Below are 576,716 nucleotides of genomic sequence, written 5' to 3'. Positions count from 1 at the left end.
TGCCCTAAAGAGTGGATGATAAAGGTCACTGAGTCATAATAAAAAATTCAGTTATAAAAACAACAACAAAAAGCAGGAATGGGCATGGTAGCATAGAAGGGGAGGTGCTGCTTAGGGGCCAGCACTGCGTATCCGTGTGCCTAGCTCAGTCTCTGCTACCCTGAGCCTCTTACCCAGCTTCCTACTAAGGCACCTGTGAGACTCAGAGGATGGCCCAAGGATTTGGGTCCTTGTCTCCCTTATGGGAGACCCGATGGAACTCTGTGCTCCTGGCTTTGGTTTGGCATAGACACAGCTGTTGCAGGCATTTCAAGAGTGAACCAGCAACCAAAAAATGACTATCCCTCTCTATTAGTCTACATTTTAAATAAAAATAAGTCTTTCAAAAAAGAACTAATACACTAACATTTTAGCACTACAAAGAAATGTATCTCCACCACAAAGCACAAAGCCCCACTACTGGTGGTGGAGGTAAGGATGGCCCTTGAAGTCAACAGGCATTCCTGTCTTGGAACATTTAGATAAAGGTACTCTCATAAAAAAATGGGAGTATAATGCAGTAGGCAAACATTCTGCAAAACAAAAGCAAAAGTTGTTTTGCACTTTGGTGTCCTGGGTCTAAATTTGAGGAATCTGACACCTTTGAAAGCATTTAAAGAGGAAAGATGAGCCAAAGGAAGGTGGCCTGGAAGAGGGAGAAGACCTGCTTGGAGACGCTCAACCTTGGAGAAAAGCCAGCTCTACCGTGTGAGACCAGACACCCCAGTACCATCCATTCCCAGTTCATTTCCATCAATCCCCTGAGATAAACCTGCCCGTCTTGACTCTGTGTCACAGGCACTAAAATCAGAGACGCTCGTACCCTGCTTGGTATCATCAAGAGGTGGAATAAACCTGCCAGAGGATAGCAAAACAGTGACAGCAGCTTTAAGCAATTCAAAATCTAAAGAGAAATCCCCAAGAGTTACAGCAGGAAGACAAACGCTCTTCTTCTCGGATGCTATCTTCATTGCCAAGGCTGGCAAGCTTACATTTCAACCCTCTCACAATACAAACTCCAGCCCTTGTTGAATCATTTTTTAAACCACATCTTTATCATTACATTAAATGAACATTTCATTCAACCCATTCATAAATTAGATCCAAGCTAACAATCAATCCATTATTCAACCATTTCGCTAACTGTAATCTGCCAATGATCCATTACTTTCTCAAACGCCACATTTTGTTTTTTGTGCCACTACCAGCCTACTGCCTTTTTTTCAGCATCACAACACAGAATGTCTTCAGCAATCCCTAACGTGACTGCTGACTAACAGTAAGTAGGAAACAGCAGTCATGACAAATGGATGCTGAGCAGTCAACCCAGGCTGCTCACCATTCTCGTGGAAGGCCAAAATTCAATAAGCTAAATTATTGATAACAACCTGCATACAGGCCACAGGATTTGTGTATGGATCACAATTTATCAAAAATGTGAATACTAAACCCTCGAATATCGAGACTCTATGGAATAAAACATGATAGCAAGCTAAGTGTCCATTCCATGGCTTGTGCATCTCCCTCCACCAGACCAGACATGTCAGTCAGCAATGTTTACAACGATGCCCAAGGAAGGGGTCTATAACTTCATTAAAGGAAACTGACCAAAAGTGCAGGTTTCTAACAGGTCCATGTATTTGCCCTCTGACTGAACTATATTCAGGTACTAGTGGGTGAATTACATGGATTGATAATTTCCACATGGGATACCTAATTTATCCTCGCAGCATAAAAAGAGGAAGTGACCTCATAAGGTCATACAGCTAGTGCATGGTTTAAGCAGGTGTAAATCCAGGCCTCACTTATTTTGAATGCAGTGTCGCCTCAACAAAAACATAAGGAAGGAGCCCTCAAACAAGAGAGACATGAAGTGAGGGAGGGTGGATAAAAAAAGGAACTGTATTTCCAGGAACCCAACTTTGACCAAAAGACTATTATGGTTGTCACCTAACCGCCTGGCTGTCCTGAAGTGGCATACTCTGCATCACCATGTTATTCTGAAACTAGGAGTGCTGGATGACAAATGACAAGTATAAATAACTCTCGGCTGTCACCATTGAGCCCACGCTGCGTAAAGGGCAGTGTGCACTTGAACCCGTCCTTTCTCGGGCAGCACCTTTGCCCCCACAAGTGCACAGGACTCACCACTCTCACAGGGCCACCATGACCCTGTCCTTAAGCCATCCCCTCAGCCATGCTGCTGACGCACAGGTGTCAGTGCCCGATTCCAACACAGAGCCATTGGTTTTAGCACAACTCTAGCATAGCTGGGACAGTTTCAGAGGCCAGAGTTCCCCTGGCCAGATCACGCTGAGCAAGAACCACCCTTAAGGGTAGTCATATGAATAGCACTGGAGAGACACCTGTTCCTAAAAAGGCCCTACTGCTTCAAACAGACCTGAAATCTGGGCAATAGCTTTTGAATTATGGTTTAGAAAATTCTGACATAAAAGAAGCTTCTCCAGCCAAAGGAATGACAACCTGGGAATACTTTAAGAAGTAAATTGATTTGATTTGATTTTAAAAAGGAATTTTAAAACCAGCTTTGAATATGTATATTCTGTCTGATTCAAAATAGGCTTCTGACAGACAGAGGTAATGCAGCTGAGGGGGACAAAGCAGAATGTGCAGTGCAGCCCGGGCGTTCAGAGCACTGTGCAAGCTTTCATTGACACGCACACAAAAATAAGCTTCAAATCACAGAACAGGAACAATGAGAATCAAAGGAAGAAGAAAATGAACAGGAGAAAGCTAGGTGTGCTTTCTTCCTCAGGGATATTTCAAGTTTATTACTTGTTAAAGTTTACTGTGTGCCACTATAACCTTGTGCATGTGGTCCCTGCGAATATTTGCACAGACCAGCTTTGGTGAAGTTCGTTGAAATGGGGTCATGGTCCCCATGGCCTACACTTAGTAGAAAGTACCCTGTTGTCTACTGGGTCATAATACACTCCTTAGGCTCCACCTGGGCTCTGCCGAAGGACTTCAGCCTGTTCCTCTAGCTTTCTTCCCACACCTCCCTCTTGATTCCCTCGCGTCTCCATCTCTGCACGTCCAAATCCTTCCAGTCCTTGAGGATCCCGATCAAAGGCCAACTCTTCCCCAGAACACCTCCTAGATGTTCCTAGGACAGAAGGATGATCTTCAAATTCCCAGACATTTTATCTGTACATCCCCACAGGTTTGTTTTCAAAATGCCACACTTGTCTCCGATGAAAGTTGCTCACACACATTTCATTTCCCTTAATATGTATTAAACTCCTTGAAGAAGGATGCCATATCTTCATTGCCTTTGGGAACTGAGTTAAGCAGGAAAAGACCTTGTCAGATGGAAAGGGCTTAAGAAATACATGAATACCTTTATTCCTGTAAGCACTGCCACACACAGAGAAGCCAAGCAGGAGTAAAGTGGTTTGGAATGGAACAAACAGTCTTGAGGGAGGGCCAGAAGAAATGACTTTGTTAGTAGTGGAAGCAAGAAAAATGCCTAGATTAAAGAAATCTGCTGTAATAGAGGTTGGTTAACCGAATGCTAAAGCAGCAATGGGTTAAATTTACACTTCTGTGTCTACAATTTCCCCCCAGCATCTCCGTTTGCACTCTACCAATGAATGTTTTCTTAGGCATTCTGAGTAAATAAGATAGCCACCAAATTCCAGGACTAAAGGGGAGCTTAAAGCACATGTAGTCTGAAGGATTATCCCCTCTTTGAGGATTCTAGACATCCCTGTTGAGTACTCTTCTATTCACTGCTAGGAGGTATCTTGGCAGGAGACAGAATTCTTGGGATAATTCCGAGATTTTAGCCCCACCTAATTCCTTTAGCCTGTGAATGTGGCAGATTATTTTATTTTATTTTATTTTATTTTATTTAATGTTTTTAGGGACAGGTGTAATTAGGGACAGTTAAAGATAATGGATCCCTGTACTCCCAGTCTATAGTAAGGAGACTTATATATTAAGTTACCTTGTGGCTAACCTAACTGTTCCTGGACTTTGTTTTAATTAATTCATTTTTTTAAATAATCTTACTTAGTTGATTAGGGTACAAAGGGTCAAGGACTACAGGAAAGTGGATAATATGGTTGTTTCCATACTAATAATTTTTTTCCCTGTATCTGGGGTCAGGGGAGAAAAAGGGAAAAGCCCCATGCAGCCTCCCACACATCCCAGGTCCCTGATGTAAGGCACGCTCCAAGGGTCCTGCTCCAGCAGTTTTGATTGTTCAACAGTTCTGAATTGCTGCCAATCTCGCCATTCCAATCACAATGCAACCTATTCAGAATCCTCTGGCTGACATAATCTCTTCATGGTTGGGGTTCTCAGATCAGTTCAGTTGGAGGGATCTCCAAAGAAATATCATCTGAGATGATCCCAAACCTGATTCTTGTGTGAGTTTGCCAGTACAGGGTCTGGCACAGTCCGTCGCCCCAATCAGCTTATGTACATGCTGGTTGTTGCAATTGCTGGGTCAGTTCTGTTTCCAGCCCTGTCTTCCACTTGAACCAATGGGTGTTGTAGTCCAGCTCGATCCTGCCCACTTCATACTCGGTCCTCAGGCAAACCAGTGGGAGCTGCAGCCTAGTTAGGGCGACTCCCCATAACCCCCACCAGGCCTACTCCCTACCCTGGTTCCATGCATGTCAGTATGTACCGCAGGCTTGTTCAGTCTGTCCCACATCCCATTTAGCTCTCATACTTATCAATGGGCATTGAAACCTAGTTCAACCCAACCAACCTACTATCCAGCCCACACACATACTGGCGGGTATCTCTCTGTCTAGCCACCCTGTGCCTCTCCTGGTTTTCGTGCTCTCCAGTGGGAGTGGTTACCCACGAGGGAGGTGCCAACTATCTCCCTACTAGGCCACTCCAACTTCCGGATTGTGTACTCTCCAGGTGGTTCTGGCATTTAACCTAACAGAATTAGCCCAGTGCCAGCCTCTGGCAGCTGATGTTGCAGCAAAGCCCAGCCAACCCTCACCCACTCTAGTTTTTGCTTGCACCAGTCAGAACAGTCAGCCCAATCTAGCTCTTCCACAATCTAGCTCACATGAGGCCCAAAGGCGTTGTAACCCTGCCTGGTCTGGTCTGCCCCATCCTAGCTCATTTGTGTCTAGGGAAATCGCAGGCATATCCAGACCAGAATGCATTCCCCACTTCAGCCCCTGCACCCTCCTGTGGGAATCCCAACCCAGCAAGGATGTAATCTCACAGCTCCCCAACCCAATCTATTCCCAGCCCCAGATTGCACACGTGCCAGTGGGTGCTCTGACCCAGATGGCTTAGCCCCTCACCTGTCTCTGCCTTTGCCTTTGATGCTGTGCCGTAGTGAAGACCAGTTGGGGTAAGAGCCTAGTTCGGAATGACATGTGCTCCATCCCGATTTTTTCTTTTCTGTGAGTTCAAGTTTGCTTGGCCCTGTCCGGTCTACCCCATTCCAGCTGCAGCTCAGCCCACCCCACATCCTATTTTAGGATGCACCTTTGGGTGGTGCTGCCTTGACCAGCCCAGATTGCCAAGGGTTCCTTTACTCGTAAGTGATGGCAGGTGCTATGGTAACTACTAGCTTAGCCCCTCACCATCCTAGCTTGTGAGCTAACCTGTGGGACTTGTATCTCCACAGGGTTGGGCCCACACCTCCCCCACAGAGGTTACCCCCGGACCAAGTTCTCTCACATGCTGGTTAGCGTCTTGACCTGCCAAATGTGGCCAGTCCACCTATTCCATCACCCAGTCAAATAATGGTACCTAGCCCTGCCAGACAGGCCCCCATCCATAGCTTTGGCTTAGACTGGTGTTTGGCAGTCAGTGGCCCTCTATGCTAACAGCCCATCTCAGGATTCCTAATTCGGCTGGTGAATCAGTCTGGCCCAAATAGATCTTATGGACACTCCCCTCCAAACCATCAGGTCTCAGTCCCCACGCTTGCTCAAAAGTTTCATGACCCTGTCACTGAGAACCACCCAGAATTCATCTCTCACCTACACTGAAACTAGCCTTATTCATGGGTGTCCCTAAGCAGCAATTTCATATCCTAAAAACCCCAGAGCTCATTGCCAGGTGGCCAGCAGGCAGAGCCAGGCACCACCTGGTGCACTGGCTACCCAAAGCCAAGGACTCAGTCACCGCCTTTTGGCAGTGGCTTTGGCCTGAGTCCCCAGCATTGGATCCGGCTGGGAAGGGGCACCCCCCACAGCCGCCACACTGCAGGGAGCTGCAAGCAACCCCAACCCCAAGGCAGATTATCACTTCTTAGATTGAGTTATTTGCACAGCTGACCTTAAAAAGGAATGACTGTCCAGGGTGCTCTAGTTTAATTACACAAGTCACATTAGCTGGCAGCAGAAGGAAGCATCAGAGGAACAAAGCATAAGGAGTCCGTGCTCCATTGCTGACTTGAAAACTGCAAGAGACAGAAAGCCCAGGAATACACGTGGCCTCTAGCAGCTAAGAATGAGACCTAGCTGCCAGGCAGCAAAGAGCCAGGATCTCAGTGCCACAGTCTCACCAATGGAATTTTGCCAACCACACAGATAAGCCAAAAGTGAGTTATTCCTAACAGCCTCGGAGAAGAGCCCAGAAATCTCAACATTTTTATTTTAGTCTCGTGAGTCTTCTGAACTTACCCAGGCTCCTGGCCATAATAACTATGAGACAACATACAATACTATTTGAAGCTACTAAATACATGGCAATTTGTGAGTGCTTGGCAGCATTCAATGCCTCCATCAATATGAAGTCATTATCTTTTCTGTCTTTGGAGAGTTTTGTTAGTACAAAGTTCTTTTCTCAATTCAACAAATGACTCCTTATTATAGTATCAATTAATACTATACTATTCTCACATGGCTCAGTTACAGCTACTACAATCCTTCTCTTACATGACAACCCTTCAAAAAATACAGTTCTCATGTCACATTCTTAGTTCTTCACAGCTTTCTCTGTGTTGCACGGTTTTGAATAATCTTGTCTTCCTGCTTGGCCACCTATGAGCATGCGCTCATGTGCTCAGCTAACAAAGTGTCGTGTTCATGAAGCATCTCATCCAGAAGCACTTGCAGTATATTGTGCCACTTCTGAATATGATCGGCACCATCTGCTTTCTCCAGCTACAACCAACGTATGTGGAAAACTGGTATCACGCAACAGATTGCTTTTGGGATTCCAGACCTCAGTTACCCTGATAGCCCTGAGTTGGCCGCTGTTCCATTATGGTTTGTACAAAAGCTGACCTATCCTCAAGGAAAAGACCTGATTTTGCAGTATCAGGATCCTATTCCACCTAACAGTCTTCCCATTATAAGCAACCAAAAAAGTGAGTACAAATGACACAATGCTGTTCAGACACTGAACAATCAACAAAACAAAGCTATGGCATTTGACACAAGCACACACAGGAAGTGCAAGTCAGGACTCTGAAAGGGTGCATGTCTGGAGCTAAGCAACAAGTCTATAACTAGAACACAGGGTAAGGTTTTTGATAATCCCAGCTTTCTTCTGTAAGGCACTTTTCATTGGGAGCCAATGAACCCCAGACCAAGGAGAATAGCCTGGCTGTGTTGAAAGGGCAGAATTAAGAGTTTGGGGTTCATGGGTTGCCTGAAATATTGAATCCACGGTACCAGGATGGAGAAGTACCAAAATCCACAGATCTGTGTAAGAGGTTTTCTTCTTAAATCTTTGGCTGAATTATTAGCTACGAATGGTCACAAAATCTGCCAGATAGAGGAGTTCATTCTGGCCAGAATAGAAAGATCTTGCTCATAATTCTAGGCATTCAACTGAGATCACACAAAGCCCATACATTGGGAGAGTCCTATTTAATCGTTATTAGCTTTCATTTATGGATGATTTATATATTTGAAAGTACAGAGATTGATACAAAGAAGAAGAGTTCTTCCAGTTGATGTCTCATTGTCCAAATGCCAGGGGACAGGACAAAGTCAGAAACCCGGAATTTAGCCCAGGTCTTCCCATCATGGGAAACAGAAACCTAAATACTTAGCCATCATCTGCTGCCTCCTAAGCACATCAGTAAGAAGTGGCACCGGAAACACCCAACAGCTGGGACTCGAGCCAAGCATTCCAGTAAGAATACAGACATCCCAAGTGCTGGCTTAAAATGCTGCACCACAATGACTGCCCCCTATGTTTACAATGATGTCTCTTCTATACCCACCTGTAGAGGGTTGGATGGTGGCCAACTCCAAAAAATATCCACATCTAAACTTTCAAAATCTATACATAGCTATTTGGAAAAGGTGTTTTTGCAAATGTAAGCTTAAAATCTTCAGTAAGATAATTCAGAAGTATCTGAGTGGGCCCTAAATTCAATGAACATTCCTACCTTAATAGAGTATTACCAAAAACAAAAACAAAAAAAATACAAAGACAAAATAGACTCAGACATAGAGGAGAAAGGCATGTACACGGTGAAGTATGCATTAGAGTTATGGGCTCACAAAGCAGGGGATATCCAAAGCCACTTGAAGCCTGAAGCAATGAGGAAGATTCTCTGCTAGAATCTTGCAAGTGCAACTCTACTAACAGCTTGAGTTTGGAATTCGGGCCTCCAGAACTATAAGGCAATAAATTTTTGTCACAAAGTTTGTGTTAATTGATGAAGACATCCCTAGGAAAATAATGTACCACCCTAACAAATCTGAGAAACAAGAAATTCAAGTTGACTCACTAATATATGTTGTTCTTGAAAATGCAACTCAATATTTAAAGGAAGATAAATTCAGACAGTAACCAAGTAGCATCAGCCATGTCCAGCATACAACACAAATAATTACAGATGCAAAGTACCAAGAACATGTGACATATAACAAGTGGAGGGGAAGATATGGGCTATTTGCAGATAGATATTTGTATATATGCATCTATACATATTTATATATTCACACACAAACACAAGTCTAAGGATTTAAAGAAAATATATGTGTATACAATAAATGAGTAGACATAAAACAACAGAGCGCCCACTGAAAATTCTATAAATGAAAAATACAGTATTAGAAATATAGATTATGAATCTGAGTTTTACCTACATTTAAGCAGCAGCATGACACACACACCGGAGATATCATGAGCTTGACATTTAAAGTCTAGCTTCACAGCTTACTAGCATCAGATTTTTGGATATGTTACCATGATAATTTACTTCCCTTTTGCATTTAAAAGCATAGCAATTCCTCATTCATGTCTTTGCTTTTTTGTTAAGATGCATCAATTTACTTGAAAGTCAAAGTTATAGAGAGAGGGAAAGACAAAGAGAGAGAGAGGCAGAGAGAACGCTGACCCACCAGCACATGCCCCTCCACAAGGCTGCAATGGTCACCATGGCGCGAGGCCAGGGGCAGCTACAGAAAGAGGCTTGGCCCTGCTTCTTAGGTGCCGATCATGAAATTCTTAGAAAATTGTCTCTCTGGTTTTCCCTACTTTTCCATCAGATATGTGACACTAGTACTCATTATGTCCCTAAGTAGCTGTATTTTGTCATGTCTTCATGTCCTCACTTCTGCCAATCCCATCACACAATATCCCTTTCTTGCTTTTATCAACATCACTATTTCTTTAGTGCTCAGTCTAAAGACCTTCTCTGCGTTGCACCCTCTTGTGTTTCCAACACAGACCGACTGTCATGTCTTTCAGAGCCCAGATCATGTGACTTGTAGAGAAATTCTTGTGTTTATGTCTACCCTCCCCCTCGGAGTGTACACTTCCTTAGAGGAATGAGGACTACATATTTGTACATCTTTGGAACCCTCACTAAACCGGTACAGCAAAGCTTTGCACACCTAATTAGTATTCATTATTTATTGAATACAATCAAATATTTCATTAGAAACTAATCTCAAAAGTCATCTGTGTACATATTAGAATTATAATGAAAGGCAAGAAGAACTGAGCTTTCTTTTCTGGGTTAAAGAGAAAAAGCTCACAAGTAGTGTTGGCTTTGAGTATGGCTGTCACCCAGTAAGTAAGACTTAACAGTTAAACTAAATATCATCCTAGAACTATAATTAGTGATCAGAAGAACTCAAGATTTCTACCTAAGCCAACTTGGGCTCTGAGAGGTTGAGCAAATTTCCTCAAGCCCCAACAGTGTGAAACAGCAGAGCTGCTTCTGTGCAGTCATGCGCTGTCCAGCGTTATGCCTTTCCTTCGCAACATCACCTTTCCATAATGCTCCCCTCCCTTAGACCTCAACTTCAATATAACACCTGGTATCTTTATGAGAGGGATCCTCTTTAATCTCACTTTTCAAGATACGCAGGGGAATTTATATTGCAAAACTCAAATATGAGGTGCGTGGAGATGCAGGAAAGACTGCTTTCTGCCGAACTCCATTAGTCACAGCCAAGGTTAGGGGAGAAAGTTTTCATTTTTGTGAGTCACTGTTTATCTGTCTATAAATTTAGTAATGAAATGCCTAGGCCACAGGGATGTGAAGAAATTTCATTTTTGCTTATAAAATCCTCAGGGCATGTTTGGATACAAAATGCAATAACACTATAAAATAGTGCCCTGATATTGCTATCTCCAGCCTAGAACTCATTTCTGCATTATGAGAAGCTAAGAAGATGATACATGGGGAAGACAAGGAGATAGCTTTTTTCAAGTATTTAAATAAGCGTGTTTTTTTTTTTTTTTTTTTTCAGAAAAATCCACTGTCTGCTACTGTCCAGCTCTTTGGAGCTGACAGAAAACATCTGTCACACAGCATCTAGCTCTAAAAACTTCCCATTTTTTTTGGTTAGGTCAATAATTCAGTACTAATAAGAAATAGCTACCACTTGTTAAGTTTCACTACATGATCTGTTTCTACCAATATCACCTTAGATTCTCACAATATCTTAACAGAGGAGTTATCGGTATCGATTTACAAATAAGGAAATGACAGGCCAAAGAGTTTGAGCAATTCCCTTCAAGTCAAGCAGTGGCACATCTGGGAGTCACAGCCAGATCTGATGACTCCAAACGCTTTTTTGTTTTTGTACTACTAACTTACAAAAGACCAAGTAACAGAGGTTCATAATCTCCCACTCACAGACTCCCACATTTATTATTGAAAGTATCCAGAAATCCCTCAATGTCTTTAGAAAAACATTCAGAAATAAGTATAGAAAGGATGAGGAAGTTTCCAGTACATATTCCAGATACTGTTGGAAACCACTGTGGCCTAGGTTTAATGTACTTTGGGGAAGTGTCTAGACCTACAATTATAACCCAAATTGGTAAGGTTGGAAGCACATTAAGGGACCTCCTTCAGACAGGAAACTTTTAAAGCAGTAGGATTACTCTCCTGTTTATCCCTTTTTCTCTTTTTCAAGATTTGTTTATTTATTTGGAATGGAATGAGGTAGTGAAAGAGGGAGATTTTCCATCTGCTGACTCACTCTCCAAATGGCCACATTGGCCAGCACTGAATCAAGCAAAAATCAGAAGCCAGGAACTCCATCCCGGTCTCCCATGTGGACAGCAGAGTCCAGATAATTGAACCACCTTTTGCTGCCTTCCAAGGTATATTGACAGAAATATAAATCAGATGTGGAGGTGTTCAGACTTGAATTGGAATTTTGGTATGGGATTCTGAGGTCACAGGTAGCAGCTTAACTGGCAATACCACAATGCTCACCACAGCTTTCAAGCCATCCTAAAGTAAAAAAGTGAAGGGCTATAAACCCAGAAGAGCAAACTGAATAGCACAGGTGACATCAGCAAGTAAAATATTTCACAGCATTGGAAGTCGCAAACGCAGGAGCAGTAGCTTTCCTTGCAACATGAAGGGAGTGATGAGCGCTGCCGGAGTGAGCCTTGACTGCAACCTCTGGAGATGTGACTCCAGCAATGCACACAGCACAGGGTCACGACTCTGAAGATGCAAGGGTGGCGTCTAGGCCACCCTGCACCTCTCCTCAACCTGAGCGGCCTGTGAGCAACCACCCAACCGGCACAACTCCCACGACAAATCCTGGAGTTTCTCCTCTAGGAAAAACTACACTGTGGAACCTCTTAGAATTCCAGCCAGAAAGAAGCATAACAGCTAGCAGCTCAGCTGCCCTGTTCCCGAAACTTCGGCAGCCTGGTGAACACACAGGGAATTATGTCCGTCTGGAAACCGGATGACCTCACAGAGAACACTTTCAAAAGGTAACAGAGTTGGGAGACTTCCCAAAAGAACAGAGATTTTCTGCCATATTCACCACATGAATACTCATTAGAGCAAGAGTTATGCATAGTCACAGGTCCACACTGCATTTTCAATCATTACTTATTTTTTAATTTTCACACGTGAAGAGGCTGAATAAAAGTCACTAGAGGCAGAAAAACAGCCTCTAACAAAAACTAAAGACCAACATAAGTATGAATCTAAAGATATAGAACAATCAATGAATAGATTATTCAAGATACAAGTGCATTATTAAGTCTATGAACACTAACAAAATGCCATGGGAAGGCAAAATCCTGAATACAAGGAAGAATGTTGAAATTTAACAACTGATACTCAAAATCAATTCTATAAAAATGTTGACAGTTTTTGGAAAGATACAAAAAGTAGATCTAGAAGATGAAGGGGAGAGGAAGAAATTCAATAATCAAAAACTTATAATACCTAATAGGAGGGGATCAGAAAAAAAATAATGTATCAAAGAAATGGCCATTGCTATCAATAACACATAAATTTTGTTTCTGTAAATGAAACGTCAATATTGTGAGCACCCTCCAGATGCCCCAGTATAACGAATGACAGCATATAAATCATTGCAAACCAATATCCAGAGGTCCAGGGATTTGCAGATAATCTTAGAAACCTGGAGAGAAAGAAGGCAATTCACATACGAAAGAATCAAAATAGCATAAGATTTATAGACATAATCCAAGGAAAGCAATGTCTTCAAAAACAAAAGGGAAAGTGTTTTCAAACAAAAATTCTGTATCCAATCTGTTCATAAAGCATAAAAGTAGATTAAAATTATCTATGTCTTGATGTACAAAGATCAGAAACATGCTTCTCACAAGTTTGTTTGTCTCAAGAAGCATGGTAAACATCAATGGCCAAGTGCCAAAGCTGTCATCTCCCTTCCATACTACCCAACCAGGGACAAACTGTCCTCGCTCCTTTGTGTCCTGGTTCAATCTTCTGGCTACTCTGAACAATAGGATAAATGCAGGCGTGATGTATGTTCTTTTTTTTTTTCTAGATTGGTGTGTTTAAAAGCAAACATATCTCCAACAGCTTCCTTTTCTCCACCCTTCATCAAAAGGCCAAAGACTCCTACACTCTTGGTGAATATAGAACCACAGGATGAAAGGAAGAGAGGAGAAATGTGAGAGGGAAATAAAATGTTAATGTGCTCAGCTGGAATTCTGCAGTTTGCTGATGGGAGAAACATGATTCTAATGTGATGGCTCATCACAAAGATATTTTCCAAATGGCCCCTTCCCCTCTCCAGACATATGCCACTCCACAAACTGCAAGGCTCTCTCATTACTTTAATTGAAATTTGTGTTTGTTTTCGCTTACTTGCTTGAGGAGAATGTAGCAAAATGGACATCTGAAGATTTCTAAACCTAGACACGAAGCGGCTTGCAGCTTTTCTCTGGGCATCTTTGAAAGCATGTTTCTAGGATGCCCCCTCGTACAATTCAGATGGCACGCTGTACACATCCCAAGACACACAGTGAAGCCATAGACACGTGCTCTGGTTGACTGCTCAGGGCAGCGCTCAGTCAAAGCCAGCTTAGTCCACCAGTGATGACAATGAGCCTCTTCACTCTGGAACACAGTCAAGGCCCACTATGTCACCATACGCCCCAGTATCACAGTCACTACCTAAGGATCCAGAAGACTAACCCAGAGACAACCTTTAATGCTTTCTAGTGTTTCGTCTGAAGTTTACCTCTGTATCTCTACACCATTTATTGACTGTAAAAATATCAGGAGGCATGACATTGGAGGGACTGTATACATGGGCAACCACAAAGAAGGACAATGAGGCAGTCGATATATAAATGAAAACCCAATTTTACATAGGGGAACTCAATAAATAACACTTAGAACTGATAAGTCAATAAATGGCATAGCACTACAAAGGTAAACTTTAAAAGAAACACCAGAAAACATTAAAAAGGAGTTGTTCCTGGGAAGAGGAGCCAGGTACAGAAATAATGCAGGCAGGGGCACAGCAGCAGGGCCGGGGAGTATTGCATTTGTGTTCCACTACACATAAACTCTAAGACAAACAGCTCAAGAAATCTCTGCACCCCACTGTCTCATCTGTAGGACAGATGCAATAAGTTGTTGTCCTTAGTTGTTAAATGAGCTAATGTTTGAAGAATTCAGAACCATATATGACAATATAAATATCTGTTATGTGTTTGCTATCATTAATTCTTTTCACTTCTTAATTTACTTGTTTTCATTTATTTGAAAGTCACACAGACCAAAAGATCTGCCACCTGCTGATTCACTCCTGAAATGCCTACAAAAGCCGGGGCTCGACCAGGACAAAGCCAGAATTCAATCTAGGAATCCATACATGTGTGGCAGAGACCAAAATACTGAAGCTTCCACCTGCTGCCTCCCAGGGAGCACATTAGCAGGAAACTGTACTCAGAAGTAGAGCTAGGACTCCAAGCAGGCACTAATGTGGGATGTGGTGTGATGGGAGGTATGTTCTCTTATGCCTATTTGATTTTATCTATGTGCAATAGCTACTTTGGCAAAATAAAAATTCTGAGATAAACCTATATATGACATATTGGCTGCTTGTTCATCTTGTTCATATTCTAGCTTTTTGAGTATAGAGCCATAGAGAAAGTTTAATCCAACTTCTTCACAGAGACAACAACCTACCTTAGAGGACAACATAGAGAATCAAATCCATGAGTCCAAGAAACATTTCAATCTATGAAACAGCGAGGCATTTAGAGAGACTCACCAAATGTAGGCTGCCACTCCACCACCCCAGTTACAGAACATTTTACTAGCAACAACAACAAAATACAGTCAATGAGCTGAAGTTTAAAGCTTTAGGATCATTCTACAGGGAAAAGGAAACTTCATGAAAGAGAATAGCTGTTCATTTTCCATATAGAGATGTTGTTCAATGCTGCCCATCATCAGGGAAGCAGAAAGAACTGAAGGAGCAAGAGACATGAAAATGGATTATCAAAGGAGGAACTGAAATTCTCCTATTAGGACTTTTTTCAAGCATATCTTGATCCCATGGTTTAAGATGACCTGGGCTATGAGATTTTCTAAGTATTTAGATTCACAGAACAGAAACATTTCATCATCTGTGTGGGTCCTTTGACAGCCCTTGTTTTTGATCAAGGCAGACCTATAGACAATTCATGTACTAGAAACTAATGGTCTACTCAGCTATACAGTACTAGTGCCCAAGGTTTCCTTCATTGTCCAGCTTTTTTTCCCCACTTTGCTAGCTTGATCCCTGCCTCCCTGCTTTGTAGTCTTAGCCCTGCACATTAGCTCCTTCTGGGTGCATAGACTCCAGAACTTATCCATAGCTGTCTATACCTTAGGGTGAGTCCTCTCACCTCAGCTAGCAGATTAGATATGAATGAGAGGAAAGTTCATGTCAGTAATAAAGCACAGGAATACACAAGATATGCTTTCTGGTGACCATTGATTTAACCAGGAAATAAGTGAGCTGACGTGGAATTTGTGAGTTCCATTAAGTAATACCTGTTAGGGTTAGAGTGGCCCTTTAACCCAGGGGATGAAACACTGGATTCAAAAGCATATGTCAGCTCTCATTTACAGCAGTAATTTTGTGTTTCTCCCTGTACTCCCCCTTTTGGCCTTCACTTCCAATCTTCACCCCAGAAGAGTTGAGTTGACCAGCAAATTAGTCTTTTTTTCACCCAGAATACTGTTTAGTTATGGAATCTGCATGAGAGACCATGTGCGTGGACGTGTGCGTTTCTTTTTCTGTCTCCCTCCAAGTGGTTGCAAGCCCAAGTTTGACTCAAGGTAAGACTCAAACTGTGAGAGAAGTGATGGTGGTAGGGTTGACTTCCTGAAGTAACAGCACAGAAATGATCAAGATCCCTATAAAATCAGGCACATGTCATCTTCAGGTCTTGGGGTGGTGTAAAAATCTTGAAATCAAACAATGAATTTGAGACTTGAAGTTTGATACAGAAGACTGATTTGAAAAAAAAAAATCAGCTTTTTCGAAGGGCAGAGGGAAATCCACCAAGGGAGCTAAAAGGGAAGACGGAATCTCAATATTTACATGGTTGCTGGAAATGGGATATTAGAAGCAAGAGAAAAGGCTAATTTGGAAAAGATATTTTGATCCTACAACTGAAGATGGAAAAGAAAAGAAAGAGGAAAGATAATTCAGTCTCACCTAAGAGATTCCATCAACCCTACTCATGACAAACCAGGAATGAAGACAACTTCAGGATCAAGTTGAATTCTTAAACACATCTGGATCAGCCCAAGACAAGTAGCATAATGAGAAAAGAGCAATTCTTGGAACATGTCCCACTGTTAGGAAGGAAAGCTTCATGGTGTGACTCTAAGACAAGATGGATAAAGTCAGCCCAAGCAAAACGCTGAGAAAGGCAGATCTGGGGAAGAGTACATAGCGCAGGAGCAGAGACAAAAGGCAACAACTGCAGTTTCAATTAGAAGACTGTCAAGGATGGGAGTCCTTCCTACATCACTGTGTGGAGGAGCCAGAATTGCAATTGTTAGGCTGCAAATTTGGAAGTTAGTGGGATACTTGCAAAGGTGTTTCATTCCATGAATGTGTTAAATGAATCAATATTATAAAATATTCCAATTTGAACTTCTGGATCCTCGCTCACAAAGTTGACGCTATTCAAAAATGGTTCTACTTATTCTGAAATAAAATTGCATGTTTATCACATCATGTCATAAGGGCATACTTAGTTATTATTCAAACTAGTTTCTGACATTAACCACACAATCTTTTTCAATACTCTGAATTTACATAAGTGAGACTCCAGCTGTAGTCACCTGCGCAGTTGAAATTAAGACCCTTCTAAACACTATACATTTGGGCAGGATTCACATGTAAATTGAGGATGTTAATTACTGCATTAACAAGATACTATTTTAAGTGCCTGTTTTAGCTGGGAGTTATAAATATCCCAGAGCAGACTAAAATTGCTCATTTTGAGAGGCTTAAATCCCTCATAGGTATTTCTTGGGACAGCATAATTGAAAAAAAAAATGAAAGAAAGCGATTTTCAACTCTGTAACTAACAAGATATGAATTCTAATGCTCCATTATAATTCCCATCCTACTATCTCCTGCCAACATGTATGGCCCATTAAATTCACAACAGTTCAGAGAGAATACATTTAACACTACCAAGTTGAATGTTGTTTAAAAATTAATCGAACACATTGAGCCATCCTCCCCCCAGGATACACTGGATAAACTCTGGCTCACAGTACATTATCATCATCCAATGGAAAGAAAAGGTTTTCACACATAACACAACCATAAGTCTCGTCAATCCTCCATCATTTCCTGATTGAGTGAAGTTAACAGAAGCATTTCAGATCAAGACTTCCTTATCTTTCACGGTACCACTTATCAGTCATACTTGAAGAAATTAGTTATAACCTGCTTCATTTGCAGAAAATCCACCACAGCTCAAATACATTTCCTTCAACTTGGCAGCGAGACAACAGTGTTTAGACAATCAAAAGTTCTTCCTCTATCTTTTAAGAAAGGTTACCATAAACAAGAAAAATTGAACATAAAATTTGCTAAACAAAATGAGAAATTTCATCTGACCTCCAAAAAAATTATTCTAAAAACGTCATAATTTTATCAATATCAGAGTCCTCAAATTCCACAGGATAAAGTTGAGTAGGCTTGGGGTTATGTGCTTCAATTTTTTTCGATTCTAAATTCTGAAACGCCAAGAAAAGAAAAACCACCACAGAAAAGCAATTCAAAATTCCATTGCTCTAGCCCCCTAACTCCTGCTTAGTCAATGCCCTACCTATTCTATAAATAAATATTTAAAATTACATAAAAGCAGTGATTTCAGATAATCAGTATCATTGCTAGTCCTAACAAGTTCAGACTTCTAAAAATTAATAATAATTTGGTCCATTAACTATTGCATCTTTCTAAGAAGACATATTTTAAGCAATTTGTTTTCAACAAAGGAATATTCTGATTATTTAGCACAAATTAACTCAATAAGTCTTAATTATATGATCTTATGAGTATCTGAAATTCACTAAGATTATTAAAGTACTGATTTCAAGTACTGCATATATATTCATAAATACTGTGGAATTTTCTTAGTGAGTCCTATAACACGCAAAAGTTTCCTCTTTTTAAATTAAAATATTCAGTGGGTAAGGGATTGCACTTGGTCTTGAAACCAAGACATCAGTTGGGATGTCCACATCCAACTGCATCTCACTCCCTGTTCTGCTCTCAATTCCAGATTTCTTCCAGTGTGCACCCTGAAAGTAACAGATTGTGACTCAACTAGCTGGTTTTCTACCACCTGCATGGGACCTCGGAATGGAGTTCTTGCCTTCTGGCTTCAACCCTGTCACATGCTTTGAGGAAGAGGAACAGTGAAAACTTCTTGGTCTCACACTCTCTCTCCTTCAGCCTTTCAAAGAAATAAATCTTTTTTGAAAGCTTAAAAACATAAAAAGAGAAAAGCTATATTACCCATAATCTTAATACACTAAAATTTTCTTTCATTGCTTGGAGGTAAAATCTGTATTGAAGTTACCACTGGTGTCCATGAGGGCCAAGTGTGTAGTGGGGAGGTTGGGTTGGGTCGCAGCACCCATTGGTTTGCATAAGAGATGGGGCTGGAGGCAGAACAGACCCAGCAATTACAACTACCAGCATGTGCATAGGCTGATGTGGGTGATGGACTGAGCCAAATCCCATACTGGCAAGCATACACAAGAATCAGGTCTGGGATCACCTCAGATGAGGTTTCTTTGGGGATTCACCCCACACAACTGAACTGCTGAACTTGGAATTCCAACCGTGGGGAGAATTGAAGGATCTGTGGACTGACCGTGGAATGAATGTGTCAAAATTGGGCCTCCTCAGTGGCTAAGATGGAGCAGTGGACAGCATTCCCAGATGTACATGGAGGATATGGCAGTCCATTGGGGCCTGCAAAGAACATCTGATACCACAGCACAGGAAGGAAGACAGAACAAGTTACTCAACTACCCCAGCCAAGCGTTGACAGAGAATATCTGGGTGAGTGGAGAATCTAAGGTGGACTATGTCAGCCAATGGATCTTGGAAGGATTTCCTCAACCTTGGATGGGCAAGATAAACAGCAGTTCAAAACTATTGAAACCACTTACGCAGAACTCTAAGAGCATGCTCCACCTTGGGGACCCTGGGATGACATCGGGTGGCTGTTCCCCATCCCTGGGTACTGAGGCATTTGGGAGGCTAGGTGTGGCTTGTTCCTGCCAACTCTCTAACCCCTTTCCCCAGATACAGGAGAAAGAAAAACAAAATTTGTGGACAATGGTCTTATCACTTTCCCATAATCCTTGACTCTTGCCATGCTGATCAACTATGTAAACAGAATTAAAAATTAAATTTAAACAAAAGAGGGGGAAAGATATCAATTTTTAAAAATTCATATTCTTTTTTAAAGTCTGTAATGTGCAACAGTAGGAAAATGTTTAAATGCTTTTAGGTATGCATTCTTCTACTTTCTATGTTTTTTTTTCACACAGTTGATAGCCTACTCCCGCATTTTACATTTTGATTGAGTTTGTAGTGGTTTCTCATTCTTGACCCTTCTCCCTTCTCACCGGCCCCTCCCATTCTCTATTTTCATTAAAATGTAAGTGAGCAATTCACAAGACAGGATTTCTCTGAAAGACGATTTGTTGGTGCCCATTCCCCTGAAAATACAGTATGGAAATAGACACCTGCTACACACTCCCAGACAAAGTCTTTCCCCTTAAGACTTTACCAATTCTTTTGAGCACATCTTTATTCTACCAAATACGGCAATAACACTGAGATTTACGCTGCTTTGTATAAAAAAATAACCCCTAATGAGAGGGACGGGTCTGCCCAGTGATGTGATTTCATTTTCAAAATGTCAGGCATAGATCCAGCACCGCCACGATGTAGCAGAGCTTCCACCTGATGCATCAGCATCCTATATGGGTGGGTACCAGTTCAAGTCCAGTTGCTTCACTTCCCATCCAGTTCTTTGTTTATGGCCTGGGAAAGCAGCAGAGAATGGTTTAAGTCCTTGGGCCCGTGCGCTCACAGGAGAGGCCCTGAGGAAGCTCCTGACTTCCGATTGGCTCAGTCTGGCTGTTTTGGCTATTTGAGGAGCAAACCAGCAGACAGAAGAAATCGCTCCCTCTGTAACTCTGCCTTTCAAATAAAAATAAATTAACGGGAAAAAAAGTCTTAAAAAATGTAAGGTGTGGGCCCGGCACCGTGGCCTAGCAGCTAAAGTCCTCGCCTTGAAAGCCCCGGGATCCCATATGGGCGCCGGTTCTAATCCCAGCAGCTCCACTTCCCATCCAGCTCCCTGCTTGTGGCCTGGGAAAGCAGTTGAGGAAGGCCCAATGCATTGGGACACTGCACCCGCGTGGGAGACCCGGAAGAGGTTCCTGGTTCCCGGCTTCGGATTGGCGCGCATCGGCCCGTTGTGGCTCACTTGGGGAGTGAATCATTGGACGGAAGACCTTCCTCTCTGTCTCTCCTCCTCTCTGTATATCTGACTTTGCAATAAAAATAAATCTTAAAAAAAAAAATGTAAGGTGTGACCTAGGCTAGATTCATTCACACAGAGCATCAAAACCATGGACACCTGAATGCAGACAACCCTTTGGCTTCAAGTAAAATGTTTCCATACAGCCTAATGGTATTCTCCTAACTCAAGTAGGATCAGTGAAAAGAAAAACTGAAAAGCTACTGTAGTTCCCTCCCTCATTACCTGCAACAACTGTCAGGAGTGTTAGCAGAAGAATATTACAAAATTGCATTAAGGTATCAGTTAGGCAAAAAAGCCAAAAATAAAAATAAAATGCTTAAGAGACAAAGGGAGAAAAAACAACCAACTCACAAAAAAAAAAGAAAAAATAAACATCTAGTTTTGAATGTTCTGCTTAATTGGTTAAAAATAAGTGCAAATTTTAAATAATTTATAGGCTTTGAAACATAATTCGTAGGCTTCTGCTTATTAAATAAGTAAAATATTTCAAATGTTACAACCACCATGAAACTTCTCCAACTGGTATAGCACTATTAACTAATACAATAGCAAATTTGCAACATTCTTTATGAAAAAATGTTAGATGAATGTTTTGGCTATTTGATCTGGTATCATTCCTGTGGATTAAAAAATAATCTTCCCCAAATAAATAAAACCATAAGCCGTGATCAAAGAAAATCATAATCAGTACAAATGTCTAGCAGCAAGAGGATAGTTTGAAAGGAGCACCTCTTCAACAGAATACTCAATATCCCTTGAAATATAATTAATATGCAATTTGAAGCAAGCTGACAATAAAATTATGTATGTAGCCAGATTCAAATCATGCGAAATATCACTTTATAGCTTTTTTTCTAATTTACTAATTTCATGGTCACATCATCATTTTCAAAAGGAAACAACATTAAACATAATTAGGAAAACTTTGGGGCATGCAGGGGAAGGAGACATGTATTCATTCCCATACATTAACAGACTTGGTTCTCCTTGCATGTCTTCCAAATCAGCTGTTGGTGCTTGTGTCGTGCCAAGAACACCAGAGTGGGAAGAGCCAGGATAGTCATCCCTGAAGTTGTTTTCAAACAAAATCCTTCCAAGCCAAAAGAGACCAAGGACCAACATGAAATACCTGATACCTGTTCCTTTGTAATTAAAGAAAGGTAAATTAATAGCAAAGAGCAGCTCCTGTCCCTCTCACTAAAGGTCATTTTTCTCACAAAGGAGCATGAATCTTAGTGATACTGCCACATTGGGTAAAATAAGGACATGAGCAAAAGAATTGGTGAAGTCTTTAGGGCACAGTGTTGTCTTCTCATCATCGTAGGAGTGCGTAAGGTGGTGTCGTATCTGTTTCTATACCAGTATTTTTCAGAGAAAGGGCACCAAGAAACCAAGCCCATACATTTTTCAGAGCGGGGGTAGGGAGTTGTGGATGTGGGAAAGGGACAACGGGATTGCTGTCACAAGATGCTGGAGAGAGAATGGATACTGCCTTGAAGAACTGCACCTCAAAAAGACATTGTCTTGGACCTAACCAAAAGAAAACAACTGGTTAGCAGAAATCATGACGGCAGGCAGCACCATCTTAGCTAAAACAGAACACAACCTAAATGCACCTTTTACAATGTGCCCTTGAAGCATCATTGCATGGCCGCTGAAGATGTTCACAAAAGAGGCAAGAATACTGGGGGAGGAAGCGGGAGAGGACAAACAACAGAAACCCGCAAGAATTCCTGTTCCATCACCTTACCTAATTTCTTATCTAAAAAAAAAGTCTTCTTCCAGAGAGTAAGAAAGTAATAACTGATGTGATCTTCAAGCCCTTTGTCAACTCTAGGGATAGATGGTGGGGTGAATATTCTTCCTGGTTTTGTAGGAAATCACATGTTTCCTGTTGAGAAGTGTGTAACCAAGGCAGATTCCCCCAAAGCATCATGGACCTCTGATGCTGCTGCACATTTTCAACAGCTGTGGAGCTTAATAATGCCTGCTGCCCACGAGCACACTTATCCATCAATTCAGAAATTCTGAAATTATGGTCCAGCCAGGAGACGATTTCAAGGCTCCCCAGGTGACTACAACGTTCATCCAGGCTTGAGAATAATGCTTGAATAATTTGTTGCTCAGAAAAAAAAAAAGTGGCCCAAGAGCAGATGCTCTGCTCAGGGCTGAAGATGTGAGCTTGGATGCTGCTCCTGCATCATAGCGCCTGGACTTGAACTCCTGCATCACAGTGCCGGGACCTGAATCCTTGCTGTTCCTCATTCCTGCTAGTGAGCCGCTCAGTCACGTGGAGACCCGTTTTGCGTTTTTAAGCACAGCCTGGCCCAGCTCTGGCCCTTATGGGGATTCGGGGAGTGAATCACCAGATGGGAGATCTTACTCCATCTCTGTCTCTCCCTGCCTTTCAGGCAAATAACTTTTAATTTTTTATTTTGATTTTTCATTAGACTTTCATCTTGAAACTATACTGCATTTGTTAAAAACTAAGAAAACAATGATATTTTCCTTTCTCCCATCCATTCTAACCCTTCTCTCCTCTCCCTTCCCTCCCTCTTTCCTTCTATTCTTAATTTTTGAAAGTTTAATTTTACATTACAGTAAAAAAGATTCAACAAAGAAGTTTAACGAGTCAAAAACAAGAAGACTCTAATGTAGTGGGCATACAGACAACAGCTATCAGCAATAATTGAACAAAAAAATGAATTAACTCATATAGAGCAAATCTTAAAGTAATCACGATTATTAAAACTATAGTAGGATGGCATTCTTAACTACTGGGTTGACAATGCTATAAAACAATGTTTCACAAAACTACATTTTCTTCAATACAAATATACAAAGGCATTTCTTTCTAAAATCTTAGTTCCCCAAGAGCTAAGATATGAAATCTACTAATATGTCCATCAACAGATTACTGGATGAAGAAAACGAAGTATACACACAATATGGAATACTGCTCAGCCATATAAAAGAATGAAATTTTGTCTTTGGCAGTAAAGTGGATGTACCTGGAATCCATTATGCTTAGTGAGGTCAGTCAGTCCCAAAAAGAAAAATACCAGGCTTCCCTTTATCTATGGTAATTAATACGCACAGTACAGACAAATGTCATCTATATGAGCAAGGTTGGCATTTGGGGACCTGATAATGGCTTATGGCCTTTGTCTATCCTCTGAAAGAATAGTGTTTTTTTTATTATTATTTTATACTTGCTATATGTTGATATATTTGCCTAATGGAGTACTAGGCCTGTGACTGAGAAGTGAGATTAAGGTTTGATATAATTTTTAAAAATACTTAAATAAGAAAGGAAGAAGGCGAGTGGGGAATGCAGACAGGGGTAGGGTAGGGTGGGAAGTATCACTATGCTCCTAAATGGGCGTTGTGAAATACAGGAAATTTGTTCACTTAACTTACAAAAAAATCTTAGGTCCCACATATAAGGGAGAATACATAGTATTTGTCTATGTCCAGATTATTTCACTCAACATCATGTCCTCCAGTTGTGCCCACTTTTCTGCAAATAGAATTTTCATTCGTTTTATAGGCAAATAATATCTCCTTGCTTATATACCATACCTTCTGTATCCACTGATCTGGTTTAGAAAAGACAATTTAGGACATTGTTGACCTGCACTTGAAGTCACATCTGTCCAATTTATTCCTACTATATTCTGGTCAAATTATCCTGCTTAAGACATCAGACAAAACAGAAGAGTAAATATGCTGAATTATCTGCCATCCAGTATTTTGCTATGTGTCTGCTCTGCTAAACACATTTGATATTTTTTACTTTGCGAGAAGTGGAAAGGGGGGAAGAGAAAGCAACACCATGCACCTTTTCAAACCCCAGATCATCACAGGAGCAGCGACCAAGGTCAGACCTTGGACCTGAAAACACAACCCAGGTCTTCCAGTGGTTGACAGCAACCCAACTATTTCAGCCATGACCAACTGCCCAACAGGAGCTGAATCAACAGGAAGCCAGGGGTGGGTCAGTTCTGCCAAAGCACCCGACTTCCGTTCCTTTCTGACTCAATCTCTGCTCAGTCATTCATCTCTTACTAGTCATTTTGAAATTTTAAATCTTTCTGGAATAGTATCTTGCACTAAAAAATTTCATTGTTTTATCAATCCTCTCCAAACAATTCTGTATCACAAAATTTCCAAAGTATTCACAAATTCTTATGATTCAGTAGAGTTCCTATGTAATTCAAGCTACAGTTCTTTTTTCCACTATGTCTATCAAAATTCTAGCCAGACATAAACCTAAATTTAACTCATTCCCCCTCCTAAATCTGTCTTTCCTGATACTATACATGACCAAATGTATTTTAACTCATATTAAAGAATTGTATTTATTAAAACTCATTGTAATAACACCCCATTTAAGCCAGATCAATGAGTATCTATTGAACCCCAGGTATGCTCCATCTGTTGTGTCAGAAGATAGAATGATAAAAATGAAAGACACATCCACAGCTCTCTACAAAACTTACAGGAAGGCAGAGGAGTTAAGACGTACAGAAATAACTACTGCATAGGCCTTCTTTTTTTTTTAAAAAAGATTTATTTTATTTTTATTACAAAGACAGATATACTGAGAAGAGGAGAGAGAGAGAGGAAGTGGAGCTGCCGGGATTAGAATCAGCGGCCATATGGGATCAAGGCGAGGACCTTAGCCACTAGGCCACGCTGCCGAGCCCATGCATAGGCCTTCTTGAAGATTAAAGCGTACCTGTATCATGTACATAGAACGCAGGATGACGCTGCTTTATCTGCATTTTTCTTTCCCTAATTAAGCTTACTGGGAACCAGCAACAAGTCTATTTCTTTTAAATTCCAGTACCAAACTCTGATACTAGTTTACGGTATTTGCTCAATGCATATATGTTTAACTTCCCTTGCCTTAAACTTAAAACTGATTGTCATAAACAAATGGCAACCCATCTACAGTTGACGCTGTAGGAAAGTGGAGGCTAGATGCCATTTGTTCCCAGCTGTTGGAACAGAAAAAGGAGAAGGTGCAATTGTATTTGTTAGGGTTCACTCTTAATTGAAATTCTCTGAAAACCTCACAATGCAGTAGATATTTACCCCTAAAGCAGCTCAAAATTGGGACAGCCTGCTCTGCAGGTACCAGCATTGGATTTAGTGAGGATAAGCCCGGATATGTGGGATTCCAGTTGCCTCTCCTTCAAACAAGGAGTCTTGGCTGTGGCTGATGCTATCCTCTTTTAACAAGGTTCTTAGAGAGCCACAGACTGGAAGCAGCTGCACTGCCATTTCTGCTAGCTCAGAGGTTACCTGCTGGGTATGCCGGGCTCTCCGGCACCTGAGAATGATGCTCCCTCTTGTTCTTCCAGACTAGATGCTACCTGTCTCTCCTGATTGTCAGGAATGAATCTTCCTTTTTTCTCGTTACTTTCCCTCTGTACAAACTGAAGACCCTTTAGCCCTAAGAGCATGTCATTATCACAGGCAGTAGATGACTTATTAACCAGATAAAGCTAACATTTATCTCTGGCTCATTACTTGAATGACCAACTACCACCCATAGAGTGCAGGGTTGCCGTTTGGCATCAGTCCCATATGGACAGTTTGTCAGAAATAGTTTCCAGTTAGATGCTCAGAAGGTTTGATTAAATGTACCAGACTGTGGCAGAATAATCTGATTTGTAACAAGCTCCCCAGGAGATTCTGCAGAGCATCCAGCTTTGAATCCCTCCATCCCTACAACTAGGATCTACTCCCAACCCTCTGGCTCAATTGGCAATGGTGACTCTCCAACTGCTCAGCACCCTACAGCACCATGCTGAAGAACTGGTCCCAGTCCAGTGCTGGCCATACCCTAGGCAACATTCAATCTAACCAGGGCGTCACCTCTCAGTGAAGGCAAAACTTGTGAATTTGTGCCTTGCAAGACTTCACTTAACCTGGATGTCTCATTATCTGGTATTCTGCTGGGCTTCAACTGCTCAGGGCTGAGCTGTGCAGTCCCAACTCCCTGGGACTTCTCTTCCATCTTCCATGCCAGTCTGGCAACCCAGGGCTCCATGATTACAATCTACACATGCTTTCTCTCCCAACCACGGTCTTATTTCCAGTGGCCATGCCCTACCCTTATCGCTATCTCCACCAGGTCTGTCCAAAAGTCAAAAACATGGTCTGCTATCCTCCTCTGTGGTTAAACAGAGAAAGCTAACAAGCATAAGACGGTGGAACACACCGGATCTCCAGTAAGTATCTTTTGAGTCTAAATCTACAGCAAACAGCAGAGACCTCAGTGGGTCTCTTTGACAGCTAACTCCATCGAAACACTGACAGTGACATTTGCTGCTAGTATGGATGTTATCGCTCCAGGTATCTTTCAGGACTTTGAGTGTATTCACTCATTTAATCTGGTGATCCTCAAATAAGGCGTATTACACCTACAATTTACAAAGGAAGGCTATGAATGCAGGAAGGTGAAGTAACTTCTCCAGGGTGACAGAGCAAATGAGTGTTAGAGTCCAATCCTCACCAGCTTTATGCCAAACTACAGCTAATATCAGGCTGTCCGCCAAGGTCAGATTCTCCTCCAAGGTAGGGGACATCTGCTCCTGTCTGCCCACAAGCCTGTGCCACAGCCCAGAGGGAAATCTTTCCAACATAATTGCTCTGGGCTGTCAAAGAGATGTTGTTGTTTCTTGGTGTTGACAGGCACCCTCAGGTGCTAGAACAACATGGAAACCTTGACTTGTCAGGGCTGAATCTAATATTGCGGGAAGGAGCCATCTGCTGGGGACCCCACATCACCGTCTGTCTTTCAATGCGCAGAGAAGCAGATGCTAATATTATGAGAGAATCACTCCTTGGATGAATCAAGTGCAAAATGTTTCAAAAGACACAGAAGAAAAAACAAACAAAAACAAAAACAAAAACACCTTGTCGCTTTCCCCTCAACTGTCTAACAAAGCTGTGTATAAAGGAGAGATCCCTCCCCTTCATGCCCAGTAACGCAGCAGGAACACACTAGGATTTTCAACTCTTAGCCAGATCCCAGGAAAATTAAAACAAACAAGTCAATACTTAAATTTACAAATAAATTACTTCTCTGGTGTGGTACATGAAGGTCAACTCATGTAAGATCCAGTGTAGCACTGGCCAAGAAACAGTTCCTACCCACATGCCACCCCAATGTTATTGAAGCACAACTGAAAAAGTAAATTTGAGGTGTACACAGATTTTAACTTTTAAGTTTGTTTAATTTTTTAAAAATATTTTATTTGATAGGGCAGAGGGGTAGAGAGATTTACCATCTATTAATTCACTCCCCCAGAGGCCTACAGCAGACAGGGCTAGGTCAGGTCAAGGTCAGGAGAGCGAAACCCAACCGAGATCTCCCACATGGATATCAGGACTGCATAGGTCATCACCTGCTGCCTCCCAAGTTGCGTATGGGCCATGAACTAGCCTCGGCAGCAGAGCAGCAGAATCTAATCCTGCCACTGTGATATGGGGTACAGACACCTCACATAGCGTCTCAACTGCCGGCATGACTGAAACGTGTATTTATACTGCAAACTGGTTATCACACTCAAGATAGGTAACACTCATCACCTCACACAGAAGTTTTTAAAGGAAGGGTGTGTTTTGATTTACTCTCCCAGCAAATTTTATGAAAAGCATACGGTACAGCTCACACTGTCACCATGTTGTCATCAGCTCTCCAGAACACACTCATCTTACACCTGGAAGTTGACTTGGCAACAAGCAGGTGAGTTGGTGAATGCACTCCTGCAAGGTGAGCACATTTCACCATTTTCCCCAACTCCTTCTCCCTGGAAACTGCCCTCTACTCTTGTCTTCTGTGTATTTAGCATCTCGGGCCAGGGGGTGAGTCAGATGTTACTTGGAAGGAGATGGCAGCAAGGTACATTTTTAAAAATCTTACCCCAGCGTTCCTTCCTCCATCAGAAAGTCTCATCTCCGATTGATGACCTATTCCCTACATACTACCTATACCAGAGACGACATCTCATTTCCCAGCCAACTTGGTCTCCCATCCAAGCCATAAAAACCGAACCAGTTGGCTTTCCTACTTTGCCCTTGAGTTTCGATGGGGGGAAAAAAGCAGCCTGAAGCCTATTTCTTTTTCTCTTTCTCCCAAACATGACATTACACTGGGTACTTGCTTTATTCAACTTTTAAAAGACATTTAAAACACAAAAAGGAGCACAAAGAGAAAATATGGGTTCTATCTTAAAAAGGTTAATGCCCAAATTTGTAGAACTGAGACATGAAGGCTGGGACTTAGTTCAGTCTGTATGCCAAAAAAGTCCATAGTCCAAACTCAAGCAACCAGGGACCAGAAAACAGCAGCTGGGGACCAAACAACATCCGGGCAGCAGATAACAGCTACTACCAGCCTCGTGCAGACCTGGAACAAGATCCTGCCTGCCCCTGCAAGCAGCTTTGTCCACAGCGTCTTTGGGCAAAGTGGCAAATGCTGTATGTAAGACCAAGGAACTAAAAGGAAAAATGAATGCGTTAGTTTACAGAATTGTCCAAGGTAAAATGTATTCATCAAGATGAGCAGTAAATTCAGCATACTTCAGGATACTTTGGGGGAACTGGAATTCCCTTTCCTTCCTCTTCCCAGTTTCACATTTTAGACTTACATGCTAAAATAAGCCGTTTTTTTTTTTTTTTTTTTTTGGCTCTACTGCATATATTAAATGCATACACACGCACACAGAATAGTTGCTATGGGAACCATCCTGGTGAATTTCCTCTTTTATTCAATTAAAATTTTACTCTCACATCTTTTTGAAGTGGAATCCACTTTCATTCACAAGAGGATGGTGAGAAAAAAGGTATCCTGATGGGTTGCATTTTCAATGAGCAGACTGAATTCCTCCAAATCTGATCACCATTTCAAGAGATTCACAGCATGCTGGCAATCATCAAATTAGTGCTAATTAATGCTCAGGTGCCTCGGGAGCCTTCCCCTCCTCCTGGCTCAGGGGGAGATGCGCCTTTACAAGCTCACCACCTCCATCCATTCTGTGCCAAGCTCTGAAGGAGGCAGTGAATATCTGTTCACCCAGGGCAGTAGGAATTTTGCCTTTGTCATAATTCTCCAGGAACTCCTTTCCAGTTTCTCTTCCCTTTCTAATGGGAGACCAAAGCTTGTCAACACAATTGCTGTGGAGCCATTAATGGAAGACAGCTAGCTAACTGTTCTGAAGCACCTCAGAAGAGTCCATTGATGAACTTACCTGTTAATTGCCATGTAAGCAGCTTGAAGGAGCACTTCAGCTGATGTGCAGACAAAAATCATTTTAATCTATTCTCTCAGTCATTGAGAGCCAGAAGATTCAGTTCATATCTCATTTCCAATACTGTCTATGTGTTACACAAATGTCCTAAGCACATCTGGATAAGAAGACTAACAGCACTAGTATAAACCAGATGATGAGGCAGATGATAAGTGAGAACTTCAAAGGTGGTAAGATGTACACACTATTCATTTGATTATGATTATTTCAGGCCAGGCTAAATGTAGGCACAACTTGGTTGCCAAACTGTGTGAAGAATTTCAGTCCTTATTGAATTTTTATAATTAGAACTGCTTTTAGCAGCCAGTGTTGTTGCGTAACATTACAACACTGATATCTCATATAGGTACCATTTTGGATCCCAGCTGACCCTGGATAGGTCTCAGTCCTTGGGCCCTTGCGTACATGTGTGAGACTTGCAGGAAGCTCCTGGTTCCCGGCTTCCATCTGGCCCAGCCCAGTCATTACAGCCATTTTGACAGTGAACCAGAAGACGGAAGAGTTCTCTCTCTCTCCTGCCGTGTTTCTCTTTCTGCAACTGGGGCTTTCAAATAAATAAAATAAATCTCTAAAACTTAAAGTTCAGCATATCAAGTTTAAAGAAGTACTGAAAGCTTCCAGAACACTTTTAAAGGTAAAAAACAAATAAAAATGTTTTTTGGTGAATGTCCAACATCAAGTCCCTCTGCACACGAGTAAAGAGATAAGCGTGAGGTAAACTCATGGCTGGGCCCAGCGGCGTGGCCTAGCAGCTAAAGTCCTCGCCTTGAACGCCCTGGGAACCCATATGGGCGCCGGTTCTAATCCCAGCAGCTCCACTTCCCATCCAGCTCCCTGCCTGTAGCCTGGGAAAGCAGTCGAGGACGACCCAATGCATTGGGACACTGCACCCACGTGGGAGACCCAGAAGAGGTTCCAGGTTCCCGGCTTCGGATCAGCACAGCAACGGCCGTTGTCGCTCACTTGGGGAGTGAATCATCGGATGGAAGATAATAATAATAAGATAAATAAATCTTTAAAAAAAAGAGAGATAAGCATGAGGTAAACTCATGGTGGTTATAACTGGGCTGGGCTATAACTTTCTCATCAATGGACTGAAGGAAGAAGCTTGACCTTCAAGCCTCCAACAGTTGCCCAACCTTGGCTTAGGACTGTATGTATCTTAATTGAAAAAACAAAACAAAACAAAAAACAAATCCCCGCCACTTGGAATGATGTACTCCTGGGTAATATTAGACTAGTAAGTTTTCAATATATTAAAATCACTCTTGCAGCTCCTTAAGCCAGCCTTACAAAAGGGTATAAAAATGAGTCTGTCTCACAGCAGGCAGGAGATAGATTTTGTTCTTCAGAGCACAAAAGCTCAGGTTCCCTGTGGAAAGAGAACTCAGAAAACTAGCACCGTACTTGAGTGCCAGATCACAGGTGACTGCAATTATAATCTAAACAAAGTTCATACCATGTCCGCCTCCTATGGACTGAGCAGTAGGGTACACTTTTAATGTCCTTCCAGATGAGCACATTCTGTGAAAAGTGGGAGTGCCAGGACAATTGGAATTGTTCCATTTGGATGACAGCAGGGACCAGCACTCTGGTTGGCTGAATTCCCACACTGCCAGACATGTCTGGCCATTCACGCACCTACCAGTCCTCGGGAGAGCCTGGCAAAGTCAAAACGCTCTCACCTTTTACAGAGTAACTAAGGCTCAGAAAGGGAAAATGACACATCACACAGGGAGTAGCAGACAATGGGACAGACAGCGGCCAAGGCATGCCTCATCCCGTACAGGAATGCACCCTTCTTGGTTGGGTCTGGAGAGAGGCAGCATTTCAATGGACATTGTCTCAGAATTGTTCAAATAAAATAGGCTATTAAAATACTATTGTAAATTTCCTAAGAAACATGGTGTTATTTTGAGGAGCACAAGGTTGATGTAAGAATTACTGAAAAATCTTCTATGCTGTACAACTGATCTTTCTTTGCCAGAATATTCAAATTCTAGAATACTACAATAAGAAATTTAATGAGGGAAAAATTAAACAAAAAGTTAGTTTTGGTACAAAAATGATTTGGAAGCCCATGCACATTGTCTTCAGAACGTGCGTTTTCTAAGAATTCTGAAGAACCTTCATAAGCATGAGTTTCCAAAAAAAATATGCACTTTTTTGTTTTAGTCTAATAAGTGACAGGGAGACAGACGGGCTGTAGCTGAAACAGAGAGCCAAGAAGTCAGTCTTTTATCTGACATGAGTGGTAAGAACGCAATGACTGAGCCACCAGTGCTAGCTCCAGTGTCTGCATTAGCAGGAAGTTGAAGTCAAGAGTTAGAGCTGGGAATCGAGCCAAGGTATTCCTGTGTGGATTAGAGGCATTCTATCTAACATCTGAATCGAGAAGCTAACCACATCCTGCCTGGCTTATGCCATTCACTGTGAGCTTTTTGAAGTACTGATACGGTCATAACTAGCTGCTTGTTCCAAGATCATTCATTGAGTCCCTATTTTATATAACACAAGATATTAGACACAGTGGATGGTTAAAAAGATGTGTACAGCTCAATTCTTATCCTTGTGGATTTTAAAATCTAACAAAGGAAAATCTACATAGTGGCAAATCTTATATTAGAATGCAATAGACTAATATGACCTATTAATTCAGATTGTTCAGAATGGGGAGAAATTAATTTCCAGACCAAAAGTCCAGGCAGGCATTTGGAGGATGCAGCAGTTTTAACTGGCTGGGGATAAGGGACGAGGGGGGATTTTATGGGAACAGGCTGGAGAGCCCCTAACACCTCCTGCTCTGAGCATCTGTGGATGGGAAGACTTGGTAAAGGGCGGGAGACAGGACCGGGAGAAGCAGCTGAGTCTGTAGTTAGTGTCTTTGGAAAGATCAGAAAGTCTAAAACTTTGAAGACAGCTGAAGATATCTTTGTTCAGGAAATATTCTCATCGACTCCTTCATTCTTTCAGCAGGTGCTTGGGAAGTGCTGACCTAGCAGGTGAGTGGTTTGTGCAACCAGCAGCAACCACGGCAACCACGGTAACCACCTGTTTTTGCAAACACAGCAAGCAGACACTCACGGTGCAGCTCCCCAGGTACCAAGGCTAGGGGGAAGCAGTGGCAGGCAAGGGGATAAGGGATCAAGGATTTAATGTTAACAGGTGGAGGAAGTCTCTTTGCCCTTCCTTAAACTTGACACACTTAAGTGAAATGCCAGAGCTCCCAGCACCTCCTGCTGTGAGCCCAGACACAACCTCAGAACCCCACTTCCTGCTTCCCAGCATTCATTACCACTTTGCCGCTGCTTTGAATTAGGTTTCAACCAACCAAGGGGCAAAAATATTTATGGCAAGACAGTCTTAGCTGCTATGAAGCAAATCACATTAAAGCATCTGATATTTCAAGTTCATGACTGGATTAGTTTTAATTAGAATTCTCTCCTGCCCCTGAAAGATAAATGCAAGACTGAGTATCAGAAACTTGGCCTTACGCTTGTGACTTGTGAAAGATAAATCAACTTGAGGAATTTCCCGGCACTTCTAGGCACCCATTTTTTTAAATGCCATAAGAAATTGGAACACCCTTTAAATTACATGTAGGCCACTGGAATCTACAACAGCTCGGAGCCAGTTCCGAGCCGAGGATTCATGTGCACAAATTGGTTTCCTGGCCTCTGGTAGCTGGTAAGTACAGTCTCCTTCAACACAGAATGCAGTTTCTGTGTTACCCAGGGCAGGTGGCACAGCACTGACTTTTGGCTTCCTTTTGGCTTGTGGTTTTTCGTCTGATGACATGTACTCAAAAGAAGTGATTTCTTGATCTACAAATGTAAGTCACAATATATAGCTTCTGAGGTCTTTTTATTTTAATAAAATTCACTAACAGATAAGAAAAAGGCTTGCTCATACATCATTGTTTTAATATTTTTATCACTATATTTTTCTTAATTTGTGCATTTGTTCCCATGTTTCAAATGCAAATCCTTTATAATTTCTTCAAATTTGCATTTGGTAAAACGTTACTTGCCAAACTGATTTTAGGTATCAAATGGCGAGTGACAAATACCAGTTTTATTACATAATGAAGTTTATTTTTTTTAATAGAAAAATCACATTAATGAGAGAGTCTGAATCTGAAGCCTCCACCAACACCTGGGAGAACTGTTTGTCAAGCAAGGAGCTAGCTTCAAACCTGAAACTAATGGGAATTAAACGCTGCTTTACTCATATATGCTACAACCAGTACTACGAATTTGGGCAAGGATAAATGTCTTATGCTTGTAAGAATAAAATCCTCGGAACTAAACTTCATCACATTTCATCCGCCTGGGGTCAGAACACTCAGGCTGAGATGTACCCACCTCACAGATTTTCCAGGGCGTACTAGATTATCAGTCCTTCTGGACACCACATTGCACAGCCAATCCCAGAACTGCCTCCTGCTGGACAGAGCTTCAGCTCCCTGCTTTCTGCTCCCTCCTCCTGACAGCCAGCGTTGTGTTCTTTGCTTCCAGGAATATGCTTTTGGATAACTCATACTTCCAAGGGGTAGATTATTTACCTGGAAGATCTACACACTTACTAACAACCTAGCACGTCCAAGGCACTGAACTTCTGCTTTTTGTTTTATCACCTCATTTTATTATTTAGCTTTTTTAACTTGCCATTTAATTTTATCATCTCCGGGACTCTGATTGGAGGCATCGCCGCAAAGGAGGTAGAATGACTGTTCAGAGTCCTGGCCATGTGAGCAGCAAAGACAGACCCAGAACCTGGGGAGGTCTGACTCAAACAATGAGATAAAGGGCAACTACAAAACAAAGTTGTGGCACTTCTTTCATCAAAGAAACCATGGCTGACTTCCTGCTACGAGAGAAAAGTGTGTGAGCTTAGAAGAGTGTCTCTCAGCACGGCTATCCAGAGACAATTTAATTCCACACCCACTGTGCTGCTGTGCAGTATCAGGCAGCATAGTAACTTGGCCCATATTGTGGTGTCTGGGCACAGAAGGAGAGAAATTTCATTTACTACCATTAGACAAGAAAAGCCTTGGAAATATCTGAGCAAGGGATGATGGGATGAGAGTATTGATTTTAGAATAATTCTTTGATGGATGGAATGGGGAGGGGCCATGGTTAATTGGCCAGAGAGACCAATGTGAAACCAGCTCAAGATGAATACGCAAACAATATGAGAAAGCAGATAACGTTAAGAAAGTTATTTATAAACCAACTTGGGAAAATATTCTATTTTAATAACAACCCAATGTATTTCCATTAAACAAATACATACTTTTCTGTTTAAATTAGCAGTCTTCAAAAATAAGAATACCTAATTTAATGAGATAAAATTAAAAGAACTCACACAATTGTATGATGGAGGAAAGCTCAGCATGTATCAAGAACTTAGAACACAGAGATACATGAGTGTTGTGGCACAGGCGGTTACACTGCCCCAGGGGACGACTGTCTCTCATAACACATTTCTGATTGGAGTCCCAACTACTCTGTTTCTGATCCATATTCTGGTGAATAGGCGTGGGAAGACCATGGATGGTAACCCAAGTACTTGCAGACCTATGTGGAGATTGGATTCCTGGCTTAGGCTTGGCAGAGCCCTGATTGTTGCGGAGTGAGCCAGCAGATGGAAGATCTCTGTCTCCACTTCTTTGTTGTTTGGTCAAATAAATGAATAGATAAATAAATGACTCTTTAAAAGATAGTTTTCTGCCACCATCATCACTGTGCAGTTTATCTGCCAGCTGTCTACCACTGAGTGGGGGCCAAGCAGGGTCACTGGAACGTGCAGGTCTCCACTGCCATGGCTGTGACTAAAGGAGGAACAGGTCAGGGAAGAGCACTGAGGGCTGTTCGAGGTATATAAAATGATTGCTAAGGGCCTTCATTGCACTTTCATGTAGCAAGAGAGGTGGGACAAGAGATGGATCCGAAGGTGGGGTCTGATGGCTCTTCCTTCCACTGACACACAGGAGAGCTAGGCTCCAGTGAGGGGACTTGGAGGATCTCTCTGGCCCAAGCTGTTGTACCCACCAGTGCACACACTGTGGGCAAACCTGGTAGGGGCTCAGGAGAACTGCCCTGTCCATGCCAAGCCCCCTGTTGGCAAGCCCAGGAGCTGAGTCTGGGGGTAGACTGGGTCAACCTGCTGGGGACAAGGCAACTGCATCCACCAATAAGCATGAGAGCTGGGCTGGGCAGAAGCAGGCTGCTGCAATTGCTACTCGAGAGCAAGGGCCGGTGGTGGACCTGCACTCCCAGGAAATCGGGTTGGGGCTGGTGTGGCAGAGGTTCCAGACGCCCCCACTCCCTTCCAGGCAGACATACACACAGTACGTGCCGGAGACAGGGCTGCTGGTCTGGACTAGATTTTAGCACCCATCAATGCATGTGAGAACCAGGGATGGGGGCGGGTCAGGTAGGGAGGCCGGATTAAGAATGGGCTCCCTGAATCTCATGAGCCCCATAGACAACATGGTCAGGCCATGGAGTATATATTGCAAAATTGGGCCACCCTCATGGCCGACTCCAGAGAAAGACTGAAGAACACAGTCAGATGCACATGAAATACAGGACAGTCCAGTCCGATCCTTGAATACAAATGGAGACCTCAAACAATTCTTCAAAGGGTAGAAAGAAAGGCAAGTGGGCCCGGCAGCGTGGCCTAGCAGCTAAAGTCCTCGCCTTGAAAGCCCCGGGATCCCATATGGGCGCCGGTTCTAATCCCGGCAGCTCTACTTCCCATCCAGCTCCCTGCTTGTGGCCTGGGAAAGCAGTTGAGGACGACCCAATGCATTGGGACACTGCACCCGCGTGGGAGACCCGGAGGAGGTTCCAGGTTCCTGGCTTCGGATCGGCGCGCACCAGCCCGTTGTGGCTCACTTGGGGAGTGAATCATTGGACGGAAGATCTTCCTCTCTGTCTCTCCTCCTCTGTGTTTATCTGGCTGTAATAAAATGAATAAATCTTAAAAAAAAAAAAAAAAAAAAAGAAAGAAAGGCAAGTGACACATCACTTCAGGCCAAGTTTAACAGAAAGTCTGTGCACACGGAGTTACCTGGACAGCCAACAGGCCTTGGAACCTACACACGGAGAGAACAACGAAAAGCCCCTGTGAGGATAGATGAATGAAGCCAAGAAGCTCTTGGAGCCATCAAATTCATGTGAGAGACAGCCATAGCCACTGATGAGAAGGCCTCCTGCCAGCACAAGATTTGCATTTAAACGCAGGTCAGAATCAGAAAAACTCCGCAGCGAGCTTAGGGCCTCAGGCTGGAGGTCACACACCTCCTGCTCTAGGTCAGTCTCACCCACCGATGCCACTCAAGTAACACTCCCAGGACATCCTTCCCCTCCCCAGGCCGCTGGCATCAGGAGACCATCTCCATGCCCTGGCACTAACGTAGTCTGACGCACCCTCTTCCACATGCCACCCCACCCCGCAGACGCAGGAGGGAATGTGGGTCCGTAAACCTCCATGTTTGTAATGAACATTCATCATATTCTTTGAATCACAATTAGTTATTCAGCACCAAGAAATCCTTTGGAAGACAGTTTTATGCACAGAGATGTTCATCATACGTAGGCTTGGTTTTTGAAACTATGCTTTTTTAGATACTAATGCATCACAAATTCTTCTGCCATATATATTCCCAATAGCATTTGTTTGCATTTTTAACATTTTATTGCAGCAGTTTTAAATTTACAAAACAAAACAAAAATTACAAAGTGATAACACAGAGAACAAGCACCACTTACTCTGTTTTTCACATTTCACGTTAATATATTTGCCATTTTTTATGAGAGTAAAACAGTTGAGATGCATAAGTAATAACAGGGGCATGGTTTAATTTGGTATATCTATCTAAAGAATTACTGTGTGGGCCTGGTGTGGTAGCCTAGCTGCTAGTCCTTGCCTTCTACATGCCAACATCCTTTATGGGCGCCGGTTCATGTCCCAGTGGCTCTGCTTCCCATCCAGCTCCCTGCTTATGTCCTTGGAAAGCAGTTGAGGATGACCCAAAGCCTTGGGACCCTGCAACCACGTGGGAGACCCAGAAGCAGCTCCTGGCTCCTGGCTTCAGATCAGCTCAGCTCTGGCCATTGTGGCTGCTTGGGGAGTGAATCAATAGATGGAAGATCTTCCTCTCTATCTTTCCTCTTCTCTCTGTATATCTGACTTTACAATAAAAAAAAAATAAATCTTTAAAAAAAAGAATTCCTGTGAATCTATTAAGACACTTATTCATAGAGACGATTTTTTAAAGATGCTTATAAATGGGGGAGATGGAATGGGGAAGCCGGGAGGGGAAATCCCTGAGCCTATGGAACTGTATCATGAAAAAATTTTTTTAATTTGAAAGACAGAAAAATTGCTCACTGAATAATAATAGAAAAGGGTAAATTCTATATGCGATAATATAGCAATGCTTTCAAAAATAAGTTCTGTTAGAATAGACGACGAAGTCATGTAACGAGGTCAAATTTGATTTCTGTTCTATGGGACCAACCCGACTCTTTATGCTTCTATGTGCCCATAAAAGTAAGCTTCCTTGGGCTACCATGTATTTGCTTACATTCAGTGTGTAGCTTTTCATGCACCCTCTTTGCAACTCCGAGAGAGACACCTAATTGCACACAGCCAGCTGACAGCCATGCTTGCAAGAGCACAAAACCCTGGTATGCTAGCTGTTCTTCCAGAGCCGATACGCCCTACCCTGCTGCCAACGCTTGGTGGGCTTTATTCATTCGTATTTTCTCCACTGCTGGATACTGGTCATGAGCCTCCGTTAAGGCTCTACTTAAAACCTCATTAGACACTATCCAGCCCTTCTTTGTCATCATTAGAGCGGACATTAGGCCAGTCTCGGATCCTCAGCCACCCTCAGGGAAACTCGGACAAGATGCCAAGCAAGGACACAGGACCATTTATCATTCCACATGGCTTACTCCCAAGGACTTTTCCAATACATATGTTGATTTTCATCTTTGGAATTTGAACTGATTTAAGAACTAAACTATCAGGATGTTCTAGGTGAGCCAGTTATTTGGGGTCCGCCTCAAAGGGCCTCCCTGGTCTTTTTCCCAGAGGATGGGTCATTTTCCTTAGAAGCCAGCAATGGATACTGCAATTCATCCTGTCTCACGCTGCTTGATAGGCAGGAAGCCAATTCTGTCAATGGTTTTGGTTTTTTCTTTTCATGTTTGCTTCATTTATACATGACTTTTATATTCAAGATCTTATTATTTCCTTTGTTTTGTCTTCCTGACTTTCAGTCTTACTCTGTTTATCTGAGGAAGATGGAGATGTTTTCTTACTAGAGTATTTCTTGTTAAAGCTTTTTGGTGTCTTCTTTCACCCTTGTTAATTACATATTTTACAAGCAGTTGGTAGGTAGACGTAATGTAAAAGCTCTGTTAAAAGTTGGGCTGTAGTGAGTTTTTAATATCACCAGAGGGTCTGGTGCAAAATTTTAATTATTTTCTTTTGTATAAACTGTATTAAATACAAAACTATTGTGACTAGCATTGTGGCATGGCCAGTAAGCCCAGAATTCCATAAGGGTGCAAGTTCACAATTTAGCTGTTCCAACCTAGCTCCCTGTAAACAGCCTGGGGATAACGGCAAAAAACAAACAAAAAAAAGTCTGAGCATTTGTGCCTCTGCCACCCACATGGAACACCCTGATGAAGCTATCGGTCCCTGGCCTCACCCTGGCCCGTCCCTGGCCACTGAAATCATCTGGGGATGAACCAGAGAATGGGAGAACTCTGTCTCGACCTCTCTCTTTCAAATAAACAAATGTTTAAAACTACAAAAGCATCTCTACCCAACTTCAGAAAATAATTATGACTCTCACTGGCAAGTTAGTACAGATTGAAGACCAATAAGTAACAGAATGTGTGGAAAATTAAGTTTTGGTTTTGGAATCTGTTTCAGTAATGTCGCAATGGTGATGTCTGGCCAGCACGGTAACATGGTAAGCTAACTCCCTACCTGTGTTGCCACCTTCCCATATGGATACCAGATCATGTCCTGGCTGCTCCACTTCTGATCCAGCTTCCTGTTTATATTCTAGGAAAGCAGCAGAGGACAGTCCAAGTAATTGGGCTTCTACAAGCATCTAGGAGACCAAAACGAAACTCTTGGCTCCTGGCTCCAGATTGGCTCAACTTTGGCCACTGTAGCTATTTGAGGATTAAGCCAGCATACAGAGGATCTTTCTCTTTCCCACTCCTCTTCCTCCTTCTCCTCCACCTCTCTGGAACTCTCCCTTTCAAAAAAAAAAAAATTAAAATAAAAACTGGTGGTATACACAGACTAGCAAATCATGCAATTATTTCCTTCATGTTCTGGTAACCATTAGACAAAGGGATGCCTAGTGTTTTAAACGATACTAAAAGAAAAAGGTTTTGATTTTCAGCCAAAATCCTTAATCTTGGACTACTCAGAATAGTATTTCTAGATCTCAGAATGAAGCTCTTTGAGTAGGTTCAACAAATTAAGCAGAAAGTAATTGTTAAAATCCAACACACACATGTACCACACACATAGACACAAACATATGTAGGTACAGAGAGGTTTCCTATGTGCCAGTTCCCTGTGGGGCTGTGCAATGAGCGCCAGATATCCCTGTAGCTTCAGGATGCTGCACTACAGTGAGAACTTCAAACTTGTGATACTCACAGTTTATATAGCAACTACTGACAAATCCTTCTCTTTTGGAAAAAGAGACCTTTTCTGAGTGTTTTGTTCTGAAGCATGAATCTTCTGTCACAGGAGAAGAGGGGAGGTTTCTAATGAAGGATATCAGGGGAGACAAAAAAATGTGTCCAAACTTTATTTCTGTGTTACACTTGGAATAGGAACAAATGGCTCTGGAGGCAAGGAGACATCTCCTGTGCTTCTAGTGAGCCTATCCTATGCTCGGAAGACCTGAATCACATGGGAGCACCAGGAAACCAGGCCAATTGAGCCCCCAACACCAATTAGTCCCACAGACTAAAAATCTCAAAAAGCTTGGTTTCAGATCAGATTATGTGGAATAATGTCCATATTTTCTACAGGCTTTTTAATGTAAAGTCCCTATTTTGAGGATCTTCTGACCCAGAAGGGGCCTTCCTCCTTGTTGAGTTGAGGGATAATCCCATTCTGTTGACCTCCGTTATGAGATAAGCATGACAACTAAGAGCCCCCTCAGCTAGCTCCTTTACATCTTAGCGATATCCTTTGCCTGACCTGGTTGTTGACATGAGACACACCCCTGTGAAAGGAAGGTCAACAATAGTGACCTATCTTGTGTAGGTCACTCACGCAGGTGCTCCAGGTGTAGTTACACCTTTGTACTTTGGGCCAGCTCAGGCCAATTCCTATGAATAACACTAACTTCAATCTTAGTCACCATTTGGCAAGAAAATGTCAGCTCCTTTGTTTAACTGGCAGGACAAGAGCTACGATGATTCCACTTAAGAGATGAAAGAAAAATGTAGCTTCAATAGAGCAACTAGCCACCAAAATCACACATGCATTTAAGCCTTCATGTGTGGGAATTCAACCTGCCATGCATCAAAAATATTTAGCAGAACAATTTCCTTTTCACTGAGCATGCAGATTATTGTCACTTCTCCCTGAACAGTACAGTGTACATGGCAAGCCATCTGGAGAGGTTTACCAATATACATGAGGATGTCCATAACTAGAGGCAATGCCACACTGTTCTATAGAAGAGACTTGAGCATTCTCCAATGTCCGTGTCCACAAGAAAGCAGGAGAGTGACCAGGAAGCAATCATTGGATACGGAGGGATGGCTGTGATTGGCAAGTGACAGGAAAAGAACTGAGGCCACTTTGGGTGTGCAGATCCTGTGATTTAACACACATGCAACACTGCGTCCACATACCTATACTAGAATGATACAACCAAGGAAAGTTAAAATCAAGGGATCAGTTTGGCTTCTTGCGTACTAATGTTATTAAGCAACAAATATTTTCCGAAGAAGTGGCTTGTTTTATTATTGTGGTTGCTAATGCTTCAAGTATACTTTTTAAAAACCATGAACTAATTTTGTTTTTGTTGGGCCAAAACATTTCTCCTTGATATATGAATGAAGACTGAATTATATTTTATGCTTTCATAACTAAGAATTAATCAGCTAATAATTGCAGTATAATGTATTTAAGCCTCACTCTGTGAATACAAGTTTGATAACTATTGCTACACTTCAGAGTCTCTGTAAGCATCCAAATAAATCCAATGTGTCAGAATCAAATTAAGAAACTTCCTGAAATGAAAATGCATTTTGCATATATATTTTTACATTTTATTTATTTATTTGTTTAAATCCATGAAGGATTCCACAAGCACAGAAATCTACTTCATGCAGAAATCTGCTGCCCGAGTGCTGTAAGTTTGTTCTCAACTGCAATTATGCACATAAGAGAACGTGCTTTCTGCATTTCAATGAGCTACAGAATAGTCCAGTTCAAAACATTCAGTTTAATGAAATGATAATGATTGCATTAATATATCAGGTCATGTCTAACTCCTTTCAAGGGAGGTAAGACAGGTTACATTCTCTCTGAATGCAGAGTAAGTAAATAGTCCAATTGAAAACAAATTAAATAGGTTCTCTAACATTAGAGTCCTGATTTAGACATCATGGCAAAATCAGAAGAAACTGTACCAGAGGGACATGAACTAAGGTATAATATTTAAATTATAGAAGTTCTGCAGTTATAATTATGCATGTGAAATAATTAAGCCAAAATTCAGGACTTAATCATCACATGCTTTGTAGTGACAGTTGTCAATCGGCTTCTTATTAAAGGCAAAACTCCTTTCTTTATATCCCCTTACACAAAATTGCTTGTGGACAGCTCTGATAAATGTGGATAGGAGGAAAGGAGCTACAGTCAGACAGCAAGAGAACCAGAACTGCACCAGGACATGGAAGTCAGGCTGACTAAGGCAGCATGGTGGGCTGAGGGACTCAGCGCTGGGGGCTGGATGCCAACGACAGTATGCCACCTCCAATTTATATTGTTTAAATCTTAGCCACAACGTGTGTGTGTGTGTGTGTGTGTGTGTGTGTGTGTGTGTAGAGGGTATAGATTTGGGTCTTTTTTTTTTCTTTTGCTTGGTTCTCCATTTTTTTCCCTCTGCCTATATTAACCTCCTCACTGTTCAAATACAGTTGTCCACCTTTTCAGGTTTTGTTCACCTCTACATCCATTATTTAATCATCTTAATCATGATTTGAGTTGTATAGATATGTGTATGTCATATACCTGTATCTGTTATGTATCTAGAAAGCATTTTGTCAGTCTGATTTCTAAGTCTTTCTCTCTCTCCCTCCCCTCTCTCTCCTCCCCCTCTTGTTTAGTATTCACAAGGAATTGGTTCGAGGATGCACCAAATATAACAAAATCCTCAGATGCTTAGATCCTCAGTATAAAATGATACACTATTTGCATATAATCCATGCACATCATCCTTTAAATCACCTCTTGATTACTTATAACACTCACTATAAATCCTGTATAAATAGTTGGTATACAGCACTGCTTATGGAAGAAGGATGAGAAAAGTAGTTTCCCTTTGGAGTATTTTCAACTTGTGGTTGGGGGAATGCACCAGTGCTGAGCCAGGGAGTGCCAAGCCTCAACTGTTCACCGATGACTACAAAGAGGTTATCCAAATAGGGTGTAAAGCAATCTATTCTTTTAAAAAAAAAGTGTGCTGTCCTACATTATGCTTACAATGACAACTTACTGTTATTTCCTTATCAATGAGTATTTGCTTTTGTCTTTGCTTTGTAAAGACTGCATAATATCCCACAATACATGTGCAACCATCACTTTTTCAGTTATGCTCTCATGGAGGATACTCACTGTTTCTAGTTCTCTTTGGCTTTTGACTCATCTTGCCACTATATAAATAATGCCATGTGAATCATCTGTATCCATGTGTCCCTACTTCTTGGGACTCTGATCTCCATGAGAAAAATCACCAGGTGATAATGTTTAGGGGCAAAGGATACATGCAGTTTTCATTTTAATAGATATGACCCATTGGATTATAAAAAGATTCCAATTTTCTCAGTCATATGTCCATCATTGCGGGCATAGACACTGGCAGAGAGTCCAGAATCCTATTGTCAAGACATAGTAAACAGTTTCATTGTAAGTCCATCTTTGTCTAGAAGTAGAAACTGTATTATAAAACAATAATAAAATGTATTTAAAAAAAAGATTCCAACTTTCTGCATTTCCCCACGCCACAAGTGGTAGTACTACTGTCGTCTCATCTCACCTCTCCCAACTACTGCTTTCATAGTTCTTTCACAGTTCTTTTAAATCTTTCCATTCAGTGGATATAGGATTACATCTTACTCTCATTCTAACCCTCTTCCCTTACGGAGAATTAATTTGTACATTATATAAAATGTTTATTGGCCACTGGTATTTGCTTTTCTTTGACTTAATGTATGCCTTTTGCCCATTTTCTTAATAATTTGCTTTCTTGTGAAATTTTAACTTCACATATTAAATATATTCATGGTTTTTCATTATATTTCATAATCATCAAAACATTGTCATTGATAATTGAGGTTTTCTTATACTTAAAATTTAATATGTTTATATTTATTCTCACATTTTTCTCTAAAACTGTAAACTGTGAACTTCTATAAGAAGGTATCCTCCGAGCAGAGACTTTCTCAGCATTTAGATGCCCGTCTCCGGTTTTAACCTGTTTTTCTTTCTGTTGTTGATTTAGTTTTGTGTCTTTTCACTTGGGGGGATTTATAGTGACTGTGTATTGGAGACTGACATGTATCGAGGATGTACTCCCAGTGAAACTGTTAGGTGTGTCTTGACAATGGGATGTTGAACTCTGCCATTATCCATGTCCGCAATGATAGACTTATGTCTATGAGAAACTGTACTGTTGTAATGATATGGGGAACCTCAGTGAGGTGGGATGGATTTGGGGAGGGAGTAGGGAAAATCCCAGGACCTATAGAACTGTATCATAAAATGATTTTAAAAATTTAAATAGGCCTATATCAAATGTGAGAGTACATGGGTTAAAGCATGGCTCCAGCTTCCTGTTAATGCAAAGCCTGGAATGGCTCAAGTAGCTGAGTCCTGGTTACCCATGTCTGAGAACTAGATCAAATCCCCCAGCTCCTGGCTTTACCTCCAATTCAGTCAATGTCTATCAGTCTCCGTCTCTTTCTCCCCTGACCCCAACTCATATATGTGCATGTGTGTCTTAATAATAGCCAAAGATGCACACATTGTACAGCAGAACACCTCATGTGATTCTTCCCTCAAGCTCCTGACTCCAGCATCCTGACAATGCAGACCCCTGAAAGGTATCTGTGGTGGCTCAAGTAACTGGTTTCCTGTTACCCACGTAGGAGATCTAGTTTGAGCTCCCAGCTCCTAGCTTGAGCACATCTCAATCCCAACCATTATGGGAAGACTGAACTAGGAAATAGGAGCGCTCTCTACCTCTCAAAGATTTTTTAAAAAGGAAGCTATTCCTAACTCCTATTGTGCATTCATGACTTTTACGTTTTCTGCATTTAGCTTTAATTCATGTGGGATGTATTTTTAGATATGATACAGAATAAGCATGACATAAGATGGTCCTCTACTCTTATCTTTCAAATGAATAGCTGGTTGTACCACATCATTGTTGCGTGTTTTCTTGCTGAAATTTTATTTTTCCCACCAAAAAAATGAACTGTAAATAAGCAAAACAAAATACTGAAAAATAGTAGACAGTAAGTAATTTTTACGAAAATAAAGAATCCAACTGAAATATTGCCAGAAAGAAGTGGGCATTTGGTGTGTCAGGTAACGTATCAGAGTACCTGGGTTCAGCTGTCGGTTCGTGACCCCAGTTTCCCACAAAAGCAGATCCTGGAAGGCAGCAATGATGGCTGCAGTAATTGGATTTCAGCCACACTTGTGGGAGAGCTATATTGTGTTTTCCACACAAGATCTGGCCATTGGAGGCATTTGTGTTTGAACCAACAGAGCTTTCTCTTTCTATTTATCAAATAAGCTTTATAGATTTTAAGTAGGAAATCAAGGGAAGGCATTGACAGCAGTGGATTAAGTTGCTGCTTACACCAGCAGGCATCCGACATCAGTGTGCCAGTTCAAGCCCTACCTGCTCTGCATCCAAACCACTTTTCCACTAGTGTGCATCCTGGAGGCAGCAGACAATAGCCAAAGGACTTGGACCTAGCCACTCAAGTGGGAGACCCAGTTCCAGATTCCTGCTTCAGCCTGAATCAGATGTGGCTACTGCAGCCCAGAACATGAACTGGCACAAAGAGGATCTCTTTTCTGCCTCTTGCCCCTCTCTGTCATTTTGCTTTTTAAATAATAAATAATATATAGCCTACCCATATGGGCACCGGTTTGTGTTCTGGCAGCCCCACTTCCCATCCAGCTCCCTGCTTGTGGCCTGGGAAAGCAGTCAAGGATGGCCCAAAGCCTTGGGACCCTGCACCCACGTAGGAGACCTGGAGGAAGTTCCTGGCTCCTGGCTTTGGATTGGCGCAGCACCAGTCATTGCAGTCACTTGGGGAGTGAATCATCGGACGGAAGATCTTCCTCTCTTCCTTTCCTCCTCTCTGTATATATGACTTTGCTTGCTGTTGATGTTATATTGGGACTCTTAATTGACTGGGACGATATTCTACCAGCTCTAACTTCGGACCAGAAATGGTCTCCCCAAGAAACTGTTCAACCCATCTGGACAATAAGTAGCTGGACTCTATGCTTGGTATACATTTGCAAGGAAAGAATCTTGATTGAATTTGAACTGTAATACTGCATCAAGGTGGAGGAATCCACCAGGGGGGAGGGGCGCGGGGTGGGGTGGGGGGATTCCCAGAGCCTATGAAACTGTCACATAATGCAAAATAATTAATTAAAGAAAATATATTAAAGGAAAAGAATCTTTTACTCAAGCTTCATTGAAGTATAATTAACAAAATGGTATATATTCAACATGTACAATGTTTCAAAATATGTATATATTCTCTAATGATTACCACAATCAAATTAACCGTACATCCATCACCACATATAGTTACTATGTATGGCAAAGATCACTAAATTTATTTTTTAGCAAATTTCAATAAAATAATACAGTATTAACCATAAAAATATATATGACTTTGCAATAAAAATAAATCTTTTAAAAAATAATAATGATATTGAAGACATAACTAGAGCATCATTTCTTCAATATGACAGTTTCATATCAAGTCTGTGTCCTGAATTTTATTCATGTACTTCCTCATGTGTAAAGTAACTCCAACTTCACATGGCTCTTGTGGCCTATGGTAGGATGATATCCAATAGAGCAAACTTGCATTCAGATCGCCTTCTTACTTATTGGTTATTTCCTCTCAGGCTTCTATTCTTTCATACAGAATTTATGGTCATCCTTTTCATTCCCCTTTGTTCAGAAAATGGGAGATGCTGCTGGCATGGCTTTAAAATGTAATATTAATTTAGAAGAAAAAATAAATTCATGATTAAGAAATGTTCCATTTGTAGAACTTATTCTACATATCAAATAATGTGAAGTTTGCATTGCAACTGATTTTATGGATTTTTTAAAAATCTTTTATGCGTTTAAAGAATATTACCAAACTTTCTCTGTATGGAGTTACTGCCTTTCTAGATTTTTTTACTCTTAAATACCACTTTACAATTATAATTGAGTTTTTCATATCAAATGATAGAATCCTAGCAACCTTTTGAAGATGTTAAACATTCACCTACCTTCTATGTGGCATTCTGTTAATAATCTGGTGGTTCTATTAGTGGCATTTTTGGTGTAAAATATAAAATTTATGAGAGTACTTCCAAAAGCTGATGGAAAATTTAATTAAATGACATATATTTTTGGTACCAAAGAATTTTAAAATGCATGTAAATTTATTTTTATAATATGAATTTCCATGAGCTTTCTGAAGACTTTCTATGCAAAGATTTTTTTAAAATTCTGCAGCAAAATAGATTTTAATTTCATTCACTATGAATGCATCAAAATACCCTCACGCACTCAAATTCATTTTGTCTTTCCAAATGCTTATATTTTTAAATTTTCTTGTAAATTTCTATTTACTAAAGGTTGTTAATGTTTACTAATGAGGAGAGAAACAAGCATTTTTCCCTTTAGATTACCACTTAACACTGATTTTTAGTTATTGATACTACAGCTGTTACATTTAGCCTTTTTTAAAGTAGTCTTATTTGATTTTTTTTTTAGTTATTATCAGGGAACACTGCTGAATTGTATCAATGACTGTTCAGGCAGCATTTGTTATGACTGCATGGTTTTTGTTCTTCCGCTTGTTAATGTAATGGACATGTACAAACTCCCTTCATGTTGAACCTTGATGTTCACTGAAAGTCCACTCTGAGTCACTATTGCTTATTATTCTTGAGACATTGCTGGAAACTATCGACTCATATTGAGCTTCCACATTTATATTCATGAACACAGTTGTTTTCTAGGTTTATTAAATACATCAATTGTCACAGAAGAAACTTGAAAGATAATTAAAGGACTACCATTGGAAAAGTCATCAGGAACGGTGGGCTCACAGCTGCATTTGATCTAACCTTTAAGAAACAGATAATTGCATTGCTTTCCAACCCATTGCTTTTCTACCCTATTTTGCAAACATTGGCATCAAGTGGGAAAGTTGAGAGAGTTCCAAATCTGCCTTACTCCTATGAGCCTGGCTGCGTCTCCATGCTTTTATTAGCTTTCCAGGGGAGTTTGCTGTCCAACAGCAATGCACTTGATGCACAGAGCCTGATAAAGAATACATGGACTACCAACTGATGGTCAATAGCCGAAATTTATTATCAGCATCAGACTTTTAAAGAGAGGTGGTCATGTATGCAGGAGGGGGCGGGGGGAGTGAGGAAATTACATTTCAACAGCAAGAGAAAGTCCCCTAATACACAATTTGCTTGTCTAGCCGGTTCCTTTCCTCAGTCTGTGAATTCCTATTCCCCTGCCTAGAGAGGCACCTGTCCTTGATCTATTATAGAAGCCTGTGGACTCGGGAGTTTGTCAAGGATTCCCAATGTCTCTCTACACAGAGGATTCTGACTTGTATCAGATTTTGAGAGTTATTATTTTTAAATGTTTAGAAAGCACCGGGTTAATTCATGTACCAAAATTTGATAAAGCAGTGGCAATTGTGATCATTTTTAAAACATGAATCAAACTGTGTGTCTCTCTCATACTTAAAACTTTTGAGGAATTTGATCCATTGCACTAGGAGAAAAAATTCCATATTCTGTCCTATAAGTCCCTGCATAATTTACCATTTTTCTCGATCTGAGTTCTCTGTCCTTAATCCAACCAGCTTCCTCCAGGGTAGGGCCTTTGCAGCTCTTCCACCCTGCGCCCCTTTCTCCAGATGTGGGCCTGTTTCCCCCTTGCTGACATTCCAACACCATCTAGAGCAGAAAGATCCACGCTATCACACCATCCACTTTGATTTCTTTAGAGCATTTATCAATGCCTGATGTTTTCTTTTCTATAAACCCACCTATCTGTTACCCTCCTCCTCTCCCTCTGCCCTAGAATGTAACTATTATACAATCAAAAAGCCCATCTTATTTCCCGATAAATATTCAATGTCTAGGATAATACCTGACACACTGAATGAGTAAACCTACTCCTTTATTAGTCTGCAAACTTTGGAATATACAACTTAGCCTGGTTCATATCTGTGGCCTCAGACCGGTATAAAATATGTGTCCAGGAAACATTTTTTTTTTAGTAAAATGAAACCATTAATGTTTACTGATTTTCACTAAGCACCAAAATTGATGTTAAAATATTGCCTTTAAGCCTTGTAGAGAACTCTAAGATATAGCAGGCAAGACTGGCCTGAGGAACGTCTCACTAGAAGATTCTAGCTACAAACTCTAATCAAAGCACCACCTCCCAAAGGTAGGACTACTCTCAGTATCTTAACTATAAATCTGACATTGAAATGAGCTGTGACTTGACACTGTTGGCAGATTCTTTGCTTTCAGATGAGGTCACTATTACTGTCTTTATAAATGAAAATTAAAAAGCAGAAGGAACTTAAGTTTAAAATGGGGCAAAATACAGGAGTCAAACTAGAGGGATTTCAGCAAACTCTGGGGTGAATTCATGGAACCTTCAGAAAATCATTACAGGACTTCGGCATTATGTTCTGCATATGCTGCAGTGAGGGGCATGAGTGTATGAGAAGGACCAAGGACAGTTGCTCAGAATGTCCTGGTATGTTTCAGTGCTTTTACATCTTCTGGTGGCAATAACCAGATGACACAGCAATAAGTGGGCCCAGGAGAAAGGAAAGCAGAATCATTACGGGGGGATCAGAGTGGTACTAGGCCTAGCCGTTAACTAGCAGATGAGACACCTGTATCCCATGTAAGAGCAGTCAAGTTCAAGTCCTGGTCCTGCTTCCAATTTCAGTTTCCTGGATTTTTTTAAATGAAGTTTTTAAAATTGTTTACATAGTTGACAGATGCACACCCATGTGGGTCTCTGACTCGGGTGGGGAGGGTCAAGGAAAGCAAGAAGGTGGATACGACAAAAATGTGATTTTTTTCTGTGTCCACGGGGAGGGAAGGGACGAGTCCATTCTTTGTTGTAAGATGACATTAGCACCTGGGAAGAGGCGACAGTCATTTGATGACCCCAAATGCCTGCCAGCTAGTCCCTGCTTTTCTCTCAGCAGTACAACACTTGCCTAGGTGCGAGGCAATCTTGACAGTTGCCTATAGCTGGGGTGTTTCCTGTTAGATTGAGCCCTGGGAGGAAGACAGTAAGGAATGAAGGAGCTGGGCTACACCAAGCAGGTAGAAGACCCACACTGAGTTCTAGGCTCCTGGCTTCAGGCCTGTTCCCAGCTCCAGGCATTTTGGGCATTTGTAGAGTGAACAAGCAGATGGGAGACAATCTCCCCATCTCAGATGAATAAATAACATTTGTTTAAAGAAGAAAGTAGGATGGGGGCTCTAGGCCTTGTGTTCACGGAGACCACTCAGCAATGAATGGCACACTGAAGAAAGAAGTCCAGTGCCACAAACTCAGATGAATCGTGGAGTAAGTAGGTGATTCAACCCAAGCCTTAGCACTGAAGACGGAGAGTACAAGACTGTCTTCTGGTCTCACTACCGGAGAGGCTGCCTCCCTGCCCCGGGTTTTCTTCTGCCAATAGAAGGGGAGACAAAAGGAGTTGTGCTAGATGTTTGCAATCTTGGCCTCGTAGTCTAGCATTTGCAATGTTCTCTCAAAGGAGAGCTTAGAATTCAAGACAGATGTTGTTCAAACAGATCCACTCTTCAAAAAATATTGGCAATTCAGTTTTCTGGAAGGCAACCTTCTTAACCTTTAAAAAAATATTACTGACTCAAAGACTCCATGGCTCACCAGGAAGAAATTTTTCATCTAGTCACTTCTGCTCTTAATTAATCTAAGCAGATATTTTTAATTTTTCAAAAAAAATGATATTCTGATTTAAATAGGAAAGTTTTTGATTTTTAAGTATCATATCCGCCCCCCCAAGTCACACCAGATATCTTAGGAATAAGAAATGGAACAAGTTCTAGCAAGCCTGAGGTTCAGGGCGGCAGGGCCTCCAGTGGCCGGAGAGTGTAGCAAGGACAGGAGAGACGGGCAAGATGCTGGCAGTCCGAATTCTGTTGATGACAGCAGTGCAAAGTGACAATGCTGGATCTTTGTGAGCACAGCAGTGAGATGCAGACTTTTCAGTGGAGTACATTCGAATAATGAATACTGTGCACTGTACTCTAAGTTTTAATGCTGATGAATTGCCCACGAAGAGCAGTTCCTTTAGCCCTGCCAAGCCTCAGTGCTGGAGTCCCTTCTAGACGCCACTATCAAGCAGGAGAGCTTGAGCAGGCGCGAACCCTTCGTGGCAGGTGGAATGCAAAGATGCAGTGGCAATGCCTTGCGTAAGGCATTTATAAATAACACTCCAGGTACTCTGACTCTGCCAACTCTGAAGTTTGTGGGTAGTCATCAACATGATGTTTAGCATTTCATTCTATGGGGAAAGGTTGCTCTATTTTGTCGCTATGGACATTGGGGTACAGATATTTGTTGCAGGTATTTTAATGCACATTCGTAAAACAGTGAAAAGCATCCCTGGCCTTTGCTTAGATCTATCAAGATCATCCTGATAGATCTCTCAAGAATATTTATCCTCCTACTCGTCATGACAGCCATGATTATCTCCACGCATTTGAAAATCACTGCTTAGAATTTGGTGTCAGCTCCTCCAAGTACAATATAATGTCCCTAAGGACAGGGATAATGGCTTATTTTTCTTTGTCCCTGAAAAAGACTCATAGCCCAAATGCTGAGCCTCACATACACCACTAAGTCTGTATGCTATCATTTAATTACCAATACAAAAAAGTATGTAATTTATTAAGTGCACTCATATAATTTATGGGTTCTACAGCAATATCTTCATAACTAGCAGTCAAGAGTATCAAGAATCTCATGTTTAGGATGCCTGATTAGCGACTTCAGAGTAGAGACTACAGAGTATATTATCTACAGTCAGCAATCTCATTTGAGTAACTGATCTATTACTAATGAACTGATTGAACTTATTGACTTTATTTAGCACCTCTAGGCCTCAACAGTGTCATTTTTAATGTGAAGAATGTAAAGGCTGTCATTTCAAAGCTCCCATAGTCTGAAATCAATCCAAGTCAGAGCCAAGCTACACTACTTGGAGTTCTTTCAGTATCGCCCTGGGCTGAAGACACAGGACAAGAAATGCCTGTTACTGCAATAGTCCAAAGTGAGGTAAAAGGCCCCTGATTTCCCACCTCCACACAAGTCTATATATGTACAGGAAAGAAATGTGGACCATGGAGCAGAGAGAAGCTAATGGTTCCTGCAGCCCCCTCTAATTCTTTTCATTTCATATTGTGTAGGTGAGGTACTTCCAAAGCACTCAGAGACCTTTTTCTATAGCGCCTCCCCCTGCCAATGACTAGCACACAGCTCAGTCACACCAGAGCTGGCCCCACTATGCGACATGAAAGGGCCATGAAAGGAAAGGGGGTGAATCATTTCCAAGTAACATTCTAAGAACTCTCAAGCTGTGAACGTATTCATTTCATTTTTCCTGGACTTTTGGCCTGGTTATGCATGGAGTATTTATAACTAAAACACAAATTGATAGGGAGAAGAAGGGTGCTGCTGCAACAAACACCTAAAAATATGGAAGCAACTTTGTGTGGGTGTTGGATAGAGGCTGGAAGAGTTTCCAGGTGCATGGTTCAAGCTGAGGTTATTGTGAAAGAATTCTCAAAGGCCATTCTGATGAAGTTTCATAAGGAAATGAGGAACTGTAATCATATGATAGAGAAGAGGCAGGATGTCTTAAAGAACACTTCACTGAAGTTTATTCATGTCCTAGGGCCTTTGCTCAATACAGGGCAAACTTTGGTGTCACGAAATTAGTTATTTTACTAAGGCGATTACTAAGCAAAGTGTTGAAGGAGCAGCTTGGTTCCTCCTGATTGCTTGTAGGAAAATGTAAGAACAGAGAAATAACTAGAAGACGGAATTATTAAGCATGGAGGAATTAAGAGTTTAAATATTTGGAAAATTCTCAGCCTGTGTGTATTGCAAGAAATTAGAAAGTGTGTTTGGAAGAGAACACTAAAGGCATGATTGAGAGACCATTTCCTAAGCAGGACAATTTCCAGTTTAAGCTAATGGGGAAAAGGACAGCAAAAAATGAAAGCAAGCTGTCCTCTTAGACAGCAAGGATTGCCCCCAGAGCTGCTCAGTAGCATCTGTTCTGTTCTTCAAAGTTAGAAAGAATAAAGCCTAAGACAATTCACACATCATCAAAGTTGCTTTCTCAGTTTCCAGGCAGACTTGGGACGGGCTATGATGGGTGGTTATCAATTCAGCTCAACAGGCCAGCCAGTCTCTACCTAGTCATAGTGACCAAGCAACCAAACTCTTGAGGATAAACCCTGTGTCTGGTAGAACAGTAGAGGGCAGGACTACTACCCCCTGTACAACTGGAGGGCAGAATATCAAACCAAAAAGATTCAATTGGGATTTCAGAAGAAAACATAAGAAGCTAAACAGAGTTTTGCTACAGGGATGGAGCCCCTACATTGAGTGAGGCACACCAGAGTTATGAGAGTGGATTTACAGAGGAGGCCCCAGACAACTAGAGACGATGTGAGACACCTGACATTGAAAGCTATAAGCAGTGTGCCAGGCAAACTTGGAAAAGCCAAAGCCATCAGTGTGTGGCCTTGGGCAGAAGCCACATGGGCGAAGATCAAGAGCTATGAAAGAGTGGAAACTTCTATCTGGATTTCAAATGAGGTTTCAGGCACACCGAAGCCCTGACAGACATCAGTCACAGGGTCAGAGGCACTGCAAGGAACCTCTACCAGGGCGATAGAGAGGAAGGTGTGGGACCAGAGCCAACACCAGGTGCCCAACAGGGCAATGCCCAGTGGGACTGCAGAGATGAAACTCCTACCTATGAGAACTGACACATGCCAGGCATGCAGGGGGACCCCAGGACAGGGAGCCTGGGATCCCAGACGTGGAACGTGAGAATACCTGCCTCATTAGTTTTTATCTTATTTTGGCCCAATTTAGCCTTTCTACTTCTGGTTTTATACACAGGCATATATGCCAGTTGTAGCACTTGAGGGCCCTTCTCGGAGGCTGTAGCCAGTCCCAGCTTTGGCTGAGATGCACCCTACAAATACAGTACCTTTAAGAGATTCCATTTCACATGGCTCCCATCAAATCACACATTTAGTGTGTGTGTGATTGTATATGTGTGTAACTATTATACTTGCAACAGGAGAAAGCTTTCATTTGAATATTAAACAAGAAACAAACATTTTACTTAGAGTCCTATACATCTTCAGATGGGAATGGGCTGCCACAGACTTGGCTACATCATTCCTCCTACCCTACCACCAATGATGCCTGGTACCATTTTGCACATTATGGACTCCATGACCTCTAATCCTATACCTTCCTGTCCTGATGTCAGATGAGTCATAACAGCGAACAGAGTTTTTGGAAACTCTACCTCTCCCAGGACAAGAAAGAAGAATTCACCCCCAAAAGTGACTGAGTTCCCGTGTATGTCCCAATGAACCCAAATAAGCACATTGTTAAGTCACATCCCAGAAAGTCCCACAGCCACTCAAGCTGACTTAGCTTGAAGGGATGGAGGGTAAGTCAGCAGAAAGAGACAATGCTGTTAACCAGTTGCATACACAATTGCTTCCTTTTGAAAATCTGACACAAAGATTTGATCATGTGCACCTGTGGTGAGGATCCTGAAGCATCATCTTCGCTCACCTTTGGCTAAACCCATCTCAACGCTGGATCCACAGTTGACCCCGTGAACAAATGTAGCAATGACTGTCCCCCCGTGAAGAGTGGTAGCAGTAGAGAAGACCGAACTTTGCAGACAGAACCTGACTCCAAATACCAGCACTTACCCCCGTTTGATACATAGTTCACTTACATGTCACAGGTGGTGGTGGTTGTGTGTGTGTGTGTGTGTGTGTGTGTGTGTGTGTGTGTGTATGTGTGTGTAGGGGGTGGGGTCAGAGAAGATTAAATGCTCCTGGAAATTCAATGGAGGATTACTTCAAATCAGATCGCAGTAGACAGGAGTGCGGAGGCCATGGGCATTGGGAAGGGTGGTTCCACCACTCAAAGTTCTGTGCATGGCCAGGATTTGATAGGTAAGCAACTCAGGAGGAGCTGAGGTGAAAGGGTGAAAGGTTTCCAGAAAGCCCTCACTTTAAGCAAAGCCACCAAGTTGAACTCCCCAGACCCTGTCCCACTGGACACCAGCTCCTTCATTTAGTCTCTGAGCATGGTCAGGAGAACAAACAGGCCGCCGTGGGGGTGTGGGTGGTCAGTATCGGACTACTGACAATTGCCACTTCCTCCTCCAAGTTCTGCTGAAGGTGAGGTGGTGCGGGCTGTCTGCACTCAGGGGAACCAATAAGTGACAGCTTACATCTCATAACAGGTTAGTGAGTGGTGAGTGAGTGATGCGTCTTCAAGCCAGTGGTCCATTTTCTTTGTCTCCCCAGAGAAAGGCAGATTCACAGCGAGGAAACCTTGTCAGGAGTGTAACAGGAAGGGATCAGCCCCTTCCAGCACACACTGCCACACTGTCCCTGTCAGCTGACCCCACTTGAAACATCTGGCAGGTCCCCTGGGACTTGATGTGACTACAAGAGCAGGATTCTAACATGAAAAGAAGGCCTCAATAGTGCCAAGAGCTTTTACCCACTGTACAAGCTAACTCAAAGTCAGCCTGTTGCATTCCTATTGTATTCCAGGCTTGTCTAATGTCAGGATTACAAAGGTGGGGAACCTGAGGCTACTAGAAGTTGCAACGACTTGCCTAGGGTCACACACAGCCTGAATTCACAAGTAGAAGGAATTTCTGAGTATTGAAGGGTCAGGTTTGTTTATTCTGATGAACTACACTTTGACTGAAGCTTGCGTTTGTGCATGCATGGATTTGCCTAGGCATAAACAGTCCAGACTCCGGGAAAGAGACTGCACCACTCAGGGCTCCAGAGAAGGGACGCAGAAGAAAAGATTCCGGTAAAACTGCTCAAACACAGGCAGAAAATAGTTTATGGTAAATTAGTGCTGTATAGATTCAGCCAATGGATTCTGGGGCAGCTGTGACAATCAGCTGTGAAAACCAGCTGTGAGGAGTGCCATCTCTCATGCCTCCTGGTTCAACAATGAGGTCTTTGCCTGTGGAACTCCCAGTCTTGTCTTTAGTCCTGAAAGCAGTCCTAATAAGGGTTGCTTCATCGGACTTAACTATGAAACCCCAGTACCTGCAGCTGCCCTAGGTGATTTGGTCCCTGGAGGTCCCCATCCCACACGGCCTTTTTCTGATGGGTTCAGGCCCTGACTTGCTGGGTAGTAAGCAGAGTACGGAGCCTCTGTTTCTCTTCCATCAGTCATTGATCTGCTGTCTAATCCAGCTTTCTCTCCAGACTTAATCCACCTCATATCACACACACGTCACTGGCAGATTACAGTTACCAAGGCCTAACTTGGATCACAGCAGACGCTACCTACAACCTTTGTGTAAGAGTTCTTCTTTGTATATATTCAAACTGCTTACTCCATTAATCACACCACGCTTTGTTGGAGCCAACAGAGCTACCCTGTATTCCCCACGCAGAGAACATACCACACCATTGGTGTTGCTGCTCTGCCCACGTGCTGCCACCTTGATGGGGCTCCAGGGAGCCTTGGTGAAAAAAATCTGGACACACAAAGCTGAGTTTCCAAGAACCTCCTTGGGGATCACAAAAGTGAGCAGGTGTCCATGAGGAGATCAGAGTTTGTCTCCACAGTCAAGCAGAATTCACTGAGACAGGAATGTTCAAATTATGAGATAGAGTATTTTTCTCTACCACACCTGTTCTCTACATTTGTGGATTTTTTTTCCCATTAAAAATTCTTAGAGGAGGGCCCAGCGCGATAGCATAGTGCTTAAGGTCCCCGCCTTGAATGCTCCAGAATCCCATATGGGTTCAAATCCCACTTCCCATCCAGCTCCCTGCCTGTGGCCTGGGAATGTAGTCGAGGACGGCCCAAGACTTTGGGACCCTGCACCTGCGTGGGAGACCTAGAGGAGGCTCCTGGCTTTGGATCGGCACGGCACCGACCGTTGCGGTCACTTGGGGAGTGAAATATCGGACAGAAGATCTTTCTCTCTGTCTCTCCTCCTCTCTGTATATCTGCCCTTCCAATAAAAAATAAATCTCTAAAAAAAACTCTTAGAGGAAAAGCAGCTCTCTGGCAGGAGGGCTAGGAAGTTGATGTGGCAATATCCCACTCGACAGCAGGTGGAAGGGACCCCCAAGAGAAAGGGTGGCTGATGTTGAAAGGGGAATAAAGCAGGTAGAATGCTTGCAGCAGGCAGGAAGGAGGAGTCAGCTGGTGGGCAGGGCGGGGTGGGGGGAGCAAGAAGAGCAGAAAAATGTCCGTAATGGCCCTGGTGTTGTGAGGGTGTTCAGTGCTAGCAATTAGCTCGGGTCAGTGGTAAGTACTGAAGGATGGGACACTGTGCACCCCATGAAGGGAACACATGAAGCCTGAACAAACGAAGAAAGGCGCCACTCGGCAGCCACGCAGCGATGGCTTCCATGGAAATAAATAAGCACACACATCTGGGCTCTTCCACCATCTGTACAGTGAGAAATGTTCGCTCTTCTGCTTCCAAAAGCTCTGCCAAGCACCAATGGTCTATTTTGCATTTGCAATTTTTTTTCATCTTGGAAGTTTCATGGAAATAAGGCCTGGGACGATGGGACCATTTTCAGGCTTGAGAGCACACATCCCAAAGAAGGCTTCAGAGCAGACTTTATTTTAGCAAGTGAAAGTGAAGTGAGAAATGAAGGCGATTTGTGTTTGTGCTTCACATGTTTCTCTATTTGCTTTAAACACAGACAATATTTAATAACACATGCCGCTTCTAAACCCTCCTGATATTTCTGGATCTGAGAATTGCTGGAGGCCTCACATAAAAACGTAGTCTAAATTGGCTTCTTCTGGAGGAAAGGGAATAATGAGGAGTGAGGCCAACCTGGGAGGCCAGCGGCCTCTCCCTCTGTTCTTGTCTGTGTGTGTGTCATGCCATCCTCCAGGCTAGCAAACGCAAAATGGTTTGAACCAAAGAAATGACGATGCTGTGTGCTGGCTGGAGCCGACTACTGGTGCACTAATGACCATAATTTAGTTTGTTTCTACTTATTACTACATAGGCTGTTAATTGTAATAGAAGAAAGAAAATTGCTGGGAGAGGGAAGTAGAGAAATGGAATTACTCCAGGAAATTAGGAAATAAGGGACACAAGCAGCAGCCACACGGGAGAGGAGGAAGATGGACAGGAACGCGCATGTCTCATGCAGGCATCGAAAGCCCACGAGCAATGGTCTTGTCTGCATTTCTCCGAGCAATGACAGACTAAAACCAACATAGCTCTTTGCTTATTCTCTGAGAGGTGCTCAGTGGCTCTGCAAAGTGAGCCTTTTCCCTGTGTTGTGAGAAAGCTTTGTGAACAGACCCAAAGACAGACAGATGCCATGAAGAGCCCAGGCCTCCCCACCTAACAGTAGTCGAATCAACAAATGGAAGCGATGCTGGAATCTTTATATGTCACCTCACCGTTGCCTGGCCTGGCCCTGCCTCATCCTCCAGGAGCAGCATCTCCTCCCTCCACCCACTCTGCGGCTGTCTGACCCCACAACAAGCTCCCGTTCAACCTGGAGCGAGCCACATTTCTGCTGCAAGCTCTTTCCTGTTTCCCAGGACCTGCAGACACAGGTCCAAGCTCCTTGACTGAAGACAGCATGATTGCGGTTTTGGTCTCTGCCTCACTCTTCACTCTTCATCCCTTGCCAGGATGCCCTAAACCACAGCAACCTCCAAGTGCATGAAACACTGTGGCAGAACTGCAGGCTTCTGGACACAGAAAGCCCAAGTCCACCTCCAACCCGCACTCCACACCAAATCTCTGGGGCTGTGACCCCTTGAAAAAGAAGAAGGCTTTAGCATCCACTCAGAGGTAGAACATCATGGCTACGTCTTCCTTGGCCAGGGGCTGGTGGCCTCTCCTGGCAGGCCTGCCCATCTGCAGGACAGGTTGCTATCTGCTCTCCAGAGCATGCATGTGAGTTACCCCCACCGTCACAGCCAGGGCTGCCCTATGGTTATAAACAGCCCCACAGCAGAACGTCCTCCTCTGCCTTTCCTCTGCAAACCCGCATCAAGGGTAATGAAACACGAATGCCAATCGCCTGGGTGGATAAAAGAACGAATCTGTGTGAATGTGTCACAGATAAGGAAACTGAGAAATGCCCGCATGGACTTCTTCTCATAAAGCATTAGACTGAACACAGAAAAGACATCTTTCCTTTGCTGCAATATAGCTTTGGGACAGTTTCCCAAATGTGCCTCTAATTAGTTTGATTTCAAATGACAAAATTAGCCTTTGCTAAAGTCACCTGTTTCTATGCTGATGGTGCACGATTTGTAAGCAAGGGGTGGGAAGGGTGCTTGTACAGTTGAACCCCCTCATACGGATGCAGACTCAGTGACAGTTGACTTGACAGTGAACTTCCAGCTCAGAAGCACCATAGCCCAATTATTTCAACCATCGTCAAGCCTGTCGGCATTGCACATACTGGGGAATGAACAGCAAACCTACATTAATAAGATAGAAAAATAAATGTAATCTGCAGGCCAGCATGCTAACAAGGATGTCCACAGATGCTGGAATGAAGATTTCACCACCAGCCAGGCTGGCAGGCTCTCTTCCAGCGCGGCCAGGGAGCATATGGAGAACCTGCGAGTTGGAACTTCAAAGTCTTTTGTCCTGACCCAGGGCACAGCCAGTCATTCCGCTTACCTCTTACTTACTCTGCTTTCTCATCTGTACAATTACCTCTGTCCCCCTGCAGCCCCGAGCTCTGGTGAAGGCTTAATAAGGTGATTATTGTGACCTGGTTATTTAAACCGCAAATAATGGTAAGAGGGCAAGGAGGCACCCTAACTTCCATGCTTATGTTTCAATCTAGCAATTATTTTTCACTGAAGGATGGCAAGATGCTTCCCACATAATGATGATGCATTAATCGTTTAGTCTTCTGCTTGAAATGAAACATACATGCATTTGCTAGTAACAAAATGCAACCGAGGAAAGGCCAGGACACAATGAAATATTAAATGCTAATAGGAGCTCCCTGAGGGATGGTGTATGGAAACCAGATTTCAAAGGATACAACCCATTCTGCCCAATTAGTAAAGACTGGTCAATTCCCCAAAATGATCTTCTTCCAAAATAAATATCAAAATCTCAATCATGTATTTTCCAACATTCCCAAAGCATTAAAATTAGAAAATCAATCAAGGAAGCACTAATTGACTACCAGCACACATTAGGTTCTGTGCTAGAAGAGAAAAGCATAACACAATCCTGAGATCGCAGGCCAACAGGGCAACCAGGAAGAAAACGAAGTGTTCTAGAACAGTGTGAGAGGAGCCAAAGCTGAAGTCTGAGCCAAAGGGCAATGAACACCAGGGGAGAAATCACACTCTGAAAATGTGTGGGCATTTTCCAAACCAGGAGAATGGCACCCATGGCAAGCCTGGAGCAGCCGTACATTTCCTCTGGCTTCTGAGGTCATGCTCAAGTACCTGCTGCTCCCAATCAAAAGTGTCTTTCTGGATTTGAACACATGACCTGCGACCCAGCATCAGTGGGTTCCACATACACACACTGGGCTTTCCAGAGCACTGAGTCATCAACTTCCTCTTGTGCTGTGTGTCACAGACCTTTCCTTATTCGGATCTCTCCCAACCCTCACTCAACAGCATCCTATTGCAATCCGTTATAGAAATCTTAGTTCTGCTGAGGGGACGGGATTGGACTGGACTCTCGAATTCTGGACCTTCTTCCTGAGTCCTTGAATCACAGCACCTCAGAAGGTCCAGAACCCTCCTTCCTGTCTACAGTTGAGGCCGCAGCACTTGGTCCTTTCATTCCCTTGGGAGCTGCAGCCCCGCTGCTCCTCTTCCAAATTTTCTTGAGTTGCTAAAGTGAGTGGTCACCAGTGCCACAGACAGTAGACAACAAGTCTACCACCCTGCGCATTAGGGCTGCTGATCCACAGTGAAGGGAAAGATGGAGCAGGATTGCTCCTCCCTCTCCCAGCTCCACACTCAGATGTTTTCTATTTTTTTTTTTTTTTGCACACTCAGATGTTTTAATGAGCTGTTACAGAGAAGAGAGCAGTCAGGGTTTGGGGGATATGGTTGGGGATGGTGTGCAGCTCTCAATTTCAGAGGCCTCAGGGGTTTCCCTCTGTGCATGAATCCATACTCAGCCGTCAGCACCTTGCAGTTCTTACAGCTTCACTCTTGTCACGCTGTTCCAGGGGACTGTGTTCACATATTCTCTCTGGCGGGTACTGTGTGTCTCCCCGCAGATTCTCCCTAAGTTGCTGCCTCTGTAACTTCAGCTCCTTGATTGTCTCAAGCCCATTCAGAATTGGAAATGAGCCCAGTTCACTTCTATTGCAATATGGCATCAGTTCTCCTTCTAGCTCTCTATCCTGGGGAGGAATCCAGCTCCTCAAAGCTTGTACAGCCAGTATTTCAGTTCTTAAGACAGAGTTCCATTGAGCTGAAAACCTATCCTAACTGCAATGCCTTGTTCCAATTCACACATGTCTTGATATTGCCATAAAATTGTTATCACATGTGTAACTCCACAAAATCTTTTAACAGTATACACACATAATTATAGAATCTAATGGAATTATTGCCTATCCCAGTAAACACTCACTTTGAACATTCCTCTCCTCTTTGGGCTCCTGAAGTAATCATAATGAGAATAATTTGAAGGGGGCAGAAAAAAGGATTCTTTCTCGAATAGCAAAGAAGTAGCTGCTACTGTCTGAGAATGAGAAGTCATTCTATTATGATTTTGCTTTTTTCACCACTTTAATACTGGGAATGATTTTATTTTTAGCGCACTTTTAATTAATTGCACAGAAGACAGTCAATTCCAGGCAAGGGAAAATACTTACAATAACTCACTCAGTATTAACTCCAGTTCAAAGGAAATTCAATACAAGTCAGTCATGCTAGCCAACTCAGTAAGAACTAGTCTAAAGCCAACTCAATAATCATCAGTCATGTTAGTCAACTCAGTATTAATTAGTAATGTTAGCCATCTTAATACTAACTAGAGAGTTTATCGTGGCAAATAGGTATACACTGAATGAGTAACTCAGTACCAGCGAAGGCTCGCTAAGGTGGGTGCTCGGCCTTGCAGGTTCAGGCTTGGAGCAAGAGTAGAGACAGAAAGGCAAACACACAGGATGATAGCACACTCCTCCAAGACACCCATTGGCTTGTTGGTTTGGTGGGGTTCAGGAGAGCAAGAGAACATTAGTGACCTGCTGGCGAGAATTCGGCCTGCACACTACACAGTGGGGAAGTTGTTCCTCCAAGTGCTGGAGTTGCAGAGGTGCTTTCTGAAGAAAGAGCTGTAGTACAGGTTAGACGGAAGCAGGGAACCCAACAAGGGCAGCAAATCAGGGTATCCCAGTATTAGTCAACAAAATACCTGGCACAGGTTCTTTAGAAGGAAACAAGTCTACTTGGGCTCATGGTCTTAAGTATCCAAGTCCAAGATCAGACGGCCACATTGGTCTGGTCTCTGCTGAAGGCAGCACGGGGTAGGAAAAGGACACATGGTGAGTTAGGACACAGAGACAGAGTGGCTGGATCACGCTCAGGCGTTTACAACCAACCATCTCACACAAACTACCCTCAAGAGCACAACCTCAGAACCCTGTCAGCCTCCCACTGGGCTCACTTACTAAATGCCACAAAAGGAATAAGCTTCTGCTCTCTTAATACCATTAACTTACGGACTTTTGGGGCTTAAGGTCCTGCTTGAGTTTGGGAGTTAAATCCTATTTAAAGCAGCGCACTTCCCCAGTGTGCTGATTGAGAGAAAGATTTGACAGACATGATGAAGGCTGAGCAGAATGATTTTTTTTTCCACACCTGAATCTAACTGACCAAGAAAAAGAATGTGAAGATGATTCTAGGGCTCAGCCCTGCCTTCCTGAAGACAGGTGCTAACGGAGGAGCCGAAGACTGAAGCAGACAGCAGCAGGTGAAAGGCTGGGTGTGTGTGGGTGAGGCAGCCTGGGCCCCAGGAGAGAGAAAGCTCTGTAGGTGAGTAGGCCTGGCTTGCCTTCTCAACTCACTCAGCCGCTTACTTTTGCATGACATCAGACAAGTTACCTAACTTCTCTGCCCCGAGTTCCTCACCTGTAGGTGGGAGACTGACCTCAAAGCATTTTATAAAACCTAATTGGAAAACTTCTGTCAGGTGCTTAATATGGTCCCTGGCTCACAGTATGCAGTCGAGAACTGAGTCCTGATTCTTTAAGCTGTATTCAGCAAACTGCTACTAGAACTTTCTTTTGTCAAGTTCTCCACCCACCAAAGTAGGGACACAGCAAAGGATGAGGTGCCTTATCCCTGCTGCCTGCTTGGGTTCCAGAGCACCAAGCACTGCTGGGGGCAGGAAGGACCCTGGACCCAGAGCCAGAAATTGACTAGCACACTCTACAAGTGGGGCGAGGACGCCTGAGAAAGCAGAGCAGGGCCCTTCCTCAGCTGAAATTCAAGTCCTTCCAAGTCTTACGCTCTCTTCAGGACTCAAAGCCCCCCATACAAGGGGACGTACCCAGTCCTGGGTAAGAAACAGCCCCACCTTTCCCTTCAACAAACCCAAAAGCAACTCCATGGTCTCCAACATCCCTGGCCCCCTCAGCCTTCTCTCCAAAGACAGACATGCTAAACTGTGGCAATGTTTCTAGCACAGGGGAAGCAAGGTGGAGTCCAACCCTGCCTGGGCTGACCTCTGGAACCTCCTCCCCTGGCCCAGACCACCTGCAACCTCAAGCTCAAAGCAGACACTAAATCCTGGTCCAGCCAACACCAGGCTGACGGCCGACAAGCTCAAGAGCTGGAGCTCACCACCAGCTAACCAGGCTGTTTCCCGACCCTTACCTGGGCTGAGTTAAAACAAGGCAGACCCTTCATTATTCCGAGGTAGCCTACCTGCCAGAGGAGCTTCCCATTTGGATTCTTTGTTCTGCGTGTCCCTCGTCTTTCCACGTGTAGCCAAATCCTGCAGTGACTGGGTCCTGGCCCCATAAAAGCTCCCAGCCTGGGAAGTGTAGCAAGGAGTAAGGGGTTCTGGGGTAACCCAGGCCAGGCTCTCAACCCCGCCTGCCGAGCGTGGGGGCCAGGCTGAACAACCCTCTGAGAGGCAGCAACTCAAGTAGAATGCCAAAGCGCTGGAGTGGACCAGGTGCAGCGGGTTTATAGTCAGGTTCAAGAGAGCACAGCTGAGACGGACTGTGTTAGCTAAGGAGCCGCCAGCTGTTCAGTATTACCGCTGAGGCGTTCTTCAGACATGGGACACTGAATCCTATCCCTGGGACCCTGCACCTGCAGGACGGTCACCTGAGGCCAGCCACCTGCCTGTCAACACCTCTGGCATTGCGAATCCCAGAGTTCACAGTCACCTGCAGGTCCACCACTACTGCCCCTGTCAGGCTTCCTCACAGGGTCCCTGCCTGGGCTACCTCCTCATTTGTCACCATCCTCTCTGGAAACTTGTCCACCAGACTCCTTCCCCACTTCCTATGACTGAGCCATCCCTGCTGCTCAGTCAGCCCTCAGTGACTCATCCACTCTGCTCTGGCCCCCTGCTATCTCCCAGGAGGGAACTGCTAGCCGGAGCCTGACAATAACCCTCTTCCCATCAGGTCCGCACCACAGTCCTGTGAATGTAAAGCAGGAATGCCAAGGCCATTTTCTCTGAAATGGTCCTGAATTCTCAACCAAGAGGTGCGGAGAGTAGCTAGAGGAGGATCTGAAAGACCCAGGAGCTCCTCACAGACTGCTGTCAGATGATTGAACAAGTGCGTGCTGTCTCCCAGCACAGGGACCACAACTGGCCACATGCCCTGCCTTCAGTCCGGCAGCCAGGGAGTTTCCAAGGGTCACTGTAAATGAGCCAGTGACAGCACTAACATCCCAGCAGTTCCATGGAGAGCAGGTGAAGCAAGAGGCAAGCAAAACCCAGGACGTGCCTTTAGCACACCTGGGTGTGAAGCACAGAGGAGCCAGCCCCCAGGCACTTGCTTCTGGCAGTTCGGCCTAGGCCACCCCCAGGCCTGAGGTATTCTGATCCAACTGCACTCTGATCAACTAGGAGGCCTCAGCTGGAGCTGAGTGTCATTCTGGACCTCAGTGCTGTCACCTGTGAGTTACCCAAACATCCAGGATCCTGTGCTACTTGGGGTCTCTTGGATTGGTTTGTTCCAGCTCTGAAGTCCTGGAACCATTCCAAGGCTCAGCACCAAAAACAAAGCAGTCCTTGCCTTCTACCACTGCATTCTGTGCTTTGTAAAACGCCTTCATTTCCTCTCCCTCTCTAATGCTCTCTTCTTTTTTCCTTTCAGACTTAAGCACTGCCAGAGACCCACAATCCTTTATCCAAACAGGATTTCAGGAAGGAAGGCAGTGCCTATCATGCACATCAGGTGCCACCCAGCAAGTCCCCAGGCAGCGCCCGCCGTGCTCAGCATGTGAACGAGAACATGCCCCTGAAACGGCATGCAGACTCAGCTCAGAACAGAACCAACATGGGAGTTGCACATCAGGCGTGCTGAGGCCTACAGGCAGAGATGGCCTGGCAGCATGGGGTGAGTGGGGTCCTACTCCCCCCGGGGCCCTGGTGACAGATGACAGACCAGCGAGGGGAAGGACCAGGGAAGCAGGTTTACAGGCAGGTGAGAGGGGATGTGAAGCTGCTCTGGATGGCTGTGGATGGCTGTGGATGGCTGTGGATGGCTGTGGATGGCAGAGGGTGGGCAGCGTCAGGAGGGGGTCCTGCCTGCATGCTAGGGGCAGTTCCATACCATGAGCCAAACTTCTCCTGTCTGCAAACAGAGCTCCGGACACTGACCACAGGGCTTTAAATGCTGACCCAAGTCTGGGAGGGAGGACAGGCAGGGGGCAGGAGAAGGGGGCACCTTCGCAGGCCTGACTTCCACAGAGCAATGTACAGGTCTATTTGTCTGAATTCTTTCCTCGCCAGTAAGATCTGCAGGATGTGTGCATGGTGTCTGTGAAGCCTCTCCTCTGCCCGGGTGCCTAGCACAGAGTCTTCCAGATAATAGGTTCTCAGTGACTGAGTGTTGAATTCAAGAATGACAAAGGAGCTATTGAGAATGTGCTTGATTATTATGTGGGGGCTGAACAACGCACACAGATTCAATTCCTTGTCACTAAGGCAGTGACCTCTTGCTCGGCTATCTGCTGTCCAAGCGACTGCCCCTGGTCAGTCACAGCCAACAGGACCACAGTGACAATGGCCGTTGGAGCAGGCCTGCTTCCATCACTGACTTGAGCAGGCTTCTGTGCAAGCAGCCCCCAGGAGAACAGTGTGTGGAACTGATCGCTCTTCTGTCTCTCAGGAAGGTGCCCAGAGTACCGGCAGATTCTGAGCCCGAAGCACCTGTTGTGGATGCCAGCTCTACCACGTAGCAGCTGGGTCCTGGGGCAAGAGACTTGAGTCTGCAAGGGGCTCAGTCTCCCCTGGGTAGGAACAGTCATGACACCTGCTTCCCTGAGTGGTACACAGGAAAAGTACCAAGTCAGCAGCCAGAGGAAGCTACGATTACCGCTCATTGCCAAGGACTGCTCTCTGATGCAAGGTGCAGCCTCATACAATCACCGTAATTAAGTTAATGGCTTTAATATGTGTTGCAATTAAAGCATCTATATTTGTCTCAGGCATTTTGCCATATTTCTCTTGATACCATCTCGGGTGTCACTAGGGCACTTCCATCAACTCAGTGATTGATAGGTGGCAGACACCAATTAAAAAACAACACAGAGTTATTTTGTCTTCCTTGCCTTTGTCTAGATATGTCCTTGGCTGACTCAGGATGTTCAAACCTTATCTGTGTTTTCAAGATCCAATTAAATGCTGCCTTTCTATGCAACCTTTCTTCTTCCTTGTCCCCGACATGTGGCTTCTCTTTCCTTTCTAACTGCCTCCTGAAGCTCCCTGCTCACTGATGGCTGACTGTGGATTTGTCTCATCTGCCTTCTAAAACTATGAGCATCTTGAGGGTAGAGGCTTGGCATGACTCATCTGACGTTGGTGCTCACAACACAGGCTGACACTTAAAATATCCCTAGCAACTTAGCAACCCGTTATATAAAACTATGAGAGAAAAAGAACCCCACCTCAAGATGCATAGGGAAAGGCAAGCGATAAATGCAGGTTGTATGGCATCCCTATCGCACCTCTCTTCAGCGGGATGTTGATTCAATAAGATCATACTCAGGCTGATACCGAATTGGCGGTTTTTTAAAAAGCAAGGTGTAAGACCATAGGAGATACCAGTAAACTCTCCCAGGTCTCCCAGGGCATGGAGGATGATGACAGAACCACCTCCCAAATCATGGATTACACTCTTTCTTCAAATTCTGCCAAAGAACACCCCAGGAGACAAGCCCACATCATGGTGGCTCTCATCTTCCACCTAGCCTTTCACAGCAGCCACCACCCCTCACTCAGCAAAGACAGACCTGTCCTTCCCACATCATAAATACCCCTGGGCAGCTCTGCCCCTGGGGCACCAGCCAAGAAACTTTCCAACAACCAGCGTCCAGGCTAATCCATCTGAGTCATTACTTCCAATCAACTTACCTTTTATATTTAGTCAATAGGTTAAAAAATTGCAGTATATGTATTTTAGATTATTAAATATTAAAAATAATAGTAATCTAGGACCTGGAATAATGGCTCAATTGGCTAATCTTGCAAGTGTCAGGATCCCATATGGGCACCAGTTCATTTCCCAGCTGCTCTCCATACCATCTAGATCCTTGCTTATTGCCTGAGAAAGTAGCAGAGGATGGCTCATACGCTTTGGGACTCTAAACCCATGTGGGAGACCCATTGGAAGCTCCTGGCTCCTACCTCCTAGCCTTGGATTGGCTCAGCTCTGGCCTTTGTGGTAATTTGGGGAGTGAACCAGTAGATGGAAGATCATTCTGTCTCGTCTCTCTGGAAATTTGATTTCCAATAAAAATAAATAATTATTAAAAAATAAAAATTGCAATCTAACACATAAAACAATGTTAGTAATTGGATGTCTTAATAAATAAGGGTATTTAAATATTTAGGTTTCAGACTATATGAAGGTGATTATTAAAACTTTTATGGGTAGGAATATATTAATTTGAAATTCTGAAGAAGATAAATGGAAACCCAAAGTCAAGATGATAAAAGAACAATGCAGATCTGCAACCATCTAAAAACAATGTATTCACCAATTTTTAATGGATGAAGAGCCTAAAATAAGTCCCTTTCAGATTCTACTACAAACATTACAAGAAGGAATAGTGCATGCTTGTTGTTATATATCAATAGTTCACAATAAGCTCTAAATTATATCATTTTAGTTCCTTATAAGCATAAATCGAATGCATAAATATCAACTTAAAGAACATTGCTGATTTAAAAATTATTTTAGCTGTATTCCATATTTCTTTTATATAACGTCTACATGTTCTTAAATCAATAATTCACTGCATTTTGAGATAGAAAAGGAAGCAAGGAAAACACTTGGCATGAAATACAAATCCAAAGAAATCAGTCTGGTGAGTTGAAAGAGAAAGGTAGGGAACAACTTGGGGCTCTTTATTGCTTTAAAATACTTCATTGTTTAATTTGCAGCACCAGCTTAACAAGCTTAAATAAACTTCAAATTGACTCAGGCTGAATTAAGTTCCTCAGATACAACTCTCCCCAGGCCTACTTCCACTGCAGATAGAAGGGGTAAAAGCTGTTTGCCGTCTCCTTGCCTGCAGATCCTGAGCCATGTTATAGTGCAGTTAGCAAGAAGAAGGACTCAAGGTGCCCTGGTGGCCTCCAAGCCCTCCCAGGCTGAACACTGGCCTCCAGACCCATGAGAATGAGAGTAGGGAAAGGAGCAAGGCAGAAAAGACAGGGCAGGAATCTCTTCTCTCCAAGTGTCACTGCACATCAAGGAAGCAACAAACGAGGTACCTTTATAACTAAGTCAGAGCACCCAACAAAGATAAGCCACTGGATTTCTGAGACATGGAGTGGGATAAAGCAACGCTGTGTCCAGGCCAGCCAGGACTGCCGCTGTGTCTGGAGGCCAACGTCCAGCTCAGGTGCTGAACGAAGTGCTCTGCCGCTCCACTTCCACACACGAAAACCTCGATGTGCTCGCCTCTTCATAAACACACACTCTCTCTCTCTCCACCATTCAGCAAATCCTGACTAGGAAACCAGACCCCTTCCACAGGAGAGGAAGTGCATGCTGAGAGCCACTGCTGAGGCCACATCTGCTGGTTTCTGAAACCTACACATCAGAAAACTTGATCTACAACACATCTCCATTACTGTCTGGTTGGGTGTGTCTTTGAGAGGGCCCTCAGAGCCTTACCGCCACCATTTCCATGGGACTTTTCTCATACCCACTTTCTAGATGAGGAAACTGAGACTCAGAACATGTTACATAGTTACTGAATATATGGTATAGCTTGAAATCAAACCTGCAAACCTGTAACTCTACATGTGTACTATACTCAGGTTAAGGGAACAGGTGTCAGAATGTTCACCATCTCTGAATTTTTTAGAGCAACACATAAACACATCCATGTTCCTCCTTATAATAAACTCCCAGATTGACCCAATTAAATAGGATGTGCCATGAGCTCTTCTCTTTGAAAGGCAGAATGGTGAGGACCTCCTGGTTATATTCCAGGGCATTCTTCAAACAATATTTTCAAGCAACACTTTCCCTATTATAGTGATGCATTCACAAGCTGTTAATCAAGAATCTAAAAACAGTAAAAACCAGGCTTCTGGACAAATAGACTTGGTACTGCTATTAACATTCTCTTGAATGTCCATTAAGATACTGGAAAGTCTTCAACAAAGAAAACTGTTTAACTGAGATACAGCTCTTGGCTTTGGGACATGCCATGTGTTCCATTTGGCACTGGACAAACTCATCCACTGCTCTTCATGTAGCTGATATCACTCAAAAATAGTGGTTTAGAATGAGGAGGAAGGAAACCAAGCAGAAATAATGGGAAAAACATCAGTATTTTAGGGGTGAAGAAGAATAACTCCAGTAAAATTTTGAGAAGAGCCCAGTCGAGACACAAAAAAAGAAACAGAGTGGAGAAGTAGAATCCAAGGAAGAAGAGAATTCCAAGAAAGAAGACATGACCCACAGTGTCAAGTGTGGCCGAGGCAGCTGAAAGAGACACAACTTAAAGCGACTGCCCATGGGGAGGCTGGGCAGTGCGGGACACAAGCAGCAAGCTACATGATAGGGCATCAACTTCCCCTTCGTCTTCATCTGTCCCTCTTGTCCCCTTCCTAAGCAGGCCAGTCCTAAAAGCATGGACGAGGTTAAGCAAGCTACCGCTCCAGCTGAGGAGTGAGAGTGGGGGAGCCACAGGATCCGGTGAGGTCTGTGGAAGGCATCGTGGTGCCCAAGACAGTGGAGATGGCAGTGAGCGGCAGCTCAGCAAGCAGCAGCCTCAGCTGAGCAGCCAAGCTGACAACGTGGGGCTGCCAAGGACGTGAAGTCGGCTACACACAGGCAGTAGGACAAATCAGAGGAGACATTTAACAGAGGGACTTGGGGTTCTCCGCTTTAAAGAAGGGAGTTACAAAAATGGAAAGAGAAAAACTAGACCTCCTCAAGTTGATTTAATTAACACACATTGTGTGAACTTGTGGTTTCCAATATACAGCATATTTCAAAATGTATTTTGAAGCTATAACTTCGGAAAATAAATACTGCAAATTTACCAAACACATCATTTGAAAGTTAACTATGTTTTAATTTAATTTAATTTTAAAGATTGTTTACATAGTTGAGTTGAAACAAATGCACACCCATGTGGATTTCCAATTAGGATGTGGAGGGTGGAGGCAAGGAGGAAGGTGGGTAGAACAAATGTTTCTGGTTTTTTCTCCTGCTGTGTCCACAGGGTGAGAAGTGTAGTTCTTTCCAACTACATCAGCACCTGGGGATAGCAGCCTGTCCTGTGATGATGCCTTGTTAGAGACCCCGATGTGGGGAAGTGTTCTGAGTGCTTTTAGTAGTTCTGAGACATCATTGGCTTCATTGCGCCAGGGCTGAAAAAAATCTTTCTGAGGTCTGCCCTCAGAACTGGCCTTTGCATGTGCCAGTGGATGCTGCAGCCTGGCCCAACATTGCCGGAGTCCAGCTCCAGCTGAGTCCGGAACTCGGGAAGGGTGCGTGGATGAGGCGTGAAGAGAGAAAGAAAGGAGACGGACCACCAGATTCCTTGACCGTAGTGGACTAAGCGAGAAAGCTGTCCGCTTTATTTATACAGAAGCAGTACAAAGTTTTTTCTTAGGGGCATATTGACATAGCTTCAGGGGGGCACAATTTACAACTTTTTGAGAAATGATTGAGGAAGGATTCCACATTCCTTGCTTATCTTGGCTTGCCAGTCTTCATCTGCTCTCCTCAGGTCTAGGCTATAACCTAGGCGCCATCTGTGTCAACCAGACCCCTACCTTGAATTATGTATGAGTTAAAAGGACTGGGGCCTTGGTCTATGGAGATCGGGGTTATTGACATTAGTTGGCCATAGGTCTGTAAGCTCACACAGTTTGTTAACCAAACAAGTAAAGCAAGGGTAAAAACGGCGGAAAGAATTGCAGTTAGCAATGAGCTAAGTTACTCTATTTAAGTTTCAACTCTACAATGGATGAGTGAGTGGTTCCAAAGACAATTCTACAAATTGTTTCAGTATTAGACAAGGCATTATCCATTCCAATGTTGCAACCAAGAGTTTCTCAGTAGACAACACATCTTATGCAGTAATACACTCCTAATACAATTCTTATTCAACTTATCTATCACTAAATGGGAGAAATACATCAAGAGAGAAAAAACATGAAGATCTAAGACAAAAAGTTATAAACATTACATTCCTCTACAACTGCAGGCTCTACAACTTCATAAGTGATCAAACAATAATCAAAAATATATCTTTATGATATTAGTGAAATCACCCTGTATTTCCTCTAGCTAAAATTTATGAAAACAACTAAAGCAACTACATTTTCTATATTCTAAAGAATTGCAAGGACAGGCTAACCTTTAAGACCACAGTAACTGTATTTTTTGCCTTAGCAGGATGGCCTTCAGGGTTACAGTAGCTATATTCTTCGTCATAGCAGTATGGCCTTTAGGGTCACAGTAACTATATTCTTTGTCATAGCAGAATGACCTTTAGGGTCACAGTAACAGGATAATTTTTAGGGTTCCTCTTATCAAGTCATTCCCCAGAAAGCATGCTAAATATCTGGGCCAGATTTTATGGCAATGGGTAAACAGCACAGACTTAATTATACTCCTATGTGTAGTTAAAGGCCCACTCACCAGGACATCCTCGGTAACATTAACTCTTAAGCTCACGTTGGTTGTAAAAGCCATCTCACAGGGGCAGACAATGCCTCAATAGATTACAAAATTCTTAGTGGGGTGGTTGAGTGCCCATGCGAAGGGGGGTGAAAACTGCGTCAAGGTGGTCAGAGATGAATCCACTTAGCCCTGCTAAACAGCTGGTAGCTCCCCGGGTCCTGCCAGTCAGGGAGCTGTTCTCTTCACACCTTTGTGTTATTCACACCTACTGCATGGACTCCATCACAACATAGCCCCCTCCTAACTCTGGTTCCCACGAGTGTCAGGTAAGTTCCATAACCCTGCCTGCTTCAGCCCATCACAACCCCCTCTGCCAGTTCTCTGCATAAATTGGTGGGTGTTGCAGTCTCACAGGGGTGAGCTCACAAGTCCCCTACAGAATCTGCCCCCCAGATCCAATTGTCTTGCATTCTGTTGGGTGCTACAGCTCAGCCTGAAACAGTTCAACACCTGCTCCTGCATTTATGCGTGGGTAGGTACTGCAACCTAGCCCAGCCAGACGTGCCCTCCTGCCCCAGCTATTGCATACATCAGTACTGGGGAAGGGAGAGGGGATTGCTATTTAGCCCAGCCCAAGCCTTCTATGTGGGCAGGTGCCTTGGCCTGACCCAGACATGCCTTATGGTTTCCCTTCTCCAAACCACTTCATCTCAGCTTCTTTGCCTACACACCAGCCCACTGAAGACGCCACAAGTCATTCTTCCCTTGTCAATCATGCCCTTAGCTGCTCCCATTCCATTACGTCCCCAGATGTCCTTCCCTGGGCAATCTAAAGCACCCCTGCCCTGAAGCCAAGGTGGCATGTCCAGCTGGGTATTCCTCACCTTCCTCACATATCTTTTTTTTTTTAAAGCTATGCAGGCTTTTTGGCAAATTTGGCATTAACCCCAGGCTAGAGGGTGCCTGTCAGCTACTGGCTCTTATCCCTCAGCAACGTAAGACTTGACTAGGTACAAGGCAACTTAGGCAGTTGTCTACAGTTGAGGGAAAGATAAACTATTTACATTTCTTTTACATTTAGTTCTGCAAATTTGGGTTGCGGGATAGTTTTAATGGAGAGGTCAAACATTATTTGGAAAGGTAAAATCATAACGCAAAATTTTGCAGTTGTTTTTTACAAAGGTTCCTGAAAGTCAAGAAAGACTAAGGAGTGGTTCCAGACTGAAGCCCAGAACACATGAAAGAGAGTCATCCTACTTGCCTTAGCAGATCCTCTGCCCCAGAAGCCACCAGGACCACCAGCAAAATGTAAATAGAACAAAATCTTCCATGATAGGAGGATGTCACTCTAGATTTCATGATTTTGTAGGTAGATTGTGGTGATGTAATGGATTGTTCATGTGTGCAGAAATAAACTCTATACCATTTGGGTGCAGCAGAAAGCACCCTGCTAGCAAATGTTTCAGGAAATTGTTTTCTGTACTGCATTTGCAACTTGGCTGCAAATTTGAGACTGAAATTTTTTATTAAAATAAAAAGGAAATATTGACTCTTAGGAAACTATTTCATCATCTGTCAAGGGGAATATTAGTGCCTACTGGGGCTTACTGAGAAAATAACAAAGCGTGTGTTACCTAGAAAAGCACTTTGCAAACATTAGTTGATTATTGCAGAATATCCGGAGAGACAATGATGGCTGAGACCAGGAAGAGGCTGATCACCCCAAAGGCGAGGATGCCCCCAGTTCTAAGGGCAAGGTCAGGGGAGTGGGAGGTACCTGTTTGCACACCTTCCTTCTTCCTCAAAGCAGGCAGTCAACACAGCATTTGGAGGCAAGAGACTCAGACTCCATTCTCATTTTTCCTGTCTCAGCAGCTGCCAACCTTTGCAAAACCAGTCCAGGCCAGAGGCCTCCACCTGGCTGTCAAGCCTCTCAGGCAGTCTCCCAGGAATAGTTCACCTTTCTGGTCCCTTCCTCCCCCCGGTTTCCCTGTGCACGACCTCTGTACACTCAGCAGTGACAAGAGCAACTTCATTGTAAAGCTCCAAATCACCAAGTACAGCAATTGAAAAACAAAATGTCATAAGACAGCTTAATGTTTGGACAGGAGACAGCGAGAGGGGGAAAGGAGTAGATAAAGGGAGAGAAAGAGACAGAGAGACAGAGAGACAGAGAGAGAGAGAGAGACTTCTCATACTTTTTGACATCATCTTCTACATTCAAAATCATGTGAATAGATTTTCTGTTGTTTGCCTGAAGAGGGTAGGAGGTGGTCCTGACCTGGAGGACAACTGGGAGTATCGCTACTTGTCATAATTGGGAAGAGAAATGTTGCTGGCACACACTGGGTGAAGGCCAAGGATGCCACCTCAACATTTTGCCACACACAGAGCAGCTTTGCATAACCAAGGAGGAAGACACTGCAAAATTTCATGAGAAATAGGATGAATACATTTCTTCTTGGTGCAAAAAAAAATTACTCCATGAACATTTAAAAGACCCTTTACATGCATGGATTTCAACTACTTTTGTGCTAAAATAAGCATCTTTCCATTGCATTTGCCACAGACTGCCTTGGCATCCAATGTGTCAACAGTGCCATGGCTGAGAAACCCTAGAAGTTGGGATACAACAACAACAACAAATAGAAGAACTCTTTGGCTGCATCTTTGAACCAAAAAGTACATATTGATAATTCAGATCACTGAGTGGGCACTCTCATGGGTTAAGCCACACACGAGACACAGCACAGCATGCAACACTGCCAGCTTGCACTGCTCCAGAAACTGGCAGTCAGTTGCAAAAACAAAAATCTTGAGGCAGAAAGCACCTGGGATAAAAGACTGTGAAGACAAGAATTTAACTGTGGTTCTGGTGGTTATTATTTCACAACTGATCAGGAATCTCTGCTTTTCCACATCTGAAAAACGTGACAAACATCATCACAATATCATTGTCCGTGCCAGTCCTGGGCTGCATCTTGGTTGGCCTGCACCTCACAGACCAAGAGATACAGAAAAGTAGCCCTGGAAGCCTGGAAGGCAAGTGTGTGTGTGTGTGTGTGTGTGTGTGTGTGTGTGAGAGAGAGAGAGAGAGAGAGAGAGAGAGAGAGAGAGAGAGAGAGAGAGAGAGAGAAAGGTGTGACCCAGTTCCCTTAGGTTTCTCTCTGACTCTTTTATTTGCTCTTGAAAATTCCTTGCTTCAAACACCAGCATTGCACCTGCCACTGGCCTCTGCACGCTGTTGTGTTGCTGCCCCCTGCACTACCCTAGTTTTGGAATCCTCACTTCTCAAAGAAGTTCAGTCGGCTTCGAGTAGCCCCATTTTTCTGATCCCTGGCCTTTCTGGCACCACACTGAGGTCATGGCTGATCTCCCCTACATCCTGTAGAGAGAAGAGGGTCACTGTGGGATGACAGATGTGGAGACACCTTGTGCATTCACATGTGCTCCAGATAGCCAGGAAGAATCTTCCTACTGGTACAACCTATTATGTCTCGTAATCTTAGGATGTAGAACCCAACCCTATATGCAGCTGACATTCAAAATATGCTGCAAAATGGATTATGAAGCTCAGGGGACTGGGACAGACAAGAAGGACACACAACACCTCGCCTGCTCTCTCAGTGTCCACCCATGAAGAGAGTAGGACAGCTGCCTCCACCAGCAGCAGAGTCACCTCAGGAAACGGACTCCTAGGTGAGCACAGGACATGCGTTCTCCAGAGCCTGCCCCACCAGTCCCAGTCCTCTCTGTGTACTAAATTTATTACATCCGAAATGGGATGCTGGGTGTTGGTTTTCCATAACTATACATCCAGAGAAAGGCAGCTGAGACTGAATTCCGTTCAGTTCCATTCTTCCCCAGAAACAGCCTGAAAAAAGAAAAGATGTTGGCCCTAAAGAAGAGAGGACTTGAGCTGAAAACTTACTGAGGACTGAATTAGCATGAATTTCAGCTCAGTGTAAACTAGAGTAAGCCTGCAGCCAAGAGCCAAGCCATAGGAAAGTGAGTCTTTAAAATTGTGAAAAGATGATGACATGGAAGGCTGGTGATGAAGCTGAAAGGAATCCCACAAGGAAGTCAGCTCATTTCACAAATCAAAGCCCAGTCAAAAGCAAGCCCACCTGGACCCCTGGCTCTGCCATCAACTTGCTGAATGGCATTGAATGAGTTGTCTGATGCCACTAGGCCTCTCTCCAGTCATGTATAAAAGCAGATAATTATACACATAAGCATCAAAGTGGGATAAGAGCTGTGAGCTCACTTTGACAAAGTAGCAAGTACAGTAAAAAGGATGTGAATCTCTATGCCCAGCCCAGCCTGCCTTATCTCAGAAACGCCTTGCCTCCTGTCTGGCTCAGTGACACTTTCCACCAGTATCCTCATGCAGCTCCAGTGTGAGTCCCACCATCTGTGTCTAAGTGGAATTTTCTTTTAGTGAGAGCAACTGAGAGTGAGTTTCAGATTTAATGAACTCAGTGGACCATGTTGGGCTGTCTGGAGGAAGATCATATTTTATTGCAACAAGGGAGAACACAAACACAAGCCTGCTGAGCCCTGTTTACTCCTCCTCTGATCCTGGCAGGTGTCAGTAGCAAGTTGAGCACACACAGGGCCGGCTGCATCCTCCTGCTCACTGGGCGACTGGGAACAACACAGCCTTTAGGGCTGGCAGGCAGAGGAGGCTGCGCACCTAGCCCAGAGAACAGCTGCAGGAGAATAGGATTGCTAGGGCAGAAAGAGGAGGGAATCCCAGGTCTGGAACTTTCTCATGGGTGCTTTGAAATGAACATTGTAACTTCTCTGAGCCCCACTGCTTTCAGCCATAACAGCAGAGAGATTGTTCATCTTTACCTCTGAGGTTGCTGGGGAAGACAGCAATGGTGACAAGAGGCAGGGGGCACTGCTGTACTCCCCCAACCTCTCAGACAGCAAAAACAGCACAACTGTCAAATAGGATTCAGGATCCTCCAAAGGATAGGGGGAGAGAGAGAGAGAGAGAGAGCTCCTCTTGTGCATAACGAAAGTTTTTTCCATACAAGCACACACTGAGATGTGAATATGCTGCCACATACACACAGAAGCACACACTGGAACCACTGCTCCGGACATGGAAACAAGGAGGAGTTGGGGGAAGAATAGGACTTTGGAGCCCAAACTATCCTAGTCATGGGATTTTCTTATTAGCTCTGTAACTTTGGCCAAGCTACTTTCTTTGATCTTCCTAATGAGAGATTTTCAAAGCTGTCATGAAGACTTAATTAAGTCATATATGTAAATTACCTAATCAAATGCTTAGCACATGGTGAGTTTTTGATGAATGGTAATTTTGACAGACAGCCACTATCTACTTTAATATGGTACTGCATTAAGACACAAGTGTGTGTTGTTGGAGATACATCCATTTGGGCTAAAACCTTGTAGTCTCATTTGGAACTTGATGATTAGGATTATGTCACCACACTAAGCTATATTCACCAGCTTGGTGGCAAGTAGTTCTTCAGAGAAACTCATCAAATGAGAGCTACAACCCAAACAAAACAAAACTCTCCCCCCAGGAGCCCAATCCGAATGCTCTAACAGCTGTCTTCAGGCTCCCTTCCAGCTTCACAGGCAGTGTCAGTATAAACAAAAGGCAATGATGTTGCTGCTTCTTTATGGAAACCACTTGTTTGCCAAATTCCTCCTTGAACACATCACTCAAACTCTCAATTTGTAATCCTCTGTCTGTGGCTTCACAGGGAGGATAAGCAAGCATTAAATAAAAGTAGTGTTACCTAATTCAAACTGTAAGAATATTGCAGGTCAGGAAGGCAGGGCAGAGGAATTAAGAGAGGAAGCCAGCAGGTAACAATTTAGTGACCACTGTGCCCTGCCCCCACCCCAAGACGGACAGCAGGAATCACAGATATCACCCAGGAGACATCCGAAAGGAGTGCAGACCCAGACAAGCACCGTGTGCTGGAAGTCAGCTGAGCCATCCGCGAGTGGCAGGCAACACTGCCATCACTCCATGTTGACAAATCGGTCCTCCCGGGATATGCTAGAGGAAAACAAAGCTGTGTTTATGCTGTCACAGTTGCTGGCATCCTTTAACGTTTCTCCAATACTCAGGCTTTACAGTCTCACCTGCTACAACTTTGGACTGGAAGAAGTTATGCCTCAGCCATGGAGCTTGAAGGTTACCGCTCAGAGGACCATCCATTATTCTGGGTTATCACTAAATACAAAATGAACTCGGCCAAGCTGCACAGAGAAATGTGGTGCCTGGGGTTGCCAATCAGGCTATTTATACTAGAGGAAGGATATTTGAAAAACCCCATCTCACTGTCTAACCCAGCTTGATTCTTTTATGTGCAATTATTCCCCATTTTGGCATACAATTCCAATAGATGTTTAGAAATGCCCAGCCCTCCAATGGAAAGCTGTAATTAACGTGTCAATGATTTTCTTCTAAAGGGCGCATGATCAAAAAGAGGAGCCAGTGTATTAGAGGAATTAATGGAAATTATAGAGAGCTGTGAGGACAATGGGCTTGCAGTCTGGTTTCAAATATTTTCAGAATTTAGATGTTATCAAATCAAAATCTGCTGTGGCAGACACCCAAACTCTGACTCACATGCATATGGAATCACATATGCAGCCTGAACTTTACCAACAGTGAGATACAAAAGACAACGTCTGCCCTGTGGATCTTAAAATCTGAGCAATCTGTAAGCTAATAGCAGAGGAAACATACAACCATCAAAATACTGTGTGCATGGAAGGGACCATAGGCTTAGGCAAAGAGGAGAGCTTCAGGCAGAATGGAGGTGGGTAACACCAAAGCTGTAAGTGCGCACGATGGCTCCCTGTATGCGGCAGTGAGTCCCTGAGCAATGCAACAAGGCAGCCTACACTGCTCCCCACAGGCTAGCTTCAAACGTCCCTATCTAATCTGTCGGTTATCAATCCCTACTCTGCTTGCAGCCAACTCAAAGGGTAGTCTTCATCTGTGTGTTCCATCTCTCAGCTCAGCGCCAGGCAGGGAATAGACACTCAGAAGGTGCTCATAGCATTAGGGGAGGTGGAGACCTGGTTTTGCACATGTCTAATGTTTGGGCAGGGCCTGCTCTTTGAATTTCAAGAAATGTGCACACATCTTTAGAAGCTCTGTGGGGATCATCTAAGGCCAAAAGACTCTATTCTTCATGTAATTTTTAAATGCATTTGTATTACGTACTTGAAGGGCAGACAGAGCTATCCCATCAATCGAGTCACTCCCCCAAATGTCTACAATAGATGAAGCTGACCAACAGAAATCTATCATCTGAGAATTTCATCCAGGTCTCCCATGTGGGAGGCAGGGACTCAAGTACTTCAGCACCATCTGCTCTTACGAATTAAGAAGATTCAACTGGCAGCAGAGCCAGAACTTGAACCCAGGCATGGTGGTGTGGGATGTGGGCATCTCAGCAGAAGTCTTAGCCACATGCCAAACCCTAGCCCCCAGAACCTTAACAGCCACTGAAGATCACAGCAACAGGACCCTCTGAGCTCTAAAACCAGCCACTATTCTGTCTTTTGTAAGCTCCTATCATATGAAGTGTTTTCATCTTTGTATGCTTCACAGTTGATTTTGTTAATATATAAAGTGTTATGGACTGAATTATGTCCTGCCTCCCATATTCATCTGTTGAAATCCTTACCCCCAGGAATCTCTGAGTATGAATACATTAGGAGATAAGACCATTGAAGAGATACCTAAGGTTAAGTGGACACTTAAAAGTACAGTTCTAAGCCAATGTGATTGTTGCCTTGATAAGAAAAGATACCAGTGGAGCACATGCAAGAGATTATGGCCACCTGAGGACACAGTGAAATGTGGGACTCTATAAACCAAGGGGAAAGGTCCTGGAAGAAATTAAACATGCAGAACTACTGTCTGAATTTGTCCTGAATTGTTAGTATCATTTATAATAAATAATAACACAAAAAGCATAAAATAAACATTAGCTTATCTGTCCTTTTTCCTTTACACAGTCTAAGAAGAAGCAGAGGTAGAAACAACGGAGGAAAGTCAAAGATTCTGGCTCTCAGTTAGGTCCGCTGGACCTACAGTGTGCTCCAACTTTGTGTTTCCTTATTGGTTTTCTGTATGGAATTATTATCAATCACTGAAAGTGACATATTAACGTCTCCTACCAACCAAGCTCCAAGTCAGCAGAAGGAGAACCAAAGCAGAAATCAATGAAATACAAATTATCAAAATCAAAAAAAAATCAATGATTTTTGAGAATACAAACAAAATAAATAAACTCTCAGTCCATTGATGAAAAAGAGAAGATTCACCTAAGTAAAATTTGAAATGACAGTACAAAGGGCACTATATGATAAAAAGCATTTCAAGGCTGCTATGAACAACTGTATACCAGCAAATTCCATGACCAAGAAGAAATTGATAAATTCCTGGAAACATACAATCAGCCAAGACTGAACCATGAATAAACAGAAAATCTAGAAATTTATAACAAATAAGGACACTGAACTATTGAATCTAAACTTCCCACACAGAAATTCCTGGGACAAGTCAATGTCACTGATGAAATATGCCCTCTCCCTGGTCCTTTGCTCAACTTGGTGCTAGAAATGCAAGGAAGAGAAACTGGGCTGGAAAGAAGAAATTAAAGACATCCAATTCCCAATGAAGAAGTGAAGACATAATCTTTTTTTTTAAAGATATATTTATTTTTATTGCAAAGGCAGATATACAGAGAGGAGGAGAGACAGAGTGAAAGATCTTCCATCTGATCATTCACTCCCCAAGTGACCACCACAGACCGGTGCTGCGCTGATCCAAAGCCAGGAGCCAGGAACTTCTTCCAGGTCTCTGACATGGTGCAGGGTCCCAAGGCTTTGGGATGTCCTCGACTGCTTTTCCAGACCACAAGCAGGGAGCTGGATGGGAAGTGGAGCTGCTGGGATTAGAACTAGTGCCCATATGGGATCCCGGTGAGTTTAAAGTAAGGACTTTAGCTGCTAGGCCACTGCACCGGGCCCGAAGACATAATCATATATAAAAGATCCTAAGAACTCTACCAATAAAATAAATTATCTGTGATAGAACTAATAAATTCACAAAATTTACAAGTTAAAAAAAAGCTGTGCTTCTATATGCTAACAACTAATAAGCCCAAAAGGAAATCCTTCTTAGATAATCTCATTTATCAGAGCAACAAAAAGAATAAAATACCAAAGAATCAGGTTAACCAAGGAGATAAAAGATCTCTACACCAAAATCTACATCACAGTATCGAGAGAAGTTGAAGAAGAGACAAAAAAGTGGAAAGCCATCTTATGTTCAAGGAAAAAACAACATTGTTAAAATTTCCTCATGACATAAAACAATCTACAGACTCAATGCAATCACGATTAAGAGCTCAGTGGCTTTTTTTTTAACAGAAGTAGAAAATCATGAAAATGCATGATCTTACAAAAGACCTTGAGGAGGCCAAACAATCTTGAGAAAGAACAATAATGCTGGAATCCTCACACTTGCTGATTTCAAAGGCACTGCTGGCATATAGACAGACATAAAGATCAACCAGACAAAATAGGAACCCCAGAACTAAAGCCATGCAGGTCAACTGGGATGTGACAAGAGTGCCCCAACAACAGTGCAGGTAGGACAGCCATCTGAACAAATGGCTCTGGGAGAACAGGACAGCCACTCACACAAGAATGAATTTGTCCTTCATCTCACACTGTACACAAAAATCAACCTAAAATAAATTAAAGATTTAATGTAAGACCCGACACTATGAAACTCCTAGCAGACAATGGAGAAGAGTGTTACTGCTGTTGGTCTTGACAATGACTTCCTGGGTATGTTGCCAAAAGCACAAGCAATAAAAACAACAGATGCAAGTGATAATCAAACTTAAAAAGGTCACATACAATAAAAGAAATCAACAGAGAACATGTTTGCTACCCATGTATCTGATAAGGAGTTAATATCTAGAATATGTAGGAACTTACACAATACAACTCAATGGCAAAGGAATAGATACCACTATTTTAGAATATGTAAACAATATGAATAGGCATTTCTCCAAAGAATACAGACAAATATGCTACAGTGCATGAATAGATGATCAACATCATTAATTACCAGGAAAATTAAGCTCAGAATCAAATAGTTTTTATTTTTTAAAAAATAAGAAGACACTGCCAAGAATTCACAGAAATCAGAACCTTTTCATACTGTTTACAGGAACGTAAAATAGTACAGCCACTATGCAAAAACAGTATGAAATTTCCTCTAAAACTGATAATAAAATCACCATGTATTCAGAAATCCTACTTCTATTCATCCAAATTATTGAAGGCATGTGTACTTACACTTTCATCACAGCCGAAATGTGGGAACAACCTAAATGTCCTTTCATTGATAAACAAGAAAAGAAAATGTGGTAGGTTCATACAATAGAAAGCTATTCAGCCTTAAAAAGAAAGCTTTGCTTGTGCCACAACAGGAAATGTACTGAATTGTTCTTTCAATTCTGATAGGTTTTATTTTGATGGAAAGTTTAAGAGTTTTGTTGTACAACATCATATCATCTGCAAACATGGAAATTTTGACTTCCTTCTTCCCAATTTTTATGCTCATTATTATTTTTCTTTAACTGCTCCTGCTAATACTTTCAATAAAAGCATGCATCTTGTCTTGTTCCAGATCTAATGGGAACTGCTTTAAACTTTTCCTTACTCAGTATGATATTGACTATTGGTTTGTCATACATAGGCTATATAATTTTGATGTGTATTCCTTTCAAATCGTTTGTGGAGTATTCTATTATGAAATGATGTTTAATCTTATTGAATGATTTCTCCACATCCATTGATATGACTATGGTCTCTGTCCTTCATTTTGTTGATATGACAGAACATGTATTAATTTACAAATGTTGAATCACCCTTTATCTCTAGAGTAAATCCCACTTGATCATGATGTATGATTCTTTTATGTGATTTTGGATTCATTTTGTTAATATTCTGTGGAAAACTTTTGCATCAATGCTCGGTAGGATATAATTTTCTTTTCATGGTATGCATTTGTTGAGTTGTGTCAGTGTGATGTGGGCTTTCCACAGAGTTTGGCAGAGTTCCATCCTGTTGAATATTTTTAAATAGTTTTTAAAACATTGAAGTTAGTTCCTCTTTAAATATTTTGGAGACTGGGCTGGCTCTGCGGCAAAGAATTCTACCATCTGCACTACCAGCATCCCATATGGACACTGGTTCCAGCCCTGACTGCTCCACTTCCATTTCAGTTCCCGGCTAATGTGACTGGGAAAGCAGCAGAGGACGGCCCAAGTTCTCGGGGCACTGCATCCAGAAGACCCCAGAAAAGCTGCTAGCTCCTGGATTTTTACTCAATATTGCTAGGTCATATGCATCCAGGAATTTACCAGTTTCTTCAACGTTTCCAATCTTTCAGCATATAGTTGTTTAGACGGAAAGTTCACAGATTTTGTGCATAAGGAAGAACTAGATTCGGGTCTAACTTTGTCATTTACTGGCAGTGTGGGCTTAGGTAGACCACTGAAATCTCAGAGACGTTAGTTTTCTGATATTTCTTTCCCCATATTTGAAGCATCTACTTGTCTAGCCTTGATTTAGAAAATTGGAAACGTGAAGGGGTTGATGTGGACAAAACACTTGTCACAGTCCATTCACGGATGCATCGTCTCCATGTGACGAAAGCCTGTCCTTGTTCCCCACATTCCACCTTGGGAGATCACCTTCGGCCTTCTAATGAGTTCTTCCTCTGAAAGCTCTCCATCCTTCAGTGGCCAATGACACCATTAAAACTGCTGTTCACATTTCAAGCGATTAAAACCAGGAGATTTTTCTTACCTCTATGTCTCTGTAAAATCTTCAGTCATGCTGAAGGTAAAAAAATGTTTTTGGACAGTTTTCATCTGTGACAGCATCTGCCTAAAACACAGATGAAAGAGAGCAAAGGCAGACCAATATTTAGCCTTGTTTGTGAACAGCTGTGAAAACTGGCGATAGGAAAGCACTGTTGGGAGCCACGGGTAGAGAGGCAGCTGGATTCCTTGGCTGCTTGACACGGACCTTAGATCCCTTTTAGGGAGCCTCTGGGTCAACGGACTCTTGACCTAAGTGTATTTCCTGTGTCAAGGTATGTAACACAAAGTCATTAGAACTGTGGTGGCACAGGCAGCACTCTATTAATTCATTTTTAAAAGTGCATCTCACCTATGTCCTGACTTACTGCCTTCCATGGGCCTATATGTATTAAATTCCTGCAAATGTTCCCATTCTAGAGAAAACAAAGGAATGATAACAATGGCTCTACACTAACTGTCTCTAGCTCCAGCATGCACAGCTGTTTCCTCAGATTGCTATTGCAGATCCCCCTGATCTGCTCACAGCTCCTTTTGTATATGTGGGGTTCATCCTGACCCCTCTTGTGGCAAAAGTCAAGCTCAAATAATTGAGACTACAGCACTTCCCAGCTGTTGTGCCTGCTGTTAGCTGCTTGCTGTTGTTCCCAGTGAAAATTAAAATTAACTTGACTGTATTGGTTCCCTGCCTGCTTCCATGGATCAGGATCAATAACAGTCAAAGAACCCCCTGGCTCTCCAGTGCTTCTGAGTCATAACCATTAACATTGGTCAGGCCAGAGGCAAGTTGAGTCTCCTGCCCTGTGGCTAATGGCTTTCTCACAGGGCCAGCAATTTCCTTCTGTGGAAAATTCCATTCTTCTCATACTGGGCTGACTCCTCTATTCTGTACCTCATACAACTAGCACAGAATAACTCTCTCAGTACATATTACAAGACATGCACTTGATCACACTGTTATGAACTTATCTGAAAGACCAGATAGTGAAATGGGTGAAAGTCAAGATTATTCAGGGAAATAAGAGGCATTCTTCCTTGGCCCCTTTCTCTGACAGTAGCCCTGAGGAAGCCCTGACATGCTCCGAAAAGCCACATATTTAAGCCAAAGATCCTTTCTGAAATGGAGAAATTCAGTCTCGGTGTAGAAAAGGACATGCCAAGAACACAATAGATCATGGCAAAGCTAGTGTTCCAGAACGCATTTTCCAAAGTTGGCCACGGGAAATATCAGCCAATCCCATATGCTCTAAGCATGATGTGCTTGGATAATCCTCCACTGGGACTGTGGATGCATGTCCCCACACACAGGAACAAGACATTTGTGCTCCTAGTTTTACTAACCCTTCAAACCAGTAATTTTCAAAGGAAATATCTTTCTTCCTTTGTGGAAGAGATTTGGAAATGTCTGAAGACACTCTGTCAACCACCAGTATTTAATGTGTAGAGGTCAAGGACAAAATTAGAGGTTAGAATTCCAAAAGTGTTCAGGACATCTCCCACAATAATCCAACCCCAAATGCCAATAAAACCCAGAGCTAGAAGCTCTGCTTTAAATCATAGTAGGTAATGGAAAATTCCAAGCACATAGAGGAATACACGTGTCTCCAAATCATGTCAGAGAGATGAAATGGAGTTCTCTCATGTGGTTGAGGGGACTCATTTTTCTCCCCAGACTACAAATGAACAGCTCCAGTTCTTGTATTTCTGAAAGCAAGAACAATAGGTCTATATTGCATTTTCATCAGCTGCAGCGAAGGTTTAAAACAACAAAGATACAACGAAAACATTGAAAGACAAGTGAGTTGATTAAATCTTTGCCCTTGAAGAGTTTGTGGAATAAATAAACATGCAGACTAGCTGTCTCTTCCTGACCCCACTCTGAGTATCATAACCATGAGTTTCTTTCTTTCTCTTTGATACACACACACACACACAAACACACACACACACACACACACACACACGCATGGATAGATGCAACATTCCTTCCTCCATGTCTTACTTGCTTTTACTTTATATTATGCTTGGGAGAGTCATCAATTTTGATGCAGATAACACCAATACATTTTTTTTCACCGACACATTATATGTGTTTCAATCTATAATAGGCATTCAGGCTTTGATTTTTCTTTATCTCTACACACAATGCTGTGGTTAATAACATTGCACCTATCTCCCTAAAGTGATTTGCAGGTGTTAGTCAAAATTCCAACAGGATATTTTTAGAACCAGGAATAATGATTTTATAGTGCATTGGAAAGAAAACACAAAACTCTGGAAAATCAGTCAAAAACTCTTTTGTGAATAATGGAGGTGGCTAACAGAAGATGTTAAAATGTTATCAAACCACAACAATCAGAACAATTTTGTATTAACTCAGAAACAGATAAAACAAGAGAAAACCTCAAAGACCTCAGGAATAAATTCAAGCGCATATAAAAGCAACATTAAAGAGAGTATAGCAAACTAATGATTCCTCCCAATGATTTATATAATAATGCTATGACAATTGCTTAGTCATTGTGGATTCCTGTATAAAAATTAATTCCAATTATGCTATAGATAAAAATAGACGGAAAGAAAGAGGAACACAGAAGAAAGGAAAAAGTGTTTATAATTGCAGAATGAGGAAAATAATTTTAAGCAAGCTATGAAAATAAGATGGGCCCAGCATGATGGATCAATGGTTAAATCCTCACCTTGCAAGTGCTGGGATCCCATATGGGCACCAGTCCATGTCCCAACTGCTCCACTTGCCATCCTCAGTCCTGCTGCGCTTCCCTGCCTGATTCTTTCAATTGCAGGGCCACCATCCACTCTCCTCCCACTGGTCCCAGTTTCCTGCTCTGTCTTATGCATCCAGATCTTGGTAATGAGTTCCTCTGTAACTAACTGAACTCTTCAAAATTATCTTAATTCAAATGTGCCTTTTGTGTCTGAAGGCACCCTTGCTATACTACGTAAAAAAGGATTCCACGGAAGCACTCAAAAAAAGTGTAATCTACACAAGAGCATAGAAAAGGTCTAGAAGGACCATAGAAAACTGTTCCTGGCCATCGCCTCTGCAGAATGGTAAAAACTGGGAACAGTGAATGCTGTGCAGTGCTGCTTCTGTGAATTTGCACTAACTGGAGCTTTTCACGAAAAATGAACACGTTACTGTTAAAACAGAGAGTGATATTTAAAGATATTACAAACCTGTCACTCTGTCCTCAGATCCCCCCAGTTTTTGGAGGCAAAGGGACTCCCAGTGGCCAGCTCTCATCACACTAACCCCTCCACCCCAAAGGCTTCTAGTTTAATAACCACTGCAGACAGACGTCAAATCTTATACACCATACAGTGAAAGTTGGAAAGATGAAAATGATTGCTTTGTCTTAGCTAACACCACAGTTTTAAGGTGTGAAAGAAAGAAAGAAAGAAAGAAAGAAAGAAAGAAAGAAAGAAAGAAAGAAAGAAAGAAAGAAAGAAAAAGGGAGGGAGGAAGGAAGGAAGGAGGGAGGGAGGAAAACAGAAGAATGCTGTTGAGCTGAGCAGCATCACACTTGGATTTTTAAGAATCCATACAGAAATAATGCAGGTGCAGGCTGGCATGCCCTTTCTACTGAACGTGCTCTGTTGAAGCTCTGACAGTTTGGAGGAAGTTAAACTTAGGGACTATCAGGGAGGCCAGTGTGTATGAAACCTCTATGGAACATCTGTGCCAGAAGCAGACCCAGACTGCGACTTGTCATGACCTTAACCCAGGGGAAGGAAGGAATCTGGTCCTGCCTGAGGTCACCTCCCTATTAGAGGTGATTTCCTCTTCATGGCAGCATTGGCTCTCAAACGTTCTCATCACTTCTGATGAAGCTCCCCATCACACTGTCCAAGAGACCTTCTTTCAAATCCCCGTTACCAGAAGCAGCCAGCACATGCTGGCTGCCAGTACAGATATGCAACACCAATGACCATGCTTGCAGGTGCATCTTTGCCTCCGTGACTCTGTGGCTTCTGTTTCATGGGGAATAGAGCAATAATCCAAAGGGCTCAGAATTTTTAACAAAGAATAGTTAGGATTTTGCCTCATAATCCCTGCGAGCAAGGAAGAAACCAAAGAACATTCTAAATAAAATACAATCAAGACCAGTGAAGTGACTGGCAAAATAATCCTCCAGCTTTAGGGCCAATGGGAGCTGGTTAAGCAGCTGCTGCACTTCCAGTCTGGTTCACTGCTTATAACGTGGGAAAAGCAGCAGAGGATGGTCCAAGGCTTTGAGCTCCTGCATCCACATAGGCGATGTTAAAGAAGCTGTTACTCCTACTGAAATTTCCTCCATCATTTCTGGACTGGTCCAAAACCTAGTTCCAGCTTTGGACCAGCCCACCTCTGGCCATTACAACTACCTGGGGAGTGAACCAACAGATGGAAGATATTCTCTCTCTCTCTCTCTCCTTCTCTCTTTCTCTTTGTTTCTCTGTCTTCTCCTCTTTCTCTCTCTCTGCCTCTCTGTAAGCCTGTCTTTCAAATAAATATATAAATCCTTTTTTTAAAAAATGACTGCATATTTTCAAGGTGTGCCAGAGGAATGAACATATGGAAAAGCCCTGAGATATAGTTGGACTTGTACTTGCTGAAGTTTGTTGCTAAGAAAAGGGAGTCTTGGTAGATTATTTGTTTTCCTTAATACAGAATTGAATGAGAATGTCTGCAAGTGTTTTAAGCAAGAGCTTAGCAACAGCCAATGTACAATTTTCTGATGGTGATTGGCACAGGAACTGGTCTGACTGGAGGATCAATGTTACTATCATAGAAAGCACATAGGCAAAGCTAGCACAACACATGCTTTCTCAGGAGAAACTTTCACTGTAGAAATAAACAATATCCTGTCCAAGACCTGCTCTTTCTTCTCCACAGGTCAAAGAAACTTGTTGACTTTGTTTCTTTAATCTTTTCCACTGAGAATTAGAGTGGTGAAAATATCCCTTTCACTGGGCACTCACCAATGCCTCCAAAGCCTGGTGTGTGCGAATTACACATTGGGGTGGCTTTGATCTGTCACTTTCTCCTACTCTCTTCTTAGGAGTGACCCTAATTCCAGACCTCCCAGTTGAAACAGGAGTTGAGGACTCTAGTCTGAAATACAAAGTGCCAGGATGCACTAAAACTTTCCAAACAATAGGCTTTCCACCACAAAAAGTACAGTTGTTACAGGAAAAACTATAGAAGTGGAAGAAGTAACCCAGACTTATAGTTTATGATGATTTAATTTATGAATCTTACTATAGGGGTGGGTCTCCTTCTGTTACTCTTGACCACATAACAAATTCAGGATCAAACAGAATATATGTATTATTATCCTAACACATTTCCACCCCATTGAAGATGGAGTGAGATGTGGGAAGATGTGCAGCATATAAGGAGAGGAAAAGGACAATGTACTGCAATTTGTAATCACATCCAAACTCTGCCAACGGAGAACTGGCTGGACGTGAGGGCCATCTCTACTGTCACATATCTAATCCCTTTCACGAGTGAGAAATACAATCGAGTTTTATGGTTGGACTGAAGAAATAACCTCAGACTCGCCTCAAAAACCTGGGTAAACTGACCATAAAACTCAGTGAAATGGCGAAGTACTGGATCATTCTCAAGAACTTTAACTCCGACCAACTTTGCTTCTTCTAAAGAACAGAAATATAAATTTAGGACCAGACTAGGATGTGATGTGTGGCTTTAAAGCATTTTGCCACTGCTTTATCTGTAAAGTAGAATGTATTTTCTCCCTCATAAATGTTTGGATAATCATGTCATTGGCACTCTATAAAGATATCCATCCTTTCCACTGTCATTGCCATTCTCAGACCCCTAAGAAATCAGAGCTGAGCCTCAGCTGGGCTGGATCCAGGCTACGCTCTTGCTCTCCTTCTGGTGTGCTCCCAAAGGCACAGGACTCACTTTGCCCAGTGCTAGCCAAACTTTCTCACTATCACCCTGCTGTGCGTCCAAGAGAAGGTGAAAAGCTTCAAGGATGGCATGCTCGATTCCAAAGTTTTTAAGTTCTTGTTACAAACAGGTTCTAGTTCACATTGTCTCTGATCCAGCTCTCTGATCTGGATTCAACTATCTCTTCCCCAAGACGTTCTTGGCACATTTCCCCTCTCAAGGCTGGACTTCTGCAGCCATTGGCGTGGTCCCCCACATGGCTGCAATTCTCTTGGACATCTTAAGCTGCTAACAGTCAGTGAGCATTTGAGGGCAGGACTGTGCCATAACTGTCTCTGCAGAATATTCCGTAGCTCCCGGGGGCCGTCTCAGAGTACACTGCTAATAAGCACAGAGAGAATGATGTTCACAGTAATTCAAACCTAGCTAGCATGGTTTTTACAGCTGTGACATTAGCATACCAGCAGCTCTTCTTGCGCTGTTATTTGCCTTTGATCTGAATAAAGCACGGAGACGAATGTGACCAGGAGGTTACAGAAGATGAACAGAGCAAGGAGAATAAACTGTACCCTCACTTCATGAGCCAGATCCACCACACCAGAAGCAGTTTGGTCATATCACGCATGCCCCAACCATGCCCCAGCCAAGGGATACAGGGCTTTCTCCCTTAGCACTGCGGACTATGGATGTGCTTGGATGGAACAGAACAGCCCTTTCTGTTCCAGAATTCCAGAAGCAGTATGGACAAGCTGGTCCCTTTAAGCCCAAAGGTTCACAGACATCTAGAAATAACTGCTTATATCTGAGCAGAGAAGACTAAGGTCTCGGTCCCAGAGGTTCAACAAGAGCGGTACAACCATCCCTAAATAATCTCATGCCATTACACCCGCTATCCACCTCCCTCCCTAGAAATGCTATATGATCAGCATTCATAATTTCCTGTTTCGACAAAGAAGAGGTTTGAAGGATGTTGGATCTGATCTGTTGGTGCAAAACCAATCATTTCAAATGAGGTGACTTCTAGAAAGCAGCCACTCTATGATTTTATGGCTCAAGAGCTTGGGTAAGGCTCAAATGTGTTAATTCCTCTGCCCCATGTGGCATCAACCACAATCATTCAGTGAACTTCAGCTGGCAGATGGCCTGGTCTGGAGGACCAGGTGGCTGTGCTGCCAAGTTTGGCATGTATGCCAGCAGAGACAACTGCAAAAGACTGGACTCGCTGGAAGGCTGGTCTGAAGATTCTGCATGTGGGCTGTCAGCCTACTGGGCTCAGTCGGCTCCATTTCTCTACTTGCTGTCTTGGCACTCACAGTCCAAAGTTCAAAGAACCAGGAAATACATGCTCCCCACTTCGAAGGGTTTGTATTAACTCCCTGCTGTTCTGTTGGACACAAATCCTCCCCAGATTAAGACAGTTGAGATGTACAGCCACCCTGGGTGTGAGGACTTCCAGAGAGCTCACACCTCCTCTGATCCTCCAGATTGGACGGCACTGTCGTGAAGATAAATGGCTCTTTTCCCTGAATACTTTCCATCTCTGGGTGTTCCTCTCGCACCTGTAACTACAGTCTCTAATTCAACTAATTACCTCCAGCTCAAGGAAAACAAAACCCTTACTTTGGGATCATTGGTAGAAGCAAGAAAAGGAAGCCAACCTTCAATGATCGTTACTAGCCAATGCATATAGATGAGAAGTGAAACTAAAAGATAGCCCAATTTGTTCGACATGTTGGCTGTCATCTACTGCAGCAACTACTTTGTGTCTCCTCAGAGAGGCTGCATGCATGTATTGACAGATGGCATGACTTCATCTAGACACGTGGATGTGAATCACAAGTCTTCTACCCACTAGACAGGTAATACAAGAACAGGTATTTATTCTCTGGGCCTCAGTTTCTCATGCTGTAAAATGAGAATAATTATACTATCCCAAAGAATTACAATAATTAAATAAGACAATTTAACAGAGAGCAATGTGTCCTCCCTGTTGTTGACCTAGGACCATCTGCCCTTCAACTATTAAAACAGTTCATTCATTCAGTGGTCCAAATGTCTCTCAAACTCGTGCAGACAATATCCTGCTAAAAGACGCTCAGCTCCAACCACTGCTCCAATGGTGTCTGCACTGGGAGAGAGAGAAGCCAACCCCCTAAGTATGTCCTGTCAGCAGGAAGTTGCCATGGAGACTGCCGGCATTCCCATTCCAAGTTTCTCTCTCCTCCAGGGCTCTTGTCTATGCAAATCCAAGTAATTTTTTGTTTCTTTTTACGTATGTGTTAAAATGCTGGATTTGTTGGAACACTGAACCCCCAGGCCTGATGATACTAATCTGAAGGCTAGTGGAATGTTTATTGCTCTGAAAAGTTCCATCTGAAAATTTCCAAACTGCTAATACAATGCATTGTGTGCTTTAACTAGGAGTCTTTCGGCACATCCCTCACCCACCTTATCAGGGTCCCTGTGGTGCTCCACGCCTCCCTCCAACAAGCACTTTACAGGGGACTCTGCCTGCTGCTCAGATAGAATGAAGCCTGCCATTCAAACTCCCTGCACTCTGTCTGGACAGCCTCTAGCACACTCTTTCTTTATCTCCCCCACCCATTCTGTTCTCCGTCTAACACTTTTCTTTATATATATATAAAATCTCTCCTCTTTCCCCAAAAAGTGCTCAAAAATGGTAGCTATTAAGAAGATGAAGATGGTAGTAGGAGTGGTATTAGTCTAACTTTTCTGGTTATGACCCTGAGCTGTGTCACACCCTGGGACTAGCAACGTCCATGACTCTATCTCACACAGTTCCGTAGGTCTCTAACAGTTCTATTTGCAAGCACCATGTTCCAAGTACCAGACTTCCCTTTCTGCTTTTCATCTACACAACGAATGTTTGCTGAGTCATTAGGTTGCACTGTTCAGTGTGCTAGGATGTAAGGATATAGCCACGAAACAGAAAGATGGGCTCTCTGAAATAACACATCCTGCAGCTTATATCATGCTGAGTCAGATGACAGATGACTACCTAGACACACAGATATTGGAGACAGGTCACTTCCACCCTCTCTGGTCCCTTTAGTTAAACTCTGTAACATCGCTGCTGGACTCCCCCGGTGCTGACTCAGTTCTCCCAATCCCTCTTCAGTTTTGCTCTTACGTTTCATCCTGTCTTCTCTAATAGCTTTCCTGAGCAAAGATGCCCTCAGAATAACAGCAAGGCTCCCCGGAACCAGGTGTGGCATCAGCCCACCCAGCTGGCATCCTCGATCAATAGCTCACTTTCCCATGAGAACTATGAAAGTCCTAACGACCACCATCTATTGGTTACCAGGAAGGCATGTGACAGCAGTCTTTCACTGACTCCTCTCAGTGAACACGTGCATTAGAAACCATCATCTCTCCTTTCTGGAAGAAGGACTTGAGTCACAAGACTTACCCAAAAGTAGCTAAGGAAAGTGAATCCAGGGTTCATACCCAGCTGTTTATAAGGGGTTGGAGATGAGAGACTGCACATGCCTGAGGCAGAGTGAATGAGCAACATCTCCCCTCTTTGGGAGTGTTACTCATCCGTTCAGATACTTCTGTTTTCGTGTGCCTCCCTGGGTGGCCACAGTGCTGACTTTAGAAGGAGGTAGCTGTGTGAAAATTGGAGCCCATGTGTGGGGCAGAGTGCACAAGATAGACTATGGAGCCCCGCAGGTTGCCTCCTCCTTCCCCCCCAGCAAGTGGGAGCTGGCAATTGTGTTTCCCTTCAAAATTCCATTATCTTCAAGGTTCTTTGAGTGCAACTCTTATTTCTCCAACAGTGCTCCCTGCAAGGACAGGCCCTGCCTCCTTTGCTTTCCCATCTCCCTGGGTACAGTCCTATTCTGGGCACAGCATGCATACCCAAAGTGAGTGACTGAGCACACCAAAGTAGCTTTTCAGTGCTTTTAAAATAAAAGTTGACTTTTCATTCTTCCCTGCCCAGGTTTGTTTGGAAGGAATACAATGTTCTCATCTAGTCCACATGGAATATGTACCTCCTTGGGTACCATTTGCAAAAATGTTCTAAAATTAAAAACAGTTGAAGGTTAAAATTGCTTGCCCTCCTCTGCATTTTTTTATTCTGTCTTAGAATTATGCTGTGACGTAGAAAGAACAGATGTCTGATACAGGTAGAGCCTGCACGTAGCAGTATAACACACAGAATCATAAAAAGTCTATCATACAAAATCTGCTTTTCCACATTAGTGTGGATATATTCAGAGGGACAGGGTTCCATTATGAGTACTTAGAGAATGACTGGTTAGCTTGTGTAACAATGGGCTACTCTCCCAAAGCAGACAAGCAGAGGTCGAATAGCCTTTGTATACTACTGGAGAGAGAGAGAGAGAGAGAGAGAGAGAGAGAGAGAGAGAGATACGCTATTGATTTTATTTCTGTTAAAAACCCGAATGCAGTTACAATAAACTGTTCTAATCTATTTCTTAAATAGGTATCTCAGTGATTTCTAGGCAATAGGCACAAGAAAAGCAGGAGTTAGAAGAGATAACTGGATTCCTCAAGCATGATGTATCTGGGAAGGCCGCCTCCCTCCTTAATGCTTCTGCATCCCTAATGACCAGACCCATGATGTTGACTGCAGTGTTAGAGATAAGGAAAACAAAGCAACTAGCCTAGCTCACTGCCAAGGTGCACCTGGAAGAAGGGATGTAGCAAATGCTCTCCCAGAATTCATCAGCTGCTCAATCTGTAAAGCATCACATAAACACAACCTTGCAAAGTGGACCGAAGCCTGGGCAGGCAGCAGCGGGTGCCATGTGCCTGTGTGCCCTGGGGAGGGGACTGCTCACTAGCCACACTGACTGCAGGACGACGGGCAAAGTGGACCGAAGCCTGGGCAGGCAGCAGCGGCTGCCATGTGCCTGTGAGCCCTGGGGTGGGGACTGCTCACTAGCCACACTGACTGCAGGACGACGGGCAAAGAGGACCGAAGCCTGGGCAGGCAGCAGCGGGTGCCATGTGCCTGTGAGCCCTGGGGAGGGGACTGCTCACTAGCCACACTGACTGCAGGACGACGGGCAAAGTGGACCGAAGCCTGGGCAGGCAGCAGCGGGTGCCATGCGCCTGTGTGCCCTGGGGTGGGGACTGCTCACTAGCCACACTGACTGCAGGACGACGGGCAAAGTGGACCGAAGCCTGGGCAGGCAGCAGCGGGTGCCATGCGCCTGTGTGCCCTGGGGTGGGGACTGCTTGTCAGCCACACTGACTGCAGGATGATGCAAGTGTCACTGATCAGAGACTGAAGCCCAGAAGAGAAGTTGTATCATATCAGAGCTGGGACACCATTAGTATGGGTAACACTTGTTCACTTCAGCTTTTTTCTTTACTTCATTAATTAACTCAACAAATTATTTACTGAGTCCTCACTGTGCCTGAAGATGCTGTGGCTTGAGCTCAAAGCTCTAATTCAGTGGCTAAGCAAGCTGCACTGAAGTTTTAGGGACAAATTCACACAGAGGGAAGATTATTACCAGGCACAGACATCAAGATCAGTGAGTAAGCCGAGGGCAAAGGAGCTGAGAGGAGCAGTGAGGCTCTCTAAGAAGATACCAAGATACTAGGGAGAAGAAGCAGCACCTCACACAGAGTCCGGGGACTGGCCCACAGGAGCCCCGCCTGGAAGTTAATGCTACAACAAAACTTCTCCCCAATTCTTCCCCAAATGCCCTGTGATACAGACTAAAGTGAGAGTAAGGCAACCTGGTCCAGGTCTGCCACGTGGGCAGCAGGGGCCAACCCATCAGCCATCATCTGCTGCTTGCCAGAGCCGGAGTCAGTAGAAAAGCTGGGACTCAGACCTTGTGACATGGGGTACAGGTGCCCAGTGGCTCAGCCACCAAGTCAAATAACCACCTCCAAAACACAAACTTAACGCTCACAAGTCGTCACAAAATCTGTTAGTTGGGAGAAACTCAGAGCCCCGTGTAATCCAAATCCTCATCCTACATAGAGGAAAACTGCACCCCATTGCCCAGACTGGAGATCATGGCATCATGTTAGAGCCACAGAGCAGGCAGGCGACAGAACAAGCTAAGTCAGATGGAGACAGGGGGAAGAACTGGGGGTGGGTAGGCAGACAGACGACAGCCCCCATTCAGCTCCAGAAGCTGTTGCCATGGAAAAGAATCAGCTCAGCATCGCTGGGAATTCTGTTATCAAAAGAAGCCAAAAACCAGACTTTCAAGTGAAGTCACTGCCTTTCCAAGAGCCAGCAACTCAACAGAGATGTTTGAATACTCAATAGGCCAAGAACATTCTTGACCTCTGACCTGGGAACTCTGACCTTGCTGGAGGCTCAGCACATCCAGCCAGAGTTCCCTCTTCTGGCCTCTGCCAGTTCTCTGCATTGTCTCTATGAGTCTGTTTCTGGCTGTGAACTGGGCACTCACACATCACGGGAGCCCCTGATTTCAGCTCTCTCCACTGAAGCCTAGGCACAGGTAAGTTTCTGCTGTTGGAGAATCACTTCAGATTATTTATAGAGATTTCCCCAGCTCAGCTCTGCCCTTCATCGTGGTAAAACATTAAACAGCTCTGAGACAAAATGTGTGCACATGAACCACAGCAGAACGTGCCTGACTGATCACGGCATTAATATCGCGGGACCCAGACAGAAACCAGGTGTTCTCAGCACAACAGCAGCAGGACCGTCATCTGGCTCCAGCAAAGAGAAACAGAGAGCCCCTCTGTGAATTTACCCCCAAACTCTACTGTTGAAAATTAACAAGATATTGTCCAAATTATGCTCCAAACAGAAAGGTAATTAAAGCAACAAAACATGGCCCCATATCATTATATTTCCATCTTGAAAAGAATCCATCTGAGGCTATAAAAAATCCCTCTTGGGAGGCTTCTAATCTTGCTGACACCCAATGCATATTAACATTGTCTATTCCGTCTGCACCCCCATACCTGTTTCGGAAAAGCCACAGCAAGCCAGAGCTCCTTATTGGGCAGCTCTGTAGCACTGGATAAAGACACTTCAGAGAGGTTTTAAACCCCAGCCTTCCCCCAGCCAACACCAGCCAGCTCGTCCTGCACATGCTGGCTGCTCCAGGACATGCCTAAGTTTTGTAAGGGCTGTGAGCTCTGAACAGATTACAGTGTCTATCCCACCTGCCACAGCCTTCCCCATCACTGTAAATCCAAACCTACGCCAAACCCCAACACACACACACACACACACATGCACAATGAGAAAATCAAAGCAGCCTTCTACTAGGCTTCTAGATTGAAAAATTTTGGGTAAGTCTAAGAACAGAGAATTTGAATCTTTCTTTTTTTTTTCTTGTCCTGTCCTAAGTTTAAGTCCAGGTTATCTACTGGGAACCCAGCACTGTCCTGGCAGGAATGAGGACTCCATGCAAAACTCAGACTGAGCTTCCTTGTAGCGCAAACTTCTACTACAAAAGTCGCCTCATACCAGCAAGCCTGGGGACTCCGCCTATTTTGTAACTGAGAACCAGAGGCCCTGGTCTCAGTGGTCTCTGGGTATGAAACCAAGCCTGAACATTTCAAACACACCACCTTTCTACTCCATTTCAATTGGGTGCCAATAAAATGGCCATCCAATTCCTGATTTAAAAAAATCCTTCAAGTAAGGAAAAGCTACACACTTCCCTGAGGAATGCTCGGATTCCACTGCTGAACTACACAGAGCCCATGCTAAGCCGATCTGCACAACATTTCAAAAACCTTACCTAAGATGGCTTCAGGAGCCCTGCATGATAAATTATGCACCCTTGGCAAAGCGGAGCAAAGCGCATCCTAATTAATTAGGCATGCCAGACACAATGAGTGCTGGACCTGCAACAAAGGAAGGGAACTGGAGAGCTCAGGGGAGAGCTTCATGCATTCGCTACCAAAGAAGTGAACGCATTGCTTCTGCGCTTTGCATCCCACCTGAGCCCCGTCTCACACCCCCATTTCATTCTGCAAATACTGTCCACGTCTCTTCTCCTTCTGGCTTCTTAGCTGTGTTTTTGACATGCCCTATTTCTTCAGTACTTCCTTCCCCTGGCTCCATGTAGCCGGTCCGTGCAAGCAGCTGGCGCCTCTTCCAATATGTCCAATTCACAGATAATTAGTCTGAACTAAAAGCATAATCTGCTTAGGGTAATTGACTCCATGCAAAGTTGGCTTTGAAAAAAAAGGGGGGCTAGGGAATGTCTACTTGGAGTTTCACAAACGTGTGTCAAACATGATTCTTTCTTTCTTTCTTCTAGATTTATTTTATTTTTACTAGCAAGTCAGATATACAAAGAGAAGGAGAGACAAAAAGAAAGATCTTCCATCCATTGATTCACTCCCCAAGTGGCCGCAACTGCTGGAGCTGCGCCAATCAAAAGCCAGGAGCCTGGAGCCTCCTCCGAGTCTTCCCACATGGGTGCAGGGTCCCAAGGCCCTGGGCCAACCTCAACTGCTTTCCCAGGCAACAAGCAGGGAGCTGGATGGGAAGCAGGGCTGCCAGGATATGAACTGGTGCCTGTATGGGATCCTGGCACGTTTCAGGCAAAGACTTTAGCTGCTAGGCTACTGCGCCAGGCCCTACATGATTATTTCTTAAGTCAAATGGAAATCACAGGAGGGCTGACCCCCTTTTAGGTCAGGTAACTCAACACCAAGACCCTTTTGGTGGAGAAAGAATGAAGCAAAACAAACTCCATGAGGGCGGCCCTGTATTTTTATCAAACAGAGTCTGAGTGGAATTATCCTAAAACAGGTGTAAGAGTGAGAATCATTCAAATCCAGTGAGACCCCTGTGCCTGATGCTGGAGGCATTAGGGCCCTCCAGGAACCAGGCCAGGCACGTCTGCCATCTACAATCGCTCAGAAACCAAGGGCAGAAAACAAAAATAAGAACAGAGCATTCAGTTCCTGTCCCGGCTGCTCCACTTTGGATTCATTACTGGTAATGCTCCTGGAGAAGCAATGAAAGGTGACCCAACTTTGGGCCCCTGCAACCAATCTGGGAGAACTGGATGGAATTCCAAGTTCATGGTTTTGGACTGGTCCAGCCCCAACCACTGCAGCCATCTGGGCAGCGAACTCTGTCTCTCTCTTAGATAAATGCTACACATTTTAGAGAATAGGTGAACACTTATGTTACAAAGTTTAAATGATAAATCATTTTAAATTATTTTAAGCAATAATTAAAGAGTGGAGAAATACTCATGAGTACTCAAATTTGCCTCTGATTTTTTTAAAATACAGGAAAAGATTGTTTTCTTAATTTATTACACTGAAAATGTATTGCTCCTAAAAGGCAAAATAAAAAAAAATTCAGTGGGTGATTTTCACAATTATAGGTGTAAAGTGCTATTTAATTACAATGAATTTTAAAGCAAATAAACCTAGTTTTTTGCTACTAAATTAAGAAGCTCAGAAAATGAGCTTTGCTAATTGTTAATAATAGTTTCAGAAAGATTTACAAGCTGTGGAATGTTCATTTCTAGCCAAACTGGAAAATAAGCTTCATATTTGATGGATCTCATTTGAACACATGCAAAAGGAAGCTGCTCTAAAGACAGGACCATAAACAAAGCCATTTGTGTAGACCTCCCATTCCCGTCCAGCGCAGCCCGCATTGGCTATTAATGCAACCGTTTGGCAAGATCCCACACCCCTCTCTGGTCATCAGGATATGTCTTCTCCATCTGCCTCATAACTGGAAGTCATAATCTTCTTTTTATGACATCACCATAAAGACATCAGCAGAACACAAGAATACATTGCTCCTGGTAATCCCAGTGTTTGTTATGGAGACTGAGTGTGTTCCCATATAGGCACAATCCACTTTAATTAAGTCTTGTCAAGGAATACATTTTCAAAACTTCTAAATCAGATATTGCAGAGCCATGAACTTGCTGTCGTGGAAAAAAAAATGCACCTCAGGGATTAAGCCTGAGGCTGAATCAATGTTGTTATTAAGAGCCTGTGTGGCTCAGAACATTCGTAATGCAAGTGGAGCCAAGCCTCTGGCTCTAAGTTGGAGCCTGGCAGTCAGAGGCAGAGAGCTTTGTGCACTTGGCACTATGGGACTGATGGGCTGCGGGGCTGTGCCAAGCCTCTCAGCAGACAGCCATGCACTGTCCACAGCTCCTCTGCAGGCTCTCCCAGCACAGCCCTGCACCCACAGAATAGCTGGAACAGACAGACATGGGTTATCAGCATAGAACCCACACTCCAGAAGGTTTCTGGCATGACGAGATGGGGCAGGGCCAGATCTGACCAAATTCTAAGGAGAACGCCAGAATTGTTTTTTAATAGTATTAATCCTTCAGCCAATCACTTCTCAGAAATGATCAAAATGACATGCATGCCCTATGATTTATAAACTGACAGAAATGTACAGGAAAACAGAACCATTTCCCCATCTTTTCTTCTCTGTTAGACAGCCAATAGAGACAGCCTGATGTGTTATTCTGCTCTCTCCTTCCTAAGTCACATGCAGGTTGCATATTGTTAATCCAAAACGCTAGGGACAAGAAGTGCTTCAGACTGTGGATTTTTTCAGATTTTGAAAAATTTGAATACTTGTACAAGATATCTTGGCGATGCGATCCAAGTTTAATCTGCAAATTAGTTCATGTTGCCTATCTACTACTTTATCCACAGGGCCTGGAGATACTTTTGTTCAATATTTTTAGATTACCTGCATTTGTCAAGAATTTTTATTTTACTCATGCATTTGAAAGGCAGAATTACAGAGGGAGAGAGAGGATGGACAGCTCTTCCACCTGCTGTGGTCACACCCTAAAGGGCTGCAACGGCCAGGCCAGGCCAGCCCCAGATGCCCAGAGCTCCCTCTGGGTTTCCCACAGGGTGACAGTGACCCATACTTCCACTGCTTTCCCAGACTCTTCATCAGGGAGCTGGATCAGAAGTGCAGTAAGCAGGGCTTGAACTGTCACTGACATGAGATGGCACGGCTGCGGGTTACAGCTTAACTGCTCATACCATGCGCCAGCCTTGCTCACCCACATGTTGACTGTGATTTCATCCACGGGGTCAAATTTGTGGTATCCTCTTAGCATCAAAAAAGTCTCATTTAAGAACATTCCTGGGCCCGGCGGCTTGGCCTAGCAGCTAAAGTCCTCACCTTGAAAGCCCCGGGATCCCATATGGGCGCCGGTTCTAATCCCAGCAGCTCCACTTCCCATCCAGCTCCCTGCTTGTGCCTAGGAAAGCAGTTGAGGATGACCCAATGCATTGGGACCCTGCACCCGTGTGGGAGACCCAGAAGAGGTTCCTGGTTCCCGGCATCAGATCGGCGCGCACCGGCCCGTTGCGGCTCACTTAGGGAGTGAAACATCGGATGGGAGATCTTCCTATCTGTCTCTCCTCCTCTCTGTATATCTGGCTTTCCAATAATAATAAAATCTTTAAAAAAAAAAAAAAGAATATTCCTGATTTTGCATTTTTGGAGTAGGGGTGCTCAACATATATAGGGATTAGCTAGTTTTTATTAAAATGAAAGCATTTACACATATTAATCTACATCCTGTTTTTCTCATTTAATAACCCTCTCAGTCAATAGCTATAGATGCAGGAAAACCGCATTTTTAAAGGTTCCACTTTGATTTTCCAAGGCTTAATGTGTATAAAGTGCTTAGTGTGAAGCTGCAAAATTAACTCCATGAGGCTCCTGCTTTTGAGGGACTGGCATTTGAGTAGGGATGGCACAAATATAGACCCCTTTCACCCTAAAAAATGGTCCCAAAGAAGCATTGCGAAGCCAGTGCTGAGGAAGGCCCAACTCCACCTGCCCGAGAGAAGGGGTTTGGAGGCTAAGAAAGATGAGTCAGATCTCATCCAGCCACAAGCACACGAGTGCATGCTGGGATGTTGGAACAGCAGGTTTGGAGCCCCTGAGGCTTTTAAGAGAACGTGGATACCTTTCTGTGCCTGGAACTTCAGTTTTTGATAAAGAAGAAGGCACTCCTGGATACTCCAACTGGAGTCAGAGTGGAAAGTGTATTTTGAACCAGACCAAGGAGTTTGCTTTCACATGATTGGCAATGGGCAGCCACCAAAGGCTGGAAGGCAGAAAGGAGCCATTGTCACATTGAGCCCCTTAACGCTGACAGAGGGCTGGAGGGAGAGATGGGCAAGGCCCTAGGCATCTGGTCTTTCATCTCTACGACATGAGGGTGTCCCCTCCATGGTCTCAGTACCTACTGGGCATGCCCGGACCTATAATGGCTCTCTCCCTCAACTAGCAACTTTTGGAGTTGGTAACTTCATCTCCTCCCACTGTTCTTCCAGCCCTCCCAAGTTCCTGCTGTTGCCAATCTCTGAGTCACTACCTGGTCCTCTGCTTGGCTTTTCCACATACATGCTGCCCATTCCCTGTTGGAAACGGTCTCTCCTGAACCAGCTAGAGTTATTCCAATTTCCCAGCTAGATTCTGATCGAGACACAAAACTTCAATTTATCAGACTAAGGTGGGCCATTAGATAGCTTTACAAAGGGATTTTGGTAAAGTGAAAAAACATGCTATAATACCAAAAACGCCAAATACAGAATTGTCTACAATATTTCTTCAGTTCCATCTCAAAATTAGATTTTGAAGAGTACCATGTAAGACAATATTAAAATGCTTAAAGTTGTCTCTAGTTGGGTAAGTAAAATGATTTTTTCTGCTTTTAAGTTTTGATACACTCTTAATTTTCAATAGTGGGCACATATAAATGTTGTTGGATTATTTTGTGTTTTGTTAAATTTATTTATTCGAAAGAATAAGAGAGCAAAAGAAAGACAATCTTCCATCTTCAAATAGCTGTCCCAGGCTGAAGCCATCCTGGTCGCCCATGTTCATGGACAGGGTCCAAATACTTGGATTATTGTCCACTACCATCCGAGGTGCATTACCAAGAATTCGCATTGCAAGTGGAATAGCCAGAATCCACAGCAGAGCTACAATACGGGACCCTGGTGGCATAGCAGCATCTCATCCCACTGCATGTCAATGTTGGCCCAATTTGCAAATTTCTGAAGTTATCACCTCCTGGCCCAGGTGCACCTGAGGACAGACCTACTTCCACAAGTTGTTTCTGAAGAGGATGTGGGGAGCCTCAGCCCTAGGCTGAGCCCTTACCCACCCTGCTCTTTCAGGACCTCAAGGCAGGAACTGGGAGCCACAGACCTTGCTGTATGAGTGTGTACATCCCTCTCTCCAGAACTAAACAAATCCCACTTGGTCACTTTCTCACAGGCCCTGGACGCTTGGCATGACCCTGAGGTGGCTTCTTCCAGATGGCAGAGCAACACAGTACTGACTTGCCTAAGCTGCTCAGGCCTGACCAACAGGAAGACCAGGAAATGATGAGCAGGTTTCCTTGGCTTCCCTGGAGCCAGCACCTAGTGGGAGCCCCCAGGGGAGCAAGGCTCCGACCTCCCTCTGGGTGCTTCTCCCAAGAGGCCTGCCAAGGCCCACATCCCAGGGACCTATTCAATATAGCTTTGTCTGTGCTGTCATGGCTGCTTTTCCCAGGTGAAACAGCACCTTAGCTCAGACATGAGTTTCCACCAGCTGACACTAACCAGAGGATTTTCCAAGTCCCAAATTCATTACTGTGCTTCCCCCACCCCAGACCGGCTGGTTGGCCCTTTACAATAAGACACAATATTTCTTCTCATTTACCAACTGATCAAACCAGGACAAAGACAAATTAGGTAATTAGCTGCCCCTCCTGCTGTGAGGCAGGAACACAGCTGACTTCCAGCCCAGCCTGGGGGTTCACAGAACCATCATTAGTGGCCTTCAATGAAGCCTTTCATTGGGCTGCAGAAAAGCTTTCTGCAAAATAAATAAAAATATGGGAAAACACAGCCAGACCTTCGGTGCCAGTGAATGCTAACAAATCACCCTTCCTTACATAAGCCCTCATGCACGAGAACTTTTGTGGGGCTTCACAAATGCCCCTGCTTCTCATGCAACCCCTGGTTTCTGGGTCCAGAAGCTTGGCTGCCACGTGCAGACAGGAAGGTGCCACAGGACAGGTGCCCATGGCACCAGGAGTAGGCAGCAGAGCCAGGAGATGCAGAGAAAAGGCCTCATGCAGCCTGAAGGTTTGCTCCCTGCGCCTGCTCTGATCCTGTGTGTGACCAGCCACTGGAGCTGGTGACCAAGTCCTGTCTGTGCCCCCAGCCTCACACAGTGGGAAATCAGGAAGTTACCTGAACCACTCAAGGCATGGAAGGAAGCAGAGGTTAATGCAAGCAGAGCCAGAAGCAAGGACGTGGGTTCAAGGCATTTGCCTGAGCAGCGATCATGGCAAGTGTCAGGAGGGGCAGACACAGGTGAGCCAGGGAAAATGGAGAAGCAAGATGGCAAAGAGTAAGAGCAGTGGGACTTACTGGGCAACTCTGAGAGCCAGATTCAGCTCATCAGTGGCACGGGTGTGGGCAGTGTTCACATTCAGTGTCAGTCACTGGATGAAGATTGCCGGGGCGGGGCTTGCTGATACCCTCATCCTCCTGGGAACACGCTCAGTAGAAGGCAGGCAGCGAGCAGTTGAGTGGAAGTAGGTTCCACGTGCAGGATTGGCCGATCACAGTACACATCCCCAGGCCACTGCGGAGGCCGGGGAGTGGGCTACTCACATTTGTAAAATCACAAGGAATAAGTAACAATATTTCTACAGGACCAAGATAGGCATGTTTCTGTAAGGGGGCTGCACTTTCCACCCAGGCTGCTATAACAAAACACAGTAATAAGTGACTCTCAAACCGCAGGATTTTATTGCTCACCATTCTGGAGGCTGAAGTCCAGGGTCAGAGAGCCAGCTCAGGCGGTTCCAGGGAGGGCTCCTTTCCAGGTACAATCACCTCTCTTCCCTGAATCTGCAAAGAGAATGACACAGCTCGGTGGGGTCTCTTCTACGGATACACTGATCCCACTCATGAAGGTTCTAGGTTCCAAAATACCCACCTCCCTGCCACACTGGCGAGTTAAGAAGTGCTGTGTGCACTTGAAAGGGACACAAGCATGAGTCCATTGTAGCAAGGTCTTGCTTGGTATCTTAGGCTTGGTGCATAGAAGGAGCAAGTGTGCAGTCTGGAAGCAGTCACAGACATTAGCTACACAGAGGAGTAATGTTGTGTTCCAATGGCATTTTCCTTGCGCAGATGAACCAAGCAAATCTCGGCAGATTCAGGAGCAAGCTGGATTCACCCTGCAGGTAACACTTTGTTAACACATGCTATAACATAACAACCTAGTGAATACCTACTAAGTGAGAAGTGTCTTATGTGTATGAAATGGCTTACTTTGTAAAGGGAGGTAGTGTGCTGTTATTTAACAAGCGCCAGCTGGTTCGTGAGTGGGTTATTTGTCTGATGCCATTGCACTGGTTCACAGGAAGAGCCAACATTCATGTCCAGGATGATTGCCACGCTTGTTCCTTGCCCTACCACAGTATCTACAAAATATTGCTAAACTGCAGAAAATTACTAAAAGTCAGTAACTTCTGATTAAGTGAAAAATTGAAATATATTGTTGCATACATAATACAATCCTAACCATGCTTTTAGTGCACAACAAAAGCCTGAAGGAATTTTTTTAAACATTTATTTTTTTTTATTACAAAGTCAGATATACAGAGAGGAGGAGAGACAGAGAGGAAGATCTTCCGTCCGATGATTCACTCCCCAAGTGTGCCACAATGGCTGGAGCTGAGCCAATCTGAAGCCCAGAACTTCTTCCAGGTCTCCCACGCGGGTGCAGGGTCCCAAAGCACTGGCCCTCCTTGACTGCTTTCTCGGGCCACAAGCAGGGAGCTGGATGGGAAGCAGGGCCGCTGGGATTAGAACCGGCGCCCATATGGGATCCGGTGCGTTCAAGGCGAGGACGTTAGCTGCTAGGCCACGCTGCTGGGCCCAGCTTGAAGGAATTTAAATCAGCGTTTGGGAAACAATTTCTGAAGAAATATGATCACAGGTTACTTTTTAAAAAATTATTTATGATTTTTGAAATGCAGAATTACAGTGAGAGGTGGAGAGAGGCAGAGAGGTCTTCCATCTGCTGGTTCCACTCCCTTAGATGGCTGCAATAACCTGCGCTGGGCTAGGTGGAAGCCAGGAGCCTAGAATTTTGTTTCTCCCATGTGGGTGACAGAGACCCAAGTATTGGGGTATCTTCTGCTACTTTCCCAAGTGCATTATCAGGGAGCTGGAACAGTCAAGACTCAAACAAGCACTGCCATTGTAGACTGTGGCTTAACTCCACACCACACCACCAAACTCACAGATTACTTGTTTTTTTTTTTAATATTTATTTATTTTTATTGGAAAGTCAGATATACATAGAGGAGGAGATAGAGGCAGATCTATTTGAAATTTTAACTTCCGCTGGTTCTTATATAGTTCATATCCTCTAAATATGCAGGCTTTAAGAGTGAGAGGCATCATTGTCAATATCCATAATATCAGGATAAACATATGTATCGGAATGATGGACTTATGAGGGGCTGTATTATTGTAAAAATATGGAGAAAATCAGTGGGGAAAAGGGAATTTGGGGAGGGGGTAAGGGAAATCCAGAGCCTATGGAATTATATCATAAGATAAAAAAACTGTTTATTAAAAGAGTGTAAGGCATCTAGATTAGCAAACTTAAAAAAAAATTCTCACTCCTACTTCCACAGTAATATGGCTGATATCATCCACAGCTATAATATGGACCTTGATAATCAGTTAAAAGGCATCCTTTGTCAGAAACATTGAGAAGATACACAACAACACTTAGATAGTGAAACGTGGGGGAAACGACCATTGAATGCAAGGTCACGTGTTTCCAACATGTCCGACTTGATGGATTAGCAGTGTCTGTCCCACTGTCTCCTATACTTGTGCAAACTGTACAGTCTGGAGAGATCATTCCTACTGTCACCTGTGTGACATGTGTTAACTCTGCCAGTGCACAGTCTGAATGCTGTGACGTAGTGACCCAGAATGACACATGCGGAAAATCATTTTTATCCGAGATGTGAAAGAATTCTATTGTAAAAGAAAGTCTGGATAATGTACTCTGCAATAATAACATTGCTTTAAAGGAACATTGAGGAAACACAACCACTAGAATTTCAGAAATATCAGAGTTGTAGAGACCAGCATTACTCACGAAATTCATTCACATGTCCATTACAGGCAAGCTATTCCAGCAAAGAAATAAAAGCCAGAGTTGTACATGGTACCACAGAGTTCCATTAATGTGACCATGCATAAGAAAAAGGAAATCCAAGCAGCAGAATTTTCTTAAAACTTCAGAATGATGTAGGGTTTGACTATAAATTTCCTTTGAAATACATTGTACTTGAAATAGTTGTTGAAGTCAAAGAAGGGTTGAGCATTTTTCATTTGCAAAGAGAGAGGGTATCAAAATCTGTGGCCTTTTCTGAGATGACAAATAGCTCAGTGGTGTGCCACGGGCAGGAATTTTTAAAAACACATTTAACCCGACCCTTCAAGGTACAAACAGAAAAGTAACCAGTTTTCAGAGAAACGCACGTGTTAAAGAGCATTTTTCAAACCATTCCCTTTCTGTGTGATTCTTGCCAATGTGGTTGGTGTGTCAATCGAAATAATGTTCACGGATGCACACTTCCACACAAGTATCTAGCATGCTTGCATAGCTTCCAAATGAAGTTTCAACGGGTTTCAGATCCATTTGCTTAAAAAAAATGTAAAAATGAAATATCTTCCAATTAGTTTGCCAGACTAACTGCCTGACATCAGGAAAATAGAAATATATTAGCCCTGTTCCAACAAAAAGCCTTTGCATAATTGGTGGATAGCACTGAAAAATGAGAATGAAGATACAGTAAACAGCCACGAAGGCCCACCCTCCATTGGGACCAACACGTCTTTGGGAGGAATCCTTTCCAAACCTGACAGCCGATAAAGCCAACACCATTTAAAAATTGAACTTAGATCTATAAGATCTTGTTGCACCACAAAGTGTTAACATTTCGTATGTAATGAACATTCAACCTTAATATTTACTTTTAAATTTTACAATAAATTCCAGGGGCAGAAAAGAATTTTAAAATATGAGTGATTAATTAAATTCTCATATCTATATCACAGTCCTTTAAATGTCCTACTCATGTGTGCAGAACATAATGCATGTATACTGATACATATATATAGTAACACAAATAGCTTAGTAATGTGCAAATACATGTAAATAGTGCAAGTATAAAAATAACTACACATACATTAAAAATAAAAGTTAAATATACATCTAATAGACAAGTTCACATTTTGATCCCATCTGACTGTGAGGTGGCACACAGGAAGGTGTGGTTTCACCAAAAACAGCATTTGCACTGAGCCTTACAGCAAGAGTGGCAAGCAAATCACTATTTTAAAGGAGAGACGCATATTTCTTTCTCTCATCGTAATATTCATGCAGAATCAGACGTGTGAGTCAAGAATGAAGGACAGGATATTGTCCTGCTGACATCTGGTAAAATCCGTAGACTCATTTTCTGCACTTGCCAGGCGGGCAGTAGAGCAGTGGATGATGTATGTCTGAGGCTAGGGAGCTTGAAGCCAGCCTTCTTGCTTCCACACCCAGCTTCTGGCTGCCCGTCCATGGCCTTGTGGGTCAGTGCAAGACCTAGCACAAATGTCCTTTCCACAAACTTTCTGAGTTTCTGAATAGCTCTGCTTCTCCTTAACAGCAATGGCCCACAGCACAGGCATGTCCACTTGAGGAGCTTCAGATGACTTTCAGAACAACAGAAGGTTATTTGGCTGGCAACTCTAGTGCCTGGAAGTGCCCCCTGTCCACAAGATGGGAGTGGGGTTTCCTTCACTTCACACTGTTGTCCCCAGCTCTGGAAAATCCTTCCTGCACCTTCTTTCTTGTCACAGTCCCTTCTTTGAAAAAAAAAAAAAAAACGTTCCTGAAGAATCTGAATGACATCTCACCTAAAAGCTAACCCTAATATTAGCTTTCTGAAATACTCAAAAGTCTATTTTCTTTGAGCTGACCATCAGCTCAAGAGCGTAAGTATTTTTCCATCAGAGCTAAGTTACATCTTCCCTGTATCTTCCACTGGAAATTTGGGAGAAACAGACCTTGGACACAATGTAGAACCTGCCATTGTACAGTCCCTCCAAGGGAGCCTCAGCCCATCGGACTGCACTCAACACTCCCCTGGGCTCAGCCGCTGGGGAAAGCAGCAGGCTTTCCTCTCCCAGGGCAAACGGTGTTACGGGTCATTTAGCTGCTATTTTTGACTTATCCATCTAGACTGAGAATGTCACAGTATAGAAGAGTAATTTTGACAGCGGTTTCAGTAAACTAACACTTTTTTATTGTTATTAGAGGTTCAGAGAGTGTATTCTACGGTTAAGTCATTGTTGAAAACTGTTACACATTTCAGGACCAAGAGCAGACTTCTCTGTATACTTAATAAAAACAAAACACCCAAACATCTACCTTGTCAACTCGAGATTCGGAGTAAACAGGTACAGCCATGAATCTCTAAGAAAGTCCCCAAATGTGGCTGTTACAGAGGCACAGCACAATGACACAAAGCAGCATTACACTGACCAAGTCCACATCATATCTTTCGGCTTGGTCTTCCAAAATGTTTACACACTTGTCTGTTACAGCCAAGACCTGGACCTGAAGAAGCTGAGGCTTGTTTAGCATACAGGACAGCAAAAATATTTCAGAAATTATGATCCCCCTTTGCTCTGGGCTACATCTGTTCAAATTGAATTTATTCGAACAACGGGATAGCTATTACAGCGGCTCTCATTCAGCACTGTAATCTAATGAGATGGCTTTGGATACTATTAAAAGTTAAATCAGTCGATAAATGAAATATTAAAATCACCAGAGAATTGGCCCAATGTACAAAATATGAACACTGCAAGCTCTAAATCAAATGATGAACATGAGTTGAGCTAAGGCCATTAAAGCAAAACTGTGGACCCTGCCTTGAATCTTGGGACTCTGCCAGAGGAGGGCTTTACAAAAGCTCAGTGTTCCCTCCAGCTGCTGCCAAGGTGTGAGGGAGCTCAGTACGCAGGCTCCCTGAGCATGCTAGGCCTGGAAAGCCTGCTCTGGGAACACATAACACCTAGGAGACGATGCACCAAATACCAGAGTAACTGACAAGTAACTTTACCTACTACCTTTAGTGCACTACAGCACCAAGTCCTTGGGGACATGGATTTGGTCTCACTCCCAGAATTTATTGATGCATTTATTCTCACTCTTCAGACACACACACACACACACACACACACACACACACACATACTCACACACACCATCTTCTTTTATTCTTGGATTGTGTAAGGTACTTGTCCAAGCTATACTCATCCCTCAAGGCTAGTTCAAACATTACCTCTTTCAAACCCTTCTGGGATGCCTTGGTCAGAGCCACTCCCCTCCACAGTTAGTCCCCTGCTACATGGCAAAGGGAAGAGGGGATTTACCAGAGCACTACTTCAAGTCTTCCTGGAACTACAATTATCTATGCAAACAAATGCCAGTCTCTTTAAGCTGACCCAGAATCGGACCCTGGGACCAAGATGCAAGTAAAAATAATGTATTTTAGGGCCCAGCGCGATGATGTAGTGGTTAAGGTCCTCGCCTTGAACGCACCGGGATCCCATACGGGCACCGGTTCTAACCCCGATTGCCCCGCTTCCCATCTAGCTCCCTGCCTGTGGCCTGGGAAAGCAGTCGAGGATGGCCCAAACCTTTGGGACCCTGCACCCACATGGGAGACCTGGAAGAGGCTCCTGGCTTCGGATTGGCTCAGCTCCAGCCGCTGCGGCCACTTGGGGAGTGAGTCATTGGACAGAAGATCTTCCTCTCTGTCTCTCCTCCTCTCTGTATATCTGCCTTTCCAATAAAAATAAAATAAATCTTTAAAAAAATATAATGTATTTTGCCATATAGAAATACCTGGGAAGAGGGTAGACTAAGAATACATGGAAATGATACAGTTAGTAGAAAATACGCTATTGACCAGGTACCAATAGTTTACTGATGCTTTATCCCAAGAAGAAATTTTAAGCAATGATGCAAAAAGTCCCTTTCAGAACTACCAACCAAGGGCCATAGGAACTGGGACGAGTCCTTGTTTGAGGGTTGCTACCAAGGCCTGTTCCCCAACACGTCCAGCTGCCAGAGGCAGGTTGACAAACCATGCACACCTTCAGTTAATCAATATCTGGACACAAATGTGCTACAAACTGCATTGGGCTCCCAAATTTCACATCTTGAAGTGCAATTAGGAGGAAATAAAGTTGCATAAGGTGGATTGCTAATCTGAGTGGACTAGTGGCTTTACAGTAGAAGCAGAGAGAAACACACACACACACACACACACACACACACACACTGCAGAAAGGTCCCATGAGAAGCAGCAAGAAAGCGCCAACTGCCTAGGGGAGGTTCTGTCTCCCCAGAATCTTGACCCTGCACATAAGTATGAAGAATCATGCACACATTAGCATCTGTTACTAAAGTCATTTGATTTGGGGTGTATTTGTCATGGCCAGCTGAGCTGCCTAAGACAGAGCAGCAGGTATCGGGAGTTGGAAGCTGGGTCCGGTGTACCAAGAGCTCAGAGGAACCTGTGAAAGACCTTGAGGACAGCTGATACTTTCCGCACCCAACCCTCCCAGGCCAGAAACCCATGGGCAGGGGTCAGGCTTCTTCTTTTTCTTTCCCTCATGAATTAGCAAGGACCTGGGTTAGAAATGGAGTGTCCAGGAGTATAACTGGTGCTCATATGGGATGCCAATGACACTGGTGTCATTGGCTTAACCTGTAAAAGTACAATTCCAACGTTGGGATGGGGTGAGCTCTTTCTGTCTTTCATTTAAAGACAAGCCAGGAAGGTACTACCTTTGTTTAAAGTTTTTGATTAAGATGTAGCACTTGCACATTTTTTTGGGCTAGGATGCAACTTCTCAACACATATGCATCGTTCCAACTAACGATATCAGACCAGTATCCTTTCCATTTCCTTCCTGTTTTCTCTTAGAAGCAGACTGAGCTCTTTCCAGACATGAAATCTGCTGATGCTTTTATCTTAGCCTCCCAGACTCCAGAATGTTGAGAAGTAAGCTTCTGTTCTATTTCAGTTACTGATGTCAAGGTAATTTGTTATAGTTACGTGAAGAAGCCTAAGATGTCCGGAAATGCCTCAATTTCTTGTGACTATTCTGAGAACAGTTTTGGAGGAGTTGGCTTTCTCTGCAGACACATATTTGACCTTCTACACCCCGACTGCATCAGCCCCCTGCCCACTTCCTTGATGTAAAAGGGAAATGACAATGAGAGAAACTTTCCTTTTAGCTCTGCAGATGTGAATAACATACCTGTTGCAGCATCATGATGCCAGAAAAGCAGTACCATCATTTTGAAACAGACATCAACCCTATTACTAACCTAAGGTCCTCATTATTATTTAAGTAAAGCATCATAGCTACGACTGGTCGTGCATGTTTACTCTGACTTCATGAGGAGCCTCCCCTGTGACTTGGCCCCACTCCCCGCAGCCATTCTCACAGACTGTCGACAGCCGCACCTGCTCTCTGAACTTACCGTTCGCTGCAGCTCTTCTGTGCCCCCGACACGACTCCAGAGAGGCTTCCTCTTCCATCCCTGCTGCCTCATGCCCACCAGGAGCCCATGCTCAGGCGGCCCCACAGGGAACTCCCATGCTTGGCTCTCTCCCACCCAGCCTGCTGCCCAAGGGAAGGGATCCCAGTCCCAGTCCACCCCTGAGCCAGTCCCTGTGTCTTCCTCTGCCACCTTCAGTGCCAGGTGTAGTCGGTTACCACACGGAGCCAAATGCTGTCACTGCAAGTGAGTGTGAGGTTGTTGGGACCTCAGCTGCCAACGCAGGAAGAGAAGCAGGGCTGGCAGGAGGATCCGCAGGCTCCTCTGCAAGCCTGCTGCATTCTACAGGCCCCGTGAGAGGCCCTGGCCTTCGCAGCCGAAACGTGGTCCCGCTACAGCCTCACATAAGTCAAGAGCAGGGAGCCACAAGCTGAGCTTCATCAAGGTTTCCACTTTTTTGTGGCATTTGAAAATATTTTTCACAAATAAAAAGCACAAGTATTCAAAAAAGGAGAGATAGTATTATTTTTACTTTTTGAGTACACTGCAGCACAGAAACAGTGAATGGTCTAAGCTTACACAGTTTGCAGGTAAGGACATGGCATGCACATTTGTCTCACAAAAGGCCTGTGTTCTTTCCATTACTCAACCTTCCTTTTTTTTTATTGATCCAACAAGGAGGACTTGCTGTTGAGCCCAAGAAAACTGCCCATGAGGCACTTACATCCTTCTAATGTCCACATTTATTTGGTGGAGTAAAACTCGAGTTATCCAAGTTGAGGTGAGGTAACTCTGTTCAGATTCTAGAAAATAGAAACTTGGCTGGGCCTATCCAGTCCAGATCACAAACACAGCATTACCAACCAGGAAAGCCATTGGCTGTGGTTTGAATGCCTACTCCCACAAAAACTCATGCTGAATGTTAACTATCCATTTCGTATGTCAGTAGCATTTTGAGCTGGGCCTCCTGGAGGTGACTCAGACTAGAAGAGGTCATGAGGATGGGGCTCATGACCCAGGAAGGCATTGGGGCCCAAGCTGGCACACTTGCCCTATCTCGCCATGTAATGCCCTGTGCCATATTGCGATGCAGCCCCATATGAAGCAGATGCCAATGCAATGCTGTTGGACTTCCCAAGATTCCAGAGCCTCCAGAATCAGGGGCCAAACACACCTCTATTAATCACGCAGGCATTCTGTTACAGCAACAGAAAACAATCCAAATTTATTGGGAGGAAAGGAGGACTGCATGCTTTGCAGTGTGGAGTCCACAATTTTGAAGCACATAATTAATTGATTGCCTGTCTCCTGCTACTTTGAAACACAACCAATTAATAATGAATATGAAGGATGTAGTCATTGTTTTTCAATCAGTTTTTGGGAAAAGATTTTTAATTCTTAACATCCGGGCAGCCAAGGGATTTTAGGGTATAAGATCAACCTGAATGCCAAGGCAATCCAATCAATTAAAACGTGGTAAACACCACCCTCCATAGACTTTAGAACTCACAAACTAGAGAATCAATTCACTGGAACAAGGAAATAATGGAACCAATTGAGGTTAAGGTCAAATCTTTAGCAGAATTCTTAAGGGAGAAATTGGCCCATGTAGTAAATCTGTTACTGCTAAAGATGCAAACCTTGGCTAATTTCCAGAAATGGAAACTATTAAAAACACATTAGAGGAGTCCTGTTTACATTTCTATAGTCAACTAAAAGCCTCTGCTCATACAGAACACAAACTTTTTTTTTAGTCTTTGGTGCCTATCAATAAGAGTGAATTTCAGGGAATCATAGTTCTTAGAAAAGCATAAACTATTCCTTGAATTAATGGTCAGCATACACTATTAAAACAAGAGTGGCACTAACACCTGTGAGTCGGACCTTTCAGTCCAGGATCCAGCTTTCTTGCTGCCTCACATGACCAGGTGCCAGCTCTGCCACGGGCAGTCCTGGTGGAGAACCTAGCCTCACATGACCAGGTGTCAGCTCTGCCACGGGCAGTCCTGGTGGAGAACCTAGCCTCACATGACCAGGTGCCAGCTCTGCCACGGGCAGTCCTGGTGGAGAACCTAGCCGCACATGACTAGGTGTCAGCTCTGCCACGGGCAGTCCTGGTGGAGAACCTAGCCTCACATGACCAGGTGCCAGCTCTGCCACGGGCAGTCCTGGTGGAGAACCTAGCCGCACATGACCAGGTGCCAGCTCTGCCACGGGCAGTCCTGGTGGGGAACCTAGCCTCACATGACCAGGTGTCAGCTCTGCCATGGGCAGTCCTGGTGGAGAACCTAGCCGCAAAGTGCATCAGAAATCCATGGTGCTTTGTGCTCTATGTGTAAATCATCTAGTTCAGGCTTCTCTAAAAAAACTCCATAGACTGGGTTTCCTAGAAACAGCAGCTGTTGATGCCATTTCTGGAGCCTAGACGTTTAAGATCAAACTTTCAATATTGTTAGTTCCCAGTGAGGGCCCTCTTGCAGGTTGCGGAGACAGCTTCTCCTTGTATCCTTCCACTGAACAGAGAGAACGAAAGACAGCTCTCAAGGGGGTCCTACACTCATAGCTGAGGGCTCTACCTTCCACACTTTTTGTTCCAGAGACCCTTTTGTTCCACATACCATCACTGTGTGCATTAAAATCACAACATGTGAGGGATGGCTTCGTGGCACCATGGGTTAACCCATCGTCTGCAATGCTGGCACCTGGTACAAGTGCTGGTTTAAGTCCCAGCTTCTTGACTTCTGATCAAGCAGTGGAAGGCCGCTCAAGAAACAGCTGCAGCCATCCACGTGGGAGACCCATACGGAGTTCCTGGCTCCTGATTTTGGCCTGGCTTTTCCCTGACCTTTGTGACCGTGTGGGATATGCACCAGTGCATGGAAGGTCTCTCTGAAATCTCTCCCTCTCTCTCCCTCTCTCCCTCTCTCTCTCTCTCTCTCTCTCTTTCTATGTTTTCTTTTCTCTGTGTAAGTCTGCCTTTCAAGTAAATTAAAAATATTTTTTAAAAAACACACACATCATGAATCTTAGGGAGAAAATAATTATTCTGTCCACAAAATTTAAGTGTTTTCTATTAATATTAATCATTAAATGCTTACTAACTGGTCAAAATGCTGTGTTTGTCATAGTTCATGCAGTATTGTCTCCATCCCTCAAAAACAACTTATAGAGATTAGTAAAGAATGCCATCCAAACTAATATAAACTGATATTTGAAGCTGAAGGAGTGGCCAAGGAAAGCTGCTCCCAGTGAACCTGAGATGAAAGTCTAGAGCAAGTCACCTGAGACAGCAGGACCGGAGGTGACAGGTCCACCCCAGGCAAGCGTGAAACCTAAGTCTAGAGACAAAGGAAGAACACCCCACAGCAGCATGGGAAGGTCTGACACCCCAGACATCCATGAAGCCCTCTCTTCCTGACAGCATCACTCCCAGTGAATCAAGACACAGTTTAGGGCCCGGCGGCGTGGCCTAGCAGCTAAAGTCCTCGCCTTGAACGCACCGGGATCCCATATGGGCACTGGTTCTAATCCCGGCAGCTCCACTTCCCATCCAGCTCCCTGCTTGTGGCCTGGGAAAGCAGTCGAGGATGGCCCAATGCTTTGGGACCCTGCACCCGCGTGGGAGACCTGGAAGAGGTTCCTGGTTCCCAGCTTCAGATCGGCACAGCACTGGCCGTTGCGGCTCACTTGGGGAATGAAATATCGGACAGAAGATCTTCCTCTCTGTCTCTCCTCTCTGTATATCTGACTTTGTAATAAAAATAAATAAATATTTTTTTAAAAAAGACACAATTTACTGAGACTCAGAAATAAGATACTGCAACTTCTATGTATAAGTTGTCTTTAAAATACTCAGTGCAAGGTAAGGATTAAGCCTACAATGGGAGCTCTCAAAGACCAAAACCCTTTAAAGGAGAAAATTATAACTCAAGACACTGTTTCTGAAGTTTTACATGTGTGTGTCAGACTGAAAGGGCACACAAGCCTCTGAGAACACCAGCCCAGGCATACTTTGGAAATAAAAACAACAACAAAACTAACTTTAAGGATAAAGAATCGCATTATTGTCAGAAATTCTGACTGGACTGCTCAACACCAGAAGTAGAGTAACATATTTAAGAATCTTAGTGAAAAAGTTCTATGAGCTAAGGATTTATTGTACAATGAAAATAACCTTCAAGACTAAAGACGATTGATGTCCACCTACAATAACTTAGGGAGTATTTCTGTGAGGCTGTCAGCAACAATTTACCAGATGATGGGCTTTAAACAGCTAAAATAACTGGCCAGATTCTGACAAAAAGAGAGTTGTTGCAGTAACCATTGAAGGCACACCTATGTAGGGAATGAAGGCCAAGCAGGGGAACATAGAAGGGTGTGTAATAGGTTGCAGAGATTTGCTCTGACAATTGTAGCTATAGCACAAATGAATAAATTAGGGAGTGACTGAAAAGAGCAAATACAAGTAATTTTTTAAAACTATCTTAAGTATCCATATTGATGATTATGATGGTACTTTAAAAATATTTTGTGTGGATGAGGGGTAAGAAATGAGTAAGTATGTGATTTTTTTTCATTTCCAATAATCCCAGGGGCCTTGAAAATTAGACTTTTCTGTGAAAGGGGAAAAAAAAGAAATTATGTGCATGACATATTTAGGGCTAAGGAAGCAGCCTGTGTTTCCAAATTTGAATTGTCTAAAGGGATATTGACACAAACAAATGTTTGTATGTGTCTGGGTTGTGCCATACAGTGGAAGAAGGTAGGCACAGTGCCCAACTCCACAGAAATTAACGAGCAACCACGTTGTGTCTTTAAAATAGTCTTTCAAGCGAGGAACTAAAACAAACTGGGCATTTCAGGGAAACATTTGCTTCCAGTTCTGGATAATTCAAACCCATCCGACAGAGCTTATGCTAACAGATAGAGGAAAGGTTGTCAGAGACCCTCAGACCATATCCAGTGAGCTGCAGCCAAACAGATGAACATTTTGCTCACTACATTTCTGTGGATGATATTTGGATCTTAAATTTGAGCTAAAATCAGTTATTATATGTTTTGTTTTGATTATTTCATAGATAATGCTGTGTTCTTTTCACCCAATAACATAAAACTCCGTGTATCTGTGGCCAAAGATTACACAACCTGAGCATGAACAAGGAAAATGAATGCGATAAGTTAAAACACATATTTTTTCAATACAGAACGTAAGAATGATATCGTGTTAGAAGATTTCAAGGTACTAATTCTATTTTGATAACCCAAAGTAAAGTGAAGGAATCATTTACTTTTTTTTTTAAGATTTTTTTTAGTACAAAGTCAGATATACAGAGAGGAGGAGAGACAGAGAGGAAGATCTTCAGTCCGATGATTCACTCCCCAAGTGAGCACAACGGCCGGTGCTGCGCCGATCCGAAAACGGAAGCCAGGAACCTCCTCCAGGTCTCCCACATGGGTGCAGGGTCCCAATGCTTTGGGCCATCCTCGACTGCTTTCCCAGGTCACAAGCAGGGAGTTGGATAGGAAGTGGAGCTGCCGGGATTAGAACCAGTCCCCATATGGGATCCCGGGGCGTGCAAGGTGAGGACTTTAGCCACTAGGCCAGGCGCCGGGCCCAAGGAATCATTTACTCTTCCTCTTTATTTTTGGTTTTAGAATCTGTACCTCTGGACTACCAGTGGCATGAGGTAAAGATTTTTTTTTACAAGTATTTCAACAGGTAAATTAGCAAGAAAGACACACTCAGAATGTAGGTTAACCCCTAGGAATTTACACAAAGAAAATGAACCAGCATACAAAAGTTATCTATACCCAAAGTTTACAGTAGCTCAATTCATAGTAGTTAATATATGCGATCAATCCAGATGGTCATCAACTCACAATAAAGAAATTATATTGCGTGGGTCTAGTGGCCAAATTCTCACCTTACAAGTACTAGAATCCCATAGCCACGCCAGTTCCTGTCTTAGCTACTCCCACTTTCCATCCAGCGAAACCAGTGAAGGATGGCAAAAGACTTGAGGCCCTGTATCTGTATGGAGACATGGCGGAAAACTCCTGACTCTGGGTTTAGATTAGCTCAAGCTCCAGCCGTGGCAGCCATCTGGGGAGTGAACCAGCAGATGGAGGATCTTTCTCTGTGTCTCTTCCTTATCTCTGTAAATCTGTCTTTCCAATAGAAAAACATCTTCCAAGACGATGTCATTCTTAAATTATGTATTGAAAAATGTGTTTCAGTTTACTGCATTCATTTTTGTATTCATGCTTAGGTTGTGTAATCTTTGGCCAGAGAGACAACCAAAGTTTAAAAAAAAAAAAAAAAAACAAGAAGAAAGAAAAAAGACATTGATTTCTCACACACAAACACCCACACCTGCAAACACACACACAGGAATACTAATAATACTACTCAACCATAAAAAATGCTGAGTTCCTATCTTTAGCAGCAAAGTGGATATAATGGAGACCATCACACCTGGTAAAACAAGGCAGTTCCCAAGACAAACAGCAGTTTTTCTTTGTGGTAACTAACATATAGAGGACAAAACAATGTAATCTAGAGGAGTGAAACTGCCATGTTGGAACTGATTATTCATAGCCCTTACCTATACCCCTGAAGAACAGTGACAAGTGAGCTAGAATTTTCCAGAAATTCACAGTAAGAGAGGTGGAGAGGTGGAGAGGGCTCCATCAGGGTGCTAGGGCTGCCGTAACAAACTTGTATTAGATTCTTGTTTCCTTGCAGGATGTTGGTCGTTGAAGGGCGGACCTTCTGGGCCTCTCTTCTCACCCCATAAATGTCTGTCTTCGCCCTGAGCCTTCTCAGGATCTTCCTCTTGCGCATGTCTGTGTCCCCATATTCCTTCTTTCCAGCACACTACCCTAATGAGCTCATGTTAACTGCCACTTTTCATAGCGGGAGCTAGGATTTCAGCACATGCACATGCAGACAGTGACACGAGGTGGAGGGCACAAAACTCAACCTGTCATAGTAGCCTAGAGAGTAAGATTCTACAAAATACCCCAGCTACATGGACACTGTCAACGTTCAAGAAACAAAATCAGAAGGAAAAACAAATGACCAAAGGGCCCTGGCAGGATCAGGGACAGTTTGGCAGAAGATGGGGCATGGAGGTGGTATGGGCTTCTCCTTCCTACCAAGAGAGTCCACTTCTGCTAGTACAATTCATTCCACAGTGGTGTATGTGGCTCTCCGTGTAACAGTTAACAGTCAAAGTAATAAAACAAACAGAAGGAGGAACACTGAGCTAATAATATCAGATAATATACCGAGATGATATCAGACTGCTGTTGAGGGTTGGGAGTCTGCCAGTGCTAAGAAATACCCACAATGACTGTAACATACACATAGCAGCTTGTGTGTGTATGTGTGTGTATGTATGTGTGAATGTGTACTAGTCTGTCTGTGAACTCTATTCTAGCATCTAGCCTGATCCCACAAATACAGCACATACGCTAAATAAATCGTCCTTTAGTGAATAACTAGTTGATTGCATTCTAGAAGCAGAGACCCAGGATCTAAACCCAGTTCTGCCACAGTGTGCCTTGACAAAACAAATGGCTTTAATCTCTGAAAAACAAAGGCCTAAAGCATGGGGACACTAGATCAGGAAGGAAGGTGCTAACACGCACGGCAGTTGGATCTCAAGCTTAGGTCTGACTATTTAGATAAACCCGATTCTACAAACAGTTCTTTTCAGGGGAGAATATGATTATATTGACTCACATGCAACAAGCTATGTGAAAGTACCTAGCACTTTATCAGGCGTATGGATGTACAAACATTTCTGCATTAATTTTAGATTAATTATAAATAGAACTATCAATTTAGAGACCCAGTGAACGACCCCTACCACCACCACCACAGCGGGAACTAGGCCCAAGCTGCTCTTTTGCCAAGTTACAATCCACATGGAGCCACTTGGAGGTCACGACCCACCTTCACTGACTGCTTCGGATTGAAAGGCAGAGTAAAGAACTGCCACTCTGCCGGTGAGTGAGGCGTATGCCAAAACTGGGACCAGGGGACAGCAGCCACACGGAGCTGCAGAGCCACACTGCCATGCGGTCGCCACAGCTGTCCTCAGTGTTTAAAGTGGCAATCCGTCTCCTTGGGCTTCTGTCTGCTAGGACAATTATTTGATCTCAATTGATAGGGTGTTTGGCCACAGCAAGGATTTCAAAAGACTTCTGATCAGCTCAAGCTGCCATAACGAAATGCAGCAGGCAGACTAGCACAGGTCCTGAGACCCCAAATTCAACTGTCAGTGGATTAGGTTTCTGGTGGGAGTGCTTTCCTGCCAGGCAACCAGACAGCCCAAGTCCGTCTCCTCTGCAAGGGCTCCAGCCCCACTGGCCGATGGACCCACCCTTGTAATCTCACATGCATTTAATCCATCTCTCCAACTACGGTCATACTGGGGGTCAGGGACTCAACATACAAACTGCTGGCCAGGATCCCACAGTCCATAACAAAGACATTCATCTCTCCGCTGACTGCACGAGGTACAAGGTGCTTTCACACCCCAATTGTCGTTTGAATCTCTCAGCAAAAGGTAAGCATAAAAGGATCATTACATCACATTAGCGGATGAAAAAGTCCCAGGAATTTTTTTTAAACGTCCAATTACACCAGCTGCTTTTACCTTCATTTCAGGAACCTTTTAATGGTGTGTGTGTGTGTGTGTGTGTGTGTGTGTGTGTGTGTGTGTTGGATTTTCATAGAAGCAAAAAGCATTATCAAACTCATCTTTCCAACCAACAAGAGCTATTTGACAACTCAAGGCATCCTTTTTCTCAGTAATTCCTTTTTGCCTTCCCCATGTGGTGCACTTCAATAGAATGTTTCATACAAAAGATGAAGTACTGGGTGACAGCCTCTTTGCAGTATGCAATCTTCCATGGCAAACCGCTGAGGCTCCTGTAACCACCTGCAGCCCCATTCCAGACCTGACCCCATGGAGGCTTGAAGGTCATGGCACACAAGTTCCTGATGTATGACACTGGACTCATCGAGGCAACAGAACCCTCTCAAAGTAACTGTCAGAAAAGCAAGCTGGCCACCCGGCAGCAGGAAGAGCAACCATGAGGCACCAGGCAATTCTAGGGCTGCATCCTGGCCCCTGCCCTCACGGGCCCCGCCCAGGCCTGCCTGGCCACCGGCCCTGGGCTTAGCCACTCTTCAGGGAGCTCAGGACCGGGTGTGGCCTCCATGGCTCCGCTAAGAAAGCCCCTGCCGCAGAGCCTTCTCCCAGAGAACAGTCCAGCACAAACGCCTGTGTGGACAGAACAAAAAGAGCCCCAAATGAAGACTGGCCTGGAGCCTTTGAAAGTCTCAAGTGCTGACGTGCTATGTAAGAGAAGCCCGAAAAATATGTGGTTCTCCTAATCTTACTGTTTGTGGATCCTGGTTTTGATTTGTTTTTATTTTTTTTTTATTTTTAATTCATGAATTACATTGTATTATGTGACACAGTTTCATAGGTACTTGGGTTCTCCCCACCCCTCCCCAAACCCTCCCACCATGGTGGATTCCTCCACCTTGTTGCATAACCACAGCTCAAGTTCAGTTGAGATTCCCCCATTGCAAGCGTATACTAAACATAGAGTCCAGAATCTTATTGTCCAGTCAAGTTCAACGGCTTCTTAGGTATACCCTTTCTGGTCTGAAGACAGAGCCAGCAGAGTATCATCCCAGTCAATTGAAAGCTCCAACATACCATCAGCAAAAATTTACATCATTATGGAATTAATTGACATAGTAATGAGTAACCAATATGTTAAAAGTAAATGCGAGTTCCTAGCCACCTTCTGTGACCACCTCACTTACATTTCAATTTTAGTTTATACACAACAAACAGGAAGTTAGCAGGGGGAATCACTGTTCTGGACCTCTGGACATACTATAGGGCAGTGGTTATCAAAACAGTGTGGTACTGGCACAAAGATAGAGAGGAAGATCAATGGAGCAGAACAGAAACACCAGAAGGGAGCCCAAACAGGTACAGCCAAATAATCTTTGACAAAAAGACAAACGACAATCCAGGCAAATGGGAAGGTCTGTTCAATAAATGCTGTTGGGACAACTGGTTACTAGCCTGCAGAAACAAAAAGATAGATCCACATCTCTCACCATACACTAAGATCAGATCTAAATGGATAAAAGATCTAAACCTACATCCAGAAACCTTCAAACTTTTGGAAGAAAATGTTGGAAACACACTGCAACACTTAGGGGTAGGCCCTCACTTCCTAAAAGACTCCAAAAGCAGTAGAAATCAAGAGTAAAATAAACAATTGGGACCTCATCAAACTAAGAAGCTTCTGTACAGCTAGAGAAACAATCAACAAAGTAAAAAGGCAACCCACAGAATGCGAGAAGATCTTCGCACACAACATAGGTGATAGAGGGCTAATCTCCAGAATATACAAAGAGCTACAAAACAACCAAAATGTCAAAACAAACAAGCCACTCAAGAAATGGGCATGGGAAATGGGCAAACACTTCACAAAGGAACAAACCCACATGGCAAATAAACATATGAAAAAATGCTCAAGTTCCCTGGCAATAAGGGAAATCCAAATTAAAACATCAATGAGGTACCACCTAACGCCAGTAAGACTGGCCCACATGAATAAAAGCACCAACGACACTTGTTGGCGAGGTTGCGGGGAAAAGGGAACCCTACTCCACTGCTGGTGGGGCTGCAGGCTGGTACAGCCTCTATGGCAATCAGTATGGAGAATATTCAAACAACTCAAAATCAATATACCGTATGATCCAGCAATAGCACTCCTAGGAATATATCCAGAACACTTGTTTTATGAGAAAGCAACATGCACTCCTATGTTTTGTTTTATTTTAAAGATTTATTTATTCTTACTGCAAAGTCAGATATGTAGAGAGAGGAGGACAGACAGAAATTTCTTCCGTCCAATGATTCACTCCCTAAGTGACCGCAATGGCTGGTGCTGCGCTGATCTGAAGCCAGGAGCCCAGATCCTCTTCCAGGTCTCTCACGCGGGTGCAGCATCCCAAGGCTTTGGGGCCTTCTTCGACTGCTTTCCCAGGCCACAAGCAGGGTGCTGGATGGGAAGTGGTGCTGCCAGGATACAAACCAGCTCCCTTATGGGATCCCGGCGAGTTCAAGATGAGGAATTTAGTTGCTAGACCACGGCACTGGGCCCTTGTTTTGTTTTGCTTTGCTTTCTTTTATAAGCACTTTTTGTCCATGGAATGAAATTCCCAGGGAAATGTAACCTTGTTAAAAAAAAAAGTGGTTGATTCTGGCTGCTGATCCTGGAGTGCCACACTCTAGGTTCAGACAGATGCAGCCAGCTGAGCCTCTGATGATCGAATTCTTCCTGTCCCATCCCGGGGTGACAAAGAGCATCCCAGAGCAAGAGACTGGGAGCGGGCACTGTCTGCCTTTATCTACCAGTTCTATTTTCACTTCTTCATAAAGCCTCCAGGCCCCAATCACTGGGGCTCACCCCCCACCCTGCTGCCCTGCCCTAAGGTCTGACCCAATGGAATCACTTTCCAAACGCCTCACTTCAAATCCCATAATAGGATTAAATTTTTATAAGCTTAGTGCCATCAGCATAAGACTTTGGGGTTCAAACTCCTGCGTGAGTCTGGAGGCCAAATCCCATTCAAACGGGTACTTTTTCCCACCCATCAGAGGTGACAATGTCAGGAACACAGAGCAGGAAATCAGGAAATGCTGCACTTGGGACATGGGACTTCCTCCTGCTCCTGTAGGCAGGTCACACTGTCAACCTGGCCCCTATTTGCCTGAGACCCTCCCCCACCCCACCCCATCTGAACAAGGACAGTCTGCATGGCGCTTTCATCTGCTACTTTAACATCTAGCCCTTCATGCAGCTGAGACCTGCAGTTCAGGGAGCAGCTCTGTTATCAGACTCTCTCCTGGGTTTATCAGAAACAGGCTTTATTAACAGGAACAAGGAGAGGATCCATTATTGACTGCCCCTTGTCCCTGCTGCCCTGCTGCCCAGGTTCTCAGAAAGCCTACCTCAGTCCTGTGAGCCAGGCAGAGGACACTCAAAGGGGCCTCAACGGCCTCAGTGACTATTGATTGTTATGTCTTTCATTACCACGGGCCCTTGGCCTGTCACGGCCATTCATCAGGAACTTCAGGGGCAGCTGGGGCCGGCTCGAGTTTATCAATGAAGTCTGTTGTGGAAATTCCTGAGAAAGTTTGCACAAAGGTGAGGTATATGCATGCAGCTTTTTTCCCAAAGACTGTCATGGACATGAAAGTACTGGACGTGAAAATGTGGTGGCTGGGCTTCAGAGATTGCCCCAAGGTGCCATTGTCCCCATACTGATGCCCTTGTCTGGACCCTCCCTCTCCCACAGTGACTCTAGGCTGCCTGCGAGGTGACTTCAGCAATCGAATGCAGCGGAATCGATGCTCTACCAGCTCCAAGCCGCTGGTTTAGGTTACTTCTGCTCTTCGGATTTGGGGACCCCTGCGCCAACCCCATCACACAGGCCTCCCTGTGAGAGAGCCCTCATGGCACGGCCACTTGAGCTTAAGTGGACAGACAGAGTGGTCCAGCTGAGGTCAGCCTTCCAGCATTCCCACTCCAGGTTCAGGTGCCAAGCTGCCCTTGGACTCCAGTCCCAGCCAACCTCGTCTGCAGGCAGAGGTGAGCCACCTGTCTCTGCTGCCCCGTCTGCTTCCTGTTCAGCCATGCCTTCCGGGGTGGTTTCCATTTGCATAAATAAACATTTGCTGTTGTTGGGCTGCACAGTTTGGAAGCTGGGATCCTGGACAGTGGAAAACAGATCAAACAAGAGGGGTGACAAGCGGCAGAGGCCAGCATAATGACAGTCATAGAGGAAGAGTGCCTCAGGAAGGAGGAATCCTCTTGGGGGACACTCAGACTCAGCAGGATGATTTCTGGCCAAACCTGGGTCTGGGCAGGGAGAGATGGGAAGGCCAGAGAGAGTTGCCATCCATCCAGGAGCAGCTGTGCTGGGAAGCGGCCAAGGTGCGGCTGGGAGTGGAAGAACACGGGTGGGAGCGCCTGGCCCAGAGTTCTCCCTGCTCTGGGAACCCTCACAGCAGGTCAGATCATCACGGGCATGAAGCTCCATTCAGATCAAGTCAGTCCTCGCTCCACTCCTGTGTGGAAGAATGCCATCACCTCATTGTCTGGCTTACAACATGAGGGTTTCAAGCGACCCAGCCTGGGGTGCAGGGCAGAAGAGCAACTGGCTTCTCTCGGGCAGTTCAGAAGAGCCTGAGACCAACAGTGCTGAGGGAAGAGCATGATGACCGGCCAGCAGCAGGCACTCGTGGGAGCTGCTCGTTGTACCCGTGCTACCTGTGGCTGGCCTCTGCAGCATCCTGTGGGACAGGGACTGGTAGTGTGTCACCCACAGGCGAGGAACCGCAGTTAGCATCAGCTCAGCTCCAAGGAAAGGGGGGGGCTCTTGGAGGCTGTACCGGTCATAAACAACACTAACAGTATTTTAACAGTGAAAGCAGGAGGGTCTGGGGAACCCACATCTGTAGTGGGGCAGAGCCGTGGGTCACACCGGACAGAAGTTGACTTGGTGTGGAAAACAGCCATGGTCCCACAGGGAGCCAGCCCCCTCAAGGCTCTCTGAGAATCCTGAATGGCTATAGATCTGAGCATGTGCTGGGACCAAGGTAATTCGTCCTCTCAGCTTCAGCAGTGAGGAACCACTACCCCTGTGACAGAGCAGGAGGTGGCTGCGCTGGGAAAGGGAAGCAAGGAGCCTGGAACCTCTGTCTCCACCAGTCGCCCACCCACTATCTGCCCACTCAGCTATCTGTCAGCTGTGAGATACACAAACGTCCAAGAGCAAGTGTGGGCTCCCATCAGCACAAGTCGCTGCCTTCTGCTCGGGAGGTTGGAAGGGTACGGTCGTTGGCAGGCTGACCTGGCCACTGCTCTCTGCACGTAGCTACATGAGCGCAGTCAAGACAGCTTACTGGAAACCCTAACAGGAAAGGCATTTCTTCTCTTACTATTGAGTGCCTATTCCACACAAGAGTATTGACAGGTAAACATTCTTTACCACAATTAATCCTCACAAGAAAACTACAATCTGGATATTATGAGCCTCATTTGTACAGCCAAAGAAACTGACACTTATAGAGATGATGAAATATCTTCGTACCTGTCTCATTCTAAACCCCAGGTTCTGGGCACTCTAGGTGTGCCAGCAAGACACGGAAGGTTGGCTTAACCCTCACACAACACTCAGGGGTAGCTGACTGCTTCATTTTTGTTTCTCAGGTCAGAAAAGTGAGACCAGCCAGCCTTATGGATCCTTGAAAGCCCTGGGTATAAACGGATGGGTTCAGGATTAGAACCCAAAACAATCCCCTGGGAAACAAAGAAGGGCCCCCGGCTTACTCTCATTAGCATCCTGCCCTCCAAAGCACCCTACATAGAAACGGGGTGCCTGAGGTGCTACAAGCCCTATGAAGAGAAGAAAGAAGGGAAATTTGGACAGGAATAGAATTTAAAAAGTGAACAAACATGTGGGTGAGAATGCGGGCAGCACAACAGCGCCCTTTTTCTCCCCATACATGTGGGGTGAAAGGCATCCCTGGGGATTTATTCTGTTTCCAAAAGTGGAATCTCTGGGGCCCAGTGCTGCTTCCCACAAGTGACCTTTTCTCACCACCACGCCCCCTGGTGGATGCCTTTTGTCACTCTCTAAAGGCCTATTCACAGCTTTTCTCCACCTCTTCTATTCTTTTTTGGCTTCAAGAACATCTATTTTTCACTTCGCCAATAATTTTGTTCAATATCTAATTCATCTTCTGTCTTGAAAGAAAGCCAAACGGGGACGGGATACAATTATTTGTCGATTTCAAGCCAGCCCATCTGTCTGCCAGTGTGGGAGTTGGGTTTTCCTCATGGGCAATCTTTGTTTTGAGTGGAATTACATTCTGGGACAGTGGCCCGGTTTGACATTCTAAAGAACAATCACGATGCATCCCATATCGCTCAGTACATTTCAGCCAACATGTTTCATGCCTGTCCAAAGCTAACGACTAAGGCCAAAAGCCGTGGCTGTGACCCAAACCAATGGTGGCGTGCCCTCAGGTGACACGGGTGGGAACAGCCGTGCACTGCCACCCACTCTGTCTTGCTTCTGCAGGGGAACAGGGGAGTATGGGGTGGCTCTAGTTAGGATCAGCAAGCTGAACACAGCAGAGGGTGGGCCTTGTGTCAAACTCTAGGGCAGGTGTCTAACAAGAATCCAAGGACAGAATTCAGGCATTCCAAGGATATGAATGGGGGAGAAACTATTCTTTATTTCCACTTCTCTCTAAGAAACCAGAGCTGTATTAATAACACCAGCACTGTATCCCCTACAGTGCAAATATTTTCATATCATCTTACATTTTTTGCACTTGCATAAAAATAATATTTATATTCATTACTATACAAGTGTTTTGGAAGGTACAGCCACACTTATGTTACCAAATTCATTAGTAGGAAGCACATCTAGTATTCGGTCACAGATTGGGCTTTTATTTTCTTATTTATTGAAGAGGCTGACAATGAGAGGCGGTGAATTTCCACCTTGCTGGTTCCCTCCCCGGATGCCTGAAATGACCAGGCCTGGGCCAAAGGCACAATGCAGGTCCCTCAGTTGCTCCACATTAACAAGAAGCGAGAGGCAGAAGCCTGAGCCAAGCATCAAACCCACGGCATCCTAATAGGGAAACGGGCATACTGACTGGTCTCCTAGCTGGTGAGCTAAATGTCTATGCCATGAATTGGGATTCAAAAGATTTTTATTTATCGATATAAGATATATTGTTAATTATGCTTTGCTTGTATATATAATCTCATGTAATTTATCTTATGGAAACCTCATTTTGGAAGTGGTCCATAGGAAGCCAGGCTCAACTAGCTAATCTTCCACCTCCAAACACTAAAATCCCATGTGGGCACAGGTCTGTGTCCTGGCTGCTTCACTTTCTAGCCAGCTCCCTGCTTGTGGCTGGGGAAAGCAGTGAAGGGTGACCCAAGTGTTTGGGATCCCACAACCATTTGGGAGATCTGGAAGAAGCTCTTGGCTCCTGGTTTCAGATCAGCTCAGTTCTGGCCATTTTGTGGCTTTCTGGAGGAGATGGAGAAATAAAGAAGAAATGAGAAGAGAAGGAGAAGGAAATTGTACTAGTCCATTTTCCTCTGCAGTGAGAGGAGACCTGAGTAATTTACAAAGAAAAATGGGTTGCTTTAGGTCAGAGACTGAAAATTGGAATAGTATGGCTCCAGGGCAGATGAGGACCATTCAAGCTGTGTGAACTCTGGGAAGGTGACATCACAGTGCAAGCTAAAGCAACAGGGAGAGATCTCATTTTCAAACAGGAAGCTAGAGAGTGCAAAGGAACCAGATGTGCTCTTCATAGCAGCCTTCTCTCTCAAGAGCTCCATTAATCCACTGGGACCACAGCACCCGGCGACTCAACCTCCTTGCCAAGCCCCCCCTCATCAAGGTTCCAGCTCTGCCTCTCAGCCTCACCACACGGAACACCTGATTGCCATTACATTAATGCCTGGAGGACAAGTCAAACCAAATCCAAACCATAACAGAAGAGGATGGGAGAGGGAGGCTGAAGAGGAATGGAAAGACACAAAACATTAAGCTTTCCAAAGTCATCCCCAAATCACAACTAATAATACTAACCAAATGAAGAAGCAGGAAATCTGAAAACCTTGAACTGCTCTGCAAACCTGCAGTGACCTGAGTGAAGCACTGGCAGGCTTCAGGTGTGGCTTTGTCAGCCACAGTACAGAAGGCCTGCCAGGGCCCTGTCTTCCTCCTGCTAAAGCCAAGGCCTCAAGGAGGAAAATTCCAGAATTTCCACTGGATCTTATCACAGATTGGCAGGATCAAATTGTCCTCTCTCTGGCTGGATGCAGTAGATCTTTGCAGGAACTCCTTCTCAGGGCTTCCATGGCAAATGTTTGTATCCCCAGGGGCTCTCCTGGGGACAGCTCAGGGCTGGCACCCCACTGACACAGCCAGGGAGCAACAGGCTGTGAGTCTCCATGACTGATGAAGCAGCCCCATGCTTGTGTCATGCTGGAACACACTACATCAGACCAGTCTCACCCTCCTGCCAAGGATGGTTTAGAGGCTGGAGCTAATGGGTCAGCACCTATTTCAGCTTTTAAAGAAAAACTGTCTCCACCCCTTTCTCTAAGGCAAGGAAAATGGGAAGCTGCTTTTTTAGAAACCTGAGGGCAGGTGAGAGTCCTGATAGAGAATGGGGGAGGATGCAGGAAAGTGAAGGTACATGTCATCAAATCAGGTATCTCTGTCTGGAGTGAGACATTTCACTGGGACCTCAGTGAAATACACAAGAACTTCTCCACCCTGGGGGATGAGGCAGCTGGACCATGCACACGCCAAGCAAGCTCTCCCAGCCAGTAGTTGAGAATGTGAGTCATTCGATGGCAGCCTTAAGACAGCAACCAATGCCCTGGAAGCGCAGTCATTGGCATCCAACATCAGGTGGTAGGTACTGAGGAGCGGGCACCAGCATGGCCACAGAACTGCCACTTTCTGAGCTCTTACAAGACACTGCATTCTCTGCTAAGCACTCTACATCGGCTTCATCTTCCCACTCTCACTGCGAAACTGTCAGTTCTGCTTCACAACAGAGCAAGCAGGCTCCCTCCCCATCTATCGAAGGTCAAACAACCAGACTATACAAAAATGAGACTTAGTCACAGCTGTGTGGAGTGCGCAGTACAGCTTCCTGATTTTTTTCCCACCATGTTGTGTTCCCTCTAACATCTCAACGTGCCCTGGAGGAGGAGGAGCCACCTCACAGACATGGAGCCCCTACTGCGACACACAGCCCAGGACCAGGAGTGCCCTGAGCTTGGGTACATGCTCTGCAACCACATCATCCGGAAACTAACTTTGGAGCATATGCGTTTTACATAGGACTGCAAATCACAGAGTAGGTCCTGACTCAGGGCCTTGCCTACCCAGGTTCACCTCTCCCTGAGGAACACAATTGAGCCTCTGAGCTAGGTAAGAACTGACTGTACAGAATTAATTGAAAAAAATCCCTGCCACTTGGATAATCACTTTCCTCCCCAAAGTTACACCAAGAATTAATAGGTGATAATGATTTAACAGCACACTCCCAGTAACGAAGACTGGCCAAATTCTTTCTCAAAGGCCCTAGCTGTTACTTTAATCTTCTCACTTCTTTCCTGTGTCGCAGCACAGCAGTTAATGGCCTGCAATAAATCCTAGAAGCTGTGATTTGAAAGCTAGTGAGGCCCAGCCGGGAAACAGATCTATATTTTCGTTGAGGGGCGGGTTTCTACGTTACCTGCACCCACCAAGGATTCTTCGATATTAAGGCTGTTCTTCTTCCAAGGCCTAAACAGGCATCTCTACTGTCCCAGCCAGGGACTTGTAGTTTTTCTGTTAATCACTCACCACTACCCTTTTACCTAACCTTTCCAGCTGCTTGCTCTGAAGCACAATGACTGGATTTGCAGACAAAGCTGACTGTAAATGTGACACTGAATGGGGAATCTGTGCCCAGCAGGGCCTCAATAGCTTGGAGGACTGGTCCCATAGCATGGTGCTCAGTTCCCACGCTGGAGTGGCAGTGTTTGCCCTTGAGGCTGCAGACCCCATGCAGGAAGTGCAAGTGAGCAATGCTTGGTGGTCCCACAAACGAGCTTTGGGACCCCTAAGACTTCGTGGATACCTTCAGTGTTGTCACTCTCCATTCATTTAAATCCTCTGCAGATGGGTTGCCATGATGGAAGCTATGGTGCGATGCCTGTCACCTTGCTGGGAAAACAGTGAAACCAGCTATTTTCTCCAGCAGCCTCCATGGAGAACAGTGATGTTGGTCCCTAGGTCTACCACCCCGTCTTCAACTCCCAAGTCAAACTGAGTTTTTACCTACTGAGTGAGCAAAATCTGACCTGAAGTAAATACTAACTTTAATCATTCCTTTAAAAAATAGGAATGTGCCTACATTTGCAGAACTGTAATGCACTTGACGATGTGCAAACACTCCAGGCCTACAGAATGCATGCAACATAACACATTTCCAAAACCTGAAACATTCAAAGTTCCCAAGCATCCCTGTGCCTGGAGTTTGATCAACAGCTGCAGCACCTTCCCATCCCTTAGCAAAGGAACCACAAGCTCCTCGCAGTGTTAGGTGTGGATCCAGTCTGGTTTCTCAAGCAACAGACAGTGGATCTGAGAAGAGACAAGACACGTCAATGTCTCTAAAGTGGGACACATCCATGTCTAGTTATGGGGGGAGGAGGTTGCTCAAGGAGCAGTTGTAATTTACCTAGGAAATGGACATGTAGGGCAAGTCATCCAAGGTGTGCAGAGGCACGATGGCATAAGGCTATAGGGGAAGATGGGATGAGGGTGATTCCCTTCACAGGAGCAAAAGACCTAAGGTAGAAAAAGAAAAAAAAGCTGAAAATACTACTGGGGTCACATCACAGAGGGCTTTGAGGACTGCACCGAGCAAGGTCTGGTGGGGTGACAGAGGTTGTTTTACAGAACTACATTCTGGCAAGGCTGAAATGGCCCAATGGGTGACTTGCTTGGAGACAACTGCTAGATCTAGCAAAAAGACCCAATCAGCATGTGTGCTTTGGAGTCAAGAAGAGGACAGATCCCAAAGCAGCAGCTAAGATTAAGGGAAAGGACCAGGAAACTGGTGAGACACAGTCCTCAGGAATCAAGGAGCAGCCATTCTACCCAGAGGCTTGGAGATAGGCCTGGCCTCCAAGGCAGGTGCACATGCTGCAGCTCCTCCACTAGTGAGGGGGCCAGGACTCAGTACCATCAGCCCAGCTCCTTTCATCTGCATTTCTCCTCTAACCTATCCAGTGAAGCTTAATTAGTAAAAGTTCAATGAATCTCAATAAGTATGCTTGCAAGAGAAGTTTGTGCAATTGCCTTCTTTAAGCTCCCCCTGCTACATGTGGCCTTGTTTGGTTTACTGATCACTCTAACGCCAAGCTTTTGGCTCTGAGCAGACAATGGGAAGAGCTCAGAGGAAATGCCTCAGGAACAAACCCCAAGGGTTGGGGTGCTATTCCTCTACCTGTCCAGCTGATTGCTGCGGAAGGACTGGGTGCAGAGAAGTCATCAAAAAGAGCACAGGCAGGGTCTGGCTCCATGGCTCAATTTGCTGATCCTCCATCTCCAATCACTGGGATCCCGTAAGGCTGCCAATTTGCATCCCAGCTGCTCCCCTTCCCATCCAGCTCCCTGTTTGTGCCCTGGGAAAGCAGTAGAGGATGGCACAAAGCCTTGTGACCCTGAACCCATGTGGGAGACCTGGAAGAAGCTCCAGTTTCCTGGCTTCAGATTGACTCAGCTCCAGCTGTTGTGATCATTTGGAGAGTGAACCAATGGAAGATCTTTCTCTTTCCTTCTCTCCACAGATCTGCCTTAAAATAGATAAATCTTTTAAAAAGGGGGTGGGGGCAGGATGGCACAGGCAGCAGGTTCTCTCCACCTAGGCCCCACCTCCGCAGTCTTTGAACACCCCTCAACCCATGCTGAATTTCACATGCCTTCCCGTCAGTCTGACTGCAGGCCTTCAGGTGGTTGACCCGCCCATGTCCCCACTAAAATCCTGCCCAATGGGAAATGCTCTTCTTTCCCAGATTCTTTTCTATTTCCTTGACCTTCACAGAGTCTGTTTAATCCTGGACAGTCAACTAGGTGCCATGATTATATATGGTTCCTTAAGCTTCATATGTGGGCAGCTTGGTCCCCAGAGAGAATGATGTGAGAACTGGTTTGACCTTCAAGACACGGGGAAAAGTGGGAGGCCCTTAGGTCACAGAGGACAGAGGTACTTTTCATAGGCACTTGAGAGAATTCTCACAACAGAGTTGTTACAAATGACAAAAACAAACCCACCCAACCTGAGCCCTCGCCAGTCTCTCTGTCCTCCCATGTGGACATGTCCCTCCCACACATGCTCCTCAGCACCAGAGTCAAGCAGAAACTGGGGCCATGCCCTGAAACTTCGAGAACTGTGAGCCAAGTGGAAGTTGTATTGAGGAAGCTACCCGTCCAGATCTCTCATTATAGTCACAAAACACCAATGATCACATTTGTGCAAACCTGAACTCTGCCACCCAGGAACTCTCATGTGTCTTTCTGTAATCTCTCCCGCTCTTCAAGTGCAGTGGCCTTTGGCAGTGACTTCTTTGTTTTTTCCATTCTTTCTAAGTTTTACATTATTAATTAGTTTTAACAGATTCAGCATGGACTGATAGGTACAATTCTAGAAACAAGTCTAGGAACAAAATAAATATACACATCAGCTATAAACAATTCCTGGATGGAAAAATGATCAATGTATACACTGAAAATAAAATTTAAAGTAATCAGAGATCATTGAAACTACAGTAGCAAAACATTCTTACCCAGTGGTTTGCCAAAATTATAACACAAATTCCACAATATTATTTGCAGCAATACTGACACAGGCATTTCATCCTATTTAGCTTTAGCTCCCAAGAATAACAGAGGACATGCAGTTTTTGTCTTTATCCAGAATCAGCACTCAAAAAGATATCCTTCAGTTGTGCCCATTTTGCTGCAATTGGTAGAATTTATTTTGTACATAGCTGAATAATATTCCATTGTACATGTATACTTAATCCATATAGCTAATGAAGTGTGGTACTGCAAGTATCTGTTTGATACAATACATTCATGTCTTTTGGTATACATCCAGTAGTGGAAGTCTGTTTCTAGGATATTAAGAAGTCTCCACATTTTTTCTACAGGCAGCACTAATTTACACTCCCACCAACAGAATGTAAATGTTTCCCTTTCTCCATATCCTTGCCAGTATTTGCCGCTTTAGCCAGAATGGACTTTAACCGTTCTGACATGGGTGAGGTGATAGCTCACTGTGACTCTGATTCACATTTCTCTGGTGGCTAGTGATGCTGAACATTTTTTCATGTATTTGTTGGACATTTGTAGTCCTTCTTTGGAGAACTGCCTATTGAGGACCATTTTCTATTTCTTAACTGGATTGCTTGTATTTTTTCTTTGAAGGATTTTTAAGATTTATTTTTATTGCAAAGGCAGATTTATAGAGAGAAGGAGATACAGAAAGATAGATCTATCTGCTGGGTCACTCCTAAAGCAGCCACAATGATTGGAGCTGAGTCGATCAGAAGCCAGAAACCAGGAGTTTCTTCTGGGTCCCCCACAGGGGTTCAGGGTCCCAAGGCTTTGGGGCATCCCCATTCACTTTCCCAGGCCACAAGTAGGGAAATGGAAGGGAAGTGGAACAGCCAGGACACAAACTGGTGCCCATAAGGGATCCTGGCTCATCGGACGGAAGATCTTTCTCTCTGTCTCTCCTTCTCTCTGTAAATCTGACTTTCCAACAAAAATAAATAAATATTTTTAAAAAGAAAATTAATAGGAAGTGATAAATGATAAACTCTTTTAGCCAGATTAACAGAGAAGCAAGTGGGAAAAACCAATTAAAATTAGACATGAAAAAGAAACAGCTCCAACTTTCTGCTGTTTGCATGGATCACAACACTGTGGGTATAGGAACTGGAAGAAAGTCTATTTTGTTGAATAGGTATATTTAGAAGTTTTACTGAGAGTCTATTTTTTTTTCTGCAGTAGAGGTGAATTCTGTTGATTTTCTTTGATTTCTGGTACAGTACTCTCCATTGTATCCTTCGTTTGTGAGGTTATGCATGTGTGTTTATTTCTATGTTTTGCCTTTTTATTTTTGATGGAGTTTGTCTTATATTAGAGCAAATGTATGATATTTGTCCTTTAAGGACTGGCTCATTTTCACTTAGCATGATGGTCTCCAGTTGGGCCCATTTGATTGCAAAGGGTAAAATTTCATTCTTTTTAATAGCTTAGCAGTATTCCATAGAGTGAATGTACCAGTTACTCTAGTCCTCCTTCAATGGGCATCTAGGTTATTCAAATGCTTTTGAGATTGCTGATTGTACTGCAGTGAATACAGGGTGCTAACTGCTTTCTCAGGTGCATGTATCAGATCCTTTGGATGCATTCCCAGATGTGGGATTGCTGGGTCATATGGGAGGTTAATTTTCAGTTGCCTGAATATCCTCCATACCAACTTCCAAAGTAGCTGCACCAGTCTATAGTCCCACCATCTGCAGAGTAGGGTACCTTTATCCCCACATTCTTGCCAGCAGGAGTTGGTGTAGTTTTCTGTATGTAGGCCATTTTCATTGCAGTTAAGTGGAACCTCAGTGTGATTTTTATTTGAATTGCTCTTACTGCTAGGGAGAGTGAGCATTTTTTCATGTATGTCTATTAGCCATTTGGATTTGTTCCTTCAAAAAGTGCCTGCTCATTTCCTTTGCCCCTTTCATAACTGGTTTGTTTCGTTTTGTTGTTATTGTGTTTCTGCAGTTCTTTGTATGTCCTGGACATCAGACCCTTACCTATTGTGTAGTGTGCAAAGACTTTCTCCCATTCCATTGGTTGTCTTTTTACTTTGTTGATTGTTTCCTTTGCTGTACAGAAACTTCTTAGTTTGATGTAGTGCCATTTATTTATTTTGGTCTTGTCCGCCTGTGCTTTTGATGATTTTTCTAGGAAGTCTTTGCCTACGCCTACATCTTGTAGAATATTTCCTATGTTTTATTCTAACGGTTTGACGGTTTCTGGATGTAGATGTAGATACATTATCCATTTAGATTTTATCTTTGTGTATGGTGAAATGTGAGGGTCTTGTTTCTTGCTTTTGCAGGCTGCTATCCAACTGTCCCAACAGTATTTCTTGAAAAGATTATATTTTTTCCCTGGGTTGTTTTCTGTTCCTTGTGGAAGATAAGATGGCTGTACATGTGTGGGTTCCCTTCTGATGTTTCTATTCTGTTCCACTGATCTTCTTCTGTGTTTGTACCAGTACCAGGCTGTTTGGATTACTGCCACCCCTAATATGTCCTAAGATCTGGAATTGTGACCCCTCCAGTTAGGGATGGGATTAGGGACGGGACTAGGAAGAGGAGCTTTCTCTGGTCCTTACTTAGTTCCAACTTTGGATCCCCACCCTCTCTTGCAATGACCATCAGGGTCACTCCGGAGCCCCTCCCCAAACACACACACACACACACACACACACACACGCACACACACAGAGAGATTAGAATAGATAGAGAACAACAAGGAAAGCTTAGAACCAGACAGGAAACGGTCAGTGTGGACTCACACATACCTTACTAGGTAGGACACAAAGATGAGTTACTCCTCACTAATGTATTGAAGATTTCTCTGCACACCCCTCCTAAAACTGTTCTGCACCTCAATTGTTGATATATGCTTTGCTAGAGTTATAACCCAGTTTAGACTATTCTAAAATCTGCCAAGTTCAGCAAAATCATGCTTCAACACTACAAACTGCTAAATACTATAATGAAAATACACACGAGACAGCTGAATAGTACCCTATAGCCATTTTAAGGTGTATAGAAACCGGTAGTATATAAACTAAAATTGAAATGTCAATGAAGTAGTCACAGGATGTGGTTAAGAACATGCATTTTTTTAAACATATTGGTTATTCAATACCATGTCAATTAATTCCATAATGTTGTAAATTGTCATTAATATTATGTTGTGGCTTTCAATTGATTGGGATGATATTCTGTTAGCTCTGCCTGCAGACCAGAAATGGTCTCCCCAAGAAACCGTTGAATTTATCTGGACAATAAGATGCTGGTCTCTATGCTTGATATACGCTTGCAATGAAAGAATCTTGACTGAATTTGAAATGCAATACAGCAAAAAGGTAGAGGAATCCACCATGGGGGGAGGGTACGGGAGGTGGTTGGGGGAATCCAAGAGCCTATGAAACTATGTTACATAATGCAATGTAATTAATAAGTATATATATATTAAAAATATCATACATGATTTCCCAATAAAGTGTATTTAGTATGATTAACTTGATTCAAAATGTGATTTGCCAAGAGACATTCCAATTGTCTAGCCAGTACTTAGAATTAATGTTTTATAAATTCCCAATTCAAGATGCACAAGTCTCAAAAATTTGACAGCAATATTTGTAAACCAAAAATTCTACACAAAATCTATTTAAAATTAAACTTTTAAAAACTAAATCTGCATTGTATGTGGAGTGTGCACATATTTCAGGAAACACATGACAATAAAAGGACTAAGGTTTGATTGCTTTTACAGTTTAAAAAAAAACTTCCTTTCTTTTTGTCTTCAGTATGTTTTTTGGTAGCGTTTCTAGGGCTGGCTTAGTATTGGTGAAGTCTTCTACCTTCTTTTTGCTGTGGAAACATTTTATTTCATTTTCAAATACAGATGAGAGCTGTGTTGGACATAATATTCTGGATTGACACTTTTCTGTTTTATGATCTGGAGAATGTCATTCTATTCTCTTCTTGCTTGATGAGTCTCTTCTGAGAAGTCAGCAGTGAGTCCGACTGGTTCTCTCCTACATGTTATCTGATCCTTTTAAAGGTTTAGTTCAGTATTCTTTCTGTGTGTTCAGTTGAGGGGAGTTTGACAATGATGTGTCTAGCTGAAGATCTTATTGGACTGAATCTGTTTGGGATTTTCTGCCCTTTTTGTATTTGGCTTCCCTTTATGTTCCCAATGTTTGAGAGGTTCTCTTTTATAATTTCATTGAATACTTCCTGCAATCCTGCCTCTCTCCATGTCTTCAGGAATCCCTTTAATTGTTTAATTGATAATTATTTTTTTATTCAGATTCTCTTCCATATGTCTGATTAATTGCACGTCCTCGAATAGGTTATCTTTCAGTTCTGATATTCTTTCTTTTGCCTCATTCATTCTATTGGCAAGGCTTTCTGTCACCTTTTTATTTACTTATTTCTTTTAAAGATTTATTTTTATTGCAAAGTCAGATATACAGAGAGGAGGAGAGACAGAGAGAGAGATCTTCCATCCAATGATTCACTCCCCAAGTGACCATAATGTCTCGAACTGAGCCGATCCGGAGCCAGGAGCCAAGAGCTTCTTCTGGATCTCCCACTCAGATGCAGGGTCCCAAGGCTTTGGGCTGTCCTCCACTGCTTTCCTAAGTCACAAGCAGAGAGTTGGATGGGAAGTAGGGCTGCCAAGATTAGAACTGGTGCCCACATGGGATCCTGGCGTGCTCAAGGCGAGAACTTTTGCCACTAGGCCACCACGCCGAGCCCTCACCTTTTTATTTTTCTGTATTGTATTCTTTAGTTCAGGTATTTCACTTTGGATCTGTTTCATAGTTATATCTCTGTTGTGATATATTCCTTAAATTCTTTGAATTCTTGATTTTGTTTCTCACTGTCTCTGAAGAATTTATGATTTTTTTTTTTTTGTATTCCTTGTCTGGGAGATCCTCAATGTCTCCACCCTGCAGCTCTACGATTGATATGGTCTTTTGTTCATTTTTGTGGAAAGCATTGCTTCCTCATTTATGTTGCTTACTGTTTTTCAAGTTCCCTTCTCCATGGCCTTTCAAATCTGTGTGCTTTCTCTTTAAGCAAATTTTGTCTTTATATTGCTTCTTGTTTCTGAATGTGTGGGCAGGGAGGCTTCGGCATCAGTCTCTGGAGAGAATGCTGCCCTGTCTGTGGGTTGGGGTGACTTCCTGTAGCTCAGCTGTGCTCACCTTCCTCCTGGTTGCAACGTCAGACACTTTCAGTTGTTCCTGGTCTGCCGGGCTCCTGATTGCTTCTGGTGGCCTCCAGGGAGCCTCACTCACCCCACCAGTGATTTTTCTTCTTCAGCACTTTATTCCACCTGATTTCATCTCCTACCTCTTTCTGCTGGGTCTGCTTGCCCCGTTTGGCCATCTTGTCCCCGACCTTTATCTCTAATTGTATTTGATATTTTTCAGTGTGTTTTTTTCTGTTACTTTGGCTAGATGTTTACCTATTCGTTTATATTCTCCAAAACCCAATGTTTTATTTGTTGATCTTTTGTAAGTTTTACTTTCACTCATTTATCTGGTCATTATTATTCCTAACCTGTGACTGATTTGGGGGGGCTTAGTTTGTTTTTATTTTTCTAAAGCCTTCAAGATGCATTAGTAGATCTTTGAGATATTTATCTTTTTTCAATGTGGACACTAAGTACTATAAATGTTCCTCTAAATGCTACTTTTACTGTATCTCATGGGTTTTGATATGTCCATTTTCATTTTATTTCAAGAATATTTTTAATTTCCTTTTTAATTTTTCAATGAACCGTCGATCATCCAGTAGCATGCTGCTTAGTTTCCAATTATTTACAGATATTCTACTATTCTTCTTCTTATTTTCTTGTTTTCTTCTTCTTCTTTCTTGGTTTTCTTAGACCTTTATGGTCTAAGAAGATGCATGAAATGATTTCAGTTTTTAAATGTGCTGAGACTTAATTTTTAACCTAGTTCGTGTTCTTTCCTACAAAACACTCCATATTAAGACAATGTGCAAAGTTGCCTTGTGCTTGAAACACATTATATCACAAATGTTCATGATTTTCTGTTTATAGTAAGATACACATAACACTTGCCATTGAAAATATTTTGTAGTCAGTCAATATCCTGCACAACTTCACCATCATCTACTTCCAGGACAGTTTCATCACCCTACAAGTAAGTCCCATGTCTGTTAAGGAAGTAACCTTTCCCATCATCCCCTCTCCCCAGCCATCTGTCTATACTTTACCTACGCTGATTATTTCCTGTGAGTATAATCAAAGAATATAGGATATTTTGTGTCTGGTTTCTTTTGCATGGAATTTAATGTTTGCCAGGTGAATCCATGTAGAAGCATTTCTCAGTTCTTCCTTTCTGGTATCAGCTTGGATAATATCCCATTGTATAGGCATAGACATTTTGCTTACCCACTCATAAGTTCACAGACATATTTGGCAAGACACTTTGGTTATGTCCACTCATGTCTGTGGACATTCACCCTTTACTCAGCAGACAGAACAAATGGCCAAATACAGACACTAAACAACTGGCAACAGGAAGACAGCCCTGCAGAGTCCATCGCAGCCCGTAGAGGACTTTGGCAGAGCCGGTCTCACGTCACTTTCACACCAGCTCTTGGAAGCAGATCACTTTCTCTCCACTGAACAGATGAGGAAACAAAGCTCTGAAAAACAAGTGTTGTCGGGAGGTTGTCCCTCGTCTGGACTGGAGAGCCATGACATGATGCTTACTCTGCTGCTGGGCACCATCAGGCTATGTCTGAACGTCCAGGATGTTTGGGTGCAGGATCCCAAGGACATTCAGGGCAGGGCTCAGTTCTTACTGATGTCTGCCCTCAAGAGGTCTCCTGGCCCCCAGCCTATCATTTCCACACTGCGCTCTGTGCTGACTTCAGGGTCTTCTGAATTTCTAGACCACTGGACTCCAAATGAGTGAGTGGATTTCATGGATGATCAGAGTACAAGAAGAAAATGCTATAGTATTAATGTAAATTTATTTGTTATCTCACGCTTCCAACCTTTTTATTTCTGATTATGTTGGTTAGTGAGCATGATATACACTGTAATATTTCATGCATATCATTTACAGCACTTTCCAACCAACAAACCCACAGCTTTCCAGTATGAACTTCTTGAATTCTAATTCCAATTCATCTGTGGATTTGGAACCCCAGGATATGTACATAAACTCTGAGTAGTACTTAAGTTATTCAGCTATTCTGGAAATTTTTTCTTTCCACAAAAGCTTTGACTATCTTTCATATGTATGAATTTCCAGGAAATTTTTGAACCAAGTGAAAGTTTGAATTCCATTTTTCACGATCTTTTAAAAACCCTCTCACACATAGAGATATGTGTACTTTATTTTTTAGTTTATAAGTTAGTGACTTCTAAAGATCTTTCCAGTCTCTTTATATGTAATTTGCTTATCTGAAAACTAACTTCTAGCTCTTGGGAGTTTCTCTGGGAGGTGTCCTTGACCAATTTTTTTTACTGTACCCTCCACACCTCCAGAGCAGCTGTGACAAGGGATTCTACTGCACCTTGGGTGTGAAAAACTGAGCCAGAATTACATGTCTGCTGTACCCTACCCCTGTGACTATGAGTTTACCACTTCTCTCTGAGATTTCATTTCCCCAAGTTGTCTACTTCACACTGTACAATGAAGCCCAACTAAGATGTATATGATGCATTTGAATATTTTTGGAGAACCAGAAAACATTGCACATGGAAAGTCTTTTTAACAATGTAATATGAAAGAAATAAGGTTTAAAGCAAAAAAGCCAGCAATTCCTGCTTAGTATCAACCCTAAGGGCTTGGAAACACATGTCCACATGGATGTTTCTAGGAGCCTTTTTCATAACTGCCCAAAGTGAGAAGTAACCAAGATGTCCTAAATAAGATGAGTGGATGCACCGAAGTACATTTAGGCAATGGAATATAATTTAACACTAAAACAAAATGAGCATTCAAGCCAAGAGAATATGGAAGAACTTCACATACATGTTATTCAGTGGAGGAAGGGACTCTGAAAGGAGTGCATACGTGTGATACCAATTATATATATGACATTTGACAAAAGGCAAACCATGGAAATAGAAGGTCAATAGCTGCCAAGATCCTTCAGAAGGGGAAATGAAAAGGTGGATGAGTTTCGGTGCAGTACCACCTCCCTGTAGGATCCTACACTGGCAGGTACGTATCATCATGCACTTGTCAAACCCACAGCACAATGTACAAAACCAAGAGTGAACTCAAATCTATGCACTTTGGGAGATGATGAGTCAGCCAGGGTAGGATCATGCATTGTAACAAATACATCACTGTGGTACAGAACATTAGAGGGTAGGATGCTGGGAGTTGTGAGGTGAAAAATGAGAAATTTCTGTCCTTTCTTCTCAGCTTTGCTGTGAAACTTAAAACTTTTTCTGAGAAAATAAAGCCTATTTACAAACTAAATGATTTTATAGAATCTTCGTAGTTGGATAATTAATAATTTCAGATTAAAAAATAGAAAACTATAGATATATTTTTTAAAGTAGAGAGGAAATTCTCTAACCAGTAATCATGATTCCTTCTGGATGGTGAGGTTTATTTAGTTTTACAAATTATCTTTTCTGGTTTACTGTATCTTCTGATCATCTACACTAAGACAGTATATAATACATTCACATTAAGACATAAAAAAAAAGTCCACCATCTTTTTTTGAAGAAACACAATACATTATGTGCATTGAAAGTGTATTGTCCACCAGTTCAACATATGGTATAAGGCCTACTAGGTCACAATCCTTGGTCAGGTTCTTGTGAGCTTCATTCCTGGAGAAGCTCCCAGCCCAACAGCAGGACCACAGAGGCAGTGCCTGACTAGACTCTCCCTTGACTTATTGGCAAATGCCTGAGACCTCTGAGGAGAGGGCAAGACGGCCATCTGAGCTAACAGCGTGGGAGTGGGACTGGGAGTCCAAAAAGGCTCCACCTAGGATGTGGAACAGGATGTGGCCTTAAGAAGGAAACATACCTGGCTGTTGAGGGCTCTGAGACCATCTAGGTAGACAGCACAAAGTTGTCAAGTTAGGAAACCAGACCAGATGTCTAATTCATTGCTATTGTAACGATTTTGCTGGACCACAGCACAAGCATCTAGGAGCTTTAAGAAGGATGAAGGGGAAATCAGGTCTGACTTAGCTTGTGAAGGTGAATGAAGGCTAGAATGAGCAGTTGTAAATACGAAATGTGTTTGTTTGATAATGGAAGGAGGAGAGGGCTACTGCAGGATCTGAAGAGAAGGGCAATCAGGTTTGCACCTAGAAGATTAGAAAACTATACAGACAGTAAGATCCCATTTTGTGGTAGAAACAATGCGGGTGTATTTCTAGGTGTTAGCTAAGACTTCAAAAAATGCACAATTATTTTCATAACTGAGGATGAAATGGTAAAGTTATTTCTGGGTTTTTGAAGGATGGGAGGAGGATCTATCTGTTAGAATGATCACTTTCTAAGGATGTAAAAATAGGAAGTAAAGGACCAGCTTTTAGACCTGTCAGATGAGCTCTGTGTGTGACTGGAACAAGCCCTTAGGATTGTGAAAAGCTCTTACTTCTTTTCCCGTTCCCTGCTACCCTCACACTCATTCCCTCACTCTCAATTTGTTATGAACAAAACTCATTGTCTTCCCAATTATTTTCTTTAAGATTTACTTATTTTTATCATTGGAAAGGAGGATTTACAGAGAGAAAGATCTTCCATCTTACTAGTTCACTCCCCATGTGGCTGCAACAGCTGTAGCTGAGCTGATGCAAAACCAGGAGCTTCTGAATATCCTATGTGGGTGTCAGGTTCCAAAGCTTTAGGCCATTCTCTGATGCTTCCCTTGGCCACAGATGGGGAGCTGGGTCTTCTGTAAATTCTTATGTTAAGGCCTTAAACATCCAGTGGAATAATATCATTCCACTGTGGAATAGTTAGGGCAGTAATGGTCATGGTAGGATTGTTGTGAGGGAGGGAGAGGTAGAAGGAGAGGGAGAGGGAGAGAAAGAGGGTAAGGGAGAGAGAGAGAGAATCATTGTTTTGCCTTGTGAAGAGACCTTCCGAAGCATGCAGTCTAGGTCCTCACCAGAACTGGAAACAGCAGTGTAACCTTCAAAATTCAGTCTCCAGGTCTGGGAATAATGAATTTCTCTTGCTTATAGGTCACTTGTATCTATGGGACTTTGATATAGTAGCCCAAGCACACACACACACGCATGCACACACACGCGCGTGCGCACACACACACGCGCACACACACCCCTCTGCAGTCCAAGAAGACAATCTCCCAGAAGACCAATACTCCAACACCCTCAGAAACAAAACTGCCCCAGTTGGGAAGACCATTACTTCTAATGGGAACATCTGCACATATCAAGAATTTCTGACCTGTTGGATTCTGTATCCACATGTGGCTTAGAATTGGGAGTGTTTCACTTTCATGTTAGATCTCCAATCCCACAAACTGAAGCTACTTAAGTCATTTGCTTCTTTATAGCTTTTACCTCTACCCCTGTTTCTAATAGTCTATTTAAAGCTGGAAGATGAGTCTATTTTTCCCAAATGTAATCTGAGAGAATTTGCATGATACGCACTGTAACAAGGCAACCCTGAATTATGTATGATCTCCTCTAATGGGCCGGAGCTTGTTTGCAAAGTGTGATCTTATAAACTACCCAGTTTGCTTTTTATGGCAAATTGAACGCCATTCCCCCATTCTTGCTTTACATATTCTCCTAATTAGGAGAGATAAAATAGATTTTAGACCTGAAAAAAAAAAGATTTCCTTCCGAGAGTCCACATTTGTATGGAAAATTAAGCTCATTCCAGTAAACCACACTTTCCAATTTAGAGCTGTTGTCAGCATAAAACATGACCATAAAAGATTTCTCCATCAGGAGCTTTTACATAATCGAATTCTTAAGGTGACATTTCTAAGGTAAGGAAGCGACAGGCTTTCTCCTTCAGATGACTTGAGAGAGGCTGACGGTAAGGTTCGGGTTTCACAAACCATGACTTGGAGTTATTCTGCATTTGGGGGCAGGCACTGGGCACAGTGGTTTAGGCGCTAGCCGAGATGCTGTCATCTCAAATGGCAGTGCTTGTGTTTGAGGCCCAGCTCCACTTCTGACTCCAGCTTTCCACTGATGTACACACGGGGAAAGAGCAGCTAATGGCTGAAGTAGTTGGGACTGCACCGAATCTGTATAGTAGTTTCAGTAATATGGACATTTTTTTAATTTTATTTTATTATTTTTTCCCATTAATTACAATGTATTATGTGACACAATTTCATAGGTACTGGGATTTCCCCCCCTTCACCCCAAACCCTCCCCCCCCCCCCCGGTGGATTTCTCCATCCTGATGCATAGCCACAGCTCAAGTTCGGCTGGGATTCCCTCATTGCAAGCCTATACCATACATAGAGTCCAGCATCCCATTGTCCAAATTCAACGGCCTCTTAGGGAGGCCCTCTCAGGTCCGAGGGCAGAGCCAGCAGAGCGTCACCCCGATCAACTAGAAGCTCCAACATACCATCAGCAACAGTCCAGCTAGTATGAGGCATTTTATGAAGTTGATCCTCTCATCCAAGATCATGGCAAATTTCTCCATCTTTTAATGCTTTCTTCTATTTTTTTTAATGTTTTGTAATTTTCATCATATAGGTCTTCAACATCTTTGGTTAGGTTTATTCCAAGGTATTTAAGGTTCTTCTCTGCTATTTTAAAGGGGACTATACTTACAAGTTCTTTCTCATCCATGGAGTTGTTTGTGTGTACTGGGGCCATTTCTTTATATTCACTAATTTTTGTACCCAGCTCCCCTGCCAAACTCTTTTATGAGTTCAAATAATGTCTTTGGAGTATTCTGGTTCTCCTATGTGTAGAATAATGTCTACAAACAGGGATAATTTTAATTCCTCATGCCTCATTTGAATTCTTTTATTTTCTTACCTAATAGCTCCAGCTAGGACTTCCAATACTATGTTGAACAGCAGTGGTAAAAGTGAACATTGTGATATAGTTCCAGATCTTAGTAGAAAAGCTTCCAGTCTCCTCATTTAGTATGATACTGGCATTGGGTTTTTGGTATATTGATGTTGTAAAATGCTCCATCAGGTTTTTAGCATGAGGTATTGTTAGATTTTAGAAATGCCTTCTCTGCATCTGTTGAGATGATCACGTGGGTTTTATTCTTTGATATGTTGATGTGGTGTATCACGTTTATTGATTTGCAAAGGCTAAACCATCCCTGCATGCCAGGGATGAATCGCACCTGGTGCAGGTGAATGAACTGCCTGATGTACTGCTCGATCCGGTTGGTTAATATTTGCTGAGGATTTTTGCATATATATTGGTCAGATATATCGGTCTGTAATTCCCTTACTCTGCTGGGTCTCTAACTGCTTTGGTTTTAAGGTGATGTTGGCTTCATAGAAAGAGTTTGGAAAGATTGCCTCCCTTTCTATTGTTTTAAATAGCATATGCAGGGTTGAGGTAAATCCTTCCAAAAACATTTTGTAGAATTCATCAGTGAGGCCATCCAGTCTACGACTTTTTTTTGTTGGGATTCAATTACTGATTCAGTCTGCATCCAGTCTATTAGATCTCTAATTGTCTCAGGACCTTTTAGAATCTTCAAAGAGCTTCAATGAGGCTGGAGGGAGGAGAGGATGGCAGGTCTAGGTGGGCATGGCCTTGGGCAAGGGCCCCTTGAGGCATTTTCAGTTCAACTCAGAGGAGCTGGTATCCAGCTTTGTCTCTCTGAAACAACTGTGGTTGGAATGCACGGAGTTTGGTGCTCTGTTCCAGAGCCTGTACTCTGCTTTCCGTTCACCACCACGTTCTGAGGAAAATGACAAAGCACCAGGCATCCAGCCTTGACACCTGGGTCACACACCTGCCTGTGACATCCAGTTTGTGTTTCCCACTGCAACTCAGACTTCACAACAAACTCACTGATTTTGGTATCTTCCAAAAAATAATAAATCAGTAAATGTGTCAATAAAATAAAAGGCAATAACCAATACTCAAGAGCTGCTCATTTCATGCCTAATTTCCTTGGGTTGAGAAGGTATCGCTTTTGCATGGTTGCTAGCATGGATTCTATCACATAATAGAGAATTTTGATACTGTCAAGAAGAGAACGCAGGTAATCAGGACACACAAGTGAGTGGAATATGAAACAATGAAGCCAGCCCCAACAGCCCACCTTTTTCTCCAACGAGAACAAGAAGGGAGTCTTTTGTTTCCTCTACTTTTCCTTTAAGGCGTCACATTTATTTTTCACATCTTAAGATTCCTACTGATTTTCTGTTTTTTCTTGGAGGGTAGGAGGAAGGAAAGTTTCTACTCAAGTGCCCTCATCAGGGTTGGGTGACAAACTCAAGTGGAGCTGCCAAAACAATGAGGAAAGCTTCTGGCTCTGCCAGGCAGGTGACACCACTCTGACAACGACCCCAACCTTGCTTCTCCAATTTACATGTTCCTCTGCAATGTCACTGACACAGGCCATTATCACATTTTTAGAAAGCAAGAAGCTTTTTAGTACAGTCTGAGAGGCAGGAGTAAAAATCTGCCTCTAATGCTTAGGGAGGTAATGGAGAACAGAGCAAGCTGAGGAGCTTGGAAGACTCCCCAGTTCACAACATTGGCATTTTTGCCTTGAGTTCCAGGAGTCTAAGTTCTTAACCATCAAGGATGATTATAAAACAGGGAATGTGATTTTCATGTAAATGACTGCAGCTCTGCTGTCTGCTGTGTGTGAGTGGTTTAGACATTCGGTGACTAGTGCTTACGTGAGTGTGTTATGTGGAAACTCACTTGAAATCCTCCATGAAATTATGCAAGAAAGAGGTATTTTAGAAGCCATCATAACATCCTCCATGATAAACTGTGCCCGGCGACCTGAGGAAGGATCACTTGCCACTGCACATAGTCCTTTATCTGCGAATGGAAGGTTGAGGGGTTGACTGCATTGGTTCTCCTAGAAACCTCTCCCAAAGCAGCCACCTGGAATCAGCCAAGCTCACTTTCTTCAGCAGGGAGGCTTACAGCTGATGACAGGTCATATTTACAAAAATGCAGGAGCATTCCCCTTGATGTGTCCTCTTCTGAGTAGACGTCGTTCCCGCAGAGGTGACATTTGCCTTGCCTGCACAGGAAGGTGGACAGGTGTATGACTTCAGTCGGAGGGATGCTCAGTGGCTCCCAGGGCTATATCCTGAGGGTAGTACAGATTCTACTTGTTTCGAGACTCTTGCTCTTGGAACCCAGACACTATGCTGTGAAGTGATTCAAGCAGGCTTATGGAGAGATTAGCTACAAATGCCAGTAACCAGCAGGCCTTGCTGAGGCCCTAGCCATACCCAGACTCAACCATGGGACAAGTGAGTGACATGTCTCCAGATAATCCCACCGCAGCCATACAGGCTGGCCTCCCCAGGGAGACTTCAAACTATGTGGTGCCTAGACTGGTCTTGCCAATCTCCTAATGCTCTGTGAATGTAACTCATGAGTTCTTAGTTGATAATGCTGCTTTGTGGAGAAAGTTAGGAAATAAGACATAGACAGAAAGATTGGCTCACATTCTAGTGTCACAATTTGGTGATTTTCATAAACCATCTAACTTCTATGGTTCTCACAGTCCTCGTTACAAATGAGAAAAATACCTGCTTCAAAAGATTTTAAGGGTTTATAAAAATTTTATATAGAAAGGCATTTGCAAATATGAGCACCATTCAATAGGAAGGCCTGTGAGTTTTACACTTCAGGAACGCCTTGAGTGACTCACAGAAAAGTTCAGCAGGAATCCTGATGACTTAAGGAAGAGACACTTCTGCTACCTTGACTTTTTACTGTGACCTAGAAGATGGTCATGAGTGAGCCAGAAAGGAAGTTAAAATGCACATGACATGCGTTTAACTTTATACTCCTACTAAATAGGGCTGTTTTGAGCACCAACAGTAGTAACACTGTATCACAGCTGAAAATAACATTTCTCAGGGATTTCCTCAATTCCTATTTGCAAGCATGCATTGAGTGGTCAAGTGATATGAACTATTTTTAGCATGATCTAAAATCATCTTATTTTTGTGCAAAATATTTCTTTGAGTGAAGATGTGTCTCTTAGGATATTTTTGGATGAATCAGAAGGAACTCCCCCTCTGCAGTCTCTACAATTAGCATAAACCTCTATTCTGACCTTTCTTATCTTCAAACGCAGTGTGTGCTTGGAGTGCATTCTCTGAGCTCAGTCACTCCACACATCCATTAGTTCATCTAAAGAAGGAGTAGTCTGAGCCTCCATTTTACAGACTAGGACAGTAAGGCTCAGAGAGACTGGTGGCTTTCATCAGGATGTGCTGCCAGGGAGCGGCAGGGATTAGATGGACAGCCAGGTCTTTTTTGCACTCCATTCCATCTGGGCTGGGGTCACTTTGTTCATCACTTGTTTCTAATTTCTTACTCCAGAGCCCCGATATGATGTTACTCTGTTTTAGATCATGTCAAGTAGTCACTCATATTGAAGTTAGAGAAAGAGTGAGCACATTGATTTTGTAAAGGCCAGGCTCACTCTGGTAAAGAACAAAGGTATCTTGCTTGCTTTGGTAGCACATATACTAAAATTGGAATGGTATAGGACCAAGGTATTATATTTGATGTTAGCATACTGTCCCTAATCTGTAAAAAAGCTGAATTTCTCACAATGGAGGCCTTTAGTACACTTGGAGAGAGCAGGGAGAATAAAACTCAAAACTGGAATTCCTTTTAGCAGATTGCATCCCTTCTGCACAAGAACAGGGCAGCAGATGGAGGGAAGAGTTCAAATCCAACATCACTGAGTTCAGGCCCCACACAGACACAGCAGGTGTTATTATGTCTGCATGAGTTTGCTCTTTCCTCCCAATTTCCTGGGAAGAGAAATAATGTGTTCCCAAAATGTTGAACTCCCATGGACTCTAAAGTCAGGAACCTATCTGAAAACAGCATGTGGCTGTGATGCTTACACATGAATTCATCTCAGAGAGTAAGTTTGGAATCACCTCCAATCATGAATGCAGAATAGTCATTCATCTCCAACCAAGTGCTGAGGGACACACACTTCAGAAAGGATGATAGGATGATATCCAGAAAGTACTAACAGCACACACACCCTTAGCAGCTCAGCCTCGGACATTTGCAAATGTGTGAACAGAGAACCCAGAGACAGCCTACAGAAGGAAGCAATGGAGCAGCCAAAAATGACCCAGGGTTGCCATTGCTCAGTCTCTGTCTGGGACAAGTGTGTTTGGCTCTGCCACAAGCATAGGTGTCCCAGCTGAGCAGAGCAAACTGGGGAGGGGAATGTCCATTTTTCATTCTAGAAAACTTCCCCCACTGAGCCAAATAAAGCCCCTGCTGATGACATCAGGTGTACTTAGCTGCTCCTGACACAATAAAAACAATTTATTAAAGAGCGGAAACCACTTGCTTCCACAAGGCAGACAGTTGGGTATTGAAGGAAATGCTTCATTGGCCACCTACCCCTCTGAAGAGGCATCTGCTAGCCTGCCCCTTCCTGCGGCAGTCAACAGCTGACCTCAATGAACATGGTACATGCACGTGCCTGTTTCTGCAACCCATTCCCAAGGTGCTGGTTCAAAAAGCTTTCTGAAATTTTCTTTTGAAGTCCCATCTTCCTTTGTCTCTGAAGAGTGTGGGACTGAAGGCTGGGGGAGATAAAGCTGGAAAGTAATCCACAGGTGGAAACAGACTTCCACTGAAGAGCATCTTGGACTCTTTGGACTTACATCTAGCACAGAGGTGAGAACCAAAACATTGCAGCTTTGAAGGGACCATTACTTCATTCTTCTGACAGTTTCCATGATTAGAGGTCAAGCAAAGGATGCCCAGACATTCATCCTGCCCTCCTCCGGAGGCAGCTGCAGTTCTGCAGCGTAAACAAACTAACCCATGGAGGCTCTGTGCTGCTTCATCAGCACTACTGAACATGTATGTGACTGTTCTCTGTTGGCACCACACAGAGTTTAAAAACTTCTGCCATTATATTGGTCCTTTTTGTGCTTTTGCCCAGGTTTTGGGAGGTGCTCAGCCTCCTTCTAGAGCTCGCGTGTGGCAGATGAGAGTATTCCAAGGTTCACAGAGCCTCAGGTTCTGAGCACTGTCTATAGGGCCTGGATCCACCAGTACGGCTTTGCTTTGAAGACTGACCTCTCACTACTTTGACACTGCAGGACATTTATCATAAAAGCTTGAGTGACAGTGAAGGCTTGACCCCTGGGGTCCTTGTGGCTTCACTGAAAAGCCTATGGAACCTGGATCTCAGAACCTGTACAAAGAAGGCTACTACTGTGCACTGTGGCTTCATCCTCGAACCAAAGGCCAGGCAGGCCCTGGCCTTGGGCCACAGAGCCAGGCTGCCCCTCTGCAGCACTGCAGAGGTTCTGCAGGTTGGGGAAGCATCCCCCAGGTGCCCTTTGTCAGGCTACAGCATCTTCTGTGGTCTGACTCCATGGGCCCACCCATGTTCTCTCCCCTATGTACATGCACAAATCACGTGGTATGGCTGCCTCCCCAGAAATCTGTCGTTAGTTCCTAGTGCCTGTGTATTGTCTTGGTAAATCTTCTGGAGCTACAAACACCAAGATAATTTCCAGAACTCATCCCAGGAAAGCCTGTCACCACCAAAGTGTTAAAAACATTGCTGTTGTCATCTGCCCCTGCCAACTCCCCAATGTATGAACGGGCAGAATATGTGTTTACTAAAGAAATAACTTCTGTGTTTTGCTTGTTTTTGCTACTATTGACAATCTGTTCATAAAACATGCATGGAGCAGCTGCTCTGTTGAAGCCTCGTATGGTGCTGCAGAAAAGACGGGGCACTGAGGCACAAGCCTGGCCATCGGGCCGTCCTACCCTCAAGCCAACCCTACTCGTCCTCTAGTGTCCATGTAGTTGACCGCTTTTAAGGCAAACCTCAGGGTAGCATGCAGCCCTTGTCTGACTGTTGCATGTTCACCCTGTAATACAAGCAGATGGACAGAGGAGAAAGAAAGCACACGGATTTGGTCATGAGCCAGCACTGGGTTCAAATCCTTCTAAGCTGCTCAACTTTCCATAGGGTTAGCTCTCTGCTGAAGATTGGAGTAGAAATAATCCCCACTGAATTAAAACCCTGGGTTAGTAACTGAGGTTCGCCCTCAAACAGATTTTTATTTTGGATTATAAACCAGTCTGCAGAGCTGCATCCCCAAGACGGCTTCACACACCCCAGAGTTTATGTTGGCAAGGAAGAGACTGTTTGCACTGCTGGGTGCCAGCACCAGCGAAGCTACGTATAAACACTCTGCTGGTGTTTTTATTACCAATTTTCATTGCTTTTTGTAGACTGATTACTAGATTTTTACAGGTCTTTGACTATATTTTCCTCTAATGTTTGAAAATTTTGTTATGTAGTTTTAAAGAATCCAAGGATTCTTACAGTAAAAATGCACACACACGTCTATGCGTGTGCATAGATTGTGGACGGATGGACAGACACACGATGGTTCGATGGAGAGATGACAGGTCTCTGCATGGCCCATCATTTCTAAGTGGAACCTTCTGCTATAATTTGAATCTCCGCTCTTCCCAGATGAGACTCAGGTCAGGCCAGCAGTGGTTGTTGGTACCGACCATTGCAGGAGAAGAAATGTGTGTCAGGGCTCACCCCTGCCTGATTGGCTAGCTCAGTAGTCCCAGGTCACTGGCTCCTGCCTTCTCAGCATCCCAGTTCTGTCAGCCACTATCACCCTTGCAAAACTATGATGGAATTTCAGCCTGCAGTGAAACTTCTCAAAAGGAGGTCTCCAGAAACAGTCCGGCCCCTGGCAAGTTGTAGAAATACAAATTCCCAGGTGTGAGCTCCTGGATCATAGCCCAGGGGTGTGGTCCTTATGGAAGTCATAATAAGCCCTGCGGGGCACTCTGATGCACATTTAAGTTGGAGAACCGCCCATCACAACATGCAGTGGGCACCTGGCTTGAGATTCTTCTACAGGAGACATCACTCAATCACTTATTCTCTCATGCAACAAATATGCAGCAAGTATCTTTTTTGAGCTGGATGTTGTTTCGAGGATCTTTGAACAATACAGAGTGACAATAAAGATTTGAGACTCAGGGAGGGGCCCTGTGGTCTGAGAATTGGTGCATTAATGGCTCCTGCTTCAGAGCTGTGGAAGTATTGAACAGTCCAGTTCCAGCCCTGCTTCGTGCATAACGGTTACCATGACTCACATTCAAGTGTGGCAACAGAGGTCATTTCCAATCACAGGTGGTTTCAGAATACAATGTCATAAGCATCTTCTGGAGGATTAGGATGTTCCGCAGGATACAGAATGTGAGAGAGGTGAATCTTGAACACAATACAAATACAACACAGCCAGCCAGAAATGGAAGGTGGAAACAGACTAGAAATGGCTCACTCCAGAATCTGACAGTAGCTGTGAGGAGTAACGGAGTGGGACTAAGGACCCTGAGCTACTCAATGGGAACACAAATGCTCTGGCACCAGAGCCCAGCATGTGGTGAGGATCCTGCTAATGCAGCCCTGGGAAACACTTCTGAGAGCACAGAGCCAGGCAGCAGGCACACAGGTGGGTCTAGCCCCTTGCTCCATAGGCACAGCTAAAGCTGATGGCAAATCACAGTCCATAGGTTGGTACGGAGAGGACAACCCATTCACTCACCACATGGTCAAATACAGGGCAGGGCAGCAGACTCCTGGGCCTCTGCTGCTGCCCAGAAGGGAGTCCTGAGTGCAGGTGTGTTGCCTCCGAGGGAGAAATGTTGCCTCCTCAGGTAAGTCTTTGGGAGCTGTGCACAGCCCCTTGGCCCCTGATGGGCACACTCGTGTGCAGGGAAAGCACCTGCTGCTGTGCACTGCCCAGAAAGGGCCGAGAGGCAGAGTACTGCTGGGACCTGAAGCTACAAAGTCCACCTCCCTGTCCAGGTGTTGCAGGCCACTCCCCAGAAACTTGTGCTGGGAGAGACATAGCGAAGCTGCCTCACTCCTTTCCCAGTGTTGACTTGTGCCTGACTCCTTACACTACACCTCTTGGGGGAATTGCTCGACTGCTCTTCCTCATCATGCTCCATTTACGCAGCACGCAGAACATGCGGTTTGCTGGGGGCACAGAATGGCATCATTACCGCGTGGCTCCAAGGAGTGAATTAGGAGCAGTTTGATCCTCTGGTCTCCTGTTGAGCTTAAACATAAGATGGGGGCTGGGTTCAGACCAGGAGAAAGTGGCAGATATTGTCTGAAGAGATGTTAAACACAGAATCTGAAACAAAGGCAAAAGGCAGAAGGGAAAGTGTGTTTTTAGAGTCCAAACATATAAGTGGGGAACTGACAACCTGGCGCTCTGCTGCTTGCTGAGGCAGGGCAAGGGAAACTCAGAATCCTCCCCCATTTCCAGCTATGCAGCCTGAGCACTGCACCCATGGGAACCAGGCCAGGGACAGGAGCCAAACATACGGGTCAGGCAGCAGCAATTCTACGTGCACCCAGCCGTCGTGGGTACAGCTAGAGCGACTTCGTTTTGTTATGTTGCATGTTACCATGTGCTGGGAACCCAAGGGGCAGTCAGACCAAGGCCCTGTTCTCAAGAGAGACTCCATCCAGTGGGGCAAACAGGCAGCTGTCAGGGTTCACTGTACCTTCCACAGCCAAAGTTCAGTGCAGGGTCGGGTGATGTGGACAGGGTCCCAACAGGAGGGAAGGCACAGCCAGAATTTTGAAGACGACAGACAAAGAGGGAAGAGGAAGGAATCGCAGGCCCAGGGCAGCAGCTGTGGGACTTCCAGGACCAGAGGTGTGCTCAGTTGACAGTGGGCTACAATGATTGCTGGGACTTATTGGATAAATGAGACTAAACCTGAGTCCTGAGGAACAGATTTACTGAGGGAGACAATGCCTGACTCCCATGGGCCAAGTCTGGCATCAGGGCTGGGCAGAAACTCCCTGCTAAGCCTGTGGCTTCAAAGCCCAGCCAAACTCCTGTGGTTTTCTGGGAGGGCCCTGGGTAAGACCCCTGTTAGAACACAGGCTGAAACACTGGCATTATCACAAGTAGTGAGAAACAGAAAGAAAATAATCAACAAACTAGAATCTGCACAATAGAGATTTGGTCCTTCTTTCATCTCAATTCACAGATTAAGGATTTATGTCTTTTAAGTCTTCAGCAACTAGAAAAAGCAACAGAGAGAGAATCTACTGCCTGATCCTCCCATCTGAGGAAAGAATAAACCATTGTAGACTCAGATCTTTTATGTCTTTAATCCAATTTCCTGAGGACATGCCAAGTGGTTTGTGGCTCAGGTGATTGTCTTCCTAGATGGACCCAAGTCAGCAAGTCATAGTCTGTTTGCTCCCAATTTTACTTGCCCCACAAAACCTTCCTCACCCAGCCTGTCTCCAGATCCCTCTGTTCCTTTAGAGCCAGTTACCAGGCAAAGTCACAGATTTCAATCATAGGGGATTCATGCATACTCATCAGTCTTGAGATTTACTCAAAGCAAAACAATCAAGCTCCTTGCACATGGCCCAGGGTTGACTCACCATCAACTGTCTGTAAAGAGAGAATTGGGATGTGCCTCCTTTGCACAGGGGTGAGTGTCTGATGGGGATGCGGCTGGCTACTGCAGAAGTTTACAAAGTGGTCCAGAGGAAACAATGAGCGAATGAAAGACAGAGAGGTCCACGTTCATGATCTTACAAACTGTCTGGCTTCAGCCATGTCCAGTGACCTCTTAGCATCTGGATTTCCTCCTTTATAGACTCACAGATAACACCCTGATGCTTTTATTTGAGGAAGACTGTCTTTGAGAAGAGTCCCAAAGCCTGGAAGTGGCCTGTGCTCACATAGCACAAGGATGTTCTTCTACAGATGCCAATTTTAATAGAGTGATGATGCCAGCCATGAAGAAGACAGTCTTAGCTAGAAGATACCCAAACAGGATGAGTCAGCAGCTCAGTGCTCAAGCCCTTTCCAAGAGGCACTGCCTCTGGATGGGCCAAAGCGCACCACTAATGCCACACGGAACTGAGAGAAGCAGATTGTCCCTGGTGAGAACTTGAGTAAAGAGATGCAGAAAATGAGTGAATACAGTAAGTGGGACCAGAGTGTAGGCCCATAGGGCCATCTTTCCTCTTCTTGACTGATCCCTTCCTTAGATTCCACAAAATCTACAAGAGTTCTTCCAAAAACTCAGTGGAATGGAATTAAAAGATATATATATATACACAAAATGTTTAAATCCATTCATAATTTTTACATTATTTATTTTTATTTATTCATTTGAAAAGCAGAGTGACAGCAAGGATGGGAAATGGGAAAAAAGAGATCTATGTGCTGTTCACTTCCCAAATGCCAGCAACAGCCAAGGCTGAACCAAGCTGAAGCCAGAAGCCCGGAATTTCATGTGGGTCTCCCATGTGGATAACAGGAACTGAGGTACTTGGGCCAGCACCCAGTGCTGTTTCAGGCACATCTGCAGGAAGGTGGATCAGACATAAAGAAATCAGAACTCCAACAGCCATCCAACATGAGATGTGGACATGTCCATCAGCAGCTTAACTCATTGCTCCACAACACCAGTGCCAATCATGTTTTAATAACATGCACTCATGACCTTTTTAAAAAAGATTTATTTATTTTTATTGGTAATGCAGCTTTACAGAGAGAAAGAGCTACAGAGAGAAAGATCTTCCACCCACTGGTTTACTCCCCAAATGATTACAATGGCTGAAGCTGAGCCAATTTGAAGCCAGGAGCTTGGAGTTTCTTCCAGGTCTCCCATGCGGGTGAAGGGTCCCAAGGCTTTGGCCCATTCTCTACTGCTTTCCCAGGCTGAAAACAGGGAGCTGAATGGGAAATGCAGCAGCTGGGACACAAACCGGTGCCCATATGGAATCCCAGCATATGCAAGGCAATACTTTAACCACTTAGCCATTGTGCTGGGCCCCATTCATGCCTTTTTTGAAGTACCCTTTCATCATCCTTCACAGCCCTCTGACACACTTTGGAGAGCATCTGTATCCCTTACAAAAATATGCTGCCTGCTCTTGATAACCATGTTGCTACTGGTTGGTAGGATCTGCAGTAAGAGAATCTCCAAGCAATGAGCCAGCAGGTGCAGCTGGAACACAGTAAGCATACAGCTGAGGGTGCCACCAACAGCAAGGCACACCTCTATTCACTTCCAACTTCTCCACAAAAGGATGTTGCCACAGAAGCAGAAGCAGAGAGAATAACAGGCAGCTGGGGATGAGGTTCACAGCAGGACAGGAGAAAAATGCAAGCAACACAGTTGGTCAAAAAAGCAGTCTCTCGGCTCACATGCACACATGAGGGTTACACACCAAGATGCTAGAGGAAACTGTCAAGGCATTCAGAGATGCTTTAGGTAAGAAAAATGGAGAATTTCCCCAAACAGAAACAAACAAAAATTCAAAAGCATCAGCCCAGTTAGCTGGATGGCAGTTCTGCACAAAAACCTCCCAGTGGTGATTGGGAGCCAATGCAGGGAACGGTGCAGCAGGCAAATTTAAAAAAAAAAAAAAGCAGCATGAGGTGGTTCGAGGTGATGTAGAAGGAGGTGCTGGCTCCCTGGAAGGCCAAGCATGGCAAAGCACTTCCTCTGTGCGTGGTCCCTGCAGAGAAAACCAGGGTGCTCGTGGGAGCACCATGGGGAGGAAGACTTCAGCCTCAGGTTTGGGTCATGGGTCATGGCTGCCCAACAACGCAATGGGATTCTCTCCGAGAGCTTACTGCCACTGGAGATGCTGGCACTGATCTCCGCCAGTAACTGCTCGAGAAGCTGACACAGTGATAGGAAGCCAGCCGGGCCAGGTCATTCCAACTTAGGATTTTAGGACTGTGTCATTCCCATGAAGGCACAGTGCAGGCTGGGAATCAGGGCCCACACTCTCAATTATGGGCCACCTGCTGGCTGGGCCTGGAGTGAAATGATCCAACCTCATAGATTTACATGACAGACTACCAATCATCTGTATGACCTTGGGAAATTCACTTCTTTCTCTCCCAATCTTGGCCTCCCACTTCAAATTAAGACAATTCTTTATTTGGGGGGGGGGGGGGGATGTGAGTTGTAGGAATGCTGTAAGTCATAAATTAAGTGAAATACTGCCTATACCAGTGTTATATAAGCTAAAACAATAACACACTAATGTGTGTTATTGTTAAGATTTTAGGAGTTTGGAAACAAAGGGCTTTTGAGGCTAGCAGCACTTCGTGTGGATGCTGGTACTGGAGCCTGCAGAGACAGAGTATGAAGGCCACCCCGCCAGCGCTGGGCCAGGTTATCATTCACACTCTCCATTCCACCCTAATGATGACTCTAAAGCATCAAGGCCAGGGTAACATATTGGCCTGGAATCTGGCACATTTTTATTTTGGTTTATTCCAAATTTGAAAAATGATATACTGGGTACTCTCGAGGTCCGAGGACAGTGGATGAAATTCCCCACCTAATTAAGAAAGTTGACAGATGGAAATGAGTTTCACTATATTGTATCCCCAGCTGTCCACTGGACTTGGACAAGGTCACTGGGCTGCTTATCAGGAGCCTCTGCAGGGAAAATGATGCAGACAGCATTGTTTTCCTCTGTTCCTCTTGAGGCTGCGTAGATGCCGGTGGTGTGAGGCCGGCTTTGCAGCCGTGACTTCCAGCTCTGCTGCCTCATTTTTCTGCAGACAACTCCAGCTGGAGAATGTCGTTCTTGGCGTCTGGGGGCATATATACATTATTTCATTTACTTAACACCTTCCACTTTCTTGTCCAATTTAACTTAGCCAGAATTTGTTGAGCAACTAATCCATCCAGTAAGCTTTTTGCAGGTTGAGATTGCCCTGACACGAGAGTTGTGCCCTAAAGCAACTCAAATCCTGGTCATTAAGTCACCCTGCCTCTGTTGCCGTGGGTCCCTTGGGCTCTAGCATTGCAGCTACAGCCACTGCCCAGGTAAGGGGTTCAAGAATGGGATCCAGTGACACAGTCTCTGCAGTGATGGAAGCAGAGGCTGCGTCCTCTTGTCTGCTGCTCTGAGGTTTTAGCAGTTGGCTGATCAACAGCTCACTTATAAACCACAAGTCCACCGCCAAAAGCACCTGCTCTTGGTTGCTATCACTGAACTCACTGAAGTTCTGTGAGCAGCTTAGTTCTTGGTTTCTCAGATATCCCATTTCCGCTCTATAAACATGCTTGAAAATCTTCATCTTCAAAGTTAAAATAGGCTCTAGAAATAACTATCCCCTAGAACCTTGGAATTTAATATATCTTCACTAGCTCCTTTTCCCCCTATCTCTGAGAAGAGCTTTCATATTTGTTTTATTTTCCCAAGAAAGTGAAGAATTGTTTATCAAAAAGGCATGGCAGGTGAAGTGTTGGGGCCGAAGGAAGTGCAGAGGGCTTCAGTACCCTAGAGAGCTTCGAGTCCATTTCCTGTCGTTTCGGGGAGGGTTTTGAGGCTGCCACCAGCATCTGAGGACCCTCCCTGCCCCTGCTCCATCCACGTCTCCCTCCTGAGGCTGGTGTCACTTTCCTGTTGCACATTGGCAACCAGACATCCCTCTTCTGGACGTGGGAACAGATGGTGCCCTGCTATGGCTCGGGGGAGCAGAGCTGCTGCCTTGGAGCAGGGCTGTATTCTGGATGCTGCATTTTACAGCCTAATATTCACAAGGCTCGGCAATTCTGCACGTAGTAAATCTTCCTCCCTTTCCTGCAGAAGTAATTGCCACCTATGCATAAAACTGACCATTGAGAGGGTTTCTGCCTATTTCCCTGCTTCCTTAGTGCCATGTAAGCATTCTCAGGGAGCCACTCAGGTGTCCAGACGGTCCAGAGGAAGAAATCAACAACAAACCTTTGCTGGGCATTCCTCAGCACTGAGGCACACTTAGAAGGGTTATGTTTCACTACGGAAAGCTAAGCGTCTCGAGCAGGGCAGGACTGGGGTCATAAAAGCTCTTTTTATTTCAGGCACTCTTACTCAGCAATGGGTTTTATACTGAACCTCATGAGAAGCTTGACAGGCACAAAAAGCAATCATTTTCTGCCCAAAAGAATACTGCCTTCCGAGTTCTTTTCTTCTACTTGGGGGGCCCAGGCAAGAGAAGGCTACTCTTTGTGGGGGAGGGCAGAGGGCTGACAAAGATGCCACTGTCCACAATGTAGCGAGGCACATGGCTCTGTAGGTTATGGACTTGGCCCTTTCCAGCACAGCAAGGCTGTGTTGGCAAAGCAGAAAGCTGTCTTGGTCCAGTGAGGCCACCACAATGGAGAATCTGAGTCAACAGTCCATGGCAGGAACAGCAGCAGATCCAGCATGGTGAGCCCATTCCTCAGACTATCTTCTCGCAGCATCCTCACACGGCGGGACAGGTGAGTGAGCTCTCTTCTCAGCTCAGAACTGCCGATATGACGACTCAACCCACACCACCACTCCAGGGCCCTCTCCCTACCAAGGAATGCAATCAGCAAAAGCTAACCTAGCCTGTATGACTGAGTTCAAGTCCACAAATGCTATCCCAGGCTCTGTGCTGGACACAGACACTACTGAGCAGGCATTCTGGCACCTCCATATCTTGAATCTAGCCACTTACTGCACCCTCAGCAAGCTAACTCTGCTGCTTATGAGAATCCAAAAACCAACATCATATCCCCCCTCTCTGCAAATATACCACACACACTGAATGATTTTTCATGCTATTTCACAAGTTTCTTGGATCCCCAGAAAGTCATCCAGGCAGCCCAGGGGGTCAGTGGAGTTAAGCACCTTGCTCTAACTTGTAGGCTATCACCTCCTAAGTATAAACAGCCTGAGGGCAGTCATGCTCAGCTCCACTCTTCCCACAACCATCAATGCAGCAATGGGAGACAATGGGACACAGGGAAACCAATGTGTGTGCTAGGATCCATCAGAGAACTCTGCCCCATTTATTAACTGTGGAACAGCACCTTAGAGGAATCCTCACAAATGCTGCCTCACTCTGCCCTGGCTCTGAACCCTGGCTGCCCCCAGGGCCTCTCCGGATACATCACAGGGGGATCCCCTGACCTGCCACTTCCTGGCCTGTGCTTACTGAACCACCACATCACCTCCCAGAATGCCCCCAAACCACCCCGTGGGCCTTCAGATACCAACCAGGCACCAAGCTGAAATGGCAAAGAAAGGCAGGTGCCCTCTGTGTTCATTACAAGCAGAACACCTGAATGCTCGTGCCTGGTGTTTGCCCTAGAGGGAAATGGGGGTGGCACCAGCATTAGCTGAAGGCCTGTCCTCTGACCTGGACGAGGTGCTGAGCAACAGACTGTGCGAACCAGGCATCCGGGATGGAATGTCCAGGCCCCATTCTCAGCATGGACGCTCACAAGCCGGGAGCTCCTGGCTGTGTCCAGGACTTCTACGCCTCGTGTCCTCCTCTGCAAGATGATGGTGCTATAGTTCAGTTCACATCACTTTTAGAATATAAGGCTGAAAAAACAAGTGTGCTCATAAAGACAATCCAAATAACTGCATTCTTGGCCCTGAACCCTAGCCATTTGTTGCTCATCTGGGGAATGGGGCCCATGGGAAGCCAGGGCCCTGAGTGGACTTTATGCTCCTACTCCCAGGATGAACCCCTGAGCTGAGTGACCCAAGCAAGCACACTGGTTGCAGTGACCTTGTTCTCTTGGGACAAACCTGGAACAGAAATCCTGAACTGAGCCACCCAATTCTCTTCACTGCTAAATGCTATGGCTCCACATCTCCCAGCACCAAGATTAACAGACAGCAAGCAGCTAATAGGCCTGGGGCCCAGAGAGCAGGGCGTTGCCATGGCAACCCCTGCAGGTGTTCCTGAAAGGAATGACAAGGCCAAGGGGTTGGGATGGCTTCTCTTTTTTCAGCAAGTCTAAAAGCAAGAAAGGTTGCCAGGTGACAGAAAGGGCTCCTGATGCCAGTAGACACAAAGACCTTGCCTGAGGTTACACAGCTAGGAAATGGCCGAGCTCAGTCAATGAGCTGGATCTGCTCCACCCCTAACCAGCCTGCCATTCAGCAAACCAGAGAACTTGAGATTGTGTTTGCTGTACAATTCTCCTATTCCTCTTCCTGGGCTTCGACTGCTACAGCTGTGTTGGTAGAGCAAGGAGGTTTAGGACAGGGAAACTGCCAGGCCCCAGCTCCTGACTCCTTTTCTGATTCTTCTGGGACCAGCCTGCCTCCTGCAGCACCACACACCTGACTGGCAGACTCAGACCTGGCATGTACCAAGGCACGTGCAGGGAGGGTTCCCTTTGCTCTTTGGTGGCCATTTTGTCAAAATGTGCCCTGGGGCTGTGGGCACAGTGTGCCTTGCCACATGGAGAAATGGCAGAGAAGGGACAGCTGGCTAGGGACAAGAGAAGGACTTGGTGACATCTGTGTGCCTTGATCTAGTGTTCCAGCGTGCCCTTGCACCCTGCCCTGTTGTGGTCATTTCTGTTCTCTGTCAGCAGCACCCACGGTCTCCCAGGTCCCACCCTGTCAAAGGCTTGACCATGCGGCGAGCTCTGCACCCCCTTACCAGGGAGCTCCCATTTAATTGCTCCTGGGAATCAGAAAAGTAGAGAAGGATCCCTCTGCTTGCCCCTCAGCTCCCAGGTTCAGTGTCCCGGCTTCTCTACCCACACCACAATGTGCCCCATTCCTTGGTGCTCTGCCTTTCTTACCTCTGACTCAGTGTGGACCTGCAGACCACAGCCTTCCTTTCCAAGGGAGCCCAGGAGACTGAGGTTTGCTGCAGCCCCAACCCTGAGGAATCTGCCTAGCATTCTGAAACCAGAGCAATTCCTTCACCGCATGTTTGCACTCCCGGCTGCCGAGGCCCCGAGTGCACAGTCCAGCTCGCTGCCACAGATTCAGTCACAGCTTCACTGTGATGTCTGTTTCAGAGCCCAGGATGTGCCTACTTTCACAGCCTAGCACAGGATAACCCCACTTTGGGGATGGATGAAGAAAACAAGATGTCACAATGCCAAGTGCCCTTCACCTACATACATACAATGGATGACAGAAACATTAAAAAGGAAGGGAATTCTAACAGCCACGATGTGGATGGATCTGGAGGATATTACGCAAAGCAAGCAACTAAAAAGAAGACAGATACTGTGGGCTTCTGCTTGCACAAACAACAAGAGTCAAATCCAGAGCAGAAAGCAGAAAGATGGTTTCCAGGAGAAGGGGGCAGGGAGAAATTGGCAGGGGTGGACGGAGGGGAGAAGGTTGTTTAATGGATATAGAGCTTCACTTTACAAGTTCTGAAGAGCAGCAGTTGTAACCCTGAATTGTACAATTAGATGTGATTTAGTGGGAGACTTAGTTACATGTTCCTTTACTGTACTTACCTGCCAGTATACACACACACACTACTTGGGACGGGGAATGCACAAGGGGTTTGAGTCTGACAGGCCATCAGGTTCAAATCTCAGTTCTGCCACCTGCTGGTTTTGTGATTCATAGGTGCTGTTCGATCTCTGCATGAGTCACCAAGTTCCTCAGAATGCATTTTTTAAATCCCGTAATAAAACTCTTTTGAAGGGATGTTGTTTGCTACCTATAAAAAACAAATAGCCTCCAACCAAACACGATGTAAAGCTAAGCAGATTAACTAGCAGAGCATCGACAGTCAGGCCTTGAAGTTCCTCATGATAGGATGAGATACCTGCATGAAAGATCTGGCTCTGGTGGCCGCAGGGAGGGTCCCTGGAGGGGGCGTTTAGGAGACAGGCAGGGAAGTGTGGGATGCTGGGGAAGAAGGCAGCCTTAGGTCACATCACAGGAGCAAGGGCACTGGAAGCAGCACCCAGGGAGAAAGGAGGGCATCAGCACACTGTGGGTGGCAGAGGGGGTGGAGTCTGGGCTCCAGGATACTCAAGCAAGATGCCTTGCAAAGGGACAGGTCTATGAAAGGAAGCAGACAGGCTGGGGTTGGGGAGGGAGCAGAGGGATACATCAGAGCTCATGAAAGCAGCACATTTCATACAAGAAAACTGTGATCCTTGCTCAGAAGTGCTCTGTGAGGCAACCTCCAGGCAGAGGCTAGAGGACCGGGCAGCCAGCCACAAGCCGCTACGGAGACCTCGGGAGGCTGCACTGGGTAGACCAAGGAACTCCACTGCTTACTGCAACCTGCAAGTCTGAGTCCCTGCTCCCTCACAAAGGGAACTCACAACTGACCAATCTCTTCCAAGTTACCATCCAGGGAGAGCTTGAAAAGTTTCCTGCCTGAACCCCCAGATTTCTCTAAGGATGGAATTGTTGGAATTGTTACTACCAGAACCGGGCTGCCTACCGGGCAGATCTGTATTACGCCTGGGATCATCCCTTCTCTCAACTTGCATTTTAGTAAGCAGTGAACAGGAAAGGGCTCAGGGAGCTTCTCTTTCACCTGCCTGAATCTGGGCACATGTTGGCACGTCTTCCACAGCAGGAGACATTAGTGGGCAGTCCCCTGAGATTCACAGTGCCCAGAGGAAATGGAAAGGCACAATTCTCCAGGAGTCCAGGGTCAGGCAGAACTCAGATTAACACGAACTGCAGTTAGTGTAACCACAGAAATATAAAATGAACCTCTCCAAATTTGTTTTCTTACATATAAAGGTAGGGATAATGGCTACTTTCCATGTTGGAATGGTTTATAGCTAAGTGTTCCTGCACATAACATATCCTGTGGACCCAGTGTGATGGCAAAATACTTAAAATCCTCATCTTGCAAGTGCTGGTATCTCATAAGGGCACTGGTTCATGTCCTAGCTGCTCTGCTCCCCATTCAGCTCCCTGCTTGCAGCCTGGGAAAGCAGCCAAGGATGGCGCAAACCCTTGGGAGTCTGCACCCACAAGCGAGATCCAGAAGAAGTTCCTGGCTCCCGGCTTTGGATCAGCCCAGCTCTGGCCATTGTGGCCACTTGGGGAATGAACCAATGGGCATAAGATCTTCCTCTCTGTCTCTCCTTCTCTCTGTAAATCTGATTTGCTTTTCTAACAAAAAATAAATCTCTACAAAAGAGATCTTGAACATGCACTGTATCATATTATTGCTACTCATAGAAAAGAGAAAAACAACATCTTCTGGTGAAAGCAAGGAATTATAAACTAACTACAGACACAAGTGCCAAGTGAGAGGAGGATGCCTTCTCCCACCTTCCGGAAAGAGTAAGTTGCAAACTGTAGGATTAATGGACAAAGGCAGATGAAGAAAGGCAGGAATGGGGAACTCCAAGCTGTGGCTAATAATGTCAAAGAGAACTTGGAGTACCCTGGCAGAGTTCACAGGATGCTCTGGCCTGGGGCCATTCAGCCTCCCTCTGCAGCTCTGCACAGGACAGAGGACCCGGAAGTGGCAGGAGAGATCCATGCAGTTCAGCCATGGCAGGTTTCTGCTCCTGGAACATGCATCTGAGCCTCATGATGTGCCAATCCATTGGCTGCCTTCCTCGCCCAGAGGCAAAACTGAATGCCCTGACCTTCTGTCCCTAGCCCAATGTAGGGAGGTGTCCTTGGCAATTCAAGTGGCAAAGGAATGAGAAACAGAGCTCCTAAGAGAGCCCAAGGATGACACATTAGGGTTTTAGACTGTTCTAGGCCACGCCATATACATTCAAGGTTAAGACCTGTCATTTACCTTTTCCAAGCTGTTCTTTCCTCCAGTTCCTCCTCTCACTCTGATACATTCTCCTTCCCCTCACCCTACCATCAGAGGCAGCACTCCCTAGCTGACCAAGAGCCCCACCACAATGGAGAGGTGGGGCAGGAAACAGTCATGGGGAAAGTCAGGGAGCCAAGCTGCCCAAGGTTATGAGCTGCTCTGGCTGGCTCTCAAAGCCTGAGCCCCAACTCAGGTCCAGAGCTTTCTCTTATGCTGTGCTCCTTCAGCAACAGACCTACTGCCCATCCAGGCAACAGCAATCCCTTCTGCCCTTGCCCCTTCATCGCTCCTGCAGCACAACCTCCAGAACCCCTCACTGCCCTGCCGCCCGGGCCAGCTGAATCACACAGCCCATGGCTTCCCTCTCCACACGAACATTACTGATGCCAATTCTGAAATCCTGAAATCTGCCTCCTGGGCCTGGAGTCAATCTTCCAGAATCCCGACAGGCATGAATCTAACCAGCATCGAAGTCAGAGCTTTTCATTCTACCAGCAAGAGTACAATGTGTGTGATTCTTGGCTCACAGCTGTGAGCAGGTTGCAACACTAAGGCTCTCACGTCTGCGGCGTCAGCCTCTTTCCCCCGTCTCCCACCGGCGGAGAGCAAACCTGAAGCGTACAGGCACTCCAACAGGCAGCCTCCTTTTCTCTCTTTCCAGCTCTGGCACGCCCATTAGTCCATTTTCCTATTTTCTTTTTGTACAAGCCATCCTCACTTTATAATGAGTCTGCAGTTATTAAGAAGAGCATCTCAATCCCCAGCTGTTGGAGCTAAGGCAGAGTGGAGCCACTGCTTTTACAGAAAAAAATGCAGCTCTCGCCAAATAGTGCCAACTTGCATTTGAATGCTCTCCTGCTACATTTATCATAATGAGTTTCCAAAAGTATAAAACCCACTTTTTCAAGGTAAGGGGGAAACCCAATGTGTCCTGCACCACAGGGCCGCTGGCAATTTAGACCCAGGGAACTGAGCACACTGACTCTGGATATCACCTCAAATCCAGATCTCCATTTAGCTGCAGGTTAAATAAGCAATGGAACTTTCATTTCTTTCTAAAATGGAATCCCTCGTTCTCTGAATGAGCACCTGCCCATGCTAGTGCATGCCAGCCAGGGCAGAGTCTCGAGGCTCACAGTTCACCTCTTCAGCCCAGCACTCCAACCTCCTTCCTTCCCAGCGAACTTTGCAGAGTGGATTTGGCAGACAGAGGCTAAGTCTGGAACCTTTCTTTCTCTCTGATTGCTTCTGAATGAATGGCAAGTGCACAGAAGCACGGCCAACAAGAGCTGAAAAGCCAGTGACATCACTTCAATGACACCATGTGGCTGTGGGCCAGCATCACACAGGCTCCAGGCTTAGATACTGATCTAACTGGTCAGGGTGTGGGACCCAGAGGCTCTACCGCAGTATCTTGCAGATTATCAGGTGACTCTAAAAAGCTTGGCCAGCTTCCTTGGCGGAGGAGTTCTCTCTCCCTGAGGGCCAGCCGAGCCTGGTTCCCATAGTGGAGGGGTTTGCTCTCCCTGAGGACCAGGCGAGCCCGGCTTCCTTGGCAGAGGGGTTCACTCTCCATGAGGATCAGGCGATCAGGCACTACAGCCCCTGGCTCAGTTCTGCTGCGTTTTGCATCAGACTCCCATGACGTACAGTTTTGTGACCTTAAGCAAATCACCTATGCATTAGTGACTCAGTAAGGCATTACTAACGGCTGGGAAAGCTGAGACTCAAGAGCTGGAGTGTTCTGATGGTCTCACTCTCGGGGTGCACACCTATGCCACTTGATACCAGAGGCTCATTCCTATACCAGCTTAGCCTTGGGTCAGCTTCCCAGGAAACAAAGCCAGAACATCGGAGTGTGAATGACGGTACAGACCTTCTTGGTTCTGCTTTTTCAAAGAGAAAGCTTTGCAGTAACTGACAGGAAATGTTTGTTAAGAAAGATTAACATACATGTTCTTCATCTAACATATATGGTTAACATTTTAAATGCCAACACATACTCTGGGTCCTAGAGTTTGTGGCATTGAGTGAATTCTTCGGCTTTTACTTTCTTTTTCCAAAGCAACTGTTAAAACCTTATAAATTCAGTTTCTGCTGGTGAAAGCAATGTGATCTATATGGGACAGCCATTTCCTTGTCGTCTTGGTGGGGTGACTGGTTTGGGTGATGTGGACACAACTCACTGTTGCCTTTGAGGAAGTCACGTTGGAGATCACGTCAGCTCAGTTTTAAGGCCTGTGATGCTCTAACTAAGAAAATGTCTCCAGAGGGATCTCATCAAAATAGACTGTGTGAGTGTGGAATTGTACTAACATTTTATTGAAAATGGGCATTAGCTGTAAGGCTAGAGAAAACCCAAGTTATTGGTACGTGTGTATCCTGGAAGGGCCCAACAGTAGCGGCCGTCACTGGCGCCAGGATGTCAAAGACTTTTCCTCTTTCATTGGAAGTATGTGAGAGGCTTGAACGGGCCATTTCTAAATTCCAGGTGTTGCTGTAGCTGGACAAGGTACTTACTCCGAGAGTAGACCAGTGGTTGGGAGCCTTGCCTCAGGGCTGTACGTAGCCAGTCTCCCTTACAGATGACCACAATTTCCTAGTTAGAAGATTCTGTAGATAAATCTGGAGAAGGGTAAGTGAAGTCAAACTGGTGGTGGGCACAGACTGGCAGGAGAGGTGGGGTTATGCTAACACGGAGGGTGGACCCAAGCAGATGTCCGCTGAGCGTTGGTGGGAGGTGGGGCGATCTGGAGACCGGGCTGCATGGACCCACAGCAAACCTCCCTATACTCAGCCTGCAGCTCTGAGAGCAACATGGGGACTTTAAAAAATCACTTAAATTGGGCCCAGCAGCGTGGCCTAGCAGCTAAAGTCCTCGCCTTGAACACGCCGGGATCCCATATGGGCGCCGGTTCTAATCCCGGCAGCTCCACTTCCCATCCAGAGCCCTGCCTGTGACCTGGGAAAGCAGTCGAGGACGGCCCAAAGCCTTGGGACCCTGCACCCGCGTGGGAGACCTGGAAGAAGTTCCTGGTCCAGGCATCAGATCGGCGCAGCAGAGGCTGTTGCAGTCTCTTGGGGAGTGAAACATCGGATGGAAGATCTTCCTGTCTCTCCTCCTCTCTGTATATCCGGCTTTCCAATAATAATAAAATCTTTTAAAAAAAAAATCACTTAAATGAACTTAAATTAAAATATTTTTTAAAAGTCACCTTATCTACCTAGACTCCACTTGACTAGTATTACACAGTACTCTCCATTTTTACTGAAGTAATTCTCAGGGTCAGAGGTTGCTAGTTTATGTGGATGCCTCTGGTGGCCCACTAGCCGTCCACTAGTTATGGGGCTGCTTATTTCTCTGCACTCCTGCTGCTGCTGTGGCCTCAACTGTCTGGGTGGTTCTGATGTAGCATGAGACTCAAGAGAACAAAGTTTGCAGCCCCTGCCACAGCATCCCGCTTTAAGCGCATGCCCTTCTGCCCTGCTAGCAAGGACGAGCAAGGAGGCACCAGGGTCCTTACCCTGCTGCAGAGGAGTATGCCTTCCAACACTTGTATTGCTCAGAGTGCTGAGATTCACACTCTTTCTGCGGGTAGCGATATGCAATTAGTGAACCCCAGTATGCCAATCCTATCTGTTTTAAGTGTATATGCTAGCTCTGTTATCCCAACCACCTGCCTAGAAAGATATCCAGACATGAAGAGCTGTCATCCTTACAAAGCTGATGCTGGTCAGCTATGAAGGCCTTGAATCCACTGGAGGTATTGATCATGTGTGGCCTTTCAGCTTAAATTCACATGCTGGAGGAGAGAGTTCTCAGTTTTTGGTTCCCAGTTCCAAATCTACCAGAGCCTCATAAACACAACCTCATGGATCACCTACCACTTATGAGATAAGTAGAACCCTTACTTCTAGACAAGATCGTCTAAGTTGGGGGTTGGGGGGGAATTTGTCTGAAGTCACAGAACTAGCTGTGGACTACAGTCCAGATCTGTCCTTCCCCAACCTCACATCTGCACCAACCACCCCCACGGCACACACTCTCCCTTTTCCACTCAGCCCTACACACCACCAGAGTGCAGTTTTAGACACTTCATTAATTGTATTCTACCTAGAAAAGGCAGTTTAAAAACAAACAGGGATAAAAGAGTCAGCCGATAAAGAAGCGTGTTAACCTGTCAGTATAAGAAAGAAAACAAAGGGTGAAAACACAGCAGCTTGCTCATCATTTACGTACAGCTTTATTGCAATTTGTTGGAACAACAGAGAACAGTCAGCAGGTGCACACGTTGCTTCGGGAGCAGCAGTCAGCTGCTGCTGCTCTCTTCCCGCAGGGAGCCTGGGTTACTCACACCCAGTGCTGTGCTGCACTGAGGGCCGTGCTGAAAGTTCTTAAGGCTGGATGAGTGCCCCTCACGGCTAGCAGGAGTGACCCAGCTTCGGCCTGATGGCCGGCCTGCTGCAGGTGTTTGGCCAGTTCCTCGGCATCCCAGCGCCCTTGCTGTAGACTGGCCAAGAGGTGTTCAATGATACGTGGATAGAAGGGAGTGGAGATGCACTTCACCACCAGCTTGGCATCCAGGAGCAGGGAAAGCAGTTCTTGGTCACAATTTGAATCATTCACCTTTAAGAAATAAGACGGGCAAAACATAAGAGGGTGTTTGCTTGGCTCCTCTCCCCCAAACTGTCGACTGGGCCTCCATTATCATGCACACTTTCGTCCAGGTTTAGCAGCATGTGCTCTAGAAAGTGGAAGTGAGCTGTGAGCATCTCTGAGGTCGTAGGCATGCACAGCAAACAAGGGTTCCTGGACAGCAGGAGCTCACTTGAATTACCACCACAGTTTCTAGCCACTCAGCTTCTAGAACTGGTGTTAAACATTATACACGTATTATTGTCTTGGGTCTTCCCATTGCAAATCTGTGAAACCATCCTTCTTACTTCTCAATTATACAGATAAGGAACCTGAGGTCGACTGCAGGCAGTAAACTATCAGGCCAAAATGTAAACTTAGGTCAGCCTTGGCTTAGCAAAGCCAATGCTCTCGGCAACCACAGTTGCCACTTCATTGATAACTTTGCCATAGTCTATAGTGTTTAAGTCCAAGTCTCTCCTGAGTATAGATCCACATGAAAAAAAATTTTTTTTACTAATCTGCTCAGAGATTGTAAATAGCATCAGCAACAGTGGGCTTCCGACTTGGTCTTGCCTCACCCGCCAGGAAACTCGGCACCAAGCTCACTTAAAAAAAAAAAAAAAAAAAAAAAAAAAACAAGAAAAATTTTTGCAGGTTCCTTTAGCTTGCAGGTCCTCTATTCTATTTTTCTCCCTTGTCTTATCTTCACAGTCTATGCATGATTTTCCACAGCTTGGGTCGTCTTTTTAGATCTTTTTATTGTATAAAATTTCCCATGCTTCTTGTAAGGAATCAAGTCAACACTCATCACTTGCCAAAATTCAGAGATTCTCACACTGGGCTGTCAGAAAACTGCCTCATGACAAGCTCTTGGTAATGTCATTATACACTTCTGCTAATAACTCAGATTGTAGGAAATTTACATTATTTCTGACATGGTATTTCAAAGCTAAGTAACTAATACTTAGATCAAACAACTGTACAGGATATTCTCTTCCCACCTGTCCTCTGATAAAGACTAACTCCTTCTGAAGATGAGAAGGTCAATTGCCTCTGTTGGCTGAAAGAATTTATGCAGGAGAGCCTGGCACTGTGTGGGGGACTGGGATGCTATCGGCAATGGGGGCATCCCATATGAGTCTCAGTTCACTGATACTGGCTGCTTCACTTCCGATTATGCTCCCTGCTAACACACTGGGAAAGCAACAGAGCATCACGCAGGTACTTGAACTGGAGTTCCAGGATCCTGGTTCTGGTCTGGTTCAGCCTTAGTAACCATTGTAGCCATTTGGGGAGTAAACTAACAAATGGAAGACAGCTCTTTCTTCTTCTTTCTCAATCTCTCTCCTTTTCTCTTTAAATCTGCCTTTCAAATAATGCAATAAATCTTAAATAATTTAAGCAAAGTATTGAAAACAAAAGTTCTTGTACATTAGGGAGGCATCTGGCATAGCACTGAAGAGCTGCTTGAGATGCCTGCGTCTCATACTGGCTCCTTCAGAATGTCCAGTCCAGTACTCGGTCTGCTCCAGTTCTTGCATCCCGCCAATGTATGTTCTGGGAGTAGTTAGGTCCACGTGGGAAACCTGGCTCTTGGCTTCAGCCTATTCCAGGCTTGGCATTGGATTTCTTCCTATTTCTCAAATATTTTTTTTGAAATTACTACTATCAGATAATATATTTCCTATAACTAGGAATCATTCGAAATCCAACATAAACATAAGCTTTAATACCATCTTCTTGGTGACAATTTCGTTAACTCTCTTGACCAAACCAACTTTAATAATTTCTCCATTTCAGCATCCAGTTACATCAACATTTGTTACATGGTTGAACGGAACCATATAACTAAACTGTGGCACATTTTGGTAAATGTCCCAAGCACATGATAAAAACTGTATCCCTGCAGAGAATCCTTACACAGGTAGATCGTGCCCCAGAACTCGGATGACTCCTGACATTAGTCTTTTTCTTTCCACAACTCACCCACCCTGTTGGGTCCACACTTGCACTCAATTTTGTCTTGTTTTAAGAGTGGATGGGAGAGATAGCTACCAGTGTAAAAGCCCAGCTTTTCTGATTAAGAATGTTCCAGGTACTCCTCACTCCCAGAGTACTACCAGAGTTTCAGTACTCCTCACTGATACTGCCCAGGAACTCCACACATTTCCTTCCAGGCAAACAAGTGGCTCCTGTAGAACCCAACCTCTCTGTAACCCACGGCTCTGCAGGGCACCTCCTGGCCAAGCTTTCAGACGTCCCTTTAAGGCCATTCCTAAAACAAATCAAAGTCATCCATGGAATGCCATGTGACTATGTTAGGATCCTTGACTCTGACTACTTGACGTTTAGTATTTGTTCTCCCACAACACAGGGTCCTCCAGAGCTGAGATTTGGCTGCCTTTCACTCACATTCCTCCCAACCAGAATGGGTGGCACAGAGTCAGCACTCAGGAGGCTTTGAGGGGTGAGCACAAGTCAAAGGAGAAGCACAAGGCTTACCTTCCTTTCCTCCTTGATGGTGCCGCTACTTGCCCTCACATATGTGCATACACACACACACACACACACACACACACAAACAAGGAAACATACATGGGGTGTCTGCACTGTTATTTTGATTTACTCAGAGAAATAAAGCCTCCAAAGCCACGAGCACAGAACAGAGTGTGTGCTAGGATGCGACATTGTGTGATAGAATATGTGGATAAAAAGGTTCAGAATCCAAACACTACAGGTAATACTTCTCCATTGTTCTGAGTACAAGTTCTCAAGGCTGGGGTGCCTTTATGCGTCTATCAGTTTACTCTCTAACCCCTCCCTTGGGGACCTGACAACAAAACAAAGGAAGTGATGGGTTCTGCCTGCTGCTGTGGCTGCTGCTCCCTCCTTGCCTTCCGCAGTGCAGTGGCATCCTGCAGGTCCATGTCTGGCCGGGTATAGTCAGAGTTCCAGAAGCTGCCCATGACCTCACCAGAGTGGGTAAGGGCAGGGTTTCTCCAACTTTCTACCAAAGGCTATGTGCAAGGACAGCATGGTGAGTGTACTCCATTATTATAATTTTCAAGAAAAATATTGCATATTTTGTGCATATTTATCCTATGCATATTTGTGACAAAACAGAGAATGGGAGAATAGAGAAGGTGATGCTCTTGATAACAAGCCATGTTAACAAGTGTATCTGAAGATGAGAAGTGAGAGGAGCAGAGGAGAAAGAGACAGCCTAGGAGCCCAGTGTCAAGGTGCTTCTGCTGCCATACAAGGCTGCCTGGGTGGGACACTCAGGCCCGCAGGGCTCCGTCCCCAGAAACGGCCAAGTGCTGTGTACACTCGGGGCGGTCTAAGGTACTGTGCCATGATCACCACCTCACGATGTGCGCTTTAACTGGTTAACCTCCAGTTGTCCTCACGCTTCCTGTAGCTAAAGATTCCAAAAATCTCACATCTGACACTATAAAAAATACACTCAGTCTTATCAGTCATCATGCATTACAAGCTACTTAATTCACCTTTTGAACAATGAAAAAATTTGAAAATACTTTGGAAAAAAAAGATGCCTCCTCAATGCTTCTTCAATGACTTTTAGATCATACAGTAACATTTTCTTCAAGAACGTCCTTGATTTTCTTTTCCATTTCTTCAGCGCCACATTAGTCACAGTAGCATGTTATTTAACTTCAAGATGATGTTAATTTTTTTCTTCCTGTTGTTGATTATGTTTTGTGGCTTTTCATTTAAGGGGATGTATAGTAACTGTGTAATGGAGACTATCATATCTAGCAGCATGTTATTTAACTTCATGGCATTGTAAATTTCTATTTTTCTTCCTGTTGTTGATTTTGTATTGTGGCTTTTCATTTAAGGGGATGTATACTACTGTGTAATAGAGACTATCATATCCAGATGTGAGGATACAATGCAGTATACATCTCTACTTTCAGACAAAGAAGGACTCCCAATGAAACTGTTTACTATATCTCAACAATAGGATGCTGGACTCTCTGCCATTGTCCATGCCCGCAATGATGGACATATGACTGTGTACGAAGAACTATCTGTAGTAATGCTATAGGGGAACTCAGTGAGGGGGGAGGGAATTAGGGAGGGGATAAGGGAAATCCCAGGGCCTATGGAACTGTCTCATAAAATAATAAAAAGAAGTAAAATTTAAAAAAAAAGAAGTCAACTCTGTAAAAATGACACCATTCAGATGGGCTCCAATCCTCTGAACAAGTGTCTTCCCAAGAAGAGAAGGTCAGAGCACAGAGCCGCGGAGGACTGATCAGGGAGGACCCAGCGAGCAGCCACCACCTGCAGGCTCCGGGGGCGCGGCCTCGCAAGAAGTCACCCTCCAGAGCTGTGCCAAAGTCAACCCTGGTGTCTAAGCCACCAGGGGTGTGGCACTTTAATAAGCTGATTACACAAGGAGAGCAAGTGAAGGTGACAGTGTTACAGTGGGGCAGATTTACCACAAACTTCTCAACTTTGGGTCTTTCTATTTTGAAATGAAAACAGTTTGTGATTTTAGGAGTTTTGTAATAACATATCAAGGCTATTGCAGTTTGAATTTACTGTAAAAATTACTTGCTTCCCTCTATGTTTCCTGCCATTTTTAATTTTTGCTCTGGAAAGGACCAAAGTCTTTGCTTATTTGATAGGGTTCTAGCACTTCTTTTCACATGCGAAGGAGTTCTTTGTGTAACTTAAACAGTAACCTGAATTTCAGTAAAAATGAACAGTCTAACCTGGTACTATATATATTTTTGTTTTACAGAAGTTTCACATTTGTTATTGTCAGGCAAAGACATAGTTCTTTGCAACTTGTTCTATTCAAAACTTAGAGATTATAATTCTTCAAAGGAACTAATATAAATTATTTTACGGTTTCTGACTTTAAAAACACTTACCTTTGAGATAGATCAGGATTTGACTTTGATGTATGGCTTGAGGGACAACATGCAGCCCACATTAGACTGGCAGGCACTTTAAGAGCTTGAGTGAAAAAAAAATGTATCGCTTTGGACCTAATTTTCAATGTTTGAAATTATCATGAGACAACTCCAGAAGGATTAGTTGATTTGAATTAGAGTTGTAGACAGTCTGTTGTGAAAAGACGACAGGCTGCGGGTTGGAGACAAATTTCCAGTTGGAGGTCCTTCACTAAACAGCTATGTGGCCTTGTTCAGGACAATAGTTCTGAGCTCCTGTTTCCATATCAGACATAAAGACTCTTTGTAAGGCCTATCTGGAGACAATTACGCTTGTAAGTGCCTAGCACAGAGCCTGGTGCGGAGTTCCAGTCCAGTCAGGATGAGTAACATGCTCAGCAGTTCTACTGTGAGCTATATTGTCTCTGTGTCACTGACTAATTTTTGAGAATAAATGTAACTCCGCAGATCCTGGGAAAGAAATCTATTAAAGTGCAAAGCACTACTGTCTTCCAAGCCATTAAAATGTTATCATCTTAATTTGTCTTTCAACAATAGATAATGAACCTCTTCTGAATTAAAATCTTTGATTTTATGGATCTACATCACGTTAACAGTAATTACAGTAATGAGATAAGCTGAAATTCCCGTAGCATAATGCATGCAGGAATTTATTTCAAATACTCTGAAGATTATTTAATATTATTTCACTGTTTACCTTAGGGAAGCAATTTTGTCATATTCTGGAATATACTATCACTAATAAGACATGAAAATGTCAACCAGAAAAGCATAAACCAAACAGAAAAGCAGCACAAGTGTACACCTAGAGTAGGAAAAGGCACCTGCGGTTGAGTTTCTGTGTTTTGGGCCAGTTGGAACGCGATACCCAGAGCTTTCAGCGTACCATCAGTTCCACTCCTTGTGGCACTTGATCATACTCCTCTTCTAACACTAAAACTAGGGTGGCTGGCTTACAAGATTGCACTGTTTCTGGCAACCCAAGCTGGATCACTTCTGTGAGAACTGGGGCCCTGACTCTGGCTGGTTCCACACACCAGAATGGCTCCCTTGCTACCTCCTTTAATTCTCTGTATTATCATTTCATATATCAACTTCTTCATGAGATAAATCCTCTAAACAAGATGACTATATTTCATCTCATCCCTATTCCTTATTCTACATACAGAAGCAGGCTGTGTGTAACGAGCACTTAATGAGTCCCACAGTGCCACGGAGGGAGGGAGCTGCCTGCCACTATAGAGCCGCTTTCAACCTCTGTGAGACGCTGCTGCAGGGCCTCTTGTATCTGGAAGACCAAGCACAAGCTGAGCATGGAGGAAGCGGGGTGGATGTAATGTGTGTAATACGATGAGGTTAAAAAGATTATTAGAAATAGACAGATATACCCAAAACTGAGAAAAAAGAACTCTATACTCAAAAAGCAGAAATAGCAGTAATTGTAAAGGCAGTTTCCCTCCAGTTTCCCACTTGGGTCTGCAGCACTTAAATCACATCACATACCCTGGACTAAATATACTGAGAAGAAAACCCAACTGGCATTAGAGCCAACAGCAAAAGACTTTGTAAACATCCACCTGATCTACCTGCTCTCCTAGCATGCTGAAACAGGAACATGTGTAAGCCAGAGCTGGGCACAGGGAAGGCCACATGGAAGAGCTTTCCAGAGTACAACTCCTACCATGAGGTGCTAGCAGAGCACTAGGATAGAGCCAGAGCAAGAACAAAAAGGAAGGGTTTCTTGGCTTGACATAACTATGTCAATTCACTCATACTTTGGTGATAATATTTAAGGCTTTCCTCCAACTTGGACATTGACCACTGTAGAAAATATTAGTAGAATTTAAGGCCTTAAAGGCAAGACTACAGGAGATAGGAAATACGTGAAGGACTGCCTGGGAAAAAGTATCTGAGGAATTCTGAGCAACTCCCCAGGACAAGACCCAGGTCTACAAGATCAAGATAAAGGGGTGTAGGTTTCCTTGAGGAGGTGCTTTCATGTCAGCTCTATCCACAACAGAACAGACCCTTGGAGCGTGGCAGCTGCCTGCCCACAGCAGGGTTCAATCAGAGCCTGGATGACTTGTTGTATCAGTTCTGCTCCAGGCTTTTTCCAGTGCTCATATTCCATGCTTCAAGATGTACCCAATTTCATTTTTCTTTGCCAATGGAATACACTCCTTCTAGTTTCATTGAAAGAAGCAGTATGCTCAAATGTGGATTTATAACATTAGGCCTGAGGTTGAAATTTCAGCACTGGCTACATTCTAGTTTTATGACCTCAGAGTTATAAAATGGGGGCCAGGGCAGCACTATGGCTCAATAGGCTAATCCTTCATCTGTAAGCACTGGCGTCCTTTATGGATGCTGGTTCGTGTCCTGATGCTCCACTTTCCAGCCAGTTCCCTGCTTGTGGCCTGCAGAAGCAGTAAAGGATGGCTCAAGTCCTTGGAACTCTGCACCAATCTGGGAGACCCAGAACAGGCTCCTGGCTCTGGATTGTCTCAGCTCCAACCCTTGAAGCCATCTTTTGAGTGAACCAGTGGTTGGAAGACCTATCTATCTCCTTCTCTCTGTAAATCTATCATTCAAATAAAAGTGAATAAACATTTTTTAAGAAGATAAACTGAAATGTGCCTGTCATGCTACTTGGCAAAGAGATCAAACTTACAACGTGATGGTTATTATCAGCAAGTGGAAGAGATCCCTCACTAGGTGCTAAAGGCCCTCACCAGTTCCGTGATTCTAAGAAGTATTCTTTTCACAGGAAGGGTAGTTCAGGACATCCTCGGAGGAGGGAGGGGCCCAGGCTTTAACCAGTATCACAAAGGATGAAGCAATGAAGAGCAGCAAGCACCACAACCCCGGTTTTGAAAGGGCAATTTTATCAGTTCACAAAACATTAAGTAAATGCAGTTACGATCCATCTATGAGATATTACTCAGCCATTAAGAAGAATGAAATTACAGAATCAAAATGGCAGAATAGGGTAAGGACACATTTAAACAGATGGAGAAATATTAGCCTGTGTGAACCAGAGAGGGCACATTCCAGGAAACAGAAGAGAACAGAACAACAGCAGAGGGGTACCTGCAGACTGACAGACACAGGAAAGCAGCAGACACAACGGTGTGGTGTTGCAGTGACTGATACCCCAGTGGCATTCAGCAAACTGAACACCTGCAGCCAGAACTTCACCAGAAACAAGGGGGGAAGAGACATTCACCAGGAGCTCCAGAGGTGAACCCAGACAAAGAACTGCTCATCCTGCTGGTCTCTTTGATTTGACCAGGAGCAGAGACAGAGCAGCAGATCCCAGATGGATGGTGTGGGAACAGGTGAATTTCACAGCCCAGTCCACCTCCTAGAGCTGTATCTGGTACCATTTTGGTTAAGCAGGCAAGGGCTACGGGGCATGACTGTGCATGCACTGAGCTGGGAGTGAACTCATTTCTGACTCAGTAAACTGCAACAACGTGGCATCCTGCAGGTTCCACCCAAGACAGTCCCAGTAACCCTAAGACCTGACAGCCAGCAGATCAAAAACTCTAGTAGTGGTACATCAGGCACCATTTTGTACAGTGTAGCAAGAACTTTGAGACTGGGGGGACAACAATAAGCTGCACATGTGCTGAACTTGGCAAGAACTCACTGAGCTCAACGTACTGCACTGGTCCCACAGAAAAAATAATACCGACTGTGGCATTGTACTGGTCAAAATAGGTCCGTGTGGGCCTCAGAACTAACAGCCAGCAGGTTCTGACAAGATCAGCATCACAAACAACCTAGCTATATAGGACACCTGGTGTCTCCCAAATCCTGGAACCTTGTACAGACAATCTCAGCCTCAGCATGGTCTCACAGGAGGTGGAGACTGGTGAGCCAGGAACTGGGGCTACAGAGACCATGGTGGAAATCTAACATAAGAACCCAGATCTGGAACTCGCTAGAGGGAGTGGCACAACTGACTGTAAACAAACAGCCGTGCATCAACTACAATAAGTAAAACTGAACGGTAGACCTCTGGGTGACACAGCTTAGAAACCTGCTCCAAGGAGAAGAATCTGATAACCAGAAGTACAATCACCAAGAGCAAAAAAAGAAGCAAAGGCACAATGAATATTACTGAAGACTCCCCTGAAAAGGAGCGAAAGTCTTTGCCAATCTCAGAGCTAACTGAGGAAGACATGAAGAAAATGGGGGATACAAAACTCAAAATACTTGTTATAAAACTTCTTATCAACAATGAGAAGCACGTAAAGAAGGCACTTAAGGAATTCAAAGAATATGTCACACTGGAAATGAATCAAATGAAAGCTGATCTATTAGAAATGAAGAATACAGAAGAGCAAATTAAAAGTACAATGAAGAGTTTCCAAAATATAATGAAGGAGGCAGAAGAAAGAATCTCAAAATTAGAAGATATTTCCTGTCACCAGGTGGAACCAAACAAAAATCTGGAAGCAGAGTTGGGTCAAGCTAAAAAAAGTATTCCAGAATTGAAAGACACTATTAAAAGTCCAAATATAAGAGTTGTGGGAGTCCTACAAGGTGCAGAAAGAGAAGCTGGGTTTACAAATGTATTTAATCAAATAATAAGGGAAAATTTCCCTAGTCTAGAGCAAGAATTGGGAAACAAGATCCAGGAGGGGCACAGAACTCCCAAAAGAATTAACCAAAAGTGATCTTCACCAAAACACACGATGCTCAAGCTCTCTTCAATCCAACATAAGGAAAAGATCCTTAAATATGCATGTGAAAAAATCAACTGACATATAAAGGAATGCCAATTAAACTCACAGGAGATCTCTCGCAGGAAATTCTACAGGCAAGAAGAGAATGGATCAACATATTACAGATTCTAAAAACAAAAAATTGTCGGCCCAGGATAACGTATCGAGAAAAACTTCCCTTTGTCTTTGAAAATGAAATAAAATTCTTCCACAGTCAAAAAAATATGCCTCTTCCAAACCTGCCCTACAAATGATACTTACAGATGTTCTTTTGACAGAGAAAAGGAACCGCATCCACCAAAACCAAAGGCAAATGGAAAGAACTTCCCAGTAAAATAACAACAGAAGATTAAATCAATAAACAACCCATTGCTAAAATGACAGGACCAAATTACCATTCATTGATATTAACCCTGAATGTAAATGGCTTAAACTCATCAATCAAATGTCGCTGATTAGTAGACTGGATTAAAAAACAAAACCCATCTATTTCTTGCCTACAGGAGACACATTTCAAAAATAAAGATCAGCGGAAACCACATCTCAAGGATTTTGATTTTCTTGTTAGTCTCATCTCTTCAAAACACTTTCTGCTCATTAAATTCTTCAGTGACTCATAGATCATACAGTAACATCATTTTCTTCAAGAACGTTCTTGATTTTTCATTTCTTCAGTGACACATTAGTCATTCAGTAAGCATGTTATGCTGTTAATTTTTTTTCTTCCTGTTGTGGATTATGTTTTGTGGCTTTTCACTTAAGGGGATGTATACTACTGTGTAATAGAGACTATCATATCCAGACGTGAGGATACAATGCAGTATACATCTCTGCTTTCAGACGAAGATGGACTCCCAGTGAAACTGTTTACTATACCTCGACAATAGGATGCTGGACTCTCTGTCATTGTCCATGCCCGCAATGATGGACATATGACTGTGTATAAAGAACTATACTATAGTAATGATATGGGGGAACTCAGTGGGGGGGGAGGGAATTGGGGGGGTAAGGGAAATCCCAGGGCCTATGGAACTGTCTCATAAAATAATAATAAAAAGAAGTAAAAAAAATTTTTTTAAAAAAATGCAGTTACAACAAGCTATCACACAGGGTCCAGCCAAGCAGCCTACTAGGTAAATCCTCCCCTTGCGTGCCCAGGATCCCATATGGACACCAGTTTGTTTTCCAACTGTTCTACTTACCATCTAGTTCTCTGCTTATTACCTGGGAAAGGAGAAGAAGATAGCCCAAAGCCTTGGAACCCTGAACCTGCACGGGAGACCTGGAAGAAGCTCCTGGTTCCTGACTTCTGATTGGCTCAGCTCAGCTTTGGCTTCTGCAGCCTCTTGGAGAATGAACCAGCAGACAAAATATGTTTGTCTCCTTCTCTCTGTAAAGCCGACTTTCCAATAAAATAAACAAATATTTCCAAAAATTGGCTATCATATAATATTCAGATAATAAATGCTGGCAGGCAAGGATGTGAGGAAAAGTTATCCTAATGCATTATTGGTGGAAATGTAAACTAATGTAGCATTACGTAAGATAATATGGAGATTCCCCACATTATCTGAAAACAGATCTACTAAATGATACAAACACCCCATTTTTGGCAATTTATCCAAATGAAATGCAATCAGCATAAGAAGAGCTACCTGAACCTCTGTATTTCTAAGAGCTCAATTCATGATACCTAAAATACGAAATTAACCCAGATGCCCATCACCTGATGACTGGATAAAGAAAATGTGGTATTTATCCACTACACAATACCATTCAGCCAGAAAAAGAATGAAATCTTGTCTTCTGCAATTAAATTGATGCAATTGGAAACCATTATTCTTAGTTTAATGAGCCAGTCTCAAAAAGATGGCTATCTTGTTTTCTCTGATCTGTGGTAATTAACACACAGAGGACAAAACAGGCATTCTAGTCTGAGCGAGCCTGACACCCCGGGATATGACTGTTGCTTATAGCTTTTGTCTATACTCCTGAGGAACAGTAAGTTTATTTTTTTCCTACTAGCTCTGTGCTGATATATTTATGTAATGGAGTGTTAAATCTGTGACTGTGAACTGAAATGAAAATATCCCATTGCAAAAATCAGAAATGAAGGAAGAAGCAAGGAAGGAGAAGCGTGGGCATGGCATGTGGGCAGGAGGGAGTGTGGGCGGAAGTAGCCCTGCTCCTAAATCACTCCACACAGACAGATGACAAATGTATGTAAGAAACAAAGAAGGTACAACATAAAGAATTTTTTGTTCTGAACTATCTGAGAGGAATCTACTCATGCAACATCCCAAATCTTGAATATTGCATAGCATATTTCCATTCACAATGAATGACACTCTTAAATGCAACAAAAATACAGTCATCAAAATCCAAATTTAGAAATTAATATTAGTGCCCTCGAATACTTAGGCTCCATGAAGAGAATATCATTGGTATTTTGACAGGGATTTAGTAAGTCTATAAATTACCTTGGGTACAATGGACATCTTAACAATATTAATTCCTCTAATCTGCAATGTGAGAAGATATTCTCATTTTTTGCACCTTTTTCAATTTCTCCCATTTTAATTTTCTTTGTGAAGATGTTCCACATCTTCAATTTTATTTTTCATAACTATTGTGAATAGGACTGCTTGTATAATTTCATTTCAGCAATTTTATTACTGGCATGTAAAAGAACTACTGATCTGTATGTACTAGAAAAAAAATGTAATCACAAGACAGACTTTCAACTTCTAGTTCAGGAGAGAGACTGTTGGCCATATTTAAAAGAGCACAATCTAAACACTAGAGGTTTGCAATTTCAGAAGAGCTTAGCGACAGAAATGAAGATGGCTGGAGGAGGAAAGCTGGGATAATGTCTGGTATCAGCATTTGAGCATCAGCCTTGTAACTGTCAACGCCTGGAAGCTGGCACTGGGGTATAATGAACAGTGAAGGAACACACGCTGGCTGCAAACAGTGGGGGCACCTTGCCCTCATCTGCATACTATGCAGAGCAAATGCCACCAGAGGAGTCCCAGAGGTATGATGAATCATAGTAATTCCACATTTCATTACATAGCATTCTTGAAATAACAAAATTACTGATACAAAAAACAGATGAGTGGTTTCAAGGGGTTGTGTGAGAGGTGGAGAGGGACAAGGTGACTCATCCCACAGACCTAGACATCGATACACACAAAGAAATGCACACATTACTTGTGATGCCTGAGTTAAGAATACAAAACTATCAACATCAATATCCTGGTTGCATTATTATATGTCAATCATGTAAGATGATTCCATTTGTGGAAGCTAGTTAAACAATAAGATTTCTTAAAACTGAACAAAAGCTAAAAGGTATCTGAAAACTGGAAAACCCTGTATAACTTGAGCTACTGGCTGGATGCAGAATGCTGAAAGAGCTTCGCATTTCTGTGGAATACATTTTAAGGGTGCCGATGGACTGGACCTAATGTGAACACCTGAAATTATCAATAAATCTTACTTCTGAATTCCTAAAAGCAAGAAACTTGTGGGTAGGTAAGTGATGCATCTCAATCATTTATTCCTGTGGCTTTGCTTTAGGCATCTGAGGGGCATAAGAGGTTTTGTGTGTTTTCATAACAGGCAAGCGGCTCACAGTGTGCAGAGCAGTTTTAAAACCACCTAGCTTTAGCACAAGGTAGATATAAAATGTGTAGATGAAACTGTTACAGAGGTAAGTTACTACAGCTTAAAACCTACTTGGACAATGTCAGCAAAATGACAGAGTGGGAAGTATTAGGTTCAACAATACACACACTAAAAGAATCTCCTGAAAACCCCAAGCCTGAGACAGTACTGTATGTTCCATAGAGCTGATCAAAATTCAAAGTGTAGGAAGAACAATGTTACTCCAACTGTGCTACCCTCTCCCTGTCTCCAAGTTTGTGTTATGCCTGGCGGAGAGGAGTTTGCTGGGCCCACAGTTTCTTCGGAGGAAACAAACATGAGAGACAGACATCCAACATCCCTAAAATTCTAACATGCTTCCCAGAAAACCTGCACTAGTCTCACTTCACAGGGGACGCGAGGGGAAACAGCAGTCACACAGCCAGATGGCCAGGCAGAAACACAGCCAGGAGGGTGGGGTTCCATGGACAGGCATGTGGAAATAGGTGCAACCTCTGTTCCTGTCAACCAGCATGTCTGCTCAGAGTGTCAGTGACCTTCATGGTTCACCTACACAGCTAGTGACTTTCAGAAGCATGCGGGGAAGTACAATCTATCTCCAGCAGCTAGAATGCCCAGACCCACACCCCACTTCAGCAACTCAGCCACTATCTATTCCAGAGAAGTCATGTGGCTATGTAGCTGAACCCAGGATGTCAAGCAGTGTCTCACGAGCTCAAAATACCCTCCCAGCGACTTGACCCATGCAGGGAATGTCCATGAGTACACATCTCAGACAAGTGCAGGTGACAGACATGGTTGTTCAGGGAGGTCAATCAACCACTCAACTTGGTCAAAAGCCCTACCCCACGGCCCCATCCTAACAGGGAGGACATCTTCAATCATGTATTTCCAAAAACATAGTCTATCGCCACATCCCAAAGCAGTGACCGTTGCATCTAGAGCCAAGCACGCAGCCTTCCCCAACTTCAGATATCAAACACTGGACCTGCTTGGTTAGGAAAGTATCTGTGACCATTACATGACCCTGACAGCAACTCTGTCTGATACCAGAGAAAACACAACATCCCATTAAATAGAAAACTCACAACAAACTCTGTCTGCCTGGTATCTTTACCACCTGGGCGTTGTAGAATTATAGTTCAGACTACTGAAGGTCTATTCCTGCCACAGAGAATGCCTAAAACATTCAAAAGAGATGTCTGTTTACTCAAAGTTACAAATAAAAGCACAAAAAGACACAATGATTATGAAACATCAGGGAATCGTGACCCCTTCAAAGGAAATGAATGAAATTTCAATAATGGCTCCCAGGAAATGGAGATCTATGAAATGGCTCATAAAGAATGCAGAATGTATTCATAACAAAGTTTAGTGAACAGAAAGAACAGACAGAAAACTAATGACATTTGCAAAACGACACAAAAAAGCAGTAACTTGCAAACAGAAACCTTCAAAAGCACAAAAATCCTACAGATGAAGAATATAATGAGTGAAGAGATTTCTATGGAAAGCTTCAACAGATGACTCAATTATGCAGAAGAATCAGTGAGCTGGAGGACAGTATATTTCATACCCAGTCAAAGTAGTACGAAGAAATTAGAGAAACATGAAGAAAGGCTGAGGGAATCATGTGATTCTGTCTAGAATGCACATATTGGCATAGCAGTTGCAGAATTAGAACTATGGGCAGACAGAAAAAAGTCTATCTAAAGAAACGATCTCCGTAAAGTTTCCCAACTGAGGGACAGGTGCCAACAAGTACACAATGCAAGAGATCTTGAGTCTAATTTCCACGACACACACTAACCAAACAATTGAAAAAGATTCAGACAGTAGAAACACATAACATACAAAGTAATGTCAACAGGAGTAGCCGTAGGTTTCTTATCAGAAACCCTACAAACCAGGAGAGAGGGGGAATACATGTTCAAAATGCTAAAGCAGGAAATAAACCAGCAATCACGAACACGTTCCTCACCGATATGGTATGAAACTAAATCAATTCCAGGAGTTATTTCAGACAACTTTAAATACAATACACTTTTGAACAATAAACAGTAAATGAAGGAATAAAAACGGGAAATAAAAAAATATCTGAAGACAAAAATGGAAATATAATATAAAAACCTGTGGGATATAGCAAAAATTGTTCTAAAAAATGTTTATAGCAACAAACAAGTACAGCAAAAAGAAGTTTTTAAGTAAGTAACATTTCACATCAGGAAGTTAAAAACTGGGTGGAGCAAAATGGCTGTAATGGTTAAACCCTCACTTTGCAAGCACCAGGATCCCATTTGGGTGCCCCACTCCCCACCCAGCTCCCTGCTTATGACACAGGAAGTAGTAGAGGATGGCCCAGAACCCCAGTTGGGGCCCCACACCCACATGGGAGACCCGGAAGAGGTTCCTGCAGATTAGCTGAGCTCTGCCTATTGCACTTATTTAGGGAGTGAACAAGCAGATGAAAGATCTGTCTCTCCTTCTCTCCATAAGCCTGATCTGCCTTTCCAATAAAAATAAATAAATCTTTTTAAAAAGAAGAAAGAACAAGTTAATCTAAAAGTTAGGATAGCAAAGGAAATCATAAAAATATCAGAAATAAATCAAATAACAGAAAAATACTACATTGATGAAAAGATTAGTTTCTTTGAAAAGATAAAGTCAGCAAAGCCTTAGTTAGGTCAAGAGAAAACATTAAAAATGAAACCAGAAAGGAGAAACTATAATTGAAATGATTAAAATACAGATGATCACAAGATATTACCTTACACAATTATATATTAACACTGCTGGGCAACCTGGAAGAACTAGATACACCACTAATCATATTATCCTACTAAAACTGATTCCTGAAGAAACAGAAACTCGATCGTTAACAAAGACATAGATCGAATCAATAAAAACAAAGCGAAAAACCAAAACACAAAAAACCCTCCCAGCAAGTGTCTACCTTCATGAATGAATCCTACAAAATATTTACAGAATAACTGTAAATTCCACACTCATACAATCCAGATGAGAGTGGTTTTTTTCCTAAGGAGAACAGCATTACCCTGAAATCAAGGTCCTGTCAAAACCACACCAAAGAAGAAAACAGCACATGGAGACAAGCTACCGACAGCGCATGTGCCAGTTAGGCCCTCAGCAAGAGGGTAAAATGCGAAGTTGCTCAAATAAATCCACAGTAAGAACACTAACAACTCAATTAGAAATAGGCAAGGCACATAAACAGAAATTTTTAAAAAGATAATATACAAATAACTAAAAGTTGTAAGTAAAGTGTTCAACACCGTGAATTACTACAAAAGTGTAAACTACAACCACAATGAGTTGCCTCACACCTATCATAATGGCTATTCCCCAACAGACAGAGAGGCAACACTCGCTGGTGACAGTGTGCGTCTGGGGGGAACTGTCCTGGACAGCACGGAGACTACATGCAAGAGGAGGATCTGACAGTTCAAAATCACTAGGAGAAAATTTCAAATATTCTTCCCAAAACAAATGTTTCTTTAAGGTGATGGGTATGTTAACTATCTAAATTATGCCAAGCTGTTCATAAAATTATATCATTTAGCATGCTATAAGTTTATCTAACACATTTGCATAAAAATCAGAAAATACAGTTTAAAATGAAAAAAATAAGGACCCCTTGGACAGTGCAGCGTTCCCACTTAGGATGGCTGCTCTGTGTGTGTGTGTGTGTGTGTGTGTGTGCACACATGAGTGCACACATGCGTGCAGCAGCTTGTGTGGGCAGCACCACAGTTAGCAGGCAGGGAGTCCCTGCTCCAGTTATAATCCTGACACGAGTGTTTCTGAGGAAGAGTCTTTGGGATGAAAACTGATGTATTCGCTTACGGAATCCAGGAGTGGATCAAGATGGCTCCATGCACAGCGCACAGAGAGGCAGCGTACAGCGCATCTCGGCCTTATTCCCAGAGCAAACTGCAGTGACAATGCCTCGGCAGAGGCAACACACGATGAGGGGAGCGAATCAACTGCGGGACACAGCCTGACTGTCTAGTTTTCTTCCAATTTCTTACACATTTAACGTGAAACAGATGAAGAAGAAAGTGCAATACAGTCCATTTCACATGAAGTCCCATGTTGTACAACATGGGAAGAGGCAGGTGGGCTACCAACAGGCCTCTTGATCACAACTTCACCCAGTTCCTTAAGGACTTTCTGTTAAGACTTCTCATTACCTAGGTCACTATTTTGAAAATGTATCTTAAGTAGAGAATGACATCAGATGTCCCAATTTCTTCTAATGGCTGCTCCCAAATAGTTGTATTTCACTTTGCTATAATTTACCTTTTTTATCCTTTGTTATTAATAAAATTTCCCTTCAGTGACATCTTCTGACCAATCTTCATTGTCTTGTGTAATCAAGCGTCCACCTCTGTGCAAGGACTGCCTTCCCTCTTTGGTCCCAAAAAGATACCCTGCCACACTCAACTTTTTAAAATGTGCGTGTGTGAGTGAGTGATCGTGTGTGTGTAAAGTTATATTCATGCCTATGTTATAGACACACTAAATTCAAAGAAAAGAAGGACATTACTACTACTAAGCTTCATAAGGATTATTCAGTGTAAGTCATCTAGTCCTGAAGTGTAAAATTTTTAAAAGGTAGAGAAAGTTCCTTCCTTCCTCATAAGAGAGCAAGCCCTGAAGGACAAAGCTTGATTTCAGCACCTGTTCTTCAAGCCAGGCGCCTGCTTCAATGGGATTTACACGCCAGGGTGAAGAAGAGCTTGGAACTTTGAACAGGAAATACGACGATGCCCCACTTCCCTCTCTCTAGCCAGAGAATAACGACACATATACACCAGGACCAGGAAGCCACCCTGCTGCTGTGCATTGCCCAGTGTCAAGCAACAGGACGAGGTGGCTGCCGGCAGTGCCATCCTGCTTGAAGAGACTCACACAGGGCTTTTCCAGGAAAGCTCCTAATCTTGGGACTCAGCAGCTAAATAGAGTCTACTTTAGGGAATAGGTTAATAAAAGCTTATAAAATACACGAATACATACTGCTTGAACAAAGTAGTATGTATTTCACTTACAGTAAAACTTAAAGTCTTAAATAAACCATGGCTATTACTCATAAGAAGGAAAGTATTAATACATTTCTTTGAAAGTCAAGAAATGGATACAACTGGAAATCATTACACTTACTGAAACAAGCCAAACCCAAAAGGACAAATCTCACATTTCCTCTGATATGTGGCAGCTAGTACCTGTACCTACAGTATAAAAACAATTTAATATGCATGAGTTAAATTGGCATACTGGGATTTGTGCATTGTTTATAGCCCTTTGCTGTATTCCTTCACAATGATTTATTATTTTTTTCTTTATTGGTACTGGACACTTTATCTAGTAGAGTAGTAAACCTCTGACTATAAACTAAATTAAAAATGACATGTCAAAATTTTAAAGGGGGAGGAGGGAGGGAAGTATCACCGTATTATTTTTTTTGTATTGTTACATTCTTAGAACTGCATCTATGAACTACATAAAACCTGTTGTCCTTTACATTAATACATAACACAAGTAAGGTGAGAAGCAATCGCCGTAAGGACACTGGGCGTACCTCTGTGACGGCGGCAAGCCGCTCCAGCGCCGTGGCGTGCAGGGCCTCGTCCTGGCTCTCCAGCAGCAGCTTCAGGGACGGCAGCAGCAGGGACTGGTCCAGCAGCAGCCGGCACAGCTCCTTCACGCACTGAAACCACACCAACACATGGTGAGCAGGGACCTACGGTGCATCTGGCATCCTTGGCTGCCCTCCCTGTACCTTTCCATCTTTTCTAGGAATGGATGTACCGCACGTGTGTGTGGGTGTGGTGCACACTCAAGGTCATACTGAATACCTGGGTAGGGCTTTGGCACCTGTTAATTCGCTGCACAGAAACAGGAACTCTTTCCTAGCACTCAGATATTCCTCAGGGCTGTTCATAGCTGCATCCTACTCACTGTGTGCTCACGGCGCTGGGTTTCCCTAATCTCACAGAGTCCTAGTTTCCTCTTAAGATGGGAGCATCTACATCAACCCTGCAGTTTTCATTTTGAATGTGAGAAGCAGTGTTAATAGATATAATATACAAAGCTCAGAAAATACTAAAGATCAAATAATAAGATCTACTGAGTACTAATATGAACAATATTTCATTATTGTTATCATCTACTGAACAAAGGAAATCAGCAAATAAAGTGTCTCAAAGCCACATAATCCTGTGAAGGCAAACTGGATTCTTGATATATGTAAGACATTCACCTTCACGAACACCAGCTGTGGTGAAGAACAAGCAGAATGTCTTTGGAACACCACAGGTGTAAGTGCATTTCATTCCCAGTCCTTGGTTTTATGGGCTGAACCTGTCACCAGAAAGTGGGATTCCACATAATGTAAAAAATGATAGTTCCTTACAATGAAAGTCTGAAAGGGTAAAAATTGAATTTGCAGGCTGCGTTGCCCTGCTGAGCTCTATTAGGGCAAATGTTCCAGTGCCCGTGGCACTATGGAGGACGGGACCCTTGGGACGAGGGCCAGACAATGAGGATCCACTGTGTTCTGCGAGAAGAAGCAGGGACCACCACATCTTCCTCTCGTGTTTGTTAGATCAGACAAGGAAAAACAGAGATTTATGGTACTTTAAATTTCTCTGATATTGTTATAAAGCATACATAAAGTACGGATGACACAAAGAAGCTCCCATTTAAAGTACAGGATAAAGTCTCTTCAGAATTCCAATTATACTTTTTTTAAGCTTTCATTCAGTCATCTCTTCTGGAAATCAGCAAAGCTTCAAATTTCACAGCGGAAGGTGGTGATACACAAAGTTGTGTGACAATGAGCAGAATCAGCAGGACGCAAGTTTGGAAGAACATGTACTCAAGCATCAGGAACTCTCATTCAGAATAGCACTAAAGTGCCTCTACAAGCATCGCAAAGCATCTCATCAAACATCTGGGCTGAAGAGGACTGCAGATTTCTCATCTGGGGAAACACTTAGGAGAATACCTCCCAAAACCCTTGGGGGCCTGCAACACAAACTCCAGAGCACAGCCCTGGGGCCTAGCTGCTACCTTGTGTTTGCTATCTCAGCCTTCCTTCTTCACCCCCTGGGAACATCCAAGGAATCTTCCTGCCATGGTGGAAGCAACCTGTAATTGCACAATCCAATTCCACAGCTGCAACCCACAAGCCGTATCGGAAATACGGTTTAGTGTACTGCAGGAAGTGCATTTGCAATGTAACAGAGTTTTAATGTTACTAGACAGTTGTGGCCAGTGGCTGCTGTACTGGACAGTGTAGCCACCATGAGTAGGACTCTCATACCTGTAGGTTTTGCCATCTGTATAACCTGTGCTCTTTCACTGATTAACCCTTAATTGCTCCTTACGTCTGCCCTTAGAAAAACAAGGTGCCTCTACCAAGGCACCTATCGCAGGTTAGCATTCATTGTTCTCCCTGTATTCACATTTCTTACACTGTCTCTTTTCTACAACTGTGCAGTCATTTCTATCTCTGGCTTCTCTGACTGGCAAACCTGCTTGGTACATACTGTACTTAAAAATACTCGTATGTGATTTTTTTCTGTTGACGAGTTGTCAGTGATGTGAAAACAAGGATTTTTTAAGCAATTTGTGAAATTGAGACTGAGCATAATAAACTGCCAACCTTCACTTTCCGGGCTAGCTGGACAGGTATTTTTGGGCAGGTGGCACACAGCCAGGCCGGGACAGCCCAAGCAGAAGAGCTCAGTCTACAGCAGCTCCTGAATAACTGACCTTTAACACAAAATCCTCTACTACGTTTATAATGTAGTTTCCTCCTAAGTTGTGATGGGAGCACTCATTAAGACATTCACAGGTCAGAGCAGGAGAGAGAAACGCAAACACTTTCCTTCACGCCTTCTAGCTCAACCGGTCAAATTATCAGGACACAGAAGAACGGCAAGGCCTTGGACCAACAGGAGCAGGTGGGGCAGTGCTAAGAGCAGGCTGCAGCCTTGAGTATTTGTTCCTCCTGGACTGTCACTTTCACTGAAACCCACAGTCGTGACACAGCCTCCTCTCCACCCACCAGTCTGTCCATCCTCCTGTAAACCTCCTGCTTGCCCCAGGGTGTCTGTAATGGAAAAGCATCAGTTGAGCTAAGATTAGTGACGCAGGGCCCAAGGGACTTATCACATGTGCTGGTCACTACATGGAGACTGTAAGGCAGTGTGCAGTCCTTGCGTGCCAGCAGGCCCCAGGAACAGGCTGCCCAGACATCCAGCATCTTGGCCATTGCAGTGATCACATCCTGTTCCTGGGCCAAGCTCAGTCCTTGGTCTCATGCTCTACAGGACCTCCAGCTGCTCCATGGTTAAAACCAGCTGTTTGTCAGGCCATATGCTAATATATATAATTTCCAATTTTATCCTAAATTCCTTCATGGGAGGAACAATCTTAGCCTTAATTAATCAGATAAAGAAGAGTGCAGGAAATTTAAGTAATATAAATGCCTTCTGATTCTCAAAAATCAGTGTTACCAAAAATGGCCCAGTCACTTGAGAGTCTGAGCCCAGCACTGACCAGGCTCACTCATTAGCACAGGCACCTCCTCCCACACAACAGCACATGGAAACTCTGATTCTACTCCATGCTGAGCCTTTGCCAGGTCACGGACATTCAGGGTCAGCCCAAAAGAACTGGACTTGGAATTTTAAATGTGTAAACGCCAAAGTTTGTTTTATGCAAATTTCTTACTCAACGAAGGACTTCCTCTTGTGAATCTTTATATTACAACAGAGACAAGCAATGAACAGGGACACATACCTTTGGAGATTGTGGGACAACTGTCCTGTGACAGACAGTGATATATCCTGTTGGTAATATTTCCCATCAGGAAAAGCAGCACTGCCCTAGGCAGGCAAAGCCAGAACAGGGCAGGCATCATAGAAAGGATTCGCAAGAGGCAAGAAGGGGCCAGTGCTGTGCTGCAGCACATCAGGCAGGCGCCTGTGATCCCTTCAACCCATACAGGCATCAGTGCAAGCAAGAACTACTCTACTGTGCACCTGGTCCCACTGAGCCCCACTGCTGAAGTGCCTGTGAAGCAGCAGATGACAACAGAAGAACGTGTGTTGCGCTATCCACATGGGAGACCCAAATGGAATTCCTGGTTTCTAGCTGCAGTCATTTGGGAAGTGAACAAGCAGAGAGAAGACTTTCTGTTTCTGTCACCCTGCCATTCAAGCAAATACATCTTTAGGACAAAAAAGAGTCATGAATAAAATAACCAAACAATACTGGAGAGTGGGGGGGACCGAAATGGGGAAGAGGAAAAAGACAAATCCCTTGTATCACACACTGAGACGCACTGATTTCATGAACCATACAATACGGCAACCACTGGTATTAGAGTCACAGTCAATGAGTTATGGATCATTTCACCACCTCAGTGATGTACACTATTATGGAACTCTGAAAATAAGCTACGCAAATTGAAAATGTAGTAAGATAAACTTGAGTCACTTATGATTTGTGCTAATAATGTTTCTTCCTTTTTAACAACTGCCATTCACATTAGGGCACATCTGGTTATTGGGAAAAGAAAAAAATGTATACACTGTTCACATACCTCTAATCACAGCTAACCACAGCACCCAGAAAAGTTTCTTTGTACACAAAATTCAGAGATGGAAACTGAAGTAGCAAAAGAAAAATGAAGAAGAGGCCCCTTAGAAACAAAATTCACTGAATAAATAGTGCCATATCATCAAAGTGGAAGGCACAAGTGATGAAGACCTCCTCTCAGCGCAGCGCCATTCCCTGCACAAGGGAATGACAGGCCTGGGACAGCGATGACAGTCCAGCTGAGCAGGAGGCCAGGCCCCCAGCCTGCCCTTTCTAGGGACATGTAAGGACACCTGGTAGAATACACAACTGGAGTCCTTTCTGGGATCACTCAGCCTAACTCCTTGCTACTGAATCAGAAGACAAAGGCCTCAAGCTCACAGCTTTTCTCATCATCATGGATCATGCTACTGCTTAGCCCAGAACAGGAGCTGAGCAGCTTCCGGCACAGCCAGGGCTGGCTAGTTCTGCACTGTGCTGTGAGAAGGTCCTGCCCTGGAGGTGCTCCTAGCCCTAAGCAAGAGGACAAGTACAATCCACTCTGCAGCACTTCACAGACCCGGTCCACATAATGGGGACCTCATTCTAAACGCACTTAGCAGCCATGGACCAGCTGCTTCGCGAAGTGGACCATGAATTACTTTCCTTGTCATGGAACCTCAAATCAATCACAAAGGCATACTGGGAGTTAAGTCCTGACAGCATTCAGCTTCTTGTGTATTTTGGATAGGAAGCAGAAGGCACAGCTTGTTACACTTTAGACAACAGGAAGAACATACTTTTCTTTCTAGGTCTTAGAATATATATATATATAATATATATAATGCTGACTAGGTTTATTAGTAACATGCATGCACAGACTCTGTTTCCTATTCCCGCATGGTTAAAGTGTAACACAGGTAATGGCTTCTAGGCCTTCAGTGGCCAGCCCCTGGGAGGACATCAAGGTCACATATCCAGTGGTGGTTTGGGTGGTGTGAAGCGAATTCACAGCTGAACTGAATTTATTAGAGCTGACCAACTGCCCATGCGAAGATGGGGTGATCATGTCGCAGAGGCCCATTGTTTGAGTACGCTCGATCTTTCATAGTTTGAGGGTCTTGGGAATGTTCAGAGGGGAGGGAGAGCTTGGAGGGACATTTCAATCTTGGGAGGTCTGGCTTCCTGGATGGCTGGATGGAAATGAGAAAGTCTGCTTGTCCTCTGAAATGCAGCACAAGAGTCCCGAGGGGACGAACTCTGCTTACTGTGTCATAGCTCTAATGTCTCACAGGAAGAGACTCATGTCCGTGCCCCATCCGTGGTCACGCTTACATTCCTTGCTGTAAAATAAAACCAACTAGGCTATTTAAAACACAAACATTTCTCTAGGCAATAGAGTGCCAATAACATTAAATTTAAAACAAAACAACCAAGAAACTAGATTCTATGGGCCACTCTAGAAGGAAGCACACCATTCACTGCCTTAATGAAGCTGGAGTAACCTTCATTTCATCAGCTGTCACACTGAGAAAGGGCACCTGTGAACAGGTGGTTGTTGGAGGTTAAAGGGGACAATGGCAGCGGAAGCCCAGGAGAATTAGCGAATGTTAGGCATTACACTAGGCAGATGGTGGCATTATAGTGTGAGTATTTTCCTAACGAGATGATTCAACAGAACCAATGACAGGCTACTTCTACCCTCTAGCCTTGATGTGACAGTTGAACATGTTATTTATCTAGTATTTTACCTGGTGAGAACAGTAAGCCATGCAGACATTACATTACACAGTGTGCCAAATCCTGCCATGTGTGGCAAAGCTACAACACACATGGTCATATTGTGGTTCCCACACTCTAGGGACACAGAGCACAGTGAAGTGGAACATGGGTGAAGAGTGGCTGATACAAGCAGAGCAAGCTACACAGATCAAATCAACCCAGACAAAGTGCAGGCTACCTTTAGTGTCTGGACTTCATAAATGGGTAACTTTGTTAAAATTTAATTAAAAGACAATTATCCAGTCCTTCATTCAGAAAACAATTCATTACATGTGCAGTCATAATGAAAGCCTCTTCCCAAGGGATTACTGTGAGTCTCCAAAGAACATATTTACAATTTTATTTTTAAGTTTATCTCCAGGAATGCAGTAAAACTCAAAGTCAATGAATCAATTTAATGTCATTACTTCAAATGCTTGAATTTAAGACAAATAAATAGATCAAATAATATATTTCTAGAATGAAATCCATTAGCAAGACACTATAATTAGTATGTGCTTTAACAAAGTACTAAATTTACATACACATACATGTACACACACAAGTATATATAAAATGAATCTGTGACAGTATATCATGGAACCAAACAGCTAAGGTAAAATGAAGGTGAGTGAGTTTTCATCATGGACTGATATGGTGGATATGGACTGTCATTAAAGCGATGTCAAGAAGTATATGAAAATCATGGGCCCAGCGCCATGGCCTAGTGGCTAAAGTCCTCACCTTGAACGCGCCAGGATCCCATGTGGGCGCCAGTTCTAATTCCAGCAGCTCCACTTCCCATCCAGCTCCCTGCTTGTGGCCTGGGAAAGTAGTAGAGGATGGCCCAATGCTTTGGGACCCTGCACCCACATGGGAGAACCGGAAGAGGTTTCAGGTTCCCGGCTTCGGATTGGCGTAGCACCAACCATTGCAGCTCACTTGAGTGAATCATCAGAGGGAAGATCTTCCTCTCTGTCTCTCCTCTCTGTACATCTGACTTTGTAACAAAAATAAATAAGTCTTAAAAAAAAAAGTATATAAAAATCAGAGTGGTTGATGACCTTTCCAGAGCAGGGTAGAATGTACTTACTACTCTTCAACTGGCCTGACTCAGATAAACAGCACCTGCACTACTGAGTTTGTGCTGGCCACAATGGAACATCAGGGATTGAAAACGTGTTTATTCCCTGGTTAGCAAAAGAACCAGCGCTTTAAAGTTCTAACCACCACCACTACAAAACTAGCTCAAATCACTCTCAGTGTTTCCTTCATGTTATCGATCGCCTTGCCCAGTAATGACCTACGCTCAAAGCTCCTCACGTGCAGTCCCTGCCACTGCTTGTAATACAAACTTCTGGGAAGGAGAGAGACGCCCCCTGGCACAGCCGCCCGCACACACTCACCTCTGCAGGCAGCATCTGCTTGGTGTTATATAAAGAACGACAGATTTTCAGAACTTCATTCCCCAATTCTTCTTTGTTCTCCAGTGTACACCTGGTTAACATCACCGTGGCAAGCCGCACCCAGGGGTTACTGGTTATGCTCATTCTACGGAAGAGAAATGCAACACACAAGAGATCACCAGGCATCTCACAGTTGTGGTAAGTGTTCAAATAAAAAGACATCTCACATTATGAATTAAATGGAAAACCAGAACCAGAGTCTATATGATGTGTTCTTTCAAGTCCATCTCATAGCAATACCACGTGAAACAGAAGCAGCAGCTAACCATGGGCCCAACCAGCAGTAGGAAAGCATGGGCAGTGACGGGGGAAGCCAAAAGAGCACAGGCTTGGAAACCAGAGACTTGTCTCAAACTCTGGATCCCTGACTTACCACTAGGATGGCTAAGGGAATAGACTTAAACCCTCAGCCTAGTCATACCATTCTGAACCATTCAAACTATGGCCCCAGTTACTTTTTGTTGTGAAAATGGCAATCTAATATTTTCCACACAGAGCTTCCTCGGTTAACAAAGTATGGACATAACTTTGAATTATCTCTTCTCTGGAGCCCAGAACTCCACTAGGGTCCCCTATGGATGGGAATCAAGCCTCTGGGTGTACTTTGTAGGTGTGTTAGTGGGAAGTGGTATGGGAAGTAGAGGAGCTGGGCCTAGATCCCAAACCCACTGTGACACAAAAGCAGTCCCAGGAACCCAGCTTAAAGTCTCTCATCATAGTTTCTCCTGTAACAAACAGCAATTTGAGCAGGAAAGTGGTAGATCCTCTGTTGTGTCTCAGGGAGAGGAAACATGAGTGGTTCAAGAGTAAGGACACTGCTGTTTAGTTTTGAACTAGTAATTTAATAAAGTCACCTTTTAAAATACGGGGTAGCGATCTACAAATTTCATGTCATATTTGCCCACAAAATGCCATTAAAATAAAGATTTTTTGGGGGTGGGGCGGATTCCAAATGCACTAAATATTTACACAGAATGAATGTTTTAAGTGAAACTGACTTTGGTTCTTCTGGGTAAGTGAATGATTTTAAATGGCATTCTAACAGGAAAGTAAGTTGTAAAGCCCGAGCTAGTTATCCATCGTGTTCTGAAGAAGAGAGGATATTTCTGAAGCCGATGGTGGGACCCACACCTGCTTCACCCTATCAGCACTGCAGGGTCTACAGGAGAATAGATCCCAGGCGCTGGCCCAGACAGCCAGCCATGGCAAGGCTCCCCCGGCCGTAAGCATCTCCAAGGGCGGAGAAACACGGTCACCACAAGGCTGGAGGGTTTGTGCTGTGCAGCCCACACTGAGGACTTTCCGACCTATTCTTTTATTTATATATAAAGATTATCAAAATAAAAAATATATATATATTTATTTTGATAATCTTACATAGTTGATTAGGGCACAAAGAATCAAGGGTTATAGGAAAGTGGGTAAGACTATTGTTTCCACACTAATATTTTTTTTTTTCTGTATCTGGGATCAGGGGAGAAATAAAGGGAGAAATCCCACCTAGCCTCCCACCCATCCCAGGTCCCTGATGTGAGGCATGATCTGAGGGTCCTGCTCAAACAGTTTTGATTGTTCAACAGTTCTGAATTGCTGCCAATCTTGCCGTTCCAATCGCAATGAAACCTATTCAGAATCTACTGGCTGACATAGTCTCTTCATGGTTGGGGTTCTCAGATCAGCAGTTCAGTTGGAGGGATCTCCAAAGAAACATCATCTGAGGTGATCCCAGACAAGGTTCTTGTGTGAGTTTGCCAGTACAGGGTCTGGCACAGTCCGTCGTCTCAATCAGCTTATGCACATGCTGGTCATTGCAATTGCGGAGCCAGTTCCGTTTCCAGCCGTCTTCCACACGAACCAATGGGTGTTGCAGTCCATCCCGGTCCTGCTCAGCACACACTTGGCCCTCACATAAATCAGTGGGAGCTGCAGGCTAGTAGGGGCGACTCCCCATAACCCGCACCAGGCCTGCCCCCACCCTGGCTCCCATGCTTGCCACTATGTACCGCATACTTGTTCAGTCTCTCCCATTTAGCTCTCGTACATGTCAACGGCCATTGAAACCTAGTTCAACCCAACCAGTCCCACTATCCAGTCCATACATACACTGGCAGGTGCCTTTCTGTCTTGCCACCCTGCCCCGTCCTGGTTTTCATGCTCTCCAGTGGGAGTGGTAACCCACGAGGGAGGTGCTCACTATTTCCCTACTAGGCCACTTCCACTCCCGGACTATGCACTCTCCAGGTGGTTCTGGAGTTTAACTTGGCAGATTTAGTCCCCAGTGCCAGCCTCTGGCAGCTGATGTTGCAGCAAAGCCCAACCAACCCTCACCTACTCTAATTTATGCTTGCACCAGTAGGAATAATCAGCACAGCCTGGCTTTTCCCTGATCTAGTGCACATGAGGTGCACAGGTGTTGTAGCCCTGCCTAGTCTGGTCTGCCCCCATCCTAGCTCATGCTCTCCGTTGGAAGTAGCTGTCCAGCAGGGGAGCCCACATTCCCTCTGTGGCTTTGCTCCCTCCCTTCCTGGATCTCACGTGTGCTACTTGGGTGCTGCAGCCACATTTGGTACGGCTCACATCATCTTGGCTTTCTTAATGTGCACTGGTTTTTGTCATGACCAAACCTGGCCTGACCCACACTCTCTCCTGGGGTTGAATTTGCCAGCGGGTGATGTGAACTGGTTCAGCCTGGTCTGCCCCCGACCTGTGCCAAATGTATGCCGGTGGGTATCTTTCTCTTGCCTGGTCTGGGTTGCTCCCTCTCGTGGTTCTTGTGCTCGCCTGCAGCGACAGTGTCCTGCCAGAACAGTTGCCCAGGCTCCTCCATCGGAACCTCTCCCTATGCCAGATCTTGAGCATACCGGTCAGTCCATGGGCCAGTCCTACTTAGTCCACCTCCTGCCCTGGCAGGAACAGTGGGGAAGAACCTATTCTTAATCAGTACAAGTCAGCATGCCACCTCTGCCACAAATGACAGACATCCAAGAAACATTTGCTTTTCCCTCGGAAGACATTTGGTTACAAAAAGCAAAAACATGGTCTTCTGCTTAGCTTCACAAATCTCTGATGGTTTCATCCTAGGTTAAGGGCAACAGCCTTTCCACAGGTTCCTTAGCAATCCTAAATTACTCAGACACTGACTTCCAGGAAAATGTCATTCTCCATAACCTGTGAGACATACACGTGCTCAGTGGCCTGGGGCAAAGTCCACCCCAGCTCGGTGTTGGAGCAAACAGCTCCTGCAGCAGGGGCAATGGTGCCTTTATTTTTTCTTTTGCCAACGAGAAGCATCGGTTCATGACAGCGAGAATATATGCTCACTTTTTTTAGAAGGAAGAGGTAACTTCCATGGCCGACAGCACCAGGAGTGGGTAAGTATCCCACCAGCTCTCAGTGGTAGTTGGAAGTGCAGCAAGACACAGAGGGAACAACACAGTTGTAAAAACATCCAGTAGTTTTTAGAATTGCTTCCACCACTTATCGGCTGTTGGGTGCTTAACGCTGTTTAACCTGTGAGCCCCAGGCCTTCACTTATAAAATCTGGTAACATCACCTACACTCATAGACCTGCTAAATGAATGGCAAATAATGTAGAAAACCATGTTCTTGGTAAAAAGTTGTTATTCTTTTGTTCCACTTGGATTTCCAGGTAGCATGTCTCAAAGATAAGAAAAATATTTTTTCTGAAAATACTCAAGAGAAATTGTTGACACTATAAAACAGATGTTGTTACTAAGCATGGACTTACAGTTTTGAAGAAAACATTTGGGTTTAAACACAAAAAAATAGATAACACAATAATTCTAAAGCAATTTTTCTTTTCTTTGAAAATAAATACTGATGATGTGTGTGCACATGCATGCTCTTGTACCACATGCCTTTGTACCTACAGTTTGTCTTCTCAGGGTTTGCTACCAATGGTCACCTAGAGTTCAAATATACTAAATGACAAATTCCAGACAGATGTCACTTAAGTTTTAAATCACGCTGTTCTAAGCCGCATGATGAACTCACACTGACACACTCTGTCACTCCTGGGGTTGCCTTTGTCCACTATATCGTGATGCTGTATAAACCACCTGCCCATTAGCAATCTCAGTTTCCAGATTCACCACTGCGGCACTGCAGTGCCTGTGCTCAAGCAGCCACCCCATCCTCCTCCCCCCACAGCCTACCCTGCCCTGCCCTGCTCCACTCTGCACGAGTAGGAATGCTGGCAATGTGGGCATGTCAAACAGAAGTGTGAAGTGCCTCTTTTAAAAGAAAAGATCAAAGTTCTCAACTAGGAAGGAAAAAAGATCATATACTGGGGTTGCTAATATCTATGGTAAGAGTAAGTCTTCCATCTGTGAAACTGAAGAAAAAAAAAACCCACTAGTTTTGCTGTCATATCACAAACTGCAAAAAGCCATAGGCACAAAGCATGATAAGGGCTTAGTTGGCACGGAGGAGGCATCACACAATGTCTCTACAGCGCTTGGTACCACCCGCGGTTTGAGGCACCCAACAACGGTGCGGAACACATCTCCTAGGAGAGACGTGCAGTCGTATTCATCAAGATCCCTGAGCTGGCTCTTTTGAAGGTGCTAGGTTATTAGGGCGAAAGTCCACACGGGATTTCTAATAAGGCTCATTTTAAAGTAATACTTACACAGATTCACTTTTTATAGGTGGCCAAGCTTGCAATAGCAGAACCAAGTGCTGGAATTCAGTCTCCTTGTGACTGGACTCCAGAAGCTCCATGAATAGAGAGTAGCGCTTCTGCTCATTCTCAGTGTCAGTTACATCCACCTGCAATGAGGAGCACACATGTGAAACTGGTGGCAAAAGCTACCTAACGTATTCACAGAAGAAATCAAATTTCATTATTTTGATTAGAAATATTCTGAAAATTCTTACAATGTGCTAAAAGACAATTAAAAAAATACCCGAGACCCTGCATATTGTACTAAATTTCAAACTTTTGTGTTAAACATTGTTTCAAAGTAAGGGTTGGCATATGGTTTCAGCTTTCACTTAGGATATTTGTCTCACTTATCCGGGGCCTGGTTCAAACCTTACCTGCTCTACTTCCTATTCACTTCCCACAAATAGCACCCCAGCTCACATACCGGGTTCATGGTCATCCACACAGGAGTCCCGGACTGACTCCGGTCTCCTGGCTTCAGCTTTCCAGCCCTGGTTGTTGGCGGCAGTGGGGAGTAAACCAACAGAAGCAAGATATATATCTCTCTCCTCCTCATATTTTATTTTTTATCCTTTTAAAAATATATTTTATCTTTAATGTTGTTTACATGGTTAAGAAGGATGTATGACCATGAGGGCCACTCATTATAGTGAGGAGGGTCGAGGTATGAGGGAAGGTGTGTGGGACAAATGCTCCATTTCCTTCTTCTTTTTTTTCCCTGTATCTTCAGGGAGAGAGGAAAGAGGAAGGGGCTGCTCCTTGCTGCCAAACTACATCAGCACCTGGGGATGGGGCACTGTCATTTGATGTCATCTTTGACACCCTGATGTGGGGAAGAATGCGCCAAAGCTGTTACTTGAGTGGCTTTGACAGTTCTGAGATGTTGTCAGCTCTGTGGAACCAGGGTTGAGAAAACCTTTGCAAGGTCTATCATATGACAAATCCACCTTATGCATCCACACACCCAGCCACTTGCTGCTGAAGCTTGCCCAGGAGAGCTCCCTAAGTTCCCCTAATAGGTCAGCTCCCAGTACCAGATCTCTCTTGTGCTGGTCAGTACTTGGCCCAGTCTGACATGACCTGCTTCCAGTCCCAGAATTCAACTGCAGATACTGTGACCCAGTCTAACATACCCATACCCATTCCAGCTTTCAGCACAGGTGCAACAGCCCAGCCCCACCTGGCCCATACCCAGATCTGGTTCTCATACTCACAAAGGGTGCTGTGGCCCAGCTGGGAAATTACCCAAGTTCTCCCACCACGCCTACACTCAGATTCAGATTCTGCTCATGCCAGTGGGTGTTACGGCCCTGCACAACACAAAATCTACCTCTAGTACCAACCTCAACACGTAACAGCAGGTGCTGCAGTCCAACCAGCCCCTCAATCCAATTCTTAAGTATGCCCACAGGTGCTATAGAGTGGGTCAGCGTTCGTGTTCCCCAAAGTGTTGATGAATTCAATGGTGATGCCTAGCTCAATCCATCACCACCCCTGGCTTGTGTGCAAACCACTGGGTATTACAAACTACCTAGCTCCTAAAGCCCCTACAGCCCCAGTTTGTTCTCTCATACACGAACTGGTGTTATGATCCACCCAACCTTGAGTGGTTCATCTGCCGCCTTGACACTCACTGTCAGGTACTGTAGCCTAGCCCTGCCAGGCAGGCTCCTCACCCCTAGCTTTCATGTGCACTAGTGAGCTTCAGACTATGGGCAATGCCATCAAGCCCAGGCCAGATCTCCCACGAAGATGGGCACCCTAATCTGATACAGCCATGCCCTATGGGTTTCTCCTCTCTAAATCACTTGGCCTCAGTCCCCTCAGTGGCCCTGTCCTTGGGAGTTTCCAGAAGTCATCCCACACCTATAAAGTACTCCCTCAATGGTTTCTACTCCCACAATCCCCTAAACCCCCTTTGTGGGCAATCCATAACCCTCTCAGCTGGCACAAGGCACTGGGGTCATCTTCTGGTGGGGAAGGGTGGGGAGAGACAAACTGGTCCTGGCCTGGCAGTGGCATGGGGACCTTCCCAGGGCTGGCAAGGGCCTCAAGGTTGTCTTCCCCAATTAAAGAAGGGGCGGGGGGAAAGGCACCTATAAGGGCACACTGCTGTAGTTAACACAAACTTGGCATTAACCAAGCCCAGAACACCTGCCAGCCACTGGCTGCTTTTCCACTAGCAATGTAATACTTGCCTATGTACAATTATTTATCTGTTAAATAAAATAAAAATAAATACAACATTTAAAACTGTCCTGAAGTATAAAATCATGGGACTATTCTATACTTTATTCACCAATATAAATAATTTGATTTTCATAGAACTGGTTCATTGGTATTTAATATGATATAATAATAAATTATTTTGGGCCCAGCGTGATAGTCAAGTGGCCAAATCCTCGCTTGGCATGCAATGGTATGTGTCCCGCCTGCTCCACTTCCCATCCAGCTCTCTGCTTGTGGTCTGGGAAAGCAGCAGAGGATGGCCCAAAGCCTTGGGACCCTGCACCTGCGTTGGAGACCCTAACAAAGCTCCTGCCTCCTCGTTTAGGATTGGTTCAGCTCCAGTTATTGCGACCACTTGGGGAGTGAACTAAAGGAAGGAAGAACTTTATTTCTCCTTCTCCCTCTAGATCTGTGTTTCCAATAAAAATAAATAAATCTTAAAGAATACTAAATTTTTTCAATTGAAACTACAATATTCCAACATATTCAACATTATGTCAATAATTTAAAGTTTGAATTATCCACAACACATATCTTTCAGGAAACTGCTAATCCTTCATTTTATTAAAAAAAATTCCAATTTGAACTGATTCTGTTAAGTATACTTATGATTTTTTGCTATAAATCAATTGGAGCAAAGCATTATTTATTCACATCTGTATTTACAATGCAAAAAGTTTGTCAGCTGTAGAATACAGAATTTTTCCATACTAAATAACTGATTTTTTTCTTGCACTGAGACAATCTATAAACTAACCACGTATCTGATGTCTTTGTGGTTGGAAATGCACATTATTTCATGTTAAAAAGTTACTTTATTGGTAAAAGTAAGCCAAAAATCACTTCTATCTGTTAGTCTCTCAGCACAAATCTCTACATTTTGGTTCAGACACTTCTGATGATAAATTCACAATGATTTGGACATACAGATATTCAGTCTGTTAAAAGTGTAATGAGAATGGAAGGTTACATATACATTAGCTAAACTGTCTGTACTAATGTATTTCCTAAGCATTTAGTTTGATCATCTTGGCCATAATACCAAGAAGTTGTGTTAAACAGTCATACCACAAACTGTACAAGCCTTCCAAGGCTGACAGGTACTATGGAATCATGGATCATTACTATGGGAAGCTCTGATCAGGCAACAAGCCACATAATTCTTCCAAACTTAACCTACAGTCCTGTGGAACAATAAGCCAGAAGCATTTTACGGTTTCTGAAACTATGTATCACTACCGCAAGCCAGCTGGCTCTGTAGGGCACATATCAGTAACCTCACTTTCCAGATAACAAAATGGGCCCAATAGCCCTGACAACTCGGCTCACGGGTGATACAGCCAATCTGTCATAAGCTTATTCTACAAGCAGAAGACACAGTAAGTCAAGCAAGGATTTCTGTAAGCTGATCTTTGCACTGGACATTTGGCAATATTGTTTTGCCTGCTTACAGAAAATATTTTAATATACTCTCAAATGCAGGACATCCACCTGCTCTTCCCCGGCCTTGCATGTCTTCCACCTTAGCTCCTCCCTGGGATTCTTGCATGCTGTCACACACACGGCCACTCAGGAGCTTGCACCTGCTCCCTCTGCCAGGCACATCTTCCCCCACATATCTGAGTGGCTCAATCTCTTGGTCCCTTCAAGTCTCGCAAACATCATTTTAGCCAGGAAAGCCATCACTGGCTGTCTCTGGTACAGCAGCACGCCCCTTCGTCTGTCATCTTCCTCACTCCACCTCACCTTTTTTCTTAGCACACTACTGTGTGACATATTATATATTTATTTATTGCTGCTTTTGGTAAGAACATCAGCTGTTCGGAAGCAGAAACTATTTTTTCCTCATTATTTCACTGCTGTTATAGAGTAGATGTGCAGTCTTAGCAACAGAATGAATTAACTGTACATACATGACATACATATGAACAAAAGAAAGACAATTCGTCATTTATAAAATACTTCAGCATAAATGATATTAAACACTCCTGATGAACCATCTGAGGCTTAGTAAAGCCTCTTTCCTTCAGTTTTGATTTCTTAATCTGGAAAATGTGTGAGGTCTTGGGCATTCTGGGCAGGGTCTGGAGCCCTGCCGTGGGAATTGGTGGCAAATGGCCAGGGCTTTGGGTTCTACACTATCACCTTAGTTCCCACATGTGAGCTTCTAAAGGCTTGTGCTTTAAAAACATCTCTTATGCACCTATTAGTGTCAGCATTTTTGCTTTTATATCTAAACAGTATAATCATCAGCAAGCATGAAATACTGACTTCTATATGGGCTATTTTTTATACGTGATACATTCCATGAAAAGGAGATTAATTTTTTCAAGTATAATTTCAGGAACATCTACATCTAATCTCTTTCTTCCCAGGAAATATAAATGTAAAATTTAAGAACATAATTTTATCATACGGGAAGATTTTAAAAAAGCCTACCACAATAAACCTTCACATTTCCTTTTGTATTTGTGTGCAGATAATAGTTGCCATGTGTAAATTGTGGTTGACAAGATTTTTTTTCTGAGAAATACTTTTCTCACCTGTATACAAATGTGGAAGAACAGCCTTTGTTGGGAAATACTTTCCTTTAAGTGTTTACTAATTACTTCTATTTCTAGTAATTTACTTTTTAGAGTATGCTACGAAAGTTGTCAAATGAGTTTATCATATCAGAAAAAAACAGTGTATGCCACTAATGATAAAATTTGAGTTTTCAAGAGAAAAATCAGAATTTTGACAAGCCATCTGTGGGTACAAAAACATAAATAGACACCTAGAAGAGGAAAATATCTGCAATTTGGGGTCATTTTTTATAACATCCTACTTATTTTATTAGACTTAAAAAATAGAAATTACATAATATACACGCCATAACATTATCCATAAGCATTGCTGTAACTTCAGTACACTGCACATATTTTCTCATGGCTAAATATAATATTTTTGAAGCACTTAAAATGAAACCTGTCATACGGGAAAATACATTGTGTTAAACTAAGAAGGGGAAGATTTTTGCCATACAAATCGTTTTCCCTAGGATAAATAATCAATTACAGAAAGCAGCATTTATAAACACTTAAACAATTTTTTGTTTCCACATTTCCTTCTATTTAATAATGCAGCAAGAATAAACGCATTTTATTGTTAATAAAAAATATTGAAATGAAAGCTCAAGAAAATAAGTTCTAGCTTAATTCCAATATACAACAATTTTAAATTTTTTTAAAGAAAGACAATCATATAACAGAAGAAAGTAATAAGAGACAGGATTATGTAATTCATAGAAAATTAATAGGATCAAAATATACTGTGACAAAGTAGATAATTTAGACTACAGCTGTATCGTAAAAGATAATTTAATTTAAAATTTAAAAGTATTTTTTTTTGAACATCAGTACCCTTTCTTATAAGATTTAACTATCAAATGGGATGCTTTTGAAAACCTCTTCTAGGGACTATGCTGTGGCTAGGTGCACAAGCTGCTGTCTGCAGCACTGCCCTCATGGGTGGTACAGGTTCAGGTCCTGGCTGCCCCACTTCCAATCCAGTTCCTGCTGGTATACCCAGGAAAGCAGCAAAGGATGGCCCAAGTGCTTGGGCCCATGTCCCACATGGAACACCTGGAGAAGGGTCTTGGCTGCTGGTTTCAGGCCTAGCTCTGACCACTGCAGTCATCTGGTGAGTGAACGAGCAGACCAAAGATAGTTCTCTCTCTCTCTTTCTCTCTCTCATCCCCTCTCTCTCTCATCCACCCCCGACAATATCACTCTCTCTCTCCCTCTGTAGATCTGGCTCTCAAATAATTTAAATAAATATCTAAAAAAAGAAAAATTACTTCTAGTGATCCATAATCTTAAGAATATGTAGACATACATGTGTGCATATATAGTTTAATTTATTATAGACAGAAGGAGAAATGAAGTCTTCATCTGCTGGTTCACTCCCCAAATGGCCACAACAGCCAGAGCCAAGTTGATCCTAGGCCAGAAGCCAGGAACTCCATCCAGATCTCTAATGTATGTGAAAGGGTTTCAGTTACTGCTTCCTAAGTGCATTAATGAGGAGATGGTTTGGAAGTGAGCCAGATTCAAAGCAGAAACACTAAGCAGGTTACACACACCATAAGCTGACTGCTTAGCCGGCTGTACTATCATGCTTCTCCCACCTTCAAGTAATTTACTGTCACCTTAAATGACTTTTGAGTGAAACTCACTCACATGATGTTTAATCAAATACAGGACAGTAACTGATTTTTAAAAGTATATGTACACGAGCAGAATCAAAATGGCAGAATAGGGTAAGGACACATTTAAACAGATGGAGAAATATTAGCCCGTGTGAACCAGAGAGGGCACATTCCAGGAAACAGAAGAGAACAGAACAACAGCAGAGGGGTACCTGCAGACTGACAGACACAGGAAAGCAGCAGACACAACGGTGTGGTGTTGCAGTGACTGATACCCCAGCGGCATTCAGCAAACTGAACACCTGCAGCCAGAACTTCACCAGAAACGAGGGGGGAAGAGACATTCACCAGGAGCTCCAGAGGTGAACCCAGACAAAGAACTGCTCATCCTGCTGGTCTCTTTGATTTGACCAGGAGCAGAGACAAAGCAGCAGATCCCAGATGGATGGTGTGGGAACAGGTGAATTTCACAGCCCAGTCCACCTCCTAGAGCTGTATCAGGTGCCATTTTGGCCAGTTTGTGTCCCAGATGCTGTACTTTCAACCTATCTCACTGTTGTTTCCAGCTGTTTCAGTCACTTTGGGAAGTGAATCAACAGATGGAACATCTCTCTCTCTCTCTCTCTTTCTCTCTGACTTTGAAATAAAACTTTTAAAAATATCTGTAAAGAGCTAACTATAACTCAGCATACTGAATTTCAATAATTTTCTTTGAGCTCTGATAAAAAGTACATATTTAGTAATGTTTTCGCAAATGAAACCAAACTGATTTCTAATCAGAGGTATTAATGTCTTAGCACGTCTACATGCAGACAACATGGGACAGGCCTTGTGGTATGGCAGGTGACTCTGATTGACAATTCCCATTACCAGAGAGCTAGTTTGAGTTCTGGCTACTTTGCCTGCTATTTCGATCAGCTTCTTGTTAATGCACCATTAGAGGTAACAGATGGTGTCTCAGGTGTGTGGGCTCCTGGCTTCCACAGGGCAGACCTGGTTGGATCTCTAGTCTCTCTAGCTTTGCACTGGCCCAAGCCTGGCTGTTCCAGGCATTTTGGAAGTGAGCCAGCAGAAGATCTCAAACCTTCAATCTCTCTCACTCTCCGTTCCAAGTAGATGAACAAATGTTTTTTTTTAAAAAAGAGAGAAAGTATAATGTAACAGTTTGTAATAAGGTTAGAATTTGTCGTGAACTCTTTCTGGTGATCATTTACAATCACAAATTCAGACACTGAAAGTCTGAAAGGAAAACAGTAAGCTTCATGTCTTATTTTACCTAAAAATATGAAAAAATTTTAGGTGATGAGGTATGGAAATTTTTTAAAGGAAAGATCAGTATTTTGACCCATATTTTTCATGCACCAGTTAGCTAGAAAATTACAAAAGCTGGGAAACTCAGATAAACTATACACAGGGATTAATACAACACATTCATTTCTAACAGTTTATATTCCCCTCCCCATTTCAAATAGGAACACATTTCGAGAAGAGAAGTAAAAGCCCTTCAAACTAATGAAAAACAAGGGTTTCTAAATTTTTAATGCGGTTAACTAATCATTAGAAAACTAGAAATTGTTGTCTCCCTGAGAACCAGTGAGGTAGCAGGTGCCATGGAATGTGTTTAATTTTGCAGGAGCTGGCTGGTTTCCCAGCAACACACTGATTTGTGGGGCCACTACTTCGGGTACCTCAAGGATAATTAAATATTAAGTCCCTCTTTGATGTATGCAAAATCTGCCTTAAGAGGATTATCAGCCACAGTCAAAGTGGCAGTCTCATATTTTTGGGTAATTAAACATTGCAATATCATGATCTTTTCTTAATTTTACTCTATAAGAACCCGCCTCTATCCTTAGTATCATCAACAGTCACTCTGAAAATGAAGAAAGAGATGGGGATACAGAGAAGGAGGTACCTACACAGTCAGCATTTTACGATCTCTAGGTGTTTGGCACACGGAGATGAGGAATATAGCTTAATGCATGAGGAAGCAATGGCAGATGAGATGAGCAAACTACGTTATTTTTCTCTTTTTGCTCAGAGTTTCACTTTACACACCAAGTAAGACTCTTCCCTAAGAGTATAGAACTAATGGAAGATGGGACACACACACACACACACACACACACAGGAATGCTCACATTCTCTCTCTTAAACCCAGGTGAGTAGATTTGTATGCTAATTTGTGGAAGGCAACACCAAGTTTTTAAAAATAATAGTTTAAGAGAAATTTAAATTATTTTTTTTTAAAGAATAAGGTACCTATAATTAATTACAGGGCAGAATTTACCCATCAAACTCATTTGTTGACCAAAATAGCTTTGAATCAGCAAGACTAGGGAGACTCAGAATACTTAATGAGAGAGAGACGCTTGCTGATTTATTTTTTGGAGAAGACTACAGATGACGCCATCATTAAGCCAGAGATGAAAAAAAAGAAGGTCTTTGGGTGCCATGAATAGGGTAAGGGCTCATGTATATGCGAACCTAGAGGACAGGGACAATAAACAGTGAAGGAAACAGAGGACTTGCTCCTCGATCTGGGGCTTTGGGAACAAGGTTGTCCCAGCACAGGAGGACCACTGGTGAAGAGCACAGCGACACATGGACTCTGCAGATGAGAGGGGAGAGTTAAATTAGGTAAGTGCACGAAAAACAAATCTTAACAACAGATGTAGTGGTCTTATTTCCTGTTCGGGAGGGAAAATGTAAATATAATGAAATTAAACTCTTAGGAATAAGTGAAATCATGCAAAAGTTATGACTTGCTCCTTGAGTAACTGAAACTTTGAGAAAAACTTAAAAGAAACAGTGGTGATAGATATGCTATTTATGTAGAGTTTGGGCTCAAATATCAAAGTTATATTTTGGTGTTTTAAAATGACAGCTCTGCACAGCTGACTATTTTCAGTGTGTAGAGCTAACAGGGTACGAAGCAAACTCCAACCAGAACAACCAGCCTCATCACCTGTGCAAGCGCCAGCGATTCTCCAAGATGCAGTCAAGCAGGGCAAACTTGACAGCTGGAGGTCGTGGCAGCAAAGAGGACTTGCTTCAGGATCAGAGGTGGCTCCCAGAGTTCCACAAGGCGAAAACTGAGCGGCTGATGCAGGGTTCATGCCAGGGACATGACATGGACCTGCAGGTTTTTGTGCAGACAAGCGCATCTCCAACCTCACCCGCTCATCCACTGAACACAGTTCATCGCCTACTTCACCCGTGTTCCTGACTACTAATGAAACCTGGGCAAGGCACCAAGACCACACCTATGGGGAAGGCCACAGGACTCGGGAGACCAATGACTTCATCGCCACTCAGTTCAGCAATTGGGCAAAAATGACAGCAAATCTTTGAGAAATCAATCTCTTTTGAATCTCATTTTCCCTAATTCGGAAGAATAAAAATGGTACTTAACCTCTCTCACAGAGAAAAATAAGAGCATAAAATAGTTATGAAGATATTCTAATAGAAGTCCCTACATATTCTTAGCATCTAATTAAATTTTAAAGAATAAATTAATCATTCATCAGAGGTAGTAATAATATTACAAAAATACAATAGATCTTCAAAATTGAAGGGCACACTGAGCTGAGGGACAATTTTCAAGAACACAGCCAGGTTTCCATGGTTCACTATAGAATCACTTGCTTGCGGTGACTGGTTTCTAAGACACATCAGCCTTCAAACAGCCATCGGATTTCTTTGATTTGGAAATCAGAACACCTATTTACCCAATCAGAATGGATTTCCGAGCTCGGACACAGCATACTTAGAGGGATCCAAAGCAGAAGTACATCCTCCAGGACTACAGAGTTTTCACGGTAATGGGTAGACAAAACCTAATCATAGATAGCTAAAGCTCAAATCCATAGAATTCAAGCACAATTAAGTTTGTAATAGGGAAGGAAGGCTTCCAGAGAGAACAGGGATTGAGTGAGAGTGAGCTTTGCAGGAGAGCACAGAAACATCTAGATCTTTTGTCTCTGCTCCATTATGTCCAGCGAGGCACAGAAACAAAAAGAGGGCATTTTAGTGCCAGGGCAGAGCCCAAAAGAGATGAACTCGCAAAACTACACACTACATTTCATGCACACCAGCATTTCTCCTGGGAAGAGGCGAGCCAACACAAACAACGCATGCTGAGCAATCCTACCTTTTGTGACGAGACAAAATATTCATGCCCAGTGAACGAGACATCATCTACCATGTACTCACAATGTAAAGCATATACAGAGAAATAAGCACACGGAGAAAACAGAAAAAACAAAAACTTTGCTGTTGTATCCAGTGACCAAACAGCTAAAGACATACATATTAGAAATTCTGAATTACCAGGCTGTTTTTTGACTTGAACATAATTTTTAGTATTCAAGAACAGACATTTACTAGTTGTTACTAGATCAAAGAACTATAGTGAGGCGCTCCCCTACCTGTCTCTGGGGCCAGGCAGCTTTCAGAATGGCTTCTGTTCTATAGAACACAAGCAGCTTGCTGTCCTCCTCGGTCAGGTGAAATGACTGTCCCAGGATTTGAAGTATCCGGATGCGGGGGCGCACGGGCCAGGTATCGTCAGCACAAAAAGGGCGCAGCCACTCCAACAGGTCCTCAGGGGAGACCAACTCCTCCCTGTAGGGAAGAATCAAGGGCAGCAGGTTCTTAAACTATTTCAAAGAAACATAAGAAAGTGGAGCCCATATTACAGCAGGGCAAGTAAGCCTCCACCTGTGATACTGGCATCCCATAAGGATACCAGGTTCAAGACTTAAAGCTCACATATGATCTGATGACCTACTCATGTTCCATGGCCCAAGTACTTGAGTTCCTGAACCCATGCCAAAGATCAGGATGAAGCCTCTGGCTGTTTTAGCCATTTACAGACTAAATCAGAGGAAGAATCATGTCTCGGTTTCTCTTTCCCTCTCTAATTTGACCTTTAAAACAAACAAACTGCGGTTATGCAACAAGGGGGAGGAATCCACCATGGGGGAGGGTTTGGGGAGGGGTGGGGAGAATCCCAGTACCTATGAAACTGTGTCACATAATACAATGTAATTAATGAATAAATTAAAACAAACAAACCAGTTTTTATAAAGAAAGGGGAATATTTCCAAACTCATTCTATAAGGTCAACAGTAGTATAATACCCAAACCGGACAACAATACATCAAAAACAAAGCCTCATCCTGAATAAATGTATATGACCCTCCCTCCCTCATACCTCCCCCCTGAAAATACTGGCAAAAAGCCATCCAACAGCAATTATAAAGATTATTCTTCAAGATCAAATGGTATTCAGCACAAGCATACAAGGGTTAATTCAACATATCAACAAAGAACAAAAACCACATGCTCATCGAAGAAAACACGTAAATAAAGATATCTGATAAAATTTAACACTCCTTCATGATAAAAACTCTGAACAATTTTAATGCAGATGGCACATACCTGTATGTAATAAAATTAAACTACAACCAGGTAACAGATAACATTATAAACACTATGATCTGGAACAAGATAATGATGCTGACTTTCGACATTTCCATTCAACATAGCACAACAAAGTCTGGCCAGAGCAATCAGGCAAGATAAAGAAAGAATATCCAAAAAAAAAAAAAAAGAAAGAAAATTGTTACCACTTGAACAAGCTATGATGTCATAAACAGAAAAATCTCAAAGACTCCATGGGAATTTAACAACTCGATATTAAAATATGATTAATATGATCTCAAAATTTACAGTGGATCAGAGCAGTTATTTATCATAGGAAGACATACAAATGGCCAACAGGCACAAGAAAACATAAGTTCATCACTATAGCCATCAGGGCAATGAAGGCCAAAACCACAAACTATAAAAATTAGTGGAGGGCCCGGCGGCGTGGCCTAGAGGCTAAAGTCCTCGCCTTGAAAGCCCCGGGATCCCATATGGGCGCCGGTTCTAATCCCGCAGACTCACTTCCCATCAGCTCCCTGCTTGTGGCCTGGGAAAGCAGTTGAGGACGGCCCAATGCATTGGGACACTGCACCCGCGTGGGAGACCTGGAAGAGGTTCCTGGTTCCCGGCTTCGGATCGCGGCCCATTGCGGCTCACTTGGGGAGTGAATCATCGGATGGAAGATCTTCCTCTCTGTCTCTCCTCCTCTGTGTATATCTGGCTGTAATAAAATGAATAAATCTTTAAAAAAAAATTAGTGGAAAAAAACTAAGGAAGGAGGAGAGTTGAGTGGGACATGAGGGCACAAGGGAGGGTAAGGAGGGAAGTAGCAGAATGATCCTAAGTCAGAATTGAGAAACATGTGACATTTGTTCACTTATATAGGATACAACTTAAAAACATAAAAAAATTAAATAGCATTTCACTCCACCTTGATTGCTGCTTTTAAAAAGACAAACGATAATACATTTCGGTAAAAATGCAGAAACATGAAAATTCTTAGACTGTTGATACCGACATAAATAAACAACAATGCAAAACTTTACAGAGGTTTCTGAAAAAGACTAAAAACAGATGTTACCTTTTAATCAAGCAAGCTCAATATGGATATACGTGTGTGTGTATGAATACATATGTGTGTGTATGGGTGTGTGTGTATATATAAAATGAAATCACAGTGTTGAAGAGACATCTATATTCCAATGTTGACTTCATCCACTCATTCATGAATAAACAAAACACAATATACAAAAAATAGAGTACTAATTGGTCAATAAAAGGATGAAATCATGACATGTGCAACATGAATGGAACTAGAGGTCATGCTAAGTGAAGTAAGTCACACACAAAAAGGGAAGTAACACAGCATCACACTGGTACCTAGAGTCTAAAGAACCAAACACATAGTAATGTCACATAAATTACATGTATATTAAACAGGTTGTTATCAGATCCCAGAGAGGGAAAACTTAAGTGAATTTTGACAAAGTTTGACCAGTGGGTACCAAGTTTTAGCTAGATAGAAGCAAGAAGTTCTAGGATAATGTTATTTAAAAAAAAAAAAAAACTATATGATAGTTTTTACCATAAAGAAATGTATGAAATGCTTGTCACAATTACATTTGCACTGACTGAAAAATATATAATATATGCATATACACAAAAAAACCGCATGGTACTATACAGACAGGTATCAATATTATCACCTCGTTCACTCACACATACATACATACAAAGTATGTATGGAAATTACCGTCTTCTTGCCTCTTTCCAGGGATGAAATATGTTCACTCACCTAAAAACTTGTTTTTGCTTTTTTGATCACTTTATTTTTATTCCATTAGAGGAAAAAATTTGTATTTCAAAACTATATAAAATGAATATAATTTATAAATAATCACATTCAAGTGAGTTCTTTCACCATGTGATTAAAGTATCAATTTTTACAGACCCTTAAAATAAAATGTGAATGCCTGGCTATTAAAGAACTGGCAAGGGCCCAGCGCAATGGCCTAGTGGCTAAATCCTTGCCTTGCATGTGTCAGGATCCCATATGGGTACTGAGTCATGTCCTGACTGCTTCATTTCCCATCCAGCTCCCTATTTGTGGCCTGGGAAAGCAACAGAGCAAGGCCCAAAGCCTTAGGACCCTGCACCCACGTGGGAGATCCAGAAGAAGCTAATCCCGGCGATGGATTAGCTCAGCTTGGGGAACGAACCACCAGACTGAAGATCTTTCTCTCTGCAAATCTGACTTTCCAATAAAAATAAATAGATCTTGGGGTTTAAAAAGAGAGAGAGAGAGAAAGAGAGAGAGAAAGAACTAGGAAGTCTAAAAGACTTAGAGGGGAAAAAAAACTTGCTCATCAAACTATGATTCCAGTATCAGAATGTCTTCTCTGCCAGGTAGACCATTTCAGGAAAACACTTTGATGATGTCAGTGAATTATCACAATGATTGCTAAGAGGTTATTTACTCCCACAAGGCTTTGGGGGTCCACGCTAAAGCAGCAAAGTATATGAATCTTGTGACAATATCCTTCTAAGAATTTCAGCAATAAATTACCTACACTGAATCCTAGGCCAAGTGACCTTAACAAAATCTATGCCCTATACAAAATCAGAAAGTATATTTTAAACTTCTGAGAAGAATTAAAGGCACAGCGGCACTATGTCTCTCTAAAAATATTCTGAAGAATATTTGTGAAATGCTATTTTAAGGAGACTTATGCTTATACAGATTTCTGTGTAAACATTACTTATAATCAGTGCTCAAGGAACAGCCAAGGTTTTGAGGGTAACTGGCTTCAGCACTTCCTAAACAGAAGAAGTCACTGGTTAGTTTTACCTAAGGGCACCTGGGCACCCTTGTGAACACTGATCAGACATGGAAATCCTGCAGAGTGAAAAATGCCAGAGGTATTTCCCCGAAACCTGCATACTATTTATAAAGTAAGCAGACAGTACGATGTAATGGAAGCAGCCTAATAAAACCTGGCCCATCCATGTCACACAAGCCTGGGGGGAATCACAAACGTGGTCATTCTCAGTTTGTGGTTGAGGTGACAAGGATCTCATGAGTAGCTGAAACCAAAGTAACCTATATAAAGCTTCCAGCACTGAGAAACAGCAACTATCACTATCATCAACCTAATCATTATTATCAACATTATCATATGCTACAAAATTAAGTGGTCTCTGTCTTCAAAAATAATAACACAATGAAACAGAAGAACTTAAAATAGTGATTATCATATTATATGTGCTGCCGAAGCGAGCACAAAACAGTGATTATCATACAAGGTACCAATAAAACAAAGTTAAGCAATCATTTTGGAGGAAGAGTAAATAATATCAGTGAAACAATTCTAAAGAGGTAGCTGGATCATAAAGAATGATCTGGATGTTGAAAAATACGAAGCTAAGGAAATACCCTCCAGACACGTAACATCAAGGAAAAGTAAGCCAAGAATCCTAAAGGCCACACAGTGCTCAAAAAGAGACTAAAGCATAAATGTGTGGGTGCTACACTAGAGAGAGCTGCAGTAGTGTGGGCTTCCTCCAACAGGCCATCAGGAAATTGAAAGCAAGGCTGAAAAATGGTGGCACGGAAATCCTTGAAAGCACGAGCTCCACAGTGGTCAGGCCCACACTCACGTTCCACATCTACCACTTCCTGACAGTATTCCTTGACCAAAATGTCACTAACGGGTCTGAATCGCAGAACTCTTGCAACACACTCCTTATGGGGTTGGCAAGTCAGTGGAAACACAAAATAAAACCCATGTGAAGCATGTAATGTAGTGTCCAGCACCGGACCACTGAGAGGAATGGCAGCGGGCATCTGGGAGGGCAGCCTGTGTATGGAAGCGGGAACGACAGAGGCCTTCTGAGCAGAGAAAGAGCAAATCCACAGTAGTGGCCAAAGACAAGCCCAGGTTGGGCAGACTCAGGCCGCTTTCACGAGGCCTGCAGCTGCCCACATGGATCCTCGGGGAAAAGAGTTTAAAGCCAGGCCACCTTGTCATGAAGTGAAGCTGAGTTTTGACAGTTTCCACTTACCAAGGGGCAGCTACCAAGGGGCAGGTACGCAGGATGAACCACCATGGGAGGAGGCTGGAGTTATGCTGCCCAGCTGGGAGCTATGAGGCGGACTCACAGCCTGAGACTGGCCAACAAGAATAAAAACATCACAATGTCTAAAGTCTCACTACATGCATGAATTAAATCTCTTCTTCATGAATATACTGCTATGCCCAATTTAAACATGTGGAAACAATCCCAGATTGTAAAACTATGTCCAAGTTGACAGAGGAAGTGTCATTCTTAGACACTCAGGGTGCTTGAGTGTTCTATCAATTATTCCAAAATAATGTGCAACAGATAAAAAATAATTCCAGTAAGATAATGGACAATTATAAAATTTTTCAAGTTTTCTAAACTAAGCTAGACCCTTTAACAGTAGACCTTACTATGCTGCTAGTAACATTTAGCATGTTCAAGGAATATACTTTAATTTCTGGTTGACAGTTCAAACACATTTTAAAAAATGACAAGAACTCATTCCTAAAATAGAAACTCTGTGTTCTAGAAGTGCCTCAAGGTGTGTCTGAGCGACAGTGCCAGTCAGAACTTGAGAAACAGCCGTCAAGGCGCCTGACATGACTATCTCCTGAAGTTTTCAGCTACAGAATAGTCACAGCTTGAGTTTTTAAAGTTTGTATTCAGGTTTACGGTTCAGCTACCCACCCTCTTTTCTCGTCTACCCATTCTTCCAAGCACAAACACAGAGAAAAAGAGAAAATTGTGATAAAAGGTGAACAACCCATTAACCAAAGAGCATGTAGTTATTTTTTTATCACTACAATATTTGTGTGCAATGGACATTTTTAAGATAAATAACAGCATAAATTTAACAATTACAATTTTTATGTTTAAAAACAGAATAAGTGGCAAAAGCAGCTGCCATATGGCTGGCTAGCTGGCAGGCCAAGATCCACAACAGGAATAGCCGCCATGCTGGCTGGCTGCCTGCAGGGTGTCTTTGAAGGCATAGCCCCTGGCCTGCACTCTGAGGGGAGCAGCCACCATACAGCTGGTGGCCCTGAGGCTTGTGGGAGATCTAGGATATGCTGACCACGTGGCCTAAATCCAGGCAGGCCTGGGGATTTCCTCATTAACATGGTCCATGGATTAATCAGGAAAGAGGGTAAAGGGATGTGAGGAGGAAAGATCACTGAGGGAGTATGTTGCAGGCAAGGAATGACTTCTGAGGGATTCCCATTAACAAGGCCACTGTACTTGCAGGTGAGCAAGTGGGCTGAGACCAAGTGGTTTGGAGGGGGAAAACTGGAAGATCTTTAAGGGCCAGACTGATGTACCAGCCCATGTGGGAGATCTCACCTGGGCTAGTAAGAATTGACCACATCCTACCACCACTCACCAGGGCATAAAGCTAGGAGTAGGGGCTTGCCTGGCAAGGTTAGATCCCAGTACCTGCTAGTGAGAGCCAGAACAGGGGACGGGTAATGGTAAGCTGCGCCATGACACTAGCCAGCAAAAGACAGAATCAGATCTGGGGGCAGATTCTGTGAGGGATATTTGGGCCCAGCCCTGTGGAACTACAATATCCACCGGTTTGCTTAAGAGCTGGGGATGGTGACAGGTTGAACTCGGCATGACCACGGAACCTTGCTGGCATGAGTGTGGGCTGGATCATGGGGTCCACTGGGCTGAACTAGGTTTCAACACTCATTGATGCATACAAGAGCTGAATAGTATGTGGGACAGACTGGGCCAGTCTGCTGTACATACTGCCAAGCACAGGAACCAAGGCTGGGAGCAGGTCTGGTGGCGATTATTGGAGATTGCCCTGACTAGGCAAAAGATAATTACTGAATCAAAGCAAAATCACAGATTTTAGCAATATAATTAATCCATGCTAAAAGAGTTTTCAGATTCATCATGGTACATACCTATTAAGATAAATTTTAAAAAGTGAAATACATTAAAAGAAACAGTAGGGTTAAAAAAACATTATGTAAATCATGAGGCACTGATTAAAGTCAAATAATTATTATTTACTCGAGTGTGAGAAGATTGTACTCAAACTCTAAGGTTTCTTATGAATAACAAATTCCACAGAACTCAAATGCTTGAAAAGAGGGCATCTTTTTTTTAATTTTTTTTCAATGTATTTTTTTTTAATTGTATTTTTGTTGACAATCTTTACATAGTTAATTATGGTAAAAAAAAAAAAAGGTTCGGGGGTATAAGGAAGTGGGTAATACTATTATGTCCATATTGTTTCCATCATGTATCTGAGGTAAAGGGGGATATTGACGGAGAAGCCCCACCCAGTTTCCCACCCACCCCAAGTCCCGGATGTGGGGCATGCTCTGAGATCCTTGCTCAAATGGTTTTAATCGTTCTCCAGTTATGAATCGCTGCCAGTTTCACTCGATGAGGTCGCCCACTGATTGACACAGTCCATCCTTGAGTCTTCATTTGCCCAGTATTTCGCTGCCAACATATAGCTGAGGTGGTTGATTGACTTGCTCTGTCCTCTGTCTTTTCTTGGCTAGGGTTCTGAGTCCAGCAGTTCGATTGGGGAGATCTCCAAAGAAACTTTGATGTCTTCCCAGACCAGATTCTTGTATGCTCTAGCAAGCACAGGGCCCGGCACAGTCCGTCACCACGATCAGCTGGTGGTTTCAATTGCTGGGTTGGTTCTGTTTTCAGTCCTGATTTCCACTGGAACCAATGGGTGTTGCAGTCCAGCCAGGCTCTGCCCAGCACACACTCGGCCCATGCATCAACCAGTGAGAGCTGCAACGTAGTCGGGGCAGCCCACAATAACCCCCCACCAGGCCCGGCCCCCTGCCTGCCAGTATGTGTGGCCGACTAGTCCAGTCTGTCCCACATCCTATTTGGCTCTTGTACTTGTCAGTGGGTATTAAAGCTTAGTTCCATCTAACCAACTCAACTCTCCAGCCCTCACGGATGTTGTTGAGTGCCTCCCTGTCTAGCCACCCCAGCCCCCGTCTAAGTTTTCATGCCCTCCCGCGGGAGTAGTGACCCCAGTGCTGGACACAAGGACCTAGAAAGCTCTTCCAGGTTTCTTGTAAAGGAGAGTTGACACTTCGGCCCCAGCCTGTTGCTGCCTCTGTGTCTTTTATCCAGTTTTTTAAACAGAAACAGGAAATTCCCCATTCTGTATATGTGAAATGTGAAGGAGCTATCTTTTTTTTTTACTACAGTTAACTAGTGATCAACTTTTGAGGATGGCCAATGTTTCAAGCCAAATGGGCCAAACTGGAAACCATAATGCTAAGGGAAATGAGCCAATCCCAAAAGGTTAAATACCACATGTTTGCCTTAATTTAAGATGATATGATGTTATGTATAACATGTTATGTTTTGAATGTTATATGTTGTGTATAAACTAAAATTGAAGTATAGGTGAGGTGGTCACAGAAGGTGACTGGGAACTCGCATTTACTTTTAACATATTGGTTACTCATTACTATGTCAATTAATTCCATAATGATGTAAATTTTTGCTGATGGTATGTTGGAGCTTTCAATTGACTGGGATGATACTCTGCTGGCTCTGTCTTCAGATCAGAGAGGGTATACCTAAGAAGCCGTTGAACTTGACTGGACAATAAGATGCTGGACTCTATGTTTGGTATACGCTTGCAATGGGGGAATCTCAACTGAACTTGAGCTGTGGTTATGCAACAAGGTGGAGGAATCCACCATGGTGGGAGGGTTTGGGGAGGGGTGGGGAGAACCCAAGTATCTATGTAATTGTGTCACATAATACAATGTAATTACTGAAGTTAAATAATTAAAAAAAAAATTTTTCAAAAAAAAAAAAAAAAAAAAAAACTGGATAAAAGACACAGAGGCAGCAACAGGCTGGAGCCGAAGTGTCAACTCTCCTTTACAAGAAACCTGGAAGAGCTTTCTAGGTCCTTGTGTCCAGCACTGCTGGCCATCTCTGAAGCCCACACAGTGCATGCAATTTGGCCTCTTGGTGGGAAGAGCCTGTGAGCTGTGCACGACACAAGAGAAGAATAAACAAAGGAAGGTGGAGGAGCCAGCAAATGTAAGTGAGCCACCAGTGAGGACCTTACACACCCCGAAGCTATGTAGGCCAGCTGCCTTAACTAAGTCACTGGTTCACACCAAGTGCCCTTTTCTACTGATACTAAGTGGGGTTGGCATTTCTCAGGAGATTGTCTTCTATCTATTATAACCAGGAGACAAGCAGGGGCAACTGGCAAGGAGTAAGACAGAACTGCAGGTAAATGAATTAATACATATTATGCCAGTGGCACTGCAGTAACAAAGCATGGCTTAAAAAATAACCACAATCCCTAAACTGTAGGCAGCTGCCTAGGTTGCCTTGTACCTAGGCAGGTGTTACACTGCTAGCAGAAAAGCAGCCAATAGCCAGCAGACATACTGGGCTTGGCTAATGCCAACTTTGTGTTAATTATATGAGTGTGCCGACACAGTTGCCTCCTCTTCTTCTTCTTCTTTTTTTCTTTTTTTTTTCTTTTTTTTTTTTGAGACATGTAGGGAAGGCAGGAACACAGGCCCAGTGTATGATACTTTAGCCCCCATGCAGGATTTAGGGGTAGGAGGTGGGGGAGGAGTATTGCAGACAGTCCAGAAAAGGCGGTCTGGGAATGTGGTCAAGTGGGAGTGGCTGAGGGCACGTTTGACAAGGGAGGAATGGCTTCTGGGATCTTCCCTGGACAAGGCCAAAGCACTCAAAGATAGGTGAGGAAGCTGAAACCAGTTAGTTGAGGGAGTAGAATCAAAGGAAATGCCTGGGCTAGGCCAAGGTACCCCCTACATGGGAGAGCTGAGCTGGGCTAAATACCATAACCTTTTGCCTACCAGTGCACGCAAAAGCTAGGACTGGGGGAAGGGCATACCTGGTTGGGCTAGGTTGCAATATCTTCCTGTGAGTGTTGGGGCAGAAAGTAGGTCACATCAGGTTGGGCCACAACACCCATAAGAATGCAAGAGAACCAGATCTGTGGGCAGATTCCGCAGGGAATTGTGGGCTTAATTCTGTGGCGTTGCAGCACCCAATGGTTCATCTGGTGAGCTGGGGATGGTGATAGGCCAAACCTGGCTGGACCACAGAACTCAGCTTACATTAGAGGGAGATGGAGCAGTCACTGACTTGTGTGAAAGATGGGGCTGGGGTTGAACTGACCAGGCAGCTGCACCCACTGGTATGTGAGTAGGCTAGTGCAGGTTATGTACGGAACTTAACCTTACACTGGCTAGCACACACAAGGATCAAGTCAGATCACCCCAGGTGAGTTTTTTTGGGAGACTCCCAACTAGATGTCTGGACTCAAACCCTGGCCACAGGAAAAATCATGATATGCAGCCTAACCTTGGAATGTACAAGGTCAGACAGGGTCCCTTCAACTGCTGATGCCTGTGTATTAGAGAGCATGCCCAGATGCACACAGGGGTCATGGCAGCTGGCTCATCGGCCAGCATGGGATGTTGACTGCCTCGTAAGAAAAATAGCAGAACAGATTGGATTACTTTCCTGGACAAGCTCTGCAAAATGTTCCTGGGTGTGTAGATGCACTCAGGTGGACTTGGTCAGCCAACAAACCTTGGAAAGATTTCCTCAACCTTGGTACAATGAAGCCAACATCTCAGAACTATCAAAGTCACTCAAGTAACATCTTTGGAACACTCTGCCGCACAATAATGTCTCTTTAGTGTCACCAAATGACAGCCCCCAGCCTGGAGTGCTGACATAGTTGGCAGCAAGAAGTAGCCCCCTTTTTCCTCCTCCCCCAACAAATACAAAAGAAAGAAATAGTGAAACATTTGTCCCACCCACCTTTCTTGCCTTCCTCCCCAGCCTAATCAGAGGCCCACATGGGCATGCATCCCTCTCAATCAAGTAAACAATACCAAAAATAAAATGAATAAGCACAATCAAGTTATATAAAGATATGTTCATTTACAGATCTATTTATCTTGAATTTTGCATGAAGTTTGTTTTTACATTATTTTAGAACAAACCATGTTATCTGTAGAATTTGAAACAACTTTTTTCTTTTCAAATGTATTGTCTGTTTTCATTTTATTTGAAAGGCAAAGAGACAGAGATACAGAGAGATCTCCCAAACACTGGCTCACTTCCTAAGTGTCCATAAGATCTCCCATGCACTGGCTCACTCCCTAAATGTCCATAAGATCTCCCATGCACTGGCTCACTCCCTAAATGTCTGTAAGATTTCCCATGCACTGGCTCACTCCCTAAATGTCTGTAAGATCTCCCATGCACTGGCTCACTCCCTAAGTGTCTGTAAGATCTCCCACGCACTGGCTCACTCCCTAAATGTTTGTAAGATCTCCCATGCACTGGCTCACTCCCTAAGTGTCTGTAAGATCTCCCACGCACTGGCTCACTCCCTAAATGTTTGTAAGATCTCCCACGCACTGGCTCACTCCCTAAATGTCTGTAAGATCTCCCATGCACTGGCTCACTCTCTAAATGTCTGTAAGATCTCCCACGCACTGGCTCACTTCCTAAGTGTCCATAAGATCTCCCATGCACTGGCTCACTCCCTAAATGTCCATAAGATCTCCCATGCACTGGCTCACTCCCTAAATGTCTGTAAGATCCCCCATGCACTGGCTCACTCCCTAAATGTCTGTAAGATCTCCCACGCACTGGCTCACTCCCTAAATGTCTGTAAGATCTCCCATGCACTGGCCACTCACTGAATGTCTGTAACAGTCTGGTCTGCAGCACTGGGCCAAGCTGAAGCCTGAAGCCTTGAGCTAAACCCACTATACTAAACACGTGCCCCAACCTTAGTTTTCTCAAGCAAACCAATGAATTAATTTTTAACACAAACCAAAAATTTACATTAGATTTTCAAAATACGCTATATATATACATAAAAAATGGAAAAATGATAATCATAGAACAAGCCTCTGAATAATAATCAATTACCTTAACTTACCTTTTAAAAAGACTGATTTTCATTTTATTTGAAAATAACAGGAAATGAGAATGACAAGGAGACAGACATACACATACACACACACAAGGAGATCTTCCATCCACTGATTCACTCCTCAAACGCCAACAACAGTCGGGGGTGGCAGGGTCCTGCCAATGCTAGCCAGGTACCTGCTGCCTCACATGGTACACAGTAGGTTAGTAGAAAGCTGGACAGAAGCAGAAAGCTTGGTTTTGGTACGTGAGTGTTCCAAGATGGCAGTTTGACCACTGTACCAAATGCCCCACTTATCCTGTCTTTAGTTGTAGATGGTATAAAAGGTTTTTGTGTAATTCCACACACTGAACCCTGATGTCTATAGGCAAGAACATGATCCCACTGAAAAGGAAAGACACCTGTTCAGAGAGCAGAACTCTCCCCTGGTAAGCTGAGTGCTCACATGATGTGTGATTTGATGTTAGCACAGACAAATGAGGTAGGAGCTGACGTTACAAAGCAAATGATGTTTGTACCAACATAAAAAGTACAAAGAGGCCATGCTGAACCATACAAATAGGCTATCTAAAAATTAGCTCTAAAACCAAACTCTTGTTAACAGCCATTACAAAACACAGCCCAATTCTTACTGAAAGTATAATCTCCCTGCCAGGAATACTGTGAGATGGATACTGTGGGATGGTGTAAACATTACCCCACAGCATGTAGAGGCATCTGTCTCTGAGTACACTATGAAAACAGATGCTGTAGCAGGTTAAGGTCACATGATTGGGATTGAGGTGGCCAGATGTGGTCAACCAGGTGTTGGATAAGGGAAAGACTCCTAGAGCTGAGGCAGCTGAGCTTAGAGCTCAGAGTCAGGCCAAGTCATGGGTGACCTGATAGCATTATTCCAAAAGAGCTAGAATCTCCATGTCAATTCAAAGACCCTCCCTGCAACTACCTGCTAAACAAGCAGGCTCCACAGTATGATTCTATGAGGCACTTCATCAGGAAGGAAAATCCAACCATAGGCCATTAGGTATAACTGTATATATTCAAAAATACTAAACATAATGAAATTTAGGCCTTGGTCTTTTTTTTATTTTTTAGTCAAAAACAAACAAAAAAAGTACTGAAGGTTTTTGTTACAATATCTGTTATGCTGTTTCTCTAGAATAAAAATAAGAACTTTGCTTCCTCTTCCAAGTTTAAAACCACAATCTGTATTCAATAAGCCTATGTTGCAATCTTTCAGCTAGAAAATTGTTAATGAAACAACTTTTTTAAAATCTTCTTCAGATACACCAAATGGGCAAAACAAGGAGTTCCAGTGGCAAGGGCTGACAGCAGGACCCAATAAATCTCACCTTGGAAAACAGGGTCCAGAGGCAGCCTTGCCTGCAGGAGTCTGAGCTGCGCGTCAGGGCTGGAATGCAGCAGCCCGTCCAGCCCGCAGAAGCAGGTGCACGGTTCTCCACACAGCACCTCTGTCTGCTCTGCCCTCTGATGCATCTGCAGTTGCTCATGAGGCTGCCTCAGCTGTGACATCTCCTCTTTCTAACACACCAGGACAAAAACGCTTTCTAAAAATTGTACTAGCAATGCACTCTTTGCAAGCTTACAAAGTATGGACATTTCTTGAGCGTATGTAGCCTGTAACACCCCGAATCCTCACACAAGGCAGATTTAACTCACAGCTTTCTAAGGTAACTGAGGCTGAAGTCAGGGTCCTGTTTAGAGTTAACAGAGCCAGCACAGAGCAGGGAAATTGTCTCCAGAGGTAAAGCAAGGTCTTAGCTGCGCAAAAAAAATCTTGCGGTTTTTTTTTTTTTTTTTTTTTTTTTTTTGCAGAGTGCTGTTTAATCTCAGAACGTTCATAAACATGGGTATTAAGAAAGTGATCCAAGGAGAGGGCATTATTGTTCAGTGGGTTAAGCCACCACTTGTAAAGCAGGAATAACATCAGAAACTGGTCTGAGTTCCATCTACTTAGCTTCTGATCAAGCTCCTTATTAACATGCCTGGAAAAGCAGCAAATAATGGGCCCAGTGCATGGCTCCCGCCACCACATGGGAGACCAAGCTGGAGTTCTGTGTATGTGGTACCACCCTGGCCGGACTCTGAGCTGTCCCGTCCTTTGGGGAGTGAACCAGTGCATGAAGGATCTCTTTCTCTCTCTTCCTCTGTCACTCTGCATTTCAGATTAATAAATAAATCTTTTTTAAAAAAATCTAGACTCTCGGGCCCGGCGGCGTGGCCTAGAGGCTAAAGTCTCTCCTCCTCTCTGTATATCCGGCTTTCCAATAATAATAAAATCTTTAAAAAAAAAATCTAGATTCTAATGAAAATCAATTGATGAAGACACTGTTCTATTCTTACCCCTTGTCCACACTGGCATGGACTGCAGCAACGACACCTTCAAGAACTTGGAGTGGGTCCTCGGGCCCACTGAGTTCAGCACTGCCTCCACTGGAAAAACAAAGAGGAAATCGAATTCAAATTAGGATCATTCAGGGCTCCGAAATGTGCCTCCCATTTATACACTCCGAAGTCAGCTGGAACCTGGCAGGGTGAACTGCCTGATCACGGTCATTTGTGCTGTAAGCTGTCTATCTATAATGCTAAAGTTCTATACCAGGAATTAGGGATCTGGAAATGAAACATTCTCTACCCTAATATTTCCCTGATTTCCTATCAAAAGAATCAAAAAGTAGACTTGTATTCTGTCATTCAAAAATCACAGATTGAAGATTAAATATACTGAACTATTTTATGCACTAAATATATAATAATGATGAAAATATTCTAAAACCAGTATTTACTACCTAGGTATCAGGCACTGCTAAGTGCTTTGCAACTCTGCCATTTAATAATATCAAGTTCATGAGACAAGTTCTTATTATGCCCATTTATACCTATTTATGCCTGGAACTCAAGTGATTCTGAAATTGCATCATAGGAAAAAAAGTTTTAAGTGAACTTTATGTATATTTAAATGACTTAAATCAATTGCTGGATTTGGTTACATTCATATCTTTGTCAAGCTGAGCCTACTAAATCTAACATCCTAAAAGGTAAATATTCTAAACATTGTCATTAACAATTCCTTTTAACTTTGGCAATGAGATAGTGTAACTCTTCAACTGCTTTTATCCTTCAAGTGCTGAAGAGTTCATCCACCCGTATTAAATGTCTTCCACCTGTCCAGTTTACTATCCAATCAGAATCAAATATTTAGCAGGAGCAGGAGCAAGGTACAGGAAGGCAATTATAATTTATATTCAAAATTTTGTACTGTGGAAATAGAAATAGCACAGACTTTATTTTAATGAATGCAAATATGCAATTTTTAGGAAATAACTAAACCCATCAAAACATTGTTTCAAGACACTATTTTTGTGATATTCCTCTAAAGTTAAAAAAAAGCAGAAAGACAACTATAAGCAAAATGATACTAAACAGATATCTGTGATCACGTCAAAGAATGGCTCTTCAAACTAATAAAAAATCATAATCAGTTAATGATAAAATGAAAGTATTATTTTGGCAACTGTTCTTTCTAAAAAAAAATGCTATCATATTTTATGTGTCTCTCAGTACGTAAAATTACCAGACAACCTTAAAGCATTAAGGTGACAACTGGATGAACTGGAGTAATTACACTGATAAAGGCTCATTTGATTTCAGTTCAGCTGCTGGAAACTGACATGCACTTAATCAAAAGTTCCTCAACAGCAATACAGTATTACAAAGATTGCTTAAAAGGAGAATAAATTAAACACAACTAAATCTGTTAGCCTAATTGCATTATTCACAGAAAGCACTTGATGCCTCATTATTTTCTTAGTTTCGTTCTCCTTCCCCTCTAATCCTCTCAGAGGCTTTCCCACACCGGCATCTGCACATCAACACAAAGCGAGAGTTTCTCAGCTGCCAGGCTTATGGCATTAACTTCACGTAAATAATATCCGAAGACACTCAATTCATCTGTCACTATGTGCAATTAACCCTGACTTCCATACTTCACAAAAAGCTTTCTGGGGTCATTTTCCCACTGCTCCCCAAAGCAGAATTAGAAAAGTCAAGATCTGGACCCTGCCCAATAGCTTAGCAGTTAAAGTCCTCGCCTTGAATGCACCTGGATACCATAAGGGCACCAGTTCTAACACTGGCAGCCTCACTTTCCATCCAGCTCCCTGGCTGTGGCCTGGGAGTGCTTTCGAGGACAGCCCAAAGCTTTGGGACCATGCACCTGCCTGGGAGACCTGGAGGAGGCTCCTGGCTTCAGATTGGCTCAGCTCCAGCCGTTGCAGCTCACTTGGGGAGTGAATCAACGGGTGGAAGATCTTCCTCTCTGTCTCTCCTCCTCTCTGTATATCTACCTGTCCAATAAAAATAAATCATTAAACAACAAAAATAAAGAAAAAAAGGCAAGATTAAATAAATCACATGAACTCACAGGGCAGCATGGAACGTAGCCACCTGCTTCAAATGCCATTCTAGGTTGCCCATATGTGAGTTGGAAGGGGACCAATCAGAAGTTAGCTTCTCAACATTTCACATATAATACCAGTGATGAAACATAAACAGGACCTCCATTCTCAAGATTTAGCATTTCAGACCATGAGAACTTTAAAGCTCAGCTGCATAACCTTGAGGTAGGTACTTTTACAGAAGCATCATCTCAGGTTTTTCTCAAAGGCCACTCCAGCTTACCTCAGTGCAGAAACTATTTTCATTACTGCGCTCTTCACAATATCCTTGGGCGAGATGTCAAGAGGGCCCACAGCTACCTCCAGCAGCTGCTGAAGCATTCTTAATGGCTGACCATCTAAACACATGGCCACTGCTTGATCATGAACTTTTCCTTTATCTGACCGGGACAGATCATACTGGTGACTATAGTTCTGCAATGTCTCCTGCAAAGACATAATAATGATACCTAAGGATTATACAGAAATTAAATGTGCCTAGATGTACATAGTGAAATACAATGAGAACAGTTTCAAACCAAACACCAATGGCACTGGTTGGTTATTTAGAGGGCTCCAAGGCCAAGCTGATTTCAGTGCAAACCTTTGGTTTACCATTTATTACTTAGAGGGTCTCTGTGATCCAAAATTCCAGCATCTGCAAAAAATAAGGGTGAAAACAAGAGGGCACTGCCAGCATCAACTGAGATAACAAACATGCCATTCCTTCAATACAGTGTCAGACAGCAACGCTTAGTAACGATGTGTTTTATTATTATCATTATTGCACTACAACCTCCTAACAGTTATAATCTGTTGAGCATCAGCACTATAATCTCAAGTGTTATACATACAGCTGTCTAACTTAATATTTAAAATAATCCTGCAGGAATGGTAAATTAGCTCCATGTTATCAAAAAAAGAAAGTGAAGAACAGATATTAAAGAACATGCCCAAAGTCACATAGCTGGCAATTAATGGAGCTAAGATTAGAATCCAACTGCCTGTGTGCTCCCTTGGTGCCAGTCCACCTGCCTCCCTTCAATAACATCCGTGAAATCAAACAACAGTTCAAGAGATAGGACTGAAACTACTGTGGCTAAGTATGCCAGGCACCTTTGAAGAACATTTTCCAGAGTCCTCAGCTTCCCTAGCAATCTTGAACATACAGCTAGCTGCCCTTCGAAACAATCCCGTGAAAATCTGAAGCTTAAATCAATCTCTGATAATACCGAAAAACTGCTGTTGCTTTTGTGATATGTTACAGGGATTATATTTAGATGTATTTTTGAGAAAGACACAGAAATTCTTATGGGTAAAATGAAAAAATGATGAGAACATGCTCTGAATAACCCACAGGAGAGAGGGGAGGTAGCTGGGGCATACATGCAGAGGGATTGGTCACATTTTTATAACTACTGCAGCTGTATGCTGGGCACCTAAGGTTTCTTCTCACTATGTTCCTCATGGTGAAACTTGTCCTACTTTAGAAAATCTGGAGGTGAAGCCAGGCAATTACTAGTGCTCTCAGCCACGGAAGGAGGACTCCACAGGATGAAGACTGGATTGAAATTACATTAACTTTCATTAGGATGCAATGGGGGCTGGAGGGTCTTGCATTGTGTAAGTTCAGGTTATTTCAGATGCTGCTATGAAAGGCAACTTAACAAAAATGAAATAATGTCCAATTTTGGAAACAAAGTGTCTTCTATTGTAAACCATGCATGCGGCTTCTTTAGATCAGCCCCTGGCAACACCATGAGTACAGATACTCTAACAGCTAAGCAGCAACACTGCTCCAATGAGAGAAACACTAATTCTCTGGATTTTACCACAGCATCTTTGATTTTAACAAAAAGCATTTAAAAAGTTTTATACCAATAAATATAAAGAACTTAACTTGAAAACTCAAATTTTATGCCACTTCTTGTAATTATGGATTGTAGTTATGTGAATCTCAGCAGTATTATGAAGATTGGTAAAACCAATTCATTCTCCGCAAAAGCTTCTATTCCATTCACACCATTACTTAATATTCCTCATTTGACAGGATAATAGGAACCAAAGATAAAATGAAATAAAACTGCTATCAAATGTAAAATCTCCTCATATCTTTGCAATGAGGGATCTGGATTGTTTCTCTTACAAATTTTGAAGTCTTCTACTTTTTATTATCTAAATTCCTCTTCTCATCTTTTCTCATCTAGTATATTTTTGTCTAAACCAACAATACAACTCAATAAACAAGAGAGATTTAAGGAAAAATCCAGGAGGGGCGTTGAGGAGCATTACTCATATATATGTCCTCTGTCCTCACTTTTATGAAAACTAATTATTCATCTGCCCACTTCACAAGGCTGTTGAAACACAGTGCATAATTTCTCCAGGCCGGGGTGGGTTTCTGGTGTCCCCGTGCAGTCCTAACACACGGATCCCACACTGGGACGTAGACGGGGCCCCTGAGCCTCTGTACGGTGCTGCTGAGACACCTAAGAGAATCTCAACTCCAAGCCAACCAGGAACACTGTTCCTTGACAACACATTCATAATGCTAACAAAGTTATGTTGGAAATCCAACACAGAAACAGAATAACAAGTACACAATTTAAAAAACAAAACAATAATACCACTGAGGCAGACATTCTGTTTCATCTGAGAAACCTTTCAAAACTAGAAATGTAGCTTTAAAGGATAAGTGGAAAGCATATGAACACTATCTGATTGGGTGCACACACACGGATGTTTCCAGTTACAGTACCTGCTCACTGTTCTTCAGAGAAGTAATGAAGTTATGGCTGAGGGTTTGCAGGTGGGAAAGCGATTTCTCCAGGTGACTCAGAGTATCTGCATAAGTGACTTTGGAGTCACTCTTTTCCTGGGTGTCTTCTTCAGAATTTCTTTTCCTTGGCTTCTCAATGAAAAGCCTGACTGTCTCAATGGCCTTTGTAGTCATCTCTTTACGTGCTTCCACGGAGAGCTTTTAGGAAGAAGTGTTAAACAGTAGTGAGACAAATATAATCCTACATCATTTCATATGGAATATTCAATAAGGCACCAACGAGGTAGCAGCAGCAAAAGTGACATTTTAATGTCTACAGCTTTAACCAAGGAATAGGGCTTCTATGACACTCACTTTCTTCAATGACAACAATGAGGCTTCATTTATACCACTGTTAGTACTGTAAGAATTTTGATGATAAAATCCTAAGCCAGGCAATGTTATGATATACACTAATTTTACACATACATACATTCAAACGGATACACAAAAAAATGTGGTCAACCTTGAAAGTACTATACTAACACCAGTGGTTATGAAAGCGCTGGGATTATTTCTTCTTTATTTTCCAAAGTTTCTGTAAATGGTTGTATTGACTCATTTTTTTTCCTCTGACAGTATTTTGGTACGCAGGAGTTAAAGTCTTCTAACATTAGACATATTAGCTCACTAGCCCTGAAGACAAACTACAGCCTAAGCCTTACTCATCTACATGGAGGAGCCAGACATCTCTGAGCAGACTTGGGTGCCTTTGGAAACCAACCTACCAACCTACCAGCTAATTTTGGGGGACTCATTGCCACCCACGAAGGAACATTTCTGCCTCAAAGAGAACTGTATTTTCAAAAATAAAAACAGAGACCCAAAATAAAATCCTAAGTCTTCCTATTATTTCTTAAAATTGGTTATGTCTCTAGCTATCTGAAACACAGGTGTGTAGAGCGGGAGGTAAATGGCCACCAGCATCCAGCGCCAACCAGCTAAGCTACTCCACACACAAGTGCTAGTCACAGACACGTAGATAATTATAAATGGAATACTGAAGTACCGCTCCCATGGAATTCTAACTGCTTGCTTTGAAAAGGCAGCTCCAAAAGGAGTGCTGTGCCCTTCATCCCTGACCCCCACACTTTATTATCATATTTCTGCATGTCACTCCTTAGGGCATAATAAACAACATCACCAGCAACTGGCAGGTAGCAGTATCTCTTTCACCAAAAACCAAGAACTCCTCCCTGTGACTTCAAATTAGAAGACACCAGAAAAGTGTTTAGTTCAGACAAACTCACCGTCCTCCCAATGGACCAAGCCAAGCCTAGCCACAAGCCTGGAACTCCGCCCAAACCTCCCACATGCATTACAACAACAGCGGTCCAAGGACTTGGGCCATTTCAACATCTTTGTATTCATTTCTTTTGGAAATAAACCCTTTTTGTGTGTGTAAATGCCCCGAATCACTTAATATGCAGCTTAACAACACAAGCTGGCCTGAAGCTGAGGGAGAAACACAGCAGTTCTCCCCAAAATACAAGCACTCCGTCTATACCACTGCATTTTTATCAGCTCCCTCACGCCTGGGACAAACCACGTTCCAGCCCATGAAATCAGAGCAAAAGCAATGTGCCATTCTGAACAACACAGTGTAAAAAAAAAAAACTATATAGATCCTTATCTATTCTCCCATCTTTCCCAGCCAAAACAATCGAGGCGGGTTTAGGGCCCAGGTTGTGCCAATGTCACTAGTCTGGAACCCACTGGCCTAAACACCACCAAGCCACTGCGGCAGGTGCACTTGGCTTTCAGACATCAGTCATCCATGTTATGCTATAAAAAAATATCTAACACAGCTGCTGTCTCCTAACTCGGGGAGCAGATCAAACCCCCAGTGAACCTGTGGCCCCAGCAGGGCTGGGAAATGGAACATTAATGGATATACTGCATGTCACAGCACGCTGTGTTATAATAAAGAGCTGAGTTCAGAAAAAGTGTCCGCATTGTAAGAAGGAGTAACACCGAAACACAGCTCAGACATTGGAGGATTGACAGGGTTAAAACAAAAAAGCTCTAATTTAAAAACTCTGTAGTAAGAGATAAGATTACAAAATCCCCATGCACCAAACAAAACTTTTAGATTAAAATGTTTCAAGAAAAAGATAAATCCAGGATGTGACTGCTGTGAATGCTTTCAATTGGACAAAATGACTAGGGGCATGGACCCTCCACAGAAACCAAACCGTTCCAAGGCAGTCCCTTGAGGCTGAAGTAGAGGATACCTGTGGGAGGGCCACATGATGCAGCAAGATATACACGGCCTAAAACACCTCAAGAGCAAACTAAAAGACCCATAGATATGGCAGTGGGTACACGCTGCTTAGAAAAGTAAGAATCCCAGTGAATCTCTGAGGTACTAGTGCTGCCCTGGAAGCACAGCCTGGGTTAAACACTATAGTGAAGCTAATGTTTGGGCCCGCAGCCTTCTGGAAGGCTATGAAAGGGAGGCTGGTGTTAATGATGGCTCAGGCCTCCAATACCATTCACAGCTGAAGATGGTGGAAGGAGTAGCCTACCATGTGCAGCCTGGAGCCATGCAGAATAGATAACAGTACTGCCCCAGCAGGAAAGGCCCAACACAAAATTAAGAACTAATACTCACTCTAAAGTGGAAGCCCATTACATACATTAACAAACTTTCAAAACTGTCTCAGAGCAGTCAGTCTCAGTCAAGGTGTATGCTTAATGCAGTAGTCTGCATTTGTCCTAGTACATTAACCAGGTATAGAGGTGGACATGGGAAGGATGTCTGGTCAATGGCATCATAGACTTCATGAACCATTTCAAGATTCCTGAATCCAAGGTTGGGGAATGTGGTTTTGGGTTGGAAGAAGAATGGTTGGTGCAGAGGTGGGTTAGAGCAGACTGTGGTGTTCACCAGGCATTCCATTTCCCTCTGTAGCTTCTCAACCCTGTGCTCAGTGAGTTGCTGAGCATGGGACCCACAGAACGTGAGCAAAAGCACAGACCCTTCCAGCCTAAGATCATTACCACCAAGGGTGTGTGTGCACAGAGGGAGGTTTGCTAACTTGGCAACTGTGAGGCTGGGGTTCATTAGTTCCTCCAGGAGCAAGTTCAGTGACATTCTAAAACATTAACCCGATCGCTTCCCTCCTCTGCTCACATTTACCAAATCATGGCCAAATTTATTGAAAATAAAAACAAGTAGTTTACGCTTCGCTTAGACCCACGAGGTTTTCCCGTCCCTTTGCCCTGCCTCTCCACTCCAGCTCTGCTTCTGCACATCCTTACTTCACTGCAAACACACTGGCTCCATGTGGTGCCTCAAGCCTCAACCTGAAACACCCTCCCAGGCATCCTCAGGGTTCATTCCTGCGCATCCATCAGGATGGACTCTCATGTCATCTTACTGGAATGGCCTCTCTGACGGTTCTGCAAGACCCAGCACATCTTTCTACTTTATCTGCATCATTTTTTGTTCATAACTGACATATTGTGTTTCCATCTGCTTGCTGCCTGTCACTGCTAACTTCCCAGAGCCCAGAAAGGTGGCTCACACATAACAAATGCTCCTTTGTTGAATAATGAAGTGAATGAGTGACAATGCTTCAAAAAGACAGTACAGCACAAGCACAACTACAGACACGGGAGAGCTGGGACGTCTATATCCACTAGAGCACTTCAGGTAAGGCGGGGATCAAGGGCCAGAGACACCAGACCACACAGAAGCCCTGCCACACATGCTTCCTCTTCTTCAAGATTTATACAATTTTAATTGGAAAAACAGATCAGATTTACAGAGAGAAAGATCTTCCATTTGCTGATCCACTCCCCAGGTGGCTACAACAGCCAGAGTTGAGTTGATCCAAAGCCTGGTGCTTCTTTTGGGTCTCCACGTCGGGCGGTGGGGGAATCCCTCGGCTTTGGGCCATCCTCTACTGCTTTACCAGGCCACAGGCAGAGAGTGGATGGGAAGTGGAGCAACCGGACACAAACTGATGCCCATATGGAATCCTGGCTCTTGCAAGGTGAGGATTCAGCCACCGAACCATCACTCTGGGCTCATTGGACACATGTTCTTTTGCTTGCTTGCTTATTTGGTTGCTTGGTTTTTAAAATTCTTTTAAAAAGATGTTAAACTCCACCTTAATTTAGATTTGTAGGCAGTGGTATAGATTTGGTCTATAGGCAACATTTTCTCTGATGCTAATATATCAAAAAATTATTGTCAGACACATAAAATGAGAATAAATTGTAAGTAAACATGAATACCATGCTAGTGAGGGAATCTGACTGGGAAGCCACTGAGGACAATTTAAATGGAAAGAAGGCGAACAGCTTGCTGGGCTCCCACTGTAATATGCACCATAAGATAATCTGAGTTCACAGAAAAGTGCAAAGTTACAGTTGTCTGAGAAAAACATCACATCCTTCCTCTGGAATCCCTCGGCTTGTACTTGCAGAATCAAGATCAAGAGTTCACTCCCCTGGGGAACCTTCTCTGACCTTATTTCATCCCCCAGATTGTAAACAGGTCCTGCAGATATGCTAGAGTGCTCTAAGCTTAACTATGTCAAAGAATGCTTCACATTATATTCAAATCTGGTTATTTGTACATGCAAAAAATGAGGCTTTTTTAAAGAACAAACTGTGCCTTTAAATTTCTCTATCTCTAGCAACTAACTCCATTTTTAACACATTGTAGATAAACTGTAAATAGCTGCTACATTACTCCACAACTCTGATTAACATATGGGAAAAATAAAGGACCTTCATAAGTGCAATGAAATAACACAGTCAAGATGGCTGTGGTCCAGTAGTGACTGCAACATCCCAGTCACACAACAGAATCTGAGGAGATGAAAATCACAAAAGAACATTTTAAAGGACCTAAAACAAGAAAAAAACAGAAGAAATAAAAACAGGGACCAAATGTAAGCCGAGTGACCAGAAATCCTGAAGGACAAGTCATGTACTGATGTCATTTATCCAACACCCAGCTGCTAAATACACACTGTCCAACTGCTTGAGTCAGGGGACTGGCGACACAGACAACTCAGATGAACTCCCTAATATCTAGTTGAAAGTACAGACCAAAAAAAAAAAAAAAAAAAGACATTACAAAGAAGCATGATAATCACACAATGCAGTGGAGTACGTCCACACACAAGATGCTACAGAAACCCTCAGAAGGGACACGCTGTTCAGACTGCAAGAAAGGGAGTGGGAAAGTAACAGAAGAGTTGCAAGAGGTATCCTTTTAAAGAGAGTCCTAAAGGGGCAGCAGGAATGAAGATAGGCAGGGAAGAATCTGGAGAAGTCAACAAAGCAGCTGGCAGTGAACTTGGGAGTACACATGGACTTGGTGGCATGCACAAGCCAAATCCAATGTGACTAATGAAGCAAGGTGACATCATAAGAGGTGGTGAGCCGGGCTAATGACACTCTTATCATTTTTGTACTTGTGCCAAAAGAAAGGATCTTACACAGGAAATTAATGCAACTGCTAAAAGGGTCAGTGAATTTGACCATATCCCATTTCAGAGCCCCTTGTGACTCAAGCTTCCTGCCCATGCAGACCCCGGAAGGAAGCAGGCAAGGGCTCAAGCAGGTGACGCCCTGCAAGGTAACAACAAGTTCCCAGCTAGTTACTGTGGGCATTTGGGAAGTTAACCAGCAGATGGAGGTATTAATTCTCTATCTTTTTCTCACTCTCTCTGCCTCTCAGATATTTTATCAAGAAGTCACCAGGACAATACTCACCATCTGTGAGTACTTTGATCAATTTTACTAAGCAGATGCTTCTTTTTCTTCTAAAAATAAGCATGACTTTAAATATGAGGCTGATATTTGGGAAATGGCAGATGACATACGAATACTCAAGTGCTACATGTGGAGTCAGAAAGAATAAAATGTTTACAACTTACTTAAATTAACAAGCACAGAAAGTAAAGGCAGAGTCAAGTGCCAGAAGCACCTGGGAGCTTTCTCTCCGAAACAGGAATATTCCAGAAGGCAGCTCTCACTCAAGTCCAACTGCCTGAGGGAGGACATAGATCTAACTTCAGGGGACTCACTGTTCCAATTTTACAACTATCTCCTGTCAAAAAATGTGTGAGAAGTTCGATTCTTCTCTAGGTAAGTGCCATATTAGCAATGGGTTGTTCATTGTTTGACTTAATATCTGTTATAATTCTACTGGGATGATCTCCACGTTTGCCTTTAGTTTTGGTAGGTATTACTTTTCTTTGTCAAGAAAACATCTTTAAGCATCATTTGTAGGGCAGCACTGGAAGAGGCACATTCTTTGAGCTTTTCTCTACTGTGGAAGAATTTCATTTCATTTTCAAAGACAAAGAAGAGCTTTGCTGGGTAAGGTATTTTGCACTAATATTTTTTTTTTTCTCTAAGATCTGGCCTGTAAAGTTTCCTCGGAGAGGTCAGCTGAGTCTGATTGAGGGTCCTCTATATGGTAATTGTTTTTTTTTTCCGTGTGCACATTTAAGGATCTTTTCATTATATTCAACTGGAGAAAGCTTGATTATCTCATGTCGTAGTGAAGATTGCTTTTGGTCAATTCTACTGGGAGTTCTGTGTCCCTCTTGTATGTTGTTTTCCAAGTCTTTCTTCATACAGAGAAGTTTTCATTTATTATTTCATTAAATACATCTTTAAACCCAGCCTCTCTTTCTGCACCTTCTGGAACTCCCACAACTCTTTTATTTGGCCTTTTAATAATGTCCCTTAATTCTGGAATACTTTTTTTTTAAAGCTTGACTCAGTTCTACTTCCAGCTTTTTGATTGTATCCCCACTGTGGCAAGAAATATCTTCTAGAGCCTGGTCCTGCGTGAGCTGCGGTGTGCTGTTCCCACAGACGTCTGTTCTTGGGTCTTCTTGTGTCCAGCCAAGATGAGTGACAAGTCAGACTTATCAGAAGTAGAGAAGTTTTACAAGTCAAAATTGAAGAAAACTAATACGGAAGAAAAAAATACTCTTCCATCAAAGGAATCTATCCAGCAGGAGAAAGAAAGTGTTCAGACATCATAAGTTGCAGATCTCCTCCCAAGAGCAAATGTCAACATTACTGAAGATTCTTCATTTTAGGCCTGTGGGGTTTTGTTGTTGTTGTTGTTGTTGTTAACCTATGTGTTTGTAGAGATTTTAGGCACCTTATGATTTCTCACATGTACTTCCTGGTTAAGACATCAGTGTCCCTTTAAGTTTCATTTTTACACTTCCTGTTGATAGCTGAAATTCCAGATGGCACATGCTGTTAAAAATCACTGATTACCTCTGTGTGAGTAGTCCTCACACCTTTTACAGAGTAAGCCAATTTTAAGCTACAATGTATGCCTCTGTTGCTTCATAATAATACAAGAATTTGCCTGCTTTTGCAGCTTCTCAGCTAAACTTTCATTTCTAATGTAGCAATAAAATAGTAACTAGCATCAAAAAAAAAGAAATATCTTCTAATTCTGAAATTCTTTCTTCTGCTTCATTTATTCTATTGTTGAGGTTGTCCACTGAATTTTTAATTGGCTCCACTGTGTTCTTAATTTCTAACTTTCATTTCATTCATTGCTATTTCCTGCATAACATATTCCTTAAATTCCTTGAAGTCCTGTATGTGCTTCTCTTTGTGGATAAGAAGTTTTATAACAAGTTTCCTAAATTTTTTATTCCCTATTTGTTCAAAGTATTTCTCAGTTAGCTCTGAGGTTGGAAAAGGCTTTGTTCCTTTGCAAGGGAGGCATCAGTAATATTCATTGTGCCTCTGTCTCTTGTTTTGCTCTTCATCATTAATATTCTAGTTAGCACATTCTTCTCCTTAGGACAGTTTTCTATGCTGTGTTGCCCACAGGTCTATAAGCCGAATTTACTGATTGCATTTGGTACCCAACTGCTTGTTTGTAATCAGTTGTGCCACTCCCTACAGTGAGTTTCAGTCCCAGGCTCTTGTGGTAGGCTTCTACCACAGTCGCCATAGCCTCAGCTCTTGGCTCTCCACTCTTCACACACTGTGATCCCACACAGCCTTTCTTCTACTCTACTCTACTTGAGCAATGCCCGGGATTAGGGAGACGCCAGCAGTCCTAAATCACTGGGTACTGGTCTTGCCAGAACATGCTGGCCATTAGGTCCAAGGGCCATCCAGACCTATTTCAGTTGAAACCCGTAAGATGCCAAGTTGGTACTGCTTTCCCTGTGGGACCAGTGCAATGCACGGAGACAGAATTGAGTTTGCCCTGGCTTAGCACATGCACAGCTCTCTGCTGTCCCTCCAGTCTACAGCCTTTCCCGCAGTACACCAAGACAGCCCCTGATGTGGCACTGGTGGAGTTCTGGGTCTGCTGCATAAACCCTGTAAGAAGATAACCAGATTACATTAGGCTCTATAATTAGGTAAATGAACAAAAGATTCAACCAACAGCTGTTGCAAGTCCCTGAGCAGCTGTCAGACTTGCCACTAAACCTTAGTGGCTGGTGAAGACACTGGGATTGACTGAACTTCCCTTAGTTAACCCTACCAGCAACAGGGAAGTATGCCCCACCAATGTAAGCTCTGGGGACTTAACTTCTTACTGTCACACCTGACTGGCCTGTGTTGAATATGGGTGAAGATTGGAGGAAGTTGCTGGGACCAGAGGCAAAATCACAACGAGGAGGTCACCACAAGAACCCAGACAGGGTAGACGGCATCAGAGAAGGTTTTAAATGATACATGACAGTGGATTGAGAGGCACCAAAAGGCTAAGTATTCTATCATCTAGAACATGCATTTCTCTAATACAGGCAGTCATGTAACCAGCTAAACCAAGAAATTTCAAACTTCTTTGTGCAAAAACCACAATAAGAAACCAATTGTATATCAACACTCATTCATCATACACATATACACACATACACCCAAGAAGCACTTTCTTCATGAAAGAATACAATCCAGGGAGAAATATATTCAGATATTTGCTTTTCTAATCTATAGTTAAGCAGACTTTTGGTTCCTTCATGAGCTTTATAATGTTCTAGCACGGATGGGGAATATATGGCATGCAGGCCATTTAAGGCCTGCAAAATCATTTGTTTGGCCCTGCCAAGGCAATGGTAGAGGGGATTCAAAATTCAATAAATATACAGCAGGCTTATTTTTATGTTTATACTTTCAAATGGCCCACAGATAATGCTATAAATATCAAAAAGGCCCCTGGTAGAAAAAACTATTCCTCAACCTGTGAGTCTACTGAATTACAGAACCCTCTAGTGAGGCATCATTCATAGCATGAAAAGCACTTACAAGTCAGCTGTGATGATGATAGGAAAACTAGCAGCGGCAAGCAAGCTTCGACTCTACTGGGGAGTATCAAATTATCTAACATATACTTAATTGATTTCATTTCAAAAAATATTTTCTCAGGCCAGTATTGTGGCACAGCAAGCTAAGCTGTCATTTACAACACCAGGATCCCACATCACGGCACCACTTCAAGTCCCAGCTATTCTGGTTCCAATCCAACTCCCTGCTAACGTACAGGGAAGGCAGCAGAGGATGTCCCAAGCGCTTATGCTCCTGTCACCCTTGTTGAAGACCTGGAAGGCATTCCTACTTCCTGGCTTGAGCCTAACTCAGACCTGCTTTTTTAGCTATTTGGGGAGTGATAGGGCATAGAAGATCTACATCTCTCTCCCTCTGGTTCTCTGACTTTCAATTACATAAAAGCAGGGACCGGCACAGTGGCACAGCAGGCTAATCCTCCACCTGAGGCACTGACATCCCATAGGAGTGATCCTCCACTTCCGATCCAGGACCTTGTGAAAGCAGTAGGAGATGGTTTAAGTCCTGGGGCCCTTTCACCCACGTGGGAGACGTAAAAGAAGCTCTGGCTCCTGGCTTTGCATCAGCTCAGTTCCAGCCACTGAGACCATTTGAGGAGTAACGCAATGGGTAAGAGATCTCTCCCCATCTCCTTTTCTGTCGCCTTCTTTCTACAACTCTGACATTCAAATGAAAATATCTTAGAGAAAAAATGAATAAACAAAGACATTAAAATTTTCTTCTAGTTTTCTACCTGTGCAAAATCTCTGGTCTGTGTTACCCCCATGACTGCAGGTGCACCTTCTGTGTCCGACCTCCTAAATGAGCTGCAGAGGCCAAAGAAAGCAGTGCCCAGCTCTGAGACATTCTTTTTATTCTTACTGCTTTACACAGCAAATTATAGCAATTAAGTGTGATTTGAAAAATTATGTAGAATATTGGGAAAAATATTTTAAACATGCAACTGCAAGTAGAGAGTAAATTCTAATTTGGGGCTTTAATACAGTTGATTATCACAAAAATAATAATTCCTGTTTTGTCACATTCATATGCTTAACAAAGATTACTATAATCATTCTGCCTCTTGGCTTTAAACACCAACAGCTCATGTAATAGAAATGAACAGCACTACAGAGGACACTTTCTCACTGCCCTTTGCCTTGCACATAAGCAGAGCAATGACACTGACCTTCAGCAGAAGTAGCACTCTGCTTTTTCAAACTGCTTTCAGCAATGACTTAAGCTCATACAAACCAATGCTCTCAAATCAGTTGATGTTTGCTTTATTCTTAATGCAGAGAGGCATGAAAACTGTGACAAATGAGATGAAGTGTTCCTGTCCACTGCTGCTGTGCACACCAGGTTCCCATAAAGCATAAAGCCCGCATTCACATTTTTCATTGAAACTTGTTTTCCTACCACACATGTCAATGATATACCTTGCTATTACTGGGAACATTTAAAGTCTGTTCAATTTATTTAAAAAAAAATATCCAAGAGTATACAGGAAAATCCAGATCTTAACAGTTAAAAACTACTTGGCTGTGGCAGCGTGGCCTAGCAGCTAAAGTCCTCGCCTTGAAAGCCCCGGGATCCCATATGGGCGCCGGTTCTAATCCCGGCAGCTCCACTTCCCATCCAGCTCCCTGCTTGTGACCTGGGAAAGCAGTCAAGGACGGCCCAATGCATTGGGACACTGCACCCGCGTGGGAGACCCGGAAGAGGTTCCAGGTTCCTGGCTTCAGATCGGCGTGCATCGGCCCGTTGCGGCTCACTTGGGGAGTGAAACATCGGATGGAAGATCTTCCTCTCTGTCTCTCCTCCTCTGTGTATATCTGGCTATAATAAAAAATGAATAAATCTTTAAAAAAAAAAAAAAACAAAACTACTTGGCTGTCTTTCTTCGTCACTTTATCACCAACACCATGTAAACTAGAGGCGGATCACAGGATCTCTAGAGGACTGACACAATGTTGCACAGGACTTAACCCTGATACAGTTAGGTCATCCACGGCAAACTCACCCTTCGCCCTTGATTACTTCAAGTAATCCAGGTCACTGCTAATTAGTACAGAGTCTAGCAGAGCCACAAGGACTTGTTCCAGGTGCTCTCTGCAGCATAAAGCTAAGGGAGTGCCATGGGTTTTCTTGTGCTATTTCTGGCTGGTGTGAATTAGGAAGCAATGCAGCCTATGTTACCACCAGGCATCACCCTGCAATTACTAAAGCAAAGAGCCTTCAAGGATGCTAGCATGACAGATAATAGAACAAAGAGGAAGAGATTGTTTTAATGGTAATGCCTGCAGCAGAGACAAACAAGTCTGAAGCTAAGCCCACCCCCTGCCCTTTGAGTTGCTGGAAAGATTAATTGTAATTGAATTGCTACATTCCAAAATCCATCCTCATTTATACATTAATGATTATTGTTCCACATTATATGAAAAAGAAAACTCCGAAGAGGAGGAACTTTCCCAAGGTGTAACCTGGGTGGCTAGTCAAGAAGATCTGACTCCAGCCTTCTCTTCATTAGCATGGCCCTGTGAAAGGAACACAACTGTCTCTAACACCCACCCAGATTCAGTTCATTAACACACTGAGCCTCCAACGTCCCAGATGTTCCTGGGTCCCGTTCATTCATCCCTAGTTTCTCCAGTTCACCTCATGAGATTTTTAACACCTGGTGACTACATGGCATCCTCCCTCTGCCTTTTACACACAGAGGTGGCATCAAAACCCCTTGACAGATCAGGTGTATGGGATAATAGCTGGCCTGATTAGGACTGTGCGACGTAGCAGGTCCTGTGGTGAACACAAGGTTAAAATGCAGAGAAGACTTGGTCCTTGGACGCCAGTCACACTTCGCAGTCAGACAAGCACAGGAAGCGCAGGCCCACGTCATCATGATCACAGAACGGGGGAAATCAGTGCCAAGGCCCTCACAGGGCCTCTCATCATCTGGCCCAACAGCAGCATTCACTGTGGGAGTTTCCCTGTCTCTGGCTGCAGCCTTCCAGTCCTTTCTCTAATCACCACCAAGATGATCTTCCTAAAGTGAAAACCCAACAGTGTCATGACCTGGCTACAATCACTGCCAGCTGAGATGGCTGAAATTACACGGGAATCTTCCTCTGGGGATCAGTGCTTGACAGCAGGCACTAGCTGAGAGGAGAGGGCCTGGCTTTCCATTAGGCACTCCTTCAGTGGACAGGAGACAGTGTGTATTTATCCAATAGCAATCAGCAGACAAATCTGTTTATCACTTGGAAAGGAAGTTTACAGGATGCACAAAGGATGGAGGAGGAAAGGGAGTACAAGTCGCTCACAGAGACAGCTGCAATTCTGCAAAGGATACTGAGAAAGAGCAGTGCAGAGGGGGGGGATTCTCAGATTCCTGTCCCCTGGCTCAAGGCTGTCTTCATGCCAAAATCCACCTCCAGATTGGCTGCACATTACTCTGAGCTCAGTTATTTATTCCTGCCTTCAGCCTCCAGATCTGGAGCGCAGGGCCTCACATGGAGGAGGTTGCTCTCCACTCAGCCTAGCCCCGAGGAGGCAAGCAGAAAGACTCCAAAGCCCAGAGCCTCCCAGACTCGCCTTGCACACAGCAGCTATCATCATTGTGATTCTACCACACACATGGTCTCGTGACCAATTTTCAATCTCTAATAAATTACTACGTCCGCCAAAAACTTTTTCAAGCAGAAACAGAGGACGGGTTTCCAGCGTGCAGCCAGGCCAACAATCACAATCACCCCAGAGGAGGCTCCACAGCCAAATTTCTCCGGCAAGAAACTGGTAGAAAGCAGAACTTGACTGCAGAGAGTTGTATCTGTGAATCCCAACTGCTGTGCACAGCTCAGTAAACACTGGTACTTCCTTGAGAAATAATTTTTGTATTTGTTAAAATAATGAGAAAATTATTTATTTCACAGCAATCCCCAGAACATTACAATAAACATTCCCTACCTCCCCTTACAGTACCTTGTTGGAAGGCTATTGAGAGGGAAATGGAAGAAACACTGCAAACTTAACTGTTAGTTACAGCAGGGTGACTTAGATAAGCTTTTGGGAACATTAGTTCCCTTGTTCTTAATGCAGACACAGACACAGAGGATCCAATTCCTGGCCTTCTTCGACAGGGGACAATATCAGATTGAATGCCACAGCCACAATCCTTTCGGGAAACAGCCAGGAGGAGCCTGTCACAAACAGGTGACCTGCTTAACCACAAAATCCTTCACAATGTGACCCAGCTGATGGGAGGCCTGTGAGGACTGCAGAGAAAGGCAGCCATTCAGAGGCCGGGACGTGGCTGCACACCACAGCTCGGTCCTCTCTAGGAAGAACACCACATGTCTTGCAAAATGTTACTGTGTTGGGGGCAGGAAGGGCACAAAATAACTTAATGCCACGACCCATTAGCTTCTGCAAATTCTTGTTCACTGGGATGATTTCCTTCCACACATCCTTCACACTGATGTGCTATTTTTGCTAAAAGCACCCCATTAATCCAATAACCAGAGTGTGTGGGATTCTCATAGCCTGAAAGATCCAAATTATCACATTATCACATAATTCTAAAGGACACAGAGCACTAGTTTGTCTGCTCTGGGAGAGAGTAAAGTGTGCTTGTCGTTGGCTCACACAAGGCCATCAGTTTCACTCTGGGCTGTGGCTGCATTCATGAAAGATCTATGCAGAATGGGGACTCAGTCTGACTTCCTGGTCCTTTCAAATGTTTTCTGCATATGTACCCATTCCAGCTGCTGGTCCCACAGAACCCCAGCATCTAAGTGCCCTGTTTCTTATGTCCTTTCAGGAACTGCAGGGCCCCCCATCTATGACATACATAGTGCTAATCACCTGCAAGATCACTTGCAGTACAGTGAAAAAGAAAACATTCTAAATTTGTAACATAGAGATTAAATTTTTATATAACAAGTATGTTGGAACAACATTTCAGAGTATGACATATATACGTTCAAATCTGAGTTGGTACTTACATGCCTGTGGCATCAGGAAGGCTCTTAATCTGATTATCAAATAAGGATGGCATCATCTAGACTTGTGAGGAAGTTTATGAGATAATGCACGGACAGTGTGGCACATCTAAGCTGTGTCAAAAACCAGTTACATTTCCTACCTTTAAAGCGCCCTTTCTCCAATCCTTGCCATCATAAATACAATGGTATTTGTTTCTGGTTTCCTGTCCACATCACATGCAAATGCAATGCTTATCTTTTGGGAAATTCTTAATATGAACATCCAACTTAAGGGTAGAACTTCTTAAAGGTTTGTGAGTGTACAAAACACAAAATTACATCAGGGAAATAATCTATCTGATTATTTCAAGCTACCAAGATCCTCTTCTCTTTTCAGTTCTGGAAGAATACAGTTGTATAATCATTAACAATTTGGAATCAGGAGACTTGGATTTTAAACAGGGATAGGCTGCTTCCTGCTGGCTAAAAGTTTGGGCTACCACCTTCTAATAATTTAGGTTAATAAACAAGATGTTTACAAATATCAAATGACTTGACACACAAGAAAACTATAATCCTTATGTTCAGTATTCACCTTCAAGCTGTCTTGTATTTTTGCTTCATTTGTATGTTTGCCTGGTATTCCAAAACTGTCAACCCATTAGAAGTAGAAACCTTTCCTCAAATTTGCTTTTGGTTCTCTACATAGCAACATAGGGTTCAGTACATTAATAGCAGCAATATTTATATTAGAAAGAAGTAAGCATTAACTTTAGTAGTTAGTATGGCACATGGAGGATTCAATTTTCAGGAAAAGAGACTCAATTTTCACACTCCAGAAAGGCCTGGACTCATGAGAAAATTCTAATCCATATGTTTAGGTACATGTGAATCTGAGTAAGAATAAGAAGAGGCACGGGGCAGAGGCAGATTTGTACAAAGCATGAAAGTCCCAAGACTTGTTAGCACTCTGAGAGTTCCTAAGAGGAGTACAATTAAAAACTGGCAGAGGCAGCCACTGGGATGCACTGAGAAACAACTTTTTCCTTGTCGCCGACCAGTAGCGACACTACCTACGAGGCACACTCTTGAGAGTCTTGGAAAACCTGGAACCGCAACCGGACTCCTTATTGCCAAAAGCAGCTGCGCTTATACCCTTCTCTCCACTGCCTTTTTCTCCATTGGTCTTAGCTTTTCTCCCTGCTTTTCTAGCCCTCTCTGCTGCTTTTCTCCCCATACTTCTCCTCATAGGCCATATTGCTTTTGTACCCCTCTCTGCTGCTTTTCCCCGTTCTTGTCCCCGTCCTTTTCTCTCCATAGGTCTTACTGCTTTTGAAGCCCTCTCTGCTTTTTCTCCCCATACGCTTTAGCTTTTCCACCCAAAGATCTTAGCTTTTCTACCCCTCTCTACTGCCCCATTGTTCTCATTCTGTCTGTCATTCTCCCCCCCCCCCCCCCCCCCGCGCCCCTGTCTTTCTCCTCCTCTTCTGTCTTATACCTTTTAGCGGCTGCTTTTATATCACTCTCCACCAATCACTTCTCCCCATGGGTCCACTTGGCGCTACCTGATAGGCCCATAGCAATGACATAATCGCAGCGAGGGCATCAGCCTATCCCTGTGACTTCCTGTTTACCTGTTGACGAGATCTCTCCTGGCCCTGGGCCAGCTGCCATCCTGCCACGGCCTTTCCCATTCTTGGGAGCAGCTCTGGCACCCCGCTCCCCACATTTATAGCCATGTCTCACTCTGCTAAACAATCACTTGGTGCTTTTGTCTCTTAAATATCCAATGCCACCTCCTTTCCACTCAAACAAAATTTGTTTCTTTGCTTCCTCGTCAGCTGAGACAATAGGATATCCTCCATCGCCTGCCTCTACTCACCTGTCTGTGTGTCCAGCAGCTCTAGCTCCCTGCTGCAGTCCTGGGAAAATGACAGGGACCCTAGTCAAGGCCTTACAGGTCACCTGATCTCAACAGACACAGAAGGCATTCCTCCCTCTCCTTCTTAGATCATTTTCATTTACTAAATTTTTCATATTAATGTGCAAAATTACTACATATACAGTATTTTCAGGGTTAGTATGTAAAGGACTAATTGTCAGCCTTGCTTGGCTGTCCATCACCTCAGTTCTCAATTACTGAATAATCCAGGGTTTTATCCCCTGTGGGCTCTTCTTTCCCCCAACCTCCTAGCTTGGGAATTTTTGTTATAAGATTTTACTTATTTATTTGAATGGCAGAGTCAGTCTCGCTCTCCCTCCCTTTCTCTCACACACACACACATATACAGAGATAGATGGAGAGAAAAAGAGACCTTCCATCTGCTGGTTCACTCCCCAGATGACTGCAACAACCACAACTGACTCATGCCCAATCCTAGAGCCTGGACTTCTAATCAGGTCTCACATGGATGGCAGGGACCCACACCTGAGCTGCCTGCTGCTGTTTTCCCAGGCATGTAACCAAGGAGCTGGATCAGAAATGGGGCAGCCAGGATTCCACAGGTGCTCACACAGGATGCTAGCATTGCAGGAAGCAGCTTACGCCACCGTGCTACAATAGTTTCTGCCTTGGGAATTCTATCAAACCTAGGTATTTGTTTTGACTATTCTAGGTACTGAAATTCCCAATTTTTTTCAGCTCTGGTTTCTCTGTTAAACCATAAATTCTTACATACTGATGTCTGAACAACTTTTTTACTTGAATATTTAAAAATCACAACAACAAACAAAAGTGGTTGCAAAATACCACAGAGAAGTCCCATGTAGCCATCACCAATGTTCCCCAAAGGTAACATCCTCCAAAAAACCTTATCAGTTTTAATATGTGCAAAACGGAACCACTGATCCCACTGCCAAAAGCTGTTCCTTCAACCATCCTCACTGTCTTAGTAAACAGCAATTTCCTCTTTATACTTTTTTAGAATATTCAATAGTTGTCTCAAATCATTAACTTTCTTCCTCATATTTCATATCATCTCACCAGCCAATCCCCCGGATCAAGCCAGAATTTGACCATCCTTTATTATCTTCACTGCTACCCTTCTAACCCAGGACACCTTCATCTCTTCCTCAGATGGCTGTAGCTGTCTAAATGGTCTACTTGCTTCTGCCATCGCTTCCCATGATACTTTCAACATAATGCTACAATGATCCTATTAAAATGTTAGCTCAAATCAAAACTCTCCATGCCTTCTCATCCCTGCAAAGCGCCTGGTGAGACTGGACCCTCTTTTAATTCCCACTTTGACCTTACCTCCTTCCCCATTACGCTCTGGTCTCACTCTACTTCAGCCACATTGGCCTCTTGGCTATTCTGCAAACAATCCCAGCATGCTCTCTTCCACTGTCCCTTTGAACACCAAATAGCATGTTGCTGCCTCTTCCTAGGCTGTTTGCACAAATGTTACTTTCTCACTGAAGTCTTCTTTGACCGTCTTAGTTTAAACTGCAGGACTCCTGCTGCCCTGCACTGCCTAGGTATTCCTCAGGTCTTCCCAGCACTGGTACTTACTGCTATTTCACACATCCAAAGGTTATCATTTTGTTTGTTGACTTGTTGCTATCTTTTCCAGGTATAAGCTCCCTACGCCCAGGGATATCTGCTCTCCTGCTTAGTGATATATATAACCAGCACTGAGCATAGATGTACATTGTAAACACCATGTGCAAACTGTGGAATCATCTAGTATTCTAGAAATTTGAATAAATACAACTGTAGTTTTTCTTTCAAAAGTCTCCTGTGACATGACAGATGTATTTCATTTTCTTTGTCTATATTCTTCTATGTCATATGGATCTATATGTCTTCAATCATGCAAATACTGTAAATTTTATAAATTTCCTTTCTGAATTCAAAATTAAGATTGTGTCAATTAATAAAATGAGAAAAATATATTGTATCTGGACTAAAGATGTAAGATTGGGACCAGCATTTTGAAGTATCAGGTTAAGGTATTATGCTTGGATTATATCATTAAGAGTTCAAAGCAGTAATTCAGAAATGAACTGACTGAATCATTATCGGGCCATCTATGCATCTTTTCATCTGAAAAATAAATGCATATGCACAATGTGGCACATATTTTCCAACAGCTGGTGATCAAATTAAAAGCATAAAATTAAGAACCTAAGTTAATGTGGTTATGCTATACTTTAAAATAACCTGATTTTAAAAATCATAAATTATAGCCAAAAAAACTTGAGTGAACTCTATGTCCAATTGCTAAATTTAAAATATGTAGTTGCTGTTGCAAAGCTACATCTGTATGATAATCTCAATATATAGCCCTGAGTAGCTCTTTCTGCCCTCACTTGAATATTGAAAACCCCCTTCAGCCTGGGGTAGGGCTGGGAACTGACACAGAAGGAAAACTCCTCACTTCCTGGCTGACTGCTTGGTACGCCTTCAGTGAATTCACAGAACCCAGCTCAGGCTCGGGCCTTTCCCATGGGTTGTCAGCCTCAGCCTGGCTTTCTTCATTTAGACTCAGCCCTGCTCGGCAAACAGCCCAGAACAAGCTGGGTCAACCTGCTTGCTCTCTCCATTTCCAAACTGGCTCCAGGCCCCATGACTCCAGCTATTTCTTTTCTATGCTTTCTGAAAGTAACTCAGCTCATAGGCTCAGAGAGAAGACCATGGGTAAAATTCCTTGAGTACAAATGGTGATTCCTCTGTTATCAGCCTCACTTTGCTAAACCTGTCTTCTCTTCTATGGAGCTGGCGTGATGATAGAATCCACCTTGAAGATGACTTGGCCACATCCTCTGCCGCAGGGAGACAGACGAATAGCAGAGACTGCTGAGGCCAAACCACACAGCTGGCAAGCGGCAGGAGCAGCGTCCACATAAGGTGCAACTTAACGCTCTATTGAAATATATCATAATGTTCCTTTAAAATCACCCTTATCTTCTCCCTTAGACACCGCAAAAATGATATCACGTCCTTTTTATAGAAGTGGTTTTAAATTTTAAAGCTAAATCATTAAATTACGTGAATTAAAACAACAAAAAGGAAGCTCTTAGATATCCATAATTATTAATCTGTTGAATTGCTTACAAGCAGTATTCTCCACATATGTCTGAACCTTTCCCTGTGCCAAGCTCCAAACTATCTTTAAATCAAGTGGAATTTAAATGCTTGAGATACAAAGCTGGGTAGACTCAGTGATTTGGGGAAGAAGAAAGCAGCAAAGACACGCAAGAGAAGACAGCAAGGAATTTCCCATGGCCACAGAACTCGGCAGTACAGACAAAACGCAGGGGGATTTTCTGGGAGAGATACTGCCTGAGGCCCATGCAGAGAAATCTGGCTGAGGGCTTAGGATTCGGATGGAGTCAAAGCAAAGGACCAAGACCCAAGCACACAGCAGACAGGAACATGGGCCACGCATTCCCAGGGATGATCAGATCACCAAGTGCTATGCTGGACAATCTACATGCCCACATTTCTGAGGGATCAGTTAAATTACGCCTCATGTGTTAGCCTGGATTCTGAATGTAGGCTATCAGGACTGGCACACAGGAAACTGGGCAAAAAAGGATGGTGTCTCCACCACAAATCACCAAAGTATGAAAACTAGCACCAAAGTAAAACAGGCATGTCCAGGGTCAGTACTGCTTGTAGTGGGTTGAACTTTTAATACCTGCATTTCAAACGGCAGCACTGATTGGAATCCTAGCTGCTTGGTTTCCAAAACACAAGCCTGCTAAGCTGCCTGGGAAAACAGCATAGGATGGTCCAAATACCCAGGTCCCTGCCACCCACGATAGAATTCAGGGTGCCCCAGCCATTGTGATTGTGGGAAGACAACAAGCTGACAGAAGCGTCTGTCTTTGCTTTTTCTCTCCTTCTCTTCCACTTTGCCTTCCAAATAAATTAATATAATCTTTAAAAATAACGAAGCAGCATGACTGATTTGGCTCATTTGTAAGCCTATAATAGAGGAAACAGATTTTCAAAATAAAAATCATACATACTTGGAAAAAATAAAGCTAAGCATGTAATTACAAGTAGTTTTCATTTCAAGATAGCAAATAAAAACAAAATCTACAAAACTGAAAAGCAATTTTGGTTTCTTCAAACTGTTAAATTTATTCTAAACTATCTTATGGTTACCTTGGTCACAGCTCTAGGAGAAAACGTCATCGCATCCACAACAGTAATGAGGTCGGCTGGATGGAGTCGATCAAAGTACTTTCTGCACACGTCGTAGGCATGAAGCCACTCCGGTGAGGACTCTGGGACCTGCTTAATGAGGTGAGCGTCTCCAGTCCAGAACAGCTTCTGCAACCAGATGGTGTACAGTGAGCTGGCGGACAGCATCCGGCCATCCTTTCCAGGGATTTTGGGAACAAGTTTGGAAATAGATAAGATGTTTTGGCTTGAAAGAACTGGCTCTAAGGCTTCAAGAGGACTCATGTCTTCATCTGTCAGCTTTCTGTAGTCAAGACCTGTTAGAATGAACAGAAGAGACAACAGGTCAGCGGCAGCCCAGCGCGAACCTTCGGGTGCCGCACACACACAGGCTACACTCTGTGGGACTGAGCAGACCTGTGCCTTGGCGGGAGAGGACAGTGCAGGCTTTCAGTGGAACACATCAGAAGAACTGAGCCCTACTTCCCACCTGAACCTTACTCAGCTGTACAATTTCAAGTTATTCAACTTCTCTGTGCCTCAGTTTACTCATTTATTCACTGGAGGTGGCAATATCTCTTTGACTCTCAATTCCTCTAAACAACTGCATTTTCCTCATACAATGCTTTCACCAAACTGTCTGGCACGTCAACAGCTTTGTGAATGATGGGAATGAATGTGACTCCACTGTATCCAGTCCAGGGTCTAATTTGATTATTTAGCAACCAACTAGTGAACAGAAATAACTTTTCAGTTGTTAAAATCAAATGAACACAGATTTGAAAGTATCTTGTATATTAGAGCATCAGGGAAATTTTATATTAAAGTATTTAATTTCTTAGCTATAATACAAAGATCATTTTAAAGATTTCCATTTACCCTTTGATACATGGGATCTTTTTTTTAAAAAAGATTTCTTTATTTTTATTACAAAGTCAGATATACAGAGAGGAGGAGAAACAGAGAGGAAGATCTTCTGTCCGATGATTCCACTCCCCAAGTGAGCATAATGGCCGGTGCTGCGCCAATCCGAAGCCGGGAACCAGAAACCTCTTCCAGGTCTCCCACGAGGGTGCAGGGTCCCAAAGCTTTGGGCCGTCCTCGACTGCTTTCCCAGGCCACAGGCAGGGAGCTGGATGGGAAGTGGAGCTGCCAGGATTAGAACCGGCGCCCATATGGGATCCCAGCGCATTCAAGGCCAGGACTTTAGCCGCTATGCCATGGCACCGGGCCCGATACATGAGATCTTACCTCATACTCTCCTTGAAGTTTTTTAAACACATGTTATACAATGACAGGAAATTTTGCTAAACAGTCTACTATAAAGCCTTCTCAGATACGTGTGTGTATATGCACCTCATATTTTTAATATACTTAACATAGTAGAAACAAGGTATTGATATAAAATAATACAAATATACTATAACAAGTGGGAACAGGGGGACAGCGTCCAAGGCAGGAGTCTAAAACACTGGATTTTTAGTAGGTCTACCATACGGCACTGAGTACCTTCCAACAGTTTTCTTACATTTGCTAAGACATACTTTCCAACAATAAATAAAGTTAATTTACCTCAACTTTGTGTCACAATTCATGTGCATGACTATACACAGAACATCAAATCCTAGAGTTAAAAAGAGTTTGAGTGAATAAATGATCATTATACCTGATGCAACCACTTTGAATTTCTTCAAGAGTCGAATGTGGGTTTCTGGTTTGATGGCCGAATTCTCAAAATCTGCACAGCCACAATTTTCCAGCAGTGTGAAATAATAGAGCAGTCTTTCGTGATCAAAGCCACTGATAGTGGGGTAAATGTACTTGACCATGTGCTTGTGAAAGCTTTCAGGATCCGTCTTTAAAGTCTCAAAGAGATGAAGGGCTTGGGCACGCTCTTCAATTTCTACTGTGGACAAACTGAAATTAAGAGGAAAAAAACTTCAGTAATATGTATTCCCTTGATTAGCAAGAGAGGAGTTACAAACCAAATAAGAAAGGATATTTCTTAAGGGTCACTTCTTCTTGCCCAACCAAAGAAATCCCCCATTCTCAGCTTGTCCAGAGGACAACAAGGTGTGTCAGGAGTCCACAGTGGCACCACACAATTTCCCTGTTGTCACACAGGTATGCAGTGAGTGAAGCAGGCATTCCTGCAGCTGGCAGAGCTGCCTGATGATTCTCAGCTGGGAAATGAAGCCAGATTATGTACTCCCACCACAAGCCATGTGTTCATGTCACAAGGAAACTTAAAATGTATACTCTTTTACAGAAATACAAGCCACCTTATTATATCAGGAATTTAGGAGACGGGGAAGGAAAAAAAGCACAAAATTTTAGGCCTAAATTTTACAAGCAAGAGTCTTGAGTTGACATTCAACAGTCTTAAATTTCAACCTGTGCGAAATAAAATAGGAAAGAAAAAAAATTACACATTCATTTGTAATATCTTTTATGAAGCAACTTTAATAAAACATGAAACATACATCTTAATGCCTTCATCACAACTTAGACATCTTCATAATAGCACTTTTGAAAGTCATTAAAAGTTAACTAGCGTGTTTAATTAATTTATGTATTATGAAGGCAGAAAAAAGGTGTTAATTTTTGTTCTGTGCTTCCTAAACAGAAACATCTGTGGTTTAGTTAATGTCGGGTGCCCACTACAGCAGGAGTCCCCTATGGTCCAATCTTCAGAGACAGCCATGCCCCACAACATACACACACACTGAAAGAAATGCCCAGCTTCTGGAGCTCTTAGAGCAATAGTAAGAAATCTCTGGGAACATGAAGTAAGACCTCTGGAGCAACCAAAGATGGGTTCCTGTTATTTTAATGTCATTCCTCTGAAATATCATGTGCTATTTAGCAAAACTATCATGTCAGAAAATGCCAAATATATATGCTTTTGGTTTATGTAGACAGATATTATTAATAGTGCTTTAAAACTTCCAAGAATGCGGTAATACTTGGAATAAAAAATGAATACTCTCGGGCCTAGTAATAGCTCAGTGACTAAATCCTGGCCTTACTCACACTGAGATCCCATATGGGTGATGGTTCGTGTCCTGCCTGCACCACTTCCCATCAAGATACCTGCTGGTGGCCTGGGAAAGTAGTAGAAGATGGCTCAAAGTCTTGGGATTCTGCAACCACATTGGAGAACCGGAAGCAGCTCCTGGTTCCTCAATTCATATCGGCTCTGGCTACTTGGGCAGCAAAACAATAGATGGAAGATCTTTGATAGCAAGTTAATTTTTAAAAAAATCTTTTCGCTTTAACTTCAAGAGAAACCTTATGTTTCCATTAAGACACAGTTCAAATATTAATAAAAATATCTCTTTTTCTAAATATGTTCCAAATCTACAAAATTTTCCCTGTGACTCCTCTGAGCAATTAGCATATGCTGGATTTCATTTTAACAAATATTAACAACACAGGTTAACTATTTATTATCTTGTCTGTCTTCTACACTCTATGTTGCTTGATGCCATATATATCAAAGTACACCATCTTTATCTCCATTCCAAGGCCAGTGTGTGATACAAAGGAAACACTAAACATGTGTTATAAATGCCTAGTGGCTTAAGTCATCACCTTACAAGTGTCGGCATACCATATGGGCACCAGTTTCTGTCCTGACAGCCCCTCTTCTCATCCAGCTTCCTGCATGTGGTCTGGGAAAGCAGTCAAGGATAGCCCAAAGCCTTGGGACGCTCTACCTGCATGGGAGACCCAGAAGAGGCTCCTGCCTTTGGATCAGCTCAGTTCCGGCCATTAAGGCCACTTGGAGAGTGAATCACTGGACAGAAGATCTTTCTCTCTCTCTCTCCTTTTCTCTGTAAACCTGACTTTCTAATAAAATAATAAATAAAACTTTTAAAAACATTAAGTAAAAAATCAGGCTTCCTCTACACACCAGACACCACATTCAGTACTAGATCAGATGAGAAGATTTATAGCATAGAAGTCTCAGCCAGGTTGGAAAACCTAGAGTTGTAAATACTCAAGAGCTCAGGGCCCGGCGGCGTGGCCTAGAGGCTAAAGTCCTCGCCTTGAACGCACCGGGATCCCATATGGGCGCCGGTTCTAATCCCGGCAGCTCCACTTCCCATCCAGCTCCCTGCTTGTGGCCTGGGAAAGCAATTGAGGACGGCCCAATGCTTTGGGACCCTGCACCCACGTGGGAAACCCGGAAGAGGTTCCAGGTTCCCGGCTTCGGATCGGCGCACCGGCCCGTTGCGGCTCACTTGGGGAGTGGAATCATCGGATGGAAGATCTTCCTCTCTGTCTCTCCTCCTCTGTGTATATCTGACTTTGTAATAAAACGAATAAATCTTTAAAAAAAAAATACTCAAGAGCTCAGTAACAGCACAGAATAACAGTATGAGCTGAGAGAGAACACACACTTAGATTCCAAATGAAAGTTAAGTCACCATAAGCTTTGATTTCAGAGGTACAATTCAATGATAATGGGAAGCTTAGGGAAAAAGGAAACAGCAAATCCCGCCTTGGGTCCAGTATTGTAGAAAACAGTGAAGCAAAAATCATGTGAACCATGAAAACACAAGACCTCTACAAGTAACAGTGACTGTAAGGGTTACTTGGCAAGAAAATATTCTGCAATGTCTCACTATTTAATATGTAATCAAATCTGTTAAAGAAACTATACATTTGATAACATAGGAAAGTGACTGATCGAATTTCTGACATTCCTCATAATCTGCAAAATGAAGCCCGAAAACAATATGGTGATGAGGTGAAAGATGGGTTGACTCTGTTAAGATGATTTTTAATGACAAAAATTTACAGGTGGGAAGACAGATTTCATTTTTTATATTATTTTAGATGAGGTTAAACTAGAATGTGCTATGCTAACGACTACGCTAATAGTTCTGTCAATACCTCATTCCTAACACCTTGAGAGACACCATTTGTTATGGACTTGTCACACAGTGGACAGTGACTGAATCATAACAGTGGAGTTCATCTAAGTTTGCCTTGATTCTGAGTATCATCTTTCTCAATCAACATAACTTTTGCCCTTGCCCACCCACATTTTCTCCTCTGCCTACAATTCAGTTTTCCTGATATGCAATTTCACTTAATTACCTTGTCAAGACAGATACTGGAATACCTTCACTGCATATGATAAATAACCAAACCTCTCCTTCCAGTAAATTACCATGTGTGAAGATATTTTTATGCTAGTAATCAATAATCCATTGTAATAGTTTCCACTAAAAGAAACTGTTACATCTTGGAACAAGAAATGAAACTCTGCTTAGAAAACAATTCTGAAATACTGAAATTTAAGAGAGTAGGAAGAAATAACATGAAATCATTATGGACTTCACATAAGTAAAATTAACAATTACCTTAAAACAGTTTAAGTGCTTTTTCTGAGCTAAGCTTTAGTTACAAAGCAGGTTAAAAATGCAGTGCATATTTAACTTTTGGAAATTAACTACAGGAAGAAGCTGGCTTTACTCTTACTCAATACATAAGGCATAAATTACTAGTATTAATCCCATGATTAAGGTGTTCTGTAACAGCTTTCAGCTGCCACTCACCCCAAAAATGTGATTCAGGAACAGCATGTATTTATTTATTCATTTATTTATTTTTAAAGATTTATTCATTTTATTACAACCAGGTATACAGAGAGGAGGAGAGACAGAGAGGAGGAGAGACAGAGAGGAAGATCTTCCGTCCGATGATTCACTTCCTAAGTGAGCCGCAATAGGCCGATGCTGCGCCAATCCGAAGCCAGGAACCTGGAACCTCTTCCGGGTCTCCCATGCGGATGCAGTGTCCCAATGCATTGGGCCGTCCTCAACTGCTTTCCCAGGCCACAAGCAGGGAGCTGGATGGAAATTGAAGCTGCCGGGATTAGAACCGGCGCCCATTTGGGATCCCAGGGCTTTCAAGGCGAGGACTTTAGCCACTAGGCCACGCCGCTGGACCCCAGGAACAGCATGTATTTAAAGGACTTAGTTTGTATAAGAAAACAAATTTATTGAAATACATTTTCTGGGCCCAACACGGTAAGCTAGCGGCTAAATCCCTACCTTGCATGCATGCATGTGGGTGCCAGTTTGTGTTCCCACTTGCTCTACTTCCCATCCAGCTCCCTGCCTGTGGCCTGGGAGAGCGGTCAAGGACGGCCCAGGATCTTGAGACCCTGCACCCACATAACAGACCTTCAAAGAAGCTCTTGGCTCCTGGCTTCAGATAGGTACAGCTCCAACCATGCGGCCACTTAGGGAGTGAACCAGCTGATTGAAGAACTCTATCTGTATCTCCTTCTCTCTTTATATCCGCCTTCCAATAACAGTAAATAAAGCTTTCATTTTAAAAATAGTAGTACATTTTCTTTACTTAATCTATGATAAAGAATGATATGATAATTCCCTTAGTTGACTGAGAGGTCCAGGGGAGAGGCATAAGAGGAGGGAAAGAAGGAGAGAGGGCAAAAGGACTTAAGAGAAAGGTTTTAGAGAAAGCCAGGGGGCTGCGAAGGAAACATACAAACAACCTGCCTGCACACTTACCCCACTCAGCCCCCTAAGAACGCTCTCCAAAGGCCAGGTAGGCCTGAAGGAAGCTAGGTTCACACAAAAAATACGCAGGTAACCGTGAAGACGACTCCAGCTTGGGTCATTCTGGTTCAGCACTCTGCATCTATGATGAAGCAATACAGTTGCTATTTTTAAGCTGAAATTTTGTCTAGTACAGTCCAGATGCAGCAGGCATTTCCTCCAAAGACTCATCCCAAAAGAAGGAAGATCTGTGAGCCCAAAGGAAGGGCCATTACCACAGTGAGCCTTCACTGCTGAGCACCATGCAAGAGACAAGCCTACCCTTTCAACTACCACAAGCCCTGCCTGAGGGCATCAATGCAGGACACTTACCACAGACAGCAGCAGGGTGACCCTGAACAGGCAGACCGGATGCGGGACACCAAGTGAGAGCTGAACAAGTGATTACTCAAGGTAAACGTGGTCAAAATCAATATGGCACTTTTGATTTTTGCAAACACACCGACCCAAATGTCTTTGCAACTAAAGAATGGAATTTACCTTTTGAAACTGTCTTGAGAGTATCTGCAAGTTTGTTCACTGTGACACATAGTTAGGTGAGTTCCTGTCTGGAATGTGTGATGGTGCTGATAGAGCAGCGAGGCTGCCGGCCAGATGACCACTCTTCATCTTCTCCCTATGGACAGCTGTGTCTCCCACAAGCTGGTGAATGTCCCATAAAATGTCTGACTAGTTTATATGGCTTTTTACTATTATATCATTAGCCAAAATTATGTTAGGAGACACCATAATACAGAAACAATAATCAGCATCATGTATTAAACACCTACTATGTGCTAAGTACTTCATTTAACACTGAAGAAGCATGCAAGTGATATTCACACTGACCTCAGAACTCAGATGGGCCATGCTGGCAGCCAGGAGACAGAGGATGGGTTCAATAAATTTAGGCAGCTTCCCGAGTTATCAACAGTGCCTAATTTTTTTTTAGCACCTACTATATATCAGGTATTTTATAAATCTCTTCAACTACACTTTTGCAAAAAAGGCTAAGAATGATCATTTTGCAGAAGGAAAAATATAGGCTTACAAGGACAAAACACCTTGTGTAGTGAGAACACGCTACAGACAGAACCAGAGTCATCGCATACAAAGCCCAAGCACGTTCTATTGAATGTAAACAGGACAAACCACTCCTCCTTGTTAGGCCTGGTACAACTGTCAGAGGAACTTGAGTCTAAGGGAGAAAGTGGCCTTAAAAACCACAACATAAACATGAAAGCCGAGAAGACATGGAATTAATAGCTCCCAATGTGGTACTGGCAGTCAGGAGCTTTCTCCAACGATCAGCACTGGTAAGTTTCTCCTGATGCATAATCAAAATCTTGGTCCCAATTGAATTTTCTTAGACCAAAAATAGGCTGAAAACCAAATTTATGGCTCAATCTTAACTGAATGTGACCAGCGTACTTCAACAGGTAAGTGGAAAATGCAATTAAAAGATACTTTTGAGTCTTAAAAAATCTTTGAAATCCATGGATATTTTAGGATGAAAAACTTTTCAATGAAAATGTTTCATGGAAGAAAAAATTATTTATTTGAAAGGGTAAGTTTCAAACAAAGGACTGGAAAGAGAAAGAGTATTTCCATCCACTAATTTACTTAATGGCAGCAGCTGGGTCTGGGCCAAGCCAATGTCAGAAGCCAAGAGCGTCTGTTGCGCCTCCCACAGACGGTGTGTGCTCAGCCACCTGGGCCACCAGCTGCTGCTTTCCAGACACTTCCGCACTGACCTAGATCAGGACACAAGCCACCACTGGCACCACACAGTGGCTGAACTAACTAACTAGGCCACAATCCTGCTCATTTCCGTGACCTCTGGAAGACATTTTGTATGCATGGATGTCAAAATCTTTCAAAACTGCCAATTACATCTTTTTCGTTTAATACACTTAATTCATGCTAACCATTCTCACATTAATGCCTCAACTGAGCCATGGTTCTGATTATGCGAGGAGGAGCTGGGCGAGAAGATTAGAGTTAAAAATTGTCTTCCAATGGAGGTCGGGGCTCATCCAATGGAGGTCGGGGCTCAGAATAGAACCAACCCAGGGATTACAACCACCAGCTGATCGGAGTGATGGACTGTGGCGGGCACTGTGCTTACTAGTACATGTAGGAGCCTGGACTGGGAACACCTCAAAGTTTCTTTGGGGATTCCCCTGAACAAAATGGAGGAATCAAAACATTAACCAAGAAAAGATAGAAGATGGAGTAGATCAATCAACCACCTCAGCTATATGTTTGCAGCGAAAAACTGGACAAGGGGAGACTCTGAGATGGACTATGTCAATCAGTGGACTCTGACCAGTCTCATCATACCTGGACTGTTGCTGATGATATGTTGGAGCTTCTAATTGATCGGGGTGACACACTGCTGGCTCTGCCCTCAAACCTGAGAGGGCCTCCCTAAGAGGCCGTTGAACTTGACTGGACAAGTGGGATGCTGGACTCTGTATGGTGTGAGCTTGTAGTTAGGGAATCCCAACGGAACCTGAGCTGTGGTTATGCATCAAGGTGAAGGAACTCACCATGGGGGAAGGGTTTGGGGTGAAGGGGGGAGAATCCCAGTACCTATGAAATTGTGTCATGTAATACAATGTAATTAATGAATAAATGAATAGAAAAAAAAATAAATTTACATATTAACTGCAAAAAAAAAATGTCTAAAACATGGCAATACGGACACAAACCTAAGGGAACAATAGCAGTCCTCAGGCACAAGCTCTGTGTCTGCACGCAAAGGCAGTGTACTACAGTTTACTCATCCCGACAGGTGTAGCTTCCCCTTTTCCATCCTTGTCTCTAAGATTGGAAGAAAGAATTCTACCAGTGAATATGCAACTAACTGTGACACACAGTACAGCATATTCAGCATCTCCCTGCATGAATGAAGGAGACAGCGCTAAAGGAGAAGTCACAGAAGAAGGCAGCATAGTGTTCTCTGTCACCCAACAAAAAGCACCCACTCAACACCTGAGTGACTCAGAATTTGAGACTGGAGTATACCAGAGACCAGGCAGCCTGGCCCTCAAAAAGGAACAGTAGAGCAAAACCTCCAAGTAAACATCCTATCTCCCGTTAACACAGCAGGGGTGCTCACTCAACTAATCAGATTTGGGAAAGTTCTACTGCAGTACCAAAGCTAGTTTCCAGTACATACGTTACTGAGTTGGATTAAAATAGGAAGGCTAACTACAGTCTTCGAAGTGAAGAACAGGTAACAGCAGACATCACTTGATCAATCAGTATCAAGCACTTTGTCACTCAGGAGTAAGGGTGCCAGGAGGTAATGTCTGCCTGCTTTTGTCATTGATTTGCATCTGCGTAATCACACTGCTATCAGGTATGGTCAGAAGTCAGCAACAGCCCTGCCTGTAACTCCACTGACTGCCTGATAATTTACAATGCATTCACAGACCAATGAAGCATCCTGTTTGTACAGATACAGCAGCCTTTTATGTAATATTCAATCCCAGAAAAAGGGTATGTAGTTACATGTCACAACTTTTAACAAGGATAATATGCATTTCTTAAGATATTTCAATTTGAATGTGTTATTGGGCTTCAACAATGCTGACACATTTATTACCATGAGTAACACAATTCCCGAGGCCATTTGCTAAATAATTAAACATAGATGTTAAAATGTTAAGTGAGTTAGAATTTAAGATGCACCACATGCTCTACGTCCTCCTCTTCCTTTCCGGGCCTCTCTGCAATGTGATTCCTGCTTTCCCTGCCCTGCTCAAACTTGATTCGGTTTGTGTTTTCCTAACAATCTTCCTGTGGCAATAAAAGAAACAAAGTCTCCAAGTTCTGCCTCAAGTCTTGCCCCCTTTCTTAGTCTACACTGTTTCCTAAAGTACAAGCACAACCTGCCTAGTTCAGACGTGTTACAGCTCCCTCTTCTTTTCTGAATGTCTGATCCTGAAGGTGCATCCCCCATATGTCCTTTCCTCTTGGGCTCCACTTTTCTGAGCTTTTTTTTCCACTCCCCTTGATCTGACCCATCTCCTCATCTCACTAAGTGACGCTACCACCTAATAGCTGCACCAAACCAAATCTGAAGGCAATTACTTTTTTTTAAGATTTATATATTTATTAGAAAGTCAGATATACAGAGAGGAGAGACAAAGAGGAAGATCTTCCATCTGTTGACTCACTCACCAAGCAGCCACAACGGCTGGAGCTGCGCCAATCCAAAGCCAGGATTCTGGAGTCTCTTCCGGGTCTCCCACACGGGTGCAGAGTTCCAAGGCTTTGGGCCATCCTTGACTCCTTTCCCAGGCCCCAAGCAAGGAGCTGGAGGGGAAGCGGGGCCGCCGGGATTAGAACTGGCGCCCGTGTGGGATCCTGGCGCATGCAAGGCAAGGACTTTAGTCACTAGGCTACTGCGCCAGACCCTGAAGGTTCTTCACACCACCCCTTTCATTTGCTCCGTATTTAGTTTATCCTTATTAATCAGTGTTAACTACTATCTATTACACCTTTTTAACAGATGCGAAATACATTCTCTCCTATATTTTTAAAAACCTAACTCCAAGTTACAATACCAAGTAGTTTGTTATTGTAATAACTCCTATTATGATCTACTTGTATCTAGTAGAGTTCCTGATCTCTTTCCTCAGCACAGCAGCCACACTGATCTTAACAAAATGAAATTTGGCTGTTATCTTCTTCTCTTTTACCAAAATGTTCTAATAGCCTTCTTGTTCTCTTATGGAGAAAGCAAGCCCTCTTGCTAAGGTGTCCCTAGTCCTCACTCAACTCTCACATGCAACTGAAACTCCCAGGGCTCACATGCACAGGCCCTGGGTCAGACCCACAGCTCATCAGCCTCCTCATCCAGGGCCCTCTGCACTTACCACTGTGTCTACCTCGAAGAAAGCTGCCCCGTCCTAGTACTTTAATTCACTCTAACTTGATTTATGCCTCAGCTGATGCGTTACTTTCTTTTGGAAAGCCATTTTTAATTTTGACAAATCCCCTAACAATGCTCTCTTTCAGATAGTTTTTGCTACAATTTTAGTTTCTCATTTGCTTAGGTCATTTTGTATTTTCACTCATCTCCAACCACTGCCTGCCAGGAAGTCTGCTGTACTCACCACTGGAACCCTAGTGTCAGCACTGTGCCAAATCGAATGAAAACAAGAAGTAAGAGTATGGTAGGTAACTTCATGCTGTTATTACAAGAAAACAAATATTAACATGCCATTGTTACAACACTGGTATAATGGAGACAGATATGTGTGTGTGTGTGTTAATTTGAAAGATGGAGTGACAGAGACAGAGAGGCCGAGATCTATCTCCCTCCTGCTGCTTCACTCCCAAATTCACGTAACAGCTGAACCTGTGACTCTCTGCAGCTAGGAGATGCAAATTTGTCAGACACCGAGTCAGGAGCCCCAGCTTTTCTTCAGCAGCTGCCATTTCCCAGGCACATCAGCAGGGAGCTGAGTCTGAAGCAGCCCAGACTGGAACTGGCCCTCTGACCTGGGACGCAGACATTCCAAATGCGTGCTGAACTCACTGAACCATGTACTGAAGATGTATCAGGCGAGGACTTACCAAGATACTAGTCTGAAAGACACGGAAATAAACTTGGACACAAACAATGTGCTTACCCGCTGTCGGTAAACAGGAACTCCAAATGGGTCATAAAAACTTCCCAGTGGGAGACACCGTATCGCTGGGCCAGAGAAAGTGCAATACTGTAGACACTGTCCTCAAGGGTTCTTCAGTCATCAGCACAGAAAGGGAAAAAAGAGAAACACAGTTCCTTGCTTAGCAAACACATGCTCCTTAGGGTGGCTCTCTGCAGCTAGGGGGTCACAGTGTGCTCAGTGAGACTTCTGACAGTGATTCAGCAGAAGAATCTCCAAGGAATGGGAGCGCCCCTGTTTACAGCGGTGCACTGCAACTCACTGAGGCCTGGCTAGGTCAGCCTCCCTCAGAGACACCTGCCAGTGACTAGAAGCACTACATTGGAGTTAGAGGACAAGGGAGAATCCTACCGGCATGTACTGAGCAAAGACCAATACACACATGTCAATACACAAGGCAGGCTTGTCATAACAAAAAAATACCTGTTCAAAACACCAATAGTGTTCAGGCTAAGCAAACTCCGGTCTAGACTCTACAATCTACAAGGGAGACTGTGCAACACTGAGAGCAGGCCTACAGAGTCCAGGGAATGGCAGTGGCACACTGGACAACCTGAGAGTCTCCAGGAGTCTAATGAAATGGTCCAGAGGACTTACAGTAAGGCCAACTGCAAGACTTGTGAACTGTTTCTTGAAAAAAAGCAGGCAAAATCACAGATGTAGAAATGAAGTTTAGTCTTACTGAGTAGTGCTGCAGAGAATCTACTGACCCTAAGGAAACCATGGCATCTACATTCTTGATTAGTCAAAGGTTATTAAATATTTCCTGCTCCTGCGAAAGGTCATATGCTAAATACTTCCGGTCATGCTGCTGTACACTCCCCACAACAGTCTTCTTTTTGCTTGTTTGGCTTTTTCTACCCTCAGCAAGCTTAAAAAATATAAAAATCCACCTTTGCTTGTGGTTTACAAACAAAAAGGCCAAAAAATTCATTAAGATTGTTAAAAATCATGAATGAAGTCAGGTTAACTGGGAGTGTGAACTCACTCATTCTTTCTATGACTTTGCACAAGCACGGGCTCAAGCAATACTGATACATTTATCACCTGATAAAGATGGAAAGCAACCAAGCTATGTTGTATCCCTCCCAAACTGTGAGAATGTATTAGCTAAGACATGTAGACACATGATGCATTTGCAAAAAACCGGGATTAACAAATCCTGCCTTGCAGGATCCAAGGTCATCGGAACGACAACCAGGAGCACTGAGCGGTCCGCAGAAATAGAAGAACAATAAACTTCCTTCGGGACTAGGGAAAGGAGCTTTCTCTGGTCCTTGCCTGGTTCCGATTTTGGGTCCCCACCCTCTCTCCGAATGACCATCAGGATCACTCCAGAAACCGCTCAAAACAAACAAGCAAGCAAGCAAACAAACAAAAAAACTAGAATAGAGAACAACAAGGAAAGCTTAGAACCAGACAGGAAACGGTCAGCGGGGATGCACTTATAACTCACTGATTGGGACACAAAGATTAGTTACTCCTCACTGGGGTATTGAAGATTTCTCTGCCCACCCCTCCTAAAACTGTTCACCTAAACTGTTGACATATGTCTTGTTAGAGTTATAGAGTTAGACTACCCGAAAAACAGCCAGGTTCAGCAAAATCATGCTTCAACGCTATAAACTGCTAAATAGTAAAATTAAAATAGACATGAGACAGCTGAATAGTAATCTACAGCCATTTTAAGGTGAATAGAACCCAGTTGTATATAAACTAATAATTGAAATGTCAATGTAGAAGTCACAGGATGTGGTTCAGAACTTGCCTTCTTTGTTTTTCTTTTTCTCTTTTAACATATTGGCTACTCAATACCATGTCATCTAATTCCATAACGTTATAAATTGCTACTGATGTAATGTCAGGGCTTTAAATTGATTGGGATGATACTCTGCCGGCTCTACCTTCAGACCAGAGATGGTCTCCCCAAAATACCGTTGAACTTATCTGGACAACAAGATGCTGGACTTTATGCTTGGTTGATGCTTGCAATAAAAGAATCTCAAATGAATTTGAACTGTGGTAATGCAACAAGGTGGAGGAATCCACCATGGGGGTGGGGGTTGGGGATGGGAGAGGAATCCCAGTGCCTATAAAACTGTGTCACATAATGCAATGTAATCAATAAAAAAAAAACCTGGGATTAAAACAAATATACAAGTATGACAATGGTCTCGTTCACCAAAGTGAAGGTAGAGTTGCAGAATGGTAGCAATGGGTTTTCTTACATACAAAAGTCTTATTTAATCAAAATCCTCAAAGCAGAAAATGCACAGAAGCTTTGGAGCATTTAAAAAAAAAAACACTGAAAGACTTTCCAAAAAACAGATTGCGGAGAAGATTCTATCATATATTTATCAAAGTATGTATTTGTCCTTCAGAACACATTTCAAATAGCATGCGGTAACTGGAACTTAAAAAATACAGAGAAAAGTTCCAACAAAATGTAACTGATGATCCAAGGCATGCTTTACCTTATTTATTCTACACATAACAACCCTCTTCTTAGAAACCACAACATGGTATCAAGGACTATAGAAATTCCAAAGGAATCACATGCTGGCATTGGAATAAACTCCATTCCTGGCTGTGTGACCTGGAGCTACTCTTCATAACGGTTTCTAGTACTCAGACACATCTTCCAAAAGTACAGGGAGGACTAGCCATCTCTTAAGGTGACTTTCAAACTGGTCCACAAAATATCTGGAATTATGAACTTCCAGGAAAACAGGGGAAGAGAAAAATCTATTTCTTCTTAATTTAGACTAACTACAGGTTGTTGTTACCTGTCTTCTGACCTCCCTATGCCCACCCTATTTTTAAAATAAACCTGTACTGTCTTCTTTCAGGAAAGAGTCACAGGTAAATCTAAAATTATCAAAGGATGCCACGACTATATTGGTACTTGCTCAACAATTTAAACGATAATCATGAAAACCTAGCAAACATTATTATCACAGTCAAGAAATATCGTTGCTATTTTAAATGCCATCACCAGGAGAAAGGGACTGCCTTGAACGGCAGGCACAGTTTAACCTTTCAAGGCTGGCAGGCTCGAACGAATGGCACGGCAACACTTGGCTGAGAACACGGCAGCCTGGGAGGAAAGGCTGCGGTGCTGCCAGGAAGTGCTGGCTTGGACAAGCGACAGCACCAGGCTAAGCTCCGCTGTGGCCCTCGCCACTCTGGCTTGGACAAGCGACAGCACCAGGCTAAGCTCCGCTGTGGCCCTCGCCACTCTGGCTTGGACAAGCGACAGCACCAGGCTAAGCTCCGCTGTGGCCCTCGCCACTCTGGCTTGGACAAGCGACAGCACCAGGCTAAGCTCCGCTGTGGCCCTCGCCACTCTGGCTTGGACAAGCGACAGCACCAGGCTAAGCTCCGCTGTGGCCCTCGCCACTCTGGCTTGGACAAGCGACAGCACCAGGCTAAGCTCCGCTGTGGCCCTCGCCACTCTGGCTTGGACAAGCGACAGCACCAGGCTAAGCTCCGCTGTGGCCCTCGCCACTCTGGCTTGGACAAGCGACAGCACCAGGCTAAGCTCCGCTGTGGCCCTCGCCACTCACTTCATACTCCCCAGCATCAGCTCTGTCAATCATGTAAGGGGGATGAAACATTTTATGTTATATAGAGTTATCGTGAGGATTCTAAAACAAAGCTGACACAGCATCTCACACAATTCTTTCCTTATGGTAAACTCAACAATTGTGGAGTTAAAAACAAAAAGTTTCTATTTAATAACCACCTGGAAGCGAACACATTTTTCCTGCCCTTAAGTATGTAAGTATTTCTCAACTGGTTTAATCTATGGAAACAAAAAACAGACACCGGTATTAAACCAAAAAGGATTTTTTTTTTAGCTCAAAATCATTTCCACTGACTGTGCTGTGCACTAGACTGTCATCTCACAAAAAGATCATCTACAGGAAGGCGAAGGCAAAAGTTGCAGGCAGCGTGGGATACACAGGAGGGACTACAGCTGCTCCCGGCTGGCCAGGAACATCAAGGCTCCCTGCAGCCGTAACACTGGGTTGTCTTGACAGAATTCAGTCAGTTAAACCTAATTTTTAGCCTTCTGAAGAAACTAAACTGCTCTGCACTTCAAAAAGTGATATTTGTAGGCAGGAATAAGTTCTGTCACAAGCTTAATACTTACTACTCCTGACTCTACCCTATTAGCCCTTTAGGAACATGATCTTGGTATTCACTATTAGACGCACAGGAAGCTTTAAACAACAAAAATCTCACTTCTGATTTAAATCTTCAGGCTCACGGAAAGACTCAGAGACACTGAGTGTCAGTGGGCACAGAGGACAAAAGCCTCCGGGGCAATTATGGGAGATAAACCGGTGGAACGCTGTGGCGCCTGGTGCTGATAACTCAGCTTGTTCTCGTACACTGTGGAGCCAGCCCCTTAGGAGACGAAAGTGTCCCTTACTCTGCCAGACCCAGGATAGTCTCCCTTTTATACTGGTCGTCAGCGGTGAAGCGCTGCACATCTACACCCTTCCGCAGGCCCTGGAGGAGCTGAGCCTGAGTGAAATCCAGGAGGCGCTCATTGTAGTAGTGCAACTGCTTAGTCAGCAAAACAAGCTCCTCTGGCCAGGAGTCCTGTTCATGTCGAGTCACATGCCTGGTCACCATCCTGATTAGCTCCTTGGGGTCAGCCTGCAAAAAGACATGGGAAACATGCAGTTCATGACAATTACACAGACATATAAAGACGACTGCTTGATCCTTTACTGATCTGCACGGCTGCTGCTTCACTCACATTGAACAGCACAGATAGAACACAGAATATTTCAGAACCACGTTTCTAGACTCTTGTTCTGTTGTTCTTCCACCTATTTTAAAAACCATCATCCATTTTAGAAAACTAATATATTCCTGCTTTTTCAATTACCACAACTTTACATCAGAATTCTTAACTAAAAACCAGATAATTCGTAATAGCTCATCCTGGAAGTAATTTTCATCATCACTGCCTCTGGATAAATTTTTCCCAGACTATCGTAAGTGTTCTCAATAAGAAAGATACAGCTCAATAACCTCACTAGAAACGGCTAAACAACTAAAAGGCAAAGTGCTTTCTCCAGGGATAAGTTAGGGGGAAGCCACCTCTGTTCTTGAGATCACAAATGCTTTCGTTCTAGGAGGAAGCACTAAATCAATTTTTACTCTGCTCTATTTGGAGCTCAATGAGATAGTGTTCCATGAATCTCTAGTAACAATAAGATTATTTAAGGAGAAAATGAAAATAGAATCCATTAGCTGACAGTAAAAGAGAATATGTGATAAACTGGCCTGATTTATTGATATTAAAGCCTTTCTGAGTGCCAACACAGTTAACAGCACCCCAGCCAGAGTTCTGAAACTGCTTAACTAAGAGCATAACACTTGAATATTATTAATGCCATCATTTGTAACTTCTAAAAAACGCAGTTTATAATTTAATCTGTGAAAGCTGGGTTGAAGGGAAACTAGAATCTCTACTGATCCTCAGAAACACACTCCTAATTACAGTCAACCAGCTGTCACTTCAAAGTAGACATCTGTCAATGTTGAGTCCATTTTCCAAACCAAGCCTGACACTCTGTTTCATTTTAAGGGACAATATGAAAATATTGATTTAAAAAATTGAAGAAATACCTAAGTGTCAGCAGGTAGATTGGAAGAATAGTCAATTTTTAATATTTAATGTTATTTAGTTAATTTAAATTTGTTTAATGCATAAACTGAGTTCTACTCTCCAAAGGCACAGACATGAGTCTCCTGGGCTGGGTGCTTGCACAGGACTTCAGAAGCTGATCTAAAAGCCTGCATTCCATGTAACACTAGCCGCTGGATGTGAGCTCCATCTTCAGTTCTGGCACAGCCTCCAGCTAAGTGCCATCTTAGCAGCAGTAGTGAGGTTCATGGCCTCGAGTCCCCAGCACTCATGCAGTAATCCCACACTGAGTGCTGTGTTCCTATGTTTGGCCTGCCCCATCTCTGGCACTTGTGGGCACCTGGGAAGCAAACCAGCAGATATACGATTTTCACCTCTTTGTTTCTGTCCCTCATTTCTCCCTCTTCCTGTGTCTAACTCTATCCCATTGAAATAAACAAAAAATTGTAACAAGATGATCCAGAACATAACAGAATCTCTTGTACAAATCAGGTACAGTAAAAAGGGCTCACATCGAAGTTGCTTTTTTAAGTCAGCAGAACTTTATATTCCAGCTCTTTCACTTAGTAGAGGTGCAACTTGGAACAAGCTGCTTTATATTTCTAGCTTTCTCCCCTATAAAAGGCATCAATAAACTCACCCCTCTTGGATCACTGAGATAATGCAGTTAGCAGTTCACTGAAGGCACCTGAACAGACACACCAACACAGAACTACAAGAGGAGTGCAGGGGACTCCCAGGGGGGCAGCAGGGTCCCTCGCAATTCTCCTGCAGCTCAGTCTCAGGTGTCAGGAGAGGAGCAGCGCCTGATGGATGATCATCTGAGACTCAAACCCAATGAACGTATCAGAATACAGTCATTAACAGATAACTCTGTGTACATTTCTCCAGGTGTGGCGAGTTCCACAGCTCCTCTCATTTAAGCCGCAGCTAAGTCACTATTCTGAACTGATCTCCTTCCTCACAAATTTCACACCAACATATTATAGCCAAAAGATTCCCACAGACTTAAAACATTAGTTTCCTCTCCTTTATTAAGCAGGAACTGTCAAAATACACTATAGGTAACTTTTATTTCATAATTGCTCAACTTCAAATGTATTCGTTTTTCCAAGAAGCATTTAGGGACAAAAAGCTAGTATGTCAGCCTTTGCAAAGAGAGGGGCCTAACGCAGGCACCTGTCCACTGAGTGTCACTAAGTCCTGAGCACCTTGTAAAATAGGCATCTCCTAGGACCATCTGTGTTAAGTAACCTGCACAACTATTACGCTGGTGAGTGGCAGACATGATGCCAAGCATAATGCTTGCCAAGAACCATCCCTTTCTAGTTGTTGTATGAAAAGAAATATCTGTTAAAATCACAAAGTTCTTGATTGGCCCAATGGAAACATGACTCCCACCACATGTAAATAAGACTTGGCATCAGGGGCAGGCATTGTGGCATAGTGGATTAAGCTACTGCTTATAATGCCAATATCCCACACTAAAGCATGTGCTTGAGTTCTGTCTCATCTACTTCCAGTCCAGCTTGCTAATGAAACTAGCAAGGCAAGGAAAGAGTGGCTAAACGCTTCAGCACCTGTAACCCGCACAGATGACCAACACAGAGCTTCTGGTTCCTGGTTCTAGCCTGCCCCAGCCCTGACTATCACAGCCATCTGAGAAGTGAACCTGTGGATGGAACAGAGATTCTCTCTCTTTCTCACTTTCTCTTTCTGTGTGTATGTTTCTACTTCTAATGCAACCTCTCAAACAAATAAATCTTTTAAAACATTGGCTTTAGATCAACTTTCAATGATAAATTTTAACGCTGCAATTCATTATTGTTATTAGCACACTTTTTTAGCAAAAAAAGAGAATTATGCGTGTGCGTGTGCATGTGTGTGTGTGTGTGAGAGAGAGAGAGAGAGAGAGAGAGAGAGAGATGGATACACAGAAGGAGAAAGTCAGCTCTGCCAGCTGCTGGTTCACTCTGAAGAGGGCTGCAACAGGTTAAATGGGGGAACATGGAGCTCCATCTGGGTCCTTCAAAACTGGGCACACCTCTCTGTACTTTGCAGCCACTTTCTGATGCTTTATCAGACACACGAGCAGGAGCTGAATCAGAAGTGGAGCAGCCAGGACTCAAACAAGTATTCGTCTGGGATGTCAGCATTGCAGATGGCAGTTTAACGTGCTACACCACAATGACAGTCCCAGGAATACCATTTTGTATGCAATTTTGTGACAAAAGCACACTTCCACTTAAAATTCTGTTAAACACAGTCATCTTATTAATTCTCCAGTGATGGTTCTGTAAGTGACTACAAGTGTAAAAGCTATCAAAATGCCTTAAGTACAAAGGAGGACTTCTCACTATTTCAAGTTATAAATTTATTCTGTAAAACATGATACTAATGAGATGAGACAACTTCTCACACAGGCTTCCCAGAAAAAAAAATAATTTGTTATGGTGTAAAAAACAAAGGCATTAGCATCGAAGCCCTGGGTGGCTATAATTTTTCTCCAGAGTTGCAAGCTTTTCATCTCCCAGATTAAAGCAGTTTCCTCTGGGCAGAGCCGTCAAACAGATGAAATTTCACCAGGCCAGGAGCATGCTACAAGTTGAGCTTCTTAGAAGATCATTTCCTTATCACTGTCATGACTACTTTCTACTTATTTCTTCTTTAAGGAACTTGACTGCTTATGATTACTTTCAATACTCAATTTATATTTCAGTGAAAATTCTTCCTATTAGCTTATTACTGTATTTTTTCCTCACTTCCCATTCCCTAAGTACCTCATACACTCATTCATTTTACTCCACACGTGCACAATAAAGTTTCTAAAGCGGTTCTCACATGACTTCCATTTGGCCTCAAATCAACCGAGGGAAGTATGCAAGAGCCTCTGTTCCTGGTTAAAGATGTCCAATCTGTCCTTGAAGCACCTGCCGCTGTGATCTTCAGCCAACAGTCCTATGGTGCAACTCTGTTGTTGCTCAATCCATACTGCTACTCCGTCTCCCTGAGCATTGCACATCCAGCTGGATATTCCACATCTCATATCAGCTGGGTTTGTAACTGCTGCTCAGAGTTCATTCAAACTGCTCTTCCCCTCTTTCCCAGCTAAGTTTCACAAGAACATTGAAGCTTTCCACCTGAAGGAAGCCTCCAAAGGACATATGGGTGGCTCCACACTCACCCATCTTCAGTACTCATGGTGATGTTTAAAAACATCACAGGCTGAAAAATTCAACCACCATTAAGGGCTTAAAAGGCAAAGGGTTGAGAGTTAAATTACCCTATTCCCCCAGTTCAAAAAAAAAAATCTATGTAGTCTTCAAGGGGGTAGATAAAATATGACTTAAAAATAAAGAATATAATCTAAGTTCCTGTAAGAACACACTGCACTAACCATAAATATTCATGACAATAGGAGGCCCAATGACAATCTACTGCTTGCCAGGAGAGGCAATATATCCATTTTGGTTCAATTGTTTCCACGTCTTTGTAATATTGTTTGGAAAGTTTTAAGCAGGTGGTGTTTTCCCCCTCTAGGGTTGTTATCTTCCTTAAGGTAATTTTCTCCTTAGTATTTTCAATTAGTGCATTCAAAACACACATTTCAGGGATAGTCTACCATAAAGTTTTGAATGTCATCCCTGCTGTGTTTGCCTCCCTAGCCTATAAAACTAAAGGGACTGTGTCCATTTTAACTGAATTCATCTCTGAAAACTTTTTAAGCATGCTAAAAAAAAAAAAGGCCCACTTGGAGATATCTGCAATAGTTACAAAGGAAAGATGCAAATGAACCACAGTCAAGGTCGGAAACAACAGGAACTGCTTAAGTAGTCCAAAGCGGACTGTATGCTCACCAACCACTTCAGGAAGTACAGAGAGTCAAACACTAACTAGGGCTTGTGCACTATTTCCACCATGTGAACAATTTGGTCACTTGTGCACTATCTTTCAAGCATAAAAACCAGTTATTTATGAGCCCAGCACAGTAGCCTAGCTAAAGTCCTCACCTTGTACACGCTCGGATCCCACATGGGCGCTGGTTTTAATCCTGGCAGACCCACTTCCCATCCAGCTCCCTGCTTGTGGCCTGGGAAAGCAGTCAAGGACAGCCCAAGGCCTTGGGATCCTGCACCTGCATGAGAAACTCAGAAGATATTTCTTGCTCCTGGCTTCCAATTGGCGCAGCTCCGGCCATTGCAGTCACTTGGGGAGTGAACCATCGGATGGAAGATCTTCCTCTCTGTCTCTCCTCCTCTCTGTATAGCTGCCTTTCCAACAAAAATAAATAAATCTTAAAAAAAAAAAAAACTAGTTAATTAAGACCAACACTAGAATAGAAAACTCAGTCTCCAAGTGGACATTTTTCAGTCATCATTTAATCAAAAGCAGGTGAGGTCAGCTGCTCCAAAGACCAGCTCAAAAAGCTGTCACGTCCCAGGGCCTTCTGGGGCTACCTTAGGACAGTGCTGCCCTGCTGGAAGCATGGGCTTTGAATCAAAAACAATGCCATAAATTCTATCAAACCTTTTATTCAAACCACACAATGTACCTGCGTTAGCATTCTTTTGCCACGTATCTACAGGCAGTGGGAAAAGTAAATGTGAGACGATCGTAGAATTAAAACAAACTGAACTGACAGCTGAGTGAAAGCTAAGCCTCACTGGGTGCTATTATGCGTAGGCAACAAATTGAAACCACTTTGATTTCAATTTTCATGACGACTCATCAGGAGTTTGTCATGTTTAATTCCAAGCCCAGTAGTACTGCTTCCTGTGAAGAAGATGCTGAAAAGACTCCAATAATGAGCCATTCGACAGCCAGTGGAAAACTCCTGGGTATGTGAAAATAAAGCGACTGTGTCCCACCCTTCTAACCCAAGAGGTTCAGGACTCACAAGTGCAAACCTGAAGCCCCAAGACTGGCCTGACTCACAGAGGTGGACATGAGTCCGTCAGCTCATAGGCCAGCAACAGTCACTGAGACACTACAGCAGGCGGGGCCCTTGGCACCTGCAGAGGCAAGGAATTCCTGCCCTCCAGCAAAGCCACCACACTGACAGTCAAGATATGCACACCAACTACAACTACAAGTTACTGCTCTCACGAACAGGTGAACACACAAGAAGCGGAGAGAACTAGTGAAGGCAGCCGATGGTCAACACGGCAAGGAGGGCTGTGGCCAGAGAGAACTAAGGCAGCTATTGGTCAGTGAGGCAAGGAGGGCTGTGGGCAGAGAGAACTACAGAAGGCAGCTATTGGTCAGCGAGGCAAGGAGGGCTGTAGCAGATGCACCTTTGAGCTCACACTTGTCTGTGCCAGTAGGACACTTGTCTGTGTAACGCAAAAGAAATTACATCACCAAGTGCACAGAGGCATTTAAATTCAGAGAAATATTACACTGCAAACAGGTAGAACATAAACTTCACAAGAGGAAGTGCTGGGAGAACACACGTGGATAGGAAGGAGGCAGCCAGCTCCCTGAGAGCCCTCCTCACCTTCAGCAGCACAGACTTTACAGCCAACACTGCAGCACATGAAAACCTCCTGCCGGGAACTTAACTATGCCTTAGACCAACAGGTCAGAGACTCACTCAGCTCCAAGGAAGAGTCACACTACTGCTTGTATAATCACGCTAGCGCAGCAGCGCTTCCAGCAGAGAGCAGGGAAAGCCTGGATCAGGAGCTCTAAATGGAAGGATGTCACTTTGCACTAGAGAAAACCTGAGAAAGTTGCCACATTTGCCTATCTTCTCCAAAGATTTCTCTTCTGAAACCCTGGGTTATCTCTAAAGGATTAAATGCAGAATGAATGTGGAAGGTATGTTAGGACAGCCAGGTGCCTTCATTGTACATTTATTTTTATATTTCTACTGCCCATTGATGATTCCCATAAACAAGCCCTAGGCTGACTGCTGCTGCTTAATCCTAAGCAGAAGAGCCTCAACCCCAGCACAGGATCCGATCACACACGGCATTTCTCTAGAGTCACGTAGCTCTTCCAGGCCGTGAAATCTCAGACCCATCTCAATACCTCAATACACATGACAGCCACAGGAATACTTCTATGCATATTACCTCACTTATTCTTCCTTTTCTTTTAAATAAAAATTGAATGAATGCCATGGCTGTGGACTTAATCAGGCATTTTCACGTATCTGTAGGTTCTCAGGTATATTTTGGATAGTTGAGGCAGCTAGAACTTTGATACACATATAAGGCCACTTACAGTCCATACAAGGACAGGGGAGGAGGAATCCTGTCTCAGGGCACTGGGGACCTTGCATCATTTCCCCCATTAGTGGATTTGGAAGCCTTCACATTTACTAGCAAAGTGGTAATTTTCAGTAAAGTGAACTAATGCTCCCAGTGTGGCCCTGCAGGGCTACGACACACAGAGGCCACTGTAATACTCTGTGTCCACTGAAGAAAGCACATGTAATCCAGGACCCTCTTAGGCCCTTTCACTCAAAAGGCACAATCAATCAGAAAAGCTACCAGAAGCCTTTATATCTAAGGATTTAAAAAAAAAAAAAGGTCTAGTTTGGCTTCAAGAACGACACTGCCTTCTTTCCTAAATTATACTGAGCCACCCTTCCTCAGGGTTGAAAATGACGTCTCCATTTAGACACTCTAGCTATCTGAGCCCTTCTTAACTAAAAGCTGGTAAACAATACACAAAGTAAAGAAAAGTTAGGCCAATAAAAATCAAAAGCTCTAACTCTTGCACCTGGAGCAGTGACTACATGTAACACAGAGCAGTAAGCACATGCGCCTGCTATTTGGCAAAAGCCAAAGACGCGTTGGGACTGTTTCAGAAAACCTTTGACTCGGCTCATTCCCAGAGTACAAAGCATCTGGACTCACCCTGTACAGCGGGTGGCACTCGTGCGTGAAACACGGAGCCAACCGGACATAGATCTGCAGGCTGTAGTAATAGGCCGCCAGCTGGAGTGACAACGCCGAGTGGGACTGCTTCTCAAAGCACCTGTTTGCATCTAACACCTAGGCAGGAAGAGGACAGAAGTCACTCCATGGAAAGGACATCAGCAAGGTTGTTATAAACCATTACACCCTCAGTCATTTCTGCAGCGTTCTGGTACAAAGACTCCATTATATCAACTCAAGTGCAAGTTCAATTAACTACACTGAAATTCAGAACATGTCATAGATGTAGATTCCATGTGGATAAGACTGGATTAAGATTAGCATTTAAGCTACTGTCAGTGCAGTGCTCCTTCCCTGAGTACTGACTAGAAACATAAAGAATAAACAATCTTACTAATTAAAATAAGGAGCAGATTGTTAGCATCCCTATTTTCAATTTCTTCTTGATAATGAAGGTAAACTTACCTGTGGTAAGGCAAGGAGATAGGCGAGGGCCAAGGTCATGTCATTGGGTAAAGCATCACTTGCTAGTTGTAAGAGAACTGAACAGAGAAAAAAAAACGTGTAATTTTGCTTGGTGACCTAAGACATTTACAGTCACTAAGAATCAAATATCTATACAATTTCAACAAGAAATCAGCTCCAGAGGACTCCGGAAGGCCTTTCAGGAAAATCTACTCAGCAACATCTATGCACAGAGCAAATGGCACTGTGTTAGGCAGTAACTCCAACTTACCTGGGAACAGGCAGAGATTGTGAGAAAATGCAGGTGGGGTGGCTCAAAGTGTGAGCATGAACACCCAGTGGGAATGGCCTCTGAAGCTGCTTCTCTTGGTTTTATCTATCAATGATCATTGATTATGTGAATGATCATGTAAATACTAACTGCCAGAGCAATTAAACGCTCTGGGAGTGCAAATTCAGGACTAATCTGATTATAACTATGATGATATCATGACTTTGTTCCTTCCAAGAACACTCCTTTTTATCCAACAACACAAAATGAAAATCAAACTCTTGCTTTGTTTTAAAATATCCTGGCCACTGACAACTCCGCTACAAAAAAAAAAAAAAAAAAAAAAAAAAACCTGTGACATAAGCAACAAACTGCCAACACTGGCTTCACAAGAGGGAACACACTCAGTAAAGTGAGCATATTCTGTCTTACTGACGATGCATTCTGCACACTTAAGGTTTGTGACAAACACCAGTCTCCACAACATCACAATCAAATCCTTCATTGTTTTGGAAAGCAAAGACTCTTGAGATACACTAATAAAAAGGAAATCATATTTTAAAAAAATCTAATGTCAATGATATTTGACTTTGGAAATGTAACATATTTTTCTACCAGAAGAACCACCTTACTAGTGAATATTTGAGCAACCGTATCATTTAATCAGCAGTTGGGCAGTGGAGATGGTGGGTGAAACACCCAAAGTGCAGCTACAATTCAACACTTTCTATGGATCATGCACAGAAAAATACACTGTGGCCCTACAACCTTCTTCTGCTGAAAATCCTACCAAGCAACATACCACCAGCCAACCTCACACAGTGCTGGACACATATTCTAATAAACGAAACTTTTTAAATTCCAAAATCCAGCTCCAAATTTATGTTTTTAGTCTACATCCGTGAGACCTAGCTCTGAAGCAGACACAGCTTCTGCCCTTCGCAGGGGAGGGCCAGGGGCTGGGGAGAGGCTAGGGTGAGATGAAGTCTGAGCAAATAGCTTGCACAATCATGAAACCAAAGAAGTATAAATACTGGTGAATAAACCCTAGGAAACATTAATAACTATAAGATAAATGAGCTAAGCAATAAATTTTGAACAGCAAAAGATAAAATAAAAGAAACACCGTTAAGTGTAATCTGCTGAAAGTCCATTTGAGCATAACTTACACACACACACACACACACACACACACACACACACAGAGGCTGTCATCTGGCCTTCTGTCTGCTTTGTGCATTCTATCACTCAGAACAGCCGCAAGTCCTCAGGACAAACGTATTCAGAAGTGGGAAAATCCTACCATTTTACACGCTAATAATCCTTTCTTGATAGTTCTCTTTTTAAGTTACTATTTTCAATTCTACCTAGTTTCCTTTTAATTCCATCTCAATTTTTTATGCATAAAAGGTAAGTCCCTTCCTTATGCACAAAAGAGGCCAATTTTCAGGTAAGCATATTTAAACACAATCATCACAATTAGCTCTACGTCTCCAAAGAGTCCCTCAGGAACCCCCCACCCCATCACCACCACCACCAAGCCTGTGGGCACTGCTCCAAGTATAAAAGAAGCTGGAGCTATGGCTAGTCCCATCAGTGATTATTTTCCAGTAACATCCTTAGCACAACATCAACTCAAATTCTGCCTTCATTTTATGTGCCTCTGGCTATTGACAAACTCAACAGCACCTTCAACAGACGGAAACATGGTACCATTAGAGACACTGGGAAGAATATGGACTAGAAGGAAATAATCAATTAAAAACACAAGAGCAATGGAGATACAGTTGAGATAAATACAGCATGCCCGTAGACATCTATATAAGTTATCAAATTCATTGCAGTAAGTGTTTAGCAGGTCTGCTTTTAAAAATAGTTATACCTTAGAGAGGACAGCACTGTGGTGCAGCAGGCTGAGTTATTTCTTACAACCCTGGCATCCCACATGGCCACCAGTTTGAGTCCTAGCTGTTCCACATCAATCCAGCACCCTGCTGATGGCCTGGGAAAGCAACAGAGGATGGCCGAAGCATCTATCCTCCTGTTTGTTACCAGATGAACTTCCTGGCTCCTGGCTGGCCAGCCCTGCCCATTATGGCCATTGGGTATTGAAGCAGCAGATGGAGGGTAACTCTCTCTATCTCTGTCTTGTCTTCTCTCTGTAACTCTTTCAAATACATCAACAGGTTAAAAAAACATCACAGCTTAGATACATGTAGACACACAAACACACACACACACACACACACACACATATATATATCTTATATCTTTATGGGGAAACTTCCAGGAGCTAAAAGTCACAACAAAAACTGCTCTCAGAGATTTATCTTAAAAGGTTGCTACTGCTATGTTTTACTAAACAGTGAAAACTGTCACCCAAAAATGCAAGCATTTGCTCCAAGTGAATAATACCCACATTGAATTAATATTTATACCTGTATGGAACATGTTCAAAGTCCTCCCAAGATTAGTCTCTCTGGGTTAATCATCGCTATAGCGAGCAGACAACATGCTTGTGAGAACAGCTTTGACAAGCAAGACCACCAACCCAGAGCCGGACTCTCACACACCTCCCTCCATGTGGGCTCGGTGATTCCCGGAGACCATCCCCCTCTGACCTCAGCACCCCAAGGCAGGCATGGGCACACAGAGACTATCCCATTGGAAACCAAGGGCTGCTACCATTATCAACTGCTCAGTCTTACTCTTGGCCCCATTTTGGCACATGCCCCCTGCTTCTGGGCACCTGGGAACGATACTGTCTCCCTTGGGCAGCATCATTTCCATGTCTGTGTTGTCTTACCACACCTACATGAGAAAAACATCCTGCAAACATTTTAGAATTTAAAATCTACACATATACTAAGAATCTCTGATCTAAGCCAGGCAGAATGATACAGCAGGCCACACCCTCAGAAAGTCCTGGAATCAAAGGTCAGAGCCCCCACAGATTCACGACATAATTCAGCTTCAGAATTCAGAATGCTCTGGACATTAGAAAGTTATATGCTTCTAAATATTGCAAACAGATTATGCTACACATATATTACGTACTACATGATCTTCTCAGCATGACCCAGGAACATTCAGTCATCAAAGATAATATTTCTACCACGAAACATTTATGGCATGGGAAAATACAAAGTAACTTCATGTCAATTCAAGTTTTCATTGCAAGTTACAATAATCCTTTTTGGCTTTCAAAGCACTTTTGGTTTGAGATCTGAGCAATATTACCTCACACATAATTTAGGATTAAAGGCCCAACACAACAGCCTATGGGTTAAATCCACGCTATGCTTATGCCGGAATCCCAGATAGGAGCTGGAATGTGTTCCTGCCTGCTCTGCTTCCAATCCACCTTCCTGTTGGGAAAGCAGTCCAGGATGGATCAAAGCCTCAGGACTCTGCACCCATGTGGGAGGCATGGATGAAGTTCCTGACTCGGGATCAGCTTAGCTGTGGCCATTGCAGCCACTTGAGAAGTGAACCAGCAAATGCAAGATCTTTCTCTCTGTATCTCCTCCTCAACCTAAATCTGACCTGCCAATAAAAATAAACCTCTTTTAAAAATTAGGATTAAATGAAGCAAAGTATAAACACTGCACAACTCGTCCTAAACACCTCATATGCCCCCTTCCTTCCACTGTAAACCACAAGCTTGGGGCTGTGAACAATTTTCTTTAGTTAAGACGTGTTTTCATTTCTGCCAGGAAATGATTGAAAATACGCACTTCCATTAATAACTACCACATGGTAGTGGAGGCAATTACTCCCATTATAAATAAATCATGGTTATTAACAAGCTCTATTTAGGCATCAAGGTAATTCTCTCAAAGGAACAGAAGACAGAGCAGTCTGTTGCATGCCTACTACATATTTATATTTACTTAGCTGCTTTTCACTCAGCATCCTGTAATCCTGTGAGTCAGTTATCCCTCACAACCTCTGTGGAAGAAGTTACCCATCTTCTTCAATTTAGCAAAGAGGCTTTAAAGGCACAATGTGGTCATCTTCTTTCCTATTCACCCTATGCTCACCCCACACACAAACCATGGCAGTCTTGGGGGAAACACTGTTGCCTTAACAGACAGCTATTCTCACAACTCAGCAGTGCCACCTTTACTTCTTAGATGAGCACGTCTGCTGCACCCAGCACCCCGACACGTATTCTGTCCTCAACTCCCTCTGCTCCTGTGACTCAACCAACGCTGTCTCAGAGGGAGCCACCTGCAACAGGCCACTCGCCGTTTCCCGACGCCAGCACGGGGCCTATGTAAACAGTCTGTATCCTCTGGACCGGAGCTGAGAGCTCCTGCACCTGGTCCTCCACTGACCTTCTTGTGACTCATCGATTCTCTCACTCTGCCTCAGCGTCCACACTCAATTATTTCATCATTATCGCCTCATTACACTTTATATTTTCTTCTTTAAAGATCCGAATCACAATCTTGACCTACACTGGTTTCGCAGTCTATTTTCCTAGTATTGCTCTATACATGCAATCCACCTCAAAAAAGTAGCATTAGAAACTGCTGAACATAGACACTCACCTATTATCCCAAAATAGTCTATTTTTACTCACTGTTTCCTTGTTTCTGAAAAAGTCCACTATTCTCCCAATGACATTAAAACTGAGGGTCAATCTGAAATGCAGCCCCTTGTGTGCTACAAACATCAAGCTCAATACAGTGTGATGCTCCTTGCAGGTGCCAGGATCCCATATGCATGCTGGTCTGTGTTCCCAGCTGCTCCATCTCCCATCGAGCTCCCTGCTTGTGGCCTGGGAAAGCAAGCAAGGACGGACCCTGCACCCACATGGGAGACTCAGAAGAAGCCTTGGGCTCCTGGCTTCAGATCAGCTCAGCTCAAGGCATTGTGGCTAGTTGTGAAGTGAACCAGAGGGTGGAAGATCTTTCTCTCTATATCTATTTCTCTTTGTAGATCTGCCTTTCCAATAATAAATAAATAAATTTTGGACCTGGCGGCGCAGTGGCCTAGCAACTAAAGTCCTCACCTTGAATGCGCTCGGATCCCATATGGGTGCCGGTTCTAATTCCGACAGCTCCACTTCCCAACCAACTCCCTGCTTGTGGCCTGGGAAAGCAGTCGAAGACAGCCCAAAGCCTTGGGATCCTGCAGCCGTGTGGAATACCTGGAGGAGGTTCCTGGTTCCTGGCTTCGGATCAGCACAGCACCAGTCACTGCGGTCACTTGGGGAGTGATTCATCAGACGGAAGATCTTCCCCCCTCTCTCTCCTCCTCTCTGTATATCTGACTTTGTAATAAAAATGAATAAATCTTAAAAAAATACATCTTTAAGAAAATACTACAAAATCTCTTCCAAAAACTTCTTCACGCATATTTCTATCTTCATTGACACAGATACTAGTTTTTTGACTTTCACTACCTAAAATCTACACTTTTTCAAGTCTTAGAACTCAATTCAATTCTATGCACTTAGTCTTTCTTTTTCTTAATTTCAAGACAAAATCAATAATCCTAAGATTTCTCTTATCTCACTCCCAAATATACACCCCCATTGATTTCCCCTATATCATTACAATAGTATAGACCTTCATAAAAAGTCATAAGTTCACCATTTGGCTATTCAAGTGTATTTTGACATTGCAGGTAAGAACAATGGCAGACAGTCCAGCATCTTATTATAAAGATATATTTAACAGCTTCAGTGTGAGTCCATCTTTGATCTGGAAGTAGAGATGCATTCTACATTGTATCTTCACATATGGATATGATAGTCTCTATTACACAGTTACTACATATTCCCTTAAATGAAAAGTCATAAAACAAAATCAACAACAGAAAGACAAATAGAAAATTTACAACATGAAGATATATAACATCCTAGTGAATGACCAATGTGTTGCTGAAGAATGAAAGAGAAAATAAAAAATCCTCTAGGACAAAATGATGCTACTGTATGATCCATGAGTCAGTGAAGAAATTAAGAGAAAACTATTTTGAATCAATGTAAATAAAAACAAAATTATCAAATCCCATGAGGCAGCAAACACAATACTGCCAGGCCTTTTGATCTTGTATTTTGTATGAAGGCTGCCTCATACCAGAGAGAATATATGGTATTTGTCCTTTCGGGATTGAGTTATTTAACTAAGCATAACAGTCTATAGTTGGGATATTTGGTTGCAGATGGTAGAATTTCATTCTTTTTAATGGCTGAGTAGTGTTCCATGGAGTAGATGCACTGCAGTTTCTTTATCCACTCCTCTTTTGATGGGCAGCTGGGTTGTTTCCATGTCTTTGCTGCTATAGATCGTGCTGTTATAAATACAGGATTACAGATCCCTTTCTCATATGGAGATCTGATCTCATTTCCTTTGGATATATTCGTAGCAATGGGGAGCTGGGTCACACAGCAAATCTATTTGCAGATCTCTTAGCAATCTGCATATTGACTTCCGCACTGCTTGTACTAGTCTACATTCCTACCAACAGTGAAGGAGGGTTCCTTTTCTTTACACAGCTACAGGAGCAGGTAGTGTTAGCAGAGTTCTGAATGTAGGCCAAGCTCACTGGATTTAGGTGGTCTTTTTTTGCCCGTAATCCCATCTTAAAACACTAGTTTCATATAAATATTAAACATTATATAATGTCACATTCCAATTTGGGGGAAAAAACACTTTTATTAGTGTCTCATTCCGTAATGCATAAAAATTAAAATTTTATTGGGCTTTTAAGACTCCCATATATATGGCAATTTATAGTTTGTTTTATTATCACCTCCCCATACCCCAGCCAAATGAGTCTGATATTAAAACTGTGCTTGTGTTCAGGCCATCCCTTTATATAGCAACAGCAAAATAATTACAAGACAAAATTCCTTTAACTTTTTAATATCTTCTCTAATAATAAAGATATGAGACCCATGACAGATTCTCATGCTTTACATGAACAAGCTCTAGGGTCAGAAAAATACGGCAAAGCAGCACCATGATCTCAGACTTGGAACCTGACAGAAGCTTCCAAGAAGCTGACAGAAATTAACCACACTCATAAGAACAATTCACATATAAAAATAAGAGATGCAAAATAACGTGGATATGTTCATTCATCAGTACATTTCAAGCTAGTGACCATCTTACGCTGATAAAAAAATAATAAATATAGTTTGAAAGATATGTGAGAACATTCCTAGGATAACTTTCTATTAAGTAGCATCACTGGGTCAAACTACATATCCAACATTGATCTTCACAGCTAATGATGTTCTCATTCTAAGCCAGTCATCTTCTGCTCTTGAGCTGACAACTCCCTTCCCTTTGTGACCATTGGCCCAAGGCGCTTTCTGATATCTATCTCAACTGCACAAGAGAGCTGGAGATGTCTGAAAATCTCTCCACAAGGTTAAGCCTTTCTTTGCAAAGTTAACTCCTTAGACTGCACTGGAGGAGACAAAAACACACTGGATTTCTGATACTCTTGCTGGGGAAACGACGACTCTTGACTAATCTGCCACCAGCAGATGAACACCAGTGAATCCAGAATGGCATTTCTACTTAAATTCCTATGCAACTGACTTCTCTAATGGAATAGCCCTCCCGCAGATAAAAAACGATGAAGTCTGAATAAAGTATGGAAACAGCATTCAAAGGCACTCTGGAAGGTCCCCTAAATTAGACAAAAACTTGAAAGGAGCTGCTAGCTTGAAAGAGGCAACCAGTTCTTAAAAGGTTTATTCCGTTTATTTCGGGGGGTGAGGGCAAGGACAAAGGCAAGATTCTGCAACTGCTGGTTCACTACCTAAATACTTACAGTGGCTGGACGTGGTCCAGGCCAACGCCAGGAACCTGGAAATTCATATGGTTTTCCCAAATGGGGTGGGGGCAGAGTCAGAACACTTGCGCCAATTTCTACTGATTTTCTATATGCTGTGTTGGAAAAAGAGCAGCAGGGACTCTAACCAGCACTCTGATGTAGTAAGATGTCAGCACTACAAACAGTGGCTTAACCTACTGCACCACAACATGAGGTCCATAGTTATACATTTCACGGCTTATATTCCAAGGCCCAGCCTCTGTCTGTACCACAATGGACAATTAAAGCTAAACAAACAAACTCTACACTTAAAAGAAACAAAACCCTACAGCCTTAAAGAAGAGGCAGGAAGTCAAACTGCTACAAAGTCAAAATGTTTGAAAATTTCCAATAAAAATGAGAAAAGGAATAGAAAAGGAATAGCACCCAACAAAACCAACGGCAATCCGAAGAACATCCCACTAAAATAACAACAGAAGTCTAACTCAATGAACAACCCACTGCTAAAATGATAGGACCAAATTACCACCCATTCATATTAACCCTGCATATAAATGGCTTAAGCTGAATCAAACATCATAGATTAGTAGACTGGATTAAAAAACAAAACCTATCTATTTGTTGCCTATAGGAGACGCATTTCACCTACAAAGATTAGTGCGAACTATATCGCATGGGTTTTGATGTTTTTTGTTAGTTTCATCTCTTCAAAATACTTCTCATTAAATTAATGGCTCATAGATCATACAGCAGCATCGTTATCTTCAAGAAGGTTCTTGATTTTCATTTCTTCAGCAACACAATAGTCATTCAGTAGCTTGTTATGATGTTGCTAATTTCTTTTTTTTTCTTCCCGTTGTTGATTATGTTTTGTGGCTTTTCATTTAAGGGGTGTATAGTAACTATGTAATGGAGACTACTATATCTAGCAACATGTAATTTAACTTCATGGCACTGTAAATTTCTATATTTCTTGCTGTTGTTGATTTTGTATTGTGGTTTTTCATTTAAGGGGATGTACAGTAACTGTAATGCAGACTATCATAAATAAAAATGTATGCCTATAAAAACTCCCAAATCAGAGAGTTCACAGTTGCTCTCTCATAATATCCATAGTTGGAAACAGCCCTTGTTTTACAGTCAAACATAAACAAAGCCTTGTGATACATTTAAACCAAATGACTCTTAAAACCTCTAAAATTCTACTTAAAAGAATACAAACTGAATACTCTAATGAATTCTACGCCAACAAAACTACTCTAAATTGTGGGAAAGTGAGTGGGTTTTGTCTAGAGTGTACAGCATGGGCCTTTATTAGGAAGAGGCTTTCTGGGGTGACAGTAATGTTCTATATCTGCACCGAACAGCAAATAACACAGGGCCCCACCTGTGGGAGCTCACACCCTGGGGTAGGCCTCTAACTGTGATGCATTTCACGCCCCACCTGTGGGAGCTCACACCCTGGGGTAGGCCTCTAACTGTGATGCATTTCACGCCCCACCTGTGGGAGCTCACACCCTGGGGCAGGCCTCTGCTGTGATGCATTTCATGCCCCACCTGTGGGAGCTCACACCCTGGGGCAGGCCTCTGCTGTGATGCATTTCATGCCCCACCTGTGGGAGCTCACACCCTGGGGCAGGCCTCTAACTGTGATGCATTTCACGCCTCACCTGTGGGAGCTCACACCCTGGGGCAGGCCTCTGCTGTGATGCATTTCATACAAGCATTTATTCAAATCCTGGCTGCTCCACTTCAAATTCAGCCATTAGTGTTCCTGGAAAATGGGTAGAGGATGACCCAAGCTTTGGGGACCTTACTCCCATGTAGGAGACCTAAAAGAAACTCCAGGCTATGGCTTCAGATTGGCTGAGCTCCAGCCATTATGGCCATTTGGGGAGTGAACCAAAGAATGAAAGATCTCTTTCTCTTTCATCCCTTCTCTCTTTAACTCTGCCTTTCAAATAAAAATAAATATTTGGGGAAAAAAATCTCAATCAGTGGCACAAATAGCACTCTGTGCTTTATTGATTACAAATTCTATCACATACAAATGTAGCAAATAATAACTCTGACCAAAAATCTGTACAAGTGCAGTATCAAAGGGCGAATTACACTGATGTCCCCTACTTAACTTTAAAATTCATCAAAAACACATTAGAGTTGGCTGATTCAGTCAGCACTGGAGCTACACAAGGGAAGTATGGTAAAATGGTAATCATAGCCCCTACGCTGAGGATATCTAGAAGCTCACTGTACAATTATTTCGACTTCCATGTGAAATTTACATTTGCATATAAAAGCTTGCGGATAGGACAGAATAGAAACAGGAAGCAATTCCGGCCAGAAACTGTGCCAAACGCTCCTGCACCTGTCCCACATTTCTTCTCCAGGCTGATTTCCCGAACAGGAAGCAACGCCGGAGAACCACTGCCTCTGCTCTCCAGCACTCAACCCACAAACCCTCTGACCTCTCAACTCCACCAGAGCTGCAAGAACCTCAGGTACCCAGGGCACCAACCCCTCAAACATTCCAGTTTGAAAGGAAACAAAGCCATAATCAGAGGCCACCATGGGTATATTCCGTATCTTTGCTAATCTCTAACACAACAGCTAGGAGAGGGGTATAGGTCCCCCACTCCACCCTGCACATCAAAACCATCTTAACAACCCACACTGAGACTCCCAGATTCTTATAAAGTAGGAAAGAAATCCATCTACCAGAAGCTTCTCAGCCTGGGCATGTGCACACCATCAGGGGATCGCACTTTCAGACAGGACAGCCTGGAGACTGCTCCTGCAGTTCCACTGGGAACCACAACGCACCACATGGGCTGCAGAATGAATCTCAGTGAACTCTGATGCGCATTTCAGAAACACTGAAAATGAAAATACCTACAACACTTGTCCCCAGACTAGCTCTATAGTCAGACATTAACACAGAGGAAACCTACGTCAAGATCTCTAAGCACTAATTCAAAGTAAGTGCGTGCCTTGGGAAAGGACCACACCGACATTTAACTCCAGACCTAAATTTGCAGAGGAAAGTTGCTCATGTTATTGATTTAGAAATCATTAACTGTTAAATCATTCATTTAGCTAAATAAATAATGATCAATTTTCTTCAGCTTGTCTCCATTAAAACCTTTTCATCAACTTTATTAAAAAATTTTAAAAAGTCAGATGTTAGGAAATTGAATTTGTATTATGACCTACTTCTGAACCAACGTTGAGAATCACAATTTTTTCATGGTTTTACATTTGGAACATTTCACTCAAATATTTCACTATATCAATCTTCAGTTCTGCTGAGTTTGACAAATAGATGATGTTTATGCAATAGTCAGAGATACTTTAGCATTATCAAAGGATGCCAAAAGTGATACTATGAAGGAAAATGTTTTACTGAGATCAACTCACACACAATACCCACACAGTGCTAAAGTATTATTAAATTCTGTAATGCTTGAAATATGTATTAAAATTATTGACAAAACTAGATTCATTCCTTCTGAAGAACATGTGTATGTGTGTGGATGGATGGATGGATAGATGGATAGAGATACACAGACAGACAGGCAAAATAAGTGTGGTAAATGTGAAGAAACATTGGGTCAGAAGACCACCACATGCCTTCTCCAATTGCACAGATATCTGTGTAACCAATATATATACTATGACTCAGCTGAGAGCATGTGATCAGCGACCTGGCTCAGTGACTATGAAGCTAACACAAGACTTCATCATTACGAACAGATTTGTTCGTACTTCTGGAAAATGTGCAGATATGGCACTTGGTATTTAAGCCCCAAATAGGAGGCACAGATATGAAGGTACTGGGTGGTTTTCTCTCTGTTGCCAAGTGTGAGGCTTACAAAGGAAATGCCAAGAGTTTGCAGTACAGACATCTCAAAGTTTAACTGAGGTTGCAGTAACCATGGATTTACCACAGAATGGACTGTGATATTGTAAAGAGTATGTGCTGCATGGGACGACTCTAGAGATTCTAAAGTAGTCTACAGTGGATCCTAGCCATGCATATTTTGCAAAAACTCCTCAAGTGAACCCAGTACATGTTGAGGGCAAAGAACTACACACATAAATCTTTCAACCAAGGTGAAAATACAATTGGACAACAAGGGAGATTAGGCATATCAAGGGAATAACCAATGGTGCCAAGAAGGGGCCCAACGGGGCATCTCTGAAGAGCAGCACCAGTGAAGGAACACCCAAGACATTACACTCCTTATACAGGAAAGCAAATTCTAGAAAGCTAAACTACAAAATCAGGTTTTATATGCAAAACAGCAATTGTATTCCTCATTTGCACTTTCTGAATTTTATGTCACATAGCAATGTGCTCAATTAACAAATGGCACTGCCCAGGCATACTGGTGGGCACAAGTGGCCAGTGATAAATGGAAGTCATTGAAATTCAAATGAAACTATTTATCTTCCTCTTTTCCCCTTCACTGAGAACTAGAACATGGACAAAACACCTGACACCACCTTTGAATGAAGAGAGCCAAGAGAGATAAAAGCACTTAAAAAGAAAGAAGAAACCTCCTCTAGAACTGGGAGTGAGAAGGATAATTTTAAAAGAAAAAGTATAAATGTGAAGATGTCTTTTATAAACTTACATAAAATTATCTCATCTAAAAAATATTTATGGAAAGAAAGACCACTGTTCAAAACATGTTCAGGTTCAAATACATATCTATATTGTATGGGACATTAAAGCAAGAAAGAGTTATTAAGTATATTATATCACTTAATGTGAAAACTACTTCACGTGAGCGGCAACTTTAAGATAGCAACCATCATCTTATCTATTCTTGAAAATACTCAATATAAGTATAAGTATTTAGAAAAATAGCAGGTGCTTGAATAAGGTTTTTAACTGGATGGAAGAACGTAATGGAAGAATGAGTGATGGATAGTATCCAGTAAAACAACTGAAAATTTTATTACTTTGTCCCTAACTTATTCACACACTTCTTTGCATTTTATTTACCTACTTGAGAGAGAAGATACTCCCACCTGCTTCTTCATTCTGCAAAGGCCAACAATGGCCAGGGCTAGGCTTGGTGGAAACCAGCAGGCAAGGCAACACCACAGGTCTCCCACAGGGGTACTAGAAACCCAACTACTTGAACCATCAAAGCTGCCTCCCTAGAGTCACATCAGCAGGAAACTGAAAACACAAGCTAGGCCTGTGAATCCAACCCAGGGACTCCATCATGGGCACAGCTGTCCTAACTAGTGGCATAAGCGCTAGGCTAAATGTCGACCTCATTCATTCTCAGTCATTCCTGTTAATACCAGCAGACCCATCTTTCTTACCTTCTGTAGTTGGGAAGACTTCTTCAGTTTTTGCCTCTGCCAGTTTACCAGTTCTCAGCAACACTTCCGCAAAACTTTCCCCAGGGATGTGCTGATAGTTGTCATACGTAACTCCAGACTAGGCAAACAAGTTGTTTGGCCAGTTAGTTAAGCATGTTTTTTCTTTTCTTTTCTTTTCTTTTTTTTTTTTTTGCATTACTACAAATAACATTCTAAGAAAATACAAATATTGAATGTCTTCTGTGACTTCAATAAATTCCCACTTACTACAGCATACCACTTTAACAAAATTTTTAAACAAATTTTATCTCATGCCATCCCATATAACACATAAAAAATCATGTAAAACCAATGAGTAACAAGAGTAAAATGTCTATAAAAGCACAACAGATTATCTGTCGTCTTAGGCAACAGTCCTTACCTCAGAAACAAAGTGATTAGTGATGACGGATTCATAAAAAGGATGACACCCTTGTTTACTTAAGTCTTCGTTGGCCACAGCTCCAATTCGGCAGGCATCACCAACTTCCTGTCCCTAAGCAGGACAGAGTGAAGAACAATAGGAATGAGGAAAGGGAAAGAAAGTGGGGAAGGCTGCTTTCAGGAGAAACAAATCCACGTGCTTTGACAACAAGATTATCAGAGAGACACAGGCACCAGCAAACAGCCCAACCACAGGAACAGCAATCCTGGCGCAATGCAATCTCGCCCTCCTACGGTCTTCTGATTTTCAGGTCACACTAACATCAAGGAATCTGAGGCAGTGAAGCAACCAGTTTCGTGTGCATGGTGAGCTTTCTCCACCACAGTGACTGTCCTAAAGTATCCTGTTGCACACACTGCTGTTCTGCTTGGTTCTTAACAGCAAACACCATAAAATCCAACTGAGAAATGCCCTGTTAATGTTACTGTGGGTGAGAGCTAACACGAAAGCCTCATTCCCCACTCTGCCCAAGCTGCCAAACTTAATCATTCTGCCAGTTTCCACACCTTTCTCCCACTATTCTGTCAGTTTCCACACCTTTCTCCCACTATTCTGTCAGTACTAACCATCTGGCTGGATCCTATCTTTCCATCCCGGAGCAAGGCTGATTTTATCTGCTCAAGTGTTGCCAGATGGAAGCAAGATGATATGACCTGTATCCCTTTTCATCAGTCCCATATCCTGGACTACTATCTCCCATACATGGGCCTTCGAGACTCCGCATTCCTGATGCAGTGGGGTCCTAAGTAATTGGCTTCACATGTTACCACCATGAAGTAGACCGCAAAGCTCCATGAGCAAAATAGAAATCCATCCTTCTCCAAGATCAAGCTCATGTTACGCAAATAGTGAAACCACTATGCACATTAGGATTAAAAGAGTCAGCTTATGTTTAACAGAAACTATACATTAGGCACAACGTTCAACATTTTACCTAAAAACACATCTTCCAAACAACAAACAAATGAGACAGTAAGAGAAAAACACGGTGCAGTGTGATACATGCAGGAAACAACACAGATCTTCCCCTAAGTAAATGGCATATCCATCCACATGACTGGACCCTTAGCTTCAGCTGTCCTAGCCAGACAATCAGCAGGTTCACAAAACACATTCCCAATCTAAGCATTTTCACTTCCTTTATGGCTGCATTAGTCCAAACCACCACCATCTCTCATGTGCAGTACTAGATAAGAGATCACATAGTCTCTTAGCCTGACTCAGACTCCATGAAGACAGTTTTGCACGCAGCAGCTAAGCAACCTTATTTAAAATAAAGGGGTGTGGTTGATGTTACTGTTAAAATTATTGTACTTCCTTATAATTAGTTTTGATCTAAATATAGATTGTTGCAAGTCAGGTCCCACGGCAAGAGATGGTGAAAATTCTCTGCTCTAGGCATGTAGGCATTCCATGGATGAAGTAACAGCAGAGTATATTTAGCATGTTGTGAACATGAATATGGCAAATTGGCAGTTTCCGTCAGTTGCTGGCAATAGTCTAGAGTGATGACAAATATTATTTTGATTTTTTTGTGTGTTATTTAGTTATGAGGAAAGTGTATGGTAAGCAGTCCATTTGATGGTTTACTAATTTCCTCGTTGTTGAGAAGTCCGAGTTGATTATGTATTTAATATGATAACCATTTGTGTGCTGTGAATTGCATTAAGAGTTATGTAGGGCAGAGTTGATGCTTACTAAATGTACAAAATGAATTGATGAGATTAGCCAGTTAAATCTTTTCACCAGTAAGGCACTCAACAGCCCATGAGATATTTATTAAAAATGTCAAGTAAATCCTCTTATTTTTGTATCATAGTGTCAAATAGCAGTAAAATAAACATGTTAAGATCCTTAATCTACTGCTATGTTTCACTCTAAAATTTACCTTTGTTAAAATTTGCTTTTCTTCAAATTTGTTGAGACCGCACGTAAAAGTATCCTAATATTACTTTGGCTGGTATTTTCTAATTACTGTATAATATTTTGGGAATGCAAATTTTATTTGAATGTCAACTACAGTAAAGCATGTGCCGTTTGTTTTTCTTACTCAGGTTTTATAATTTGATGGAATGTTTTTATCACAATTTAATAAATGTTGGCTTTATTTAATAAAATAAATAAATAAATAAAGGGGTGTGAATGGGGGGGCAGTGTTGCAGAACAGTGCATTGACTGCAATGGGTTAAGCCTCTGCCTGTAACTGATATCCCTTATGGGCATCAGCTCAAGTCACTGCTACTCCGCTTCCTAACCAGCTCCCTGTGAATGCGCCTTAGGAAACAAGCAGAGGATGGCCCAGATCCTTTGAACTATGCACCCCCATGGAAGATTAGGATGGGATCCCAGGCTCTGGGCTTCAGCCTAGCCCTACCACGGCCTTTGCAGTCATTTAGGAATAAACCAGCCAGATGGAGGATCTTTCTATGTCTGTCTCTGTGTCTCCCTATCTCTGTCTTTCAAATAAATAATTCCATTTTTAGACAAAAAGCAAAGTTTGATTATATGAATGCATTCCTAAATGCTCTAGAATCCTTCCATGTTACTCAGAACAAAATGTACACTGGTTATTCTACTCCATGGGACACTCCCGACGAGGCCTCAGGACTCCTTTCCAACCATTCTCCCAACTGTGTGCTCTGCTCAAATTCCAGATGGCCCTCTTCATCCCCTCTCCAAGACAATGCCACGCACATCCCCACAGCCCTTGGGTTTTGTTCTCTTCACTTGCTCCTATTTGTAATTCAGGTGATTGCTTTTCTGATAACCCTTCATTGCCTTCTCTAAATCCCAAGGATTTCTCATTAGTCCCTTTCCTTGTTGAAGCAATCTTCACAGGATTCATTATCACCTGCCAGCACATAATAACAAGACACATATTTTGCCTTTTTTTCTATCTCCATGTGCAAGATAAGTTCCAGAGGGGAAGGAAACTAGACTGAAGCTCTTGTCTACTCTTCCCCATGAGGAGCATGACAGGATGCAGAAACAGTACTCACAGAATCAATGAAGAACAAAGGAAGACACCCCATGAACGCCTGGGGTGAACTACAAATGGATCAAGAGGAATATACTTCTCTTTTTTTTTTTCTGTATTCTCCATTCTGAGATGAAAAGACTGTAATGTAAGAATGCACAAGACAGCAGGGAACTAGGGAAGAAAACATCATTCGTTCTCCTGCTTTTTCTCACCTCTGGATCAGTGACGGAGGGGGAATTCTAACTGTTGTCTTTCTTCAGGTGCCCATTCTCCCCCTAACACTCCTCTCCTCAGCTACTAGCCTAGAAATATGAGGGATCATCAAACAGTTCATGGAAAAATAAATACTATAAAAATATGATGCATGGATTTCAACATTTATGGCACCAAAACGCACTTCCTTCAATCCACTGTTTTACAAAAGTTTGAAATGCTCTCATATGTAGTAAAAGTAAACGTTGATAACCTACTTTTGTTTCTGACTTTATTGAACTTAATTCTAGTGTATGAGCTAACTTTGCTTAAATGTAATTAGGTGTCTTTCACAAGTACTCCTTGGCTTACTTCCTATAAAACAGGCATTTTCCACCAGAAGGGTTTCCTGGATTTGTAAGTTACTTTAATGAGTTGCAGATGATACTGTAACAACAAAAACAAATGAAGAGTAATGCTAGTAAATCGATGTGAACCACACAGATTGTAAGACTTACCTGGAGCGGTCGGAGATACGTCAGAGACTTCTTCCACCACTGCCCATCGCTGACAGCCTGCAGCACAGCCTTGGTAGTGGTCGTAGTGTTGGAAAGAACCTTCATGGTGGTAGCAGTGGTCCAGTGCAACAGGTCAGCTGAACTGCTGCCTGGAACACTCACTTCACCCTGTACATTTGTTCAGAAAAACAAAAGAGGCCAGAAAAAAATAATAACAAAATCTACAATGTTCAAACAACACAGTGACAACCTAGACTACTTAATTCACTAAGGTGGAAAGCCCATTTCTGCCATGGGTCATCTGGATATCTATAACATCATTCATGGGCCTTACGCTGTTATCAAAAATTAGAATGCTATAGATACGCTGAATTTCAAGTCCCACCCGCAGTAGTCTAGGCAAGGCCACATGAAGTGACTTCGCAAGCATTGTGTAATCTGTGAGTTGGACATTTGCCATCCCTGAAAGCAATGACACATCAGTCAGGAAGATTAGTAAACTCATGTTTACTAGTAAGAGAATAAGTGAGGAAAATATGCCTGCTTATTGCTCCTTACTGAATCATCTATAAAAGAAAATTTGGGAGAAAAAAATCAAACTGCCAAATATTTAGAAAGCAATAGGAGGCTCTTTATTTGTCACTGGTCTAATACTACAACAACGCCTGTTTATCAATACATTAACACATTTATTAGAGTAGAAATCAAGTATCCATTTGAATAATGTTACTGAGACCCAAGCAAAGCTTTCAAGCCCACCATCTTCCTGCTGCGAGAAGATATTTTTCATGCAACAGGATGGATGATTAACAGTGTTTAAACAGCTTTTAATGCAAAAACCAACTGCCAATCTTGCAGAAATCAGGAAAAAATTGTAACTATCCATTTACAAACCCGAGGGATTCTGTGAGAAAATGGCTGTACATCAGCCGTGTTTTAAATGAAATGACAAAAACACATCGATTTTTGTTCAAAAGAAAATATCACTTATCCACAAAAATAAACTTATGTATTTAATGTCTGTTTAGTTCTAGTCATTCTTTCTCAAGAAGCACAGCTAAAAGAAAGAAAACCTCAGGTGCAGTCTTTCAGAAGATGCAGAATCTCTGGCTACTGCTATGGTTTACATATCATTCATGAAAAGCAACACAAAACAATTACCACAATATCCTCACATCGCTAATACTCAGACAAATGTACTCTTCAACATGACAGATGTGGCAAGGGAGAATTACAGCCCCTCCACCAGGATCATCCATGTCCTGCGCCCAGGACCCTGCGGACATGCCGCATTACAAGACAAGGGACTCTAAGCAGGATCAAGGGAGTGTGCCTCCAGGTGAGGGCACATATCCTGAACCGTGTGCACCGCACAAATCCAATTCCATGAGTTCCTGAAGTAGAAAACTTTTCCCAGCTGTAGTACAGTGCCTCCAAGATGCCCAGGGAAGAAGGCAGGAAACATGTGAAGCAAACGTTGGCTTTGAAGGTGAAGGGGAGACAGGGCTTGAGGGAGGGGAGGAACTTGCACACTCTGAGAAGAGCCCTCAGGTGACAGCCAAGGACATGCTGAGGATCTGCCCTAAAACCCACCAGCGGTATCAATGAGCACACAAACAGGCCTTCCAGAGGCTGCGAAAAAGAACACAGCCGTGTCGGACACGCCACTGTGAGCTGTGTGACACTGAGCACAATCCTAAGGAAGCCTACTAGATTGCTATCATAAGAGAACTGTAAAATAATCAGCTACATTGTTGTAAGGCTATCAAGTTTGCAGCAATTTGCTACAACAGTGATCTCAAATGTATATCAGAATACTTAAATAAACATATTAATATACTTCAGTGTGTATTTCACTCTTCAGAAAGGAAATATTTAAGCTGTCTTATCGACTGTTTACAATATGCCCATCTTGGTGTTTAAGTTTGTTAAAAAAAGTATTCTAAATGGAAAAAAATTTTTCCTTTTGGCTGATTTTTGTCAGGCTTCAGAAAATGTACAAACCATCCACTCTACACAATATTATGCATTATTTTTATTTATGGAAACAACAGAGAAAAATGGATGCTACACAAAGGAGACGTTATACTAAACTGCTTCTAAGGACAACCATTCCCTTATCATTATTGTTTGGGGTTTAAGTGACAAACAGCACTTCCACTATGTGTCAGATGGTGGCAGATACTGTAGTTGGCGCCCCTGACCCTGCACAGAGTCTTACCGCAGCCAGAGGTTAACAAAGCTAAATACTACATCTCCTAGGCAACCTTATAACTCATCAGTACATGGCCTATTTTGTTCAAATCTTTCTCTCTCTCACTCACACTCACACACACACACCCCACATGAAACTGTGAAGGTGAAACTATCATACACATCATAAACCCCCACTTCTGCCATCTTCTTTTTTAACTTCTGAGAAATGCATTCAGTCTATTGGATCTGTGTGCTGGGAGGCAGGGGGGAGGGGCAAGGCTAGAAGCATTTTTGCAGCAGTGCTAACAGAAGGGGCTATGGACAGTGGGATAATCAGGGCTGATTCCCGGGAACATCCAGGGGCCCATCCCTCCAAATGAGGGACCTGTCAGCCAAGGAAGCTCTGTAGCCATGCAACTTTGCAAACATCACTCCACCTCCGTTCTGGCATTAAGGGCTAGGACCTATGCCGATGGACAACTTGCCTCTGTGCATGTAACTCACCAAGTGGGATCGAAGCACACTTTTCTATGAAATCCTGCAAGCTTTATAAATGGAATACGCTGATCTTTCTGCTTAAAAGCTTTCCCCTTAATAAAGCGTGCACTGACAGGAACTAATGCTAGATGGGAGATCCCTGTGAGTAACACTGCCAGAAAAAATTATCAGAAGGAATCTACAGTAACCTACACAAAGAGAATTCAGAAAGACCTTACAAAATGCACACTGTTTATTTTTTGTTGTTGTTTTAAGATTTATTTGTTTTTATTCTAAAGTCAGATATACAGAGAGGAGGAGAGACAGAGATAAAGATCCTCTGTACAACGATTCACTCCCCAAGTGAGCCGCAATGGCTGGTGCTGTGCCAATCAGAAGCCAGGAGTCAGGAACTTCCTCCAGATTTCCGATGCTGGTGCAGGGTCCTGAGCTTTGGACCAGCCACAACTGCATTCTCAGGCCACAAGCAGGGAGCCGGATGGGAAGTGGAACTGCAGGGATTAGAACCAGCGCCCATAGGGGATCCCGGCGCGTTCAAGGTGAGGACTTTAGCCACTAGGTCACTGCGCCGGGCCCACACACTGGTTTTGTGTCACATTTCTTCACAATGTTTTTTTAAGTCTCTTAGTTTATTCTCTTCGTTAGTGTGTGTGTGTGTGTTTACAAAACATACAGTAAGTATTTCCATGTGCTGGTTACACTTTAGGAGTATCTGAAAAGCTGCAAGTAGGACAAGCATATAAAAGTGTTTAAGATGCCACCTGGAATTGCCCACATGCCAGAGGGGAGTGCCTAAGCCCCAGCTGCAGCTCCACAATGCCAGCTTACTGTCTGTGCACACTCTGGGAGGCAGCAGGTGATAGTTCCAGCAGTTGAGTGCCTTCCACCCACAGACCCAGGCCCTTGGCTTTGGCCTGACCAAGCTCTCATACAGGTATTTGAGGAAAAGTCAGGGAAGAGAATATCTGACTGCCTGCCTTTCAAACAAAGTTGCCAGTTTAATGCTTAAGAAAACTTTTTTAGAAAGGGCACCACAGTAAGAGAAAACAAAAGAAAATTAGAGGGAGCATCAAGATGACAAAATAGAGTAAGGACACCTTTAAACAGACGGAAAAACAGTTAATCAGGATGAAGCAGAGAGGACATATTCCAGCAAAAAGGAAAGGACACAACAGCAGAGGGGTACCTGGAGACTGACAGACACAGGAAAGCAGCAAAAACAACGGTGTGGTGTTGCAGTGGCTGATACTCCAGCAGCATTCAGCTAATGGCCATCTGAACTCCACCAGCAGCCGGAACTCCACCAGCAACCAGGTGGGAAGGGACTTTCACTGGGAGCTTGGGAGGTGAGCCCAGACAAAGAACTGTTCGTCCTGCTGCTCCGTTTCATTTTACCAGGAGCAGAGACAGAGCAGCAGATCCCAGACAGACAGTGCGAGAACAGGGTGGATTTCACAGCCCAGTCAGACCCCTAGAGCTGAATTTGGCGCCATTTTGCAATAAGCAGGCAAAGGAAAGGGAAAGGACTGAGCATACACTGAGCTGGGAGTGAACTCATTTCTGACTCAGTGAACTGTAGCCACGTGGCATTCTACAGGTTCCACCCAAGACAGGTCTGGGTAGCCCTCAGACCTGAGGGCCAGCAGATCAAGAACTCTAGTAGTGGTACGTCAGGAGCCATTTTGCACACTGTGGCAATAGCTTTAGGACTGCAGGGAACAACAGTGAACTGCGCTTCTGCTGAGCTCACAAGAACTCACTGAATTCCATCGATTGCACTGGTCCCGGAGGAAAATAATATCAACTGTGGCATCATATGGGTCAAAATAGGTCCGTGTGGCATCCAGACCTAACGTCCAACAGGTTCCAACAAGATCAGCGCCACCAACAACCTAATTATATAGGACACCTGGTATCTCTCTAATCCTGGGACCTGCTCCAAGCGGAAGTGGGAGAAAGGTTGCAGAGACAATGGTTCAGCCTCAGCATGGTCTCACAGGAGGTAGACAATGGTAAGGCAAAAGCTGGGGCTGTGGAAATCTAACATAAGAACCCAGAACTTGCTGGAGGTTGTGTCACAAGTGGCTGCAAGCAAAGTGCTGTGTACCAACTGCAATAAGTAAAATCCCATTGTAGACCTGTGGGTGACACAACTTAGAAATCTGGCCCAAGGAGAAGACTCTGCTAACCAGAACTACAATGACCAAGAGTAAAAGAAGAGACAACGGCACAATGAATATTACCGAAAACTCCCCTGCAAAGGAGCAAAACCCTATGCCAACCTCAGAGTTAACTGAGGAAGACATCGAAAAATGGGGCACACGGAATTCATAAAACTCATTTTAAAGCTTCTGATCAACAATGAGAAGCACATACAAGAGTGCAAAGAATTTAAGGAAGCAATAAAGCAAATCAAGGCTGATATATCAGAAATTAAGAACACAGTAGAGCAAATTAAAAGTACAATGGAAAGTCTCCAAAATAGAATGAAGGAAGCAGAAGAAAGAATCTCAGAACTGGAAGATATTTCCTGTCATCAGGGGGAAGCAAACAAAAAACTGGAAGCAGAGATGCATCAGGCCAAAAAAAGCATTCAAAAATTGAAAGACACTATTAAGAGGCCAAATACAGGGCCCGGCACCGTAGCCTAACGGCTAAAGTCATCGCCTTGAACGCGCCAGGATCCCATATGGGCGCCGGTTCTAATCCCGGCTGCTCCACTTCTCATTCAGCTCCCTGCTTGTGGCCTGGGAAAGCAGTCGAGGACGGCTCAAAACTTTTGGACCCTGCACCCATGTGGGAGACCTGGAAGAGGTTCCTGGTTCCTAGCTTCAGATCAGCACAGCAACGGCTGTTGTGGCTCACTTGGGGAATGAATCATTGAACGGAAGATCTTCCTCTCTGTCTCTCCTCCTCTCTGTATATCTGATTTTGTAATAAAAAAATAAATCTTAAAAAAAAACAGGCCAAATACAAGAGTAATGGGAGTCCCAGAAGGTGCAGAAAGAGAAACTGGCTTTACAAATATATTTAATGAAATAATAAAAGAAAATTTCCCTAATCTAGAGAAAGAATTGGGAAACAAGATCCAGGAGGGGCACAGAACTCCCAAAAGAATTAACCAAAAGTGATCTTCACCAAGACACATGATCATCAAGCTCTCTTCAACTGAACATAAGGAAAAGATCCTTAAATGTGCACGTGAAAAAAAAAATCAATTGACATATAATGTAATGCCAATTAAACTCACAGGAGATCTCTCACAGGAAACTCTACAGGCAAGAAGAGAACGGAGGGACATATTCCAGATTCTAAAAGAAAAAAACTGTCGGCCTAGGATAACATATCCAGCAAAGCTTTCTTTTGTCTTTGAAAATGAAATAAAATTCTTCCACAGTAAAGAAAAGTTAAAAGAATTTGCCTCTTCCAAAACTGCCCTACAGATGAAACTTCAAGATGTTCTCTTCACAGAGAAGAGGAATAACACCCAACAAAACCAAGGGCAAATTTAAAGAACACCCCAGTAAAATGACAACAGAAGATTAAACCAATGAACAAACCATCCCTAAAATGACAGGACCAAAGTACCATCCATACATATTAACCCTGAATGTAAATGGCTTAAGCTAAATCTAATGTCATAGATTAGTAGACTGGATTACAAAACAAAACCCATCTATTTATTGTCTAGAAGAGACAGTTCACCAACAAAGATCAGTGGAAACTATATCACATGGGTTTTGTTGTTTTGTTAGTTTCATCTCTTCAAAACACTTTCTTCTGATTAAATCATTCAGTGACTCACAGATCATACAGTAGCATCATTTTCTTCAAGAACGTTCTTGATTTTCATTTCTTCAGCTCACGTTAGTCATTTAATAGCTTGTTATTTAACTTCTTAGTGCTGTTAATTTCTTTTTTCTCCCTGATGTTAATTTTGTTTTGTGTTTTTCATTTAAGGGGATGTATAGTAGCTGTGTAATAGAGACTGTCATATCTAATAACATGTCATTTAACTTCATGGCATTGTAAATTTCTATATTTCTTTCTATTGTTGATTTTGTATTATGACTTTTCATTTGAGGGGATGTACAGTAGCTGTGAAATGGAGACTAACATCCAGATGTGAGGATACAATGTAGTACGCATTTCTACTTCCAGACGAAGATGGACTTACAATGAAACTGTTCACTATATCTTAACAATAGGATGCTAAACTCTCTGCCATTGTCCATGCCTGCAATGATGGACATATGACTGTATATGAAGAGCTATATTTTAGTAATGATATAAAGGAAGTAGGTAGGGGGAGGGAATTGGGGAGGGGATATGGGAAGTGCCAGGAGCCTATGGAATTGTATCATAAAAAAATGATAATAATAATAAAATGTAAAAAAAAATGAAGGCAAATAAAGGCATTTCAAGATCAAAAAAAAAAAAGAAAATTTATTTAACCAATCAGAAAACATTCACCAAGCGATTTTCTTTTGGTGCCACTTACTCTATCAGGCAACACATAATAGAAAAATTAACAAGTCGGTTTCCTTCCTCAAGGAGGTTAGAAACTTGGGAGGGAGGAGAGAGAAAGAAGTAATGATAAAAGAGAGAGGTATGGACATGTAAAGTCTATGAGAACATGAATAGAGGACGTATCTCCTGTACCTGGAGAGTCGATCAGAGATGCTCCCAAGAGAAGGTGTTGTTTCAGCAAGAGAGAATCCAGGGCTTCCAGGGAAGAATAGTAAAGCAGCTTTCCTTACAAGGCATGGCCACCAAGGAGCCTTAAGCCATTCAGCAAGGGTGTAGAAACCAACACAGCCGGAGGACTAACTCAGGATATGACGATGAAAGGAAGGCAAGAGGTAAGTCAAGCAAGAGACCAAAAAGCTAGTTCAAAGAATTTCCATTGCTACACTAGGGAAGGAGGGAAAAAGAGAGAAAGAGAGGAAGAGAAAGAGAGAGCGAGCGAAACCACTGTGCAAGGTTTTAAACAAAGGGGCAACATAACTAGATGCGTGTTTCTGAAATACTATTTTAGGTCAGGTCTTCAGTTAGGAAACTGGGGCATCAGTTTACATTTAAAATAGTCTAGCAATAAAATGAAACAGTACTATTAGAAACACAGGGTTCTTATATATACGTATATATACAGTATAATTGCTATGGTCCTGAATGTGTATTATGACCAGATTTAGAAAATGCCGTTAAACATTTTCTAAAGTATTTGCATTGATTTACACTCTAGCTAGCACTTACAAAAGCTACACAGACTGCACACTCCTGTCAACACATGGAATTTCATGTCTCTTCCATTTCAATGACTGATAAAAATGTGGCTTTAATTTGCATCTCTCCATGACTAACAGAGCTGAATGAATTTCCATATACATATGCATTATTATTATTATTATTATGGCCTCTTGAATGAAATCTATTCTGAAATAACCGAGTCTTTTGACCACTTTTTTTTTTCCTAAGATTTGTTTCCTTGAAAGGCAGAGAAACAGAGAAAGAAAAAGAGAAAGGGAGGGAGAGACAGAGCTCCTCGCTCCACTTGTTCACTTCCCAAACGTGGACACAGGGGCTGAACCAGGTTAAGGCCAAGATCCGGGAACTCCTACGTGGTCTCCCACATGGGCCATCTTCCACTGTCTTCCAGGTGCATTAGCCAGAAAGCAAACCAGCACTCTGATATGGGATGACAGAGTCACAACCACTTATTTAACCAGCTGCGTCATAACATTGCCCAATTTTCTATTGGTTGTCTTTCATGTGTATAAGTTGATTAAATATTCTGCATAACTTACCTTTATTAGATGAATGAACTGTGAATGTTTTCAATTCATATATATTAATTTTTAATTCTTGCTATCTTGTGAATAATAGTTCTTAATCTTACATTAGTCTACTTCATTAACTTTTAATGGCACAATTAGTACCCTATTATCACATCTGAGAAATTTTTATCTGCTCCAAGAGCAGAGATATTCTTGTAAGTTTACCTGGATTTGAAATATTTTTGCTATGAGTGGAATCTTAATAATGTATAGCTCTCCTTCTACCCTACATATATATTTTTTATTGTATTTGCCATAATATATTGATATTATGACTTTTTGTGTCTCCAGCTAAGGAGTGAGCCATTCAAGAGCAGGGTACTATCACACATGACTAACCTCTGTAGCTTGGAGTTATAGATAGGTATACCAAGTCTGGTTTAATTGCAGTGTTTAACTGTTTTCAAACTCATTTTCAAAAGGCTAATATGTTGTATCTAGAGTAGTTAAGTGATATTCAAATGTAATTTCACATCACATTTTTAATTTCCTTTCACCTTTAGAAATATGTGAACTGAGAGAGTAAACTAGGTAATTGGAGCATCATCAACTAATCCAAATACAGACTGAAAGAAATACAACACTCTGGAGAATGACATGGAAAAATCCAAAATATGGCCACAAAGTAATAATTCTATCTCATAAAATGTATCTGCACTTAAATTTTATTCTTTTAATGTGGATGGGGTACCATAAGACAGAAAATCTGAAACATACAAAACAAACTAAGTTCAGAGGACAAAGGAAATTCACATGCTCAGAAAAGCATGTGGTATAAGGATTTCCTGTAAGAACTTCCCCTAAAGGAAATGATAAAAGAGAAAGCAAATGGAAGGCTCATCTGTATCATGGAAAAAGCTTTAAACTGAGGGCAGTCTACCAAAATGACAGCAAAACCAAAGCCATTAATAAGGAAGATAGTTTTATTTCAACTTCACATAAAAAAGGGGTGGGGCGATGGGAAGGAGGTTAGGCAAAATTTACTCAATTGATTGTTACTCGTTCTTCTGATATTAATAATGATATACTACTAATTAACGTGAAGTATCTAATAGCAGAAATAGATTAAACCCCAAAATCAAATCAACAATCCACAGCATTAAATGTAAAATGAAATCACATTAATCTCAAACATGCTACTTAGCTCACAGATTAACTTACCAAACACTAACAATGTTTTTCAAATTCTACAGCCACACAGACCATTAACAACTACGTTCACAAGATAGTTTCCATGTTAAGTGGGCCGCACAGAAATAACTCCTCTTAGTCTAATAACCACAATGAAGACTCTGCTAAGGAGTTTCTCTCTAGCACCTGGTAATAGGTCTTCATTTCTGAAAAACCCTCTGGTTTCTGGCCGAGCTGGTGGTGTATCTAAACTGGCCCTGAATTACAGACAGAGCTCAAGCAGAATGCAAATACTACACTTTATTCTCCAGCACATTTTTACATAATTTAAAGTATCTCCTGGATCTAACAATCATGTACAACATATTTCTCTTGTGATTTAAGATTTATTTTTTATTTATTTGAAAGGCAGAGACAAGAAGGAGAGATACACAGAGAAAGATAAATGATCCTCAGTCCATGAGTCTGCTCGCCAACTCGCTGCGGTGGCAGCGGCTGGCCCAGAGCCTCGGCGCCTGAAGCCTCCCTGGGCCCAAACACCAGGACTATTCTCAGCGCTTCCAGCCACACTAGCAGGGCATCAAACTAGAAGTGGAGCAGCTGGGACTCACGGCAGAGCTCACGTGAGATGCTGGCATTGTAGGTGGAGGTTGAACCACATCACAATGCTGGCCCCAGGTACAACGTATTTCATCCCAAAACAAAATATTAATAATGTTTGTAATTGGAGAAAGTACTTTTAGAAACAGCTAGAAGAAGCTATAGAAAAAGAAATTATAGAAAAACATACTATGCCATAAATCTGACTCCAATTCAACTCACCTGCTAATTAGCCTTACTTAGCAGACAGGACTATGATGGAGCTCTCTCAACTCAGAAGCCACAGGTTCCTATGCACTTCTTGTAAGGGCTAGTTTGTTTCCCTAATAAGCGCGCTCGCTCGCTCGCTCTCTCTCTCTCTCTCTCTTTCTCTCTCTCGTGTGTGTGTGTGTGTGTGTGTGTGATGTTAAGAAGCCAAAGCCTTGTAAGAACTCCTAGCACTCTTAGACTCCAACTAGAAAATCTATATTCAAGAAAAATAGAGGCATACATGGTATCTTTGATTTGATTTTTTCCCTCAGTTTTCATAAGCGACTTGGGTACTCCAGTGTGCCCTGGAAGTACATTCACTGAGCACTTACTTTTGGCGAGTCTACCCAGAACCAGGCATGAGGTTACCATGACCATTTAGTCTCTGCTCCCAAAGGACCGGTAGTGCATTCAGGAAAAACAGCAAACGAGACAACGTGCCTCACTTCACTGGTGCACCGAGAACATATTCGATAGATCTTCCCTATGCAGTAAGCATGGGGTCCATCCCACCTCTCATGCCTATATACCACTTTTTAATTTGTAAAATCTGGGTTATCACTGCTGACCCATACATGAGCTGTTCTGGTAACAGTAAGGAATATGACAAAATGCAGCCACTGCTGAGCACAAGCAAAGCGGTGTAAGAAAGACCCTCGGGGCGGCACACATGAGGGCCTGCAGGGAAACATCACAACATGTCCTTAGAGGTAGTAGCAGGCTGGGCAGTGGGCTCAGCACTTATGACGCCAACCATTCTGTGTCCCCTTCAGAACACCTGCTTCCCTCCACTGTTCCGGCTAACCTCAGCTTCCCAGGGGTGCTGACCGTGGAAAGCAGTGGTGAGGCTTAAGTAATTGGCTTCCTGCCACCAACGAAAAGACAAACTGAGCCAGCCTCGCTACCCAGAGCTCTGCACTGATATACACTGTGGGCTGAGGAAGGCCAAGAACAAGTCAAAACCAACTGTTTCTCCCTCCCTCCATGACTTTCAGATCAGTAAGTAAATCTGTGGTGATGGTGGTGGTGGTGGTGATGATGATAGTAAGCCTACTAAGAAGTGACAAGCTATCATAAAACCCGAAAGACAACAGAATGTGACTCCGCTGAATCCATCTTCGTGTGGTATGAGATGAAGTTCTAAATTCATCTTTTATGTATGTGGATATCCACTTAAGATACACATTCATAACACATAACAACTTGTATATATTACTCATTTATCAGTAAATGCAAAGTTAAAAATGTGAAAACTCCCTTACAAAGAAGCACTGAAACAACCTCCGCAGCTTTTGGTTAGGCAAAATTTCTTGGATATAACATCATAGCATTTACAATGAAGCAGAAAAAAAATTTAAGATTTATTTCTGTGAACAACAGATTGAAAGAGAGAGGGAGATACACACACATAGAGAGAGCGAGAACAAGAGATCTTTTACCCTCTCATCACTCCTTACCAGCCAGAGCTGGATCAGGCCAAAGCCAAGAAATCCATCCAGGTGTCCCACAAGAGTGGCAGGGTTCCTAGCACGTGGGCCATCACGTGCTGCCTCCAAGGGAGCAAGAAGCTGGGTCAGAGGCGCGGACTAACCGGGACTTAATCCAGGCACTCCAATGTGCGATGATGGCTTAACGCACTACGCCAATGTCTAAAGCAGCAAATATTAACAAGCAGACCACGAACAATCAGAACAGCTGCAGCTCAAGAGCCCTCAAGAAGATAGAGACAGCTGAAGAAGGCAGAAGGCAGGCATACTGATTGTGACAAGGCAACACTAGCCAAAGAAAGGCAGAGGAGGTGCATTCTCAGGGGAGCGTTGTAGGATTTTGTACAGATCCCAATTCTGACCAGAGTTGGGTGCAGAGCAGAATATACATACATGCATACATACATACATACATACATACACACACCCCAAGACCAGAGGGGAAATAGCACCATTCTGAGGATGCCTGATCCAGCACAAACACCACACCTCCCCACAAAACCAGAAGGGAGATAGTGCCATTCTGGGGGTGCCTGGCCCAGCGAGGAGAGATAGCTATCTTTTTTTTTTAAAGATGTATTCATTTTATTACAAAGTCAGATATACAGAGAGGAGGAGAGACAGAGAGGAAGATCTTCTGTCCGATGATTCACTCCCCAAGTGAGCCGCAACGGCCCGTGCCGCGCCGATCCGAAGCCAGGAACCAGGAACCTCTTCCAGGTCTCCCACATGAGTGCAGGGTCCCAAAGCTTTGGGCCGTTCTCGACTGCTTTCCCAGGCCACAAGCAGGGAGCTGGATGGGAAGTGGAGCTGCTGGGACTAGAACCGGCGCCCATATGGGATCCCGGTGCGTTCAAGGCGAGGACTTTAGCTGCTAGGCCATGGTGCCACCGGGCCCGAGAGATAGCTATCTTTAAATCAGGAGACTGTGGTGGCTGTTGCTGTGTGCCTGGTTCTGAGTGAGTATGAGACCAAGTGATTTTTATCAAAAGATAAATTCGTCCCCACTGTCAGAGTCTGGGCTGGTGACATAGCAGGGCATGACAGCACCATCCCATCTAGAACTACGAGGCACCACACAACCACACCCAGCTCCAGGCTCCTGAGTGCCAGCTGCCACAGATAGCTGTGCTGGAAGTGCCTCTGCTCTCCCAGTGGGCAGGGCAGGCTTTCAGGGCTCAGTGCATGCCCATCACCCTGTCATGAAGTGAGTCTCGCACATAAAACCCTTGTGGGAAATCTGTGACCACACACGAGTGTCTGGCGTCGAACATGTCTGGCACCAGAAACTAAGAGATCCTTGTCTGCCCCTGGGGGATCACTGCAGGGTCCTGTGCTCATACACAGCACTGCACAGATCTTTTATGTGGTACAAGGGCTGGTGTGGTAGGGGCTGTAGCCCGAGGGTTAACCCTGAGTTGATCACCTTGAAAGAAACAAGGTGAGGCTGTGATCCACTAACAGTCACGACCACTGCTGCCCCTGTGCTGACTAAAGAGGAGTCACCACGTCCAACTTGGATGTCACCCATAACACTGACCAGAATACGCTGAGCACACACCCTAGACAACCACTGAGGGAGCCATCAGTACACTACACCTCAGAGGCATAAAGATTAAAAACCAGTAAGTGCACTCAGAAATGCCAAAAAATGATGACAGAGTTTGGTGGCACGGTACTAAGCTGGGCCTCTGCCAGCAGCACAAACATTCCATCTGGGTGCTGCTTTGAGTACTGGCTGCCCCAATTCCAATCCAACTCCCTGATAACATGTCCAAAAAAACAGTGAAAGATGGTCCCCAAGTGTTTGGGCCCTTGCACCAACATGAAAACCTGGAGGAAGCTACAGGCACTGGGCTTTTGAGCACTTCAGCTCCAGCCATTGTGGCTATTTGGAAAATAAACCAGTCAATAGGAGACCTCTCTCTTTATCTCTTCTTTTCTCTCTGGAAATCTGCCTTTTAAATAAAAATAAACGGATCTTAAAAAACAAAAAATAGATTGCTAAATTTAAAAAGTATAGAGGCAGAAATGAAATAATTATACTTAGTGACGTAAGCCACTCCGAAAAAGGTAAATATCATGGTTCTCCTTTATCAATGGTAACTAAAACACAGATTGCAAAATATGAAATCTGCATGAGCTGACATTTTGAGATCTGATTACAGTTTACAGTTTTTGTCTATGCCCTTGAAGAACAGCAGAGTTTTATCCCACTGTCTAGTTGTTAAAAAAGTGCTCACGTTTACCAGCATGGGAGAAATGCAAATAAAAATCAAGGTAAGATTTCATCTCATCATCAGCTTGAATAAATATCATCTGAAGATCAAAAAGCAATAAATGCTGACAAGGTTGTGGGGGAAAACTTACTCTAATCCACTGTTGATGGGAATGTGAACTAATACAACTATTACATTTCTCAGAGACCTGACTATAGATCTACCATCTCACTCATTCATTCTACTTCTGGGAATATACCAAAATGAAGTGAAATCTGCATGTGAGAAATTATTTGTACATTCACATTTGCCACAGCTCAGTTCACAATAGCTAAGATATGGAATCAACTCAGAAGTCCATGAATGTGAATGACACCAAAGAAAATATGAAATACTTCTCAGCCATGAAGAGAAACACTATCTCTTGCAACAAAATGAATGTAACTGGATATAACTTTGCTTCATGAAATCAGTCAGTACCAAAAAGACAAATAAGAGGTCTTCTCTGACATGTGGTAACACATAAAAAATGGAGGAATAAAATGGTCACTTCGAGAAAACACTGTCATTTTGAGCCTGTGTTCACACACAAGTAAAAATGTGATCTTATGGTCTTTTTACTTGTTTACTGCTATGATTATTGGCCAACTAAATCTATAAAATGAATTAAAATTAAAACAAATACTAAGGAGCAGGAATAGGAGAAGCACTAGGGAGAAGCAAGAGAGGGAGGAAAACACGACGCCTTCCTCAACTGTAACTATGGAATGCATAACATTTGTCCTCTGTAAATTAATAAAAATATTAGAAACTTAAACAAGGAAAAATGTTGTTATAAATTGAGACACTATATTCAAATAAAACCCCAATAAAATAATTGTATCTGGATTTTTTTTACAGGTCAATAATAAGGCAAAAAATCTAGGAAAATATCTGAATGGCATTTTCACCAAAAGAGGTACAAGAATGATCAAAAAATACACAGAAAAGTGCTCTTTACTGTTGCGCAGTTGATATATGAATATCAAAATCACAGTTAGCCAGCATACATAATGTCATTATGGAGTAGGCATGAGGGCTCAATTGGCTAATCTTTAAATTATAAGCACCAGAATCCCATAAGGATTCCAGTTATGTCCTGCTGGCCCAGCTTCCCATCCAGCTCCCTGCTCGTGGCCAGGGAAAGCAGTGGAGGACAGCCCAAAGCCTTGGGACTCTGCACCCACAAGGGAGACTGAAGAAATCCTTGTTATCCTGGCTTCAAATTAGTTCAGCTCCTAAAGTTGGGGCCATTTGGAGAGTGAACTAACAGACAAAAACTTTGTCTCTCCTTTGTGTAAATCTGCCTTTCCAATGAAAAAAATAGATCTTTTTTTTAAAAAGAAATGCATTAATCAGGAAAGATAATCAAAACTTATGAACAGGGCATTTAGGCTAATTGTTTAGACAACTGTATCATTCACTGAATATGGATTCAATTACTAGCTCTGATTCCTGACTGCTTTCCCCCTGTCATTTGAGAGGCAACAGATGTGGCTCAGAGGATGGTTCCCTAATCCCCACAGGGGAGATACGGAGGGCGTCTACAGCCAGTAGCTGTGACCCTAGCCCTGTCCTAGCCATGGCAGGCATTCTGAGTGTGACTAAGCAGGTAGGAACTCTCGTTCTCTGCTTTGCAAAACAAATAAATGTGAAGATAGTTAATAAAAAACGATTGCTAGAAAAATGTTCAGCTACTTCAGAAAATAGTTTAGCAGTCTCTGCAAGTGTTAGATATAAAAACGCCACCCAACACAGAAATCCTACTCCTGCGTGCCAACATTTGAAAGAGATTAAAACATGTTTCTATGCAAATAATTATACATAAATGTTCACAACAATGATATTGATGACAACTAAGAGCTAAAAGCAATCCAAATGTCCATTAATTGGTGAGCAGAAAAAGAAAATACTGTTTATCACATTGAAATATAGCTTCTATTTTGCTTTTATTTAAATATTTCTAAACAATCTCTTCATAAATTCAAAGCTCTATGTTCAAGTTTTAAACATTAATTAGTCCAGTCATATAAATCCATATCGACTTAAAATGTTCATACCAACTTTTCCCATAGTGAAAATGATTTTTTAATGGGAACTTTGTATACAATATATTTCTAATTAGATTTATCTAGGGAAAACACCATTGGCTAAGTGATATAACTAATACCGTGCTAACAAAATGTTAATAGACTCTAAGTCATGGGATACTGTTTCATTTAAAATGCATAATAACTAACATTAATGGGAAACAAGAAATCTGCAATTCTGGTATTCACAAGGCTGTGTTTCAGTCTGTGTTTTATACACAGACAACAGCAATATCCTCAAAATTGCAGGAAGTACTTGTAATGCTGTAAATGCTACTAAATAGCAATTATATCTCTATTTTGCTTAGATATATAAATAAAGTCATTTCACAACTGAAGTAATGAAAATCTTAAGCATTAAGCAGATTACACACAGTTAGCTCTCATTTATGCACCATAATTTAATGTAGCTATTATATCTACTGTTAATGTTCAACACATGGCATTAAATCTAAGCACTATATTTTAATCTAATAACAACAGCGATAACATTCTGAAATGTGCTTCATGAAAAAAGTGATAATACATTCTTAGAGGAATAGAATTAGCTCTTCATGAGCTGGTTGGAACAGGACAAGTGAAGACAGGAAAGATTCTAAGGAGAGGTGGTCGGGAGCAAACTGCAAAACTTGACGGAAAAATCACAGCAAGGTCTACTTGAAAAAAATCCCCACATGGCCAGGTGGACACTCTCTCACTCAGGCTGACAAACTTTGTAATTCTAAAAACAGGAAATAGAAAATCCAAGAGTCGGGCCCGGCACCATGGCCTAGCGGCTAAAGTCCTCGCCTTGAATGCGCCGGAATCCCATATGGGCGCCGGTTCTAATCCCAGCAGCTCCACTGCCCATTCAGTTCCCTGCTTGTGGCCTGGGAAAGCAGTCGAGGATGGCCCAAAGCCTTAGGTTCCCGCACCCATGTGGGAGACCTGGAAGAGGTTCCTGGTTCCTAACTTCGGATTGGCGCAGCACTGGCCGTTGCACTCACTTGGGGAGTGAATCATCGGACGGAAGATCTTCCTCTCTGTCTCTCCTCTCTGTTTATCTGACTTTGTGATAAAATAAATCTTTAAAAAAAAAAAATCCAAGAGTCACAAAGGCCTCTCAGGACAGAGATCCAGAATACACTGATGGAGGTGAGCTCAGCACAGGACCACTGACCAGAGCAAGGATAAGATCCCGGTTCATGACTGGATCTCAGCACTCTGCACACCATACACTGAGGAGCTAATGAGGATTTTTTTTTTTTATTTGCCATGATTTATTGATTCATTAATAACTGATAGAATGCAAGGTGCGCATTTGCTGTTTGTAGTTATATGTTTCATAATTACCCAGTTTTCTATTTATCTTCCACTATACTTAACCCTTGGAGTTTTCAACCGAGTATCCAGTTATCCTCAGTAGTTCATTGTAAAATTTTTCACACTCAGAGACATTGGAAAAACATGATACAGAAAATATATCAGACGGTGGTCACAGAAGGTGACTGGGAACTCGCATTTACTTTTAACATATTGGTTACTCATTACTATGTCAATTAATTCCATAATGATGTAAATTTTTGCTGATGGTATGTTGGAGCTTTCAATTGACTGGGATGATACTCTGCTGGCTCTGTCTTCAGACCAGAGAGGGTATACCTAAGAAGCCGTTGAACTTGACTGGACAATAAGATGCTGGACTCTATGTTTGGTATACGCTTGCAATGGGGGAATCTCAACTGAACTTGAGCTGTGGTTATGCAACAAGGTGGAGGAATCCACCATGGTGGGGGGGTTTGGGGAAGGGTGGGGAGAACCCAAGTATCTATGTAATTGTGTCACATAATACAATGTAATTACTGAAGTTAAATAATAAACAATTAAAAAAAAAAAAAAGACTGCAATGAACATTGAGATTCACCAAAAAAAAAAAAGTAATAAGTGAGACTGATTGATGTCTAAAGATATAAATAGATAGCTTTCCATAATGAGGATTTTTTTTAATTTTTTAGGCTAAAATCTACTTCCCAAGTTATTTTTGTTTACCAAGACTAATCATTATGTACTGGGTGTTTTCAAATGAGCTTTATGAAATCTTTATACGCAGTCACTATGCGACAGTAAGCCTTTAAAGGGAATATAAAGATAAATGACTTCCCTTCAACTACCACACGACACACATCCATACCACCAACCACTTTAACAGAATGACACGAAAACTGAGGGAGCAAATAGAGAACTCAACAAAAACTCATTAAAGACTATACTTTGGGTGGAAAGGGTAAGAGATTACAAGAGCACCAAACAGAAGAGAGAAGGTGAGGAGAATCCTGTAAAAGCAATGGTGGAGACAATCTACTCAGGGACAGCCAAGAAGTTCCTAACTATGACACAAGGCATGACCGGAAATGACGCTCCAGAGACAGGCAGAGGACAGATGGGCCCGGACACAGTAGAGGGGTGAGAGCCAGCCTTCAGGTAAGGAAGATAGCATAAAAACCAGCAAGTCTCTAGCAACCCTGAAAGATAACCCTTAACACAGAGACCACTTAGGAACTGCTCTGAATACCAAGGACGAAACTCTGAATGTTTTCACATTCAATGGCAAAAAAATCTAATGGTTGCTAATAGGGGAAAATACAAGTCAAAACAGCCCAAGCAGGTGGGCAGTGTGGCAATGCAGGTGAGGCTGCCACTCCTCCACCCTGTGTCTGAGTCCCTCTGTTTCCATTCAATTTCCTGCTCGTGTGCACCCTAGGAAGCAGCACACGATGATGGTGGAGAGTACTTCATCCCTGAAACACGGGTACGAGGGCCAGATAGAGCTTTTGGCTCCTGATCTCCAAGGCTGGATCAGCCCGAGCTGTGGCAGGGATTTGGCCAGTGATCCAACAGCTACAAGACCACCCCTCTCTCTTTCTCCTTCCCCTCTAAATCTCTCTCATCACCTCTGTTGACTCCTAAGGAAATAAAACTTAAAAAAAAAAGCATGCCAAAGACAGTGCATGTGCACCGGTCCAGCCACTGTAAAATGCCATGCGTCCACCTGGAGGGAAAGCAGCGACAAGCCTACCCTGCGTGCAGGGCCCCAAACACAACCCTCCACCAACTGCCTGTCCTTCAGGACTGGGAGATCCAGTCAGTCATTAACCTCATAGGAGCTAATTAAACTAAAATTCAACACAATTTTGCAGGCATATTGCTTATTGCTATACCTGAGTCATCAATGCAGGATAAATTTGCCAGACTTCACAGCAGGAAAGTCACATGACAAATCAGAGGTTCCCTAGTCACTTAGCAGTAAAGCGCAGGAAAACATTTATGTTCAATATATACTCACAAAATTGAATGTTAATACAGAAGAGTTGTGCAAATGAGTAGCTATACATATCCCACTCTTGAGGAAAAAAATATCTTTGTCCCAACTCATGCAGATTCCATAAAGGAGGCTCTGTACCAGAGCTGAAAGCCCTACATGGTACCTGAGCACTGATGCATTTTCAAGATGGATACAACTAAAAACAAAATTTTAAAAATTCAAGGTTAAATATGGATCACTTTATTACAACAAAGCCTATCAAAATGGTGACATTAAAAAAAATGAACTTCGCACACTGAAAGTGAGGGTAACCATTTGACAGATCACCAGAAAACCCATATTTAGAGAGCATGATTAGCTTTTAATTTATCTAACTAAAATGTCAGAAAAGGGATCGTCTTTGATCTAAAAATTTCCATTTCTGTGTTGCTAGAAACAGGGAAAGTTGCCTGCCATGCAGGCAACATTGACAAGCCTCTTTTCTGTCTCAGGATAAGCTTTTCTCACATAAGTCCATACTTAATGTGATCAGCATCTCTCTTCAAATATAACCATCTCAATAACAATTGGAAAGAAGGAAATCAAAACCACAGGCAGACATTACAACATGCTTACAAGGTACACTATAGAAAACTACCACCAAAGTACTGGCACTGCAATAATTACCTAATTTTTTTATGCTAATGTTGAAAGCCTAATTAGGTGGCCCGGTGGGTTAAGTCCAACCTGCAACACAGGAAGGTTGAGTCTCAACTGCTCCACTTTCAATCCAGCTCCTTGCTAAACCATCAGTGAAAGCAGCAGACAACAGCCTATCCAGAAGAACTAGACGGTGTTCCAGGCTCAGGGCTGCAGCCTGGTCACACACAGGCGAATGCAGGCATTTCAGGAATGGCCAGCAGATGCAATCTCTCTCTCTCCATAAATGACTTTCTGTCTGGCTCTCTCTCTATATCTCTGCTTTCAAATAAATGAGTATTTTAAAAAGACATAAAGTGTAATTGGTAAATCACAACAGAAACTCATTTGACATCTTCTATGTAAGTTGCATAAATACTTACTGGATAATCACATTGCTAGTGCTAAGTATATGCCCAAGAGAAAGAGATGCCACTGTGTGACAAACATGCAAAGTGATGGCAGCATTACATTTGTGGTCAAAATTGAGAACAAATTAGCATCAGTCAAAAACTAAAATGGATAAACTATTACATGTAGTTCAATTCATTTCTAGACACCAATAAAAATGAGTATAATTCATAGTATCACAGCTGACACAAACATAGGGAAATTATTTTTGAGAATGTAAATAGGAAAGACTAAAATTAAAAATCAAACAAACTGTCATATTGGGAAGTATATAGTAGGTATGAATTATTAAAAGCAAAAATCTCAACTATGTGCTTATCAGGATTGTTGAGCACAGCAGCAATCATTGGAAAGAAAGAAGTGTTGGAAAACATCAGGGGACAGACTATGAAGAAACAGGGTCATGCTCCATTTCTTGGTCTGGTGGAAGTAACAGACAACTTGTGGCAATTCATTAAACTGGACACTTGTGTGAACTTCTCTCCATGAAGGTTAGGCTTCACGCACAAAAACACACAAACAAAACCCCTCACAAGTGAGCTGTGCTTCTCAGCCTCTCATTCCACTCATGGCCACCACCAACCTCCCCTGCCCCTCATCCCAATCCCTCTCCTTCCATACTTCCCTCCCTCTTCCAACCTTACCTCTTGTAGTGATCTACTAAGTAATGCTGAAGCACCTGATGTTTCCCCTCCTTCAGGATGGATCTGGAAATTCACTCGTTGATAAAGAATCTGAAATGAGAACAGCTGACATCAGGACTTCAGGAGGTTCCAACAGTTTCAGAGGTGGGAATCAACTGTGAAAAGCCTGGCAAGCAAGGAAATGAATGCTGAGGGGATGAAACTCAACTCCAGAATCTCCTTCTCAAACACCTCCTCCCCTGTGCATGTCAACTCTGTGACTTTTGGGAGTGACAGCATCTCCCCAACTCCCGAGTGGCTAAAAGAACAGAACTACCGCTGGCTTTCACACCTACAGTTCCCCACAGGTGCCAATTTTCCCTACTTCATTCAGTGATTTATTTCCCAATATTATTTTGTTTTTCTCAAGCCCTTTCTTCCTTGTGTTAATAAATCTAATAGCGTTTATTTTATTTCCTAGTATCTTTAAATTCCTTTCACATAAATAACAATCCCTTTTCCCTAAGAATTCTGTTATCATCCAACCACGGAACAAAATGCACTTCAAGCACATCAGAACTCATCTGAGTGGCAGCACTTACTTCTGTCTGCAGAGAGCTGCCTGCTGCCAACAGCAGCTCAATGCTGCTTGGCGGGCAGTGCGTCAAAGCGAAAGCCATGAGCTCCTGGCGTGTAGCCAAGTCCCGGTAGCCTTCTGATTGTCCCAACTGGCTGCAAACATCCCAACTCTTAGGATAACCTAGAGAATAGGTAATAAAAACAGAACAAAAACACTCAAAAATCAGATTTTCAGGGAAAAAAAATACCCAATCTAAGAAGAAAATTGAAACTGCTCCTGCTCAGGGTTATGGTACCAAAGAAAAAGCACAGTTATTAGTGATACTTTAATGTGTACATAAAAGCAGAAAGACACAATAACCTAATACAAAAACATGAGGGGACTTCAGATAACTTTTTTTTTAAAGATTTATTTTTATTGGAAGGACAGATTCACAGAGAAAAGGAGACAGATAGAAAGATCTTCCATCCATAGGTTCACACCGAAATGGTTAAAATGGCCAGAACTATGCCAATCCAAAGCCAAGAGTCGGGATTAACAAGCTTCTTGAAGGTCCTTGAAGGTGTAAGAGCCTAAGGCTTTAGGCAATCCTCTACTGATTTCCCTGGCTACAAACAGGGAGCTCGATGGGAAGTAGCGCAGCAAGGATAAGAACCAGCGGCCATATGGGATTCTGGCACTTGGAAGGAAGATTACCCAATTGAGCCATCGAGCTGGCCCTTGGAACAACTACTGTAACAGACTCTATTAAATCACAGACTTACAATCAATATACAAATTGATGACGCTTTGATGTTGAATAAAACTGTGACTGAATTCAAACAACTCAAGGCTATGTCCAAGCTGCTACCAAGCTCTAGTTTTCATACTTTCTTTATCACTACAAAGGACAAAGAAAATAACATCTTCCTCTTTGGTCATTGACAGGGTAACATAACATTTCTATTGAAAAGTAAGATGTGGGACCAGCACAGTGCCTAAACCCTTGTCTTGCATGTGCAAGGATTCCATATGGACACCAGTTTGTATCCTGGCTGCTCCTCTTCCCTTCCAGCTCCCTGCTTGTGGCCTGGAACAGCAGTCCAGGACAGCCCAAAGCCTTGGGATCCTGCACCTGCGTGGGAGACCCAGAAGAAGCTCCAGGTTCCTGGCTTCAGATAGGCTCAGCTCCAGTTATTGCAGCCACTTGGGGAGTGAACCAAAGGATGGAAGATTTTTCTCTCTATCCCTGCTTCTCTCTGTAAAATCTGACTTTCCAATGAAAAACAACAAATCTTTCTTAAAAAAAACTAAGTTATAAGCAGAAAAATGATGGAAAAAGAAGTGTGACAGGAAACTGCATGTCACCTTTCTCTTGCTACAAGAGAACATACTCCCAAGGACAGTGCTGCAAGCACAGTAAATCCTGACTCCCAGCAGGCATTTTTTTCCATGCAATGTTATATCCTGGATTTCTAAAATATATTTAAAATATATTTTTATTCATATTCAAAGGAGTTCCAGCTCGAAAGTAGGTCATTTTTGTAAACGTAATGGTCTTAGGCAAGAACAATTTCTCCAATTAGAAAAATACTTTTCAGGTTGCTATTCTTTCAGGAACAAAATTATCTGAAAGCCCTTTACGTAAATTAATTTTAATTAATACAGTAATGCTGTTTAGAGGATCATAACCATTCTGAATCTGACTGTGTCAACACCACATGGTTCATATTACAGACTATAGCTTTAAAAAAAACTGGAAAGGTAGATTTAAAGGAAGGAAGAAAGGATGAGAGAGAGAGAGAGAGAGAGAGAGAGAGAGAGAGAGAGAGAATGAGAATGAATCTTTCACCTATTGCTTCACTTTCCAAATGGCTGCAACAGTCAGAGCTGAGCTAATACACAGCCAGGAGCCAGGAACTTCTTCCAGGCCTCTCACTGGAATGCAGGGCCCCAAGGCTTTAGGCCATCCTTCTCTGCTTTCCAAGGCCACAAGCAGGGAACAGGATTGGAAGAGGAGCAACCAGGACACAAAGCAGTACCCATATGGTGACCCTCACTGGTGACCATGGACTGCACTCAGCAAGAGCCCTAGATCCCATTAGGATTCATTCAGGTAGCGTCGCCCTCACCCCGCCCCACCATTCCCCCTGATAATTTGGCTTAGCCAACTGAGCCACCTAGCAGAATCCTAGAAATCTCTTTTTGAAATCGATTTCCAAATGCTAAGGTTGTAGACTGCTGAATTACGTTCTGGAGCTTTAAATGTTGTCATAGAGGCTCTGAGGCTGTGAAATTCAAATAGAAGCTGAGTAGTGCTGAAGTGTGCTGAGTGACAGATGAATGAAGAAAATAGTGTGTTAAGAAATTGATAAACAGTACTAGGATGATAAGGAACAGTATTAGGGAGCAGTATTAAGAAATAGTTCGATAGTAAATTAATGTCTAGCAACAAAGAAAATAAAGTTAATGACAAAAACACAAATACTAAAAGATAACATTAGGTGATTATAGAGATTAAGGTCGGGGATAGCATAAAATAAGTGACTAGTAATAAGCTAATTATAACAAACATGTAGATGTTAAGAGAGCAATTAGTACAGAGTCATATAAGTGATGGTAATTAGAACATAGGATAAATGACATTAGAGTGATGTTGACTGATCGACTGTTAAGCTGATCGCTAACACCGGCTTCTGCGATGAAAGCTGCGCTTGCTGCAAAGGGAATTAAGGTAAAGTCAGGACAGGCTTCAAACAGGACTCAGACAGACCAGGTCTAAGTTTCAGTCCCAAGGACTGAGGCACCCACTTCCCCAAAGTGGGCCACCACACACCCTAGACAGAGCCAACCAATCAGGGGAGACTTAGAAAAGTCCTAGTCTTCAGGTGGCCATGGCAATAGAGGCTGACCACTGGGCTAGTCACGGAGAAGAGACTGACCACCAAAGTGGTCACGAGCGATAGAAACCGACCAATCACAATATTACCTGTGTTTGTTCATGGAGTTGATGGCCCATTCCTGGAATTATAGTCAAAACCCTATTTGAACTAAGTAAAATGTATGAGCGGGGTCCTTGTCAAGACTCCACTACACTGAGACTTGGACCCTAGTGCGCTAGCCATAAAGCTCCTTTGCTTTTGCATTATCTCGTGTGGAACTCCTCTGTTCAAGGCGGTGGGATAAATTCCGGACCCAACAAGACCAGCAGAATGGCAGCAAAGCACAATGTACATTCAAAGGGTGCACATCACGTAAGTACACAGCTGCCAAGGTTATGGTGACATGAAACACTGCACTTTAAATAGTCACTATTAAGGTAAGGATACTGGGTACTGATGTGTATAGGACTTAATACTTTAGAGACAACAAAAAGATAGTTTAATACAGAGCCCCTGGTAAGATGACATCACTTCCTGTCTCAACAGGGAAACATGTTCTTTAAATGAGAAATTATTCAACATTACATTTACTTATCCTTCAGAGACTTGAATTTGAATTTCAGTATGGAAAATCTTAGCATTGGAAATGATCCTAAATTCTTCTTATTAGTTTAGTAAGAACTATGCTGCTTATTTTTTTAAAAATCAAAAAATACAAATATTCCCATTTTAGCTACACAACTGTAGGTGTTCCAAAAAGTTCTACCTTTCTTTTTCGTAACAAATGCATGAAACTGATTAGAATTTTTACTCTTAAAATTATGGGAGCCTTTTATTGAGAAGTGGAAAAAATTTTCAGATAAAATGTAACATCTGAACTCATTAAAATATGTTAATAAACAAGCCTGCATATTTGTCAGTGCACATAACTATCTCAAGCCAAAATGTGGCTGGGTGACCAATCAGGCCAACTGACCTCAGGACAGGCCTCATTCATCAGCATGGGGGATGCCGGCCCAGTGCCAAGCAAGCTGCCTTCTCACCTGAGGCCATCAGCTCCTGGCAGTGCATACTGGCTGCTTTATAGTCCTGGAAACGAAGGGCTTGCTCTGCTAAAAGGATGAGAACCTGTCCACGCCTTTCCTCTGGGTCTTCACCTGTAAGAACACAGAAACGACTTCAGGACTACGGCAGCAGTGATTGATAAAATAGCTCATTAAACAGAGAAGAAACTGATTTTGAAATGATGAAGAGGATAATAGGTCACAGCAATTTTGCCCTTTCAATCTACTTACTAAGCATGGAATTAGCCCTCAGCCTCTCAAGAGATCAAGAATTAATATCAGGTCCTAATTAAAATTTCTAAACCAGAAAGTTCAAAATTAGAGTGGCTCACCGACCTCCAGAGCTGTCCCAGCACTGCTAAGCTAACAGAGAAGAAATCCACACTTCCTACAGAAGACAAATTAGAAAAGGGGTCAGACCTGCGGCCCAGCAACTATAGCCAGCGCCTATGACACCAGCAGGTCATTTGGGGGCTGGGTCAAGTTCCAGTTGCTCCAATCCAATCTACCTTCCTGCAAACACACATGGTAAAGCAGCAGAAGATGGTCCAAGCCCTTGGCACCTGCACCCAAGTCAAAGACACAGAAGAAACTCCTGGCTTCAGATCTCCCAGCTCCAAGCATTGCAGCCCTTCAAGGAGTGAATCTGCAGATGGAAGATTCTTTCTCTCTCCCCCTCTTTTCCCTTTCTCTCTCTCTTCCCTTTTCAAATAAATAAATAAAATGGAACAGTGGGTCTGGTGCGATAGTCTAGTGGCTAAACCTTTGCCTTGCATGTGCCAGGAACCCACATGGGTGCCAATTTGTATCCCAGTCGCTCTACTTCCCATCCAGCTCCCTACCTCTAGCCTGAGAAGGCAGTGGAGGATGGGCCAAAGCCTTGGAACCCTGCACCTGCATGGGAGATCCACAGGAAGCTCCTGGCTCCTGGCTCAAGGGTTCAGATTGGCTCAGCCCAGCCATTGCAGTCATTTGGGGAATGAACCAGCGGACAGAAGATCTATCTATCTCTCAATAAATTTGCTTTTCTAATAAAAATACAAAAATCTTTCAGAAAAAGAAAAGCAGAATAGTGAGTAGAAGATTAAGTGAAAGAATGAAGAAAAGGTAGCACTAACATGTCTATTCTTTTTTTTTTTTTAAAGATTTTTTATTATTATTGGAAAGCCGGATATCCAGAGAAGAGGAGAGACAGAGAGGAAGATCTTCCATCCAATGTTCCACTCCCCAAGTGAGCCGCAACGGGCTGGTATGCGTCGATCTGATGCCAGGAACCAGGAACCTCTTCCGGGTCTCCCATGCGGGTGCAGGGTCCCAAAGCTTTAGGTCGTCCTCGACTGCTTTCCCAGGCCACAAGCAGGGAGCTGAATGGGAAGTGGAGCTGCCGGGATTAGAACCGGCGCCCATATGGGATCCCGGGGCTTTCAAGGCGATGACTTTAGCTGCTAGGCCACGCCGCCGGGCCCTAACATGTCTATTCTAAAAAATTCCACTAGCATATAGGAACGAGGACACAAGTGTTATCAAAAAGTGAGAAAGACTAATACCTTGAAAAAACTCCAGATGAGCTCAGCTGAACTCAGAGAGACTGATTTTGGGCAGGTCCTCAAATCTAGTTTCAGAATCAATTCTGTTTGGTCAGTTTAGCCACAATCGCCAACCCTCCAGGTACAGGCTCACACTGTGTATGCTCACAATCCCAACCGTCCCTGGTGACCCTGGACTGTATTCAGCTATAGACCTATATATGGCTAAGATTTGTTTAGGCAGTAACCCTCAACCAGCCCCACCTTGACTCCTGATAATTATTCAGCTCAGCAACAATTCCCCCTCCTCTTCCCCTCAGGAATGAATTCCCCACATGTCTGCGATGTTTGGAACTGAACATATTAAGTGATTAAATGAGTTCCCATTACGCTGAGGCAGCTCCATAAGCTGGGCCAGGTTGCTACTTAAGGAAACCTCAGTGGAAACAGTAAAATGAAAATTAAGCTTAACTAATTAGAAATGTCCCACTTATCCCAAACTAATGAGCAGTTGAATCAGAAACCACCACCTAATGTCAAACGGGGTGTCTAGCAGGCAAATAGACACTAGGGACTAAGGGAAAAGCTACTAGAACCTTCAACAAGGATGGAATCTAGAACCCTGCTCTCCAACCAGGGCCACCTAAGACCACTCTGGTGCAGACTAAAGTGTCCTAGTAAGACTGGAACTCAGCCCAGCTAGAGAAATCTACTTTACAACACAGAGAGCCCGAAGGCACACAACTTCCCAGAAGTAACAAAAGACACTTTTCAAGAGAAAACAAAGTCTGATAATAAATATACATTCTACACATATCATTGGAGCTGACCAACAAAGAGAAGTAAATGAATCTCAAAGACATGGTTTTTATTGTGGTCATGGCAGCAGTGGTTTTAAATTAATTAACTTACTGAGAGAGAAAGAAAGAAAGTGATAAAAAGAGACAGGGAGTTGGCATTTGCTGGCATACTTTCCAAATGCTTGCAACGGTCATGGGCAGAACCAGGAGCTTGGAGCCAAGAACTCTGTCCAGGTCTCCCATTTCCATGACAGGTGCCCAATACCTTGAGCCACCACACCTGCTCGCTCTGAGGGTCTGCATTAGCAAGAAGCTGCAGTCAATAACTGAAGCCACAAAGAAAATCCAGGCACTCTCATTTACCAAGTGGTTATCTTAATCACCAGACTAAATCTGTGCCCCAAAGAAGCAGTTTTGAATTTAGGCCTAAATACCACAGTCCAGAGTGAAAGACACAGAATAGGTTAACTTCTCTCTGCTGCCTCCCTCTCCAAATGTCCACATAGATCAGGTCAGGGCCAGGTTGAAGCCACTGGCCACAGAGGCTCCCTACGCTGCAGTATCGATGTCCCAAACAGCAGCTCAGCCACTGAGCCCCCAAACACCTGCCCCAACTGATCTTTTGATAATGCCATGCTAGACTGCAATATAGCTTCCACATTAAACCCAGAAAAACAGAATATGGCCAAGATGACCCCAAACAGCAGAAATTAAAACACTATTCTACAATACTGAAGAACATTCTTCACATTAAATACTGATAGAGAACCCACACATAAAAAATTCATATACAACTCCTGATACTATATCCTGATACAAAAGCAATAAAAGGAAAATTTATCCCAGAAGAAGGAAAAGGAAAATGTACAACACTCCAGAAGTATTCTCATAAGTTTTTATAAACTAGATCCTTATGAAATTCTCCCGATTAGCAAAATTCTTTTTATATGCATGAACTTACCTGGGTCTCCCATAACTTACTGGTAAATAAAGAGACTGTTTTCATCGTCCAGACGCATAAATCACACTGGAATTAGTCTAATTCAACATTGAATTTTCCCTCTGGTCTTCTACTATCTCCTAAAATCAGTAACTAGCCCCAACCACAGTACTAACACCTTTCTAAATCTGCTACAACTTCAAAAGCAAATAAATCAATGCTGTACTTTCCATTAACCCTGAAGATACTGGCAAGAAAACATTTACTGAAATGAGAGATGCTAGGAGTAAGACTTTATATATTAGTGTTTTTAAATACTAACATTCTTGTGCATTAAACTTGCTATGAGATAAAAATGTAAACTAAATCCCTTTATCTTTGAACCTATATGTCTAAAAATAATACAATTTGAATCCAGTGCTTATGGAAGAAAACAGTTCTCATAGCTATAAGCATAAACCAGAAATACAAAGGAAAATTATTTTAAAAGGCTCTAATAAGAACATTGTGAGTAAAGAAACAAAACCTAGTCAAAAAATTTTTCCTTGAAAGACATGGTCTGAAATTTAACCGTGCTAATCTAAGCCATTTTAAGGTGTATAGAACACGGTTGAATATAAATCAAAATTGAAATGTCTATGAAGAAGTCACAGGTTGTGGTTGAGAACCTGCATTTTCCTATTAACATATTGGTTAATTAATACCATGTCAATAAATGCCACAATGTTGTAAATGGTTGGAAATATTATGTTGGGGCTTTTAATTGATTGGGATGATACTCTGCCGGCTCTACCTTCAGACCAGAGATGGTCTCACCAAGAAACCATTGAACTCACCAGGACAATAAGATGCTGGACTTTATGCTTGGTAAATACCTCCAATGAAAGAATGTCAACTGAATTTGAACTATGGAAAGGCAACAAGGTGGAGCAATCCGCCATGGGGGGAGGGTGTGGGGAGGGGCGGGGGGAATCCCAGTGCATAAAAAATGTATCACATAATGCAATGTAATTAATTTAAAAAAATGAAATGCAATAAAAATATGTTTAAAAAAAAAAGAAATTTAACCGTGCTAAAACAGATAACTTAACTCTCTGATCCTCAAATTTCTCTGAATGCCATTATTATCACCCCAAGCAAATGGTAAATGCACAAAGTTTTGAACCAGGGCACACTGCAGTGGCCTAGCAGCTAAAGCCCTTGACTTGAATATGCCAGGATCCCAGATGGGCACCAGTTCTAATCTCAGGAGCCCCACTTCCCATCCAGCCCCCTGCTTGTGGCCTGGGAAAGCAGTCAAGGATGGCCCAAAGCCTTGGGACCCTGCACCTGCATGGGAGATTTGGAAGAGCTCCTGGCTCCTGGCTTCAGACTGGCTCAGCACCAGCCGTTGCACTCACTTGGGGAGGGAATCATTGGACGGAAGATATTTCTCTCTGTCTCTCCTCCTCACTATAAATATATATGTCTGCCTCTCCAATAAAAATAAATAAATCTTTTTTTAAAAGTTTCGAACCAGTTTTTCAGATTCAGAAATGTAAAACCAAAGTTAGACACTGACTGTGAAGGGCTAAGGTGGGCTTTCTGTTCTGGTTCTCACAGCCAACTCATGGCACTCTGAACAAACCTGTCTCCAGCAGCCCTAAATAGGTGCACATTTTTGTAAGAGGCCAAACTTTCCACAAGCAATCATTGGTCACGATCTGAGATTCATTTAGGTGAATGGTTCAACCCTTTTACTTCCTTTTTTTTTTAAACTTACCTGCCACCCTCAGCAACTCTGCAAGACTCAAGAGTTTGCTGGACTGTCTGTAGCACGTGGGAGACTGGGAGACACACTCCTTAATGAGGCTGATACGATCAGAGCGCAGCCGCACTGCAAAAGAAAGACGCAGTACAGACTTGTCACCAGGAACATGACAATAAGGAATAAATGTCTTCGTCGCCAAAGAAAAAATTAAAATTAAAGGCATGTTTGTAATGCAAAAATTCAAAATAAACAATGTACAACATGGATTGCTGCCTTAGAACCAGCTCTCCAACAAATCAAATGAACTGACTCTCTGACACTGGAGAAATGCATCACCTTTTCAAGTATGATCTCATCACACCAGCACATTTTTTTTGTAGGGTTATTTTATTTTTTTTGTAACAGCATTTTTTATTATTATAATTTTAATGAATAAGCCGTGGGATTTCCCTTACCTTCCCAAGTTGTCTCCCCACCCTACTGAGTTCCCTTAAATTATTACTACAGAATATAGCTCTTCAAACAGTCGTATGTCCATCACTGTGGGCATGGACAACGGCACAGAGGCCAGCATCCTATTGTCAAAATATAGCTAACAGTTTCCTTGGCAGTACATCTTTGATCTTGGAGTAGAGATGCATACTCATATCTGGATATGATAGTCTCCATTACATAGTTACTGTACATCTCCTTAAATGAAAAGCCACAATACAAAATCAACAACAGGGAGAAAAACAGAAATTTATAATACCATGAAGTTAAATAACATGCTGAATATGACATTCTACATTACACAGTTACTGTACATCCCCTTAAATGAAAAGTCACAAAAGAAAAAAAGGAATTAAAGATGACATGAAATTAAGTAACATGCTACGGAATGAAATGACTAATGTGTCACTGAAGAAATGAAAATCAAGAATCTTTTTGAGGAAAATGATGCTGCTATATGATATATGCGTCAGTGAAGGATTTAATGAGAAAGTATGTTTGAAGAGATGGAACCAGAAATATCAAAATCCATGAGACATAGTTTCTGTTGATATTTGTTGGTGAGATATGTTTTTCAATGCTCCATTTAATTGCAGTTTCCACTCTACAAGTTCTGCACGTCACCCCTAAAACCATCACACGATCAAAACAGCCATTTGCTGTCTCCAGCATATCATCCTAGTTTTAAAGGAATGAGTCCTCAAATTCCCCCCTATTCTCATTCATAATTTCTTTCCAAAAGTAAACCTAATAATCTCAATTAAACTATTGGGAAAATAAACAAAACACGTTGGGAAGATCCAAGATGGCTGCATAGGTTACGACAGCTACACAAACTGAAGCTGCTCTGGCGCACAGGGAACGGTCAAGGTCAGTGAAACGGCTTCACCTCCAAGGCTCTGATGGAAACTGTTTCACAGAAAGTGAAAAAACAATGACAACTGCAATAAAAAGCGACAATGAAGACTCTGTGGGACCAGAGGAAAGAAGACAGATACCAACACTGCAACCAGCTGCGAAGCACATCAGTGTGAGGCGCCATCTCACCACAATAAGGTAGGAAGAAAGTGCCATGCTCAGCACCGCTCGCAGTTCACGTGAATGCCACAGTTGGCAGTCAAGAACAGATGCTGATCCCAGCAGCATGACAGCCACAGGACAACATGTGGAGTCCACAGCTGTGGGAGTTTGGGAGCACCAGCCCTAGAGCTATGCTCACACACTCCATGCGACCCACCAGGATGTGATCACTTGCTAGGAGTTAACCCATCAAAACAGCCCATGAAAAACTCCGCTCCTACGCCGAGACATCTGGATAGCAACTGTACTAAACCTTGAAACACGGGGACATTAAGGATTTTTCATAAATTTCTTGGTGTCATGAGAATCTATCTGGTGGACATAGGAAAGAACCTACCTTCAATCCACCTCTCCAGACTCATAAGCTCCAGAGCAAATTCCCCTACATATCTTGCAGCCACACTGTAGGACAGGAACAGGTTCAAATCTCATCCCCTGGTCTGGGACTAGGGCAGTGGTATTACAAGTCACAGCACCAGCTGGACTCCCCTAGCAGGACCTGAGGCAGGCGCCAAGCAAAACCCACAGGCCTAGAGCCAAAGCAAGTGGTACCACAAACCCCAGCGTCATGCAGGCTCTCCAGCAGGACAGGGCACAACTACCACTGTCTCCTCCAACACCAAGCACAAGGCAGTGGCTATCACACTGCCCAGAAAGACTGACAGCATGCTCGTTGTGAACCAAGGCAAGCCCTAGTCAGCTAAAAGCCGCGTGTCAATCACTAAGCACCACAGCCGACTAGACAGGTGTGTCACTTACATAGTTGACACTAAGACAGAAGAAACCACTCAGAGACTCTTGGGCTCACAGAGAAGCAAGGCCAATGCAACAAGCCAAATGACACCAGGCATTACACCTAACCCATAAACTCTGCTCCAATAAACCTGTTATAAAGAAGGGATGAGTACATCAGCCAGAAAAATGCCAACCGAGGGATAAAGGAAACATGCAATAGGAAGGCAGCACTGCAGCCTTCCAGAATCAGACACAGAACTGGAGGACATCTGTGAAATGATACACAGCTCAAAACAACAATTGTAAGGAAACTCAATTAGATGCAAGAGAATACAAACTGATTAAGAAATGAAGAAATAAATGTTTGACATGAAAGAAAATATTACTAAGGATTTGGAACTCTTTAAGAAGAACCGAATAGACATTTTGGAGAAGTCAGTACTTTAAGATGCTCAGTGTTTCAGGATGTATGAGGAATATTTTATTTTTGCCTTCCTCTGAGAAAGGTGAAACACAAAGACACTGTTGCAATGTCATCCAGCTCCAAATCCCTGAGCCAGGACTGAAACGCGCATAGCATGCCTAAGTGTTTCCTTAAAGTCAGAAGGCATGTCTTACTTTCTTAATTATTTCAACTCCTAGAATTTAGTAAGTGCATGAATTAATGTTTATCCAATGGAAGGGCAGGGAAATAGGAAGAGAGAAAAGAGGAGATACTGAAAATGGAAAGGAACAATCACAAAGAGAAACGAAAGATGAATGGAGAGAAAGGAAGGAGAAAAATGAGAAGGCAGAGTAAGTGTGCACTAACTCTCTCCACTGAGAAGACGTGCGCAAACACGGCAAAGATATGGTGGATGACCCTCTGCGGCCCTTAACACACTCCAGGCACTATAAGCATACAGAAATACTTATCACAAATAGTCCTACAAGGATTTGTACTGGTATCCTCAGAGAGAGAGAGAGAGAGAGAGAGAGAATGAATTTATTTCTTATAGAAAAGCCAGATTTACACAGAGAAGGAGAGAAAGATCTGCCAACTGCTGGTTCACTCCCCAAGATCTGCAATGGCTGGAGTTAAGCCAACCCCAACCAGGAGGCAGGAACTCCCTCAGGGTCTCCCACACGGCTGCAGGTCCCAAGGCTTTGGGGCCGTCCTCCACTGCTTTCCCAGGCCACAAGCAGGGAGCTGGATCAGATGTGGAGCAGCCAGGACAAAAACCAATGACCATAAGGGATGCTGGTGCTTAGAGACAGAGTATTAGCCAATTAAGCCATCATGTCAGCCCAGCATCCTAATTTTTTTAAGGAGGAAATTCAAAACCAAAGTCATTTAGTAATTATATAGTAACTAGTAGTTAGGCTAATTATAACCACACTGCCCCAAGCCTACAACACTGCCATATCCTAATATATAAAGAATATGCAGAATCACTGAAATAAAAAGGATCATTTCAATATTAAGAAAAATTCAAGCATCAAAATTATGACAAATCACACACATATCCCATGAACAATTATCCCAAATGTGATTCCATATACAATCGCCTTTACATACTATTTCTATTCTTACTTTCTATTAACTCCTTAATTATTACGTAGCTAATACTACATATTATGAGAAACACAATTTCTACAGTGTGGGCAGAGAAAACTTTACAACAAACCCAGGTTGACAAAATAAACAGTGTGCACTAAGTGCAATAAAATTACCTGGACCATAACAACTGTCTCTCTGGCATTTCTAATAACAAGTGACTATTTCTCTGGTATTACTGATAAAAAAAAAAAGGCAGTGGAAATCTAAATTGCATCTCTGGGATAAACATAACACACAATACACAAAGGCAGTATTCCAACTCCATATCAAAAAGGCTATCTGATAGTTGCAACAGGAAACTAAATCAAGATTCCAAGCAGGAAAACTATCAAGACATAGGGGGAAAACGTCTTTCTTAAAACATTCCTCCTACTTGGGTTACCACTCCCACTGGAGGGCTGAAAACCAGGATGGGGCAGGGGTGGCTAGACAGAAAGGCACCCAACAGCATGTGTGTAGGCTGGATAGTGGAGCTGGTTGGGTTGAACTAGGCTTCAATGCCCACTGACATATATGTCAATGTATGTTAACTGAATGGGATGTGGGACAGACTGGACCAGTCTACTGCATATAATGGCAAGCATGGGAACCAGGGCAGGGGGTGGGCCTGGTGGGGGTTATTGTTTGTCACTCTGACTAGGCTGCAACTCCCACTGGTTTATGTGAGGGCCGAGTGTGTGCTAGGCAGAATCAGGCCAGACTGCAACACCCATTGGTTCCAGCGGAAGTCAGCACTGGAAATAGAACCAACCCAGCAATTGCAACCACCAGCTGATTGGGGCGATGGACTGTATCGGGCCCTGTACTTGCAAGTACACACAAGAACGTGGTCTGAGTGCACCTCAGACAAAGTTTCTTTAGGGATCCCCTCAATCAAACTGCCAGACTCAGATCCCTAACCATGAAAAGACAGAGGACAGAACAAATCAACTACCCCAACCATATGTTGGCAGTGAAAAACTGGGCAAATGGAGACTCTAAGGTGGACTATGTCAACCAGTGGATTCTGCAGTTTCGTGCTTGGAGTGGCGAGATTGGCAGCAATTCATAACTGCTGAACTATCAAAACCACTTGAGCAAGACCCTCAGAGCACGCCCCACATTAGCGACCTGGGATGGGTGGCAAACTGGGTAGGGCTTCTCCCTTTACCTCCCCCTTTATCCCAGATACAGGGGGGAAAATGTGGAAATGATAGTCTTACCCACTTTCCTGTAGCCCTTGAACCTTTGTCCCCTAATTAACTAAGTAAAGATTGTAAAAAATAAAATAAAAAAAAAAATTCCTTCACTACAAAAATCTCAGAAGCTACAGCAGGGCAGCAGCTTTGGTTGTGGCCATTTGTATACACCATTAGGATATAGCATGAGTATACACCAATACTACCAGTAAACGCAGCACTAATGAACTACCACAGAAAATCAAGGTCTGGGGCCTGCACTGTGACAAAGTTAGCTCAGCCTCCACCGATGACACCGTCATCCCATATGAATGTGGTTCAAATCCCAGCTGTGCCATTTCCAGTGCAGCCCTCTACTTCCGCACCGGCGAAGGCGGCAGCAGCAGGCAGCTCAGGTATGTGTCTCCCTGCTCTCGGTCTTGCTCTCACTGTCTTTTATTACTGCAACTGTCTTTCAAATAAAGTAAAGTAAATTTTTCTCAAAATAACAGTAAGATTTAATATAAATATTAAAAGCAATTTAATATTTCAAATTTTGATAACACTTGAGGAACTATAAAAATTTTACATAAATTTGCTATTATTTGATATTTGATACATCAGTTGATATCATATCAAAATGGCTAACATTTTTTAATTACTTGGCCTACTAAGAGACACACAGTAGAAGCTTCATTTAGCTCTGGATTGTTTCCTCACTGAAAACTGAAATTAAATAAATACTTGAGGGGAAGTAATGATCTAAGATGTTTGAGAATAAACCCAACATGCTTGTCAGTAACTCAAACACCACAACTTTAAGATGTTTTTATCCAAAAAAAAAAAAAAAAAAAAAAGAAAAGAAAACCACATGAATGGTACAGCTAAGAATTTTCTAGTGACATAACAATCACATCACATATATTTTCTTTATACATGTTTTCATTTCGAAATGACACTGAAGTTGACAATATTACCTTTTTCCATGATAAAGTATTTATCTGATAAGCAAAATTCTAACTTTGAGTACAGTCACAATGAAATCTCCATGAGATTTCATTCTCCACTGGCTCATGCTCTGTAAGATCCACCCAGCTCTGTACAAAGACACCAAGGAACCTGTACAAGACCATCACTAGTTGCAGGTGCTGGGAAATAACAAAAACAGGAAACAATCACAAGAGATGCAGTTGTGGAAAACTACCAAGAAAGAGACAGAGGGATGAAAGCAATTGGCAACACCCCAACCATTAACAGACTCAGGAACACAGACCAAAGATTAGCAGGAAGATGGGCAGGCGCACCAACACACCGAGGTCCAACACTGCAGGAACAGGAAATCCCCCCGCCTGTGCCAGGGGTGGTCAGGTGGGGTCTAACACACCGCAAGCACAAAGCAGACACATGACTGCACGACCAGGGGCCTGCTGGAACGGTGCCAGGCAGCATTCACACTTAGAGGAATGGACTTCAGCAACACTAACATGGCTCTAGTAGGAAATTCTTACTTAGATTTTCATTACTATCACCTGATTAAAAAGAAGAAACCCATGTAATTAAAGAATATTCTGGAATAAGCATTAAAAAAAAGTCTATGGAACTGAAAAACATACAAAAATAATACGTATACCAAAACTAATTTAAACCTCAAACTCTTCCTCATGATCACCAACGCTGATCGTTTTCCCATCTACTAGCCTCACTGCTGTTACTAATGTGACTTCTTTAAACGCCTTAAATGTGGACTTCAAAAACCAAAATTGCAATAAAATGTTGGCTTCTTTTGTGTTTCTACTTCATGTTTCATTTGAAAATGGGGTATACACTGCTAACGGATTAATTATTCAGTTACCTTTTAGCTTAAAAAAGCGAAAACAAACAGAACACTTACTAGTAAGTACAAAACTCACCTTGCAAAGGAAGAATCTTGACCCCAAATTCTTCAAGACATCCAAGGGCCTGAATAAGATCTAGTTCCTCCTGAATGGCAGTGGGTCTGTCGGTTATCAGCTGTAAACAGCACCTAGGAGAAACGAATGTTTAAAAAGAAGTAATGCATGTCAAGCCAAGTTACCTTTCAATATTTAACATGCAATCCCACATACATTCATCAAACATGTACTCCGTGCAACCCAGCAAAGTAGGCAAACAGCACCATCTGCTATCCACAGAAGCGAAGCGCACGCCCAGCGAGGTGCCAGGATTCACCCACAGTTACACCGATGGTATGGAGCGGATTCATCGGGTAAAACACCCTAACTCCACAAAGTGCCCTTCATACTGCTGAAGCCAATGCTAACGACTGCACTGGAAAGCAGGAAAAGCAGAATTCAGACAATTTCTAGCCTCTGTTCTGGGAAAAAAAACACGAGTGTGCTGGTTTGGTCACAACTCAGAATACCAAAAAAAAAAAAAAAAAAGAAATGACTAAAAAAAAACTGTTCAAGATATGTTTTTCTGATGATAAAGGAGAAACGCAATATTTCCACACCTAACACCTTATATTTTATGTACATTTTTGAATATCCAGACAAAATATACTTAAGTATTTTTAGTGAGTAAGGCTATTTCTTTGGAGCGAGCGTTGTGAGTGCATTAAGCCACAGCCTGCAACACCAGCATCCCATACAAGTGCTCCTTGCAATCTAGCTCCCTCCTAATGCAGCTGAGAAAGTGGTGGGAGGAAGGCCCACGCGCTTCTGCGTGCCACCCACGTAGGAAGCTGGAGTCTGGACTCCTGGCTTCAGCATGATCCAGTCCAGACTACGGCAATCACTTGGAGAATGATTTAGGAAAGATGCAACTCTTCTCTATTTCCTCTCTGCAACTCTGTGCTTCAAACAAACAATGAACAAATCTTCTTTTTTAAACATATGAAGGAACGCTGGGGCACAAGACTAGGAAGACAGGCAGACATCAGACCACCAGGGACTTCACGACACAGGTATTAAGGCCCAAAAACTGCATCGGGAGCAATGAATTATAAAGGCCTACTTCACCCTTGCAAACATGTAGCATTTAAATCAACTGAGTACCCACAACCACTGTTGCTTCAAGCAGAACAGGTTTGTAACTGCCATCAAAATCTTACATGCATTTAACTCCTCATCTAGGAATTGTAGTTCAGAAATTTGTACTATAGATAACCTTATACATGTTCAAAGACATAAAATTATAGATGGTCCCTAACATTATGCTGTTTAGATGAAAAGAAACACACAGCTTTTGAAATTTATGAAATTTATAAAAATCAACAGGGGACTGGTGCTGTGTCACGACACACTTAAAGATCACAGTACAAAATCCTGGATGGACACTGGTGTGAGTCCTGGCTGCTCCACGTTCACTTCAACTCCCTGTTAACCTGCCAGAGAAAGCAGCTGAAGATGGCCCAAGTACTTTGGCCCTGCACCCATGTGGGAGACCCAAATTCAGGTCTGGGCTCCCTACTTCCACGTGGGCCAGCTCTGGCTGCTGCAGCCACTTTGGAGAGGAAACCAGCAGATGTAAGATTCACTGTTTCCCTTTCTCTCTTTTCTCTCTCTAATTATGACTCTAAAGCTAACTAAATAAATAAATCTCTCTTTTTTAAAAGGAATAATATACAATCAAAGAAGAATGAAGCAACCCTGTACCCATGGAAAAAGCTTTCAAGCAGCACTGAGTTCCTCTCTGTGAGTGCTGGGAACACAGTACAGAGCAGCCCGTAACTTGGTCCTAGCAGAGGGACTCGGGCAGGGGAGGACGGGCTTCAGACAGCTGCCTTCTACTTCCGTCTTCCTCTTCCTCTCCATCTACAAGAACAGCTACACTAATGAGTGGAAAATGCCTTTTTAACCATTTGCTAACTAAAACAGTTGATTGTTGGAATACATCCAACGGGGTAGCTGGGCCAGCAGAGGCCTATGGGATCCTGCTGCGGAGAGGCTCCGGAAAGAGGAGGCGGAGGGCCTCTCACCCAGAGTGCACTCTTGCCCCAGTGAGTCCTTGGATGTGCTTTCGTGCTTCCCTGATATATGACAAACATCTGTACTTAGCCTATTGTCCTAGATCGAAGCACTGCTCCTTATCAGTATCTCACCCCAATGGCATCCTGCTGCCTTACTAGCTCTCCTGGAACTCTCTGCTTATACACCTGACACGCGCTGTACATCAAACCTGGCCATCTTCACCGATGTCCAAGCTGAACTATGTTTGAGCTGTTGCTTTGCTGGATGTATATAAATGGCAACCCTGGAAATAACCTTTGTCAGTTGCCTAAGACAGCACTGTCTCCCCATTTCTTCACGTTACATCTCCTCTCCAGAAACCTGCAAGGTAAACCTGCAGTTTATGCGAGCCACATTGTCAATACCGCTTGAGAAATATATTTAATTTTATTAACTTTCCTTTAAACAAGCTTAATTTCATACTTTTTTATTTCAAGTTGCAAATTTAAAATCTACATAGCAGGAAGTTCAGTCTTACCATTTCCTTGACTGTCCTATAACTGATTCACATTGTATGTGGATTTTCATGTAAAGTATGCATGCTATTCACATGTGTATTTAATCATGACATTCAATTTTGCACTTATTTGTACTGTTTCTTTTAAATGAAAGTGACTAACTTTGTTGGGAAAAAAAGGACACAGAGGCATTTCTAGATAGTAGGAACCAACCTACTACTGAAAAGAAAAAAAGCATAAAATTCAATAAACTATTTTGAAAGGAGACAAAATAAACTAGTTTAAAAATACATGAAGAATAAGTTAAGGGAATAAAAATGAGGAGTGAGACATGTCTGTACAAAACTCTCTGCATGGTCTGGATATTTACTGTTTTTTTATTATTATTATAGGATGTATATATTTTCAGATTTGCTTATTTATATTTAAAAGGCAGATTTCACAGAAAAGGATCCTCCATTTGCTGGTTCACTCAACAGGTGGCTGCAATGGCTAGAGCTGCGCCAATTTAAAGCCGGGAGCCAGGAGTCAGGAGCCTCTTCTAGATTTCCCACGTGGGTGCAGAGTCCCAAAGTTTTGGATTGTCCTCAACTGCTTTCCCAGACTACAAGCAGGGAAGCTGGAAGGGAGTGGGGCATCCAGAACACAAACCGGCACCCATATGGGATCCTGGCCCATAAAAAGTGAGAATTTAGCACTTAGGTTATCACGCCAGACCCACTTATTGCTTCTTCAATTAAACAAACTAGTTAGTAACACTTTCATCAATTGGGCTGTCACTTACAATGCTGACACCCCATCAATCTCTGGGCTAACATTCCATGGGAAGTAGTGGAAGATGGCATTCTATATATACATTACATTGACACCATACGGCCCAAGTGTGTGGGCCTCTTCCCCCTTCTGGGAGACTCGGATGGATGACAATGCCTTGACAGACCCGAGCTCTGCATGTGGCAGTTACCTGGTGAGTGATCAGCAGCTGCGATTCTCTGTCTCTCTGTCTCTCCCTCTGTCTTTCTGTGTCTTTGTCTGTCTGTCTTTCTCCAAATGTCACTCTGCCTTTCAAAAGAAAAACGCAAAAATAAGGTCATAGGGTGTATGTGCAATTTGCTATGTTCCATGTAGTTGTAAACACTGAACTATACTTGTGTTCACAGACAGCAATCAGCTCAGCATCATGCTGCATCAGATGGCATCTTTCTATAATTACGGGATATTCTGGTGGAGCAGGAAGAGATTCACTAAAGGGAAAATACTAAGAATACTTTTTATAACAATCTCTGAGAAACATCTGCCAAAAAGATTACGTCAAACACGACTCCAAGTTTTGATATTTTCATCATCTGAAACAAAAGTATATTCCATGGGAAAAAATAAATAGAATAGGTAACTACTTTAAACAAAGATTGCCAAATTCAATCGCATGGCTTGAGAAAACATGTTGGAGAACCCTGTCTAGTTGTATGTAACCTTCTCTTTTCCTCCTCCTTCTCAAACAAAACATTTAAAATTTTTAAATAAAGTTTATAGAGGCAGAACAAACAACTCAGCAATTACATAAGAAATTCAGGTCCTCAGAAACATTGTCAATTGTCTGTTAGAAGAAAAAATAAGCTACAAAGTGAATGTCTAGAAATGAATGACAATCCACCCAGTTGTAAGCAAAGTACAACGGGGTCTAAAAGAAAATATCAAAACAAAACCAGATAGACCGATTCTTGCAGAGATGCGCTAGAAGAGAAAGGCCGCGCAGGAGGACTAGGGACTCTAAAGCAGGAGGGGCCCGCAGCAAGGGAGTGTGACATCACTGGTGGCTGGCCAGGGGCTAGCAAGAGGAGCAAACCCACCTCATCACAGAGCAGCTTCTAGAACACTGAAAGCAAAGTTATCCCCCCGGGGCTTCGCAAATTCTCCAGCACATAAATTCAGAAAAACTATCTTTAAATAATGAATAAACTTTCTAGGAAAAAATGCAATGTTACATATATAATTTATGAGAACTGAGATCATGGAACACGGCTTTGTGTTGTTAAACAAGAAGAGTAGATGGAAACAGCAATATAAAAAGGCAAGAGTGAAACTGAATCGCTATTCCAGAAACTTAAATCTGAGGAGGACTTTGGAGTTTTGTCACTGATCAAGTCCCTTGACTCCAAACAGAGCAGACGCCACACACACTTGCAAAACATTTCCACAATTACAAGAATCTTTTTAAACAGAAGAAAAACTACCACAGTTTTTACAGATTATCCACAAAAAATGACTGTGCGTAAATATGGTAGAGAAGCAGTCAAGAGGTACTGCCAGGTATTTCCACCTATCATGTTCAAGCAATAAACAACAGTGTCCGCTTAATCTGGAACGGTGTTTTTTATAGGGAGGGTGAGAGCATGAACCCACCTGGCCAGACCCATGCAGCTGTCAGTGAGGTTGGTGGAAGAGTTGAAGTACTCCCTGCTGGCAGCCAGAACCAAGTCAACGCTCTTCTGGTAACTGACCCTGTACTGGGCTCTCCCCTTGGCGGCCACAGCAGCAGCGGGGGTCACTGGAGAGGCAGTGCAATGCATCATCTGCCCGGCCAGCTGAATGTTCTCAAGACGGCTTGAGCATAAGAGGCTTTCAGTAAATATCTGGGGGGAAAGATCAGCTGCAATCAGTGAAAACACGGCAATTCAATGTTCAGCAGGAAAGTCCAAAACACAAATAAAATTAATTAAAAACACACTCGTCCTAGATATGGGGGACCAGAGAACACTGTGAATATTCTACATGACAATGAGTGATACACTTGAACATGGTTAATCCTGTGGAAAGAGACCCTTAGCTCAATTACACCAATGATCCTTCTGCAAGAAGAAATAGTTTCACAGAACAGATGAGAAAGGCACAGTATTTCAATGTGCCAAAATGAAATTCTGAATAGCTAAAATTTATATTCACTAAAACAAGACCTATTATACTACTTCACTCTCAACAGAGCCCACTTACTGAACTATCTGTAACCAATTCAAATAGATGGAAATCTTCAAATATGACACAAGCACCTGAACCTAAACCCACAAATGTTATACATATACCCTGTTACTAAAATTACAGCATATCATATAATGGTAATGCTTTTGTTTCCAGCTTGAATGTAAAAAGAAAAAAACATTTAACTAAAGCAAGAGATACTTTATGGAAGATATTATGCAAATATCTTCATATTCAACTGGACACTAATGCCAACCATGTAAAATTAATTCTAGGGCCCGGTGCGATAGCATAGTGGCTAAAGTCCTCATCTTGCACGCTCTGGAATCCCATATGGGCGCCGGTTCTAATCCCAGCAGCCCAGCTTCCCATCCAGCTCCCTGCTTGTGGCCTGCAAAAGCCGTTGAGGATAGCTCAAGGCCTTGGGACCCTGCACCTGCATGGGAGACCCGGAGGAGCTCATGGATCCTGGCTTCGGCTCGGCGCAAGATTAACCACGTTCAAGTGCAGTCACTTGGTGAGTGAACCATCGAATGGAAGATCTTCCTCTCTGTCTCTCCTCGCTGTATATCCAACTTTCCAATAAAAATAAGTAAATAATTAAAAAAATTTTTAAAGGTCATCTTTATCATTAAGAAAATCATCCAATTTTAACAGGATCTTCTTTTTTAATTATTTTACTTCTGTGTCTCCTAAGGGAAAACATTTTGAGTCAAGCGTTTTTCTAAAATGCCTGACAGGGATAACAATACTAGTATGTAAGAGGGATCGGCTATACCGTAGAGAGCAAATCGCCCATGAGCACCCTCCCTGCCTGTATCTGACAGATGAAAAGGACGCACTCCCTGAATAACCCAAGGCCTTACATGAACAGTTCCCCAGAATTTCTTTGGTTTATTATTCAAGTAAGCATAATGAGTCAGTGTTAGCTACTGAAAAATACAACTCACTAACCCTAAAATTTAACAGGTTTGCTAAAACAAGCAATACAGGCCTTACGTAATCAACTAGCTAACATTGTAAAAGCTATGCCAGAGAGCTTCCAAAATATTTCCAAAGGACAATAAAACCAAATAGCCACCGTAAAATAAAGCAGTACAGTTTAAAAGATATAAAGTAAAACATAAAAAAAATCTGTTTGTCATACTTACATTAAAAACTTCTAAAATCTTCTCAAGACTGCTTTACTTTCAAGTGTTTTCTTAGTAAAGCAAAGACTGATAGACAACAGATAGCTGCCTAACAAAAGAGGTACTCAAATCTGTTCCTAGATGTTACGCTGCTTCGCTCCACATGCGAGCAAGCTCTGATCTAAAGTCCTGATAAAAGCTGAAGCAGAAGCAGTCAGAAAAGCCAAGCACCACAGCATCCTACTCCACCATAAGGACGCCGCTTCAGACGCACGAAGGACTCTGCCTTTACACTGCAAGGACGTTCAGATTACTGTGAAACTCATTTAAGTTTTGCTGCAGATGCAAAAGGGGAAGACATCACCAGAAGTGACATGTGGTTGGAGACGGCAACCACCAAAATGAACACTGCAATCATTCAAGCACTTAAAAATCTGAAATTCAAATAGGAAACAATTCATTTCTCAATGGTCGATACTAACGCTCTTCTGTTAAAATGGCCTTAGGTTATAAACTAAACAATTTCAACTATTTTTACAACTCCAATTTATCAACAGGTCACGCTTTATAAAAGCAGAACAAAATGACACAAGAAACACTCTACATGATTTTGTGTCTTGCTTATTGAACAAGAAAATTCAAATGAGAAATCTGTTTGAGACAGCTTTTCATTAAAAATGAGTTTCTGAATCCATTATCTATAAAAAAAAACACAAGTCATTTATTGTTAAAATACATATTTCCAAAATACTGAATAACTCTCATTGGATTGCACTTGTAGTCAACTGACAACCACGTCTTAGCTATCCATTATGTTGCAAACACCATAATCTACATTTGGGGTTATGAAAATGATCAAGACATGATAATTCCTACTCCATAACTTATGACTAAATGGAAGAAAAAAACACATCAACCAAAATCTGCTTTTTTTAAAGGAAGGCTCTAGTGGAAGTGAGCTGTATGAGAAGCAAAAAAAGAGTATCCAAGGTGCCAATTAGTGAACAGGGTCCTGAGAACTGATCAGGAATGTTCCAAATCAAGGAAAAGGAAACACATGTCAAAGATAAGGAAATCCACACTAACACAGAAGAGCGTTCACAACAGCTGTGGTGGGACATACTGGAGCCCAGGGCCCATGGTGGCGGCAGACAGGGTGGGAGCAGACTGGGGGCTGGCCAAGTAGAGATCTGATTATTAGAGAGCAAGGAACAAGCTTTAAGAAGGGCGATGTCACAGAAGGTTTGTTGTACAAGTATACGTTCAATCAGCACGAACCTGAACGGACTAGGGAAGTAAGAAAACATACACAAGAGAGATGCAGATACAACTGATTTAAATCTATTTTCGTTCAGGTATATTATGTAAGTTTTAATGATCACAAGAAGTAATGGAAATGGGAAGTCCAGTGTGATGCAGAGCTTTCTATCCTAGGACTGTTTCACACAGCTGACCTTGCACATGGGGAAGGCAGAGCGCAAGTAGGAAAGCACTTCAATGCAAAGCCAGAGTCCATGAAGTATTACTCCAAAGCACTGTTTACACCACAGCTTATGGCCATCTCCCTGGCGCCCAATAAACTCCACCAGCCAAAATTTCTCAATTGAAAGGCATCAGTTAACGCCTCTGGTTACCTCGTAGCAAGCATCAGAGTCCAGACAGGTGTACACGTTCTTCTGCATGGTTAGCATGTCTTGCAGCAAAGTTCTCCAGTGAGACTCACTGACAGGAGGCTGCCTAGAAAGAAAACAAGAGAAGCAGAAGAAAACAGATCATTAAACCTCTCTCTTCAATTAGTCAAAAGTAAAAATAAAACCTGGTATCTGGGGTCAGCATGGCGCTGTAGCAAGCTAATATTCAACCTGCAGTGCTAGCACCACATATGGGCACCATTTCAAGTCCTGGCTGCTCCAATTCAGACCCAGTTCACTGCTTATAGCTGGGGAAACAGCAGAGGCCCAAGCTGTTGCGCACCTGCACCCATGTGAGAGACACGGGAGAAGCTCCTGGCTCTGGCTTCAGATCACTCAGCTTTGGATTGGCTCAGCTCTGGCCACTGCAGCCATTCAGGGAGCGGCTCAGCAGATGGAAGAGCTCTCCTTTTCAGTATGTAACTTTGACTTTCCCATGAAGATGAACAAATATTTCAAAGACCAAATAAATAAAACTGGTATCACGAGCCTATATACTACATATTGTGCTTGAATTTTTCTAAGAAAAAACAGTAATTAATGAGGGCCAAAAACTGAGCAGGACCAAAAAACACATCAATCCTAGAAATATTATCAAAATAGCTTCTAAGCTTCCTAGATATCAAGATGAAATAGCATTCAATGAGAATGGAAAAATTAGCAAGCTGTGCGTTCCACACTAAAATAAATCACATTTCCATAAAGCGGCTATGATCAAGCATGGAGGCAATTAGATAAAGACACAAGTCATGGGATGCCAGCAGCACAAGCTGTGGTTTAAGCAGCAGCCCTACAACATCGGCTCCCGTGTTTCTTTTATCTTGTAAAATGTTTTTAAACATCATCAGTATCCGCAAGTGTTCTGCATTTAAAACAGATCAGATACTCTGAATGTGTGTGTCAGATATTACAATGGTAAATCATGGATTTGATATTATTTGCATCCTGAATATTTTTCGGGAACAGGCATTTCACACAGTGGTTAGGAGACCACATATACCACAGAGTAAGGAATTAAGTCCTTGCACTGCTCTCCCTTCTGGCTTTCCACTAACGCGTATGCTGCGAAGCAGAAAGTAATGGCCTAGGTGACTGGCTCAGCGCCGCCCAGCTCTGTCCCCTGGCGACAGAGAGCTGGCCTCTGGTTACAGCGTGTCAGGCTCACAGCTCCAGGCACTGGGGGAGTCAACTGCACATAGGACACTGCTTTGCTGTCTCCCGCTTTTCAAATAAAGTTAGTGGGGAAAAAAAAACAAATCAAATTAAATATTCTTTAAGGTATTTTCACTAAAACATTCAATAAACATGTAGCTTCACCAACTATGGCATTTATAATGTGTTATATAAAACAGAGAATTACTCTTTTTCCATATGTAATAAAGCGTATGAGAATTTTTTTCAGCATACAAAAACACAAAACCAGCTGATCTATTTCCAGGATAATCTGATGAAAAGCTTTCACTAGTAAGAACTTCACATGTGAACTGATGAATTTCTGTTTTGGTTTTTAGGCACAGAAGTAGCAGAAAGTTTGGGAAAACGAGTGTCCACCTTGTACCACTTGTCTAACCGCATTCAAGTTCCCACAGCTCAGCTGTTCTGAGGCCCCCAACACTGGACAGATGGCATGCATGTTATTCGCACATGGCTGCATTAAGTAAAGGTTCCAATTATAATAAACTATAATACACTATTTGAAAGGCCCTTCCTCCAGAATACATTCAGTAAATAAAACTCCAGAGTAAAACTAGAAGAAACTAAACAACAAGTTTGCCAAATAACAGAGAGATCCCTGAATATAAACACTACTAGTTACAGTTTCGGAAGAAAAGTGGATTCCAAGGGAAAACAGTTTTTTACTTATTATGGCGAAATTTCAACAGAATCAAAGATTCCATCCCCCTTTAAAGTATGCATAAGACTTTTCTATTGGTGGAACAAGCATTAAACCTAAGGTTTAAGCTGCCAACTGGAACATCTACAAGCCACACTGGACTGCGTGGGTGGAGGCTCAGCTGAACTCCGGAACCCAGCATCCTGCTAACGCACACGCTGGGAGGCAGCAGTGACAGGGCGAGAGGCTGTTATCTCTGCCACCAACAGGAAAGACTGGCACTGCATTTCCAGCAACCAGCTTCACCGGAACTCCGTTTCACCTATTGCAGCACTTTACGGAACGAGTCAATGGACAGAAGTTCTCTATTCCTCTTTCAAATACATTTAACAAATAGTTTCTAAAATTATAAACCAGGAGCACAGTGTGATAGCCTAGTAGCTAACTCGTCTTGCTCACACTGGGATCCCTTATGGGCGTCAGTTCGTATCCAGGCTGCTCCACATCCCATCCAGCTCGCTGCTGTGGCCTGGAAAAGCAAGAGAGGATGGCCTGAAGTCTAGGGAGCCTGCACCTGCATTGGAGACCCAGAAGAAGCTCCTGGCTTCTGGCTTCAGGTTAACTCAGACTCACTTGGATAATATCCAGTTTGAAATGTGTTGCCGCCAATTTTTCCACAGTAGAAAATGTTTCCCCTCAAACCTCTTACGCATGCTGTTAGTTTTAACTGAGGTATCATGCCTCCTCTTTGTAGCTTCACAACAACTATAATACAGACACACATAAGTGTGCCAAAATCCATAAACCTATTCGTAAGGTATTGTACATGAAGAACTAAAAAGCAAATGTAAAATTGGGAAAGATTAATATTAACTGACAAGCCTCACAGCTCTACCTGTAAGCCCAGCATCTCATGTGTTTCTGGGGTAAGTCCTGGCTGCTCCAACCTCGATCCAGCTTCCATCTTATAACTCAGAGGATAGCTCAAGTCCTTGGCCCTGAACCGAGGTGAGAAACTTGGAGTAAGCTCCTGCTTCTGGGCTTCAGATTGGCTTATCTCTGGCTGTTGTGCCCATTAAGAGAGTGAACAATACATGGAATACCTCTCTTTCTCTCTTTCTCCTTCCCTCTACAATTAGGCCTTTCAAATACATAGAAAATAGATACACAAGCTGATTAGAGATTTTTATACATTTTAAGAAACAGGGACATATGTTATTTAGAACATAAGGAAGAGGGCCCAGTGCGAGAACCTAGCAGCTAAAGTTCTCACTTTGAATGTGCTAGGATCCTATATGGGCACTCGTTCGTATCCCGGCAGCCCCACTTCCCATCCAGGTCCCTGCTTGTGGCCTGGGAAAATAACTGAGGATGGGCCCAAGCCTTGGGACCCTGCACCCACAGGTGAGACACAAAAGAAGCTCTGGGCTCCTGGCTTCAAACTGGCTCAGCTCCAGCCGTTATGGCTGCATGAGGAGTAAACCATCAGATGGAAGATCCTCCTCTCTGTGTCTCCTCCTCTCTGTGTGTCTGAGTTTCCAATTTAAAAAGTAAATAAATAAAATTTTAAAAAATAATAGAGGGAGTCCTGAAACAAACCAGAAAATAAAGACTTAAGAAGTAAAACTTCCTCAAAATTTGATACAAATTATAAACCCATATATCTGAGAAATGTTACAAAGAAAAGACACCAAGAAATATTAATATGGGGCCTGGCGTGAGAGCTTAGCAGTAAAGGTTCTTTTTTTTTTTTTTAATTGTTTATTATTTAACTTCAGTAATTACATTGTATTATGTGACACAATTACATAGATACTTGGGTTCTTGTCTTGAACGCCCCGGGATCCCAAATGGGCGCCGGTTCTAATCCCAGGAGCTCCACTTCCCATCCAGCTCCCTGATTGTGGCCTGGGAAAGCAGTCAAAGACGGCCCAAAGCTTTGGAACCCTGCAGCCATGTGGGAGGTCCGGAAGAGGTTCCTGGCTTCGGATTGGATCAGCTTCAGCCATTGCAGCTGCTTGGTGAATGAAACATCTGACACAAGATCTTCCTCTCTGTCTCTCCTGCTCTATGTCTACTGGGCTTTCCAATAGAAATAAATAAATCTTTCCAAAAAATCAATATGGAATTGGATGTAACACAGAAATCATAACAACAATTCCAGTGGATTATGACTAGCACATTATGGGGGAAAGATGTGACTAGAACATCAAACATAGAGCAAAAGTAACAGCAGACTTCTCACTGGAAAAAAATTCAGGCAAGAAGGAAGTGAAGCAATTCTATCCTGTGGTACACTAAACATTCACAAACTGCATTTCCATACTAACAAGACAAATGTAAAATGAGCACTTTTTCAAAGTTGAACAAATGAATCACCAGCTTACTCACATTGCAAGAAATAGTCTAGGATTAAAAAAAAAGAGAGAGAGAGAGAGAGAGAATACCATCATGCAATTCAAGATCTACAGACAGGAAACAGAAGTACCAGAAACAGTAATTTCACGTATAAATTTAAGGCGCATTTAAAAGACTTGAATGCCTGAAAAATCGTAACAACATAGGGTAGAGATTATGGCATACATACAATGAGTTGGGCACTGAACCAAACGGCTAAGACACTGGCTGCTACACCAGGATGCCATACTGGAGTACCTGTGTCTGAGCTGTGGCTACACTCCCATAACATGAGTAATAAGCAAAACTAAATTCTCAAAAGGGTCAAAGACCTAATTGTAAGACCTAAAGCTAAAACTAGTTTTCACAAAAATAAAAATAAACCTTTGTGGCAATTCATTCCTAAATATAGCAAAAGCAGAAGCTACAAAGAGAAAATGAATAAAAATTTATTTTATAAAAAATTACACTCTTCAAAAGAGAAATAAGGGAAGGAAAAAGAGCCATAAAAAAAGTAAGAATTCTTTGGAAACTACATTTCTAATAAAGGACATGTATCTCCCAGAACCTAAGGAATTGTATCATAAAATTAAACAAAAAATTAAAGAATAAAACACACACAAAGACAACATTTGGAAAGAAGAAAATAAGCTACTTTTCTGAAGACAGAAGATGTGCGGGCTGCAAATTAAGCACAAAAAAGTGTAGGCAATAGTATTACTCATTTGAGAAACACAATCAAAAGTGAACTGATACTACCAACTACCTACTAAAATAGCTAACCCTAAAAAGACCAAATATATCAAGTGCTGATGAAGACGCTGAGTAACTGAAATTCCACCAAACGGCTGCTGCAAAAGTACAACAGTACAGACGCACTGGCAAACAATTACACTGGCATTTCTGTAACCTAGCCATCCACACTGTATGTGATCCTGCCATTCCGCTCACACATACTGATCCAAGAGACAGTAAAGCTATGTCCACAGTAAGGCCTATGTGGAGCAGCTTTACTTGCAACACTTTCATTTGTAAAATCCAGAACAATCCAAATACCCATCAACAAGTAAATGGATAAGTATGGTATTACAAATGCACACAATTAAATACCACTTAGCAAATTAAAAGGTATTGATTTGATCTAATGTGGATGAATCACATAACATACTGGGTGAGAGAAGCCTAGCAAACAAAACAGTTAATATTGAATGATGCATGCACACAAAATTCTACGGTATGCAAACTAACGCATGCAGGAACAAAAGAAGATCTGTGGTGGCTGGGTGGAGGTGGAAGAGATTACAAAGGAGCAAGAGAAAACTTTAATGGGTGATGGACACGGTCATTACCGTGACTACAATGATGATTTGTGAGGACATGTGAAGACACAGATCAAAACCTATCAACTGTACATGCGAAATATGTGCAGTTCATCCCTGGTCAGTTAACTCCATGAGATTTAATTTAAAAAAAAAGAAAGAAAAAGAAAAACACCAATAATCACAAATTACACATAATCTTTTGGTTACTACTCACTTCCGACCTGTGTGCCGGGTCAATCTAACCATAAGCTGGCGCGCTTCTTCCGAGCTAGACTGAGTGTTTTTAACAAATGAAATCGGTTTCTCTAGTCCATGTTTTTCCAAAAGTTCCGACACACTGCAAGAAAAAGAATTATTACAAATCAATCTTGCTGTCAGGAGTTCAATATTAAAAACAAGCATATCACTAAAATGTATAGGTTCACAATTTTTAAACAAAGCTGTGAATAGTAGGATCCAAGTTTCCAAATCCTCAGCCCAAAAATTTTTTTTCATAATTATAAAGCAATTCTGATTTTCATCCACTGACTTCAATAAAATATACTTGAATTAGTTGAGACATTAAAACATGATATACCTTGGTATCTAAATCTTTTTCTTGTGAATTCTTTAGACTCTAAAACCACCAAGAATGTAAACCAGAGGTTGTCCATAAATGTGCAGTGTAGATGAGCAAATTCTGTACTGGGATGCTTAAGTTTGAGTGGCAGCTCCGAGCTCACTTCCAGCTTCCTGCTGATACACACCCTGAGGGGGGTGCAGGCAAGGGAGATGAGCCGCTGAGGCCCTAGTGCCCCTGTGGAAAACCTGGACTGAGTTCCAGCTCCAGCCATGGCAGGCATCTCAAGAGCAAACTAGCACGCAGATCAACAGATCTCTCTTCTCTCTCGCCCTCCCCCTTGCTATCTTACTGTCTGTCTCTTTCTCTCTCTTCTCTCTCTCTCTCTGCTTCTTAAATAAGAAGAAAAGTAATTCTACAAATATTTTACACAATGCCCAGCACAACAGCTCAGTGTCTAAATCCTTAGCCTTGCAAGTGCCAGGATCCATAGCGGCACCCATTCTTGTCCTGGCTGCTCCACTTCCCATCCAGCTTCCTGCTTGTAGGCTGGGAAAGCAGTGGAAGACACCCCCAAGCCTTGGGACACTGCACCCATGTGAGAGACCTGGAAGAGGCTCTGAGCTCCTGACTTCAGATCGGCACAACTCCAGCCGTTGTGGCCATTTTGGGGTGAATCAACCAATGGAAGGTCTTCCTCCGTGTCTCTCTTCCTCTCTGTATATCTGACTTAATAATAATAATAAATGGTGCACATGTAGGATATGGCAGCTCATTTGGGGCCTGCAGAGGACATCTGGCACCATAGCTGAGAATGGAAAACAGAACATATGGACAACTACCCCAGCCAAACAATGACAGTGAAAATATGGGCAAAGATCTAAGATGCACTGCATCAGCCAATGGACACTGCAAGGGTTCCCTCACCCATAGATCAGCAAGACAGACAACATTTCAGAACTACCACATCTACCCTCAGAGTGTGTTCCACACTGGGACCCTGGGTTGCTATCAGGTGGCTGGCCACTCCCCACCCTCGGTACTGGATGGCTGGGAGGCTGAGTATGGCTTCTTCCCATTTCTCCTCTCCCCCCAAAACAGGAAGAAGAAATAGAAAGTTTGCAAACAGTGATCACACCCAATTCTCCATAACCCTGAATCCTTCCCACGCTGACCAACTATGTAAATATCATCTAAAACAATAAAAAATTTCATTTAAAAACAATCTGCTTATAGTTTCAATTACTGCAGCAAAATAACATTTCTCCTCTGCCTACAATGTGTGTGAATTTAAAATGTTTCATTTATTATTAATCTCACAATCTCATCCATAAGATATTGTAGATAAGTAAACTCAAGCTAAAAGACCAATAGCTAAGGAATTGATAACATCAAGATTGGAGCAGGTGTTTGTCAGTGGTCAAAATCATGTTCTCATTATTCTCCCATTCTACTATCATGCGGCTTCAGTGCACCTCCAGGAGCATTCAACCAACAGGAAGTCAAAGGGGAAACAATCACCAACAGGTGCACATACCACAGCATTTCCAGGACAGACACAGTTAATCTGCACAGAAACAGAAGATGGTCAATTCTCTTACCTCAGGATTTGTTCCAGCTGATCTACCATATCATGAAGAGTTGCTGTTACCTCTGTCTTATCACTATAAAATTAAAAGAAAAAAAGAAAATTTTTAGTAATGAGTTTAAAAAATATATAAAACAGTTAAGTGGAAAGGGGAAAAAAGGAATGACATTGCTCTTATACTTAACATTCATCAATACTATTCATGTAAAGTAGAGGATTTATCTCCCAAAATAATTCATCATTTTTAGTAACTCAAAAGATAAGGACTAAAAATATTGGAGTAGAGGGGTAAGCACCGTAGCCGCACGTTATTCCACTGCCTGCAGGGCTGATAGGTACTCCTCACTAAGGTATTGAAGATTTCTCTGCACATCCCTCCTAAAACTGTTCTGCGCCTCAATTGTTACGCGTTGTTAGGGTCATAAGCCTGTTTGGACTATCCTAAAATTCGCCAAGTTCAGTAAAAATCATGCTTCAATACTATAAGCTGCTAAATATAAAAATGGAAATAGATGCAAAACAGCTTAAAAGTACCCTATAACCATTTTAAAGCGTACAGCAGCCAGTTGTGTATGAACTAAAATTGAAATGTCAATGAAGTAGTCACAGGATGTGATTAAGTACTTGCATTTTCCAACATATTGGTCACTCAGTACCATGTCAATTAACTCCATAATGCTGTAAATTGTTGTCAATATTATGTTGTGGCCTTTCATTGGAGGGGATGATATTCTGCCAGCTCTACTTTCAGACCAGGGATGATCTCCCAATGAAACTGTTGGATTTATTTGGAAAATAAAAGGCTGGACTCTATGCATGGTACATGCTCGCAATGAAGGAATCATAACTGGATTTGAACTATAATACTGCAACAAGCTGGAGGAATCCACCATGGGGGGAGGGCATGGGAAGGGGTTGGGGGAATCCCAGAGCCTGTGAAACTGTGTCATAAAACGAAACTAAAAAAAAACTTTATTTTACATTTTTTCTAAAAAAAAAAAAAACGCAGCAGCAAAAGATAAATGGAAATAAAGTAAAACAACAAAGAAATCAATCAAGGGAAAACAAAAATTTATATGAAAAGTAAATGATACAGACAGATGTGTGTCAGCAACATTTATGCTGAAATTATAAAAAATACTATAAACAGTGGAAATGGGAGAAAATAAAAGACTTCCATAAAAGTCCTCAACATCATGTATTCACTTACAAAATTAAAGAAAAACTGTGGGAGGACTATTTTGTTACCATGTCAGTAAGTTTGTCCATTACTCTTGCTGTTGACTTCAATACCCTCAAGAACACAAGACTTAATTCACAGAGAGTTGCAAAATCAGCATTGCTACCATCTGTTTCACAATAATTTTTGTTGTTGTTGTTTGAAGGAAAAGAGGGATAGGACGGTGAGGAAAGAAAGAGCAAAGAGAAAACAGAAGGAGACCTTCCTGTCTGAATGCCACGCAAATGAAGAAACTAACAGGCAGATGAGATGCATGATCTACGGCTAGGAACAGGCCCAGTTGGGGAGCTAAGGGGACACCCTAACTGGGTTGAGGTTCCCACCAAGGGGCGTGTGTGCTGGAATGGGGCTGTGTTCTGTCTAGGAAACAGTTGCAATCTCCCGAGGCACTAGTGTGGGCTGGGATTGGATGCACCAGGCCGGGCCAGACCCCAACATCATCTGGTGTCCTGGAGAACCAGGGTAGATGTGGGACTGACTAGGCTGGGTCTCAACCCCTTACTGAGCCATGTGTGAGCTGTACGTCGGTATGGACGAGCCATGGCTGGGCTGAAACATCCAACAACAAGAACCAGAATGGGGTGAAAGCAAGCCAGGAAAAGCCACTGTTCCTGCTAGGACATGAGGTGAACTGAAAAGGGCTGGTTCAAGGACCCACTGGTATGCGCAAAATCTGACATTGGGAGAGGTTCTGATGGAGGAGCCTGGGCAACTCCTCTGGCACGACACAGTCCCTGCAGGTAAGCGCAAGAAACATGATAGGAAACAGCCCAGAATAGGCCATGGAAAGTTTCCCACTGGCACACATCTGGCATGGGTCAGGGGCAGACCAGGCTGAATCAATTCATGTCATCCACTGGCAAATCCGATCACCAGAACAGAATGTGAGTCGAGCTGGGACTGGTCGCGACAAAACCAGTGCACACTATGGAATGGCAGGGTGAGGTTGCCTGTACTGGATTTGACTGCAGCACCCAACCAGCACACGTGAGATCCAGGAAGGGAGGGGCAGAGCAGCAGGGGGATTAAGGGGCTGGTCCCCTCGCCAGACAGCTACTCCCAATGGAGAGTGTGGGCTGGGATGGGGACAGATCAGACTAAGCAAGGCTGCAACACCTGTGCGCCTCATGTGGACTAGATCAGGGAAAAGCCAGGCTGGGCGGATTATTCCTGCTGGTGCAAGCATAAATTAGAGTGGGTGAGGGATGTTTGGGCCTAGCCACAGCATCAACTGGCAGAAGCTGGCACTGGGGACTAATTCTGTCAAGTCAAATCACAGAACCACCTAAAGAGTGCATAAACCGGGACTGAGAGAGACCTGGGAGGGAAATAGTGGGTTCCCCCCTCTTGGGTCACTACTCCCGCGGGAGGGCATGAAAACTAAGATGGGGGCTGGGGTGGCTAGACAGAGAGGCACTCAACAACATCCGTGAGGGCTGGAGAGTTGAGTTGGTTAGATGGAAATAAGCTTTAATACCCACTGACAAGTACAAGAGCCAAATAGGATGTGGGACAGACTGGACTAGTCGGCCACACATACTGGCAGGCAGGGGGGCGGGCCTGGTGGGGGGTTATTGTGGGCTGCCCCGACTACGTTGCAGCTCTCACTGGTTGATGCATGGGCCGAGTGTGTGCTGGGCAGAGCCAGGCTGGACTGCAACACCCATTGGTTCCAGTGGAAATCAGGACTTTCAATGTGTAAGTACTGCGTTTGGTAAAAACATACAACTTAATTGTAATTACAGAACTCCCCAAATATTCGTGGAAAAACAATAGTTTTCTTCTGGGAAATAATATTGCTGATGATTTTATTTCCTTCTATTTATTTTCTTTGTAACAACAAAAATCTCTGTAGTAACAGCTATAGGACTCACACGCTGCGGATACTTACCCGTATCCTCTTTGTGGCAGACATTCTAATATGTCATAGCAAAAGGAGAGTTGATCATTCCGTTCACAGCTATAGATACACTCTAGCGCTACTGCCATCAATTCATCCTGGTCAGGAATAATTTTTTGCTGCAGCTAAAGAGAGATAGCGAGAGAGAGAGATTTGTCTAAAAAACAACATATACAGTTTTCTATATTTTGGCACCACTCTCAGTGAAACATCAAATAGTGCAATTAATCAGACACAAAAATAAATTTTGACTTTTTTTAAGCTTACAGACTGCTTGAGTTTCTAACAATTCTTAATGAAATCACATATAAATTTATCAGCCATTCAAGTTGAAGTAGATAAGAAACAGTGAATAAAAGTAAATTTTTAAAAGCACTTCTAAACCCCAAACCAGTTCATTTATTTCAATTACAAAAACATACAAAATTCCTGTACTCAATTTGACAGCACACAGTAAAAAAAAAAAAAAAAAAAAAACCTTAATCTTCAGATATTTGAGAACCTATTTTTTCAGTATGCAACAAATATTACTCATCTAACTACACAGTACTGGTATGTAAATCAAGTAACACATCACAGAACAGACTCCTTGTTTCTTATGCAGCAAGATGGCTCCTCCAGGTTAGCCCTCTCTGACTCTGAGAGATCTCCGGGCTGGTTTATATTCACTTTGTAGGATGCCCTCCAGGATCATAAACACTGTGACAAACACCAGGCTCTTGATTTCCTTTAGGACTCCGTAATAATCATACCTCAGCTTCATTATCTCTATGTCCTTCAACAGACACCTTGCTTATTTCCATATCTTCAATAATATGAGTATTACCACAACAAACATGGAAGTGTGGTGGTAAGCTCATTTCCTGTGGGGCTATGACCTAAAACAGGGTTTTGTGATGTTACATAACTCTAGCTTTATTCCATATGTTTTAAAGAAGTTGCAACTAATACACATTCCTTCCAATAGTGTAAAAGAATTCTCGTCTCCCCACCCTGACAAACATGCTGTCTGAATGACTAGTCATTCATGCTCGTGGTTTGTAAGCACTGCTATCAAGCTGAACCTTGTTGGGTAACTCAGGATAATCTTGCCATCTCAAAGTCCACAAGCAAATGCTGAAAGTCCCTTTGGGCTGATACAATAAGATACAAACATCTTAAGGAGTATTATTCTGCTGCCACATGTGCTCGATGTACTTCAGAATAAAAATATAATACATAAAATAACTTGTATACTTAACCATTCGAAGGCTCAGCTATAAACAACGCTGCAGCAATGCTGGTCCTTAAGCCATTTTCACTTTATCCACTAATTTCCCTACAACTACTGTACATGCTGCTCTGAAGACTTTTCATTTTTTTCATTATTGCCTGATGTTATATTTTGAAAATATAATATGAAAATGCTATATTTTATGTGTTTTTTCTCAGAAGTATTAAGCTTCCAAAGTAGAATTCTTGTTTCCCCACTCCACGTCATCCTCTCTTGCTGCCTTCATTTTTTTGATATAAGTTCCTTCTTCATTAAGTACAACTTTGAACAACTCTCAGTTTATCTTTGAAAGTCTTTCTTACACTCATGTTTGAACAACGGCTCAACTGGGTAAAACTTTCTGGCTTAAACACATGTCACAGCAGAGCAGCTGAAACATTTTGGGGTCACAACATTTAGTCCTAGATCTTTGATGGACAAGAGAAAATTGTATAATGGGATACACAATTTTTTTCTCTTCATTTATGAGATGGAAATAATCACAGTTATATCTTACTGAGATAAAAATAAAAAAGATAATACATACGAAATGTTTCAAACAGTGTTTAGTCAAGGAAAAAAAATCATTAAGTAAATAGGTTAGGCTAACCATCTTCCTTGATATTTAAAGACTACATATTTTCCATTATCTTCTGGTATACACTGTTACTTTAAGATCTATAATTTTCTATTGAATATAATTACAGATGATTTTATAATTCTTTCTGTATCTTTGTTTTTCCCTTTATTGTCTTATGATACGTCCAATTATATCCTGGATTTCATTTCACGTTGAGGCTCTACATTTAACTCAGGTTATTTCATTAATGTTAGAAAATCCTCACGGAAAATTCTACCTACTTCTTATCATTCTTAAAATTCTTAGTAATCTTAAGCCACAAGTACTCTATCTTCAATATCTCTTAATTCTGTATATTTTCTTGCCTTTAATTACATTAATTTCTAAAATTGTCTTCCAAAAATTAATTTTCTTAAAGAGTGTGTAATATTCTTCTGAACACATCCATTTAATTTTTTTATCACTACACTTTGGATTGTAAAGTTCTACTTGGCTCTTTGTCAACTCTTACCTACTTTTTTTTCACACTTTCTCCATCTCAAAACACCGTATTTGCTTCTATCCATGTGTCTTACGTGTCTAAAGCACATATTCTGGGAAGGGAGCAGGGGTGGGTCCAAATACTTCTGCCCACGCCAGCAGCATGGGACAAGCAAATAGATCTCTTAGCTCTTGGCTTCAATCTGGCCCAATGGTGGCCACAGAGGTCATTTGGGGAGTAATTCAGCAGACGGAAGATCTTTCACTCTCTGTCTCTCTGACACTCTGCTTTTCAAAAAAAAAAAGAAAATTTTTCAAAAATCACATTCAGGGCAGGCACGGTTAGTTTAGTGACTAAATCCTCGTCTTGTAACCGCCAGAATCTTGTAATGGCACATCCTGGCTGCTCCACCTGCATTCCAGCTCCCAGTTTGTGGCCCGGGAAAGCAGTTAAGAACTTGAGACATTGCACCCCTGTGGGTGACCCAGAAGAGGCTCCTGGCTTCAAACTGGCTTGGCCCAAATCATTGCAGCCACTTGAAGAGTGAACCAGTAGACAGACGATCCTGCTCTCTATATCTCCTTCTCTCCGTAAATCTGCCTTTCCAATATAAATAAATGAATAATCTTATCCCAGAGCCTATAAAACTGTGTCACATAATACAATGCAATTAATAAAAAAATAATTTTTTAAATTAAAAATTGCTTTCATTTTTATTTTAGAATACCCTACAACAAAAATCAAATTAGGAACATCATTTTAGGGGCCCGACACGATAGCCTAGTGGCTAAACCCTTGCCTTGCATCCACGTGGGATCCCATATAAGCACCAGTTCCTATCCTGGCTGCTCCATTTGCCATTCAGTTCCATGCTTGTGGCTTGGGAAAGCAGATGAGGATATCCCAAGGCTTTGGATTATCCCACCCATGTGGGATACCTGGAAGAAGCTCCTGGCTTCAGATTACCTCAGCATCAGCCTTTGTGGCCACTTAGAGAGTGAACCAGCAGACAGAGGATCTTTCTCTTCATCTCTCCTTCTCTCTGTATATATTTGCCTTTCCAATAAAATGAATTAACTAATTTTTAAAAAAAGAAAGTCATCTTAAAACTAAAATTGAGGACGAGTATTGTAACGCAATAGGTTAAATGTGGCCTTGGGGATATCTGTGACTCCCATCAGAGTGCCTGTCACAGGCCCTGCCCTGCACTTGACACTCAGCCCCCAAGATGCACCAGGAAAGGCAGCCTAGGACCATCAGCGCTCTCAGCTCCCTCCCCCTGGGACACCTGCACTGCTGGCTCCTGGCTTGGCCTAGCCCAACCAAAGCTGATGCAAGCATCCTGACATTAACCAGATGGAAGATGCCTCTCTTTTTCCTCTCAATCTGTTTCCCTTTCTATCTCTGTATCTGTCACTTGGCCTTTCAAAGAATGCATACTTTTAATCCTAAAAAAAAAAAAAAAGTAGTATTGCCCAGTGACATATTTTATCAAAAAAAGGACTTCGAAGATCACTGTCTAAGAAAACTGCTATAAACAATGAATCACCAATTTTTAATGAACATTTACAGCCATTGCTCCTAACATGGTTTTTCTTCAGAATTATTAAAAAAAAATACTCAAAAGCACATTCCAAAATCATACCTCCAAAATTCTAATACATTACAACCGCAATGAACATAGAACACTATTTAAAAATTAATACTCATAATTCTGATATACAGGTGCACTCAAAAAAATCACTACCCTCACAGAGAACAATACTACAGAAAGGAAAAGCCTTGCCAGCGCCACCGCTGTTGTCCCCACACAAATTTCCTTACAAGCTTTATGTTCCATAGGAGGATTCAAGCAAACAGCAATGGCTCAAAATCAAACAGCAGTTTAAGGTGTTACCAAGGAAAAAAGAGATATGTACAAGACAGATTTCTTTTGCACTATTAACCAAACGCAGCGGTCGTGTAAGTATGTGCTTCCAGAGTCACTTTCATAACTGATTCTGACCAGCTCTACCGCTGGTGCTAAGCATTTGCTCTCCTCCTCCAGCAAGAGGATTCTGCTCAGCAGCATTAATATCAGGCACCAACATGAGACTTTCCACTGCCTGTGAAATGCAAAGAGGTAACCAGAATCACTTCTGAACTAAAGCTTCCAAAGTCACTGTGTAGCTGCTTGAATCACCAAATGAATAAGAACGAATACAGTAGACGCCAACCACGCTGACAGTACACTTGTGAAAAATGAATGTATACTGCTGCAAGCACCCAGATTAGAGGTCATTTGTTAATGCAGTGCAATTTACAATAAGCTGACATCTAGGTAAACTATTGCTCCTGCTACATTATTACAAACACTTTGTGTACATTTCATGGCAGATCTGAGGTATACTCTTTTAGCAAACAATCAAGTGAAATACAAACAATATTCTGAGCACAATCCTAGTAACGCAAACAAATATAATGAAGTGATGAGAAGCACATTAATGAACCCCAGTTTCAGTCGCTTATCTGTCAAAATGTGCTGAGCCCTTGCTGTCTGCTACGCACCATGTAACCATCAGTACTATAAAGAGCAATGAGATACAAAGGACATATATAGGATGTAATACAATAAAATATAAACCAATACTTCCAACACAGGATAATGAAAGCTATCACAGAGGCAAAGACAAAGACCTGTAATATCAAAAATAAGTCAAAACAGGTTTTGCAGGAAAGAGGCTCTTGAAAAGCAGAATCTTGAAAGATAGACAGGTATTCAGAAAGGGGGAGTCAGCATCCAAGCAAAGGAAACAGCCTGTAAAGCACAGAGGGAAGTGTTAGCACCTTCAGGGCAACAGCTAAAACGTCTAGTGTGAGCAGCCTACCACACACAGACAGCAATACAGCTCACTAGGAGACAGATTACACATGCGAGCCAGGGATGCAGGCATCCCCTATGGGTGCCAGCTCAAAGCTCCGCCATTCCACTTCTAACCCAGCTCTCTGTCTACGGCCTGGGACAGCAGCGCAAGATGGGGCCCCTGCACCCATGTGGGGGCCCCAGAAAAAGCTCCTGGGTTCAGAGTCTCCCAGTTCCGATTGTGGCAGCTACTTGGAGAATCACCCAGTGGGCAGATCTCTCTCCCTCTCTGGATGTCTAACTCTGCCCTCAACCAATCAGGTAAATCTTGTCTTAAGATGACAAACAGACAGAAAGAGAGAAGAAAGAGAACAAGGGAAAAAGAGAAAGAAGTAGGAGAGGAAAGGAGTGAAGAGGAGGTGAAAGGAGAGGAGGAGAGGGGAGAGAGAAAGAAAAAGATAAAGAAGGGGAAGGGGAGGGGAGGAGGGATGGGAGAGCGCAAGACAGCAAAGAAGGAAGGAAGGAAAGAATAAAGGAAGGGAGGGAGGAAAGGGGGAGAGAGAGCAAAGAAGGAAGGAGGGGAGGAGGATGGAGAGAGAGATGAAGGAAGGAGAGTAGGCAGGAAGGCAGGAAAGGCAGTGAGGTAGCAAGGGAGGAGGGAATGGAAACAGCAAAGCACGCAGTGCAGGCTGCTGCAGAGAGCCCGATGTTTCCTTAGGGAGCAGTAAGCCACGGGCAACTGTCCATAGATTATGCCACAATCAAGTCTTCATTAAAGGAAGGTAACACCAGACGAGATACAGAGGCTCGGGCTGGAAAGGAACAGCTCAATATCATCGCTCCCTGCTTGATGACCACAGGTTTCTACCGCACCACATGGTTACACTCATGTTTTATTCAAAAGGCACATACTAAATTGTCAAGTAAAAACCTGAAAAAAACTGTACTCAAGATTTACAAGGCTCTGTAAGGAAAAAGAAACATAAATAGGGATACTGGAAAGGATTTAAATTTGTTTCTTCCTCACAAAACATTCATTTTCAGCTCTTCCTATTTCTCACACAGCATCCTGGTACCAGGCAGCCCACCCATGTTCCCATTAAACTACTCCCAGACTGCAAACTAGAAACACTAAGTGGAAACTGCTTATGAGAACATGTAAATTTTCATAAACAAAAGCAGATACATTTCTGACATATGACCTGCCTTCTTCCAAACCTGGATTCTGACTGAGTCCATTTCCTTGCATTATCTTGAAGCCTTCAAGAAGGCTGAAAGGGTTTCTGTTTGAATCCCAACCTCACCTTTCAAATCTTACTACAAAGTCGTTTCCTCAACTATGTCATCTTGCTTGCATCTTCTCTGTTAGAAAGGAAGCCACTACCACCTGAAACAATGTATCTGGTCTACAGTTACATCAAGAAGTTTCTCACATGGATTCAGCAAAAATGAACTCACATATGAAGGTATAAACAGAGTGTCTTAAGGAAATGTAAACTGTAATATGAATAATTACAAAATAACCTGTGAGAATTTAAAAACAATTTCCTAAATACGTTCAATGTCTTCAAAGCCCAAAACCATGTCTTTGCCTGTGGATAGCAGCATAAGGCACAATCACTACCGACACGTGGAAGCACACTGGAATCCCGCTTCCTCCACATACCAAGCAACCCTGGGCAATCACCCAACCACCTTGTGTCACACTCTTGCTGCTCTGCAATGCTAAGACAATGCAATACCGACCTCACAGGACTGTTTTCAGGTCTAATGCTTGTGATGTGCCCAACTGAGAATTCCACACCTACTATCAGTCTTCATAGTAGCACAGATGCCCAACACATTGTACCTATAAAACTGTGTCACATAATGCAATGTAATTAATAAAAAATAAATAAATAAACAAACAAATTGTGACATGAAAGGAATATAAATGCAGGAAGGGATAGAAAAGTTCACTTTTTCTCCAGTAACACATTTTAGGCTTGCTACATCTGTTCTTCTTTTAGGTCAAGGAGACATACTTTTTGTTTGCATGATTATTTTTATTATTGAGTTAATGTTTATCAATTCAAGAAATGTGTCTAAAAGTAAAAAAGAAAAATTGTTGGGCAAAAAAAAAATCCATACTAAAAAGCACAATAACAATAAAATCTCCAGAATGATTCAAGAAAGTATTATGAGCTTACAAAAGATGTATGCTTCACCACTGAAACATTACTAAGAATTACATAGCAACCATTTCCTTTTCTGTTTAAAGAGAAATTATGTGCCAACCCTATTACAGAAACATGTAAATAAAAACTAATTCTGTATGAAATAAAATGCAGAGAATTTGAGGATGTTAGCCTATACTTACATCTGGTTTGGAATGTTGAAATATCTTCAGGGGAAATTTTAGGTCCCCTTTAGCCAGAGTTACTAAATATTCTTTCAATAGTTTACTGGCCACACCAGGAGACTGCTTCTCACAGCGATGGAGAAAGGGAACCATCCATTGGTAGGCACTGGTCACATATTTATCCTCAGAACACTGGAAATACATTAATCAAAATTAACAAGCATTTGATAACCTTGAAATCTTTTGTATTAAGCAACAGTTCTATAGCTTATCAATAAAGAAACTGAAAGCCCAACACCTTTTAAAACAGACTAATCTAATGTAGACTAGCAGATAGCCATAGAACACATCACTTTGTATCTGGGCTTGGGAGACCTAACAGCAGTAACATCACTTGGCCTATCTCTCTGCCCGTAACCTGCCTGGGGTCCCACACAGCCTAGGCCCAGCTCTGGAAGAGAAACATACTGCTGCCACTCAGTCATGAACTCCAGAGCATTCCGCACAAAAAGGCTGTGGTAAGGAGAGCCACAAAGATCTCAGACCCACACAGAGTGACACAGACGTAAGCAGAGGTGGACTGTAAGAATACATTCTCATCTATAAAAGCAAAGTTTGTCCCTTCCTCTTCCTCTCTGCACTGCTCTGCACCTGCAAATCCACCTCCACACAACTCCCAGTGACACACGGAAGGTTACTCGGTGTCCCTACAATTTTACAATCATTGCCTGGGAAAATCCCCTTAAACATTGCAATCATAAAGCCAGTTTATCTTCCTTATATAACTGCACAGTTCTCTGAACTCTAGAACCTTTTGTTAAGTCACTGAAACATTAAGTAACTGGGAATTTTAGCACACTGAAACTCTGCAAACAAGGTTAACAGAATGACTAGTTAGTTCAGAAACACACCACACCAGAAGGAATCAAAATGTTTTACAGGTAAAACTAAAGGGTAAAATTTTTTGTATGTTTTCAGTAATTCAATTCTTTAAAAAAGCCAAAAAACAGTCCTTTAGTTCCCGGTTTCTCCAGTTTGAAGACCATTTATCTTCCTTCTGAGACATTTTAAGCAATGTGTATTGGGAATGCTGAAAAAGAACACCAAACCTACACTGTCCATCAGTAATCTCAGCTTGTCAATGTCTTTCATCTGCTGGAGTTCTTTCAAGGTTAAGGTTAAGTCACAACCAGCTTCATAAACCAATGTTTCCAACGTAACCAAATTATCACAGAGAACCAGCAAGCCAGGAATATTCCGCTCCATTCCAAGTCGAATAAGTGACAGTGCACAGTCAACCTAAAATTGAAAAATGACAATAAGTCCCTGATTATTACACATTTCTCATATATTCTAAAATAAAAACCTCCGGTATAAAATCTCACTTTTGAAAGACATTATCAGTAACACATTTTTATTTATTTACCAAATATATAAGAATCAAATGTTTTGGAAGAATCAGTCATCCAGGAACAGTGAAGACAAATAAGAGAAAGAAAACCACCTTAACTGTATAGAGCACTGCAACTTACAGAAACCTATTTAATTCTCACAACATTATCTGAACAGGGAAAGGAAACAGCAAGGCTGGCAATAAAAAAATCCAAATGTCAAATTAGCCTTCTCTTCACTGAACCACTGTGTCTGCACGAAGAATGTCTGTCCTAAGGCTTTCCTTTTGCATTCGTGTATAATAAATGTCCTTTCAAAGTGCCTCATTCATCTAAGACATCCAGTAAAAACTGCTGAATAATTAAGATTAAAAAGGCTTTTTTCTCAATTCAAATACATAGCCTTCACCAGACAAAAACCAAGAATGATTTCCTCCATTTACTCCTATTTTTTTTTAATTTTTAATTGTTTAATATTTGAAAGCCAGAGTGAGACAGAGAGGAAGACAGAGAAAGACATCTTAGATCTTATATGCTGTTTCATTCCCCAAATGGCTACAGCAAACAGGACTGGACGCCCTGAAGCCAGTAGCCCAGAACTTAAGAATCCTACAGGGGTAGCAGGGATCTGAGGGGCCATGTTCTCCTGCTTTCCCAAGCGCATTACAGGGAGCTGGGTCAGAAGCAGGGTAGCAGGGACTTGATGCAACACTCACCAGAGAATGCAGATCCTGTTGGAGGTGGCTTAATGTGCTGTGCCACAATTCCAGCCCCAAACCCTATGGCCACTGCACATGCCGGCAAACACTAAAAGCGGCAGTGGGGACAGGCCTAGTGGGAGTTATTGGAGACCATCTCAACTAGGCCACAGCACTGGCTGCTGTGTGTGTAATGACCGGGCCTATGGTGGGTTGGGCTGGCAGGGTAGCAACACCCATTGGTTCATGGGAGGGATGGTGCTGGGGCAGAACCAACCAGGCGCTGCACCCACGGGTGTGTGTATAAAGACAGGATCAGTGATGGACTGGAATGGCTGGGTGGCAGCACCTACTGGTTCACGGGAGGGATGGTGGTAGGGGTAGAACTGACCAGGCAGCTATACCAGCTGCTGTAATTACAGGACTTGTGGTGGGCTGACCTGGGGGCAAGTGTGGCAGCACCCATGGGTTCACGGGAGGGATGGTGCTAGGGGCAGAACTGACCAGGCAGCTGCACCTGCTGGTGTACATGTTGGCTGGTACAGCTGAAGGACCAAACCTGACCCCACACAAGCTGATGCACCTACGAGTTAAGTTCGAGGTCACCTCATGCAAGATTTCTTGGGGACTCGCTGACTCCATCATTAGAATCAAACCCTGGCCAAAGAAAAAAATCACAACACATATAGTGCAGAATACTAGAGAAAAAATCACAACACCTATAGCACAGAATACTGGAGAAAAAATCACAACACCAATAGCGCAGAATACTGGAGAAAAAATCACAACACCTATAGCGCAGAACACTGGAGAAAAAATCACAACACCTATAGCGCAGAACACTGGAGAAAAAATCACAACACCAATAGCGCAGAATACTAGAGAAAAAAAAAATTTAAGACGTCTGGGAATGATTCCCAGACTGTTAAAACAAAACAAAACAAAACAAAACAAAAAAACACTTTAACTTCAAAAAGCACCTCAGTTTATCTCAAAATACTATCCAAGCACTTTTAGGTGTGCAGCATAATTAGGCAAGAATAAACAGTACACCTCTTCCGTACTGTACACCTCCTGCTCCACTCCCACTGCCCCACCGACTGCCACACTGTGAGCTCCCCGACCAAGTGCACTTGTTAGGACCCAGCCTCCCCTACCTGCCACACTGACCAAGTGTACTTGTCAGGGCCGAGGAGCATCCTGAGCAGCACAGCTTCCGGCACTCAGGAGTTGCATTCAGGTTCCTCCTCATGACCCACTGCTCATTTTCCTTCACCTGTGGGGAGCGGCCAACCCCACACGGATGAGGGGCTTCAAGATGGCGGCTGGCCGAGTGCCAGGAGGCGGGACTTGTCCCGTCAGTTGGGCAGGCAGAAAGTCACAAGGATAGGCTAATTCTCCCTGGCTGCGATTGCTGGCCTATCAGATAGCGCCCCGTGGACCACGGGCAGAAGTGATTGGTGGAAGGACTATATTTAAGAAGCTTGCTTTCGGCAATAAAGGCCTTTTTTGGTTCGTGACACTCTGGTGGCTCTTACGTGGGGAATGGGGGAATACAGAAACAGGAAGATTTGGGAAGAAGGGTGGTGGAAAACGGGAGGAAGGGCGGTGAAGAAGCGGGTAGGAAAGCTTAGACAGACGGGGACAGGAGCAGCGGAGAAAAGGTTTTAAAACGCAGCCGCTTTTGCCAGTTTTTCCCGGACCTCCAGGAATATTCCTCGTCAATTTAGTGTCGCTGCAGGGCGGCAACAATACCCAAGGACCTGAGTTATCCACTGATCCAAGGCAGGCCTGGTGACCGACAGAGTACGCCGCTCAAACGTGAGATGCAAACAGCAGGGGTCATGTGCACTGGGCAAAAACTGCACATGAATTTTCAGGCTATTCTACTCAATATTCTTTTCCAAAGCTAAAGCTCTCCTAAAAATTAAAATGTATACTTAAACAACAGCAAACTAGGAAAAGAAAAAATGAGAGTTTATTGTGCTCTCCAGTATGGTAATTTCTTTCAGTATAATCAAAAACAAAAGTAGGACCTGGTGCAATAGCCTAATGGCTAAAGTCCTCACCTTGAATGCACTGGGATGCCTTATGGGCACTGGTTCTAATCCTGGCTGCCCCACTTCTCATCCAGCTCCCTGCTTGTGGCCTGGGAAAGCAGTTGAGGATGGCCCAAAGCCTTGGGACCCTGCACCCATGTAGGAGACTCAGAAGAGGCTCCTGGCTCCTGGCTTCAAACTGGTTCCGCTCTGGCTGTTACAGTCACTTGGGGAGTGAATCATCGGACGGAAGATCCTCCTCTGTCTCTCCTACTCTATCTATCTCTGACTTTCCAATAAAAATGAATGAATCTTTAAAAAAATACTGCTTGAAATGTGATTTATAAATATTTAAGGAAGCATCACTGACCTTGTGAAGTACACAACACTGACGCCTAGCGGTTTTTTACAGACATGACCAATTTTTCACTTTCATTCCTAACTCAATCCATAAAACTACATGGAAGTCAGATTTTCTTCCACCAAACATATAAATACTCACACACACATGCTTCCTCCTTACTCTCATAACACTCCACCTGGAGGAAGCATGCTGGTGCAACAAATGCAGCCACAATGTGGGCCATCTGCTTCCCACAATGTGCCTGCAAGCAGGTGTCCCTGCACTTCTGACCACTGCCTCCTAACATACTACTGAAGAAGCAGCAGACAATGGCTCAAGTATCCTAGTCTCTGCTATGCACATGGAGACACAGTTGGACTTTCTAGCTCCTGGTTTCAGCCTGGCCCATCCCTGGATATTACACGGCATTTGGCATCCTCTCTTCTTTTCTTTGTTGCTCTAACACTGAAATAAATAGACAGGTATAGACATAAATACAAATACAGTATAGATATATGCTGTACCTGTACATTCAGCAAAGAAAACACAAAGAAGGGTTTGGTGCCATAGAATAGCTCACTAAGCTTCCAGCTGTGATGCTGGCCTTCCACATGGGTGCTGTTTCAAGTCCCAGCTACACCACTTCTGCTCCCACTCCCTGGTTATGGCCTGGGAGTGCAGTGGAGGATATCCCAAGTGCTTGGAACCTTGCACTTACATGAAAGATCCAGACAAAATTCCTGTCTCCCAGTTTTGAGCCAGCCAAGAACTGGCTGTTGGGTCAATTTAGGGAGAAGCTCAGTGAATGGAAGATCTATTTTTTTTCTCTGTGCAACTCTGCCCTTAAAAAAATTTTTTTAAATCTCTTAAGAAAACAACAAGTATTCAAACAAAACTGGTCTATTAAACAAGTTCTTTCTGCTAATTAGCCAGAGGTAGTAATTAAACTATTTGCAAAATTTTCGTAAGTTATATGATGCCACTGGAATATTAAAGATACCTAGGTGCATACTATGACAACCTATGCCTACCTGAGACAATCGTGTCTCTTTGTCTCACTCCATCAATTGTTCCCAGGACAGTTATTACAGTAGCAGAGTAGTATTTGGCTTCAGGTACCCAATATGAACTGGTAATTTCCAGATAGATGCTATTGTCCTCAGACGGTAGTTCTCAAGGGAGCAGAACTGCCCATAAAGAAGCCCCAAACGTGTACAGAGCATCATCACAAGAATCAGTGGAGAGAGGCCAGAATGCCAGACTCGCACAAGGTGCAGCTCCATCCTGCACAAGTCACAGAGAAGCCTCACGACACCTGTCAAACTCAAACCCTGAACACCATGGAACTGTAAACACCACGGAACTTAAATTCTTTTTCATCCACTTCAATTTTCCCTGCCTTTTAAAATAATGTAGCTAAAACCAAGGGAAGATTTGACTTTCTTTTGTTGATAATTATACCTGAGAGTAAACTTGTGGCATCTCTCCCAACACTACAACACAGCTCAGTCTGTTAGCAGGATCACCTAGCCTCTTCAAACTATTTCTCATTGACTTGATATCCTAGTATCGTGGATCAATCCAGTTCATTCATTACACAGAACAGAGAAAGTCCCTGTACTGATTTTTGAAAATCATTTCTGCTGATAAAACATTCTATTCATGACTCCTGTGACAGGGTGGGAAGGAGGCATGGCAATAGAAAATATTTACTACAAAAAATTCTGAGTCTTAACAACAATTCTGTGTCTGAGGACAATCACTTTTTAAGATTTATACATCGAGCTTTGATTCAATTTGTGTAAATGACCACTTTTATACAGACATAGCTTTTGTCTGGCTCTACAACCAAGCTGCTCACTTTACACTCTAAAGACATTAGTATTATTATCCAGGAAACAAAGAACTTGATTAGATTATCTTTCCACTGTGGTCCTCTAAGATTCTACACATTTTCATATATAACGGTCCTAACCATCTTCAGAAACCCGGAAAGACAATCAAACATTTTTGACCTTCAAAGAAAAAGTCAGATCTAGAACAGTGCCATCAGTTCCAGACAGTACTTCATCTTCAATCTGACAAATATTAAACATAGCGAAAGGGTTAAGCGGGAATTCAGGAGAGCTATCCCATGAAAACACCGGGCAGTGCCAGATATACCAAGCAGTAACTGAAACAGTTACATGTTACTTTCCCTCGATCCTATGGAGCGAACCCACTTGTCTAATGAAAGAAAGACGCCAAGACAGGTAGCCCAGAATCAGAATGCAACTAGAAAGAAAAATGCATTCTCGGGCCGGACCTTACAGGAGCCTTGACAGTGCACTGTGTCATTCTTGGCTCTGAAATGGGGTGAAGAGAACTGCTGCTTACACCACAGAACAGTCAGCAGGCAGGTTCTGACACAACAAGAACTGATCCCATGAGAACAATAAGGCACAGAGCAAAACAGACAACAGGGCAGAGTCACACACTCCATTAGTCCCAGAGCAAGATCAGTATTCAAATACCACAAAAATAGTATCAGCTAGCTGTCTGACACAGCTGTTACGCATTTCCGTAACGTACAGAATTGGAAGAAATTAGCAGAGTCGAGAAAAACATTAGAAACAGCTCTGCAGCTTACACGTTAGATTCTGAGTAACTTTCATGTATTTACTTCCTATGCAAAAATCCACAACAAAAGCTTCTTAAAAACAAAAAAATGTGGATTAGGAGTCAGCCCAGTGGTTCAACAGGCTAATCCTCCACCTTGTAGCACCACCATCCCATACGGCTGCCAGTTCTAGTCCTGGCTGTTTGAATTCCATTCCAGTTCCCTGCTTGTGGCCTGGTAAGAGCAGTGAAAGATGGCTCAAGACCTTGGGCACATGCACCCATGTGGGACACCAAGTTCCTGGCTCAGTTCCAACCACTGCAGCCATTATGTAGTGAACTAGCTGATGGAAGATCTTTTTTCTCTCCTCTCTGCAAATCTTTCCAATAAAAATGAAGAAATCTTGCAAATTACATTGTCAGCAGCCAAGAGACACACTGCTGACTCCCAAGGATCAAGCACAGCACCCTGCATCACCAAGCAGGCGTCTTTCCCTCACCTGTGCGGCATAGTGTTCTATCTCTGCGGCCCTGCTCTGGTACCAGTCCATGACGCTCTCGACGGTGAGCGAGGCCGTCCTGTAACTCAGCAAGGCAGGCTGCGCAGTGTACAAGAATTCACTTTCATCCTGGCAGTTCGGCTCAACAACAATTCTGCAACATATAAAGGAAGCCAAGAGTGACTGACTAGTACGCTGTGGAAAATGTACAGCGCTGTCACAAAAAGGAGCAAAGACAGGGTAAGAACAGGATAAGGACACAGGGGTCATGTATTTCTACATATGTGTATGCTATTCCTGTACATGCTTGCTCACTTAGAGGAGAAACAGATTTTTAGGATGCTTAATTTATTTTTCAAATGATTCCCTAACTTAATGGATAACAAATTAAAATAACTGTGCCATGCCTGGTGCGGTATCCTAGTGGCTAAAGTCCTCGCGTTGAATGTGCCAGGATCCTACATGGGCACCGGTTCCATTCCTGGCAGGTCCACTTCCCATCCACCTCCCTGCTTGGGGCCTGAAAAAGCAGTCAAGGACAGCCCAAAGCCTTGGGACCCTGCACCCGTGTGGGAGACCCAGATGAAGCTCCAGGCTCCTGGCTTCAGCTCAGCTTCAGTCATTGTGGCCACTTGGGGAGTGAATCAACAGACAGAAGATCTTCCTCTCTGTCTCCTCCTCTCTACATATCTGACTTTCCAATAAAAATAAATTAATCTTTTTTTAAATTTATCACCTAGTTGTTAACAAAATCAAAATCACCTGGGAAAACTCCTGCAGTTACTAATTCAGAAACACCTGTGATGGCCAGCCAGCCCAAGTTCAGGGAAAGTGGTCAACAGGAACTCCAAGCCAACTGACTAAGAAATCAGGTTCTCAATGGTCCAAAAAACTAAGAGCAAATGGACCTTGTTTCCATGGACAGGCCAGACCCCACTGGGCTGCAGCAGGACAGGACCATATGGACAGCTGCACAGCACATCTCCACAGCAATGCCCGCCCCAAAGGAAAGAGTTCTCAGCACAACGGACACAGTGTAACAGCCTGAGAACTGCACATTGTGAAGAGTTTCTATGAAAGCCAATTGTGCTAAGGAATAAAAACAAAACAAATGAAACTGAACTAAGAAATTGCAGGTGGCTGTAGGAAAGTACTGTGTTCTACAGGGACATTCATTGGACTGAGGAAAGCCGAGGGCAGAGCAGCAGGACGCACAGGGACTAGAGGAGCGCAACTGAGGTAGATTTTTTTTAAATGCCCAGATTCTGGAGCTCATTGCTTCATTCTGTACTACGCCTATCAAGGAATCCAGGAACTGCCCAGCTCAATTCACAGGCCCCCTAACTTAATACACGGGCACACAGCACAAACCTCTGGGCCCATGCAGGGAAAACACAAGAGGAGACAACAGCAGGGCCTGTGCCTGGCTTGCAGGCATTCCTCCCAGGCACATTCGCACCCCACCTTCGCAGCCCTCCTCAGCAGCACCCGAGGGCTCTACCTCATGAGGCATTCCAAGAGAACGCTTACAGAAACAAAAACTTAATCAAGAACAAAACTGTAGGTACAGCATCTATGACTGCACCTAGGAAACACAAAGCTGTTAGCACGAAAAACTGAAAGAGGCCATCTCAAAACGAAATCAGCTGCAGTAAGAATCGCTCTCAGGGCCCGGCACAATAGCTCAGTGGCTCAATCCTCGCCTGGCATCAACAAGCACCCCGTAAGCAAGGAGCCTTCCCTTTGCCGCTCCTCCATAAATCTGATCAGTCCTTCCAATAAAAACAAACTAATCAAATCCAAAAAATTTGAGTGTATTTTTTTAAATGCATCACTTTCAAAACAATGCTTTGCCAGTGTTAAACATTTTCCCATTAATAATTATTTAATTCAGTCAAGAGTGTTTTTTAAACACCGCCTGCACCCTCTCCAAATCAAGGAAGTTCAGCAAATACAGCATCACACAGCACACATCGCTCTCGCTGCGCCCATCCACAGAGAGCCCGGTGTGGCCCGTGGGTCACTGACCCGCACTCCAGCTCCTCACACCAATCTTCAGCCCACTGCGGCCTGTGGGTCACTGACCCGCACTCCAGCTCCTCACACCAATCTTTAGCCCGGTGTGGCCCGTGGGTCACTGACCTGCACTCCAGCTCCTCACACCAATCTTTAGCCCACTGCGGCCTGTGGGTCACTGACCTGCACTCCAGCTCCTCACACCAATCTTTAGCCCACTGCGGCCCGTGGGTCACTGACCCGCACTCCAGCTCCTCACACCAATCTTTAGCCCAGTGCGGCCCGTGGGTCACTGACCTGCACTCCAGCTCCTCACACCAATCTTTAGCCCGGTGTGGCCCGTGGGTCACTGACCTGCACTCCAGCTCCTCACACCAATCTTTAGCCCGGTGTCGCCGTTCGTGCCAAGGAATGATGGTCAAGGTGTCACCACTACGACTTAAATTGGAGAAAACAAAGGAAAGAAAGTATTATTTTGAATATATGATACCTCAATGATTAGCCACACAAAGAATACTATGCAAAAATGCAAATCTACAGACTCATTATGCAAAATTTAAAGAGCTCTATGATCTTATACAACATACAAATGAGAAACAATTTATCACTGGTTTCCTCTAAACTATGTTTCAGAAAGAAAGGGAAACTGCAAGTATTGAATTTCACAAGAAATTTAAGTAAGTATGTGTTCATTCACACATTTGAAATCAACAGGACACTGTATTGTGTAAATACATATCCTTTTTTGAAAATTTAATTTATTTGAAAGACAGTTAGTTACATACAGAGGATGAGACAGAGCAAGCCTTCCATCCACTGCTTCATTGCACAAACGACCCCAACATCCTGAAAGCCAAGAGCCAAGAGCTTCAGCCAAATCTCCCCCATTGGGGTACAGGCCCTTAAGCATTTCGGTCATGCACTGCGGCTGTCCCGGACACATTAGCAGGGAGCTGGATCACAAGCATAGCAGCTGGGACTCTGGAAACGGTGGCATTGCAGAGGATGGCCCTGCCCGCTACACCAGAAAACTGCCCCTGTGTAATCCCTAATGCCAACAGAAATGGTCCCCTGCCGAAACAGCTTACGCTTAAGCAGTGCTGCCTGTGAGTACTCTCTGAGATCACAGAAAGGGTCTATACCGCGCTCTCCAACTCAGCAATCACAAGCTATGTGTACACACGGTTAACAACTGAAATACAACTACTAATATTTAAAAAGTAAATTTTAACTGCATTAAATTCTAAGTCTAGGATACTGGATAATACAGTACTAAAGAGTTGAGGAATGTTCTGCAGGGTGAAAATCACCTGACAGAAAAAGAAAACCTATGGGCATGGGGAGAGAGGGGCTGATTGGATGCAAATGAGCATGTATCAGAAATGGAAAGTGAGGTAAACACAGCAGGACAATACAGCCAAATCGGGAGATTGTTATGGGCTAAGGAAATGGGCTTGAGGCTATAAGCATCTGGTCTAATCAGACTCATTAGCATCCTATTGTTCTGTTAAAGGGCTTGGGGGAAAGAGTATATAAGGAGTAATAAAGGGAGGCTAGGAGAGACTTCCACCATCACTGGTCTCCATGTCGGTGCATCATCCCCAGACCTTCGCAGTGTCACATTACTGGCTCAGCTAGCCGGAACAGGAGATTAAGAAAAGAGAACTGAACCTGTCATAAGCTAAGCAGTCTTTCACAAATGGCTTTCTAAAGTGAAAAGCTTTATACACTACCTCTATGGTCTCTTTAGCCCTAATATTGAGAAATCTATAAAAACTCAAAAATTTTCATAGAATTAAACCTAATATTTTTTGATGAACACTAACTTCAGTTGTCTTGCTTTTATACTATTTCAATAAAAAGATGTTTCTCTTGGACCTGGCAGGATAGCATAGAGGTTAAAGTCCTCGCCTTGAATACACCAGGATGCCATATGGGCACCAGTTCCAATCCCGGCGGCTCCACTTCCCATTCAGCTCCCTGCTTATGGCCTGGGAAAAGCAGTAAAGGATGGTCCAAAGCCTTGAGACCCTGCACCCATGTGGGAGACCTGGAGGAATTTCCTTGCTCCTGGCTTCGGATCAGTGCAGTACCGGGTGTTGTGGTCACTTGGGGAGTGAACCACTGGACAGAAGATCTTCCTCTCTATCTCTCCTCCTCTCTTTCTATCTGACTTTGCAATAAAAATAAATAAATCTTTAAAACAAAAGTTTCTCTTATATTCCTAAGTATCAATAGAAGCATTTTCCTAAAAGTATCATAAACCCAGAAAATGATACTTTTATGAATAGAGTTTATGAAATATTCTTTGTACTGTAATACTTCATACATGTTTGAAATTAGGTTGATGAAAAGACTGGTCTTCATGTTAAAAAAATATATTAAACCACTGATGGATTTGAAAGCAGAAGAAGAAAGCCAACGAGGTAGGGAAGGGGCAGTGATGATCCATCCATCATCAGGACAGCCCTTGCAGTCATTAATGTGGCAAATATCCAAAGTCAAGGCGGTCTACAAGATACATCACACAGGCTGACCACACATATACCACAAACACAAGGTACGCCACACAGGCTGACCGCATGTATACCACAAACACAAGGTACGCCACACAGGCTGACCGCACGTATACCACAAACACAAGGTACGCCACACAGGCTGACCGCACGTATACCACAAACACAAGGTACGCCACACAGGCTGACCGCACGTATACCACAAACACAAGGTACGCCACACAGGCTGACCGCACGTATACCACAAACACAAGGTACGCCACACAGGCTGACCGCACGTATACCACAAACACAAGGTACGCCACACAGGCTGACCGCACGTATACCACAAACACAAGGTACGCCACACAGGCTGACCGCACGTATACCACAAACACAAGGTACGCCACACAGGCTGACCGCACGTTTACCACAAACACAAGGTACACCCCACAGGCTGACCGCACGTATACCACAAACACAAGGTACGCCACACAGGCTGACCGCACGTATACCACAAACACAAGGTACGCCACACAGGCTGACCGCACGTTTACCACAAACACAAGGTATACCCCACAGGCTGACCGCATGTATACCACAAACAAGGTATACCACACAGGCTGACTGTATGTACATAAAAAACACAGATTCCCAGATAGCATGTAACAGCCTAGCAAACTATATCCCAGAAAAATAGTTCTGAAGGAGACTGACTTTGCATTTTTAAATTTCTGAAACATTCAGATAATGATTTAGAACATAGGCTATAGTAACACCATTTTTTGTTACCAAATAAAAAACTACTTAATTTGCTTCCCTGTCAACAACTAATATTTTACCACAAACACAAGTAAAAAACGTTAACATTTGGATATAATGATAATGAGACTACTCACTCTTCCAACCTAAGAATAAATTATAGTAATGAATTGAAGAACAAGAAAAAAAAAGTAAACTTGGAAAGTTACTATGACCCTTGTAATTAAAGCAGACAATACTTTAAATGATTTAAAATATTTTCTAAGGTTAGGGGGAAAATATATCAAAAGAGCTGCAGTTTCTATACATGGAGCATAACAGATATATAAGTTTTTACTAAAATGATTAGAAATGGCATGAAATTTGCAGCAAAAGAACACTTAGCATTTACAGATTAGAACAGTGCAAAATTTTGTTATCTTTACCAAAAATGAGTAGGAAAATATTCCTGTTTTTACCAAAAGACAATAAAAACAAGTTCTGCTCAAAGGTCCACTCCATAAGGTAAGCCTGAAGATATGAACAAAGAATACCTGTTGCATTTTCAAGGCACAGTAGACTATTTCCACTAAATGAGCTGATCACCTCTGACAAAATGATATTGAGACAGTATTATTATTGCATCCCTACATCAGCAACAGTGCAACAACAAGGGTCCTTAACATACTGGGCTAACTGCTATGGACCAGACAGCATGCAAGGCATTCAACATCCAAAACCTCCATTCAGCCCTTTCGGTCTCACAGAGCAGGTGGATCATCCTCACTTTTAGAATAAGAAAACTAAGAAGACATACGTTATCTTTTCGGTCATCACAAAAGTACTAAATGACAGAGATGGAATTAGAACATTCTCAAATAATCTTGAAAAGAGCTGAACACTTTTAGGTGGTACTCTACATAATATATTAGCAAATTCCAGCCATATTTTCACCGTTTCCCGACTTCATATGGATTTCGCAGAGTTTGACTGGGGTCTTAAGAGGACTTAACTCGGCCAACCCAGTAAGAACCAGTTTCATGCACATTTAAAGGATACTTTTAAGCTCAGATATATGCATGACTGACAGGTTACTAGTCTAATGAAACTAATCCTTACCAAATGAGACTTAATTTCAGGCCTGATCACTAATGTTTATGGAAAAACTTAATCTTCTTAAAAAAAAAAAAAAAACTTCATGATTATTCCCTTTCTTATTGGATATATTTATAAAGCAATCATTCTAAATCAAATTTTCAAACTTTATATTGTTTCCTATAAACACAACCTTAAGCCCTGTATGAAATGAGTTGGGTAAAACAATGACCCATTAACACTGAAAAAACACTATTCCATTTATGAGGCTGTGGAAAGTTTAGTTAATTCCAAAACTTAACTTTACTTCTAAATTCAAATAAATACAAAACTGAATCTATGTAAACTTTCTTATTATTCCATTTTTTTTCCATTTTGCTTAGGGTGCCTTAAAATTTAAATGTAACATATCCACTTAAAAAGGAATTACATGGTGAACTTTGAATTATCTTTATATAAAACAATACTACTTTTGCTTAATGTTAGGACTTGTTGTGTTGGAATATAGTTAACTATATTGTTTCATTCCAAAAAAAAAAAAAAAAACTAAGCTGATTTAATCTGATTTTATCTGTCAAGAAGAAATTAATACAAGTTCCATTATAGTCAACAATTTGTCATCAGTTACTTTCCACAGCAAAGTAAGTGTTTTATTTCAAAGAAACTTTGTTTAAAAACAGATTTGCAGAAACTTCTTTCAATTCTGTTTTTTTCCCCATGGAAACAAACGGCAAAAACAAAATAGTACACTGCCAATAACTGCCGCCTGTGATACACTGCCTCTAACATGAGCTTTATTTATTTCCCTCATTTGTCACAGGAGAAAGTGTTTCTGTAAATAAAGACAAAAAAAAAAAAAAGTAACTTAGGCCTAAATGTGTAAGTACACTGTGGTTACCATCACCAAAGAAACTGATCTGAAACTCAATGGGTACCTAAGCAAGAAGGTAGATACTATTCCTAGAATCAAGACAGAAATAAGTTCTCCAAAGGCACTGCTCAGAGTTCTCTTCTGGATGTTTAAGACTGAATTCCACTGGTAAATAACACAGGAAACAAAGCAGAAAAAAAATCTGCTATTCAGAAATTGAGCAGTATCTCAGATTCTAGAAGTGTGTGTAACAAAACTGATAACAAAAGGATCGAATATTTAGATTTTCCTCCACCCACCATCAGTCCACTACCAGGAGCCAAGCCAGCTCGTCTATTTAATACATACTGTAGTATTACCTGCCCCAATAAAGACAAGACCAAAGCAAATATTTTTTCAGTTCTCACCTATAATAATTAGATGTGTGCCCCTAAAGTTCTAACCTCTGTGTCAGAACAGTGACTCCAGCCTGCACTGCTGCATGCCCCTGACGGGTCACTCCATCTGCCTGTGCTCCATGACTCCGCTGCTGAGCAAGGGAGAGCATCAGCATCAACCTTGCTTGATGCCCTCAGAACAGCACCTTGTATACACAATATGCTTCATATAGACTGATCAGCATTAAACATCGCAACAAGGTTTTCCATAAGTGGGAAACATAAGATACTAGTGACCGGTTGATGATTCAAGATCTACTTTACGAAAATAGTAATAACAGATTCCTAATTGTATCAATGATTAGATTTACAAACATGACTTAACTCAAATAATCTGCTTACACCATGCTCAGTAAAATGACACTGGGCCCATGCAATAACCCGTAACAGGGAAATACGAGTAAGGGTGGGTGTTTGACAGAGCAGTTAAGTTGCTGCTTAGAATATCTGCAGCCCACCCTGGAGTGCCTGGGCTGAAAGTTCTAGTGTCCTGTTGACACACAGCAGGTTGCAGATACCTGGGGAGAGCAGCACCAAGGGTACATTCACTCATTCTCATCCACGCATTTTCTCTCTCTCTCTCTTCTCCTCCTTCTCTATTTTCCTTCCTCTCTATCACACACACACACACACTAAAAAATTTAAATTTGTCGAATATAAAACTACTACAATATTTCTTTTTTTTTTTTCACGGATGACATCAATGTGAAACTTGAACCAATGTGAGTTTCTACACTAATGGTTTCCAAACAACAGAATTAGGGAAGAATTCAGTGGTTTCAGATCTTGGGTTCAGATCGCTAGTCCATTTTCTGAAAATGTTTGTATCGATTGAATGGTGGGAGTGATCTTTCAAACACTCACATAACAAGATGCACTTTTTCCAACACAGTCATCTTTCATACTTTTGCATAACAAGATCCAATTATTCCAACACAGTTTGATATCCATTTTCCAGGGACTGATTTTAGCTCATTTGTCAAAGATGGGTTGTAGGTAGATCTATAGATTAACTTTTGGAATCTCAGATCTGTTCCATTGGTCCGAAACTCTATTTTTCTGCTAAAATCAAACTTTTGAAACAAGAACATCCCAGTAAAATAACAACAGAAGACTAAATCAATGAACCACCCACTGCTAAAATGACAGAACCAAATTAAAACCCACACATATTAACCCTGAATGTAAATGGATTAAACTCATCAATCAAACATCATAGATTAGTACACTGGATTAAAAAACAAAACCCATCAATTTGCTGCTTACAGGAGATACCAACAAACATTTCACTAACAAAAGATCAGCAGAAACTGTATCTCATGGATTCTGATTTTTTTGTTAGTTTCATCTCTTCAAAACACTTTCTTCATTACATTCTTCAATGATTCAGATCATACAGAGGCATCATTTTCTTCAAAAAGGTTCTTCATTTTCATTTCTTCATTGACACATCTGTCATTCAGTAGCATGTTACTTAACTTCAGGATGTTGTGAAATTTTTTTTCTTTCTGTTGTTGATTATGTTTTGTGGCTTTTCATTTAAGGGGATGTATAGTAACTGTGTAATGTAGACTGTCATATCCAGATGTGAGCAGACAATGCAGTATGCATCTCTAATTCCAGACAACTGTTTACTATATCTCGGCAATAGGATGCTGGACTCTCTACCACTGTCCATGCCAACAATAATGGACATATGATTGTGTATGAAGAACTATACTATAGTAATGATATAGGGAAAGTCAGTGAGGGGAGAAGGAATTGGGCAATTGGGGAGGGGTTAAGGGAAATCCCAGGGCCTACGGAGCTGTATCATACAATGATAATAATACTAAAAAGAAGTAAAATTGAATTTTTTAAAAAAGGAAATTGCCTAAGGGGCCCAGCGCAGTACCCTAGTGGCTAAAGTCCTCGCCTTGAACGCGCCAGAATGCCATGTAGGCACTGGTTATAATTCCGGGAGCCCCACCTCCCATCAAACTCCCTGCTTGTGGCCTGGGAAAGCAGTTGAGGACGGCCCAAAGCCTTGGGACTGTGCACCCATGTGGAAGACCCTGAATAGGCTCTGGGCTCCTGACTTCAGTTCTGCGCAGTTCCAGGTGTTACGGCCACTCGGGGAGTGAATCATTGGATGGAAGATCGTCCTCTCTGTCTCTATGTATATTTGTATTTCCAATAAAAAAATAAATAATCTTTATTGAAAAAAAGACATGGCTTAAGGGCAAACAGACATTTTTCAAGGGCTGGAATACAACTGGACAACAGACACATGGAAAGATGCTCAAGATCACCAGTCAACAGAGAAATATTCTTCTTTTTTTTAAAGATTTATTTATTTTTTATTACAAAGTCAGATATACATACAGGAGAGACAGAGAGGAAGATCTTCCATCCGATGATTCACTCCCCAAGTGAGCTGCAACGGCCAGTGCTGTGACAATCCAAAGTCGGGAACCAGGAACTTCTTCCGGGTCTCCCACGCGGGTGCAGGGTCCCAATGCATTGGGCCGTCCTCAACTGCTTTCCCAGGCCACAAGCAGGGAGCTGGAGGGGAAGTGGAGCTGCCGGGATTAGAACCGGCGCCCATATCGGATCCCAGCGCGTTCAAGGCGAGGACTTTAGCCGCTAGGCCATGGCGCCCAGCCCAGAGAAATGTTCTTAACTGCACACCAATCATTCACACACTCAACAGAGAGATACGGAAAAACTATGTTTTTAAAGAGGGAATACAAATATACTAATTCTTACTCAAAAATACAAATAGGAAAAGAATTATCTAGAAAATAAACATCATGTAAGTTGGAACGTGATACACAATGTGCTACTGGCATTTGGAGAGAAGAGCAGGCCTCTCAGAGTGTAAGAGCCAACATTCAAAGAAAAAAAGGATAATGGGTGATTAACTGATATTAACAAGAGGGGTGCATGCAACTATTTGTTATATTGTGTATTACTGTCTACAGTTTCTGGCTCCTAACTCTGATGGTGCCTTGTATTTCTTAAAACACTAGAAGAACACAAAGTTTTAAAGCAGGGCCCAGCAAACAGTGGGCAGCAAGCTCCAGCCTGTGACGCCAACAACCTATATGGGCAGTGGTTTCTTTGAACGTCAGCGCCAATGTGTTTCCCTGCTGCTCCACATCCAACCCAGCTCTCTACAACAGTCCAGGAAAGCAGGAAAGAACGGTCCCTGGGACCCTACACCCTTGTTCCAGACGTGGAAGAAGCTCCCGGCTCCCAGCTTCGGATTAGCTCAGCTCTGGCCATTGCAAGTCGTTGGGCAAGTGAATCAGTGCATGGGAAGACCATCTCTCTGTCTCTCCTCTTTCTGCAAAATGTACCTTACAAATAAAAATAAATAAATCTTATTAAAAATCTTTTTAAAAAGTTTTAAAGCAAAAACCACCCCATTTTGCAAACACACACCCCTCCTTCTCCTATAAGTCTTTCAACTTCTATCTGCTCCTTTTTTCTCATTAAAACAAGTAGATACCAGAATTTCTCTTTGCTAAGAGAAAGCATAGAAACTGAAAGTGTATTCTGCTCTTTCCTCTGGTTTTCTATCTTACAGCTGGCCAAAATTATCTGACCTAACTTGCCCGACAGATCGTAAGAGCCTCATTTCAGAAAGGGTACTGGCCTACAACTGGGATGAAAGTCAAGAGGAATTTGTAGAGACAGGTTTCCCCTTTCCAGCCATCAGCCTTAGCGCCCGCCCTTTTACTGCAATCATCTTCTTACACTTCTGTCTGTACACATCGCCATCAGGCTTGTGCAGTGAGGAACGCCCCAAAAGTCTAATCGACAGGGTGCTGCAGGTGCTCTAGAGAGATGAGAGCAAGGAGGCTCCCAGAAGGCAGACAAGACCTCAAGCACCGACAGGAAGATGGTGCACACAAGCTCATGCAGACAGAAGACCTGCACAGCAGATCCCACCAACGCTCCCCTTGTACCTCTTCAGCTGACTGCAGCTGCTCTTTCAATATATTTTATGTAACAAGTAAACAGAAACATAGTATTTGCTTGATTTCTGTGTTCTTCTGCAAAGAGGAAGAACAACCTCTTCACAAGGCACGGAAGGACAAAGCAAACCTGGCCACATGTCTACTTCCTCTAGTACTCTAATCATTGGGACCGGACCTCCAGCATCAGTGTTGGAAGGGAAAGCATTCTTAAAATCATAGCAATTCTCTGCTACAGCTTTCTGCTTGGTTCACTTATCAGTCTTTTAAAATCTTATTTACTGAGCCTGAAAACAAAAGATACAAATGACACTAGCATCTCTAAAGCCCTGGCTGCACAGCTATTCCTTTATGTCCGCTTCCACCATCGCCACCTCTTTGGAGGCAGGCAGACACAGACAGAACCAACTTTCACAGAGTGAAATGGCTCACTTCTGAAACTCCTGCAACAGGTACAGCTACGTAAGGGTTGAATCGGAGTCAGGATACACTCCATGTCTCCCAGGTGGGTGGCGGGAAGCCAATGACTGCCTTCCAGCGTCTGCACTGGCACAAAGCTGACGTCCAGGACCAGAGCCGAGAACCAAATCCTGACACTCCAACGACCTGGGACAGAACCTAAACAGCTCCCTCTGCGCCGGGATGTGTGCTAGGTGAGAGATTTCTTCAGTTACTTAATCATCACAATTCCCCTACTCATACTTCAAGAAAATGAACTTCAGAGGCTTTTCAAAAGCAATGCAGTGAGCGGGTATGAGGATAAAGACACATGTGGCTCTCAGCACACCACACTACCACCTTTCCCAATCAAGGCGTACTCAGCACTGTGATATGGCTCCTGCATTCACACGGCATAAACTTCTTCCCCCACACTTTCTATGTATAGCATTTAAATATCTTAAGCAACAGGTATACACAGAGGTCCAAACATTTCTCAAATGATGTGTATGTTTGTAAAATATGAATTTGATTGAACAAAATTTTTCCTAATTCAAATACAATGTTTAAAAGGCGTTCATGTATCAAGAATTGGTGCAAGCATCTCACTGGGTTATTTACATGTTAATTGAATACACTGCAATACAGATATGCTGCTGCTACAGGCAAGTATTTACACATTAATTAAATTTGGGCAGGCAAAGACATTGCACGATTAAAACGAATTACAGGCAGTATTTTCCAGAGACAATGCATCTATAAGATGCTATAATCTACTTAAGAATCACATGCTCTGGGGCTCGGCGGCGTGGCCTAGTGGCTAAGGTCCTCGCCTTGATCCCATATGGCCGCTGGTTCTAATCCCGGCAGCTCCACCTCCTCTCTATCTCTCCTCCTCTCAGTATATCTGACTTTGTAATAAAAATAAAATAAATCTTTAAAAAAAAAAAACGAATCACATGCTCTGAAATTACTTGTCAGAGTATTTTAAGTTTAGAGGAAAACGAATAATGAAAAAAAAGCTCACTGACATAGAAAGAATATCGCTTTGCACCACTCGGTAATACTGGATCCAGTCAAAGCACTTTTTAGGGGAGGTAAAAAAACATTACCCTCCTAAAGACTATTACGTTTCAAGTGAAAAAAAAGTTAAAAAGGTGTACTTATTTTTACTAGAGAGGCAGATTTACAGAGAGACTCTTCAATCTGCTTGTTCCTTCCCCGATGCAGCCAGGGCGTCCGCACCACGTGGGCCTGCCCCTTCTGCGTCTCCAGCACGCGTGGGGGAAGCCGGGCCACATGCGGGCCACACGCGAGCCACAAGTGGAGTGGCTGGGTCTCAACAAGAGCAAACTTGAGCTCCCAAACCCAGAACGTTCAAATAATACTAAGCCAAGGAAAAAGCAGTGGAAAATAGTTACACCTGTAATAAACTAGTCATGCAATTAAAATTATGTTAAAATAATTCCTTAGTTCACTAAGAAATTCCCATATTTCACTCAAGCCTCTGAAATGTTTTTCACTAAGTACAGGATAATTCATTTTCAACTTATTTCAAAAACAGACTGTGAAAACTACACATAAAATATAAAATTCATCTGGAAACTAAAACACAAAAGTTGCACACTCAATCATGAAACATCCGCTGAATCAAAGAAACAATTAACCAGCATGCCTTGCTTTCTCAACTACCAAAATCAGTTTCAACTTACATCCAAAGGCCAGATTCATTACTTTGAAATTAAAGTCACTTCCACCATTGTAAACAGATAAATCATTTTTTTAAGATTTATTTGTTTATATTCGAAAGTCAGACACACAAAGAGGAAGCAGAGAGAAAACTCTTCTGTCCCATGATTCACTCCCCAAGTGGCCACAATGGCCAGAGCTAACTCAATCCAAACACAGGAGCTTTTTCCAGGTCTCCCACGTGGGTGCAGGGTCCCAAGGCTTTGGGGTGTCATCTGTTGCTTTCCTAGGCAACAAGCAGGGAGCTGGATGGGAAGCGGGGCTGCCGGGATTACAACCGGCAACCATGTGGGATCCTGGCATGTGCAAGGCAAGGACTTTAGCAGCTAAAATACTGTGCCAGGCACTCAGAGAAATCATTCTCAAGGTAGTTTTTCCCTTTAGATAAACAGGAAGACAAGAACTGAGTCAGGATTTAAACTGTCCCTGTGCTAGCTAATTACACTATCCTCACCTGGTCAACCAAACCCGCTCTGCACCCGTGAAGGACTTGGTCTGTCCCAGTCTCACCGCCAGCAGTTCCTCTGGCTCAGGAACTGAGCACCCGGCCTGCCCTAAAAACCTTCCGCACACTCTGTTCTACCACAAGTCACCTAACAAGGCCAGTACTTACTAAACCCACGCTCATAACACAAAGCCACACAATCGCTCTTTGCTCACAGCAGCTCAGAAACAAACTGCATCTATGGAACTGAATTTTTATTAGGCAACTAATCAGCTTTTCAATTTCAAAGAGGAGAAAAACACTCAGGTTTCCCTTAAGAATCAAATCAAAATGAACACAATGTCCCAATCTTTTCATAATTATTTCATTATCTTGCCTACAGTTTAGGTGATATTTCATTACAAATGACAAAATTATGGTAGGACTAGAATATGTAATAAAATTGCTTTTAGCAGACTCAATTCTTCACAACTTGGAAGAGCAAGACAAGGAATGTCAACAAAGTTTATAGACAGTAAACTCAAAAGCAGAAAACAAAACTGAGGTACTTCCTAAATGAGTCATATTTACTAATGGGCTGGCACACTGCACGTGCAAGATGTCACCAATGGCTGTCCTGTTCTTTTCCCGCCTCTACCTTTTACCAGCTGATCTAAGTCAGCTACACTCTGCATCTCTTCTCCCAGGGGCCAATCAGGCCCATCTCTGCACTATGTACTAAGGCAAATGCATTCTCTTCATTCTAAGACCACCAATGATAATAGTTACCATTCAGGCACAGTAAGTATGACACACACCACAAGCCAGTTACCATGAACTTAAAAAGCAATGCTAGGGGGCCTGGTACAATAGCCTAGTGGCTAAATCTTTGCCTTGCATCAACCAGAATCCCATACAAATGCTGGTTTATGTCCCAGCTGCTTCACTTCCCATTCAGCTCCCTGCTAGTGTCCTGTTAAGGCAGTGCAGGATGACCCAAGGCCTTGGGACCCTGCAACCACGTGGGAGGCCCAGGAGTCGCCTGCCTCCAGACTTCAGACTGGCTCAGCTCCAGCTGCTGCAACTACTTAGGGAGTGAACCAGCAGATGGAAGATCTTTTCCTCTTTCTCTCTTCTGTGTGTAAATCTGCCTTTCCAATAAACAAGAATAAATCTTAGAAAAAGGACAAAGCAGTGCTAGTACTAGTCTAACGAACGGTGAAAGCCGAATTTTCATTTCGCATTTGCCTTCATGTGTCTACAAATCCATATGGAGAAAAAATTTTAAAGGAAAGTAAAACCAAACAACCCTGGTCCCTGGATGAATAACCCAACATAACCAGAACTATACTGTAACTTTGAAATGGTACACCTAATTCTAAAAGATATTGCTACACTAAACATTGCTCTTAACTGAAAAACAGTATATATCAAGCATGTAATAGGACAATAATGGATTTAAAAAAATCTAAAACACAGAAAAACTCTGTTCACCTAAGGTGATCTTACGCTAGAAACATTTTAAATTTAGGATCATTTAAAAGTCAGTAGGTGATGGACTTATACTGCTAATGAAGAATTATGCTATTATAGTAATGAAGGGGAAATCAGTGGAGCAAGAGGGATTTGGGGAGGGAGTAAGGAAATCCCAGAGCCTATGGAATTGTATCCGAAACAAAAAATGTCAGTTGGAAACAATCTTAAATAGAGTAGATTAAAATGACCACTAAGGTTGTGATGGTGCCTAGGAGGCGAGCATCCTGTATCAGGTGCCTGCAATCCAGTCCCACATCTGCTTCCAACCCAGCTTCCTGCTGCCGTGCAGCGTGGCAGGCAGTAAGCAATGGCCCAAGCAGCTGGGTTCCTGCCGCTCCCGTGGGAGACACATGTGAATTCTGGGCTCCCGGTCTCAGGCTGACCCAGGGCAACTGGGAAGTGAACCCAGTACACAGAAGATGTGTCTCTCTTCATTCTCTCTGCCTTTCACTCACTCTGTTTTATAAATGAAAATATTTTAAAATAAAATTATTTCTTTTAAAATAAAAAGTAATCAGCATGAAGCAAAAAACTGTTACTCCTGTGAACAGATAAAATTCCATTAAAAATGGTCACATACCAAGCTTCAGGAAGCAAAACAGAATACTCGTGCGGTGAAGTGGTCTCCGGAAAGTTGGAGAGAATTGCAAGGCGATGAGGAAGAAGATCAGAGCCGTGGTAAGTAAACAGAATTTCCAGGGCTTGAACATTATTTTCCTGTAAAACAGACAAAGGGCGGGTTTCTAACGTGAAACTTACAAATAAATACATGATCTCATGAAATTCCAAAACTAGCAATTTCATGCAGTTCTGATGTAAAATATTTTCAAGTAGGCCAATTTCTTCTAATCTGTGTGACATGTCTCAGTCGAATGGTTCAAAAATTGTTTCTAAAACTCAGAATGTCAAATAAAATTTTTAGCAACATAACTATTTTATCTACACCTATCAATGCTATAGCATAAAATTAACAGTAATTCTATGGTAGATGCAATAACCTTAACTACACAATTTAAAGATTTATGAAGCATCAATTGGCATAATTATTTTATTTAGAGAAAAGAAATTACCCGAGCATAAGTTCTTGCTGAGAGAACAATATTCTGATTTCTGAATTTCCTGAAGAATTCTGCATCGTATCTCTGTTCCGAAGCAGGAGGCACACCTAGGATTTCCTGAGGAAAGGCAGCAATGTCCACAGAAGCCATTCAGATTCAGAAGACAAGGAAATATTTACAATCTGTACAACTCTGTTTGCCTAAATAATTAAGGCCTGAATTAATTTAATTTCAACTATCTCCTTTTAATTGAAGTACTATATCTGCATTCTTGTCTTTATTTGAAAAAAGACCATATTCATAAATACTATCAATTGTAAAAGAAAATCTGCAAGTAAATGAAACAAGCAGAAAAAATCAAGTGAATTACACTAGAATAATCCAAATTAACCACCTGGTAAGAACAAATAAGTAACAGTTCACTGTGGTCATGGAATATGAGAACCTGTCACCTGCACATGAAAATTTTAGGTTAATCTTAGTATTCATAGTAATACATGCAAAATGTAAACCAAATCTCTCATTCATTTAGCAAATACAACTAATAGGCAACTACTCTGTGCTATGAGTGCTGTAACAGGAACTGGAGATACACTGACCAATACACTTTCATGGCCTGCCAGGTAGCTTACAATCTAGTCTGAAAATGAATCCAACTTTGTAATATGTAATATTTTATATATGTATGTATATATAAATATATACATATATTTGTGAGGCAACAGTGAAATTTGGACATGAGTGAGCATATGATGATATAACATTCCTACCTTTTTGAGAAATACAACATATTAGCAATCTCATCAGTTGAAAACACATACTTTAGTTTTTATAAATAAAATTATATCTAAACGTTGCATTAAGATATTGAGGTGTGCAACACTATGGGGCACCAGGTTAAGCCACCCTCATTGACGCCAGCATTCCATATTGGCAGGGATTTCAGTTTCCAATCTAGCTCCCTGCCAATGTGCCCAAGTACTCAGGCTCACGTCACTCACACAGAAGACTAAGATGGAACTCCTGGCTCCTAAGTTACAGCCCAGTGCATCCCTAGTGACCGTGTTTACTCGGTGGTGAACATTCAGATGAAATATTCGATTCGATTCTCTCCTTTTCCAATCTAGCTCCCTCCTTTTTCCATCTCTCTCTCTCTAATTCTGCCTTTCAAATGAATAAAACTTAAAAACTATAAATAAAGTACTCAAGTGAAAGAAAAGGCAGGAGTGAGAAGTTGGAAAATAAAAGAAGCAATATTGGCAAAACACTGAAAAAAAAATGAAATTGACCAACGAGCCTATTAAGGTTTATCTTAACATTTTCTGTACTATTATGAGTTATTGAAATTTTTAACAAGAAAAATTTGTTGACACAACAAAATTTAAATGGATACTTAGCGTTATTCCTAAGTGTTACCAAATTTCCCTAGAAAGCTTTCTTGTCCAGTTTGTTCTTTGTCCCACCACTTTCATTCTTCCTACAGTGCCAACATCCTAGTCCCCAGCAGTGAGTCGATGCTGAAACACTCCTTACTTTCCTTGACACTATTAGGTAAGAAGTCCCTCCGTTTTGGCCCCTCAACCAAAACTTCAATTTTACCTACATCTGCACTAATAGTATTTTTCTTCCCTCCATTTACAACAGAAACATTTTTCTGAAAAACTCCTCACAACTCTACCCATTCTGAATCCCATTTCTACTCCATTGCGACAAGTATCCCTTTTATATTCAGTAAATTCCTCCTCACCACCCCACTGATTCATTCCTTATTAACGCTCATGTAATTCCCTAGAGCCCTCTCCAGCCATCATCATCTTCTCTGGGGGGGCTGCAGGAGGGAGCGTCTTGCTAGGATCCCGATCCCAGCCACCATGTACTCATGGTGAGCTGGGCGTGGGCCCACCTGGATTCAGGGACTGCTTCCTTTCGGGTGAGTACACCGAGGGGGGGGAGTCTCCGGGACTGGGTGGGTCCGGGGCCAACCCACCACCCTCATTGGGCGGTGGGCGGGATTGGGGTGGGGCGCAACCTTGGGCCTGCGGGTTTAAACTTCAGCAGCCAGGAGGCTGCTGGGGGCTGCAGAAGGGAGCATCTTGCTCGAATCCCGATCCCAGCCACCATGTGCTCACCAATGCTGAGCTGTGAAATTGGTAATGGAACGGAATGTACTGGGCAGGACTGAGCAAACCTTAGCCTACAAGCAAAAATAGAAACCAGCATGGAGCACAGGTAATACCGAGCTAGGCTCTTGCACCTACTGGTCCTCAGAGCAACCACGGGCAGGTGCGTGATTTATGGCTAGGAACAGGCCCAATTGGGGAGGTAAGGGGACACCCTAACTGGGTTGAGGTTCCCATCAAGGGGCGTGTGTGCTGGAATGGGGGCTGCATTCTATCTAGGAAACAGCTGTAGTCACCCGAGGCACTAGTGTGGGCTGGGATTGGATGCACCAGGCCAGTTCAGACCCCAACACCATCTGGTGTCATGGAGGACCAGGGTAGACGTGGGACTGACTAGGCTGGGTCTCAACCCCTACTAAGCCATGTGTGAGCTGTATGTGGGTACGGACGAGCCAGGCTGGGCTGAAACATCAAACAACAAGAACCAGAATGGGGTGAAAGCAAGCCAGGAAAAGCCACTGTTCCTGCTAGGACATGAGGTGAACTGAAAAGGGCTGGCTCAAGGACCCACTGGTATGCGCAAAATCTGACATTGGGAGAGGTTCTGATGGAGGAGCCTGGGCAACTCCTCTGGCACGACACAGTCCCTGCAGGTAAGCGCAAGAAACATGATAGGAAACAGCCCAGAATAGGCCATGGAAAGTTTCCCACTGGCACACATTCGGCATGGGTCAGGGGCAGACCAGGCTGAATCAATTCATGTCATCCACTGGCAAATCCGATCACCAGAACAGAGTGTGGGTTGAGCCGGGTTTGGTCGCGACAAAACCAGTACACACTATGGAATGGCAGGGTGAGGTTGCCTGTACTGGATTTGACTGCAGCACCCAACCAGCACACGTGAGATCCAGGAAGGGAGGGGCAGAGCAGCGGGGGGATTAAGGGGCTGGTCCCCTCGCCAGACAGCTACTCCCAATGGAGAGTGTGGGCTGGGATGGGGACAGATCAGACTAAGCAAGGCTGCAACACCTGTGCGCTGCACGTGGACTAGATCAGGGAAAAGCCAGGCTAGGCGGATTATTCCTGCTGGTGCAAGCATAAATTAGAGTGGGTGAGGGATGTTTGGGCCTAGCCACAGCATCAACTGGCAGAAGCTGGCACTGGGGACTAATTCTGTCAAGTCAAATCACAGAACCACCTAAAGAGTGCATAAACCGGGACTGAGAGAGACCTGGGAGGGAAATAGTGGGTTCCCCCTTCTTGGGTCACTACTCCCGCGGGAGGGCATGAAAACTAGGACGGGGGCTTGGGTGGCTAGACAGAGAGGCACTCAGAAACATCCGTGAGGGTTGGATGGTTGAGTTGGTTAGATGGAACTAAGCTTTAATGCCCATTGACAAGTACAAGAGCCAAATGGGATGGGGAACACACTGGTCTTCTGCTACACATACTGGCAAACCAGGGTAGGGGGCGGGCCTGGTGGGGGTTATTGTGGGTCGCCCCGACTAGGCTGTAGCTCCCACTGGTTGATGCAAGGGCCGAGTGTGTGCTGGGCAGGGCCAGACTGGACTGCAACACCCATGGGTTCCAGTGCAACTCGGGACTGAAAACAGAACCAGCCCAGCAATTGCAACCACCAGCTGATCGGGGTGATGGACTGTGCCGGGCCCTGTGCTTGCTGGAACATACAAGAATCTAGTCTGGGAATACCTCAAAGTTTCTTTGGAGATCTCCCCAATCGAACTGCTGGACTCAGAACTCTAACCAAGAAAAGACAGAAGACAGAACAGGTCAATCGTTCATCTCAGTTATATGTTGGCAGCAAAATATGGGGCAAACGGAGACTTTATGATGGACCATATCAATCAGTGGACGACCTCATCAAGCGAAACTGGCAGCGATTCATAACTGGAGAACTATTAAAACCACTTGAGCAAATATCTCAGAGCATGCCCCACATCTGGGACTTGGGGTGGGCGGGAAACCGGGTGGGGCTTCTCCCACAATATCCCCCTTTGCCTCGGATATATGATGGAAACAATATGGACATAACAGTATTACCCACTTCCCTATACCCCCTGAACCTTTTTTTTACCGTAATTAACTATGTAAACATTGTCAACAACAATACAATAAAATAAATTTAAAAAAAAAAATCTTCTCTCTTCCCCTCCACAAAAACACTTCTTGAAAGAGCTGCAGTCTCTTTATTCTTCCTTGCTTTCTTTTACCTCCTTAAACTAACTTAACCTCAGACAAAAAATCAACACAATTTCTTACACAGCACAGGATAGTTTCAAACATGGCCACAAACTATCCTAAACCACTTCCCCCACCTTTATTCTGTACCACTCTCTTCCTCCCACGTAGTCCAGTTATCCTAACCAGTCTGTCTTCTCGTAGCATGTCATATTCCTTCATGCCACTAAGCATTTAAGCAACACATTAACTGTAAGCATGGGCTAGTAATCACAGGACTTGGTTATGAATTCTTGTTTCCTATCAATTTGGACAAATCACTTATCTTTGAAAAAGCAGAAAACAGTTCTCGGTTCGAGGGACTGCCAGGAGATCATGTGGATAAAGAACGTAAGACAATAAATGGACAAACAAGGAATCTTCACTGCTGGGGTCCGTGCAGTGGGTGTGGATGACACGAAGGTGTGAAGAGAACAGTCACCCTGTGCGGCAAGGCCCGGGGGAGCTTCCAGCTGTCAGGCAAGGCCCAGTGGAAGTCTCTCTGACCACCTTGATGCTGTTTCACCCCCTGGTTGCATGGAAACTCAAGCACCCCACTAAGAATTCTGTAATCTATTGAGGCATTGTTTGCCCCTGAGATGGTTTTTGCAACCGATATGAACTTGAGAGTTAATGTCACTGATAATGTCTTTGTGAGTGGGCCTTTGACAATTTACACACAGGAGCACAATTAAGCCCATGCAATTTTTGGATACCTTATTGGGTACTTAACCATTGCCTCAGAATTTGGTCCAGACATGTAGCACTCCTTCTGGGAAGGGACTTGAAAATATCCTAAATATTAAGCCAAGTGATGGGAGTGAGAGCTGAAACTGCTATAGCAATACAGTTATTGTTATCTCAAAGGCTAGCCTGTCTTTGCAATTTTTTGGAGCATAGAAAATGTAACTGTTTTAGCCGCTTTTATGATTTTTAGCTAGAAGAATTAAGGATGCTTTTATTAAAGAAAAATGCTTTTGATTATTGTTTCATTGTTTATGGGGTTGTAGAGTCTATAGTTGTAGAGGGATTTATCATTCGAAACTTTTGTTTTAGATTTTACCTTTTTTCCCTTGTAACCTATTTTCCCATTAAATAATGGGTAAATTGTAGAAATGGAAATGTGGTAGGAATGTACTACTGATTAGCAGGTAATCACATCTGCCTTGGCCTTGCAGTCCTGGCTGTTGCTCCATGGCTACTGCTCAAGAATAAATAATGGCTTGCCTTGAAGAATATGAATACAGTATTTTGCAGAATTATCTTTAGGGGCACTTGCTTAGCCGTGAAGTGCAGACAGAGTGACCAAATGTCTGTACATGCCCCCTTAGTCTTGAAGTAAAAATAGAATAATTAGCTGTTTGTGTAGAAGCCTGTGAGGAGTCTAAGTAAGAAGGACAGCTTTTTCTTGGGCTGTTGTGAGAATGCACCAAGCGTCACTGTCTGTGTCTTTCTTTATCGCTGACTTCTCGCACCCTTCCCGAGCTCTGAACTCGGCTGGAGCTAGACTCCGGCACTTTACCAATATTTTCTAATCACTATAAGACAATCCTCTTTTATTAATTTGTTTAGAAATATTTCAATTATCCTGGCCAGGCAGCCTTCTAAAATTCCTATGTGATCTTAAGAACTAAACATCCCCGCATTCTAGAGATGGGCAGAACACTACTAGGAACGACATTTCTTGAGAACCTGCTAGTACCAGCACTAGGAGCTGAGAAACGGATGTCCATTGCAGGGAAATGCAACCCAGAACACCTGAAGAGGCCATGTTGCTTCCCCTATCAGAAACACCACATGAGTCAGGCAGAAAAGCAATCCTGCGCTACTGAAAAGCCCAACATCAGTCAAGTTGAACTCTTTTGTAAATTACTAAAATAAAAAGTCAAAACTACTCATCTTACTGGAAACATTATTCTGAACACAAATGGACTGATGAAGTAAATGCATTTCCATTCTGCAGTCTAGCAAAATAACCTTTAGGATCCAAGAGCTCTAATTTTAACTGAAACTTAAATCAAGAAATTGCCTCTAAAGAAATTAAATTTTCTCCACATCAATAGCTGTAAAGACCAAGAATATCAGGCATTAGGGCAGCCATGACATTTATGACAGATCAAATGAAAAACCATTAATGTGATTAAAATTATCCTTTACCTCATATGTTGCAAGTCGATCTAAGTAGGTTAATAATTTCAGTCTACAACGGCAAAGTTCCTTCTGTTCCAATGTCAACCTGTTTGGAATAATTGTATCAAGCCATTCATACAGAAGTATCTTCCTCCAGAAGTTAAAGCAGAATGAACACAACATTATATTGAGTCCCAAAACCATGGAACAGCATGTAAAAGCATAAGAGTAAGATAGTATTAAAGGCATTTAAGCTGAAATCATTTAACATAATTGTCACCGGTGAGGAACAACCTGAAATAAGAGGTTACCTTAATGAAATTATCCACTGAGCAGTGAGAAGTCACCTACTTGGCGAAGTTCACGGATTTCAGCAGCGCCCGCCTCTTCTGGAGCTCCTTTTCCTTTCTCTCCTTCGCTGACTCCTCCTCAAGTGGGGAAAGCTCCTCATAAGAGATATTTTCAATGTCTACCTCGCCAGGTAATGTAAATCTGTACCCAAAAAAAGCATAACGGTTTTGTGAAATCACTCCTCCTTTTTTGTTTTTTTGACTGATTCAAAGACTGATTTCTGCAGACAGAAACAACTAATTATTTAGGTCAGTAAAAATCGTCGTCATTATACACAAAGTGATTGGATTCATTATGTTCAGACTTGGCAAAAAGTCCTCAAAAACAGTCACAGATAAATAAATAAATAAGAATTAAAAAAAAATCTTTAAGAGTTACAAAGAAGGAAAGACAGAGAGACAGATTATCCACCCATGCTGGCTGGAGCCGGGCCAGAGTGAAGTCAGAACCCAAACACTTCATCAGGATCTCCAAGAGGATGCAACGGCCCAAGCCTTTGGGCCATCCCGCCTCTGTTTTCCCAGGTGTGTTAGCAGGGAGCTAGATCAGAAAAGAGCAGCTGGGACTGGAACCAATGCTCCAAGGCCATGCTGGCCCTGCAGGTGGCACATTAACCAATTCACCACAGTGCACACCCCACAGATAAAAACTATAAATCGAGAAAATAAGTTATTTAGGAAAAAAGAAAAGGTTTTATTCACCTCACATAAAAGAGTCTATGCAAAAAAAAAAATTGCCCACAGTTTACAATTTGAATCATTTCTATTTATGGTCGTAATACAGTGAGTAATGTCACTCTCATCTAAATTATTTGTCAAGTACACTAGCATATTTATATATCAACAGAATTTCCAACTGTCTGATGAGTAACGATGCTTAACAACAAAAAAAAAAGTTCGTATTGTCACCCTGACACTGGAAGGATGTTTCAAAGTTTACGAGGTGGGGCAAACACTGTAGTGTACCATGCTAAGTCACTGCCTGAGATAACGTCATCCTATCTGGGCACCTGTTCAAGTCATGAGTGCTCACCTTCTGATGCAGCTCCCTGCTGATGTGCCTGTGGAAACCACAGGAAAATGTCCCAAGTGCTTGGGTCCCTGCGCTCATGTGGCAGATCCAGAAGCTGCTCCTGGCTTTTGGCATGACCCAACACTGCCAGGCCTTTACAGCCATTTTGGGGACTGAACCAACAATTACAATCTCTCTCTCTTTTGCTTTCTCTCTCTAATTTTGTCTTTCAGATACACAAAGTAATTCATTGAAAGAAAAAAAGTCCATGTGTTATTTTCACATAGTTTCAAGGTACATAGTTAAATCACTTCATGGAATTCTGAAGAGGGCAATCCCAGAAGGAACATGAGGCTCAGAACCACCTAAGGTGGTTCTTTTAAACAGGAAGCCAATGCAGCTAAGTGTCTCATGCCCTCGTTTAGAACTAGTCAGTCTCAGAAAAGGTCTGCAGACCTCATTGTACCCTCAGCACCTCAGAACCTGCAGTGCATTCAACAAGGCGCACTGAAGCAATGATCAACTTACAAATCATTTCCATATTAAAACCATCCTTCTAAAACCAACCTGCCATCATCGGTGCCCGTCCCTATTGCTACGAGAGCCTCCAAGTCTGTGCCCTTCAACCCATATTGCAACAGTTCTTTTGCAGCATCCACATTTTCAGGAACTCTTTCCAAACATTCATGGAGAACCCAGGACCGCTTCTTTATTTTGCTCTAAATGTAAACAAAATTGTAAAAAGGCATTAGGAACCCATGCCACGTTAGAAGTTGAAAACCTGCCTTCTAGAGTCACAGAGGTAGATGGAGGACTCATCCCTTACTGCTGGAGAAGCTCCGTATCAAACAGCTGGTTCCCTAGAGATAATGACAACTGCATTCAGGAAATGGATTCCAGCTGCTTCCTTTCTTCCTCTCATGAGCCACAGGGACACACAGAGTTCAACAGTCCGTTTTGAAAATGAAGACTTCTTTCCTACCTTCTCATAACTGCATTTGATTTGCGTTTTTGGCTACTCAACAGAGTAGAAAATACAGCAAAAAGATATATCACACTGTAATAAGCAGATTGAAGTTTGAAATACAGTATCTGAAGCAGAGCACATTGAAGTGGTACATTGCATCTACTTGTATCAAAGATGTATCATCGTATGGTACCAATAAATGAATCACAAAAAGTATCAGTATGCTGCTGTTTGGAACGGCCACGGCATAACGTCTGCCACAAATCCATTCAAAATTCCCAATTTGCCCTCTTGCTAGCAAGAGCTTTTAGAAGCACAAACTGGAATGTGGATTTAATTCATACCTTATGTTCTTTTGTATATTTCATCCTATCAATTCCTTAATCAGATCACTGTCCCCTTTCCACATCTGTAGCATATTTAAAACTACAGTCTGAGTTACTAAAGAATAACAGCTGGGACACTGAAGAAGTCCCTTGTTCCTGGCAGGATATGCTACCACTACACACCTTTCTGATCACATGTCCTACGTCCTGTCATGAAATACCAGCTCCAACAACTGCATGACTAACAAAGCCCCTTTATGCATGAATGCTTACTGGATACAACTGAGTACCTGGCACTTACTAGGCATGAAGACACAGCAGTGAGTAAGATGCAGTCGGGGCTGATGTTGCGGTACAGTTAACTAAGCCCAAGCCTGCAACACTGGTAATCGCACTGTGGATCAGCAGGTTGAGTCCTGGCTGCTGTGCTTAAGCTCACTGCTCACGTACCTGATAAGCAGAGGAAGATGGCCCAAGTTCTTGGAGCTCGGCCATGCACATGCAAAGCACTTAAGTTTCTGGCTTGTGCCTTTGGCTTGGCTCAGCCACTGACTTTGGCCGTCATTTGGGAAATGAGCCAATGGCTCAAAGATCTCTCAGTTCAATGCTCATCATCTTTTAACTTGCTCACCGTTAGTCTTACTGAGAATACATCTATCTCTGCTAACTATAGGACTACTTGGAATCTCTTCACATTCATGCTTAAAATATCTTTGCTACATGAAGCCATCCAGAAGCCTCAAGTCTACAACGATTGCTACTTTCACTGGGCTCCCTGTGTCATCTGCCGTCTTCTCCATAGTTATATGCATTGGAAGCTTGCAGCTCCTCTCTGCACTAAGAGTAGTAGCAACATTTTGGCAACTCCTCTACCCCTTCACACTCCTACCGCAGTGCTTTCACTCCTCAATCACTAAGTAGTAAATATTCCCTATTATCAGAAAGATTTCTGCCTTTGCATCTTTACCACTTAGAGTCTCTCGTGGAACTGTTCTTTCCTGTGTTCCAAAAAAACAAATAAATGGCCATACATAAACACAGTGCTCTATATTATAAGAGAAGAAAGGAAGATAACAGATTCGGTATCCCAATTTTCTAAAGAAAGCAGAGAACAACTACAGTTTATACTCTAGTTTCAGATTATATTTTTGCTTTAAATTACTTTCGTACACTTTTTTTCTCAAAATGCCTTCTATTTTGCTGGATTTGTTTAAATTTTTCGAAAATGTATTTATATAAAGGGAATATATTTCATATATGCAGTTTTAAAGGAAAGAAATTATCATAAAATTGTCCCAACATACAAGAGTGCCTTTCTTTCTAAATATCAGATTGAAAATTCCAGTCCTTTAAAAGTATGTCACGAGGGCCAGTATGGTGGCACGGTAAGCTGATCTTTCACCCCGTAGTACCAGAATCCCATATGGGCATAGACTGTGTCCTGGTTGCTCCACTTCCAATCTAGCTCTCCTCTCTCCTACAGCCTGAACAGCAGCAGAAAATTGGAGAATGCAAGACCTGGAAGAAGCTCCTGGCTGGCTTCCAGATTCCAGATTCAGACCAATTCAGTTCTGGCCACTGCAGCCATTTCAGGGAGTAAACCAGTCGATGAAAAATCTGTCAAATCTGCCTTTCAAACAAAAATAAGTAAATCTTTTTTTTTAATATCCTCCATCCGTTTGATTCACTCCCCAGGCAGCCGCAACTGCTGGAGTTGAGCTGATCCGAAGCCAGGAGTCCAGGACCTCTTCTAGGTCCTCCAGGCAGGTGCAGGGTCCCAAGGCTTTGGGCCATCCTCGACTGCTTTGCCAGGCCACAAGCAAGGAACTGGATGGGAAGCGGGGCGGCTGGGATTAGAACTGGTGCCCACATGGGATCCCGGCACATGCAAGGCGAGGACTTTAGCCGCTAGGCTAAAGTAAAATATAAAAATACAACTTTATATTAATTTTATTTTTTATATAAGTAAATGTAAAATACAAGTAAATCTTTAAAAAAATGTAATGGTCAATTCATTAGAAAGAAGTACAAATTTTAAAAAGAGAAGAATGAAAAGAGAAAGAAAACCTAATCCTGAGGCTCACAGTATTCTGAGATGATTCTGTAAGAGTCCTTGTTCTGCTGCTTTCCCTCCTCTTCCCACCCCACCCCGGTATCCATCATTGAAGACACAGGAAGAAGAAATTCACCTGTAACCTACGAAGAAGGTTCTCACTAGAAATTTAATGTGCCCCAGCACCTTGAACTTGGACTTCTTGGCCTCTACAACTGAGAGAAAGAAATGCTTGTTTAAGCCATTCAGTCTGCGTAAGGCCTAACTGAATAAGATGGGCCATATAACAGCACTAGCAATGGGGGGCAGGCAATAGGAAGGACAGAAGCAAACGCAGGGTATAATATGAACTCTTAGCTCCAAATTCCCCTGGAAAAGCTGTGTGATGGCTTTCCTTCTTCAAGATGTTTGTGTATTTATTTGAAAGACAGAGTTACAGAGCAAGAGAAGGAGAGACAAAAAAAAAAAGAGATCTTCCATCTACTGGTTCACTTTCCAAATGGCCACAATCGCCAAGAGGAGCAGGGGGCCTCTCCTGGTCTCCTGTGGGAGATCACTCCTGGATCTTCACATGCCCAGCCCATATGGGAGGCCATGGGCACATGCCACACTGTGCCCTTGGTTAAGAGACCCCAACATGGCCTGTTTCCCGGGCACGCAACAGGAATGATGGGCTGTATGCACCCCAGTCTCTCTTCCCTACTGTGCTAGGACTTCCTTTGCAAATAACTCTATCAAATGTTACATTCATCCTGCTTTAAGAAGCCTGCCTTGAGATACAATTTCCTGTGCTTCCTAACCTTTAACTTCACTGGAAGGTCCAGACAGAGACATATCCATTAGCCAGTCACAACATTTTTGTACTGTTTGGACCGCCCTTCTGCCTGCCCTCTTCTCCTATATAAGCCTGTGACTTCTCTCAAATAAATGGACATTCTTCATCACCAGTTTGTCTCCAATTTTTCTGCTGCAGAAGAGCACTGTTGCCTCACCCCTCGGTGGTCTCAAGGCATGCTGGACAGAGGATTCCCAAGAGTCTCCCATGTGAGTGGCAGAAACCCAAGGACTTGGGTCATCCACTGCTTTCCCAAGCACATTAGCTAATGCCCATATGGGATGCCAGCACCACAGGCAGTGGCTTAACATGGCACCACTGGGCTAGCCCCCATGATCACTTTCTTATTTGCATTTGCAGTGGACTCACTACCACTAAAGTACACTGGAGGTCCACTGCAAAGCCAAAGGCTCTGCTTTCTAGTCCTGGTCCTCTGGCTTAGTAGTCAGAAAGGCACAATGGGGACATCTTGTGGGGTTTACTTGCCCTCTTCCTCCTGTTGCAAAGCCTTCCATGGAGCTGCAGTGGTACTGTTGTGGACAGATTTCTTTCCAATCTCCCAAACTCTGGAAGAGAAGCCTCCCACACTGGTCCAGCCTAAAGGAGTGGGAAGATTTTTCTTGCCATTCCTCCCTGCGGCTCCCTTCTTATCTGCCAGTCTCATACCACTTGCATGCTGGCAGAAGGTTCCTGTTTTCAACCTCTGGGGTTTTCTGATCTCAATCTCAGCTTCCTGATACCCTAGCAATAGGCATTCGGCTTCACTACCCATCTTGTTTCCCAGTCTGCCAACAAGGAAACTCTGGACTAGGCAAAGTGACCCAGGAAACTTCTCTACCCAACGTGCTGCAGTCACAGTCAGTACTTGGCTCGGGTGGAGTGAATCGCAATCTAGGGCAGATCTCCTTTCCAAGTTCATCCTCCCCATGGATACGTTCCTCCAGCCTAGCATATTACATAGAGCTCTTTCTACTCTTTTATGATAAAGCTCTGGTTCCGACGAAACAAGCCAGCATCCTGAAACTTTCCCGATGGGTTCTGACTGAGCCCTAACTAAGGCAAGTACACAGAGGCAGCTGCACTGCACCAGGGAAAAGGATTAAGTAAAACCAGGTAGTAACTGGCTGCTTTCTGGGTGAAAGTCGGATCACAGACTTCAGAACCAAAGGCCAGCTAGAGAGGGCCTATGTGACAACATGTTCTTCCAGGTGAAGAAGCAATATGATGAAGCTACAACCAAGTCAGCAGTGTGAGGTGCTCTATGATCAAGCCCTGAACCAAAAGGAACTCCAAAATATGAACTGTATCATGTATTCAAAATTATACTTACCAAATAATTCTGAATGGAGGCAACGTTGACTGCTGACTTCCTCCACTGCCTCTGGTACACGAGATCCGTATCCAGGCCATAGGTATGAGCCAGAGACAAGGCCTCCTCATACTCTTCGCTTTCAATCTGTAGACAAGGAAATGGAAACAGCAATGGTCATGAGGTCACTGTACAATACGACAAACAATGACAGTCCCTTGGACATGCACAGCACATTATGAATTCACATGCACATTTAGAGGAGCAGATAAATCAGGCAGTTATATTAGCATTATTTTATTGCAAAGTCAGATATACATAGAGGAGGAGAGACAGAGAGGAAGATCTTCTGTCCACTGATTCACTCCCCAAGCAGCAGCAATGGCTGAAGCTGCGCTAATCAGAAACCAGGAGCCAAGAGCCTCTTTTCAGGTCTTCCATGCAGGTGCAGGGTCCCAAGGATTTGGCCCGTCCTTGACTGCTTTCCCAGGTCACAAATAGGGAGCTGGATAGGAAGCAGAACTGCCAGAATTAGTTCAAACTGGCGCCCATATGGGATCCTGGCACATGCAAGGTGAGGATTCTGCCAGGCTACCAAGCCGGGCCCTCTATTAACATTTTAACAAAGATGAGAGACACACAATGAAAGGTCAGGTCTATAAAGGCGAACAGAGGCAATATCAGGACTAGCAGGTGACAGTGGACTCCCTGTGTTGGGCTCCTGGCATGACAGGAAGTACAGAGATGAGTCAGAACACAGTCCTCCACGCTGCACAAGTCAGCCCAAAGTGGGAAGCTGTGTGCATTCCCTCCCTCAGAGGTGAAGCCCAAGTACACAACCATACGTACACAGAGTCAAGGAGAGAAAGGTCATTTGAAGGACATCAAAAAAGCAAGTCAGAAAATGGAAAAATCAAGTGAAGTGAATGCACCACTTTTTTTTGACTCCTTGATTTTGATTACTCCAGTATAAACAGTAGCATTATTCATACTGAAAATGGAGATTAACGATCCAACAATCTCTCTTCCAATTTCTTCCTTCATTAAAAAACTACCCTCTTCTCATTAAGATAAAACCTTGATCCCCTCACACGTTGGAGAGGCCTTTCTCACCTTTCTCTGGTACAGCTCTTCAGGAGTGGTGGAACGCAAGCTCACAAGGCGGTAATTTTTAGTAATGGTGCGTGGGCGTTTCCGTGGAGGTGCAAAGCGCTCCATTTCAGTCACCAAGTACAGGCCTTGCTTTATGTAGCCAAAGTAACGAGCCTTGGCAGAGATTTCATGAGCGGAGTCAGAATCCTCTTCTCCCTCATCCTCTTCTCCCACCCGAACTTCCAAGCGAGACCGTTTCGGGGCAAGTTTAATCTCGCACTACATCAAAGAAAAAAAAAAAAAAGAGATGTGAAATTAATAGTGAGAAATTAAGGACAACATTTTTTAGAGTTAATGAAGTAAATAATACTTCTGATTATACTCTGGCTTCACTCATTACATCAATGACAAAATTCACAGGAATGCAACAATTACTGTAGACAGCTACAAAATCATGCACATATGTTACAAACTTTAAATCTTAAAAATTTAAACCTTCGTTAGTAACAGATCCATATACAGCTTTGTAAATACACCCCCTGGTAATTTTTTCCAGAGAAATAATGGAATTAAGAATGGTGATTTCTTTTTCTTCTGCTATTGTTATATACCTGCAATAGAAAACTAAGATGATTCTCCTAAAGCCTATCTAGGGTATGAACACGAAGGTTTGCTTGCTTTTCCAAAATAGTTCTTCTTTGTCGTCTTTTAAAACTGCCTGAGTCTGAAAGCCTGGCTGTTAAAGGTAACTTTCATTTCATATTTAACAGAACAGGCTTAGATTTAAACCATAATTCTCTTTAAAGAACATCTTTCGATGCAGCAACAAACTGAAAATAAAATTTGTCAAACTGCATTGCTGAAATGGAACGTACTGAGGCCTATTACCCTTGAAAGATAATTTTAAATGACTAAAACATAACTGGCCTCTATTTTCAAGCCATTGTCATAAGTTTTTCTTACTATCAGAACCAAAATTTTCAATAGCCATAGTCTAGGGAAGGGGGTGGAGCAGGGTAAAAAAATAAAAAAACAGCTTTCCTATCAATGAACAGTAAATGCTTCACAGCAAAAGAACCAGAGTTTGCTCATTCTCTTACAATGTAATTTTCAAACTACTGCACATTGGCTTTCTACATTATATTCAATGTCTGGTGCCTCTACTCACAGATTTTTATTTTTAGAGACAAGATTGGGCAGCTGCAAATGAAAGCCAGATACTTAAGTTTTGGATGAAATACGCATCTACTCTCAACCAAAGAAAAAGCCTTACCTCCAAACTTAAGAAGCCCCCATCGTGAGTAGCAGTGACTTGAGGTGACGGTTCAAACCACTCACAGGATTTTCCCAGTAAGTTCTTCAAAGTTTTCACAGACGAAACAGTCAAAGCACCAGAGCATCGAGCCAACGTGACGGCGCCATCTGCCCACCAGCTGACATCTATCAGCGGGTAGAAGGACTCTTTATCTAGGGAGAGAAGGTGAGTTAAAGCACACGCATCTATGAATGCACTTGAAAGACAACACATCAAAAGTAATCAATACAAAGACCAAACTCATTCATATGTTTGGACCTAAGGGTCAAGTAGTAAGAAAGAAAACCGAATATCTCCTTTAACTGTTACTATTTTTGCCTTTGTATTGCATTATGAGACACAAACCAGTATAATAGTTCATTTAATGCACACCTGAGAACCAACGTTTGTCAGTCAAATTTCAAAGTTCCAATAATAGAGGTAAAGAAAGGTTCTTTTCGAAAAATCAGGAATATGTTCAGCAGAGACATTTACAATGTTCAACACAATAAATTAGAAAGTAAGTGCATAAAAGCTGTACAAATAAAAAGATCATAAAAGGTTTAAAAAAAACAAGCACTGCAGCACTTTAAATTAACTATACCCTTCGAATAATGTAAGACACACACATAATATTTTCCAGCATTGATTTCAGGACAGAAGGAACGTCAGGAGGTAGTCACAGTATTTACCGTAATTTTATCACACTACTTCAATCTTACCAACTCCACCAAAGGTTTAGTATGGTGGGAAGGTAATAAATAGAACTTTAAGCCACAGATTTTCAGACATATTAAAACATTAAACTAAGGAGAGACAGATATTTCTAAACTGGAATTCATCACCAAGATGAAAATTCATTATTTCAATAAAAATAAACATGGTAACAACATTTTCTTTCAATGTAAGCCTAAGGCAACTCAAAACAATTTCCAAGAAAATGGGAAAAGCAGAGTTCCTAGGGCTGAGTTTACAATGGAAGAGTAACAAATCATAAAACAAATTCTATCTTCTGCGCCAACCAAGCATATTTTTCTTTAAAATGTTTATGAATGAGTGTTTTAGACAATCACATAAAAAATAGCTAATGCAAAGCACAGTCTGATGGATGGCATTAATGAATCAATAATTCTGATGCTCTTTAAATGTGAACTGAAAGCATATTGCAAGTCAGATGGAACCTTGTAATCACCACTGACTTTTAAGAGACTTAGAAATTTAGAGATGTTTAACTTTTAGAGTTCTATCTACAGAAAAATGTTGCTTAGTCAAAAACTCAAGGTAACTCTTTAGGGTTTTCTAATTTGGAGCTATTGCTATGGTGCACTGGGTTTAAGCTCCTACCCAGAACCAAAACAGGTGCAAGGTGGTGAGCCCTGGTTGCTCTACTTCCAATCCAGCTCCCTGCTAACGCTCCTGAGAAGGCCGCAGCAGACGGCACGAGCAGCTGAGCACCCACATGCGAGGCCCTGATGAAGCTAAGGTTGGGTCAGGCTCTCATGGCCCTTTCAGGATCAGAGGATCCAGGATTGAATATTTTCTCTCTCTCTCTCTCTCTCTCTCTCTCTGTCTCCCACCTCCCACACCTTTTTTCCCTACCTCTGTGTGTCTGCTCTTCCTCCTTAAAAAAACAATTTTCTATTTTGCTTTATTCTACCAAATAAATATTATTACTTTTCATTAAGTACAAAGTTTGATCTTTTATATACTTAAAAAAGTAATACAGGTCCACTTTCATTCAAATATGGAAATTACAAGAAAAAGAAAGTCCCACTGAACTATCCCTAATTTCTCCACTCTGCAGGAAAGCCTGCTGTTAACCTGCCTTGAACCACTGTCACATTTGTCCCTACAGCATCTGCAGAGGAATGGGCTTCGAGTTGTGAGCTCAGGCAGCCCTCTCACCCTAGCCTGGCAGGAGCCCCCACAACTCACAGCTCTGCCATCTGCTGTCTTCTCTGTTGGATGTAATTCCGGTGTTTCTCACAAAGTGAAGCTGGGAGACTCCACTGTCTGAGTAGCACACCACGTATTAAGTTCCCCCAGGTGTTATTGATCATTTCTCACTTAACTCACCTTTTACTTTTCTTCTTTTCTCAGGAGAGCGCCTCCAGTCAGGATTGAGTCCGTCATAGCCTGGCTAATGTGGAAAGATGCACCAGGATCGTTAGTCAACAACACACAACATTACAAGAAAATCATCAGGAGTTATGAAATTCTTAAAATAACAAAATACAGAAATCATATTTTTCCTTGATTGTTCAGTTCCTACTAAATTAAATCTATTCCTTATCACAATGATCTGGAGAAACAATTGTTCATACACTTAAAATATACACACATAAGTATTGGACCAATCTATTAAACAAAATAAGAAGCATTAGATAGTAAATACTACAATTAATACAAATCATAGTTAGATACACTAAGAAATCATTTTACACTCAGTACACACACACACACACACACACACACACAGGTGGAGGAGAGCAGCTGTACATAGCCCGGGTACCAGTCCTAGAACTGGAACAGCCCAAGGGATTGGTGTCAACTCAGACCCAATGGGGAAACCTCCGTGGTGCCTCCTACTTCTACATAGGACTAAAAATGTAAGACCGAAAAAGCAAAACAAAACTAAACCCACAGAGTCCTCAAAGTGCATTCATTCACATCCTAATCTTGTGTTTTGTTCGTATCTGATATCCTAGAAACATCAGTGTCTCTTACTGTCTTAAAACAATTGAGAGCAAGACACTGCCAGATACTGTCTTGAGATTCTGTTTGTTCAGAATTATACATTAGTATAGGCAAACAGCAGTAAAACATGGCTTGGGTACTTGTTTAAAATCTGAAAACTGGGCCCAGCGGCACAGCCTAGTGGCTGAGGTCCTCGCCTTGAACGCGCCTGGGTCCCATGTGGGCGCCGGTTCTAAACCCGGCAGCTCCACTTCCCGTCCAGCTCCCTGTTTGTGGCCTGGGAAAGCATTCAAGGATGGCCCAAAGCCTTGGGACCCTGCACCCATGTGGGAGACCTGGAGGAAGTTCCAGGTTCCTGGCTTCGGATCAGCGCAGCAGAGGCTGTTGCAGTCACTTGGGGAGTGAAAGATCTTCCTCTCTGTCTCTCCTCTCTTTCTATCTGACTTTGCAATAAAAAATAACAAATGAATCTTTTTAAAAAAGAAAAAAAAGATCTGAAAACTGAAACAATTCCTTTATTTAAGGCAAATAAATTGTATTTTTTTACCTAATGCATCATTAGGAAACTTACTTGTTATCAATGTATCAGTGGCTAACACTTAGTATTATTAGAACTTATATTTTAAAATCTATTTTAAAGATGTTTTAAATACACTCTTACCCATTACCCTAAGAACAAAAGATATAATCTTATAACTTTAAAAGAAAAAAGGTGACCATAAAAGCCTATTTATGGGCCAAGAGAAGAAATAGAGTATTCTACTTAATAATACAAAAGATTACCAAGTTTCAAAGAGTTACGATATAGTCAGGCATACCTTACTGAGAATAATCAAATGAGCTACATTTGTCCTTGATCACTTGTTGAGCAAGTGAGTCTCAAGGCCTGGCAATCCCCCCAGGAATGGGCTGACAGCACCAGCTACTGCTGCGCGGGCACAGGGGCTCCTCCTTGGCCTCACCGACACATTCTGGAGAGGACAAGGGCCATTCTGAAGCCCCTTAAACCATCATGACTCAGATTTGGGTAAACTGAATTTGAATGAATTAAATTTGAATTAAATCAACTTTGGCAAGAGATCTTGAAAAAAGTGTTTTAAAAAATCTCATGGTAGAAGCACTTTGAGAATTCAACGCACACTTGGTCCTCCACAGAGTGGCTGATGAGCAGGAGCACCATGAACAAGCTCTACTCGTCTCCTACAAACAAGGCCTCCAGATGTGAGGTGGGCCGGGCTGCAACATCCACCAGCTCATACATGACCAAACGGAAGGCCAGACTATGCCAGACACTGGCCTAAAACACACTGGCATGATGAGAACTGGGTCAGGGAGTGGATCAAGGGGAGGAATTTGGGAAACTCCCCTGGCGAGTCACAGCTCCCGCTGGTGAACATGTGGTCCAGACCTGGGGGTCAGACAAGCTGGGCAAAGTAGCTCTGATGGCTGGCTAATATGTGAATTGGTAATGGAATGGGGTGAACCAGGCAGGACTGAGCAAGCCTTAGCCCACAAGCGAAACTAGAAACCAGCATGGGGCACAGGTCATGCCGAGCTAGGCTCTTGCACCTACTGATCTGTGTGAGTCAGGGACGCTAAGCCACAGTGTCTAAGGCTGAGACAGGTGAGGGGCTGAGCTAAACTGAGTCACAGCAACCACTGGCATGCACGTGATCTATGGCTGCGAACAGGCCCAGTTGGGGAGCTAAGGGGACACCCTAACTGGGTTGAGGTTCCCACCAAGGAGCGTGGCCTGGAATGGAGGTTGCGTTCTGATCAGGATATGGTTGTAGTTTACCCTGGCACAACTGTGGACTGGGATTGGATGCACCAGGCCGGGATAGACCCCAACACCCTCTGATGTCCTGGAGGACCAGGGTAGATATAGGACGGACTAGGCTAGGTCTCAACCCCTACTGAGCCATAGATGAGCCGTATGTGGGTATGGATGAGCCATGGCTGGGCTGAAACATCCAACAACAAGAACCAGGATGGGCTGAAGGCCAGCCAGGAAAAGCCACTGTTCCTGCTAGGACAGGAGGTCAACTGAATAGGTCTGACTCATGGACCCACTGGTATGCGCAAAATCTGGCATTGGGAAGGGTTCTAATGGAGAATCCTGGGCAACTCCTCTGGCAGTACACAGTCCCTGCAGGTAAGCGCAAGAAGCATGATAGGAAACAGCCCAGAATAGGCCATGGAAAGTTTCCCACTGGCATACATTTGGCATGGTTCAGGGGCAGACCAGGCCGAGTCAGTTCCCGTCATCCATTGGCAAATCTGAGCACCAGAACAGAGTGTGGGTCGAACCAGGTATGGTCACAACAAAAACCAGTGCACATTACGGAATGCCAAGGTGAGTTACCTGTACTGGATGTGGCAGCAGCACCCAACCAGCACGCGTGACCACCAGGAAGGGAGGGGCAGAGCCAGCAGGGGGAGTAAGGGGGTTCCCCTTGCTGCACAGCTACTCCCACTGGAGAGCATGGGCTGGGATGGGGGCAGACCAGACTAGGCAGGGCTACAAAACCTGGGCGCCTCATGCGGACCAGATCAGGGAAAAGCCAGGCTGGGCTGATTATTCCTACTGGTGCAAGCATAAATTAGAGCAGGTGAGGGATGTTTGGGCTTAGCCACAGCATCAGCTGGCAGAAGCTGACACTGGGGGCTGATTCTGTCAAGTCTAACCACAGAACCACCTGCATAATCTGGGAGTGGGAGTGGCATAGAAGGGAAATAGTGGGCACCTCCCTCTTGGGTTACCACTCCCACAGGAGGGCACAAAAACCAGGACAATGGCAGGGGTGGCTAGACAGAAGGGCACCCAATAGCAGGTGTGTTGGTTAGATAGTGAAGCTGGTTGGGTTGAACTAGGCTTCAATGCCCACTGACATACATGTCAATGTATTAGAACTGAATGGGATGTGGGACAGACTGGACTAGTCTACGGCACATAAAGGCAAGCATGGGAACCAGGATAGGGGCAGGTCTGGTGGGGGTTATTGTATGTCGCTCCCACTGGTTTATGTGAGGGCCAAGTGTGTGCTGGGCAGAACCAGGCTGGACTGCAATGCCCATTGGTTCCAGCGGAAGTCAGCACTGGAAACAGAACTGACCCAGCAACTGCAACCACCAGCTGATTGAGGTGATAGACTATACCATTCCCCATACTTGCAAGTACACACATGAACCTGGTCTGGGGGCACCTCAGACAGAGTTTCTTTAGGGATCCCCTCAATCGAACTACCGGGCTCAGATCCCTAACCATGAAAAGACAGAGGACAGAACAAATCAATCAACTACCCTAGCCATATGTTGGCAGTAAAAAACAGCGCAAACGGAGACTCTGAGATGGACTATGTCAACCAGTGGTTTCTGCAGTGATTTCTTTGTGCTTGGAGTGGCGAGATTGACAGTAATTCATAACTGTTGAACTATCAAAACCACTTGAGCAAGACCCTCGAAGCATGCCCCACATTAGCGACCTGGGATGGGGGGGAGACTGGGTGGGGCTTCTCCCTTTACCTCCCCGTTTACCCCAAATACAGGGGGGAAAATGTGGAAATGATAGTCTTACCCACTTTCCTGTAGCCCTTGAACCTTTATGCCCTAATTAACTATGTAAAGCTAATAAAAAATGGGGAAAAAAAAAGTAATAGTTCACCAATGAGAAGACCCTCTCCCTTACACAATTAGGATCTGCATAATACTTCTCACTCAAGCACTGAACACCACTGAGAAAGCAAGAAATGTGTACTACATCCACATAAGTTCATCAAGTCAAAACAATCAATGCGAAAAACTAATGAATACAGCGTGGGCACTGCAGTTCAGCCAGCCAGGCTGCCACTGGGGACATCTGTGTTCCATTATCAGAGTGCAAGTCCAAATACCAAGTACTCTGATTCAACTCCAGCTCCCTGCTATTGCATGTAGTAACTTGAAAATCTGACTTACTGCAACCCATGTGGTAGACTCAGATGGGGTTCTGGCTGCTGGCACCTGGTTCCTGGCTCCTGGCTCCTGGTTGCTGGCACCTGGCTCCTAGCACCTGGCTGCTGGCTCCTGAGTCTGATCTAGCCCAGTCCTGGCTCCTGGCTGCTGGCTCCTGGCACCTGAGTCTGATCTGGCCCAGTCCTAGCTGCTGCAGCCATCAAAGGAGTGAACCAACAGAAGAATGAGTTTGTCTCCACTATTCTGCCTTTCAAATAAACAAATCTTTTAAAAAATTGGTAGTGATTCCAATCTTACTACGACATATAAATCTGATCTTTCAAATAACAGAATGTTTCTAAACTAATGACATGGCAAGTACTCTATGAAAAAAACTGCATAAAACATGCAAGCATTCACTAAACTAAAAAATGAGTTCTTTCACTTCTCTTTTTAGTACTTAACGTGTTTAAGTACTAAACACATTAGTCCTGGAACTAGCATGGACATAACAGTCTCAGAGATATTATATCAAACCTCAGCTCTATTGATTACTTGCTATATTAACCCAGAAAAAAGGTATGTGTTCCTTATGCAACAATCAGGGTTATCAGAATAAAATCCATAAAAACTACATGAACAGTGTATACAAGTACCCTAAGCCTACACAGCCAACTCTACAGTAAACACAGAAACAAGAGTTCTACGTAGAAGCTAAAGCCTCAGGAGTAGAAAGAGCCTGAAAAAACAGGGAGCAGAGAGGGAAGAGTCAGGGAATAACGCGGTGTCACGATCAGAAAAGAGAGATGACAGGTGAAACGGAAGTTTCCACTTCACCACTGCCTTAGGATTTTACTAAAAAAAAAAAAGAAAGAAAAAAAAGAAAAAGGGTAAAAAATGAATGCCTTCCATGTTCCCCACTTTCAACCATGATCTCTTTTGAAGCTGACACTGCCTGGGGTCTCAAGAGCAGACTCTATTCTCTCTGCCTGGTCTCTGCTTGGGCAGAGCAGCAGCATGACAACGGAGGGCTTGCCAGGCACTGGCCCGGAATATGATGAAGTGAAACTGGCAAGAGCTCAGCAGCAGTGGGAAGAGCAACGAAAGCAGGGTCAGGAGCTACAGCTCAGCCACTGCTCCCTCGGTGAGGGCCACCACAACCTGCACAAGCCCCGGCTGATGACAACCAGGTAATGGCTTCCAGCGTACTGAGACATATGATGGAAATAATTCATACCAGCCAGATCAAAAGCAACGATCACATAATCCTAAAAAAAAAATCGTAGTAAGAAATAGACGTGATTAAACAGAGACAACTTACATTCTTTATTTGACAAATTAACTTAGACAACTGCCACACTTGAGGACTCCCTGGGGAATACCAAATCAGGGCCAGCAGAGGTGGATACCAGGCAGCCAAGCCATCATAGCTCCTCATGAACTGCCCTTTGATAACATCAAAGCCATTCTGCTCAAAGACTCCACTAGCGACAAGCTTGGACCTGAACTCTTAACACCATGATCCTTAGTCCATTCTGAAACCTCTTCCCTACTGGTCCCATTTACTTTTCTGATTGCATATTTCCAACTACTAAGAGAATTATTCACTCATTCTTGGGTTTCAAAATTCTTAAATGTTACAAGATTTGAAAATAATTATTACTACACACTTATTTCAGAGACCAACAGAATACAGACACCTATAGAGAGCTCCTAACCATACGCTAACTCTCTCCCCACGTGCCCACAATGGTGCCCGCAATGGCACCCACAATGACCAGGGCACACCGGCTGGAGCCAGGAGCAAGGGACACAAGGTGGATCTTCCACCTGTGCAGCAAGAACTCAGTTACTGGAGCCATAACCTACTGCCTCCCCTAGCATACATGAACAAGACCCTGGAGTCAGGAAGACAGGCTGGCACCAAGACCAGGCACTCTCAATGAGATGTGGGTATCCCAACTGGCAGCTTATCTAATAGATCAATTATCTGTTCCTAATATTTGAGTTTTTGAGTGGAACTATTATAAAAATTCAATTGATAGGAAATAGCAAAAAATGGTGAGTCATGATAGCACTGAATGGAAAAATGCATCTGACTAATCAAAAAGTTGGGAGACACCAATAAGAACCACAGTAAGACATGATGTTGCTATACAGGCAAAAAAAAAAAAAAAGAGTCTGGAAATCTAGTAACAAAAAGTGCATACTGATCAGTTTTACTGGGAGTAGCCTTTACACCGAATGTACAACATTCTAAGACACTCACAAGATGAAACCTAAAGAGGGCTTCAACAGTTCACCAATGTTTCTTTTGGGTGAACAAACAATGAAAGAAAAAGGAAAGCAGAAGAAAAAAATGTCATTTTACTCACAGTTTTACCATTTAAAATGTTGCCAAAGTGCAAAATTTCAGAAATAGATAAAAAAAACATCAGAATTCTTCCAGATGAAAGAAAAAGAATGTTTTATCATCACAAGTTGGGAGCTGTGAAAACACATAGTGTGTTCTGGACCAAGCATCCAAATAATGTCTTCATTTGATTCTGGGGCAAAATACAAAGTATCATCCATTAGGATGTTTAAGTACTATCAATTATGTGCCATGTAAAGTAACCTATACTCTCAATTCAGTATTTTTTTTATTAGAAAGGTATATTTACAGAGAGCAGGAGAGACAAAGAACTTCTGTCTGCTGATTCATTCCCCTCAAGTGGCCACAAGGGCCAGAGCTAAGACAAGCTGAGCCAGGAGCCAGGAACAACTTCTGGGTCTCCCACCCAGCTGCAGGGGTCAAAGGCTTTTGACCACCCTCTACTGCTTTCCCAGACCATAAACAGGGAGCTGGATGGAAAGTGGGGAAGATGGGACACAAACCAGCATCCATATGGGGTCTCTGCACAAAAAAAGAGGATTTTAGCCACTGCTCTGGACCCTTCGGCCTCTTTTTAAAAAATATTTGAGAGACAACTTTCACATGAACAGATTTTACTTTCACTTGGTAAATTTTTACATTGCAACAGATGTTGATTCCAACTGCTATTAAACAACAAAATTACCTAATGCTTCAAACATATCATTTTGAATTGGTACAGAGTGCCAAGTAAAGCTGCCACCCGCAGTATCAACATGTCATGTGGCTGTAGTTTGTACATTCTGGCTGCTCTACTTCTGATCCTGCTCCCTGCTAAGGCTGAGAAACAGCAGCAGAAAACGGCTTGAGTGTTTGGACTCCTGCACGCCTACAGAAAATTGGTTGGTAGCTTTTGGCTCCTTCCTGTCTTTGGCCTGGCCAAGGCCTGGCCATTTTAGCAATCTGAGGAGTAAAAAAGAGATGTAAGTCTCCTGAGCTCTTTCGGGCTCTCTTTCTTTCCCCCTCTCCACTGCTACACTTTCTTCCCCTCTCTGTCCATCTCTCGTCTCAAATTTGGCCTTCAAATAAAAAAATCAAATCTTAAAAAAAAAAAAAGGAGAATATCTCTTCAAGGCACTAAGAGAAATGAAAGAATTCCGTCTTTGCATACATCTTAGCTACCCACCTCTGAGTGAAGAGAGGGTAATTCTCTTCGAGCTTTCAATAAGCACTACATCCCCAGCAGAGGAAGGGAACATCTCTGGGAGCTGACCCTTCAGGTCCCTGGTCACAGTGATTTGTTGAAATGTTAGCATCCACATTTGGTATTGGGAAACATCAAATAGGTAAAAAGTGAACAACTCAATGAGCAGATTTATGGAGAGTATTCAGTATATTGAGTATTCTAGAGTATATTGTACGACAAATAAAAATCAGCACACTGCTGTCCTATTCTTTGTTTTCATGTACTCATAGCACAATTTAGCTAACTTTAACAAAAAGGATAGTGAAACATCAACAAAATCCAACGAGCATTGCTACCATTCCCCTGGGAGAGGGCGTCATGCTCCGCAGGATGGCAAGCAAGAGACATACCTGCTCCTCCTGACTCCACTCCCCCTGCTGCCTCAGGGAAGGGATGGCCCAGATGCTTAGTTTCCCAGAGAAGTGAATGGCTGCGAGGAGGCTCCCATCTGGAGACAGGCTCATCTTGAAGATTCCATCCTGGAAAGAATCACAAGGTCAGAGCACGGCACTCAGACATTCAGAGTTCCATGGCAGTCTTCCATGTTGTAACTGACTCGGAGTGACTCAGCATTCTACCAGCCTCATGTCTAGACATGTGCTCCAGCACACAGAAATGGGCCTCCTACCATTACGGAGTTTATCATCCACCTTACTGTGCTGTAATTTACATGTGACCCAAAACTAAATGAGAGATGAAAAATAGAAATATTTCTTCTTGCAAAAATTCCCTGAGGTGATCTTGACTAGACTGTGAATTCTTTAAAATTCGAGCTGACATTCTACATGACTCTCTATGTACACAATGCCCGAAATATGCTCTCTATATACTATAGGAGTGCCATCACTTACACTGTAAAAAAGCAGGCATGGAAGAAGGAAGAGACGAAAGAGGGAAAGGGTCCAGTAGTAATGTGAAAACAAGCAGACAAAGGGGAGGAAAGGTGCTGAAGAATCACTGAATGCTTGAGATTTTCCACACATGCTAACAAACTATCCAATTAAGATCTCTACAAAGTCTCTAATACACTGTTATAACAGCGAAGCTCAGGTCCAGAGGAAGCAACTTATTCCTTCTAGTCCTGTTGGGCCAAATCAGCCATCTGTCCTTTCCTACCACAGCATCACAAACCATGTCAGCAGAGACGCCGCCCATTTACCACCTCCAACACATCGGGAAGCATCACACACTAACTGCACATTCATTTTCCAGTCAGACATTTACTAACGACAAAGCCTAAGGTAGGGGCTAAAGTCTTTACCTTGAACATGCCGGGATCCCATGCAGGTGCCAGGTTATATCCCAGCTACTCCACTTCCCTTCCAGCTCCCTCCTTGGGGCTGGGAAAGCAGTCAAGGATGGCCCAAAGCCTTAGGACCCCACAACCATGTGGAAGACCTGAAAGAGGTTCCTGGCTCCTGGTGTCAGATCAGCGCAGCTATGGCCATTGTGGCCACTTGCGCAGAGAGCCAGGAGATGGAAGATTTTTCTCTGTCTTTCCTTATCTCTGTAAATCTAACTTTCCATTATAAAATAAAATAAATCTTAAAAAAAAAAATAGGTAGCCTGACTACAAAGAAATAAAACACATCAAAAATGACACTCAACAGCTTTATTATTTCTGAACACTAAGAAAACCTGGGGACATAAGTTCCAGGCCCCGAAAGACAAAGAGCTGGTTTACACATGGTCTCTTAGAAGTCGTATGTCGCCGCCCTGCAGCAACACTAAATGACGAGGAATATTCTTGGAGGTCCGGGAAAAACTGGCAAAAGCGGCTGTGTTTAAAACCTTCTCTCCGCTGCTCCTGTCCCCGTCTGTCTAAGCTTTCCTACCCGCTTCTTCACCACCCTTCGTCCCGTTTTCCACCACCCTTCTTCCCAAATCTTCCTGTTTCTGTATCCCCCCACTCCCCACGTAAGAGCCACCAGAATTTCACAAACCAAAGAGGAGAGAGACAAAACCAAAATGAAAGGGTGAACCAAAAAGGGCTGATGAACCAAAAAAGGGCCTTTATTGCCAAAAGCGAGCTGTATATATACAGTTCCTCCACCAATCACTTCTGCCCGTGGTCCACGGGGCGCTATCTGATAGGCCAGCAATCACAGCCAGGGAGAATTAGCCTATCCTTGTGACTTCCTGACTGCCCAACTGGCGGGACAAGTCCCGCCTCCTGGCACTCGGCCAGCCGCCATCTTGAAGCCCCTCATCCATGTGGGGTTGGCCACTCCCCACAGTCGTATGCTCCAGTTAACCAAAGTCCCCTATTACTGCCCCAATATTAAAGAAAAATGCTAGATGCAGAACTGAAAACTGAACATGACAGTACCAAAACCCAGAATTACCACATCTGGCTCAAATCACTAAATGACATTATCTACATGGTTACACTGAAATCTAAGTCCAGAAGTCTCAAATCACCAAAGCACATTAGGCATCCAATCTGCAACAAACACAGCAAGTGCAGGAAGTCAGACATCGCTGGACAGTGGACTACATGAAAATTATTTTCTGACTACTACAATTATTTTAGGTTCACTCCAGAATCCAGGAATTAAATATAAAATGAAAATTAAATACAAATGCCACAGAAACAAAAATACTAAAAACAAAAATACTTTCAGAAAAAACTGTAATAAATACACCACATCCCTTTCTCTGTGATGCAGATAAAGAGTGAAGCATGATTCAGCTATTCAATTTCTGGAAATATATCCAAGGGAAATGAAATCAACATATGAGAAAGTGACCTGTGATCCTATAGTTATGGCAGCAAAATCCACAATAGCAAAGGGGTGGAAACAACAGATGCTGTTGAAAGAGGAGTAGACAGAGAACATTTGCACATCCACTCTATGGAGTACTACTCCGCTATTCAACAGAATGAAATTCTACCATTTGCAACAAAATGGCCCCACTTAGATACCATTATGCTCAGTGAAATAAGCCAATCCAAAAAGGACAAATATCCTATGTTCTCTCTAATACGAGCAACCCTTCATGCAAAACACAAGATCAACTGATACACAGGCAAACATGAATGTACATATATTTATCTAGAGGAACTGTACAACAGATACTATCACACTGAGAAGTGAGAGTACACTACAGTATGCACCTCTACTCATGAATCAAAGACGGACTTCAACGAAACTGTTAAATGTATCTTAACAACAGGACATTGGACTTGCTGCCACTGTCTACACTTACACTGTAAGGACACACAGAGAAGAATGATGAAATTGTAATTATTTAAGGACTATACTATTCTAATAATACAAGGGAAACCTGTGGGGGGAAGACATTTGGAGAGAGGAGGAGGGAAAATCCCTGAGTCTATGGAACTCATATCATAAAAACAAAATATTAAAAATTTAAAAAATTATGGGCCCGGTACAATAGCATAGTGGATCCCTTGCACAAGCCGGGATCCCATGTGGTCACCAGTTCTAATCCTGGTGGTCCCACTTCCCATCCAGCTCCCTGCTTGTGGCCTGGGAGAGCAGTCAAGGACAGCCCAAAGCTTTGGGACCCTGCACCCACGAGGGAGACCAGAAGCGCTCCTGGCTCCTGGCTTCAGACTGGCTAAGCTCCAGCCCTTGCGCTCACCTGGGAAGTGAACCATCGGACAGAAGATCTTCCTCTCTGTCTCTCCTCCTCTCTGTATATCTGCCTTTCCGATAAAAATAAAATAAATCTTAAAAAAAGGTAAAAAAAAATTTTCTAATTAAAAAATGAGAGTGAAGGTGAAAAGGAAGGCACCTTACACCTCCTCCTTCGACTGCACAATACTAACTGAGGCAGACCTCAGAAGCGAGGAATTTTATTAGCTAAAAGAACTCTATACGTACCAGATGTTTCAGAGGACAAAACTGAGCACCAGAAGGGATGACACTTGTCCACAATCACTCAAATTTAGATAGCAAACTGAAATAGTATGCGTATGTCTTCGATTGCAATTCATATCACAACCAAAACCACAAATGCAGTTCTTACAGGAACACGTGGCATTTTTAGCAGTCACAGCATGTTTCCAGCAGAAACTATGTTAAAGTATAACTTATTATTTTGACCATCACAGTAATTAGTCATGTATGATTTCTATGGTAACTCCTGAAGTTATTAAAGAAAAACTCTACTAAATACTTCCACTAAAAATGCAATAAGTGTACAAATCTCAAATTATACAACAGAGGACTAACATGCTGGATTTACAAGGAATTCCAGAAACAACAACATGAAAGAAAACCCAATTAGAAAGTGGGCAAAGGAAATGAACAGGTATTTTTCAAACAATGAATGACAAAGGGCTTATAAACACATAAAAGAGCTGTTCAGGCTCTCTAACAATCAGGGAAATGCAAATGAAAACCAAATGGCCTCCACCTACCTCCAATAAGAATAGCCTACAGATAGAAATGAACAACAAGTAACTGCCAGTGAGGATTCAGGAGCAGGCACCAGGGAGTTCAGAGAAACCACCAGATCGGGCCCGGCGGCGTGGTCTAGCGGCTAAAGTCCTCGCCTTGAAAGCCCCGGGATCCCATATGGGCGCCGGTTCTAATCCCGGCAGCTCCACTTCCCATCCAGCTCCCTGCTTGTGGCCTGGGAGGGCAGTTGAGGACGGCCCAATGCTTTGGGACCCTGCACCTGCGTGGGAGACCCGGAAGAGGTTCCAGGTTCCCGGCATCGGATCGGCGCACAACGGCCCGTTGCGGCTCACTTGGGGAGTGAATCATCGGACGGAAGATCTTCCTCTCTGTCTCTCCTCCTCTGTGTATATCTGGCTGTAATAAAATGAATAAATCTTTAAAAAAAGAAACCACCAGATCAAGGTGTGAGGCAGGGCATGTCTGAGTCTTCAACCAACTCTCATGATAGACAGCAACGAAGTTACCACATTCCAGCACATCTCAAAAACTCTGCAAGTAACTTCAAGGGCCAGCACTGTGGCACAGTGGGTTAAGCCACAACTTACAAAGCCAGTATCCTATACCAGAGTGCAACTTCAAGTCTGGACTGTCCGCTTCTGATCCAGCTTCCTGCCAGGATGCCTGGAAAGGCACCTGTGTGGGAGCCCAAGACGCAGTTCCTGACTCTGGCCCCAAACTGGCTGTGGCAGCCATTCAGAGTGAAACAACAGATGAAACAGCTCACTCTCCTATGTTACCCTGTTTTTCAAATAAATAAACCTTCAGAAAAATAGGTGGGGGAATAAGGGAAGGAGAGAATTTCTAAATGACAAATGATAAAATATATATATATAAGGATCAATAGGATAATAGTGGCAATTGACTTAAAAAACATATCGAAATTGTTTAAATGTGAGCACATAATGATACCTTTTAAGATTTGTTTATTTTTTATTGCAAAGTAAGAGTTACAAAGAGAAGGACAGAGAAAAATCTTCCACCCAGTGGCTCCCTCCAAGTGGCCACAACAGCTGGAGCTGAGCCTACCAAAAAGCCAGGAGCCAGGAGCTTCTTCCAGGTCTACCATGTAGGTGATGGGTGCCAGAGTATTGGGTAATTCTCTACAGCTTTCCAAGGCTCCAAACAGGAATCTGGATGGGAAGTGGGGCAGCTGGGACACAAACCAGTGCCTATGTGAGAAACTGGCACATGCAAGACAAGAACATTACCCACCAGGCTACCAAGTTGGGCTCCATACTTTAAAAAAGAAAAAAAAAAAAAGATTTATTTGGGGGGAGGGAACTGGGGAAGGGATAAGGGAAATCCCAGGGCCTATGGAATTGTTTCATACAATGATAACAATAAAAATAAGTTTAAAAATATTTATTTATCTTTATTGGGAAGGGAGATTTGCAGAGAGAGAAGCAAGTAGCCACAACAGCAGAGCTGAGCCGATTCAAAGCCAGGAGCCTCGAGCCTCTTCCAGGTCTCGCACACGGGCGCGGGATCCCAAGGCTTTGGGTCGTCCTCCTCTACTTCTCCAGGCCGCAGCACAGAGCTGTACAGCAAACTGAGCAGCTGGGATAGGAATCGGTGTCCACAGAGGTTCCAGGAGCATTCAGGGCACTGAATGCCACTGCACCAGACCCACATGATAATACTTTTTATAAGGCTACTTTGGAAGGCCAAACAACAAACAATGAGAAGTGAAGAAAAAAGAAATGACTGAATCAGAAATGTCATCATTTTTGTGACCCTTAATGATTCAAAGCATTCAGCATAAATACCAAATACAACCAATCACCAAACACAGATTAAGAAATCTGTGACAAGTCACCACAAAAAGAACGAAACCCAAACACAACAAAGTCTTTAAATCCAACTTACAAGAACATATGGGCAAAAGAAGACAACACAGTGATTGAAACAGCACTATAAAAATTCACCTGGCAAAATACAGAGCTCAATTCCTGCAGCAGGCACTGTGACAGAGCAGTGTCACCACTGATGTATCAGAACACATAGGAGCTGGTTTCAGCCCTAGCTGCCCCACTGCCAACCAGTCCCAGGCTAACAGACCTGGGAAATCAACAGAAGACGACACGAGCATTCCAGGCTCTTGGCTTTGGCCTGCCAGGCCGTGGCCACTGCAGCCATTTGATGAATGAACCAATGAAATCAATCTCTCCCTCTCTTCCTCACTCTCTCCCTCCCTTCTTCTTCTTCCCCTCCCTCTATTTGTAAATCTACCAAAAAGAGAAGCAAAGTGAGGAGCTAAATATGAACAAAAGGAACTTCTTATGAAGTATGACTTGACAGAAGATAGTATCACAACTTGTGTAATCTATCCTATTCCATGGAGTATTAATTCTAATGAGTAACAGTTTAGCTGAATCAACTACTTGGTACATTAACATCACTGGATATACAGCATGTGGCAAATAAAAGATGGTTAATGAATAAGTAATACATATTAGACTCTGAATACACTTTGGCCTTCCGGTACTGAAAATGCACGCATGGCTTTTTTTTAAAAAAAAAAGTTATTTATTTATGTGAAAATAAGAGTTAAATGGAGAAAGAAAAAGAATGAGAAAGGTCTTCTGTTTGCTGGTCCACTTCCCAAGGGACCACAATGGTCAGAGCTGAGCCACACTAAAGCTAGGAGCCAGGAGCTTCATTCAGATCTGCCATGTGGGCACAGGTGCCCAAGCACGTAGCCCCATCCTCTAATGATTTTCCCAGGCCATTAGCACAGAGCTGGATTGCAAATGCAGCAGCCAGGACACAAACAAGCATCCATATGTGATGCATGCAATACCACAATGCAGACCCCATAGACGGCTTTGTCAAGTGATTAAGTTATAAATCTCCTATTTACCTGTCAAAATCTTTTCCCAAAACTTTCAAAATATATTTTTAACTTTGTTAAATATGTATGTAATAAAGTGATGCTAATAAAATACCACTGACATTAATAATGTGAACATGGCTTTAACTCACAATTATACTTACACTATAGTTCAAATGTCCACTTGATCATAATTAAAGGCACTGCTGAAAGCCTTCTCCCTGCAGCAATATTTAGAGTAGGAATTGTACCTCCATTCAAACACTGAGACAAAAATTACCTGCACTTTCCAAAAGAGATTTTTAATCTTAATAGATCTTTGTACTGATTAGCCAAAATTGCCTTTCTTTAAGCCTACTATCTACAAAGAACAATCAAAAATGAGTAATTTACTATTTCTTAAACAATTCAAACATATAAATCGCGTACAAATGAAAGTACTGAACTCCAGTGCATAAGGTCACAGTGTGCTCAACTGTTACATAATCTTAAGGAAACCACTAAAAGTGAACTGAAAAGCACTGCTTTCCCAACATCCTACAGGTACTTTTGGAACATTACATATTCAACAACCAATATTAAGCACCAGGCACTGCCTTACAATTCAGGAAGTCATCAATGAGAAAATCAAAGAGAAATCCTATCCAACTCAGGTTTAGCGAATGTTCTCACCTACTGAGATCTAGAAGTCTGACCACCAAGTTAAAGAACAGCCATTCCCAAAAGTCCAGAGAGCCACAAGAGACTAAAACACTGTAAAGATATCAGGGAATAAAAGTCTTACAAAAGAAAGTTTCCAACTCAATATACTTTATACGGTAATATGAATAGCTCTGAGTATTGCTATACTCTTTAAATACACTATTTATCAGAAAACCAGAGTGGCTCATGCAGAGTCACAGCATTTGCAGGTCTTTCAATCACAATACCAAGGGAACCTGTCACACTACTAAGGATCAGTTTTGTGATTAGAGTTACGAGGAAATTAATAAATCAAAAACAGGTACCAGCACGATCATTTACTGAACATCAACAATGCTAAATCTATTACCTTCCCAAGTTCAGTACTGCTACTTTAGATCTAACAAGTACATAGAAAAAATGTCCCAAATACTAGCAAAATGGTTATTTTTCAAAATAACTTTATTTATTTTGTCCAAAGTCAGAGCTACAGAGACGGACAATGTGAGCATACGTCCTTGCACTGGTTCACTCCCTAGATCACCACAAAGGCCAGGCGTGGGCCAGACGACAAGCAGCAGCTTCACCCAGGTCTTCCCTGTGCTGCAGGGACCCAAACACTCGAGTCATCTCTCACAGCTTTTCCCCCTGCATTATCAGGAGCTGGGTCAGAAATGGAACAGCCTGGACTCAAACTGGCACCCACATGGGATACCAGCATTGTAGGCAGCAGCTTTATTGGCTACACTACAACTCAACAATATGGTAGTTTAAAAAAAAGGGATGTAGCTTCCTTTATAAAAAAGAAACCAATAGTTAAGAATCATTTGAAAACAGAAACATAACTGTTTCCAAACTGTGTCCAAGGTAAAAGGGAAAATTCTTTTTGAGATAAGAAGTAATTTATAATCGTGGTTCCTTGCATGTACAGCACAACCTGGCTACTGTTCCTTCGACTGTCCAACTAAGGGTATGGATGACAGCCCAATACAGAGATAAGAAAAAAGGCCTGGCTCACAAGTCGAGCTTAGACCAAACCCACCCCTGGCAGCAGGAAGTCTGTAAAAGCCAGAGTAACAGGCATCACAATGCCACAAATGCAAACTTTCCCTGAGACAACTCATAATTTACCAAGTGTTCCCAAAAACAAGGAATTCTTAGATAACTTCATGAATCCGTTCATTCAGCTCTAATATTGCACTGATACAAAAACCTATGACTCGTAGTTGTTTCTGGGCTAACAAAGCACACACTTCACATTCACATACTCACCAGAAAGCATCTGCTCCAGGATACAAAATTCAAAAGGTCTTTTTTTTTTTTTTGAAAGATTTATTTACTTTCATTCCATCCGATGATTCACTCCCCAAGTGAGCTGCAACGGGCCGGTGCGCGCCGATCCGAAGCCGGGAACCTTATTGAACTTTTTAAAAAGACCTTTTGGGGCCCGGCAGCGTGGCCTAGCGGCTAAAGTCCAAGCCTTGAAAGCCCCGGGATCCCATATGGGCGCCGGTTCTGGTTCCGGCAGCTCCACTTCCCATCCAGCTCCCTGCTTGTGGCCTGGGAAAGCAGTCGAGGACAGCCCAATACATTGGGACACTGCACCCACGTGGGAGACCTGGAAGAGGTTCCTGGCTCCTGGCTTTGGATCGGCACAGCACCAGCTGTTACACTCACATGGGGAGTGAATCATCGGACGGAAGATCTTCCTCTCTGTCTCTCTTCCTCTCTGTAAATCTGACTTTCCAACAAAAATAAAATAAAATCTTAAAAAAAAAAAGTTCAATCAGGATTCTGGTCTAATGTGTCACAAAAACAGATCAAAATATATACAGGAAAATGAATGACAAACCAATCCAGCTTATAAGACAAGCTGAAGTCGACAGTAAATTTGATTTTATCAGTGTCAATTATAAACATCAAATTTAAAGTATATTAAATACAAATGAGGCAACAAAATGCTGCATAGTATTTTGGCCTAGTGGGTAGAGCTGCCAGCTGTGCTACTAGCATGCCTTACAGGAGCTGGTGCACATCTCTGCTGTGCCGCTTCAGCTCCAGCTTCCTGGTAACAGTCCAGGAAAAGCAGCTGAAGATGAGCCAGATGTTTGCATCCCTGCCATCCACATGGGAGACCAGATGAAGCGCCAAGCTGCAGCCTCACTCATCTCCAGCTGGTGCAGACATGTGAAGATTGATCCAGCAAATGGAAAAAAACTGTCTCTGTAACTGTGTCTTCCAGAAATGAAAACAAGCCTTTCAGAACCTGCTCATGAATATGTCTCCCATTGGCTTAGGAGAGAAATTGAAGAAGCTGAAAAAGTAGGTTTCTGAATTCTCCCAAAGAGCATGATTTGATATTCCAGTGTTCAGATCTTCAGAAGGGCCACGCAGAGAGGGGAACTACAGCCATCTCCTCCACCAGTTACAATCGGCCTGCGACTGCCCAGGTACCTGCCAGGAAGCCACGCTTCCCCCTCCAACTGACACCACAAAGCAACAGTACTTTATCAGCATGGCTCATTTCCTCTTGGAGCACCAATAATCTCACAATTGGGAAGGAACTTTTTAATATGAATGTTTAAGAAATATAAGGCTAAGTCAATTTGCTTTACCTGTTCTTGTCCCTGGCGACTGTAAAACTTAGTACTTAATATTCTTAATAATCCAAATGTCTTTGGCACCTGCAAAATAAATGAACATCATACAAAACTGGATTCATGGAATAATTTTTCACATAAAGTACTTTTATCACAAAACAAAAACTAGAAAACCTAGTATTTTAAATATGGTTAAAATACTACTAAAAAGTGTTAAGGATCTTGGCAAGTCTTTCTTTCTACTTGACAAATAATTTACCAAATGATAAAAGCTTAACCACAATCAAATATGTTTGTATTCAAGTATAATTTCAAATATAATACTTTAATCGAATATATCCACTCAAATAGTTTTAATACATAACCAAATGTAACTTAGGCAAATTAGATCCTGTTGTAAGCTTTTCACAAAGGAAGCTGTACTAGGTTACCCATTTTATCTTCACATCATTATGGAAAGCAAAACTTCCAACAGAAATTATATCCTTTTAGAACTAATCTTACACACAAAAAAGTATTCAAGAAAACTCATCACTTAGAAACCAACACTTGAAATATCAACACAACTATTTTTGTCCTAAATTTAAGAAATAGAGATGGCATGACTATAATTTAAAAAATGGAAAATAACAAGTAATACAGAAAATTTGGAACAGTTGCACGCTGCCAACGGGAGCAACCCCTGGTATAACCACTGTGGAAAAGGGACTGGCTACTCCTCACAAAGTTAAACAAAAATACCATAACCCAGAAATTCCGTGCTAGGTCTATGTCCAAAAGAAATGAGAGTAGGTATTCAAACAAATAATTAGCCTAAACTTAAGGCCGACTTCTATGCCAAGTCCCCAAGTTTTTCTAAAGACATTCCTTCTAAAGTTATGAACAAACCGACAGGCCTTAGAATAAACACTCAACAACCAGGGGCCTGACACATGGATCCCAAGTAGGCTGGACCTGCAGAAGTGGGAGCTGGCAGGCAAGAGGCCTCAGAGGCAAAGGGAGGTAGCAATGCGTGACCTGCCATGGCCTCACAGGTCCTAGACAGTCCTCACATAGGTGCACCAAATACCGACACAGAGATGGGCAGACAAGGGCCTGACAGCTGCAGTCCGAGTCAGGCCACATCCACAGCGTGCCAAAGTGCAGGTCTGGGGGTGACAGACCAGGGGCCTGATGCTAACGCCCTAGGGAGGCTACACCTACTGCAAACCAAGGGTATGAAGCCAGGGTCCTGTGGTGGTGAGGAGCAGCCACTGACGGCCTTAGGCAGGCCAGGAACATGTTAGATCCTGAGAAGACCACTTTCGTTGCCTAACAATGCCCTGGTCTGGCAAAAGCAGGGTATGGATCTGACAGGTTCTAAGCAGTCACAACCTGGTTAGGGCAAGGACCAGAGGCCCAGTTCCTGGGAGGAACCCCAATCTACAGCCTTTGGAATCAACAAGACACCTGGGTTTCATGTCCTGTCAGTCTGAGAAGCAACACGATCTTTGACCTCAGGGATCAGAGGCCGCAGTTTGTGTCCTAGCATTGCAACACACAGTTCATGCTATGTTAATTCCTGTGCATCTACACTATGTTTATCTCTCATGTTGACTTCTGTATATCTATTCTATGTATGTCTCCTATGTTGACTCCTGTGCACAAGCACGATGAGTCTGCCTACTGGTACAACTTAATTGAGGCCCGGGCCCGGTGCAATAGCGTAGCGGTTATGGTCCTCGCCTTGCACACCAGGATCCCATACGAGCGCCGGTTCTTACCCTGGCGGCTCCATTTTCCATGCAACTCCCTGCCTGTGGCCTGGGAAAGCAGTTGAAGACGGCCCAAAGCCTTGGGACTCTGCACCCACATAGGAGACCCAGAAGGAAGTTCCTGGCTCCTGACTTCGGATTGGCACAGCACTGGCCATTGCAGTCACTTGGGGAGGGAACCCTCAGATAGAAGATCCTCCTCTCTGTACATCTTCCTTTCCAATAAAAATAAGTAAATCTTTAAAAAAAAATTAATTGCGGTCCTTGGATGTCACTTCAAAACAGAAAATGTTACTGTGCCTGAAATGCAACAGAAGATGGCTCAAGTGTTCAGGCACCGCCATCCCATGAAAGACTTAGATGTCCTGTCAGTCTGAGAAGCAACACGACCTTTGACCTCAGGGATCAGAGGCTGCAGCTTGGTCCAGTCCTGGCTGTCTCGGCCATCTGTAGAGTGAACCAATAGACAACCTGTCTGCGTGTATGTGTGTGTGTGGGCATGTGCTCATGTGCACACACCTGTGTGTCTTTAAAATATTATCTACGTAAATGTTTTAAAAGTTAAAATTTTATCAATAAATTTATGTAGGATGAATTTTACTTCAATTTTTCTAAATAAGCAAAAAGAGTCACTATTTCTCTCACCCTGCCAACCCCAGAGTTACCACTACCCCTACCCTGGAACACCTGGGGAAGAAAAGGCATCTCGAAAGCTAAGGGCACAGGAGGACAGAAAAAGAAGTTAGCAAAGAAACCAATAGCACATTAAAGTCACGGCTAGGGATTAAATCTAATTCTGAAAATACTGGGAAATAAAAATCCAGGTTGCTGCACTGCCGAGCAGAGGGGCCTGAAGGCACTGTCTTCTGGGGGGCAACAACGGTGGACAGAAGCAGCAGGAAGTTACTGTGCCACAGGCGAGAGAGAGAGAATCCTCTCATTAGAGAGAATCTATGCAACGAAGACTGAACTAAGGATTTTACATTCAGATTAAGTTAGCCTTCAAATGTGAAGGCTTTAGGAAATGCAACTTTGAAAAACTATACATATAAAGAGCTCTTCACCAATGCGGCTTTCTCAAAACATGTATGAGAGAATAACTGTATCCAACCAAGAGGTGACTGGGAAAACTAAAGACTCAAGATGTGGAGGACACCCAGCCCATAATGGAGACAGAAAGACGCCGGGCGCGGAGGGTGGCTGGCATGCTAGCGACCGGAGAAAAGGGACAGGATGCAGACGGGGGCCTGGTGTAAGTATTCTGATTCCTTCTACTTCCTATTGTACAAATAGGATTCCTCAGGGAAACAGGATTCCAAAAAGCTTCGTTCTTTCCACCAAAACATTCTACCGTAAAAAAGTAGCATAATTTGTTCATTTTTATGCATTTTTCCAAATTTTTTTACCTTATAAAGTACAAATAACCATTAATGATAACCTTAAGAATTTATTACCTCATTTGATGGTGACAAAGACCTGAACACAGGTCAAGGAAGACGTGGCCAAGGAAGAACTAGAATTTAAATACCAGCTTATGATTCCAAAACCTGGGTCCTCCCTTTGTCCCAAGTACTGTCTGACACGGTGCCTGCCACAGCTTACTGTACTTCAAAAACCAAAACAAAACAAAAAAAGCTTATTTATTTGAGAGGGAGAGAAACGGACATCCCCAAACACTGATTCACTTCACAAATGCACAAAGGCAAGGGTAACGTGAGGAGCTAGGGACATAATCCGAGATTTCCACATGAGTAGCAGGTCTAATCACTTGAGTCACAACCTCCACATTAACAGAAAGCTGGAGGCAGCAATCAAAGCAGAGTTCAATTCAGGCCCTGTGATGTGAGGTGTGGGCATCCTAACTCCTGGGCAACTGCCCACTCACAGGGCACCGTACTTCCTGGTGAACACAGCTATCTATCACCCCTACATAACACACACTCCTTCAGGACTGCAACCACTATTATTGAAGTGTTAATACCTGGAGCAGTGATTAAATGTTGAACAAATGAATAAAACAACCTCACACAAATTATAATGATAATGTGGAAACAGGTCAATGTATATATTGAATTTTGCAGTATCCTATATAATCTAGTGGCCTTCTGAGACTAGAATATATGTGAGCATCATTTCACCATCAATATTTATCCCATATCAAAGCAACCATAAGTACTAAGACTCAGTTCAATGAGAACAAAATTACTGCCAAATGATACAAGGAATTAATCCTACAGCCCCAAACACTTTGAGGTCTGGGAAGGCTACCTAGAGTGATTACAAGTTTAGCTGCAAGACACATTTAAAAGCCATTAATATAACACAAATTCACTACTAGCATTCAGGAGGTTAATAATGCAGCAAGGCTTTCAATGTGCAATTCAATTATCTTCCCCACTTGTTTTATCACTGCACAAGCCATTTTCTCTCACTACCTAAGCCTGGGGTCAGAGATCACAGGCAGTCCAAAGGATTCAAATAAAAGGAATGACGTAGAGGCACAAGAGCACTTGGAGGCATCAAGGTAAAAACAGGGTTCCTGAGACGAGCAGTCCTGTGCCCCCCACCCTCCAAGCTGACCACAGATACACCTGGCAGCACCGAGCTGACACAGGGCACAAACAGGGAACAGTCCTGTGCCCCCTCACCCTCCAAGCTGACCACAGATACACCTGGCAGCACCGAGCTGACACAGGGCACAAACAGGGAACAGTCCTGTGCCCCCCACCTTCCAAACTGACCACAGATACACCTGGCAGCACCGAGCTGACACAGGGCACAAACAGGGAACAGTCCTGTGCCCCCCACCTTCCAAACTGACCACAGATACACCTGGCAGCACCGAGCTGACACAGGGCACAAACAGGGAACAGTCCTGTGCCCCCCACCTTCCAAACTGACCACAGATACACCTGGCAGCACCGAGCTGACACAGGGCACAAACAGGGAACAGTCCTGTGCCCCCCACCTTCCAAACTGACCACAGATACACCTGGCAGCACCGAGCTGACACAGGGCACAAACAGGGAACAGTCCTGTGCCCCCACCCTCCAAGCTGGCCACACACGCTTGGTGGCACCGAGCTGACACAGACATGCTTGCCTGCTCCACCTCTCCTCAAAACCTCCACACTCATCCATTCTTTCTTTTTCTCTCAGACTTTCATTTTGATAAATGTTAGAGCTACTAAAGTTGAGATGGTTATACCAGCACACTCTGCACTTGGGCGGACCTGTTAAGCTGAAGACACCACACTTAATACAGACTTGAAAGAAAAGTTTTCAAATTTGTTCCAAGATTTGTTCCTCTATATCTCCCTTATAACACTAGGAACTGGATATGGATTAGATCTGGGAGATTGTAAAGCTGCTGCAAACATGAATGATGTGTCAGCACTGACTAAGTAACCCCTACCTCAGTCCTGGCACGTGCCAGCACCCCACATGGGGGCCATTTTGCATTTAGTTCCCCGCTGATAGCCTGAGGAAGCAGCAGAGGAGAGGCCCCTACATCCATATGGGAGACCAGGAAAAGCCTCCCAGTTCGAGTTTGGATCAGCTCAGTTCCAGCCATTGCAGCCATTTGCAAAGTGAATCAGTGGATGGAAGATCTTTCTCTGACGTTTTCTCTATAAATCAGCCCTTCCAATAAAAATAAATACATCTTTTTTTTTAAAGATGTATTTATTTTATTACAGCCAGATATACAGGGAGGAGGAGAGACAGAGAGGAAGATCTTCCATCCGATGATTCACTCCCCAAGTGAGCCACAACGGGCCGGTGCGCGCCGATCTGAAGCCGGGAACCTGGAACCTCTTCCAGGTCTCCCACGCGGGTGCAGTGTCCCAATCAGTGGGCCGTCCTCGACTGCTTTCCCAGGCCACAAGCAGGGAGCTGGATGGAAAGCAGGGCTGCCGGGATTAGAACCGGCGCCCATATGGGATCCCGGGGCTTTCAAGGCGAGGACTTTAGCCGCTAGGCCACGCTGCCGGGCCCAAAATACATCCGTTTTTAAAAAGCACTTTGTTGGTTTAAACTGTAATTGCATATTTTAATAAAAAAAAAACTTAAAAATAATGGATGTTTACTATAACTGCTAAATATTTCATTTCAAAAGTATTTTTATTAGTTGCTTATTGCTTAAAAAGATTATCTTGAAATCAATATACAAATTGGTTGTTGTGGATAGGGGCCAGCATTGTGGTGCAGGGATAAAGCTGCTAACTGCCGTACCAGCATCCCACATGGGCACTGCTTCATGTCCCTGCTGCTCCACTTCAGATCCAGTTCCCTGCCAGAAAAGCAGCAGAAGATGATAAAGTGCTTGGGCCCCTGGCGCCCATGTGGGAGACCCAGACGAAGCTCAGGGATACGGGCTGCAGCCTGATCTCGCCTGGCTACCGCTGCTATCCAGGAGTGAATCAGCAGACGGAGGATCTCTTTGTGTCTCTACCTCTCTCTAACTCTTTTGGGGGGAAAAAAAAGTTTAGTTTGTATTTGAAAGGCAAAGTTACAGAGAGAAAAACAAATGGATCTTCCGTCCCCTGGTTCATCCCCCCAAGTGGCTGTAAGGGCTGGAGCTGAGCCAATCCGAAGCCAGGAGCCAGGAGCCAGCAGCTTCCTCCAGATCTCCCATGCAAGTGCAGGGTCCTAAGACTTCGGGCCACCCTCTACCACTTTCCAAGGCCACAAGCAGGGAGCTGGATGGGAAGTGGAGCAGCTAGGACACAAACAAGCACCCATATGACATTCTGGCATTTTGAAGTAGAGGATTACCCTGTTGAGCCACAAGAGCAAGCACTGTAACTCTGTCTATCAAATAAGTAAATCTTAAAAACAAATTAGTCCGTGGATGGGTCTGCATTGTGCTATATTAGGTCAAGCCACCACCTGGGATACCAGCTTCTGATCAGCTTCTTACTGACGTGCCTGAGAAGCAGCGGAAGAAGGTCCACCTACTTCAGGCCCTTCCATCCATGTAGGAGACCAGATAGAATCCCTGGCTCCTGGCTCTGGCCAGTCCCTGCCCTGGGCATCGTGGCCAGGAAAGTGAACCAGTGGACAAAAAAACCAATCATCCAATCATCTCTCACTCTCACATTCTTGCTTGTGCTCTGTGTCATTCTGTTTGCAAATGAATAAAAATCTTACAAAAAAATAAGTTGATGGGCCTGGCGTGATGATGGCTCAGTGCCTAAATCCTTGCCTTCCACAGGCCAGCATCCCATATGGGCATCAGTTCGAGAGCTGGCTGCTCCACTTCCCATCCAGCTTCCTGCCTGAGGCCTGAGAAAACAGTAGAAAATGGCTCAAAACTTTGACATCCCACACCCAGTGGAAGACCCAGAAAAAGCTCCAGGCTCCTGGTTTTGGATCAGCTCAACTCCAGCCACTATGGCCACTTGGGTAATAAACCAGTGAACAGAACATCTTTCTTTCTGTCTTTCCTTCTCTCTGCAAATCTGCCTTTCCAACAGAAACAAATCTTTAAAAATAAGTGTGCAAAAATCTAGCATTATTTTCTATTTGTCCCATGAATTTTATGAAAATCCCTTGAATTTTAAGATAAATAATGGGGCAAACACTCAGGATTGAAAAAACTGCTTAACTCTAACTCCTAGATTTTTTCATTACAACAATATCTGAGCATTTAATACACAGCAGGCAATGTGCTGAGCCCAAAGTATGTAACTTTACTTCTTAAAAAAACTTTATTCTTTTTCATGTTCATTACAAAGGTGAGGGGATCGCAGTGTTCCACCAACCAGGATGCAAGGGGGGAGATGAGAGAGGGAAATGACTCTACTCTCTCTCCTGTGTCCTTGGAAAAAGGAGGGAGTGTGAGAGTATAACAGCCTGGCCCAGCTCACCCTCATTCCCAGCTACTGAGCCCACTAGCAGGTGCAATGACCTGGTTGGGAGACACCTAAGAAGCCCCAACATGCTGCTGCCCAGACCAGGCTCTGACATGTGTCGGTGGGGGTTGCAGCCTGGCCCTGGCAGTTCCCCAGATCTGGGTCTCACGTCTATCAGAGGATGCAGTGACCTGATCTAGCCCACTCAAATACCCAGCAATCACGCTAGCCAGTGGGTGCTACAGCCCAGCCTGACCCACCCCCAAACCAGTTCACATATGCACTGGTGGGGGCTATGGCTTGGCCTGGCCTGGCCTGCCTCCCAGACCCAGTTCTCACTTACATCGGTAGGTGCTGTGTCCCAAATCTGCCTCGCCAAGACCCAACACACATATGCTGACTATTGCTGCAGCCTAACCCTGCTCACCCCAAGACCCATCTCTCACTTGGGACCAGCAGCTGGCCCTGCCTGCTCCCACACCCACCTCTTGCATGTGTTACTGGGTACTAAGAAGCAAAGTTATGAAAGATGAATAATTTTGATTAAGTGCTTTCTCTCATGTAGTCCATATAAATAAGTAAGATAGATAATATTGGGCCTGGCGCCGTGGCCTAAAGGCTAAAGTCCTTGCCTTGCATATGCCAGGATCCCATATGGGTGCCGGTTCTAATCCTGGTGGCTCCACTTCCCATCCAGCTCCCTGCTTGTGGCCTGGGAAAGCAGACGAGGACGGCCCAAAGCCTTGGGACCCAGCACCTGCGAGGGAGACCTGGAGGAGGTTCCTGGCTCCTGGCTTCAGAACGGCACAGCACTGCCGTTGCGGCTCACTTGGGGACTGAATCACTGGACGGAAGATATTTCTCTCTGTCTCTCCTCCTCTTTGTATATAACTAACTTTGCAATAAAAAATAAAATCTTTTTTAAAAAATAGATATTACAAGGTGGCCAATATGGGAAAGAAAATTAGTATTCACCAATATGTAGTTCTTCCCACCTTTACGGGAAGTCAGAAAACAACCTGAAACCCTGGGAAGCTAAGAGGGACCACGCAATTAGTCACAACAAGTGAGCTGAGCAGAGCGATGCTTCTGGATCCTTCTGGTCTACAACAGCAGACAGTTCTATTTATGGTCACTTATGGTCACTTTTTCTTCCAAAGCCATACAGGAAGATCATGGAACCTTAAGAGCTTTCCAATTTTCAAACTAGCACTTGCAATAATTAGTTCAGAGAGGCAGGAGATGAACAGTGGGCTTTGCCAAAAGGAAGGAAGAAATTTTTATATGTTAAGCAACATAAAGACTTTCAATGTGCATGCTTATGTGGCTATCTGTTTAAAACACAGTCTAGCCTATACTGACAGACAGCCTAAAGAAAGTGTGGTGAGAAACACAAACTCGGTAAGAGTTTGAATGAGTCGTGAACAGTCCACTTGTGGAACAACACAAGTGACCCTGCTAGTTAAACCATGACAGTTTCCCCTCTTTTCTCCCCCTTCTACAGGTGCACCAGGGCTAATTACTGAACAAGTTAAATAAGCTGCTACATCAAAAACACTCAGTTGCCATAAACAAAAACAGCATCAATTAAAGATTAATGCCTAAACAAGCAACTAACAATGTGACCAAATTAAATAAATATGCTTTAGTTAAATTTGATGTCTGAAAGAAATACTAAAATTGCACTGGCAATTTCTTTTTGTTAAACTGTATTTCTGCTTGTTTACTCTGCTAGCAATTAGAAGCTAGCTTCCAACAGGGCAAACTGTTAAATAATACACATTAAAAGTTAAGACATTCCTGTGTACTCTCTATAGAAACTAAAACAACAAACAGCAGAGCCCAGCCAGGCTTTGTAACATTAAATTTTGCCAAAAACCTGTGACAGGGACTTGTTTAAGAGATGTCATAATCACATGTTCAGAAAAAAAGTCAAGTTTGCAAGTAAAATTCTGATTTATTAAGATGTAATAAAATTATCAATGAATTATCTGTTGTCCCCAACAACAGCAGGCAACAGAAATAGCAAAAGACAGATTTATTCAATTCCAATAAAATTATCTCCTCCTCCCTATCTTATGAAAGGTTTATCTGACTTATTTAAAAAGTGAGATTCTGGGGCTGGTAATTGTGGCACAACAGTTAAAGCACAGCTTGGAGAGCCTGCAAAGGCAGCTTCCTGTAGGAGCTCTGCTCTAAGTCCCTACTGAGGTTTCTGATCTGACTCCCTGCTAATATTTAGTTCCCTGCCGTGCACGGGGAAGACCCAGATGGAGCTCCAGGCTCCTGGCTTCAACTTGGCCCAGACATGGCTGTTGCAGGTACAGCTGTTTAAGAATTAAAACAATGGATGCAAGATTCATTCATTCATTCATTCTCTCTCTCTCTCTGTCAAATAATCTTTTAAAAAAGAGAAGTGAAATTCTTGGGTTATACTTACTGTGGTCACCTCATCTCCACCATTAATAATCTGCTTATAATAAGGAGATCCTGACAGAACTCTCCAGGCGGAAAGGCCACAGCTAGCCGCTTTCGAAATTCTGACTCCAGGAACTTCACATCCACCAACCAATAAAAGTCTAAAACAGAAAAGGAAATGCAAAGATGGACAAAGGAACAGCAAAATAAAAGCAGCAGAAACACTTTCACAAAGAAAATTAAAACAAACATATTATTAAACTTAAAAGATCAATATTTTTAAAAGAAAATCAAATGTCTTTTCAAATAGAATGTCATCTTCACTGACACAGAATTAAGTTTTAAACACTCAGACATCTCAAACTCAGACAGGAACTTAAAATTCAGCAAAAAGTGATTTTTTAGATTGGTCATTAGAAACTGACCATGTCCACACCAACAAGCATTCATAATCAATGTGCAGCCTCCCACAGACACCCGGGTACAATGCCAACAATGTACCTGAGACAAGAGGGGCCGGTTAGCGGGCAGAAGGCGGTGACAGCAGAGAACACCTGGACAGGAAAGACCTTTCAGAAGAGGGCATTCTAGAACGTCAGCCGCACAGCAGGAACAGCCAGCTTTTCTGCTTGTTATACTGCATGAGCAGTCAGAGGCTGGTTGCCAACAGGGTAAACAGCCTAACACACTGAAAGTTTAGACATGACTATGCACATTTCAAAGTTCTGACCATTAAAATGATGAACTGTCCGATGCTCCTAACGACAGGAGGCAACAGAAACAACAGCACAGATGCCACAAACATAACACCTAAATGAAAACACAAGCAGATCTCCACGTGACTTGGAAATCGCCCATTGCCACACAGGGAGACGGACAGCCATCCACAAGGCTTTCTGTGCACAGCCACGGCCACAGGGTGCTCTCCCTACACATCCTACCACTACCCACCATGTAACGTACACCCATCAAAATGCACAAAATGCCAGTCACCAACAGGCGCCTTCTTTGTCAGAACGAGGAAGCATTTCATCACACAACCATATTCACAGAAAATTGGAAATGTGAAAAGTTTTAATCTCTGCATATAATTTAGGTGAAATAATTCTTCATAAAGTTCTTTAGAGTTGACATTTCAAAAGACTGACTTATTTATATGATTATATCAAATAGTTTTAAAATTATAAACATCAGTACTCCAGTATGTAACAGCATGAGCACTCAATATTACCCAATCAGACCAGAGGAGAAACATGCGCACAGGTACTCAAGAACTGTATTACTGTATTACTCAAGAACTGTTTTCTATATTCACCTTGTGCAGAATAAGGCCCCACTCTAAAAGATGGTCACACTGCCCAACTTGAACCTGTGAATGCAGTATTTTTCATAGACCCAAGGGTACATTTAGCACTAAGGTTAGCAATCAAATGGCCTTACCACAAGGGAGGAGCCTGGGTGACCCAGGTGGCTCCAGAGTAACCACAGGGAGAGGGAAGCAGAGGTCATGGTCAGAGTAATGTAACAGGAGAAAGACTCAGTGCAGATTGGGGTGGGGGGTGGGGACACTGTGAGCCTTAGAGTGTATGGGCAGCCTCCAGAAAACCGAGAAACTCAGGAAAACAGAATCTCCTCCCCCCGCCCCGGGCCCACAGGAAGAACACCATCCTGTTGGAGGCTGCTTGTTAAGGCAGCCACAGAAAACTTGTACCTCATTTCTTTCCCAGCCCAGAAGTCAGGTGACCATACTAATTCCACCAACAGCTCTCTCCTCATTTCACAATTTGCCTAACATGGGTTTCTAGACTAAGCTAGCAACACTTATCAAAAAACTACTGACTATATACTCAGAAATCATGAGATTTCAAAACTGTATAAAATGTTTCTAAAAAGCTCAAAATCCAGAATCACCTAAATACAGTTTAATCACAGAAACACAACTTGAGCCTTCACTCAGTCTTTTTCTGACTGCTTTTACGCATGGCTCTACCAAAGTTCCAAAACAGCAAATCAGAAGCAACACATTTTTGAGAAGATAGCCCGAAGCAGCCCACTTGTGCGGTGTCAACCAAAGGCAGTCTCAGCTCCAACACGTAATTAACCCTGTTCAGAAGGGCCAAAGATTCTGATCCAAAGTCAAATTACTAACAGATTACGTGCCCAGAGCATTCATTCTGCTCAAATGATCCCTTTACACAACAGTAATTCCAAACAAGGTATATCTGGTACAGATAAAAATCCTATTATTCTTCCAAATCTACCTCCAAATTTGGAGAAAATACAGGCAAAAAAAAGAAAAATATCTTAAACTAACTACAAAAGAAACAATCAATAAAATCTGGACAGTGTGAAAGTACAACATAAATGACCTGGTTTCCTCAGAACACACACACGAGAACAGAAACACAGCCAGGCACACAGGCACAGGGGGAAAAGCAAGGACATGGAATATGAGCATGTTCTTAACTGCTCTAGGATGTCCTTACTCCGTAGAAATAAGACTGAAAAGGTTAAAGATGGAAACAGTGCTGTGTGGGATTCCGTCAAGCAACCCAGGAGCGGCGGTGGACATGACAGAGCACGCTAGCTAACTGTCGACTGCTAAAGCTGACAGGCAGGACCAGGGGAGACCCATTCTATTGATTTTGTAATATGCTTCAAAGTTCTTATCAAGAATTGCTTTCCTAAAAGTTGATTTGTCAGGAAAAAACCTTCTAAATAAACAGAAACAAAACTAGCAATTCGGGTTAGCTAGAATTCGCAATTTCTCACAATGCTTCTTCCTATAGGATATCACAGGACGCATAAAACACTGTAAAAATAGCCCACAATTACAACAAAGATAACGAACAATTCAACAAATTCTCAAGAAGCCAAAAAGTTCTCAGATAACAAATAACTTCCTCCTCATCAATATTAACATATATCTATGTTGACAACATATCAAATATAATTAGAAGGCGAATACACCATTTGGGTCAACAGTCCTCATGTACAATGGTAACGCTGTACAGCTATGTTGCCTAAGGATGTCTTAGCTGCCTGACTTTGTGTAAGCATACCCTACGATGTGCACACATTGAAATATGCTAACAATGAATTTCTAACAATGTATCCCTACAGTCAAGTGTATAGTAACATGACTGTATAGTAACATATTTTCAACCGGTTATTCCCATATAATGATTATATGCATATCAACATGCATATGAATCCTTAAGCTGCTTGAACACTTTTAACACTTGCAGAGCTGGGCCTAGTGCAGTAGCCTAGAGGCTAAAATCCTCACCTTGCACATGCCAGGATCCCATATGGACGCCAGTTCATGTCCTAGCGGTTGCACTTCCCATCCAGCTCCCTGCTTGTGGCCTGGGAAGCAGTCGAGGCTGGCCCAAAGCTGTGGGACCCTGCACCCACGTGGGAGACCCTGAAGAAGCTCCTTGCTTAGGATCAGCTCAGCTCAGGCTGTTGCAGCCACTTGGGGAGTGAACCAGCAGATAGAATCTTCCCTCTTTGTCTCTCTTTCTCTCTGTATATCTGACTTTCCACCAAAAAATAAATTTAAAAATCTTAAAATATATACATATATATATAATAAGTCTTCAAGGAAAAAAAAAGTTACAGAACAGAGAATCCAAATTTCTAGGTCTTGACACCAGAACACATTTTCTCTCTGTGAATTCTGATAAACACAGTCATGTATAAATCAAATTAGCTACAGTATGATAAGCTCTATTGGGAATCAAAGAGATTCAGTATCTGCTTCCAACCTTTCCTCCTTCCATGCCAGACTAAAGAGAACGCGGGAAAGACAGCAGATTGTGAAACTACTCGTGTGCAGTTTCTACAGATGGCATGGCAGCTTTGGAACATGTTCCAGCCATGTGAGCATGCACATGTTTACCCAACTAAGCACGCCTACTTACTCTGTGTGTGAGGAGGAGGAAACCGAGAAGGCTCCTCAATGCCTACACAAAGCAGCCACTCAGGGCCAAGCAATAAGCACATCACTGAGTGTAGAGAAACAAGGCTCTGAAAAATGTGCTCTCTAATCGCAAAGAGGGGGTAGAACAGGTGAAAAGCAGCAAAAAAGATGACAGCTGAGCTTGAATGTGTTAATAAGAAGCCAATCTGACATCTGCACAAGGGAATCAATCCCTAGTCAAGATGCTAATTCATTACATTCTTTTCCTGTGCAGGATTCATCATGTCAACTAGGACTAACCCACAAGCAGGATAATAAAATTAGCAGCCACATTTGTTTTGCAGTAGCTTAAGCCACCACCTACAATACCAGAATCCCACATAGAAGCACCAGTTCTGAACCCCAAATGTGGTCCACGTCAGAGACCCGGATGTAGCTCTAGAGTCCTGGCTTTGGTTTGCCCCAGCCATCCGGCCACTTGGGGAATGAGCCAGTGAATGGAACACCAGTCAAGAGCTCTTTCTCTTTCTTCTACTTGTCACTCTCCCTTTTAAATAAATAAACCTTTAAAATTTAAAATAGACATAATAATCATTCTAGGAAGGAAGGACAATGAGCAAAGCAGGCCAACAGTCGCATCTGGCCTAGGAAATAAACATTTCCATAATTACCTGGGAGTAAATTTTGAGGGCAAAAATGAGTAAAAGTAAAGAGGGATTAACTCTATTGTAAAACCATGCAACTGAGGGCCCGGCGGCGTGGCCTAGCGACTAAAGTCCTCACCTTGAACACCCCGGGATCCCATATGGGCGCCGGTTCTAATCCCGGCGGCTCCACTTCCCATCCAGCTCCCTGCTTGTGGCCTGGGAAAGCAGTCGAGGACGGCCCAATGCATTAGGACACTGCACCCACGTGGGAGACCTGAAGAGGTTCCAGGTTCCCAGCTTCGGATTGGCGTGCACCGGCCCGTTGCAGTCACTTGGGGAGTGAATCATCGGATGGAAGATCTTCCTCTCTGTCTCTCCTCCTCTCTGTATATCGGACTTTGTAATAAAATAAATACATCTTTAAAAAAAAACAACCATGCAACTGAAATAAAGGTAGTCCAAAGGAAAGAGAAGCGAGATGTCTCAGAGCAGCACAAAACAGTCTATGAACAGGCAGTGAGTGACTGTGTGGGCACAAAGCTCCACTTCCCTCAGACCCACCTCCCAGTGTCTGTGCTCACACAGCCAGTTCTCAAAGGGAAGGGAAGGGAAAGGAAATCAAGATGAAGCCAGATGGCAAGAGAACAGAAGCCTGAAGGCAAAAGGAAGAGGAAGTAATGTCCCACACTGATTAAAAAAGAAAAAAGCTAAGCCAAGAATTGAAGCATAGCATGCTGGACGATGTTCAAGATGCTTGTAAGAAATGTGGGCGATGGTTCCGGTGGCGTGGCCTAGCGGCTAAAGTCCTCGCCCTGAACGCGCCAGGATCCCATATGGGTGCCGGTTCTAATCCCGGCAGCTCCACTTCCCATCCAGCTCCCTGCTTGTGGCCTAGGAAAGCAGTTGAGGACGGCCCAAAGCCTTGGGACCCTGCACCCGCGTGGGAGACCCGGAGGAGGTCCTAGGTTCCTGGCTTCGGATCGGTGCAGCACCGGCCGTTGCGGCTCACTTGGGGAGTGAATCATCAAATGGAAGATCTTCCTCTCTGTCTCTCCTCCTCTATATATATCCCTTTCCAATAAAAAAAAATAATAAATCTTTAAAAAAAAAAAAGAAAAGAAATGTGGGCGATACAAATGAAGAGAAACGCCACACTCTTTGATAAACTCTCCACATGATAAGCATGCAAACTGTCTTCATATTAATTTATAAAGTGAATTGATTTTCAAATAAAGTCCAAGAAACAATTTTTCACTGAACTGTAAACAAATTTAACAAACTTACAGAAAGTGAAGATCCATTTGGGAGAGTAGAGTTCTAAAGAGAACCAATTCAATTCAGCCTGATCAAACTTTCCCTCAATAACTTGGGGCATAGGCACCTTGGTTTTCTAAATATCTTCCTATCCTGAAGTGATCAAGACATTCTTCTTCAAATTTGACTGTTTTAAAAATCTGTAACTTCTGGGCCCAGCGGCGTGGCCTAGCGGCTAAAGTCCTCGCCTTGAAAGCCCCGGGATCCCATGTGGGCGCCGGTTCTAATCCCGGCAGCTCCACTTCCCATCCAGCTCCCTGCTTGTGGCCTGGGGAAGCAGTCGAGGACGGCCCAATGCTTTGGGACACTGCACCCGCGTGGGAGACCTGGAGGAGGTTCCAGGTTCCCGACTTCGGATTGGCGCGCATCCGCCCGTTGCAGTCACTTGGGGAGTGAATCATCGGACGGAAGATCTTCCTCTCTGTCTCTCCTCCTCTGTGTATATCTGGCTGTAATAAAATGAATAAATCTTTAAAAAAAAAATCTAACTTCTTTGAATAACACGGGAAACAACCAATCATAAACTAAAAAAAAAAATTATTCCTATACAAAACACAATATTTATTGGATATAATTTATAAAGCTCTCCCACCAGTCCAAAATTTAAATGGACAAAAGAATAAGCAAAGGCAAGACACAGGGCCCCCCAGCATGAAGGGTCAGTGGCTCAGTCCTCGCCTTGCACATGCCAGGATCCCATATGGGTGCCAGTTCAAGTCCTGGATACTCACTCTATTTCCCTTCCACCTCCTGGGAGAGGTCAGGGAAGACTTCACACAGCTGCACCCCACCGAGGTTTACCCTTCAATTTCCCTGACAGATAAAGGGGTTACATAGAGAATACCCAAACCACAAGCACACACTGCACAGGAGCACACAGAGGTGTCTGTGATGGCGGCCCCAAGAACCGCGAGAAATGGAGTCAGTAATGAGCCCCTAAAGGACAGACAGTAACAGAACAAAACGGTCAGATGGCTCCCTAGCAACACAAATACTTCATCCTGTTCACTTCCTAGGTATCTTCCACACACTGCCTTCTACACTATTACAGTTATTTAAATCTCCACTCGGATATTAAACTTGGAGCCACGGGTGAGCACAGACTATCTAATTCATCTCCACGTCCCTTACACCATTTAGGGTCGTTTCACTCAAGAGCATCTGTCTGAGTACTGCTTGTGAGCAAGTACAGCCCATACAGATAAGACAGTCCTTGGCCTTGGCCTCACCTCTCCAGACCGCCGCTTACCTCCCTGAGAATGAAGGAACTGAACCAAATGATGGATGAACTCTTTCCAGTTCTGATATTCTAATAGTTTAAAACTCAAGGGAGGAACACAAGTATCAGACAACGAAAATAAACTGACTGATGCAACTAAGCACAGCACACAGAGGAACGAATGAAATGAGCGGGAGGGAGCGGCCAGAGAACAGGAGCAGAAACAGCACTGCAGTCATGGATCTATGAGAGAAGAAACCTGAGACCAGAACTCAAGGCCCTAAGCATTACACCCAAAGACACAACAGACAGATTTCAAGAACAAGAAATGGTTTATTAAGAGTGTTCTCCAGAGCTCAGTGTGGTAGCCTAGTGGCTAACATCCTCGCCTTGCACACGCCAGGATCCCATATGGGCACTGGTTCTAGTCCCAGCTGCCCAACTTCCCAACCAGTTCCCTGCTTGTGACCTGGGAAAGCAGTCGAGGACAGCTCAAAGCCTTTGGACCCTGCATCCACGTGAGAGACCTGGAAGAGACTCTGGACTCCTGGCTTCGGATCGGCGCACCTCTGGCTGTTACAGTCACTTGGGGAGTGAATCATTAGATGGAAGATTTCCTCTCTGTATATCTGACTTGCCAATAAAAATAAATCTTAAAAAAAAAAGAGGGCTCTCCAACCTGGTAATTGTTAGAAGAATCTACCACCTAGTGGCTGAAATCCCCTAACAGGCTAAGGACAGAGTCTGAGACAACAGAGAAACTCCTCAGTGTGCTCTGCCCAACGACTAGCATACAATCAGCAAGAAAAAAATAAGTTTTTAATAAAAGAAGGAAAGCTCCATGTCCCAAATGTTTAAAAAAACACAGCTTGCTAAGTAAGAACTCAAAAACTGTTTTCTGTTGTCTCACAGCCCATTCCTCTCTCAGGGAATCCCCTTTTTCAATTCATTAGTATTTCCTAAATAACCACTGCTAAAATAATAGTAACTGCAAATTGGCTCGTTTGGTGTCTTTAACTCTGCTTATCTTTATTAGATGAAGAATGTACAAAAAGAAAACAGAATTGTGACCCTCTAAGTCACAGGTTGTCCAACCACCAAGGACACACCGGGATTGCCAGGAGCTTGTCTGAGCAGGCGGGCTGCAAGCCAGGGGGAAGGCAGCATCCGCACTCCCACGGCCAGCTCTGTGGCGGACAGAGCTGTGCTTTCACGCCTCTGCCAAGCACTCGGGTCCCAGCTACTGCCTTCCCACAAACAGGAGCTGCCCACAGGGCCTGGCCACTCCCATCCATGCGGCAGACCCGGATGGAGTACCTGACCCCTGGCTTTCACCCGGACATGGTTACTGGGCCATCTGTGCACTGCACCCAGGACGCAAGATTGCTCTAACTCCTCTTCCTCTTTCATATGCCAGGCCTCTCAAATTTTAAAACGTAAATTGTTATTAAAATTAAAGGGTAGTTTGCACTTCCAGCTATTTTTATGAAACATGCACTTGGACCAGCACAATGGCATAATAGACTAAGCTTTCGACTATGGCACCAGAAACCCACAGCAGTGCTGCTTCAAGTCCCAGCTGCTCCACTGCTAATTTAGTTTATGGTCTGCTTACGGCCTGGAGACGCAGCAGAGGATCACTCAATCCTTGGGCCCCTGCACCCATGTGAGAGACCTGAAAGAAGCTCCTGGCTCCTGGCTTTGCATCAGCTCAGCTCTGGCCATTGTGGTCATTTGGTGAATGGGCCAGTGGATCTCTCTTTCAGCTTTTCAAGAACAAAAATAAAAAATTTGAAATATTTATTTACATACTTTAATGGCAGAGCTACAAAGAAGAAAGAGGGAGAGAGGTCACCCATTCACAGCTGCAACAGCTGGAGCTGAGCCAGTCCACATATGGTAAGGGAGCCCAAGTGTGTGGGCCATTCTCTGCTGATTTCCCAAGCACGTTAGCAGGGAGGTGGACAGGAAGCAGAGCAGCCCACGTGCAGCCCAAATGGGAAGCCAGCAGCACAGGTGGTGACTTTCCTGGCTAAACCACTGCACTGACCCATGTACTCTCAGCATTTTCACAGCCAGTATGATGCTGCTAACGCTGGGACATTTTGAGAACCACAGCTGGATATGTTACAGAATGTAAATTCAACATTTTGCATTATTGTATAAACCACAATGTATGCTTGAAGGTATTGTAAGCTTCAAACACAAAATTTACTGTGAGTTAAATTACAAAGCTTCAGAGTACTTGGTAAAGCTGTATTTAAGAACAACCACAGAGAACTGAATCTACTGAATGATTAATTATGCAAAGAAAGCAAGAAAATTGTTCTTGGGTTGTTTGCATTAGTAACAAAAATTATTTGGCACTTTGACAGTTGAGCATTTATTGTATTTAAACCTGAGAGGTATATAGCTATAGGTTAATTATCATACAAATCAAAATTTAGAGTCAAAATCTAAAGTTTCGTACTTCCTATTTTACAGCACCCAAGCAGAACTGAACCCACACTCAGATTTGCTGTTAGGTGGCACAAAACAGAGGTCATGGGCCCGGCGTGATGGCTCACTGGCTAAATCCTCACCTTGCATCCAACCAGGATCCCATACAGGTGCCAGTTCATGTCCCAGCTACTCCACTTCCCTCCCAGCTCCCTGCTTCTGGCCTGGGAGGGCAATCAAGGACGGCCCAAAGCCTTGGGATCCTGCACCCATGTGGGGGACCCAAAGGAAGCTCCTGGCTTCACATTAGCTCAGCTCTAGATGGTATGGCAACTTGGGGAGTGAATCAGCAGATGGAAGATCTGCATCTTCTTGTCTCTGTGTATCTGCCTTTCCAGGCAAAATAATCTTTAAAAAAAAAAAAGAAAGAAAGAAAGAACGCAAGCAGAGTCAGCACACCTACCCTATCTGTGAGGGCCAGATTACAAATATTCTACGCTTTGTGAGACTTATGACCTCTTACAACTACACATATCACAGCATGAACCAAGATACAGATATTTACATTTAAACAAATGTGTTGTGATTATAATATAAATGTTTTATATATATATATAAATATTTATATATATATTTATTTATTTTTATATATAAAACAGATAATATATATAATATAATATATATAATAAATATATAAATATATAATATATATTTATATATATATATATAAAACAGATAATCTGATATTGGAATTTAATTTTTGCCTGTCATGAAATAGTCTGCTTTCTAATTTCTTCCCAACCACTTAAAAATACGAAATGTATTATTAGAAACAATCTAGGTTGATTTAGAAAGTTTAGGACAGGAAAAAGTCAGCTTGGCTTTTCCTAGACCTCACTAGGTAGGATACAAAGTTCAATTATTCCTCATTAGTTAAGTTATTGGAGATTTCTCTGCACACCCCTCCTAAGACTGTTTTACTCTACAATTGTTAATATATGGCTTATTAGAATTGTAAGAGTTATAAGTCGGTTTTGATTATCCTAAAATGCATGAAGTTATGTAAAAATCTCACTTGAATATTATAAACCACTAAATAAAAATATAAATTTTTTTGTTAAAAAAGAAAGGAAGAAGGAAAGTGGGTGCTGGAAAAGGGCAGAAGGGAGGGTTGGGTGCAGAAATCACTGTACTACTAAGTCTGCACTGTGCGTTACATGGAACTGGTTCATCTTATAAATGAAATAATTTATGAAAATGAAAAAATATGTGCACAGTTGTAAACCACAAAAAAATATGCTTAATTTACATTTTTAAAAAAAGGAAAGAAACAGTCTAGGGCCCAGCACAATGACTCAGTGGCTATACCCTCACCTTGCAAGCACCAGGATCCCACAGGGTACTGTTCATGTCCCGGTTGCTATACTTCCCACTGAGCTCCCTGCTTATGGCTTAGGAAAGCAATAGGGGACAGTCCAAAGTTTTGGGACCCTGCACCCATGTGGGAGACCAGGAAGAAGCTTCTGGTTCTTGGCTTCAGATCTGCTCAGCTCCAACCATTGCAGACATTTGGGGAGTGAACAAGCAGATAAAACATCTTTTGTCTTTTTCTTCTTAAATCTGATCAGCCTTTCCAATAAAAATTAATAAATCTTCAGAACAAAACAAGACAGAAAAAGGAACAGTCTATATTTGGCCTCAGGCCACAATTTGCCAAGCCCTGATACGGAGAAACCCTTAATGGGCAAAGGAATTACAAGCTCATCTCCCACCTAGGAGATGCAGGACAGAGCCTTATGCCCCGTGAGGGAGTTTCAATTTCTCCATGCACACAATAGCAAAGAACTGTGAAGATCAGCATTCAGCAGGCATAACTATCAGGCAATCAGGAAAGGCAATAATTTCCCCCATTAAATCAAATAATAGCTAATCACCACCACTACACTTCAACTGAAGTCAATTCAGTATCAATTTAGGGAGTATCTGAAATTTACAAGGTACTGTGCTAGCAGAATAAGAAATGTAATATAAGCAAACAAGTTTTCCCTACCTTACCAGTCCTATTAGCTAGTAAGATTACAGTATCATCTAAAACACTGAACAAAAACCTGTTAAAGCCCTTCCACTCATACAGCTGTTCCACCTTGGCTCTATCTCAATTATGCCAAAACAGGGTTTCATTCACTTACACAAAATAGTATTTGTCAAGGGAGAGATGTTTGGCCTGTTAATCCTGATGCCACTGGGATACTTGCATCCCACATGAAAGCACCTGGCTTCAACACCCAGTGCCATGTCCAATTCCAGCTTCCCGCTGACATGCACACTGGAAGGCAGCAGGAACAGCTAAGGGATCTGGTTCATGCCAACTACATGAGAGAACTGAGTTCCAGGCTCCTGGCTTCAGTCTGTCCCCACAGTGACCATGGTGCACAACTGGGCAGACAGCCAGCGGACAGATGATTCTCTCTCAGATACACACGATCTCTGGGGTTTTTTTCTGAATATATATATATACAGATGTGTGTATGTGTATATATATATAGATAGATAGATAGATAAAGAGAGAGAGAGAGAAACACCAAGCATGTGCCAGTCCTGCTCTAAGGGCTAAAACTAGAGCTATAAAACAAAACTCCAGCAAAATTCACATTCAAATGTTCTTTATACTTTTTATATATGCTTCGACAAAGCCAAGAAAATTTTAACTGAAACAAAATGTATTTACAGGTGCTCCACGCGAGGTACGGTGCTGGACACTGACGATACAGTTTTGAGATGGAGTTCTTGCCTTCAAGGAGGCCATAACCTTGCAAAGACCATCTGCAGAATAAAATATATGTATTTTTTCTGGCCAACATAAAGATGGAGTTTAAAAGATCAACCCAAACAAAACATACAGCAGATGGCAGGGGAGTGGGAGGAGTGACATGGTTTTTCCTCTTCTGAGAAATACTAGAATTCACATAACACCTAGATTTATCTAGAGCCAACACCACCAAATCTGGTCCACAGCCTATTTTTGTAAATAAAGCACACAGTCACACTCATTCCTTCATATACTGACCATGGCTAATTCAATACCACACGAGAAGAGCAGCTGCACAACAGATCGCATGGCCTGTAGCACCAAACACAAAGTTCACTATCCGTGTGCAGCTAACGAAACAGAGGGCTTGCTGATAGAGGGGGCTATAAAGGTTAAGGCTAAACTACAAATGGCCTTACCACAAACCCAAGGTATTCTCCATGTGCCCCAAATGCCAAGGGATAGATGATTAGGCTTGTGTTCAAGTGCGGTATTCCATTTCCGACAATGCACTTGGAAACAAATTAGAGGAAAATCAAACCTGAGGCAGGAGACAAACTCAGTGATTACAACAGACAGAAAGTCTGAACAGACAGGAAGTGCCTGAACTAAAACGATGACATGGAGTGGAGATGTATGTAGGTTTGAAATACATTATACAAGAAGAATGAACAAGGCTTGAAGTTTGAGCGAAGAGAGCTAGTTAAACTAAATCTCAGGTCTTGGTCTGATGAATACATTGTACATTAAGATACATGAACAGGGCCCGGCGCAGTGGCCTAGCGGCTAAAGTCCAAGCCTTGAACGCCCCCGGATCCCATATGGGCGCCGCTTCTAATCCCAGCAGCTCCACTTCCCATCCAGCTCCTTGCTTGTGGCCTGGGAAAAGCAGTCGAGGACGGCCCAAAGCCTTGGGACACTGCACCCACGTGGGAGACCCGGAGGAGGTTCCAGGTTCCCGGCAACAGATTGGCACAGCACCGGCCCGTTGTGGCTCACTTGGGGAATGAATCATCGGACAGAAGATCTTCCTTTCTGTCTCTCCTCCTCTCTGTATATCTGACTTTGTAACAAAAATAAATCTTTAAAAAAAAAAAAAAAGATACATTAACAGGAAAAAAAAATAGGTTTAGAGGAAAATGTGATTAACAGTTAAAATATGAAAATATGATGAATATGAGATACTTGAGAGCTAGCCAAGAAAAATATAAAGATTAAAGTTACAGGAAATTGCTAAATAGTTCTGTGGACCAGGAATGATATCTAGGATACATATTTTATAGACACCACCCATGTATTTAAGTATTTAAAATCTAGGTCTAAACAAAACTGCTTCTAACTTACATAGTCAGAGGAAGCACTGTGGTATGGTTGCATAAGCCATTACTTGAGACACTTGTGTCCAATACGGAAATTCCAGTTCCGGTGCAGGACACCTGCTGACAATCCAGTCTCCTACTGACGCAGCCTGAAGGCAGCGGTGAACGATGCCAGGGCTTTGGCCCCTGCCTTGCATGTGCGAAACTCCAAGGCAGTTATGGGTTCTTGTTTTCAGCCTAAGCCAAACCTGGCTATTGTGGGCATCTGTACTGAACCAGCTCCCTATTTCTGTCTCTCTGCCTTTCACTAGTACAGAGTAAGGAATCAAGCATGGCAAAATGATTCCACTAAAACTACCAGAATCAACAACCAAGTTTAGTAAGCTTATGGGATGCAAGATCAATACTTTCATATACAAATTCATTGTATATAGAACAGCAACAAACACTCCAAAAAGAAACGATCTCTGAAAACAGAAAATATATCCCAAACGTCACATTAAAGTATGCATCTTTCAGCTAATTGTCATACAAACACTATTATTTACAGTACCTTTTTCTTCATTCATTTAAGCTAAATACAGTATTTAATTTAGCTTTATCATAGCTACCATGACATCATGGGTTCCTTTACAAATTAAAATCAAATGAAGATGACTTGCGGGATGGGCACTGTGGGAAACAGGACTAAGTCACCCACATTCCACATCAACGTACCTGGTTCAAGTTCCGGCTCCTCTGTGTTCTCATCTGGTTTCCTGCTAACATGCCCGCAAGTGGCGGCTCACATACTTGGGGCTCTGCCGCTCCCACAGCGGTCCTGGCTTCAGCCTGACCAAGCCCCACCTGATGCGGGTATTTGGGCTGTCAGCCAGCTGATGGATGATCTCTCTTCCTTTTCTCTCTCTCCCTTCTCTCTTCCTCTCCCTCTACTTCTATCTCTTGCCCTACTCTCCCTTTAAAACAAAATCAAAGATTTGTATATGTACTACCTAAAGCTATCACATATAAGCCACATTTTAGAAGGCACAGGGTAAGTAAAATGAAAAATCACACACCCACAGTGGAGTGATAAAATGGTGACCCTTGCTTAAATCAATGCAAACACTTCATTGTGTAGCTATCCTCATTAGATTTCCCAGGTGAAACTGTACAGAGTAACATGTTTTTCTTTAAATATATGTATACATACATTCCCTGGCTGTTCATAAATATAAAGAAAGCACAGGTGTAGGGCTGGCATTGTGGCACAGCAGGTTTAGCTGCTGCCTGCAGCAGTACCCAAGGCAGGTGCCAGTAAGAATCCTGCTGGCTCCAGCTTTGATCCAACTCCCTGCTGGTGCACCTAGGAAAGCAGAGGAAGGTGATCCATGTTCTTGGACCACGCACCAGCAGCAATGCCTGACATCGTCCTTCTCCAGCCATGCCAGGCACTTGGGAAAGGAACCTCTCTCTAAATCAGACCTTCAGATAAACAAAAATCATACCAAAAAAAAAAAAAAAAGAAACACTATATTTTGAAAGTAGAAATGGGAAATTTATGTATCAAGAAGTTTCAGAGAATCTCAACTGAACTTGAACTGTGGTAATGCAACAAAGCGGAGGAATCCACCATGGGGGGAGGGTTTGGGGAGGGGTGGGGAGAATCCAAGTACCTTTGAAACTGTGTCACATAATACAATGTAATTAATAATTAAAAAAGAAGTTTCAGGAAGTAGAATTTAAGCATGAAATTTATACTAGCAAGGCTCCTGTTATTATAGTCATCAAAAATCTAGGCACTTGAGCCACACATCAGTATTTTTAACTCTCCTTTTTCTGTCTGAGCTTGTACTTACTAAACAAAATTCTGGTTATCTAGCTTTTCCACCAGGTCTGTTGAGACAAATGTCTTGATTCATGTGAGATACAGTTTTAAAAATAAAATGCTAAATCAGTTAACTGTTCTGTTTTTTCTTTAAATATTGATCCTCTGGGTCTCCTAACCCAGGGCTGATGACACTCTGTGCCAATTGACAAAATCAGTTTTCTGGGTCTTTAAAGCAAACGGCCTGGGAGAATCTTGTTAAGGATACGTTAAGTTGTGGAAATCTTGTCTTCCATGTCTTGAGGGCATGGAAATGTGCTTTACTCACGCTGGCATTCCTACCCTGCCCCTGGCCAGTGCCCTACAAGTCAGACTGGCATGGACTATACGTCCAAGGAATGCTTATAGAAAACATACACACAACCACAGAGACCACACAATGCTAGACAGGAGGAGAAAGACACCTGGCTCTGCTACTTTCAGACCCGTGTCCCTTATGAGTCTCAGCTGCTGATGGGCCAAGAACTGACCCTCCAGTACATCCCCATATTCTGGCTGCCACAACCAACGGAAGGGAAATGGCACCTAAAATCAAATAATTGCTATTCCTTCATTAGGACTTCAGAAACAGAAAACATGTTAGTCGTGATCCCATTCAGTCTACTAAATCTCCCAGGGTCTCAGCACATGGGTTGTTAAGGGGTGAGCAGGGAATGGTGAACAGAGTATAAGGATTAGGATTACCTATGGGGCCTTATAACAGAACAACTGCTGGAATCTCATCCCCAACCCACCTTAGGAAGCCTCTGAGGCTAAGAGGTCCATACCTCGAGGACCACTGGGTTGGTAAACAATTTCAAAAACACAATGGGAGTGTGCATTTGGCCGACCACCTAAGACAGCAACTGGGACATCCACATGCCAGATCAGATTGTCCGGTTCAAGTACCAGCTCTGCTCTAGATCCTAGCTTCCTGTTCACGCAGATGCTGCTTTGCAGCAGCTGAGGACTACACAGTCACACCTAGTCTATACCCAGTGCAGTACCAGAATTCAGAACTCTTACAAGCCAATCTGTTACACATCCTATTACAGGAGTTTCTGTTAATTTTCTGCTTGCCTGTCAAATGCATTACTCCTGGAAGATGAGATAAAAATAACGCATCAGTCTTCTGACTTCACTCCCAAAAGGAAGTCAGCCTGAATCACCCCTGGCATGAGAAGAATTCAATTAGACAAATTAACTTCTTAAAATTGCATTTCCAGAAATTTTTGCAGGATTATGGAGTAGCTATGACAAAAAAAGTAGCAAGGAGGCATAACCAAAGTGAAAGTATCTTTCTTATGACTAATGATAGTCACTGAAATAAAGCTCTCATGCCAAGTTAAACAACCAAAACACTCATAAAAATGGAAGAGATGGATTCACTGGCAGAATAAATTAAAGAACCATATGGGGCCAGTGAGGGAGCAGAGTGACTTAATCCTCCACTTTCAAGCACTTGGTAGTTCATATAAATACCCGTTCATGTCCTGGATGCTCCACTTCTGATCCAGCTCACTGCTTATGGCCTGAGAAAGCAGCAAAGGATGACTCTTGTGTCTGGGTTCCAGCACCCAAGCGGAAGACCCGGAGGAAGCTCCTGGCTCCTGGCTTTGAGCAGAATCGGTTCAACTCCAGCCTTTGCAACCATCTAGGTAGTGAACCAGCCAATGGAAAATCTGACTGTGGGGGGGGGGGTGTGTGTGGGGGGTGTGTGTGTGTGTGTGTGTGTGTGTGTGTATGTGTGGTGTGTGTGTGGTGTTGTGTCTTCTTTTCTGACTATAAAATCTACATTTCAAAGAAAAATAAGTGTATCTTAAAATACAGACACACACCCCTTTGAAATGTGACTATAGCACAGTCAAAGCTGCCCTCCACTGCTGAGGAGTCTGCAAACCTAAGAGCCACAGACGGAATCAAAGTTGATCTCCAAATTACTTATTTTTTCCTCAGTGCTAGGTTAAGAAGGATCACACCAATTAGGCTTCCAAAAAGTCTCCACAACTAAACAAAACTAGTCGTTGTGTTCTAGTGTCCATCACAAAACTGAAAAGCCAATACAACTGCTTTCTTATCAAGTAACTGGCTGAGGACTGCTCAGGACCAACTAAAATGCCTCTGACAGTGTCTGCCCACAGTCACATTCCAGATCAGCCAGCCAGCCTACAGGGAGAACGAAAACGCATCAGATAATGAAACCTCGTCTTTCTATATCCCTGCCTCCCAGAGGCAAGTGCTGGGAAGCCGTAAGGTCAGCCTGTAAAACTCAAGCACTCTGGCACACATGTGAGGACAGGAGGGCTTCACCTCCAGCCAGACGATTCAGGTGCTACACGGAGAATTGTCTCCTTACTCTGCAGAAAATACAACCTGTACTTACAGGAAGAAGACATTTTTCATGCTGGGGAAAAAACTGAGGCAAAATGAAAAACTCCTGAATAGAAGATCAATCCATTAAATATGTTCGTTATTTCCCCTAGTACAATACTGCACCACCCATCCTTGCAATGCCAACAGCCCCTACCTGTTCAAAGGCCAAATGCACTCTCACTACAGTGGAAGGCCATCATCCATGATCATGGCTAATGTATTTTTCCTTTTTCAGAAGTAATCTTTCATAAAATTATTCATCTTATCTAGGAAGGATTTATGAAAAAAACTTCCTAATGCAACTTTTACCCAGCTACTTCAGCTCTCCATATAGCGAATCTTCACATACATTAATTTCCTGAGCCTCACCAAATACACCAGAGCTTAAAAGAATCAGAAACGCAACTTCACACCAATGTAATGTCTGTGGAAGTCCGCTCATCAGCTTCCAAAAGCAACTCATACCTAGAAGAAATATACATCTCACTGGAGAGAATTATTTGCCCATGTCCCTGAATAAATCTTTAAAATAGTAAACTGGCCATGTTATCCTCTCTATAATGTAAAATGTACACATTTTCAGGTCATCCTACATGTCCCTAGATAAGGATGATGTCCTAAGGAGAGGGGGTGATGCCTAGACAGTCATCTACATCCCTTCCCATCCTCCTCTCACAAATATGTCCTTCCTTTTTGTGCAAGTTACTATCATGTCACCTGAGAGCTCATTCACAAAACAAAAATGTCTCCCCCTACCCCAACTAAGTACTGGCTGCTAGTTTAGAACACCTTCTCCATTCTAAGCACGTAAAAGGACTCCTGCACTTACAATGCCTAAGGTTCTGTTAGGTGAAAATAAAATCCCAAAAGAGGTGACTATATTACTATTAGCACAGCATGGTGCTTTAGCACCTTAGCACACTGCTACTTTCAGGGACTCCCATGTCCCACTCCATCTCCTGACTTCTCCCGGATCTGGGAGGCCCCTGGCAGTGAGTGCTTGGCAGAATGAAATTAGCTAACCATTCTTAGTAGTTCACTCTTAACTATCACCTACTATGAGGCAAACAGACACCCTAGTTCATTATCCTGTAAACGCTGACCCTAGTTCTGTCTGCAGAATCTACATTAGTCTAAACACAACAAGCTAATACAAAAATGTGCCTTAAATCATTCAAGAGCTCAGCCTCTTCCTTCGCGCAACGATACTCTGCATTATTAATCAGCCGTGACACTTCCTGGTAGATGCACGAAACATAAATGTCTTTCTTAATATACACCTCGACAGCTTTCCTAACAAAGATAAAAGTGTTCAAGCGAAAGCCAGTTTCACAGCCTGGTTTCTTTTGTTTCCAACTCATTCATTCATTCATTATAGATCACTGAAATATGATTTACATCCATGAAATTTAGACATGAGGGACCTTATGGGTAATAAATAAAACTGATTGTAGTATTGGTTACATAGCTCTATATGTTTATAAAAATCACCGAATTGTATGCTTACAACTTGTGTCAGCATCATCAAAGGTTTTGAGCATGGGTGATCTCTCAAAAGGACAGCTGCTCCCAAGGAAGCAGGCATCTCCTCTGCCTACTGCCTCTGCCAACACGGAAATGAAAGGAGGGAGGTAATGAACTCCAAATACCATCCCAGTGTAATTACCAAGGAGCTGTGGGGAATACAAAACATGTCAGATTTTCTTACAGAAATCTGCAACAAATTCAAGAATAAAATCTTTCCTAAAAAGAGCTACACATTGTTGAAATAACTTTCACTCAAACATCTATACAGCATGAACCCTTATATTTACAAATAATATGGACTGAATCCAAACAGAACTCACAAAATACAATGCAAATTCTTGGAATGTAAAAAAACTACATCTGAATCTCATCATGCCACACAGCATCCACCACGTTCGACAGTTATCACCCCCTGGAAGAACTCAGCAAGATTAGTACTGCTGTTATTTAAAACCAATCCAATAAAGGAACGAAAACAGTAACAGAGAAGACAGGGAGGTGCTGAGGAGCAGATGGGCTGGGGAGTAAGAGCACGCTGAATATTTAAGGCGAACACAATTACGGTGGACATAATGCATTCATTAGGCTGGGAGACAGGATATGTGCAAAAAGAAATTAGGCAAAATCAGCATTTCCAGAGAGATTATCTGGGAGAATTTCAACTAATTTTCATTTCATACCACCCAATTTACCACTTAAATGCTTTTTAAACTATACTTGCAGCATCAGGCAGAATGACAAATTTCATAAAACCCTGAGTTTGTATATTACCAACTTCTCCCAATTCCAGTCAGGCTGATTTACTTAACATTTATAAAATTCTTGTAGATAATAAATATCAGATGCTCACATAACTGGAGAAATTGAAAATAAATAAAAACATGATGAATATTTCAGTTTCTTCCATTTAGAAAAAACCACATAAGGAAAAATACGAAAACGTAACAACATGCCCATCACGCACAACAGGGCCTTTTACACACTGACATGTTTTCTTTCAGAGACATTACTGCACTCATCCACCTGCAAGACGACTCCCATCCAGGGCTGCACAAGACCCCGAAATCAAAAGAATTCTCCTTGGTTTGAGAACATACTTCATTTTCCAAAACTTTCTTTTGGAAAGTATGCTTGAATCCTGGACCAAAAAGTGAAAGCCTTGAGAATGACAAGTGAAGAGGCTAGGGCATGGCCCTGTACTTAAGCCACTGTTCCCAACCTCTGCACTTCACATCAGAGTGACTGATTTGAGTCCTGCTACTCCAGTTCCCATCCAGCCTCCTGCCGACATGTAACCCAGGAAGGGGCAGATGTCTACCAATTCCTAAATACCTACTATGTGCTGGATTTTGCATGTTCAAATTTCAAAGCAAGTTGTGGCTCAAATAATATTAATGCCGACTCCCTTTTTGTACAGACTTTTAAATGTTTATTTTGGTACAAGAAACCATGGCATGGCAAGCGAGAGACAGAGATCTTCCATCAGCCAGTTCTCTCTCTAAATGCCCACAGTAAGCACGGCTGGCCCAGGGTGAAGCAAGGAGTCCAGAATTCCATCTGTGTCTCCCACATGAATGGCAGGGGCCCGGCACTGAAGTGACTACCTACTGCACACCCGGATGCATGAGCTGAATGCTGGATCAGAGGCTGAGCAGCTGGGACTCAAACCAGCAATCCAATATAGGACATAAGAGCCCAAGGGGCAACTTACACTGCTATTCCTTATTAATCACTTGAAGAGAGACTTTGAACAGAACAAGAAAGAACTTTGCACATGGAAAAATGAAACAACTGAACCCAAAACCATGATGATTAGTTCAAGAAAAAGACAAAGAATTCATAGAGAATGTTTTTGTCAAAATTAACTAGAATACATTTTAAATATATGAAGCAGTAATTCATTATATTTACAAAATCTCAAAAATAGCTTTGCTTTTTCATTTTGCCATACAAATTTACACAAAAAAATTAAAACATTACTTCTCTTTTTAACAAAATGAAGCAGGAAAAAGTGGCAGAATGAGGATTAAAGATCAATTCAGAAAAATCCAACAACCAGGTAACAAACGTTCCACAGAGAACAAGGAAAACAGTTGACAGGAAATAACTGAAAGATTTTCTCAAACATGAGGAGACCGAAGTAAGAAACCAACAAATGGGTACACATAAACCTCCTCCGATTTCTAATGTACTCCAAGCCAGAACAGTGGAGGGGAGGATAGCACAGAGAGAAACAGTTTTCACAGTACTAGAATTTTCAGGAGCAACAGTGAAATAGAACGCAATACTCTAAAAATTCTAGGAGAAAAATTTTTTTTTCACAATTCAACCCAGTCAAACCATAAAATAAAAAAGAAGATAAAGACATTTTCAGAAATGCCAGGCTTCAAAAGTCTTTACTTCCCATGGACTCTTTCTCATGGCTCTATGCCAGACTACATTAGTGAAATCAAGAGGAAAAGAAAAAAAAATCCATGCGCCATGTCATCCAACATAAGAGAAACAAGTAAACATCCCTGAAGGAACAGATGCAGTGAAATTCTAAGACAACATTCATGCAGCATATATGAATATAAACTAGAGTAGATCAGAAAGTTCTGAGAGACTTCTTTAAGAAATGAAAGCTACAGAATACTAACATAACGCACTTAGGCAGAATGATACCAATGAGGCTGAGTCATGCAGAATCTAGAATAAACACTTTTTATTTTACTTTCTCACTTAATGTCAGTCTCCACTACACTTCCATTATACATGCACTAACATACATAAACTGAATAAATATTAAAGAAAAATTAGCTAATAGAGCTAAAAAGTAATTTCTGTGGAAATCAAAAATTGAATGCATTCGACCCCAGGGCCTGGGTGGAGGGAACTTCCAGCAGCCTGATGACTGCTGGAGATACCCAAGCCAGATCGGACTCAATGCTTAGGGCCCTTGCCACAGTCATCACTGCAATGCAGTGAGCAAGTCCTGGGTTTTGGGGTAGCCAATGCACCTACTGGCTCCAGGTTCTGCCCGCTGACCACTTGGCGGCGAGCTCTGGGGTCTTGGGGATGTGGAATTGCTGCCTAGGAACATCCATGAATGAGGCCACTGTGTGTGTTGATGAGGAATCAATATGAGGGACTCCCAAAGACAGGGTAACTTTACTTGCAGGTAAGCGAGGGGACTGAAACCAGGTGGTTTGGAGGTGAGAAGCTGGATGATCTATAAGGATCAGATTGATAAACCAGCCTACATACAAGTCCTGTGTAGGGTTTGTTACCACCGAACAACGATGACCACCACGCCAGTCCATGAGAAAGCTAGGACTTAGGGCCTGTCTAGCAGGGCTACAACCTGACAGACAGAACAGGGGACTGGTCATATCAGGCAGGGCCATGACACTAACCAGCATGTGAGAGAATCAGGTCCTTGGGTAGATTCTGCGGAGGATGTGTGGATCCAACCCCGTGGAAATACAAGTCCCACTGGTTAGCTCAAGAGTTGGTATGGTGAAGGGCTGAGCTAGGTGTGACCATGGAACCTGCCATCACTCACAAGTACAGGGACCAATAACAGTCTGGGCAGGTCCTGGCTGCAGCACCTGCATGTGCATCTTAAAACAGGGTGTGAGCCGGGCCGCTTCATTCACCAGCTCATACAAGGCCAAGATGGAGGGGCAGGCTATGTCAGGCAAGGGCCTAGCACCTGCTAGAGCACGTGAGATCTGAGTCTGGGGTAGGCCAAGTAGGGGAAAGTGGGAAACTGCCCTAGTGGGTCATAACTCTCGCTGGTGATCACATGGTCCAGGTCTGGTGATCAGGAAAGCTTGGCAAAGTAGCTCCAACTGTTGGCTAATGTGTGGGTTGGTTTTGGAAGGGGGAGGAGTGGCAGGGCTGAACAAACCTTAGCTCACTAGCAAGAACAGAAATCAGGCTGAAGCACAGGACATGCTGAGCTAGGCTCTCACACCTACTGGTTTGCATGAGCCAGGGATGGGAGTAGACCGAGTATGGCCAGGTTCCATTACCCACCAGGGAGAACTGGAACAGGGGCAGGCCAAGTCAGGCCAGACTACAGCATCTAAGGCAAATGCCAAGACAGATGCAGGGCTATGCCAAGCTGGATCAGAGCAACCACTGGCATGTGCGTGACCTATGGCTGGGAACGGGCCTGGTTGGGAGCTAAGGGGACACCCTGGCTGGGTTGGCATTGTGGGCTGAGGAGTTGATTTACATTCCTTAAGCTGAGCACTCAGGAATCAGACATTCGCCGTGCCTACTATGCCGGCTCAGCTAGCCGCGACAGGTTGGGTTCCCACTGGTGAGTGCAGGGGCCAGAGTGGGAGCTGCATTCTGCCCTGCATATGGCTGCAGTATCCCTTGGCACAAGTGTGGACTGGGGCTGGGTGCAACAGCATCTACTGGTGCTCTGGAGGACCAGGGTAGGTGTAGCATGGGCTAGGCTAGGTATCTGCCCGTACTGAGCCATGTGTAAGCTGTGTCTGGGTGTGGACCAGGCTTGGCTGCACTACAACATCCAACAGTAAGAACCAGAATGGCTTGAAGACCAGTCAGTAAACGTATTCCTGCTAGGGCAGGAATAAGTAGGGCTGGTCATGGACACACGGGTGTGCGCAAGATCTGACACTGGGACAAGCTTTGATGGAGGAGCTTGGGAAACTCCTCTGTCGGGACACCGCCCCTGCAGGTGAGCACAAGAACCGTGATAAGGAACAGCCCAAACCAGGCCAGGAAGTGAAATCCACCAGCATACGTTTGCCACAGCTCAAGGACAGACCAGGCTGAACCAATTCACATCACCCACAGGTGAATCTGAGCACCAGAACGGAGTGTGGGTTGGGCCAGGTTTAGTCGCAACACTAACCAGTACACATTAGGGCTGGGACTGGGTGCCTGTTGGGCTGGGCTGGGCAGTAACTCCCACCAGCCTGAGCTGGAATTGGGGGTGGGCCAGGTCGGTCCACGCTACAGCACCCACTGACAAATGCCAAGGCGAGGAGGGCCATGCCAGATGCACATGGAGGATATGGCAGTCCATCAGAAACTACAGAAGACACCGGGTATCACAACAGAGGACAGAACAAATCGATCAACTACCCCAGTCACGTGTTGGCAGTGAAAATCTGGGCAAACAGAGACTCTAAGGTGGACTATGTCAACCAGTGAATTCTGGAGAGACTTCATCGTGCTTGGAATGGCGAGACCGGCAGTAAATCAGAACTGCTGAACTATCAAAACCACTTGAGCAGTGCCCTTGGAGCTTGCTCCAGGTTGGGGACCCTGGGTTGGGTGGGAGGCTGGGAAGGGCTTCTCCCTTTAGCCCAGATATAGGAAAAAAAAGAGGTAAAATGTGGGGAAAAATTGAATCAAGTAACAGAACTATTTAATATTTTAAATGTTATGCAGACATTATTCATGAAGATAAGTATAATAGAAATATTCAACTATTTAAAGACAAGTCACATCCTAAGAGAAGATATTTATCACATATTAGATCCATTATAGTCTGAGTCACATAATTCAGACTAAACAAAAGTTTCAACACCAGTCATCTATTAGAAAGATGAGATACAAAAAACATGTCATGGATGAGAAAATAACAATGACCAGTATCATTTAAAAGTTACTCTTTCATCATAATCAAAGAAATGCAAATTAAAATCACAGCAAGATAGTTTTTTCCATCTACCAGATCAGTCAGCACTGAAAAGCCTGACATACATGATGTAAGACTATGAGTAAGAATGGAAAACAATAGAAGTTTCAACACTGGTGGGATTGTAAAGTGGTACAACTGGGAGACAACTGATACTATCCAATGAATCTGAAGATGTTGAGCAATTCTTCCCCCTTCTCTTACAGAAACACTACTACGTTTGCAGTTTAAAAAATGGAAACAAACCAAACATTCATCTAAAGGAGAAAGGATAAATTGACTTCATATTGTTTACACACTGAAGCGTCCTAACTGTAGTTAAAAATGTACAAAATAGAAAAATATGCATCAAAAAGTAGGTCCCAAGCTGTAGGTACTTGGCCTAGTGGTTAAGATTGGCGACTGTGATCTGGCGAGGTGGCCTAGCAGCAAAAGTTTTTGCCTTGAACGTGCTGGGAAGCCCAATGGGCGCCGGTTCCAATCCTAGTGGCCCCGCTTCCCATCCAGCTCCCTGCTTGTGGCCTGGGAAAGCAGTCAAGGATGGCCCAAAGCCTTGGGACCCTGCACCTGCATGGAAAACCCGGAAGAGGATCCTGACTCCTGGCTTCAGATTGGCTCAACACCGGCCGTTGTGGCCACCTGGGGAGTGAATAGACAGAAGATGTACCTCCGTCTCTCCTCCTCTCTGTATATCTGACTTCGCAATAAAAATGAATAAATCTTTAAAATTTTTTTTTAAAAAAATACAAACAAAAATAAAAAATAAAGGATAGCAAACTGGACATGACATCCTTATCCGAGTATCTTGGTTAAGCTCCCACTCTTGGGAGGCAGCAGTGACCACTCCAGTCCCAGGAGTCCTGCAGTCCTACAGGGCACCTGCTTCCCCAGCGCCCACACTCAGCCCAGCTGGGGGTCACTGTGCACATACGGAGAGTGAATCAGTATATGGGAACTTGCTCTACCTCTCAAATTGTTAAATAAAAATTTTAAAGAACATTTTTTGAATGATAATATCCTAAAACAAGACACATGTATCCTCAACAATTCCGTTTTTTAAGGTTTATTTTTATTTTTATTTGAAAGGCAGAATTACAGAAAGAAAATGAGAGACAGAAAAAATGATCATAAATCTTTTAGCTCACTCCTCAAATTACAACAGCCTGAAGTGAGCCAGTCTGAAACCAGAAGGCAGGAACCTCCTCCAAGTCTCCCACATGGTGCAGGAGGCCAAAGACTCAGGCCTTCCTCCACCATCTTTGCAGGCCACTAGGAGGGAGGTGGATCAAAAATAGAGCTGCCGGGATTAGAACCAGCATCCACAGAGGATGCTGATCCCACATGTAAAAGACCAGCCTGCTATGCCACAGTGTCAGCCCCAGTTTCCACTTACATAAATTCAAAATGACATGCCTGGTGCGGTAGCCTAATAGCTAAAATCCTTGCCTTGCACGCACTGGGATCCCATATGAGGGACGGTTCCAATCCCGGCCACCCCTCTTCCCATCCAAATTCCTGCTTGGGACCTGGGAAAGCAGTCAAGGACAGACCAAAGCTTTGGGACCCTGCACTCACAAAGGGAGATCTGGAAGAGGCTCCAGGCTCCTTACTTTGGATTGGCACAGCTCCGGCCATCGTGGCCGCTTTGGGAGTAAATGATCGGACGGAAGATCTTCCTTTCTGACTCTCCTATATATATATCTGACTTTCCAATAAAAATTTTTAAAATCTTAAATAAACAAATAAATTCAAAACAATAAAACCAAGTCTAATTAAATGATGCCAATATTAAAAAAAGACAAGGCAATAATACATATCAAATTCAAACCAACGGTTCTCTCTAGGGGGACAGGAACAGCATCAGGAAAGAGGACAAAAGGCTACTGAGTATGTAAGAGTGTTTCTTTCAAATTCCAAATCAAAAAGCATAAACCTACAATTGTGTAAAACAAAAAATATCTATACATTTTCAATCAAGACGACAAGTACATTAACGGTTACAGAGTTCATGAAACACAGAGCTAAGTCTCAAAATTCAGTACTTTAATTTAAATTTATTAAGATTGACACTCCACCCATTCACAAAACTAGCTAGGTTAACTGACATGTATGTAAATTCAGTCTCAAGTAACAAAAATAAAGGCAAATTTTAACCTAACTGGATGTGAAAACAAACGCAAAGAGTTTTCCGCAACCCCCCACAGAGAAAACAACGTATGGAGAAGCAGAGATACGAAGACTGGGATACACCTGGGGACAGTGCTGACACGCAAGGGAAGAAAGGAGAAAGAAGTTGTGACTACTGTGGTCCTTCCTGGGAAGGCACTTGGCATACAGATAGTTCTGCATTCGTCTTCTCAATAATGCTAAGTTAGCTATGACACCCATTTTATAAATGGCAAATGTGGGATTGAAAAGGGTTGAGAGAGAAGCTGAAGTCCCTTGGTGAACAGCACCAGTATCCCATCCGGCTTCCAGAATCTCAGTCACCCAGACACAGAGCCAGGAACTGTCAGAAAAGGACTACAATATCACGGATAGCAAAAAACCAATTAATCATTCACAAGAGGAGGAAAAGAAGAAGCCAAAACGAGAATCAAAGTTGACACTGCCTTCCCTGACTCCCCTCTGCGAGGATGGGCGCCGCTCACCTGTGCGCAGGGTGGTAGACGGCCGTGCTGACGCCACGCGGGCACCGGCTGCTGAAGCTGAAACTGTGACTCTCTTGGTAGCTCTGATTTGTTCCAACACTAAATTTAAGAGTTTAATAAAAATGAATTACTATTAAACCACAATAAATGCCACTAAATACCTAACAAAGTTTCTGTAATTTAAAAGACAAACACCACCAAATCATACTTACGCTGTTAACCTGCACATTTGATATATTAAGCAGGTATGGAGTCAATACAATCACTTTGGTTCAAAAAGTCTGATAACTTCTTATACAATCTGTGTCTCCTCTATCACCAAGCAACCCCACCTGAAAAGGCTGATCCAAGAGGCAAGAAACTAGTGTTGTTCCAGATTGTTCAAGGAAAAGCCCAAACTGGACACTTGGGGATCAGCCCACGAATGTAAGAATAAACAATGAATCACGAGATACTCCTACATTAAAACACCGACCAGAAACAAAAAGCAGTAAACTACTGACTTACCTAAAAATATGCATGAGTCTCAAAACATTACTCGAAGTGAAAAGACAAATTAAGAGTACATACTATACAGCTCCACTAACATGAACTGTATGAAAAAAACTGGTCTTTAATTTGGGAAAAAGGAAACATGAACAACAGTTGCTCCAGCAGCACAGGTGGGAAGAGATTTGTGGGCAAAGGGGTAGAGGGGGTTGAACCACACAAAGGTATCTGTGATAACTCACCAGCTCAAAATCATAAACAAATACTTCAGTAATGACACGCATGATAAAATATTTGATACTGGGGCCCAGCGTGGTGGCCTAGTAGTAAAAATCCTCGCTTTGAACACACCGGGATCCCATATGGGCGCCAGTTCTAACTCCGGCAGCTCCACTTCCCAACCAGCTTGCTGCTTATGGCCTGGGAAAGCAGTCAAGGACAGCCCAAAGCCTTCGAACCCTGCACCAGCGAGGGAGACACAGAAGAAGTTCCTGGCTCCTGGCTCTGGATCAGCTTAGCTACAGCTAATGCAGCAGCTTAGGGAGTAAATCAACAGATGGAAGATCTTCCCGTCTCTCTCCCTCTCTGTATATCTGCCTTGCCAATAAAAATTCTAAAATCTTTAAAAATATATATTTAAATACTGATATCAACAGTTTACCTCGAAAGACATTAAAAATAACATTTTTGATTCATTTGATATGTCAGCTTTTAATTTGCTCCAAGGCACTTGAGGGGATGTACAGTAATTCTGTAACGGAAACTATCATATTCAGTAGCATGTTATTTAACTTCATGGCATTGTAAATTTCTATTTTTCTTCCTGTTGTTGATTTTGTATTGTGGCTTTTCATTTAAGGGGATGTACAGTAACTGTGTAATGGAGACTATCATATCCAGATGTGAGGATACAGTATGCATCTCTAATTCCAGACAAAGATGGACTCCCAATGAAACTGTTAGCATCTCGACAATAGGATGCTGGACTCTCTGCCATTGTCCATGCCCACAATGATGGACGTATGACTGTCTTTGAAGAACTATACTATAGTAATGATATAGGAGAACTCAGTAGTAGGGGGAAAGGGGATTTGGGGAGTGGATAAGGGAAATCCCAGGGCCTATGGAATTGTATCATAAAATGACAATAATAGTAATAATAAAAAAGAAAAAATAAAATAAAAATAAATAAATAAGATTTTTGGTTTAGCAGGTTAGATAGCATAGAAATGTGATTCAACAAGTTAGTAAAATCCAATTGTAGGAATACAAGGAAAGGTTATGAGTAGTCAACTCAATTCTTCCAGCTTTCTTATAACATTTGAAATTTTTCATAATATGGTAAAAGGAAAAAAAGAATAGAAAAACCTGACACTAAACAAGATAAATAAGTGAATTTCAAACACAACTTGCCTTCTTACCTTACAAGATAACTTGTAAGCTCCCCTCGGTAATTGATGACCAGGAGTTCTGCAGACCACTGTGCACTTGCTTTATATTCCAAAAATATTAACCCAGCAATGGCATAGCTCAAATCACCTGCAAAACTAGATGCCTGTGAAAGAGGGTGAGTCTACGTTACTCAGAAGGTATTAGATAAAAGTAAATACACGCACAATTGGAAAATCTGCAATAAACACACTGTGGCTGCCAAGGACATGTTATATCAGCCGCTGTGAGCCTCAACAGTCAAGGAGGTCAGCCTGCTGAGGACTGGACATTGAGGGTCTAGACCAGCCCCAAGCCGCCCAACCACAGGTTGCAGCTCCAGCAGCCTCTGTGAACGAGGTACTCCGGCAGGCAATTACGTTCTTAGATCATACATCCACTGCAGAAACAAAAAAGAATGCCACCAGCCAGCCTGAGCGGTCTGTTGAAGAGCCTGTTCGCAAACACAAGCTCTGAGACATGAATTCCCACCACCAGCAGAAGCCCATACTTTCCAGTTGCCTAATCAGCAATTTGCAGGAAAGCACACTTTAACCAATCAGTGCCAATTCTGCCGTCAACTAATTCTCAGGTTGTCGGTGCTTAACCCCACAGTTCTCCTGGAAGAGGAGCAGAGCACGTCACTCTCAAAGAGCCACTTTGGTTAGGATTATTTTAAGCTGAAGGCAACCGAGGATCAACAGAATCAGGAAATATTCTCAGTCCTCCCTTTATCTGACAAAAAAGAAAACACAAGAACTAAAACCCTGTGTGTGAGAGCCCACCTGCAGGGAGGAAGAGGCAGACAGCAGCAGAGAGTCCTATCACGTGAGTGCTGACCCACGCCTCCTCAGCAACTCGTCTTCCACCGTTATCCCAATGCACTCTCTCCCATGTACTTCCTAGTGGAGGGAAGTTCTCCACTCGACAATCCTGAAGCCAAAACTCCCTTCCCCTAAGTCTAATCACCTCTTCACAATTTATAGCCCTTTAGTAAAATGCTATGTAAGGCTGCCACTGCGGGTAGTGTGGCAGGAGGAGGGAGAGTGAGACCCTGGCAGGGTGCCAGGCCAGGACACACGCCCCTGCGCACCAACTAGGCCCAGGATGAAGCGGGACCAGCGCAGGCTTGTTTGAGATACACAGAATTACTGTTAAGGGCATCCAAAGACCAGGCCACTGGACCCACAGGAGAGCAACGGGCTGGGAAAGAGTGGGTAGGACAGCGGGACCAAAGGGCCTCCCAAGGCCACGATGCCGCACCCAGAGACACACACAACTACATGTTATTGATGCCATCACTTTCCTAATTTTTTATTTTTCATGATACAATCCCCCACTCTTAATTCCTCTAGAAATTGCCCCTTTGCGACAGCCCACAGATGCCTTTGCTTACTTTACAGCAATTTTCTACATCTCTTCATAGCTTTTACTTCCTACCAGATTTACTACTCATAAGATATTACAAAATAGAAATAATCGTGGAATGTATTTGACACAGAGGTTCTGATGGCCGCTTGGGATACCTGCCTCACACACCAGAGGGCTTGGTTCAAGTCCCAGCTCATCCACTTTGAATCCAGCTTCCCACTAACATACACCCCGGAAGGCAGCAGATGGCTCCAGCAGGTGGCTCCCTGACATTACCAGGAAAGCCTGAGTTGAATGCCAGCCTCCTGGCTTCCCCTGGGCCCAGCACCAACTCAGGCAAGAATCTGAGAAGTAAACCAGCAGAAGCGGGGCATCTGTCTCTTTCAGATAAAATGAATACTCTTCAAAGAAGTCACTTGGAGCCAGTTTTGTGCCATAATGTGTGAAGCCATCACCTGCAACACTTGCCAGCTAACCTGCATGTCGGTTCTCGTTCCGGCTGCTCCACTTCTCACCCAGCTCCTCGCTAATATGCCTAAGAGGCATCAGAAGAAGGCTCAAGTTCTTGGACCCATACAGGAGACACACTGGCTCCTGGCTTACGCCTGGCCCAACGCGAGCATTCGTGGCCATTTTTTGGAGTGAACGAGCGGATGGAAGATTTCTCCCTCTCTCTTCGCAACTACACCTTTCTAATAAATAAAACAAACCTTTTTTTTTTAAGTCACTTTCTACCAAAAAAAAAAAAAAAAAAATATTGCATAGCTAGGTCTCCGCCGAGGCGCTGAGCATCTTGAACTCACACCTTACTATTCTGATTGATATTTCCCATCTCTTCACATTTCACTTCTTCAGGAATCTGTGCAGATAAACAAAAACGCCACTAACAACACCCGTTGTCAGCTCAAGGCGTGTACATACCGGGGAGATGACAAAGAGCTCACTTCCGGTGAGATCAAACACCCTCACAGTTCCTGTGCTTTCAGCATAAGCCAGCAGCGTGCAATCGTAACTCCACGCCACGCGTCTCCACTGGGGCTTGGGGTCTTTTGGAACTAGAACAAAAAGAAAGGGACGGATAACAACACATTGCAGTATGGAACTGCAACTTAAGTATTCAGCTCCCACTTTACCTCCTGAGGACCACCAAAGCTTCATGCAACTGAAGAAAAGAGCTCCAGAAAGCCCTTTCAGTGAGACTGAGAAATACAACCAGGACTAACTTGATCCTGTTTATTTAGTAGCAATGCCTGCTGGTACCAAGGTCTAATGAATGCTGAGGAACTCTGGGAATATTTCACTCCAGTCATGAAGACTAAACAAAACTTAGAGAATGAGAACGAAATAATTACAACCCAGTTAGCTCAGCCCTTCTTAAAGCAAGAAAAAAAAGAAAATTTCAACTGAAATCATAAGCATATCAAATTCCAGTGCCAAGAACACACTGACATGGGACTTGCCCTTCACCAGGGGAGTCCTGCCCCATAATGGGTCTCCCTGATTTCCTAAGCCCACAAACCTGCCTTCAAAAGAAAAAGGGAGACCTAGCATGGTAGCCTAGTCGCTAAAGTCCTCGCCTGGCATGCACTGGGATCTCATATGGGCACCAGATCTAATCCCGGCAAACCCTCTTCCCATTCAGCTCCCTGTTTATAGCCTGGCAAAGCAGTCGAGGACTGCCCAAAGTCTTGGGACCATGACCCGCATGGGAGACCCAGAAGAGGTTACAGGCTCCTGGCTTCAGATCAGTGTAGCTCCAGCCATTGCAGCCACTTAAGGAGTGAATCAATGGATGGAAGGTCTTCTTCTGTCTCTTCTTTGTATGTCTGAATTTCCAATAAAAATAAATAAATCTTTAAAGTAGGTCTCCTACCAATAAAAATATGTACATGTGAGGTGGTGTGTGTGTGATTCTATGCAAAAAAAAAAAAAAAAAAAAAAAAAAAAAAAAAAAAAAAACCTTTCCAATAATATAATAACAGGCAACACAAGAAAGGAATCAAAGAGAAGAAAAAGAGGGGTGCCCCAGCACCATACTCATTTTCACAAACTACAGACTCAAAGGTCAGAGGCTGGAGACACTTAAAGTGCCCAGAATGTGCAAGACAAGATTCTAGAGGCTAGAACAGTGAGGCAGAAAAGGAGCTTGAGAAACTCACACAGAAGAACGCTGAAGTCTGTATGCAGACAATGTTATAAACACAAAGGGAGGAACTCTATAAAAAGAGGAAAAATCAGATTTAAGTCAATGATCTGAACTTCCCCACGAAAATGAGAACAAATTAAACTGACTAAAATGAAGGAGGAGAAAAAGGCAAAAAGCAAAGCAAACAGATGAAAATAGGCAGAGAAACGAACAAATCCAAAAGTCTTCACTGAAGATTAACAAAACTGATAAAACTCCGCCCTAACTGAAATCAAGAAAAAGAATTCATAAATTACAAATATCAAAAATGACTGGGGCCGGCACCATGGCCCACAGGCCAATCCCCTGCCTGCAGTGCCAGTATCCCGTAGGAGCACCAGTTCAAGTCCTGGCTGCTCTACTTCTGATCCAGCTCCCTGTTAATCAAATGCTCACAGCAACTTCTTAATAGTGAGCTTGTATCCTAAAACTTCCAATTTTTCCAGAAATATGCATTTTGTCTAAAAATAAAAGGAGGGGACATAAGCTGAAACTCATGAATCACCATTCTAAAACAAAATGCTGCCTTTCTAAGCAAAGCGTTTTAAACAAGCTGCTAAACTTATTCAGAAAGTCATATTGCTCATCACCTAGAGGTATACTGATGAAGCTGACAGAAGCAAGACAGAGGCGCCCATCCCAAACTCAGGGTGTCAAAGTGCCTTTGCTGGGGCCAGCCCAGTGGCACAGCAAGCTAATCCTCTACCGGTAGCAGTGACATGCAATATCAGTGCTAGCTCGAGTCCCAGTTGCTCCACTTCCAATCCCGCTCTGCTTGTGGCTTGGGAAAGCAGCAGAGGATGGTCCCCAAGTTCGGAATTCTGCATCCATTTGGGAAATCTGGAAGAAGCTCTTAGCTCTGGACTGCCTCAGTTCTGGTCAATGCATCCATTTTGGAACTCAACCAATGAATGGAAGACCATCTATTTCTCCTTTTCTCTGTAAAATATGCCTTTTAAATAAAAATAAATAAACCTCAAAGGAAAAAAAAAGTGCCCTGGTACTAGAAGGCTGTTTGGATTTTAGTAGGCCTACAAGAGACATGCTGATGCAGAAAAGCAGCCAGCTTGAGGCCGGGGTCATGGTGCAGCAGATGGAACCAGTCCCTTTAACACCAGCTCCCCTCGTGGGCGCCAGATTCAAGTCCTAACCCACTTAGGAGGCTCAGATGGTTTCAAACTGAATCAGCCCAACCCTGGTGGTCACAACCATTTGGAGCATTAACCAGTGAATGAAGACTTCTCAATCTCTCCCTCTGTCTAACTTTGCATTTCAAATAAATAAATAAGTCCTTTAAATTAGCAAACTCTGGTTTCTCAAAAATCAGAAACACGAGAAAAAAATTTTTTAATTAACAAAGAACAGCTCTAAAAGCAATCTCACTCCATGTGCTTGTTTTAAGATGACTAGCCAAGAGAGAAAGAGAAAACTGAACTACTATATATGCCCTGGCAAACAGAGCCAAAACAAGTTGCATTCCACATTTAAAACATTTGCAAATGGTATATTTTTTACAAAACAGTAATTGAAAAATATCAAAGTACAGCCAAATAGCTCCTATTTCAGTTTGCAGACTCTGCGATATGTAGCTTCAAAAATGCATTAAAAACAATCTGGCTCCCTCTTTCCAGGCACACACATGAAATACCTTTTAGCATAAGGGAGTTATTCCCATAAAGATGTGCCAGATAATATGCAAATGATCATTACCTCACATTATATGAAATGGAAAGAAGCCATTAATGCAGCATTAAAGTCGTCAATTCACACATTCAGAAGCCAACAAAATAAAGTGCGGGTTCTAAAAGCATTACCTCATCCATGCTGCCATAAACACTGCATACATGAAAAACTCTTAAATATTAAATCTTCATGAAATACAGAAGGGTTAAGCTTTCCATTTCTATGCTAACTTGCAGCTTTATCACTTTACTTATTGGCTAAGAGAAGGTGTCTACTGCCAATGCAGAGAAAGACCCTGCATGTCAATCATGCCATCTGCTCAGCGTACTCCTCAACAGAGTTAGACTCCAAGGCTTCAGCCAATGGAAGGGCAGCAGTGGGCAAAAGGCAACTGAACATTCCTAAACCATTCTTGATTCCCTAAACTTTATTTAACCCAGGTTTGGTCTAACCCAATAGGCAGTGACAAGGAAAATAAATAAAAGAGGGAAAATTCAGAAACTATTGGGACCCAAAACATTCAAATACTGTCATATTGACATGTGAAGATACAACGCAGCATGCTTCCATTTCCAAGTCAAAGGTGGACTCCCAATGAAATGAATATATCCTGACATAGGATGCTGGCCTCTCTGCCATTCTCCACACCTACAATGTCAGGATACACTTACATAGCAGAATGATGCACTTATGGCTGTTTATGCAGGACTATATTATGGCAGTAAAAAAGAGGAAACCAACGGAGGGAGAGGACTTGGGGACGGGAAACCCCAGAGACTATGGAACTGTATCATAAAATAAACAAACAAGAACCAAAACTACTCAATTATTCTCCCTCCTTTCTTTCTCAAAAAGACATGACAGAGCTTCCCTACCCTCATTGCTCCACTCAGAGGGCAGGTACACACACGTGCACATTCGGAATAAAAATCATGAATGTGATTATAATTATTTATAAATGGATATTGGTAAATTAATGGGAATACTACATATGATAATAATATCATAAAAGAGTACCTCAAAAGATTCATGGAAAATGAAAAAATTAAGTTCAGGGAGGGCATTTAGGCTAGCAGTTAAATCACCTACAATGTGCCAGAGTTTCAATATCCAATCCCAGCTCCAAGTCCAGCTTTCTGCTAAGGCTGACGTGACAGGCAGCAGGTGCTGGCTCAAGTTCTAATCCTGCCACTCACCTGGCAAACGGTGATTGAGTTTCTGGCTGTCAGCTCTAGCCCGGCCCAGCTCTTACCAATATAATTTGCCCAAAGCAACACATTTAAAATGCAGTGAGACAAGATGCAAAGCGTAAGCTGACATGACAGTATTTTCACACTGAAATGATCATTTGGCAAGGAGTGTCATGGATTGTTGAAGAGCATCTAGAAAATTTTAGTAGCAGACTCACAAGATATCAATTAAAAGGCACAGAGAGCCTATCCTAGGCATGCGATGGTTGAAAACTCTTCAAACTAGGGAATCCATATCTAGGTTCCCCACTAGAAAGAAAAGATCGCCAGGACAAGGTCTTGCACACAGTCACTACTTAATAAACATTTGTCAAAGGAACAAAACAAACAAAAAGAAAAAACTTCCTAAATGTCTCCCTTGAATGACCTACAGAAAATGGCATCACTAACCACCCAGGGAATATAGAAGGAACAGATCATAAAAAGAAAAGATATTTTTATATAAGCATGTAGAAGTTCTGCATTTGCTACTGACTGCAAATATGTGTTATGTGTAAACAACTCTAAGAACTCTCTCTCTACCTTACCCACTAATACTCATGAAATTGTCTAAGAAAAATAACTTCGTTACATTCAGACAATATCAGCACTCACACAAGAAATGTTACATACATGTCTTTCATTTCTGAACATATCTGGATGGCTGAGAACAAGAAAAACCAGAAGGAAACTGGTTCTAGGCTGCTAACAGTGCATTGCACAAGCTCCTGAGGGGCGCGATCGGGGGAAGGCTGGGTTACCACCACTCCACTGCTTTCGACACTGCTAATGTCCTCCTACTGCTTGCTCTCCTACACTGTAAATGACTTATTTTATTCCAATACTGCCTTTTTTTTTCATTACAAAGTCAAACATACAGAGAAGAAGAGAGACAGAGAGGAAGCCAATACTGCTTTTTAAGATAAAAACTTGCATGGCATTTTCTTTCAATCAAATAAGCAAATGCATATAAACTAAACAGAGTGCCTGCAACGCAGCAAGAACACGAAAAGGCCTGTCATTATCACAGGACCCCAGAGACATACAGCAGGGTTCCTTCAACTACCACCCCATCAAACCAGCACAGACACAGAACGGCAGGTCCTACAACTGTCCTTTCCAACTGGGTAACAGATACATTCTTCCACCTAGCATCACTGTTACTTTCCTCCTGTAAGGCTCCCTCTGCATTTTCAACACCACTCTTAAAATCAAATCTGTAATGTCTTTTCCTAACTTGTACTGATTCTCAAATTTCCCTCCCAATGTCAATTTTTCTTAACAATCTCATTTCATATCCCTAATTAGAATCTGTGTATTCTTTATTTTATCAAGGATTATATTTAAATTTGTCACATGTAAGTATCTTGAATATGCCCTTTTGCTCACAATCATCTCTCTGAAGCATCCCACAAGACAATTCACATGCACAAATTATACATTGTGTATTCTTGTGAAACACATCAAAGCCCGATCAAATCGAGGTATTTTTACAAGTCTCTATCTGAGCAATTCTTGATTTATATCCTAGTGTTTCTTTCTGCACTAAATCAAAAATTGGCCTAGATTTTTTTCAAAGCACAGCTTCAATTTCAAATATATCTAAAATGGTGCCAGCTAGTGCTCCAATTCAGCTCCCTGCTTGTGGGCTGGGAAAGTGGTAAAGGATGGCCCAAGTCCTTGGGACCCTGCACTTGGTATGAGAAACCAGGAAAAGGTCCTGGCTCCTGGCTTCAGATTGGCTCAGCTCATTGCACCCATCTGGGAAGTAAGCCAGCAGTTGGATAATCTCTCTCTCTGGCTCCCCCTTTCTGTAAATTTCACTTTACAATAAAGATAAATAAATCTTTATAATGTATATACTAATGAGTAAGAAAAGCCAGCTAATAGTTTTGCAATTATTTTAATAAAGTTTTAGACACCTTACTAATAAATATTTCATGAATACCTACCTAATATTTCAAAGTACTGTAAACCATACAGATTTGAAATGCTCCATTTATAAATAATTTGGAAACTCTTACCTTGACATTTCCCAATAATAGATGTAAAATCATCTTTTGCCGATCTGCAAAATATGTACAAAATTATGACAATATTTTAGCCATGAAAATGCTCCTGTAGGATTACAAAACAGTACAGATAGTGTGGAATACAAAACGTTTACATATAGAAACGATTTTATACTTTCAATAAAATCCTTTTATTACCTTCTCTTCAGCCTTATGCATCAGTAACAATTAGTTACACCAGAAAGATAATACAAACTTCAGAATGTTTTTAGCATTTGTATCTTTGAAAGGTAGTGGGACAGAAAGAGAGACAGAGAGAGAGAAAGCTCGGCTACTTACTAGTTCACTCCCTAAATGGTCACAATAGCCAGAGCTGGGTGAGAGCTACGTTGGGGTCAGGACTTGTGTTCTGGCCTCCTGCACAGATGAGAGGTGCCGAGCGCTCAGACCATCACCTGCTGCTTGCCCTGACACATTAGCAGGAAGCTGGAGCTTAAGCAGGGTAGCAGAAACCAGACACTGTAAGCAACAGCGCAACTGCCACAGACCAATGCCCACCCCTCAGAAAGGTGGTTTAAGAAAATACAACTGGCCCCTTCCTCCAAAGGTAAATGCAGTACACCTGGGACTGAGCCACAGCAAACATTTTTAAGGAACAAACATGGGTTGTTCCTATTTAAGAATCACTGGTTTTGGGTAGGGAGGGAACCAGCAATTGTGGCACAGCTAGCCAAGCATCCTCCTGCAGTGCCAGCAGCCCATACTAGTGCAGGTTCAAATCTTGGCTGCTCCACTTCAGATTCAGTTCCCTTACGGCCTTGGAAAGCAGCAGAAGCTAAAGCAGCAGCTAAAGTTCTTGAGAGACCCAGAAGAAGCTCCTGGCTCCTGGCTTCAGGTTTAACAACCCTGGCTGTTGAAGCCTCTTGGGGAGTGAACCAGTGGATGAAAGATTCTCTCTCCATCTCTCCTCTTCTCTCTGAAATCTGTCTCTCAAGTAAATAAACAAATTAATCTTCTTTTTAAAAAATAATAACATCTATCCAAAAATGTAATGTCTATAGCATTTGACCTAGTAATTCAACTTTCCTAAATTTATTGCCAGAAAATAATCAAACACATACAAATATCAAAAGAAATCATACAGACTAACTTATAACAGAGAAAATTAAAGCCAGTATAAGATTAACTCATTAAACTTTACTATCTGCATTCAATGCAATTAACATGTGACACAGGAAAATATTCATAATATCTTTCAAAATCTATGCAGAAATAACATACAAAGTAAATATGAATTAAATGTAAAAGCTAAAGCAAAACAAAATCAGCAGGAAGAAAAAAAGAGAACTTACAACATCATAAAGTTAAATAACATACTACAGAATGACTAAAATGTCGCTAAAGAAATGAAAAAGAAAATCAAGAACCTTCTTGAAGAAAATGATGCTACTGTATGATCTGAGACATTGAAGAATTTAATGGGGAAAAAAGGTGTTCTGAAGAAATGAAACTGAAAACACCAAAATCCATGATATATAGTTTCCACTGATCTCTGTTGGTGAGATGTTTCTTTTGTAGGCAACAAATAGATGGGTTTTGTGTTTTTAATCCAGTCTTCTAATCTATGACATTTGATTGATGAGTTTTAGTGATTTACATTCAGGGTCAATATGAATGGGTGGTAATTTGGTCCTGTCATCTTAGCAATGGGTTGTTCATTGATTTAGTCTTCTGATGTTATTTTAGTGGGATGTCCTTGCATTCGCCTTTGGTTTTGGTGGGTGCTGTTCCTTTTCTCTGTCAAGAGAACACCTTTAAGCATCATTTGTAGAGCAGGTCTGGAAGAGGCATATTCTTTTAACTTTTATTTATTGTGGAAGAATTTTATTTCAATTTTCAAAGATAAAGAAAAGCTTTGCTGGATACATTATTCTAGGCCAACAATTTCTTGCTTTTTGAATCTGGACTATGTTGCTCCATTATCTTCTGTCCTGTAGTTTCCTCTGTGGGATCAGTGGTGAATTTAATTGGCATTCCTCTATATGTTAGTTGATTTTTAAGTGGACAGTTAAGGATATTCTCATGTTCAATCAAAGGGAACTTAATTATCATGTGTCACGGTGAGGATCATTTCTGGTCACCCCTGTTGGGAGTTCTGTGCCCCTCCTGGATACTGTTTCCCAATTCTTTATCCAGGCTAGGGAAGTTTGCCTTTATTAATTAATTAAATACATTTTTAAAAACAGATTCTTTTTCTACATCTTCTGGAACTCCACTAGCTGTTCTATTTGTTTGGCTTTTTAATAGTATCTCGTCTTCTTGAATAATTTTTTTAGCTTGATCCAGCTCTGCTTCCAGCTTTTTGATTATTTCCCAATGATGACAATACCTTCCAATTCTGAGATTGTGTCTTCTGCTTCATTCATTGTATTATTGAGACTTTTCACTGAATTTTTAGTTTGCTCTATTGCTTCCTTCATTTCCAATAATTCGGCTTGATGCTGTTTCAGTGTTGCTATCTGCTGTGTGGCATGTTCCTTAAATTCCTGCATGTGCTTCTTGCAAGTATTTTGAATTCTGTATCAAGTATTTTGATGTATTCCTCAGTTAACTCTGAGGTTGGTGAAGACTTTTTGCCCCTTTGCAGGGAGTCTTCAGGTACTTCTGGTTAGCAGATTCTTCTCCTTAGGGCAGGTTTCCAAGCTGTGTCACCTACAGATCTATAGTTTGATTTTACTTATTGTATTTTGTACCTAGTTCTTTGCAGTCACTTGTGCCACTCCCTCCAGGAAGTTTCAGATTTGGTCTCTTACGTTAAGACTTAGACCATGGTCTGTGCAGCCCAGTTCCTGTCTCAGCACTCCACCTCCTGTGATCCCACGCTGCTGTAGCACCGTTTTCTGTATATTTCTGCCAGTTCCACTCCACACAGTTCCCAGGATGATAGAGCATGCACAGCTCAAGGTTGTCCCCGCAGTCAAAGCCATTGCCACACTGTACAAAATGGCACCAGATGTGAAACTCATGAAGTTCTTGGGTAGAACCTGAAGGATGCCATGTCATTGCAATCCTGTCCCATAGCCACTGCCTCCATACAGAAGATGGCGCCTGTGGGGATTTGGGCTATGAACTTGATCCTGTTCCCATACCACCTATTTGGGATCTGCTGCTCTCTATGCTCCTGGTCAAATCAAACAAGCCAGCAGGATGGGCAGTTCTTTGTCTGGGTTTACCTCCTGAGTTCCCAGCGGAGTTGCTGGTGGAGTTCTGGCCACTGGTGTTCAGATCGCCACCTGCTGGATGCTGCTGGCATATCTGGTCACTGTAGCACCACAGCATTGTCTTCGCTGCCTTCCTGTGTCCATCAGTCTCCACGTGTCCTTCTACTGTTAGTCTGTCCTCCCCTGTTTCTTGGAATGTGCCTTCTCTGCTTCACACTGGATAATGTTTCTCCATCTGTTTAAATGTGTCCTCACCCTATCCTGCCATCTTGATTGTTTGCTCATTTTCTGAGAAGAATTAGGCCTTGCCTGCAAAACAATGTCACCCTCAATCTTTGAGTGGCCACCAACTGATTTTGTCATTACAGATTTCCCAAAGAATTACTCATCTTTTAGTCAGTCACTATTGCTGTTTCTTTCATGCTGATGTATCACTCTAAACTAAAGACCTAGAAAGCCTGGATTAGAAAAATTTTTGGATCCATTTGTAACGCCACTGAACGACTCAAGAAAACATGAAATGTCTATATTCTCAAGTAACACATGCATCTAGCACAGCGGAATTCAACTTACTGCACAGTGCCAACGGAGCCAAGTTGCCCATGCTCTTCTCTATAGCTTCCTGAGGTCAATCTAACGTAGTGATAACTACATCCTTGCCCTTCTCTATACCTTCCTGAGGCCCATCTAACTCACTTAGTAATAACTAATGAAGCCCAAGTGGTTTCCTGAGTTCTGGAAATTAGGGCTCATGAACCGAAAGACAGTAGAATGATGTGGGAAAACCAAAACATGCATGTTATTTTGACAAAGCATCCTTTCTTGTTTTGACTGGCGAACATTAGTTTCTCACACATCAACAAATTACGCTATTTAACAGTAAAATTGTTTCACGTACACTCATCTTAAAAATCTTTCCAAGGCAGGCACTTGGCCTAGAGGTGAAGATGCCACCCTGAAAGTACACATCTCTTAGTGTCTGTAGTCAAGTGCCACCTGCACCTCCGATTCTGGATTCTGACTCATGCACATTCCGGGAGGGAGCAGGTGATGCTCCACCTCCCGTGGGAAGACCTGCTGCAGCTTCCTCCCTCCCAGCTTGGAGCTCAGCAAGCAATCTGGGGAGGTAGCTAGCAGGTGTGAGCTTCCTTCGTGTCTCTCCCTCTTCTGTGTGTTTGTGCCCGTGAAAAGCAAGATTTTTTTACTTTTAGTGTCCATTTATCATGTAAATATTTTTCAAACAAAATATTAAATATTAAAGAACCATATTAAATAATTACCTGATCTCCACACACTGGTCTTGAACAGCTGCCAAAAGCTTTCCATTGCTTTCATGAAGAGAAAGATAAAAGATTCTGATATGAATAACTAAAGCAGTCCTCAAAACAGAAGCACCTTAACAAGTTAAAAACAGCTTTGAATTTTCACAGACCTTCATTATTCATGTTTTGCATTACTGTTAGTTGATTACAAGGTACAAAAACACACAAAATCATTCAATACATCTTGAATTAACATATGTAAGTAATATTAATCACATGCAACACAGAGAATATTTACAAAATAAAAAATCAAAATTGAAAGTCATCAAGATTGGGCCCAGCGCGGCGTGGCATAACTGCTAAAGTCCTCGCCTTGAAAGTGCCAGGATCTCATATGGGCGTCGGTTCTAATCCCGGTGGCTTCACTTCCTATCCCACTCCCTGCTTGTGGCCTGGGAAAGCAGTCAAGGACGGCCCAAAAATTTAGGACCCTGCACCCATGTGGGAGCCGTGGAGGAGGTTCCTGGCTCCTGGCTCCAGATCAGCACAGCACCAGCCGTTGCGCTCACTTGGGGAGTGAATCCTCGGACGGAAGATCTTTCTATCTCTCCTCCTCTCTGTATCTGCCTTTGCAATAAAAATAAATCTTAAAAAAGTCATCAAGACTGTAAAATTAACTCATAATTATCCAGATAAAAAATATTATATGAATTGTACACAGCCTTACCTTGCAAGTACTAAATGCCAGTTTATCTGCTTATTAATCAAGCGAACCAGTCCATCAGGAAGCAAGAAAGGTGCAGGGCTGAAAGCACAACACATCGGCTAGCTTAGAATCTGCTCATGAGAACCACAGGTTAAGTCGGCAACTCCTACCAATGGAACATACTTCTAGAGAGAGAGATGGGGTTTTAACCCATTAGGATATAAACATTTGAATATTAGTAAACTGCAAACCAAAACTTACTTCGTATCTAAAATTGAATCATATACATTTTCCTATTTCCAAAAAAACATGACACTGTGCTCAGAGGTATCAGTACTGTGTCCTTCCCAGGGAAGAGATCTAGGGTGCCAGTCACAGGGCAGAACAAACGTACACCAGCCCTTCCTGCTGGGACCAACCAGAGATTCAGGTTCGGTCAACAAAGACACATTCATACTTCATTTCAAAAGATAGCTACAGAAAATTATAGGAAGATATGAACTTTGCATGTGAATACCACTTCCATGAGGATGACAATTTCTTCCTCAGGAAGGCAAAGCAAAAAAAATGAGATAAAGCAACAAAATGCCATCTGATCAAATACAGCAAAACAGCTAGAACCACTTCATTCTGAAATGGACATAAGCCATATATACTGCATCTAAGAATTTGACACTCAGTGTATTTATATTTCATAATGAAAACAAAACAAAAAATCTGTAGAGAAAAAAAAAAAAAAAAACACTTGAACACATGCTGGCCCTAAGACCTGTAAGTCTAATTCAAGGACACAAAGTGAAGTACACTCTTTTCAGAAGTAACACCTCACCAGGAAGATGAGACAATCACTGAGCGGCACTTTCACAGCAAAGCCAATTCAAGGAAAAGACTTCTCAGGGCAAGAGGCAGAAAGACACCTGCTGAGGCTAAGTTAGGGTACAGGGCTACAGGACACAGCTTGCTAGTAACAGCGAGTCCTCCCTTCCAACAGGAAACAAAAAGGACAATCAGGCACACTTCTTGCCCAGCCCAGGGATGTCAGGACTGACGAGCCACAGCTGAGTAAACTCAGGGAAAATGATCTACCCCCACTGGCAACCACCAGTATCCAATGTGGGCACCTGTCCGTGACCCAGTTGCTCTACTTAGCATCCAGCTCCCTGCTTGTGGCCTGGCAAAGCAGTCAAAGAGGGCCCAAAGCCTTGGGACTCTGCACCCACGTTGGAGACCCAGAAGAAGCTCCTGGCCCCTGGCTGCGGATTGGCTCAGTTTCAGCCATTGTGGCCATTTGTGGAATGAACTGGCAGATGGAAGATCTGTCTCTGCTCTCATAAATCTACCTTTTAATAATATAAATAAATAAATATCTCTAATAATAAGAAAAATCTACCGGGTGCGATGCAGTGTCCTAACTGCTAAAGTCCTTGCCTTGAAAGCGCCAGGATCCCATATGGGTGCCGGTTCTAATCCCAGCAGTCCTGTTTCCTATCCAGCTCCCTGCTTGTGGCCTGGAAAAGCAGTCGAGGATGGCCCAAAGCCTTGGGATCCTGCACCCACATGGGAGACCTGGAGGAGGTTCCTGGCTCCTGGCTTCAGATCGGGACAGCACCGGCCACCGTGGTCACTTGGGCAGTGAACCATCGGACAGAAGATCTTCCTCTGTCTCTCCTCTCTGTATATACAACTTGGTAATAAAAATAAAAGAAATTGAAAAAAAAATCAATCTACCTTTTACACTGCCCTCTCCTAGACTCAACCACTCTCTTCACTCATTTCTCTGCCCTAGTACCTTATACCCCAAAAGATAAAATGCAGAAATTTAAATACAGATGTAAACACACACACACACACATCAAAGAAAAGCAGAAAAAAAGCAAGGGCCAGATAAATACCAAATGGCTCATTTCAAGAACTGCACAATGGCTAGAGAATTTAAGATCCAGTGTCCCCAAGGAAAAAACAATCTAACACTATGAGCTAATTATTACATATGTATCTAAAGCAGAATCACTTGCTTCTAAAGCCAAAACCCAGCCATTATGCTAAAAAAACAAAAAGGATTAATAAATGATTGGTACACAAGGAGTGAAACCTAAGTACCTTCTCTCACACACAGCAAAGAACACCGACCAGAAGGGCCTACGGGACAGTAAGAACCAAAATGTTTAAGACTCACAAGCAACAGATCCAAGAGAACCCATCAAAAGAAACACAAGACATTAAATGTTAAAATAATGACAAACAGGACAAGTCACACAGAAGCTACGAGATATCATGTCAGTTGCGCCAAATGTTAGCAATGCCTATCTCAGAAACTGAAACTCCTATTTCATAGAAACTGATTTCACTTAATTGTCAGTGTCTGTGTCATGATATAGAACTCATTCATGAAAACCGAAATCTGGTAACATCCATAAATACCGGGCATGTTTTGGTCAATGCATGTTGGGTTTTTACCTGCAAAACGTTTTTGGGTGTAGTGTAGTGAGGTGATACATAACTATAGGGTTAGTAGCAGCACCCCCTTAAACATTTCACCCTTCTGGGGAATGCTGTGCACCTGGGGCACAGGCTGTGTCTCTGAGAACTGAACACTCACCTGTACCAGATGTATTGGCGTAAAAATAACAGGTGATCTGTAATAAAAACAGCAGTCAGACACAAATTGCTTGGCCTTTAAAAATCAGATTCACAGATGAGAAATCTAAAATATGCTAAAAAAAATAAACATGCTACACACCAATTCGTTAAAATTAAAAAACAAAAAACAAAGAATACAACTCTTAAAATTAGACGAGATAATCTAAAACAAACCATAGATTTCAAAGTTAAACATCTGTTTATACTGAACTCTGTGCTTGCATGTCATTCAGAGCTTTGAAACAGTTCCTAACAATTGAAGCAAAAGCATTCCGAGACACTGAACCTTCTGCGGGAAGTGCTAACAAAACCAGGGCTGGGAAGTCGCACTACTTACCCTTTAAAACTGAAGTCTGTGCATAAAAATGAAGCCAATATATGCCAAACAAAACCTTAAAAATCATTGTTTATATTATCCTATGAAAGCACTTCAAGGGCCTGGTGCAGTAGCCTAGAGGCTATAATTCCTCTCCAGGACCCCACATGGGTACCGGTTTGTGTAGCAGCTGCCCTGCTTCCCACCCAGCTCCCTGCTTCAGGCCTGAGAAAGCAGCTGAGGATGGCCCAGGGCCTTGGGACACTGCACCGTGTGGGAGACCAGGAAGACGCTCCTGGCTTCAGATCAGTTCAACTCCAGCTGTTGTGGCCACTTGGGGAGTGAATCAGCAGACAGATCTCTGTCTCTCTCTCTGTATATCTGAGTTTCCAATAAAAATAAATAAATCTTAAAAAAAAAAAGTACTTCAAAAAGTTCATGGGAAATAAAAGATGCAGGGGGTGGAACTGTGGCATAGCAAGTAAAGAAGTTGCTCACAATGCCAACATCACATACGGGCTCCTGCTCGTGTCCAGGCTGCTCTGAACTTCTGCCCCATCTCCCTAATAAAGCCCTGGGAAAAGCTTAAGAAAATGGCCCAGGTACTTAATTATCTCTGAGGGCTAAAATGAGGAATAACTCACTACTCTAATTTGTAATTTATTATATCTTTTTAAAGATTTAGTTATTTTTTACTACAAAGTCAGATATACAGAGAGGAGGAGAAACAGAGAGGAAGATCTTCCGTCCGATGATTCACTCCCCAAGTGACCGCAATGGCCAGTGCTGTGCCGCTCTGAAGCCAGAAGCCAGGAACCTCCTCCGGCTCTCCCACATGGGTGCAGGATCCCAAGGCACTGGGCCGTCCTCGACTGCTTTCCCAGGCCACAAGCAGGGAGTGGGATGGGAAGTGAAGCCACTGCGATTAGAACCGGCGTGTTCAAGCCAAGGACTTTAGCAGTTAGGCCATGCCGCGCCGGGGCCCTGTAGTTTATTATTAAGCTAGTTTTTCATTACTACAACGGAATATTTGAGGCAACCAATTCTATAAGGAAAAAAATGTGTGTTTGGTTCACAGTTTGACAGGCTCAAATCCAAGATCGGGTGGCCCCATGGGCCTGGCTTCTGCTGAGGGCAGCAGTGGTGGAGTGCGGAGCCCAAGCAGAGGAGGCATGATGGGGTGAACCGAGAGAGAGGGGCCAGTCCGACGCAGGCTTTCAGAGCAACCCTCTCAGGACCACCTTCCAGGGGACCGCCCCCACTGGGCCACTCCCAAACGCCACAGCTGGATGGTCTACCCACTCAGAGGCATTTACTCAGAACTTTCAGGTCTAAATATCTGTATCAATTGATGAGAAAATTATATTCAGAGTACAACATGTTTAACTAACACAGTCTAAATTCTACACTGTGAATTTTTTCAACTTGGATATATTCTCCAAAGTTCTGAAATCTTAAAGCTTTTGTTGTAATGAAAATTAAGCGTGTTCCTTTATACTAAAATGATAGCTAATTTCAAAATACACTATTCTTTTGCAATTTAATCTTCACAAGTAACTTAAAATTAGTACTATAGAAAAGGATAAAGTTTGGAATCAGAAAAACATGAAGATTCCAAATGAACATCATTGGGCAAATTTCCACCTGTAAAACAAAGGCCGGGCCTGGCGCCATGGCCTAGCGGCTAAAAGTCCTCGCCTTGAACATGCTGGGATCCCATATGGGCACCGGTTCTAATCCTGGAAGCCCCCATCCAGCTCCCTGCTTGTGGCCTGGGAAAGCAGTCAAGGACGGCCCAAAGCCTTGGGACTCTGCACCCGTAGGTGACCGGAAGAAGTTCCTGGCTCCTGGCTTCGGATCAGCACAGCACCGGCCATTGTGGTCACTTGGGGAGTGAATCATCAGATGGAAGATTTCCTCTCTATCCTCCTCTCTGTTTGTGTATGTATATATATGACTTTGCAATAAAAATAACTAAATCTTTAAAAAAAACAAAGGTGTGGCCCCGGCGCAATGGCCTAGTAGCTAAAGTCCTTGCATTGAATGTGCCAAGATCCCATTATGGGCGCCGGTTCTAATCCCGGCAGCTCCACTTCCCATCCAGCTCCCTGCTTGTGGCCTGGGAAAGCAGTCGAGGACGGCCCAATGCCTTGGAACCCTGCACCCGTGTGGGAGACCTGGAGGAGGTTCCTGGCTTCTGGCTTCAGAACAGCACAGCACTGGCCGTTGCGGTCACTTGGGCAGTGAATCATCGGACGGAAGATCTTCCTCTCTGTCTCTCCTCCTCTCTGTATATCTGCCTTTGCAATAAAAATAACTAAATCTTTAAGGGAAAAAAACAATAAAGGCACAGCAACACACCGCTTGCTACTCTGGTAAAATCGGTATTCTGCTGAGTCTCTAAAGCCTTGACAGCACCAAATCGCTAATCCCCCCTCAGACTCTCATTAGGTCCTGCGCAAGCCCCCCAGGAATGAGATCAATGCCCAGCTAATCCAATCTGTAACGTTGATGTTCCTGACACATGCATCTGAGACAGCACATGGGCCACTGTAAAACTCTCCCTGCCTCCCCATCCACAACTCTGCCACTTGGTCACTGATCCTACCTACCGCCCTGGACTCACACCTAGGCCAGTTACACAGACAATGTCAGCTGCAAGCTGCACTTCAATTTCGTGTGTATAAATAGAACCACACACAGAGGAAAGCATACCTGCGTGTGCATGCACAGATATATGCAGACACACACACACATTAACTGAGCACACCCACCGCTGACCTGCAGGCTCTGCGCCGCACATCTAGGGCACGCTAAACTCCCTGAAGCTCCTGACCCGGCACTGTGGAAGAAATGAGGAAAACAGTATACTTACCTGCAGAAAGATCAAAATCAGCTGTACTTACCTCTAATTGCCTTTGTGATGATAAACGATGCTCCATGGTTTCGGCTGCCTCTGGGCTATAATTCAAAGAAAAGCAAAACTTCACATTTGGTCATTTTCTAGTAAAATTTGTTGCAAGTGAACATACAGTTCTTCGCCAACACTCACAGTGCTGGTCCCAGTGTGTATACTGAATTAAAAACTGTTTATAAATTAAAACACTAACGGTACAGTAGGGACAGGGGCAGTGGAGGCATGGGCCTCTACAGAAGATGACAAGACTGCAACTGGAAACTGTTACCAAAGCTGCACACCCAACACCGAGGCACTACCAGCTTAACAGCCTCCTGAAGCCCACTGCCGAGCTAAGCAGCAAGCTGCACTCCCAGGAGAAGGGATAATGTGACCTACTAAATTCCTCTCTCCATGCAAATTCACTGAGCATCTGTTGTATATTCACAGAGGCAATAACACACTAATAAAACACACACTCCGACTAAATTAGATAATCGCCACATTAGGTACTTCCATAAATACAGAACACTCACTCCCACAAACACTGTACACAGGAGGAGGATAACCCAGAGTGCTGCCCAGAGCAGCACCACAGCTCAGCTCCTGCCAGCTCCCTGCCAGCCCGGCTGGGCGCAAGCACACGGTGGCAAGCAAGGACACCCACAGCTCAGCTCCCCGCAATCACGGAAAGCTTCCACAGAAAAACCTTCATGGATCATCAATTCACAAAGACACAAAGGTGAATCAAACACGGGCAACAGAGCAACAGCAGTGGTCCGAGGGTACTGCGATGGAGTCGGTGCTGTGTTTAAGTCAATCATGGAGTTAGGGATTCTGAAAGGTTACTGCAATTAGCCAGTGAGTGACACGAGGAAATCCAACAGCCCTAAGGGACAGAAGGGAAGGCGGGAGTAGCAGCTTCCCACCTGCAAGACTTAGGGAGCATCCGCATTATTTAAGACAGATTAAAAATAAATAAACTAAACCTGTGCATGCCTACAAAACACCAGTACATTACTCAAAACAAAAAGAGGCAAGGACCTAACAGAGGAAAATTACAAACTCCACGCAAGGAGGTCACTTCTCCAGGAAACATTCAGGAGAGAGGTGGTGACGGAGAATTCGTACCCGTCGCCTTCCTTGGTCGCTATTCAAGGTCCTTTGCTGTGAATGGCCCTCTTAGACGCAAACATCTGCTAAGCTCGTCACCCCTGACACCCCCAGAGATGGGGACCCCACCTTGGCCAGCAGCTCACTGGAGGGTGGCTGGGGAGAGCTCCCCTGGGACACGGGCGCGCGTGTTCGAGGCTCCTGTGGTGAGAGGCAGTCACTGGGGCCAGGCAGGCCCAGCAGGGAGCCCCGCCGACTTCTAGAAGCGGAGACTGCGCACCGCGACCCGCACAATTCCAGAACCAAGAGCTGCCACCCCTGCGTGCCCTCGGCGCCGCCCTGCCCCGGGGGACGCGGCCCCCTACCCGGGAGGACCCCGAGCGGCCGTTGCCACGGCGACCGCTCCCGCACCCAGCCCACCCGGTTCCCGCTACGTGGCTCCGGCTCCGCGGCTCTGCCCGCGAAGCGCCCCGCGGCCCAGCGGGCTGCAGCCGTAGAACGGCCGGCTTCACCTGGACTTCGGTCTCCGCCGGCCACTCAGTGTTGACCAGCAAATCATAAAGAATCGTCTCCTCGCCGTCTGCAGTCCCTGAACTCAAAGCCGGCGGCGACTCGGACGCCGCCATGATTCGCCTGGCTCCGGGCGGCGGGGAGGAGGGGCGCTACGGCCTTCCGCAGGGGACAAACTTCCTTGGACGCGGCCGTCTTTGATTGGTTTACGAAATGTCATGAACCTGCAAGGGGAAAAAAGCGTTGGTTTGACCCTTTTATAAATAAGGGGCACAATGAATGTTTGTTTGAGGCATAATTTGGGCCCTGTGCACTCCACACTAACTAAACTACAAGGGATGAGCCAGGCCATTTAACTTTTCTTATCTAGTCATCCACAAAGCAGAAATAGGGCAAGCACCTCCCTGAGATGCTGGTGTTCACAGCATTCTTTGCCTAAGATCAACCTACGATCAAGCAAGAGTTCATACAATGGCCTTTTTTTTTTTTTAAAGTCTTATTTACTTGAAAGGCAAAATTGCCGAGACAAGCATGGAGACACACCTGCCTGCTTACTCCTCAAGACAGGGTCTGGGCAAGGTGGAAACCAGAAACTCCACGGAATCCCCTGTGCGGCTAGCAGGGGCCCAGGTGTTTGGAATATGTTGTACGCTCTCCCAGGCATATTAACAGGGGCTGGCTAGAAAGCAGACCAGTCAAGACAGGCACCAGTGTCCATATGAGAGGCCAGAGCTGCAGGTGGAGTTAACTACCAAGCCCTGGCAACCCACACTATGACTTTTTGAAATAAATGCCAAAAAGTCATCCCACAGCAGACCAAGCCAATAAAAGGTATGGGGTGGGGAGGATGCCATGACGGCTTGGGAAAGAGTGAAGGCCAAGGGGTATACAGGGGCTTTCAGACTCTGCAACAATTGGTAGAATTTGAATCCAATGGGAAGGATTGTGGAAATGATGTAAGCAAAGATAGGCAAAGCTGCTAGAGAAGGAAGGCTGTACCAAACCCAAGTGGAGAAGGGCTGGGACGCAAGGAAGATGAAATAGCAAGCGTGGACCTACCTGAAGGCGTGGAGAGCAAGAACACACATCCTTTGACTTCATGCTGGTAGTCATGGCTCTCAGCCTTGTCTGCTTGAATTCCTGCCTTCCGCTGAAGCTTACAGAAATCTAAGATCACAACAGAGCCCGAGTCCAACTGTGGCTCTTCAGGTTTTGACCTTTACCCTGTTCTTCACAGCATGAATTATCAAGGAGACCTACCAGCATTCTTCAAAGTCCAGAGAATTGCACACTGAGGGATTACAACATAAGGAAGCCCTTCAATGGCTGGAAGAGGACATGAGTGCTGCAGCCAGCAGAGCCACTAACGTGGACAGGGAGCGTCTGGGGATGAAGCACCAACAGGAGATCAGTGATTGCAGACGTCTTTGTGAAGTCTCTATTTAATGCTTCTTCACCTTTCCTTATATACTCTTCCCCCCACATCCTCATTCAGCAGGATATTGGATACAGATGAGTCCAATTAATCTAGGTGTTTTTAGCCACAAGCCCAGTTCCTTTCTCCGCCCCCCCCCCATTCCAACGAGCACTAATCAACTCCTTAACCCACAACAAATGAGCACTCAGCTGATCAGAGGCCAACATGGACACTGGAGTATCACTGACTTTTATCAAGGGAAAATCCATTATGAAACTTTGGTTTCCATGAACTATCATAGTCATCTGATCAATTTATTTGTTTAGTAGAAAGCCTGAGTGATATGGCCTGAATTTACCCTCCCAAGATTTATCCAATAACATATAATGTACACTGTGGTGTTACTGAGGGGTGCAACTTGTGACATCTGGCCAGGTCCGTGAGAACCCTCTGCACACTCAAGAACAGCATTAGTGGCCTATACAAGAGACCCAAGGGACTGTGCTCAGTACTTCTACCAGGTGAGGATGCAGCAAGCAGGGCCGTCTGGAGGGAACAGAATCCTCACCGGACACCAGATACACCAACGCATTCATTTTAGATGTTCCAATCTCAAAAACTGTGATCAAGACATTTCCACTGGTTGTAAATATCCCAGTATAAAGAATGTGTTTGGGCCCGGCGCCATGGCCTAGCGGCTAAAGTCCTCGCCTTGAAAGCCCCAGGATCCCATATGGGCGCCGGTTCTAATCCCGGCAGCTCCTCTTCCCATCCAGCTCCCTGCTTGTGGCCTGGGAAAGCAGTCGAGGACGGCCCAATGCTTTGGGACCCTGCACCCGCGTGAGAGACTCGGAAGAGGTTCCAGGTTCCTGGCATCGGATCGGTACGCACCAGCCGTTGCGGCTCACTTGGGGAGTGAATCATCGGACGGAAGATCTTCCTCTCTGTCTCTCCTCCTCTCTGTATATCTGACTTTGTAATAAAATGAATAAATCTTTAAAAAAAAAAAAGAATGTGTTTACAAGCAACTCCAGTGGAATAAGATGCAATATCTTGTTGGAGATAGTTTAAGTCCAAAGTAAGTCATTCTGAAAAAGAAAGGTCATGTTTTCCAAATATTCAACATGAAGGATAACTTTATAAAGTACTTAAAATAAAAAATCAAAGAAAACCGTAAAATACGTATGTCATCATCTTGGGCAGTTAGTCTGCTCTAAGCACCACGACAAGTACTTCATTATACCTTTTCTTTGCTCCTCTTTATCAGGCTGCAATGCCACATTGATCCACATATCTGCTCCCCTATCATCTATCCATGGTGAGATACTGGCAAACTGAGGTTCTAACTCACTGTGAGCAAACAAAGATTACCCACAGCTGAGGACAACATCACCACGACACATCTGTGTTTAATGTTTACATTGTTGATAGAGAAGGTATTATCCACAGTATTGGGTATTATTTGCATTTCCTTTTTTTTAAAAAAAAATTTATTTTATTGGAAAGGCGGGTTTATTTTTTTTTTCCTGCTTCAAATATTTTTAATACTTAATGTAGAAACTGTGGGTCTTGAGCACATAACCAGGGCAACAAGGCAGATCAATGATCTTCTCCACTTAAGGAATACTTGGAAATATCCAAAAGTGGCAGGAGCTCCTTAGCAAGCAATATTTGTGTCTCTGTGTGCCCTGGTTGCTAGGTGCCGGGATGCTGCAGTGATGGGGTGCCGCCCCCTGGAAACTCCTTGCCAGCAGCTCAAAGCATTCAAGGAAAAGATGGCCAGTGCCTTGTTCTGGAATCCTCTAAGAAGTGATGGCATTTGACTTGATCCTTTACTGGATGTGGAATCTAAGCCTGCGAGTAACTCAAGGATTCCTATTTGCAAATTCTTGGGTAATTGGGTGTCTCAGGGTTGTTTTTTCTCTTTTCCTTATTATTGTTATCACTTTAGGATACAGGTCCATAGGCCCTGGGATTTCCCTTATCCCCTCCCAAAGTTCCTCCTCCCACACCGCCAATGAATTCCCCTATATTATTACTTTAGTATAGTTCTTCATGCACAGTCATGTCCATCATTGTGGGCATGGACAATGGCAGAGAGTCCAGCATGGAAAGGCAGATTTAAAGAGAGAACACACTCTGCTGCGCAACACACTTTGCTGAGGGCCATAAAAAATCCCTACCTTAAAATCAGACAAAAATCATTCAAGTCTCCCAGAAAGGAATCACTTTTATCGTGTTAATTCCTCAGTGTAGAGCTATCATTAACTGATAGATTCACTTTGTAGATGCTCGGCTTTTTAGCTCCTGTCAGCTAAAAAGCCCATTAGGCTAAAAGCCATTAATGATTCAACATTTAACCTTTTCATGCTTCTGCATATTGGGAACCTAAGAGATGAGCTTATCTTATGAGGTTATTTCTAAATTTGAAATTGCAAAAATTATGCACACTTTGGCAGCACATATACTAAAATTGGAACAATACAGAGAAGATTAGCATGGCCCCTGTGCAAGGATGACATGCAAATTTGTGAAGCATTCCATATTTTTATAAAAAAAATACAAAAAAAAGAAATCGCAAAAATTAATCTGGGGAGTACCAGAAATCAAACATGAACTGTAGTGTGTATCTCCATTCCCAAATAAAACAAGACCCTCCAATAAAACTATTAACCTTGACACCAAAATACTGGACTCTGTACCATTGCTTATACCTACAATGTCATAACGCACAGAGGGGAAAGAGTGCTGCAGTTGAGACTATAGTTGAAAGGCTATATTATTGTAAAACTCAGGGGACCATCTGGAGGGGAAATGGGGAAGCCATATACCTATCAAACTGTAAAATGGAAAATCAGAATAAAAAATTAAGCTGGAGCATTTAAATGCTACCTGCTGTAGCTGTCACACATTCATGTTTGGTTGAATGGTGCACTAGTTCTTTATGAAGAGTACACATTTTCATCATAATAAATAAATGACATTGAGGTCAATTCTAGAAATTCTGTTTCTTCCAGAAAGTTGTAAAACTAAGGTTACTGCTTCTGCTTCCATAGACTTCAACACTCTCATAGAATATTTTGGTAGTCAGAACAGATATCATAAAGTTCATGCCTAGCTTTAGCCAAGAACAAATGTTCAGGCCATTCCTTAAAGCTCAATTACCAGGCCTAGTGCGGTAGCCTAGCAGCAAAAGTCCTCACCTTGCACACATATGGGTGTCGGTGCTAATCGGAGAAGCCCCACTTCTCATCCAACTTGTGGCCTGGGATAACAATCAAGAGCCCAAAGCATTGGTACCCTGCACCTTCATGGAAGACCCAAAAGAGGCTCCGGGCTCCTGGTTTTGGACTGGCTCAGTTCTAGCTATTGCAGCCGCTTGGGGAGTAAATCAACAGACAGAAGATCTTCCTTATGGTCTCTCTTCCTTTCCAATTTTTATTGGCTTTCCAATAAAAATAAAATAAATCTTTATAAAAAGATGAAGCTCATTTATCCCAATTTGCTTAACAATCCAACCAGCCCCTCCCCATTTTCATTACAAATTTATGGAACCACAAACTAAAGAACAGCGCTAACCAAGGCACACAAAGCAGCAAGTACAAAAATTAGCAAATCAAGATGAAAACAAATAAATTGCTAGCAAAAAAGTACATTGGTAACTTAACCACTAATTTGACTTACATGTAAGAGTATAGTTTTTTATAAGGTTTATTTATTTTTTATTACAAAGTCAGATATACAGAGAGGAGGAGAGATAGAGAGGAAGATCTTCCGTCCGATGATTCACTCCCCAAGTGAACTGCAATAGCTGGTGCTGTGCCGATCCAAAGCCGCGAACCAGGAACTTCCTCCAGGTCTCCCACACGGGTGCAGGGTCCCAAAGCTTTGGGCCGTCCTCGACTGCTTTCCCAGGCCACAAGCAGGGAGCTGGATGGGAAGAGGGGCCGCCGGGATTAGAACCGGCGCCCATTTGGGATCCTGGTACATTCAAGGCAAGGATTTAAGCCACAACACTATTGTGCCGAGCCCAAGCCTTGTAACTCTGAATCCTTCTTCTGTTCCTTTGAGGAAAGTTTGTGGAAAACTGAACTAAAAAATAAGTTCATTTTGGACCCAAAACAAAATTGAAGTTCACAAATAATTATTATCAAATCATGCACATCCTATGAGCTTTTTAAAGACCCCATGTATATGTTTTTCCTACAACTCAGGAGTGTCTGTCATGAAGACCTGCAAGCCATTTCCCTGAAATGTGATCAGGAAGGACAGGGTTTCTACATAGTATGAGAAGAGAGGATCCTAACTTCATTAACAAACAAAAGAACTTAACAAGAAAGCCTGTGAAGACCATGAGGCAAATGAAGATGAGGACAGTGGCAAGGAGGCTGGGAAAGCAGGCTGCACAAAACACCTGAGACTCCTTAGTGCAGGTGATGTGATGATGGGATCCCAGCCGTTCTGGCCAGAAGACTGAGAACAGCCATTTGGTGCACATTCTGGCCTTGAACCTGCACAAGCTGCAGGCCATGTTCCTTGCTCGGACTCCACGGGAAGTACCACTTCCCCAAGAGCCACCAGCATGACTCATTGGGTCTGAAGAGTACTCCCAGTGGATGGCACAGGAAAAGGAGCAACATGCTTGCCTGCCAGCCATCAGCAACCTGCCATCAATCATGTCCCTGCCTGGCTTGCTTCTAATGAGACCAGCGGTTAGTGAGATCTCCTTCTGTTTTACAGTCCCTGTGAAACTCATCTGGGTTGCCCCATGGCTTTGCCTCCCCATATATCTGGAGGGAAGGACTTTATAGTCACTTCTTCAGGGGACACAGAATTATAGATCTCTGGATTTATGTCTGTTTGCTGGGCCACCTCTGGTCCTGCACTGTAAGGTGAATGCGAGGACAGCAAGAGTGATGCGGCATTCTAATAGACCTGGACCAGTTCCTGATATTGTATTTTGACAAAAACATAAAATTCAATGATAGTTTTTCAGCTCAGAAACTGTAGGAAAAAAACAAAAGGGAAAGAGAAGGTTTAAAAATGAGCCTCCCTGTCTCAGAGTCTCTCTCTGAGTCAGGTAAATTGTGAAAAACAGGACAAGCTAAGTCTACAAATTTGATTACAATAGTGGCTGGTCTGGAGGATGCTGTACGAAAGTCCTTTATTTCTGAGACGGAGGAATTACCACCTGCTGCACGAACAGGAGTTTAAGAAGGGGAGTGTATGATCCCGAGCCTCCAACATGCTCCCCAAACCTTCTCTTTCTGCCAGTTTTCACTCCTGTGTGTGTAGTCTCCTTCGACAATGACTAGTCCTTGTCCTGTGTCAGCAATACGATCTTTTTTTTTTTTCTCTAAAGATTTATTTTTTATTACAAAGTCAGATATACAGAGAGGAGGAGAGACAGAGAGGAAGATCTTCTGTCAGATGATTCACTCCCCAAGTGAGCACAACGGGCGGGAACCAGGAACCAGGGTCCCAAGGCTTTGGGCCGTCCTCGACTGCTTTCCCAGGCCACAGCAGGGAGCTGGATGGGAAGTGGAGCTGCCGGGATTAGAACCAGCACCCATATGGGATCCTGGCGCATTCAAGGCGAGGACTTTAGCCACTAGGCCACGCCGCCGGGCTAAATACGATCTTAAAGAAGTGAGTGTGTGACTTTGATGGCTGTGACACAAAAGACATCACTCACTCTGCTTTGCGCTTTAGGATCCTCTTCTTTGGTGGGGCAGGTATACGGGTGCCAGCAGGCACGTCATGAGAACAGTGAAGTAGCACAAGAAGAGCTGCAGGTGGAGAAGAATGGAGACGTCAGTCATAGGAGTGACCTATCCTGTAAAGCTGCTCCTGTAACCCCTGCCATGACTTGACAAGGTCGCAGTCCCGGCCAAGCATCCCGACTGAGGCTGCAGCAGGGACTCTGCCCAGGCAAGCTGCTCCGGGGTCCCCTTCCACACAAGCCGTGACAGCAGATGTTTTTTATTTTAAATCATTCAACTGTAGGACAACTTGTTTCACACCAATAAACTAATGGTGATACACAAATTAGAGTTAGCTTTGGCTAGGTGGGACAGAAAATCCCAAACAAAAGACAATGGGAGATAAGAAGATGGAAAGCCACCAGGAAACTAGACATGGAGGCAGTAGTGTGTACAATCCCAAGAAGAGTGGATTGAGGAGGCTCGGCGACCAAACCTGTCGCTCATGTGACAGTTACTAACGTGGAAAGGCTTTGAGAAGGGATGAGCCCATGAGGGTTCACCCTTCATAAGAGCCCAGTCCTTCCAAATGCAGCTTCGTGCAGCCCCTGCTCTCTTGCCGTTCCGCCTTCCTTCCTGAGAGGACGTGGGTCCTTCCTTCCAGAGGACTCATCATGCTAGCAGCATCCCGGAAGCTGAGGTAGAACTCTCACAAACAGCAAGCTCATGTGCCTTGATCTGGTGCTTCCCAGCCTCCGGAGAGGGGGAAAAGATCCCCTGTCCTTACGAATTGCCCGATCTGAGGGTTCTCTGAGAGTAGCTGAAATAAGAGCAAGTCATGGACTGTTAACAGTTCTTGGATGTCCCAGGGTCCACCCTTTCGACAAGGTCCTGGGTATGCAGAGGGCTACCTTAACAGTTCCAACGTCATCTCTGCAATAGTTGAGTGAAGTACTGCTAAACCTGAGGATATACAGTACACTCTTCAGTGCATGAATAATATAGCAAAATTCCATATAAGTTAATAAATACTATTGGGCCATAGAGTCCGAAAGACTGAATTATATACAACGTGGATTTATTGTGAGGTTAGAGAAAATAAATGTTAGGAATAAGCCCAGGGTAGGGTTTTGAGTCTAATTCAAGGCATGCTCTGTGACAGCTGCCGTTTGGCACCACCTAGTGGTGGCTGTCCTCCCATCTCACATAGGGTAGCTGGGTTTCTAGGTCAGGCAGGCTGCTTGGGCACACACCCAGTTAGCAGGCTCCCGTGGAAGCAGTTTGTTCTGCAGAGGTTGGAGGTCAGACTGTGAGGTACCCAGTCTCCATCTTTTGTCTTAGTGAAGTGGAGGGATATGCCTGCTGTGTCCCCACCTGGCTGTCTCCTACCTGCCAAGGAGAGGAGCTGATTGTCATTACTGAAGCAGTAGATTAAAGCCACTGAACATGAGAGGGCACAAAGAGAAAATATTTTCAGCTTCTTTGAACCGTCTCTATAGATTCCTTCTTTCCCTGACCTACATAACATCTTGAGCATCTTCCGGAACTTTCATGGTCACACGTACATGAAGACAGTTGTTTGAGCACTTTCATCACAAGTACAGCTTCATTTCTGTAATTGAAGTATCAAACCTACTATAGTGATCAAAGGTCACAGTGAGAACCCAGCTTATAGCTTCCCCCTCCTTGGGTGGCCTTTGTAATCAGAGGGTGGACGGGGCGGTTGGGTCTGTCTCCTCCCCCATTAATTACTGCCTCTGGCATCTGCAGCAGGACGAAGTCCATAGGGTGATGACTCTGGAGCGCTTTCAGGCCCGGGAGGACTTCCTGTGGCTATCCTGGAGATTCTTTTACGGGTGCCTTCCAAGTGTAGCTCCCAAGGGAAAGCCTGGCTACAACAGGGTCCTTCGGGGCTGTGCCCTGAATAACTTAGCTAGTCCCTTTGACAGAGCTTCAACTACTCTTCAATGGTTCACTAAGCCACACTTCCCCCTCACGGCTGTTAGAGATATCTGTACCATGGCCTTCCTCTGCTTCTTCCTGCCCAGCTTCCAGCCTGGCCAGGTACAGCTTTGCAGAGCTGCCCTTGTGCCTCACATACTCCTGCTTTCTAAGGTTCTCTGAACCAGCTACTGGAAATATCTTTCTCCTCCAAGAGAGGAAAATCACCGTGGCACTTGGGCAACTGAGAAGAGACATGTTTTCATTCGCATCTTGAATTCTTCTTCTTCTTCTTCTTCTTCTTCTTCTTCTTCTTTTAACCGTTAAGAGGGGTGTTGGCACAAAAATCAGATTACAGATTTTTCTATGGCAAATCTGATGTGACCCTGTACCCATCTCTAGACCATGGTGCCTAAATCTCAGGAGTAAGTATCATTCATACAAAATATAAGGGAAAATACAGAATATGGGTTGGGCATCCCTTACCCAAAAGCTTGAATGCGCAGATATAATCCCAGCACAGATATAACCCAGAGACAGGGAATTCCATTTCATATCAGGGATGCCCAACAGGAACAGCGCAGTAAACACTTCAGAATCCAACAGATTCTGAAATCAGAGCAGCACTGCAGACAGGAACCCGTGATTCCCATCCGGGGAGCACTGCTCCTGGACCAATGAATGCTGCTACACTTCATCCTCCCAGGGCCGACTGCGACCGCGGGCTGTGCACTGCTCTAAGCGCTTACACACCTCAGTGCTCCCCAGAGCAAGCCTGGGACCCCACTGAAGCCCCAGGGACACTTTGGGACTTAGTCAAGGTGACACAGCTAGACTGGGAGAGCAGAGGGTACATGGCTCCCAACACCCCACACAGCTCGTGGGAATGTTCTGTATTCTCCACGACATTCTGGGGTAGGTTATGCATAGTACAGAACGCGCCCAGAACCCAGGTCTGCGTGGCTGCGTGGCATTACATTCGTTATTTAAATGGTGCACAACCAATAGCTTAATATCTACCTGACAGGGTGACTAGGTCGGAAGGTTATCATTCCTTTACTTGTTCTTGCTTTCTGTAATGTCGAAGGAGCCCCTCAAACTGCCTGGAAATCATGACTTATTTCACCCAAAAGTATTTCACGAATGTCCACGGGATGCAAGAAAGTCAGCAGAATCGCCCCAAGTCCCGGCACAGCACGGGTCCCTGCTGGCCACGCTGATCCTGGGTTCCTGAGGGAAGGAGGAGCGGGCAGTTGGCTGTCTGCTCACCTGGGTCAGTCCCAAGATCCCGACTGTCTCAGATGCCTACTTCCTTCTGAGTGAGGGAGGGATCCTAAAGTCACGTGGCGCGTTCTAAATCCAGGCTGTCGGATACTAAATCCAGGCCCTCGGTCCCAGCTTCTGCCCCGGAACCGTTCTCACGGGGCTCAGTCCCCGCCCGGACGCAGAAAGCCTGGGCCAAGGCCGGAAGCGCGCACCGCCCGAGCCGCAGCGTGTCAGTGGGAGCGAGCGCGCGCAGCCGCCGACGACGGCGCGAACATGGCGGCCTTCTCGGGTGCGTTGGTGCAGGCTGGGGGAGGCTGGGACAGCGGGTGGGGAGCCCTGCGGGTGGGAGCGGCCGGGCCGGCCGCTGCACCCCCGGGGCCGGGGTCGCTGCACGCCGCAAGTGTCGGCCGTCCGGCGCTGCTTCTCGTTCGTCAGCCTCCCCGGCCTTGTGTCCGGGCGCCGTGGGCTGGGGAGGCGAGGGGGCTCCGGGACCCCAGGCCCCGGCGGTCCTGCAGGGAGAGGACCACGCCGTCCAGCTCCGGCAGGCCTTTCCCAAATCTGAGCTTTGTTAAACGCACGAACGGTTGGCGTTGGGAGTGAAGGCGACGGGAGAATTTGCATTCGCTGAAACGTGCCAGTGACTGGAAAAATTCATAGTTGGCTTATTTGCAGTAGAGGACGCCCTGCCTCGTTCCGCGAGGTTTGATGTGTGTCCATCCCCGGGATGCCTTGCTCCGTGAGCATCTTTCCTTTCTGTGTGCATATTTTAACCGATTCGTCAGTAAAACGAAATGTGTTTAAACGGTTTTGAGTGTATCATGTTAGGCCTACTCTTTTTCAGTGTGCTTAGCCTATGGCATCGGCTATTTATTCTTTGTTTTTATTTTATTTTTAAAAATTGATTTGTTTTACTTGGAAAGAGAAGGGAGAGACGTATCTTCCACCCGCTGATTTACCACCTGATTTATGGCCACAGTGGCTGGAGATGAGCAGGATCTGTTAGTAGCAGGAGCTTCTTGGTGGTCCCCGTGTGGGTGCAGGGTCCCAAGGTTTTGGACCGTCCTCGACTATGTTTCCAAGTCGCAAGCAGGGAACTGGATGTGAAGTGGAGCAGCCAGGATCCGAACCTGCTCCCATATGGGATCCTGGCACTTGCAACCCAAGAATCAATCAGTTGAAACTGTGTTAGCCCCTGACATTGAATTCACATGGCAGAGTCTTGAGGGGTTTCCACTTTTCTTCACTAAGAATGTTAGGAATTCCAGATCTTGTGACTGACTTAACATGTCCTCATAAGCAAATTGCTTGGAGTGGCTGTGGGTTTTCTTTTCTAGCTTGCTTTGAGCTTCAGGTTCTGTAGTATAGTTCTGGCTGGTCCTGTGCAGGGATGAGACATGTTTCTTTTTTCTCTGCTTAGGGCCATTTGAGTATATTTATAACATCATTTGTAGGATGCACAAAATTATCAACCTGAAACCAGCCTGCTACAGATTTATGGAATGCCAAGTCTCACCTATGGCTGCAGGGACGGAGCAAATGACTTCTTAGTGTCTAAATGATGGTCTGCAGTCCACGTGGCCCCTGCCCCAGGGCAGGTTGTTAGTTGTATGTAAATTGCAGTAATTGTAAAGGTTTGGGCAAAGAGCCTGTATATTATAAAAGTAAAGGTGAAAGAATCAAAGGTGAGCAGTCCTGCTTCCCTTACCTGGTAAAAGCATTACACGTAAAAGAAGACGCGGTCACAGGCCGGCGCCATGGCCTAGTGGCTAAAGTCCTCACCTTGAACATGCCGGGATCCCATATGGGTGCTGCTTCTAATCCCATCCAGCTCCCTGCTTGTGGCCTGGGAAAGCAGTTGAGGACGGCCCAAAGCCTTGGGACCCTGCACCCATGTGGGAGACCCGGAAGAAGTTCCTGGTTCCTGGGTTTGGATGGGCACAGCGCTGACCCTTGCGGTCACTTGGGCAGTGAATCATCAGACAGAAGATCTTCCTCTCTGTCTCTCCTCCTCTCTGTGTATCTGACTTTGTAATTAAAAAAAAATCTTAAAAAAAAAAAATTGGACAATAAGATGCTGGACTCTATGTTTCATATATGCTTGCAATGGGGGAATCTCAACTGAACTTGAACTGTGGTTATGCAACAAGGTGGAGGAATCCACCATGGGGGGAGGGCTTGGGGAGGGGTGGGGAGAATCCCAGTACCTTTGAAACTGTGTCACATAATACAATGTAATTAATGAATAAATTAAAAAAAACACACACAAAATAAAGAAAACTCAGTCTCAAAGAACATATGCAGAGCCCATGACCAGAGTAGAACAGCAACTTGTCTGCGCTTCCGAGAGGCCTCAGTGTTATTTCCAGATGAGCACCGCTTTTTCCAAGCAGTTCACAGGTGGAAGAGAAGGTAGTTGGGGTGTGAGGGGAGGGATTCTTAGAGAGACCTGCCTGCATACAGCACTTAGATCTTGATGAGTTTCTCTGTGTGCAGGTTTTCCTTTGGAAAATTAGGAGAGACCTCTCTTGCAAATGGCATTATGCTGTAAAGCTTAAAGCTGCTGCCGGTATTGGCAGCACCCCATTTGGGCGCTGGTTCGGGTCCTGCCTTCTCCCCTGCTGATCTCGTTCCTTGCTGTTCCAGTCCTGGGTAGAGAAAAGTGGCCCATGTTCCTGTGCCCTGCGTCCACCTAGGAGACCCAGAGTGGGGTCCTGGCCCCTGGCTCGCCCCACCCTGCCTGTTGTGGCCATTTGGAGAGTAAATCAGCACATGGAAGATCTCTGTTTCTGTAACACTTCCTTTCAAGTAAATCTTAAAAAATAAAAAAGTGATTCTCATGTATTACAGATGAAAAGTTGTTCTTATAAAGAAAACATACAATTGATGCATTTGTGGTTTTCCACAATGACAAGAAATAACAGTTTTAAGATTATTTCTTGGACTTTGTAATATTAGAGTACTTTTCATTTGTCATTTCTATGTAAATATCATTTGTATATATTATGATAGCAGTAATGAAAGCTGCATTTTATAAATGCGGACTTAGAAACAATTTCTTATCAGGAAGACAAGATGAAGTAAATTAAACTACCCCATAGTTCCTTCGAGAATGGATCATTTAGGGCCACTCCAAAGTAGGGTTGTGTACGTGTGTGGGTAAGGGTAGAGTGGATCTTGAGCTGGTATGTGCAGTGGCAAAGGTCTTCCCCCTTGACCGCCTCTTGTTAACTGGAATTCTGATTATGGCTGCCTGTAAAAGTGGGCATTCTCTTTTTCTTGTTCGTTTTTCTCGTTTGAGAGTATACAGTGGTTCTGGACGGTCCAGTAATGTTATCTCTAAAACAACCAGTGTGTGATCTGGAACCTTGCATAACTGGCAGTCATAGGAGGTAGAGCAGTTGCCCTGTATGTTATCAGTGACAGCCATGCACTAGTAAGCTTGTTAATCTTTCATTTTCCCGTGTCCCTACAGAGTAGGTAATATAAGCTTTATTGTGTACGAGGAAATCAGAAAATAAAAGCTTCGCCAAGGTCTCTTTAACGCTAAGAACCCAACTCTGCATTCAAAACTGTTTTAACAGTACTATACTCTGTAGCTGTGATAACTAGCTGTGCATCATCTTCTGGTCTGTGCGTTTTAAAACTGGTATGACTCAAGTGTAGTGTGTGGTTTTTAAAATGAGCGTTTGTTTTCAGAGATGGGTGTTATGCCTGAGATCGCACAAGCTGTGGAGGAGATGGACTGGCTGTAAGTACATGCAGTGAGTGGGTCTGAGACACGGGCTAGTAAGTGTTTGGGGATATGGTGGGGCAAGTGAAGTTCAGTTTATGTTGTGATTGAGTAAATTTTGGAAGATGTCCTTTTTTAACTTACCCAATTTCTACACTTGATCTTAGCCAAAAGGCCGAGAAGCGATAACTTACCCGATTTCTATCTGGAAAGGATTGGTTGTACTTTTCAAATAAGGTTCTGCTTTAGGCTTACAGTTCAGTATTTTTAAGTTGGCTATTATGAGTTTTCTTCCTGCAACTCAAATTCTTCAAATGTTATTCTTTTAGGCTTCCAACTGATATCCAGGCTGAATCCATCCCGTTAATCCTAGGGGGAGGTGATGTGCTTATGGTATGTTTGACATTGTTGCGTCTGTAGGGAGCTAGCGACATCTGTCCGTGTCCTACCATAAGGGCTGTATAGTCTTAAAAGTGATGCTTTTACCAACATAATTTTATTTGTTTATGATACATTTGCTGTACTAAAGAAAAGATACAGACTTTGCCTGTGAGAAGTTTGAGCTAACTAGGGCGGTGAGACACAGAGAGAAATAAATGCTGTAGCAGAGATGCGGAGACCTGCACGAGTCCAGGATCCCAGTTGTCCTGCTTGAGGGCACATGAATGTTGACAAGGGAAAATGAGAAAGAACTGCTCTGTAGTTAGAGTGAGCGTGAAGAAGCAGTGCCTGGGGAGAGGGCATAGTCCTGGGGTAGTTCTCTACTTTTAGTGGTTTATGGTTGGATTTCAGAGATGTCCGCCCGGGCACCACATGGGGAAATACATGTTGAGTCAGACTTTGAGCTCTTGTTCAAGTGTCACATTAAATATTTTGGGTATCTATTACCAATGGAGAACCTTGGAAGCTAATTTATTTGATTTTGCTTTTTGATCTGTTTACTTTGAAGGAGCAGAGAGAGAGAGAAAGAGAGAGAGAGAGAGCCAGAGCACTTCCCTGCCTGCTCAGATGCTGTAATGACCAGTGCTAGTCCAGGCCAAAGCCAGGAACTTCATCTGGCTTTTCCACATGAGTTGCAGTAGCCCACTGCTTTTCCCTGGCCATTTGCAGCCATTAGAGTGGCCAGAATATGAATCGTTCCCTCTATGTGATGTTGGCATCTCAGGCAGCGCCTTTACCTGTTGTGTTACAATGCTGGCACCAAGCCTTACAAATTATTAAGCAAAGGTTTACACAGTTACAATTGTGTTTTTATTTTAAAAATGCTTTTTTTAAAAAAAAAAAAAGATTTATTTGAGAGATGAGAGTGACATAGAAAGAGCTCTTCCAGCCACTTGCCAACTCCACAGACACCTGCAGCATCGGCCTGGGCTAGTCTGCGGCTGCACAGTCTCCCACATGGGGAGCAGGCCCACGTGCTAGGCGGGCCAGCCGTCATTGGCTGGTTTCCCATGTGCTTTACTGAGCAGCCTGATTGGAAGTGGAACACCTCAGACCTGAGCCAGTGCTCAATATGGGATGCCATGGGGAAAGGGAGCTGCAGATTCCCAAAGGATTGGGAGAGCCCATGAGTCAGCTGAGGGATTTGGGGTAAGCTGGAGGCTCTGATGAAGGCAAGTAGTCAAGTGTTCAAGGTTTCTGCATGATATGTTAATTTGATCTCATTTGTTAACAATTTCAACTAATAACTTTGTTCTCTCTGTTCAGGCTGCAGAAACAGGAAGTGGAAAAACTGGTGTAAGTACATGTAAACTGATTTATTTTCTAGAGTTGAATTCTGAAGTAATTTCAAACAGTAACTTTGACTTTGGAATGTTTAATAAAGCATCTCTAAAATAAAAGAAATTGATTATTTGCTGTTGAAAGTGTGACTTTATGGCCTGGTGGTTGAGATGATTTAGAAGAGATTCTTGTAAGGTTTAAGAGTGTGGCTTTAAACTGGTCTTGGAAGGTGAGGTCCAGGATCTTTAGTGTTTGTATTCACGTCTGAATTTTAACACGATTTCTCTTAATAAAGAGATTACAAATACAAGTTGGTCATTTGCTGGCCTAGACCCAGGATGGGAAAGCCCAGGCGAGGTGCTGTTTTTCTTTTGTAGATTCATTTTGCAGGTCTTTATTGTTTATTGTTATGGGCTGTTAGCTGGCTCATACTTGCTTTTTCTGTCAATTATGTTATTTCGGTTTAAATGAAAGAAATCTGAAATGTGTGTAACTGTTTATGTATAATAACTTTGTCAAGTAAATGGATTATTAGACTGTCATTAGTATCTGAATATTAATACAGAGCACTTCTGTTTCTTTGGTAGGCTTTCAGTATCCCAGTTATCCAGATAGTTTATGAAACTTTGAAAGACCAACAAGAAGGCAAAAAAGGAAAAACAACAATTAAAACCGGTGCTTCGGGTAATTTCTCTAATTGATACTGCCTTTTGTGCAAACCAGTGAGTTGCCTCTCTGATATCTGGAAATGGAGTTTTCAGCGTGTGCTTTTGTTTGTGTTGCCAAGTGTCATTGGGTACATGAGCAATGCCAAGTTGTTTCCTGACAGAGCAATGGGGCTCCCCTCGAGCAAACACTGGCCTTTTTGAAATAACATTAGTTGTTTTAGTGTTTTTCTTTCTTAACCTTGTAAGTTTTTGTGTGTAGCATTAAATATAGATTGGCACAACACTTTATAAGATATTGAGGAAGGGTTTTGCAAATAATTTAGGGAGAAAATATCCTTGATGATGATACTTATTGCTTTATTTAGGGAAAAGAGACCTGCTTTTTGTTCAGACACAGATTAGTGGTAGCACAGGCAGTTCTAATGTGAAGTGCACATTTTAAAGCCAGTTTCTTACCTGTAGTCCTGCTGACATGGAGGTTGGCTCGTTATTATAATTCTGATCCTATCTCTACCATAAGTGATAATATTCCATTTTCTTTTACCACTCTATGATTTTGTTGTGTCCTAACAGTTGAGTAGATTGTTTCATGTTGCAAATCAGGATGTGATAGAATAATAAGTTTAAGTAGAGTGGATTTGGCATATCAGCATTTTCTGTTCAGTTGGAAAGTAATGTTACACTTCTCAAAGAATTCATTTGTAAATGAACTGTGAGAAACATAATAATTGTAACTCTTTAGACTAGTGACCGGTTCTTAAATAGTCTCAAAACTTAGAGCGGTATCATGCCGTCGTTTATGACGGAAGGTAGTAGAAGAGAATGCAGCCAAAGAAGGGTAACCAGAGTGATACTGTTTCTTAAAAGCATGTCCTCTGGTCAGTTTAAAAACAGACATATTTGAAGATGGAGCAGAAGTAAGAAGAAAAAAAAGAAGGGAATTTGTAAATCATTGGAAAGATTTGGAGAGAAAATAGTGGAGAAGGACCCAATAGATGGAGATTTGTTTAACTTACAGTACTTCCTGATAACTAGATTGAACCAATAATGGAAGAGTGAACATCAAGAAAGCTTTTTCTCTTGTTGTTGGAAGTGTTTTGCAAGATAATAGATATATTTTGACCAAAAATAATCTGGAGAGAGCTTTTGAGTGGGAAGTTAGACTAGAAAAAAGCATAGGATTTGCTTTAACTGTTGTCATTCTTTATCCATAAATGATTAAAGTGCTTCAGAAAAGGAAATTGCCAATTTCGTGTAAGGAAGGAAAACAAAATGTATGCATTTTGGGTGTTAATACTGAATTTTTATGACGAAGCTTGCTTTTCTTTCAAGACTGATAAGAAGATAATTAAACCTTGAAATACTGGTCAGATATATCTGCTGTGAATGCAGTTAATTTGCCTATTAGCAACCTATATTTAATTCTATCAGCACAAAGATCCTATTGTCTGGTCCCAAAGTATGCTAAAGCAAGTGAGGATATAAGTCTTTGTCTCCAGTGGACCAGTAATCATTATCTGTGACATGTATCAGTTTTGTCTTCAATTTGCAACAGTTTTACTTACATATTCTATAAATTGCCAGTGAGCTACATCCTACTTGCAAGCTGAGTAAAATAAACCACAAGGAGTACTCACAATTCAATATGTCTATAGCAGGCTTATTTATTTTTATTGGAAAGTCAGAGAAGGAGAAAGTCATAGAGGAGGAGAGACAGAGAGGAAGATCTTCTGTCTGATGATTCACTCCCCAAGAGGCTGCAACGGCTGGTGCTGCGCCGATCCAAAGCCAGGAGCCAGGAACCTCCAGGTCTCTCACACGGGTGCAGGGTCCCAAAGTGGTCCTTGACTGCTTTCCCAGGCCACAAGCAGGGAGCTGGATGGGAAGTGGAGCTGCCGGGATTAGAAGCGGCGCCCATATGGGATCCTGGTGAGTTCAGGATGAGGACTTTAGCTGCTAGGCCACCGCGCTGGGCCCAGGCTTATTTTTAATTTGACAATTTTGTATGTCCTGTGAATACTGTTATAAATTGCCAAACAATCCTTGGCAGAAAAAGGTTGTTCTACCCTGTAATCTAAATAATGGGTAAAACCATATTGAATCTGTAAGAATTAAATTATATAAAATTAAATTATTTGCATTGTGTTTTGGGAAAATTTGTATGTTTATGGGTGACTTTCTTACTGTTTAGTGCTCAACAAATGGCAAATGAACCCATATGATAGAGGATCTGCTTTTGGTAAGTATATAGAGTTTACCAGCTCTGTTATAATTAATAAACTTTAACAATGATAATATATAAGTTTCCAAATAAAAGTATAATACTTGAAGATTTCATTTATGAGATGGTAGAATAATTCTTTATAATTAGACTGGTACTGGCATAGAAATAAACTGCGATGTGATGGAGATAAATTTAAGTTTAAAAGAGAAGCTAATGCACAGGAAAAAAATAATATTTCAGAGAGGAAAAGGGTGATTTGTTCAATCAAAGGTGATGTGATCAGTCCATGTTGAGCAGTTTAAAATTGACTTCTTCTCCATATGATGGGTAGATACAAATTCCATGTGTCTTCAAGGCATGCATTCATATAAAAATTAGGTATACAAAACTACGTGAACAGTTTATTGGTAGAACTTTCTTAACCCAAAAAGGCAATTCGCAGCGTGTGGTAGGTGTGTTGTCCAGTTGCGGCTTCTGGACCCATGGGTGGAGGAACGCCCCTGGGGGGTTCTGTCCCCTTGAATTGTGGTGGTCTCTGTAACTTCAGTACAAAAACGGGACAGTTGATGCTGAGGCCTTGGTGCTGCTCCTCTGGGCACACGAGTTTCTTTAAAGCACTTTAGGGAAATGGCAATGAGCTGCTGTTAGTGCAATTCAAATTTGGCACTCTTATATTCCTTGCCAGATTTGTTGCTGAAAATGTCATAAATAACAGGTAGCAGGGTGGAAACTAGATCTCGGCAGACCCAAGGGCATCTGTGGTGAATGAGGGTCGGTCTTGGGGAAGACACCATTGTCACCTTGCAGTCTGCACAAATCGGGCTGTGAGGTGAAGGAATTGTCGGTATGACTGATTGATATTTATTTTGGAATGTAGTATGTTACACAATGTGTACTAATACTTTGTTTTTTCTCAACTGCAGCAATCGGATCTGATGGCCTTTGTTGTCAAAGCAGAGAAGTAAAGGAATGGCACGGGTGTAGAGCTACTAAAGGATTGATGAAAGGTATTTGAACAGCATTTGTTGTTGTGGAAACTTTTGGGACAGTGTTTCAACACATATACTTTTTTTTTTTTTTTTAAAGATTTATTCATTTTATTACAGCCAGATATACACAGAGGAGGAGAGACAGAGAGGAAGATCTTCCGTCCGATGACTCACTCCCCAAGCGAGCCACAACGGGCCAATGCGCGCCGATCCAAAGCCGGGAACCAGGACCCTCCTCCGGGTCTCCCACGCGGGTGCAGGGTCCCAAAGCCTTGGGTCATCCTCAACTGCTTTCCCAGGCCACAAGCAGGGAGCTGGATGGGAAGTGGAGCCGCCGGGACCAGAACCGGCGCCCATATGGGATCCCGGGGCTTTCAAGGCGAGGGTTTTAGCCGCTAGGCCACGCTGCCGGGCCCCAACACATATACTTTTAAGAAGAGAAGAAAAGAAAATACTTACCAAGAAAGTCAGATTTACTGAAAGGAGACACAAAGATCTTCCACCATTGGATTCGCTCCCCAAATAACGGCCACAGTGGCTGGAGCTGAGCCAATCCAAAGCTAGGAGCCAGGAGCTTCTTCTGGGTCTCCCATGCGGGTGCAGTGTCCCAAGGCTTTGGGCTGTCCTCTGTTGCTTTCCCAGGCCATAAGCAGGGGGCTGGATGGGAAGTGAAACAGCTGGAACATGAACCAGCATCCATATGGGATGCTGACATTTGTAGGAGGTGCTTTAGCCAGTTGAGCCATTGTGCTGGCCCCTAATACGTAAACTTTTTAAAATACATGTAAGTGGACAATCTGAAGAGACTTCCAATAGTACAGAAAGACTGACGATTCTTCATTTAGTGTATACAAATTATAATCAAGCAAGAATGAGAGTTGCTACTTGATGAACAAATTGTGGTTGATTTATATAACTTCAAAATATTCTGTCCCCTTAGGGAAACACTACTATGAAGTGTCCTGTCATGACCAAGGCTTGTGCAGAGTTGGATGGTCTACCATGCAGGCCTCTTTAGACCTGGGTAGGTGTTTGAAGGAAATGATTGATGTGTGTGTGTGTGTGTGTGTTTTCAGGTTTTTATTGAAGAGACAGTTACAGAGAGAGAAGGTGAGATAGGGTGTTAGAGTGTTCTTCTACCCACCGGTCCACTCCCCAAATGGCTTCAGTGGCTGGAGCTGAGCCGATTCAAACTCTGGAGGCAGGAGCTTCTTCCTGGTCTCCCGAGGACTTAGGCCATCCTCTGCTGCTTTCCCAGGCCATAGCAGGGAGTTGGACTGGATGTGGAGCAGCCGGGATGAGAACTGGCACCTTTATGGGATGCTGGGGCTACAGATGCAGGCTTAGCATGATATGCTACTGTTCTGGCCCCATGAGTTGTTAGCAGTTTATTATTTTAGGACACAAAAGAATAATCACATAACGTTTGACTTTAGAAAAACAGAATAAAATCTAACCTCTTGTAAAACTGCAACATTTATAAGGACATGCATTGTAACTGAAATCAGTGAAAGGATTAAGAAAATGAAGTCAGGTAAAGTTCATGTGCATGATATGTTCTATCCATGGATGTTTTTCCTTAGTGACCAAAACAAAGCAAGATGCGGCGTCATTTATGTCTGTCGTGTTGATTTGTCCCTGTAAGCTCAAATCTCAATTTATGGGATTCTGAATTTAAGGAGTGTTTTTTGTTTTCTTGTTTTGTTACTATTTTTGTTTTTTTATTTTTACTTTTTTAAAGATTTATTTATTTTTATTGAAAAGTCAGATATATATAGAGAGAGAGGAGGAGAGACAGAGGAAGATCTTCCATCCAGTGATTCACTCCCCAGGCCACCACAATGGCCGGTGTTGCGCCGATTTGAAGCCAGGAGCCAGGAACCTCTTCCAGGTCCCCCTGCACTGGTGCAGGGTCCCAAGGCTTTGGGCCGTCCTCGACTGCTTTCCCAGGCCACAAGCAGGGGGTTGGATCAGAAGTGGGGCTGCCGGGATTAGAACCAGCACCCATTTGGATCCCAGCGCACACAAGGCGAGGACTTCAGCTGTTAGGCCACCATGCCGGTCCCTATTTTAATTTTTGGTGACATCTTCAAATGGAGATATTATTAAAGTGTGAATAAAATGACTTTTACAGGGCTTTTTACTTTAGGTACTTTTGTTATATTTATAAATAAATACTTTTTAAATCTAGGTACGGACAAGTTTGGATTTGGCTTTGGTGGGACAGGAAAGAAATCCCATAATAAACAGTTTGATAATTATGGAGAGGTAAGTGATGTGTTATTGGCATAAACAGTACTGGATTTTTTTTGCATCCTTGATTATTCATGACATGAATGTGAGTATAGAAATGATTCTCAAAGACAAGAGGATAGTATATTTTCCTCAGAATGTTGAGATTTTAATGTGGTAGTTTTGTAGAAATTATAGATTTTGTTTCACACATTTTTTTAGTCCTTCCAAAATATTCCATTGTCTTTTTTCACTCCATTCTGATGTTGCCGTTGGCAGTAATAGGTTATTGTTATTTCCTATTTTGATGCTGATGAACATAGACACAGTTCTGATGAGCATGAATGTTGATTCTAAAGCTGTGGAGTGCTCCTGCCGTTACGTGCTGTAGGTGTCTTTAACATTTGCATTAGTGCTTCACAGAATTATTTTAATATGCTAACATATACTTTCAGTGCATCTGTACTTCACTTATTAAGCTCATTTAAAATTTTGCTTTCTGTTAATAACACTTCACTTTCTGGTTTTCTAGGAGTTCACTATGCATGATACCATTGGATGTTACCTAGATATCGATAAAGGGCAGGTCAAGTTCTCCAAAAATGGTAAGCTTGCTATGGATCTTAGAGAAGGATATATTCAGCATTTGTGTGTGTGTTCTCTTGTTTTTTGGATTATTGTTGTAACAGCAGATGGAGGCAGATCTCTATCTGTTGTTCGCTTGCCGCATGCCTACTGTGGCCATGGCTGGGCCGGGTTGTAGCCAGGGTCCGTCTTGGTTTCTCATGGCTTTCAGGGGCCTTAGCACGTTGGCCATGGCTTGCTGTCTCCCAGAGTGCTCATTAGGACGAGGCCGGGATCAGGAGTGGATAGGGCTCAACCCTAGGCACCCCAGTGTGGAATGCAGGTGGCCCAAGCATCTTACCGCTGTGCCCATGAACCTGACCTTGTTTTTTTGAATGCCTTTATCTTTCCGTCTTTTCCTTCCTCCCTGCCTTTTGCTTGAGCAAATATTTATTTATTGTATGTTTGTTATATGCTAGTACCCCTAGTGAGTGTTGGAGACACAGCAGAAGATGGAGTAAAAGTTTTTACTTATGTGGGATTGACATGCTGGTGGGCAGAGGTAGACATAGATAATATGTTGGATGGTACTAAGACTGTGGAGGACAGCAGGATGCAAGACAAGGGAGTGGCAACAGCAGTTGATGTGGCAGGAGATGTGGGGCGGATTGCTTTTCCATAGGATAGACAGAGAAGGCTTTGCTGTGTTGATAGTATTTGAATAGGAGTCCGAGTGGGTGGTGGGCTGTGCAGCTGTCTCCTAGCACACTTCCAGCAGAGGGAGCAGTTAGTGTGAAGGTCCTGAGGGTTAAGCATGCTTGAGGTGCTGAGTAACAGGCAGCCAACCTGGCCCCAGTGTGCTGAGCTTAGATGAGGGCAATAGGCTAGCTCAGGGAGGCTGGGGGCCAAGCCAGGAAGGCTACGAAATGATCTTAGGTTTTTATTTTTAGTAAGATGGGAAACCCGCTAGGCTTTTGAGGAAAGAAGTGACGTTGCCTGTGTTGAGTTTAACAGTATTGAAAGCAGTGGGGGTGGGAAGTTTACATTGCATAGAGTAAAGGTAAAGAATTGAAGAGGTCTGAGGCCTGGATTCCTGTGATTGAAGAGAATCCAACAGGAAAAAACAGTGACAAGCCAGGAGCAAAAGGACAGAGTACATCACTTCCACGTCTGGGTTAGGAAGTATTTGAAGAGCAGTCAGATTGCGTCGGGTGCAGCTGATGGGGTCGTCTAGGGACTGAGGACGGAGACTTAGTCCCTGGATTTGACTTGTGTATGTGAACAAGCTCGACACCTGTTTGCGTGGAGCAGGAGGGCGAGCGAGGGCAGCCTGCTTGGAGTCAGTCCAGCTGCAGGCGAGACGAGAGGAAGCAGTCGCACTAAGGGTGGAAATCAAGAAGCTTTACCACAAAAGGGAGACAAAAAATGGAAGGTAAATGCAGGGAGAGACAGATTTGAGATAAGTTTGCTTGCAGTATAATGTGGGAGTGCTTCTATTCCTTGGAATTGACGTGTAGACAGGGAATAATTAAAAATGTAATGGAGAGAAGAGACAGATTGCGAACTAAAGAGAAGGGGAAGAGGCTGTGTTAAAGCAGTTCATCAGTGACTTCAGGTGGATTGGTAGTGACGGATGAGCATTTGAAAACACTTTTCTGATTGCTTAAATGTCTCTCTTCAAAGGAAAAGATCTTGGTCTGGCATTCGAAGTACCACCTCATATGAAAAACCAAGCACTCTTCCCTGCCTGTGTTTTGAAGGTAATTAAGATCATAGAAAATATTTTCTATTGAGTATAAGCTGCTAGGTCTTCTTGTTTTGTGGCTTGAGGTTGGGGAACAATTTTTATTGTTGTATTTATTCAATTCTAGAATGCTGAACTAAAATTTAATTTCGGTGAAGAAGAGTTTAAGTATCCACCAAAAGATGGTTTCGTTGCTCTTTGCAAGGCACCAGATGGTTACACTGTAAAATCCCAGCACACAGGTACTGTTCCTGAGCGGTGGGGCTTGTAAGACGGGCAGTGGGGAGAACCTTGGCCAACATGCCCTTGTGAACAGCCTAGTCCTTCCTTGTTAGATTGAGTCACACATGTTTGGTTAACTGATCAGTAAAACTCAGTTTCAAGCTTAATGCATGAATTGTGATTGGTTTCCAGTTAGGCATGTAGGGCGTTCCCAGTCAAGATGGGCCTGTCAAGGGCCATGGCTTCACATGACTGCCATCTTTATCACAGCCCTGACAGGTAGTGTCTTCCCATTTCACAGGCAGAGAACCTGAGGAGTAGGGCTTGGAGTAACTTGCCCAAAGTCATAGGTTGTACAAGTGGTACAGCTAAGTTAGTCTGATATCAAAACTTCACATCTTTTGCATTGTGCTGCCTGATGTATTAGAATTATTTGCTGTGTCATAGTTGTGTCACAGAGCAAGTCACTTTTACAACATCTGTGTGTCCAGTAACACTATTCGAAATAGATCTCTTTTAAACAAGTCTTTGTCCTTTTTAAAAATCTTAGTTTTGTGTCCTGTGCTTTTTGATGGTTATTTAAAATTTTGATGTTGAAATATTTACATCCGGGCTTTGTGAGTAGTGAGTTTTTGAGAATGTGTTCTTGTCTTTCCCAAGGTAACGCACAGGTGGCGCAGACAAAGTTTCTCCCGAATGCTCCCAAAGCTCTCATTGTTGAACCCTCCCGGGAGCTGGCTGAACAAACTTTGAATAATGTCAAACAGTTTAAGAAATACATAGATAATCCTAAATTAAGGTAAATTTCCCTTTTGTGCTAAAATACTACTGTACTTAGCTTTGAAGTGTTTTAGAAAAAGGGCAAGGTAGAAAAACAAGGTGGAAATTGAGTATACTTACATGATTAGGCTTGAATATAAATATAGTATAGGAATGGTGTCAGTTTATATGTAAACTTTTGTTTGGTACATGATTTTTATTTTGTATTGGCAAGTTGGTATTTTCCTTCTTATTTGAAGAGCACACTTAATAGAAAAACATTGGAATAAAAACTTATTTTTTTAGGAAAATTCTTTTTTCAAAAAAACAGATTTTATTTATTTTTATTGGAAAGACAGATTTACAGAGAGAAGGAGAGACCGAGAGAAAGATCTTTCTCCTGGTTCACTCTCCACATGCCACATCAGCTGGAGCTGAGTTGCTCCAAAGCCAAGAGCCAGGAGCTTCTTCCTGGTCTCCCATATGTGCGCAGGGGCCCAAGGCTTTAAGCCGTCCTCTGCTGCCTTCCCAGGCTGCAAGCAGAGAGCTGAATCTGACATAGAACAGCAGGACACAGATTGACACTCATGTGGGATGCTGGTGTTTCCCAGAGGATTAGCCAGTTGAAACATTGTGCTGACCCCTGAAAGAATTATCTTTTTAAAAAGAAATCATTTCATTCCGAGGTAGATTCATTTCCTCCCTTTGTTTGCATAGAGCAATGTGCCAGGCTGTTTCTGTTGCCAGCATGTCGATACACTGAGTCTAGACGGTTCACAACATGGCTTTCTTCCACTTAGGTTCAGCTGGGTCACTGCTTGGTACGGGTGTTTTTCTGTTGCTGAGACCACAAGTGGAGTTTCTTAGCATCAGTGTCTTTAATGTGAAGAAGGGCATACCAATATAAATTACTCTGTTAACTGATTTGACGCTTGACACTTGTTAAATTTTCTTTGGGTCCTTTTTCTCTTGAACATTGTTCACTCTACTGTAAAACAGACTGTTGTGGCTTGAAGTGTGCTCAGCATAGCTGCGCAGCTGTCACTGCTACCAGGTCCCAGAGACTTTGTATTTTCCCACATCCCAAAGAATTGCCTTCTACTGTTTATGTTGTATTATTTTCTTTGAAAAGCAGAGACATCTCCCATGCCCTGATTCCTGCAGATGCTCAGAACAGCTGGAGTGGGGCCAGGTGTGAAGCTAGGAACCCAGCTGTCTGCCAGGGTGTTTTTATTATTGAATTTTTTTTTTTAAGATTTATTTGCTTTTATTGGAAAGTCAGACATACAGAGAGGAGAGACAAGAGGAAGATCTTCTGTCTGATGATTCACTCTCCAAGTGACTGCAACGGCCGCTGCTGTGCTGATCCGAAGCTAGGAGCCAGGAGCTCTTCCTGGTCTCCCACATGGGTGCAGGGTCCCAAGGCTTTGGGCCATCCTTGACTGCTTTCCCAGGCCACAAGCAGGGAGCTGAATGGCAAGCGGTTCTGTCGAGATTAGAACCGGTTCCATATGGGATCCCGGCGTGTGCAAGGCAAGGTCTTTAGCCACTAGGCCACCACGCTGGGCCCTATTATTGAATTTTAACAGTTCTTTATATATTCTGATCTATATTCTGTATGTTAGTATATAATTTGCAAACATTTTTCCCATTCCATGATGCTCTCTTAATATTTTGCTTTGAAAGTTTTTTAAAAAAAGTTTTACTTAATGTGTTTGAAAGGTGGAATGATGGGGAAACAGAAAGAGAAAGACATCTTTCCTCTGCCGGTTCTCTCCAGATGGCTGCGACGCCCAGGGCTGTGACAGGCCCAAGTCAGGAGGCAAGGACTTTGCCAGGGACTCTCACATGGCTGTCAGGGGCCTAAGCACTTGGCAGGGAAATGGACGGGATGCACACCGGTCAGGACTCAAACCAGCAGTGTAGTATGGGATGCTGGCATTCCAGGCAGCGGCTTAACCCACTGGGCTACAAAGTCTGCTCTTCCTGTTTAAGTTTTTACTTTGATAAATTCATTTTTGAATTTTTTTGAAAATTTCATTTTTTTCTTTTGTTAGCTTTTTGGAGTAATCATTACCTGACTCGACGTCAAAAGTTTATTTCTGTGTTTTCCAAGAGTTTAGGTCTGTGATCCATTTTCATTCAGTGTGTGTAGTTTGTGAGGAAGGATTTCAGTCTGATTCAGCATGTCTGTCTGTCCCCGCATAGCTGAAATGAGAGACATTTAAACACAAAATGATATTCTGAGAAAAGTCAGTTCTTACTCTTCCCCCAGAATTTCTACTTGTCCCTCCTGAAGACAACTTTGTTAAAGTTAGTATTGGGTGTTTTTTTCAGAATTTGTTTATATACATGTAAGTACATTTGTTCATGAAGGTAGATTGGGACCAGGTATTAGAAGACCTGATACGGAGGAAGAGTTCTTGAGGGCTCATGTTTCCTGTGCCTCGGGCTCTCGCGTTTCCTTCTGGTCCCTAGCCGAGTGTGCTGTGTGGCTGCTGGGAGTGATGACTGCTTGTGTTGTGGATTCTTTCTCATTCACATACTCAGCCTTAATTTCCACCTAGAAGAATTAGATGCAGATCAAGCAGTGTAAAGCAGACGTTTGTTCTACAGTATTGTGTCATGCTTGTTCCAGGGAGCTGCTGATAATTGGAGGTGTTGCGGCACGAGATCAACTCTCTGTTTTGGAAAATGGCGTAAGTTATACTCTTAACATGTAGGGGCTGTTGTTTTAGCAAAGTAGTTCTGTTTCCAGAAGTCAAAAGAATATATGTGTTCAAAAGCAACTTGGCAAGTCTGCCTGTTCTTCCCGCAGAAGGATACTGAGTCAGTTGTTTCCAAACTCCTTGAGCAAAATTGTCGAATATGCCCATGCTCCCGCTGCTGGTCCTTTGAGTACATGATGTCCTTTTGGGAGCAGTTGAAAAAAGTTAACTCAAGTTATAAAAAATGAAGATAAGGCAGATTGTAGAGAAAGAAACAGAGAGGCGAGTTTGGCTGTGGAAGGGGAGGGCATGAGGTCCGCTTAGGCTGCCGTAGTGAAGAACTGAGCTGAGCCTGTGGGATCTCTGATTTGGAGAAGTTTGGTAAGTTCTTAACTGTTCCTCAATGCTGTCCAGGTGGGACATCCTAAAGTATTTCATGTATATGAAATAACTTAAGAATTTTTGTTTCATTTACCTTCCTAGACACTTAAGCATGATATATAAAACCACTTAATACTAAGTCATTGCATGCCATTGTGTCTCCCCTCCAATTTCTTTGGTGCCTCTGTCAAACTAAAGTTTTTGCTGAATGGACTTTGGATTTGACCTTTATGGTGTATTAGGAGCAAGGACTCTTACTGCTGACTTGCTGTTACTGTCTCTCTTACGTATATACGTGCGGGGGTATGTGTATGTGTGCACATAGGTACGTATGTGTGCATTATTGCTAATGTTGCTTTGATATGTTTTTATTTGGTGTATTGATATTGGACTTTGGTAACCTGAGAGCAATTTAATAGTAATTCTAATTGTGGGTCCTCAAATCCTAACTCTTTTTTTCCCATGAGATACTCAGTTTCTTAACTCGTGTTTTCCAGCCGCAGAGCTTTTGGGGAATTAGAACTATTTTCATCAATCCTGTCTCAAAATTGAATAGACTGAAGCCAGTAGCAAATGAAGGGCAGTGTTTCATAACTTTTTTGGCAGAATTCAAGTCTACTTCTGATGGAACCTAACACTTGTTCTTTCTGCTCTTTTCATCTTGTGCTCCTAGTGTTTGTCACCATTCTCTGAGTTAGCCCTATGTTGTCTTGCCAGGGAGGAATAGGTGAAACAAACAAAATCCAGCAAAAATATTTGTGATCTTACATGAGCATCAGTAAAGGGTAAAGTTCTGAAATGTATAATTCATTTGTGCCCATGTATAGACATCTGTGTACACATTTTGTAGTTTGTAAAGTGGGCCAGCACTGTGCTTAACTGAACGCATTTTCTCATGGTCGCCCTGAGTGGTCTGCTTCAGCAGGGCTGCATATCAGGGACAGGTGTATGTTGTTAAATGGCTTACACGGGATCAAACAGCTGACGGGCAGGGCTTTGTGTGAAGTTGTTCTCGTCACTTGTGAACTCGGCTGTAAACTATGTGGGAGAATGAAATGCTAATTGTGTTAGCATGGGATTCATTTTACTATTCTCTTCTTGATTTTTTAAAAAATAATAAAATGTTACATAAAGCTTCCTCTGAATTGAATCAGACCTATTCATGTTTGAACTGAGTTTGAATCCCAGTGTGCGCAGTTACTAACTGCCTGGTCTAAGTGCTGCTGGCCTAAGTTTTGTAAACATCAGCTTCTTCATTTAAAATGAGGACTACTGCTTGTGTTTAGTTCCATGGCTTCTTGTGGACTTTGAAGTACAGTGCCTGTTCGTCATAAGAGTTTAGCAAATAGTAATTGCTATTGGTCTCCCCAACAGTCTGGTGCCATTACCAATAATTAGCTAAGTGTATTGAACACTTGAAACACTGAGCATTAATTGCTACCTATCTTTCTCTTAATCATGACAACCAGCTTGCAAACCAAAATGTATTCCCCTGATTTAAAATAGAACTGATACTACAAGAGACTAAGTCAGAGTTTTCAGTACAATTATTACATATTCAAGTAATGGTGGAACTAGAAGCTGAGTCCTGTTTTAATTTCAAAATTCCTGTGTGTCTGATTTTTGCTTGGAAAAGACATATTTTAAGTATTAGATTATATATTACAGCTAAGAATATCAAAGTCAATTGTAAAAATCATGATATTAATTTCAAACCACATCCAAGTTTAATATATGACCCTATCTATAGCTCCTTTGTTTAGAAGTTTAGCATTGACTGTGAATACTTCAGTATCCATGTTTTTCTTATAAGTGAATAGCGGTTGGTTGCTCTTCTCGGGTAATTGTAGTTCTTCGGTTTTCATCAGCGGTTTCTTTTGCTTGTTTCAGGTGGATATCGTTGTAGGAACTCCAGGAAGATTAGACGATTTGGTGTCAACTGGAAAGCTGAACTTGTCTCAAGTTAGATTCCTGGTCCTGGATGAAGCGGTATGTTAAAACTGAGTGATACTTTTAAAACAAGGTGGTTTATAATTTTTGAGATAAAATGTGTAACATGAAGAAAAAATACATTTAGTCGTAGTCACGCTACCAAGACACAATCCTCATGAACAGTTTGGTATGTTTTCACCTATTCCTTATATTTATGTAAATACTACTTCATGTAGTTTAAATCTATCAGTAAGGAGTCTGGGAAAGTCCTTTTCTTAAGTTTAGTACTGTAAATATTTCATATTTGAGACCAATTTTTTGTAGTCAATTTTTAAAGCCATTTAATGATTAGGTAAGTGGCTGCTTGCCTAAGCGCTCTTGTTATTTAGATATCTAAGTGGGTGTTTTTTAACTTCCAATAGCTGTCTTTGTACATATATATATATTTTTTTTACATAATACGAATTATTTATGTCTGAGTTTCAAAAATGTGAACCATCTGGGAAGGCGTGAGTGTGTTTAAGGCCTTTGAAACATACTTCTAAGTTGTTTTCAAGATGGATTTAACCAGTTCCCGAACACCGAGAGTTTTCTATCTTCATTTTGAAATCCTGAGTTTGAGGACATGTGGTAGAAACTGTTAATTGTAATATCATCCTGGTGTGCGGTAATGTGGTTTTAGATTGTTCATTGTAGCTGTTCCATAGTTTAGTAGCAAGAAATGTAAAGGTAAACTTATAACTTGCCTTTAAATATCCAACAAAAATGATTATCGTGAAAATTCTGGGCTGTGCATGTGTAAAGCTTGGTGTCCTCTCGTAATTTAGATTTGATTTAGAAGACCAAAACCTTGTGTGTGATGAAAAGCTTCCTGTCTGTTCTTCCTGCAGGATGGGCTTCTTTCTCAAGGCTATTCTGATTTCATAAACAGGATGCACAGTCAGATTCCTCAGATCACCTCCGATGGGAAAAGGCTTCAGGTATCAAGTGGCTAATGCTCTTAAAGTACATGTGGGTAATTGTACGCATTAATGCATATGAGCAGGATCTGCATTTTTTGTTTGTTTCAGGTGTTTTATAAAAGATTTTCTACACGTAGACCTGTGTTTTATGTAATAATGCTTATTAACAGAATGAAGTGTTTTAGTATCTTCTGATCAACTGCTGTATGAAATATTTTCTTATTGGACTCAGTGGTACTCAGAAAGGTATCAGTCTTAAAGCTGGTCTCAGAAATAGAAGGAAATTACTTATATTTTACAAAAGCGTATAAATACAAAGTTCTTAGTTGTTTTTCCTATAGAACATTTAGAGTTTATTTTCAAGGTTATTAGTATAGCTTCCTATTTAAAGGAAAAGTAGCTTCAACGTTAAAAGCAATTAACCCTCCCCCTCTAGTAATTATTAAATACTGTTCTTATTTTTCCTTTTTAGGAAGCATTTGAGAGGTAGATACTTTTGGGAGAAGGAGATAAACAATAACTTAAAATGTTGAGTTTTCAAAATCCTTTTTACGTAAATTAGTCTTTAAGACCTCTGGGGAGAGGTAGCATGATTTTTCTGACAGTGAGGGGACAGTCACACTGCTGCTTGCTGCTGGCCAGGGTCAGGTGGTAAACTAGGTGTTTGTTTCCAAGTTAGAAGACTTAGTGTCCTATATGAGTATTAGTGTGATAACAGTAATTACTGTTGTAAAATAAAAATTGCTCTAAATTTGGGTTTTCCTGCTCAGGTAATTGTTTGCTCTGCCACGCTGCATTCCTTTGATGTCAAGAAGCTGTCTGAGAAGATCATGCATTTCCCCACCTGGGTTGATTTGAAAGGAGAAGACTCTGTTCCAGATACTGTGCACCATGTTGTTGTCCCAGTGAATCCCAAGACGGACAGACTCTGGGAAAGGCTCGGCAAAAACCACATCAGGGTATGTGCTTTAATAATGTTAACATTTGTGTAGAATAAAGCAGCTCATAAGCTAGCTTAACCTTGAGCTTTAATGGTATTCAAAGCAAACAGATGTTGTACCAGAGAAAAGAAGGGTGTATTACACTGACAATGAAATGTTAGGCCTTTGGAAAGGCATTGAGTGGGGCCAGCACTGTGGTGCAGTAGGTTAAACTGCTCCCTGCAGTCCTGGCATCTGATCTGGGCACCTTGAGTCCCAGCGACTCCACTCTAGCTCCCTGCTTATGCTCTTGGCAGAGCCGTGGAAGATGGGCCAGGTTCTTGGGCAGGTGCACCGACCTGGGAGACCTGTGTGACGCTCCTGCCCTTGGTCTGGCCAGCCCTGGTCATTACGGCTATCTAGGAATGAACCAGTGGATAGAGCATCTCTGTTTTCTCTTGTTGTCTCTGCCTTTCGAATAAAATAAGGCATTGGGTACGTGATTGACTCTACTTTTATTTTTCTGTCTTTGTAAAAATAAATATGCATAGTGCATATTTTATGTAGTTTCAGATATAGTGCTTTCTGGGTTTCTAACATAGGAACCCTCAGCTGCATCCTCTTGACACACCTTATTCTCCTGAAGGCCATCTTGTTACTTTCCCTTGTTTTTATTAGATTGATCTTTACAAAATACTGACATGATTGTTATTAAAACACAAAACTTTGAAAACCACGTTTGAGTTTTTCCTGTTGTATTTTAAATTGATTGCTTGGGCCTACAATTAATGAAGAGTTCTTTGGAATGTGCCCACAGATGGCAAAGAAGGTTCTGAAACAGCCTGGAGACAAAGGAGCTCTCCCTGTACCTGTTCTGAGTCATAGTGAAGCATACCTGATCTTTTTGTCCCTTCCTTTTTTAGACTGATGATGTTCATGCAAAAGATAACACAAGACCTGGTGCTAACAGTCCAGGTAAGTAACAAGAATGGCTGTGTGGGAAGATTCTGAAGAAACTGATTTTCTTCATTGCATAGATGCCCTATTTACTGTCATGAAGGGCATAGGCTATCCACAGAGTTAGTATAGAAAACTTAGAAGATAAAAGCAACAGAAGTAATTAGATAGGGGGAAGGCTGATATTAGCTAACTTAGAGGAATGTGTTCACTGAATTTAGATAGAGTCTTATCTGAATTAACAACTATTTGAGATTGTAGAATTTTCATTGATCCTAAGAAAGCATCAAATTTCTCTGGAGACAGTTTATGTGTGGGTGAGTTAAACACTATGGAGTGAAGAAATCACAGAAACACATTCAGGAACAGAGTGGGTGGAGAGCGGAGAGGTGGGAGAGACATGTTTCTACTTTGATTGTATGTTGGGAGGGGGATAATGGAGAGGGCTGCCCCTCTGCCTCGCTTCTCATGAACCCAGGAAGGGAATGGTGACATGATGCCACTTTTCAGTCCTAGGTGAGAAAGAGTTGATTGTCAAGTAGGCTATCCATTTCATAAAACGGGAAGTATGGCTTCCAATACATGAGTCTAAGCTTGCTAACCACCTGTCCCATTTCATTTCCTCCTGAGATTTCTGGCCCTTATTGTTGAGGGTTGCTGAAAGATACTCTCATATTCTGTAGCTACTTCTGTTGATTAGGGGTATAGACCTTCCATGTCCCAGATTCAAAGTCTCTTATTTCTATGGAGATCCACTTCATGACCCATAAAAGTGTAGCTGGTGCCGATGGCTATGTCTCTCATTGACATCACCACTCTAAGATGACACTGGCCTTGTTCTATATTTTGAAGTGGCATCCAAGAACCTCAGTTGGTTCACAGGAGTAAGCCAGTTCATCTGTATGTGCTCATGGGCGTGATCCTCTGCCCAGCGCAAGAGTCAGCATAGGAGATGGACATAACATGGACACAAAGGAGTCAGCATAGTGTACGCTGTGTGTTCCAAGGCCAGGACAAACACCTTGGCCTCTGTTCATTGGCCAGAGATCCTGTTGCTTCTAAGACCAATAGTACTTGAAACCCAGATTTCTTGGTGATGCCAGAGTTCCTCAGTTAGGCTCCTCCATTCGGGACTCCGGCCTCATGCCGTGGCCTAGTGAGATTATGACTGCCTGGAACCTGTTGGGTCCCTGTCATGCTTTCCACAGACCAATGCCGTATCATGTAGCAGCCATGGCCTCCCCAGGGACCTGTCAGGTACCTGGCGTGCATCCCCCAAAACTACAGGACCCTAGCCTCAACCCTCTGCTCAAGCTCACTGGTACATTGCAGGTGAGGTTGGCCTGGGGCTCCAATGTCAGGCCCCTGATCTGTCATTCCAGAACCTTTGTTTCTATTGTGCCATGGTACAGCCTGCCTTGGACCTGCAAAGCTCCTGGCTTGCCATCTCCTTGGACCAGTGCTTTGCTGCATCTTGGGTGCAGTCTGCCCTGGACCATTGAGGCTCCCAGCCTGTCCACTTCCAAACCAGCATTATGGCATACTGCTGTGCAGCCTGCCTAGGGCCCCAGTGTCAGGCCCCTACCCTGCCTGCTCCCACACTGGTGCTTTGGTGTGTCTCATATATCCTCGCCCTGTTACCCATGAGGCCTCTGGCCTGCCTACTCCCAAATGCCTGTGTGGGCTCACTGCAGGTCCAGCCTAGCTGGGACCCCAGCGTCAGGCCCCAGCCTGCCTCTCCCTGACTGGCGGATGCTTGTGCCAATGACTATCGCCTGTTCATACTGCTTCAGACATGGTGTGGGCATAGTTTTTATTAATGCTGAATTTTGAATGTTGTATAAATGATTTTTCCTTGGGGAACAAAGAAAAATATCTGTAGTTACAATCATTTTTTTTGAAGTTTTATTTTTATTTTTATTGGAAAGTCAGATAGACAGAGAGGAGGAGAGACAGAGAGGAAGATCTTCCATCAGTTGATTTACTCTCCAAGTGGCAGCAATGACCAGAGCTGAGCTGATCCACAGCCAGGAGCCAGGAGCTTCTTCTGGGTCTCCCACGCGGGTGCAGGATCCTAAGGCCTTGGGCCGTCCTCGACTGTTTCCCAGGCCAAAAGCAGGGAGCTGGATGGGAAATAGAGGTGCCAGGATTAGAACCGGCACCAATCTGGGATCCCTGTGTGTGTAAGGCAAGGACTCCAGCCACTAGGCTACCATGCTGGGCCCGTTTAGTTACAATCTTGTGAAAGATACAGAAATAGTCTTGATTTATTCATTTTTTATGATAAAATATTAGATTTAAATGTGCCATTTGAATCAGTTTTAGTGTGTAGTCCAGTGGCATGAAGAACATTGAAACTGCTGCGTAGCCGAGACCACTGTCTGTCTCTAGAACGTTCCCATCTTTCCAAACTGAAATTCTGTATCTTAAAATCTTGACTAATACCCAGACTTAATGAAAAGACACCTATGCGTAGCTCAGACTGGAGGATGCAAGGATTGTGCCTGCGCGACGTGGGAGAGGCTGCCTGGCTCATGTCAACACGCCTCACGTGGACTGTAGGCAATGATCAGATTGTGTTTGCTTTATGGTTGAATTAAATGATTTTTTTGTATGTATGTAAGGGCAAATTTTTTTAATTTTATGTTAAAGTTTGTTCCAACTTAATTTTATGTGCAAGTCCACATTTACAATATCCACTCAGTCCTTGTTAGAGAGAAGCAGAGACTGCTGGTTGGAACGAATCTGCTGTCCCACTGCCTGGGAATGTATTTATAAAACTCTACTTTTTACGACCTTCTGTATTTTTCATGTAAATGTTTTGCTTAGTTTATTCTATAGATAGAGTTAACGGTGAGACCTTAAAAATATGTGAGGTTGGGTGCAGCGTGGTAGCCTAGCTGCTAACTTCCTCGCATACATGCCAGGATCATATACACACACACACACACACACACACACACACACACACACACACACACGGTCACTGAATTCTTACAGAAGTTAAAGAGCAGCAGCTATAGCTTCACACTGAAAAATAGGATAAATTTGCAGTAACTAAGATATTGCTAACTAGTTGATACTGGAAAATTTTTATCCCGTGGAGTGAGGCATAAACTTCCTTGTATTTAGGTTGATTAGAAAGAGTATAATTATCTAAGTAAATGTTTTTTGAGCAGTGTGGGGAAGTTCATGCGGAGCAGCTTGTGATTGGTTCCACAGGAGACAAGCTTTGGGTGTCTGTTTCTCAGTCTGTGTGTGCGTGTTTGTGTTCCCTTGTTAAGAGTCTCTGGTATGGGTATTTTTGTGCCCCAATAAAGCAGTATTTTAAAAAAGTTAGCAAATGTATTAACTCACTGTTAACTCTGTCTTATTTCTTACTATCCTTGTCCATTACACTTGTATTAGGGCAGAAGTTTTTCAGGAGAGTTAAGTTGTAACTATAATTATGTGTGTCTGTGAGAACTTGGGACTGAAATTCCATTCTTTTTTTGTTGTGGTGTTCAAGAGATGTGGTCTGAAGCCATTAAAATCCTGAAAGGGGAGTATGCCGTCCGGGCCATCAAGGAGCACAAGATGGATCAAGCCATTGTCTTCTGTAGAACCAAAATCGACTGTGACAACTTGGAACAGTATTTCATGCAGCAAGGAGGAGGTAATTGTTCCTCACTTGAAATAAACTGTGTTTCTTTATTTCATAGCTTATTAGCCTCATATTGATACTTTCTGGAATGCATGCCTGGATTGTAAAGCGGTAAAGGCGCATTGCAAGTATCTGCTTATCCAGGACCCGTCCGTGTGATCAGCTCGAGCACGCGTTCTCACTGTGCTGAGCATGCGTCCTGCATCCTGTGGCCCTTAAGTCTTTCAGGAGGAGGAAATGAATGACTTTACTATTACAGTTTAAAGTATAATTGCTAAAATAATGGAGGTGTATCTTCTAAACCAGTAAACGGGAGAAAAAGAATGAAAAAGCAACGTAAGCAAAGAAAAAGGGGAAAATATTTTTTTAAAGCATGGTTAGAAATTACAGAATAAATTCAATGGTAGAAAAGTTAGATATATTTGTAAACTGAAATATCAGTGGACTGAGGGCATAGAGTGTTAGACTGCATGAAATCTATTTGTTTCTTCCAAGGAATGTATCTAAGAAGTAAAGTTGCTGTAATAAAGCATTCGGCCTACAGTGGAGATACCATGAGTCTTACGCTCCTTACAATAGAACACTAAATGTGTAAATCAACGTGAAAAATGCCCCACACAGTCAGTTGTTATGGAAATGCAAAATAAAATCACGATATGTTAGCACTGTACATGATGAGCTAAAATACACCTCCAGCTAGGCGAGGCTAGGGAGCAGCTCACGTGTGTTTACATTGTTGGTGAAGATATAAATATGATATAACCATTTCATTAAAAGGTACTGTAGTCTGTATCAATTATATATTTCTGTCTCATGCTCAGAATTTTAGCTCCTAAGTATTATTTAAGTCAAATGAAATGCAGATCAACAGAAGGTGCGTGTAAATGGTCATAGCACTTTTATTTCTAATAGTCTGAAATGGAAGCTGAGAGTAGGGATGTGAATTATACCAAACTACATCACGTTCAGAGTGCAGTGAAACCCCAGCTGTACGGCTGAGAGCGTTGGTTAGTTATTGTTTCACTTCTGTGTAATTAGTTTTGGTAGTCATTTTGAATGAGTATCTGTGAAAATGTATTATTTCCTTGGATTATGAAGTTTACATTGAACCCAGTTTCTAGTGGGTTGTCTTGCAGTGGTGCCTGCAGCCTGTGTGGAGGTCCAAAAGGCTGTTAGCCCTTAACTGTGGATAGAACTATGCTCTGTTACCCTACTTGAAGTTGGCTACGTTCCACTATGCACCCTGGTAGACAAAGATCAGACACTGAGTACTCTGCCACTCACAGGAAGATGGCATTGAGTCCTGGCTCCTGATGTCTGCCTTGGCCAGCTTTGGCCTTTGCAGACAATTAGGATATGAACCAGTGGATCAGAGATCTTATTGTTTTTTCCAAATATATAAAGAGAATTTACAAATAGCCTGAGGAGAGCAGGTGTGTATGCATGTTCGTTTAGGAACAGCACCAACTTCATAATGCATATTTGACTCTTGCAAAAATGCTCCCTTCTGCTTACCCCTTGATTGTCAGTGTTACAGAGGATGATGAGGTGCCTGGTGTGTGCACGTGCGTGTTAGTTGGCAGGTTACTTTATTCCTGCTGCAGATGAGGAATAGTATCTTAATATGTCCTTGAAAGGACTTTGTCAGTATTCTAGCATTCCATGCAGTTCTTTTTAATGACATCTCACCAGTAACAGAAATTAACCAGAACTTACAGCAAATAGCGGTATAAGCTTTTGTGGAATTATATGGTACTGTTGTCTGAATTGTATTGGCTTTTTGACTGTATACTTAAGTAAAATGTTGCCCGAAGTTAATTGTTGAGTGCACTTTTCACTAGGACCTGATAAAAAAGGACATCAGTTTTCCTGTGTTTGTCTTCATGGTGACAGAAAGCCTCATGAGAGAAAGCAAAACTTGGAAAGATTTAAGGTACGGGTACTTACTTAGTCTTATTTCTTACAACTTAAGATGGAAGTTACATCTGGTTGGTATTACTAAGTCAATTCTTGTCTCCTAGAAATTCTAACCTATTTCTTTCCTGTCTTTATCATGGGAGGGATTAGTGGTGTGACATTGTCTATCAGCACAACACTACTATAATAAGAATTTTCAAACTATGAAAGTTAAAATCTTTTATATATTTTTAGGAAAGGAAAAAAAAGGAGCATGAATGGTGAAGCTTTGTCTTATGAGCCTTCCCCGAGAGTGAAGTCTGTAGTAATAGAGAACTTCTGTGTAGGTTAGGACTGCTGTCCACATACGAAGTATGCTTTGCTGTTACCTGAGGCAGACCGTCCCAGTGATGCGCTTGTAGCACAGGGTTTCAGTTCTGGCTGCAGGGGGGTGGAGCTTGCACTGTGCAGAACTGAAGGTGGTCCATATTGCCACTGGCACACGTTACCATCCAGTTAGACCAGTGTGTTCATCCCACTTGTTAGTACAAACACCATTTTCTCTGGAACGTATGGTATGAAAAAATGTGGGAAGTGCTGGGCTTAGGAGCTTTGGATTGTGTTTACATAGTGGGCATAACTGATAGGGATGTTAAAACATCACCTGGCCCCTTGGGCATGCAAACCACTCTGTCATCTGGAATTATACTGGATGGTAAGTCAGCCTACCCTTCCTTCCTTCCTCCCTTCCTCCCTCCAAATCTCTAATTTGGTTGTGTCTTGGGACATAAATGATATCTCAGGGCTAATTTGTGTTTCCATGTTGAGCACCAGAGGCCCACTCCATACTTATCCTTCTTTATGATTTTGTCTGTTGTCCAAAAAAGTACATCTTCAAGCTTTATTTAATATTCTGGACTTATTTTAATGCAAGGGTAAAAATATTGCTTATATTTGTGATTTTATCTTTTCTGTTCAATTTCTGAAGATGTTTCTGAATGTAATTTTTCAAGAGGAAGCCAAATTTTAACAATGGCTAGTGTCTTTGATATAGGAAAAAGGAAAACAAATGATTGCACTCATTCCTTTATGTTTTAATGTCTTGTTTAAGCAGATCCATAAACTAATGAGTGTCTCAACCTCTGATCTCATGACAGCATTTTGTTGTTGGAGGTCTCAGTGGGAAGGTGAAATTTTCTTGGGGCTGGCCTGGTGGCTTAGCGGGCTAGTCCTCCACCTGGAGCACTCACATCCCACATGGGCTCTGGCTTGAGTCCCAGCTGCGCCACTTCCAATCCAGTTCTCTGCCTATGGCCTGGGAAGGAGGTAGAGGGTAGCCCAGATCTTTGGGCCCCTGTACCTGGTGGGAGACCTGGGGGAGGCTCCTGACTCCCTACTTCGGATTGGCTTGCCTCTGGCTGTTGTGGCTTTTTGGTGAATGGACCAACAGATGGAATATTCTTTCTTTTTTCTGTCTGTAAGTGCTTCTCAGAAATAAGTCGATCTTATTTTTTAAAAAATATGTTTTTATTTTGCGATATATATATGTATATGCTAACAAATTTCTCTCTTCTCTTTAGAAAGGAGATGTAAGATTCTTAATTTGCACAGATGTAGCTGCGAGAGGAATTGATATCCACGGTGTACCTTATGGTAAAAAGGAACTTTATATCCACAGTTTAAATTGTCTTTGCAGTCAAGCTATCTAATCTGTCTGGAAAATTTAGAAGCTGAGAACAATTAGTAATAATTATTTTTATTTATAGTTATAAATGTCACCCTGCCTGATGAGAAGCAAAACTATGTCCACCGCATTGGCAGAGTAGGGAGAGCTGAAAGGTACAGTCACAGCTTGTGTTTGTGCTGTTTAAGACACTTGCATGCCCTGAGAATGAAGTCTAATAAAGACTGAAATGTATTTCAGGATGGGTCTGGCCATTTCCCTGGTGGCAACGGAAAAGGAAAAGGTGATGTTCTCAGTGTTCTCCTGTGTTCGTTAGCTGTGTTGTGGTTTAGTGTGCCAGAGATGACAGCTGTGCAGTTTGCCCATTGAAGTTGGATTCAGCTGCATATAGAATATAACTGAAGTTTTCTTACCATCTTTTTCTCTTTGTTGGATGTATATAAGATGAAATTCACAAAATAGAAATCATTTCCCTAATAATTATAATATCATTTTCACACACACAAAAAATACTGTGCATTCTTAATCAAGGTATCATAGAAGATATTTTAAGGAAGGGTAAGGGCTGGCATTTAACTTACTTATTTTTTTAATTTTATCAATATAAATGTAACATTTCATGTGTTTCATAGATAAAATTCTAAGAAGATAAACATACTTGCCTCCCTTCCTCCCTCCCTTAAGCTACTCTCCTTCTTTCCTTTCTTTTTTATATTTCATATGTACAGTTATGCCAATATATCCCTCACCCAAATTTGCTGATCATACATTTTGACTGCTTGCTTTATTATTCTCAATAGAAAAATATTTCAACTTAATTTTTTATATTAATCTTGATATAGCATTCTCTTTTTTTTATTTAAAGATTTATTTATTTTTATTGGAAAGGCAGATATATAGAGAGAAGGAGAGACAGAGAGGAAGATGTTCCGTCTAATGGTTCACTCCCCAGGTGGCGGCAACGACTGGAGCTGAGCCAATCCAAAGTCAGGAGCCTCTTCCATGTCTCCAACATGGGTGCAGGGTCCCAAAGCTTTTAGCCATCCTCTACTGCTTTCCCAGGCCACAGGCAGAGCTGGATGGAAAGTGGAACCGCTGGGAATAGAACCGTTGCCCATAAGGGATCCCGGCACATTCAAGGCGCGGACTTTAACTACTATGGTATCACACCAAGCCTGATATAGCATTCTCTAGCAATTAATTTTTCATCCTTATTTTATCTGAGAATTTGTATCTGTTACTGACTTCCATTTTAGAAAAAAATTTGACTTACTCTCAAAAATATTCTCAGAAGACCTGCTACAGAATGTGGCAACTGGATGACACACAATACCAGTCTCTTGTTTCTAGTGCCTTGAATATAATGGATACTAAAAAATAAATTTAGAATAGGGTGCTTAGGGTCTGGTGCAGTAGCCTAGTGGCTTAAGTCCTCACCTTGCCTGCACTGGGAACCCATATCAGCACTGGTTCGTGTCCCTTCTGCTCCACTTTTTTTCCAGCTCCTTGTTTGTGATCTGGGAAAGCAATTGAGGATGGTCCAAAGCCTTGGGACCCTGCACCTATGTGGGAGACTCAGAAGAAGTTCCTGGCTCCTGGCTGCGGATTGGCTCAGCTCTGGCTGTTGTATGTTATTTTCTTTCCAATAAAAATAAATCTTAAAAATAAAAGAATAACGTGTTTAGTGTATTTCTGTCTGCAGAGGTGTTAGTGTTTTCTTTTTCTATTTTAGGTTTGGTACCATGTGTGTAGCAACCGTGGAAAAGGATGTTATAACACAAGACTCAAGGAGGATGGGGGCTGCACCATATGGTACAATGAGATGCAGGTACGACTCAGTCGAGCAACTCGGGACAGACGTTTAGCTTAGCAGTGAAGATGCCAGTTAACATGCCTCATCCCAAATCAGAGTGGTTATGTTTCATTCCTGGCCCCAGCTCCTGGGTCTAGCACTGTCCTCTCGTGGTCCCTGCAGGCAGCAGCAGTGGCCTGGGTAACTGGGCTCCTGGCACTCATGTTGTGGACCTGAATTGAGTCCCTGACTTGTGAGTGTGGCCTGGTCCAGCCCTGGTCATTGTACACATCTTGGGAGTGAACCAGCTGATGCGACTTCTCTCTATCACTCTTTCTTTCTCTAGCTACCAAATGAATAATTTTTTGAAAATGGTAATATAAACTACATGTATTTTTAGAAACATTGTATGTCATGTCTTACCTGTAGCCAATTATAACATTAACTATAGTTTGTAAATGATAACTGGTGAGTCTGTCTCTTCAGAAATCATATTAACGTTTTAGCCTTCCTGCATTTATTTAATGCAACTCGCTCAGAGTGCAGGTTTAACTTGGAAATATTTAAATTCCCTTTCCCTTTAGTTGCTGTCTGAGATAGAAGAACACCTGAATTGCACCATCTCTCAGGTAGAGCCAGATATAAAAGTACCAGTGGATGAATTTGATGGGAAAGTTACCTATGGCCAAAAAAGAGCTGCTGGTGGTAAGCTTTGAGTTACTGAAATTCTATTTTAAATGTAAATATTTCCTTTTTGAACCTCAGTTTAATAAGAATCACATGTCATTATGTTAAATGTATATTGTTGGCGTATTAGTCATTCCTGTTCCTTGTTAGGGCTTGCACTTTCCCAGTCCCTGTCTCGGAGCGTGTGTGTTAATTGTGTGGTCTACATGTAAATGATGAACAGCAGTTGAGCTCCTTTTCTTGAAGTGCTAATGTGATAAGGAACATTTTATAGAATTGCTAGGAAACAAAAGTATAATAGATCATTTTGATCAAGGAGTCAGAAACTTATGGCTTAATTAACATGATAACCTCATAGAATCCTTTCACTTAGAATATCTTTCATCAGCTGGTTTCTGAAAAATTTTAAGATTCAGGCAAAATTAAATATTATCCAAACCAAGGGATGGGGTGGAGGTGTCAGGACAGCTGTCTGGCCCGACCTATTTTTCTTGAAATAATGAATGTAACATTTTGAAAACTCAAAGTTCTGGGAATCACTTGCACAGTAGTACAGTTTTATTGCTAGAAGCAATATTCAAAGTGACAGAATTCTGCTGCAGTACTGCGGACAAATATTTCAGGCATGTCATTTACATTACTTTGTAACTTGTGTGTGGTGCAGGTGGAAGCTATCAAGGCCACGTGGACATTCTGGCACCTACTGTTCAAGAGTTGGCTGCCCTTGAAAAGGAGGCACAGACATCGTTCCTGCATCTTGGCTACCTTCCTAACCAGCTGTTCCGAACCTTCTGATTTTCACATATGCAGGATAAGACTGGAGTGATGAAAGGCTGTAGTCTTAAACTCTAAAACACTTGCACTGCTTCCAAGCAGCAGTATTTTTAGTAACTTAAGCTGTTAATGCTAACTCCTGCATGTCAAGAAACATTAGTTTTAGGAATTCTTCATAAAATAACAACCTAATGAAAATAAATTTGGTGACTGTATCTTTGTGAAGGTTTGTGTCTTATTTCAAGCTACTGATACGTGGCTTCTCCTTTTTAAGAACACTGGGCATGCGAAAGAAAGCTTATGGGCGTGTGCGTTTGGCTGAGGATTTCTGTAGCAACACTAGTGAGTATTCGGAGAGTAGAATTTTTCACAGGGAGTGGCCCTGGAGGACAGTTATCAGTTACGGTTAAAGGAGAGTTGTGTCAGGGATGACAGTGTGATGATCCTGAGGTAGAGGGACTACTTGGCTGGTTTAGAAGCCTGGAGGTTTTTACGGATTTAGCGAAAGGCTGTGTGTCTAAGGATTGGTGATTGGTGTGAGGGTTACAGTAGGAGGTGTCTCTGGAGAACTGATTTCTCAGAGCTTGCCTGTTCAGATGGGGCTTGTCCATAAGGATGGAACTAGTCTGCTACATCCTGCTTTTTAGCCTTAAGAGACAAATTTAAACTTGATCCTGCAACTGTACGTCCCTAAATCCTGACTTTTACCTAAAATTCTAGAAGGAAAAGGGAAAAATTTTAAAACATACAACTGAATTGTTCTGTGCATTTTGAGTTTATGAAACAGTTTTGTTTAGGAAAAATTTTTCTGAAGAGCACAAGTTATTGTGATTTCTTGTTTTACAGTGTTTAAACCCTTTAGTACGGAAGTACTAGGTGCGCTGTAAAGTGAAATCTGATCTAGGATAAATGCTGTAGTGAGAGCACCATTGCCCGGGGTACCGAGTTCCAAGCTTGTGGAGATGACTGAGGATGACATTTCCCCGCTTACTTCTGGACCGGTTACCATTGCAGTGTTCACATAGGCAGTCAGGCTTCAGAAACAGATCTGACTGACATGTCACAGCAAGGGCACCGAGGAGCAGACCAGGCATTAGAGCTGGAAAGGACCAGCTAATCATCTGTTTCATATCCTCACTGTAATCAGATATACAAGTTAAGCTTACAGGGGTGCTGCACTATGGCTAGGCTCTAGAAACCAACCCTGGACGTTGTACCTTCAGTTTTTCTGGATTGTGTAGGGACTGCGATTCTCAGGTCTGACCGGTGCGCTGCACAAAGCGTTGCTGGCTAGGGCTGTGTGGATGGAATGAGTTTAGTTTTTCTTCAGGGTGCTCTCTACCTGGAACTACCTAGGGAACAGAGATTTCAGAGGGGAAGCCATGCGCAGCCGGGGGTTGCTCTGTCACCTGCACCTTGGTTAGCCCTTCCTCTCACTCACCAGTTCTGGTTCCTGATGCCGGTTTTTCGGGCCTCTGTTAATAGGGATGCACATGTTGAAAGTTTGGTTAAGATGTGGTCCCTGAAACACTAATTGACTCCTGTCTTTTAGGAGTAGAACCTCCTGAGCTTTAGTTGGGATTAGCTCTCCAGTGGGGTGTGAGTCAAAATGCTGTGTGCAGGGCCTGGGTCGTCCTTCTGCGTATCCTTGCCCTCTTTGCATGGACTGGAACTTGTCTGCTGTGATTGAGCCTCTCACTACCATTAGTGGAGTGCAACATACAGGGGATGGCAGGCCGACAAGATGGAAAGGACACGACTACCCTTGACACGAGCTGCCCATCGTCTCTGGGTTGCGTGTTAGAACACCCTGACCTCACCCGAGCTGCTGCATGTTGATCTCTTACAGAACCTTCGTTCTGCATAGCTACCCTAAAGTGCTAGAGGGTCCCGAAGGTTCAGAAAGAGTTCAGTAGTAACCTTCACAAGCTGGCGTTTCTGACTGGTGACTGCAGCGCTGAATGCCCCACGGCACAGGAGCTCAAAAGCGTATTCACCTGTTGTGGCCATCGTTGTCTGCCAGTCTGTCGAAACGGAGATGCTAAGACTCACCCCAGCTTCAACACAAAACAGAGTTATATGGCCTAAGGTTGTGAACAGTTTGGCATATTCTTTTTGCCTAGGGGTCACTCATTCATTGTTGATTCTTTTTGGCACTACCTGCCTCAGGCTGTGATTACTGGAATCATATGAGGGTACTTCAATAAGAGTGGAGAAGGGAGGCTGGCAGTGCAGTGAGGAGAGCTGCCACCTGCAGTGCTGGTATCCCTTACTCCACTGCCAGTTCAAGTCCCAGCTGTTCCACTTCCAATCCCTTTTCTACTAATGTGCTGTAGAAGGTGGCTGGGCAGCCCAGGTGCTGGGGGGTCTGGCAGCCTGCGGAGACCGAGGTGGAGCTCCTGATGTGCGGCTTCAGCCTGGCCCGGACCAGCTGTTGGGGCTGTTTGGGGAGGGGACCAGCAATGTGAGATTCAATCTCCTGTGCTCTTCCTTCTCTGTTACTCTGCTTTTCAACAAATCGACAAATCTTTCTTAAAAAGTTAGTGGAAATGAATTACAAGATGTTTATTTTGGTGCAGAAATTTTTTTTTTGGAGTGCATATGCACTTTGTTAATTCCTGCTTGCCCTGAGCTCTCCTGAGCTGGCTTCTGCTGGGGATCTGGGCAGGGTGGGAGGTACTGTTTCAAATGTTGGTAAACCTGATGGTACTCGTGTCTTCCTTGCTCTTGCTCATCTGGAAGATACTTTGAGCCCCTTATTAGAACAGATCATGAGAAGATGCAGAAAACCAATCAAAGGGCCGAATCCTTCCAGTACCCAGGGATTGTAGGCGTGCCAGAGCCTTAGCCATACTGTCCCTGGTATACCTTTTTCCATAGTAAACACTTGTGGAAATTTTAGATGAGTGTGAGCCCTACTCCTCCCTATTTTTTTTATTTATAGTCATCACTCCCAGAGAAAGTCACTGTTAACAGTTAACTCTTCTATAGTTTTTTGGAGTGTAGTTTAGAACTTGTAAGTCTGAATCCTCAGCAGTTTCCCCGTTAGATTTCCTGACCCATTCAGCGCCCTGGGTTTGTGTAACCACTGTGGTTGGTCCTGGAGCTCCCGAGTACTAATGGGAGAAAGAATGAGGTGAACTTCAGATTGTTGGGCCTGGGTTGGAATCTAGATTTAACCCATAGCGGTGTAACAGAAGGAAATCTGTCCATGGAAATGGCAACAGCTGTTTGCGTCAAGGCTTACCAGGCATTCAGTAAGCTGTCCTGCCGAGAGTAGGCAATCAGCATAGTTTATAGAACTCACACTGTGGACGTTTGCTTTTACACACACTGCAGTAAACATCTGTGTTCTCTCTCTGGGGTTGTTTCCTTAAACCAGATTTCTAGAAACTGTATTGAACCTTATGGACATGTTTCAGGGTGTCATTATCAGCTGTGTTCTGAAAGAATTGTGCTGGTGGACATTCACACCATCAGTGTAGGAGGAATTCTGTGCTGTTTATTTCACCAGCTGACATAGGACCTGAGCGTTTGAAGGTTGTTACGTGGTGTCTTGCCAAGGGGTGTGAGTCTGAGCCGGTGAGTAGAGCTGGCCTCACATCTTAGGTGAGGTGTCAGCCCAGCATTCCTTACTGCTCTCCTCCCCTCTCTGGGCCCCACCGCTGTCAGACCAAAGGGAAGGGCCCAGGCTTGTTTTAAGTCAGATTGCGGTATTCTTCCTCTTTTTATCCCCCAACTCCCCCCCCCCTTTTTTTTTTAAGGTAGATGTGTGTGGCAATGACTGAGGGAAAAAAAACTTGGTTCCTGGCCAATCCTTAATGAGAAGATCAGTTTAATCACATTCCTCACCTTGTTCTGCCTTAAAAAGGAGTTTTATGCAGCTTATTACATTTTGAACAAGATATGTAAAATGTGCAAAATGTGTTGGTACGTATGAAATGAGATCCGGGGTTGTTTCTCTTAGAATAATTTGATCATTGGCCAATGGATGTTTAGACGTTGACAATTTCTGCAGTATCACCAGCAATTTTGTTTTTCCCCCAAGTGACCTTATGCGGGGAGGGAGGAGGAATATTCGTTAGAAGGGAAAAGTGTACTGCAACAGGAAGGAGAGGGAGGGATACAATCTTGCGAGTGTGAAGTAATTGCTAGAGGATTCCTTTGGGGCGAGGAGTGGATGGTGATTTTTGCTGCTGTTTTCCATTCTGCTTCAAGTAATCATTTATCATTTAAAATGATCTAAAGCTCCAGTTTTTCTGATAAATACCACCCTTTGTGTTCACAGTATTCAGGAGGATTTGAAAGAATTTCGGAAGACCTGGATGTGGTCTTAGCAAGTCACTGACTTCTCCTGAACTGAATGCAGAGGAGACGGGGTCTGAGATGGTGGACTCGGGCAGCTGTGCTGTGACAAGGTCTCGTGACGCCGTACCTGGATCCTTGAGCCACAGTCCGAGAGACGCCATTACAGAAAATGGCTTTCTGAACTTTCATTCTCCCAAAAACTTTCTTATCCTAAAAGCTAGGCAAGATTATTGAAAATGAGATCTGAGAAGGAGGCAGGCTATGTCTGCTCCTGACCAAGATCAGCCCCATTCACACAGCCTCGATTCTTCCTCAGGAGAGTCTTGCTTAACCCTGACTACCTGTCGGGATCCACGTGGGGTAATTCCAGCTGCAACGCCAGAATGTGCGCCTCCTCTCCGGACACTGAGATTTCATGTTTCCTGAGACGTGGGTGCCCAGGTGATGCAGATGTGCTGCCAGAGCCAGCAGCTGCTTCAGACTGAGCCACGCTGGGAGGGTTTCCTGGTTCTACTGCAGGTCACTGAGCTCCGTGCACAGACCAAAGCTAGGTGTCTTAAGACTGGTGTGGTGGTGGGCAGACTGGTCCTCCACCTGCAGTGCTGGCATCTCATATGGGTGCCGGTTCAAGTCCCAGCTGCTCCACTTGCGGTGCAGCTTCCTGCGGATGGCCTGGGAAAGCAGCAGAGGATGGCCCCAAGGCCTTGGACCCCCACATGCACATAGGACACTGAGAAGAGGCTCCTGACCAGCTTCAGACCAAGCCAGCTCTGGGGAGCGACCCAGCAAATGGAGCATCTATCTCTCCCTCTGTCACTCTTGCAAGTAAAATAATTAGCCTCCCCCCCTCAAATTCTTTCAGTTCAAGCCTACTACTTTAATATTGTGCCATAAAAATTGTTACAAAGGAAAACTTGGATAAAAGAAGGCATATAAAATTTTGAGGAATAATAAGTTAAATTGTGTAGCTGGGTGAGTGTCAGTGCCTTTGAGTCCCTTGGCTTTAGATAAGTCTGAAGGATGCTTTGGCTTCCAACACCCATGCGGCCTTTCTGCTTTAGACATTTCCACTTTGCTTTTATTTATAATATTGTCTTTGCTCAAGACAGAGCCGCTTCATAGAAAAGTTTGGTCTGGTACATTTAATTCCCTTCAAAAGGGTCACTAGGGATTTAGTTAAGTCACTGCTTCAATCCAGTGATTTAGCTCACATGTTGTTGCCCAGCTTGGCAACTTGTCTGTTCTCCACAAAAGCTGCAGTTAGTTGGTAGCTGTATGTTTCCTCAAACTGAATCCCGATATATGGATTTTAAACATTTTCTGTTGCCAAGGTGGGGCTTTAAATATGCATCCCGAGCGCATCCCACGCCTGGCAGACTGAAGGGCCAAGGTCCAGGAGAGAGACTGAATGTCAGAGCGATAATGTCTGGCTTGCCACCTAGTATCAGCAACCAGGCATGCTGGTATGACTTGGGGACTTCCGGAAGGGACACCTGTCTTTACATAAAGTGAGCCTGGCAGGTGTGGAACTGTTCACACACCAGCGGAAGGGCACGAGGAAGCTCTCTGGAGCAAGCCTCTATGCTAACACTCAGGAGAAGTGGGGTGCAGCTCACAGGCTGACTTAGCACATACTCCCAAGAATTGGAGGATTGGCTAACCTACCGTAATACAGGCTGGAAATTGTTCACTTTTTCAGTTAGTGGCTCACAAGCCAGCACAAGAGTACTGATTTTCCAGAGCTACCCACCAGTACCACGGTACTGCTTTTCCAAAACAAGCAAAGCGGATGTGATCCTTGTGGGTTGTGGTTTGTCAGTTTCCAGCTAAGTGCACCAGGTGGCGCTAGTGTCACACTGCGAATAGCCACAAAAAGCTCTTCATTTGTGCTGGTGTATTTTTTACCACTTGGGGTCACTTAAGGATTATCCCATTTCATTTTCCCCCCACCAGGCAAATCACAGATTCAATGAAATTACTTCCCCTTATATTTGTCAGAGGCTGTTTTTTTTTTTTTTTCCTTTGAATCCTGATAGCCAAAAAATATGTGGTAGGATTTTTTCCTCCCGAGTTGGCCCCACATAATTTGTGCCCCACCAATTTCTCCTGTCATGAAGCGTGGCATGACCACGGCTCCGGCTTTCTCTTGGCCTCCACATTGGGGACATCTCTACAAAGAACTTCCACACATGTCAAAATTGCATTTATGCTAACTGCCATTCTCTTTAACATCTCTAGAACCCAGAATGCTTTTTCTCAGTCATTTCCTTTGATTGTGCCTGACTCTGAAAGCACAGGTCTGGATGAAGTGAAGAGGAGTATTGTGTTAACTCACTGACGCCCACTGGTCTTCCGATCCTAGGAATGACAGTGTTGCCCGTTGAGAGCACGCTGGAGATGTGTGGCATGGCCCTTGCCTGACTGTGCTTGCGGTGGGCGGAGGGTGGTGGCACTGAGGGCAGAACGTGTGGGCCCAGAAAGCCCGAACCGTGCACCCAAGTCCTTTGAGACCAAGCCCAAGGCCACTTGTTTGAAACGCCAAAATGATGACTGGCGAGTGAATTTTGCAGAATCTCCCTGCTGGCCGAGTGACTTCTGGCTTTTCAGTCTACTTCCTGCAGCTCAAAAGATGCCTGGTAGAAAACCAAAACCCAAAGCAGCTATGACCTGGCCCCTGTCTCCTGCAGAGAGCACCGTCCCAGGGGATGGATGCAAGAGACGAAGCTGCTCCTCACCAACTGCCTCTTCTGGCATCAGTTCAACCTGGAGCAGGACTCGCTTGGCTTCCGTACTTTTGAATTTGTAATTAATCCGTGATGATACCATTCAAGAACTTAGGAAGGGTCCTCATTGCCTTCATTATGTTCAGGCTGTCTGGCACTTAGGACTTTGTAAAATTGGGTTTCGTATTCGTCAATTCCTGTTGAACCCAGCTGCTCATATATCTCCCTCCACATACAGAAACAGTAGGTAACACGTATGAAGCTTTCACAGTGGATCCAATGTTGTTTGTTCACCTGACTTCTCATGACAACATCAGAAGACAAATTCTCAGTGTTTCCATTTCATAGGTGAGGAAAACGAAAGTACTGAGAAGGTAGTGGAGGCCCCCTGGCTGGTAAGCAGTGCAGGCAGGATCTGACTCCAGGTACTCGGGCACCCCGCTGCTGCTCGTGCCGGGGCCTTGCCTGCTGGCAGAGCCTCACACCTTGGCCTGGTGGGAGTCCACCCATCCTCAGGGACCTGAATCCCTTCCACTTCTTTGGGTGGGTGTCAGACTACCAACCATGAGTCAGGTACTCTATCCTGACTCGTGTAAGAAGCAATGCCTTTTTGCGGGTAAGGAGTCTGGGGCCAGAGAGATTATGTCCGAGTCCCAGGGTTGTGTCTACGCTTGGGTTCTGAAGTGTGACAGCTCTACGCCCCTGTGTGCAGCGCAGCCTCAGTGTGCTCCTCCTCGCCTCCCCTCAGCTTGGCAATGCAGCTCGCTCTTCTCTTTTTTCCAGGTGGATCTTTTTCCCTGGGCTACATTTCCTCTCTTCTCCTTGCTGTCTGCACAGTGGGCACACAACAGATACTGATCAGCTCATTTTTCAGACAACGAGGAAGTCCATGGGGTAAATTCCCCTGCAGAGACTGAGACCCAAATCAGAAAGACACTGTGACCCTTAACCCTAAGCAGGAACTGTAATTCCACTGTCTCTTTCAGGACCCTCAATGAGAAGATAATAGCTTTTAGCTTCTTTAAGAAAACCTTGACCAGAATCTGAGCTTGATTTTGAGCATATGGGCCCAAAGTTCCAATTTGCTATGGATGAGATTTCAGTGTTATGGTGGACCGACACTTGCACAGAAAGATGTGAATTCATCATGGTTATTTTTGCAGCATTCGGATTGGCAAACTTCCAAGTCCAAAACTTTCTGCCTTTGCCATTCTCAGTTATTTGGGGCTGAATGACTCACTTTGTGTAACATCCTCTTGTTTTCCTCCCTTTCCTCCTCGGCCCCCTCCCACCTGAGAGCAGGGCCGGGGAGGGTTATGAAACCCGGCTGCTGTTGATGGCTTTTTTTCAGTTTGGAAGTTGACTGGTTCTCCTTTTCTCTGTTCCCCCTGGGCAGATGACTCCAAACCTTGAGTTCCTTCTTTTCTTACAGCAGTTCTCTTCCTCTGTTTATTTACAGGCATATATGTTGGTCTCCCTAGCTGAGTAGAATGTGAAGGGTAGAGCTAATATCAATCGGTCTGGTCCAGAGAGGGTGGTTCAGTTGAATTCAAAGGACAGACAGATAGATGGATGAATTACCACAAGACATTTGCATGAATGAGTTCTAGACATCAGTTGACATAATTAGGATGAGGAATTGGGATTTTTTTAGCTAATTTGTTTTTACTTTGGGAGGCATGAGTTCTGCTATCCTGAAAATGAGGCTACATGTTTTTTTTCCAAGAAGGGCTACCATTTGTCCAGCTGAAGCTGTGTTAGTTTAGCCCTGAACCACCTGGTTACTATAGGAGGAGTTCTGGCCCACACTGTTGCTTCATTCTGAAACACAATGCAATACTGTGGTGTGGCAGGCATGCCTATGGACTTTACATTCTTTATCCCTTTACAAGGCAGGCCAGTTCTCTCCATCTAAGCAAGCAGCACAACCAGAGCAGTTGGAGACTTTAGTATCCTGCCTTCAGTAACAGAACAACCAGACGGAAGATCAGTGCGAAGATAGAAGACTTGTACAGCACTGCACGTTGACTATACTTCACACATTCATAGACTACACAATAGCAGTGGGACCTATGTTCTCAGGTGGCCCAGGAATGTGCTCTAGGATGGACCATTTACTAGGCCATAAAACAAACCCAAATAGCTTGCAAAGACTAAAATCACACAAAGTATATTCTCTGATTACAATGCAGTGAAATTATGACTCAACAATCAGGGCTGGTGCTGTGGAGTAGCAGACAAAGCACTCCTGCCTTTCCAATGAAGCTCCCTGCTAATGCACTTGGAAAGCAGCAGCAGAAAGATCCAGTTCTTGGGCCCCTGCAACCACTTGGGAGGAACTGAAGAGGCTCCTCGCTCCCAGCTTCAGACCACCAAACTCCAGCTGTTGCAGCTAGCTGGGGAGTGAACCAGCAGATGGAGGATTCACTCTCTAACTCTACATTTCAGATAAATAACAAATAAAATAAAATAAAGAATTCCATGATGGAAAGGACTTTGGGCAATCTACAAATGTGAAGAGACTAAGCAGCATGCTCCTAAAGGATAAGTCAAGCAGAAACCATGAACATAATTGGAAAATACTTTGAGATAGCTAAAAATGGATATGCATCTTATGGGGTATAGGTAAAGCAGTACTTAGAGGGAAATTTATAGCTATGAATAATTATGTCAGAAAGGAATTAAGATCTCAAATCAATAACCCAACCTTTCGCTTTAAGGCACTGGAAGCAGTGGTAATGGCGGAGCTCAAGGAAGGCAACCAGAAGGGGTAGAACGAACAAGAGTGACACAGAGAAAATCAGCAGAATCAAAGGTTGGTGTTCTGTGATCAACACAACTGGTAAATCCATAGCTGGAAAGGGGTAAGATCAGCTTTCCAAGGTGACCCAAGTGGTAAGTGACAGAGCCAAAGTTCTGATGAAGCGGTGCTGTTTGATGCCAAACCTGAGGTTGTGCCTCTGTCTCTTCTTGAGTTTCTCAAGGGTCCAGAGCTCATTTCATTCATCTGTGTATTTCCAGTGCCCTGCTCTGTGCCTGGCACCTGCAGGGGCTAAGGAAATGTTTGCTGAACTAAAACAAAAAGTAAACCTCTTCCCCACCCTTAGCAACCATCTGTGTGAGATGATAAATTATGCTTCCAATGCAGATCGGGCTGAATTGCACTATTTCTGATGAGAAAAGCTGAAAACAGCAAACTGCTTGTCCTTAAAAATAAACCCTTCAGCTTGAGAGATTTGGCCTAGAAATGAACCGTGTTACAGAGCTCAAGCCCTGAGGTTGAGTTTATTACCTTGGAGCTGATGGCGGTTGTGACTGGAGAAACTCAATCCCCTTGACTTGCCCCTGGTTGGTGGAGAGTGTGCTTGACTGCCCCTGCCCCTTTCCTGAGCCCCAGGCTCTTTGCCATTCACAGGGAGGGCTGGTTCCACTCAGGCACAGCAGCTGATCCCAGAGAGCTCACGGTGCTGAATCTTGGCCCCACTGAGGGATCCAGAACAAGGGCTCACCAGTGGCCCCCAGCCAAGCCCTGCGGCTGAGTGCTATGTGGAGTCTGGCTTCCTAACAGGTTCTAGGGGTGAAAAGGAAAGAATGTTGGCTTTAATTACTCCAAAAGCATGTTTCGATGTCCCCAAGGGTGAGGAGAGAATATGATCCCAGGTAGATTATAAAGCAGGTTGTAGTGAGGTGACCACCTGACCCAGGGCACTGGGAAATGTACTCTCCCAGCCTCAGAGCAGTTCCATGGGGAAGGCAGGTGCAGGCCAGCTGCGTGTTTTCAGGACTAGAGAAGTCCCCAGAAGTTGTTCCTGCATTCAGGCTGGTAGACAAACGACTGCACTGCTCTAAGCTCTCCTGTCTTTGGCGCACATGCGGCTTCTTGGGATGCTGCTGTCAGGCCTCCGTATTTACGAGTTTCCCATGAAGAATGTGTGTGTGCTGCTGTGGTGTGGAGCGCTTGAGCCTGGGCAGGAGCAGGAGGTGGCAGGTGGGAGAACTACACACATTCTAAGCAGCAGCTTTTTTTTTCTCTCTTAATTTAAAGGTGACTCTTCCAGAAGCCCCGAATGTGGAATTGACCCTAAGTTGAAAAGAAGATCACTTTAGGGGAGAGCTTTGTTCCTGTGAATTTTCTGCCTCACCAACCATGGAGAATGTGAGCTGGGAGAGAAGTCTGTTAAAGAAGCCGGTCATTCATGCGGGGGTGACGGAGCTGTTCTCCCCTGCTCTTGGCCTTTGATCCACTCAGGCTCTGGGCAGGAAGACAAGGAGGCAGCCCTGACTCCCAGGGCCCTCCCACCTGCTGTTGTACAGGAGCATGACCAGAGTCAGGGAAGGGACTAGAATTTAAAAAAAAAAATTAAAAATTTTGACTCTGCTTTGACAACTTTAATCTCCATATCAGAAACAGAGCAAAATCGTATTTCCTTTTCAGAGAAAGTGAAAAGTTGTAATTGTGTTTCAATCAGTTGTAAAGTTTCTCTGTATTCTTTTTTTCTCTTTATATTTTTTTTTACTCTGTGGCATGACAGTATCTGGCACACATGTGCTACTCAACATGTTGGACATAATAAATTTTTTCATTTTACAATTACAAGAAAGAGCTCTTATCAGTGAATAGTAGTATAAACTTTGGTGATAGTACATTAGGAAGGGTGAGATCTTCTTATACTCAACATTGTGCTCAAAATAATGGTGACTCAAACACAAAGGATGCCTTGGTGTGTTTGTGGACTCGGGCACTCTAGAACTGATCAAGTTGGGTTCTGTCACACTTCGCTCAAGCTCATGGTTTCCATACTCAAAGATATTGCATGATCTCGGCTTACAGCAGGAGCTCCCAGCTATCACATCTGTATTAAGACCCAAAAGGGTTTCCCCAGGATTCTTGGAGGTCCCATGTAATAGCATTTATTTATCTCATTAGCCAAAACTTGGGGGCACATCTCTGCCAGGAAGTTAAAATATATGAAGTTTTTTTTTTAATTTGAAAAATCTTGGAAAATCGATGGTCTGAGTGTATGCCAGAATGAAAGTAAACAGTGAGGAGGTAACAAGTATGCTCTGTAGCAGTCACATGTATAGTTGATGGTTGGGTCACGTGACTCACATCCCTGAAGGAGCATTTTTCCCACCAATTTTATTCCTGCATCAATCATTTATTCTTTGTAAGTGAGCTTGGCTAAGCACTAGACTGGATGCCAATGGCATTTAAGTGAATACTGTCCAGTTCTTTTCCTCTTAGTGTATGTGGATGGACAAGTAGAAATTGAGCATGAGTGCTAGACAGAGCACAGAGGGCCCAGGGCAGCTGGGCACCTAGGTGAGTCTGGCCTGATAGAGTCAGAGAAAAGATTCTCCACAGACACAATGGCAATGATCCTTGAATGGTGCACAGCAGTTAGGATTCTAAGAGAGGAAGGCTAACTCACTCAGCGTGGTGGAATGAACCAGTTCCCAATGTCAGCTTGCACCAGGACACAAAGGGGGAAAATCCTTGGGGAGAACCTGAGAGCAATTCCTACTTTACTAAGATACTGTAAGAGAAATCAGAGACTCAAATATGTATCAGAGACCCTGAGGTTACACACTGGCCTAGGAGCTCAGGGGACTGCATTAGCATACCCATAGGGGAGCCCAGGCTCAGCTCAGCGTGGTCTCAGATGGGGCTTGCTCCGCAGGTGCCCGCAGTGACTCGGTTTCTCTGTATGTCTTGGTTCTCTCTGTTGGTTTCATTGTTGGACTGCATATGGTGATCCAAGACTGAGACCCAGCTCAAGGCCTCCGAGACCAGCCAAAACAGACCCACAATTGCATAAGGCTCAGGATACATGCTAACAATGTGAACAGTTTGGATTCTAGGTCCAATGATGTGCAATCACTCTGGCTGGAGGATCTGGTACATGGTTGCCAGGCAGCTGAGATCGGGTCTGCTTCCTCCCTAGGGCTGGGAGCAACCCCACTGGAAACTGATGGGGTGAAGACAGAAGACAGGTCCCCAAGAGGATGGGAAAAGCTATGGTTAGAAAAAAGGTGTGGAGCCTGGGAAATATCCACTACAGGGAAGTCTTGGGTAGGTTTGGAAGGAGGCATAGACACTCGCTGATGAAAGCAATAAAGATCGAGGCGGTTAGCGAACAGCCAGCATCCACAGGGTAGCAGTGACACATTGTGATCTCAGCCCTGGTTTTGTTTTCTTGTGTTTTCATTTGAAAAACTTGTGCTCTTTTGCTAGCCACTGCCACCTCCCAGCATCCCACCTTGGAGGCCCATTCAGTCCCATGGCTGTGCAATGAGAGCTCACCTGCCTGGGTTTAGCTGAGCGCTTTGCCAGGGCAGCCATGGTCAACCAACACCTGACCTAAGGCAGACACCCGGCACATCATGCTTTGAGAGAATGAGTGATGACTGTATCTTCCATCGGAGCTGGAAACTGTAATGTCATCAGGTATGGGGCTGAAAAACCATGAGTTAGTTGAAATTCAGAAAGTCACAGATGATACAGGAAAAATGAAATTTGCTTTTTCAAGAACAATGGCAATCCCTTGACACTCTTTGAACTGTCAGCAGTGACACCTCACCTCCTTTCTGAAGTTCACTGTGAACGTGTCACTCAGCAGTGTCATGGTGGATGCCGGGGAAAGGCTGTCACACCGGAGGAGTGACACAGCTGCAAATCCCACATCCTGGGCTTCAGCTGTCACTAGACTCAATACAACAGAATGAGGCAGTGGCACTCCTCGCTCACTCGCTGCCAAAGTCCCAGCTCAAACATGGTGTTCAAGGCACTGTGGGCTCTGGCCCTACCCACCTTTCGTTCTGCCTGTCATTTAGTAAGTATTTTTTTTTTAAAAAAACTAGTATGTGTCTAGCAATTTCATTTCTAGGTAAATGATAAACTGAGAACAAGGGCTCAAAGGGATGTTTGCATACAACATTCATAGCATTGTTACTGGCAACATCTGAAAGATAGAAACTACTCAAATGTCCATCACCAGATGAATGGAGAGACAAAAGTGGCGTGGGATCCTAAGGAAAATGAATGGAATTCGGTTTGTGGCCTGGGAAAGCAGCTGAGAATGACATAAAGCCTTGGGACCCTGCACCCATGTGGGAGACCCAGAAGAAGCTCCTGGCTTCTGGTTTTGGATCAGCTCAGCTCCAGGCTGTTGTGGCCACTTGGGGAGTGAACCAGTGGATGAAAGATCTTGCTCTCTGTCTCTCTTTTTCTCTGTAGGTCTGATTTTCCAATATAAATAAGTAAATAAACAATAACAACAAAAACCCAAGAAAGTACTGTGATGAAAATGTTCTAAAATTAATAGCAGTGATGATTACATATGTCTTTAGATTTATTGAAAACTTAAATTATATCTTCAAAATGAGTAAGCTATATTATGTATAAATGATAGCCCAATAAAACTACGTGCTTGCACTGTGCCAGGGGAGGGTTAACTAGGCCAAAGCACACCCGACTCGAGTGGAATTTGGAAGGTTTTTTTGGTGATCAGTTCAGAAAGTTTCTCTGACTTGAAAACAGCCAGTAAGCAGCCAACAAACCCTCCAGGCACAGTTGTTGTCTCTGCCCGGGGACCTGTCCCAGAGCGGGCGCTGTACAATGCCAAGGACAAGCCTTGTGCCGCCTGGGCTGAGGGGATGCTGCTGCAGAGAAAGGCGACTTCCTGTCTCTGGGGGTGGGACTGCAATAGTGCTGACACCACTAAAACCCAGTCCTGAGTGCTTGTGTCCACAGAAACCAATCTCATGGGCTCTGGAACCTAGGAAAATCTAATCTGGCCAGTGCCTCAGTTTCCCCACCATGCAAAATGATGTGAACATGCTATCTTATGAACTTAAGATAATTTGGGTCTTTTTATTTTAAAAAGAATTTATTATTTTAAAAGCAGAGAATCCGGTGGAGGGGCAGTGGGAGAAGAGATCCTCCATGAGCTGATTAACCTTCCAAAAGGCTCTAACCCCCAGACCAGGCCAGAGCCAGGAGCCAGGAGCCAGGAGCTCTATCCTGGTCTCCCACTGGGTGGCAAGGACTCAGGCACTTGAACCATCTTCCCAGATTTCCCAGGAGCATTAGCAGGGAGCTGGATGGGAAGTAGAGCAGACGAGGCTTCAGCTGGTACATGAGGCTGGCATTGCAACCAGCGACTTAATCCCAGTGATTGGCTTGTTTTCTGTCTTTTATGATTTTGAACACTTCAAGGCTAGACAATGACACACATATCCTCGGGCCCCAGACTTCCTGTCTCTGGCTAGCACACACCTCCACTGTCCACAGGGCCTGTTGGACCCAGAGCATTGGGCTTCTGGCTGCTGAGGAGCAACACTGGAGTGGCAGGAGGGCAGAGGGGCCTTCTCTGGAATGCCCTGTTCTCCGTGGCCATGGCTGGCCCTTGCTATGCTGGGAAGTGCTGCATCCCTGCTTGTCCTCCCTGTGGGCCCCTGGCCTGGCTCTCCAGCACAGGCAAGCCCTGTGCATCTACAGCCAGCACTGGGCTGCGCATCAGGCTCCAGCAGCCCCAGGGACCCCCACAGGATGTCCCCGCCATCCAGAAACAGGATACCCGGCCAGAGACCCCAGAGCTGAGTCCAGGGCCCGGAAATACTTCTTCCTGCTGTGGGGATGATGGCTCAGTGACCTGGGAAGGTGTGGGCCACACTCGTGTTTCCACCATGACATCATTGCTGGTGGGAACTGCAGTTTTGGAAGGGGCTCTGCACCATGGACTGTGCGAATGTGTGCCGTCTGCAGTGTGGCAAGCGACAGTCTGCCCGTTGTTGTCGGGTAGCCGCATCTTGGTATAAGCTGCAGGTTTCACCAATTCGTGGAACGTGGAATTTCAAGGATGAGGCAGAACAAGGGTGTCCAACTCTCCTACCCCTAGCCTATTGGCTGCAGCCTCTGCTGCCAGCTGGGCCAGGGTTGCAGGCAGAGTCATCGCAGTGGCAGCCCTGCTGGGTGGGCAGCTCTAGGAACGGCTGAGCCCAGTTTACTGCTCTGGCTTCGGAGGCTGCCTCCCGACTCCTCCTCTCTCCCCGTTCTCCCAGTCTAAGTAAGTCTCTTAGTGCTCCCCAAAGCCTCCGGAGAGTCTCCCCTTCACCAGATCAACTCTGCACTTCCACATAATTTTAAGACCCTCCCCCTCCCCATTGCTTTGCTCTGGATATGTGCGAAATGACGACAGCTGGAGGCCAGGACCAACCAAGACTCTCAGCGGGGTCTGGCTAGTAAGGAATAAAACAGGATCCCTTTCCCTGTCCCCAGACCTGGACATTTGACTTCTATTAAGGTAGCCTTGGGTGGCCTTAATATTGGCAGCTGTCAAGTCTTAGGCTTGCCTGCCTTCCACTAGGCCCCCTCCTACCTCATCTATTAGGCTGTGCTGTTCTCGGACCCTAACTGGCCTCTTCCATCCACACCTGTGGCTATTCTAGTAAAGAGCCGTTCACAAGCCTTAGCCCACCAAAATCTCCACGCTCTCTGCGTCTGTCTGCTTCTTGATGCGGTTCTTCAACCTAGGAAGCACTGTGGATTTTCCCCTAGCTTCTGAAGGTGAGATGTTGAGGGTGACCTTTCACCTGCCCCAGGAGCTGCAGCAGTGTGTGAATTCTGAGCAGTGGAACACGCTGTGCTCAGACCTCACCTGGCAGCCTACTCCAGGGTCAGATGTGGTCAGGGCTGCCCAAGGCGCACTGTGCTCCCACCCACCTTTTAGAACCAGGGATCACCTTGTTACCCCTGCACGTGTGAATTCACTCCTTTCAACTCTCTCTCTCTTTCTTTCTCTGTGGATAGATGATAGATAGATGGGTAGAAAGAAAGAAAGAAATGAAGAAAGGAAGGAAAGAAGAAATTGCAGCTTTGTCTCTGCCAGATCACTTTCACTCTGCCCCCCATTCCCGGCTCCATCTTTGTATCCAGCACCACGCTACTGCTCGAAGGCAGGATTGTGTCTTAATCATTTCCAAATGCTTCTCACGTGGGATGAAATAGATCAGACACTCCTGGAAAATGGCTGAATGCTAGGACATCCACCTTGTGGGGCAGGTTGCAGGGGCGCTCAACGGGTTCCCACCCTCTGGTCACCCGTGAATGGAGGCTGCCTCAGCTCCTGACCAGTGCTGTGCAGGGGTGTGAGTTCAGGCCCAGCATGCACCTGGCAAGGAGGTGGCAATGGCAGCAGTTCCTCAGGCTGCCGGGGGGCCTTCCCATCAGTGTGGAGTGGCTAGAGGAGCTGCGTGATCTCGCCCCAGCTCTACAGGTGTTGATCTGATTGGGGCGGCCTTGCGGTTCCCAGCCAGCTGTCCTACTTCCCTCCATGAAAGTGCTTTGCTCCTGTAAATCACTTATGCAGGCGTTAAATACATGATGATGGGGGAGAACTCTCTCCAGATGGAACAGCCGCACTTTCCAGACTGGGGTAGGAGAAACTTTGCCTCTCTCCTCCTGCACCCCGCCTGGCCCCCTCCCCAGCACAGTAGGGGCTCCCCAGCCAGGGAAAGTCATGTTAGAGCCAGGAGTCTATTCCTCTTGCCATGGGTCTCTGCAATGGGGCTGACAGGTGGCTGGCTGGTCCTGGCTACACTGGGAAGTGCTGCATCCCTGCTTGAATTGCAAGGCCCCCAAATAGCCCCTTTGCTTTCAGCGGGGCACACACAGGGTCCCTGCTGCTGTGAAGAGACTTGACCACTGTGGCAGCGCCAGTGTAGGCTGAATGTTCACAGTATCAGAGTTTCACTGAGCGTCCTTCCTCAACCCGGGGCTCTGACTCGTGGTCGGCTGTTATTGCGCCCGAATTTCTTCGCTCTACAGTCTATAGTTCCTTCATTCTACACTCAGGGGAGCAGGGGGCTCAGATAAATCCTCAGGGAAAGTTCCAGACACTCACTCCTGGAAAATGACGGGCCTGGGCTGGGGTCTGGGTGTGTTTCACTACAGTTCACTTCCTCTTTGCCTTGCCTCTCTGGAAGTGATGGCAATGTCACTGTGTCCTTCCTCCCAGCCCTGTGACTCTGCTTGCCCTGCAGGCTGTCGGTCACACCTGCTTTCTAGCCTTGGCAAGCCAAGCTAGGCCTGGGCTGGCGACAGGAGACCCATGGGATGGGGCCGGTTTGGGTGCACTGACCGATGCACTTGGTCTTGCCAGAGATCAAACAGCCAGGAGAGAGAGAGAGAGAAATCATCCTCCAAGAGAAAATTCCAAGTGACCATTGAACATAAAGATTCCCACAGGCATCCCACACCATCCTGTGTGCTGCCCACGGGGGAAGTTCACCTGCCTTGGGGACCCGGTCCCGCAGAGGCCATCAACGGCTCTTGGGGACTTGCACACAGTATGCAGCATGATGCAGAATCAGTGGGACCTGGGCTCCAAACACCCAGCCCCTCCCTGGCTCTGCGATGGGCGTTAAGTCATTCCACTGTCTCAAAGAGCCTTCTGGTGACTATGGAGGGGTGATAGGATCACGTGCCATCCCTGGAAGGTTGACTGGACACTTGCCCTTGCTAGCTCCACACAAAATGTCTTGTGGCCGTTATCTCACTTAAACTCCATGACCTGTACTTGTCTCCAACCTTAGAGGAAACAGAGAGAATCTGTGGTGAATCAGTGAATTGAGATTCTTTGGCCAGCGCCAGGACTTGAATCTGGTTCTGCTGGACTCCCGAATCCCTCTTCTGTTCCTGCCTCATGGGTCCCTTTGGCTCTAAGGGATTTATGTCTAAGATGGCCAACAGGCCTTGGGACAGTGTGACTTCCCTGCAGGATTCACATTGGTACTGATGTCTCATTCTCTAAGTCCCTTAGAAAACTTGGAGACCAATGCTTGGAAAACTTGGAGACCAATGCTTTACAAACATGCAGTGCAGAGGGGAAGAGCCTCCAGGAAAGCCAGCAGTGTCCTGACCACTGGCAACTCTGCAGTGTCCGTTCTGGCCCCTGGATAGGAGGGGATACTGGCAGAGCAACCTCTTGGTGCTGACTGGCCAGCCCAGAGTCGCAGCCTTCTCTGGGCTCCCACAACTAGGTGATTGCATGGTCTGCTCTGGAGAGCCCTGGCTCCCCGTGGGCTTCAGTCCTCTTGTTCCCACCCTGGCAGCTCTAGGCGTGTGAGTTCTGTGGGAACTGGAGCTGTGGGCCTTGCCTGCAGGGAAGCCGTGTGTCCCCAGCAGGCCCCTCCTCGCCCCGGGCCTGCTTCTCATCTCCCAGCACCATGGGCAGTAACCCTGCGTCCTGTGAAAACCGAGGAGGAAGGAATGTCACATGAAAGGTGCCTGAGGAGGCCTGGCCAGCGTCAGGCCACCAAATGGCAGGTGCCAGGTGGTTAGCATTAGAGAGTTGCTGTGGGGTGAGGGGCCCGACTCTGAGGTTTTACAGGAGGGGCAGCGGCAAGCTCTCCCTGCCCGCTGGGCAGCAGTCACCATGGAAGCTTGTGGTGCTCATCTTTTTACAATGTCTCCACCTGATGTCCTCCCAGCAGGTGTTCTGTTCAGTGCTGCGTTACCTGACATCACTTCTGACCACATTGTCCTTAAGGTTCTCCTGCTGGCCCCTGTGTGTTATGCCTCCATGACCTTCCCCAAGCAGGTCTGATTTTGTCGCTCATTGCCTCGTTTAAGCTCTGGCCGGGTGGCCGGTGGACTGCTGGACCAGTGGCCGCTGATGAAGGCTTCTGTTCTTCCCTTCTACGCAGCATGGGTCGTCTCCCTGCTGTCCTGGAAGGTTCGCTCTTGTGCTCTCAGCACACAGTGGCACTGGCGCGTGTGTCCTTCGTGGTGAGATGGGAGGAAACCACAGGCCTTGGTGGCGAGGGTCCTGACAGCAGGCTGAAGTGTGCAGCTCCTCTCCCTCCTTGGTCAGCAGTTCCTGAAACAGGAGATGGTGCAGTCAGGAGCTGTTAGGTCTGGAAGGAGAGGGCAGATCTGAGCATCGGAAGTTATTGAAATCTATTAGCCTGAAGCTCAGTGAGTAGTCCTCTCCACAGCCTACCTTCCCATGGGTTCAGTTCACTGCAGTCTGGCAGGACTCAACGGGACATTCTAGAAATAAACAGTGCCCAAGTTCTCAGTCTGAGAAGGTGTGATGAAATCTCGTGCCATCTTGCTCTGTCCCGCCCAAGCTGTGGAAGATCCTGTGGGCCAGTGTGTCCGCACTGCTGTGCTTCCCGCTCCATGGCTGTCCAGTTATCAGAGGCACTGTCATGGCATTGCGGTGCTTGCATTTAAATAACCTTCCTTTACTTAACAAGGCACAAGGGTAGTGATGTTACAGTCTGGTTATGACAAATAGAGGCTGTAAAATGCTGCCTTTATGTGAAAAATGGGTATACAGTGAGATATTTTCAGATACCACATTCACACAAGTTTGACTATATTATGTTAATAATATTAGTACAGCTATTCTATTTATTATCCATTATTATTGTTAATATCTCATTAATCTACAAATAAATTTTATCTTCAACCTGGCAAGGTGGCTGAAGTAGCTGTTTTTTTCCTTGCAAGTGCTGTGATCCCATATGGGTGCCGGTTCATGTCCCAGCTGTTCCACTTCCTATCCAGCTCCCTGCCTATGACCTGGGAAAGCAGAGGAGGATGGTCCAAAGCCTTGAAACCCTGCATCCATTTGGGAGATGGCTCTTGGATCCTAGGGCCTGGCTTCAGATTGGCTCAGCTTTGGCCATTGTGGCCATTTGGGGAGTGAACCAGTCGATGGAAGATGTTTCTCTCTGTCTCTCCTTCTCTCTGTAAATCTTTCTTTCCAATAAAGAAATAAATACGTTTTATGTTAGATCAATATGTATAGGGAAAACACACAGTATACAAAGGTATGGAGTTTGGTACGCTCCGTGATTTCAAGCAACCATTGGGTCTTGGCAGCAGGTTCAGGGGCACCCACTGTACATGTTCCTAGTGGTTCTGATGAGGTTCACAGCGTTCACAGCGGGTACTCTCCCAGCACTCCAGGCTCCCGAGGCCAGCAGGAGCTGTGTTTCGCTGAGACCCTGCTCAGGGCCTGCAAGGACCATGTTTGCTCTTTGTTAACACAATGGGCTAATCTCCACAGTACATCTGATGGTTCCCTCTTATAACCTGCCCTGGATGGCCGCTGGGCCTCTGGCGGCCGGGCTCGGCCACTCAGTCCTCTCCAGCCCGTTGGTCCCAGTTGTCCGTGGACTTCCTCGTGGCATTCTAACGCCTGCTTGGTGGCTTGCCGATTCCAGCCCGAGTGCTGGCTTGTGAAATCTGCATTTTCAGATGCAAACTACGAGGGCCATTCTATCTTCCGGTTTCTAAGTTGAACGATAGTGAAAAATAATTACACTTTTTTTTTGTTTTGTTTTAAATAAGAGGAAATGTTTCCAATGGCAGGGTCTTCAAAAGGCCACTTCGCAAACACAAAGTGTACTTGAAAGCACACAGTCTTGCTGGAGGCCAGGGTGGGTATGTTTCTGATTACACTGCTGACCCTCACCCTGGAAACCCTTTGTAGATGGGTCTTTATTCTAGACAACCCACTGATGAGCAAATGATCTAACAGATTTCACACCACATAAATTTAAGCCTAATAAATGGCTTCAAATTCAGAGCTCCTAATTCGAGGTCCGGAGAGGTAGATCCTTCAGCAAAGCAATCGTGTAGACAATTAATAAACCCACACACAGCACTGGGAAGCAGGAAGGCGGCCCCAGTTCTCTCTCCCAAAGCAAGCTCCCCAAATTCCTAGTGTCAGGCGTGGTAGATTTTCCTTGAGTTTCCTGTTTGGGCAGAAGACAGGGCAAATAGGAATAAGATGTACTTGGCTTCAAAAACCTGCTGTTCTGTCCAGTACAGTAGCCACTTGCCACATGTGCTTATTTAAATTCAAATTTATATTAATTAAAATTCTTGCCTTTAGCTGTGTTGAGCACATTTCAAGGGCTCAATAGCCACATGTGGTAGCCGGGAGCACTAAATTACAGCTCAGGCTAGAACATTTCTGTCATCACAGAAAGTTCTGTTGTGCAGCGTCGGTCTGCTAGCCACGAGAACCTCCGACAGCATGGATTGCTTCTGTTTTATCTCAATTATCACTGGCTATATTTCATTGGGGCTGTTTTAGTGTGTTCATCCAGATAAGCAAAATGAAGAAAACTGTGAAGGATAAAGAAATCCTGTTGTCACTGAGAAAGAAAGAACTTGGGTTTAAAATCTGCTGAAGGGCTTGTTTTCTTTCTCCTCTTGCTTTGGATGAAGGTTGTACAGCTTTGAGGATGGACAATCTCCTTTATCTTGGACTAGAAAAGAAAATCTGCTTTCTCATCCCAGTTATAATTTCTCTTTTTCCAAAGTCACCAGGTGAATGCTTTGCAGCCAAGCACAAGTCCCCATCAGAGATTGTGAGGACCGTCACTGAGGTCCAGCAGCTCCTACAGCAGCGGGGCGGGAAGGGGCAGGAGCGAGTTTGGCCAAGGTCGCACTGCTGGCTTGTAGCAGAGCAGCTTGTTCTCCTTAGCAAACAACATGCAACCTCTCCCTCTGAGCCCTGAGCCTTGGCTTCCTCAGCTGAATAAGGAAGGGAGGACCTGCCTGCACAGAGCACATTCCGTGCCCAGGCAAACTGGAGGTCCTTTCAGAGAACGCTTGAGACCCCAAAAGCTGTGGCTTAGCTCCAGAGGTGGTTCTTTCAGCTTCTGCGGAGGGAGGGGACTTGGCCTCCCAAGAGAAGATGTTCTTCAGACACGAGGAGGGGACAAAGATTTAGCCCTGAAAATGACAAATGTTCAGAGATGGTGAAGACTGATACAGCCAATTCCAACCCAACTCTGAACCTCTCTGTCTCACTGCCTGGTTAACACTATTTTGAAGGAGGGTGGAGGGGATCTTACAGGCATCCCGGACTTGACCTGTCCCACATCAGAAACTGCTGAGTGCCACTTTCAGCTCTGACCTCTCCAGTACTAACCACATCAGCAAATACAACCAGCTGTGTCAAACTGGCCAGAAGTCCTGACGTCATCCTCAATGTCCTCCCTTTCCATAGCTGATTTGTCACCCAGCTCTCTGTTTAATTTCCCAGTACTCTCCTGCGTCCACTCACTTCTTTCCACATCCACCACCCCATGGTCCCAGCAGTTGCCGTTGCCCACCTGGACTCTTGCTCCAGCCCTGTGACTGTGAACCGCTAGTCACTTGTGCTCCCAACCTCATCCCAACGTGCTCTGCTCCTTGAAGTCCGAGTGACCCCTGACGTGAACTCTAACCTTGTCATCTCCTTGGCTTAGATTCTTTCATGACTAAGCTCTTTCATTGACTTCCAGGCTTTCTATGGCCTGCCCCTTCCTGCCTCTCACTCTCATCTCTACCTTCTGCATCCCCTATTTGAAATGCATTCCTTGGCATCTTCTGGTCTCTCACAGTCCCATGATTCTTTCTTCTGCAGTTTACTCCTTCTTCTTTATGAGTTGTTCCTCATTCCTCCCTTCTCAGGCCTTGATCCATTAACTACATTTATTCTTTCCATCTCAGCTGAAACCTGACATTAAAAAAAGATTTATTAATTCTATTTATACGAAAGGCAGACTTACAGTGAAAGAAGGAGAGCGAGAGATATCTTCCATCCCTGATTCACTTCCTAAATGGGTGCATGGCCAGGGCTGTGCCACGCCAAAGTCAAGAACCTAGAGCTTCTTCTAGTTCTCCCACATGGTTGCAGGAGCCCAAACACTTGGGCCATCCTCCCCTTTCTCAGGCAAGTAGCAGGGGGCTGGATCAGAAATAGAGCAGCCAGGATCTGAATTGGCACCCATACAGGATGGTGGCTTTGCAGGAAGCCGCTTTCGCATTTAAACCACAACACTTGCTCCCAAACCTGGGGCAATCATCCATGAGCTTGTTGTTGAGGTCCATTCACCACTAGACATTCTTGGAGCAGCTATGATAGCTGTACAGTCATATGTATTTGTGCAACCACTAGACCAATGTCTTTTTGCCTCACTACATTGTAAGTTTCAAGCTGACAGGGTTTGTGCCTTTATATTCACCAAAGAGCTCCTGTAATACTAAATTAGTCAATGAATGAAAAAGCCACAGTACTGGGTAGATCAAACTGGGTTTCAAACTCAGTTCCTTTACTTCTTTAGTCATGTGGGCCTGAATAAATCAGTCCCTCTGACACCCAGGTTCTTACTATGCAGAAGGAGAACCTAGTAATGTGCTTCATAAGAATTTAGGAGGATGAAAGGGGTAATTGTGCTAGAGTACCTAAAGCAATCAGTTAGTAATGAGAAAAATGACGGCAGTCATCATCTAACTAGCCCTTCAGCCTGCTCATCCTTCCCACAGCAATACTAGCTGCCGTACTCATCTTTTTAAACTGTTGTGTGTTTAAACAGTCCTTGGTAAACAAAGATCCTATATGAAATGTAGCTGGAATCCATACCTATGAAACAAAAACATCAAGTGCTATATTTATACTACCTCTGTTTCCATCTGACATATTTTGAAAACCTGCTGAGGGTCAAGTGCCTCTCTAAGAAATTTACAAACACTAACTAGTTCAGTCCTATGGCCATGTCAACCCCATATGTTATTTTTCTTCCTCTATTTGAGAAAAACCCGAGACACACAAGGGAAGTAATTTATTCAAGGTCATACAACTAGTAAGTGCCTTACCAGGACTGAAACCCAAGTAACCTTGCTTTTGTTTTATTTTATTTTATTTTATTTTGAGATTTATTTAATTTTGTTGGAAAGTCAGATTTACAGAGAGAAGGAGAGACAGAAAAAGATCTTTCATCTTCTGGTTCACTCCCCAAGTGGCTGTAATAGCTGGCACTGAGCCGATCCAAAGCCAAGATCCAGGAACTTCTTCTGGGTCTCCCACATGGGTGCAGGGTCCCAGGGCTTTGGGCTGTTCTCTATTACTTTTCCAGGCCCCAAGCAGGGAGCTGGAAGGGAAGTGGAAAAGCCGGGATATGAACTGGCACCCATATGGAATGCTGGTGTGTACAATTGAGGACTTAAGCCTCTAGGCTACTGTGCTGGGCCCTGGAACCTTGCTTTTCATCCTTAAATTAGGCTATTTTATCTACATTTTGGAGAAGCAAGTAAAAGGTAAAGCATGTTATCAAAAGCATCCCTCAATCTCTACCCTACCAAGATCCATATTAAAGAAAAGAAAAAAAAAAGTACATATGCTTATCCCATCCTGTGTGCAAAAGAAAGACCTTAAAGGAATGTGCCAAAACAGTGATTATCTCTAAGTAATGAAATTTTGGATAGTTAAAACAATTTTTCTTCTTTTGTTTTCATCTAGTTTCCATATTTCCAACACTATTAAAATATGTCACCATTATTATCTGAAGAAACATGAATGTTATTTTTCCAAAAAGAAAAATGACTTTCCTATTAATGAAAAAGAAAAATAAAGCACCATTGTAATCAAAACATGAAGAGAGAAGCAGTGAAGAGTGGAGTAGGCTGGGAGGCAGCTGATCTCGTTTGTAGGCAATGCGGTCTTGGAATCTTCCATACTAAGCAGCCTTGGGCCACAGTATGAGTTGGAGTCTTTATTCCATGGGGAAGACCCTGCACCAGATGGACGTGTCTTGGGCTCTTAGCCAGCCTGGAGAGTCTCAAACTTCTCCATTTGCCAGAGGGGCTGGAGCTGGATCACCTTTTGAAACCTGCATGAGTTGCCAGAAAATGAAGAAAGCTTGATTTAGCGCTAAGCATGTTATGTAACTTCTTTCATTGAAGTATTAGCACAGTCTATAAGTTTGGTAGTGGTCACAGTCGCCATGTCAAGGAACCTCTTTCAGTTTGAATGAAATTAAATATGGAAAAGATTTTAGGTTTCCAGCCTAGGGGGCATTTTAAAGGAAGTGGTTTCTTGGGCAATGTTCTCCAACGATTAATGATTAGGAAACACTAGTAGGTATAAATCTAGAGAAGACTATACTAAAGATAACTTTTCCATTTTTTGTTGAAAAAAAAAAAAAGTTTTCACTAAGACCACAGGACATTGTCCTAAATGGGAGAAATGTTAATTCTATTTTATAGTGATTTTGGGTTGGTGTATCCTATTCCAGTAATCTGCCTTGTAGCTAATAGATATCATTGTGCTTCGAAAAATTCATAGAAAATAGAAAGAAATGCAAATTTATTTTGGTGCAAAAAAATTGAAATCCATGCACATAAAGGGGTTCTCAAAATTTTTAAAAAAAAATTGTGCGTGGCTTAAGGATTTTTTTTTTGGCACCAAAACAAAGCTGTCCTTTAATTCTATTTTTCCCTGAACTTTATGGAGTATTCTTGTATACCACATTACCAGGATTATGAAAATTGCTTGGACAAAGCAACCTTGAACTCCCCCTATGCATCTATTTACTCATACCTGTGTCTACTGAGCTTTAATTTGGTTCTACACTTGAAACATACTCCAAAGTTGAGTTAACTGCCTTAATGAAACATTATTTCCAAGGCTCCTTGGTCAAAAAGACCCCAAATGGGTTACTTGGTGCAGCCTGTTCCCCACTCACCCACTTGCACTTCAACTGCCAGCAGCAGATGGACTGTGCTTCCGTTGTAGGGAATTCCAGAAATGACAAGTCTCTGGCCTCCCCTGGGAAGCCCTCATCAGTTCTTTATCAAAACGTTTAGTGCCTGTGGCAGAGCAGAGCAAGGTCCACCTTATCAAGGTGGGATTTATTTACTTACTGTCCAGATCACTTCACATCAGCTTGGCTTGCTGTTCTCTCTGCTCGGCGGCTGGGGGTGGAGGTGACAGAGCACCCCCTTGCTTATTTAACCAACTGTAAACAGGACTTGAAAGAAGTGAAGCTTGCTGTGCAGGCCCTGACGTGGATGCGGTTGATGGCAAACTTGTGCTCATAATCTAAAAGCACGTTTTTTGCCTTTCTCCCCTCTTGCTGATGCCAAAGGAAGCCATTTATATCACGAAACACACACGTTTTGTGGTGCTGGGACTGTACAAAAGTGTGCATCTAAGGCAGAAAGTTGCCTCCAGCTCAGATGCCTGTATGTCCGCCAACATGCAGGGACAGGAGGCAGTTTATTGGATGTAGTGGTGCCGTCAGCCGATCTAGTTGGCTAAAACCTCCTCAGCCACCTGTTTTAATGCTGTCTGTTTATCTACATTTGGACTGCCATAGGATTAAACTATAAAGTAGTTAGGCTATCTATAGAAGATATGTGATCCCCACAATATAGGAAAATTTGCCCCATGTTTCATGAAATCATTTCAATTCAAAGCACTTTGCTCGCTTTTTTGTTAATCCTTCCATTATACCTTACATAGTCAACACCACCAAATAGCAGCATAAGTAATGTTGATTAGCTACATGAAGCTGTGGACTGGACAAGGCTTTTAAAAAATATAGTATTAATGGTTATAACACAGCTGTACAACTCATGTTATCATTATAGGTGAGGAAATAAAGGTCAAATTAGGCTAATGTGTTGTTAGGTCACATGGACATGGTCAGTCTCATGAAGCCATGGCCTTGTTCCGCCTTTGTCTCGCGTCCTGACTGTGGGAGGTGACAGTGACTGGGGAGGGAAAGCGTGGTCACCCCCAGCAGCACACACAGGCTGGTGGGATGCAGAAGGAAGTGGCTGGCTGACATACAAGGTACTCAAGGGTTGAACTAAAGAGAAAGCAAGAATGAGATAGAATATGGAGATGACCTGGGCTGTGACAAGGAAATCTAGACAGGAAGCCAAAACAAATAACGAGACGACAGACAGCACTGAAGAGCCTGTATTTACATAAATCACTGTTACTGCAAACAGCAAACCTGATTTTAAAAAGACAAGCCTTTAGATTGCAAAAAAACCAGTTCACACAGTATCTGCTTGGACCCACAGACACACACAGGTGCACACGCGTGGGCTTATCCGTCATGCATGTACCAGAATGAGTGGAGCCCAAGGCGGACTCCTGCTCAACGGATGCATGGGTACGTAAAACAGAGTCTCCATTCACCAGGACATCCCTCAACCACAGCAAAGAACGACGTCCTTGAATGTGCCATCAGCGCGGCAGCAGTGACACCAAGAGTCCCATGGGGTGTGATAACTCCATTGCCCTGGAATGCATGCAACAGTCAGACTCGCAGAGAGAGCAGATTGGTGGTTGTTAGGGGTGGGAGGCGGAAAGGGCAAACAGGCAGTGGCTACTGAATGGGTACAGGGTGTCTTTGTGGTGGTGAGAGTGTTTTAGAAGTAGACGGCTGTGATGGCTGTACAAGGTGGCTACACATCATGCACGTTAAGATGGCGTGTGATGTCATGTGCATTTTACCGCAACGTTGGGAGGAAGGGAAGGTTCTGCAGGCTGGATTTGCGTCTGCACGGAGCCTGTCCTGGGCTGCGCTCCTCTCGCTCCTCCCCACTACCAAGGCCCCGCTCATGCGGCCCACCCCGAGGCTCCCCACGCTGCTAGACAAAGACCCTTTCTTCCTCCACGATCAGGGAGGAACTGGGGGGCACGGCGGACGCATAAACACGGGCAGGAAGGAAGGCCGCCTGAAAGCCTCCGAAAGCCCCTTTCTGACAAGTGAAAAATGTTGGTGACTTGAAGTCACAGGGCCAGGCTTTTAACAACCTTCAGCGTATTTATTTAACCCAGTAAATACGTTTATTAGCGAGGCTGCCTCCTTTGTAGCGCAGGTAATGGATTCCCCATATGTTTCTGCTTTGGCGGCCAGGCTGGCGGCTAACACCTAGCTCGCCTCCTGCCTCCCAGGTCAAGACCTCGGTGTGTCGCCACTTCCCTGGCCTGGCCCCCGTGCGTGTGTGTAATTACCCTGGTTCCCAGGGAGGAGGAAATCCCCCAGCTTGGGCCCTCACTAGCCCGGCGGCGTTGCTCTTCCAAAGGGCAGGTCTCCCAGGGGGAAGGGAGGGCTAATAAAGCTTTCACATTATTAACTTTTGCCTTCTGCCAAGCAGCCTGAGAAATGCCATCGCACCACATGAAAGGCCGTGTGTGTGCGAGCCGCCACCGCCTAATGAACGGCTCAGACCCTGGGCCACATGCAAGCTCCTTGCGGGCCTCACTGAGCGGAACCTTGATGTTGCGCCAGCCCTGGGGGTGCGCACATGAAGGTGGTAGGGAGCTACACCTACTCTCGACTCGGGTGGGGTTTGCACCTGACTCGCGTGCTATGGTTCAGGTAGGTTAGGGTCATCCAGGGCTGTCCTCCTCTGCATGGGGTCCGGGACACAGTGGCACAAGCGCTACATCTTGTCAAGGACCTCAGCATCCTGTGCAGGGGGCGACGCCAACGCTGGAAGCCAGTGTAGCCAGTGTAGGAACAGGTATGCCATGCACAGGGCTGCCCGCCTCAACATGTGAGAGCATGTCGCAGCGAGCTGGGGCCTCCAGGGTGTAATTAGAGTTCCTGGGTCTTTTCCCCAGGCCCCTGCGATTCCTCCTCTGCTGGCCACCAACAGGATTTGTGACTGCTTTAAGGTGAATTAGAGAAGGGTGACATCTCTTCCCTGAGTTGTGGTTGCGCTGGGCAACTGATGGCGAGGTTTTGCACTGATGGCTGTCTTGTCAGTCTCTAGGCCTTATGGCTCCCCCTGCCCTTGTTCTCAAGGGCCCAGGGGTGGGCTCGGAGCTCCCTGACCCCTGCCACCAGGCACTGTGTGACAAGTGGAGGTGTCTAGGAGGGCAGGGTGCAGAACATCGAGTGGGAGACAGGCACCAGGGAGGACAGGCCCCGCAGGTGCTCAGTTCACTCTAGCCATGGATACACGCACATCTTGTTTCCTTTGCCTCTCTTTGGGGAAAGAGATAGCTATTGAGAATCCGTTTTACCCACAAGTAAAGACTTGACCAGCAGCACAGAGCCAGGCAAGGCAGTGGCAGGCCTAGAGCCTGGATCTCTACCTACTGTGTCCAGTGCTCTAGTCCTGAAACATGGGTCTCCTGGGAAGCTGACCCTTAAGTGGGGGAAGCACCTTGAGGCAAGGAGTGCCCCTGGGAGGCAGCCACTCTCATTAACCTCAGCAGGTGGTCCTGGCATCCCACTTTGCCAAACACAGGTCTGTTTAGTTACTCAGCAAGCATCTCCTGGGTGCCTGTTCCACACCAGGCCTTGGGATACCACAGTGCATGTGAGCTCATGGTGCTGCTTTGCACAGTTCTGGGCCTACAGCACATGCCCAGACCTCCAGGGCGTGACTCCCCTCTGCCCCCTCTCCTGTTGCAGAGAGCACAGAACGAGGGCAGAGCCCATCTCTGGACATCCTTGACTTGGAGCAGACCAGGGAGTCCTGGGAAAACCACCCACTCATCCCTGCCTTAACATTTCTGGGCCAGGGGTGACCACGCATCGTCACTTGAGCTGGTGACGATGAGCTGTGCTTAACACCAGTGTTTGTCTGAATGAGTGATTTTTCTTGCTGCACCATACAGTTCCCAGAGCATGTAGTGTATGTTATTTATTTACAGGGTCATCAAAGGAAGGGAGGTGTCAGTTCCCTCCTGTGTGAAATGGGGGTGAAGAAAACTTAGAAACAGTACTTACTCCCTTGGGAGGTAGCAACCACTCAACTGAAGGTTTATGCACATCACCTGGAAGGGGGCTCAGCCCATATTAGACAATACGGGAAAAAAAAATGCCACATGCTTTTGTGCTTGCCAGTACTTTCCATGCAACCCAAGCATGGAAAGATGTGTCTTTGCTTACAAAAGATTCAGATGTCTGCCAACCCCAGCTCCACCGTATTTCCTGGGAGTGATTTTACAGGTAAAGAGTGTGGGCAATCAAGGCTTGGTGATCTTGGTGTGAGCCTTCTCACAGGTAACCGTGGCAAAGTCTAGAACAGCTCCTACCTCGGGAACCATCTCTGATGTTTGCAAAGAGCAAGAAAGCAGAACAGGCCACAGAGACTTCTGTGACGCAGTTATGTGTAGCTTGTTTGCCTGGCAAAGGCAGCAAGTTGGGACAGCCTAGGACTGGGAGATGAGAAGGCTCTGGGGTAGCAGGAAATCGGTAAATGCATGGGACAGCTTCTTAGAAACACACTCAGGAAGCATACTGTTGAAATCAAGGACCAAAGAATGAGCCTCCCTCTCCTCCCTAAAACTGCTCATGCTTAGCATGGACCCGAATCGCTTTGGAAGTGGGAGGTGTTACTCCCAGAGACGCCACGGCAAGGACCTGTGTTTCAGCTGTTAGGTGCGCTCAGAGGGTGAGACAGTCTGTGCCCTGTCATGGGAGAGAATCAGACACAGGCTCTCAGTGTCTCCCCAAGCTCCAGCCCTGCCCAGGCAGGGCTTGCGGGCAGCTGGCTTTGCTGGGCCGTAAGCGAGTGGCTTTGAAGCTGGCATTGGTCCTCCGAAAGATGGAGAAGGGACATCACAGGCAAAGGCAGCAGCTGGTGCCCTCCCAGGGTGGCCTGCAGGGGCCCTTTAGGACCAGGGGAGGAGAAGGAAGTGGGGATGCGATTGGGAAGGCAACGGGCAGCAAGGAGCCCCAGAGGGAGGCTTCCCAGGACTTGGCCTGAGAACTCAGTGCAGGCCAGGCACTCAGGATGCGAGAGTGGTTGGGTTTCAGGCACATGCCCAGAGCTTTGAGGCTGTTTCCATTGTTAATCTGATCTGGGAGGTGGAGACACTGTGTGGCACAGATGGAAGTGTTAGTGAGTGACAGGTTGACAAGCTGTTCCCCAGGCCAGGCCAGAAGCATGGGAGTGTGAAGCCGGCCACAGCCTGGCCTGACTCTGCACAGCACGGCAGGAAGAGGGCTTCTTCATGTCTCCGTCTTGCTCCCCTCCTCCTGGGAGGCGGCAAGGCCAGTATTTCAGTGCTTGGAAGAGCCGGCCTGCTCCTCCACAGGTGGCTCTCAGCTTTCAGCAGAGGATTACTTAGAATAACAAGTTAATGGCTGGCATGGAGCAGCCTGGGTTGGCGGGGAGAAGCAGGCATGGCTAGAGTTCACTTTGCTGCAGTCCGACGGGGGTGGGTTGAGAAAACACATGGCAAATTCCAGTCTAGGGGAAAAAAGAAGAGTCCTGCACTCCCTGGAGGCAGCATCGTCAGAGGCTGGGGTGCTTCATAAAGACATGAAAGTAGGTGTCGGTGTCCTTAGGGGGCGCTGGTCACTGGGTGGCAGACCTGTCTGGGGTTCTGGGGAGTGGACGAGGGGCATTCTGAGGTATTACACTGGGGATCAGGTGATCTGGGGCCTCCTTAGGAAACAGCTGGCGGCTTAAGTGTCAGTGTGGAGGGGAGAGCTACTTGCCTCTCCCCACCACCAGGGACCACCAACAGCCTGGTCTGCCTCCTGCTCCCAGCCCTGGCCAAGTCGGCCTGAGTCCCTTGCTAGGGTTTCAGAGGTGCCTAAGCTCACCCATCCATCCACTCAATAAATGTTTTCTTGTCCTGGACTTACTAGCTAGGGGCCCGTTGGGAAGAACCAATGCACAAGACCCGTTTGCCAAATGCTGGGACAGAGAGAGTGAGCGAGACAAGAAGGACGTAAGGATACAGAGCAGCCATGCTGCAGTGTTATGGCAAGTTCTTGTCTCATCAAACTCCCAGGGTGGTAGGAGTGAGCCTGCTGATGTTCCAGGAGCTGGAGAGGTGAGACCTGGGTCCTGAAGCAAGGGGGCCCGTGGCAGGTGGAGGGAGACGGGGCAGGGCAAACAGCAGCACTTTGCTTGCCAGGAGCTAGCCCGACACAGGCTGTTTTCAGGTCACCCCTGTTCTTACTAGGAGATGATTCAAGGTAACAGATGTGTCAGATCCCTTTTGACTTGTGATGACACAATTGCAAAGGTCAAGGTTGTGCCACTTTTAAACATTCATTTTTAAAACGGATTTGTTGAGATTTAATTGATAAACCAAGCACATATTTGCTTTCTACATTACAATGGGTCTGGGACAATTCAAACTCATGATCCAGCATCATAATCAAGGCAATTAGTAATCATGTTTAACGTCTGCCAAGGGTTTCCTCGTGTGTCCCTCACCATCTTGTGTGTGTGTGACAGACATTTCACATGCGATTTTATATTCCTAAAAGAGACCCATTCTGTACTGTGCAGTGTAGCTACCATGTTGTTCAGCAGGTCTCTGTAATTATTCATCTAGCAGACCTAACACTTCATGCCCATCAAATCCTGGTTGCCTCCCCTCAATGCTGGCAACCAGGATTGTAACCTCTGCCTCTATGAATATAATTACTTTAGACTCCTAATATAACTGGAATCATGCAGATCTTTTTTTTTTTCTTAAAAAAAATAATGGCAGACTTAGCAGAAAGAGGAGAAAGAGAGTGGAAGAGGGTGAGTTAAGAATCTTCTATCAGGGCCCAGAGCAGTAGCCTAGTGGCTAAAGTCTTCACCTTACATGTGCCGGGATCTTACATGGCACTGGTTCTAATCCTGGCCGTCCCACTTCCCATTCATCTTCTTGCTTGTGGTCTGTGAAAGCAGTCAAGGATGGCCCAAAGCCTAAGGACTCTGCACCCACGCAGGAAACTCGGAATAAGCTCCTGGCTCCTGGCTTCAAAACGACTCAGCTCTGGCCATTGTGGCTGCTTGGGGAGTGAATCAATGGATGGAAGATCTTCCTCTCTGTTTCTCCTCCTCTCTGTAGATCTGACTTTCCAATTTAAAAAAAAAAAAAATCTTCCATCAGCTGATTTACTCCCCAAATGGCCACGGTGGCTAGGGGTAAGCCAGGCTGAAGCCAGGAGCCCGGAACTCCATTTGGACCTTCTGTGTGGATGTCACAGGCTCAAGCACTTGGACCATCTTCTGATGCCTTCCCAGGTGTGTTGGCAGGGAGCTGGAGCAGAAGGAGAGCATCCAGAACTCAAACCCATGATCACATGGCATGCCAACATCACAGACAGCAGATTCACCCTCTGAGCCACAGTATTAGCCCCTAGGATTTTCCCTTCAGTGACTGGCCTATTAGACGAATAACATCCTCCGGGCTCATACATACTGTTATAGATGGCAGGGTTTCCTTTTTCTCTCGGGGAGATTAACATTGCATTGTATGTAGATAGCACAATTCTGAACGTCTATCTGCTGATGGACATTCAGGCTCTATCTCCCTCCCAGCTATGAGTAATTTTTCAACGACGTGAGAGTGCAGACATCTCTTTGAGATCTTGCTTTCAACTGTGTTGGATATTATACCCAAGGGGGACTGCCAGGTCATATAGTAGTTTCATTTTTAAAGTTTTGAGGAACTTCCCTACAGTTTTCCATAGTTGCCACACAATTTTACATCCTTACCAGCAGTGTCCAGGGGTTCTAATTTTTCTACATCCCTGACAACAGTTGTCATTTGATCTTTCGGTAACAGCCAACTGAACAAGTGTGATGTACCATCTCAGGGCTTTGGGTTGCATTCCTAGGAGGACTGGTGGTGTCGAGCTCTTTTTGTGGACGTGATGGTCAGTTGTGGTTTTATCTGGAGAGGCTCAAGGAAGTTAGGAAACTTATCTGGTCTCCATGGCACCCGGCAAGATGGACTCTGCTCTGCTTCTCTTCACTGCTCCGTGGGGAAAGGGTCTTTTAGGTTGAGCCCAGAGGTGAGTGTTGGGAGGTAGGAGAGAGGCAGGGACTATCCAAGTGCGCAGTAGGGACTGGGGATTTCCAGGCCTCACTGGAGAATAAGAGTATAACTGCAGTGTGGGCTGGGCTGCTCCCTAGAGCCCTGTCCTTCCTCCATGGCCTTGCTGGAGACTCCTCCCCTGATACCGGAAGTTCCTACAGGAAGCAAGGCAGGACTTTCCTGCTGAGAGTCATGTACAGGCCATGCAGGGGGAGCTGGGAATGGTGTAAACAGATGATTGCATGCCATCCCTGGTCTCCTTAGGGTCAGCTTGGCCTGGCTGCCAACGGCAGACCTGAGCCTTCCAGGTCCTGGGCACTTGGGTGCCAGTGATCCAGGTCTGAAAGACTGGCAACATCCACTTCAGAGTGCATGCTGTTTATGAAGGTAGCTCACTGGGACAGCAGGCCCTCTGGTTTGGAAGGCAGGGCTACTTGGGCTGGGTTGCCGGTTCATCCTTTCCAGGGCGTTTCCTTGGACAAGCCACTCAACACTCTGGGTATCTTTTATTGCATACAACTGGAATTAGACCCTGAGGGATGTGGTTCTGAAATCTGTGTCCTGGGATTGTTCATTTGCTTTTTATTGAGTTACTGCTCTGCCCAGGTGCTATCCCAGGGTTGGAGATTTTGAAGGATTTGTGAGGTAAGAGATGCCATAGGTTTCTGACCAATGGCAGTTACCTTTCCTAGAACATAGTAGCACTTAATAAACAGGCTTAGTAGTAGTCAACCTCCAAGGAAGCCCCAGGTGATTGTCTTTCTTGGATTTTAAGTCGCTGGGAAGACCCCCTCTCACTCTGCCTCTGAACTATCCTGGTGGAGCAGGGGGTGGTGTGTGACCCTTGAGCCTGGGTCATAAAGCAAGCAAGTTCTTGCCTTGGACTCTGAGGTCACTTGCTTGAAGGAAGGTCAGCTACCAGGCTATGATGACATTCAAGTGACCCTGTGGCGAGACCCACATAGAAATGAAGTGGTCCACCTGACAGCCAATACCACCTCGCCACTGTGTGAGTGGCCATCTCAGAACAGATCCTGCAACCCCACTCAACACCTCAGATCACTGCTGTGCTGCGGGTACCTGACCAACCCCCTCATTAACTCCTGAGGCAGAAACCAGGGGATGGTAGGAAGGACTACGCTGTTCTGGGTTAAGACATTTTGAGATGCTTTGTTATGCCTCAACAGGTGTTCTGGTTCAATGCAAATCTTTCTTGATCTAGAAGTTGTCCCTTTCTGCCCACAGCCCCTAGTTGGCTCCCTTGGCTGTTCAACTTGCCAAACCCAGTGTTGGAGCCTCCTTTTCCACTCTACAGTCCTTGCTGGATCCTGCTTAGAAGAAACAGCCTCCTTCCATGGTTCAGGGCTCAGCTTTCCCTGTCCAACCTCTGGTCTCCCTGGGATTGGTTCAGTGTCACAGCTCTCTGTCTTTTACCCATGCCCGTGTTCTCTGCTTGCTTCCCTTCTCTCATATGCTACTTCACAGGTGAACCAGAGGCTGTCAGCAGGGCCTGGCTTGTTAGCTGCTTCTGCCCCTCTCCCTGATTGGTACAAGTCAATCTGAGTGCTCATTGATGAACCTTGAATCCCTCTGCAGCTCCCCAGTGCTCTGGGCACAGAGCCACATCACCTCACCTCCTCCCTTTCTGTGTGTGCTCAGTCCCCGGCAGGATAACTTCTCACATGATATTATTGTTTTACAAAGATTTTTCAAAGTGGAAGATGAGAAGTGTTGAAGGCATGGCAGGAGCCCTGTGATCAGGAGGAAACTTTAACTTGAAAATGTCTCTGTAGATAGTGGGGAGCCACCCAAGGCCTTGGATTAAAGCAAGCATGTAGAGAGATCAACGAACGCACGCATGGCTTATTTCAGCGCTAGGAAACAGGCTGTACAACACCACGCTCTGAGATGACTGAGCCAATAGACACCTCTGAGATGTCTTCTTTGCAGAGGTCAGAATGAACCCTGGACTGGCTTGCTTCGAGGAGCCCTGATGACCGTTGCAGGAATCTGCAGTGTGGTTGATCATGTCCAAGGCACTGCACGAAGCTGTCACAACTTCCTCGGGGCGGCAGAGGAAACCAAGAGGCAAGGGTTCAGTCCTGAGGTGGCTATTTATGAGCTGTGACTGGGTCACTGGCAGCAGCTCCCTGAGCCTCAGTAGCCTCATTTACAAAATGCAGATCCCAGTCCTGCGCCCCTACGGGGAGTGGCTGAGGGCCTGACCGGACGGCCCGTGGAGTAGGGAAGGCGTCTGTAAGTGCTACTTCACATCAATCCTCATACCAAAGTGACAGGTGGAAGCAGGGACCCCTCCCCCACCCCCAACATCTAACAGAATTCTTGTGGGAGAAAAAAAAAGAGAAGAGACAGGAGTATTGGAGAGGAAGAAAGGAATTAGGGCTGTCAACAGAAGGTCAGTTTGTCTTAAAACCTTTCAAATGGTGGAGAGGACTAAGAAATGTGTTTCCTGGGGCAGGAGGCAGTGGGCTGAAGGGGTTATGCAGGCAGCTGAAGCAACTGCTCTTAGAATGCAGCATTGTAGGGACTCTTGGGGCCTTCCCACAGCAGTGAGCCAGTGGCTGAACAAGCCACAACAAGCAGGCCTGGAGACACAGAGCATGTATGGGTGCTTGGTTAGGGGTCAGGGGCTTTGATGAGCATAGGTTGTGGCTCCCAGTAGGAACAGGTATTCTTTTCAGAGGTGATGGTCTATGAGTGATTGTCATGCTGGTTGCACAACTCTGTGAGATATTAAAGCCCTCAGAGTTGAATAGGTTAAGTGGGTGAATTATTCCGCATGTATAAAGCTGCTATACAGAGATAACAGACTCATGATCTGGGAGAAAGAGGCACACAAGTTATTGCATCTGCCTCAGTGAATCTCCAGTACACATACTCAGGGTCTCAGGGTGGTGAATGACTCGCTTTTTGTTACCCCACCACTCACAGCCAAGGGAAAAAGCCATGTCATGTGCAAATACTTTCCCTGTACCGCCTGCTGCCCCACTGTGTGTGGAGCTGGCCACCTGTGATATGACGGTAATGCTGGTAGGAGTCACAGGACTGCCCACAGGAGAAATGGCTTTCCAACTCCCATGGGACTTTATTGCTTTAAGCCACTGAATGTTCTAAAAGTCAAAAATTTAACTGTACTGTCCTAAACTAACCTAAAATGTAGGACCTAAACTGAGTATGGGTGGAATTGTGAGATCAGATGACAATGTCGTTGGCTTGGAAAACCCTGAGCGAGGATAAGGAAGATTGGCCAGGTGGCACTGAGTGTGACAGTGTGATGGACCTCCCAAGATATTTGTGTTGAATTAAAAAAAAAAACTTTTAAAAGTTTTATTTTAAAATTTTACTTCAAAGACAGAGTTATAGAGACCAGAGAGAGAGACTCTTTCATCTGCTGGTTCACTCTCTAAGTGGCTGTGGTAGCCAGGGCTGGGTCAGGCTGAAGCCAACATACAGGAGCTCCTTCTGGGTCTCTCACATGGGTGGCAGAGGCCCAAGCACTTTGGCCAACTTCTGCTGCTTTGCAAGGTGCATTAGCAGGGAGCTGGCTCCGGAATGGAGCAGACAGGACTTGAAGTGATGTCCACATGGGATGCTGGTGATGCAAATGGTGGCTTAACATGACATGCCTCAGGACTAGCCCCTGGACTGAATGTGCTTTAGATGTTTGTGATTTACAAGATTCAGAGAGTTCCCCCGTGGTCATCCAATGAGGCAGCTGTGTGGAGTGAGATAGGATCAGGCATCTTTTCTTTTTTTTTTTTTTTTCAAAGATTTATTTATTTGAGTTTGAAACGTAGATTCACAGAGAGAAGGAGAGAGAGAGAGCGAGAGAGAGCTAGAGAAAATCTTTCATCCATTAGTTAACTCCCTAAATGGTCATAATGGTCAGAGCTGAGCCAATTAGAAGTCAGAAGCCAGGTCCTTTTCCCGAGTTTCCCACATGGATGCAGGGGCCCAAAGATTTGGATCATCTTCTGCTGTTTTCCTGAGAGTATCAACAGGGAGCTGGATCAGAAGTGGAGCAGCTGGGACACGAACTGGACACATGGGATGCTGGTGCTGTAGGCCAAGGATTAGCTGACTGAGCTACCACATTGACCTTGAGGACCGTGTGTTTTGGCTCTCTGGCCAGTGTCTTCTTCATGGCACCTTCCACAGGGACAGGAGCAGCGAGGACGACAGGGCCCACTGGATGGGCTTGGAAGGTTGAAGCTCCACAGGAGAGTAGACAGGCCAGGAGCCCTGTGGCCCATGCTTAACCAGAGACAGAAAGCAGAGATGACAGCCTTCAACTGAGGGTGCTGTGGCCTTGGCAGCTCACAGGTTCCCAACCATGGGCACTGCCTGGGACACTGGAGGGAGGCTGGTGATAATGATCCAAGCAGCACGGGGCCTCAGACCTACTCCGATGGTGAGTCAGGTCTTCCGGGTGGTTCTGCTCAGCTGCCCCAGCCCTCAACCTCAGGCAGAGGGAGTGGGGACGCTGGCCCCCAAGCAGCACAAGTTCTGGGTGTTAGGTTGCTTTGAGCTGGGCTCTAGGCTTGGTTCTATCTGCAACTTCTTGGAAAGTCTGAGGCAAATTTGTTCTCTGTGGTATATAAAATGGGAGTGAGATTCATTCTCGTCTCCCAGGAGCCCATGTCTGTGGCTTAGGGACTTGGGCTTGGCTCTGTGTGGCCTATCCCTCAGTGGCAGAGATGCTATTGCCTCGGAGGCCAGGCCCCTGTGTTGGACGCCAAGGCCTCACAGGGAGGCTGCAGAGACCTCCCAGGAGTCTGATTCTGTTTTGCCTTCTAGCCTGTGTATTCTAAGAGTGTGGCTATATCCGTCCAAGCAGGGAAGAGGGAAGGCGACTAGCATCATTATCATCTCGTCCTTGCAATGTCCAAAGCTGTGATAATTCTAAGTGATTTTCCCCCAATTATAATAAATTTTATTGGGTCTGAATTTCCAACATCAGTAAACATGTTGAATCATTTTAATGGTATTTTCAGTGATAGAATCAGCTAATAATCATTACCAAACAAGAACTAAAATAAACAAACAAAAAAGCAGGATGAGGAGACTATTTTAAAAATGGTAACAGAAGAAAAACAATTCAGTTTGCAGTATCTTACTTGTGAATATCTTGAACTATTCTTTTATAAGAAATTTTATCCGAAGTATCATGCCTAGACTTTATTGCAATGTCTGGGAAGAGGAATTGGAACACAGATCATAGGCAGAATTTCCATTCTATGCTGGCTGCCAACCAGTCTATGCCTGACTTCAAAAGCCGAGGTTATAACATCTTCATTTACTGTACAGAGGTGATACTACCGCTTTGCACTTCATCTGTCAAACTCGTGAAAGAATTAAAAGTGTATCATAGTAATGATCCTTCCCACCCTAAGTCAGTAGAGGGAGGATAAGAAGGCTCAGAGAGGATAGGTAATGTACCAGGGTCATCTGGGCAGGGGGAAGGGAAAGAAGAGGGAGGGAGAGAAAGCGAGAGTGCTGGATGGAAGGCAGGTCGGTGCAAGCCGGGATCCCATCCCGGTTGCAAAGCTGTCCGGAGCAAGGGATGCCTTAGGCAATGTTTGCCCAGAGTCTGATTTTGTTCAGTGCTGGCCTCAGGCCAGGCTTCCGAGTTTCCTGAAACGTTCTGAGAGTTATTGGGGGAAACGGAGCTTTGAACTTGCCTACTATAACACGGGCTGGTTCCCAGGATCATAAACATGTTTCTGAACCTAATTAAAGAGCCTCATGAAAAGGGCGTGAGCAGGATTGAGACATGACGGTCGGTGTAAAACCTCCCTATGGGCCAGAACGGGAGCACGGCTGTTCCCAGAGAGTTAAGAGCTTTAGAAAGAAGAAAAGGTTCTTTTACAGTCCTGGCTGGGGACCTGGACTGTACTGGGGAGGGAATGTAGGAGGCATAATTGAGGCTTGTAAAACATTTCCAGACGAAATCGCTTAATGTGTTCTGGAGAGTCAAAAGCAACAGAGCACATAATCCATAAATTTGGGCTGCTTTCTGAAGTCAATAGAGACAGATCGGGGGATCAGCAGAATGGCCAGAGCCAAGCTCCCTGCCTGCCATGAGTCGCAGGTGGACGGGGAACTGGCTTCCAAAACCCCTGAGCGGTAGACGATTGGCTCTGAATTCTTGTTCCACTCCCTCCCTCACAGGGTGACCTAGGCAAGTTCTTTATCCTGCAAGAGCTCGCTTGGCTTCCTCATCTGGAAAATGGAGGCGAAATGGCACCCATCATATAGGTTTGTTGGGAGGGTTAAATATTCGAAATTCCTGGGCCAGCGCCTGGCAGGCGGGGCATGCTTGCATAGATGTTTGCTGATTGTATCCTGGCTGCCTTGGAACTGGGTTTTGTCTGATAATAGTGCTTCTATCCTCATTGGGTCTTGTGTTCTTCTTCAAAACCGTCCCTCTTTCTCATTAAAAATTCTCTGATAAATGACCCATTCTTTTCAGGAACAATCTCAAATTTCTGAGTGCTTTGGATCCAGTTTAGCTTGCTGGGTCATGCCTAGCCAGGTCCCCTTGTGGTCATTGTGTACCAAACGCTTCCAGCATCCTCTCCTTCTAGACAAATGGTAAATATTATACTTCCTGACTCCCTGGTGGTTGGCTGCTGACAACCAGCTCATTTTAGCCCATGCGTTATTGGCAGCAGTACTATGTAGGCTGGGACTCCTCTTCCCTCTGCCATGATGTGTGTCCAGCCTTGTGGGCCATATGGTTCTTATTGCTGGCTCTCAACCTTGCTATTGCTATATGGAAATAATCAAGCAATCAGACAATACACAAAGGAATGGGAATGTGTCTCAATAAAACTTTATTAAAAAAAAAAAAACCAGACTGATAGACTGGATTTGGCCTAAAGAGTATAGTTTAAAGATCACTATTGTAGATGCTGCTTGTCAATAGGACTTCTTGCAGTGCTGGAAATATCCTACAGGATTTGCGTTGCCTGCTGGTCACAGGTGTCCAACAGCCACGTGTGGCCAGCAGTACTGCGGTGGACAGGCGGTTCTAGGAGGTGGATATTCCATCAGCTGGGGTTCTGGAGCCAAACAAACATGGGTAATTCCATTGTACCACGTCTTCTTGATGCTGCATGCAGCTGAGACTTACAGGATGTTTGTCATGTGCCCTTTGCCCCTCTCATACACACCACACAATGTTTGTCCTTACCTAGGTGTACACATAACCAGGCCCTCAGGCCTCTGCCCATGCTATTCACTCTGCCCAGATCACTGGCAAACACTATCTCATTATTCAAAGTTCTGCTTCTCATAGTGACTTCCCAATGCCCTTCCACACATTCTCCACACAGAAAAAATCACTCGCAGCTTCTTCAGGGCACTTTGCAGGTATAATCTTGGTTTTCTTCTGTTTCCCACTGCACTGTGAGCCCTTGAAGGAGCCCTTATCAGATGGCACTTTTGCATCCCCAGGGACCTCAGAGATATTTGTTCATGTGAATTGCACTTGCTTGGAACCCAGGCTGCTAGAATTCTTGAGTACCTCATCTGGCCCTGAGTCAACTCAGAGCTACCGTCTTCTTTATTCTCCCAGAATCAGTGGTAAAACTCAGACTGCAATTCAAGCAGTGATGATGGTGGCAGACAGGAGAAGAGAGGGGGGAAGGCAACCCTATTAATCTTACACACAGCAGTACAAAAATATCAGCTTGGTGATTTTCTACCAATGGACCCCTCAGTGGACAGCAATGGTGAAGATGAGCACTGTGGTAGCCTTGCCTTGGTTCCCAGGGTAGCCTGAAGGCTCTCTGGGTAACAGCAACCAAACTGGAATGTGTCTGGGAGTCTACGTAGTTTAAGGTCTTACTCTTCAATTTTTTGCAATTGACATGGCTTGTTAAAAATACTATTTTGGGGGCCAACATTGTGGCGCAGCAAGCTCAGCTGCCATTTGCAACACTGGCACCCCATACTGGAATGCTGATTTGAGTCTTGGTTGTTTCATTCCCAAGTGGATTTTCTCTTATTTACCTGGGAAGGCAGCAGATGATGGCCCAAGTGTTTGTGCCCCTGACATCCATGTGAAAAAACAGGCTGGAGTGCCTGGGTCTTGGCTTTAGCCTGTCCCAGCCTTGGCCACGGTGGCCCTCTGGAGAGTGAACCAGCAGATGGGAAATACCTCTATCTCTTCCCCACTCCCCGTCATTCTGATTTTTTAAATAAACACATACTTTTTGTAAAAAAAATACTATTTTCTTCTTATAATCATTGTTTTATCCGACAAAATGTTAGTACTTTAGTCTTCCGTACAACTCTTGAAGCATCACCATCAGCCATATGCAGCTCTCTGTGGCCAACAAGGCACTTTCTAGTTATGTCTCCCGGAGTCTCCCAGAACCTGTGGGGAAAGCGGGGCAGAATTCACAGCCCTTCACGGATGGAGGAACTAAAGTGCAGAGGCGGGAGGGCATGCCCTCCTTCACAAGCAAGCCAGGGCTCCTGGAGTCACTTGGTAGTGAACTCTGAGCTCTTTGGCAGGTGCTCTTGGCTCTCAGACACATCCCACTGCAGCTACTGTCCTGAGAGGTGCCCCACTCATCAGCCCCGGACGTTTGAGGCAGACCTCTAGGGTGCTTGTCTAGTTCTGAAATTGGAGGATTTCCAGGTCCAAGTACTCGGAGAGAACTTTCCTCAGAGAAACCTAGAGCAGGTGGGTGTTTTCCTAATAATTTTTTCAAAAACTTGACTCAGGTTACTAATAATCCAGTGCATACAAAGAATGAAATCTTGAAAATGAGTTTGTAGGGAGCAGCATTGAGATGTGGAAGGTTAAGCCGCACCTGCAATGCTGGCATCCCATACAGGTACTGGTTTGCATCTCGGCTACCCTGATTCTCATTCAGATCCCTGCTGACATGCCTGGAAAGGCAGCGGGATATGGCCCAAGTGCTGGGGCTCCCACAGTCACGTGGGAGACCCGGATGAAGCGCCAGGCTTCTGACTTTGGACTGGCCCAGCTTCTGACTTTGTGGCCGTTCGGGGAGTGAACCAGGGGATAGAAGAGCCCTTCCTTTCTCTCTCTCTGTAATTCTGCCTTTCCAATAAGAAAAAGTACTTACAGAATGAATTTTTGACTTTTTGATGGCAGAAGTGAGGGAATAATAACTTTAAATTTCCTTCAGAAGCATCAAGGACATACATGTTCACAGAGGTTCTGCCTGCCACGGAAGTCTTACTCATGGTAACTTACGGTCTTTCGAAAGTGCTGGAACAGGTTGCTGCAGATGCTTTGTGGGCGGGAGGCAGACTCAACTGGTGATGATGGGGACCGACCTGGACATCACCTTCCTACTCAGCTCACACCTCTTGTGTCTCGTTCCTCTCAGCCTGTCCTCCAGGAGCACTGCTCATGTAAGAGAAAAGAAACTACTGCAGTGGGAGCCGAGACTGGTCTGTGCTTATCCTTCACTTGGACAACTAGAGAAAGAGTCAAAGAGTGAATTTCTGGCAGCGTCGGTACATAGATGTGGGCATTCTCCTCTTTCACTGGCAGGTGATCGGCCTCCTGAAATGTCTGTTATAACCACGCCATTCAAATGTCTGCAATGCGAAGCAAACCTCTACCGAAACAATGGATTGGTGGGCAATATTAAGCATGTGTGGAGTGAAGTAAAACACACACACACATTAGAAATTGGCATAATATTAATTGGAGAACAGTGTGATTGTGTATACTTCATATGCTATATAAAGATATATGTTTCCAAAGAAATAAAAAATTACGTTCATAAAGATATGTATGGTAGTGTTCCCATGAGAGCAAGAAGCTGGGAGTGATTGAAGTGGGTTGTAATAGGCGAGCCACTTACTGAGTTACAGTTTTCTGTAACCGTTAAAAATAATAATTAAGAAGATTATTCAGATTATAATCTTCAGACCAAAAATGTTAATGACAGAGATCTGTGCAAACAGTAGAATTCCAATTGGAATACAAGCTGTGATGGGATTTATGAAAAATGTTGTCTCCATGTGACCCAGGGCCAGAAGTGAAAATATCATGGTAGCTCGGCGACAGGGGCAAAGCACGTGTATTTTTAGTGATTGGCTGAGATGGCTTGTCAGTACCAAATACCAAGCAACCACATTGCCTACCCTCTGATGTTTGAATATAAATTATGCTAGATCTGTGATTCCTAGGAATTTATCAAAAGACATTGTTTTAGGAAAAACACTAATAGTGATGAATAGTTTTATGAAGATTTTTATATACTATGAAAAGAACAGGATAACAGAAATAGATATTACCTACATCTTTAAAATCTGAATATTTTGTCACACTTGCTTCATGTTTTAAAAAGAAACACACTGTTATAGATCATACCCAAGACTGATTTTTGATACTTGACTACTGCTATACTATCTGTGTATGTTAGCATGTTCTTCAGATGATGGCTCTGTGTGTTCTGTGACTTTCAGGATAGACAGAGGGAGAAGTCTTCTTGGTTGCCATAAGCCGAGGGCAGAGGGATTACACACCTCCCACAAACAGGAGCAGATGAATGCTGTTTTGGAGGTCACGGGAAGAAGAATCCCAAAGATGGAGTAGGAGCTGGCCAGGCAAGACAGGAACATGCTTTTTGTTTGTAAAAATCGCTGTTCTCAAGAGCTCGGAGGAATACCCTTGCAGAAAGGAAGGCTGGATTATAAAGCAGGGAAGATTTGCTCCCTGCTCTGGCCCCTCACAGCCCAGCGAGCAGCTTCTGGCAGCTCTGTCCACCTGTGTGTTTCTAGCAGGAGCAGGCCTTGTCTCGTGCCCTCCGGCCTTTGATGCTCCCTGCCCTGGCCTCTCCCAGGGCAGCACAAGCTGCAGTGGAGTCCCTGAGGACCTGTGGAGGGCAGGCAGCTGACCTAGTGGTGAAGATTCTGCTGGGGAAGCCTGCAGCCCATAGCAGAGGCTTTGGGTTCGGGTTCTGGCTCCGCTCTCTGGTCCGACCTGCCAGGCAGCTATGAGGGCCTGAGTGCTCAGGATCCTGCCCCCCAGGTGGGAGACCTGGGTGGGGCTTCTGCCTCCTGGCTTTGGCCTGGTCAAGTCCTGGTTGTGGCAGGCATTTAGGGAGTGACCAGTGGATAGAAGATGTCTGTATCTGTTTCTTTCTGCTTTCAAATAAATCAAATAAGCAGCCAAATAAATGAAAAGGTCTAATGTGGTTGTCTCTGCCCTTGTCTCTTTACTCTGCCAGACTGTACATGGAGGGGGCCTCAGTCAATGACTGCTCAGCAGTTAAAGACGAATAAAGTCTCTGGTAGTTTCTCTGACTTCTCTAGCAGGAAGGAGGAAGACTCCAGGAGCTTTCCACAAAGCTCAGGGCTGATGTACTTCCCTCCCCATGAGCGCAGTCCCAGCCTGCCTTGCCCTTCTCCCTACCTTGGAGACCCATCCTGATCACGTCTCTCTGTTAGAAGTCAGTGCTCTGCAACTCAGATGAGCCACAGAAGGAGCAAAGACTTCCCTGTTCCTGTCCACTGGGTAAAGTTCTGTGGGCTCCAGAGTCTGGGGATCATTGTGTTTGTGGAAACTGGATGGAGAAAGGAAGCCATGTGGTTCATCTGTAGTTCCACTACCAATCAATGCACAGCTAATGAGCCTCAGATTCAGTGGCCTCCAAAAACACAATCATGGCTCCACTCATGAATAGATAATATGGTAGCACTTGCTGGGGACGGTTGAGTTGTATGTCCCAGGGCATCAGCTGGAACCTCCAACTGTCTGGGAGGTTATGAGAGGCACCACTTTAGATCCTTCCAGGATCTTAACCCAAGATTTTTTAGTCTTTTCTTTGACTAGAGTCCTTTCAATTATGATAACTGTGTGCTCCCTAGAAAGACTTGGGGAGTGGGGTGGGAATCCCTTTTTTTTAGAGCTTGGCAAGCTCTGGCTTCTTGAGCTCATGTCTCTCCTCCTGCATTTGATCATAACTAGCAAGGTAGCACTTTCAATATTCTGCCTGGAAACCTCTTTAGCTGGGTTATCAAGCCACAAGGGTCCTCCCATTATTCCATGTTACTGCGTTCTACAGGATTGCCAATCTCTCTACCAGTACATAGTAAGTCCCCCCAATTCCCCACAACTACATGTTAACAATTCAACATTTCCACAACTTTCCCGAATTCTCTCATCAATAGTTTTTTTTTTTTTTTTTTTTTTAAGGCACTTCCTAGCACCCTCCTTGAGGCCTGCTATGGTGCTGAAATGGTTTGAGTATTTCCTCCAGGGTTCATGTGTTGGGAGCTTGGGCCCCAGAGTTGTGATGTTAAGAGGTGGTGGTAACTGTAAAAGATGTGGCCTGCCTATTGGGATTTGCCTAGGGCATTGGGGTCATGCCGTTGGAATGGGTTAAGGTAAATCTCCTCTGAGCTGGAGTTAGTTCTTGGGAGAGGGAGTGGCTATGCAAAAGAGAAACTGAGGCGGAATTGCTGCTTGGCTTCCTGTCTTGCCAGTGATCTCTCCTGCCCCATATCCTGCTTGCCATGTTGTCCTCCCTGATGTGATATGACCAGGGGACCACTCAGAAGAGCTGGTACCAAGCTGTTTGTAATAGCAGTCTCCCAAACAGTGACCTAAACAGAAGTCTTTTCTTTACAATGTAGTTAGCTTTGGATGTTTCATTGGACTGATGGGAAATGTATTAATAGGAACTCACTTAAGCTGCTTGGTCTCTGAGCCAATGTCATGCATTTTAGGATTTTATTCTGATAGCACCTCATTCCCAGGTACAAATATGTGTTGTGGTTATCCATGGCTGCATCACAATACGCCCCAAAACTTGATGCCCTAAAGCAATACTTGTTCATTTTATGCTATGTTAGAGAGATCTCAGCAGGGATTGTTCACCTCTGTGACACATGACATCCAATGGGGCTGGGGAATCCGTGCTGGGTGGCTCATTCCCATACCTGGGTGCCTGAGCCTCTCCATCAAGGACTGGGCTTCCTTGCTGCAATGAAACCGCAAGCAGTAACCCAGGAGATCACGGCTGCCAGTTTCAATTAGTGCAGTAGTCACTGAGTGAGGCTAGAGAGTAGGAACCCAAGTCCCAAAGTCACATTGAGAAGAGCATATGTGATGGGGTGTGTTGTTGTGATCAACTATGGGAAATACAGTCTGCCACAAAATTCTTATTCTTTCAGGGCTGGATTGTTGTTTAAAGCCGCTGGGGAGCTGGAGCTATCATTTCTGAACATAATCATTATGTGAATGATTCCCAAATGCTTTTGTGACTCAGAAATGAAGCCGACTTAATCCAGTGTTGGTTTCTTAGGATTCATCCAGCCACTGAGCTGACAATAGCTCTGTGATGTTCTTTCTTCCAGACAGACTGAATCCGGTTTTGCTCCATCTCACAAGGATGTCATGTCGCCATCAGGCTTTTCTATGTGAGGCTGAACATCTCACCTAGCGTGTTCTCTGGCTCCCACTGCCTCCCATTCATCATTTTATTTTTTAGACTCCTCTGCTTGCTAGCGAAGTGTCAAGCCAACAGCTCCAGCTTGATTCATGGCTCAATTTTGTCTCTGTAAGAGGCAGGTACAGCATAACAAGACAACAGATTCTAGATTTAGGATGGAGTTAGAAGAGTTCTACGTGGTGAGGTGTGTACCGCTCTAGGTAAATTCCTTGCATTCTCCTCACTCAGGTGTGTCATGTATACACTGGAGTTTATGATCTGAATGCTTGTGTCAACCCACAGGAATTGTGGGTTGAAGTTTGATCCCCAAGATGTTGCTATTAAGAGATTTGGGTTCTAAGCGGGTGATGAAGTCATGGGGGCTCTGCTCTCCTGAATGGGGTTAGTACCTCCATAGAAAGATCCTGAGTGAACTTTCACCTTGTGAGGTACACAGAAGGCACCCTCTAGGAGCAAAGGGCACTCAGCTGGCACAGAGTCTCCTGGGCACCTTGATGGGGGACTTCTCAGACTGCAGGACTTGGAGTGAAGCAATTCTGCTGTTGAGAACTTACCGAGGCTAGGATATTTTGTTACAGCAGTCCAGCATGGATTCAGAGAGCACCTAGTTGAATTTTTGTGAAGATTAATCAAGTTGACATAGTTACTCCAGTACCTGGCACAATTTGGCTATCGCTGTAGAGCATCCTCACAATCTTCTCCTGACACAGTCCTTGTTCCTGTTTCCAGATGTGCTATCTCTTCCAGAGAATAGAAACCATGCCCTGTCATTTTTCTTATTTAGGGTAGGTGTGGATTTTAATAAAGGCATTAATTTTCATATTCATTCAGCATTGTTATGCATGACAATTTCACAATTTGACCCCTTCATTTATTGCATATTTATTTATTTGAAAGATAGACAGAGAGGAGAAAGAGGTGGAGAGAGAAAGAGAAAGGTCTTTTATTGGCTGTTTCATTTGTCTAATGGCTGCAACAGCTAGATCTGAGCCAGGCTGATGTCAGGAGTCAGGGACTCCCTCCTGTTTACCACGTGGATGGCAGGTATAGAAGCACATGGGCCATCTTCTGTTACTTTCCCAGACACATTAGCAAAAGAGTTGGATTGGAGGTGAAGCAGCTGGGACTTGAACAAGCGCTCTCATATGGAATGACAACATCGAAGCAACAACTTCCCCTGTTGCATCAGAACACCAGCCACAGATTTGACCTTGATAACTTCGTGGCAGGCCCCCAAGACCCTGCTCCTGCTTGGCACGATAGGCAGGATCCCTGCAAGTGTGAGTCTGATGGATTTTAATCCCATGATGAGGTGTCATTATCAGGCACAGATGACTCTGAACAAAGGAGAGAGTGGATCTAGGGGGAATGGCGCATCCCATGAGCACCGAATGTGGGATCCAGAGATCAGAGGCATGGTAGGCAGGGATGGCTAGTGTGAGAGAGATGTGATCTCAGACTGCTTGACACTTGCTGGCTGTGAGGTGCAGGGGACCACAAGACAGAAAATGTACATCCTTAGGCAGCTGACAACAAGTCCTGACAGCCACAAAGAAACAAGGACCTCAGGCCCACCTCACGAGCTACCACCGCTTGAGCTGGGCCCCATGCTGCACATGAGAACACAGCTGGCCAGCTCCTTGGTATCAGCCTCACAGGGAGCTGAGAAGACAACTCAGCCATGCTGGGTCTGGATTTCTGAGTTACAAAATTCCAGGATCCTATATGACAGTGTTTTAGAGAGAGAGAGAGAGAGAGAGAGATCCCAATTGTTGCTTCTCTCTTTCAAATGGCTGCAACAGCCAGGGCTGGGCTAGGTTGAAGCCAGGAGCCAGAGCCAGATCTTTCCATGTGTGTCCAAGAATTTGGGAATATCTCTACTTCTTTCCCAGGCTCATTAGTAGAGGCTGCCACAGATGTGAAGCAGCAGGGACGCAAACAGGTGCCCAAATGGGATGCTAGCATCATCTCAGGAGGTTTCTTTATCTGATACGGCACAATACCAACTCACCACCTCCCCCGCCCACACCATGACCTATTCTTCTACCATCCTCAGAGTCAGCAGCTTGGAATGAAGGTGGCAGGATCTACTCACTTCAGAGGTCTGGGAAAGTATACTACCTTTTTCAGAGCTGGTGGCCCTGGCACTCCTCATCTTCACTTAGCACCCAGTCTGTTCAGATCTGTGTCCCCTCATCCTCTGTCACTCATAAGAACACTTATTGAGTTTATGGCCTATTGAATCATCCAGGGGAATAGCTTCATCACAAATCCTTAATTTCATCTGCAAAGGCCCTGTTTTCAATTAATTTCATGATCAGAGGGTCTGGGTGTTAGGATGTGAATATGTCTTTTTTGAAGCCATTATTCAGCTCACAACAAGTGATACAAAAGGAAGCCTAATCTCTCCTTTGCAGGGAAGAAACTGCAGACTGAATAAGCAAGTGTGGGTTCTCCAACAGAAGGCCAGTAGATATCCCACCACACCACAGATGGCTGCTTCCTCCACCGCGTTTAGCACAATGCTGGATGGGTACTAGTTTTGAATAAAGACTCGTTGATGAATTGAAACTCCTAATTAGTCATGAATAAAGCTGTGTTGTGTTTGGAAAAGGACTCAGTATGGAGAGGAAAATGATCTCTCCCATAAGATCTTTGATTCTGCCTTGAAGAGCTAAGTATTTCCATTCTTGATTAGAGTGATCAAGGGTCCTTATGAAATGAGAAGTTTGGAAGGTCTCCAGAGACATTGT

General features: G+C 43.4%; 3 protein-coding genes and 1 non-coding gene across 6 annotated transcripts; 3 read left to right on the top strand and 1 right to left on the bottom strand.

Moving 5' to 3' along the window:
* Positions 1–105,985: 105,985 nt before the first annotated feature.
* NBAS (NBAS subunit of NRZ tethering complex) lies at positions 105,986–482,494 on the bottom strand. Of its 3 annotated transcripts, none has more exons than XM_058668260.1 (52): positions 482,345–482,494; positions 480,730–480,784; positions 477,467–477,503; positions 474,889–474,966; positions 474,180–474,227; positions 469,691–469,734; positions 463,491–463,624; positions 461,192–461,325; positions 459,282–459,380; positions 431,570–431,708; positions 421,537–421,605; positions 411,328–411,456; positions 402,825–402,888; positions 400,728–400,921; positions 399,476–399,733; positions 398,384–398,509; positions 393,440–393,591; positions 391,862–392,002; positions 391,538–391,616; positions 385,035–385,139; positions 384,545–384,681; positions 370,571–370,654; positions 368,201–368,354; positions 361,745–361,930; positions 360,650–360,823; positions 353,127–353,260; positions 350,009–350,071; positions 348,063–348,185; positions 342,239–342,341; positions 338,902–339,131; positions 333,962–334,074; positions 327,000–327,113; positions 321,951–322,064; positions 318,069–318,226; positions 317,488–317,577; positions 296,108–296,275; positions 292,355–292,468; positions 291,934–292,051; positions 278,520–278,596; positions 278,034–278,171; positions 269,938–270,167; positions 265,461–265,571; positions 254,901–255,151; positions 253,217–253,551; positions 232,772–232,990; positions 230,258–230,460; positions 227,921–228,010; positions 213,537–213,732; positions 202,653–202,792; positions 197,942–198,086; positions 190,765–190,893; positions 105,986–106,094 (listed from the first exon to the last, which is right to left on the bottom strand). In XM_058668260.1, exons 1-52 carry the CDS (start codon positions 482,456–482,458, stop codon positions 106,026–106,028), a joined length of 6,909 nt encoding a protein of 2,302 aa, XP_058524243.1. In that variant the 5' UTR covers positions 482,459–482,494; the 3' UTR covers positions 105,986–106,025. The 3 variants fall into 3 exon arrangements, with proteins under 3 accessions (XP_058524243.1, XP_058524242.1, XP_058524244.1); XM_058668259.1 differs by lacking the exon at positions 105,986–106,094 and adding an exon at positions 171,401–171,802; XM_058668261.1 differs by lacking the exons at positions 105,986–106,094; positions 459,282–459,380; positions 461,192–461,325; ... (5 more) ...; positions 480,730–480,784; positions 482,345–482,494 and adding exons at positions 171,401–171,802; positions 431,973–432,071.
* Positions 239,647–240,269, top strand: LOC101522376 (thymosin beta-15A-like). The gene has a single exon (XM_036497825.2). It carries the CDS (start codon positions 239,716–239,718, stop codon positions 239,851–239,853), a length of 138 nt encoding a protein of 45 aa, XP_036353718.2. The 5' UTR covers positions 239,647–239,715; the 3' UTR covers positions 239,854–240,269.
* Positions 482,495–486,202: 3,708 nt separating the features above from the next.
* Positions 486,203–486,309, top strand: LOC118760686 (U6 spliceosomal RNA). Its single transcript, XR_004996923.2, has one exon. It is a non-coding gene; the product is annotated as a U6 spliceosomal RNA (small nuclear RNA).
* A 6,506-nt stretch (positions 486,310–492,815) lies between these two features.
* Positions 492,816–526,073, top strand: DDX1 (DEAD-box helicase 1). The gene is made up of 26 exons (XM_058668258.1): positions 492,816–492,957; positions 496,365–496,416; positions 496,728–496,791; positions 498,106–498,135; positions 498,708–498,804; positions 500,980–501,027; positions 501,936–502,019; positions 502,942–503,025; positions 504,193–504,269; positions 504,766–504,838; positions 506,481–506,557; positions 506,669–506,783; positions 507,424–507,562; positions 510,161–510,221; positions 512,502–512,600; positions 513,434–513,523; positions 514,276–514,464; positions 515,349–515,400; positions 518,891–519,037; positions 520,867–520,958; positions 522,502–522,574; positions 522,688–522,760; positions 522,846–522,888; positions 524,338–524,433; positions 524,982–525,102; positions 525,749–526,073. The coding sequence occupies exons 1-26, from the start codon at positions 492,942–492,944 to the stop codon at positions 525,877–525,879; spliced, it is 2,223 nt and encodes a 740-aa protein (XP_058524241.1). The 5' UTR covers positions 492,816–492,941; the 3' UTR covers positions 525,880–526,073.
* Positions 526,074–576,716: the final 50,643 nt, after the last annotated feature.

Source organism: Ochotona princeps, chromosome 8 (assembly GCF_030435755.1).
Source record: "Ochotona princeps isolate mOchPri1 chromosome 8, mOchPri1.hap1, whole genome shotgun sequence".
Classification (NCBI taxonomy): domain Eukaryota; kingdom Metazoa; phylum Chordata; class Mammalia; order Lagomorpha; family Ochotonidae; genus Ochotona; species Ochotona princeps.
Note: the sequence above shows the minus strand (reverse complement) of the source record. Positions and strands in the feature narration are given on the sequence as shown.

Coding starts and splice junctions, on each gene's coding strand:
- LOC101522376 (XM_036497825.2), top strand. CDS start 239,716: ATGAGTGACAAGTCAGACTTATCAGAAGTAGAGAAGTTTTACAAGTCA.
- NBAS (XM_058668259.1), bottom strand. CDS start 482,458: ATGGCGGCGTCCGAGTCGCCGCCGGCTTTGAGTTCAGGGACTGCAGAC. Junction 474,228..474,888: donor TGGCATTTAGTACTTGCAAG/GTAAGGCTGTGT, acceptor TCTTCATGAAAG/CAATGGAAAGCTTTTGGCAG. Junction 350,072..353,126: donor CTGCCACAAAGAGGATACGG/GTAAGTATCCGC, acceptor TTAATTTTATAG/TGATAAGACAGAGGTAACAG.
- DDX1 (XM_058668258.1), top strand. Junction 498,805..500,979: donor AATTAAAACCGGTGCTTCGG/GTAATTTCTCTA, acceptor CTTACTGTTTAG/TGCTCAACAAATGGCAAATG. Junction 522,761..522,845: donor AGAGTAGGGAGAGCTGAAAG/GTACAGTCACAG, acceptor AATGTATTTCAG/GATGGGTCTGGCCATTTCCC.